Below are 576,716 nucleotides of genomic sequence, written 5' to 3'. Positions count from 1 at the left end.
CCACTGATACCCAGTGGACAGAGCTGACATGATCTATGGTCGCCCTCAGTGCCAATGATACCCAGTTGACAGAGCTGACATGATCTATAGTCGCCCTCAGTGCCAATGATACCCAGTGGACAGACCTGACATGATCCATAGTTGCCCTCAGTGCCACTGATACCCAGTGGACAGAGCTGACATGATCTATAGTCGCCCTCAGTGCCACTGATACCCAGTGGACAGAGATGACATGATCTATAGTTGCCCTCAGTGCCAATGATACCCAGTGGACAGAGCTGACATGATCTATAGTCGCCCTCAGTGCCAATGATACCCAGTGGACAGAGCTGACATGATCTATAGTTGCCCTCAGTGCCAATGATACCCAGTGGACAGAGCTGACATGATCTACAGTCGCCCTCAGTGCCAATGATACCCAGTGGACAGAGCTGACATGATCTATAGTTGCCCTCAGTGCCAATGATACCCAGTGGACAGAGCTGACATGATATATAGTCGCCCTCAGTGCCAATGATACCCAGTGGACAGAGCTGACATGATCTATAGTTGCCCTCAGTGCCAATGATACCCAGTGGACAGAGCTGACATGATCTATGGTTGCCCTCAGTGCCACTGATACCCAGTGGACAGAGCTGACATGATCTATGGTTGCCCTCAGTGCCAATGATACCCAGTGGACAGAGCTGATATGATCTATGGTCACCCTCAGTGCCACTGATACCCAGTGGACAGAGCTGACAAGATCTATGGTCGCCCTCAGTGCCACTGATACCCAGTGGACAGAGCTGACAAGATCTATAGTTGCCCTCAGTGCCACTGATACCCAGTGGACAGAGCTGACAAGATCTATAGTTGCCCTCAGTGCCACTGATACCCAGTGGACAGAGCTGACAGATCTATAGTTGCCCTCAGTGCCACTGATACCCAGTGGACAGAGCTGACATGATCTATAGTTGCCCTCAGTGCCACTGATACCCAGTGGACAGAGCTGACATGATCTATAGTTACCCTCAGTGCCACTGATATCCAGTGGACAGAGCTGACAAGATCTCTCGTTGCCCTCAGTGCCACTGATACCCAGTGGACACAGCTGACATGATCTATAGTTGCCCTCAGTGCCACTGATACCCAGTGGACAGAGCTGACAAGATCTATAGTCGCCCTCAGTGCCACTGATACCCAGTGGACAGAGCTGACATGATCTATAGTTGCCCTCAGTGCCACAGATACCCAGTGGACAGAGCTGACAAGATCTATAGTCGCCCTCAGTGCCACTGATACCCAGTGGACAGAGCTGACAAGATCTATAGTTGCCCTCAGTGCCACTGATACACAGTGGACAGAGCTGACATGATCTATAGTTGCCCTCAGTGCCACTGATACCCAGTGGACAGAGCTGACATGATCTATAGTTGCCCTCAATGACACTGATACCCAGTGGACAGAGCTGACATGATCTATAGTTGCCCACAGTGCCACTGATACCCAGTGGACAGAGCTGACATGATCTATGGTCGCCCTCAGTGCCAATGATACCCAGTTGACAGAGCTGACATGATCTATAGTCGCCCTCAGTGCCAATGATACCCAGTGGACAGACCTGACATGATCTATAGTTGCCCTCAGTGCCACTGATACCCAGTGGACAGAGCTGACATGATCTATAGTCGCCCTCAGTGCCACTGATACCCAGTGGACAGAGCTGACATGATCTATAGTTGCCCTCAGTGCCAATGATACCCAGTGGACAGAGCTGACATGATCTATAGTCGCCCTCAGTGCCAATGATACCCAGTGGACAGAGCTGACATGATCTATAGTTGCCCTCAGTGCCAATGATACCCAGTGGACAGAGCTGACATGATCTATAGTCGCCCTCAGTGCCAATGATACCCAGTGGACAGAGCTGACATGATCTATAGTTGCCCTCAGTGCCAATGATACCCAGTGGACAGAGCTGACATGATCTATAGTCGCCCTCAGTGCCAATGATACCCAGGGGACAGAGCTGACACGATCTATGGTTGCCCTCAGTGCCAATGATACCCAGTGGACAGAGCTGACATGATCTATGGTTGCCCTCAGTGCCACTGATACCCAGTGGACAGAGCTGACATGATCTATGGTTGCCCTCAGTGCCAATGATACCCAGTGGACAGAGCTGATATGATCTATGGTCACCCTCAGTGCCACTGATACCCAGTGGACAGAGCTGACAAGATCTATGGTCGCCCTCAGTGCCACTGATACCCAGTGGACAGAGCTGACAAGATCTATGGTAGCCCTCAGTGCCACTGATACCCACTGGACAGAGCTGATATGATCTATAGTTGCCCTCAGTGCCACTGATACCCAGTGGACAGAGCTGACATGATCTATAGTTGCCCTCAATGACACTGATACCCAGTGGGCAGAGCTGATATGATCTATAGTTGCCCTCAGTGCCACTGATACCCAGTGGACAAAGCTGACAAGATCTATAGTCGCCCTCAGTGCCACTGATACCCAGTGGACAGAGCTGACATGATCTGTGGTCGCCCTCAGTGCCACTGATACCCAGTGGACAGAGCTGACAAGATCTATGGTCGCCCTCAGTGCCACCGATACCCACTTTACAGAGCTGATATGATCTATAGTTGCCCTCAGTGCCACTGATACCCAGTGGACAGAGCTGACATGATCTATCGTCGCCCTCAGTGCCACTGATACCCAGTGGGCAGAGCTGATATGATCTATAGTTGCCCTCAGTGCCACTGATACCCAGTGGACAGAGCTGACATGATCTATAGTTGCCCTCAGTGCCACTGATACCCAGTGGACAGAGCTGATATGATCTATAGTTGCCCTCAGTGCCACTGATACCCAGTGGACAGAGCTGACATGATCTATGGTTGCCCTCAGTGCCAATGATACCCAGTTGACAGAGCTGACATGATCTATAGTTGCCCTCAGTGCCACTGATACCCAGTGGACAGAGCTGACAGATCTATAATTGCCCTCAGTGCCACAGATACCCAGTGGACAGAGCTGACAAGATCTATAGTCGCCCTCAGTGCCACTGATACCCAGTGGACAGAGCTGACAAGATCTATAGTTGCCCTCAGTGCCACTGATACCCAGTGGACAGAGCTGACATGATCTATAGTTGCCCTCAGTGCCAATGATACCCAGTGGACAGAGCTGACATGATCTACAGTCGCCCTCAGTGCCAATGATACCCAGTGGACAGAGCTGACATGATCTATAGTTGCCCTCAGTGCCAATGATACCCAGTGGACAGAGCTGACATGATATATAGTCGCCCTCAGTGCCAATGATACCCAGTGGACAGAGCTGACATGATCTATAGTTGCCCTCAGTGCCAATGATACCCAGTGGACAGAGCTGACATGATCTATGGTTGCCCTCAGTGCCACTGATACCCAGTGGACAGAGCTGACATGATCTATGGTTGCCCTCAGTGCCAATGATACCCAGTGGACAGAGCTGATATGATCTATGGTCACCCTCAGTGCCACTGATACCCAGTGGACAGAGCTGACAAGATCTATGGTCGCCCTCAGTGCCACTGATACCCAGTGGACAGAGCTGACAAGATCTATAGTTGCCCTCAGTGCCACTGATACCCAGTGGACAGAGCTGACAAGATCTATAGTTGCCCTCAGTGCCACTGATACCCAGTGGACAGAGCTGACAGATCTATAGTTGCCCTCAGTGCCACTGATACCCAGTGGACAGAGCTGACATGATCTATAGTTGCCCTCAGTGCCACTGATAACCAGTGGACAGAGCTGACATGATCTATAGTTACCCTCAGTGCCACTGATATCCAGTGGACAGAGCTGACAAGATCTCTCGTTGCCCTCAGTGCCACTGATACCCAGTGGACACAGCTGACATGATCTATAGTTGCCCTCAGTGCCACTGATACCCAGTGGACAGAGCTGACAAGATCTATAGTCGCCCTCAGTGCCACTGATACCCAGTGGACAGAGCTGACATGATCTATAGTTGCCCTCAGTGCCACAGATACCCAGTGGACAGAGCTGACAAGATCTATAGTCGCCCTCAGTGCCACTGATACCCAGTGGACAGAGCTGACAAGATCTATAGTTGCCCTCAGTGCCACTGATACCCAGTGGACAGAGCTGACATGATCTATAGTTGCCCTCAGTGCCACTGATACCCAGTGGACAGAGCTGACATGATCTATAGTTGCCCTCAATGACACTGATACCCAGTGGACAGAGCTGACATGATCTATAGTTGCCCACAGTGCCACTGATACCCAGTGGACAGAGCTGACATGATCTATGGTCGCCCTCAGTGCCAATGATACCCAGTTGACAGAGCTGACATGATCTATAGTCGCCCTCAGTGCCAATGATACCCAGTGGACAGACCTGACATGATCTATAGTTGCCCTCAGTGCCACTGATACCCAGTGGACAGAGCTGACATGATCTATAGTCGCCCTCAGTGCCACTGATACCCAGTGGACAGAGCTGACATGATCTATAGTTGCCCTCAGTGCCAATGATACCCAGTGGACAGAGCTGACATGATCTATAGTCGCCCTCAGTGCCAATGATACCCAGTGGACAGAGCTGACATGATCTATAGTTGCCCTCAGTGCCAATGATACCCAGTGGACAAAGCTGACATGATCTATAGTCGCCCTCAGTGCCAATGATACCCAGTGGACAGAGCTGACATGATCTATAGTTGCCCTCAGTGCCAATGATACCCAGTGGACAGAGCTGACATGATCTATAGTCGCCCTCAGTGCCAATGATACCCAGGGGACAGAGCTGACACGATCTATGGTTGCCCTCAGTGCCAATGATACCCAGTGGACAGAGCTGACATGATCTATGGTTGCCCTCAGTGCCACTGATACCCAGTGGACAGAGCTGACATGATCTATGGTTGCCCTCAGTGCCAATGATACCCAGTGGACAGAGCTGATATGATCTATGGTCACCCTCAGTGCCACTGATACCCAGTGGACAGAGCTGACAAGATCTATGGTCGCCCTCAGTGCCACTGATACCCAGTGGACAGAGCTGACAAGATCTATGGTCGCCCTCAGTGCCACTGATACCCACTGGACAGAGCTGATATGATCTATAGTTGCCCTCAGTGCCACTGATACCGTGTGGACAGAGCTGACATGATCTATAGTTGCCCTCAATGACACTGATACCCAGTGGGCAGAGCTGATATGATCTATAGTTGCCCTCAGTGCCACTGATACCCAGTGGACAAAGCTGACAAGATCTATAGTCGCCCTCAGTGCCACTGATACCCAGTGGACAGAGCTGACATGATCTGTGGTCGCCCTCAGTGCCACTGATACCCAGTGGACAGAGCTGACAAGATCTATGGTCGCCCTCAGTGCCACCGATACCCACTGGACAGAGCTGATATGATCTATAGTTGCCCTCAGTGCCACTGATACCCAGTGGACAGAGCTGACATGATCTATAGTTGCCCTCAGTGCCACTGATACCCAGTGGACAGAGCTGATATGATCTATAGTTGCCCTCAGTGCCACTGATACCCAGTGGACAGAGCTGACATGATCTATGGTTGCCCTCAGTGCCAATGATACCCAGTTGACAGAGCTGACATGATCTATAGTTGCCCTCAGTGCCACTGATACCCAGTGGACAGAGCTGACAGATCTATAGTTGCCCTCAGTGCCACAGATACCCAGTGGACAGAGCTGACAAGATCTATAGTCGCCCTCAGTGCCACTGATACCCAGTGGACAGAGCTGACAAGATCTATAGTTGCCCTCAGTGCCACTGATACCCAGTGGACAGAGCTGACATGATCTATAGTTGCCCTCAGTGCCACTAATACCCAGTGGACAGAGCTGACAAGATCTATAGTTGCCCTCAGTGCCACTGCTACCCAGTGGACAGAGCTTCAAGATCTATACTTGCCCTCAGTGCCACTGATACCCAGTGGACAGAGCTGAGAAGATCTATAGTCGCCCTCAATGCCACTGATACCCAGTGGACAGAGCTGACATGATCCATAGTCGCCCTCAGTGCCACTGATACCCAGTGGACAGAGCTGAGAAGATCTATAGTCGCCCTCAGTGCCACTGATACCCAGTGGACAGAGCTGACAAGATCTATAGTCGCCCTCAATGCCACTGATACCCAGTGGACAGAGCTCACATGATCCATAGTCGCCCTCAGTGCCACTGATACCCAGTGGACAGAGCTGACAAGATCTATAGTCGCCCTCAATGCCACTGATACCCAGTGGACAGAGCTGACATGATCCATAGTCGCCCTCAGTGCCACTGATACCCAGTGGACAGAGCTGAGAAGATCTATAGTCGCCCTCAGTGCCACTGATACCCAGTGGACAGAGCTGACATGATCTATAGTCGCCCTCAGTGCCACTGATACCCAGTGGACAGAGCTGAGAAGATCTATAGTCGCCCTCAGTGCCACTGATACCCAGTGGACAGAGCTGAGAAGATCTATGGTCGCCCTCAGTGCCACTGATACCCAGTGGACAGAGCTGACATTATCCATAGTCGCCCTCAGTGCCACTGATACCCAGTGGACAGAGCTGACATGATCTATAGTCGCCCTCAGTGCCACTGATACCCAGTGGACAGAGCTGACATGATCTAAAGTTGCCCTCAGGGCCACTGATACCCAGTGGACAGAGCTGACATGATCTATGGTTGTACTCAGTGCCACTGATACCCAGTGGACAGAGCTGACATAATCTATAGTTGCCCTCAATGACACTAATACCCAGTGGACAGAGCTGACAAGATCTATAGTTGCCCTCAGTGCCACTGATACCCAGTGGACAGAGCTGACATGATCTATAGTTGCCCTCAGTGCCACTGATACCCAGTGGACAGAGCTGACATGATCTATAGTTGCCCTCAGCGCCACTGATACCCAGTGGACAGAGCTGACAAGATCTATAGTTGCCCTCAGTGCCACTGATACCCAGTGGACAGAGCTGACATGATCTACAGTTGCCCTCAATGACACTGATACCCAGTGGACAGAGCTGACATGATCTATAGTTGCCCTCAGTGCCACTGATAGCCAGTGGACAGAGCTGACATGATCTATGGTCGCCCTCAGTGCCACTGATACCCAGTGGACAGAGCTGACATGACCTATAGTTGCCCTCAGTGCCACTGATACCCAGTTGACAGAGCTGACATGATCTATAGTCGCCCTCAGTGCCAATGATACCCAGTGGACAGAGCTGACATGATCTATAGTTGCCCTCAGTGCCACTGATACCCAGTGGACAGAGCTGACATGATCTATAGTCGCCCTCAGTGCCACTGATACCCAGTGGAGAGAGCTGACAAGATCTATAGATGCCCTCAGTGCCACTGATACCCAGTGGACAGAGCTGAGAAGATCTATAGTCGCCCTCAGTGCCACTGATACCCAGTGGACAGAGCTGACATGATCTATGGTCACCCTCAGTGCCACTGATACCCAGTGGACAGAGCTGAGAAGATCTATAGTCGCCCTCAGTGCCACTGATACCCAGTGCACAGAGCTGACATGATCTATAGTTGCCCTCAGTGCCACTGATACCCAGTGGACAGAGCTGACATGATCTATAGTTGCCCTCAGTGCCACTGATACCCAGTGGACAGAGCTGACATGATCTATAGTTGCCCTCAGCACCACTTATACCCAGTGGACAGAGCTGACATGATCTATAGTTGCCCTCAATGACACTGATACCCAGTGGACAGAGCTGACAAGATCTATAGTTGCCCTCAGTGCCACTGATTCCCAGTGGATAGAGCTGACATGATCTATAGTTGCGCTCAATGACACTAATACCCAGAGGACAGAGCTGACATGATCTGTAGTTGCCCTCAGTGCCACTGATACCCAGTGGACAGAGCTGACATGATCTATAGTCGCCCTCAGTGCCACTGATACCCAGTGGACAGAGCTGACATGATCTATAGTTGCCCTCAGTGCCACTGATACCCAGTGGACAGAGCTGACAAGATCTATAGTTGCCCTCAGTGCCAATGATACCCAGTTGACAGAGCTGACATGATCTATAGTCGCCCTCAGTGCCACTGATACCCAGTGGACAGAGCTGACAAGATCTATAGTTGCCCTCAGTGCCACTGATACCCAGTGGACAAAGCTGACAAGATCTATAGTCGCCCTCAGTGCCACTGATACCCAGTGGACAGAGCTGACATGATCTGTGGTCGCCCTCAGTGCCACTGATACCCAGTGGACAGAGCTGACAAGATCTATGGTCGCCCTCAGTGCCACTGATACCCAGTGGACAGAGCTGACAAGATCTATAGTCGCCCTCAGTGCCACTGATACCCAGTGGACAGAGCTGACATGATCTATGGTTGCCCTCAGTGCCACTGATACCCTGTGGACAGAGCTGACATGATCTATAGTCGCCCTCAGTGCCAATGATACCCAGTGGACAGAGCTGACAAGATCTATAGTTGCCCTCAGTGCCACTGATACCCAGTGGACAGAGCTGACATGATCTATAGTTGCCCTCAGTGCCACTGATACCCAGTTGACAGAGCTGACATGATCTATAGTTGCCCTCAGCGCCACTGATACCCAGTGGACAGAGCTGACAAGATCTATAGTTGCCCTCAGTGCCACTGATACCCAGTGGACAGAGCTGACATGATCTACAGTTGCCCTCAATGACACTGATACCCAGTGGACAGAGCTGACATAATCTATAGTTGCCCTCAGTGCCACTGATAGCCAGTGGACAGAGCTGACATGATCTATGGTCGCCCTCAGTGCCAATGATACCCAGTTGACAGAGCTGACATAATCTATAGTTGCCCTCAGTGCCACTGATAGCCAGTTGACAGAGCTGACATGATCTATAGTCGCCCTCAGTGCCAATGATACCCAGTGGACAGAGCTGACATGATCTATAGTTGCCCTCAGTGCCACTGATACCCAGTGGACAGAGCTGACATGATCTATAGTCGCCCTCAGTGCCACTGATACCCAGTGGAGAGAGCTGACAAGATCTATAGTTGCCCTCAGTGCCACTGATACCCAGTGGACAGAGCTGAGAAGATCTATAGTCGCCCACAGTGCCACTGATACCCAGTGGACAGAGCTGACATGATCTATAGTTGCCCTCAGTGCCACTGATACCCAGTGGACAGAGCTGACATGATCTATAGTTGCCCTCAGCACCACTTATACCCAGTGGACAGAGCTGACATGATCTATAGTTGCCCTCAATGACACTGATACCCAGTGGACAGAGCTGACAAGATCTATAGTTGCCCTCAGTGCCACTGCTACCCAGTGGACAGAGCTTCAAGATCTATACTTGCCCTCAGTGCCACTGATACCCAGTGGACAGAGCTGAGAAGATCTATAGTCGCCCTCAATGCCACTGATACCCAGTGGACAGAGCTGACATGATCCATAGTCGCCCTCAGTGCCACTGATACCCAGTGGACAGAGCTGAGAAGATCTAGAGTCGCCCTCAGTGCCACTGATACCCAGTGGACAGAGCTGACAAGATCTATAGTCGCCCTCAATGCCACTGATACCCAGTGGACAGAGCTGACATGATCCATAGTCGCCCTCAGTGCCACTGATACCCAGTGGACAGAGCTGACAAGATCTATAGTTGCCCTCAGTGCCACTGATACACAGTGGACAGAGCTGACATGATCTATAGTTGCCCTCAGTGCCACTGATACCCAATGGACAGAGCTGACAGATCTATAGTTGCCCTCAGTGCCACTGATACCCAGTGGACAGAGCTGACATGATCTATAGTTGCCCTCAGTGCCACTGATACCCAGTGGACAGAGCTGACATGATCTATAGTTACCCTCAGTGCCACTGATATCCAGTGGACAGAGCTGACAAGATCTCTCGTTGCCCTCAGTGCCACTGATACCCAGTGGACACAGCTGACATGATCTGTAGTTGCCCTCAGTGCCACTGATACCCAGTGGACAGAGCTAACAAGATCTATAGTCGCCCTCAGTGCCACTGATACCCAGTGGACAGAGCTGACATGATCTATAGTTGCCCTCAGTGCCACAGATACCCAGTGGACAGAGCTGACAAGATCTATAGTCGCCCTCAGTGCCACTGATACCCAGTGGACAGAGCTGACAAGATCTATAGTTGCCCTCAGTGCCACTGATACCCAGTGGACAGAGCTGACATGATCTATAGTTACCCTCAGTGCCACTGATACCCAGTGGACAGAGCTGACATGATCTATAGTTGCCCTCAATGACACTGATACCCAGTGGACAGAGCTGACATGATCTATAGTTGCCCACAGTGCCACTGATACCCAGTGGACAGAGCTGACATGATCTATGGTCGCCCTCAGTGCCAATGATACCCAGTTGACAGAGCTGACATGATCTATAGTCGCCCTCAGTGCCAATGATACCCAGTGGACAGACCTGACATGATCCATAGTTGCCCTCAGTGCCACTGATACCCAGTGGACAGAGCTGACATGATCTATAGTCGCCCTCAGTGCCACTGATACCCAGTGGACAGAGCTGACATGATCTATAGTTGCCCTCAGTGCCAATGATACCCAGTGGACAGAGCTGACATGATCTATAGTCGCCCTCAGTGCCAATGATACCCAGTGGACAGAGCTGACATGATCTATAGTTGCCCTCAGTGCCAATGATACCCAGTGGACAGAGCTGACATGATCTACAGTCGCCCTCAGTGCCAATGATACCCAGTGGACAGAGCTGACATGATCTATAGTTGCCCTCAGTGCCAATGATACCCAGTGGACAGAGCTGACATGATATATAGTCGCCCTCAGTGCCAATGATACCCAGTGGACAGAGCTGACATGATCTATAGTTGCCCTCAGTGCCAATGATACCCAGTGGACAGAGCTGACATGATCTATGGTTGCCCTCAGTGCCACTGATACCCAGTGGACAGAGCTGACATGATCTATGGTTGCCCTCAGTGCCAATGATACCCAGTGGACAGAGCTGATATGATCTATGGTCACCCTCAGTGCCACTGATACCCAGTGGACAGAGCTGACAAGATCTATGGTCGCCCTCAGTGCCACTGATACCCAGTGGACAGAGCTGACAAGATCTATAGTTGCCCTCAGTGCCACTGATACCCAGTGGACAGAGCTGACAAGATCTATAGTTGCCCTCAGTGCCACTGATACCCAGTGGACAGAGCTGACAGATCTATAGTTGCCCTCAGTGCCACTGATACCCAGTGGACAGAGCTGACATGATCTATAGTTGCCCTCAGTGCCACTGATACCCAGTGGACAGAGCTGACATGATCTATAGTTACCCTCAGTGCCACTGATATCCAGTGGACAGAGCTGACAAGATCTGTCGTTGCCCTCAGTGCCACTGATACCCAGTGGACACAGCTGACATGATCTATAGTTGCCCTCAGTGCCACTGATACCCAGTGGACAGAGCTGACATGATCTATAGTTGCCCACAGTGCCACTGATACCCAGTGGACAGAGCTGACATGATCTATGGTCGCCCTCAGTGCCAATGATACCCAGTTGACAGAGCTGACATGATCTATAGTCGCCCTCAGTGCCAATGATACCCAGTGGACAGACCTGACATGATCCATAGTTGCCCTCAGTGCCACTGATACCCAGTGGACAGAGCTGACATGATCTATAGTCGCCCTCAGTGCCACTGATACCCAGTGGACAGAGCTGACATGATCTATAGTTGCCCTCAGTGCCAATGATACCCAGTGGACAGAGCTGACATGATCTATAGTCGCCCTCAGTGCCAATGATACCCAGTGGACAGAGCTGACATGATCTATAGTTGCCCTCAGTGCCAATGATACCCAGTGGACAGAGCTGACATGATCTACAGTCGCCCTCAGTGCCAATGATACCCAGTGGACAGAGCTGACATGATCTATAGTTGCCCTCAGTGCCAATGATACCCAGTGGACAGAGCTGACATGATATATAGTCGCCCTCAGTGCCAATGATACCCAGTGGACAGAGCTGACATGATCTATAGTTGCCCTCAGTGCCAATGATACCCAGTGGACAGAGCTGACATGATCTATGGTTGCCCTCAGTGCCACTGATACCCAGTGGACAGAGCTGACATGATCTATGGTTGCCCTCAGTGCCAATGATACCCAGTGGACAGAGCTGATATGATCTATGGTCACCCTCAGTGCCACTGATACCCAGTGGACAGAGCTGACAAGATCTATGGTCGCCCTCAGTGCCACTGATACCCAGTGGACAGAGCTGACAAGATCTATAGTTGCCCTCAGTGCCACTGATACCCAGTGGACAGAGCTGACAAGATCTATAGTTGCCCTCAGTGCCACTGATACCCAGTGGACAGAGCTGACAGATCTATAGTTGCCCTCAGTGCCACTGATACCCAGTGGACAGAGCTGACATGATCTATAGTTGCCCTCAGTGCCACTGATACCCAGTGGACAGAGCTGACATGATCTATAGTTACCCTCAGTGCCACTGATATCCAGTGGACAGAGCTGACAAGATCTGTCGTTGCCCTCAGTGCCACTGATACCCAGTGGACACAGCTGACATGATCTATAGTTGCCCTCAGTGCCACTGATACCCAGTGGACAGAGCTGACAAGATCTATAGTCGCCCTCAGTGCCACTGATACCCAGTGGACAGAGCTGACATGATCTATAGTTGCCCTCAGTGCCACAGATACCCAGTGGACAGAGCTGACAAGATCTATAGTCGCCCTCAGTGCCACTGATACCCAGTGGACAGAGCTGACAAGATCTATAGTTGCCCTCAGTGCCACTGATACCCAGTGGACAGAGCTGACATGATCTATAGTTGCCCTCAGTGCCACTGATACCCAGTGGACAGAGCTGACAAGATCTATAGTCGCCCTCAATGCCACTGATACCCAGTGGACAGAGCTGACATGATCCATAGTCGCCCTCAGTGCCACTGATACCCAGTGGACAGAGCTGACAAGATCTATAGTCGCCCTCAATGCCACTGATACCCAGTGGACAGAGCTGACATGATCCACAGTCGCCCTCAGTGCCACTGATACCCAGTGGACAGAGCTGAGAAGATCTATAGTCGCCCTCAGTGCCACTGATACCCAGTGGACAGAGCTGACATGATCTATAGTCGCCCTCAGTGCCACTGATACCCAGTGGACAGAGCTGAGAAGATCTATAGTCGCCCTCAGTGCCACTGATACCCAGTGGACAGAGCTGAGAAGATCTATGGTCGCCCTCAGTGCCACTGATACCCAGTGGACAGAGCTGACATTATCTATAGTCGCCCTCAGTGCCACTGATACCCAGTGGACAGAGCTGACATGATCTATAGTCGCCCTCAGTGCCACTGATACCCAGTGGACAGAGCTGACATGATCTAAAGTTGCCCTCAGGGCCACTGATACCCAGTGGACAGAGCTGACATGATCTATGGTTGTACTCAGTGCCACTGATACCCAGTGGACAGAGCTGACATAATCTATAGTTGCCCTCAATGACACTAATACCCAGTGGACAGAGCTGACAAGATCTATAGTTGCCCTCAGTGCCACTGATACCCAGTGGACAGAGCTGACATGATCTATAGTTGCCCTCAGTGCCACTGATACCCAGTGGACAGAGCTGACATGATCTATAGTTGCCCTCAGCGCCACTGATACCCAGTGGACAGAGCTGACATGATCTATAGTTGCCCTCAGTGCCACTGATAGCCAGTGGACAGAGCTGACATGATCTATGGTCGCCCTCAGTGCCACTGATACCCAGTGGACAGAGCTGACATGATCTATAGTTGCCCTCAGTGCCACTGATACCCAGTTGACAGAGCTGACATGATCTATAGTCGCCCTCAGTGCCAATGATACCCAGTGGACAGAGCTGACATGATCTATAGTTGCCCTCAGTGCCACTGATACCCAGTGGACAGAGCTGACATGATCTATAGTCGCCCTCAGTGCCACTGATACCCAGTGGAGAGAGCTGACAAGATCTATAGTTGCCCTCAGTGCCACTGATACCCAGTGGACAGAGCTGAGAAGATCTATAGTCGCCCTCAGTGCCACTGATACCCAGTGGACAGAGCTGACATGATCTATAGTTGCCCTCAGTGCCACTGATACCCAGTGGACAGAGCTGACATGATCTATAGTTGCCCACAGTGCCACTGATACCCAGTGGACAGAGCTGACATGATCTATGGTCGCCCTCAGTGCCAATGATACCCAGTTGACAGAGCTGACATGATCTATAGTCGCCCTCAGTGCCAATGATACCCAGTGGACAGACCTGACATGATCTATAGTTGCCCTCAGTGCCACTGATACCCAGTGGACAGAGCTGACATGATCTATAGTAGCCCTCAGTGCCACTGATACCCAGTGGACAGAGCTGACATGATCTATAGTTGCCCTCAGTGCCAATGATACCCAGTGGACAGAGCTGACATGATCTATAGTCGCCCTCAGTGCCAATGATACCCAGTGGACAGAGCTGACATGATCTATAGTTGCCCTCAGTGCCAATGATACCCAGTGGACAGAGCTGACATGATCTATAGTCGCCCTCAGTGCCAATGATACCCAGTGGACAGAGCTGACATGATCTATAGTTGCCCTCAGTGCCAATGATACCCAGTGGACAGAGCTGACATGATCTATAGTCGCCCTCAGTGCCAATGATACCCAGGGGACAGAGCTGACACGATCTATGGTTGCCCTCAGTGCCAATGATACCCAGTGGACAGAGCTGACATGATCTATGGTTGCCCTCAGTGCCACTGATACCCAGTGGACAGAGCTGACATGATCTATGGTTGCCCTCAGTGCCAATGATACCCAGTGGACAGAGCTGATATGATCTATGGTCACCCTCAGTGCCACTGATACCCAGTGGACAGAGCTGACAAGATCTATGGTCGCCCTCAGTGCCACTGATACCCAGTGGACAGAGCTGACAAGATCTATGGTCGCCCTCAGTGCCACTGATACCCACTGGACAGAGCTGATATGATCTATAGTTGCCCTCAGTGCCACTGATACCCAGTGGACAGAGCTGACATGATCTATAGTTGCCCTCAATGACACTGATACCCAGTGGGCAGAGCTGATATGATCTATAGTTGCCCTCAGTGCCACTGATACCCAGTGGACAAAGCTGACAAGATCTATAGTCGCCCTCAGTGCCACTGATACCCAGTGGACAGAGCTGACATGATCTGTGGTCGCCCTCAGTGCCACTGATACCCAGTGGACAGAGCTGACAAGATCTATGGTCGCCCTCAGTGCCACCGTTACCCACTGGACAGAGCTGATATGATCTATAGTTGCCCTCAGTGCCACTGATACCCAGTGGACAGAGCTGACATGATCTATCGTCGCCCTCAGTGCCACTGATACCCAGTGGGCAGAGCTGATATGATCTATAGTTGCCCTCAGTGCCACTGATACCCAGTGGACAGAGCTGACATGATCTATAGTTGCCCTCAGTGCCACTGATACCCAGTGGACAGAGCTGATATGATCTATAGTTGCCCTCAGTGCCACTGATACCCAGTGGACAGAGCTGACATGATCTATGGTTGCCCTCAGTGCCAATGATACCCAGTTGACAGAGCTGACATGATCTATAGTTGCCCTCAGTGCCACTGATACCCAGTGGACAGAGCTGACAGATCTATAGTTGCCCTCAGTGCCACAGATACCCAGTGGACAGAGCTGACAAGATCTATAGTCGCCCTCAGTGCCACTGATACCCAGTGGACAGAGCTGACAAGATCTATAGTTGCCCTCAGTGCCACTGATACCCAGTGGACAGAGCTGACATGATCTATAGTTGCCCTCAGTGCCACTAATACCCAGTGGACAGAGCTGACAAGATCTATAGTTGCCCTCAGTGCCACTGCTACCCAGTGGACAGAGGTTCAAGATCTATACTTGCCCTCAGTGCCACTGATACCCAGTGGACAGAGCTGAGAAGATCTATAGTCGCCCTCAATGCCACTGATACCCAGTGGACAGAGCTGACATGATCCATAGTCGCCCTCAGTGCCACTGATACCCAGTGGACAGAGCTGAGAAGATCTATAGTCGCCCTCAGTGCCACTGATACCCAGTGGACAGAGCTGACAAGATCTATAGTCGCCCTCAATGCCACTGATACCCAGTGGACAGAGCTGACATGATCCATAGTCGCCCTCAGTGCCACTGATACCCAGTGGACAGAGCTGACAAGATCTATAGTCGCCCTCAATGCCACTGATACCCAGTGGACAGAGCTGACATGATCCATAGTCGCCCTCAGTGCCACTGATACCCAGTGGACAGAGCTGACAAGATCTATAGTTGCCCTCAGTGCCACTGATACCCAGTGGACAGAGCTGACATGATCTATAGTCGCCCTCAGTGCCACTGATACCCAGTGGACAGAGCTGACATGATCTATAGTTGCCCTCAGTGCCAATGATACCCAGTGGACAGAGCTGACATGATCTATAGTCGCCCTCAGTGCCAATGATACCCAGTGGACAGAGCTGACATGATCTATAGTTGCCCTCAGTGCCAATGATACCCAGTGGACAGAGCTGACATGATCTATAGTCGCCCTCAGTGCCAATGATACCCAGTGGACAGAGCTGACATGATCTATAGTTGCCCTCAGTGCCAATGATACCCAGTGGACAGAGCTGACATGATCTTTAGTCGCCCTCAGTGCCAATGATACCCAGGGGACAGAGCTGACATGATCTATAGTTGCCCTCAGTGCCACTGATACCCAGTGGACAGAGCTGACATGATCTGTAGTTGCCCTCAGTGCCACTGATACCCAGTGGACAGAGCTGACATGATCTATAGTCGCCCTCAGTGCCACTGATACCCAGTGGACAGAGCTGACATGATCTATAGTTGCCCTCAGTGCCACTGATACCCAGTGGACAGAGCTGACAAGATCTATAGTTGCCCTCAGTGCCAATGATACCCAGTTGACAGAGCTGACATGATCTATAGTCGCCCTCAGTGCCACTGATACCCAGTGGACAGAGCTGACAAGATCTGTAGTTGCCCTCAGTGCCACTGATACCCAGTGGACAAAGCTGACAAGATCTATAGTCGCCCTCAGTGCCACTGATACCCAGTGGACAGAGCTGACATGATCTATGTTTGCCCTCAGTGCCACTGATACCCTGTGGACAGAGCTGACATGATCTATAGTCGCCCTCAGTGCCAATGATACCCAGTGGACAGAGCTGACAAGATCTATAGTTGCCCTCAGTGCCACTGATACCCAGTGGACAGAGCTGACATGATCTATAGTTGCCCTCAGTGCCACTAATACCCAGTGGACAGAGCTGACAAGATCTATAGTTGCCCTCAGTGCCACTGCTACCCAGTGGACAGAGGTTCAAGATCTATACTTGCCCTCAGTGCCACTGATACCCAGTGGACAGAGCTGAGAAGATCTATAGTCGCCCTCAATGCCACTGATACCCAGTGGACAGAGCTGACATGATCCATAGTCGCCCTCAGTGCCACTGATACCCAGTGGACAGAGCTGAGAAGATCTATAGTCGCCCTCAGTGCCACTGATACCCAGTGGACAGAGCTGACAAGATCTATAGTCGCCCTCAATGCCACTGATACCCAGTGGACAGAGCTGACATGATCCATAGTCGCCCTCAGTGCCACTGATACCCAGTGGACAGAGCTGACAAGATCTATAGTCGCCCTCAATGCCACTGATACCCAGTGGACAGAGCTGACATGATCCATAGTCGCCCTCAGTGCCACTGATACCCAGTGGACAGAGCTGAGAAGATCTATAGTCGCCCTCAGTGCCACTGATACCCAGTGGACAGAGCTGACATGATCTATAGTCGCCCTCAGTGCCACTGATACCCAGTGGACAGAGCTGAGAAGATCTATAGTCGCCCTCAGTGCCACTGATACCCAGTGGACAGAGCTGAGAAGATCTATGGTCGCCCTCAGTGCCACTGATACCCAGTGGACAGAGCTGACATTATCCATAGTCGCCCTCAGTGCCACTGATACCCAGTGGACAGAGCTGACATGATCTATAGTCGCCCTCAGTGCCACTGATACCCAGTGGACAGAGCTGACATGATCTAAAGTTGCCCTCAGGGCCACTGATACCCAGTGGACAGAGCTGACATGATCTATGGTTGTACTCAGTGCCACTGACACCCAGTGGACAGAGCTGACATAATCTATAGTTGCCCTCAATGACACTAATACCCAGTGGACAGAGCTGACAAGATCTATAGTTGCCCTCAGTGCCACTGATACCCAGTGGACAGAGCTGACATGATCTATAGTTGCCCTCAGTGCCACTGATACCCAGTGGACAGAGCTGACATGATCTATAGTTGCCCTCAGCGCCACTGATACCCAGTGGACAGAGCTGACAAGATCTATAGTTGCCCTCAGTGCCACTGATACCCAGTGGACAGAGCTGACATGATCTACAGTTGCCCTCAATGACACCGATACCCAGTGGACAGAGCTGACATGATCTATAGTTGCCCTCAGTGCCACTGATAGCCAGTGGACAGAGCTGACATGATCTATGGTCGCCCTCAGTGCCACTGATACCCAGTGGACAGAGCTGACATGATCTATAGTTGCCCTCAGTGCCACTGATACCCAGTTGACAGAGCTGACATGATCTATAGTCGCCCTCAGTGCTAATGATACCCAGTGGACAGAGCTGACATGATCTATAGTTGCCCTCAGTGCCACTGATACCCAGTGGACAGAGCTGACATGATCTATAGTCGCCCTCAGTGCCACTGATACCCAGTGGAGAGAGCTGACAAGATCTATAGTTGCCCTCAGTGCCACTGATACCCAGTGGACAGAGCTGAGAAGATCTATAGTCGCCCTCAGTGCCACTGATACCCAGTGGACAGAGCTGACATGATCTATGGTCACCCTCAGTGCCACTGATACCCAGTGGACAGAGCTGAGAAGATCTATAGTCGCCCTCAGTGCCACTGATACCCAGTGCACAGAGCTGACATGATCTATAGTTGCCCTCAGTGCCACTGATACCCAGTGGACAGAGCTGACATGATCTATAGTTGCCCTCAGTGCCACTGATACCCAGTGGACAGAGCTGACATGATCTATAGTTGCCCTCAATGACACTGATACCCAGTGGACAGAGCTGACAAGATCTATAGTTGCCCTCAGTGCCACTGATACCCAGTGGATAGAGCTGACATGATCTATAGTTGCGCTCAATGACACTAATACCCAGAGGACAGAGCTGACATGATCTGTAGTTGCCCTCAGTGCCACTGATACCCAGTGGACAGAGCTGACATGATCTATAGTCGCCCTCAGTGCCACTGATACCCAGTGGACAGAGCTGACATGATCTATAGTTGCCCTCAGTGCCACTGATACCCAGTGGACAGAGCTGACAAGATCTATAGTTGCCCTCAGTGCCAATGATACCCAGTTGACAGAGCTGACATGATCTATAGTCGCCCTCAGTGCCACTGATACCCAGTGGACAGAGCTGACAAGATCTATAGTTGCCCTCAGTGCCACTGATACCCAGTGGACAAAGCTGACAAGATCTATAGTCGCCCTCAGTGCCACTGATACCCAGTGGACAGAGCTGACATGATCTGTGGTCGCCCTCAGTGCCACTGATACCCAGTGGACAGAGCTGACAAGATCTATGGTCGCCCTCAGTGCCACTGATACCCAGTGGACAGAGCTGACAAGATCTATAGTCGCCCTCAGTGCCACTGATACCCAGTGGACAGAGCTGACATGATCTATGTTTGCCCTCAGTGCCACTGATACCCTGTGGACAGAGCTGACATGATCTATAGTCGCCCTCAGTGCCAATGATACCCAGTGGACAGAGCTGACAAGATCTATAGTTGCCCTCAGTGCCACTGATACCCAGTGGACAGAGCTGACATGATCTATAGTTGCCCTCAGTGCCACTGATACCCAGTTGACAGAGCTGACATGATCTATAGTTGCCCTCAGCGCCACTGATACCCAGTGGACAGAGCTGACAAGATCTATAGTTGCCCTCAGTGCCACTGATACCCAGTGGACAGAGCTGACATGATCTACAGTTGCCCTCAATGACACTGATACCCAGTGGACAGAGCTGACATAATCTATAGTTGCCCTCAGTGCCACTGATAGCCAGTGGACAGAGCTGACATGATCTATGGTCGCCCTCAGTGCCAATGATACCCAGTTGACAGAGCTGACATAATCTATAGTTGCCCTCAGTGCCACTGATAGCCAGTTGACAGAGCTGACATGATCTATAGTCGCCCTCAGTGCCAATGATACCCAGTGGACAGAGCTGACATGATCTATAGTTGCCCTCAGTGCCACTGATACCCAGTGGACAGAGCTGACATGATCTATAGTCGCCCTCAGTGCCACTGATACCCAGTGGAGAGAGCTGACAAGATGTATAGTTGCCCTCAGTGCCACTGATACCCAGTGGACAGAGCTGAGAAGATCTATAGTCGCCCACAGTGCCACTGATACCCAGTGGACAGAGCTGACATGATCTATAGTTGCCCTCAGTGCCACTGATACCCAGTGGACAGAGCTGACATGATCTATAGTTGCCCTCAGCACCACTTATACCCAGTGGACAGAGCTGACATGATCTATAGTTGCCCTCAATGACACTGATACCCAGTGGACAGAGCTGACAAGATCTATAGTTGCCCTCAGTGCCACTGCTACCCAGTGGACAGAGCTTCAAGATCTATACTTGCCCTCAGTGCCACTGATACCCAGTGGACAGAGCTGAGAAGATCTATAGTCGCCCTCAATGCCACTGATACCCAGTGGACAGAGCTGACATGATCCATAGTCGCCCTCAGTGCCACTGATACCCAGTGGACAGAGCTGAGAAGATCTATAGTCGCCCTCAGTGCCACTGATACCCAGTGGACAGAGCTGACAAGATCTATAGTCGCCCTCAATGCCACTGATACCCAGTGGACAGAGCTGACATGATCCATAGTCGCCCTCAGTGCCACTGATACCCAGTGGACAGAGCTGACAAGATCTATAGTCGCCCTCAATGCCACTGATACCCAGTGGACAGAGCTGACATGATCCACAGTCGCCCTCAGTGCCACTGATACCCAGTGGACAGAGCTGAGAAGATCTATAGTCGCCCTCAGTGCCACTGATACCCAGTGGACAGAGCTGACATGATCTATAGTCGCCCTCAGTGCCACTGATACCCAGTGGACAGAGCTGAGAAGATCTATAGTCGCCCTCAGTGCCACTGATACCCAGTGGACAGAGCTGAGAAGATCTATGGTCGCCCTCAGTGCCACTGATACCCAGTGGACAGAGCTGACATTATCTATAGTCGCCCTCAGTGCCACTGATACCCAGTGGACAGAGCTGACATGATCTATAGTCGCCCTCAGTGCCACTGATACCCAGTGGACAGAGCTGACATGATCTAAAGTTGCCCTCAGGGCCACTGATACCCAGTGGACAGAGCTGACATGATCTATGGTTGTACTCAGTGCCACTGATACCCAGTGGACAGAGCTGACATAATCTATAGTTGCCCTCAATGACACTAATACCCAGTGGACAGAGCTGACAAGATCTATAGTTGCCCTCAGTGCCACTGATACCCAGTGGACAGAGCTGACATGATCTATAGTTGCCCTCAGTGCCACTGATACCCAGTGGACAGAGCTGACATGATCTATAGTTGCCCTCAGCGCCACTGATACCCAGTGGACAGAGCTGACATGATCTATAGTTGCCCTCAGTGCCACTGATAGCCAGTGGACAGAGCTGACATGATCTATGGTCGCCCTCAGTGCCACTGATACCCAGTGGACAGAGCTGACATGATCTATAGTTGCCCTCAGTGCCACTGATACCCAGTTGACAGAGCTGACATGATCTATAGTCGCCCTCAGTGCCAATGATACCCAGTGGACAGAGCTGACATGATCTATAGTTGCCCTCAGTGCCACTGATACCCAGTGGACAGAGCTGACATGATCTATAGTCGCCCTCAGTGCCACTGATACCCAGTGGAGAGAGCTGACAAGATCTATAGTTGCCCTCAGTGCCACTGATACCCAGTGGACAGAGCTGAGAAGATCTATAGTCGCCCTCAGTGCCACTGATACCCAGTGGACAGAGCTGACATGATCTATGGTCACCCTCAGTGCCACTGATACCCAGTGGACAGAGCTGAGAAGATCTATAGTCGCCCTCAGTGCCACTGATACCCAGTGCACAGAGCTGACATGATCTATAGTTGCCCTCAGTGCCACTGATACCCAGTGGACAGAGCTGACATGATCTATAGTTGCCCTCAGTGCCACTGATACCCAGTGGACAGAGCTGACATGATCTATAGTTGCCCTCAGCACCACTTATACCCAGTGGACAGAGCTGACATGATCTATAGTTGCCCTCAATGACACTGATACCCAGTGGACAGAGCTGACAAGATCTATAGTTGCCCTCAGTGCCACTGATACCCAGTGGATAGAGCTGACATGATCTATAGTTGCGCTCAATGACACTAATACCCAGAGGACAGAGCTGACATGATCTGTAGTTGCCCTCAGTGCCACTGATACCCAGTGGACAGAGCTGACATGATCTATAGTCGCCCTCAGTGCCACTGATACCCAGTGGACAGAGCTGACATGATCTATAGTTGCCCTCAGTGCCACTGATACCCAGTGGACAGAGCTGACAAGATCTATAGTTGCCCTCAGTGCCAATGATACCCAGTTGACAGAGCTGACATGATCTATAGTCGCCCTCAGTGCCACTGATACCCAGTGGACAGAGCTGACAAGATCTATAGTTGCCCTCAGTGCCACTGATACCCAGTGGACAAAGCTGACAAGATCTATAGTCGCCCTCAGTGCCACTGATACCCAGTGGACAGAGCTGACATGATCTGTGGTCGCCCTCAGTGCCACTGATACCCAGTGGACAGAGCTGACAAGATCTATGGTCGCCCTCAGTGCCACTGATACCCAGTGGACAGAGCTGACAAGATCTATAGTCGCCCTCAGTGCCACTGATACCCAGTGGACAGAGCTGACATGATCTATGGTTGCCCTCAGTGCCACTGATACCCTGTGGACAGAGCTGACATGATCTATAGTCGCCCTCAGTGCCAATGATACCCAGTGGACAGAGCTGACAAGATCTATAGTTGCCCTCAGTGCCACTGATACCCAGTGGACAGAGCTGACATGATCTATAGTTGCCCTCAGTGCCACTGATACCCAGTTGACAGAGCTGACATGATCTATAGTTGCCCTCAGCGCCACTGATACCCAGTGGACAGAGCTGACAAGATCTATAGTTGCCCTCAGTGCCACTGATACCCAGTGGACAGAGCTGACATGATCTACAGTTGCCCTCAATGACACTGATACCCAGTGGACAGAGCTGACATAATCTATAGTTGCCCTCAGTGCCACTGATAGCCAGTGGACAGAGCTGACATGATCTATGGTCGCCCTCAGTGCCAATGATACCCAGTTGACAGACCTGACATAATCTATAGTTGCCCTCAGTGCCACTGATAGCCAGTTGACAGAGCTGACATGATCTATAGTCGCCCTCAGTGCCAATGATACCCAGTGGACAGAGCTGACATGATCTATAGTTGCCCTCAGTGCCACTGATACCCAGTGGACAGAGCTGACATGATCTATAGTCGCCCTCAGTGCCACTGATACCCAGTGGAGAGAGCTGACAAGATCTATAGTTGCCCTCAGTGCCACTGATACCCAGTGGACAGAGCTCAGAAGATCTATAGTCGCCCTCAGTGCCACTGATACCCAGTGGACAGAGCTGACATGATCTATAGTTGCCCTCAGTGCCACTGATACCCAGTGGACAGAGCTGACATGATCTATAGTTGCCCTCAGCACCACTTATACCCAGTGGACAGAGCTGACATGATCTATAGTTGCCCTCAATGACACTGATACCCAGTGGACAGAGCTGACAAGATCTATAGTTGCCCTCAGTGCCACTGATACCCAGTGGATAGAGCTGACATGATCTATAGTTGCGCTCAATGACACTAATACCCAGAGGACAGAGCCGACATGATCTGTAGTTGCCCTCAGTGCCACTGATACCCAGTGGACAGAGCTGTCATGATCTATAGTTGCCCTCAGTGCCACTGATACCCAGTGGACAGAGCTGACAAGATCTACAGTTGCCCTCAGTGACACTGATACCCAGTGGACAGAGCTGACAAGATCTATAGTTGCCCTCAGTGCCAATGATACCCAGTTGACAGAGCTGACATGATCTACAGTCGCCCTCAGTGCCACTGATACCCAGTGGACAGAGCTGACAAGATCTATAGTTGCCCTCAGTGCCACTGATACCCAGTGGACAAAGCTGACAAGATCTATAGTCGCCCTCAGTGCCACTGATACCCAGTGGACAGAGCTGACAAGATCTATAGTCGACCTCAGTGCCACTGATACCCAGTGGACAGAGCTGACATGATCTATGGTTGCCCACAGTGCCACTGATACCCAGTGGATAGAGCTGACATGATCTATAGTTGTCCTCAATGACACTGATACCCAGTGGACAGAACTGACATGATCTATAGCTGCCCTCAGTGCCACTGATACCCAGTGGACAGAGCTGACATGATCTATAGTCGCCCTCAGTGCCACTGATACCCAGTGGACAGAGCTGACATGATCTAAAGTTGCCCTCAGGGCCACTGATACCCAGTGGACAGAGCTGACATGATCTATAGTTGCCCTCAGTGCCACTGATACCAAGTGGACAGAGCTGACATAATCTATAGTTGCCCTCAATGACACTGATACCCAGTGGACAGAGCTGACATGATCTATAGTTGTCCTCAATGACACTGATACCCAGTGGACAGAGCTGACATGATCTATAGTTGCCCACAGTGCCACTGATACCCAGTGGACAGAGCTGACATGATCTATGGTCGCCCTCAGTGCCAATGATACCCAGTTGACAGAGCTGACATGATCTATACTCGCCCTCAGTGCCAATGATACCCAGTGGACAGACCTGACATGATCTATAGTTGCCCTCAGTGCCACTGATACCCTTTGGACAGAGCTGACATGATCTATAGTCGCCCTCAGTGCCACTGATACCCAGTGGACAGAGCTGACATGATCTATAGTTGCCCTCAGTGCCACTGATACCCAGTGGACAGAGCTGACAAGATATATAGTTGCCCTCAGTGCCACTGATACCCAGTGGACAGAGCTGACATGATCTATGGTCGCCCTCAGTGCCACTGATACCCAGTGGACAGAGCTGACAAGATCTATGGTCGCCCTCAGTGCCACTGATACCCAGTGGACAGAGCTGACAAGATCTATAGTCGCCCTCAGTGCCACTGATACCCAGTGGACAGAGCTGACATGATCTATGGTTGCCCTCAGTGCCACTGATACCCTGTGGACAGAGCTGACATGATCTATAGTCGCCCTCAGTGCCAATGATACCCAGTGGACAGAGCTGACATGATCTATAGTTGCCCTCAATGACACTGATACCCAGTGGACAGAGCTGACAAGATCTATAGTTGCCCACAGTGCCACTGATACCCAGTGGATAGAGCTGACATGATCTATAGTTGTCCTCAATGACACTGATACCCAGTGGACAGAACTGACATGATCTATAGCTGCCCTCAGTGCCACTGATACCCAGTGGACAGAGCTGACATGATCTATAGTCGCCCTCAGTGCCACTGATACCCAGTGGACAGAGCTGACATGATCTATAGTTGCCCTCAGGGCCACTGATACCCAGTGGACAGAGCTGACATGATCTATAGCTGCCCTCAGTGCCACTGATACCCAGTGGACAGAGCTGACATGATCTATATTCGCCCTCAGTGCCACTGATACCCAGTGGACAGAGCTGACATGATCTAAAGTTGCCCTCAGGGCCACTGATACCCAGTGGACAGAGCTGACATGATCTATAGTTGCCCTCAGTGCCACTGATACCCAGTGGACAGAGCTGACATAATCTATAGTTGCCCTCAATGACACTGATACCCAGTGGACATAGCTGACAAGATCTATAGTTGCCCTCAGTGCCACTGATACCCAGTGGACAGAGCTGACATGATCTATAGTTGCCCTCAGTGCCACTGATACCCAGTGGACAGAGCTGACATGATCTATAGTTGCCCTCAGCGCCACTGATACCCAGTGGACAGAGCTGACAAGATCTATAGTTGCCCTCAGTGCCACTGATACCCAGTGGACAGAGCTGACATGATCTATGGTCGCCCTCAGTGCCAATGATACCCAGTTGACAGAGCTGACATGATCTATGGTCGCCCTCAGTGCCAATGATACCCAGTGGACAGAGCTGACATGATCTATAGCTGCCCTCAGTGCCACTGATACCCAGTGGACAGAGCTGACATGATCTATAGTTGCCCTCAGTGCCACTGATACCCAGTGGACAGAGCTGATATGATCTATGGTTGCCCTCAGTGCCACTGATACCCAGTGGACAGAGCTGACAAGATCTATGGTCGCCCTCAGTGCCACTGATACCCAGTGGACAGAGCTGACAAGATCTATGGTCGCCCTCAGTGCCACTGATACCCAGTGGACAGAGCTGATATGATCCATGGTCGCCCTCAGTGCCACTGATACCCAGTGGACAGAGCTGACATGATCTATGGTCGCCCTCAATGCCACTGATACCCAGTGGACAGAGATGCCATGATCTATGGTCGCCCTCAGTGCCACTGATACCATGTGGACAGAGCTGACATGATCTATAGTTGCCCTCAGTGCCACTGATACCCTGTGGACAGAACTGACATGATCTATAGTTGCCCTCAATGACACTGATACCCAGTGGACAGAGCTGACATGATCTATAGCTGCCCTCAGTGCCACTGATACCCAGTGGACAGACCTGACATGATCTATAGTCGCCCTCAGTGCCACTGATACCCAGTGGACAGAGCTGACATGATCTATAGTCGCCCTCAGTGCCACTGATACCCAGTGGACAAGCTGACATGATCTAAAGTTGCCCTCAGGGCCACTGATACCCAGTGGACAGAGCTGACATGATCTATGGTCGCCCTCAGTGCCACTGATACCCAGTGGACAGAGCTGATATGATCTATGGTTGCCCTCAGTGCCACTGATACCCAGTGGACAGAGCTGATATGATCTATAGTTGCCCTCAGTGCCACTGATACCCAGTGGACAGAGCTGACAAGATCTATGGTCGCCCTCAGTGCCACTGATACCCAGTGGACAGAGCTGATATGATCTATGGTCGCCCTCAGTGCCACTGATACCCAGTGGACAGAGCTGACATGATCTATGGTCGCCCTCAATGCCAGTGATACCCAGTGGACAGAGTTGACATGATCTATGGTTGCCCTCAGTGCCACTGATACCCTGTGGACAGAGCTGACATGATCTATAGTCGCCCTCAGTGCCAATGATACCCAGTGGACAGAGCTGACATGATCTATAGTTGCCCTCAATGACACTGATACCCAGTGGACAGAGCTGACAAGATCTATAGTTGCCCACAGTGCCACTGATACCAAATGGATAGAGCTGACATGATCTATAGTTGTCCTCAATGACACTGATACCCAGTGGACAGAACTGACATGATCTATAGCTGCCCTCAGTGCCACTGATACCCAGTGGACAGAGCTGACATGATCTATAGTCGCCCTCAGTGCCACTGATACCCAGTGGACAGAGCTGACATGATCTATAGTTGCCCTCAGGGCCACTGATACCCAGTGGACAGTGCTGACATGATCTATAGCTGCCCTCAGTGCCACTGATACCCAGTGGACAGAGCTGACATGATCTATATTCGCCCTCAGTGCCACTGATACCCAGTGGACAGAGCTGACATGATCTAAAGTTGCCCTCAGGGCCACTGATACCCAGTGGACAGAGCTGACAAGATCTATAGTTGCCCTCAGTGCCACTGATACCCAGTGGACAGAGCTGATATGATCTATAGTTGCCCTCAGTGCCACTGATACCCAGTGGACAGAGCTGACATGATTTATAATTGCCCTCAGCGCCACTGATACCCAGTGGACAGAGCTGACAAGATCTATAGTTGCCCTCAGTGCCACTGATACCCAGTGGACAGAGCTGACATGATCTATGGTCGCCCTCAGTGCCACTGATACCCAGTGGACAGAGCTGACAAGATCTATAGTTGCCCTCAGTGCCACTGATACCCAGTGGACAGAGCTGACATGATCTATGGTCGCCCTCAGTGCCAATGATACCCAGTTGACAGAGCTGACATGATCTATGGTCGCCCTCAGTGCCAATGATACCCAGAGGACAGAGCTGACATGATCTATAGCTGCCCTCAGTGCCACTGATACAAGGTGGACAGAGCTGACATGATCTATAGTTGCCCTCAGTGCCACTGATACCCAGTGGACAGAGCTGATATGATCTATGGTTGCCCTCAGTGCCACTGATACCCAGTGGACAGAGCTGACAAGATCTATGGTCGCCCTCAGTGCCACTGATACCCAGTGGACAGAGCTGACAAGATCTATGGTCGCCCTCAGTGCCACTGATACCCAGTGGACAGAGCTGATATGATCTATGGTCGCCCTCAGTGCCACTGATACCCAGTGGACAGAGCTGACATGATCTATGGTCGCCCTCAATGCCACTGATACCCAGTGGACAGAGATGCCATGATCTATGGTCGCCCTCAGTGCCACTGATACCCTGTGGACAGAGCTGACATGATCTATAGTTGCCCTCAGTGCCACTGATACCCTGTGGACAGAACTGACATGATCTATAGTTGCCCTCAATGACACTGATACCCAGTGGACAGAGCTGACATGATCTATAGCTGCCCTCAGTGCCACTGATACCCAGTGGACAGAGCTGACATGATCTATAGTCGCCCTCAGTGCCACTGATACCCAGTGGACAGAGCTGACATGATCTATAGTCGCCCTCAGTGCCACTGATACCCAGTGGACAAGCTGACATGATCTAAAGTTGCCCTCAGGGCCACTGATACCCAGTGGACAGAGCTGACATGATCTATGGTCGCCCTCAGTGCCACTGATACCCAGTGGACAGAGCTGATATGATCTATGGTTGCCCTCAGTGCCACTGATACCCAGTGGACAGAGCTGATATGATCTATAGTTGCCCTCAGTGCCACTGATACCCATTGGACAGAGCTGACAAGATCTATGGTCGCCCTCAGTGCCACTGATACCCAGTGGACAGAGCTGACAAGATCTATGGTCGCCCTCAGTGCCACTGATACCCAGTGGACAGAGCTGATATGATCTATGGTCGCCCTCAGTGCCACTGATACCCAGTGGACAGAGCTGACATGATCTATGGTCGCCCTCAATGCCAGTGATACCCAGTGGACAGAGATGCCATGATCTATAGTTGCCCTCAGTGCCGCTGATACCCAGTGGATTGAGCTGACATAATCTATAGTTGCCCTCAATGACACTGATACCCAGTGGACAGAGCTGACAAGATCTATAGTTGCCCTCAGTGCCACTGATACCCAGTGGACAGAGCTGACATGATCTATAGTTGCCCTCAGTGCCACTGATACCCAGTGGACAGAGCTGACATGATCTATAGTTGCCCTCAGCGCCACTGATACCCAGTGGACAGAGCTGACAAGATCTATAGTTGCCCTCAGTGCCACTGATACCCAGTGGACAGAGCTGACATGATCTACATTTGCCCTCAATGACACTGATACCCAGTGGACAGAGCTGACATGATCTATAGTTGCCCTCAGTGCCACTGATAGCCAGTGGACAGAGCTGATATGATCTATGGTCGCCCTCAGTGCCAATGATACCCAGTTGACAGAGCTGACATGATCTATAGTCGCCCTCAGTGCCAATGATACCCAGTGGACAGAGCTGACATGATCTATAGTTGCCCTCAGTGCCACTGATACCCAGTGGACAGAGCTGACATGATCTATAGTGGCCCTCAGTGCCACTGATACCCAGTGGAGAGAGCTGACAAGATCTATAGTTGCCCTCAGTGCCACTGATACCCAGTGGACAGAGCTGAGAAGATCTATAGTCGCCCTCAGTGCCACTGATACCCAGTGGACAGAGCTGACATGATCTATAGTTGCCCTCAATGACACTGATACCCAGTGGACAGAGCTGACAAGATCTATAGTTGCCCTCAGTGCCACTGATACCCAGTGGATAGAGCTGACATGATCTATAGTTGCCCTCAATGACACTAATACCCAGTGGACAGAGCTGACATGATCTGTAGTTGCCCTCAGTGCCACTGATACCCAGTGCACAGAGCTGATATGATCTATAGTCGCCCTCAGTGCCACTGATACCCAGTGGACAGAGCTGACATGATCTATAGTTGCCCTCAGTGCCACTGATACCCAGTGGACAGAGCTGACAAAATCTATAGTTGCCCTCAGTGCCAATGTTACCCAGTTGACAGAGCTGACATGATCTATAGTCGCCCTCTGTGCCACTGATACCCAGTGGACAGAGCTGACATGATCTATAGCTGCCCTCAGTGCCACTGATACCCAGTGGACAGAGCTGACATGATCTATAGTCGCCCTCAGTGCCACTGATACCCAGTGGACAGAGCTGACATGATCTAAAGTTGCCCTCAGGGCCACTGATACCCAGTGGACAGAGCTGACATGATCTATAGTTGCCCTCAGTGCCACTGATACCCAGTGGACAGAGCTGACATAATCTATAGTTGCACTCAATGACACTGATACCCAGTGGACAGAGCTGACAAGATCTATAGTTGCCCTCAGTGCCACTGATACCCAGTGGACAGAGCTGACATGATCTATAGTTGCCCTCAGTGCCACTGATACCCTGTGGACAGAGCTGACATGATCTATAGTTGCCCTCAGCGCCACTGATACCCAGTGGACAGAGCTGACAAGATCTATAGTTGCCCTCAGTGCCACTGATACCCAGTGGACAGAGCTGACATGATCTATGGTCGCCCTCAGTGCCAATGATACCCAGTTGACAGAGCTGACAAGATCTATAGTTGCCCTCAGTGCCACTGATACCCAGTGGACAGAGCTGACATGATCTATAGTTGCCCTCAGTGCCACTGATACCCTGTGGACAGAACTGACATGATCTATAGTTGCCCTCAGTGCCACTGATACCCAGTGGACAGAGCTGACATGATCTATGGTCGCCCTCAGTGCCAATGATACCCAGTTGACAGAGCTGACATGATCTATAGTCGCCCTCAGTGCCACTGATACCCAGTGGACAGAGCTGACATGATCTATAGTTGCCCTCAATGTCACTGATACCCAGTGGACAGAGCTGACAAGATCTATCGTTGCCCTGAGTTCCACTGATACCTAGTGGACAGAGCTGACATGATCTATGGTCGCCCTCAGTGCCACTGATACCCAGTGGACAGAGCTGACATGATCTATAGTTGCCCTCAATGTCACTGATACCCAGTGGACAGAGCTGACAAGATCTATCGTTGCCCTGAGTTCCACTGATACCCAGTGGACAGAGCTGACAAGATCTATCGTTGCCCTGAGTTCCACTGATACCTAGTGGACAGAGCTGACATGATCTATGGTCGCCCTCAGTGCCACTGATACCCAGTGGACAGATCTGACATGATCTATGGTCACCCTCAGTGCCACTGATACCCAGTGGACAGAGCTGACATGATCTATGGTCACCCTCAGTGCCACTGATACACAGTGGACAGAGCTGACATGATCTATGGTCGCCCTCAGTGCCAATGATACCCAGTTGACAGAGCTGACATAATCTATGGTCGCCCTCAGTGCCAATGATACCCAGTGGACAGAGCTGACATGATCTATAGTTGCCCTCAATGACACTGATACCCAGTGGACAGAGCTGACATGATCTATAGCTGCCCTCAGTGCAACTGATACCCAGTGGACAGAGCTGACATGATCTATAGTCGCCCTCAGTGCCACTGATACCCAGTGGACAGAGCTGACATGATCTAAAGTTGCCCTCAGGGCCACTGATACCCAGTGGACAGAGCTGACATGATCTATAGTTGCCCTCAGTGCCACTGATACCCAGTGGACAGAGCTGACATAATCTATAGTTGCCCTCAATGACACTGATACCCAGTGGACAGAGCTGACAAGATCTATAGTTGCCCTCAGTGCCACTGATACCCAGTGGACAGAGCTGATATGATCTATAGTTGCCCTCAGTGCCACTGATACCCAGTGGACAGAGCTGACAAGATCTATAGTTGCCCTCAGTGCCACTGATACCCAGTGGACAGAGCTGATATGATCTATAGTTGCCCTCAGTGCCACTGATACCCAGTGGACAGAGCTGACATGATCTATAGTCGCCCTCAGTGCCACTGATACCCAGTGGACAGAGCTGACATGATCTATAGTCGCCCTCAGTGCCACTGATACCCAGTGGACAAGCTGACATGATCTAAAGTTGCCCTCAGGGCCACTGATACCCAGTGGACAGAGCTGACATGATCTATGGTCGCCCTCAGTGCCACTGATACCCAGTGGACAGAGCTGATATGATCTATGGTTGCCCTCAGTGCCACTGATACCCAGTGGACAGAGCTGATATGATCTATAGTTGCCCTCAGTGCCACTGATACCCATTGGACAGAGCTGACAAGATCTATGGTCGCCCTCAGTGCCACTGATACCCAGTGGACAGAGCTGACAAGATCTATGGTCGCCCTCAGTGCCACTGATACCCAGTGGACAGAGCTGATATGATCTATGGTCGCCCTCAGTGCCACTGATACCCAGTGGACAGAGCTGACATGATCTATGGTCGCCCTCAATGCCAGTGATACCCAGTGGACAGAGATGCCATGATCTATAGTTGCCCTCAGTGCCGCTGATACCCAGTGGATTGAGCTGACATAATCTATAGTTGCCCTCAATGACACTGATACCCAGTGGACAGAGCTGACAAGATCTATAGTTGCCCTCAGTGCCACTGATACCCAGTGGACAGAGCTGACATGATCTATAGTTGCCCTCAGTGCCACTGATACCCAGTGGACAGAGCTGACATGATCTATAGTTGCCCTCAGCGCCACTGATACCCAGTGGACAGAGCTGACAAGATCTATAGTTGCCCTCAGTGCCACTGATACCCAGTGGACAGAGCTGACATGATCTACATTTGCCCTCAATGACACTGATACCCAGTGGACAGAGCTGACATGATCTATAGTTGCCCTCAGTGCCACTGATAGCCAGTGGACAGAGCTGATATGATCTATGGTCGCCCTCAGTGCCAATGATACCCAGTTGACAGAGCTGACATGATCTATAGTCGCCCTCAGTGCCAATGATACCCAGTGGACAGAGCTGACATGATCTATAGTTGCCCTCAGTGCCACTGATACCCAGTGGACAGAGCTGACATGATCTATAGTGGCCCTCAGTGCCACTGATACCCAGTGGAGAGAGCTGACAAGATCTATAGTTGCCCTCAGTGCCACTGATACCCAGTGGACAGAGCTGAGAAGATCTATAGTCGCCCTCAGTGCCACTGATACCCAGTGGACAGAGCTGACATGATCTATAGTTGCCCTCAATGACACTGATACCCAGTGGACAGAGCTGACAAGATCTATAGTTGCCCTCAGTGCCACTGATACCCAGTGGATAGAGCTGACATGATCTATAGTTGCCCTCAATGACACTAATACCCAGTGGACAGAGCTGACATGATCTGTAGTTGCCCTCAGTGCCACTGATACCCAGTGCACAGAGCTGATATGATCTATAGTCGCCCTCAGTGCCACTGATACCCAGTGGACAGAGCTGACATGATCTATAGTTGCCCTCAGTGCCACTGATACCCAGTGGACAGAGCTGACAAAATCTATAGTTGCCCTCAGTGCCAATGTTACCCAGTTGACAGAGCTGACATGATCTATAGTCGCCCTCTGTGCCACTGATACCCAGTGGACAGAGCTGACATGATCTATAGCTGCCCTCAGTGCCACTGATACCCAGTGGACAGAGCTGACATGATCTATAGTCGCCCTCAGTGCCACTGATACCCAGTGGACAGAGCTGACATGATCTAAAGTTGCCCTCAGGGCCACTGATACCCAGTGGACAGAGCTGACATGATCTATAGTTGCCCTCAGTGCCACTGATACCCAGTGGACAGAGCTGACATAATCTATAGTTGCACTCAATGACACTGATACCCAGTGGACAGAGCTGACAAGATCTATAGTTGCCCTCAGTGCCACTGATACCCAGTGGACAGAGCTGACATGATCTATAGTTGCCCTCAGTGCCACTGATACCCTGTGGACAGAGCTGACATGATCTATAGTTGCCCTCAGCGCCACTGATACCCAGTGGACAGAGCTGACAAGATCTATAGTTGCCCTCAGTGCCACTGATACCCAGTGGACAGAGCTGACATGATCTATGGTCGCCCTCAGTGCCAATGATACCCAGTTGACAGAGCTGACAAGATCTATAGTTGCCCTCAGTGCCACTGATACCCAGTGGACAGAGCTGACATGATCTATAGTTGCCCTCAGTGCCACTGATACCCTGTGGACAGAACTGACATGATCTATAGTTGCCCTCAGTGCCACTGATACCCAGTGGACAGAGCTGACATGATCTATGGTCGCCCTCAGTGCCAATGATACCCAGTTGACAGAGCTGACATGATCTATAGTCGCCCTCAGTGCCACTGATACCCAGTGGACAGAGCTGACATGATCTATAGTTGCCCTCAATGTCACTGATACCCAGTGGACAGAGCTGACAAGATCTATCGTTGCCCTGAGTTCCACTGATACCTAGTGGACAGAGCTGACATGATCTATGGTCGCCCTCAGTGCCACTGATACCCAGTGGACAGAGCTGACATGATCTATAGTTGCCCTCAATGTCACTGATACCCAGTGGACAGAGCTGACAAGATCTATCGTTGCCCTGAGTTCCACTGATACCCAGTGGACAGAGCTGACAAGATCTATCGTTGCCCTGAGTTCCACTGATACCTAGTGGACAGAGCTGACATGATCTATGGTCGCCCTCAGTGCCACTGATACCCAGTGGACAGATCTGACATGATCTATGGTCACCCTCAGTGCCACTGATACCCAGTGGACAGAGCTGACATGATCTATGGTCACCCTCAGTGCCACTGATACACAGTGGACAGAGCTGACATGATCTATGGTCGCCCTCAGTGCCAATGATACCCAGTTGACAGAGCTGACATAATCTATGGTCGCCCTCAGTGCCAATGATACCCAGTGGACAGAGCTGACATGATCTATAGTTGCCCTCAATGACACTGATACCCAGTGGACAGAGCTGACATGATCTATAGCTGCCCTCAGTGCAACTGATACCCAGTGGACAGAGCTGACATGATCTATAGTCGCCCTCAGTGCCACTGATACCCAGTGGACAGAGCTGACATGATCTAAAGTTGCCCTCAGGGCCACTGATACCCAGTGGACAGAGCTGACATGATCTATAGTTGCCCTCAGTGCCACTGATACCCAGTGGACAGAGCTGACATAATCTATAGTTGCCCTCAATGACACTGATACCCAGTGGACAGAGCTGACAAGATCTATAGTTGCCCTCAGTGCCACTGATACCCAGTGGACAGAGCTGATATGATCTATAGTTGCCCTCAGTGCCACTGATACCCAGTGGACAGAGCTGACAAGATCTATAGTTGCCCTCAGTGCCACTGATACCCAGTGGACAGAGCTGATATGATCTATAGTTGCCCTCAGTGCCACTGATACCCAGTGGACAGAGCTGACATGATTTATAATTGCCCTCAGCGCCACTGATACCCAGTGGACAGAGCTGACAAGATCTATAGTTGCCCTCAGTGCCACTGATACCCAGTGGACAGAGCTGACATGATCTATGGTCGCCCTCAGTGCCAATGATACCCAGTTGACAGAGCTGACATGATCTATAGTTGCCCTCAGTGCCACTGATACCCAGTGGACAGAGCTGACAAGATCTATGGTCGCCCTCAGTGCCACTGATACCCAGTGGACAGAGCTGACAAGATCTATGGTCGCCCTCAGTGCCACTGATACCCAGTGGACAGAGCTGATATGATCTATGGTCGCCCTCAGTGCCACTGATACCCAGTGGACAGAGCTGACATGATCTATGGTCGCCCTCAATGCCACTGATACCCAGTGGACAGAGATGCCATGATCTATGGTCGCCCTCAGTGCCACTGATACCCTGTGGACAGAGCTGACATGATCTATAGTTGCCCTCAGTGCCACTGATACCCTGTGGACAGAACTGACATGATCTATAGTTGCCCTCAGTGCCACTGATACACAGTGGACAGAGCTGACAAGATCTATAGTTGCCCTCAGTGCCGCTGATACCCAGTGGATTGAGCTGACATAATCTATAGTTGCCCTCAATGACACTGATACCCAGTGGACAGAGCTGACAAGATCTATAGTTGCCCTCAGTGCCACTGATACCCAGTGGACAGAGCTGACATGATCTATAGTTGCCCTCAGTGCCACTGATACCCAGTGGACAGAGCTGACATGATCTATAGTTGCCCTCAGCGCCACTGATACCCAGTGGACAGAGCTGACAAGATCTATAGTTGCCCTCAGTGCCACTGATACCCAGTGGACAGAGCTGACATGATCTACATTTGCCCTCAATGACACTGATACCCAGTGGACAGAGCTGACATGATCTATAGTTGCCCTCAGTGCCACTGATAGCCAGTGGACAGAGCTGATATGATCTATGGTCGCCCTCAGTGCCAATGATACCCAGTTGACAGAGCTGACATGATCTATAGTCGCCCTCAGTGCCAATGATACCCAGTGGACAGAGCTGACATGATCTATAGTTGCCCTCAGTGCCACTGATACCCAGTGGACAGAGCTGACATGATCTATAGTGGCCCTCAGTGCCACTGATACCCAGTGGAGAGAGCTGACAAGATCTATAGTTGCCCTCAGTGCCACTGATACCCAGTGGACAGAGCTGAGAAGATCTATAGTCGCCCTCAGTGCCACTGATACCCAGTGGACAGAGCTGACATGATCTATAGTTGCCCTCAATGACACTGATACCCAGTGGACAGAGCTGACAAGATCTATAGTTGCCCTCAGTGCCACTGATACTCAGTGGATAGAGCTGACATGATCTATAGTTGCCCTCAATGACACTAATACCCAGTGGACAGAGCTGACATGATCTGTAGTTGCCCTCAGTGCCACTGATACCCAGTGCACAGAGCTGATATGATCTATAGTCGCCCTCAGTGCCACTGATACCCAGTGGACAGAGCTGACATGATCTATAGTTGCCCTCAGTGCCACTGATACCCAGTGGACAGAGCTGACAAAATCTATAGTTGCCCTCAGTGCCAATGTTACCCAGTTGACAGAGCTGACATGATCTATAGTCGCCCTCAGTGCCACTGATACCCAGTGGACAGAGCTGACATGATCTATAGCTGCCCTCAGTGCCACTGATACCCAGTGGACAGAGCTGACATGATCTATAGTCGCCCTCAGTGCCACTGATACCCAGTGGACAGAGCTGACATGATCTAAAGTTGCCCTCAGGGCCACTGATACCCAGTGGACAGAGCTGACATGATCTATAGTTGCCCTCAGTGCCACTGATACCCAGTGGACAGAGCTGACATAATCTATAGTTGCACTCAATGACACTGATACCCAGTGGACAGAGCTGACAAGATCTATAGTTGCCCTCAGTGCCACTGATACCCAGTGGACAGAGCTGACATGATCTATAGTTGCCCTCAGTGCCACTGATACCCAGTGGACAGAGCTGACATGATCTATAGTTGCCCTCAGCGCCACTGATACCCAGTGGACAGAGCTGACAAGATCTATAGTTGCCCTCAGTGCCACTGATACCCAGTGGACAGAGCTGACATGATCTATGGTCGCCCTCAGTGCCAATGATACCCAGTTGACAGAGCTGACAAGATCTATAGTTGCCCTCAGTGCCACTGATACCCAGTGGACAGAGCTGACATGATCTATAGTTGCCCTCAGTGCCACTGATACCCTGTGGACAGAAATGACATGATCTATAGTTGCCCTCAGTGCCACTGATACCCAGTGGACAGAGCTGACAAGATCTATAGTTGCCCTCAGTGCCACTGATACCCAGTGGACAGAGCTGACAAGATATATAGTTGCCCTCAGTGCCACTGCTACCCAGTGGACAGAGCTGACAAGATCTATAGTTGCCCTCAGTGCCACTGATACCCAGTGGACAGAGCTGACAAGATCTATAGTCGCCCTCAGTACCACTGATACCCAGTGGACAGAGCTGAGAAGATCTATAGTCGCCCTCAGTGCCACTGATACCCAGTGGACAGAGCTGACATGATCTATAGTCGCCCTCAGTGCCACTGATACCCAGTGGACAGAGCTGACATGATCTAAGGTCGCCCTCAGTGCCACTGATACCCAGTGGACAGAGCTGACATGATCTATAGTTGCCCTCAGTGCCACTGATACCCAGTGGACAGAGCTGAGAAGATCTATAGTCGCCCTCAGTGCCACTGATACCCAGTGGACAGAGCTGACATGATCTATAGTTGCCCTCAGTGCCAATGATACCCAGTTGACAGAGCTGACATGATCTATAGTCGCCCTCAGTGCCACTGATACCCAGTGGACAGAGCTGACATGATCTATGGTCGCCCTCAGTGCCAATGATACCCAGTTGACAGAGCTGACATGATCTATAGTCGCCCTCAGTGCCACTGATACCCAGTGGACAGAGCTGACATGATCTATAGTTGCCCTCAATGTCACTGATACCCAGTGGACAGAGCTGACAAGATCTATCGTTGCCCTGAGTTCCACTGATACCTAGTGGACAGAGCTGACATGATCTATGGTCGCCCTCAGTGCCACTGATACCCAGTGGACAGAGCTGACATGATCTATAGTTGCCCTCAATGTCACTGATACCCAGTGGACAGAGCTGACAAGATCTATCGTTGCCCTGAGTTCCACTGATACCCAGTGGACAGAGCTGACAAGATCTATCGTTGCCCTGAGTTCCACTGATACCTAGTGGACAGAGCTGACATGATCTATGGTCGCCCTCAGTGCCACTGATACCCAGTGGACAGATCTGACATGATCTATGGTCACCCTCAGTGCCACTGATACCCAGTGGACAGAGCTGACATGATCTATGGTCACCCTCAGTGCCACTGATACACAGTGGACAGAGCTGACATGATCTATGGTCGCCCTCAGTGCCAATGATACCCAGTTGACAGAGCTGACATAATCTATGGTCGCCCTCAGTGCCAATGATACCCAGTGGACAGAGCTGACATGATCTATAGTTGCCCTCAATGACACTGATACCCAGTGGACAGAGCTGACATGATCTATAGCTGCCCTCAGTGCCACTGATACCCAGTGGACAGAGCTGACATGATCTATAGTCGCCCTCAGTGCCACTGATACCCAGTGGACAGAGCTGACATGATCTAAAGTTGCCCTCAGGGCCACTGATACCCAGTGGACAGAGCTGACATGATCTATAGTTGCCCTCAGTGCCACTGATACCCAGTGGACAGAGCTGACATAATCTATAGTTGCCCTCAATGACACTGATACCCAGTTGACAGAGCTGACAAGATCTATAGTTGCCCTCAGTGCCACTGATACCCAGTGGACAGAGCTGATATGATCTATAGTTGCCCTCAGTGCCACTGATACCCAGTGGACAGAGCTGACAAGATCTATAGTTGCCCTCAGTGCCACTGATACCCAGTGGACAGAGCTGATATGATCTATAGTTGCCCTCAGTGCCACTGATACCCAGTGGACAGAGCTGACATGATTTATAATTGCCCTCAGCGCCACTGATACCCAGTGGACAGAGCTGACAAGATCTATAGTTGCCCTCAGTGCCACTGATACCCAGTGGACAGAGCTGACATGATCTATGGTCGCCCTCAGTGCCAATGATACCCAGTTGACAGAGCTGACATGATCTATAGTTGCCCTCAGTGCCACTGATACCCAGTGGACAGAGCTGACAAGATCTATGGTCGCCCTCAGTGCCACTGATACCCAGTGGACAGAGCTGACAAGATCTATGGTCGCCCTCAGTGCCACTGATACCCAGTGGACAGAGCTGATATGATCTATGGTCGCCCTCAGTGCCACTGATACCCAGTGGACAGAGCTGACATGATCTATGGTCGCCCTCAATGCCACTGATATCCAGTGGACAGAGCTGACAAGATCTATGGTCGCCCTCAGTGCCACTGATACCCAGTGGACAGAGCTGACAAGATCTATGGTCGCCCTCAGTGCCACTGATACCCAGTGGACAGAGCTGATATGATCTATGGTCGCCCTCAGTGCCACTGATACCCAGTGGACAGAGCTGACATGATCTAAGGTCGCCCTCAGTGCCACTGATACCCAGTGGACAGAGCTGACATGATCTATAGTTGCCCTCAGTGCCACTGATACCCAGTGGACAGAGCTGAGAAGATCTATAGTCGCCCTCAGTGCCACTGATACCCAGTGGACAGAGCTGACATGATCTATAGTTGCCCTCAGTGCCAATGATACCCAGTTGACAGAGCTGACATGATCTATAGTCGCCCTCAGTGCCACTGATACCCAGTGGACAGAGCTGACATGATCTATGGTCGCCCTCAGTGCCAATGATACCCAGTTGACAGAGCTGACATGATCTATAGTCGCCCTCAGTGCCACTGATACCCAGTGGACAGAGCTGACATGATCTATAGTTGCCCTCAATGTCACTGATACCCAGTGGACAGAGCTGACAAGATCTATCGTTGCCCTGAGTTCCACTGATACCTAGTGGACAGAGCTGACATGATCTATGGTCGCCCTCAGTGCCACTGATACCCAGTGGACAGAGCTGACATGATCTATAGTTGCCCTCAATGTCACTGATACCCAGTGGACAGAGCTGACAAGATCTATCGTTGCCCTGAGTTCCACTGATACCCAGTGGACAGAGCTGACAAGATCTATCGTTGCCCTGAGTTCCACTGATACCTAGTGGACAGAGCTGACATGATCTATGGTCGCCCTCAGTGCCACTGATACCCAGTGGACAGATCTGACATGATCTATGGTCACCCTCAGTGCCACTGATACCCAGTGGACAGAGCTGACATGATCTATGGTCACCCTCAGTGCCACTGATACACAGTGGACAGAGCTGACATGATCTATGGTCGCCCTCAGTGCCAATGATACCCAGTTGACAGAGCTGACATAATCTATGGTCGCCCTCAGTGCCAATGATACCCAGTGGACAGAGCTGACATGATCTATAGTTGCCCTCAATGACACTGATACCCAGTGGACAGAGCTGACATGATCTATAGCTGCCCTCAGTGCCACTGATACCCAGTGGACAGAGCTGACATGATCTATAGTCGCCCTCAGTGCCACTGATACCCAGTGGACAGAGCTGACATGATCTAAAGTTGCCCTCAGGGCCACTGATACCCAGTGGACAGAGCTGACATGATCTATAGTTGCCCTCAGTGCCACTGATACCCAGTGGACAGAGCTGACATAATCTATAGTTGCCCTCAATGACACTGATACCCAGTTGACAGAGCTGACAAGATCTATAGTTGCCCTCAGTGCCACTGATACCCAGTGGACAGAGCTGATATGATCTATAGTTGCCCTCAGTGCCACTGATACCCAGTGGACAGAGCTGACAAGATCTATAGTTGCCCTCAGTGCCACTGATACCCAGTGGACAGAGCTGATATGATCTATAGTTGCCCTCAGTGCCACTGATACCCAGTGGACAGAGCTGACATGATTTATAATTGCCCTCAGCGCCACTGATACCCAGTGGACAGAGCTGACAAGATCTATAGTTGCCCTCAGTGCCACTGATACCCAGTGGACAGAGCTGACATGATCTATGGTCGCCCTCAGTGCCAATGATACCCAGTTGACAGAGCTGACATGATCTATAGTTGCCCTCAGTGCCACTGATACCCAGTGGACAGAGCTGACAAGATCTATGGTCGCCCTCAGTGCCACTGATACCCAGTGGACAGAGCTGACAAGATCTATGGTCGCCCTCAGTGCCACTGATACCCAGTGGACAGAGCTGATATGATCTATGGTCGCCCTCAGTGCCACTGATACCCAGTGGACAGAGCTGACATGATCTATAGTTACCCTCAGTGCCACTGATATCCAGTGGACAGAGCTGACAAGATCTGTCGTTGCCCTCAGTGCCACTGATACCCAGTGGACACAGCTGACATGATCTATAGTTGCCCTCAGTGCCACTGATACCCAGTGGACAGAGCTGACAAGATCTATAGTCGCCCTCAGTGCCACTGATACCCAGTGGACAGAGCTGACATGATCTATAGTTGCCCTCAGTGCCACAGATACCCAGTGGACAGAGCTGACAAGATCTATAGTCGCCCTCAGTGCCACTGATACCCAGTGGACAGAGCTGACAAGATCTATAGTTGCCCTCAGTGCCACTGATACCCAGTGGACAGAGCTGACATGATCTATAGTTGCCCTCAGTGCCACTGATACCCAGTGGACAGAGCTGACAAGATCTATAGTCGCCCTCAATGCCACTGATACCCAGTGGACAGAGCTGACATGATCCATAGTCGCCCTCAGTGCCACTGATACCCAGTGGACAGAGCTGACAAGATCTATAGTCGCCCTCAATGCCACTGATACCCAGTGGACAGAGCTGACATGATCCACAGTCGCCCTCAGTGCCACTGATACCCAGTGGACAGAGCTGAGAAGATCTATAGTCGCCCTCAGTGCCACTGATACCCAGTGGACAGAGCTGACATGATCTATAGTCGCCCTCAGTGCCACTGATACCCAGTGGACAGAGCTGAGAAGATCTATAGTCGCCCTCAGTGCCACTGATACCCAGTGGACAGAGCTGAGAAGATCTATGGTCGCCCTCAGTGCCACTGATACCCAGTGGACAGAGCTGACATTATCTATAGTCGCCCTCAGTGCCACTGATACCCAGTGGACAGAGCTGACATGATCTATAGTCGCCCTCAGTGCCACTGATACCCAGTGGACAGAGCTGACATGATCTAAAGTTGCCCTCAGGGCCACTGATACCCAGTGGACAGAGCTGACATGATCTATGGTTGTACTCAGTGCCACTGATACCCAGTGGACAGAGCTGACATAATCTATAGTTGCCCTCAATGACACTAATACCCAGTGGACAGAGCTGACAAGATCTATAGTTGCCCTCAGTGCCACTGATACCCAGTGGACAGAGCTGACATGATCTATAGTTGCCCTCAGTGCCACTGATACCCAGTGGACAGAGCTGACATGATCTATAGTTGCCCTCAGCGCCACTGATACCCAGTGGACAGAGCTGACATGATCTATAGTTGCCCTCAGTGCCACTGATAGCCAGTGGACAGAGCTGACATGATCTATGGTCGCCCTCAGTGCCACTGATACCCAGTGGACAGAGCTGACATGATCTATAGTTGCCCTCAGTGCCACTGATACCCAGTTGACAGAGCTGACATGATCTATAGTCGCCCTCAGTGCCAATGATACCCAGTGGACAGAGCTGACATGATCTATAGTTGCCCTCAGTGCCACTGATACCCAGTGGACAGAGCTGACATGATCTATAGTCGCCCTCAGTGCCACTGATACCCAGTGGAGAGAGCTGACAAGATCTATAGTTGCCCTCAGTGCCACTGATACCCAGTGGACAGAGCTGAGAAGATCTATAGTCGCCCTCAGTGCCACTGATACCCAGTGGACAGAGCTGACATGATCTATAGTTGCCCTCAGTGCCACTGATACCCAGTGGACAGAGCTGACATGATCTATAGTTGCCCACAGTGCCACTGATACCCAGTGGACAGAGCTGACATGATCTATGGTCGCCCTCAGTGCCAATGATACCCAGTTGACAGAGCTGACATGATCTATAGTCGCCCTCAGTGCCAATGATACCCAGTGGACAGACCTGACATGATCTATAGTTGCCCTCAGTGCCACTGATACCCAGTGGACAGAGCTGACATGATCTATAGTAGCCCTCAGTGCCACTGATACCCAGTGGACAGAGCTGACATGATCTATAGTTGCCCTCAGTGCCAATGATACCCAGTGGACAGAGCTGACATGATCTATAGTCGCCCTCAGTGCCAATGATACCCAGTGGACAGAGCTGACATGATCTATAGTTGCCCTCAGTGCCAATGATACCCAGTGGACAGAGCTGACATGATCTATAGTCGCCCTCAGTGCCAATGATACCCAGTGGACAGAGCTGACATGATCTATAGTTGCCCTCAGTGCCAATGATACCCAGTGGACAGAGCTGACATGATCTATAGTCGCCCTCAGTGCCAATGATACCCAGGGGACAGAGCTGACACGATCTATGGTTGCCCTCAGTGCCAATGATACCCAGTGGACAGAGCTGACATGATCTATGGTTGCCCTCAGTGCCACTGATACCCAGTGGACAGAGCTGACATGATCTATGGTTGCCCTCAGTGCCAATGATACCCAGTGGACAGAGCTGATATGATCTATGGTCACCCTCAGTGCCACTGATACCCAGTGGACAGAGCTGACAAGATCTATGGTCGCCCTCAGTGCCACTGATACCCAGTGGACAGAGCTGACAAGATCTATGGTCGCCCTCAGTGCCACTGATACCCACTGGACAGAGCTGATATGATCTATAGTTGCCCTCAGTGCCACTGATACCCAGTGGACAGAGCTGACATGATCTATAGTTGCCCTCAATGACACTGATACCCAGTGGGCAGAGCTGATATGATCTATAGTTGCCCTCAGTGCCACTGATACCCAGTGGACAAAGCTGACAAGATCTATAGTCGCCCTCAGTGCCACTGATACCCAGTGGACAGAGCTGACATGATCTGTGGTCGCCCTCAGTGCCACTGATACCCAGTGGACAGAGCTGACAAGATCTATGGTCGCCCTCAGTGCCACCGTTACCCACTGGACAGAGCTGATATGATCTATAGTTGCCCTCAGTGCCACTGATACCCAGTGGACAGAGCTGACATGATCTATCGTCGCCCTCAGTGCCACTGATACCCAGTGGGCAGAGCTGATATGATCTATAGTTGCCCTCAGTGCCACTGATACCCAGTGGACAGAGCTGACATGATCTATAGTTGCCCTCAGTGCCACTGATACCCAGTGGACAGAGCTGATATGATCTATAGTTGCCCTCAGTGCCACTGATACCCAGTGGACAGAGCTGACATGATCTATGGTTGCCCTCAGTGCCAATGATACCCAGTTGACAGAGCTGACATGATCTATAGTTGCCCTCAGTGCCACTGATACCCAGTGGACAGAGCTGACAGATCTATAGTTGCCCTCAGTGCCACAGATACCCAGTGGACAGAGCTGACAAGATCTATAGTCGCCCTCAGTGCCACTGATACCCAGTGGACAGAGCTGACAAGATCTATAGTTGCCCTCAGTGCCACTGATACCCAGTGGACAGAGCTGACATGATCTATAGTTGCCCTCAGTGCCACTAATACCCAGTGGACAGAGCTGACAAGATCTATAGTTGCCCTCAGTGCCACTGCTACCCAGTGGACAGAGGTTCAAGATCTATACTTGCCCTCAGTGCCACTGATACCCAGTGGACAGAGCTGAGAAGATCTATAGTCGCCCTCAATGCCACTGATACCCAGTGGACAGAGCTGACATGATCCATAGTCGCCCTCAGTGCCACTGATACCCAGTGGACAGAGCTGAGAAGATCTATAGTCGCCCTCAGTGCCACTGATACCCAGTGGACAGAGCTGACAAGATCTATAGTCGCCCTCAATGCCACTGATACCCAGTGGACAGAGCTGACATGATCCATAGTCGCCCTCAGTGCCACTGATACCCAGTGGACAGAGCTGACAAGATCTATAGTCGCCCTCAATGCCACTGATACCCAGTGGACAGAGCTGACATGATCCATAGTCGCCCTCAGTGCCACTGATACCCAGTGGACAGAGCTGAGAAGATCTATAGTCGCCCTCAGTGCCACTGATACCCAGTGGACAGAGCTGACATGATCTATAGTCGCCCTCAGTGCCACTGATACCCAGTGGACAGAGCTGAGAAGATCTATAGTCGCCCTCAGTGCCACTGATACCCAGTGGACAGAGCTGACATGATCTATCGTCGCCCTCAGTGCCACTGATACCCAGTGGGCAGAGCTGATATGATCTATAGTTGCCCTCAGTGCCACTGATACCCAGTGGACAGAGCTGACATGATCTATAGTTGCCCTCAGTGCCACTGATACCCAGTGGACAGAGCTGATATGATCTATAGTTGCCCTCAGTGCCACTGATACCCAGTGGACAGAGCTGACATGATCTATGGTTGCCCTCAGTGCCAATGATACCCAGTTGACAGAGCTGACATGATCTATAGTTGCCCTCAGTGCCACTGATACCCAGTGGACAGAGCTGACAGATCTATAGTTGCCCTCAGTGCCACAGATACCCAGTGGACAGAGCTGACAAGATCTATAGTCGCCCTCAGTGCCACTGATACCCAGTGGACAGAGCTGACAAGATCTATAGTTGCCCTCAGTGCCACTGATACCCAGTGGACAGAGCTGACATGATCTATAGTTGCCCTCAGTGCCACTAATACCCAGTGGACAGAGCTGACAAGATCTATAGTTGCCCTCAGTGCCACTGCTACCCAGTGGACAGAGGTTCAAGATCTATACTTGCCCTCAGTGCCACTGATACCCAGTGGACAGAGCTGAGAAGATCTATAGTCGCCCTCAATGCCACTGATACCCAGTGGACAGAGCTGACATGATCCATAGTCGCCCTCAGTGCCACTGATACCCAGTGGACAGAGCTGAGAAGATCTATAGTCGCCCTCAGTGCCACTGATACCCAGTGGACAGAGCTGACAAGATCTATAGTCGCCCTCAATGCCACTGATACCCAGTGGACAGAGCTGACATGATCCATAGTCGCCCTCAGTGCCACTGATACCCAGTGGACAGAGCTGACAAGATCTATAGTCGCCCTCAATGCCACTGATACCCAGTGGACAGAGCTGACATGATCCATAGTCGCCCTCAGTGCCACTGATACCCAGTGGACAGAGCTGAGAAGATCTATAGTCGCCCTCAGTGCCACTGATACCCAGTGGACAGAGCTGACATGATCTATAGTCGCCCTCAGTGCCACTGATACCCAGTGGACAGAGCTGAGAAGATCTATAGTCGCCCTCAGTGCCACTGATACCCAGTGGACAGAGCTGAGAAGATCTATGGTCGCCCTCAGTGCCACTGATACCCAGTGGACAGAGCTGACATTATCCATAGTCGCCCTCAGTGCCACTGATACCCAGTGGACAGAGCTGACATGATCTATAGTCGCCCTCAGTGCCACTGATACCCAGTGGACAGAGCTGACATGATCTAAAGTTGCCCTCAGGGCCACTGATACCCAGTGGACAGAGCTGACATGATCTATGGTTGTACTCAGTGCCACTGACACCCAGTGGACAGAGCTGACATAATCTATAGTTGCCCTCAATGACACTAATACCCAGTGGACAGAGCTGACAAGATCTATAGTTGCCCTCAGTGCCACTGATACCCAGTGGACAGAGCTGACATGATCTATAGTTGCCCTCAGTGCCACTGATACCCAGTGGACAGAGCTGACATGATCTATAGTTGCCCTCAGCGCCACTGATACCCAGTGGACAGAGCTGACAAGATCTATAGTTGCCCTCAGTGCCACTGATACCCAGTGGACAGAGCTGACATGATCTACAGTTGCCCTCAATGACACCGATACCCAGTGGACAGAGCTGACATGATCTATAGTTGCCCTCAGTGCCACTGATAGCCAGTGGACAGAGCTGACATGATCTATGGTCGCCCTCAGTGCCACTGATACCCAGTGGACAGAGCTGACATGATCTATAGTTGCCCTCAGTGCCACTGATACCCAGTTGACAGAGCTGACATGATCTATAGTCGCCCTCAGTGCCAATGATACCCAGTGGACAGAGCTGACATGATCTATAGTTGCCCTCAGTGCCACTGATACCCAGTGGACAGAGCTGACATGATCTATAGTCGCCCTCAGTGCCACTGATACCCAGTGGAGAGAGCTGACAAGATCTATAGTTGCCCTCAGTGCCACTGATACCCAGTGGACAGAGCTGAGAAGATCTATAGTCGCCCTCAGTGCCACTGATACCCAGTGGACAGAGCTGACATGATCTATGGTCACCCTCAGTGCCACTGATACCCAGTGGACAGAGCTGAGAAGATCTATAGTCGCCCTCAGTGCCACTGATACCCAGTGCACAGAGCTGACATGATCTATAGTTGCCCTCAGTGCCACTGATACCCAGTGGACAGAGCTGACATGATCTATAGTTGCCCTCAGTGCCACTGATACCCAGTGGACAGAGCTGACATGATCTATAGTTGCCCTCAATGACACTGATACCCAGTGGACAGAGCTGACAAGATCTATAGTTGCCCTCAGTGCCACTGATACCCAGTGGATAGAGCTGACATGATCTATAGTTGCGCTCAATGACACTAATACCCAGAGGACAGAGCTGACATGATCTGTAGTTGCCCTCAGTGCCACTGATACCCAGTGGACAGAGCTGACATGATCTATAGTCGCCCTCAGTGCCACTGATACCCAGTGGACAGAGCTGACATGATCTATAGTTGCCCTCAGTGCCACTGATACCCAGTGGACAGAGCTGACAAGATCTATAGTTGCCCTCAGTGCCAATGATACCCAGTTGACAGAGCTGACATGATCTATAGTCGCCCTCAGTGCCACTGATACCCAGTGGACAGAGCTGACAAGATCTATAGTTGCCCTCAGTGCCACTGATACCCAGTGGACAAAGCTGACAAGATCTATAGTCGCCCTCAGTGCCACTGATACCCAGTGGACAGAGCTGACATGATCTGTGGTCGCCCTCAGTGCCACTGATACCCAGTGGACAGAGCTGACAAGATCTATGGTCGCCCTCAGTGCCACTGATACCCAGTGGACAGAGCTGACAAGATCTATAGTCGCCCTCAGTGCCACTGATACCCAGTGGACAGAGCTGACATGATCTATGTTTGCCCTCAGTGCCACTGATACCCTGTGGACAGAGCTGACATGATCTATAGTCGCCCTCAGTGCCAATGATACCCAGTGGACAGAGCTGACAAGATCTATAGTTGCCCTCAGTGCCACTGATACCCAGTGGACAGAGCTGACATGATCTATAGTTGCCCTCAGTGCCACTGATACCCAGTTGACAGAGCTGACATGATCTATAGTTGCCCTCAGCGCCACTGATACCCAGTGGACAGAGCTGACAAGATCTATAGTTGCCCTCAGTGCCACTGATACCCAGTGGACAGAGCTGACATGATCTACAGTTGCCCTCAATGACACTGATACCCAGTGGACAGAGCTGACATAATCTATAGTTGCCCTCAGTGCCACTGATAGCCAGTGGACAGAGCTGACATGATCTATGGTCGCCCTCAGTGCCAATGATACCCAGTTGACAGAGCTGACATAATCTATAGTTGCCCTCAGTGCCACTGATAGCCAGTTGACAGAGCTGACATGATCTATAGTCGCCCTCAGTGCCAATGATACCCAGTGGACAGAGCTGACATGATCTATAGTTGCCCTCAGTGCCACTGATACCCAGTGGACAGAGCTGACATGATCTATAGTCGCCCTCAGTGCCACTGATACCCAGTGGAGAGAGCTGACAAGATGTATAGTTGCCCTCAGTGCCACTGATACCCAGTGGACAGAGCTGAGAAGATCTATAGTCGCCCACAGTGCCACTGATACCCAGTGGACAGAGCTGACATGATCTATAGTTGCCCTCAGTGCCACTGATACCCAGTGGACAGAGCTGACATGATCTATAGTTGCCCTCAGCACCACTTATACCCAGTGGACAGAGCTGACATGATCTATAGTTGCCCTCAATGACACTGATACCCAGTGGACAGAGCTGACAAGATCTATAGTTGCCCTCAGTGCCACTGCTACCCAGTGGACAGAGCTTCAAGATCTATACTTGCCCTCAGTGCCACTGATACCCAGTGGACAGAGCTGAGAAGATCTATAGTCGCCCTCAATGCCACTGATACCCAGTGGACAGAGCTGACATGATCCATAGTCGCCCTCAGTGCCACTGATACCCAGTGGACAGAGCTGAGAAGATCTATAGTCGCCCTCAGTGCCACTGATACCCAGTGGACAGAGCTGACAAGATCTATAGTCGCCCTCAATGCCACTGATACCCAGTGGACAGAGCTGACATGATCCATAGTCGCCCTCAGTGCCACTGATACCCAGTGGACAGAGCTGACAAGATCTATAGTCGCCCTCAATGCCACTGATACCCAGTGGACAGAGCTGACATGATCCACAGTCGCCCTCAGTGCCACTGATACCCAGTGGACAGAGCTGAGAAGATCTATAGTCGCCCTCAGTGCCACTGATACCCAGTGGACAGAGCTGACATGATCTATAGTCGCCCTCAGTGCCACTGATACCCAGTGGACAGAGCTGAGAAGATCTATAGTCGCCCTCAGTGCCACTGATACCCAGTGGACAGAGCTGAGAAGATCTATGGTCGCCCTCAGTGCCACTGATACCCAGTGGACAGAGCTGACATTATCTATAGTCGCCCTCAGTGCCACTGATACCCAGTGGACAGAGCTGACATGATCTATAGTCGCCCTCAGTGCCACTGATACCCAGTGGACAGAGCTGACATGATCTAAAGTTGCCCTCAGGGCCACTGATACCCAGTGGACAGAGCTGACATGATCTATGGTTGTACTCAGTGCCACTGATACCCAGTGGACAGAGCTGACATAATCTATAGTTGCCCTCAATGACACTAATACCCAGTGGACAGAGCTGACAAGATCTATAGTTGCCCTCAGTGCCACTGATACCCAGTGGACAGAGCTGACATGATCTATAGTTGCCCTCAGTGCCACTGATACCCAGTGGACAGAGCTGACATGATCTATAGTTGCCCTCAGCGCCACTGATACCCAGTGGACAGAGCTGACATGATCTATAGTTGCCCTCAGTGCCACTGATAGCCAGTGGACAGAGCTGACATGATCTATGGTCGCCCTCAGTGCCACTGATACCCAGTGGACAGAGCTGACATGATCTATAGTTGCCCTCAGTGCCACTGATACCCAGTTGACAGAGCTGACATGATCTATAGTCGCCCTCAGTGCCAATGATACCCAGTGGACAGAGCTGACATGATCTATAGTTGCCCTCAGTGCCACTGATACCCAGTGGACAGAGCTGACATGATCTATAGTCGCCCTCAGTGCCACTGATACCCAGTGGAGAGAGCTGACAAGATCTATAGTTGCCCTCAGTGCCACTGATACCCAGTGGACAGAGCTGAGAAGATCTATAGTCGCCCTCAGTGCCACTGATAGCCAGTGGACAGAGCTGACATGATCTATGGTCACCCTCAGTGCCACTGATACCCAGTGGACAGAGCTGAGAAGATCTATAGTCGCCCTCAGTGCCACTGATACCCAGTGCACAGAGCTGACATGATCTATAGTTGCCCTCAGTGCCACTGATACCCAGTGGACAGAGCTGACATGATCTATAGTTGCCCTCAGTGCCACTGATACCCAGTGGACAGAGCTGACATGATCTATAGTTGCCCTCAGCACCACTTATACCCAGTGGACAGAGCTGACATGATCTATAGTTGCCCTCAATGACACTGATACCCAGTGGACAGAGCTGACAAGATCTATAGTTGCCCTCAGTGCCACTGATACCCAGTGGATAGAGCTGACATGATCTATAGTTGCGCTCAATGACACTAATACCCAGAGGACAGAGCTGACATGATCTGTAGTTGCCCTCAGTGCCACTGATACCCAGTGGACAGAGCTGACATGATCTATAGTCGCCCTCAGTGCCACTGATACCCAGTGGACAGAGCTGACATGATCTATAGTTGCCCTCAGTGCCACTGATACCCAGTGGACAGAGCTGACAAGATCTATAGTTGCCCTCAGTGCCAATGATACCCAGTTGACAGAGCTGACATGATCTATAGTCGCCCTCAGTGCCACTGATACCCAGTGGACAGAGCTGACAAGATCTATAGTTGCCCTCAGTGCCACTGATACCCAGTGGACAAAGCTGACAAGATCTATAGTCGCCCTCAGTGCCACTGATACCCAGTGGACAGAGCTGACATGATCTGTGGTCGCCCTCAGTGCCACTGATACCCAGTGGACAGAGCTGACAAGATCTATGGTCGCCCTCAGTGCCACTGATACCCAGTGGACAGAGCTGACAAGATCTATAGTCGCCCTCAGTGCCACTGATACCCAGTGGACAGAGCTGACATGATCTATGGTTGCCCTCAGTGCCACTGATACCCTGTGGACAGAGCTGACATGATCTATAGTCGCCCTCAGTGCCAATGATACCCAGTGGACAGAGCTGACAAGATCTATAGTTGCCCTCAGTGCCACTGATACCCAGTGGACAGAGCTGACATGATCTATAGTTGCCCTCAGTGCCACTGATACCCAGTTGACAGAGCTGACATGATCTATAGTTGCCCTCAGCGCCACTGATACCCAGTGGACAGAGCTGACAAGATCTATAGTTGCCCTCAGTGCCACTGATACCCAGTGGACAGAGCTGACATGATCTACAGTTGCCCTCAATGACACTGATACCCAGTGGACAGAGCTGACATAATCTATAGTTGCCCTCAGTGCCACTGATAGCCAGTGGACAGAGCTGACATGATCTATGGTCGCCCTCAGTGCCAATGATACCCAGTTGACAGACCTGACATAATCTATAGTTGCCCTCAGTGCCACTGATAGCCAGTTGACAGAGCTGACATGATCTATAGTCGCCCTCAGTGCCAATGATACCCAGTGGACAGAGCTGACATGATCTATAGTTGCCCTCAGTGCCACTGATACCCAGTGGACAGAGCTGACATGATCTATAGTCGCCCTCAGTGCCACTGATACCCAGTGGAGAGAGCTGACAAGATCTATAGTTGCCCTCAGTGCCACTGATACCCAGTGGACAGAGCTCAGAAGATCTATAGTCGCCCTCAGTGCCACTGATACCCAGTGGACAGAGCTGACATGATCTATAGTTGCCCTCAGTGCCACTGATACCCAGTGGACAGAGCTGACATGATCTATAGTTGCCCTCAGCACCACTTATACCCAGTGGACAGAGCTGACATGATCTATAGTTGCCCTCAATGACACTGATACCCAGTGGACAGAGCTGACAAGATCTATAGTTGCCCTCAGTGCCACTGATACCCAGTGGATAGAGCTGACATGATCTATAGTTGCGCTCAATGACACTAATACCCAGAGGACAGAGCTGACATGATCTGTAGTTGCCCTCAGTGCCACTGATACCCAGTGGACAGAGCTGTCATGATCTATAGTTGCCCTCAGTGCCACTGATACCCAGTGGACAGAGCTGACAAGATCTACAGTTGCCCTCAGTGACACTGATACCCAGTGGACAGAGCTGACAAGATCTATAGTTGCCCTCAGTGCCAATGATACCCAGTTGACAGAGCTGACATGATCTACAGTCGCCCTCAGTGCCACTGATACCCAGTGGACAGAGCTGACAAGATCTATAGTTGCCCTCAGTGCCACTGATACCCAGTGGACAAAGCTGACAAGATCTATAGTCGCCCTCAGTGCCACTGATACCCAGTGGACAGAGCTGACAAGATCTATAGTCGACCTCAGTGCCACTGATACCCAGTGGACAGAGCTGACATGATCTATGGTTGCCCACAGTGCCACTGATACCCAGTGGATAGAGCTGACATGATCTATAGTTGTCCTCAATGACACTGATACCCAGTGGACAGAACTGACATGATCTATAGCTGCCCTCAGTGCCACTGATACCCAGTGGACAGAGCTGACATGATCTATAGTCGCCCTCAGTGCCACTGATACCCAGTGGACAGAGCTGACATGATCTAAAGTTGCCCTCAGGGCCACTGATACCCAGTGGACAGAGCTGACATGATCTATAGTTGCCCTCAGTGCCACTGATACCAAGTGGACAGAGCTGACATAATCTATAGTTGCCCTCAATGACACTGATACCCAGTGGACAGAGCTGACATGATCTATAGTTGTCCTCAATGACACTGATACCCAGTGGACAGAGCTGACATGATCTATAGTTGCCCACAGTGCCACTGATACCCAGTGGACAGAGCTGACATGATCTATGGTCGCCCTCAGTGCCAATGATACCCAGTTGACAGAGCTGACATGATCTATACTCGCCCTCAGTGCCAATGATACCCAGTGGACAGACCTGACATGATCTATAGTTGCCCTCAGTGCCACTGATACCCTTTGGACAGAGCTGACATGATCTATAGTCGCCCTCAGTGCCACTGATACCCAGTGGACAGAGCTGACATGATCTATAGTTGCCCTCAGTGCCACTGATACCCAGTGGACAGAGCTGACAAGATATATAGTTGCCCTCAGTGCCACTGATACCCAGTGGACAGAGCTGACATGATCTATGGTCGCCCTCAGTGCCACTGATACCCAGTGGACAGAGCTGACAAGATCTATGGTCGCCCTCAGTGCCACTGATACCCAGTGGACAGAGCTGACAAGATCTATAGTCGCCCTCAGTGCCACTGATACCCAGTGGACAGAGCTGACATGATCTATGGTTGCCCTCAGTGCCACTGATACCCTGTGGACAGAGCTGACATGATCTATAGTCGCCCTCAGTGCCAATGATACCCAGTGGACAGAGCTGACATGATCTATAGTTGCCCTCAATGACACTGATACCCAGTGGACAGAGCTGACAAGATCTATAGTTGCCCACAGTGCCACTGATACCCAGTGGATAGAGCTGACATGATCTATAGTTGTCCTCAATGACACTGATACCCAGTGGACAGAACTGACATGATCTATAGCTGCCCTCAGTGCCACTGATACCCAGTGGACAGAGCTGACATGATCTATAGTCGCCCTCAGTGCCACTGATACCCAGTGGACAGAGCTGACATGATCTATAGTTGCCCTCAGGGCCACTGATACCCAGTGGACAGAGCTGACATGATCTATAGCTGCCCTCAGTGCCACTGATACCCAGTGGACAGAGCTGACATGATCTATATTCGCCCTCAGTGCCACTGATACCCAGTGGACAGAGCTGACATGATCTAAAGTTGCCCTCAGGGCCACTGATACCCAGTGGACAGAGCTGACATGATCTATAGTTGCCCTCAGTGCCACTGATACCCAGTGGACAGAGCTGACATAATCTATAGTTGCCCTCAATGACACTGATACCCAGTGGACATAGCTGACAAGATCTATAGTTGCCCTCAGTGCCACTGATACCCAGTGGACAGAGCTGACATGATCTATAGTTGCCCTCAGTGCCACTGATACCCAGTGGACAGAGCTGACATGATCTATAGTTGCCCTCAGCGCCACTGATACCCAGTGGACAGAGCTGACAAGATCTATAGTTGCCCTCAGTGCCACTGATACCCAGTGGACAGAGCTGACATGATCTATGGTCGCCCTCAGTGCCAATGATACCCAGTTGACAGAGCTGACATGATCTATGGTCGCCCTCAGTGCCAATGATACCCAGTGGACAGAGCTGACATGATCTATAGCTGCCCTCAGTGCCACTGATACCCAGTGGACAGAGCTGACATGATCTATAGTTGCCCTCAGTGCCACTGATACCCAGTGGACAGAGCTGATATGATCTATGGTTGCCCTCAGTGCCACTGATACCCAGTGGACAGAGCTGACAAGATCTATGGTCGCCCTCAGTGCCACTGATACCCAGTGGACAGAGCTGACAAGATCTATGGTCGCCCTCAGTGCCACTGATACCCAGTGGACAGAGCTGATATGATCTATGGTCGCCCTCAGTGCCACTGATACCCAGTGGACAGAGCTGACATGATCTATGGTCGCCCTCAATGCCACTGATACCCAGTGGACAGAGATGCCATGATCTATGGTCGCCCTCAGTGCCACTGATACCATGTGGACAGAGCTGACATGATCTATAGTTGCCCTCAGTGCCACTGATACCCTGTGGACAGAACTGACATGATCTATAGTTGCCCTCAATGACACTGATACCCAGTGGACAGAGCTGACATGATCTATAGCTGCCCTCAGTGCCACTGATACCCAGTGGACAGACCTGACATGATCTATAGTCGCCCTCAGTGCCACTGATACCCAGTGGACAGAGCTGACATGATCTATAGTCGCCCTCAGTGCCACTGATACCCAGTGGACAAGCTGACATGATCTAAAGTTGCCCTCAGGGCCACTGATACCCAGTGGACAGAGCTGACATGATCTATGGTCGCCCTCAGTGCCACTGATACCCAGTGGACAGAGCTGATATGATCTATGGTTGCCCTCAGTGCCACTGATACCCAGTGGACAGAGCTGATATGATCTATAGTTGCCCTCAGTGCCACTGATACCCAGTGGACAGAGCTGACAAGATCTATGGTCGCCCTCAGTGCCACTGATACCCAGTGGACAGAGCTGATATGATCTATGGTCGCCCTCAGTGCCACTGATACCCAGTGGACAGAGCTGACATGATCTATGGTCGCCCTCAATGCCAGTGATACCCAGTGGACAGAGTTGACATGATCTATGGTTGCCCTCAGTGCCACTGATACCCTGTGGACAGAGCTGACATGATCTATAGTCGCCCTCAGTGCCAATGATACCCAGTGGACAGAGCTGACATGATCTATAGTTGCCCTCAATGACACTGATACCCAGTGGACAGAGCTGACAAGATCTATAGTTGCCCACAGTGCCACTGATACCAAATGGATAGAGCTGACATGATCTATAGTTGTCCTCAATGACACTGATACCCAGTGGACAGAACTGACATGATCTATAGCTGCCCTCAGTGCCACTGATACCCAGTGGACAGAGCTGACATGATCTATAGTCGCCCTCAGTGCCACTGATACCCAGTGGACAGAGCTGACATGATCTATAGTTGCCCTCAGGGCCACTGATACCCAGTGGACAGTGCTGACATGATCTATAGCTGCCCTCAGTGCCACTGATACCCAGTGGACAGAGCTGACATGATCTATATTCGCCCTCAGTGCCACTGATACCCAGTGGACAGAGCTGACATGATCTAAAGTTGCCCTCAGGGCCACTGATACCCAGTGGACAGAGCTGACAAGATCTATAGTTGCCCTCAGTGCCACTGATACCCAGTGGACAGAGCTGATATGATCTATAGTTGCCCTCAGTGCCACTGATACCCAGTGGACAGAGCTGACATGATTTATAATTGCCCTCAGCGCCACTGATACCCAGTGGACAGAGCTGACAAGATCTATAGTTGCCCTCAGTGCCACTGATACCCAGTGGACAGAGCTGACATGATCTATGGTCGCCCTCAGTGCCACTGATACCCAGTGGACAGAGCTGACAAGATCTATAGTTGCCCTCAGTGCCACTGATACCCAGTGGACAGAGCTGACATGATCTATGGTCGCCCTCAGTGCCAATGATACCCAGTTGACAGAGCTGACATGATCTATGGTCGCCCTCAGTGCCAATGATACCCAGAGGACAGAGCTGACATGATCTATAGCTGCCCTCAGTGCCACTGATACAAGGTGGACAGAGCTGACATGATCTATAGTTGCCCTCAGTGCCACTGATACCCAGTGGACAGAGCTGATATGATCTATGGTTGCCCTCAGTGCCACTGATACCCAGTGGACAGAGCTGACAAGATCTATGGTCGCCCTCAGTGCCACTGATACCCAGTGGACAGAGCTGACAAGATCTATGGTCGCCCTCAGTGCCACTGATACCCAGTGGACAGAGCTGATATGATCTATGGTCGCCCTCAGTGCCACTGATACCCAGTGGACAGAGCTGACATGATCTATGGTCGCCCTCAATGCCACTGATACCCAGTGGACAGAGATGCCATGATCTATGGTCGCCCTCAGTGCCACTGATACCCTGTGGACAGAGCTGACATGATCTATAGTTGCCCTCAGTGCCACTGATACCCTGTGGACAGAACTGACATGATCTATAGTTGCCCTCAATGACACTGATACCCAGTGGACAGAGCTGACATGATCTATAGCTGCCCTCAGTGCCACTGATACCCAGTGGACAGAGCTGACATGATCTATAGTCGCCCTCAGTGCCACTGATACCCAGTGGACAGAGCTGACATGATCTATAGTCGCCCTCAGTGCCACTGATACCCAGTGGACAAGCTGACATGATCTAAAGTTGCCCTCAGGGCCACTGATACCCAGTGGACAGAGCTGACATGATCTATGGTCGCCCTCAGTGCCACTGATACCCAGTGGACAGAGCTGATATGATCTATGGTTGCCCTCAGTGCCACTGATACCCAGTGGACAGAGCTGATATGATCTATAGTTGCCCTCAGTGCCACTGATACCCATTGGACAGAGCTGACAAGATCTATGGTCGCCCTCAGTGCCACTGATACCCAGTGGACAGAGCTGACAAGATCTATGGTCGCCCTCAGTGCCACTGATACCCAGTGGACAGAGCTGATATGATCTATGGTCGCCCTCAGTGCCACTGATACCCAGTGGACAGAGCTGACATGATCTATGGTCGCCCTCAATGCCAGTGATACCCAGTGGACAGAGATGCCATGATCTATAGTTGCCCTCAGTGCCGCTGATACCCAGTGGATTGAGCTGACATAATCTATAGTTGCCCTCAATGACACTGATACCCAGTGGACAGAGCTGACAAGATCTATAGTTGCCCTCAGTGCCACTGATACCCAGTGGACAGAGCTGACATGATCTATAGTTGCCCTCAGTGCCACTGATACCCAGTGGACAGAGCTGACATGATCTATAGTTGCCCTCAGCGCCACTGATACCCAGTGGACAGAGCTGACAAGATCTATAGTTGCCCTCAGTGCCACTGATACCCAGTGGACAGAGCTGACATGATCTACATTTGCCCTCAATGACACTGATACCCAGTGGACAGAGCTGACATGATCTATAGTTGCCCTCAGTGCCACTGATAGCCAGTGGACAGAGCTGATATGATCTATGGTCGCCCTCAGTGCCAATGATACCCAGTTGACAGAGCTGACATGATCTATAGTCGCCCTCAGTGCCAATGATACCCAGTGGACAGAGCTGACATGATCTATAGTTGCCCTCAGTGCCACTGATACCCAGTGGACAGAGCTGACATGATCTATAGTGGCCCTCAGTGCCACTGATACCCAGTGGAGAGAGCTGACAAGATCTATAGTTGCCCTCAGTGCCACTGATACCCAGTGGACAGAGCTGAGAAGATCTATAGTCGCCCTCAGTGCCACTGATACCCAGTGGACAGAGCTGACATGATCTATAGTTGCCCTCAATGACACTGATACCCAGTGGACAGAGCTGACAAGATCTATAGTTGCCCTCAGTGCCACTGATACCCAGTGGATAGAGCTGACATGATCTATAGTTGCCCTCAATGACACTAATACCCAGTGGACAGAGCTGACATGATCTGTAGTTGCCCTCAGTGCCACTGATACCCAGTGCACAGAGCTGATATGATCTATAGTCGCCCTCAGTGCCACTGATACCCAGTGGACAGAGCTGACATGATCTATAGTTGCCCTCAGTGCCACTGATACCCAGTGGACAGAGCTGACAAAATCTATAGTTGCCCTCAGTGCCAATGTTACCCAGTTGACAGAGCTGACATGATCTATAGTCGCCCTCTGTGCCACTGATACCCAGTGGACAGAGCTGACATGATCTATAGCTGCCCTCAGTGCCACTGATACCCAGTGGACAGAGCTGACATGATCTATAGTCGCCCTCAGTGCCACTGATACCCAGTGGACAGAGCTGACATGATCTAAAGTTGCCCTCAGGGCCACTGATACCCAGTGGACAGAGCTGACATGATCTATAGTTGCCCTCAGTGCCACTGATACCCAGTGGACAGAGCTGACATAATCTATAGTTGCACTCAATGACACTGATACCCAGTGGACAGAGCTGACAAGATCTATAGTTGCCCTCAGTGCCACTGATACCCAGTGGACAGAGCTGACATGATCTATAGTTGCCCTCAGTGCCACTGATACCCTGTGGACAGAGCTGACATGATCTATAGTTGCCCTCAGCGCCACTGATACCCAGTGGACAGAGCTGACAAGATCTATAGTTGCCCTCAGTGCCACTGATACCCAGTGGACAGAGCTGACATGATCTATGGTCGCCCTCAGTGCCAATGATACCCAGTTGACAGAGCTGACAAGATCTATAGTTGCCCTCAGTGCCACTGATACCCAGTGGACAGAGCTGACATGATCTATAGTTGCCCTCAGTGCCACTGATACCCTGTGGACAGAACTGACATGATCTATAGTTGCCCTCAGTGCCACTGATACCCAGTGGACAGAGCTGACATGATCTATGGTCGCCCTCAGTGCCAATGATACCCAGTTGACAGAGCTGACATGATCTATAGTCGCCCTCAGTGCCACTGATACCCAGTGGACAGAGCTGACATGATCTATAGTTGCCCTCAATGTCACTGATACCCAGTGGACAGAGCTGACAAGATCTATCGTTGCCCTGAGTTCCACTGATACCTAGTGGACAGAGCTGACATGATCTATGGTCGCCCTCAGTGCCACTGATACCCAGTGGACAGAGCTGACATGATCTATAGTTGCCCTCAATGTCACTGATACCCAGTGGACAGAGCTGACAAGATCTATCGTTGCCCTGAGTTCCACTGATACCCAGTGGACAGAGCTGACAAGATCTATCGTTGCCCTGAGTTCCACTGATACCTAGTGGACAGAGCTGACATGATCTATGGTCGCCCTCAGTGCCACTGATACCCAGTGGACAGATCTGACATGATCTATGGTCACCCTCAGTGCCACTGATACCCAGTGGACAGAGCTGACATGATCTATGGTCACCCTCAGTGCCACTGATACACAGTGGACAGAGCTGACATGATCTATGGTCGCCCTCAGTGCCAATGATACCCAGTTGACAGAGCTGACATAATCTATGGTCGCCCTCAGTGCCAATGATACCCAGTGGACAGAGCTGACATGATCTATAGTTGCCCTCAATGACACTGATACCCAGTGGACAGAGCTGACATGATCTATAGCTGCCCTCAGTGCAACTGATACCCAGTGGACAGAGCTGACATGATCTATAGTCGCCCTCAGTGCCACTGATACCCAGTGGACAGAGCTGACATGATCTAAAGTTGCCCTCAGGGCCACTGATACCCAGTGGACAGAGCTGACATGATCTATAGTTGCCCTCAGTGCCACTGATACCCAGTGGACAGAGCTGACATAATCTATAGTTGCCCTCAATGACACTGATACCCAGTGGACAGAGCTGACAAGATCTATAGTTGCCCTCAGTGCCACTGATACCCAGTGGACAGAGCTGATATGATCTATAGTTGCCCTCAGTGCCACTGATACCCAGTGGACAGAGCTGACAAGATCTATAGTTGCCCTCAGTGCCACTGATACCCAGTGGACAGAGCTGATATGATCTATAGTTGCCCTCAGTGCCACTGATACCCAGTGGACAGAGCTGACATGATTTATAATTGCCCTCAGCGCCACTGATACCCAGTGGACAGAGCTGACAAGATCTATAGTTGCCCTCAGTGCCACTGATACCCAGTGGACAGAGCTGACATGATCTATGGTCGCCCTCAGTGCCAATGATACCCAGTTGACAGAGCTGACATGATCTATAGTTGCCCTCAGTGCCACTGATACCCAGTGGACAGAGCTGACAAGATCTATGGTCGCCCTCAGTGCCACTGATACCCAGTGGACAGAGCTGACAAGATCTATGGTCGCCCTCAGTGCCACTGATACCCAGTGGACAGAGCTGATATGATCTATGGTCGCCCTCAGTGCCACTGATACCCAGTGGACAGAGCTGACATGATCTATGGTCGCCCTCAATGCCACTGATACCCAGTGGACAGAGATGCCATGATCTATGGTCGCCCTCAGTGCCACTGATACCCTGTGGACAGAGCTGACATGATCTATAGTTGCCCTCAGTGCCACTGATACCCTGTGGACAGAACTGACATGATCTATAGTTGCCCTCAGTGCCACTGATACACAGTGGACAGAGCTGACAAGATCTATAGTTGCCCTCAGTGCCGCTGATACCCAGTGGATTGAGCTGACATAATCTATAGTTGCCCTCAATGACACTGATACCCAGTGGACAGAGCTGACAAGATCTATAGTTGCCCTCAGTGCCACTGATACCCAGTGGACAGAGCTGACATGATCTATAGTTGCCCTCAGTGCCACTGATACCCAGTGGACAGAGCTGACATGATCTATAGTTGCCCTCAGCGCCACTGATACCCAGTGGACAGAGCTGACAAGATCTATAGTTGCCCTCAGTGCCACTGATACCCAGTGGACAGAGCTGACATGATCTACATTTGCCCTCAATGACACTGATACCCAGTGGACAGAGCTGACATGATCTATAGTTGCCCTCAGTGCCACTGATAGCCAGTGGACAGAGCTGATATGATCTATGGTCGCCCTCAGTGCCAATGATACCCAGTTGACAGAGCTGACATGATCTATAGTCGCCCTCAGTGCCAATGATACCCAGTGGACAGAGCTGACATGATCTATAGTTGCCCTCAGTGCCACTGATACCCAGTGGACAGAGCTGACATGATCTATAGTGGCCCTCAGTGCCACTGATACCCAGTGGAGAGAGCTGACAAGATCTATAGTTGCCCTCAGTGCCACTGATACCCAGTGGACAGAGCTGAGAAGATCTATAGTCGCCCTCAGTGCCACTGATACCCAGTGGACAGAGCTGACATGATCTATAGTTGCCCTCAATGACACTGATACCCAGTGGACAGAGCTGACAAGATCTATAGTTGCCCTCAGTGCCACTGATACCCAGTGGATAGAGCTGACATGATCTATAGTTGCCCTCAATGACACTAATACCCAGTGGACAGAGCTGACATGATCTGTAGTTGCCCTCAGTGCCACTGATACCCAGTGCACAGAGCTGATATGATCTATAGTCGCCCTCAGTGCCACTGATACCCAGTGGACAGAGCTGACATGATCTATAGTTGCCCTCAGTGCCACTGATACCCAGTGGACAGAGCTGACAAAATCTATAGTTGCCCTCAGTGCCAATGTTACCCAGTTGACAGAGCTGACATGATCTATAGTCGCCCTCAGTGCCACTGATACCCAGTGGACAGAGCTGACATGATCTATAGCTGCCCTCAGTGCCACTGATACCCAGTGGACAGAGCTGACATGATCTATAGTCGCCCTCAGTGCCACTGATACCCAGTGGACAGAGCTGACATGATCTAAAGTTGCCCTCAGGGCCACTGATACCCAGTGGACAGAGCTGACATGATCTATAGTTGCCCTCAGTGCCACTGATACCCAGTGGACAGAGCTGACATAATCTATAGTTGCACTCAATGACACTGATACCCAGTGGACAGAGCTGACAAGATCTATAGTTGCCCTCAGTGCCACTGATACCCAGTGGACAGAGCTGACATGATCTATAGTTGCCCTCAGTGCCACTGATACCCAGTGGACAGAGCTGACATGATCTATAGTTGCCCTCAGCGCCACTGATACCCAGTGGACAGAGCTGACAAGATCTATAGTTGCCCTCAGTGCCACTGATACCCAGTGGACAGAGCTGACATGATCTATGGTCGCCCTCAGTGCCAATGATACCCAGTTGACAGAGCTGACAAGATCTATAGTTGCCCTCAGTGCCACTGATACCCAGTGGACAGAGCTGACATGATCTATAGTTGCCCTCAGTGCCACTGATACCCTGTGGACAGAAATGACATGATCTATAGTTGCCCTCAGTGCCACTGATACCCAGTGGACAGAGCTGACAAGATCTATAGTTGCCCTCAGTGCCACTGATACCCAGTGGACAGAGCTGACAAGATATATAGTTGCCCTCAGTGCCACTGCTACCCAGTGGACAGAGCTGACAAGATCTATAGTTGCCCTCAGTGCCACTGATACCCGGTGGACAGAGTTGACATGATCTATAGTTGCCCTCAGTGCCACTGACACCCAGTGGACAGAGCTGACAAGATCTATAGTCGCCCTCAGTACCACTGATACCCAGTGGACAGAGCTGAGAAGATCTATAGTCGCCCTCAGTGCCACTGATACCCAGTGGACAGAGCTGACATGATCTATAGTCGCCCTCAGTGCCACTGATACCCAGTGGACAGAGCTGACATGATCTAAGGTCGCCCTCAGTGCCACTGATACCCAGTGGACAGAGCTGACATGATCTATAGTTGCCCTCAGTGCCACTGATACCCAGTGGACAGAGCTGAGAAGATCTATAGTCGCCCTCAGTGCCACTGATACCCAGTGGACAGAGCTGACATGATCTATAGTTGCCCTCAGTGCCAATGATACCCAGTTGACAGAGCTGACATGATCTATAGTCGCCCTCAGTGCCACTGATACCCAGTGGACAGAGCTGACATGATCTATGGTCGCCCTCAGTGCCAATGATACCCAGTTGACAGAGCTGACATGATCTATAGTCGCCCTCAGTGCCACTGATACCCAGTGGACAGAGCTGACATGATCTATAGTTGCCCTCAATGTCACTGATACCCAGTGGACAGAGCTGACAAGATCTATCGTTGCCCTGAGTTCCACTGATACCTAGTGGACAGAGCTGACATGATCTATGGTCGCCCTCAGTGCCACTGATACCCAGTGGACAGAGCTGACATGATCTATAGTTGCCCTCAATGTCACTGATACCCAGTGGACAGAGCTGACAAGATCTATCGTTGCCCTGAGTTCCACTGATACCCAGTGGACAGAGCTGACAAGATCTATCGTTGCCCTGAGTTCCACTGATACCTAGTGGACAGAGCTGACATGATCTATGGTCGCCCTCAGTGCCACTGATACCCAGTGGACAGATCTGACATGATCTATGGTCACCCTCAGTGCCACTGATACCCAGTGGACAGAGCTGACATGATCTATGGTCACCCTCAGTGCCACTGATACACAGTGGACAGAGCTGACATGATCTATGGTCGCCCTCAGTGTCAATGATACCCAGTTGACAGAGCTGACATAATCTATGGTCGCCCTCAGTGCCAATGATACCCAGTGGACAGAGCTGACATGATCTATAGTTGCCCTCAATGACACTGATACCCAGTGGACAGAGCTGACATGATCTATAGCTGCCCTCAGTGCCACTGATACCCAGTGGACAGAGCTGACATGATCTATAGTCGCCCTCAGTGCCACTGATACCCAGTGGACAGAGCTGACATGATCTAAAGTTGCCCTCAGGGCCACTGATACCCAGTGGACAGAGCTGACATGATCTATAGTTGCCCTCAGTGCCACTGATACCCAGTGGACAGAGCTGACATAATCTATAGTTGCCCTCAATGACACTGATACCCAGTTGACAGAGCTGACAAGATCTATAGTTGCCCTCAGTGCCACTGATACCCAGTGGACAGAGCTGATATGATCTATAGTTGCCCTCAGTGCCACTGATACCCAGTGGACAGAGCTGACAAGATCTATAGTTGCCCTCAGTGCCACTGATACCCTGTGGACAGAGCTGATATGATCTATAGTTGCCCTCAGTGCCACTGATACCCAGTGGACAGAGCTGACATGATTTATAATTGCCCTCAGCGCCACTGATACCCAGTGGACAGAGCTGACAAGATCTATAGTTGCCCTCAGTGCCACTGATACCCAGTGGACAGAGCTGACATGATCTATGGTCGCCCTCAGTGCCAATGATACCCAGTTGACAGAGCTGACATGATCTATAGTTGCCCTCAGTGCCACTGATACCCAGTGGACAGAGCTGACAAGATCTATGGTCGCCCTCAGTGCCACTGATACCCAGTGGACAGAGCTGACAAGATCTATGGTCGCCCTCAGTGCCACTGATACCCAGTGGACAGAGCTGATATGATCTATGGTCGCCCTCAGTGCCACTGATACCCAGTGGACAGAGCTGACATGATCTATGGTCGCCCTCAATGCCACTGATACCCAGTGGACAGAGATGCCATGATCTATGGTCGCCCTCAGTGCCACTGATACCCTGTGGACAGAGCTGACATGATCTATAGTTGCCCTCAGTGCCACTGATACCCTGTGGACAGAACTGACATTATCTATAGTTGCCCTCAGTGCCACTGATACACAGTGGACAGAGCTGACAAGATCTATAGTTGCCCTCAGTGCCACTGATACCCAGTGGACAGAGCTGACAAGATCTATAGTTGCCCTCAGTGCCACTGATACCCGGTGGACAGAGTTGACATGATCTATAGTTGCCCTCAGTGCCACTGATACCCAGTGGACAGAGCTGACAAGATCTATAGTCGCCCTCAGTGCCACTGATACCCAGTGGACAGAGCTGACATGATCTATAGTCGCCCTCAGTGCCACTGATACCCAGTGGACAGAGCTGACATGATCTAAGGTCGCCCTCAGTGCCACTGATACCCAGTGGACAGAGCTGACATGATCTATAGTTGCCCTCAGTGCCACTGAAACCCAGTGGACAGAGCTGACATGATCTATGGTTGCCCTCAGTGCCACTAATACCCAGTGGACAGAGCTGACATGATCTATGGTCACCCTCAGTGCCACTGATACCCAGTGGACAGAGCTGACATGATCTATGGTTGCCCTCAGTGCCACTGATACCCAGTGGACAGAGCTGATATGATCTATGGTCGCCCTCAGTGCCACTGATACCCAGTGGACAGAGCTGACATGATCTATGGTCGCCCTCAATGCCAGTGATACCCAGTGGACAGAGATGCCATGATCTATGGTCGTCCTCAGTGCCACTGATACCCTGTGGACAGAGCTGACATGATCTATAGTTGCCCTCAGTGCCACTGATACCCTGTGGACAGAACTGACATGATCTATAGTTGCCCTCAGTGCCACTGATACCCAGTGGACAGAGCTGACAAGATCTATAGTTGCCCTCAGTGCCATTGATACCCAGTGGACAGAGCTGACAAGATCTATAGTTGCCCTCAGTGCCTCTGCTACCCAGTGGACAGAGCTGACAAGATCTATAGTTGCCCTCAGTGCCACTGATACCCAGTGGACAGGGCTGACATGATCTATGGTCGCCCTCAGTGCCACTGATACCCAGTGGACAGAGCTGACAAGATCTATAGCCCTAAGTGCCACTGATACCCAGTGGACAGAGCTGACAAGATCTATAGTTGCCCTCAGTGCCACTGATATCCAGTGGACAGAGCTGACATGATCTATAGTTGCCCTCAGTGCCACTGATACCCAGTGGACAGAGCTGACAGATCTATAGTCGCCCTCAGTGCCAATGATACCCAGTGGACACAGCTGACATGATCTATAGTTGCCCTCAATGACACCTATAGCCAGTGGACAGAGCTGACAAGATCTATAGTTGCCCACAGTGCCACTGATCCCCAGTGGATAGAGCTGACATGATCTATAGTTGCCCTCAGTGCCACTGATACCCAGTGGACAGAGCTGACATGATCTATAGTCGCCCTCAGTGCCACTGATACCCAGTGGACAGAGCTGACATGATCTAAAGTTGCCCTCAGGGCCACTGATACCCAGTGGACAGAGCTGACATGATCTATAGTTGCCCTAAGTGCCACTGATACCCAGTGGACAGAGCTGACATAATCTATAGTTGCCCTCAATGACACTGATACCCAGTGGACAGAGCTGACAAGATCTATAGTTGCCCTCAGTGCCAATGATACCCAGTTGACAGAGCTGACATGATCTATAGTCGCCCTCAGTGCCACTGATACCCAGTGGACAGAGCTGACATGATCTATGGTCGCCCTCAGTGCCAATGATACCCAGTTGACAGAGCTGACATGATCTATAGTCCCCTCAGTGCCACTGATACCCAGTGGACAGAGCTGACATGATCTATAGTTGCCCTCAATGTCACTGATACCCAGTGGACAGAGCTGACAAGATCTATCGTTGCCCTGAGTTCCACTGATACCTAGTGGACAGAGCTGACATGATCTATGGTCGCCCTCAGTGCCGCTGATACCCAGTGGACAGAGCTGACATGATCTATAGTCGCCCTCAGTGCCACTGATACCCAGTGGACAGAGCTGACATGATCTATGGTCGCCCTCAGTGCCACTGATACCCAGTGGACAGAGCTGACATGATCTATAGTTGCCCTCAGTGCCACTGAAACCCAGTGGACAGAGCTGACATGATCTATGGTTGCCCTCAGTGCCACTGATACCCAGTGGACAGAGCTGACATGATCTATGGTCACCCTCAGTGCCACTGATACCCAGTGGACAGAGCTGACATGATCTATGGTCACCCTCAGTGCCAATGATACCCAGTTGACAGAGCTGACATGATCTATGGTCGCCCTCAGTGCCAATGATACCCAGTGGACAGAGCTGACTTGATCTATAGTTGCCCTCAGTGCCACTGATACCCAGTGGACAGAGCTGATATGATCTATGGTTGCCCGCAGTGCCACTGATACCCAGTGGACAGAGCTGATATGATCTATAGTTGCCCTCAGTGCCACTGATACCCAGTGGACAGAGCTGACAAGATCTATGGTCGCTCTCAGTGCCACTGATACCCAGTGGACAGAGCTGACAATATCTATGGTCGCCCTCAGTGCCACTGTTACCCAGTGGACAGAGCTGATATGATCTATGGTCACCCTCAGTGCCACTGATACCCAGTGGACAGAGCTGACATGATCTATGGTTGCCCTCAATGCCACTGATACCCAGTGGACAGAGATGCCATGATCTATGGTCGCCCTCAGTGCCACTGATACCCTGTGGACAGAGCTGACATGATCTATAGTTCCCTCAGTGCCACTGATACCCTGTGGACAGAACTGACATGATCTATAGTTGCCCTCAGTGCCACTGATACCCAGTGGACAGAGCTGACAAGATCTATAGTTGCCCTCAGTGCCACTGATGCCCAGTGGACAGAGCTGACAAGATCTATAGTTGCCCTCAGTGCCACTGCTACCCAGTGGACAGAGCTGACAAGATCTATAGTTGCCCTCAGTGCCACTGATACCCAGTGGACAGAGCTGACATGATCTATGGTCGCCCTCAGTGCCACTGATACCCAGTGGACAGAGCTGACAAGATCTATAGCCCTCAGTGCCAATGATACCCAGTGGACAGAGCTGACAAGATCTATAGTTGCCCTCAGTGCAACTGATATCCAGTGGACAGAGCTGACATGATCTATAGTTGCCCTCAGTGCCACTGATACCCAGTGGACAGAGCTGACAGATCTATAGTCGCCCTCAATGCCAATGATACCCAGTGGACAGAGCTGACATGATCTATACTTGCCCTCAATGACACTGATACCCAGTGGACAGAGCTGACAAGATCTATAGTTGCCCACAGTGCCACTGATACCCAGTGGATAGAGCTGACATGATCTATAGTTGCCCTCAATGACACTGATACCCAGTGGACAGAGCTGACATGATCTATTGCTGCCCTCAGTGCCACTGATACCCAGTGGACAGAGCTGACATGATCTATAGTCGCCCTCAGTGCCACTGATACCCAGTGGACAGAGCTGACATGATCTAAAGTTGCCCTCAGGGCCACTGATACCCAGTGGACAGAGCTGACATGATCTATAGTTGCCCTCAGTGCCACTGATACCCAGTGGACAGAGCTGACATAATCTATAGTTGCCCTCAATGACACTGATACCCAGTGGACAGAGCTGACAAGATCTATAGTTGCCCTCAGTGCCACTGATACCCAGTGGACAGAGCTGACATGATCTATAGTTGCCCTCAGTGCCACTGATACCCAGTGGACAGAGCTGACATGATCTATAGTTGCCCTCAGCGCCACTGATACCCAGTGGACAGAGCTGACAAGATCTATAGTTGCCCTCAGTGCCACTGATACCCAGTGGACAGAGCTGACGTGATCTACAGTTGCCCTCAATGACACTGATACCCAGTGGACAGAGCTGACATGATCTATAGTTGCCCTCAGTGCCACTGATAGCCAGTGGACAGAGCTGACATGATCTATGGTCGCCCTCAGTGCCAATGATACCCAGTTGACAGAGCTGACATGATCTATAGTCGCCCTCAGTGCCAATGATACCCAGTGGACAGAGCTGACATGATCTATAGTTGCCCTCAGTGCCACTGATACCCAGTGGACAGAGCTGACATGATCTATAGTCGCCCTCAGTGCCACTGATACCCAGTGGACAGAGCTGACATGATCTAAGGTCGCCCTCAGTGCCACTGATACCCAGTGGACAGAGCTGACATGATCTATAGTTGCCCTCAGTGCCACTGAAACCCAGTGGACAGAGCTGACATGATCTATGGTTGCCCTCAGTGCCACTAATACCCAGTGGACAGAGCTGACATGATCTATGGTCACCCTCAGTGCCACTGATACCCAGTGGACAGAGCTGACATGATCTATGGTTGCCCTCAGTGCCACTGATACCCAGTGGACAGAGCTGATATGATCTATGGTCGCCCTCAGTGCCACTGATACCCAGTGGACAGAGCTGACATGATCTATGGTCGCCCTCAATGCCAGTGATACCCAGTGGACAGAGATGCCATGATCTATGGTCGTCCTCAGTGCCACTGATACCCTGTGGACAGAGCTGACATGATCTATAGTTGCCCTCAGTGCCACTGATACCCTGTGGACAGAACTGACATGATCTATAGTTGCCCTCAGTGCCACTGATACCCAGTGGACAGAGCTGACAAGATCTATAGTTGCCCTCAGTGCCATTGATACCCAGTGGACAGAGCTGACAAGATCTATAGTTGCCCTCAGTGCCTCTGCTACCCAGTGGACAGAGCTGACAAGATCTATAGTTGCCCTCAGTGCCACTGATACCCAGTGGACAGGGCTGACATGATCTATGGTCGCCCTCAGTGCCACTGATACCCAGTGGACAGAGCTGACAAGATCTATAGCCCTAAGTGCCACTGATACCCAGTGGACAGAGCTGACAAGATCTATAGTTGCCCTCAGTGCCACTGATATCCAGTGGACAGAGCTGACATGATCTATAGTTGCCCTCAGTGCCACTGATACCCAGTGGACAGAGCTGACAGATCTATAGTCGCCCTCAGTGCCAATGATACCCAGTGGACACAGCTGACATGATCTATAGTTGCCCTCAATGACACCTATACCCAGTGGACAGAGCTGACAAGATCTATAGTTGCCCACAGTGCCACTGATCCCCAGTGGATAGAGCTGACATGATCTATAGTTGCCCTCAGTGCCACTGATACCCTGTGGACAGAGCTGACATGATCTATAGTTGCCCTCAGTGCCACTGATACCCTGTGGACAGAACTGACATGATCTATAGTTGCCCTCAGTGCCACTGATACCCAGTGGACAGAGCTGACAAGATCTATAGTTGCCCTCAGTGCCATTGATACCCAGTGGACAGAGCTGACAAGATCTATAGTTGCCCTCAGTGCCTCTGCTACCCAGTGGACAGAGCTGACAAGATCTATAGTTGCCCTCAGTGCCACTGATACCCAGTGGACAGGGCTGACATGATCTATGGTCGCCCTCAGTGCCACTGATACCCAGTGGACAGAGCTGACAAGATCTATAGCCCTAAGTGCCACTGATACCCAGTGGACAGAGCTGACAAGATCTATAGTTGCCCTCAGTGCCACTGATATCCAGTGGACAGAGCTGACATGATCTATAGTTGCCCTCAGTGCCACTGATACCCAGTGGACAGAGCTGACAGATCTATAGTCGCCCTCAGTGCCAATGATACCCAGTGGACACAGCTGACATGATCTATAGTTGCCCTCAATGACACCTATAGCCAGTGGACAGAGCTGACAAGATCTATAGTTGCCCACAGTGCCACTGATCCCCAGTGGATAGAGCTGACATGATCTATAGTTGCCCTCAGTGCCACTGATACCCAGTGGACAGAGCTGACATGATCTATAGTCGCCCTCGGTGCCACTGATACCCAGTGGACAGAGCTGACATGATCTAAAGTTGCCCTCAGGGCCACTGATACCCAGTGGACAGAGCTGACATGATCTATAGTTGCCCTAAGTGCCACTGATACCCAGTGGACAGAGCTGACATAATCTATAGTTGCCCTCAATGACACTGATACCCAGTGGACAGAGCTGACAAGATCTATAGTTGCCCTCAGTGCCAATGATACCCAGTTGACAGAGCTGACATGATCTATAGTCGCCCTCAGTGCCACTGATACCCAGTGGACAGAGCTGACATGATCTATGGTCGCCCTCAGTGCCAATGATACCCAGTTGACAGAGCTGACATGATCTATAGTCCCCTCAGTGCCACTGATACCCAGTGGACAGAGCTGACATGATCTATAGTTGCCCTCAATGTCACTGATACCCAGTGGACAGAGCTGACAAGATCTATCGTTGCCCTGAGTTCCACTGATACCTAGTGGACAGAGCTGACATGATCTATGGTCGCCCTCAGTGCCGCTGATACCCAGTGGACAGAGCTGACATGATCTATAGTCGCCCTCAGTGCCACTGATACCCAGTGGACAGAGCTGACATGATCTATGGTCGCCCTCAGTGCCACTGATACCCAGTGGACAGAGCTGACATGATCTATAGTTGCCCTCAGTGCCACTGAAACCCAGTGGACAGAGCTGACATGATCTATGGTTGCCCTCAGTGCCACTGATACCCAGTGGACAGAGCTGACATGATCTATGGTCACCCTCAGTGCCACTGATACCCAGTGGACAGAGCTGACATGATCTATGGTCACCCTCAGTGCCAATGATACCCAGTTGACAGAGCTGACATGATCTATGGTCGCCCTCAGTGCCAATGATACCCAGTGGACAGAGCTGACTTGATCTATAGTTGCCCTCAGTGCCACTGATACCCAGTGGACAGAGCTGATATGATCTATGGTTGCCCGCAGTGCCACTGATACCCAGTGGACAGAGCTGATATGATCTATAGTTGCCCTCAGTGCCACTGATACCCAGTGGACAGAGCTGACAAGATCTATGGTCGCCCTCAGTGCCACTGATACCCAGTGGACAGAGCTGACAAGATCTATGGTCGCCCTCAGTGCCACTGTTACCCAGTGGACAGAGCTGATATGATCTATGGTCACCCTCAGTGCCACTGATACCCAGTGGACAGAGCTGACATGATCTATGGTTGCCCTCAATGCCACTGATACCCAGTGGACAGAGATGCCATGATCTATGGTCGCCCTCAGTGCCACTGATACCCTGTGGACAGAGCTGACATGATCTATAGTTCCCTCAGTGCCACTGATACCCTGTGGACAGAACTGACATGATCTATAGTTGCCCTCAGTGCCACTGATACCCAGTGGACAGAGCTGACAAGATCTATAGTTGCCCTCAGTGCCACTGATGCCCAGTGGACAGAGCTGACAAGATCTATAGTTGCCCTCAGTGCCACTGCTACCCAGTGGACAGAGCTGACAAGATCTATAGTTGCCCTCAGTGCCACTGATACCCAGTGGACAGAGCTGACATGATCTATGGTCGCCCTCAGTGCCACTGATACCCAGTGGACAGAGCTGACAAGATCTATAGCCCTCAGTGCCAATGATACCCAGTGGACAGAGCTGACAAGATCTATAGTTGCCCTCAGTGCAACTGATATCCAGTGGACAGAGCTGACATGATCTATAGTTGCCCTCAGTGCCACTGATACCCAGTGGACAGAGCTGACAGATCTATAGTCGCCCTCAATGCCAATGATACCCAGTGGACAGAGCTGACATGATCTATACTTGCCCTCAATGACACTGATACCCAGTGGACAGAGCTGACAAGATCTATAGTTGCCCACAGTGCCACTGATACCCAGTGGATAGAGCTGACATGATCTATAGTTGCCCTCAATGACACTGATACCCAGTGGACAGAGCTGACATGATCTATTGCTGCCCTCAGTGCCACTGATACCCAGTGGACAGAGCTGACATGATCTATAGTCGCCCTCAGTGCCACTGATACCCAGTGGACAGAGCTGACATGATCTAAAGTTGCCCTCAGGGCCACTGATACCCAGTGGACAGAGCTGACATGATCTATAGTTGCCCTCAGTGCCACTGATACCCAGTGGACAGAGCTGACATAATCTATAGTTGCCCTCAATGACACTGATACCCAGTGGACAGAGCTGACAAGATCTATAGTTGCCCTCAGTGCCACTGATACCCAGTGGACAGAGCTGACATGATCTATAGTTGCCCTCAGTGCCACTGATACCCAGTGGACAGAGCTGACATGATCTATAGTTGCCCTCAGCGCCACTGATACCCAGTGGACAGAGCTGACAAGATCTATAGTTGCCCTCAGTGCCACTGATACCCAGTGGACAGAGCTGACGTGATCTACAGTTGCCCTCAATGACACTGATACCCAGTGGACAGAGCTGACATGATCTATGGTCGCCCTCAGTGCCAATGATACCCAGTTGACAGAGCTGACATGATCTATAGTCGCCCTCAGTGCCAATGATACCCAGTGGACAGAGCTGACATGATCTATAGTTGCCCTCAGTGCCACTGATACCCAGTGGACAGAGCTGACATGATCTATAGTCGCCCTCAGTGCCACTGATACCCTGTGGACAGAGCTGACATGATCTATAGTTGCCCTCAGTGCCACTGATACCCTGTGGACAGAACTGACATGATCTATAGTTGCCCTCAGTGCCACTGATACCCAGTGGACAGAGCTGACAAGATCTATAGTTGCCCTCAGTGCCATTGATACCCAGTGGACAGAGCTGACAAGATCTATAGTTGCCCTCAGTGCCTCTGCTACCCAGTGGACAGAGCTGACAAGATCTATAGTTGCCCTCAGTGCCACTGATACCCAGTGGACAGGGCTGACATGATCTATGGTCGCCCTCAGTGCCACTGATACCCAGTGGACAGAGCTGACAAGATCTATAGCCCTAAGTGCCACTGATACCCAGTGGACAGAGCTGACAAGATCTATAGTTGCCCTCAGTGCCACTGATATCCAGTGGACAGAGCTGACATGATCTATAGTTGCCCTCAGTGCCACTGATACCCAGTGGACAGAGCTGACAGATCTATAGTCGCCCTCAGTGCCAATGATACCCAGTGGACACAGCTGACATGATCTATAGTTGCCCTCAATGACACCTATACCCAGTGGACAGAGCTGACAAGATCTATAGTTGCCCACAGTGCCACTGATCCCCAGTGGATAGAGCTGACATGATCTATAGTTGCCCTCAGTGCCACTGATACCCAGTGGACAGAGCTGACATAATCTATAGTTGCCCTCAATGACACTGATACCCAGTGGACAGAGCTGACAAGATCTATAGTCGCCCTCAGTGCCACTGATACCCAGTTGACAGAGCTGACATGATCTATAGTCGCCCTCAGTGCCACTGATACCCAGTGGACAGAGCTGACATGATCTATGGTCGCCCTCAGTGCCAATGATACCCAGTTGACAGAGCTGACATGATCTATAGTCCCCTCAGTGCCACTGATACCCAGTGGACAGAGCTGACATGATCTATAGTTGCCCTCAATGTCACTGATACCCAGTGGACAGAGCTGACAAGATCTATCGTTGCCCTGAGTTCCACTGATACCTAGTGGACAGAGCTGACATGATCTATGGTCGCCCTCAGTGCCGCTGATACCCAGTGGACAGAGCTGACATGATCTATAGTCGCCCTCAGTGCCACTGATACCCAGTGGACAGAGCTGACATGATCTATGGTCGCCCTCATTGCCACTGATACCCAGTGGACAGAGCTGACATGATCTATAGTTGCCCTCAGTGCCACTGAAACCCAGTGGACAGAGCTGACATGATCTATGGTTGCCCTCAGTGCCACTGATACCCAGTGGACAGAGCTGACATGATCTATGGTCACCCTCAGTGCCACTGATACCCAGTGGACAGAGCTGACATGATCTATGGTCACCCTCAGTGCCAATGATACCCAGTTGACAGAGCTGACATGATCTATGGTCGCCCTCAGTGCCAATGATACCCAGTGGACAGAGCTGACTTGATCTATAGTTGCCCTCAGTGCCACTGATACCCAGTGGACAGAGCTGATATGATCTATGGTTGCCCGCAGTGCCACTGATACCCAGTGGACAGAGCTGATATGATCTATAGTTGCCCTCAGTGCCACTGATACCCAGTGGACAGAGCTGACAAGATCTATGGTCGCCCTCAGTGCCACTGATACCCAGTGGACAGAGCTGACAAGATCTATGGTCGCCCTCAGTGCCACTGTTACCCAGTGGACAGAGCTGATATGATCTATGGTCACCCTCAGTGCCACTGATACCCAGTGGACAGAGCTGACATGATCTATGGTTGCCCTCAATGCCACTGATACCCAGTGGACAGAGATGCCATGATCTATGGTCGCCCTCAGTGCCACTGATACCCTGTGGACAGAGCTGACATGATCTATAGTTCCCTCAGTGCCACTGATACCCTGTGGACAGAACTGACATGATCTATAGTTGCCCTCAGTGCCACTGATACCCAGTGGACAGAGCTGACAAGATCTATAGTTGCCCTCAGTGCCACTGATGCCCAGTGGACAGAGCTGACAAGATCTATAGTTGCCCTCAGTGCCACTGCTACCCAGTGGACAGAGCTGACAAGATCTATAGTTGCCCTCAGTGCCACTGATACCCAGTGGACAGAGCTGACATGATCTATGGTCGCCCTCAGTGCCACTGATACCCAGTGGACAGAGCTGACAAGATCTATAGCCCTCAGTGCCAATGATACCCAGTGGACAGAGCTGACAAGATCTATAGTTGCCCTCAGTGCCACTGATATCCAGTGGACAGAGCTGACATGATCTATAGTTGCCCTCAGTGCCACTGATACCCAGTGGACAGAGCTGACAGATCTATAGTCGCCCTCAATGCCAATGATACCCAGTGGACAGAGCTGACATGATCTATACTTGCCCTCAATGACACTGATACCCAGTGGACAGAGCTGACAAGATCTATAGTTGCCCACAGTGCCACTGATACCCAGTGGATAGAGCTGACATGATCTATAGTTGCCCTCAATGACACTGATACCCAGTGGACAGAGCTGACATGATCTATTGCTGCCCTCAGTGCCACTGATACCCAGTGGACAGAGCTTACATGATCTATAGTCGCCCTCAGTGCCACTGATACCCAGTGGACAGAGCTGACATGATCTAAAGTTGCCCTCAGGGCCACTGATACCCAGTGGACAGAGCTGACATGATCTATAGTTGCCCTCAGTGCCACTGATACCCAGTGGACAGAGCTGACATAATCTATAGTTGCCCTCAATGACACTGATACCCAGTGGACAGAGCTGACAAGATCTATAGTTGCCCTCAGTGCCACTGATACCCAGTGGACAGAGCTGACATGATCTATAGTTGCCCTCAGTGCCACTGATACCCAGTGGACAGAGCTGACATGATCTATAGTTGCCCTCAGCGCCACTGATACCCAGTGGACAGAGCTGACAAGATCTATAGTTGCCCTCAGTGCCACTGATACCCAGTGGACAGAGCTGACGTGATCTACAGTTGCCCTCAATGACACTGATACCCAGTGGACAGAGCTGACATGATCTATAGTTGCCCTCAGTGCCACTGATAGCCAGTGGACAGAGCTGACATGATCTATGGTCGCCCTCAGTGCCAATGATACCCAGTTGACAGAGCTGACATGATCTATAGTCGCCCTCAGTGCCAATGATACCCAGTGGACAGAGCTGACATGATCTATAGTTGCCCTCAGTGCCACTGATACCCAGTGGACAGAGCTGACATGATCTATAGTCGCCCTCAGTGCCACTGATACCCAGTGGAGAGAGCTGACAAGATCTATAGTTGCCCTCAGTGCCACTGATACCCAGTGGACAGAGCTGAGAAGTTCTATAGTCGCCCTCAGTGCCACTGATACCCAGTGGACAGAGCTGACATGATCTATAGTCGCCCTCAGTGCCACTGATACCCAGTGGACAGAGCTGACATGATCTATAGTTGCCCTCAGTGCCACTGATACCCAGTGGACAGAGCTGACATGATCTATAGTTGCCCTCAATGACACTGATACCCAGTGGACAGAGCTGACAAGATCTATAGTTGCCCTCAGTGCCACTGATACCCAGTGGACAGAGCTGACATGATCTATGGTCGCCCTCAGTGCCACTGATACCCAGTGGACAGAGCTGACAAGATCTATAGCCCTCCGTGCCAATGATACCCAGTGGACAGAGCTGACAAGATCTATAGTTGCCCTCAGTGCCACTGATATCCAGTGGACAGAGCTGACATGATCTATAGTTGCCCTCAGTGCCACTGATACCCAGTGGACAGAGCTGACAGATCTATAGTCGCCCTCAGTGCCAATGATACCCAGTGGACAGAGCTGACATGATCTATAGTTGCCCTCAATGACACTGATACCCAGTGGACAGAGCTGACAAGATCTATAGTTGCCCACAGTGCCACTGATACCCAGTGGATAGAGCTGACATGATCTATAGTTGCCCTCAATGACACTGATACCCAGTGGACAGAGCTGACATGATCTATAGTCGCCCTCAGTGCCACTGATACCCAGTGGACAAGCTGACATGATCTAAAGTTGCCCTCAGGGCCACTGATACCCAGTGGACAGAGCTGACATGATCTATAGTTGCCCTCAGTGCCACTGATACCCAGTGGACAGAGCTGACATAATCTATAGTTGCCCTCAATGACACTGATACCCAGTGGACAGAGCTGACAAGATCTATAGTTGCCCTCAGTGCCACTGATACCCAGTGGACAGAGCTGACATGATCTATAGTTGCCCTCAGTGCCACTGATACCCAGTGGACAGAGCTGACATGATCTATAGTTGCCCTCAGCGCCACTGATACCCAGTGGACAGAGCTGACAAGATCTATAGTTGCCCTCAGTGCCACTGATACCCAGTGGACAGAGCTGACGTGATCTACAGTTGCCCTCAATGACACTGATACCCAGTGGACAGAGCTGACATGATCTATAGTTGCCCTCAGTGCCACTGATAGCCAGTGGACAGAGCTGACATGATCTATGGTCGCCCTCAGTGCCAATGATACCCAGTTGACAGAGCTGACATGATCTATAGTCGCCCTCAGTGCCAATGATACCCAGTGGACAGAGCTGACATGATCTATAGTTGCCCTCAGTGCCACTGATACCCAGTGGACAGAGCTGACATGATCTATGGTCGCCCTCAGTGCCAGTGATACCCAGTGGAGAGAGCTGACAAGATCTATAGTTGCCCTCAGTGCCACTGATACCCAGTGGACAGAGCTGAGAAGTTCTATAGTCGCCCTCAGTGCCACTGATACCCAGTGGACAGAGCTGACATGATCTATAGTCGCCCTCAGTGCCACTGATACCCAGTGGACAGAGCTGACATGATCTATAGTTGCCCTCAGTGCCACTGATACCCAGTGGACAGAGCTGACATGATCTATAGTTGCCCTCAATGACACTGATACCCAGTGGACAGAGCTGACAAGATCTATAGTTGCCCTCAGTGCCACTGATACCCAGTGGATAGAGCTGACATGATCTATAGTTGCCCTCAATGACACTAATACCCAGTGGACAGAGCTGACATGATCTGTAGTTGCCCTCAGTGCCACTGATACCCAGTGGACAGAGCTGACATGATCTATAGTCGCCCTCAGTGCCACTGATACCCAGTGGACAGAGCTGACATGATCTATAGTTGCCCTCAGTGCCACTGATACCCAGTGGACAGAGCTGACAAGATCTACAGTTGCCCTCAGTGCCAATAATACCCAGTTGACAGAGCTGACATGATCTATAGTCGCCCTCAGTGCCACTGATACCCAGTGGACAGAGCTGACAAGATCTATAGTTGCCCCCAGTGCCACTGATACCCAGTGGACAAAGCTGACAAGATCTATAGTCGCCCTCAGTGCCACTGATACCCAGTGGACAGAGCTGACATGATCTAAAGTTGCCCTCAGTGCCACTGATACCCAGTGGACAGAGCTGACAAGATCTATAGTTGCCCCCAGTGCCACTGATACCCAGTGGACAAAGCTGACAAGATCTATAGTCGCCCTCAGTGCCACTGATACCCAGTGGACAGAGCTGACAAGATCTATGGTCGCCCTCAGTGCCACTGATACCCAGTGGACAGAGCTGACAAGATCTATAGTCGCCCTCAGTGCCACTGATACCCAGTGGACAGAGCTGACATGATCTATAGTCGCCCTCAGTGCCACTGATACCCAGTGGACAGAGCTCACATGATCTAAAGTTGCCCCCAGGGCCACTGATACCCAGTGGACAGAGCTGACATGATCTATAGTTGCCCTCAGTGCCACTGATACCCAGTGGACAGAGCTGACATAATCTATAGTTGCCCTCAATGACACTGATACCCAGTGGACAGAGCTGACAAGATCTATAGTTGCCCTCAGTGCCACTGATACCCAGTGGACAGAGCTGACATGATCTATAGTTGCCCTCAGTGCCACTGATACCCAGTGGACAGAGCTGACATGATCTATAGTTGCCCTCAGCGCCACTGATACCCAGTGGACAGAGCTGACAAGATCTATAGTTGCCCTCAGTGCCACTGATACCCAGTGGACAGAGCTGACATGATCTATGGTCGCCCTCAGTGCCACTGATACCCTGTGGACAGAGCTGATATGATCTATAGTTGCCCTCAGTGCCACTGATACCCAGTGGACAGAGCTGACAAGATCTATGGTCGCCCTCAGTGCCACTGATACCCAGTGGACAGAGCTGACAAGATCTATGGTCGCCCTCAGTGCCACTGATACCCAGTGGACAGAGCTGATATGATCTATGGTCGCCCTCAGTGCCACTGATACCCAGTGGACTGAGCTGACATGATCTATGGTCGCCCTCAATGCCACTGATACCCAGTGGACAGAGATGCCATGATCTATGGTCGCCCTCAGTGCCACTGATACCCTGTGGACAGAGCTGACATGATCTATAGTTGCCCTCAGTGCCACTGATACCCAGTGGACAGAGCTGACAAGATCTATAGTTGCCCTCAGTGCCACTGATACCCAGTGGACAGAGCTGACAAGATCTATAGTTGCCCTCAGTGCCACTGCTACCCAGTGGACAGAGCTGACAAGATCTATAGTCGCCCTCAGTGCCACTGATACCCGGTGGACAGAGTTGACATGATCTATAGTTGCCCTCAGTGCCACTGATACCCAGTGGACAGAGCTGACAAGATCTATAGTCACCCTCAGTGCCACTGATACCCAGTGGACAGAGCTGAGAAGATCTATAGTCGCCCTCAGTGCCACTGATACCCAGTGGACAGAGCTGACATGATCTATAGTTGCCCTCAGTGCCAATGATACCCAGTTGACAGAGCTGACATGATCTATAGTCGCCCTCAGTGCCACTGATACCCGGTGGACAGAGCTGACAAGATCTATAGTTGCCCTCAGTGCCACTGATACCCGGTGGACAGAGTTGACATGATCTATAGTTGCCCTCAGTGCCACTGATACCCAGTTGACAGAGCTGACATGATCTATAGTCGCCCTCAGTGCCACTGATACCCAGTGGACAGAGCTGACAAGATCTATCATTGCCCTGAGTTCCACTGATACCTAGTGGACAGAGCTGACATGATCTATGGTCGCCCTCAGTGCCACTGATACCCAGTGGACAGAGCTGACATGATCTATGGTCGCCCTCAGTGCCACTGATACCCAGTGGACAGAGCTGACATGATCTATAGTTGCCCTCAGTGCCACTGAAACCCAGTGGACAGAGCTGACATGATCTATGGTTGCCCTCAGTGCCACTGATACCCAGTGGACAGAGCTGACATGATCTATGGTCACCCTCAGTGCCACTGATACCCAGTGGACAGAGCTGACATGATCTATGGTCACCCTCAGTGCCACTGATACCCAGTGGACAGAGCTGACATGATCTATGGTTGCCCTCAGTGCCACTGATACCCAGAGGACAGAGTTGACAAGATCTATAGTTGCCCTCAGTGACACTGATACCCAGTGGACAGAGCTGACAAGATCTATAGTTGCCCTCAGTGACACTGATACCCAGTGGACAGAGCTGACATGATCAATAGTTGCCCTCAGTGCCACTGATACCCAGTGGACAGAGCTGACAAGATCTATAGTTGCCCTCAGTGCCACTGATACCCAGTGGACAGAGCTGACAGATCTATAGTTGCCCTCAGTGCCACTGATACCCAGTGGACAGAGCTGACAAGATCTATAGTTGCCTTCAGTGCCACTGATACCCAGTGGACAGAGCTGACAAGATCTATAGTTGCCCTCAGTGCCACTGATACCCAGTGGACAAAGCTGACAAGATCTATGGTGGCCCTCAGTGCCATTGATACCCAGTGCACAGAGCTGACATGATCTATAGTTGCCCTCAGTGCCACTGATACCCAGTGCACAGAGCTGACATGATCTATAGTTGCCCTCAGTGCCACTGATACCCAGTGGACAGAGCTGACATGATCTATGGTCGCCCTCAGTGCCACTGATACCCAGTGGACAGAGCTGACAAGATCTATAGTTGCCCTTAGTGCCACTGATACCCAGTGGACAGAGCTGACATGATCTATGGTCGCCCTCAGTGCCACTGATACCCAGTGGACAGAGCTGACAAGATCTATAGTTGCCCTCAGTGCCACTGATACCCAGTGGACAAAGCTGACAAGATCTATGGTGGCCCTCAGTGCCACTGATACCCAGTGCACAGAGCTGACATGATCTATAGTTGCCCTCAGTGCCACTGATACCCAGTGCACAGAGCTGACATGATCTATAGTTGACCTCCGTGCCACGGATACCCAGTGGACAGAGCTGACATGATCTATGGTCGCCCTCAGTGCCACTGATACCCAGTGGGCAGAGCTGACATGATCTATAGTTGACCTCAGTGCCACGGGTACCCAGTGGACAGAGCTGACAAGATCTATAGTTGCCCTCAGTGCCACTGATTCCCAGTGGACAGAGCTGACATGATCTATAGTTGACCTCTTTGCCACGGATACCCAGTGGACAGAGCTGACATGATCTATAGTTGCCCTCAGTGCCACTGATACCCAGTGGACAGAGCTGACAAGATCTATAGTTGCCCTCAGTGCCACTGATACCCAGTGGACAGAGCTGACATGATCTATGGTCGCCCTGAGTGCCACTGATACCCTGTGGACAGAGCTGACAAGAAAATGGTGACTGAGTTGTGAAGACAATAAAGCCGTCAAGCAGAGGCAAAATGCCCTAAACCACAAATGAAGCAATGAATAATTTGATTCTTGTAAAAGCACAGAAAGATTTCTCAAATCGAAATGGATCACTAATTCATGAGTGATAGATGATGTGATAACCTCCCCTCTTGTTTTATGGCATTAATTTTCTAACCCTCAGCTAATGTCTCTAAAGGGGTTCAGTAGTTTGTATAATGGCAACAGGATATGATAAAAACAACACTCAAGCTTACATCGAAGAACAAAATAAAGCATCTGCTCTCAATGCAGTCTGCAAATATGGGCGGGATTAAACCAACCCCAACAGAATTTGACAGTGTTGTTTATTCAGTGCTGAAGTTAACTTTGCAGCATTTTTAACTATTTCTTTACCCTTTTTTGTCTAACATCTAACCACCTGGCTCTTAATTTTTAGTCCGATCAGATTATAGAAGCATAAGACAGTCTGGATCGTGCACTATTAGCTGTTGCCCCCCCCCCCCCCCCAGCTGCGCCATCTCCCTGGGACAGTGTGGGTTTGCCTTAGGTGTGTGAAAACTTCACGGGGTACAGGAACTTAAGGAGAGAGGTACCGATGAGACTACTGGGAGATGGCATTTGTCCTTTGGGCTGAATGGTCTTCTACAGCATTAATAAATAAACGAGCACGCTCAAGTCAATCAAATCAGGTAACTCGCGTTTGGATTCTCAAGAGCTCCGATGTCCTTCTAGGACGTGGTCCCAGACTTGGCTATAGTTCAGCAGGAGATTAAGCATTGGTTTAAAAAACTGACAAGGGGTCCATGCCCTTATCAAAAGCTTTCATTTTATGCCCACATTGTTACATTGGGTGTCCCCAGAGGTCTTTCCTTGGCTCCTTCCAACCTTTTTACATCTCATTTGTGATATTATAGAAACTACAGAAAATCATAATAATCATATGATTTTTATCATCATCTTCCACTGCTACACTGGCGACTACCATTCCATGCATTGTCCAATTGCTTCTCCAAAATTCACTACCGACTGGAGTAGGAATTTCCTCCAACCAAATATTGGGAAGGACATTGCCATTGTCTTTGGTCTTCATTGCTGCTATTCACTGGATGTGTCCCATCCCCAGAACTCTCTGAGAGAAACCAAACTCTTTGCAATTTGAGCTTGGGTTATGAGATTCTGTCTGCTTCAACCCATCTGTTACTGAAAGCTTCATCTATATTTTTGTAACCTTCCAGGCAACTGTTCTAGTAGAACAAGAAAAGGATGTGCTGGGAGGACTCAGCATGTGTGGAAAGAGAGAGAAAGTTAAAATTACAGGTCAATGGCCCTTCATCAGACCAGGTCATTGTTGGACTCTTGATCTCTCAACCTACCTCATTATGATCTTCTAACTTATTGTTCACCTGCACTCCATTTTCCTCTGTAGTTGTTACACTCCATTCTGCATTGTTATTGCTTTACCTAGTCTACCTCACTGCAGTGTTATGATCTGATCTGTATGAGGAGTATGCAAGAAAATCTGCCACTGTATCTCAGTACATGTGATAAGTATAAACCATTTCCAATTCCCATGCCACACATGCTGCCTGACCTGCTAAGTGTTTCTAGTATTTTCTGTTTCATTTTAATTTCCAACATCTGCCTTTTTAAATTTTTCAGTAACTATTCCTGTGGACTTCCATGGTCCTCGCCTGTGTTAACCTGATCATTCCTAACTCTATGTTCCTAGTTGTATAGTTCCTGCAGCGACTGAGCTGTACTGGACTCTCGTTAACCAGCAATGTCATATTGCTGTGGCAGTTTCCATTCTGACCACACCCTCTCTGCCCCACTCCAGCCCTGGTAATAGTTCAGAATATTCAGTCAGGGTTGCCCACCTTGAAGAGCTATCTCTGGATCTTGGGAAACTGCTGGGTCAGCCGAGATTACGACCTGCCTCAGCTTATGTAACCTGCCAGCACCACGTGGCTAACCCTCACTAGGGAATGGCCAGTCAATTCAGTGCTGTCAGTAGTTTGTGGAAAAAAGGTATTTTTAAAAACTTGTTCAAGAAAACTGTACAACTGAGATGTTACAGTCCATTGAAAATTCATTTTTTTCTGCCTTGTTTACAAAATGTTTACTTACTCTGACTTGATGATATGAATTATGTTGTTTGGCCACTGTAGTAAGTGCAATGACAAATTACTGTAAATTACAGAATAAGTAAGTGATGCAACAGAAAAGGAACAATGAGACAGTGTTCATGGCAGAGGAAAGGAAGCTGCTCCTGAATGGTTGAGTATGGATCTTCAGGCTTCTGTACATCCTCCCTGGTGGTAGTAACCAAGAATAAGGCATGTCCCAGAAAGAGAGAGTCCTTAATAATAGATGCTACCTTCTTGTTGGGCCATCTCTTGAAGATATCCTCGGTGTGTGCCCATGATGGGCTAGCTGAGTCTGCTCTTCAGGTGACTGACGTCGTGGGTGTTGAATGTTGAAAGGCTTTTCATCTGTAGGAGTTTTGCCCCTCCAATCTTGAGGCAATTCTCTTACTTCCCAGCAGAGGTCAATGGGAACAGAATCGAAGCAAAACCCTGGGTTGAATTTCTCCCTGGTTTTGCCCCAAACCCAAAGGCATTTGAAAGCCCTCCGGGGGCGTCTCAGCCTCACGCCTGCTGGAGCTGGGGTCCGATTGTTGTCTGGGTAGATCACCCCGAGTCCTGGACATCATCTCCAGCACGAACCTGCGGCAGCCGTCACCAGAAGCAAGCTCGGGCAGAGAAAGCAGTCTGATCTTCCCTCAGCTCGGCTGTGGGAATCTGCAGTGGGACGCCCGGAAGGTGATATAGGAACACATCTTGCATGCTCTGGGTTTTAATGCTGCCAGTTACTCGTTCTTTTTATAGTTTTCCATTCCCTTTAGATAATCTGCCAACTTCCGTTGCAAATGTTTCTACCTGGCCTCTTTTCTTTAAACCCAGATTTATCTTTGATATCTGCATTAGAATGCCATTAAAAAAGCTTAACCTGTCCCTTTAAGATGCCAAAAGACTAATTATATACTTTAGCTCAAAATTGAACTCTGTGTGTCCTGCTGTGAAAGTGTTGATTGGCTAATTGCAATCCACTATCTTGGGGGTGAGGTGACAGGCGTGGGTAATAAAGGAAAAGCTTGCAAGCACAAAGCACCTTCCATGTTGAAATGAGTCAGCCATTAACCCACTTTAAGCTGATCCGCTATTAGAACTGTGGAGAATTTATGGTCTTACAGGTGGCCGATTGCTCGTTGAGGGAGTTTTACGTAACCAAAGCCGCCTTCCTTTGCCTTTGGTCACTTTCATGTCAGTAGCTTGTGGTCACGGTCCCTGGACCCAGGCATTGTTTATATGCGGTGAAGATTGTGGTAAACTATGTGTATACCTGTCTGGACACCCCCCCCCCCCCCCACTGCTGACTGCTCCTGTGACTCCTCCCACAGACCCCGGTATAAAGGCGATTGGAGGCACTGCTCCCCCCTCAGTCTCCAGGATGTTGTGGTCACGTTTGCAGCTAATAAAAGCCTATCTTTTGCCTCCCGTCTCCCGAGAGTTATTGATGGTGCATCAAAGATACACTACAAATGCCAAAACAGAGGATACCCCTGCCGAACATAAGGGAGAGGCCTACTGAGGCACCAGCAAATGTGAAGTTTCCAGCTGGGGGGGATAAACTGTTCATCCTGTTCCAGCACCAGCTTCTACCCCTGCTGAGGCTAACAGGAGTAAAAGTAATGGGGCAGGAGTTGGAAGCTTATGATGGGGGCATGCGTTGAACATGGGGTGGTAGGCTCAAGGGGGATGTGAGGGGTATGTCTTTTACTTAGTGTGGTGGATGCCTGGAATGGTGGCAGAGGCAAATACATTAGAGGCTTTTAAGAGACATTTGGAGAGGCACATGGATGTGAGGAAGATGGAGGGATTAGTGTTTAGGTTTTTCGATTTGCTTTCTGGCTGGTTCAGCACAACATTGTGGGCCGAATGGCCTGTTCCTGTGCTCCACTGTTCTATGTTCGATGTTCTAAGGCTCTTTCTCCTCAGCCCTGTCAAGCAGTGAGTCCCTTGTGGTGGAAAGGAAATCCCTCCTCAATGTATGTCACTTTACACCCTTCCCAGTTGTTCAGTCAAGGTCCCTCAGAATTTTATGCCTTCCTCGGCCTCCTCTATTCTAAAGAAAGTATCCCCGTCTTATTCAGTCTTTCCTCATTGGTAAAACATTACAGCCCTAGCAAAGCAAATCTTCTCTGCACCTTTTCTGGGGCAATCTAATTTTACCAGATGAAGAATCATAACCAAGCTATCCATTTCCTACAGATTCTGCCTGATCCACTGAGTTCCTCCGGCATCTTGTTCTCTGTGGAAGTCTGCAAAGACGAGTATTGCGGGTTGCATACCGTGCACACTCTCCGATAATAAACACAGCCATCTGAAATCATCTGCCATCAACCTGCCCCGATTCTCCAACCTTTCTTTCTCCACATCACTCATTTATCTGCACAATCATTGTGCATTCGCTTGGTCTTCCTGCACCTTCTCAAATGCAGAGGAATGAGACGTACTGCATTATATTCACTGCCACGTACCTGTGCATCTCAGCACATTTCAAACACTGAAGCTTCCTTCCTCATTCTGGCCCACGCAGCCTTTTCTATTCATCTGGAAATTCATTTGTCAGGTTCCCCTGCATTTATTTTCAAGCCATTACAACATACTGCAAAAAGTAATGAATCAGGTAGAGCCTTCTAATTACAAAAATATCTGTTCACTGTTTAATCTTTGCTTGCAGCCGCTGAGCCAACCTTGAGTCCCATTTCCCATCGTCCCCTGTCGGCTGCAAAAAGTTGTCAATTCACCAACCTCCATCATGGGCACTTGCACCCCAGCATCCAGGACACCTTCAAAAGGCAGCTTTCTTCATAAAGGACCCCCATCACTCAGGCCATGCCCTCTTCTCATTACTACCATCAGGGAGGAGGTACAGGAGCCTGAAGACACACACTCAACACTTCAGGAACAGCCATCAGATATCTGAATGAACTATGAATCCAAGTACACTACCTCACTATTTCCTCTTCTTGTGCTATCTTTTTACACTACATATTTATTTTTATAAATGTATACACACACATACCTACAATGTCTATAAAACATATTCACCCTCCCCCTTGGAAGTTTTCATGTTTTATTGTTTTACAACATTGAATCACAGCAGATTTAATTTGGCTTTTTTGACACGGATCAACAGAAAAAAGACTCTTTCATGTCAAAGTGAAAACATCTCTACAAAATAATCTAAATTAATTACAAATATAAAACATAAAATTATTGATTGCTTAAGTATTCGCCCGTTTAATACAACACACCAAATCATCACTAGTGCAGCCAATTGAGTTTAGAAGTCACATAATTAGTTAAATGGAGATCACCGTGTGCAGTCAAGGTGTTTCAATTGACTGTAGTAAAAATACACCTGTATCTGGAAGGTCCAACTGGCTGTGAGTCCGTATCCTGGCAAAAACTACAGCATGAAGACAAAAGAACACCCCAAGCAACTCTACAAAAAAAGTTAAAGAGAAGCATGAGTCACAAAATGGATACAAGAAATAGAATATGACACAGCTGTAAATCTGCCTGGAGTATTCCTTCCTCAAAAACTGAGAGACTCTGCAAGAAGGGGATTATTGAGGGAGGCCAGCAAGAGGCCTGTGACAACTCTGGAGGAGTTACAAGCTTCAGTGGCTGATATAGGAGAGACTGTGCATAGAACTGTTGCCCAGGTGCTTCACAAGTCACTGCTTTATGGGAGAGTGGCAAAGAGAAAGCCACTGTTGAAAAAAAACTCACATGAAATCTCAGCTAGAGTTTGTCAGAAGGCATGTGGGAGACTCTGAAGTCAGCTGGAAGAAGGTTCTGTGGTCTGATGAAACCAAAATTGAGCTTTTTGGCCATCAGACTAAATGCTATGTTTGGCGTAACCCAAACACACCACCCCTACCGTGAATCACGGTGGTGGCTGCATCATGCTGTGGGGATGCTTCACTGCAGCAGGCCCTGGGAGGTTTGTGAAGGTAGAGGGTAAAACGAATGCAGCAAAATACAGGAAAATCCTGGAGGAAAGCCTGATGCAATCCATAAGAGAACTGCAACTTGAGAGATTTGTTTTCCAGCAAGACAATGACCCCAAGCATAAAGCCAAAGCTACACAGGAATGGCATAAAAACAACAGTTAATGTCCTGGAGTGGCCAATCAGAGTCCAGACCTCAGTCCATTGAATTTGTGGCTGGACTTGAAAAGTGCTGTTCACTCACGATCCCCATGAGCTTGAGCAGTTTTGTAAAGAAGATGGGGAAAATTGCAGTGCCCAGATGTGCATAGCTGATAGAGACCTATCCACACAAACTAAAACCTTTAATCGCTGCCAAAGGTACACCTACTAAATAATGATTTGAACGGGGTGAGTAATTACACAATCAATTAATTTGTGTTTAATAATTGTAATAAATTTAGACCGATTTGTAGAAATGTGTTTTCACTTTGACACAAAAGAGTCTTTTCTGTTGATCGGTGTCAAAAAAAGCCAAATTAAATCCATTGTGATTCAATGTCGTAAGACAATAAAATATTAAAAAATAAAATATTTTATAGGCTCCTTATATATTGATTATCATAATTTATAGTTTTATAATTATGTATTGCAGTGTACTGCTGCCACAAAACATCCATATTTCATGACATATGCCATATGATTCTGATACTTCTTTCAGACCCTGCTAAAAACCTCAGTGAAATCTATTTAGACCACATCAACCGTACCACCCTTATTCTTCTTGCTAGCTCCAAAGAAATACAATCATTAGTCAGACACAAGTCCAAGTTAGCTCTCCTTGACTACCTATGCCTTTTAAGTGCATACTATTAGACCATACCATAAGATGGACTGAGGTTATATCGTCCCTCAGGATGTGAGAGTTAAATTGGCTGGCAATGTGGTGATCTGCTTTTATCCCTCCTTCCCTCTCGTGTTTCGACCTTCAGCCACTGATCTGCTTTCAATTAAACCTCAAACCCAAGCATTTCTTGAGGAAAAGTCAGAATTGAAATTTTCCGTGAACTGCAGCAGCCTCCATCTTGCTGGGTAAGAACCAGAGATCGCTACCACAGCAACCAACCAAGGGTCACTTGTGATGATGTTGGGTGAAGGGTACTCGTATAAGAATTGCCAGTCAGATGGTGAAGTGGGGTTTTTTAATGTCAGCTCTAGGGCTTAGGGGAAGCCTCATTTTAGAGTCTCACCAAATGGCAGTATGTTTTAAAATGCTCTGCTGGAGAGTTCCGGAGTTTGTGCTGAGTGTCTGGATGGGACTGACCCACAGCGTTTGGTAGAAGTGAGCTGGGCCATCTCGTGCACAGTAACTGCTCACTGCTCCACCAAGGTGCATCACGGCTTTATCGCTGGCGCCTACAGAATTAAGAAACGTGCGGTAATAGAGTACTGGCATTCCAATGGGCACTTTCAATACAATCTTGTATCTTTCCACTCTCTCCTTAGCCCCCTCAATACCTTTTGTATCCAGAATTCTATCTTAAATATGCTCAGCATGTGCCTGAGAGTTCCAGACGTTCACTAGCTTCTCACACAGTCAGCAAGAGTCGCGGGGTAATGAAGCAGCTCCATAAAACTATGGTTAGGCCACACTTGGAGTACTGTGTCCAGTTGTGGCCACCTCTCTATAGGAAGGATATGGAAGCATTGGAAAGGGTACAGAGGAGATTTACCAGGATACTGCCTGGTTTTGGGAGAATGCATTATGATTAGAGATTAAGGGAGCTAGGGCTTTACTCTCTGGAGAGAAGGAGGATGAGAGGAGACATGATAGAGGTATACAAGATATTAAGAGGAATAGATAGAATGGACAGCCAGCAATCTCTTCTCCAGGGCACCACTGCTCAAAACAAGAGGACTTGGCTTTAAGGTAAGGGGTGGGAAGTTCAAGGGGGATTTTAGTGGTTGGTGCGTGGAATGCACCGCCTGAGTCAGTGGTGGAAGCAGATACACTAGTGAAATTTAAAAGACTACTAGACAGGTATACAGAGGAATTTAAGATGGGGGGTTATATGGGAGGCAGGGTTTAAGGGTCAGCACAACATTGTGGGCCAAAGGGCCTGTACTGTGCTGTACTTTTCTATGTTCTATAATTCAGGAACAGCTTCTTCTTCTTTGCCATCTGATTTCTAAACGGACACAACCCATGAATACTACCTCACAAATTCTTTATTTCTGCATCTTTTGAATGACTTATTTTGAAATTAACTATTCAGTGCACAGATATACTTACTGTAATTCAGTTTTTTTCTCTATATTTATTTATCATGTATTTCGTTGTACCGCTGCTGCTAAATTAACGAATTTCACGACGTGCCGGTGATAATAAACCTGATAATGATTATCTGAGTGAAGAAGTTCTCCTCTTCTCTGTGCTAAATGTCTGACCCCGTTTGTTGAGATTGTAACCCCCACTTCTATCTCTCCCTGCCAAGAGAACACCCCCCCCCCCCACTGCATTTGGCTTGTCGAGCATTGTCAGAATTTTGCAATTAATTTAGAAAGGTGCTCCTTCCATGTGTTATACGCTTGATAATGAACATAAAACAAAGGTTCCATTATCAGGTGCTACCACCAGGAAAAATCTCAAATCATTATCTGTTCATTTTCAGTAAATGTTACTGTCATCACAAAGCAACACATCTTCCCACACGCTTTATTGTGCAGCCTAGTGCAGTGGGCAGCAGATAGTTGTTCTCCTTCTCAGAATCACAGAATGGTTGTAGCCAGGAATCATTTAACTCATCAAGTTTAGTTAGATGGGATCAAGTAAATCCTTTGAGTGTTGGGTGTGTAGGAGTACGCCTGAGAAGGAAATCCAGAGGGCAAGAAGAGGACATGATCTATCATTGACAGATAAGGCGAAGAAGAATTTTAAGAGATTGTGTATTTATATTAAGATCAAAAGGGTAATGAGGCAGATCCTTAATGGATCCTAGTTGTGGAGCCACAGGAGATGGGCTAGATCAAAAATGAATACTTCTCATCTGGAATAATTCATTACATGAAGGATGTGGAAGCTTTAGAGAGGGTGCAGAGGAGATTTACCAGGATGTTTTTCTGGACTAGAGGGCATGGCTTATGAACTAGGGCTTTTCTCTTTGGAGCAAAGGAAGATGAGAGGTGACTTGATCAATGCGTACAAGATGATAAGAGGCAACGATCGAGTGGACGGCCAGAGACTTTTTTCCCAGGGCAGAAATGGCTAATACAAGGTGGCATAATTTTAAGGTGATTGGAGGAAAGTATAAGCGGTATGTCAGAGTTAAGTTCTTTACACAGAGATTGGTGGGTGCATGGAACACCCTGCCAGGTAGTAGATAAATTAGAGGCACTTAAGAAACTCTTAGATAGATAGGGTTAGATTGATCTTACAGCAGGCTAAAAGGCTGGTGTAACTTTGTGGGCCGAAGAGTATGTGCTGTTATGTTTTGTGTTCTAAATGTGGAAGCTGGTGAGTTCAGGACAAAGAAAAGTGGTGTCTTGAAACATGTTGACATTATAAAAGAGAAGTAATTGGGTGCTGAGGTGGATCAATCAGTTGGGTCTGGCCAAGTGTATCTTAGAACACTGTGGGAAGCAAGAGAAGTTAGCATAGGTTATTGGGGTTCTGCTGGAGATTTTGAACCTTCTTTAGCCATGGACGAGGTACCAGAAGGTTGGAAGGTGGCTAATGCCTTTAAGAAAGGATGCAGGGGCAGGGCAGAGAACTACAGGCAGGTGGGCCTAACAATGTATTGGAAAATTACCAGAGGGGATTCTGAGAGACAGGACCTCAAGTTCAAGTTTATTGTCACAAGGTATAAACGCCATGAAAATTAGCTTTTTGTACGGATGCACAGTACATTACAAACACAGCAGCGTTAAGTTAAATAAATTAACACATTACATGCCACGTGACAAAATAAAAATAACGTAAGTGCAATTTGAGAGAGAGACAGACAGAGAAATATGGCTTGAAGTAATGTTCATGTTTTTCAGGCTAGTTCATGAACCTGATGAATCTACCAGCATTTGAAAAGGCAATTACTGAATAAGGGTAATCATTGTGGCTTTGTGTGTGGGGAATTGGATCACAAGAATTTAACTGTATTATTTTGTTTGAGTTTGAGTATTTGTGTATTTTGAGTTTGTTGTATTTTGCTGGTAGGTTGTTTCTCATCTTGCTGTGTGTGGTTTCTCATTGATTCTTCTGTGCTTCTTTGTACTTACTGTGAATGCCCACAATAAAATGAGCGTATATGCACTTTGATAAAAGTTTACTTTGAACTTTGAACCAATTATCAACAGCAGAGTCCAAATCAGGTTTATTATCACTGGCATGAACACAGTGGCCACTTTATTAGGTACACCTATACACCTGCTTGTTAATGGAAATCATCAACCAAACACGTGGCCGCGACTCAATGCATCTGTGGTGAACTACATATACCTGTCTGGACACCCCCACCCCACTGACTGCTCCTGTGGCTCCTCCCACAGACCCCGGTATAAAGGCGATTGGAGGCACAGCCCCTCCCTCAGTCTCCAGGATGTTGTGTGATGGTCTCTTGCTGCTGATAGTGCTCTCTTCCAGCTAATAAAAGCCTATCTCTCGCCTCACGTCTCCGAGAGTTATTGATGGTGCATCAGCATCAAAGCATGCAGACATGATCAAGAGTTTCCATCGACTATCTGTGCATTTCCAATGACAGTCTGACCTGGAGAGTTCCTCCAGCACTTTGTGTGTGTGTTGCTTTGGATTTCCAGCATCTGCAGACTTTCTTGTGTTCATGAAGAGGTTCAGTTGTTGTTCAGGCCAAACATCAGAATGGGGAAGAAATGTGAACTAAGTGACTTTGTCCGTTGGTTGTTGGTGCAGAGATTGTTGGTGCCAGATGGGGTGGTTTAAGTGTGTCAGACACTGGTGATCTCCTGGGGTTATCATGCACAACTGTCTCTAGGATTTACAGGCAATAGTGTGAAAAAACAAAAAACATCCAGTTAAAGGAAGTTCTGTGGGAGAAAACACGTTGTTAATGAGAGAAGCCAGAGGAGAACGGCCAGACTGGTTCAAGCTGACAGGAAGGTGACTCAAATATCCCTCTGTTACAACAGTGGTGTGCAAAAGAGCCTCCCTGAACCCTAATGTGGATGAGCAGAAGACGACAAACATTTAATGCAGACAAGTGTGAGGTGATGCACTTTGGGACGACCAACCAGAGTTGATCTTACACAATAAGCAGTCAGGCACTGAGTAGTGTGGTAGGACAAAGGATTCCGGGAATACAAGTCCTAATTCATTGAAAATAGCGTCACGGGTAGATAGGGTCATAAAGAAAGCTTCTGGCACATTGCAGCACATATTTAAAAAAATGGAAGAACTCAGCAGGTCGATGGAAATGACAGTTGACCCTTCTTCAGGACTGAGAAAGGGGGGGAAGATGCCAGAGTAAAAAGATGGGGGGAGGAGAATGAAGCTCTCTAGAAGTTGATAGGGAAAGGCCAAGGGCTGGAGAAGAAAGGATCTGGTAGGAGAGGAGATTGGAACACAGGAAAAGGGGAAGGAGGAGTGGACCCAGGTGGAAGTAATATGCAGGGGTGAAAAGTAAGTGATCAGAGTGGATGCATTAGTGATAATTTTTCAAAACTCCTTAGATTCTGGATTAGTTCCTGAGGATTGGAGGGTGGCTAATGTAAGCCCTCTTTTTAAAAAAGGAGAGAGAGAGAAACCGGGGAATTATAAACTGGTTAGTCTGACATTGGTGGGGAAACTGCTAGAGTCGGTTATCAAAGATATGATAACAGCACATTTGGAAAGAGGTGAAATCATCGGACAAAGTCAGCATGGATTTGTGAAAGGAAAATCATGTCTGACAAATCTTATAGAATTTTTTGAAGATGTAACTAGTAGAGTGGATAGGGGAGAGCCAGTGGATGTGGTATATTTAGATTTTCAAAAGGCTTTTGACAAGGTCCCACACAGGAGATTAGTGTGCAAACTTAAAGCACACGGTATTGGGGGTATGGTATTGATGTGGATAGAGAATTGGTTGGCAGACAGGAAGCAAAGAATGGGAGTAAACGGGACCTTTTCAGAATGGCAGGCAGTGACTAGTGGGGTACCGCAAGGCTCAGTGCTGGGACCCCAGTTGTTTACAATATTTATTAATGATTTAGACAAGGGAATTAAATGCAGCATCTCCAAGTTTGCGGATGACACGAAGCTGGGTGGCGGTGTTAGCTGTGAGGAGGATGCTAAGAGGATGCAGGGTGACTTGGATAGGTTAGGTTAGTGGGCAAATTCATGGCAGATGCAATTTAATGTGGATAAATGTGAGGTTATCCACTTTGGTTGCAAGAACAGGAAAACAGATTATTATCTGAACGGTGGCCGATTAGGAAAAGGGGAGGTGCAACGAGACCTGGGTGTCATTGTACACCAGTCATTGAAGGTGGGCATGCAGGTACAGCAGGCGGTGAAAAAGGCAAATGGTATGTTGGCATTCATAGCAAAAGGATTTGAGTACAGGAGCAGGGAGGTTCTACTGCAGTTGTACAAGGTCTTGCTGAGACTACACCGAGAATATTGTATGCAGTTTTGGTCCCCTAATCTGAGGAAAGATATTCTTGCCATAGAGGGAGTACAGAGAAGGTTCACCAGATTGATTCCTGGGATGGCAGGACTTTCATATGAAGAAAGACTAGATCAACTAGGCTTATACTCACTAGAATTTAGAAGATTGAGGGGGGATCTTATTGAAACGTATAAAATTCTAAAGAGATTGGACAGGCTAGATGCAGGAAGATTGTTTCCGATGTTGGGGAAGTCCAGAACGAGGGGTCACAGTTTAAGGACAAAGGGGAAGCCTTTTAAGACCGAGATGATGAAAAACATCTTCACACAGAGAGTGGTGAATCTGTGGAATACTCTGCCACAGGAAACAGTCGAGGCCGGTTCATTGACTATATTTAAGAGGAAGTTAGATATGGCCCTTGTGGCTAAAGGGATCAGGGGGTATGGAGAGAAAGCAGGTACAGGGTTCTGAGTTGGATGATCAGCCATGATCATACTGAATGGTGGTGCAGGCTCAAAGGGCCTTCTATGTTTCTATGTTAATAAAGGAAGGAGGGGGGAATGTTGTTCACCGGATGGAGAAATCAATATTCATACCATCAGGTTGGAGGGTACCTAGATGGAATATAATTGTTGCTCCTCCACCTTGCGGTTGGCCTCATCTTGACACAAAAGGTGGCCATGGACTGACATGTCGGAACAGGAAAGGGGATCAGAATTAAAATGTTTGGCCACCGGGAAGTCCCACTTGCAGCAGATGGTGTGGAGATGCTCGACAAAATGGCCGTCCAATTTACAACGGGTCTCACCAGTGCAGAGGAGGTCACAGAGGGAGCACTGGACACAATAGACAACCCCAGCAGGTTCGCAGGTGAAGCGTTGCCTCACCTGGAGGGTCTGTTTGGGGCCCTGAATGGAAGTGAGGGAGGAGGAGAATGGGCAGGTGTGGCACTGAGGCCATTTGCAGGGAAAAGTGCCGGGAGGGAGATTGGTGGGGAGGGACGAATGGACAAGCAAATCGTGGCAGGAGCAATCCCTGGAGAAAGCAGAGGTGGAGGTGGGGGGAGGTAAAGATATATTTAGTGAAGATGGGGAAAGTTCCGGAAGGTAATGTGTTGGATGCAGCTGCTGATGGGATGGTAGGTAAGGACAAGAGGGACTTTATCACTACTAAGGCAGCAGGAAGTGCATGGATGTACAGGAAATGATTTGTACAAAGACAGAGTTTAATGGTAGAGGAGGGAAACCCTGTTCTTTAATGGAGGAGGACATTTCTGGTGCCCTGGATTGTAAAGCCCCATCCTGGGAACAGATGCACATCGGCCTCCGCGGATCGAAGTATTGAGCGCAAGAGATGTTAGAGATGGGTAAGACATTGGTAAGTCCGAATTTGGAGTGTTGTGTGCAGTTCTGTTCACCTGCCTTCAGGAAAGATGTAAATAAGTTTGAAAGAGTACGGAGAAAAATAACAACCATGTTGCTGGGACTGGAGAGCCTGAGTTATCGGAAAGGATTGAATAGGTTAGAACTTCATTCGCTAGAATGAAGAAAATTGAGGGGAGATCTGATGAATTCTTCAATACTATAACACCCAAGCTTCTACAGAAGTACCTTGGAGAGCATTCTGACAGACTTCATCACTGTCTGGTGTGGGGGTGGGGGGGGGGAGCTACTGTACAGGATCGAAAGAAGCTACAGAAAGTTGTAAAATTAGTCAGCTCCATCATGGGAACTAACCTCCACAGTTTCAAAGACATCTTTGTGAGATTAAGAGTTCGGCACAGACTAGGAGGGCCGAGATGGCCTGTTTCTGTGCTGTGATTGTTATATGGTTATATGGTTATCTTCAGGAGCGATGCCTCAGAAAGGCAGCGTCCATTATTAAAGACATCCAGCGCCCAGGGCAAGCCCTTTCCTCGCTGTAAAAAATCAGGAAGGAGGTACAGAAGCCTGAAGGCACACACTTAGCGATTCAGGAACAACTTCTTCCCCTCTGCCATTCAAATCCTAAATGGACATTGAACCCTTGAAAACCACCTCACTTTTTTTAGTTATCTCTGTTTTTGTACTACTGTTCTTATTTAATATGCATATATACTTACTGTCATTCATTTTTTTCTATATTATAATGTATTGCACCCGCAAAATCAACTCATTTCACGACATATGCCAGTGATATTAAACCTGATTCTGAATGATGAGGGGCATAGATCGGATAAATGCAAGCAGGCTTTTACCAATGAGGCTGGATGAGTCTATAACCTGAGGGCATGGGTTAAGGGTGAAAGGTTAAAAGTTTAAGGGGGAGCATGAGGGGAAACTTCTCCACTCCGAGGGTGAGAGTGTGGAACGAGCTGCCAGTGCAAGTAGTGCAGGCGAGCTCAATGTTTAACAGAAGTTTAGATAGGTATGTGGAGGGGAGGGGTATGAAGGGCCATGCCCCAGATACAGGTTGATGGGGCTAGGCTGCTTAAATGGTTTGACATTGACTAGATGGGCCAAAGGGCCTGTTTTTGTGCTGTAGTTTCTGTAACTATGGCATGCATTAAATAGTCACTTTATTAGGTAGAGGAGTTACCTAATAACGTGGCTATTGAGTGTATGTCATGAAACTTGTTTTTTGTGTCAGTGGGGCATTGCAAGCTGTTAAGAAAAACTAAGTTACAATGCGAAAAAATGTAGTACAAAAATAGAAAGTGAAGTAGTGGTCACGAATTGATGGACGCTCGTTAACCTGATGGCAGAGGGGAAGAAGGCTTTCCTAAAATGTTGAGTGTGCATCTTCAGGCTCTTGTACCTCCTTTCTGATGGTAGCATTGAGAACAGAGCATATCCTGGGTGGTGAGTGTCCCTAGTGATGGATGTCCTCTTCTTGAGGGACCACCTTTTGAAGAAGTATCAATGATGGGGCTGTGTCAGGTTAAAACCCTCTGCAACCTCTTTTGATCTCGTGCTTTGGAGCCCGTATACCAAGTCAGAATGCTCTCCACAGTAAATCATTAGGAATTTGTTAGAGTTGTATCATATCTCCTCAAACTCCTAATGAAGTTTAACAAGACCTTTAGCAAGGATTTAGCGCGGACTTTAGTAAGACCTTTGATGGGCTGCTCTGGAAGGTTGTGTCACGCGGGATCTCAGGTGAGCTGGCCAATTGGGGAAATATCCACTGACTTTGTGGAGGGTGGAAGTGGAGAGTTTTGTTTCAGATTGGAGGCCTGAGGCCAGTGATATGCCACAAGCTCCAGGTCCCCTGTTGCTTGTCATACAGTATGTTAATAATTTGGGTGAGGATGTAGGTGGCATGATTAGTAAGTTTGTGAGTGACACCAAAATTGGCGGTGTGGCGGAGAGAGATGAAGATTGCCTAAGGTTGCAACAGGATCTAAGTTAATGGGGCAAGTTGGTGAAGGAACGAGAGATGGAATTTAACTCAGAGAAGTAGGAAGTCACACATTTTGGTAAGTTAATCAAGGACAGGACAGACACAGCGAATGGCAGGACCCTGAGGGATACTGTAGATCAGATCAAGCCAAGGCTGCAGATCTCTGAAGAACACAGAAGATCTTGACACAGGTAGAAAAGGTGGAAAAATGGGTGTTTTTATCCAAAGCATTGGGCAGATTTGGGACGTCATGTTACAGTTGCATGGACCACACCTGAGTGCTCTGTGCTGTTCTGGCCACTGTACTGTAGGGAGGAAGCGAATGGGTAGAGGGCATTCAGAAAAGGATGTTACCAGCATTGGAGAGCTTGAATTTAAAGAGAAACCTGGACATCTGGGGCTTTTTTGTCCCTGGAGCATTAAAAGGCTGAGAGCTAAAAGGCTTATGGAGGTTTGTAAATTCACGAGGGGCATGGAAATGGTGAGAGACCAGACTCTTTTACCCAGATTAGAGAAACCCAAAATAAGAAAGTATAGGTTTAAAGTGAGTCCATAAGACATAGGAGCAGAATTAGGCCATTTGGCCCATTGATTCTGCTCAATCATTTGACCATGGCTGATTAATTTTTCCCTCAACTCCATACTCCTGCTTTCTCCCCATAACCTTTGGCTCTCTTACTGATATAAAACCTATCCACCTCTTCCTTGAGTGCACCCAATTGCTTAGCCTCCAAAGCAGTCTGTTCCATTAAGTTCCACATATTTATCAACCTTTGGCTAAAGAAGTGACTCATTTTTGTTCGAAAGGAATGTCCATATATACTGAGGCTATGCTCCAGTCCTAAACTCTCCCACCAGTAGGAGTCCTGAACACTACTCCACATCCCATCTGCAACTTCTTTGCCAGTCCTTCCAACCTATGCAAGTCTTTCTGCAGACTCCCTGTTTTCACAACTCTACCTGCCCCTCTACCCATCTGTAAAACCATCAGTTCTGTCATCCATATCGTTAACATATAACGTGTAAAATAGCAGACCCCTTTGGAAACACCACTAGTCGTTGCCAACCAGCCAGAAAAAAGGCCCCCTTTATTCCTACTCTTTGCCTCTCTCTAGACAGCCAATTTTCAATCCATGCAAGTACCTGTTTTCTGTAGTGCCAAGGGCTCCTATTTTGCTTAAGAGTCTCACATGTACACCTTGACAAGGACCTTCTGAAAAGCTAAGTTAACAATGCCCGCTGAATCTCCTTTGTCTACCCTGCTTTTTACTTCCTCACAGAATACCAACATATTTTCATGCAAGATCTCCCCTTAAGGAAACAATGCTGGCTGTGGCTTATTTTATGTGTTTCCAAATACCCTGATACCTTGTATTTAACTTTGGGTAGTTAAAACTCCCAATACATCACTGGCACCAGTCTATGCCATGACAGCCTAGTGGCTAGGATGACACTGTAACAGCTTGGGGCCTTGGAGTTCAATTCTGATGCTGTCTGTAAGGAGTTTGCACGTTCCTCTCAGTGAAAGTATGAGTTTCCTTTGAGTGCTTCGGTTTCCTCCCACATTCCAAAGACGTTACCAGTTAGTAGGTTAATTGGTCATTGTAAATTGTCCTGTGATTAGGCTTGGGGTTAAATGACACACACAAAATGCCAGAGTAACTCAGCAGGCCAGGCAGCATCTATGGAAAAAAGTACAGTCGACGTTTTAGGCCGAGACCCTCCGGCAGGACTTGGCCGAGTCGGCCCAAAATGTGGATTGTACTTTTCCCCCAGCATTTTGTGTGTGTTGCTCACATTTCCAGCATCTGCAGATTTTCTCTTGCTTGGGGTTAGGTGGGATGCTGGGCAGTGTGTCCTGATGAGGCGGAAGGGCCTGTTCCATGTTGTATCTCTAAGTAAAATCACATCAAGAACCACCATCAAGGAAATGTATACAGAAGAGTGCAGGAAAAATGCCAGCAATATCATGAAGGATCCCACTCCCATCAGGGAGAAGGCTACGCAGCATCCACGCCAGGACCACGTGACTCAAAAACAATTACCACTGCCGCGATGAGGCCACTCTCAGGTTGGAGAAGCAACTCTTTGCATTCCATCTGCGTAGCCTCCAAACTGATGGTGTGAATATCAATTTTTCAAACTTCCAGTAATGCCCCCTCCCCCATCACCATTCCCATTCCTGTTTCCCTCTCTCACCTCATCTCCTTACCTGTCCATCACTCCCCCCAGTGCTCCTCTCCCTTCCCTGTCTCCCATGGTCTCTACCCTCTCTTATCGGACTCCCCCTTCTCCAGCCCTTTACATCTTCCACCTATTGACTTCCCAGCTCTTTACTTTACCCCCTCCCCTTCTCCCGGTTTCGCCTATCACCTGCCACCTTGTACTTCATCCTCCCCTCCCTCATCTTCTTGCTCTAACTTCTCATCTTCTTTTTTCCAGTCCCGACGAAGGCTCTCGGCCCGAAACTCTGCTGCCTGGCCCGTTGAGTTCCTCCAGAATTTTGTGTGTATTACTTCCCCCAAGCTGTCAGGCTGATCAACACCTCCATCATTAACCCCCACCCCTCACCATCACAACATCCACATCACCTGGCGTCAGGTTACGTACATAAAATCGGTCTGTGCATATAACAGTCACTTGTACACTGCGCTTTAAAGGATTGCTTTTATAGTTACATAATTGTGTTCTTTGTGCATACATTTTATTTTATATTCCCTCATCAGATCTGAAGTAACAATCATTTTGTTCTCCTCTACACTGAAGTACTGAAGAATGAAAATGAACAAAGTTGAATCTTGAATCTTAATAATGAACTCTATAATCTTGACAACCTCTGATATTAGGCTAACTGGCCTATCATTTCCTGCCTTTCGCCTCTCTCCTTTCTTAAAGAGCGAAGATACATTTGCAATTTTCCAGACCTCTGGAATTGTTCCTGACTTTCGGGATTCTTGAAAGATCATCACAAATGCATCCACAGTCCCTTCAGTTACCTCTTCATGAAACCTGGGCCACCTTCAGATCTTTCCCAAGTACCTTCTCCTCAGTAATACTCACTACAGTCACTTCTGCCTCCAACTCTAGAAGTTCTAGGTTGTTACTGGTGTCTTCCACTGTGAAAACTGATGCAAAATACCTATTCATTGGCTGTTTCTTTGTTCTCCATTATTCCTTCTCCAGAATCATTTTCCAGCAGTCCTGTGTCCACTTTCGCTCTTTCTATATCTGAAATAAAAACTCTTGGTATCCTCTTTTACGTTAAAGGCTGATTTGTTTCTTCTCTTCTCCCCTTATTGCCTTCTGTTGGTTTTTAGATGCTTCCCAATCTTGTAGCTTCCCACTATTTTTTACAATCTTATATGCCCTCTCTTTTGCCTTTATGCCGTCTTTGACTTCCTTTATCAGCCACAGCTGCCTCATCTTCTCTTTAGAGTGCTTTTATTTTTCAGGGTGAGATGATCCTACATCTTTTCAGAAACTCCAGTTATTGCTGTTCTACCGACATCCTAGCCAGTGTCCCCTTCTAATCAACTCCTCCCCCGTGCCGCTATGGTTTCAATGCCCCCTGCTCAACATAACCTTGATACATCTGATTTAAGCTTGTCGCTCTCAAACTGCAGGGTGAATTTTATCGTACTAAGATCAATGTCTCCTCAAGACCCTAATGAAATCACATAACACCAAATCTAGAATTACTTTTCCCTGGTGGGCTTGACAATGAGCTGCTCAAAAAAGCCATGTGGAACATAGAACAGTACAGCACAGGAACAAGCCCTTCAATGCACAATGCGGTGCCAAACCAATTAAATTAGTAATCTAATGGCCAACTAAACTAATCTCTTCTGCCTACACAATGTCCATATCCTTCCATTTCCCTCACATTCGTGTGCCTATCTGAATATCTTGTAAAAGTCCCTAATAATTCTGTCTCTACCATCAACCCAGGCGGAGTATCCCAGGCACTCACTACTCTCAGTTCAGAAAAAAAGTTACCCCTCACATCTCCTTTGAACTTGCCCCCTCTCACCTTAAATGCATGCCCTCTGATATTAGACGTTTCAACCCCGGGAAAAAGATACTGTCTGTCTATTTCATCATAATCTCCTAGGCATTCTACAAATTCCTTCCCTTGGTTACTTCCTGGAGGCCTGTACATCACTCACACCAAGTTTCCATCTCTGCCCACAAGGATTCTGTATCTTCTGATCCGATGTCCTGGCTGAGGAATTGATTTCACTTTTTACCAACAGAGCCACCCCTCTCCCCTGCCACCCGATAGCATTTGCATCTTTGGATGTTTGGCTCCCAGCTGTGATCTTCTTTCAGCCACAACTGTGTGATGCCCACAACATCATACCTGTCGATTTCTAACTGTGCTATAATAAACTTGTCTATCTTGTTCCATATATTGCTTGCAGTCAAATATAACACCTTCTGTCCTGTATTCACCATGCCTCTTCTCAAATTTGTCACCATGTTCCACGAAATTAAGGTTTTATTCTTTTCTAAACTTACTTATTTTTCATTCTCTCACATACTCTTCTTCCATTTTACTTTATCTGTACTTTTCTGTTCTGTTCAACCCACAATTTAGTTCAAAACCCTGTCCACTGCCCTAGTGAAGTGATTCACCAGGATGCTGGTCCCAGTGTGGTTCAGTGGACCCTGCCCATCAGAATGACTCCCTCCTTCCCTGATACTGGTGATAATGTCCCGTGAATTCAAATCCACATCTCCCGCACCAATCTTTAAGCTGCTCATTTAACTCTCTAACCTCAGTGACCCCGTGCCAATTTGCATGTGACTCCAGTAACAATCCAGAGATTGTTCCCTGTTTGGTTCTGCATTTTAATTTAGTGTCTGGCTGCTCAAATTCTCTCGACAGAACCTTGTTTCTACCTACGTTGTTGGTATCCACATGGGCCATGACAAGTGGATCTTTTCCCTCCCAGTCCAACTTCCTCTTCTAGGTCAGATGAGCTGTCCTGAACCTGGGCACCAGGAAAGCAGCCTCCAGGACTCTTGATCCCTGTGGTAGAGAATTGTGCCTATTTCCCTGACTATATTATCCCAATTACAACCACATTTCTCTTCTCTCCCCCCACCCCACCACACCCCCCTTGAATGGCTCCTGAAACATGATGCCACGTTTCGGACTCAACCTCACAGGAGCAACCATCTGCATACGAACCTAAGGAACAGGAGTCGGCCATCTGACCCGTTGATCTTGCTCCGCCATTCAATAAGATCATGGCTGATCTGGCCATGGACTCATCTCCACCTACCTGCAGCATCAATAACTCTCGGAGACGTGAGGCGAGATAGGCTTTTATTAGCTGGAAGGAAGCACTGTCAGCAGCAAGAGACCATCACACAACATCCTGGAGACTGAGGGAGGAGCAGTGCCTCCAATCGCCTTTATACAGGGGTCTGTGGGAGGAGCCACAGGAGCAGGCAGCAGAGGGGCATATCTAGACAGGTATATGTAGTTCACAACACTGCCTTTCCCCCAAAACCCTTACTTCCCCTACTATGCAAAACTCCTTCCAACCTTGTCATAAATATATTTACTGAGGCTGCCTCCATTGGGCAGAGAATTCCACAGATTCACCACTCCCTGGGAAAAGCAGTTCCTCCTCATCTCTGTTCTAGATCTATTCCCCCGTATCTTGAGGCTATGTCCCTAAGTTCTAATCTCACCTGTCAGTGGAAACAACTTTCCTGCCTCTATCTTAGCTATCCCTTTCATAATTTTATATCGGAGCTCAGATCTATTAGGCAGGCTCAAGGGCTGACACTCCACCAGCACTACCTCCTCCACTCCCCTACCAGGCTCACTCTTGACCCCAGCCACAGAGTGAATTTGGAGTACTTAATCTAATGGGTGTGACCACCTCCTGAGACACAGTGTCTGGGTAACACAGGGTAACTCTTCCCCTCTTCCTGATGTGTCTCAGTGTTCAAAACTCAGATTTGTAGCCGTCAATTTTGAGCCTGAGTTCCTCAAGCAATCGCACTTGCTGCATTCGTGGTCCCCAAGAACAAAAACGGGGGTTCATCATCTTCCACGTCACACAACCACAACGCATCACCTGATCCTACATCCTTAATATAATCAGTTGTACTTCTGAGTCTTTTTATTTAAATACTTTGTTTAAGATGCGTATGGACCCAGCTGCGGAAAGCACCTTGGTGAGTTTAGGTAATTTGACTTAAAGAGCCTGTCTCTGTGATTCAGACTTTATGGGTTCTCTGTAGCAGACCCTCTCTTCCCACTGTCCTGCAAATCTGCTCCTTTCAAGCACTGTGGTTGAATCTCCCTTCATGCATGTCACCTCTGGGCGGGTCTCAGGCAACAGGTTGGAAGCTGTCAGTGCCAATCTCCGATTTTCCAATCTCCGATGTCTGAACACCAGAAAGCTTCTGACAAGAACAGGCCATTCAGCCCAACAAAGCCTGCCAAATTCCAACTCATATAGTGTGTAAAAATAACTATTGAGTTTAGATTTGGAAGTCTCTAAGATACTATTCTCAACTTCACAACTAGGTAGTTCGTTTCATGTGTTCAGAACTGACTGTGTAAAGAAGTGCTTCCAGGTGCTTCTGAAATCTCCCTTTAACCAGTCTCCACCTTGATGATGGATTAATTTTGAAGCAGCAGCTGGCATCTACCTTACTTATACCCTTCACAAACAAGAGAAAATCTGCAGCAACACACACAAAATGCTGGAGGAACTCAGCAGGCCAGGCTGCATCTATGGAAAAAAGTACAGTTGACGTTTCGATTTTGAACACTTCTGTCTTGTCTCCTCTCGATCTATGCCTACTTAGGCTAAAAAGATTTGATTATTTCAATCTTTCTTCATAGCTCATTAAGAAACACCTGCAGACCTGGAGTGAGTCTAGTCTCTCTCTCCAGTGCCTTCACATCCCTCACACAATACGGAGACCAAAATTGTACGTAGTGTTCAAGGTGTGGCCTCAAAAGCACATTATACAGCTTAAGGGGAACGTCTCTAGACATGAACTCCACTGAGCGCATTATATTGCCTAACATTCTTCCTCATTGTAGGTCAGAAATGAACAACAATGCTAGAAAGATCCTCAGCCACCACCCCCTGCCATTCTCCAGCGTTCTAAGTTTGTTGAAACTAGAATTTGATAATTGTTGATCTTTTTTAAAAGAAAACACAGAGTTAGATATTGCGCCATTGATGATGAGGCTATAGTGGGGATGGTGTACAGTATTCTAATTGTCCAGGGAACCAGTACACTGATCACTGTACGTAGAGGAAGTATGATATCAGTGCTGAACACCCGGCCTCACAGACGAGGATTGGGTGCTTCGGTGTCAAGACAGCACTGTAGCTGAATGCATGTGACATTTTTGCAGAAGTATGTCTACAGGGGTGAAGACAAAGGAACTTGTCTAATTCAATTGAAAGGACGTGAAAGCAGGCTGAGGGAGATTCTTCAAATGAGACTTTTCATCCAAGATTTCTTCCAAGTGGATACAATTGTGTAGAACAAGCAGTGACAAGCACAACATGATCTGGGCTGAGGTCTGTTTCTGTACAGGTAAAAGCACCATTAGCTTATTGTACTACAGCTAAAGTAACATAAATGATTAACTATCCTGGCTGTGGTAAAGCAAAATGCTTTAACATATGCATTGTGTTTTTTTTAAACCAGTCAGCTTCCTCTCAGCTGTTCATCGGAACACTTGGAAAATACACTCGATGGCCACTTTATTAGGTACCTCCTATATCTAATAAGTGCTGGCGCGCGGCCAAGTGGTTAAGGCGTTGGCCTAGTGATCTGAAGGTCACTAATTCGAGCCTCAGTGAAGGCAGCATGTTGAGCCCTTGAGCAAGGTACTTAACCACACATCGCTCTGCGATGACACCGGTGCCAAGCTGTATGGTTCCTAATGCCCTGCTCTTCGACAACATCGGTGGTGTGGAGAGGGGAGACTTGCAGCTTGGGCAACTGCCGGTCTCCCATACAATCCTGCCCAGGCCTGCACCCTGGAAACCTTCCAAGGCGCAAATCCATGTTTTCTCGAGACTAACGGATGCCTATATATCTAATAAAGTGGCCTCTGAGTGTATGTTTGTGGTCTTCTGCTGCTGTAGAACATCCACTTCAACATTCAATGTGTTGTGCATTCAGAAGTGCTCTTCTGTACACCACTGATGTAACGCGTGGTTATTTGAGTTATTCTCGCCTTCCTGTCAGCTTGAACCAGTCTTCGCTGACTTCTCTCATTAACAAGGCCCACAGAACTGCTGCTTACCGGATACTTTTTGTTTCTCGCACCATGTTCTATACTCTAGAGACTGTTGTGCGTGAAAATCCCAGGAGATCAGCAGTTACTGAAACCATCCTGTCTGGCACCATCTATCATTCCAGGGTCCAAGTCACTTAAGTCACATTTCTACACCATCCTGATGTTTGTTCCGAGCAATAGCTGAACCTCTTGACCATGTCTGCATGCTTTTATGCATTGAGTTGGAGCCATATGATTGGCTGATTAGGTATGTGCATTAACAAGCAGGTGTATCGACTAAATTGGCTATTGAGTGCTTAACCAACAAAATACTTCAAAAGGAGAAGACAGCTAGCGTCTCTAGTTCTAGCCATAGGGAGAATAAGCCTGAAAAAGTAAATTTATACCGGAATTAATGAAATGAAAACCCAGAGTGAGAGATTTATTTGCATTGGTTGGTTATTTTTTCACACTGAATCTAATTTGCAACCTTATTGATTAGGTGGTTAAGGTCAAGACATTTTGGTAACAATCAGATGTTGCAATGTGACGACATTTGGAGAGTATTCTGGGAGGGTGAGATCATTGAGATGAAGGGTGTTCTTCAAACCTGTTGTGTGACCTTGTTCTTGCGAGGAGACCTGACTCTGGCTGGAAACCAAACCTTCTGCTGGAAAATGAGGTCAAAGCCATGAATACATATTTCAAAAGGACAAGAGTAATCCTTTGCACCTTCACTGCAAGACTTTTATTTTGCAAAATATTGCCTCTACTCTGACTGATAACCTGAAATTGTCTTTTCACAAAAGGCCGTGGCAAATGTCTGAATGAGAATCTCTTGAAATCTTTGATGCAGAATTGATGTTATCAAAAATGTTAAAATTTCGCCGTTGTCAGGAGAGAGCTAATTTGGTTTAATAATTACAACATGATCAAGATGCATTTGTTTTCCAGAACAGGGAATGTAGGAAACCTGCAAACATTGACTTGCCAATGTCTCTTCAACATGACTTCAGTTTAATTCACTCTTAAAAGGAGGTAAAAGGTGTGATGCAAAGGCAGGATTTTCACTTTCTTTATTAGCTTTCTTTTTCCATTACCCCCTTTACATGCGCAGTTCTAAAAATGTATTTATATCAGGATGGAACAGCTTGTCGGGATGCTCACAGAGACCCAGATGCGATCCTAACCTCAGGCCCTGTCGCTGTGGAGTTTGCACGTTCTTCCTGCGCTTCCTCCGAGTGCTTGGGTTTGCTCCCACATCCCAAAGATGAGGGGATGGTGGGTTAATTGATCACTGTAAATTGCCCCCGGTTCATCAGTGAGGGGTAGAATCTGGGGGGGGGTGGTAGAAATTGATGGGAATGAAGGAGGAATAAAATGGGATTAGTGTAAATTGGTGCTGATGGTCTGTGTGGACTTGCTGGGCTTCTGTGCTGTTTGACTCTGATTCAGATTTAGAATCAGATTTACTTATCACATGTACATCTTGAACCAAACACTTGCATCTGCTCTTGACTCTCCATTTACAATCTCTTTTACTCTTTTTAATTTCATTTATTCTTCCCATTCTCCCATCATTCACTGTCCTCTCCTATCATATTCCTTCTTCAGTCCTTTATCACTTTCATTTAGAACCTTGCAACTTCTCAGTCAGTTATTCTACCCCCCCCACCTCCTCTTCACCCTCACACTTCCCTTCGCTCCATCTTATTTGGTATTTTGCCCCCATCCTTTCTAGTCCTGATGAAGGAAATATCTGTCCCTCCATAGATGCTGCCTGACCTGCTGAGTTCCTCCAGCATTTTGTGTGTCTTGTTCCAGATTTCCAGCCTCTGCAGAATCTCTTGTGTCTCTGTTTGACTCTGTGATATGCAGTAACACAGAAATGTTCTCCCTCTAATTGCACTAACCTTTGTATGCTTTATCTGAATACAGAATTGTGAGCCCACCAATCTAGTTCCCTTTTTACTTCCCTTCAGTTCAAAAGTTCATAGTACATTTATCATCAAAGTACATGTTCATTATATAATCTCAAGATTTGTCTCCTAGCAGGCAGCCACAGAACAAAGAAACTCAAAAGAACCCATTTTACAAAAAAGACCGCCAAACACCTAATGTGTGCAGAGAGAGAGAGAGAAAAACAAGTCACGCAAACAACAAATGCAAGCAAATAGCTTTCTGGACTGAATCTGCGGAGAGAGTCCGTCCGAGATCCTTAGTTCAGCGCAGAGTAGAACAGTGAGCTGAACCAGCCCGACTCTTGCCTCACGTCCCGACGCACTGACCACTTCAGTCTGGCCCGGTGCCTAAATCATTGGCCAAACATTGGATTCTGTTGCTTCAAGACCCTCTGGGGCCTGGGCCCCACCATCTCAATTTGGCCTGTACCCAACCTATCCGATTCAACCTAAATCTTTATCCAGGATTGCACCCGTCCCATGATGAAGCACAACTTCATCCGTACTGGACAACTTGCCCGAATGGCTATTCAGTGTGTTTTACCTGGTAGAATGTCTCTCAATTAAAGCAACATCATCGGGAAATTCTACTCTAACCTCTGCTGACAACTTACAGAGGTTGTGTAATATGGTATATTGTACGTCACCAAGGTTGTCAAGCCGAGGAGTGGTGGTGGGGACAAGCTCCCACTACCTAAAAGTGCTCCTTACAGCATGCGCCTCAAATAGCCTCTGACAACCAAGTCCAACTCCTGGCCTTCTCATGTGGCTTAGCCTCTAAGCCCGGTGGAACTGTTTCTACTGACAGGAGAAGGGGCCAAGGCGGGTCCTGGCACCTTAAAACCAGTGCTTTGGGTAGATGGAACTCGTCAGCCTGGGAAGGCAGTCCATCTAAGAGAGGGAAAACTCTGATTTCAAACCTCCGCTGCCTTGCGGCCATAACCACTCACGAGAAAGGCTTTGGGAGTAAACCCTGAGGACAAATCTGGAGCTGGAGTCCCTAAGGCAGTCGGACGTTGCCTTTAACCTCGCTCTGGCAACTCCTGCGACAACATTGGTGCCAAGCTGTATCGGCCTTGGCCCTTCTCTTGGACAACATCGGTGTCATGGAGAGGGGAGACTTGCTGCTTGGGCAAATGCCAGACTTCCATACAAGCTTGCCCAGGCCTGCGCCCTGGAAACCATTCCAGAAGCAGATCCATGGTCTCGCGAGACTTTCGGATGCCACCACGTCACCAAAGATTCTCACAAATTGTTACAGATGTACCGTGGACAGCATCCTAACTGGCTGCATCACTGGAGTGGAGGGGCCACTGCACAAAATCAGAAGAAGTGCAGGAAGTTGTAAACGCAGCCAGCTCCATCACGGGCACTAGCCTCCCCAGCATCCAGGACACCTTCAAAAGGCGATGCCTCAAAATGGCAAGTTCCGTCATTAAGAATGCCCATCACCCAGGACATGTCCTCTTCTCATTGCTACCATCAAGGAGGAGATACAGGGGCCTGAAGACACACATTCAACATTTTAGGAACAGCTTCTTCCCTCCACAATTAGGTTTTTGAATTGGCCTATGTACACTACCTCAATGTTAAGTTTTCCTTTTCTGCTTAATTTTTGCGCTATTTATTCAATTTAATTATTTATTCTTGTAATTTGTATTTTTTTTTTGCTATGTATTGCAATGTAGACTGCCATAAGCAACCTATTTGACGACATCTGCCAGTGATATTAAGCTGATTCTGATCCTGATTGTGTTAATCACTGTGAGTTGTAGTATCAGATAACTTTGCTCTCTTAGGGCCATTTGAAAACAATTACAGATACCCATTTGGTGCCTGAAGTCTCTGACTCAGAGTTGGAGTTGCCACAGTGAATGGCTGGCTTTTTCTCCTCAGTTATTAAATGTAATATATACTTTAGAACTGCAGCAGTGCGTGCCACTCTCTGACAGTGGAGGGGCTGGAAGGAGAGATGGGTGATTTTATAGAAATGCAGAAAAAAAGACTTATATTTATGTAACACCTTCCACATCTTATTCAGGATGAACCAAAGCACTTTATATGAGTCAATTATTTTCGATATGTGAGATTGGGGTTTGATTGCTGCTGCTGTCTGTAAGGATTTTGTACTGTCTCCCTGTGGGTTTCCTCCAGGTGCTGACGTTTCCTCCCACCTTCTAAAGACAAGTGGTTAAGCTTAGTGAGTTATGAGCACGCTATACTGGGGCCAGACGCTTTCCCAGTGTCACTAAGCCTGGCCAGAACGGTCCTGGCAAACGCTGCATTTCACTGTGTGTATCGATGTACATGTGACAAATGAAGCTAATCTCTTTAATCTTGCTTTTGTGCTGGAGATAGTGTCTTAATGCACAACAAACCTTCACTAGCAGCATTGGCATAATGACTGTTTTTGTTAGTAATGTTGAGTGTGGGATAAGCATTGACTAGGCACCATCCCACCTGTCTCCTGAGTCATTCCTCCTCCTTGTAAGATACCTGCAGTACATCTCCTCAGTGCATAGATTTGTCGGGCTCAGATGCTCAAGTTGTCATCCCCGTCATCACTGGATTCTTCCTGGTGTTGCAGGGCCTCCTGTGGGGTTCTCAGTCCAAGGGCCTCCCTTTGAAAGGAGTGAACACCACACACCCACATCCGGCTCCCCGAAGCTGTTAGTTGTGATGAGCTGCTTTCGCCCAGAGTACCTGGAAAGAAAGTGGTGGAAGCGGAGTCACAGGCCAGCGTTTAAGGGGTGTCTGGACGTGCACTTCAATTAACCAGTAATGAGCTACAGGCTCAGTACTGTAAAATGGGATTGGTGCAGAGCGGTCTGGAAGGTGATTTCGTGACTACCCTGTTGATGGAACAGGGGTGCGATGACTCTTCAACTAAAGCAACAAAGTATTAAAAAAAATCTCTCTGTGCAGACATGGTGATTGCAGTGCTGAGGAGATAGAATGACTGAAGAGTGGCCAGTTAGAGTGCCTCGTACCTTCACAAGTTGGTACTTGATAAGTTCCTCTGTAACCAGAAGAAGGACCTCAAACCGAAATGCCACCTGCCCATTTCTCTCCGTAGATGCTGCCTGACCTGCTGAGTTCCATGGGCTTTTTGAGTGCTGCTCCAGATTCCATCACCTGCAGGCTTGTCTGTACAGTTTTAGAAGCAGATCTGTGATGTTAGCCACTCAGTTTCATAACTTGATGACAGTGCTGATGTTTTATTCTCCTCAGTTGCAAATGTATTTCTCGAAGTTCAAAGTAAATTTATTGTTAAAGTACATACAATATATTTAATACCCTGAGATTAATTTTCTTGCCGGCATTTGCAACAGAACGGAGATACACCAAGAACAATTTCTATTCTAATGTAGAATCAGTTCTACATACAAAGGCTGACAAATAACTAACGTGTAAAAGACAAGTCATGCAAATACAAATAAAAATCTAATAATAAATAAATAAACCTGAGGACTCGAGTTGTAGAGTCCTTGGAAGTGAGCCTATACAAACAAGAGAACTTGCAGATGCTGGAAATCTATAGTGAGTCTATGGGTTGTTTTTGTCTGTTTATGCAGTGTTTTATCTCAACACCGGTCCTGGACTGAGCCATGACTTTGACCCAACCATTTGTGACTCTGAGTCTGCAAGTTCAGAGACTGACCTCTGCTCTGGGCGGTTTCAGTGAGGGGGAACCAGACTACTGACTGGTTTTTGTGTGTGCTCCCAGTGTGGTTGAGTTATCCGCTATCTCGTTGCTGTCATTGTGAGCGTCCGCATACAGGGTGAGCCGCTCTATCTGTGGGTTATAACGATGGATTTAACTGGATTGAACAAATAATGGAGGGTCTCGAATTGAAGTGTTGGCGGTCCCTTTGTCCCCACAGATGCTGCTCAACCCACTGAGATCCTCCAACAGTTAGTCTTTGCTCCAGGTCCCAGCAACTGCAGTTTCTTGTGTTTCTGAACAAATAATAAACTTCTCACTTCTTGAAGGAGGGTATGAAGGTACATAAACATTAACGGAAAAGTCTCCAATGATGACCTCTCAATCTCCTACATCAAAGTAAAATGCAAAACAAAAATAGACATGAATACTACTATGTTTTTTTTTGTCAAGGCTCTCTGAGGGTAAGACTCGGCAGCAGCTCAGGGGAAATTTGAGTTTCTGTGACAACCTAACAAACTGAAAAGCTCCATGTGATCGGGACTTTGCTGCAAGTTGTTGGCAGGAACCTCAGCTGCTCTGGAGACTGCTGTGGAGATATGGGACCATAAAATATAGGAGCAGAATCGATCCATCAATCCAAGCCTGATCCATTTTCCCTCTCAGCCCCAATCTCCCGCCTTCTCCCCATAACTCTTCACACTCTGACTAATCAAGAATCTATCAACTTCTGCTTTAAATATACCCAATGAATTCCACAGATTCACCACTCTCTGGCTGAAGAAATTCCTCCTCATTTCCATTCTGAATGCACATCCCTCTATCCTGAGTCTGTGTCTTCCGGTCAAAGACTCCCCCACTATAGGAAACATCCTCTCCACATACACAATACCGAGGCCTTTCAACATTCAATAGGTTTCAATTAGATCTCCCCCTCCCCCCCCCACACACATTCATCCGAAATCCAGTGTGTAGGCCTAGAATCATCAATTAGTCCTCATATGATAACCCTTTCATTCCCAGAATCATTCTCGTGAACCTCCTCTGAACCCTCTCCAATGTTAGCACATCCTTTCTTCGATTAGGAGCCCAAAACTGCTCACAAAACTTAAAGTGAAGCATCACCAGTGCTTTATAAAGCCTCAACATTACATCCTTGCTTTTATATTCTAGTCCTCTAGAAATTAATGCTAACATTGCATTTGCATAAGACACACCAGTTCTGTGAATATGTCTCCGGGAGCAGCCAAATACAGGGTGGCTACTTGCCCAGAGAGAGGAATGCAAGTGTGAACTATTGAGTGGTTGATGGCTCTGGGCCTGGCCTGGAGTTTAGAAGAAGGAGGGAGGATCTCATTGAAACCTATTGAATGCTGAAAGGCCCCAATAGATTGGATGTGGAGAGTATGTTTCCTATAGTGCGGAAGTCTTGGACCAGAGGGCACAGCCTCAGAATGCAAGGACACCCCTTTAGAACAGAGATGAGGAATGAATTTCTATAGCCAGGGGGTGATGAATTTGTGGAATTCATTGCCTCAGACGGCTGTGGCCAAGTCTTTAGGCATACTTAAAGTGAAGTTGATAGGTTCTTGATTAGTAAGAGGGTCAGGGGTTACAGGGAGAAAGTAGGAGAATGGGGTTGAAGGGGATAATAAATCAGCCATGCAGGAATTGTGGATCAGTCTCGATGGGCAGAATGGCTGAATTCTGCTCCGACATCTTTTGGTCGCATTCAGCATTTGTCGGGGCCAAGACCCTGCATCAGGATCCCAGGTACCAGAGTCCAGATACACTCCTCCTAAAGGTCAGTGCAGGCTAGCCAATGGAATGTTGCTGTCCTATGACAGAAATGTCCTCAAAAACGTATCCCCACTAAAATAAAAGAAAGATAAAGGACAGTAAAGAGAAAACCAAACCTGAACCTCGATGCATGTAAACAACAAGTTTGAAATAATTTAGTTGAGAGGCAAAAGGACACTGTTTTGATAGCAGATCTATAATGTGACATGTCAAGTCAGCATTGTCAGTCCAGTTGAAGTGCACACCTGTTTCTGTAATAGGTTGGGGACTTTTGACTGATTGGTTCAGTCAGTCCCAGCTAGACATCCTCTGACCTACAGACCACACGAGTAGAGTTTCAACCCAACACCTCCCCAGATCTGCCTGACCTGCCGAGTTCCACCAGCAGATCATTTTAAAAAAATTGTCTTGTTTATCTGATTTAGAAAGTTTGTGCATTTGATTGAATCAGCTGTAATAACACTGGGGCTGAGTAACAGTAGGAGTGACAGCGTGGCCAGTGCTTGTGGCTCTGTCTCTGTGTAGGTATAAGTTAACGTTGTACAAATGGGGAAAGGAAGAATGTTGGTAACAAACAAGAGGAAATCTGCAGATGCTGGAAATCTGAGCCAATGTTTTGGCCTGAAACGTTGACTGCACTCTTTTCCTAGATGCTGCCTGGCCTGCTGAGTTCCTCCAGCATTTTGTGAAAGTTGGTAAAAAGCTAATACTCTAAACAAGATTTATTCTGTCTGTCATGCCTTTAATGAAAGTTTGCTGATTATCCTCTTAGTAGATAATCACCTTTCGTTCCTCACAAGATTACCTGCCTGCATTTCCTCCTCCTCAGTTGGTTAATAACCAATGTTCACAATCTGTGCAACTGCTCTTGTAAAACTGGTCTCTCCATTTCAATTTCAGTGCACTTTTCTAAAACAAAATGTCTACCTGATCTCTTCCTCGGAGCAATCTTTTCTCAAGCACATTCCACTAAGAACATGGGCATCCGTCATTGAGGACCCCCATCACCTTTTTCTCATTGCTACCATCATGGAGGAGGTACAGGAACCTGAAGACACACACTCAGTGTTTTAGGTATAGCTTCTTCCCCTCTGTCCTCAGATTTCTGAATGGACAATGAACTCTCATACACTATCTCAATATTTTTTTCTTTCTCTTTCTCTTTGTACTACTTACTTAATTTAATTTTTAAAAATATACTTCTGTTGCAATTTATAGTTTTTAAAGAAATTATCATGTATTACAGTGTACTGCTGCCACAAAACAACAAATTTCACAACATATGCCAGTGATATCAAATCTGATTCTGATCTCGAAGAGTGAAACAATTCCTCACCACAGGGAACAGGATTTCTCTGTGAACCAATATAGGCTTGATGGGCCAAATGGCCTCTTTCTGGGTAACACACAGAAGCCCAGCCGAAGCAGTGAAAGGAAAGCAGCATTTCATAAATTGCCCACATCCGTGCCCCATCAGGTTTAATGTCCCAACTGCAGGTAAATCTGCGGCTCCCATACTGGCCCCAGGCATCTCAGAATCTACAGAACCAGGGCAGGTGCAGGTCACCACTGATCACATAAGACATAGAACCAGAATTAGGCCATTTGAGTCTACTTTGCCATTTGATTGTGGATGATGAGAGGGATTGATTATGGCATGCCTTATGAGAATAGGTTGAGTGAACTTGACCTTTTCTCCTTGGCGTGATGGAGGATGAGAAGTGACCTGGTAGAGGTGTATAAGATGATGAGAGGCATTGATTGTGTGGATAGCCAGAGGCTTTTTCCCAGGGCTGAAATGGCTAACATGAGGGGGCACAGTTTTAAGGTGCTTGGAAGTAGGTACAGAGGAGTGTCAGGGGTAAGATTTTTCACACAGAGAGCAGTAGTTGCATGGAATGCACTGCCAGTTAAGGTTACAGAGGCAGATGCAATAGGGTCTTTTAGGAGACTCTCAGACAGGTACATGGAGCTTAGAAAAATAGAGGGCTATGCGGCAGGGAAATGCTAGGCAGTTTCTAGAGGTCACATGGTTGGCACAACATTGTGGGCCGAAGGGCGCGCAATGTGCTGTAGATTTCCATGTTCTATGATTTATTATACACACCATCCTACTGTCTTCTCCTTGTAACCTTTGACACCCTTGATGATGGCTGGTTCTTTGCTTGCAAAGATGATTTTTTTTTCCTGCCTGCGCTGTGTAGGTTTATAGTGAAAATCGGTGCGCATAGACTCCAGGGGGACATTCATAATGGCACAGTGAGCTGCAATGGCTGCAGCGACTGACTGCAAGGCTGGAGGTTGAGTATCGGAGTTTTCCTTCTCTTAGACAGACTGCCTGGCAAGGCTAACGGGTCTCATCTACCCGGGTTTGGAATCGGAGTTGTCCTTCTCCAAGGCTGGCTGATGAGCTCAGCCTGCCCGTCCAGTTATACCGCTGGACACCCAGTCGCGCCATGACTTACCAAATGCAGTAAGATCAGAGATGCCACGTGAAGGTGTTGCTATGGACACAGTGGTGTAGGAGAGGCCATATGCATGACAAGCCAAACTGTGGTGATCACAACACCTGGAAAGGAGAGGCTATGGGAGACGCTTCACCTTCCTTAAGTGAGCAGGACATCCTGCCCGGGAATCACCCGCCCTCTTTGACACCCTTACTAATCAAGAGCTTATCGACCTCCCACATTAACAAGTCAATGTACCCAGTGACTTGTCCTCCACAGTTGTCTGTAGCAATGAATTCCACAGTCTCTCCACCTTCCTCATCTTTGTTCTGAAGGGATGATCTTCTATTCTGAGGCTGTGACCTCTGATCCTAAATCTTCACCTATTGGAAACATCTTCTCCATACCCTCTCTATAGGTCTTGCAATATTCTGTAAGGTTCAGTGAGATCTCAGCAACCACCCCCCCCCCCCCCCAACCACCATTCTTCTAAACTCCAGCGAGTACACTCCCAGAGCTATCAAACACTCCTCATTCCTCCTAACACCTTCATTCCTTGGATCCTTTTCCTCATGAACCTCCTCTGGATCCTCTCCAATGCGAGTACATCTTTTTTTTGATATGGGGCCCAAAACTGCTCACAGTACTCTAAAAGTCTCAGCATTACAGCCCAAAGGGCTGCCTCAGACGAACAAGGTCATTCTGTGTGGTAGTGGGCTGTCCGTCAGATAAGATGTTAACTGGAGTCCTGTATGCCCTTGAAGTGAAGCAGCAAATTCTACACCATACCTCGATGCAAAGGAAGAAGGATTTAAACTTAGGGATGCAGCACGGTAACAGGCCCTTCTGCCCAAAGAGCCAGTACTGCCCGATAACACCCACATGACCATCAGGATTTCCATTGTCTGCTGAATCCATTGTGTTCATAACCTAACCTAACCCCTATGAAACCAGAGTACCCGGAGGAAGCCCATGGAGTCAAGGGGAGATGTCCTTACAGACTGTGGTGGGAATTGAACCCTGGTCGCTGGTGCAGTAAAGCGATGTGCTGACCTCTATGCCACCATGCTGCAATTTATTGAGTTGTTGATCAAGTCTGTGTTGGGCTATTGTTTCTGTTTCTGTGACCCTACCATGTATAAAGTGGCTGCTGTGTTTACAACAGTGACCATATTTTAAAAGTACTTACATTTATAGAGTTATACAGCATAGAGACATAAAGCCCAACTGTCCATGGCGACAAGTTGCCTAGTTAGTAGCAATTGTCTGCATTTGGTCCAAACCCTCTTGAAATCTTTTCTATCCATGTATGTAGAAACGCCTTTTAAATATTGTCATCGTACCTGTTTCATGTGCCCACCACCCTCTGTGTGAAAACTTACCACTCACATCCCCTTTCACCACAACCAACATCAGCACTGCCGCAGCACAAGGCTGTGTGCTTAGCCCCCTGCTCTGCTTGCTTTACACTTATGACTGTGAGGCTAAGTACAGCTCCACTGCCATCTTCAAGTTTGCAGCTGACACCACTGTTGTTGGTCAAATCAAAGGTGGAGATGAGTTGGCATTTAGCAGGGAGATTGAAAATTGTAGCTGAGCGGTGCCTCAATTACAACATCTTACTCAACATCAGTAAAACCAAAGAGCTGATGACTGACTACAGGAGGAAGATGCTGGAGGTCCGCGAGCTGGTCTTCATCAGGGTCAGAGGTGGAGAGGGTCTGTAACTTTAAATCCCTTGGTGTTATTAGAGGATCTGTCCTGGCACCAGCACATAGTGTCATCATAAGACATGACAGCATCTTTACTTTCATAGAAGTTTGCACAGATTCAGCATGTCACCTAAAACTTGGACAAACTTCTACAGATGTACAGAGAGTATCCTGACTGTCTGCATTACAACATGGTATGGAAGCAGCAATGCCCAAGAACAGGAAAGCCTTTAGAAATTGGTAGATGTAGCCCAGTCCGTTTCAGGAAAAGCCATCCCCACCACTGAGTACATCTACAAGGAACACTCGCAGGTAAGTAGCATCCATCATTAAGGAATCCCAACATTCCGGCCATGCTCTCTCCCGGTGGGGCGGGGAGAGGGGCCTTAGGTCACATACCATCAAGTTTAGGAACGGTTATTACTCTTCAAACTTCGGGGTCCTGAACCAGAGTGGATTTCTTCACTCAGCTGAACTCTGAACTGATTCCCCAATCTATGGACCCATAAACTCACTTCAAGTGCTCAGTATAATTTATTGATTAATAATTTTATATTTCACAGATGCCATAGTGTAGCCTTTTGCTCCACCCGACCACTGCAGCTCTGTGGTCTGTCAGGCTCTTCGCAGCCCTCCTCCAGGCTCTTGTCTTCCATTGGGGGGGGGGGGGGGGTTCTGGGAATGGCTTTGGCCCCTGCAGCGATGCCTGGGGTTGGTAGCTGTGGTGCCTTGGCCTGGACGACAGCCTGGGGTGCTGCATTACATGATGCAGTCTGGCTCAGCGGCCTTGGCCAGCAGCCAGTCGAGGAACAGGGCAACTCAGGCTCTGAACCCCGTCCGACGGAGCGCAACCAGGAGAAGGGAAACTCCGATTCCAGACTCTCAGAAGGTCAATGTGTGCAACCCTGGATCCATGGATGTGCCTTGAGCATCCATCAACCATGCCCCTGCCATGGTAAAATGGCCTGCTGCCTTGTGGGCCAGTCTCAGGAGAGACAAAGGCTAAGGGAGCAAACCCTGACAGCAGATCTGGAGCGGAGCCCCTAAGGATGGCATTCTCTGTCTCCTCCTGCAGCCAAGCTGGTACAAAATTGTTCTGGTTCTACCTTTCCTTTGGATTATATCAGCAAGGCCAAGAGAGGGATCTTGTTGTCTGGGCAGCCCGAGGTCTCCAACTCGCCTGTCCAGGCTTCTAGCACCCTGGAGAGGTCAGTCCAGTGACCTTGGTACAAACAGGAAGTGGCAGTTACCGTTCCAAGTTCATACCAATTGGCTTAGGAATGAATGACAGTGGTCACTTCTAACAGTGGGAGAGATGATTGCATCTCTTTGGGCAGCTAATACCTGCCACGAGCTGGGCAGCCCCCAGCCAGTAAGGTGCAGTCCCAGCACCACTTCACAGGCTGCGTGGAGCTTAGAGACTGCCTCAACAGGCTGGCTGAACCTCCACGCCAGACAAACCTAGAGGAATCAAGAAGAATCCAGCTCTTCGGGTTGCAAACTGGAATGTCAGGAATGACATCCAACAGGTCAATGAAGCATGCAAGCCTGCCGTCGTAGACAGAGAACTCTGCAGACTGAATATTGATATTGTCTGCCTTCAGGAGACTCGTCTGGCAGACGAGAGTCAAACTACACCTTCCTCCGGCAAGGGAAGCCTCAGCATGAGCCAAGTCTGTCTGGTGTCTGTTTTGCGGTGAAGGGTGCACTCGCCACGGCTGTTGAGCCCCCATTGGGGGAAACAGACAGAATCCTTACTCACTGACTGTCAACATCTCCTGCCCCAGTCACCTTTGACAGCATTCCTTGACCTCACTCTCGGTGCCACCCCTGAAGATGAAGATCTCTTCTATGGAGCACTGGATGAAGATTTCTTCTGTGGAGCACTGCATGAAGATCTCTTCTACAGAGCACTGCATGAAGACGAAGCATTGTCCAAGATGTCTAGCACTGAAGGGTCATACCTGTTGGGAGACTTCAATGCTAAAGTAGAAGCCAACAGCGAGGCCTGGCCCACATGGAGTGGGAAAGGTAAACAAAAATGGGCAGCGGCTACTACCATGGACTGCGTGTAATCAGCACATACTTCCAGTGCAAGGAGCTTCACAAGGTCTTGTGGGGACATCACGATCTTGCCACTGGGACCAGAGGGGCCTTGTCATCAGCAGTGTGTAGATCTCAGAAGCATCCTTTTCACCTCTAGCTGTCACACTACACTGACCACTCCTTGGTAGCCAGCAAAGAAGCTGCGTCCCTCTAAGAGGAAGGGGCGGCCATGCGTCAACACTTGCTGTGCATTAGGTGCCGAGCGAATGCAGAGGTTCATTGGCCGCTTTGAAGCTGCTGTGACAGCCTCCACCCTTGACAATCAAGAAACAAGTGGTTCTGTCTCCTTGATGCCATCTACAACCCAGCCATCACTGCCTTTGGTAAGAGAGAACTCACACAAGCAAACTGGGTATGAGGAAAGCTGGTAGAAATGGAACCAGTGAATGAAGCCAAAAGGAGAGCCCTCCTCGTCTACAAACACTTTTAAGGCAATGAGAAACAAGAAAACTGTTCGCTGATATGCCAGCAATTGCTGGCTGAACTTGTGTAGCGGTAACCAGACTGCAGGGGTTGGACGAGGCATGTATGAAGGCATCAAGAAGGCCACAGGACCTTCTGTCACTCAGACTGCCTCTCTGACGTCTAAGACTAGAGAAGCCACATCTGATCAAGGCAAGCTGCAGCATCACTGGGTCAGGCACTACGTAGGATTGCATTCAGCCCCGTACTGCACTCGAGGCTATCCCAGATCTACCAGTTATAAAGGAGCCAGATGCATTGTCAACACCGGAAGGCTTCCGGTCAATATGGCACCGGTGTACAATGCTCCCTCAGTTGACATCTTCTGGACAGACCAACAAATCATTTATTTCACTTCTTTTACATCTGTTTTCCATCTTAAGTGTGTTTCTGGAACTGTTAGAGCCTGTGATTTACAGTTTGGAGGTTGATTGAGTCACTTTGCCATCTCCGAGAAGATTCTGTGAAGCATCCACGAGCCTCAAGGCAAAGAAGCTGTGAGATGGTTTGACTCCATTTTGCCGATTAAAGTGACGAGGAAGATTGAAACATTGAGGTGAATGCAGAAGGCGAGTGAGGGTTCAGCGCCGTCTACCTGCCTTCTGATCACTGATAGGATGCCTCTGCTGCCAGAGCAGGAGCCTGGGTGGCCTATTGCTGTGCTCCAGGAGCAAGCCTCTGCATATGAGCGTTGTCTCTCTCTTTTGTTGATGCCAGAGGTTCTGTGTTTATGGATTTGCACTATAGACTAAGGACTGGGGACTTTTTCAGTTTTACGATTTTTATATTCCGTTTTATTTTTGATATCCCATTCCTTCTTGTTGTTTTTGTGAAGGAGGAGGGTTTTAGGGATCAATGTTCTTGGTATGTTTTGTGTGGGGAGGGGGATTTAGGGGTCAACATTCCCATTGTTTTTTGTGTGCGGGGGGGTGTTTGGGGTCAATGTTCTCATTGTGATTTGTGTGGGGGAAGGGGTTTTGGGGGGCACTGACAATTGTGTTACCATTTTTTTGTATGTGGGGTGTGTTTCTCTTTGAACTGACTTCCATGGTTTTCCTTGTTTCTTGCCTATCTGGAGAAGACAAATCTCAAAGTTGAAATACTGCATAGATACTTTGATAATAAAATGAACCTTTGAAACCTTTTGACTTTTTGACTATCTCGCTTGAGGGAAGACCCTGGAAATGACGGTGTCCCTCCAGAAGTTTTGAAGAGCATTCCTGCACATCTGCACGAGCTCCTCTCCCTCTGCTGAGACAAAGGCTACGTACCAATGTGGGAAGCCAACATTGTCACCTCGTACAAGAACAAGGGCGATCGCAGTGACTGTAACAACTACTGCGGCATCTCCCTCCTCAGCATTGTGGGAAAGACGTTCGCCCAAGTCGTTCCGGCACGGCTGCAGCACCTTGCTCAGCATGTCTACCCAGAGTCAAGGTGCGGTTTTAGAGCAGGCTGATCCATCGTGGATGTGATCTTCGCAGGAGAAATGTCGAGAGCGGCAACAATCATTCTTCACTGACTTGACAAAGGTGTTTGGCCTGGTCGGCAGAAGTGAGCTCTTCCAGTTGCCGCAGAAGATAGGCTGCCCTCCAAAGCCGCTGGGCATGATCACTTCCTCCAGTGAAGACATGCACGGTATTGTCTGCTTTAACTGCCCAACCAGAAGCCTTCCCAGTGAGAAGCAGAGTAAAGCAAGGCATTCCGGCACCGATGCCCCTCGGCTACTTCAGTATCGTTTTGGAGAATGTGCTGAGGGTGTCTACTTACGTACCAGAGCTGACGGCAAACTCTCCAACATTGCTTGCTCACCTTTGTTACAAAACCAAGATGTGTCAGATCCTCATTCACGAGCTGTGGCTCGCTGACGATGCAGAACTGACTTCCCACACAGAAGCCCAATGCAGCAATTCATCGAGCACCTGCCCCATGTCTGCAAGGAGTTCGAGCTGACCATCAGCTTGAAGAAGACAAATATGATGGGGTCAGGACCCTGACTCCCTCCCATCCGTCACCATCGATGGTCACGCTCTAGAGGTGGTTGACTCCTTGTCACAAACACTCTGCACCTTGATGCTGAGCTGAGCAACAGGCTGCAGCTGTCATGGCTAGGCTGAGCAAGAGAGTGTGAATACCGAGCTGTGATCTTGGCACCCTGCTCCACAGCAGCAAAGCCTGGACAATCCACACTAGCCATGAGAAGAAACGGAACCGCTTTCACCTCAGACAGATCCTGCACACACCTTGGCAGGACCGAGCTACTAATACAGAGGCCTTACAATGTCCAGGCAACCCCTGCATGTTTGCCCTCCTCAGCTGGAGGTAGCTCAGATGGGCTCTGGTTGCATCCCGAAAGACCTGCCGTCTGGGCAGGTGGCAGAGGGTGCTAGCAAAGTTGGTGACCCACAGCCTGCAAAAAAAAGATCTGAAGCTGGCCAGCATCGATGTGAAATACCGGGAAGACGTGCCATTTGGACTCCAGCAGTTCAAAAAGGCATACAAAGAGCAGTAAGTACCCATGTCAACAAGCTGGCTGTTGAGAGAGCTGGACGGACAGAGAGGGCCTCTCCAACCAGACGCCCACCTTCCTTCACCTGCAGCCAGAGTGGGAGGGACCGTCACTCCAGAGTGGGACCCCCTCAGCCACTCTCGGGAATGAACCACCACGAGCATTTTGGGACAGAAGGATGCCAAATGAACTTGCACAGATTGTCTTCTTTTGCACATAGGTTGTTTGTCAATCCTTGTGTGTTGCTTTTCACTGATTCTATCGTATCTCTTTCTAAATAACTGCAAGAAAATTAATCTCAGGGTAGTATATGATGACATTTGATAATATTTTTACTTTGAACTTTGAACCTTTCCCCTACTTACCTTAAACCTTCAGCTTTTACTTCAGGCACTCCTCCCCTGGGAAAAAGACCACTGCCATGATTTTATAAACTCCTGTAAGGTCTCCCTTCTGTCCCTTAACTTGCTGTGTCTCTAGATTCTTGATTGGTCAGGGCATTAAGGGAGAAGAGGGGAAGGCAGGAGATTGGGGCTGAGAGGAAAATTGGATCAATGGCAGAGCAGACTCAATGGGTCAAATGGCCTACCTCTTCTCCTATATCTTATGGTCTAAACTAGAGGAGTCTGAAAGATGACTTTATTAACTTGTCTTTTAATGCTTAATTAAAAATGTTGTTGTGAAAGCCTGGGATCTGAGATGTTTGTCAAGTTCATACACTATCTCCTAAAGACATCTAAGACAACAACATGAAATGGATAGATGCTTTCTTAAACTTCCCCCAGATATTTTCTTCAAATACTCATTCTTCCCCCCCCCCTCCCAGAGCAAGATGGGGAAATAAATGTCAGAAGCTGAATTTAGTTCAAGCTTTAGTGTAATGGTTAGTGTGGCGCTATTACAGCTTGGGGCGCAGAGTTCAATTCTGGTGCCGTCTGTCAGGAGTCCGTACATTCTTTCCGGGACCACGTCGGTTTCCTCCCACGGTCCAAAGAAATACCAGTTAACTGGTCATTGTAAATTGTCCTGTGATTAGGCTAGGGTTAGATAGGTGGGTGACTCCCCTCGTTTAACAGTAAGGGCCTGAATCTCCGAATAGAATTGTCACTTTTATTGAGTTCTACACTGAGTGCCGCTCCTGCGTTTTCTCTTCCCAAGCCATGGTTGAATTTCGAAGCCAATTGCCTCAGATGATCGCTCTGGGATGGAAGCCAACCCATCTGTTAAATGACCTGCTGCATGTTTCCAGCTGCTGCCGTTTGCAGGGATTGTTGTCGTTTGCGTGTTACTCGCCCCAGCTCCACGCTGCAGTCTTCCCGATTCCTGACAACATTGCAACAGGAACAATATTAAGGAGAGGTCTGTTTTTTTTCCAAAAAAAAATCGACGAGAAACGCAGAGCGCCGGAGCCCGGCGTCGTCCGTCCGCCCGCCCGCTCGCCCGCTCGGTTCGGGCGGGCTGTCAATCACGGGTCTGGCCCGCCCAGATTCTCCTCTCGCGAGAGGAGGGGCGGACGGGGACGGGCAGAGCTGTCAATCACCCGGGCCCCGGCAGCTCGCGCTCTCAATCTCTCAGTTGCAATTTTCCAACATGGCTTCGACTGGAAAGTGTACCCGGTTCACCGATGAATACCAGATCCACGAGGAGCTCGGCAAGTAAGTGACCCAGCCTCCTTCCCTCCCCTCCCCGGCGCCCTGATAGTGCGGGCTGAGGCAGACCTCCACACCCTCCCGTCAACTCCCCTGTTGCGGAGACTGCAACAGATAGAACCCCTTCAATGTGTGTTTGTGCGTAAAACAAATAAAAAATCCATTTTCTTGCGCGACATTGTGTCTAATTTTTGTGTTGTGTGCATATTCTCTCTATCCAGAGGCGCTTTCTCCACCGTCCGCAGATGTATCAAACTGTCGACAGGGCAGGAATATGCCGCGAAAATGATTAACACGAAAAAACTCCCTGCCAGAGGTTGGTAGCTGAATGTTTTATTGGAGTAAATGATTTCTCCCCCCCCCCCCCACATCGAGCCACACATTGCGGGCACAGTTTTGTTTTGGGGGAGTCTGTAGGTACGTGGATCTGTCAGTCTGCACCCACCCACCGAGTATAAGGTGACAGCGACGCCGAAATTTGGCCGCATTTTAACCTGTTAAATTTGATGATGTTTATAAAATGCGCCCCTCTCCTAGCCCCGCTTGTCATTTTCCTCGCCTGACATGTGCGGGGCTGAGATATGATAACGGTTTATATTATTCTGTGCTTTGCAAAGCAGGTGGTGGCGGGGAGGACGTGAGGGACAAGTCGATGTCAATCCGGTGTATGCAACTTGTTACTGTATCAGTCGGGCACTCGGGGCTGTAGCTGTTTTGACTGCGGGCTTTGCAGCGTGTTTATTTTCCTTTTCCTTTTCTCCTTATATGGCGATTATGCTTTCGATATTTGCTTGCTTTTCGTTAGAATTGCATACAGCAGAGGGCCGTAACATCGCAGGAGCGGGGACGAGCGGGAAAATTTAGAAAGATTCAGTTTTCGCACGGGCGTGTGTGTGTGTGTGTGTGTGTTTTTGCGCTGTTGTGTAATTCGATGGAAAGTAGAGTGGTTGTGACTGCAGGAAAGAAGCGTTCCGCTGCGGCGGCGTGTGGAAGGCAAGGCTCGGTGAAACGACGGGCACCGCTTCTTGTGAATTGCGCGGAGGAGCCCTTTTTAAACCGAGCATGACCCAGCTTATTTCACCCACCCACCCACTGAATGTAATTGTGCAGCTAATTTCAGTGAGCGTTGGATTTCTTTTACTGACCACGTCTGCGTGACGGTGCAGTCTGCTGTGTGAGGTGACTCCTGAGATTCGCCTCACCGATAAAGAAGGCGGTGGGGGGAATGAGTGCAATCCCTGATTAGTTTTAAGCAGGGATCTTTGAAGAAGGCTTGCTTATAAATTAAATCGGGGGTGGGTGGGTGGGGGGGAAGGCGTTCCTATTCTTGTCTGGTTCATATAAATAAACAGTTTTTATCCTTGGTTTGTTTGGCTCCAATTCTTTTGCAATTTCATCCCATATGGAGTGGACACAGGACAGGTTGAAGCGGGGTGTTACAGAAGCCTGTGGCATTTCTGTTGCTGCAGATGCCAGGCGTCTGCGTGTGTTTGGTGGGGGTGGTTCAGTTGGCACCGCGCAGCCTGCCTGCCTGCCCCATGATGGAACGCACTGGGTCGCTCCCGATTTTAAAGCCTGGCCCTTCGTGAACCGTGGCCTGCTCCGGGGTGGGTGGGACTGTGGGCTTGGGCTCCTCGAGTCCCCCTTTACCGGTTGCTTGCTTTCGCAGGCGCGGAGTGACCCGCTTCCACTCTCTCCCGTGCTGACTGTCGCTTGCCTTTTATTCCTGGGGAAGGAGGCCTTTGACTGGCGGCGGGTGGTCGGGGAGAGCGAAGCAACGCTGGTGTTTGGAGGGGAGCTTTTCAGAGGCAAGCGGGAGGGGTTTTTAAGAGAGGAGTATTGAAGGGGGTGGGTTCCATGTGGTGGAGAGGTGTGTGAGACTGATGAGAGGCAGGCTGCAGGCCTGATATCAAAGTCACTTTATTGCCAAGTGTACACTGTATATGTTACCAGTTACAACCTTGATATTTGTTCCCTTGTGGGCATTCACAGTGTATGCAAAGAATTAATTAATAAACGGCAAATATCGAGAACATTACGATGAAGAGTCCTTGAAAGTGAGTCCATTGGTTGTGCGAACAATTGGGGATGTGGCTTCAGATGCAGGGCCCCCAGTGTGGACACGTGGGGAGGGGCAGGGCCCTTCCCTTTGGGCTCATGGGGAGAGGGTACCCTTGAGTGTGGGGTTTTTGAGGAGTGGGAGAACTCTTTGCTCTGGGCACCAGGGCAATATGCTTGTGTGTGTTATATCTACAATCTGTGTGCCCTTTCAACAGTCTTCCGGAGTACCAACTGCTTCCTGTAGGTGTTCAGGACCATTTTTGTAAAGAGCGAGGAAGTGAAGTACTCCATATTTATTTAGAGATGCAGTGTTCTCACAGACTGCTGTTTTTTTCCATGGCTGCACGCATCAACCGTTGCTCTGAGCGGGGATTGTTTGTATGGCCTGAAAACCGCTGCGGCATCTTAAACGTTTAACGGTTGAGAAAATCCTAGCTGCGTGGCAACAAGGGTATGTGAGCGGGAGCGTTTCCGTTACTGTGAGGCCACGGGTCCCAGCAGCTTAGAAGGAGCAGTGGGAGTGGGCCCAGTCGGCCCAACCAGCCCCCGTCGCCTGGTTGCAACGTGACCAATTAGCCGGCAGACCCAAATGTCTTTGGAACGTGGTAGGAAACTGGAGCACCCGGAGAAAACTGCACACTCACAGGGCGAACTCCTCACAGGCAGTGGCGGGAATCGAACGCGGATCGCTGGCACTGCTAACTCCTATGCTGTCCCTTTGCGGTCTCGCGTAGCTGTGTGTTAGAGACTGGAAACTGTGCCCAGCATGTGCTCAGTGCATCGGTAGAGACATTCAGTCTCGCCTCCCTCCCTCCCTCCCTCCCTCCAAGCCTTTTGCGGGTTGGTGACCCTTGCAAGCTCAGCTGCTCTTTTAAGCGTGGCTGGTAATCGGCAGATTTCAGGCCCTGCAGAGAGCTATGGGTTGCTGTCCGCTCTCTGCTTTGCACCCAGTATTAACACACGGTAGCCCCTCTTGTCGGCCGGTCGTCGTGGTCTGGGGTCCAGCCAGAGGTGTGACCCGCGTGAGCCCATCTGTTTGTGCTGTGGGAGCCACCAGGCAGAGTACCACGTGTCAGGTCTGCCACACCTCAGTCGGGCACTCGGGGCCCGGGGGTTGGATGTGCTGTATCAGAACCGAAGCAAAGGATGGGGGGGACTCCAGCTCTCTCCGGACAGCAGGGAGTAAAAGTGTAGAATTGCTGGAGCACGGTTGGTAACTGGAGAGCAGAAGTTCGGCGCAGCGTGACTGGTGGCTGGAGAGGTTTTCCTGGCATGTTTTCTTTCCCAAGCGATACACGAGTTGGGGGAATCAGAAAGTCAGATGCCTGAGATGTGTATTTTCAGAAAGGAAATCTGTATACAGCATAGCCAGGGACATCGTTGGGCACAGTATTCTGTTCTGGACTGGAGACCTGTAGTTACAAGAGGTGATTGGAGAGGTTGGGTCGATTCTAAGTGGATAGGGGCGAGCTATAGACATTGCACAGGGCATTAAAAGGTCCTTTCCCCAGGGCAGGGGAGCCTGGAACCAGAGGGCACAGGTTTTAAGGAGGAGAGATCTGAGGGGTAGGTTTTTAACATGAGGGTGTGAATGCCAGGAATGAGATGCCAGAGGAGGTGGTGAAAGCAGGGTACAATTGCAGTGGTTAGTTGACATTTGCTCAGGAAGGGTGGAGGGTCGCAGGCAATTCCTGCTGCCGATTGGACGATGGCCATTGTGGTCGGAGTGGGTGAGGTGGACTGTGAGGGCCCATTTCTGTGCTGTACGCCTCTCTAATTCTGGTCGTTAAGTGGATAGGGGCGAGCTATAGACATTGCACAGGGCATAAAAAGGTCCTTTCCCCAGAACTAAACGATCTGGTTTGAGGGGTAGATACCTGCCGGGAGGTCGTGGATCACCCCTGTTGAGAACAGAGTCACCGACCGGCAGCGAGCTCAGCCTCAGCGTCTGTTCAGCTTCCAGGCAGAGACAGCACCCCCTTCCCATGCTGACCTGAGGCGATTGTGCTTGAAAGGGATTTGTACCACTTGAAAGCTCAAGTAGTAAGAGTAACTGCAGAGTTCTGTCAGCGATCCGTCACGAGCCCAGCCTGCTGAAAGGTGCCCTGTGCTCCATCATTTGAATTGCCTCCACGTGCGAGAAGATTGTGGGTTCAGTCTCCACCATCGATAGAGTCTCTGCTGAGGCTCAGTGTTTGGTGTTGCTCTGAGAAAACCTTCTGCATGAGACATCCCAAGCCGTGTTGGCCTACCGGCGGGTGCTGAGCATTGCCCAGTGTTTAGAGGACGTTCAGAGGGATTCTTTCTGAGCCAGCACACTCGTCCTGCTTGGAGAAATTTTGAGGTTATAGGTGAAAGTGAACCCAGGTCTATTTTGAATTTGTTTCTTTGCTGCTTTGTTGAAGGAAGTGGTCTTGGTCATTCAGGTGAGGCAGAAGGCTGTCTGCACCCCACCCTGCTTTCCATCTCCTTTCTATTCCCCCTAATGCCCTTGTAGAATAGGGATGGGGAGGGAAATGGGGAAGAATGGGCTGGTGCCAACCGTTTGGCTTCATTGTCTGCCCAATGGTGGTGGAGGGAGAATGTTGTCAGATAGGGGGACCAACAGCAAGTAGGCGTAGGCACTTTTTAACAGTAACTATTTTAAGGATAATTCTTTTTTTCAGAAGCTTATTAATTACATTAATTGCACTAATGATTTGAATAAATTGAAGCTTTTGGAAGGTGGCAACACAATTACGGTAACTGTCACTGCTGCTAAAATTATATTTAAAGATCAGTTATCTTACAGGCCCGGGTAATATAAGAAGGAGCAAAGCAGGAGGACTGCAAGTTCGTTTTAAATCATCTCCCCGTTATCTCAAAGATTTAATGTGATGGCGTAGTTGTTACACGACTTGGAGGCTGTTCCTCCACTGGAGATAGGATAAGTTAGAGACGACATGATGGAATGTATACAATTGGCAGGGGTGTTCCTGCTGTTTGGTGGGGGGGGGAGGAGGATCTGGAATAAATGTTGCCCATTGTTAGATGGAGATGAGGCGCTTTTTTTTCTCTCAAAGTTCAAAGTAAGTTTATTATCAAAGTACGTATATGTCACTATTCATTTTCTTTCAGGCATTAATGGTTGAACAAAGAAATGTAGTAGAATCAGTGAAAACCTACGCACATAGACTGTCTAACAGCCAACGTGCAACTTGAAAATAATAAATAAATAATTGGGTCAATAAATAATACTGAGACCATGAGTTGCAGGGTCCTTGAAAATCCATCCGTAGTTTGTGGAGTGAGTTCAGTGTTGAAGTGAGTGAAATTATCCATGTTGGTACAGGAGCCTGACGATTCCTGAACCTGGGTGGTATAGAACACAAGGCTTCTATAACTCTGTCCCAATGACAGCAGGGAGGAGCGCATGCATGGCCTGGATGATGGGGTCCTCGAGTGCTGCCTTTTTTCTGGCAGAGCTCCTTTTAGATGTGCTCAGTGGTGAGAGGGCTTTGCCTGTGACTGACTGGGCTGTGTCCACCTCCCACCACTTCCAGTAGACCAGGTGGTCATGAACTCTCTTCCTCAACAAAGAGTGGAAGCAAAGTCTGTCAGATTTTTTTTTTAAGGCAGTGGCAGATGGAATGGTGGGGCTGATTTTCAGGGGCGGTGTGACCTACTCATGTACCTACAGTAATTTGCAAGTTGGTAAATCTTTTGGATGCCGACCTGAGTATCAAGTTCTGGTGGTCCTGAGTCTTATACCAAAGGGCAGGTGAAGATTCTGCTGCTCTCATTGGGTTATCAGGATTGAGTGGGAATACTGAGTGGAGAAGCTCAAGTTCTGGACTGAAGTTGTTGCCTGTGTATTTATCATAATGGATGGGGAAGTGAGTCAGCTTTCTACTGGGAATGAACTGTTCCTGCCTGATATGCCAATGTTCTCTGCCTCAGGAGATACCTGGGATGAGATGAACCAGTCCCGAGCTGTTTCTCAATCCTTGCCTTGATGCCACAGGTTTGGAGATAGCAAATCGTGGGAGGTTTACTTCTAAGATTTGTTTGATTTTATTTTGAGATACAGTGTGGAATGGGCGCTTCTGTCTCTTTGAGCTGCACCCGCCCCACTTTAACCCCGGCTGAATCACGGGACAGTTTGAACCTGCTGACTGGTACCTGTCTGGACTGCGGGAGGAAGCCGAGGGTGCTGAAAAGGCCTGCTCGTTCCACGGGGAGGTGGGTGGACATCCAGACTCCCTGTAGATGACGTCAGAATTGAACTCCAAACACTGCCGCCCAAGCTGTGATAGTGTCGTGCTACCCCATTGCTGGAGTTAAGTTATTCCGAGACCCAAAGCATGCCGTTTTAAACACTTCTGGCAGATCTTGTTGTCCTCCAGTTTGGTTGAATTCCACTCTCTGAGTTATATTATCTACCTACACTGCACTTTCTCTGTAGCTGTTACATCTGATTCCTCATCTGTTAACGTTTTATCTTGTACTTCCTCAATGCACTGTGTCATGATCTGTATGAACAGTGTGCAAGATGTGTTTTTTTTACACCGTATCTGGGTACTTGTGACAATAATAAACCAGTTCCAGTTCCGCAATGGGAAGTACTCTTGAACTTCATACCCAACTGCAGGCTTTCAGTATCTGATAGAAATGGGTTTAGAACTGGCATCTTCAGATAAATTATTAGTTTTGATTCATTTTGCTTCTCGCTCCTCTTCCGTCTGCCTCCCATCTTCAGTATTTATCTTGCGTACAAGCCTAAGTTGATTCACACTTGGGTTGCTCACTTGCTGACTGACATGGCGTTCATCGTCTGTCCTTTAGTATTGTCTGTACTGACCAGAACCATCCGTGATTTGAATTTAAAGCTGTCCTTGAAATCTGATCTTTCTGTCCTTCTCTCTGCCTCTTCCCTCCCTCCCTCCCTCCCTCCCTCCCTGCTCTCTCCCCCTCCTTTCTCAGTACCCACCTTCGTTCCTTAGTTATTTTGTTTAAAGTGAATTTACTATTGCAATACCTATATGCCACCATTTATATCCCTGAGCTGCATCTTCTTGCGGGCATTCACGGTAGCGTGACGCTATTACGGCTTTTGGTGATTTGGAGTTCAGAGTTCAATTCCGGCACTGATCTGAAAGGAGTTTCTATGCATCCTCCCTGTGGAACTGTGTGGATTTTCTCCCAGAATCCAAAGATGTCTCGGGTAGGATAATTGGAAGTTGTAAGATTGCCCTGAGATTAGGTTGGGGTTTATCAGGTCTGTTGGGGGTTGCTGGGGCAGCATTGCTCGAAGGGCCAAAGGGCCTTCTCTGTTCTGTATCACCAAAATAAAATAGCAATGAAGAAGTACAATGGAAAACCGCATACAGCATGTTTGGCACAACTTTGTGGGCCGAAGGGCCTGTATTGTGCTGTAGGTTTCTGTATTTCTATGTTTCTAACAAGATCAATATTCAAAAGGTGACCAACTGTGCAAATACAAAGCAAAACAAACACGATGATAATAATAAATAAGCAATAAGTGTCGAGAACATGAGATGAAGAGTCCTTGAAAGTGAGTCCACAGGTTGTGGGAGCAGTTTGGTGATGGGACAAGTGAAGAGTTCACCTGTGTTAGTTACTGATTGGGTCACATCTCCCAGCTCTGGGTGCAACACTTTGGGAAGAGTGTCCAGGTCCCAGACAGCTGTGGAGGAGGTGCATTAAAGTGGCTGCAGGGAGGAGGGAGTCTGGCTCCAGGATCGGACCGGAGAAGCTCTTGCTTTTTATCTTGGTGTGAAGGATGTTGAAGAGAGATTTGATGGAGGCGGATAGGAGCAGGAGCGGTTTGGAGAGGGGAGAGGTATCTGTTTCCATCAGTGGGCTCCAAGACTGTGAAACATTGATTTTTAAAAAGCAGGCAGTGAAGGAGGTGTATGAGGGAAGAGGTTTTACTGGGAGAGTAATCGGCTGAAAGCTGGTGGGACCAGGAACCAAACAGAATTGGGTAGGCCCTTGAGAGGGGATGATTTGCTTGGGGTATTGGTTTGATGGGCTGGATGGACTGTGTCACAGCACAGCTTTGTGGGCCGAAGGGCTTGTATTGTGCTGTAGGTTTCCTAATTCCGGAAGATCCTTCCAGCTCTGCTTCCTCCGGCATCCCCCGACCATCATTTATTATGCCAGCAGCTGCATTCCTTCCCCCCATCCCCCACTTTAAGATGATTTTTTATCACCCACCTCAGTTTTTGCTTGGTTCTAATACTCTTGTGCAGCTCCTTGTGAAGACAAGCAAGTTGTATGGCCACATGATGCTGGGTTTGTGCGGGCACCACCACACCTCGGGTGTATCTGCATCCTTCATCTCATCAGCATCCTGTTTTTATGTATATTTGCATAGGTGAACAGCTGGGGAGGCTGAATCCTTCTCACCCCGCGTACAGTTTGAAACTCCTGCCGATGCACGTCCTGCACAGACAGGGAAGCTCACCAATAGTGCTACTTCTGACGAGAGATGGACTGTGCACATCTGTACTCATGACCTACAGATGTGCAGTAAAGAACATTCACTGCACTGTGGCAGACAGGAAGCCTCTACAATCGGAAGTCAAAACTGCCCAACGCACTCCCCACCACCTCATCAAGAACATACAGTGTATACAGAAGGATGCAGGAGAGGGGCCAGTAACATCATGAAGGATCCCACCCACCCTGCTCATGAACTGTTTGTTCCACTCCCATAGGGAGGCTGCTGTGTAGCATCCACAACAGGACCACCAGACTCAAAAACAGTTACTCTCCCCAAGCAGTGAGGCTGATCAACACCTCCACCCACTGACCCACCCCTCCGCACCCCCAAACACCACTACTTTATCATTTCCTGTCAGAGTCACCTTACGTACAGACACTCCTGTGCCTTCGTCACTTTATGGGAACACAATCGATCTATTTATAGAAGCTATTTTATTATTGTATTTTTATTTTCTGCTGCACCAACTCCAGAGTAACAATTATTTCGTCCTCATTAATGACTAAATGTCATTAAGCAATCTTGAAAAGGGTGCTAAGGTGACATGTGGAATTAACCTCAGGAAGGAGCCATTGGGCTCAGCTAGGCCATGGTACAAATTGAGTCTGTGTGTCACAAACCTCACCAAAAGCTGAACTGCTTTGAATATCGAAAGGTCTAGATCAGGGGTTTTCGACCTGGGGGTCCCTGGCTTCATGGTATTAGTCCATGGCATAAAAAAAGTTAGGACCTTCCTGCTCTAGGTAGTGGACATAGAAAATCTGTAGATGCTGGAAATCCAAGCAACGCACATGCACAAAATGCTGGAGGAACTCAGCAGGCCAGGTAGCATCTATAAGGGGGAAAAAAAAAGTACAGTAGATGTTTCAGGCTGAGACTCTTCAACAGTGAGGGTAAAGATTAGCTATATTTGTCATATTATGGCAAAAGGCATCGTATGCATCAAATCAAATCATCGAGTACGGTGTGGCAATGCTTCCAACACTAACGTAGCATGTGCACAACTCACTAACCCCTCTTGTACCACGCAGTCACACACAAACTCCTTACACACAGTGGGGGGTGGGGTGGAATCGAACTCTGATCGTATCGCTGGTGCTGTAAAAATATGTGCTAACCACAGTGTTACTATGCTGCCCCATAATGTTTCCATTAGTGAGAGAATCTAGGACCAGAGGGCACGGCATCAAAAAAGTTTAACCCTCCAGAACAGAGATGAAGAGGAATTTCTTTCGCCAGAGAGTGCTGAATCTTTGGAACTCATTGCCTCAGATGGTTGTGCAGGCCAAATCATGGGGTAGATTTAAATCAGAGGTTGATAGGCTCCTCCTTAATCAGTCAAAAGTTCCCAGGAAGAATGGGGTTGTGGGCGGAAATAACTGATCGTCTGTAGAGTGGGCTTGATGGGCTGAATGGCCTAATTGTGCTCTTAATGGCCTTACGGTGTTCAGACCATATCCATCACAGCCACCTACAGCTCCAGTATGATAACATCTCCTTCCGCATTCCAGAGGCATGAGTACACAAATGTGTAACTCCAAACCTTTCAAAGATCGGGACCTGATAGGCTATAAATAGACTGTTCAACAAAGCAACTCCCTGAATAATAATCTGGTCCAAAGCAGGGAAGTCATTAACTTTTTGAGGATGTATATCAAAACTCGGGAGGCCGGTGGTTTGAAGGTTGACTGAAAGGCTTCAATTAGAAGAGCTATCTGTGTGAAATTATACCTTGTGGAATTAGAATTGGTTTATTATTGTCACATGAGCAGTGACGAGCTTGTCTTGCATACTGCTCGTACAGATAAGATCGTTGCACAATCCATTGAGCTAGAAAAGGATAAACTAGCAGCGATGCAGAATGAGGCGTAACAGCTACAGGGAAAGAACTAAAGGGGGAGCGATTTACCTCGTTACAATTTTTAATTTCAGAAAGATCATAACGAGGTAGATTGTGAGGTAAAGAGTCTGTGTTTGGGACTAGGGAGCCATTTAGTTGTGGGGCAAAATCTTAATTAAAAACAACCTTCCCTTAAAGATAATTGGAGTGAAATGTGCGTGCCATAAAACAACAGTTGGAGGACAGGAAAACTGGGAGTGTAGGCTGTTGTGATTGCTTCACTTGAGTTTATTGCTGTTCATGCCCATGATGAGGCATAGTAACAATGAAAAGAACTTGCAGCAGCATTGCAGGCAAGTTGGTACTGCCAACACACAGTTTAAAATTAAGCATGTTGTGCATGAAATTGTATCGTCTAGTGAACGGAGAGTGGGAGAGAAAAAGACTGCAGATGCAGGACTGGATGCAGTCAGGGACCTCTCAGTGAAGGTAGTCCGTAATGTCCCATGGTTGAAGTGGGGGTCGAGGTTACACAGGTCGGCTGCAGGGAAGAAGCTCTTCCTGAATATGCTGGTTGTGGATCGTCAGGCTACTGTACGTCCTCCCTGACGGTGGCAATGAGAAGAGGGCATGACCTGAATGGTGAAGATACTTGATGGGATGCCGTCTTCCTGTAGATTCTGTCAGAAGCACCACTGCTCCTGGAGTATCTAGAACTTCCGAACCTGAATGAACATGTGGATGAATATCTTGCATTTATTTTGCAGCCTAAATGGGACGTCCTGAGAGTGACCAGGCCAGTGCTGTGCTGGTTGAAATGTAGCAAGTAAGACAGCCAGTTTAGCCCAGGGCTGATCATGTATTAATGATGCGATCATTATGGTGTGAAAAACAGACATCAGAAAGCACCACCCACTGTTCTGAAGTAGGACTGGGGGATGGGCTCCCGAGACGGGAAGGTGGCGTTTTAAGTGATATATCTCTTATGGGTGGTGCCCTGACACGATGCGGTGCTCCCTCGAGTACTGACCGAGTCTAAGCCAGCACAGTATGCCAATGAGGAGAGAAGGGTGTCAGTCTGAGTTAAAACTGGTGCAGGGCCCGGGAACTGAGGTGGGACCACCATTCTCACTCGTAGTCACAGTGTAACAGAGCACAGAAATGGGCCCGTCAGCTCTACTCATCCATTGAGATGCAAAAAGATAATTTGTCCTGTTGACGTGCAGAAAATCAGATGCTTTGAGGTGATTAAGTGGCCTTTATCAAGTACTATTGAGATGTTAAAGGATAAATTTGTCCTGACAACATGCAAGAGTTTAGATACTAATCGCACACATTGTTCTTGGGTGGATGACCATTGTGACTGCTCATGCTATCACTGTTGCCAGGCATGTGACTGTGGAGTAGCTAAAAATTGTATCTTGCATACGGGACTGACTGTGGTGTAAAACCCTATTAAAAGGGAGGATTGTTCCCTTGTTCCAGGAGCATCGCTCGACAGGGCTCTGCGGGCACTGCGAAGTTTGTTAAGTGATCCTCCGAAAAGTTTGTACTTGCTTAAGTAAAAGAATCGTGGCTATCCACAGAAGTTAGCGCATTGCATTTGTATCAAGTGCGTAAGAATCTCGAGAATGAACCGACATGACACCACGGTGCTCACCCAAGCTGGTCCCACGTCTGTGTTTGGCTCGTAAACCCCTCCTATCCATTCTCTTATCCAGTGGGCTTTTGAATGTTGTTCTTGTGCCTGCTTCAACCACTTCTCCTGTTAGCTTGTTCCACACGCCCACTCCCTATGTGCAAAGAAGTTTCCCCTCAGGTCCCCTTCACCTCTCTCCTTAAACTGATGTCCTCAAGTTTCTAGTTCCCCTTCTCTTGGGGGGGGGGGAAGGAGAGACTGTGTATGTTTACCTTTTCAATAGCCCTCATGATTTTGTGCCCCTATATAAGATCATCGTTTGATCTCTTTAACTTGCCCCTCAAAATGTTCCGTATACCCTTTCCAGCTTGATGATGTCATTCGTGTAATAAGGAGACCAAAACTGTACGCGATACTCCGGTACTTTAATGTCTTGTTCAACTGCAACACAAGACAGGCCTTTCTGTGGACAGAATCCTGTAGATGAGTCAACAGCTCTGTATGGGGTTTTGTGGTTAATTATTCAAAGCTATCATTTAGCTATCAAAACAGAAATAGGCATGAGCTCTTTGTGGCTGATCCACTGTTCAATCAAGTCATGACTGATATTTTGCCGCAGCACCGCTGTCCTTTGCTAATTTATACTTAATGACGAGCGAAGGGGAGAGAGTGAGCAATTTCAGGTTCCTGGGTTTCTCAATATCCGAGGACCTAACCTGGTCCCAACATATCAGTGCAGTTGTAGAGGAGGCATGCATGATCAGTTTGAGGAGATCTGGTTTGTCACCAAAAACACTGGCAAATTTCTAAGGGAGCACCGCGGAAAGCCTCACTGTCTGGTATGGGGAGGGGCAACTGCACAGGAATGAAGAAAAGTAGTCGGAAAAGGGGACTAGACTCGGCAGGACATCTTCAAGGAGCGGTGCCTCAAAAAGGCGGTGTCCATCATTAATGATTCCCATTACCCCTCTCCTCACTCCTTACCATCAGAAAGGAGGTACAGAATCTTGAAGGCACATGCTCAGCAATTCAGGAACTGATTCTTCCCCTCCATCATCTGGTTTCTGAATGGACATTGAACCCATGAACACTACTTCACTACTTCTTCAATTTTTTTTTGCACTATTTAATTAATCATTATATATCACTGTACTTCCTTTTGTCTATTGTTATGCAATGCATTGTATTGCAGCTGCAAAGTTAACAAGTTTTTTGTCATATGACGGTGATACTAAGCCTGATTCTGAAAAAGAGTGTTAAAATCTGCCTTGAACGTTCAGCACCCAGTGTGAGGGATTCTAGAGATTCACCATTATCTGAATGAGGACATTTCTTCTCGTCCATCTTCACTGACTTCCCCTAGGGATAACCTCATCCCGGCACTTCCCCTGCCAAGTATGTAAAAGAACAACTTTGTACGTTTCAATGAGGTCACCTTTCATCCTTCTGAACTTGAGAGTCTTGTGCCCTAATCTCTCTTCTATGGCTATACCTGCTGCCCTGAGATCAGATCCACCCTGGCAAGTATCTGCTTATAGAGTGAGAACAGATGTGTGCAGTGTTTCAGATAGTTTTGGCAGAGCTCTGTATACCTCGAGCAAGGCGCTCTAGGACTCTACCATCTTGCCTTCTGAATTGCTTGCTGAATCTACATAATAAATTGAAGGATACTTAGGACCCAGTGAGAGCTAACTCCTACCTTTCTACTACTGGTGTATGTAGCAGGGCTGCAGTCTGCACCATCTTAAAACATACTAAACTCACCTTAGCTCCTCTGATGCCACCTTTCACCGTGAAGGTCCAGGCAGTGGGCACGTGGGCACTGTCCTCTGTGCTGCTCCCCCATTTCTACCCTCTCAGCATCCTTGTCACTTGGATATATTACACCTAATTCCCTCCTTCCATGTTATTACCACACACTGTGAGCACCTGGAGCCCTACTGCGGGCATCCCCTGGTGCAACCAGCCAGCTCAGAGCTGGTCCGTTCTGCTTTCCAGCCCTGCTCTCGCTCTGGTACAGAACCCACAGCCGCTCTGTTTCACATTCTTCTGCAACCCCCTCTTGGATGGCGCCAGAGTCCCTGTGCGCGCTCGCACTGGTTTGCTCTGGCAGATCCTCTGGCTGCAGCTGCAGAAACCCGGCACAGGTTTGTTCATTGCGATGTCCCTTCGATAACTTCACATCGACTCTGCCCCATCTTCTCGCGCCTGTTACTGCTTCTGAAATAAAATATTCCATTGGCTCCCCAGTCCCATCCTTGCACGGGGGGGGGGGGGGTGTCACATTTATTGCCTTCCAATATGTGGGAACTGTTTGGGAAGTGAGGGGATTTTGGATGGTGACAGCCAGTGTACCCATTCTCCAAAACCACCCATCCGCTTCAAAACCTGAGGACACAGATCATCTTGTTTGGAGGATTGATCACCTTTCAATCCTATTAATTTTCCTACTAGTGCTAATTTTTTTTCCTGGCTCTCATTCACCCTGGACCTGTTATTTTGTGCTACCTCTGGGCATTTTTACGTTCCCTGCATGGAGGCAGACTCAAACTAAGTGATTTGAGTTCTCTGCAGAGCAGCAGTCGTGCTGTTTGATTTCTCTGCTGCCTCCTTAACCCTGGCATACTTTCAGGAAGTGCAGGCAGTTTTCAGAGAACTCTGTCCCAGGTTTTGTCTGTGACCGTCACGTCAGGTACAGTGCCATTGGTTGTCTCTTCATTGCTGCCTTGAGATGCTGCTCGGTCAACCAGTCAGCCTCATTGCATCCTTTGCAGGCTGCACCATCTGTAAAACCCATTGCAGTTATTCACTTCGGCTGGTCCGACACCATGTTCCACCAAAAACATCACCAAGCAAGTTTCTTGATTTTGGAACTGTGTCACGACCACTGGTCTGAATCCTGGAATATTCTCCTCACAGGTTTATTGGTCTGCTGAGATGCAGTGGAATGCTTCTATTAGCAACCCACCCAGACAGGTCGCTCCAGAATGAAAAGTAATTGCAGAGAAAATGGAGTGCAGATAGGTGGATGAAGTGTTATGTCCACGATGAGCTAGATTGGGGAAAATCAAGTGCCCACATGTTTCGTGTAAGAGGTTTGTGGGCGCCATGTCAGCGCGCGCTATTGCAGCGCGTGGCGTGGGAACTCGGAGTTCAATTCCGACATCCTCTGTAAGAATGTTTGTATTTCCTTCCTGTGAGTGCACGGGTTTCGTTCCACGGTCCAAAGACAGACCGGTCAGTAATTGGTCATTGTAAACTGTCCTGTGACTAGGTGAGGGTTGGATGAGAGGGGTTTGGAGGGATATGGCCCAGTGCAGGTCAGTGGGACTGGGCAGGAAAATGGTTCGGCACAGCCAAGAAGGGCCAAAAGGCCTGTTTCTGTGCTGTAATGTTCTATGGTTCTAACTAGGTGGTGCAGCTCGTCGGGCCTTGCTGTACCCCCAAAATAAATAAAAAGAAAGATGATCACAAGTCTTCTAACAGCAGGATCGAAGCCGGGTGGTACTTGCTCTCCAGCTCTTGTGTCTTCTGCCCGATGGGAGGGGTGAGAGGGAAGGGGAGAGAATGACCAAGGTGGGGCGGATCCTTTGTTATGTTGGCGGCTTTCCTGGGGTCGCTGGAAATGTAGCCAGAGTCGGGAGAGGGGAGGACTGGTTCGTGAAATGGACTGGGCTGTGTCACAACTCTGCAGTTGCTTGCAACTTTGGGCAGAGCAGTTGCCGTATCGTGATGTGGAGCATCCAAATAAAATGCCTTCTCTGCTGTGTCATTTTTTTAAAAAAAACAAGGACGTGTTTCCAGATGGTGTTATGTCCCTGCTGGCTGTATCTGTGACTCGAAATGGATACAGCAGCTTTGCTTTGCTGCACCTGAAGGGAGTGTGGATCTCTGCACAAAAGTGATTCCCTCTTCAGAGTGAACTATGTTCTGTAAATGCCACTTCGGTCAAAATTTGGCTGCTTCGTCCTAATGGCCTCTCCTGCAGATTTACTGGATTACTGGTGTTGGTGAATACAGTTCTGCAGAGCAGGATGCCACCACTGAGGGTCGGATATTACCCCTTTTTACTTGTGTCTACAATTTAAAATCAAATAATAGCCTTGTTTTTGTCTAACTCTTTTAATGAAAACAGTCTCAAATCCACAGAGAAATATTGGTCCCCTTCCAGCTGGGTATTCTCTCTGTTTGTACCCCGAAACATGGCTGGCTTTTATACGGAGTTCTGCCAAGTGCTGTCTTGTGTCTTGCAGGCCTGTTTAGTGTTTGAAGCGGTGGAGAGCTTGGCTCCTGGCTGCATTTATTTAATCCCAAAGCCTCCCAGATTCCCCTCTGAAAGAGCTGGTGTTGTGATACGTTGAAGCTGTTTGGTCGGGCAACAAGTGAAGTGGAGGTGGGGGCTGACTGGAGTTTCGGTGTCCAACGATCAGAGGTTCCGTGAGGCAGCTTTGTTTCCTGGAATGTGGATGCTTCCACGGTGATTTAAAGTTTTGGGAAATGAAGTAAAAAAAAATAAGAAAATAAGCCTTGAGAGGAGAGCGTTCCAATTTTAAGGCAGGTTTGACTGTAATGCCAGAACTTAATACCAGTAGTGAATATCGGGCAGCCCTGAAATCATAAAAACAGGAGAAGGTTTTTTCTTTTTTATATAGAGGTACAGCAGAAAACAGGCCCTTCCAGCCCAGCTCCACCCAGCAACCTACCATTTAACCCTGGCCTAAAATGACTATGACTGTTTAACCTACTGACCCGTGTGTCTGTAGACTGTGGGAGGAAACCAGAGCACCTGGAAGAAACCCATGCGGTGACAAACTCCTTGCAGCTGGTGTGGAGATTGAACTACGGGCCCCAACGCCCCGAACCGTAAGGGGGTTGCTGCCGTGTTTGGCCCGTTGCGTTTCCATCCTGCAGTCGCCCGTCAGGCCACGCACTGTCGCGGCAGTGTAGTACGTTGGTGTGGCACTATTTCAGCTCAGGGCATTACCGGAGTTCCGTCCTGGCGCTGTCTGTTAGGGGCTTGTACGTTCTCCTGTGACCGCGTGGGTTTCCTCCAGGCGCTCCAGTTTTCTCCCACAGTCCGAAGACGTACCGGTTAGTAGGCTAATTGGTCATTGTAAATTGTCCTGTGATTAGGATAAGGTTAGCTCCACACTGATCCACATTATTCCACACTGTATCTCTAAATCAGGAGGTCCCAACCTTTCTTTATGCCATGAACCCGTACTGTTAACCAAGGGGTCTGTGGACCCCAGGTTGGGAACTCCTGCTCTGAATAAATAAATTACAGAATTTGATTCTCATTGAACACCCTCTGCACTATTTACAAAGGTCTTCTTAGAATTGGCAAAGTTATTTCTCGTGGTAGGGGATTCTAGGACAAGAGGGTATGACTTCAGGATTGAAGAACTGAGATGCAGAGATATTACTTTTAGTCAGAGGGTGGTAAATCCGTAGCATTTGTTGCCACGAGTGGCTGTGTAGGTCAAGTCATTGGGTGCACTGTATTTAAGACAGAGATAGATAGGGTATGGGCTGAAAGCAGGGGAGTGGGAATGACTAGAAAATTGGGATCAGCCCGTGATTGAATGGCAGAGCAGAGTTGTTGGGCCGAATGACCTACTTCTGCTGCTATATTTTGCGGTCTATGGTCTTCTGTCTGGCTCTGTAGTATTCTGCGAACTGCATTACCTCAGACTGTATTAGCAAGAAACTGCTGGACACATTGCCATAGATTCACAGTTTTAAGGCAGAGCACTCAATAGTTGCAATGAAATTTTCATGTCATGATTACCGTGGATACTGCATGCACTAAAATAAAAACGTTGCATACTTGCAGGTAATTGTAAGTAAATACCTTTGCTAGATATTTACATATTTTTAATGTAACAGAGGTGTCGCGGAAGACTTCCTGGTGGTAGGACCAGGCTGGAGATTAACGGAGCTCTGAGATGCTGGTTTCCACAACTGGACACAAAGTGTTCAGGAGCTTCCTGTTGGAATGAGAGGCTCTGTTGTGGATCTGATCCCACAGCCGTGGACTACCTGCGGGAAAACAAGGAGACAGGAGGAGGAGCTGGTCACTAGGCCCTTCAGGCCTACCCTGCCCTTGACTGTGATCATAGCGGATCAATTTCCCCTTCTGTTCCATCGTCTATCAAATACTTAACCACCTCCTCTCAAAATTCAAACTGTATCACTGTGTACCGGGGCAGGGAATGCTAGGGATTCACCACCCTTTTGGGGGAGAATTCTGTCCTGTAAAGTGCAGCGTGCAAATGTGGCCGCCATCGTGCCAGTGAATGAATGAGCCTCACCGGGTTCTGGGGGCCTGGAGGCAGAATGCTGCTGTGGGTGGCAGAGAGGCTTGTCTGTTGTCGAGATTGGGGTGGGTGGGGGGAGACAGTGCAGAATTGGGCTCCTCCTCCCCACCGAGTGTCAGCCGCTCGTCTACACTAAGTACACAGGAATCCCATTCTCTCCCTCCCTCCAGGTCCTCCTACTCCCCCATGTAACAGGAGCAATTTACAACGGGCCGGTTACCCTGTCATTTGCCACGACTTCCGGATGTGGGAGGAAACGAGGGAGCTGTGGGCCCACCTAGTCACAGGGTGAATGTACAGAGCAGGTTAGGGCTGAGCCTGGTGATCTGGCTCTGTGAGACAGCATCTCCACTCGCTTTACCACTGAGCTAGTCGTGGCATGGCAAGAGAGTTAAGACCTTAAGCACAGGCACAGCCCATTGCTAGTTGCTTTCATTTTCATTCCCAGTCCATTCTTGAATGAAAGACCTGAAGTGTCAACTTTAGAAACTAATCCTGGTGCATAATCGTATAAGGAGCCTGTACCGCCTCGACCAACAAAGAAGGAAGTCCTTCCTGTTCCTCTACCCTCTCCTTGGAGATCTTGTTTCAGTTTCTCAGCCCTGTTCCCTTATGAAGGCTTATTTTGACTGTGTTGCTCTATTCTAAACCCCCTCAATTTGCCTCAGCCTTGTCTGGTCTGGTTGACACAGTGCAGAAACAGGCCTTTTGACCCAGCTGATCCCTGCTAACTGTTCAACCATGTGACTTAATACATCAACCGGTGTTTGGCCCACAGCCCTCCAAACCTCTCCTACCCACGTTCTTGTCATGGTGGCATTTATGTGCCCACCCCGACCAGTAGTTCTGACTGCTCATTCCAGATACAAGTCATCCTTTCGGTGAAGAACTTATCCCTGATGTACCTTCAATTCGCTTGCTTTTGGGTCTTAAACCCATTCCCTCTTGTTTTTTGTACTTCCACCTTGTCTATGCCCTCTTGATCTTGTATACCTCCACCAGGTCACCCCCCAATCTCTGTAACCTCTCCTGACTCAGGCCCCAAGTCCATGCATGACCGTGTAAATCTTATTTGCACTCTTTATAGTTTAATAAATCCCTCATCACAGACTTATGGGGTGAATGTCTTGTGTGCACTCCCAAAACTTTTATTTTGTTAAGATACAGCACCGAGTAGGCCCTTCGAGCCACAGTGCCGGCAACCCCTGATTTAACCCTAGCATAATCATGGGACAATTTACAATAACCAATTAACCCACCAGCTAGTATGTCATTGGACTGTGGGAGGAAACCGGAGCACCCGGAGGAAACCCACACGGTCATGGAGAGAATGGGCAAACTCCTTACAGGCACCGGCATGAACTGAACCCAGGTCGCTAGTGCTGTAAAGCATTGTGCTAGCCACTACGCTACTGTGCCCCCCCACCCCCACCTAACTTTCAGATCCTTCCTGTTGTGCTGAGTGCTGGATTAGGTGCAAGTTAGCCAAGTTTTACGTTTGGCAGCGTGACCCATTCTTTCTGATAACCTCCTGACCCCACATCAGGGTTCAGAGTGATGACAGCCCCCTTGGGATTGTAGACTTGTCAGGCAGACTCAGTGGAACTTGTGTTTGATTTCACTTTGTGCTCAGTTGGATAACTTTGTTCAGGGTGCTGCTTGGATTACAGGGGGCGCCTACCACTTCTCAGAGCAGGAAAGGGTAGGAGAGGCCTCGGTCCTGTGCTCCCCTGTCCGCCCTGAGCACTTGGAGCTGTAACTGATTCGACAGTTCTAGCAGTTGATCAACCACTTTGGCAAATGGGCTGCCCACCCATGCCGCGGTTCCAAGAACTTGCTGGATTTTGGCTTGTTTTCCTTTATGACCTCCCCTTGAATCTCACTCCAGTGGTCACTCGTGCGAGTGAGCCTCTCCTCAAATCCATTGTTAAGCTGAGGCCACCATCGCCACCACAGTGGCTGGGAGCATCTCATGTCCAGCATCGGAAGAAGGGAAGGGAAGGGATGCCTGGACTGGTTTCTGTCCCTGGAGCAGATTACTTGCCGTTATCACGTGGCTGAGCATGGAGCCCTGTTGTGTACAGGCTGGTGCCTGGCTTTCCAGATCTCATCAGAAGCTGCGTTCTAAGCAACACTCACAAAATGCTGGTGGGACGCAGCAGGCCAGGCAGCGTCTATAGGGAGAAGTACAGTCGACGTTTCGGGCCAAGACCCTTCATCGACTGTACTTCTCCCTGTAGATGCTGCCTGGCCTGCTGCGTTCCACCAGCATTTTGTGTGTGTTGCGTGAATTTCCAGCGTCTGCAGATTTCCTTGTGTCTGCATTCTAAGCAATGTTTAATTGGCTTTGGGGTGACCTGAGGTCGTGAAAGATCATGTGTAAGCACAAGTTGTAGCGCATGATGAACTCATTCAAGTCTTTCCTCATTGAGTTGCTGAACCCAGCTCAGTGTGGTCCTGACATAGAACGTGGATGTGTTCATCAGCCTCCGGTGTTCCCTCATCACACCAAAGTACTTAACTCGCCCTTTTTTTTTAAATTCCCTTCCCAAGTGCTTTACTGTGCCATTGTCACTGTTCCAACTTTCTCTGCCCAGCTAAATGTCTTTTGTCTGATGTAATGGTGTGGCTCCCAGATACTTGCTCAGAGTAAAGGGCCCCTCCTAGTTTTGGGTTTGGCTGTACATCTCTGTCCCAGTTGGATGGGAGCTCTCTGTTATGCACTGCTGCTGATGAAATAGGTGAAATATTTAACTGGAACTCCTGGGTGGGAATCTTCTTTACTCAGAGGATGTTGGGAGTGTCAAAAGAAGCTGTCATCGGAAGTGGTGGATGCGGGTTCAGTTTCAACTTTTAGGATAAATTTGGATGAGTCCATGGATGGGAGGGGTATGGAGAGCTACGGTCTGGTTGCAGGTCGGTAGGAGTAGGCAGAATAACTGTTTATTTACTTCTTGCCTGTTATGCCACCGGTGGTTAGGGCAACAATATGAAGGTCCTCCATCAGTGTTCAGGGCTTCCTTCATTACATCAGTGGCTTCCTTGCGATTTTCACTACTGTCAGTCATGTGAGTCCCGGGTGGAATACCGTCATACTCAGATGTGGAAGGATTCTGTGCTGCTCATTCCGTACCAGCTTTGTTTGACCAGTCAGGGTTGTTAGCCCTGAGTCGGACCCCTGGAACCTGGAGAACCGGTGGACCACTCTTAGTCTGGTCTCTACCCTTTGACCTATTTGGCATGGGTGACCATACCAAGAGCCAAAGCATAAAGCCCTGACTCCAACCAGCATAGCTCTCTGAGTCATTGAGGCATGCAAGCCTCCAAGTCAGGAAAAGGTTGTGGTCCTCTTGAGGAGAATAACAGTTTGGCATGGACTAGATCGGCTGAAGGGCCTCTGTGGACTGATTCGCAAAACTCAAGGCTAGTTTGCTGCATCAGGTGTTAGTTTTGACCCCTGAGTGTGGCAATGCCGTAGGTAGTGCTGCTGGCCCAGGATTAATCCCAACCTCCGATCCTGTCTCCGTGGAATCTGCACGCTCACCCCTGTGATAACATGGGTTTCCTCTGGGTGCTCCCATTTCTCCCACGTCCCAAAGGTGTGCCTGTTGGTACATGGTTTAAGTTGAAGCCGAGGGGGTTTGACGAGTCAGAGTGAGAGAGTATGTTAGGGACAGAGGGGGAGGGAAACGGAAGTTCTGTGATGTTCGGCATGCATGTGACATGTTCTGCATCGGTGGGCGTGCCCAATGGGAAACGGGCAGAGGCTGTGTCCTGGGTGGTGGGGATCCTTAATGATGGAAGCTGCCTTCCCAAAGTACTGCTCCTTGATGATGTCTTGGAGACTTGATGAAGTTGATTAATTTTGCAGTTTTTCTGGAACTTACTTCGATCTTGTGTGGAGGCCACCCCCTCCCCACCCCCGCAAACCAGATGGTGGTGCAGCCAGTCAGAATGTTCTCCATGGTATATCTGTAGAAATTTGAGATTGCTTTAGCTGACAAACCAAATCTCAAACTCCAGTCAAACTACTGTCGAGATGAAGCCACACTCGGGTTGGAGGAACAACACCTCGGTAGCCTCCAACCTGATGGCATGAACATTGACTTCTCTAACTTCCGTTAATGCCCCCCTCCCCTTCTTACCCTATCCCTATCTATCTAATTATTATTATTATTATATATTTTTTTCTTTTTCTTTTTTTTTCTTCTTCCTTTCTCTCTTTCCCTCACAATCACTCCTTGCCTGTTCTCCATCTTCCTCTGGTGCTCCCCTCCCACTTTCTATGGTACTATGATACTCTCCACTTCTCTAGCCTTGTATCCCTTTTGCCAATCAACTTCCCAGCTCTTAGCTTCATCTCTCCCCCTCCTGTCTTCTCCTATCACTTCAGGTCCTCCCCTTTGCCCTCCCACTTTCAGATCTCTTACTGTCTCTTTCTTCCGTTAGTCCTGACAAAGGGTCTTGACCCGAAACGTCGACTGTACTTCTTCCTATAGATGCTGCCTGGCCTGCAGCGTTCTGCCAGCATTTTGTGTGTGTTGTTTATTGAAGGCTGTCTTGCCTTCTTTATAGCTGCATCGGTATGTTGGGCCCAGGATAGATCCTTGGAGACAGTGGCACTCGGGAACTTGAAATTGCTCACTCTCACTCTCTCCACTTCATCCATAAATCCGGCCCGTGACTCTGAAGTCTTCGCTCCTGGTCCTCCCTCACTTTCCCCTCTGTGACTCGGGGTGGACGGACAGGGGATTACTCCCCTTCTATGAGAGCTGCACACGCCAGCGTGGCTGCTCTGGGGCACCGGAGGGTCCTCCAGCAGTGCCGAACCAGTGCCGTTATAATCCTACACAGTGGGAGGCTTCTCAATCCACTGGTCAACCTTTGCAAGATGATTTGTTTGGAGATTTCACAGTTTATTTATCCTCGTGATGAGGCCATTCGGCTCCTTGAGCTTCTGCTTGCTCTTGGTGGCCTCCCTCTCCACTCCCCCAGTAACCTGTTCTCTTTCTCTCTCATATCCTGCCCACCGATTTTCCCCCGACCCTTCGTGGGCACGTGGGGGCAGTTTAGCTAGGCACCTAAGCACTAAGGGTTCAGGCGATGAAGACTTGAGCTGTGCCTGGCTGCACATTCATAGGTGTAGAGAGTGGAGCAGTGGGCTAAGCACACACCCCTGAGGTGTGCCAGTGTTGATCATCAGCGAGGTGGAGATGCTGTTTCCGATCTGCACAGATTGGGAAGTTCCAAGTCTATGGACAACTTACATGGACTCACTTTCAAGAGCTCTTCATCTCATGTTCTTGATATTTATTTTTTTTAATATATATTTTTTTCTTTTGTATTTGCACAGTTTGTTGGCTTTTACATGTTGTTGGTTTGTCCGCCCCATTGGGTATGGTCTTTCATCAATTCTGCTGTGTTTCTCGGATTTACTGTGTATGCCCGCAAGAAAATGAATCTCGGGATGACATATTGATAAGAAATTTACTTTGAACTTTGAAACTTTCAAGTACACATGCTCCTAACCTGGGAATACCTCACTGGGCCAAGATCCTGAAACTCCCTCTCTGGAAACATCGTGTGTGTGTGTGTGTACCCACACCTCAGGAGTGCAGTGGTTCTCTTCCGCCTTCCCAAGGACAGTTAGAGCTGGGCAATTAACTGCAAACCCCACAGCCCTCAAGTGAACAGAGAAGACTCTCTGACTGTGAGTGCACACACTGCTGCTCTCCTGGGTGTGATCTGCATTCATTTAAACCCTCTAGAATTATATATTTGGCCAGCACTAATTCTCCACTCCAGTCATAGGGATGACAGTTTGCCCTTTAGAGCCAGTGTTTGGACTGAATGGGGACCTGGTGAAGGGGAACCTGGAGGTGGTGGCGTTTCCTGGCATAGTTATTCTTTTCCTCCCTTTCACCACACCAGCTGTGTGGTGAATAAGGCACAACAGCTCCTCTTTCACCTCAGACGGTATGGGCCCCCGAATCCTAAGAACTTTCTATAGGGGCACAATTGAGAGCATCCTGACTGGCTGCATCACTGCCTGGTACAGGAACTGTACCTCCCTCAATCGCAGGACTCTGCAGAGCCCAGATACAGCCCAATGTGAACTTCCCGTGATTCAGGATATTAGCAAGGACAGGTGTGTAAGAAAGGCCGGTAGGATCATTGGGGACCTGAGTCACCCCAACCACAATCTATTCCAGCTGCTATCATCTGGAAGTGGTATCGCAGCATAAAAGCCAAGACCAAGAGGCTTCGGGACAGCTTCTTCCACCAGTCCAGCAGACTGATGAACTCACGCTGACTTGAGTGTATTCTATATTACATAGTTCTAATTATTATAAATTACAATGATTGCACATTCAGACTGAGTTGTAATGTAAAGATTTTTACTCATGTATGCGAAGGATATGGGAAATAAAGTCAATTCAGTGGCAATCCGAGTGGCAAGTTTGAGAAGTGCGTTGATGGTGGATTGTTGAGCTGCATTTTGCAAACTTTGCCCACCGCAGCGGTGGCCGAATTTTGACGCGAGGTTGGTGTTGTCGCCATTTCTAAACTGGCCACCCAACTTGGTGTGCAGTCAGTTATCTCGCACCCCACTTCCCACTTCTTGATCCCATTCATTCCATGTTAGAACTAGCAATTTCCTTGGCCCTACCTTGTACATCACTGTACTTTGCCATTAACTTGGTGGAATTCCTTAGAAATTGATTAAATTCCTCAGTTGGCGAACCCTTCCCCAGGCTCGGGTGAATTTGCCTAGGTATGAGAGGAGAATTTCCCAGACTTCCTCTCCAATTTAGCTGGGGTGGTTACTAACCAGTTGCTCCCCTAGGCAAGTATGTGACATTAGGGTGGGGTATCTCTGCATAGGTCTTTGTTCATAGGTTGAATTCTGGACCGGAAATAATGGTCTTATTGTAGTTAACTGTGAGGTGCAGAGGTACGTAGGTCAAACTCCTGACGAGAAAGCAAGGGAGAGTTTTTCATTGAATTCAGTTGAGTCATTCATATACTCCAAGTCATTAAAGTTCTTGGTTATAAATGGTTCAAAGTACTTTGATAACCATTCAGGGGCATTTATTGCTATTTTTGAGTTTGCTGATGACATCACTGTCGTTGGCTGGATCAAAGGTGGTGATGAATCAACATATAGGAGGCAGGTTGAAAATTTGGTTGAGTGGTGCCTCAATAACAACCTCTCACTCAATGTCAGGGAGACCAAGAGACTGATTATTGATTTCAGGAGAAGGAACCCGGAGATCCAAGAGCCAGTCGTCATTGGGGACTGGATCAGAGGTGGAGAGGATCAGCAGCTTCATCAAATTCCTCGGTGTTGTTATCCTGGAGGACCTGTCCTGGGACCAGCCTGTGATTGTAATTAGTAAGCGAGCACTACAGCACCTTTACTTAGGAGTTTGCAAAGATTTGGCATGACATCTAAAACTTTGACAAACTTCGATAGATGTGTGGTGGAGTGTATATTGACTGGCCACATTACAGCCTGGTATGGAAACATCAATGCCCTTGAACAGAAAACCCTACAGAAAGTAGTGGATACAGCCCACTTCATCACGGGTAAAGCCCTCCCGACCATTGAGCATGGCTACACAAAACTTTGTCACAGGAAGGCAGTCTCCATCATCAGGGATCCCCACCACCCAGGACATGCTCTCTTCTCTCTGCTGCCATCAGGTAGGAGGTACAGGAGCCTCAGGACTCGCGCCACTAGGTTTGGGAGCAGTTACTACCCCTCAACCACTAGGCTGTTGAACGAAAGGAGGTGACTTCACTCAACTTCACTTGCCCCATCACTGAACTGTTCCCACAACCTATGGACTCAGTTTCAAGGACTCTTCATCTTCATTCTCGATATTTATTGCTCATTTAGTTATTGTTTATTTTTGTATTGGCACACTGGTTGAATGCCGAAGTTGATGCAATTGAGTGGTGTGGGCCCATTGGGCAAGAAGGGCTTGTGTCTCTGAATAGATGGGTAGATGTCACCACACTATTGCAGTTGTGTGCCTTTGGGTGTGTGATTTTGTAGGGATGGATACAGGGTAGTTCTGGGATGGTGTTGAAGTAATTCAATTATTAGACATTTTGCCAAATTGTGACTTAATTTTCCCACCAATCCCCCTCTCCAGGTTTGCCTGTAGAACCCTTCTTTCCAGCACAACCTAGCGTCTGGTACCTATCTGGACACCGTGAGCAGAATGGTCACTGCGCTGTTCAATAAGCTTAGTTGACAGTGGACATGGTAACCAGCAAGTTCAGTGGGAGCTCTCGTCATTTCGACTTGCCTTTGGAGTATTGTGTGTGTTTGTGTGCGAGAGGGGGAATGTGTTGAGTGCTTTTGCACAAGCTCTGAGCATTCTTGAGAAATGGACCTAGTATGTGGTTTTCCTGGAAGTGTAATAAGCAATGAATAACCCAGATGGCTTACATTGCTCTACCATTGCTTCCCCTTTCTGAACAGGAGAATTTGAGTCCTGATTGCAAACAATAGATGCTTGGAATGTGCAGGTATGTTTGAAAAGTGAAGGAGGGCGCTGAGCTGGTTTTTATCCAGGAAAAAGTGCGGTAAATTCAGAGTCCACTTTGAATTTGCTTGGTTCCCTCCGTTTTTTAAAAAAAAGTTATTAGTCTTTAGCAACATTGATTTCCGTTGTAAAATCAAATGCAGTTAAATGGTTTCACTGCAATGTGCTGAGTGTGGAGAGGAGGATGTTTTCAGAGGGAGTTGTATGTTTGCACATCTTGGGCATTACATTTTAACTTACTGTATTACAACACCTCTACTTAAAAGTTTGCAAAGATTTGGCGTGCCATCTGAAACCTTTGACAAACTTCTATGGATGCTTAGAGGACAGTGTACTGACTGGTTGCACCACAGCCAGCTATGGAAGCACCAAGGCTCTTGAATGGAAAAGCCTACAAAAAGTGGTGGATATGGCTCAGTCCATCACTGGAAAATCCCTCCCCTCCACTAAGCACATCTACAAGGAGCACCGTGCAGGAATGCTACATCCACCGTCAAGGACCCATCATCCTGGCCATGCACTCTTCCTGCTGCTGTCATCAGGAAGAAGCTGCAGGAGCCTCAGGTCCCACAACACCAGGTTCAGGGATGTTTATTACCCCTCAACCATCAGGCTCTTGAACTAGCATGGGTAACTTTTCTCACCCAAACACTGAACTGATTCCACACTCTGAGGGCTCGCGCTCAAAGACCCTACAACTCATGTTCTTGATATTTATTATCATTTTTTTTGTATTTGCACTATTTCTTGTCTTTTGCACATTGGTTTTTTTGTCTTTGTGTGCAGTTTTTTCATTGATTCTGTTGGGTTTCTTGGTAGTTTCTGTGAATGCCCACAATAAAATGAACCTGAGTGACATATATGTACTTTGATAATAAAATTACTTTGAACTTGCATTTCCTCCTTGTTGTCATTGAAATGAAGTGGAGTATTTTTTTTTCACACTGGATCGCAACTGGCTATGACTTTTTTCAAACTACCTCCCTGCAACGGATAGCAAATTGTTTTCAAGAGCCTTTGGCAAATACAAGTGACAGAGCTGCTGTGCTGGGAGCCCTTTGGTGAAACAGCTCACCACATTTCCATCCTGTTGAATCAAAGGCCATGTCGTCACCCACAGGAGATGCTGGTGCAAAAGCAAAATGCAGCAGGGACTGAGCAGGTCAAGCAGCATCTGTGGAGAGAAATGAGCAGGCAGTGTTTCAGGTCGAGATCCCAACCCTTCATTTTTTTTTCATGCTGGCCATCTCGATCCAGAATGTTCACTGTTCATCCACCTCCCCCAGATGTTGCTAGACCTGCTAAGTTCCCCCAGTTGGGTTGTTAGCATCTAAAGTAGGTCCTTGTGCTTTCTCGTTTCTGCTATCTGTGACTGCTGATGAGATCAAAACTTTTCATTGTACCTGAAGTCGTGTAGGTTCGTTAAAATCTGAGAGGTGGTTTTGTTAGTGGCCAGAGAAGGAGCACCTTGCAAAGTTCTTTCAGATGTTGCCCCAAGTTCCTTGACTTTCAGATAACACATTAACCTTTCTCACCCATTTCCCCTGTGTTTTCTCTCCCAGAATATTTCACCCCCTCGCACTGCATACTCTGTTCTTGTGCACAGTGCATGTTTTCCCTGTGACCACGTGGGTATCCTGCGGGCGCTCTGCTCTCCTCCCACGTCCCCCCGGTAGTGTGGGTCTGTAGGTTGGCCCCCGGCTTTGTAGGTGGGTGTCGGGAGAATTGGAGCAGTGAGCGAGAATCAATGGCAGATTGAAATGGGGGAATGTGATTCAAAAAATACCAACCAGCCAGAGGAACTCAGCCAGTCAGGCAGCATCTGTGGAGGCAGAGGGATGGTGAATGTTTTATGTTGAGACCATGTATCAGGGAATGGGATTAGTTTGGGAGTTGGTTTAGAATCAGCAGGTTGAATGGCTTCATCATAAGAAAGTATGAACTTAATGATTTTTTTAAAAAAGGTATTGTTGCATGGTCTTGAATGCTTGTCAATAAACTGAAATGTTGGCAATTATTGCTGGGGCAGTGAACAAAAATAGAAATCTTCCTGTGAGTAGAAACCATGAGTGTGTGCTGCTGGCAGACAGCACATACTGGGTTGACCAGGACAGGGGCAGTAAGTGGCCATCCCTTTTACACACTTGGTAACTTTGTCCCGCTCTGACCAGACGAGGGGCAGTCAGCAGCAGTCCCCTTACACACTCAGTAATTTTGCCTCGGTTTGATCAGGAAAGGGGGCATTACGGGGTCGTAGCTAATACACTCGGTAGCTTTGCCCTGGTTTGTCCAGGAGAGGGGGCAGAAAGCGGCCATCCCTTTACACTCTTGGTAACTTTGCCCCAGAAGAAGATGCAGAGCATTGGCTGTCATTAGATGTTAAACAGAATGGCCAGGGAAGGTGGGGCCCCCAGCGAAGGAGAACAACAGGTCTGCAGAGATTCACATAATCTACTTAGCAAGAACACTGCAGTTACTTACGTGAGTTATTTTGTCTGAAAATTGAGCTGTACTTTATCTTCTGCAAGACTTCCGAGATCTGAAAATGTGAGAAGCTGGACAAACCTGGGCTGTTTTCTCTGTAGTTACAAAGGCCGAGGGTAGATTTGACGGAAGTTTATGTGAGACACTGATAGAGTAGACAGCCAGTATGTTTCCCGCCCCGGATGAAGTATTTAGTACTAGAAGGTGCAGGGGGTAAGTTGAAAGGAGGTGTCAGCAGCAAGTTTTTTTTTTACACAGTTGTGGGGGCCTGGAAAATGTTGTTGCCGGGGGCGACGGTGGAGGCAGATGCCATGGGAACGTTCAAAAGGTTCTGAGATAGGTGTGTAAATGTGCAGAGAAGGGAGGTGTATGGTCAATGTGTAGGGGAGCAAGGGCAGGGAGGAAATAGAGGATGGTGAATCTGGGGAATTCATTGTAACGATGCCCATGGAGGCCAAGTCATGGGCTATAGCTGAAGTGGAGATTGATCAGTAGGGAGAAGATGGGAGAATGTGTTGAGAGGGCTAATATGTCAGTCGTGATCAAGTGACAGAGCAGACTCGGTGGGCTGAATGGCCTAATTCTGCTCCTGCAGTGTGTCCTTTTGAAACAGATTAGATTAATTAGGAGTCATTGATTTAATTAGTTCAGCTTGCTCCCATGGGCCGACGTGCCTGTCCTGTGCCGTTCGGTTCAGTGTTATGTTTAGAAAGTGCTGAAACTGCAGTGCCTGCACTTTGTTTTTTGATGGCTGACTCTGAAGCTGCAGCAATAACGTTGACCCCGCTCGACCTGATGTCCTGCGCCTGACAGTCAAAGGCTCTCTGACATCTGATTCCTTCCTGCGTGGTGTGGTGCCTTCAGCAGGATCTGCGCCCGTCCCAGTTGTAGCACCTCTGGAGGTCAGGGATCAGTGAGGGAGTGTCACGGGGCAGGGAGAGGCACCCGGTGGCCCAGGTGTCTACTGTTTGCTGAACAACCATAAACCCGGCCCGTGACTCTGAAGTCTTCGCTCCTGGTCCTCCCTCACTTTCCCCTCTGTGACTCGGGGTGGACGGACGGGGGATTACTCCCCTTCTGTGAAAGCTGCACACGCCAGCGTGGCTGCTCTGGGGCACCGGAGGGTCCTCCAGCAGTGCCGAACCAGTGCAGTTATAATCCTACACAGTGGGAGGCTTCTCAATCCACTGGTCAACCTTTGCAAGATGATTTGTTTGGACGTTTCACAGTTTATCCTCGTGATGAGGCCATTCAGCTCCTTGAGCTTCTGCTTGCTCTTGGTGGCCTCCCTCTCCACTCCCCCGGTAACCCGTTCTCTTTCTCTCTCATGTCCTGCCCACCGATTTTCCCCCGACCCTTCGTGGGCACGTGGGGGCAGTTTCACACCAGACGATTAACCCATCCCGTGGTATGTCGGAGGAAACCGGAGCAGAGGGAGGAGAACCCGGCTTGTGGTGGAGAGAATTGACACGACATGGTAGCGTAGTGGCTTTACAATGCTAGCCGTACAGTCACCGATCGAGATTCCTTTCTAGCCACTGTACGTGTAGAGTTTGTACATTGTCCCCATGACCACGTGGGTTTCCTCCAAGTGCTGTGGCTTCCTCCCACATTCCAAAGAGGTACATCTCAGTGTACGACAAGACAAGCTAATCTTTCAAACTCCATGCAGGGAGGGGCCTGAGGTTAGGATGGAGCCCAGGGTGCAAGAGGCGTGAGACAGCGGCAGTGGCTGTACCCTGCGGTACCGTACTTGGATAAACCTTCCTGACCAGGGAGGCAGAAACATCCAACAGGGTACTTTCCCAGGGCACCAACACTTGCTGGAAAGCTGGTGTGAGTGGGCAGCAGGTGTAGATGGGATCGGGCACACTGCAACACCAGATGGAAGAGCATTCTGAGCGAAGGTCCACACACGTAGGGAAAAAAAAACAACTGAAACAAATGTGGGAGGAGATGGTTTGGTATTTACCTAGTCAGGTCAAGTCAAGTGAACTTTATTGTCATTTCGACCATAACTGCTGGTACAGTACATAGTAAAAATGAGATGTTTTTTCAGGACCACAGTGCTACATGACACAGTACAAAAACTGGACTGAACTACGTAAAAAAACAACACAGAAAAAAAACTACACACGACTACAGACCTGCCCAGGACTGCAAAAGGTGCACAGAACAGTGCAGGCATTACAATAAATAATAAACAAGTTTAAATCAAGATTGTCTGGGGGAAATCTGAGAGAAAATCTTTGAGAGAGACTGTCAGAAGTAAAGGAGAGTCACTGCAGGCCTAGGGTTTGATGCCCAGAATTGGCTGGTGGCCTTCAGGTCAGAGTTTAATATCCCAACATGAGGTGGAAATTCTTCTGTTTCCAATCATTCACGGCTTCGGGTTGGTTTCTGAAGCACTCTGGAGGTGTAGCCAAGCTTGTGAGGGCTTCTTACTAACTGGATGCAGTCAGCAGTGGTGGAAATGACCAGGTTGGGTGGTTTGTTTTTGCTGACATTTGAGGGGGGGGGGGTGACTTGAATCAGACTGTGTAGAATTAAGAGGGGGATAGTAAAGGAAACATTCTGAGTTCCCCCCCCCCACCCACCCAGGATGGAAATACAGAACATTAGAGGGCTTAGATTTGAAGTGAGAGGGAAACTTTAAAGAAGATTTATGTAGCAAGACTTTTTTTTAAAGAGTGGCAGATGTCTGGAACACGCTGCTGGGAGAGGTGTTGAAGGGAAATATGACAGCAATGCTTAAGAGCTATTTGGATAGGCACATGATGGACAGGGAATGGAGTGGGGTAGGCCATGTGCAGGCAGATATACAGTTTAAATTGAAACCGTCATTGGCACAGACATTATGGGCCGAAGGGCCAGTTCCTGTTTTGTACTGTTCTGTGTTTGATTTGACCTATCTCTAATTTCATGAAACTGGAACCTTGGCTGAACGAGATGAATTGCTGCCGGGGGCAGTAATTCTTGGCCAGGCAGCTGCTTCTCCAGGTAGCAACAGTTGAGCGTTAAACGTTCAGATGCCACGTTCTTGGAGCGGGACGTGTACTAATATAAACCATGGAGTTTAAAGTTGGATCTGAGCTGTGACACTAGTCACATCTTTTATAATTAAACTGTTCGGTCCCTGGTAAGATTTGCTTCTTTTTGTTTTGACTGATTTGCTGAACGCTCGGGGAATGAGAGTTTACGTGCAAATGGCATTTGGATCACGGAACAGTAAAGCACAGGAGCAGCCCCTTCAGTCCACTGTGTGGGGCTGAACTGATTAAGATAAAAGACATCTAGTTTCTTCTGAGTGACACATACAGAATGCTGGAGGAATTCAGCAGGCCAGGCTGCTTCTGTGGTTAAAAAAAAAGTACAGTCGACGTTTCGGGCCGAAACCCTTCCATGGTCTGTATGCCTTTATTCTCTGAGAAATCTTATTTGTTTCCCTCTCCACCTCTGGCAGCGTGTCCTCGGCACCTTCTGTGAGGGCAAAAAAAAATGCAGTGTGCATTTTTTTTAAAAAAAGGAAAACGAAAATGAATCCAAAAAAATCCCACCCTGCTCATCTCCTCTGAAGGTTCCCCTCTCCCTTTAAATGTATGTGCTCTAATATTAGACATTTCAACCCTGGGGATGAAAGACACCAGCTGTCTATCTAATCTTACAGGTCTCCCATCAGCATCTGCTACTCCAGAAAAAGCAAACCCCGGTTTGTCCAGCCACTCCTGACAGCCCATGCCCTCTAATCCACACAGCATTCTGTATCAACGTAGTCAGAATCAGGTTTAATATCACCGGCATGTGTCGTGCAACTTAGCGACTGCAGTACAATGTACTACAAGATATATAGGGAAAAATGTAAATTAGTAAATCAATTGCTGTAAGTATATTCATGCATATTAAATCTTGAGGCCTCTGCCGGTCAGAGTTGACCGTGAATATTGCGTCCTAGCTGTCTAGATACGCAAGCCTGGGCAGTACGATATGGAGAGCAAGCTGTGGCAGGATCCCTGTCTCCATGCCTCTGATGAACCTAAAGGTATTGGTGCTGAAGCCACGGCAAAAGCAGGTTCTGGAGACCCCAAGTACCAAGCGCGATGCGGAGGCAGCCAGTATGGAGAGAACCTGTCGGCCAACGTGGATTACTTGCTTATCGTGATGCAGAAAGAAATGACTTAGCCACTCGGATCCGTCCCGGTCCCAGCAGAGTAGTTCTGTCACTTCTACCCCCCCTCCATCTCATTTCCCTGTAGCTCTGCAGCTAATTATCTTCCACACAACCCCTGTCAGCTCTGCATTGATTCATCTACCATTCACCAACTCTAGGGAGAACTTATGACAGTCAATTAACCTACCAGCCGAGCATGTTCATGACGTGGGGCGATGCAAGAGAGGTGGAGTGGGGGAACCTAGGTATTCTCATGCAGACTCTGCTCAGACTGGACCTAGGATTGATTTGAGGTCTCTGAAGCTGTGGTAAAGCTGTATCAGACTCCCACCCCACCAAAACAGAACAAAGTCCATATGAAAGAGTGTGTAAAATCATTAACACTGATCCTCCCTTTGTAGGTGCTGCCTAACCTGCTGAATATTTCCAGCATCTGGGTTTGTATTTCAGATCTCTGCTGTCTAGTCATTTGATTTGGATCTCCTCCATTGTTCATGCTTGCTGAGCCTGTTGGTCTAAGGGGCTCGTATTAATTTTATACATAATTTTTATGGCTCACCCCTTATCTTGTTCCATTTTCCTCCTTGAGAAATTAACCTGGTGTTGTTGGGAGAAGTTCACTGCAGTTTATTTTTAGAATCAATTTTATTTTACCTTATCGATATAATGGGGAGTAGGCCCTTCCAGCCCTTCGAGCTGGGCTGCCAGCAACCCCCAATGACCCCGATTAACCCTAACCTGATCACGGGCCAATTTACAAAGGCTGATTAACCCAGCAGGTACATCTTTGGACTGTGGGAGGAAACCCACACGGGGTGAATGAACATACTGAGACTCCTTACAGAGGATGCTGGGATTGAACTCTAAACTCCTGAATGACCCAAGCTGTAACAGTGCCACGCTAACCACTACGCTACCGTGACGCCCAAAATTTTCTTTTTATTCCTCAAAGATATCCTTGTCTATTGAACACTATATTGTTGTTTGCTATACGATAAACCAGTGAGACGAAAGCCTGACCTGACTGGTATTTTTGACAAAGTAATTAGCATGTACTCCAGCACGAGTGCTACAGATGTTCACCTTTATCAGGCAGCACCTTTATGGAGAGGGACGACAACCGTTATAGGTCAGCAGGTTTGGTTAGAGAACGGGTGTCAACCTGGGGTGCTAATTCTGTTTCTCTCGGCCCTGCCGTGGCAGGTAGTTCCAGTATTTTCTGTTTTTAGTTTCATTTGGAAGTGTTTCAGTGAACCTGTCAAACAGGCGTTTGTTTGGGTGTGGGAGTGTTCTGTTGCGTTGCTTTGCAGAGAGTTTGCCAAGAGAAGAATGCGCTCAGTGTATGGCTTTAGCCGCTGCACCGAGGAACCAGCGTTCTCGGGGAGTGGCTGTTCAGGCTATCTGGCAGTTTATTATCGACTGCATAGCATTTCTTCTAACTGTAGAGACTAATCTTTTCATGGCCAGATCAGAGTCCAGATTTTGGTTGTTTCGATATCCTGAGATAACAAAGTTCTGGCACTATTCAGCCTGGGCCGACTGTGTCTCTGGAGGGATAAACTCGGACGTTTCGGGTGACAGTGTTTGATTGAAGGTCTGGAAGGCACATCAATCTGAAATCTTGACCTTCACCCTCCACCAATGTTGCCTGACCGGTTGAATGCCTTCAGCCTTTTATGATTTTATTTCAGATTTTTAGTATCTCCCAATATTTTGCTTAAGAAATGCCTGAAATACAGTTGGTTCTTTAGGCCGTGCCAAGGGACTGTGTGTTCTTGTTGGCACCACCTTTGTAACGATGCTGACTCTCTCTTCTTGGCAAATTTTCATTTCACCTTGTTCCAGTGCTGCCTCAACTGCTATACATAAATTAGCCAGCCAGTCCAAGTGTCTGCCTACGGTTAAACTTAAAGGGCAAAACCAGCAAGTTGCATCTGTTTTTGATTTTGCCCTTTCCTCGTTGTTTCCTCTCTGTGATTTCCACGATTCAGTGGTTAAAGGGATGATAGCTTCTGCATTGCTTTGTACTGCCCTGTTCTAACAGAATCTGTGATTGGTATAGAACACCTTCCACTCTGGTTGCTGGCCTGGGCTACTCCACCCTCCCTTGGTACACGGGGGAATCTGTTTGGCTTCAGTCCGCAGCCTCCCAGAGAAATTGAAGGAGTTTGCTCCTCTGAGGTTTTGTAGCACTGAGGCAAAGTGAGTTCTGGACTTCCTTTCTGCTCCCATCCCAATATGATTAAATCAAACCCTGGAAAACCCGTCTAATGCATTAATTGTTATTTTCGTAGTAATTGCCTATTCCTGGTGATTTGTACTGTTGTTGTTAATTAATAAACAGATCGTTTGATTAATTCAGCTTCTCATTCTGCTACTGTGTGTGCCATCTGAGTTAATTAAAACGTACCTACGTAAAACCTAGCTAGCTGAACAGTGCAGCCAGGGTATTTGTTAGCCACTGGCCCTCATCGGTAAGGTGGTGATAATGGTCTGTAAGACATGGTTCATGATGGACAAATAGATTGTGGAGCCTTTGAAAGAAGTTGTCCGAGGAACACAGTGGGGACTGATGAAAGAGGAAACTCAAATGAACCCAATTCACTCGTGCTTTCTCTCTCTCCTTATTGTAGCTCAGCAGGCAAGAGTGTTGTCTCTGAATCAGAAGATTGAGGTTTACGTTGTCTCTGGATTTCAGCACAACACTCTTGGTGCACCTGACAAGCATCTTGGAGTGCAGATCACAGATGGTCTCACCTGGCCCCTCAACAGCAGCATCTCGGCCTCCTGAGGGGATTGAGGCAAGCGAGGCCCCCATGTGAATGCGGAAGCATCACTATCTGGTATGGTAACTGTAAGGCATCTGACCTGCAGGACCCTGCAATGAGGGCTGCTGAGAGACTCACTGGGGTCTCTCTTCTGACCCCCCCCCCTCTCCCAACACCATCCAGGACATGTACCCGAAGTGCTGCATTCGTAGAGCCCTCAACCTCGTCAAGAACCTCTGTCATCCCACCCTCAATCTCCTTGACCTCTTACTGTCAAGCAGAAGGTAGCACAGTATAAGGAAATAGGCAGATACTGGAAATCCAAAGCGACACACACACACACACACACACACACACACACACACACACACACACACACACACACACACACACACAACGCAGCACCAGTGGAAAAGAGTAATTTGGGCTGAGACCCTTCATGAGTCCTGATGAAGGGTCTTGGGCTCGATGTCGACTCTTTGCTAGTTTCCATTAGATGCTGCCTGGCCTGCTGAGTTCCTTCAGCATTTTGTGTGTGTGTGTTGCACTGCCAGTCCTGTATGTTACATCTGTGGCCCCACGTGCTTTCTCAAAGAGAATGCTACGAGGAATGCTGCACCCCTCCCCACCATATGTGAGCCTTTTACGTAAACAACAGCGGCACCAAAGGCAGATGTGCGTCCGTCTCCTGTTTGCGTTGTGTTGGAAGTGCAAGTTTTGTGTTTCTTCATTGTTGTTGAACCGTGGAGCTGGACATAAGGCTGCTTGGGATGAGACAGAGGAAGTTGAGTCCACGCTGACTTATTGGCAGTCATGGATTTAGAGATCATTTTCAGGTCACGAGTCTTTAATAGAACTGTCAAGCAATTATAAAAAGTTAATTATGAGCTAATCAGCAATTTAATTGCAGTTAAACAAAAGTACCATTTATTTTAATAATCTAAAGAAAAGTGCTGTGTCTTTAACTTTCAGTGAACCAGTGGAAAATGTTTTAGCATAATAACTTGTGATTTAAATCCTTTGTGGGTTTGCCCTATCTGATAACCTTTAGCAGTGTTTTAACTCAGATCTCTGTTCTACCCTCTTGGTTATGTTTGCTGTCGAAATTGCATTTAGACCGTGCATTGAAAGAGGGAATGAGAGGCATGGCGGTGGGTGTTTTTGGAGGGTTTCCTCACTCGTCAGTGCCCCAAATTCCCCCTTTTCATTGCCCCTTCCCCACATTTGTTCCTTTCTCTGTTCACCCCCTAACCCCCCCCCCCCCCCCCCGTGCTCCCACTTGCCCTGGGGTTGAGCGGCAGTGAGAGTTGAACATGTCGCAGCAGGGAGAATGTGCAAACTCTACGCTGAGGTGTGTGTGTGAGGCAGCGGCCCTACCAGCTGCGGCATTCAGCTGCTGATATCGTAAGTTGCGGGCGAGTGAGGTGACATTCTCTGCCTGGGCCCTCTCTCCACTGTGGAAAGCATAAGTCAGGTCTCTGCACCACCAGTGCAGGGAGAAGTGTTTTCAAGGATCAACTTTACTCACTATGTGCGTTTACATGCTGGAAGTAACTCAGAAAATGAGTTGATTGGGTTGAGTTGTTCTCTGATCTTGGCAACTTGCAAACCTTTCATCATGAGTCACAAAAGGCTGGTTTGTAGGTGCAGCAGGCTATCAGGAAGGCAAATGGGATGTTGGCCTTCATTGTTAGGGGGATTGAGTTTAAGAGCCAGGAAGGTTATGCTGCAACTGTATAGAGTACTGGTGAAGTTGCATCTGGAGTGCTGTATGCAGTTCTAGTCTCCTTACTTGAGGAAGGATATGAAAATGTAAACACGAGGAAATCTGCAGATGCTGGAAATTCAAGCAACACACACAAAATGCTGCCTGATCTGCTGTGTTTGTGTTTGTTGCTTGAGGAAGGATATACTTGGCTTTGGAGGTGGTACAGAGGAGGTTCACCAGGTTGATTCCAGAGATGAGGGGGTTAGACTTTGAGGAGAGATTGAATCATCTCGGTCTGTACTCGCTGGAGTTCAGAAGAATGAGAAGCGATCTTATAGAAACATATAAAACTATGAAAGGGATAGATAAGATAAAGGTCAGAAAGTTGTTTCCACTGGTAGGTGAGACTACAACTAGGGGACATAGCCTCAAGATTCGGGGGAGTATGTTTAGGACGGAGATGAGGAGGAACTGCTTTTCCCAGAGAGTGGTGAATCTGTGGATTTCTCTGCCCAATGAAGCAGTGGAGGCTACCTCAGTAAATATATTTAAAACAAGGTTGCATAGCAGAGATATTAAGGGTTGTGGGGAAAAGGCAGGATCAGTAATGATCTTATTGAATGGTGGAGTAGGCTTGACGGGCCAGATGGCCTACTCCTGCTCCTATTTCTCATGTTTTTGTACAAGGAGACATTATCAGTGCACTGTTAATTTGCTCTGTCCTCTGAATGCTTGACCTTTGGTAAGCATGTAAAGGCCAAGCATTTGGAGGAGACACTGCAAATTAACAGCTGATGTTGCCTCCTCGTATGGTGATGAAACATTTGTAAATGGATTGCCAGCATCGGAGAGCAACTCAACCTGAACATTTACATGCATTAGGAATTTGCTGTGGTGCATTGGCACTACGAGGGGTGATTGATAAGTTTGTGGCCTAAGGTAGAAGGGATAAATTTTAGAAAACCTAGCACATTTATTTTTCAACATAGTCCCCTCCTACATTTACACACTTAGTCCAGCGGTTGTGGAGTTTTACAGCTCTACATACACATGCAGGTCAACTCTGAGTGATTATGCAGAAAGTTTGAAGTTAATAACTCGTCTCTTTCTACCTTAGGCCACAAACTTATCAATCACCCCGATGAGTTAACTTCATACTTTCTGCATCATCGCTCAAGGAGTTGAACTGCATGTGCATGTGACGAGAGCTGTATAACCTATCTACCTTAGGCCACGAACTTATCAATCACCCATATACATACAACAAAAAAAGCAACATTTAACAATTATACAGGTTAAATCTTTCAGTGAGCTGGATTGGTGTTGGTGCAGTGGAAAGGAGAATTTGAAATGTTGCTGGTGTTTGCCAGATGGCATTGGAAGGGAAGGGTTGCCCCTCGTCTCGCATTTCCTAGCTGGATGTGGAGACCACATCATTGACATCAAACCATTATCACACCGAGTAAGGTTTGTGGACAGGAAGTACATAGCCTTCGTAAGATTTTTGAATAAGTTTATAGGTTGTTGTTAGTGAACCACATTGGTTTCAGAAGAAGGAAGTTATTACTACCCACGTGGTCCTGATTACATACATCGGTGAACTTTGGAACATTATTAAGCTTCCAGTTGTCAGCAGGAGGTAGATGGTTAGTTAGACAAAATCACTGAGTATTTCAAATATTTGCTTCATTCAGCACCCTGAAATGCTGATAAATCTTGGGTACTAGCCTACAAAGTACCCAGGACATCTTCAAGCTGCGGTGTCTCAGAAAGGCAGTGTCCATTATTAAGGACCTCCAGCACCCAGGGCATGCCCTTTTCTCTCTGTTACCATCAGGGAGGAGGTACAGAAGCCTGAAGGCACACACTCGGCGATTCAGGAACAGCTTCTTCCCCTCCGCCATCCGATTCCTAAATGGACGTTTAACCCGTGAACACTATCTCACTCTATTAATATATATTATTTCTGTTTTTTGCACGATTTTTAATCTATTCAACATGCATACATTATAATAGATTTATTTATATTTTATTATTATTTTTTTCTATATTATGTATTGCATTGAACTTCTGCTGCTAAGTTAACAAATTTCACAATACATGTCGGTGATAATGAACCTGATTCTGATATCAGTCACTTCCCACTGAAGGTGGTCCTGTGAAAAGATCTGTTAAAACTCGCTCTTTGTTTCTTGGGTCGAATGGCTTACTTCAGCTCCTCTCTCTTATGGAGACTGCAAAAGCTGGAATCCGATCAGTTCAATTGTCCCGACCCGAAATGTAGGCTGTCCATTTCCCCACACAGAAGCTGCCTGACCTGCTGAATTTCTCCAGCGTCGAAGTTTTGTTTCTTCTTGTGTCAACCACTCTACTGGACTGTTTAAATCACTAAATCCCAGGGGTCAGATATTGGCCATGGTGTAAATCTGAACAGAGTGCAGATGAACACAGGGCAGAGGAGTAAGTGGGATTTTTATAGGAGAGATGCCTTTCAGGAGAATCTGTGGAACTTGCTCTCCCATAGTCTGGTGACTTGATCTGCTGTTTCATAGACACCATCTTATCCAAGCTCTTCATCGCACAGGGCTTCAATTTCCCGATATAGTTGCTGGTATGTCTTTTGAGAATCCATGCATTTAATATCAAATGTAGTCGATCAAAAGATCTTTCATTGATGAGAGTTTAGGAAGTTTTTGCGAAGTTCTTAGACTTGCCCAGTTTGATTCCACCTGGATTCTGAGCAGGAAGTGGTTGCTCCATCATCCAGTCCGCTCTCTGATCTGCAACCTTGCAGAGAAGATCCTGCATCAGCCAGCAGGAGCAGCTCATTCCAACAGACAAGGGGACTGAACTGTTTGTTACTGGGGTGCAGTAGAGGGAGCAAGTAGAACATGGCTAAACATGGATCGTGCATGTGTACACGTCTGCCTTTCGGTTCATCTGCTTACGTATTTGTAAGTTTCCTCTTGACCATTACCACACTAAATATTATTTATTAGTATAGATAGAGTAATGGAGTCACAGAGCACAGAATCTGTTTATATAAAAAAAGTAGGAGATTATAAAAAAGGATAACATGCATTCAAGAGTCTGACAGTGGGATAGAAGGCATCCTTGAGTCTGGTGGGACATGCTTCCAGGCTTTAACAGGTTCTCAAGAATTGCGTATAAAAGAGAATACCAAAAGATTTTCGGATCTGTAAAGGGTAAAAGTGATGCGAGTGTGGATATAGGGCTACTGGAAAATGACACTGGAGAGGTAGTAATGGGAGACAAGGTGAAGTAGTAATGGAGGACGAACTTAAAAAGTATTTTGCGTTTGTCTTCACTGTGGAAGACAGCAGCAGCATACCAGGAATTCGAGAGTGTCAGGGGGCAGAAGTGAGTGTAGTTGCTATTACTAAGGAGAAGGTGCTGGGGAAGTTGAAAGGTCTGAAGGTAGATAAGACACCTGGACCAGATGGTGTACACCCCAGGATTCTGAAAGAGGTGGATGAAGAGATTATGGAGGTATTAGTAATTGTTTTTCAGGAATCATTAGATTCTGGATTAATGGAAAGTTGCAAATGTCACTGCACTCTTTAAGAAGGAAAGCCAGCAGAAGAAAGGAAATCGTAGGCCATTTAGCCTGATTTCAGCGGATGGGAAGATGTTGGAGTTGATTAATAAGGATTGAGGTTTCGGGGTATAGAGGTGCATGATAAAGTAGGCCAAAGTCCGCATGGGTTCCTTAGAGGAATTCTTACTTGACAAATCTGTTGATATCTTTGAGGAAATAACAAGCAGGATAGACAAAGGAGGGTCCATGGATGTTTACAAGGTGCCAAACACGAAGAGGCTTAACAAGCTAAGAGCCCATAATATTATAGGAAAGTTACTGGCTGAAGATTGGCTGACTGACAGGAGTCAAAGAGTGGGAATAAACGGGGCTTATTGTGGTTGGCTGCCTATGACTAGTAGTGTTCTGCAGATGGCTTTGTGGCCAAGTTTGCAAATGATAGGAAGATAGGGGGAGGGGCAGGGAATGTTGTGGAAGCCAGGAGTCTGCAGAAGGGCTTGGGCAGATTGGGAGAATGAGGAAAGAAGTGGCAGATAGAACGTGGGAAGCGTTTGGTCATGCCCTTTGGTAGAAGGAGTAAAGTTGTAGATTATTTTCAAAACGGGGAGAAAATTCAAAAATCAGAGGTGAAAAGAGACTTGGGAATCCTTCCTTGTACAGGGTTCCCTGAAGGTTAACTTGCAGATTGAGTTGGTGGTAAGGAAGGCGAATGCAATGTTAGTATTTGTTTCGAGACGACGAGAATATAAGAGCAAGGATGTAATGCCGAGGCTTATAAGGCACTGGTCAGCGCGCCTGGAGTACTGTGAACAGTTTTGGGTCCCTTATCTAAGAAAAGGAGAGCTAGTAATGGAAAGGGTTCAGAGGTTCATGAGAATTATTCTGGGTATGAAAGGGTTATGAGGACTGTTTGATGACTCTGGGCCTGTTCTTGCTGGAGTTTAAAAGAATGTGGGGAGGGGATCTTATTGAAGCCTATTTGAACATAGAAAGGCCTAGATAGTGTGGATGCGGAGAGACTGTATCCTATAGAGGGTGAGTCTAGAACCAGGGGGTACAGCCTCAGAATATAGAGACAGACAGAGAGGAGGGAATTCTTCAGTCAGACGATGGAGTATCTGTGGAATTCATTTTCATAAATGGCTGTGAGGGTTGAGTCATTGAGTGCATTCAAAGCAGAGGTTGATAAGCTCTTAATGAGTCAAGGGTATCAAGGAGAATGGGGTTGAGAGGGACAATAGATCAGCCATGATAGAATGGCGGAGCAGGCATGATGGGCCAAATGGCCTGATTCTGCTTATGGTCTTAACATTGGAGCTCTTCTCTATCCCCTGCAGAGCAATCATGTCCTTCCCAGAGTGTAGTGACCAGAACTTTAAAAGCCTGACAACATGTACCACCGGGCTCAAGCGCACCTTCTGTCCCACTGTCATCAGACCCTTGAACAGACCTCTTGTATGAGAAAATGGACTCTTGTCCTCACGTGTATGATGTTGCACTTCGTTTACCTGCACTGTAGCTTTTACACGGCATTATTGTCGTTTTAACTTATTCCAGCTCAATGCACTGATTAGCGATTTGATCTGTATGAACGGTTTGCAAGTCGAGCTTTTCACTGGATCACGGTGCATGTGACAGTAATAAACCAGTTACAACTGAATTCAGGTGCCTCAGACTCCGGGTCTCTGGATTATTACATCGATCACCTTTATCGATGTTTACAGATGCAGTGAAGGAAGCATCCTGCATGGGTGAGTCATGGCTTGGCATGACCAGGACCGCAGGAGACTACAGCAAGTCGTGAGCCCAGCCCAGCCCAGTCCATCTGGAAAAGCAGCCTCCTTTTCCCGGTCCTGCCTGCACTTGCCACTGCATCGAGAAGAGCAGCCAACATAATCCAGGACCCCTGTTAGGGAGTGCTTCAGAGTTAAGTTATATAGCAAAGTATTAACTTCAGCAGCCAATCTTCAGACCTGAACATGGACTGTCAGTTGAATCTAAAATGCAGCCCTGGACAGTAGATTCCTAGAGCTGTGGACAGCAGTTAATTGAAAAACCAGACAATGCTGATTAGCATTCATAAACAGGAGGAAATCTGCAGATGCTGGAAATCCAGGCAACACACACAAAATGCCAGAGGAACTCAGCAGGCCAGGCAGCATCTGTGGAAAAGAGTACAGTCGATGTTTCGGGCTGTGGCCCTCCATCAGGACTGGAAAAAAGAGATTGGGGGTAAGAAGGAGGAGGAAGGAGAGGAAGAAGTGCAAGGTAGTAGATGTTAGGGGAGGGGTGAAGTAAACGGCTGGGAAGTCGATTGGTGAAAGAGATAAAAAGCTGGAGAAGAGGGACCTACTACCTTGTACTTCTTTCTCTTCTCCCCTCACCTTACTCTGTCTCCTAATCTCTTTTGTCCAGTCCTGACGAAAGGTCTCGGCCCAAAACATCGACTGTTTACTCCTTTCCGTGGATGCTGCCTGGCCTGCTGAGTTCCTCCAGCATTTTGTGTGCATTACTTTCGTTAACGTTCATTTTGGGGGGGCGGGTTCTGGAGTGTGGGTGCAAAGGAGGCGTGAAAGTTGTATGTAATTCAAAGTAAGCATTGTAGATACAGAATTGTCCTTTGATCTTTGGCATATAAAATGTCGTGTAATATTGGGTCTTCCTCTTCCTTTAAGAGTGTCTTGGTGTGATGCCTGGTTTTTGTTGAAAGAAAAACCACATCTGTATCCGCTGGCTTCATTGTCTCTCCAGTGACTTTGTTCACATTGCAACACTCCTCCTACCTCAGTCATTCTCTGTCCTCCCCCTTCCGTTGGGCAGAAGGTACAAATGCTTAAGAGTATATCCCACCAGGCTCAAGGAAAGCTTCTATCCCACTGTTAAAAGACTTAAATGGACCTCTCATATGATAAAGACAAACTCTGGATCTCTGTCTACCTCGCCGTGGTATCTGCAGTTAGTCTACCTGCACTGTACTTTCTCTGTAGCTGCGATGTCATATTGTGCATTCCTTTACTGATATTTTTCTCTCTGTTTGTACTACCTTGAAGCACCTCTTTTGGAGCAATGGGTATGGAGGGCATCCAGATAAAACTCTCAGTACATGTGACAACAATAACCCAATGACTACACCCCTACCATTGGGTCTTTTTGTGCAGTTTCCATCCTTCTAACTTCTTTCTTGAATCTTCCTGGGCCTGCCTTCCCATGATTGCTACAGCGTTGTGAAGTGTACCCATGTCGAGGCGTTTTCTCTCCCATTCCTTGCAAGCAGCGGTTTCAAGCAATTAGCATTTTCTTAAAATGAGCAAATCTTCCAACAGGCACGACGAAACTAGCTGAGGTTACCGAAGATACACTTCTGGTTGGTGCTGCTGTCTGAAGTGTGGTGGGTACAGTAAGTCTTGACAGCTCGAGCTGATTTTTATCTCCCGGCATTTGCATTTGTTGTAAAGTGAGCTTACAGTGTGACCACCCTGTACCAGTAAGCTGTGGCCACAGATCTATTTTGGGCTGACCCAGTATGACCGTATAGAACCATGCCTGATCACCTGCATGATACAGGGATGAGGGTCTGTGTCCCGAGCGTGTGGGTGTGTGTAGTTCTGCCTTTGCCAATGGCGAGGGGTGAACTTTTGGATCAACTTTTGTTCCAGCAATTGTTTTACAGAGTTTATCTCTGGGTGAGCTGCAGCAATCTGTTTTAAGTATTTAGATTACATCATAAAAACTGGTTTGGTGTGAAATAATCAGGTCTGAGAATGTATAGTGGAGACCCTGCAGCAGTTGTCTGTGCCCACACTCACTGCCTTTGTATTTATGTGAATGCAGAGGGGTCTGGGTTCATTTCTCTTGCGTAGTCTGGGCATGACGCGTTTCTTTCACATGCACTTTGAATGTGCCGTTTAGAAACATTTTAAAATTATTTTTAATGAGTTTTTACAATGCGACAAAACAATTAAAAAAGAGGTTTATACAGTGCAAAACAAACATGAACTGTATTTTGATATAACAATTAAGTAAAGCACCTATAGTAGAATCATATAAAGTTAGTTACCACCCCACCCACCCACCCACTACCCAACTCAAAGCCAACCTTACGATATATAAAAAAGTTTATCAGAATTATATCACTACAGAGCTGTATTTATAAAAAGAAGGTATATTGCCTACTACCTACTCTAAAATATGTTTTCACGTTAAAAAAAACCATAAATCTTAACCGTAAGAAACTAGTAATAAGGGATTTAAATGCAAAAGAAAAAAAAGGCAGGGATGCACCCTTAATCTAAACGGGAATTATGAAAATATCTAAGAAAAGGTCCCCACACCTTTTGGAACTTTATGTCTGAATTAAGAAATGAATAATGAATCTTTTTAAGGTTTAAGCAGGACATAATATCTCTAAGCCATTGAGCATGAGTGGGTGGGGCAGCATTTCTCCACCTAAGAAGGACTGCACGTCTGGCCAAAAGAGAGGCGAAAGACAGTGTACAATGCTTAGTTGGAGTTAAATGCATGTCAGCTTCTCCCAAAATTCAGAAAGAGCAATCGGAGGGTTAGGTTCCAAATAGTAATTAAGTATATGAGATAAAGTTTAAAAAAAATCTCTCCAGAATATCTCCAAGCTAGGACAAGCCCAATACACATGAATAAGAGAGGCCACTTTCCCCTTACCGCAACAGCGATTAATATCAGGATAGAACCGCAACAATTTAGTTTTAGACATATGAGCCCTGTGTACCAGCTTGAACTGTAAAAGGCAGTGGCGAGCACATAGAGAAGTTCGAAACATTTCTGATGTTCGTGGTGTTTCTGTCAACATTAGCCCTAATGTATGTGTAGGGATATGCAGGAGCTCACGAAGCTCGGGACAATATACCAGGGTAACGCAGTTGGTCATTGGGTGGTAAAATGTTTGGTTCGGGAGGGTACTTAAGCCCATCACCGATGGTAGCTGGTCAAACCTCCCTGGCCTGGGCCAGCCCTTCATGTTGTCTCCATCTTGGAGTCAGAACCTTCCTCCCCCAGGGATGAGGTGTCCGGAGCTTCTGTTGGCATTTCTATAGCCTTGGGTTTTTATGTGGTGGGGTTGCTAGCCCCATACCCAACCCTCCTGCTTTCGCAGCCAGGCTTGGGACCGCCCATGGCGGAGTTTTCGAGAGGGTGGATTCCCAAAGTGTTTCCAGAGACGTGACGGGAGTTGAGTTGAGGGTGCGTGATTTCTATTTCATGGTCACTGTCGAGCAGAGCGTTCGCCTTACTTCCACAGCCTCTCTGTCATTCTGCGGCATGGCACGGCGTGCTCGTCTCCCTGCTCACGACATTTCCCGTTTATCACAAATAACTCTTCAAACCTGTGCTTCTCTCTGCAGCTTATTTGATGCTGACAGTGTGAGCCGTACCTGCCTGTTTACAGTGGGTAGGATGGGGTTAATGAGTGGAAAAGCCAGTGTTAGTTCCAAAGTTCGTTTTTGCTGAGCAGCTGATGTCTGTGCATTTTTATTTAGACTGCTCATCAGTGTCTACGAGGTCTGTGTGTGTGTGTGTGTGTGTGTGTGCTTTCACACCTGTCTCTGTGTACATACGTGTGTCCGTGCACAGACGTATGTGCAAACCAGCTTGTGTCTCTGTGTACACCTCCCTGTGGTCTGCGCTGGTGAGCTTCTGCCAGCGTGCACAAGGCTGCGTTGGACATGCAGCCACTGCATTGCAGGTACTGGAGAGCACGTGCGAGGAGCTGAGCCCGGCTCCTGCCACGACAGGGCGCTGAGTGGCCCTGGGGTTACAGAGCCACCACTGGCCGACTCGCAGACTGCTTTGCTATTGGCTTGTGGGGTAAACCAATCACATCCTGTCCTGCTGCTTGTGATGTCACTGGAGGGGCAGCAAGTAAAGTTGGTTGATGTGAAGTGAATTTCAGTGTCTGCTGCTTCAGGGTGGTTCTAACGTCAGCTGTGTTCTGTGAAAGTGTTGTTTGTGAGCAGTGTTTGGTAGTCTGCTGGTTTAATGTTTCCCCCCGATGTATACCCCCTAACCGTGGGCCAGGCAGCAGTTCTCCCCCCACAGAAGTTAATACCAGCTGCCCGACAGTGACACGCCTTCAGTTTATTGTAAGTGAAGGAGATGTTAGTTTTACTTTTTGTCAGAACGAGTTGGGAGGCTGTGAGGGGAATGGAGATTGATAAGGGGATTAATGATTCTATGAAGTCGTTTCCTATACGCCCATGCGAAGGAGCACAAAACAATTGCTACTCCAGATCTGATACAGCACAAGAAAAATAATAAACACAGTAAACATAAATACGTGAGATAGCTTTTGTACATAGATTGTATGTCCATAAAGTGTCAGTACATAAGGGGACTCTGACAGGAAATGATAAAGCAGTGATGGTGGGTTGGGATAGCGGGTGGAGGTGTTGATCAGCCTTACTGCCTGGGGAGAGTAACTGTTTTTGAGTTTGGCGGTCTTGCCATGGAGGCTACGTAGCCTCCTCCCTGAAGGGAGTGGGACAGGCAGTTCGTGAACCGGGTGGGTGGGATTCTTCAAGATGTTGCTGGCCTTTACCTAGCACTTTTCTGTGTATGTGTCCACGATCACAGGTAGGTTGGTGCCGATGACGCAATGGGTAGCTTTGTTTACCAGTTGAGGAGCCACAGTGCGGTTTCCGTACCATGCAGTGATGCAGCTTGTTAGGTGTGCCCTGCTCTGCATCTGCAGAAGAACGAGTGTAGATGTGCAGAGTCCAACTTTCTTCAGCCTCGTCAGAAAGCTGAGCTCTCCTGATGGTGTGGAATGTGTACTCGGACCATGACAGGATGTGCACTTTCAGACTATGCCACTGACGAATAGTGCGAGTTCTCTTGAACTCAATAACCACCTCCTTCGTCGTTTTAGCATGAGGAAGAGATTATTTGCTTGGCACGAGGCCTTGAGCTCTTCCACCTCCTTTCCATAGTCCCATCATCGGCGAACTTGACCATGCGATTACTCGTGTGTTCGGCCTTGCAGTCATGTGTGAGCAGAGTGTATAGCATTGGGCTCAGCACACAGACTTGGGGGGGGGGCAGCCATGTTGAGGATGATGGGGAGAGTGGAGCGGTTGTGCAGCCTGACCATCTGAGGTCTGTTGGTTATGACACCAACACCGAGTTGCACAATGGTGTTTTTAGAATGAGGAGTCGGAGTTAGTTCATACCAGGAGGAACTGTAGGAGGTGGAAAAATCTGTTGTGACAGTATGTTTTTATAGGACAGTACAGCCTGAGAACAGGCCCTTCAGCCCTCCATAGCTGTACTAGCCATATCCCTCTATTCCCTTTATTCACGAATGTGTCTAAATGCTTTTAAAGCATTGCTGTTGTATCTACTTTCACCAGCTACCCACTGCTCTGTGTATTAAAAAAGAAAACTTGCCTCTGCAAACCTTGAACCTCTGCCTTCCAGTTTTCAACATTTACAACCCTAGGGGAAAAGACTCTGACCAGAACCTTTCTATGTTCCTCATAATTTTAGATACCTCTACCAAGCCCTCCCTTCAACCTCCACAGTGGTCGAAATTTATCTACACTTTCCCTTCAGCTATGATTCTCCAATCATAGCTCTTCAGCACCCTCTCCAATGTCTGCACATGCAGACTGTACGCAAAACTCCAAATATGACCCAACCAAAGGTTTATACAACTGCAACAGGACGTCCTGACTTCTCTAGTTAATGGCCTGCACGATGAGGGCAAGCATGCCATTGGCCTTCTTTACCATTTGTGTTGCCAATTTCAGGGAGCCCTGGCCTTGGCCCCCAAGATCTCTCTGTGCATCAGTACTGTTAACAGTGCTGCTATTTACTGCATGCTTTCCTCTTCTGTTTTATCGTCCCAAATGTAGCACTCCATGTGTCTGGATTAAACTTCACGCACCATTTCTGGTGCAGATTTCCAATGTGCCCTGTTACATTCTTTGACAACCTTCCTTGCTGTCCACAACTGCCCAACTTTTTGTATCATCCAGAAATCTATGAATCAGTCCAGTTACATTTTGATCCAAGTTACTTACATGTATGTGCTACGTAAGCAAGGTCACTGCTGGGCGTGGAGCTCCAGTCAGGATACCAGTGATCCCCAAGTTATGGTTATGGTAATGGAAATGAGGTCTTAGAGTTTGCAAATCACCATCAAGACATCAGGAGTACAGAATAAAAATCCACTCTTACAAAAATGAATAATTTAAAAAAAAACTTATTCCTTGGCGACGTAGCTTCACATTACGCGGTCTTCCCATAATGTGGGGAATCACCTGTAACACTTCCCCACCACTGCCCTCTGTCTTCTGTGACCAGTTATCAATCCAGCCGACCAAGTTCTTGTGGATCCTGTGCATCGTAATCTCCTACCATGAGGGACCTTGTCAAATACTTCACTGAGGTCTGATCCTCAGTGATCTTCATCACCACCTCCATTTGTTCATTCAAGTTTGTGAGATAGGTCCTGCCTCACACAAAGTAATTGTATCTGCTCTTTCTAAATATGAGGAAATCCTGTCCCTCAGAATCTGATGTTCCCATCACTGATGTAAGGCTCACTGGCTGATAATTTAACCTGGTTCTGGGACATCTAATTTAGAACTGTGATGTCTGGTATTTGAATCTTCCGAAGTTTTTTTTTATTTCACTGCTTTAAAGGTGGTATTGGCTCAGTAGGCACTGCCCCTTGTCCCTCCCTCGCTGCTCGGCGCTCACTAGGCCATAGCTGAGTAGGCAGTGCAAATAGTTCTTTGGCTCTCTGGATGAAGCCAGATCTTCTGTTCTGGGCACATGCAGTGTCGCCCCAAGGTTTAACTCTTGGACCCTGGTAGTGTTGATTCTCTGTTTTCAACTAAATCCATTGACTTCTTGTAGTTCACAGTATTGAGTTTTACTTAAGCTGAATAAAGATTCTTCATTCCGATACATCTCAGACAGAGGTATTTTATCACAATTAAACTTTTAGGGTTTTGTTTTGTGTGTGTAAGTGAACGAGAGAGAACTCTTGGCCAGTTTTGTTTTAATATAGCTTTGGCCACTATTGTTTTCTGTAAACTTCACAGTGTGCGCTTACTTCGAGAGCTGACAAGCTGACTCACTGCAATATGAGATCATCTTTCAAATAAAGCCACAGATTGAATTCTGAAAAAAAAAAATTGGAAAGCTTCTAATTACCTCATCATGTGTTTTGTGGATGGGTGAGGTAATTAGAATGTTGCAGTTGCCTTAGCTGTGAATCAGAAACACCGGCGATCTATATCTCATATAAATTAGTTAGGGCCATTGCACGTTCCATGTGCTTCGTTGTGAATTGATGTGGTGAACTTCTAATTACATCTGCACTTTAAATTTCTCCCCCCCCATCCGCTTGAGCCTTCTAATGATCTCCAGCTGGGGAGACTGAAAACACTTGTCTCCTTCCTTTTAATACCGAGTTTGTTGCACAAGGAGAAATTTAAGCAAACTTTTGCGCTCTTGAGTTTAGATGGGGATGATTTCACTGAAACCTGCGAGGTTTTTAAGGGAGTTGAGGGAGAGAGTGGGTGGGGGGGGGGGGGAAAGTGGGATACTCTTTCCCTATCTTGGGTGTCTAGAGGCACAGGCCGGAATCAAAACGTGGTCTCTGCTGTGCCTGACAGAGATGAGCAGAATTTTATTCATCCATCAGACCATGAATCCGTGACGTTCTTTCCCGGGGGTGGGCTGGGCCCCTTCAGTGAGTATATTTTACACTTCTGGGCGAGTATGATCCCAGTGCTGAAGTAAAAGATCACCTATAATTGGGGTGTCACGGTAATGTGGTAAGCGCAATATGATTGTAGCTCGTTGGAGGGGTTGAGGGTTCAGTTCCTACGTCCTCTGCAAGGAGTCTGCACTCCCTCCCCGTGGAATGTGTGGGTTTTGTCCCACTCCTCCGGCTTTCTCCAAAGACCTACCAGTTAGTAGGTTAAATCGGGGTTGTCAGGGTTGCTGAGTGGTATGGTTCGAAGGGCCTGGCTCATTTAAATAAAATCAATAATCTTATTGGAGGGCAGAGCTGGTATGTGGGGCCAAATGTCCTCCTGCTCCTGCCCAGTGTTTTAATGTGACTCCCTCAAGTTACGCCTGAATAGTGTCTTCGCATTGCACTTGAATTATTGAAGATTTCTCCCTCCTCATCGTACCTTGTCTGATTACAGATGAGACAGAAGCCAACTGTATAGAGTATGAGTACCTCCCTGGCCAGATTCTCTTTTTTCCCCTCCAGACCTCATCTTTTTTTCTCCAGAACTCATCTTTTTTTTTTCTCTCCTCAACTTTTTTTTTCTCCAGTCCTGCCGAAGGGTCTCGGCTGTGATCTTCTCCACGGATGCTGCCTGGCCTGCTGAGTTCCTCCAGCATTTTGTGTGGGTTGCTCGGATTTCCAGCGTCTGCAGGTTTTCTCTGGTTTGTGACCTTCTTGGGGACATGCTCGTTGCTCATTTTGATCCCCAAGCTGGATGGGCACACAGGCCCTCCTCTCTTCCCCCTTCACCACCACTCCAGCCCTACTGCTTCATCCCGTTCTAAACACACTGCAGTTTCCAGGAGGCAGCACCAGGACTCTGTTAGGTTCAGTGAACACACCTTGAACAAAGCAGGGCCTGTATCTGCTCGAGCTAACTACACCAGAGAGGGAAGAGTGATGTCCAAAGATGCACCAGGTTCTGATAGTGTCGACGTGGGGCAAGGCACTTTCACTGAATTAGGTGAAGGGCAGATGTGAAAGAAGTGCTTGTGGGGCATAAATCTCACGGTCTAAATGGGTCAAATGGCCGATCTCATCATTTGGAAATGGCCGGACAAGGTAAAATGACCAGCATTTATGGAGCAGCTTGTATAGCTTTGGTTCATGCTGGGGTATTTGAAGAGCATTGAAGTGACCCTGCCTTTGTACTGTGGAGACCTGGCTATCAGCTCCTGCACAGTAACCTCCCACAAGCAGCGTCAGTTCCTGCACGGTAACCTCCCACAAGCAGCGTCAGTTCCTGCACGGTAAGCTCCCACAAGCAGCGTCAGTTCCTGCACGGTAACCTCCCACAAGCAGCGTCAGTTCCTGCACAGTAACCTCCCACAAGCGGCGTCAGTTCCTGCACGGTAACCTCCCACAAGCAGCGTCAGTTCCTGCACGGTAAGCTCCCACAAGCAGCGTCAGTTCCTGCACGGTAACCTCCCACAAGCAGCGTCAGTTCCTGCACGGTAACCTCCCACAAGCAGCGTCAGTTCCTGCACGGTAACCTCCCACAAGCGGCGTCAGTTCCTGCACGGTAACCTCCCACAAGCAGCGTCAGTTCCTGCACGGTAACCTCCCATAAGCAGCGTCAGTTCCTGCACGGTAAGCTCCCACAAGCAGCGTCAGTTCCTGCACGGTAACCTCCCACAAGCAGCGTGCTGACTGAACCTTTGCTCAGGTTTTCTTGACACGTAGACGGAGTCAGGCTTATTATCAGTGACTTGAAATTTGTTTTGCAGCCTCGATACAGTGCAGACAAAATTGGTATGAATTACAAAATAAATATTGCAAAAAAAAAAGGAAGATTGGCGTAGTGTCCATGGACAATTCTGAAACTTAATGGCAGAGGGGAAGGAGCAGTTCCTGAAATACTGAAAGTGCGTCTTCAGTTCCTGTACATCCTCGTGGTAACAAGAAGAGGGCATGTCCCAAATGGTGAGGATTCGGCCTGCTTAGGTCACTGCCTGTTGAGGATGCCCTCGATGGTGGGGCGGGCTTTGCCCTGATTAAACTTGCCGAGTTGACCTGTGCAGCCTCTTGTGATCCCGTGAAGCCTCCAGAGGAGGCAATGCTGCAACTGGAAGCTCTCCTCTGCACGTCCGTAGAGATTTGCAAGAGTCTTTGATGACACAACCAATCTGCTCAGTAGAGCTGCTGGTGAGCCTTTTCATGATTGCATTAATGTGTTGGGTTCGGGATAGATTCTTGAAGATGTTGATACCCAGGAACCTGAACCCTTTCCACTGTTGACCCCCTGGATAAGGACTGGTGTGCGGTCTCCTGACTTCCCCTTCCTGAAGTCCACAGTCATGTCCTTGACCTTGCTGGCGTTGAGTGCAAAGTTGTTGCTGCGACACCACCCGCCCAGCTGATCTATCTCACTCCTGTACATGTCCTCGTCACCCTCTGAGATTCTTGTCAACAATAGTGGCGATGTCAACGAATTTATATCCGTCATTTGAGTTGCTTCCAGCCATTCAGTGGTGGGCATGGAGAGAGCAGAGCTCACACTTGAGGGGTTTGTTGTGACACTTTTACCCCCACCTACACTCTTGTGGCAATATACTGTTCAAAGTTTGTCATGCGATCTGAAGAAATGTAAAAAAAAATGCTGAAGTGATGATAATGGAGTGACCGAGAGGTGATGCGCATTATAGCCGTCTGGTGGTGTAGCTTTGAGACAAGTGGTCCCGGGTTCGAATCCGGCCATCTCCTTGCACGCTTCCCATCCATGCTGGATTGAGTGTTGAACTAGAACTCTGCCTTGTTTAAAAAAAACACCACACTCCACATACAAAGCTCAAGGAAACAGCAAAGGTTGCTGCCTGATGTACCACAAGGCATAGAAAGGAACAAAAAAAGCATGAAGTCTGTGGAGAAACTATTGGCTGTTTTTCCTGGGTCTCTGTGCTCCTTCATCCTGTTGTTAGGGCTCAGACCCTTACAGTAACAGCTCAACTGAAGGCGATCGTTGTGACATGACTTTTAGAAAATACTCTGCTGGAGTTCTGTGCTGTCTATGTAGAGAAGGAGTTCACCACTCAGCTACCTGACATAGTAACAAGCTGTTTTCCCATGATCTCTGCTGACGTGACCGTGCTGGGAGCTGCTGTCGTCCTGGGTGAGACATCGCTGGCTTTTCTCTCCTGAGCTTGCTGTGGAGAGGGCCTCTTGGGGAAGGGTATCAGAGGGCACATTCGGAACCATATCCCCCAGGCAGCAGCTCTCTCAGGAGATCCACTTACACCAACCTGCTGGTCCGTGTCACTCATCGAGATCTGCAGTAATTGTATCGGTGCCCTGGCTTGGCCATTGCTCTCGAGACAGGGACCTCCTGGTCAAGTGTCGTTAGGAATGTGGATTTTCAGAACTAGTATGCAGCTTAACAGTAAATTCTTACAGTCTGACTCCTACATATCATGGAGTGTGGCCTTTCTCTGACTAAAAGTACAGCTCAGCTGTTTTTATAAATAGTAATTTCCATACAGATATAAACAGACAAACAGGATACTTAATCCACACACTTTGATGCAGCCCTCCTCGAATTACAAACAATACTCCTTGGGATTTTTCCAAAGATCAGAATTTGCATGTGGAATATGCCTCCCTGACATCTTCTGTTGTGTTCGGTGTGACCCAGAAGTGGGGCTAACCAGGAGTGGGGTGGGGTGCGCGCACTGAGACAAGTCCTTGGAGTGGCTGGGAGTTAGAGTGGCTGGGAGTTAGAGTAGGCCCCTGGTGCGAGTCCCTGATTGACAGTGGCTGCAGAACTGAAGACCAACGGTGTGCGTAACGTTGGGGAAGCCCGTTACAGCAGCTTTGTAGATATTTTTACCCTATGCTACATCAGAGCTTTGAATTTAAGGGCTGGTTGGGCCTACTGAGGGCCGTTTGCTTCACAGCCTTCATTCTTGCCTTTCTTTCATGTGAAGGTTAATGTTGTTAAAGCATTGAATTTGTGCCCAGATGTTGTGGTTTGCCAAAATGAGTCGGTTTGATTTTTTAAAAAATTCTGTTTGAGAGGAGTGGGGAACTGTCACAATAACCTGACTGGTTGCTTCTTCGATTGTGATCGTGTTCACTGAGCTTGTGTAAGAAGATGGCGCTTTGTGAGGGGGTGCACTTTGTGGCTAAAATTGCCATTCACTTATTCGTTCTTGTGTTTGATTGAGTCTTGATGTGAATAAAGAATGAGGCCAAAGATGTAGAAAATAACTTCTGTTAATTTATCACGATGTATAAGTCAGTCTCAGTCATTTGGGGTGCCCATCTTTGCTTTGTTATCTATCCATCCATCAGTCCATCTACTATATTAAAGTTCAAAGTAAATTTATTATCAAAATATGTTAACACTCAGTGGCTACTTTATTAGGTACACCTGCTCGTTAATGCAGATATCTGATCAGCCAATCATGTGGCAGCAACTCATTGCATAAAAGCATGCAGACATGGTCAAGGGTTTCAGTTGTTGATCAGACCAGACATCAGAGTGGGGAAGAAATGTGATCTAAGCGACTTTGACCATGTTGGTGCCAGATGGGGTGGTTTGAGTATCTCAGAAACTGCTGGCCTCCTGGGATTCTCACACACACCGGTCTCTGGAGTTTACAGAGAATGGTGCGGGAAAACAAAAACAAAGAACACCCAGGGAGTGGCAGTTCTGTGGGCGAAAATGCCTTGTTAATCAGAAGGGTCGGAGGAGAGTGACCAGACTGGTTCAGGCCGGCAGGAAGATGACAGTCTGTGCAGAAGAGCATTGAGCTGCACGTCAAGCCATGAGGTAGATTGGCGATAGGCGGATAGATACTTTATTGACCCAAAGGAATTTAGTGTCGCAGAAGCATTACAAGTGCACAGATATGCAAATATACAATAGCAGCCATACACTCAGTGTCCATTAGGAACAGGAGGTAGTGTATGTCACTATATGCCTTGAGGTTCATATCCTTGCAGGCATTCGCAGTAGAATGAAGAATGTAATAGTCAGTGGAAAACTACACACAAACAAAGACTGATAAAAAAGCAGTATGCAAAAGACAATAACCTATGCAAATAAAAATTGGGGATATCCACCTGTTGAGCGCATTGATGCCTTTGAACTGTGGTGCTGGAGGAAAATACTATGCATCTCGTGGGCCTCTCAAAGAACAAACAAATCGGTCTTCGACGAGATCAAGCCAGGTTTCTGTCAGGAGGCTCAAGTGACAAGGCTCTGCCTGTTGTACTTTGGGCGTATCATGCGAAGAACCAGCTCCCTGGGAAAGGACAGCAATCAGATGCACAAAATAAGGACAGCTATGAACACAACGTTATCAAAGATGAGTCGCCTTTGCGAGGATTGAGACTCGTTTCAGGCAGCTATCCACAGGGTTGCAATTAGGCGACGACTCAGTGGGACATTTGTAGTGGCCAGTTACTCTAGCTGCCCTACATCTTTGGGATATGGGAGGAAATCAGAACCGTCAGGGAAACCTACTGAGTCACAGCGAGAGCATGTAAGCTCCTGACATAGCGTCTGAGGATAGGGTCGAATGTGGGCCTTTGGAGCAGTGCAGCAGAAGCTTTAACTGCTGTGCTGTCATAGTTACTTAGCAACGTGCTTGAAGCTTGGCCCTGAAGATTCCTCACCACCTTGACTGCCTGTGTGATGCACTTCTTCCACGCCTCCTCGGAGCAGCCATCTTTGAACCGGTGATGGCCACCTCGTTACTTGCGACTTCAGCTCTCGCTAGCAGGTGTGGGGGAAGCAACTGGTCGCTCCATGTAACAACCTGGGTACTTCAACAAAGAGCAGAAAAGCTTCTGGCGACGGCAGATGGACTCTGCAGCTTTCCGCATTGGGAGGACACAGAGCCATGGCCAGCCTACAGCAGCGGCGATGGTTCGCACCCACCATCACGTACGGCATACAGCGAATACTGCTGATTGGGCTGGGACTGATCTCTGGTGGTTCACTTACTTTTCTTAAGCCAAGTCCTCCTCAGCAGCATTGAGGCCCTTTGCAACATTGGAAGGAGTCCCAGTTGGACCCTTGGCACTAAACAGGAGTAGAGCATGGGGTCTTCTAGCTTCTCTGCTCTCATTTCACTGCAGCTTAAGTACATTTTCAAGCCAACCTGAATGCAATTCCTTGACTGATGCCCGATTAACCTTTAAGTAATTTAAAGACAATATTAATTATCTTTTGTTGGGGATTGGTAAGTGGGTGTGAACTATTTACAATTTCAACGGAATTGAATTATTCTGATTACTTGTAATTTCCTGGTTGCTCAATTTAGAAGATTGCAACAGATGTTTCCATCATTAATCTAGTGAGGAGCTTTAAATTGGTAATTCATTTTACAGTTGTTTTTCGGTGTGAAATCTCATTGTTAGTAATGATTCTGCTGGTTTAGATTGTAGTTTTACTGTGTGCTTGCATCTGGGGAAGAGTCAGAGTGCCTTCAAAGCAGTCAACAGAATCTGAGAAAGTCGGCGGCTCTGGAAATGAATAAGCGGTCAGACGTTTTGGGCCAAGACCCTGCATCAGTGCTGGAAAGGAAGGGGGTTATTAAGCGAGAATAAGAAGGTAGGGGAGGTGAAGGAATGCAGGGTAGAAGGTGATGGGTGTGAAGCCAGGTGGATGGGTGAGGAGAGGGTGTGGGGGATGAATTGAGAAGCTGGGAGGTGACGGGGGGAACATGTAAAAGGCTGGAGAAGGAGGAATCTGATAGGGGAGGAGAATGAACTGAGGTAGTAAGGGAAAGTGTTTGGGGGAGGTGATAGGCAAGTGAGGAGAAGAGGTAAGAGAGGAGACAGAATAGGGAATGGATGAAGAGGGAAGGGGAAGGGAGGAAAAAATACTTGAAGTTTGAGAAATTGATTTTCATGCCATCAGGTTGTTCATAATGGAATCTGAAGCCTTGCCTACATCCAGTTTGTCAGGCTTTGTTATGTAGGAAGCGACAGAATCAGAAACATGTTTATTATCATCGGCGCGTGTTGTGAAACTTGTTAACTTTGTGGCAGCAGTTCAATGCAATACATAATATAGAATAAGTAAATGTTCCCAAAAAATTCTTGAAGGCATTTCACACCCCTTTTCCCAGTCCATTTTCTTCAAATGATCGAAACAACGACGATGGTTATTAATCCAAAGAAACAATGTCCACAATGGCTACAGATTAGTAAACCCAGGGTTCTGACTTTGAACCTAAGTAGCAAGTAACTTCTTGGAAAGTGTTGCCTGTTGTTCACATCACCTTGTTGCCTGTGTGAAAGGCACGGAATGTAGAGGATGAAGCCACGATCTGCGCTGTCCAGGAGTAACGTACCCAGGGCTGGACTGGCCTCTGGGGGATAAAAGCTGCTGGAGACAGAACACTCCAGGGTCATGAGAAAATGTCCGTGAAAGAACAACACACTTGTTGAGACTGAAGTGCAATAAGTAATGAAGCAGAAGTTCCCTGTGTCCAGGCTGGGTCCGTTCAGTTATTGTGCCTGATTTTTGTTTGTCTAAAGATATTTTTAGAAATGTGAATGCACTGCATTTATAGTAAACCAACTGAAAGAGAATAACAGTAAGCACAAAATGCTGGAGGAGCTCTATAGGTCAATGGAGAGAAATACGCAGTCGACATTTTGGGCTGAGGTCCTTCATCAGGACTCATTCCCCTCCATAGACACTACCTGACCTGCTGAGTTTCTCCAGCATTGCTAGCATCTGACAAACCTCTTGTATTTAAGAATAACAATAAAATTTGTTTATCTATTTGTGTATTCAAAAATAATTTGGCAGAATCCATGGCTTGGACTTCTTCCTGGAGGACTTTAAGTACCAGGAAGGATTTATCATCCAGCTTCCCGGATGCTTTCTCTGTCTTGACATTAGCAGCAGTTCAGGAGACTGACACCAAGGTTAGGGGTGGCACAGTAGTGTTGTAGCGGTGTGCTACACGCAGCGCTAAAATTACGACACGGAGTTGGTAACTGCAGTCGAAGGATAAAACTTTATTCGAAATCCTCAGCCTCACTTTTAAGCCTCCCTCAACCTGCCCCCCGTGGCGCAGAGGCTCCAAAGCTCTGTGCTCGCAAACCCCCATAGGCTATCTAATTGTGAGCCGGTTCAGATGTGCCGGGAAATGGGTCGCCACATAACCCCCCCCCCCCCCCCAGAACCGGCGATACACCCCCCAATGTTCACAGTCTGGGCCAGAACCTGCTTGGGAGGTTGGCCTCTGCGCCGAGGTGCCGGAAACTCGGCCGGTTGTGCCAGGTCCACATGGGCCGGTTTGAGGTGGTCCACCGTGAAAACCTCCTCTTTAACCCCAACGTCCAGCACGAACGTGGACCCGTTGTTCCGGAGCACCATAAACGGCCCCTCGTATGGCCGCTGCAGCGGTGGCCGATGCCCGCCCCTGCGTACAAACACAAACTTACAGTTCTGCAGGTCTTTGGGTACACAGGTCGGGTTCCGCCCGTGCTGTGAAGTGGGTATGGGGGCCAGGTTACCGAGCTTCTCACGTAGTCTGCCCAGGACTGCTGCGGGATCTTCCTCTTGCCCCCGTGGGGCTGGTAGGAACTCCCCGGGGACGACCAGGGGCGCGCCGTATGCCAACTCGGCCGACGAGGCGTGCAGGTCGTCCTTGGGCGCTGTGCGGATGCCGAGTAGGACCCAGGGAAGCTCGTCCGCCCAGTTGGCTCCTCGCAGGCGGGCCATGAGGGCCGACTTCAGGTGACGGTGGAAACGCTCCACTAGCCTGTTCGACTGTGGGTGGTAGGCAGTTGTGTGGTGCAGCTGAGTCCCCAAAAGGCTGGCCATAGCTGACCACAGGCTGGAGGTGAACTGGGCGCCTCTGTCGGAGGTAATGTGGGCCGGTACACCAAAGCGAGATATCCAGGTGGTGATCAGGGCTCGGGCGCAAGATTCGGAGGTGGTGTCGGTGAGCGGGACCGCCTCTGGCCATCTTGTGAACTGGTCCACGATAGTCAGGAGGTGCCGCACTCTGCGCGGCACTGGCAGGGGGCCCACGATATCCACGTGAATGTGGTCGAAACGCCGGTGGGCGGGATGGAACTGCTGCGGTGGGGCTTTGGTGTGCCGCTGAACCTTGGCCGTCTGGCAGTGCTTGCACGTTTTGGCCCATTCACTGACCTGTTTGCAGAGTCCGTGCCAAACGAACCTGCTGGAAACCATCCGGACGGTTGTCTGGATGGAGGGATGTGCCAAGTTATGAATGGAGTCGAAAACACGTCGCCGCCAGGCTGTCGGGACGATGGGATGGGGCTGGCCGGTGGCGACGTCACAGAGTAGGGTCCTCTCACCCGGGCCTACGGGGAGGTCCTGGAGCTGCAAACCAGAGACTGCAGTCCTGTAACTCGGAATCTCCTCATCCGCCTGCTGCGCCTCTGCCAGTGACTCAAAGTCTACCCCTTGGGAAAGGGCATGAACGGTAGAGCGAGAGAGCGCATCCGCCACGACATTGTCCTTACCCTAGACGTGCCGGACATCCGTCGTGTATTCAGAGATGTAGGACAGGTGGTGTTGCTGGCGGGACGACCAGGGGTCGGATGCTTTTGTAAATGCAAAGGTAAGCGGTTTGTGGTCCGTGAACGCGGTGAAGGGCCGACCTTCTAGGAAGTACCTGAAATGCCGGATTGCCAGGTAGAGCGCCAACAGTTCCCGGTCGAAAACACTGTACTTGAGCTCGGGTGGCCGCAGGTGTTTGCTGAAAAACGCCAGGGGTTGCCAGCGACCTGCGATGAGTTGCTCCAGCACCCCACCGACTGCCGTGTTAGATGCGTCCACTGTGAGGGCGGTAGGGGCGTCCATTCTGGGATGTACTAGCATTGCGGCGTTTGCCAAAGCTTCCTTCGTTTGAACGAAAGCGGCGGCGGACCCCTTGTCCCAGGTAATGTCCTTGCTCGGACCCGACATCAGGGCGAACAGGGGGCGCATGATCCGGGCAGCTGAAGGGAGGAAGCGGTGGTAGAAATTGACCATACCTACGAATTCCTGAAGGCCTTTGATCGTAGTGGGTCAGGGGAAGTGGCGGACCGCATCTACCTTAGCGGGCAGAGGGGTTGCCCCATCTTTAGTAATCCTGTGGCCCAGGAAGTCAATGGTATCGAGTCCGAACTGGCATTTGGCGGGGTTGATTGTAAGACCGTACTCACTCAGTCGGGCGCAGAGTTGACGGAGGTGGGACAGATGCTCCTGACGACTGCTGCTGGCTATGAGGATGTCGTCCAAGTAGATGAACGCGAAGTCCAGGTCCCGTCCCACCGCGTCCATTAACCACTGGAACGTCTGTGCGGCATTCTTCAGGCCGAACGGCATGTGGAGGAACTCGAAAAGGCCAAACGGGGTGATGAGAGCCGTTTTGGGGACATCGGGATTTGATGGTACCCTCGGACGAGGTCTACCTTGGAGAAGATCCGTGCGCTGTGCAGGTTTGCTGCAAAGTCCTGAATGTGCGGCACAGGGTAGTGGTCTGGTGTGGTAGCCTCGTTCAGCCTGCGGTAGTCGCCGCACGGTCTCCAGCTTCCCGTCACTTTGGGCACCATGAGCAGGGGGGAGGACCATGGGCTGTCGGACGGCCGGATGATCCCCAGTTCCTCCATCCTCTGGAACTCCTCCTTCACCAGTCGGAGCTTGTCCGGGGGAAGCCGCCGAGTGCGGGCGTGGAGGGGTGGTCCCTGGGTCGGGATGTGGTGCTGTACGCCGTTTCGGGGCATGGCCGCTGTGAACTGCGGTGCCAGAACCGATGTGAAATCCGCCAGGACCCTGGTGAAGTTGTTGTCGGACAGCATGATGGAGCCGAGGTGAGGGGCTGGCAACTGGGCTGCACCCAGGGAGAACGTCTGAAAGGTCTCGGCGTGTACCAGTCTCTTCCTGGGCAGATGGACCAGTAGGCTGTGAGCCCGCAAAAAATCCGCACCCAGAAGCGGTTGGGCTACGGCGGCCAGTGTGAAGTCCCACGTGAGCTGGCTGGAGCCGAACTGTAGCTGCACCTGACGGGTGCCATAGGTCCTTACTGTGCTGCCATTCACGGCCCTCAGGGGGGGACCCGGTGCCCTGCTGCGGGTGTCGTAACTCGTCGGAGGTAAAACGCTGATCTCAGCCCCAGTATCGACCAAAAACCGGCGTCCCGACCTTCTATCCCACACATACAGTAGGCTATCCCGATGGCCAGCCGCCGTAGCCATCAGCGGCGGCTGGCCCTGGCGTTTCCCGGGAACTTGCAGGGCGGGCGACAACGGCGGGTTTCTGCGCCCCACCGCTGGTGGTAGAAGCACCAGTGTTCATTGGGCCGGGGGTTGGCGGGCTCTGCGGCCGGGCCTGGACTGGTTTGCTGCTGGGAGCATGGCTGGGAGATCTGTGCGATGGACGCCCCGCTCACCTTTTTGGCGTTCCACAGCAAGTCCGCCCGGGCTGCCACCTTCCAGGGGTCACTGAAATCCGCGTCGGACAGCAGCAGGCGTTTGTCCTCGGGCAGCTGCTCCAGGAATGCCTGCTCAAACATGAGGCAGGGTGTGTGTCTGTCGGCTAGAGACAACATCTCATTCATTAAAACCGATGGAGGTCTGTCGCCCAAGCTGTCCAGGTGCAGTAAACGGGCAGCCCGCTCGCGCCGTGAGAGTCCGAAAGTCCTGAGGAGCAGGGCTTTGAATTCCATGTACTTGCCGTCTGCCGGGGGCGACTGTACGAACTCCGCGACCTGGGCAGCTGTGTCCTGGTCGAGGGAGCTCACCACGTAGTAGTAGCGGGTGTCTTCTGAGGTGATCTGGCGAACGTGGAATTGGGCTTCGGCTTGCTGGAACCATAGGTTCGGTCGCTGTGTCCAGAAACCCAGCAGTTTCAACAAAACCGCATGAACAGAGGCGGCGTCGGTCATTTCTGGTCCAAAAATCGTTTGGACCGTCGGGGTCACCAATTGTAGCGGTGTGCTACACGCAGCGCTAAAATTACGACACGGAGTCGGTAACTGCAGTCGAAGGAAAAAACTTTATTCGAAATCCTCAGCCTCACTTTTAAGCCTCCCTCAACCTGCTCCCTGTGGCGCAGAGGCTCCAAAGCTCTGTGCTCGCAAACCCCCGTAGGCTATCTAATTGTGAGCCGGTTCGGATGTGCCAGGAAATGGGTCGCCACAGTGTAATAGTTAATGTAAATCTATTGCATAGGTTCAATCCTACCGCCGTCAGTAAGGAGTTAGTACGTTTTCCCCAGGACCGTGTGAGTTTCCACTAGGTCCTCCATTTTTTTCCCACATCCCGAAGACTTGGGGGTTAAGAGGTGAATTGGTCATGTGGGTGTGATTTTGCAGTGTAGGCTCATTGGGCTAGGAGGGCCTGTTACCTAGCTGTAACTCTTTTAAATAAAAACAAACAAACAAATGAATAAATATATATATATATAGATAGATAATGTCATAGGCTGAGAACTGTCAGCGACTTTCATTGGGGTGACATTGCTGATTGAATAGAGTAATCCTTCGCCATTGATACTGCATCCCCTCAGTGCGGAATCATGAGGACGACGGCTTACAGTGATTGATTGAAAATCCCTCTATTTGGGTGACACATCTGGTAGAGCCAGTGCCTCTCACAGCTCCAAAGACCTGAGTTTGATCCTAACCTCAGGTGCTGCCCACGTGGAGTTTGCAGTGCCTTCCCTGTTGGAGGGGCAGGTGGTGGTGGGTTTCCTCCAGGTTCTTCTGCATCCTCCCACCGCCCAAAGATGGTGACAGTTGGTGGATTAATTGCCCTTGGTGTGTGAGTGGGAGAATCCGGGGGCTGGGTCCACAGACCCAGGCTGCCCTGAGGGGGTGACTGCACAGCTAGGGGCCCTGCCTTTTAGGTGAGGTCTTCCTCTGAAGCATTGTCCACTTGTCCAGGTGGACTGGAGGAGTTGGAGCAGGAGCAGGTCTCCAGCTGTTCTGGCCAGTATTTATCCCTCATGAGTTCCACGGTGGCGTTGCAGCGAGGGTGACGTTTTTACAGGCTGCGGGAGTTCATTTCCAGTGGCTTCTGTAAAAAGTTTGTCGGTCCTTCCCGCGGGTAAGTGAGTTTCATCCGGGTGACCCGGTTTCCTCCCCTGGTCCGAAGACCAGCAGGCCACTGCAAATTGTCTGGAGTTTAGGCTAGTGGTCAAGTTGGTGGGCAGTACGACTGGTTGTGCCAGGGAGGGCCTGTTCCACACTGTATCTGTGGGAGGGTTCCTCCAGCTGATTATTTGTGGTTCGACCTGCTGAGTTCCTCCCAGCAGTTCGTTTCAAAGTTCAAGTAAATTTATTATCAAAGTACATCTGTACACCACCTGAGATACATTTTCTTGTGGGCTTTCACAGTAAGTACAAGAATTAATAAGAAACCACACACAGAGATGGACAACCAGTGTGCAAAAGACAACAAACTGTGGAAATACGAAGAAGAAAAGAAACCCCAAAATAATAAAAGTAAATAAATAAACAGTTGTGAGATGAAGGATGATGATGTTGCTCCAGATTCCAGCATCTGCAGTCTCTTGGGCCTATATTATTGAACCTGCTGTCACGATGCGATCTGGAACATAAAGCGAGAACTACGCTGTCCTGCATTGCCAGCTCAGGATTACATAGAACACAGAAATCTGCAGCACGTTACAGACTCTTCGGCCCACATTGTTGTGCTGACCATGTAACTTACTCTAGAAACTGCCGAGAATTTCCCTAGCACATAGCCCTCTTTTTTTCTAAGCTCCAGATGCCTATCTAAGAGGCTATTAAAAGACCCAATTGCTTCCACCACTTTCGCTGGCAGCAGTGCATTCCATGCACCCACCTCTCTCTGTGTGAGAAACTTACCCCTGACATCCCCTCGGTACCTATTTCCAAGCTCTTTAAAACCATTACCCCTCATTCAGCCCGAGGAGGAAACCTCACACGTTCAATGCCCACCTCCCAAGGGTGGCAGGTGCACATCTCCCCGTCTGAGAAATTGTCAGGAATCGGTGTTTGCTTCTGCCTGGCAGCTGAGGTCTCCGGCACCGACAGAACAAACACCGGGTCAACGTGAACCAAGTTCATCTGGTGAGCCAGGCTGATTGTCTGCAGCTCTTCTGCTTGACCACGAGAGGCCGGACGGCCATTCATGCAGAGGTGGGAGGGGGCCCGCAAAACCATTGCAGGAAAATAAAGAAAAACAATAGAATTGATGAAAAACTATACACCGTAACAAAGAATGACCTACGTGCAAATGGAGACAAATCGTGCTAATTATGTAGGGCCCTTGAAAGTGAGTCTAGCCTGCAGGTTGTGGACTCATTTCAGCATTCTGGTGACTGATGTCACCCCTACTGGTTCAGCAGCCGGTACTGACAACCTACCGTGCTGTGGGACCTGGGGCCCTTGTACCCCCTGCCCAATGGTGGTAGTTTCAGGTTGACTTGTTGCTGTCATGTGAGGTGTTGTCTGACTGTATTGCAATAAAACAAAAGGTGATGTCAGCATTTTAAGGCTTGTTTTAACTGGGTACAACATTATTGGTAACTGGAAGTTGGCAGTGTTGAATACAGAGCATATTAGTTTAATTTTCCATTTCCTGCTTCCCCCTTGGAAATAGCTGAGTGAATCATAACTGTAAGCTCGGTGGCTGATGTGGTTTGTAAATACAGACTTGTTTTGAAGCCTGACAGTCTGCCCTCGTCTGTTACTTTCCAAACTTGATAATAAGCATGGCAAGTTCATTGAACCCCGTTACGAGAATGGCTGATGGTTGCATTGGTCCTGGAAGCCCTGTCAGCAGGATTCAGCCCTACTCCACTTCTCTTTGAAACTGGCTGCCTTCGATTGTCACACGCAAGTGCCCAGGCTGCTTGAGACTCTGAAAGATTTCTCGAGGCTTTCTCTGCCGTGTTGATTGCTGGATGTGAACGGAATGTGCTTCTGGGTTGTTATGGGAATCGTGTATTGGGAATAACAGGTGGAGTCCAATCTGGAAAAATGTGGATGATACACTTTGGAAGATTGAGCTTGAAGGCCAAGTACAGGCTTGTACATGGTGCCATGATAATAAATTTACTTTGAACTTTGAGTGTGTGAGGAACAGAAAGATCTTGGGGTCCAAGTCCAAAAGGTCACGCAAGTTGATAGGTAATGGTTAAGAAGGCAAAGTGTTGGGAGAATTGAGAGTAATGTTACAGCTCTGTAAAATTTAGACCTCACTTATTTTGTTCAGTTCTTGTTTCATCATCATAGGAAGGACGTGGAAGCTTTGAGCAGTGGACATTTATCAGGACGCTGCCTGGGTTAGAGAACGTCTTATGGGGAGAAGTTGAGTGGGTGAGGGCTTTTTTTTTTCCTTTGGAGTTAACAGAGTATAAGAGGCAACTTAGGGCGCTGTGGTAGTGTGGTGGACAGCACAGGCGACCAGGGTTCAGTTCCTGCCGCTGTCTGTAAGGATTTGAATGTTCTCCTCATGACTGTGTGTGTTTTCTCCAGGTGCTCTGGTTTCCTCCCACACTCTGGAGACGTACTGGTTAGTAGGTGAATTGGTCATTGTAAATGGTCCTGTGATTAGGCTAGGATTAATTGGGGGATTGCTGGGTGGCACAGCTCAAAGGGCCTGTTCTACACCGTATCTCAATCAAGTAAATGAGTGACTTGACAGAGATGTGTGAGAGGCTTAGAGTGGACAGCCAACTCCTTTTCCCCTTGGTGGGAGTGGTTAGTACTAGAGGGTATTATTTAAGGTGAGTGGAGGAAAGTTTTGGAGAGAGGTTTTTTATGCGGAGGATGATGCGTACCTGGAACGCACTGCCGGGGTGGTGGCAGAGTTTGAGACGATAGGGACGTCAAAGAGACTCTTAACACGATTGCATGGATATAAAAATTGGAAGGATGCGTGCTTTGTTGGAGGGAAGAGTGAGATTGATCATGGAATAGGTTTTATAGGTCATCACAGCATCCATGGCTGAAGAGCCCGTGCTGACTTCTGTTGTTCTACATTCCATAAATTCCATTCCACAGCCAAAAATTGAAGCTCTAATCAACTTAGGATAACGAGATGCAAGGTTGTGGAAGCAGGCTGGAGAGCGTAATTGGATAAAATTACGATTTCTTTTGTCGCCAGCCTCTCTCGGCTTAGGTTATTTTGGTATCAAAGGCATCTGGCTGAAAGAGCTTATTGATAGTTGATGAATATGAGGAAGTGGACCCGTCCCCTTGTGTTCTCAGTGCTTTCCGCAGTTAGTGCAGTGCTGGACCCAATCTCATCACGCATTTTCTGTTGTGAAGGCTGTTTAGAATGCTTGCAGAAGCCGTGGAAGGCAAGATTCAGCGCGGAGTCCTCTGCGGGATGTAGTGTTGGTTAGGGGCGCTATGGTAGCATAGCGGTGGCAGCTCGGGGCGTCGGAGTTCACAGTTCAACCCTGGCGTCCTCTGTGAGGAGTTTGTATTTCCGCTGTGTGTGTTCTCTAGGTGGTCCGGTTTCGTCCCGCACTCTGAAGAAGTACCTGTTAGCAAGCTAATTGGTCACTGTAAACTGCCCCCTGATTAGGCTAGAGTTAAATCGAGGGGTTGTGGGCTCATAGAGCCTGTTCCACACTTCACCTTAATAAATAATTAAGGTCCTCATTAAAATTTTTTATCCTGGACCCAGTCATCACTGTGAACCACAAGGCAAGATTTCTGCACCGTTTCTTCACTTGTCCTGTCAACCTGAAATTATTAACCTGCTCAGTTGAGGAAAAACACCAGAGACACGAAATTACCTCAAATGGTTTTTATTCAGAGAGGAGTTGGCAGCCCCACGCACTTTGGGTGTAAGGTAGCCAACTTCCAATTTGTCAGTTTACAAAGGTCATACTTATACCCAAAAGCAGGGTACTACATTCGCAAATATGGTTACCGATTCAAATCCATCGATTGATTGGCTATTGCATAGCTAAGCACGCAAAATACTTGGAATAAGCATAGAAGCAAGTGTAATACTCGGAATGGGTATGGACGCAAGCAAAACACTTGAAATAGGTATATAGCTCAAATTACTTTGCCGAACACATTGTCTTGTGGTCGCAAGGTTCCTCTTCTTTGTGGTTGCCACATGCTGTCTGGAATCTCATTTTAGCTACCTCTTCCCTGTCCTCCTACACTTCCCCAATGACGTATCCTCTCCCTGGACCTGTCTACATATTTTGCTACACTTACCCCTTGCCCACCCCTTCTACACGTACCCCTTACCCTCTTCACATTCTCAGTCCGGTCTCTTTCTGTGTCTGATGAAGTAAAAGGGGAGCTCTATACTTCATATATTTCATACATAGAAGTTGCCAAGTGTAACTTTTTGATCCTAGGTGTTTTGTATCATTATTTAGCTGAGAATGACTGAACACTCTACTGTAGTTTCAGCATCAAGCTGGTCTTCCAGTTGGTACCAGTGTTTTCCTCCACCCAAAGCTCTTGCCCTGATGCCTGTCCAATCTTGATTTCCCCGTATCTTAACGATGTTCATGCTCAAGCATCTGTCCAGTTCTCTGAGGGAACACAGAAGATGCTGGAGGAACTCATAAGATCAAGCGGCATCTGTGGAGGTGAATAAACAGTTGATGTTTCAGGCCGAGACCCTTCATCAGAACTGACGTTTTGATGAAGATTCTCAGCCCAAAATGTCAGTGGTTTATTCCCTGCCACAGATGTTGTTTGACCTGCTGAGTTCCTCCAGCATTTTGTTCATTGCTTTGGATTTCCAACATCTGCAGAATCTGTGTTTTATAGTTCTCTCCAAGGCTGTGTTTAAGCGAAGGCTTCCAATGATGGGGAAGACATCCAGGCCTTTCACTACCCTGTGTATTACCTCTTCATCCAGGTCCCAGTTGAATGGGTGGCTGTTAAATGTGTTGCATTGTTGCTCTGTGTCAATGGGTAGATGTCAAAACTGTCCTGTTGCTGCTCTGTGTCAGTGAGTGGGTGTGAAAGCTGTTCCATTGATGCTGAGGTAAACACAGGGTATTCCAGTGACTTTCTATTGAGACCTGCTACTTCATGGGGTTGGTAGTGTGCACTTGTTAAATTAATGAGCTTCATTACCCAGCTTCAAGTCCCACCGTGGTAGCTGTAGACCTAAAATTCAGTTTAACCATCTTGAGTGTGATGCTGCTGCAGTCAGTGTTGTTGCCTGACCTCGGGTGCTATTCTGGCGAGGTCACGCATTCTCTGTACTATGCAAGTTTTTCCCAACTACTCCAATGTTGCAAAGGTGTTTGGGCAGATGACTTGGCTGCAGTAAATTGTCCTGAGCATAGGTTAATAATAAACAGAGTATCAGAATCAGGATGTGTCATGAGATTTGTTAAAATAGCAGCAGACGTTCAATGCAATACGTAGTAATATAGAAAGAAAAAATAAATAAATTACAGTAAGTATATAAGTGCATATTGAATTGATTAAAAATAGTGCAAAACAGAAATAATGGATATTTAAAAAAATGAGTTAATGGGTTCAATGTCCATTTAGAAATCAGATTTCAGAGGTAAAGAAGCTGTTCATGTTTTGTACCTCCTACCTGATGGTAACAGTGAGAAGAGGGCATGTCCTGGGTGGTGGGGTCCTTAATAGTGGACATCGCCTTTCTGAAGCACTGCTTCCAAGATGGTGCTGACTAATTTCACAACTTTTCGTAGCTTCTTTTGGTCCTGTGCAGTAACTCCAGCCCGTTCTAGATTCTACCAACAATTCTATCATCAGCAAACTCATGGCATCTGAGCAATGCCTAGCCACACAATCATGGGTATAGAGGGACCAGAGCAGTGGGCTAAGCACACACCCCTGAGGTGCACCAGTGTTGATTGTCAGCGAGGAGGAGATATTATCACTAATCTGCACAGATTGTGGTCTTCCATTCGGAAGTCTAGGATCCAATTGTAAAGGGAGGTACAGAGGCCCAGGCTCTGGAGCTTATTGATCAGGGTTGTGGGAATGAGCTATATCGACGAACAGCATCCTGACATAGGTGTTTGTGTTGTCCAGGTGATGTAAGGCCATGTGAAGAGCCACTGAGATTGTGGCTGCTGTAGACCTGTTGTGGTGAGAGGCAAATTGCAGTGGGTCCAGGTCCTTGCTGAGGCAGGAGTTGATTCTAGCCATGACCAACGTCTCAAAGCACTTCATCACTGTAGATGTGAGTGCTACCCGGTGATAGTCATTAAGGCAGCCCACATTATTCTTCTTCGGCACTGGTATAATTGTTGCCTTTTTGAAGCAGGTGGTAAGTTCTGACTGTAACAGTGAGCAGTTGAAAATGCCCATGAATACTCCTGCCAGTTGGTTGGCACAAGTTTTCAGAGTCTTACCAGGTCCCCCCATCGGGGCCTTCCACCTTGAGAAGATTTACCCTCCTTAAAGATACCCTGGCATCGGCCTTCGAGACAGAGATCACAGGGTTCACTTGGGATCTTCACAGCTGTGGTTATATTTTCCCTCTCAAAGTGGGTATAGAAGACATTGAGATCACCTGGTAGTGAAGCATTGCTGCCATTCATGCTATTGGGAAGTAAAATATACAGTATGGGTCAGGAGAGTGAAGGGGTCCTGAAGAGGAGGTTACTCTGTATGCCGTGATTTCCCATGTCGCATTTGGTTACTGAAATGTACGCATTTAAGCTTGGGAATTGCTGATCAGTTTGCATTCCATTTCATGGGAATGCCTGGAGTTCGTCCTCCATGCTACCTTGGCATTTTGGTGGGCAGCTGAAAGACAAATGCATCCTGGAGTCATGTTTGTAGAACAGATCGAGTGAGGTAAGCTTCCTATAATCCCTGATTGACTTGGGAACTGGATGGGTTGTTTAAGGCACTACGGTCATTCGTGCAATGCTCTTGCACCTCGGGGCATTTCGGAGTGCAATTCTGCCACCATCTGTAAGGAGTCTATAATTCCTTCCCGTGGAATATGTGAGATTTCTCCGGGTGATCTAGTTTCCTTCCACAGTCCAAAAATGTACCAGGTAGGTTAATTAGTCATAAGAATGTAAGAAATAAGCTATCTGACAACTCAAACTTGCTCTGCCATTCAATAAGGTCATGGCTGATCTGGCCATGGACTCACCTCCACCTACTGCCTTTTCCTCACAACTCTTAATTCCCCAACTATGCAAAAATCCATCCAACCTTGTCTTAAATATATTTACTGAATGTGTTTGTAAATTGTCCCATGATTAGGCCAGGGTTAATCGGGTTTGACTGGAGCAGCATGGCTCGAAGAGGCTACTCCGTGCTGTTTTGCTAAACAAATAAATAAATACAAATTTTGGAATCCCATTCTCGCTGCCAGCTCTTGATTTTTCAATTTAAGTTCCCAGCTATGTTGGGATTTGAGCCTTTGTCTCTGGATCAGTCTGAGTCTCTAGATGCTAGTCCAGCAACTTCACCACTGTGCTATAGTGCCCACAGTTCTCTCTGCAAGAGAGAAATCTATATGAAAAATAATCACGTTGTTCAGCTTTGAGCTGGCTTTTCATCGCTGTCCATACAGCGGACCGTGCAGTTACTATTATCTGAAATGGGTCCTTCAAAAAGGTTTGATGTCAGTGTGAAGGAATGTGAAATACATCACAAAGGAAGCCTTGTAGTTCACAGAAATGCTCGATCAGATCATAATGTGAAATTAAGATATCAGCTCTATGAACATCGGTCTCCACCCTTCTTCCTCCTTTGTGCTTTCCTTCCTGATTCCATGCACGTCTGGATGTTTTATTCCTGTATCTGAGCTGACATGCCATCTTACCCTGTCACCTCCCCCTGGTGCCCCTCTTTCTTCCCTTTCTCCCATGGTCCACTCTCCTCTCCTCTCAGATTCCTTCTTCTCCAGCCCTTTACCTTTTCTACCCACCTGGCTTCACCTGTTATTACCCTCTAGCTTAATCTCCTACCCTTCCCCTCCACCCCCACGTTATTCTGGCATCTGTGTTGGTGTGTGGCCAAGTGGCTAAGGCGTTGGCCTAGTGATCTGAAGGTTGCTAGTTCGAGCCTCAGGTTGAGGCAGTGTGTTGTGTCCTTGAGCAAGGCACTTAACCACACATTGCTTTGCGACGACACTGGTGCCAAGCTGTATCGGCCCTTGCCCTTCCCTTGGACAACATCGGTGGCATGGAGAGGGGAGACTTGCAGAATGGGCAACTGCTGGTCTTCCATACAACCTTGTCCAGGCCTCAGTCAACACTGAAATCGATGGACAGCCGAAGAAGAAGATGATTCTGGCATCTTCCCCCTTTCTTTTCAGTCCTGACGAAGGGTCAGGCCGAGACCCTTCATCAGGACTCGAAGGCTCTCGGCCCGAAATGTCGACTGTACTCTTCTCCACAGATGCTGCCTGGCCTGCTGAGTTCCTCCAGCATTTTTGTCTGATCTAACTTACTTTGGCAGTGGAATGATTGTTGGTGTCAGGCACATGGTTTGAGTTTCTCAGGAACTCTGTGACTGCTGGTCTCCTGGGATTTTCACACACAGCCGGCTCTAGAATTTACAGAGAATGGTGCAAAAAAACAAAAAGCATCCACTGAGCAGCAGTTCTATTGGGGAAGACGCCTTGTTGATGAGCGAGGTTGTAGGAGAGTGGCAAGACTGGTTCAAGCTGACAGGAAGGCGACAGTAAGTCAAGTAACCACGCGTTACAGCAGTGGTTAACAGAAGAGCATCTCTGAACGCGTCGGACTTTGAAGTGGATCGTCTATAGCAGCAGGAGACCATGAACGTATGTATACTCAGTGACCACTCTATTAGGTACAGGAGGCACTGTGTAAAGTGACGACTGAGTGTATATCCTGTGTTTAATTGGTTCTGCTGTCGTCCTTACCTACCTCCCTGCCCATCGCACACCCTCTGTGGGTTCTGCAGCCTGTGCACTGAGCGTGTATCCCTACCTCAAGATACACAGAGCATGCCGATCACTCAGTAGAAACTAACAATTAGGTGCTGTTTCTCACTTCCTTCAGTGCGAATGCAGTTGGGGGCCATAGTGCTGTAAACTGAGGCTCTGGCTAATAAGTTGGTCTGTATGAGGTGCATTGATTGTGGCAGTATCTATCAACCGATCCAACAGGCAACTTGGGGGGTGGGTCATACTGAAACTTTTTGCCGGCTTATTTGACACCCTTGGCGTTTCAACTGGTGCTTCATTTTGGACAGTGTGCATTCCTTTAAGCAGGTTGTTAGACCGTGAACAGTGCCACATTTTAGTGTGACTCTTTAGTGTGACGCTGGCCTCCTCTTGTGTTGGCGTGCACCTGCTCTTGCAAAGGGGTCCCACGGTGAAGGAGAGCAGAGCTCATTCCGGGTGACTTTTTGTCAGTGTTTGTCACTCCAACATCATAACAGGAAGCATCTAGCCCCCTGCAATTGCTACAAGCTGCATAGTTGGAGCCCAGTCATTGGCTGCAACCTATTCTCAGAGGTTTGCTGGTGCAGACAGATTTTATGTTAATACAGGTGTGTTTTCCCATTTCTTTTTAAACTTTCTCACTTTTACTGTCATTATCATAGAGTTTTGCAATGAAGCTTCCCTGTCACCCAGCTGTGATCTGTGGAATTTTGAAATGGGGAACAAACATGACTACTTTTGATTAGAAAATAATTGCTTGCCAGCATTTATGATAACATGCTCCTTATGCCTGTACTGGGTGCACGATTGACATGTTCCTGTACAGTTACTGTGTGATTGACATGCTCCTGTACAGTTACTGTGTGATTGACATGCTCCTGTACAGTTACTGTGTGATTGACGCGCTCCTGTACAGTTACTGTGTGATTGACGTGCTCCTGTACAGTTACTGTGCGATTGACGGGTTCCTGTAGTTACTGTGTGATTGACGGGTTCCTGTACAGGTACTGTGCGATTGACGGGTTCCTGTAGTTGCTGCGCGATTGATGCGCTCCTGTACAGTTACTGTGCGATTGACGCGCTCCTGTACAGTTACTTTGATTGACGTGCTCCTGTACAGTTACTGTGTGATTGACACATTCCTGTACAGTTACTGTGTGATTGACGGGTTCCTGTACAGTTACTGTGTGATTGACACGTTCCTGTACAGTTACTGTGTGATTGACACGTTCCTGTACAGTTACTGTGTGATTGACGCGCTCCTGTACAGTTACTGTGCGATTGACGCGTTCCTGTACAGTTGCTGTGTGATTGACGCGTTCCTGTAGTTGCTGCGCGATTGACGCGCTCCTGTACAGTTACTGTGCGATTGACGCGCTCCTGTACAGTTACTGTGATTGATGTGCTCCTGTACAGTTACTGTGTGATTGACACGTTCCTGTACAGTTACTGTGCGATTGACGCGCTCCTGTACAGTTACTGTGATTGATGTGCTCCTGTACAGTTACTGTGTGATTGACACGTTCCTGTACAGTTACTGTGTGATTGACACGTTCCTGTACAGTTACTGTGCGATTGACGCGCTCCTGTACAGTTACTGTGATTGATGTGCTCCTGTACAGTTACTGTGTGATTGACACGTTCCTGTACAGTTACTGTGTGATTGACACGTTCCTGTACAGTTACTGTGTGATTGACACGTTCCTGTACAGTTACTGTGCGATTGACGCGCTCCTGTACAGTTACTGTGATTGATGTGCTCCTGTACAGTTACTGTGTGATTGACACGTTCCTGTACAGTTACTGTGTGATTGACACGTTCCTGTACAGTTACTGTGTGATTGACGCGCTCCTGTACAGTTACTGTGTGATTGACACGTTCCTGTACAGTTACTGTGCGATTGACACGTTCCTGTACAGTTACTGTGCGATTGACACGTTCCTGTACAGTTACTGTGTGATTGACACGTTCCTGTACAGTTACTGTGTGATTGACACGTTCCTGTACAGTTACTGTGTGATTGACACGTTCCTGTACAGTTACTGTGCGATTGACACGTTCCTGTACAGTTACTGTGTGATTGACACGTTCCTGTACAGTTACTGTGTGATTGACACGTTCCTGTACAGTTACTGTGCGATTGACACGTTCCTGTAGTTACTGTGTGATTAATGTGCTCCTCTGCAGTTGCTGCGCGATGTCATTATTAAATTTTCAGCAACTTATATTCAAGAATAGATTTGAAAGAAGAGACCTTAGAAATTATCTTTAGCTTTCCCTCCCTCCCCCCCCTTCTGCTTTCCGTAGGGATCACTCCCTACGTGACTCCCTTGTCCATTCGTCTCCCCCCCCCATCCCTTCCCACCGATCTCCCTCCCTGTAAGCAGAACAAGTGCTACACCTGCCCTTACACTTCCTTCCTCACCACCATTCAGGGCCCCAGACAGTCCTTCCAGGTGAGGCGACACTTCCTGTGAGTCGGCTGGTGTGATATACTGCATCCGGTGCTCCTGGTGTGGCCCTTTATATATTGGTGAGACCTGACGCAGACTGGAAAACCATTTCGCTGAACACCTACGCTCTGTCCGCCAGAGAAAGCAGGATCTCCCAGTGGCCACACATTTTAATTCCACATCCCATTCCCAATCTGATATGTCTGTCCATGGCCTCCTCTACTATCACGATGAAGCCACACTCAGGTTGGAGGAACAACACCTGATATTCCATCTGGGTAGCCTCCAACCTGATGGCATGAACATTGATTTCTCTAACTTCCGTTAATGCCCCTCCTCTCCTTCTTACCCCCTTATTTCTTATTTATTCCCCCCTCCTCCTTTTTTCTTCTCACAATCATTCCTTGTCTGTTCTCCATCTCCCTCCGGTGCTCCCCTCCCCCTTTCTTTCTCCCTAGGTCTCCCGTCCCATCATCCTTTCCCTTCTCTAGCTCTGTATCCCTTTTGCCAATCAACTTTCCAGCTCTTAGCTTCAGCCCACCCCCTCTTGTCTTTTCTTATCATTTCGGATCTCCCCTTCCCCTCCCACTTTCAGATCTCTTACTATCTCTTCTTTCAGTTAGTCCTGATGAAGGGTCTCGACCTGAAACGTCGACTGTGCTTCTCCCTATAGATCCTGTCTGGCCTGCTGTGTTCCACCAGCATTTTGTGTAGTTTGCTGAGGATATGGTGTTTCTATTTTCCTTCCCTCTTTCCCACCCTCGGGACTCAGCTTCCAGTTATTCCCCCTCTTCTCTCGAAGTAGCAGCCCCCGTGAGCTGCAGGTGTTCTAAGCGCACTGCATCATCTGGGACGCTTCTGGGGATTTGGTCTTTTGAGAAGTGCTCAGGGTATGTTTGAGGAAGAGTCACCTCTACATTTTCAGATTTCCTGTTTGAAAGCAAAACCGGCAGCACAGTTAGAGCTATTGCCTCACCTCTGGAAATCCATGTTCCATCTTAAGCTCTGCTGTCTGTGTGGAGTTTGCAGGTTCTCCCTTTAACCCTGGGCGCTCTGATTTCTAGTTGGTGGGATAACAGACTGCTGTAGCTGGGTGGTACAGGGATTTGGGGGAGTTGACAGGCTTGTCAGAGGGAATAGATGGCATGCAAATCAGTGGGTGGAAGAGGACTAATGCTACTGCTCAAAAGTCAGCAAATTCTTAATGGGCTGAATGGCCTTCTCCAGTTATTGGAAATACAAACCAGTGATAATTGTGGTCAGTTTTCCTCCATGTTCACCAGGACGCTGATTGAAATTGTGATTGGATAGCTGGTGTTTATTCTTACTAGACTGTATGAGGCTGAGGGGTGGCCTTATGTAGGTTTATAAAATAGTGAGGGACATGGATGGAAAGGATGGTCAGTGATTTTTCCCCCCAGGACAGGAGCCTAGAATTAAGGAGCACAGATTCAAGGTGAGAGGGACATCTGAAGGGGAAGTGTTTTTCTCCAGTGATCTGGATTGAGCTGCCCGAACTGGTGGTGGTGGGGGTGCATTTTAAAATGCATTTTGGACAGGTTGTTGGACAGGAGAGGTGTAGAGCAGGGGTTCCCAGCCTGCTGTTCACGGTCCCCTCAGTTAATGGTAATCCTCTATAGCATAAGAACGGTTGTGAGCCCTGAGTCTAATGTGGACAAATGGGACTAGAGTAAATGGGCCAGCACAGATGAAGTGGGTCAGAGGCACCCGCTCTCATTCAGTCTGATTATTAGGTAGGGAGCAAACTTGACTTAATCTGCAGCCACCACGGGTTGTTAATAAATGTATTGTGGGGGAGGGTGGAGTTATCAGATGCTATTGTGTTGGGATTTAATGTAGGCGCTCACTGCAGCAGAAGTACCTTGGAGCTGCTCTTTGGAAAGCGCAAAGTGTCCCCATTTCCTAAATAGCTGCCAAAAGTTACCTTGCAAACACAGGGCCTTGAAGACCATGCTTGGAATTTGACTAACGGTGGTCGTGTGACTTTTCAAGGCGGTTGTACGTATCCTCCTCATCCCTCTTGTTCATTTTCTTTCACCCTCTGTAGCCTCTCACTCCTCCCCCATCATGCTCCCTTGTCTGTCCCCTCAAGTTGTCCTTGCCTCTTCCTCATTCTCTCTCCCAATTCTTCCCTCTCCTGCCCTCTAGTATTTCTCCTTCTATCTCTCCGTTGCTGTTCTCTTCACTTGTGCTGATCTACCTGACCTCCCTTGCAATGTTCCACTGTCACCACAGTCCCTGAAAAATGCAGTCAGCGTTTTGCATTTTAGATTTGATTTGGGAGGTAATAATCCCTTGTTAGTTCAGGCATGAGAAACATTAACTCAGCCAATCATCTTTTCTCTAAACTTTACAGTCCCAGTGTCTGTGCATTGTTTCGTGTGATGGTTGAGGTAGCAGTTTGAGTGCAGGATGCGTAATCTCGAAATGTATTCTCCAGGGCACAGTCTTTCACTTGAATAATGACACTTCCGCACCTTTTCAAAACCTCCAGGCCAGCCAAGCTTTTCATGACAAAGCCGTGTTCAGGTTTGCAGTTCTGTGGCCTACAGACGCCTCTGCGACATTGAGTCAATTAAGAACCTACCTTCTCCAACATTTATTTCCCCAAATCAAAGTCAGTCTTTGGCCGTAATTCCTCAGATCCCAGGGGATGAGAAGGAGGGCATTGTCCACCATCCACCCTTCTCTCCGAAACGAGAAAAGATTTCCTCATTTCAGAGAGAACCGAGTACAGTCTTTTCTGCAGATGCTGCCTGATCTGCTGAGTTCCTCCAGCATTATGTGTGTGACCCTTCTCTCTGACTCTACTTTCCTGTTTGTGTTCTTTCTGCCACCCTCTCTTCCCCCATGAATGGCCCCAAAGAGATAGGTGATTTCCTTTCGTTTTGGTTTTCCAGTGCAAAACAAAATAGGGGAGAAAAAAGATTCAGTAACCCAATGTAAAAACCAGCAGGGAGGTAGAGAGAGAGACACAAAATGGTGGAGGAACTCAGCAGGCCAGGTAGCATCTAGGATAAGGGTAGAGTCGATGTTTTGGGCCTTTGGCGGGGTTTCGGCCCAAAAAGTCCACTGTACCCTTTTCCTGGACGCTGCCTGGCCTGCTGAGTTCCTCCAGCATTTTGTGTGTGTTGCTCGGATTTCAGGCATCTTCAGATTTTCTCTTGTTTGCGAGGGAGTTAGAGATTCAGTGTGGAATAGGCCCTTCCGGCCCACAGAGCTGTCCAGCAACCCACTGATTTAACCCTAGCCCAATCACAGGACAATTTGCAATGACAACCAACTGGTAACCGGTACGCCTTTGGACTGAGGGAGGAAACCTGAGCACCCGGAGGAAACCCGCGCGCACATGGGAAGGAACGTACAAACCTGCTGATGTGGGATGCTGGAATTGAACTCTGAACTCCGATGCCCTGAGCTGCGATGATGCGCCAACCCCTACATTGCTATTGCGGCCCGTTTTAATGAAAATAAAAAAAAGACAGAAGGTGAAAATGTGGGATAAAAATGAAAAGTGTTAGAATCAGAATCAGGTTTAGAATCTCCGGCATAGGTGGTGAAACCTGTTAACTTTGTGGCAGCAGTACAACATAATACATGGTGATAGAGAAAAGAACCTGTCAATTACAGTAAGTTAAATTAAATAGGTAGTGGAAAAGTAGAACTAAAGACAGTGGTGAGGTGGTGTTCATGCATTCAAAGTCCATTGAGAAATCGGATACAGAGGGGATGAAGCTTTCCTGAGCTGTTGAGCATGTACCGCCAGGCTCCTGTACCTCCTCCCTGATGGTAGCAATGAGAACAAGACATGTCCTGGGTGATGAGGGTCCTTAATGAAGTGCTCTTCAGATACGTGAGAGAGACAGTTCGAGTTTCAGGTCAATGACCATATGAAGGGTCTTCAACCTGACATGTTTCTCCTTTCACAGTTGAGTAATTGCAGTGTTTATTTTTGAGTTTAAACCAATTTTCCTGATTGTGGCTTTGTTGGAATTTATTGCCTGTTCCTCGTTTCCTTGTCAAAGCGATAGAGCCCCGTTAATGTACTAAGTCACCACATAAATAGCTCATTAACTAAATGCAACTAAAATTTCTTTGAAACTAAAAGCATCTTCCACTATCAGGTAATGGATATTTTCATGCAGATGGGTTGTACTTTGTCCAAGACTAGGCAATGAACTCTACCCCTCGGCTCACAAAGCTGTGCCAAACATGTCCCTACCTTAGAACTACCTAGGTTTTACCCATAGCCCTCTATTCTCCTAAGCTCCACGTAGTCATCCAGGAGTCTCTTAAAAGACCCTGTCGTTTCTGAAGCATTGAATCCACTTCTGGTTGCTGCTGTTTGGGAGGGAATGGTGTGGGTGTAGAGATGATGTACAGGAATGGGTCCAAGGTTGAGGAGCTTCAGCTACCTGGTTAGACTGGAGAAGCTGAGTGTGCCCACTTTAAAGCAAGGGAGGTTGAGAGGAGATTCAGGGGATGGGGACAAGATCTTGGAGAATTCGGAGAGCTGAAGCGGAACATAGCTGTTCCCATCAGTGGCTGGTTCAAGTTCTGTAACTGTAGATTTCAAACTTCGGGCAGGGAGAACGCAGGATGTGGAATTCACTGCCTGTGGGGACGGCGGAAATGGTCAGAAAGAGGCTTCGAGGGAACTGGATGTGTGCTCCACATGGGACAGCTGTCAGGGCTGTGAGGATGAAGTGATGGGATGGGACTGATGGGATCACCTTCAGCAAAGACTCGAGGGGCTGAAAGGGCTTCCCTCTGTGCTTAAAAAAAAATTCACTGTGTCCACAAAGTGGTTAATGATTGCTTGAGGAGTTTATAATTTCATAACCACTCCCCCACCCCTCCCCCTCCCCATTGCGCCAACACCCGCAGAAGGATGCTAGTGAAGTCATGAATTGTTGTCATTGAGGCTTGCTTCGTTCATTAATAGTCTGGGTTAATAATGAGACTAGAGACATAATTTAGTCTCTTATTTTTTAATACTTTTTTTGTCTTGCTCTTTGACCTTCATTTTTGTACGTGAGCAGCACTTTCCACCAGGATGATTTCTTTTCTTTGAACTGGCAATAAGTCAGGATTCCCCAGATGTTGGTATTTATTTGTACAGTGGCTGGTTCCCAATATTAGAAGAGTTGGAATGTCACCAAAATAAAATGCACATTAAAATAGCTTCACACAACTATTTGGGTGTTTTAACTGTAATTTTATGTTTTTAGCACTAGCTTTGTAACATTGCAAGTATCAAATGGATTGTACATTTCTAGTTGGAAATATTTCCTATGGTAATCCAGTGTTTCCTCATCACATTTTCAGTGGTAAGATATGACCTAACCGATCAATGCAGGCTGAAACTATATTTGTCTTCCCTCATCAAGGTATTGAGAGGCCCTGTATGTTACGGTCAAAGGGATGTTCCCAGATTAATTACTCTAATCCTTCTTTATTTGTCAGAAAAGTGGCAAAACTTTATTCCACTGAAATTTATTTTGTGTGTGTATGTATATGGAGATTGCACATCCTTCTTGTGGCCACTTCCCCACTTCCATAGCCCAAAGGTATGCAAGTTGGTAGGATAGTTGTCGCACAGGTGGGTGGCAGGACCATATTGGGGGGGTGGGGGGGTGAGAGAGAATGTTTCTGAACTCCAGGGGGCCTGGCTTGCTCAGCTGGGAGAGGTGTGGTCCTGTTGGGCCAACTGCCCCCCTCCTGTGCTGTAATAATCAGGTAGGTGCACTTCAGGGTCTTTCCAGTGTTTGGCAACCGGCTGAGAAAATTCATTCGCAGTAGTTGGTGGGCAGAGCAGTCCCAGAAACATTAACAAGTCTAAACCTGCTGCTGAGTTGGTTGAAGAATGGATATTGGAGTGGGGGGAGGGGGCCGGTGTGGACGGTGAAATATTCCTCCCCAGTCACTGCTCCGGGCTTTCAGGGTGGGGTTTGTTTGCTTCTAACGAGCATGGCCTTCCCTCAGCACCACACTGACAAGTCAGCTTGTGTTGGGCAGGATTTGAACTGCACACTATGGGGCCTCAGATGGAGAGTCCCAACACTAAGCCGAGGTGAGCATCTTGCCAGTAAAGCCGCGATATTAATAAGTGTGAAGTGGGCATGCTCATCCTGTGCAGATTTTGGTCAGGATGTTTGCTGCTTTCGGTGAGCCTTGTGGTGAAGTTTCCCAGGCAGCTGAAGCAGATCTCTAATACCGTCCCCTGTAAAGATGCAGCACCATTTTGAGTGCTTCTCTAACGAGCGTTGTACAAGCTGCTGTTTTATCAGCTTCATCTTCAAGGCATTGTGTTTGATGGCTTTGAACAAAACAGTGTGAAGCCAAGTTGTCAGGTGTGTGTGGGCCAGAAGAAGGTTATTTGGTGAAACCCATGGCTGCTGAATGTTTAATGGACAGGGGTAACCCAACTTGGTGAAAGTGTGTGTGAGAGGATTACCTGTGATGGTCTTTACCCTCCACTGTTACTCTTCATCGTGGAGGTGTCACTCCCTTACAGAATTATTATTTCAGTACCATGTTCTTTCTGTGCTGGACGTGTCTGCCTTCCTCTGGCCAAGAGTCCAATTCCACTGCTCCCAGGCCACAGAGAGACGCGCACCTGCTTAAAGTGTCTTCACGTTTACCCCAGACTGTCTCTTCCACCCTTGATACTTTCCCTCTTCATAGAAACATAGAAAACCTACAGCACAATACAGGCTCTTCGGCCCACAAAGTTGTGCTGAACACGTCCCGACCTTAGAAGTTACTAGGCCCTCTATCTTTCTAAGCTCCTCGTACCTATCCAAAAGTCTCTTAAAAGACTCTGTTGTATCCGCCGTTGCCAGCAGCCCATTCCACGCATTCACCACTCTGAGTAAAAAAACTTATCCCTGACACTTCCTCTGTACCTACTCCCCAGCACCTTAAACCTGTGTCCTCTTGTGGCAACAATTTCAGCCCTGGGAAAAAGCCTCCGACTACCCACACGATCAACGCCTCTTGCACCACTCCACCTGGTTACAGTAATCCATGAATTGCTATCATCCTCTGGCTTCTTTTGGAGCCCAACTCCAAGCAGGACTGGGCATGGGTTGGACACGGTGGCCAGTGTGGGAAATCCTGGGAGTCGCCTGTTGTAGCTGCCCAGGGAAGGAGTCGCCAGAGCTGGAGTGCCTGCTGGGTTGGGGGCTGGCCCCTAATGGTGCTGCCCTCTAGTGTTCACTCAGTGGCAGATGAGTTGGGTTGCGTCTGGCTGCGGCTGCACTAGTGCATGATGTCCGCAAACTATGGGCCATGTTATTCAGCGTGCAGATGCTTGTGACTGTGTCCCAAGTGCTGTGTGTGACTGTCGGTACTGTTTTAGTCGTTCATGTGTATGGTTAAACAACAATGAGACTAGAACTGGAGAGAGAGAGAAAGGAAAGCTGGTGTTGGACCTTTGAGTGCCCACTTTGTCCATTTGAGTCCTTGGGTTTTCTAAGGATGATTCCCAGCTGTGGAAGCACCAGCACTCCCGTAATGTAACAAGTGTAGTGCACAGCAAGGTCCCACACGTAGCAGGCTGCTGGTTCTCGAGGTCAGATAGCGCCGTTGGAATCAGGAGCCTTTGTCTGTTTAGCTCTCGGGTGCCAGTCTGTGCGCACGTCCAGAGGATGGATCCCAGTGTCGTGGCTGTGGCCAGACTGCTGTCCATGGTGTGCACTCACAGATCCCAACTTGTGGACAAGTGGCAGGGAAGGGTCTCCGAAGGAAACCATCACTGGCCCTGGGGAGTGCTTGAGTGGGTTACATGCCACCTCTTCCTCCGCTGGCTGGTGAAGGATGCAAGCGGAGCCTTTCGGTTGGCGTGGAGTTTTGGTCCCTGTCTGTTCCGGAGTGTGAGATAGACTATGCGCAGGGGGTGGCCGAAGTGTGCTCTGCCTCAGATGGCATCTGCTGGCACGCCTCCTTCAGCCTTGGGTCTCGAGCTCCACCTAAGCCCACGCAAGCCTTTTTTCTTTCATTAAGAAAAGTTCCTTGCAGAACTTAATTAATGACTGGATCTGTCTCATAAATTTCAAAAACAGCCAGCCGTGCATTTAGATCCTCAATCTGGATCTGCCAAAGCAGCTGATGTAGACAGAGGCCAGACTTCCTTGCGTCAAGGTGCCAGGCTTGCTCTTTTTTTGCTGCTGGCTGTTCACAGCAAGTCGGGGGCAGGGCTGGTCTCTGGCCCATACTGCACACTCCATGAGGAAGCTGATAGATGAGACTGCCCAGCCTTTGCCCCGTTTCTACCCCACCACCACACTCCATTTTGGCTGCTCCCTTAGAGCGCTTGGGAACTTAGTAGAGTGGAAGATGTCTGAGGGAGCATTCCTTTCATGCAGGGTGGCTCTTGACTGCTACCTAGCACATAGAATTTGACAGCAAGGGCTTAACCCAATGGCCAGAATGCCCTGAAACTGCGGAAGGCAAGGTCCGGCTGATGGCCGGGTACATAAACTGCTCACATTGTGTCACAGTGAGAATGTGAAGAGGGTAAGGGGTACGTGTAGAGGGGGTGGGCGAGGGGTAAGTGTAGCAAAATATGTAGACAGGACCAGGGAGAGGTATGTCATTGGGGAAGTATAAGGAGAGGTAGCTAAAATAAGGTGCCAGGTAAGACGTGGAAACCACAGGGAAAAGGGAACAAGACAATGTGTTTGGCAAAGTATTTTGAGCTATGTCTATTTCCAGTGTTTTGAGTGCGTCTGTACTTAACTCCAAGTCTTAGCGTTGCGTCTTTGCTTATTCCGAGTATTTTGTGTGCTTATCTATGCAATAGCCAATCAATTGATGGATTTGAATCGGTAACCATATTTGCGAATGTAGTACCCTGCTCTTGGGTGTAAGTATGACCTTTGTAAACCGACATATTGGGAGTTGGCTACCTTACGCCCGAAGTGCGTGGGGCTGCGAACTCCTCTCTGAATAAAAACCGTTTCAGAGGTAATTTTGTGTCTCTGGTGTTCTTCCTCAACTGAGCAGGTTAATAATTTCAAGTTGACAACAGAACCACTTCTGTCACATCTCCTTGCGCAGCACCTCCCCTCCCGTCCGACCCCCCCCCCCCCGCAGCAACACCAAATCTCTTCCATCTGATCCTTACAGTTCCTTCTCAGCCCCCTTCTCCTCTTCCCCGACTCCAACCCACCCCTCTGTGCTCTTCCCTTCGACTGCCCATTCTCCCCCTGTGGTGAAGCCGCGTACTCGTTTCCAGCTGTTCGTCACCGCCAGCTACTTCAGGCCATGCCTCGACCAGTAGCTCCAGGCGTGGAGGTGAACCTCGTGATCAGGCCCCTGCTGAGAGAACCCAACCTCCCCAGTGTCACTGGTCTGGGGGTCACCCAGCTTTGTCAGTAGTCCAATTCAATAACAAATACTGCCTGAAATCCTTACTCTTCACAGTCATCCACAGAACGGAGAAAATCCCCAAAGAATGAATGAGGAAAACACCAGAAGCCCTAAGCCCGCTCACCCCTCCCACTCACAAGCAGCAGCTAAGGCATCAGCCCTCCCCCCCCCACTTACTCCAGTAAAAGCATTAACCTCCGCCACCCAACATGCAAGCAACAGCTGAGCCCCAGAGACCCTGATCTAGAGTCCATCAGAAACTACCGTCCACCTTGGCATCTCTTGACAGGCTTTCTCTCTCACCAGCGAGGAAGAAGGAGATGCCGCTCTTACCACAACGAGAGGGAGGACCAGCAGCTCGCTGTTTCGACGTCTGCTGTGTTGCTTGTCCGAGCCCCCTGGCTCGAAGACCAACAGACTTACTCAGCGTAGAGAGATTGCTCAAGCGCAGGGGCCTCCCGACACCTCCCGCCGTCTCCGATGCTTCAGTCTCCTGCGACGCTGCATTGGAGGCATCGGATGGAATCCAGTCATTTACAGGACCGCTTCCCGAAGGCTCACGTCTTCCAGGCTGCTCTTGGAGATACTGAAACGCCAGGCCACTTGCCCAGTTCCAGGAGTGAGAACCCACTGCCAGTGAAGAACCATAGTTTGCGCTTCGGCTGTAGATCACGGACTCCGACAGGAGCCCAGCCACCTTGAAAAAAAGGAGACACGAGAAGAGCAGAAATAAACAGCTTCACAGACAAACTGGAAGAAATCGCCCAGGTCCACAAAAGCATCAGGTGCCATCTTTAGCTCCCTCCCATAAATGTACTCGTCATGAGCACAGTGCCTAGATTACCTTTCATTTCCCTGAAATGTGGCAGTGAGGCTGATGTGAGTGCTCCCACCATGATAGCTCACCGTTGTGTGCGACTTGGGGGCCAGTGACATTCTCCTGCCTCTCCTCCCTTGACTTTCCAACTGATGGGAGACCATGGATTGGAGGGTGCAGATAGAGGAGCCCGTTGGAGTTCCTGTGCGTGGGGTGGTCAGTGTGCAGAGGGATCAGAATCAGGTTTATTATCAGTGATGTATGGTGGGACATTATATTTTATTTTACTTTGGCGATAGAGCCAGAAAGGCCTACTCCACACTCATCGAGCCACGCCACCCCGACGACCCTAATTTAACTGGAACCTAATGTCCAACTAACCTAACCTGCCCTCTTTGCACAGTCTTTGGACTGTGGGAGGAAACCAGAGCACCCAGGGAAAACCAGTGCTTTCCACGAGGAGGGCGTACAGAGGCTCCTTACAGAGGTCACCGGAATTGAACTTTGAACCCTGACACCCGGATCTGTACTGGTGTTTCTCTGACTGCTGCGCGACCAACAACTGACGCAACAGCAGTACAGTGCAGGCATAACAAGTTATGGCGAGTCGTAATGAGCGTCAATGAACAGTGCAAGAGAGGCAGTGTTGAAGGGGTGTTCAGAAATCCGACGGCGGAGGGGGAAGAAACTGTTCCTGAAACTGCGGCTGTGGGGATTCAAGTAGTGGTGCGGCGCCACTGATTGGGATTCAATTTCCACCGCCGTCTGTGAGGAGTTTGTACGTTCTCCCCGTGACCATGTGGGCTTCCTGTGGGTGCTCCGGTTTCCTCCCGCAGGCCGAAGCCATGCGGGTTAGGGTTAATCAGTCGTGGGCGTGCTGTGTTGGTGCCAGAAGCATGGTGACGGTTGACGACTGGTCTCAGCGCGACGCTGTCTGATTACGCGGTCAGTGCGTCTCACTGTACGTTTTGAGGTCCATGTGATAAGTAAAGCTAGTGGATGGTGGTAATGAGAAGGGGGTCTGATTTGTTTGTTATCCAGGTGGGGACGATTAACGTAGTAGCTGAGGGGAGAAGGTCGCTGTGAGTGTCACAGAAACAGGCCCTTTGGCCCAACTTGACCATGCTAACCCAAGGTGTCTTTCTAGGCAGGTCCCATCTTGTCTGAGTTTGGCCCATCCACAGACCTACCTTGTGTCTTTAAAATGTTGTACTATAGAATCAGAGTCAGGTTTCCTGTCGCTGGCATAAGCTGTGAAACGTGTTGTTCTGTGGCAGCAGTGCATGGCAATACATAATAAAAACCGTAAATTACAATAGGAAAGTCTGTGTGTGTGTGTGTGTGTATATATTTCAAAAAAGAGAGAGGAAAACGTACTGAGGCTTCTTTCAGAGGTTCAGCGTCCATTCAGAGATCTGATGGTGGTGGGGGGGGGAGAAGCTGTTCCTGAACCACTTCGGGCTCCTGTACCGCCACCTCGGCGGTGGCAGTGAGAAGAGGGAATGCCCTTACTGGACGGATACTGCCTTTTTGAGGCATCCTCCTGTTGATAGGGTGGGTGTTGAAACTCGGGCGTGTCAGTGCGCTGGCCGGCCCCCGTGATGTTTATCATGGGTGCGGGGGTCAGCAGGCGCCCGTCGTGTGAGTGGAGGCTGAAGGTTGGCCCTTGCTGTCGAGAGCAGCCAGCTCCCCTCGTCCCAACACTCCGTGTCCTTGCTCCCTTCCCTCGACACTGAGGCGTCACTTGGAGAGGGAACTGTGTCACCAGATGGGATTTTCGTGCCTACATGATGAAGCCCCCACTTTGAGCCAGGTGGGGGGGAATCGGCAGTTTGATGAAAACCTCGCAGCCTGCCCGGGCGCATCGCTCCCAGGTGCCGGGGTGGGGAGGAGGCTTGTGCTCGTCTTGCCCGTACAGCTGCAGTGAGCCAGCGGCACGGCTCATGTCAGTGCGGAGCCCATCAGCTCGTCGTGGGCGGAATAGTAATCCCTGCCACCCAGCCGGCTCCGGAGCTGGGGCTCAGACACATGGTCCACTCCGCTCCGCTCCCCGGCGTTTCTCAGCCCCCGCTGGCACCGCTTCAACAGATCGTTACTGCAGGCAGAAAACAGCCAGGCATTTGCAAATTGGACTCTGGCTATGGGTAAACGGTGTGTGACAGGTTCCTTCCAGCACCTTCGTACCCAGCAGCGTTCTGTCCCCTATTCTTGTTTCGCCGACCTGGTTTTAAAATGGCTCGATCTGATGCCAAGAGTTCTGCGCCGGAGCTCCACGGCATTATACCCTCTGACTGGGGTGGGGGGGGAGGTGAGGGGAAAACTGCTTCTCTTCTCTGCCGGTTTCCTTGGTTACCGACATTGCTGCCAGGGAAATAATTTCCCCATTTTCTGCATCAGAGCTCAGTATTTTGTGTCGTGCTCTCCCAGTGCTTCCAGTCCATTAACTGGAGTCCCTGTCCCCTTCCCTCTCCAAGTGCTTTGCCTTTCTTGGGAGTGTAGGGACCAGGGTTCCATGCTGTCTTGTCTTAATATGTTTCAAACGTTTTCACCGTTGGCACCAGGCTCAGGTTGTCAGTCGTCCAGCTCACTTCTTCCTTGCCGGAGGAGAAATGTTTCCACTCCCCTTTCTGCCAGGACCCTGGCCTCACACAGCTGAGGTATCGTTCAGCGGTGAAACAGGCCCTTCGGCCCACTGAATTGTGCTAACCCCTAGCAGCTCTCCCACACACCCCAACCCCCCCCCCAGATTCCACCACTCACCTGGACAGGAGGGCAAGTGAACCCTGGGATGTGGGAGGGAAGCAGGCCAAGACGGGGAGATGCACGCCATCACGAGGAGAGCATGCAGACTCCACGCAGATAGCATCTGAGCTTGGGGAAGAACCGGAGTGTCTGGCAGTGTGAGGAAGCAGCGTTTCCTGCTCGTCCAGTTTCTGTCAGGGGGGTGCAGAGGATGGGGGGAGAGCAACCCCAATGTTGGACTAGCAGGGTGAATTCTGCCCCATCTACTCTGGTGCTACCAGTCTCTTAGGAGGTACAGAGTGCAGCTGGTTCCTGGTCAGTGGTCCTATTGGGAATAATTGCTGGGGGAATTGAATCTGGAACAAAGATCAGGATCCAAGATTTTTTTGCTCAGTGATGTGAGGGGGTTCTATCCTCAGCAGGCTGTGGAGGGAGTTGTGATTTGACTTTGATTTGGTTTTTTTTGAAGCAAAAGGTGTAGGGGTTTAAGCTGGTTCTATGCACGAGGGACAACATTGATCATGATTGTGTAGAAAAGTAGAGAAGGGTAGAGAGGCCGAACTTCTGAAGCTGTTGTCCAGAACCCACATCTCTCTCTCCTTCCCCTTCCTTCCCCCCTCTTCCCCTCCCCCCCCCCCCCCCCCCGTTACGGAGGAGGCCTGGTGGTGGGAGTCTCCCATGCCTTCCGTTGGAGAACAGGCAGATTGCAGGAGAGTAACCAGCCTATCTGTGGTGGGCACAGGGATGGAAGTGTGCTTGATTTGTGCTGGTTCAGATTTGTAACCAGCAAGGCAAGGGCTTCAGCTGATGTTAGCCCCAGATAACCAGAACTAGTTGTTGTTAGAACCATTCCCCAATCTACAGGGGGGACTCAAGTGGTCTGAGTAGTGTCTGTGGGGAGCGGGGAAAGAACTTCCAATGTTTTGGAACAAGAATCTGCTTCAGGAGCTGAAATGCTATCAGTTCCTTTTCCCCCGTGGATGTTTCTCGACCCGCTTCGTTCCTCCTGCAGATTGTTTGTTGCTTCAGATTCTAGAGTCCTGTGTGTCTCAGGCCGGCCTCTGTTGGCGGGCGTCCAGTCTTTTGCACCCACCCCCTTCTATTGATGCCCTTTGTTTCCCTGGGGAAGTTGCTAGCCAACGTTTTGTTGAAGGCCCACTGTCAGCTCTCCTGAAGAACCGTTCCTTGCACCTGACACCAGCTGGTGAGCGTCGAAGGACAAGTAAGTGGCCATGAAGGAGCTTGGCATACTGGCCCTCGCCTGTCAGGGCGCTGGACACCATATTCAATGGTATATCATATTGCATGTCTACAAGTCTTTGGCGGGATCACACTTATAAGGATTGTGTACAGCTCTGGTTGCCCAGTCTTAGGAAGTAAGACGTCATTAAGCTGGAGAGCATGCAGAAAAATTCACGAGGATATTACCATGACTAGAGGGCTTGAGATATAAGGAGATACTGGATAGGCTGGGGCTTGTTTTCTTTATATAACCAATTTTTTTATAGACAATAGACAATAGGTGCAGAAGTAGACCATTCGGCCCTTCGAGCCTGCACCACCATTTTGAGATCATGGTTGATCAACTACTAACAGTACCCGGTTCCTGCCTTGTCCCCATATCCCTTGATTCCCCTATCCATAAGATACCTATCTAGCTCCTTCTTGAAAGCATCCAGAGAATTGGCCTCCACTACCTTCCGAGGCAGTGCATTCCAGACCCCCACAACTCTCTGGGAGAAGAAGTTTTTCCTTAACTCTGTCGTAAATGACTTACCCCTTATTCTCAAACTATGTCCTCTGGTACTGGACTCTCCCAGCATCTGGAACATATTTCCTGCCTCTGTCTTGTCCAATCCCTTAATAATCTTATATTTTGCAATCAGATCCCCTCTCAATCTCCTTAATTCCAGCCTATACAAGCCCAGTCTCTCTAACCTCTCTGCGTAAGACAGTCCGGACATCCCAGGAATTAACCTTGTGAATCTATGCTGCACTTCCTCTACAGCCAGGATGTCCTTCCTTAACCCTGGAGACCAAAGCTGTACACAATACTCCAGGTGTGGTCTCACCAGGGCCCTATACAAATGCAAAAGAATTTCCTTTTGTAATAAAGGCCAACATTGCATTAGCCTTCTTCACTGCCTGCTGCACTTGCTCATTCACCTTCAGTGACTGATGAACAAGTACTCCTAGATCTCTTTGTATTTCTCTCTTACCTAACTCTACACCGTTCAGATAATAATCTGCCTTCCTGTTCTTACTCCCAAAGTGGATAACTTCACACTTATTCACATTAAACATCATCTGCCAAGTATCTGCCCACTCACCCAGCCTATCCAAGTCAATTATATATTGTGATACAGCACAGAATAGGCCTTTCTGGCCCTTTGAGTCTCACTGCCCAGCAGCTCACGATTTAATCCGGGCCTAATCATATTGCAATTTACAATGACCAGTTATCCTACCAACCAGTATGTCTTTGGACTGTGGGAGGAAACCAGAGCACTTGGAAGAAACCCACACAGTCACGGGGAGAATGTACAAACTGCTTACAGGCAGCGTCAGGAATTGAACCCGGGTCGCTTGTACTGTAAAACGTTGTGCTAACCACCATGCTACTGTGCCGCCCTTTGGTCACAGTCTTATTTTTTTCTCAGACCTAGAAGTGAAGGGAGAAAAGTTTAAAGTGAAGCTAAGGATAGTGTCTCTCATGCAGAGGATGCTGGAAACGTGGAACAAATATGGCAGAGGCGGGTACGATAACTTCTAAAAGGAATTTCGACAGGATCGCTAGAGGGAGGTGGAACGAGCTCAGTTAGACAGCTTGGCCGGCCTGGTTGAGTTGGGCCAAAGGGGCTGTTTCTCTGCTTTGTGCCTCTGTAAGTTACAGGATTCTCTCTGGCAGGAGCTCCTGAGCAGCAGCAAGGAAGAGTAAGATCCCAGCCCACCCCTTCCTCACTCCCCCTGACTCATTGTCGCCAGTGAAACCAGGCTTGGCAGCACCCCTTAGTAGTTATAAGCTTCATATCGTTCCCCAGCAAGCTGACCTGCAGTCTGTGCATGGCTCGGCCGGGGTGCGTTTGAAACTGCAACTTCTTCGCCCGGGACGGAGGTGAAACCACAGAGCGTATCAGAGATGTGATCTGGCTGCTGAACAGCGCTCTCGATCTGTTTGCACAATGTTGCGATGTAGATTTAATTCCTTATTTGCTTACTCCCGCTCTGTGCCCGCCGGGGAAGTTTGTGACGGGCTGCTTTGCGTGGGCATGCTGTTGCTGCACCTTCGAGCTCTGAGGCACACGCAGCCTGCGGATGTTGCTATTTAAGACGGTCGTGTTTTCAGAGTGAGAGCAAGGTGCCAATAATCTCATTACATCGTGCAAGAGTCTGCAACCAGGATACAGCTGGATTATTTTTAGTCTGCTCTCAAGGAGCACCAGATGTTTATTCTTGATGGGGTTATCACTGGGGGAGTACTCCTTTCTTGCAGCTAAGGGCAGGTTTTAGAAGAGGGTTGGTATCGCGCACAGCAGTGGTAACCGGGCTGATTCGGGCTTGATTCCTGTGAGCACCCGCCCGGCTGAGAAGTCAGTGCAGGGTGACTTTAAACCAAGCGGAGTGGAACTGTGCATGATAGGACCAGGCCTCGCGTCACTGTGAACCCCAGTGGACGTCCCACTGCTGGATCCCGTGCCCACCTACTGTTACGTCTTCTCTTTGGACCCCCGCCCACACCAGCCTTGTTCCACCCACCCCACCTTCACCTGTACCTCCCCCAACCCTTCCACATGTTTGCCCCTCCAGCTGTGGAGGAGGGGCTCTCTGGGTGGGTTTGGCAGTGTTAGTTGGGTGGCGTTGGGGGGGGGATGTGGATTGTTGATGATCAGGGAGCTGCTGCCTCGGGTTTACTTATTTGCCCCCACTGAGGGTGACAGAGAGGTTATGAGAAGGGTTTGTACGCTGTGTTTTGGGATGCTGCATCACTTCTACAGCAGGCTGTTGAGCCCCGCTGAGTTAATTCTTTAAAGCAATTAGCTTCATTTGTCATGCGGACGTCGAATTGAGACATGCAGTGAAATGCTCTGTCCGCGCCGACAGACTACGCAGTCCGAGGATATGCTGGGGACTGTCCGGCAAGTGTCGCCTTGTATCCAGTGCCAACTGCTCACTAACTTGACCCGTATGTCTTCGGGCTGTGGAAGGACACCCACAGGGAGATGTTCACCCCAGCACGCTCCTCACACACAGCGGTGTGAATCAAACCTAGGCGGCTGGCTCTGTAACGGTGTTTCGCTCACTGCTACACCATCGTGCTGCCTTATCTGTGCACCTCTGACCTTCTCCATTCACGCGATGGGGCATTACGTCTGTCACAGCTACTCTAGCTCTTTGGCCCAGCTACGCAGATAGTCCCCTACAGATATGAGTGCACAAAGCAGTCGGAGCTGGAAATGTTCAGGTCTGTGGGGAAAGGAACAGTTACTATTTCAGGCCTTCCACCTTTCACCTTGTTCTATCACTTCTCTTACTCTCTCTTCCTCCTTCATCGCTCTATCACACCCCCTTCATCGGAATCCTCCTTTCACCTGCCTGCTTTGTCTCCACAAATGAGAGAAAATCTGCAGATGCTGGAAATCTGAGCAATGCGCACAACATGGCGGGGAGGCACCGCAGGCCATGCAGCGTCTACGGAAAAGAGTAAACAGTCGACGTCTTGGCCCGACATGTTGACTGTACTCTTTTTCCATCGATGCTGCTTGGCCTGCTGTTCTAACAGCAGTTTGTGTGTGTTTCTCGGTCTCCACCCACCTCTCCTTTCCTCCAGCTCTACACTGGCCATCTCCCCCTTACATTCAGTACAGACGAGGAGCCTCGGTCCAAAATGCCAACCACCCATTTCCCTCCATAGATGCTGCCTGACCCACTGAGTTTCTCCAGCGCTCCTCCAAGTTTCAGCTGATGACATTCTGACAAAAAGTAATTGATGAAAGATCATTAGCCTGAAACATTAGCTCTGTTCCCTTTCCACGGAATGCTGCCTGGCCTGCTGCGTATTTCTGCCATTTTCTGATCTATTGTACCCAATTAGTTGCACTTCCTGTCCCTCACAAATGAGTGTTTCATTTATGTCTTTTTGTACGTCGGGCCTCATGGTAGTGTGTGGTAAGTGTTGGCATGAAGGTTGGGGCACCAGCATTGAAGGAAAATAATTAAAGCTGTGTAACGGGGCTGTGGCATTAGTGGTGGCTTTCTGTGACGAAGCCCTTGCACAGGCTTCCCTGTGGCCCTCTTTGTCCTGATTGCCACCATGATGGTTGGCGATGGTCAAAGCAACTTGAATGAGCTCCCACTGTCCAGGCTATGCCCTCTTTTCGTTGCCATCATCAGGAAGGAGGTGCAGGAGCCTCAAATCCCACACGGGCAGGTTCAGGAACACCTATTGCTCCTCAACCAGAGGGGACAACTTCACTCACCCCAACACTGAACTGGTCACTGAACACAGCCTCTGTATTCATTTTTATGGACTCCACAACTTGTGTTCTCACTGTTTATTGGTTATGTATTTATTGTTTTGTTTTAATTTTTGTCTTTGCACAATTTGTTGTACATCTCTGTTCATCTATTCTGTTGTTTCTTTCTATTTACTGTGAATGCCCACAAGAAGTGTATGATGACATGATAATAAATAATACTTTGAAATTTTTAAACTTTGATAGAGCGGAATAGTTAGCAGTCAGAAGCAGTTCCTGAAATGCCCAGTAGCTGGGAGCCCGAGGAACAGGAGACAACGAGCAGAAGGAATTCGGTTTATCGGCCTTAGTCTGGTATAGTGCCTAATTGTCCCATCTGCCCTTATTGCCTTCTGCAGGCAGGGACTTGTTGCTACTTGTGGACCATACCTTTGCAAGAGCTTAGCATTTACGCTCAGTCTTCTCTTCCCCAGTGACTCAGCACAATTTTGCGACAAGCGTTGAAAGTATCCCGAGTGGTTGCAACACCGGTTGGTACGGCAATTCTGATGTAGGGACATTATCGCAGGCTCATCCCTCCCTTGGTAGTATCTGCATGTGGTGCTACCTCAAAAGATAAAGGATCTGTTATCGGAGATGCCAACCATCGGGCCATGCCATCTTTTTGCAGCTACCATTGGGCAGGAGGCACAGAAGCCTGAAGCCCAACACCGCCAGGTTCAAGAACAGCTACTTCCCTTCTGCCGTCTGGTTCTTAAACCAAACTGCACAACACTAATTGCTGTTTCAGTACAGCAACACTGTCAGCACTCTTGATTATTTTAGTTTTCTAATTGTTTCTCTTATTTTGTGTATTTTCCTTGCTAATCTGTTTTTTTAAACTTGTGAATGTTGTGTATCTGCTGCAATGTGTCTGATGCTGTTGTGACTATTTCCCATTGCACTTGTACATGCGTGTACTTGACAATAAACTTAACTTTGACTTTCTCTTTTGGGGAGGTGTGGGGGGTGGGGGCTAGTCTGTTTGTTGTGTACTAGCAGCGCAGAGGTCCAGTTGAAAAGAGTACAGTGGGGAATTTTTGATCCAGGAAGCAATCTGCTGTTTGAGTCTGTTACAAACGCCCACATCGTTCATGTTCCTTCCACAGCGATGTGAAGCTGCCCACTGGCAGCCGAATCGGGTCAGTGCTGTGCCCACCGCTCTGTGTAACTTGTCGAGCCAGATTGGCTGGAAGTTTGTCTCTTGCTTAAGCCCACGTTATAGGAATATGTGGGAACCCTGCCCTGGAGGAGCTCAGCAGTTCCGAGCAGTGCTGTCGAGACAATCCTACAATTGTCACCAAAGCTCCACATTCCTGTTGCGGCAGCCTGCTGGGTTGATCAGTGTGTTTGGCGGGGGGTGGCGTGGGGAACTGTCGAGGCTTCAGGTCACAACCCTGCGACAGGAAGGATCGTTTCTCTCCCCTGCCACAGATGCTGCTCGATTGCTGAGTTCCTCCATCTGATTGTTCATTGCTACAGTTTGCGGTGTCTGCAATCTCTTGTACTTTCACGTTCCTGTCTGTTTACGGTTACCATTCACCAGTTTCCTTATCAAGAATCTATTACTGTCTTAGAAATAGACATAGAAGATAGACATCTTCGGCTCACAGTGTTGTGTCGATCATGTAACCTACTCTAGAAACTGTCTAGAATTTCCCTACTGCATAGCCCTCTATTTTTCTAAGCTCCATGTCCCTATCTAAGAGTCTGCTGAAAGACCCTATTGTATTCACTTCGCTGGCAGTGCATTCCACCCGTACCCCCCACTGTTTGGGTGAAAAGCCTGCCTGTCATTACCTACTTCCAAGCACCTTAAAGCTATGCCTCCTGGTGTTAGTCATTTCAGCCCTGGGGAAAAGCCTCTGGCTATCCACAGGATCAATGCCTCTTATCATCATGTACACCTCTGTCATGTCACCTCTCATGTTCAAAGACTGTGGAAGAAAGTTCCAATGACTACCCTCAAATAAGACAATCATTCACCTCTCTGTGAGGTTGCTCCCCAGTTCTTTAGCTGTGACCTCAGGGTGCCTGTGCACACGTGTGTCTGGTCAACATGCAAAAGGTCAGTGCAGCAAAATCTGGTCATGGGCCATCTGGGATCTCTGTAATACAGGACAACTCTGTGATAGATACCTGGTCCATAACAGCCACCCCGTGTTTAGGGAAGGTTGTGCACAGACATCGTCCTCTGGTCATCTCTCACCCCAACGGATTGAGGAGGAAGGGAAAGATGATGTGCTTGACTCTCTGTACCAATGGACAATCTCAGAGCACTGATGGCTCTTTAAGAGTTGTCCCAGATAAGCTGCTGCCCCCGATTTACCGATGGCCCAACCGACCGGAGTCCACAGTATCAGAAAGAAATGGGATCCAAGAGCTGCTGGGGTGTGGAGGGAGAGCAGAAACGTGGCTCTGAAGTCAAAGTTGGATTGATGGTAACATGCTCAAGTACAGTGAGGAGCTTGCTGGCAGCCACATCACGAGCACAATGTTTTAGGTAAGCAGCATTCACAAGGAAAAAGAGCAAATTATGCATAGAATTTACAGGTAAGAACACAATTGGAGGAAATTAAAGTTTGCTGTAGTGCAGAACAGTCAACAGTTTTGCTCTGCTGTGCTAGTGTACAGGTTGGTGCAGCCGTGGTAGTATTTAAAGGACAGAGCAGCCTCACGGGCCAAATGAATGGCCTACTATTTTCTACATTTCCTGCTTCTCAGTATCCCTCTGACTGGGGTTCTGGAGACTCAGCTGATGAATGTTTAAACCACTAGTGGGGGTGGAAGTCATAATGACTGAGCACTCTCCCTCTCCCTCTCCCCCTCCCCCTCCCCCTCCCTCTCCCCCTCCCTCTCCCCCTCCCCCTCCCTCTCTCCCTCTCCCTCTCCCCCTCCCTCTCCCCCTCCCTCTCCCCCTCCCTCTCCCCCTCCCTCTCCCCCTCCCTCTCCCCCTCCCTCTCCCCCTCCCTCTCCCCCTCCCTCTCCCCCTCCCTCTCCCCCTCCCCCTCCCCCCTCCCCCTCCCCCTCTCTCTCCCTCCCTCTCCCCTACCCCTCTCTCTCCCTCTCCCTCTCCCCCTCCCCCCCTCTCTCTCTCCCCTCTCTCTCTCTCTCTCTCTCTCCATCTCTCTCCCTCTCTCTCCCTCTCTCTCCCTCCCTCTCTCTCTCTCTCCCTCCCTCCCTCCCTCCCCTCACACTCTGTGTCTCTCTCTCTCTCTCTCTCTCTCTCTCTCTCATAGCTGCTCTGTGAAGCTGGCGCTGAGAGCTGCTGATTGACGTGTCTTGGGCTGACAGATGCCACCTTTCATCCGTGCTAATGCCCTCTCAGTTTTTGCTCACGGGGATTGGTTGAGACAGGAGGTATTGGAGCTCTGAGTGAGAGGGTGACAGGGCTGTAGTCAGAGAACTGGTCTTGTTGATAGAGTGGATATGGAGAAGATGTTTTCTATAGTGGGGGAGAATAGAGGGATGTCCATTTAGAACAGAGACGAGGAGTAATTTCTTTAGGTGGTATATCTGTGGAATTCATTGTCACAGATGACTGTGAAAGCCAAGTCATTGAGTATACTTCAGGTTGATAGGTTCCTAAATAGTCAGGGTGTCCAAGGTTACGAGGAGAATGGGGTTGAGAGGGATAATAAATCAGCCGTGATGGGATGCCAGAGCAGACTCAATGAGCTGAATGGCCTAATTCTGCCATACTTATAAAACTGGCTCCTGGGGATGGTTTTGCACAGTTCGAGAGGGTTCCGCCTTGCATGGGCCCAGGGAGACAGCAGAGTGACATGTTGAGAGCTAGTCTTCTCACTGTCACCCTGTTAACCTCAACATCCCTTTCCTTTGTGCAAAGAACAAGTATGACGGTCAGATGTCAGTAGATGGAAGGTGCAATTCCAGCAGTTTTAAACTAGATGTGTCAGCTTATTTATTAACTGAACAAGGAAGAGTTGGTTTTTAAGCGGCTTTTTGCATTATCTTTGAAAACAGGTTTTGGCACCACCTGCAGATGTCGGTTTATATTCTTTAACCAAATAAATCCCACCATTGCATGCTGAGTACGCAGTGTCCCATTCAGTCAGGTTTGTTTAGATCTGTGGGTCAGTAAAGGCCACTCCCCGATCCCTTCACCTCCCCCGGCACTGCTGAAGTTCGTCAGCCGGATAGTCTGGTGCCTTGGTTCCCGGCTTCAGATGTGACCGGCCAAGTCGCTCCCCTTTCCAAGAGGGAAGGGGAAAGTCTGGTAGTCTGTGGGGGTGGGGGTGGGGGTGGGCAGAGGGATGGGATGGGGATGAGAAGGAGCCAGAACTACTTGTCGGCAATGGGATTAGTGCTTCATGTATTCACGATTCAAGATCGTTTAATGGCATTTCCAGTTCATGAGTGTGAAGAAGGTCTAAATGATTGTCACTCCAGATCCGATGCAGGACAAAAAGGATGCATTGACAATAAAAAAAAACAATAAATATAAATACATAAGATAGCTTATATACATGGATGGTATGTCCATAAAGTGACGCTAGGCACAGGAGTGTCTGTACATGAGGTAATTCTGGCAGGATATGATAAAGTAGTGGTGGAGGTGTTGGAGAAAGTAAGTGTTTTTGTGTCTGGTGGTCCTTCCCTGATGGGAGTGGGGCAGACAGCAGTGTCCCGGGAAGTGTTTGTGAGGTGCAACATGGCTTAAGGGAGGAATTCCACTGCTCTGCCACAGATACCTGAAGGAACAGCATTGATGTTGGGTGCCAGGACTGGAGTGCTTGGGCATCGTTTTCCCTGGAGTGATGGAGGCTGAGGGGTGATCTTACAGAGATTTATAAAATAATGAGGTTGGGTAGCTTATCTCAGTATCTTCTCCTATCTGGGACATCTAATATTAGGGGAGATGTGACAGGTTTACATTTTCTACACAGGGGAACAAGCTACCAGTGAAAGTGCAGATGTGGGGTACAATTATAACATATAAAAGACTCATGGACAGGTACATTGATAGAAAAAGTTTAGAGGAATAAGGGCCAGAAGCAGGCAAGTGGAATTAGTATAGGTAGTCAGCTGGGTTAGAATGGGCAAGCTGGGCAGAAGAGCCTGTTTCCATGCTGTATTGAATGTTGGAGTAGGACCAAGGGGCTGATGGCCTCCTCCTTGTCTTATTTCTTAGGTTTGTAAGGAGTCCTTCCACATCTGAACACGGTGTGGTCAGGATTTATGGCAACACTGCTTGTGAACAGGTTCTCTCTGTGATGAGAAGAGATTGTACCAAGGTTACATTGATCTTCTTGGAATTACTGGAGAGATGGTCAGGAGATGACAAGGAGTTGTCCATCCAGTCTGGAAGAGTGGTCTCAGATCTGAAGTACTTCGACAGAAGCCTCTGTCAGAGAATTGATAGGGAGACTAGACCCTCCTAGTAACAAGCACAATTGCTTGTAAATTGTGTTGTCAAGTGCCTCATCCATCTTGGTTTAAAGACTGCCAGCTGGGCCCTTGCTGCTGCTGTTTCCTTATTTTTGTATCTGTTTGTGAAGGAAGCGATAGCTCATTAAGTGAGTAAATAAGGAAGTCTCCTGTAGCACTCAAGAGAAGCGGTAGGCGGAGGGAGGAGCAGTGTTGAGTGGTGAAAGTTGTCTTTGTTTAACAACGGGACATCAACAGGGTGCAGAGCTAGACTGAGAAGTGGCAGATGGAGTGTGAAGTGATTCACTGTGGAAGTCTGAACGTGACATTATTGTAGGCCGGAAGAGCCTGTACTGTGGAAGGCTGAACATGACATTGTCATAGGCCGAAGAGCCTGTACTATGAAAGGTTGAATATGACATTGTAGGCCGAAGAGCTTGTTATGTGCTGTAATATGCTATGTTCTATATTCAATTCCATTTTTACAACAATACCCTGTCCCTGTGTTCAAATCACAAATCAATGGGCAAGAAGAAGCATTACCTCACACTCCGAAAGCAATGCAAATCGTAAGGAAATGCTTCACAAGATAACCTGTTGAAAGAAGGCTCAGCTACTTGTAGAATAGCCACAGTTGAGTCTGGTTTTCTTTTGCCTTCAGGACTGGCGGGAGATTTTGGACTGTGTTAAGAATTTTGTACGGGGCTCTTGGCATGCGCGTAATCAGTTTGTAAAGGTTAATGATATTCATGTTGAGATTCTCTCTGGCAGTTTTGTTGTAGCGATTGACAATATGGGTGTCTGCTCACACTGGGAGCCATGGCTCTGGGCTCAGCCTTCTTGCTGAAAAGGTGCCCATTGATTGTCTTGATCAGTGTCGTGGTGCACTGTTTCTATGGCAACCGGCCTGCATCTTGGTGGATAGGAACTCCCAGGTACTAAGAGGCAGCACTAACCCGACCCCACTTGAAAAGAGTGCTGATGGACACCTTCAAAACCCACCCATCCCCATGTGGGGTCAGATGATGCTGCCCCAGATCCCGCTGTTTGGCTTGTTCATGTGATGTTTCATAATTACCACCTACTGTCTGTCTCTCTCTCTCACTGCCTGTTGTGTGCTCTCTCCCTTTCTGCCTCTCAATTGCTCTCTCTCCTTTCTCTGTCACTCTCTCACTCTGCTTTCTGTCATGCCCTCTCCCTCCTCCCCCTCCCCAATCTCTCCCCCTCCCCATCTCTCCCTCTTCCCCTCCCCATCTCTCTCCCTTTTCTCCCATCTCTCTCACCCTGCCTTGCTCGCCCTTCCTCCTCACCTTGACTCGCTGTTTGCTTGTCTCTCTCTCTCTGTTCTTGTTCCTCTATCTGTATTTCTGTCACACACACATATGCACACGTTCACTCTATCTGTATCTCTCTCACACCCACACAGACACATGTGCACACACTGACTCTATCTGTATTTCTGTCACACACACGCGCAGACACTCACTCTATCTGCATTTCTCTCTCTCACACACGCACGTGCTCACTCTATCTGTATCTCTCTCTCACACACACAGACACACGCACACACACTCTCTGTATCTGTATCTCACCCATTCTCTCTTCCCCCTCCCCCACTTCCCCTGATGTTGCTGTACCATTGACTCACAGGATGTATAAAAATAGTTCTGACAACACTTTCTGGGGAAAAGCACTCATAGAAAGTGACAGTTGAAAGCAAGAGGGAATTGTTCAGGGGCTAACTTTCAATGTCTGACTCACTGCTTTAGGCGCCTGAACACTGTGGATGGTTCCAGCTCAGTGGTGAACACTGCCGCGCTCTCCTATTCTCAAGCTACCTCCTGCGGCCACATGGTGCAGTGCCTCACCGTACTCTGATTCCAAACCCCAGTGGTTTTCCTTGATGGGGCATTCTGACAGGCAGTATCTGGTGTTTGGGACCTGTATCTAAGGAAAGACATACTGGTCCTGGAGGCAGCCCAGAGTGATCCAAAGGAACATTTGATATCTGGTCCTGAACTCTGGAGTTCAGAAAGATGAAGGCCGATGTCACTAAGACCTGTTGGCTACTGAATGGCCTGCAGAGAGTGGACGTGGAGAGGATGTTTCCATTAGCAGTAGAGTCTAGGATCTGAGTCCATAGCCTCAGAACAAAGGACTTTCCTTTAGAACTGAAATGATGAATTTTCTTCAGCCAAATGGTGGTGAATGTGCGGAATTGTTGGCAAAAGAGGGCAGTGGAGCCAACTCATTCGTTATGTTTAAGGCAGAGATTGTTGGGCTCTTGGTAGGTAAGGGCTCTTGGAAAGCAGGAGAATGGGGTTGAAATGCTTTTCTGTTTGGCTGCCAGCCACTGGTGGTATTCCACAGGGGTCAGTGTTGGGACTGCTTCTTTTTATGCTGCATATCAGTGATGGAATAGATTGCTTTGTTGCAGGTTTTCAGAAGATATGAAGATTGGTGGCGGGGCAGATAATGTTGAGGAAACAGGAAGGCTGCAGAAGGAATTAGACAGATTAGGAGAATGGGCAAGAAAGTGGCAGCTGAAATACAATATGCATGATCATGCACTGGTAGAAGAAATAAGTGTGTAGATTATTTTCTAAACAGGGGGAAAAGGGGTTATCTTACGAAGAATGTTCCTTGGCTCTGTGTCTGTACTCTCTGGGATTTAGAAGGATGAGGGGGGGGGGGGATCTCATTGAAACCTTTTGAATGTTGAAAGGCCTAGACAGAGTAGATGTAGAAATGATGTTTCCCATGGTGGGGGAGTCTAGGACAAGAGGGTACAGCCTCAGGATAGAGGGGCATCCATTTAAAATGGAGATGTGGAGAAACCTCTTTAGCCACAAGGTGGTGAATTTGTGGAGAAGGCTGGGGAGTGGGGCTGAAGGGGAGAAAGAAAGATCAGCCATGATTAGGTGGCAGAACAGACGTGATGGGCCAAATGGCTTAATTCTAAATTCTGCCATTATATCTTATAGTTTCAGAAGAAAGGCTTGAGGAAATTTTCACCCAGTTCCTAGAAGCACTTTAGAAGGTTTCCCCTCCAACCTGTATGCCTTTGGAACATGGGAGGAATCTGAACACCCATAGGAAGCTCATGGAGCCACAGGAAAAACATCCAAACTTCACACAGGCAGCGCTTGAGGTCAGGCTTGGACCTTGAGTCCAGAGCTGTGGGTCAGCAGTACTACCCATTGCTGTTTCTTTCTCCACCTCCACCCACTCCATCTTCCCATCACCCACGCACTCCTCCCATCGTGTCCCCTCCCCCCACTGTTCCCATCTGTCCATCACTCTCACACCCCTCCCATTAGGTCCCCTCTCTCCACTGTACCCATCTGTCCATCACCCACATGCTCCTCCCACTTTCCCCTCCCCCACTGTACCCATCTGTCCAACACTCTCACACCCCTCCCATTAGGTCCCCTCTCTCCACTGTACCCATCTGTCCATCACCCACACGCTGCTCCCACTCCCCCCCCCCACTGTACCCATCTGTCCATCACCCACACGCTGCTCCCACTCCCCCCCACTGTACCCATCTGTCCATCACCCACACGCTGCTCCCACTCCCCCCCCACTGTACCCATCTGTCCAACACTCTCACACCCCTTACATTAGGTCCCCTCCCCCTAGTGTACCCATCTGTCCATCATCCACACACTCCTCCCAATGGGTCCCCTCCCCCCAACTGATCCCATCTGCAATTCCCACCTCCATTATTTAATTCCAACCTCCACCTTTTCTATCAGCTTCCATCATCTGCATCCCTCTGTTGCCTCTCCCAGCCTTTGTCACTATTTGCACTCTCCTCTCTGCCTTTCACCTTTCTTCTATTGCCTGTCAGCTCCAACTCCATTCCTTTCCCTTGCCTCTTTATACTGGCTATCTCGCTCTCTCTTTCTATTGATTGATTTGTCTATTGATTGGTTTATTTATTGATTAATTGAGAAGCACGGAGTAGGCCCTTCCAGCCCACTGCCCAGCGACCCACCAATTAAACCCTGTTCTAATCATGGGACCATTTACAATGAGCAATGAACCTACGAAACTGGTACATCTTTGGACTGTGGAAGGAATCCGGGTCACCCGGAGGATGCTGGAATTGAACTCCAAACCCCAATGCCCTGAGCTGCAGTAGCGTCGTGCCAACCACTACGCTACCATGGCACCCCCCATCATGGCAGTCCAGAATGAATGGCCTCAACCGGAAACCCCACCTGTCCAGTTCCCTCTATGAATGCTGCCTGTCGCGCTGTTCATAGCTGAGGTTCTTTTGCCCTGTTCCTTTAATCAAAAGGACGAGGATGAATCATAAAAATAATCTGATCTGCCCAGTGATGGATCTTATTCATCATTTCATTTTGTCTAGTTTTAAGCCACAGAACGCTGAGGTCTTCTGATTGGCAGAGCAAAGCACAGAAGTGACATAAAATTTGATTACAGTTTTGTTTGGAGAAAAAACAATTGACAATAAAGGGGATTAATCTCGAGTCCGGATGACATCACGCACATCTAGCTCTGAGAAAGGACATTTCATTAGGTGCTATTCTTGTCCTGTAATGTAGGAAATTACATTAAACTTAACCAAAGCTTAAATTATAAAAGACCCAGCAGTACTTTGTTCTGTGCTAGTAAGTGAACGGTGGGTGGGTGGTGCTTTCAATGGGTAATGGGGTCCTTTTCTTTTGAGATCCGAGTCAAGTTCTGTTTGACACTTGGAAAATCAGCCTCTCCACTGACGAGTGGTGAGTTAATGGTCCACTTAAGCGTCTGAAATGGGTTTTAAAAAGAAGATGCATTAGTCCTGAGATTCCTACAGTGGTTTTTGCAGGGTGGTGCAGATTGAAGTCAAGGTGGGGTTGATCAATGTACGCACAAGTACCTGTAGGCACAGTGAAAAACCTACTTGCTACAAGTTAACCTTGGCATTAGACAGGAAGCATTCACAAGATAAGCATAAGCTTTATTTTTTTTTACAAGAAAGCACACAACTAGGACAAAAAATAGTCTCTCTTTAGTGCAAAATGTTCAGAGTGGTTATAGTGTCCCTAACCTCTCACTAGTGTTGAGCCAGTTGGTTCAAGAACTGAAGGAGTTTGTATGTTCTCCTTGTGAGTGGGTTTCCTCTGGGTATTCCAGTTTCCTCCCAGAGTCCAAAGACGTACCGATTAGCGGGTTAATTGGTCATTGTAAATTGCCCTGTGAGTAGGCTCGGGTTAAATAGGTAGGTTGCTAAGCAACGTGGCTCAATGGGCTGGAAGGGTGTATTGCACACTGTTTCTCTGAATAGATAGATCCCTCCCCCCTTCCTATTCCTCACCCTGGCCGCTTACCTCTTCTCTTTACCTGCCTATGACCTCCTGCTGGTGCCCCTCCTTCCCTTTCTCCCACTGTCCTCTCTCCTCTCCTATCAGATGCCTCCTTCTCCAGCCCTTTACCTTTCCTACCCATGTGTCTTCACCTGTCCCCTTCTGGCTTGTCCACCTTTTTGTTCTGGCGTCTCCTCCCTTTTCCAGTCCTGGCGAAGGGTCTTGACCCGAAAGGTCGACACTTTTTTTTCCGTTGCTACGGATGCTGTCTGATCAGCTGTTCCTCCAGCATTTTGCGTTGTTGCTGTGGAGTTGAGAGAGGGGGAGCATCTTCTTGAACCCGGTGAAGATGGCACTGCAGTCGTCTGAATGATCAGCAGCCTCTGACCTCTGCATTTGTGAAGTGGCCACCAGACAGAGGGGATGTGTGACTGTGGAAGCTGCCCACACCTGGGATTGCGTATAGAAGAAGCTTTTTAAAATTCGTAGATCTTGGAAATGTCTTTCAAAAACTGTACAGGTATTCCAGAGTCAGCCAGGCAAACGTGCCGGCCAGTTTGTACAGAGCAGCAGCCAGGAGGAAGTTTTTAAAAATATGGTGGAGCTTTTTAGAGGACCATACTGAGACCTTGCTCTCTCCCACCCACTCCTGTCCTCCTTCTCTCTAACCAGCACCACAGATCTTTCATGTCCAGAGGGAGGCAATCATGTGGTATAGCATCTCTGCACACTTTGCCCTGAGGAAGAGTCAGGAGTACCTGGGAGCTGTTCACTCTTCGAGAACGCAGGGATAACCGCAGTGGCCATTGCTGGGGTGGAACTCTGTCGGGATTGAAACTTTGGGCCAGTTTGAAGCAGCAGGACCCAGACCCAAGAGTGAAAACTGGACTGATGTTTAGCCGACTTAACCATCAAGCCAGGCTGAAAAGATCAAGTCGCTAAGGCCGGAAGCAAAGGATGAACACTCAGTTCAGTTCACTCCTTCTTGAGGCTTTACTTTTCCCAGTGCTGAACTGGCTCTGTGGCAGTGGGCCTGCTCTTGGGGACTCTGCATTTCATGCCCTGCATATTATTTGCTTACTTTGTTATTGTTTGCAAGATTTGTTCCTTTTTTGCACATTGGATATGTGACTGTTTTTGTAGTGTGGGTTTTTTCCCCTGTATTCTGTTGTGTTCCTTTGTTTTGTGGCGGCCTGCAAGAAGATGAATCTCAGGGTTGTATATGCTATACTTTGATAAATGTATTTTGAACTGTGAAATGTTTTGAATTGTACTGTGCTAATTCCAATATTCCATGTAGATTGCTGCCCTTTTTATTTACTCCATCGGCTTGGCCGTTGATTCCTTTCTCATTTTTATTAAATTACCATAAGCAGTTTGGGCTTTCATCATCCAGCCTGCTGTTCAGGAAGCTACGGGCTCCCCGGTGGTAGCTTTGCTGCTTCACAGCTCCAGGACTGTGGGTTCAATCCTGGCCATGGATGTTGCCTGCACCCTCTCTCCATAAGATGCATCTGGGTTCTCTGGTTCCCTCCTGTGCCCCAGAGAATAATGGGCAGCTAATCAGTGCCTGTGAATTCCCACTTGATGTAGGTTAATAGTAACCAGAATCAAAGATGTGTGAGCTACAGGAAAATAGGACGGTCTCCTAGGACCTGATTTGGAGCAGATGGGCTGAATGGTCTCCTATGTCATTATCAGATATGGCTGGCTGTGAAAAGTTCCACCGAGTGTATGTGCAATTGAGATCCATCTGTGAGATCCTGGGTGCTTTGCTTTCTCAGAGTGGAGGTAGAGGACAGGCGAGGTGAAGTTTCTACTCTGGAAGGAAACTTCAATGCAGGATTCACCAGGCTGGTATGACTCCTGGAGTGTACTCAAAGTGCGAACATACAAAGTAAATTTATTATCAAAGTTCCTACATACAACCCTGAGATTTATTTTCTCGCGGGCATTCACAGTAAATGCAAAGAAACGCAGTAGAGTCAACGAAAGGTCACACACGAGGTAGACACACAACCAGTGCGCAGAAGGACAGCAAGCTGTTGTCATCCTGGGCAACGTTAACTAGCTGATCACGCTCAACCACGGGGCACAGTGCTCTGTAAAAGGAAGGGCATATGATGTCATTGTGATGCTTTAAAAAAATCTTTGGTTTGAGATGGTTTGACTTCCAAAACACCCTGAGCTACAGTGATCTCTGCCCAGAGGGTCAAGGAAAGCTTTGAATATTTAATGAAGAAGGAATCAGCATCTAAAATGATTGCTGCAGGACAGATTTTAGTGCAGGAATATTTAACTCTGTCAAATCCTGCTCTTAAAACTAAGTTTGATCCGTCTACCGGCACCTTTGGGCAACCCAGAAGTTTTCTCATTGTACTTTCTGGTGGCTTCAGCTCGAAAACACGTAGGGAAAGTCACCTGGAAATTAAAGGAAAGATCTGAAGCGATATTAAGGGAAGAAGTGCATCTTGGTGGGATTTCACAGCCAATAAATTACTCTTGCAGCCTCTTACTTGGGTAGAGCTAGCAGCTCATCTGCACACAGCAAGATCCCACAGACACAGGTGACAGGGATGCAGGGTGTCGCTGGGTCACGAAACGAGTTCTGGTTTTATGAACGTCTGTGAGCCAATTTTGTCCCCATGTATGAAAATACACAAAAATCACTCCATGGTATCAGCATGGATTCACATTAAAGCATACACAGGAGTGATAGGAGAGAATAATTACTAAAACTGGAGAGAAAGAGGGAATTAGTTCTGCTGTTCATAGGAATGAAGGTCTGTACATTTGTTAGACTTCTCAAATCAATAACGTGATGGAAGGTGCAAGAGTCTCGGGATTCGCGTCTCCAGCTTCAGGAACTGTTACTACCCCACAACCATTAGGCTCTTTGAATAAAAGGGATAGCCTCACTCACTTTGCCCAACCATTGAGATGTTCTCACAACCAGTGACCTCACTTTAAGGGCTCTTTTATCTTGTTATTTCATGCTTTTGTTACTTATTGCTATTTAGATTTGCGTTTGCACAGTTTGCTGTCTTCTGCACTCTGGCTGATCTTTCATTGATCCTGTTATAGTTACTGTTCTATAGCTTTGCTGAATATGCCCGCAGGAAAATAACTCTCGGGGCTGTATATGTATTTTGATAATAAAATTCACTTTGAACTTTAGAGGTGTTCATAAGTTGGACGTTAGTGACCCAGAATGGACTGCAGGCAGTTAAACTCCATTAGTGAATTTGGGTAAAGACAATGTTTTGGAGAGAGGTTTGAGAGAGTGACTTGTTTAGTTCTTTCTAACTAATCTCTTGGCCAGGCACCTGTGAGCATCTCACCTGAAGGAAGAGATGCTTCAACATTGCAACACGAGGTTCATCACGTAGTGAAGGTAACCTTCCCCAGCACAACAGTCGATCCGGTATCCCTGATAATGCGGCGATCCCTCGGTCTTGTGGCCAGAATGTAGGCCCAGTGTAAACTTCAATCACAGCAGACTTGGAGCTCCTCGGTAACTGTAAACCAAGCAGAACCAAAACTAACCTTTCCTCTGATGCACCATCAATAACTCTCCCTGAGACGTAAAGGCGAGATATCGGCTTCTATTGACTGGAAGAAGGAACAAGCAGTGGTTGACCACCATACTACATCCTGGAGTCAGAGAGGCCGGGCTCCGGCCTCAATCACCTTTATACAGGGGTCTGTGGGAGGAGCCACAGGAGCAGTCAGCAGGGGGCGTGTCCAGACGGGTATATGTAGTTCACCACATCCTCCCACCTTCCTTTGACTATCACTGATTAGAAAGTCCACAGACTTACTCCGAGCGGAGATTGCTGGTTGAGCAGAGGTAGAGAGTCAAGTTGTGCTCAAAGTTTCCTGGGAAAGATCCAGTATTCCCATTGGCTCCTTGGAATCTTGGGCCCATTAGCACTCCAATGGAGAAGGACCATGTTGGAGCAGGCAGCAGCCCAGCGTAAGTGGAAGAGGAGTATGTTGCCTCACCAGTTACTCCCCTGTCACATCTGTGGAAGTATCAGCCATACCTCCTCAGGGTCCACAGAAGTGCTTTGGACACAAGCCACCCCCCCCCCCACCCCCGAGGAACTGCCCGTAGGAAAAGCAAGGAGCCAAATGAGTGCTTGTTCTTTCTATCCCGTGACAGAACAGTCCCGCTGCTTCATTGCTTAGCAATTTGTAAACCACATGATTTATAAGTTTGTGGTGCAGAGTGTGGTGCTACTGTGCCGAGATCCATCCGCTGTAAGTATGCACAGACTGCAGCCTTTGCACCCAGGCAGAGCTCTGGTCACAGTCGTTACTGGCATGCACTCAGCTGAGAGGAAATTTCATTTTAAGCCATCAGGGGAACCTTTTTAATTTCGTTGAGTTGATACGTGAGCTGTGCTTTGCAATCTGTCCCTTACCTTTGGGATATAATGTTAGGCTGTTGGCATAACATGTTTCCAAATGTTATTTATTATGATGACGGCTTTGCATAAAGCTAATCTTTGAATTAGTGTGCTGCAGTTTAGTACTTGTTTTTGCTCGGTTAGTGCTTTAAATTGATGTGTTGTGGGTTCAGCTAGACCAGAAGAGGATGGCAAACTTTTGTTTATTAGGTAAATGCATACTTATCTGTCAGATGTTAAGAAGCGTTTTTACCATGAGCAGATGGGGGCAAGGGTCCACCGACCCACCAGCCTTAGGCATTTTCAAGCTCACGGCAAGCCACGTCATTCCTGGAAAAAGTCAAACTATAGCCCTGGGTCAGTTAAGGAGAAGCATTTTGCTGAATTTGACCCAAGCGATTGAAACACAGGCTGTAGATCAGTCACACTAGTCACTAATTTGCACCACAGGGAGAAACCCCTTTCGTGGTTTTAAGAGCTGACTTTCCCAATGATTCTGAAGACACGTGGAATACTGGCGATGCTAGTCAGGACAAGAAGTAGAAGAGCTGGGAGGTTATGCCCCAACTTTTTAAAACATAGGTCAAACTCCAGCCGGAGAACTGCCTGCAGTTCTGGTCACTACATTCTGGGAAGGATGTGATTGCACTGGAGAGGATAAAGAGGAGCTTCACCAGCATGTTAAGAATTAAAGACATAGGAGCAGAATTAGGCCATTTGGCCCATCAAGTCTGCTCTGCTATACCATCATGGCTGATTTATTATTCCTCTAAAACCCATTCTCCTGAAACCTTTGACACCCTGACAAATTAAGAATCTATCAGCCTCTGTTTTAACTATACTCAATGACTTGGCCTCCACAGTCATCTGTGCCAATGAATTCCACAGCTCCACTACCCTCTGGCTAAAGAAATTCCTTCACCTCTCTGTTCTAAATGGGCACCCCTCCATTCTGAAGCTGTGCTCTCTGGTCCTCTATAGGAAGCATCCACTCTGTCCAGTATTCAGTAGATTTCAATGAGATCTGCCCTCGATATTCTAAATGTTGCCTGGGATGTTTGACCTCTTCACAGCCCTTGCTCGTTCCGTGTGAGGAGAGGCCGGAGAGGAGGAGGTGAAGAGGGGATCTGATTGAGGTATACCAAACTACGTGAGGGATAGATAGCACAGACTGCAGGAACCTTTTCTCCTAATCAGGGAGGTATACAACTGGTTGTTATTATTATAATATGGAGATAGAGGGAAAAGCTTGCCTTGCATACTGTCCTTGCAGAAAGTAAAACGGTAACAGAATGCTGAAAAGAAAGTGCAACAACTGAAGAGAGAGTGCAGTGCAGGTGAACAATAAGGTCAAGATCATAACAAGGTAGACTGTGAAATCAAGAAGCTGTCTTATCGTACTGGAAATCATTTTGATTATTACAGTGAGGTAGAAACTGTCCATAGGTCTGGTGGGAAGTGTTTTCCGCCTTTTGTATCAACTTCCGGCTGGGAGAAGAAAAATTGTGTAGATTTAGAGGAGATCAAGGGTAGGTGGAGAGTGCGGGGAATCTTTTTTTTAACCTGAAAATCACTGGTCACTTGCAGCATTGAAGAGGCTCTCAAATCACCCGGGCCTGGAGAGTTAGAGGGATTATTATGGATGGGATCCCACTGCTAACATTAATGTGGTGGGCTGAATGGCCTGGTTCCATGCTGTGCATCTGTGTGACACAGCTGTGCACATCTAGCTCCTCTGTTAGGACGGTGTCCCTTGCTCTTGTGGACCAGCCGGGGAGCCGGCACCCTGCTCCAGGTTTCCAGTACTGTGGTGTTTGGGGAAGGTAAAATGGCTATCTGTTTCATTTTGGTGTCGTGGGCAGCCTCTCCTCACTCACCTTGAAGCCCGTGAGCTGTCTCACAGCTTCATTCTCACCAGCGCTGATGTGAATGAGTCACTGTCCACGCAGACTTGGCCGCATGTCATACAAATACCTAGAATCAGATACAGGTGTACACACGTGTGCCCTTTCATATGTATGTAAGCATGCATGCACATATAGCACAGAACAACACAGCACAAGAGCAAACACTTCGACCTGCAATACTGTGTCGAGCCAAATAAATGAGTAACCAAATTGCCAACTAACTAATCTTCTGCCTATGTGCTTCCATTTTCCTCACATTCATGTGCCTGTCTAAACATCTCTTAAAAGTCCCAAATATTATCTGCCTCTACCACCACTCTGTTAAATAAAATTGCTCCCTCTCCACCTGAAGTGCGAGCCCTCTGGTATTAGACACTTCAACCCTGTGAAGAAAAATGCTGCCTGTCTACCCTGTCTCTGCCTCTCACAATCTTTATCAGATCTCCCTTTCCTTTGCCGCCCCCAAGTTCGTCCAGACTCTCGTTCTAGCACGTGCCCTCTAATCGAATGCATGAAAGCGGGTCGACGCACACAATTGAGCATCCAGGATGAAGCTCGCAGGAAGCTACGGTTTCCTGGGAGCGCAGTAAGCAGCGGTGCAAATAACCGGAGTACAGAGCTCCTGTGGTTTCCGCCTGCTGGCTCCGCGCCGCTTAGTAAACTGCCCCGAGGAAGATTCTTGGCAGTACCATCTGTGCTCCCTGTTGGCTTTCTTCACTCCGAGCTGGAACTGCAGTGGAGGAGCAGATTGTCTGCCAGCTCCCAGTGCTTAATTGTGTAAATGAAGACAGATCACCACCAATGCACACTTCCTCTGGGACAGTGATCACCCACCTCTTCGCAGACTGTGGATTTGCTAGAAGGGTGTGGAGAAGATTGCAAAGGTCTAACCCCAGCAGCTGCAGAGCAGAGGACTCATCTACTTGGAGAAAGGCGCCCTTCAGACTGTCTGAAATGTTTTGGTGTTCCAGCACGGTGGGATTTTGCATAAGTGCTGCAGCAGTACTTGCTGAGAGTCATGCAGCCAGTGTAAGGGCTCTCTGGTGAAGGTACGCAAGACGTGGTGGGCCAGAGTTGAGTGGGTGGGCCTCTTGAACGAGGAAAGGATTCTAAACTCATGAGGGGCAATGGTGTTTTTCGTTGAAGTTCACACTACTGAATGTTACAAAGGTTAACTTTTGTACAGTTTCTTCCTTCTCATATATCTTTTATTATGAATAAAATTTATTTTTAGGGGAAAAAATCTCCCAAAAGTTCAAAGTAAATTTTATTATCAAAGAACAGGAATGTCACCATATACGGCTCTGAGATTCATTTTCTGGCAGGCATATGCAACAAATCTATGGGATATTAACTATAACAGGATCAATGAAAGATCAACCAAAGTGCAGAAGAGAGTAAACTGCAAATGCAGATATAAATAAGTAGCTATAAATAACGAGACCTTGATATAACCAGATAGTCCTTGAAGTGATATCATTGATTATGGAATATCTCAATGGGTGGGCAAGTGTGTGCACACTTCAATCTTGTGTCCTCATCCCTAAATGGGTATCTGGAAACAAAAGGGTGATAAAACTTGGTGGTGTCCACTTCATGAGAATCCTCAGGGGCTGTCCAGAACTCTGATTCTGAGCTCAGAATTAATCCCCGTGAAAGTTGTCAATGCGTTCTCTTGTCCAGTTTCCAACCCATTTCCCCTTTACCCTATTTTGTCTGGTAATTTTGCAGAATTTCCCTTCTAGTTCCACAGCTTCTTTGTGGGCACCTTCAACTGAGTCTAACATGAGATCAGCGTGTTAGTGTCTCCGTGAGAGTTTAACATGAGGGCGTGTTAGTGTATCTGTGAGGGTTTAACACGAGGGTGTGTTAGTGTATCTGAGGGTTTAACACGAGGGTGTGTTAGTGTATCTGTGAGGGTTTAGCACGAGGGCGTGTTAGTGTATCTGTGAGGGTTTAACATGAGGGCGTGTTAGTGTATCTGTGAGGGTTTAACATGAGGGCGTGTTAGTGTATCTGTGAGGGTTTAACACGAGGGTGTGTTAGTGTATCTGAGGGTTTAACACGAGGGTGTGTTAGTGTATCTGTGAGGGTTTAGCACGAGGGCGTGTTAGTGTATCTGTGAGGGTTTAGCACGAGGGCATGTTAGTGTATCTGTGAGGGTTTAACATGAGGGCGTGTTAGTGACTCCATAAATGTTTAACATGAGGGCGTGTTAGTGTATCTGTGAGGGTTTAGCACGAGGGCATGTTAGTGTCTCTGTGAGGGTTTAATTTAAGCTCAACATGTTAGTGTCTGTATGAGGGTTTAACTTAAGGTCAACATGTTAGTGACTATGAGGGTTTTACTTAAGGTCAACGTGTTTGTATCTCTGAGGGTTTAACTTAAGGTCAATGTGTTAGTGCCTGTATGAAGGTTTAATGTGAGAGCAATGTGTTTGTGTCTCTGTAAAGGATTAGAAGTTCCAGTACCTCATGCAGCTATTCTCATGGGTTTGTTTGTCTGATTCTCTCTGCAGACCATCAGAAGTTGGAGAGGGAAGCTCGGATCTGTCGACTGCTGAAACACTCCAATATCGGTGAGTACGGAACGACTGATTAATGTGCGTGCAGGAAGGTGGCTGTCCCTCACTCAGCCCTGTCCCATCTGGCTGTCTACACAGAATTTCCTTCTTAACAGAGTGCTCTGTTCGGCTGGCGGTGTAGTGGCACCCACACCTGACTTGATTCCCTGGTGTGTGATCCCTGGTTCGAAACCAGCCAGCTCCTCGCACACTTTCCATCCGTGCTGGGTTGAGCATCGAGCAGGTGACCCAGAATCATAAATCAGATGAGCACTAAAGAAGCAGCAGGGCTGCCTCCTTATGCGCTAGAGGGCAGGGGGAGGGATTAGAGCTGAAGCTTTCTCTTCATGGTCGTGTTAGCTCAGCAGTTAGTGCTACTACCTCTAAGCTCCTGAGTCTCGGGTTCAATCCCGGCCTCTGGTGCCATCCACACTCGTTCTCTGTATGGGTTTCCTCCAGAAGTTCCAGTTTTCTCCCATATCCCAGAGACCTGAGGCTTGGTAGTCGATTGAACACCGTAAGTTGTCCCTAGCGTAGGTGGATTGTGGGAGAACTAAAGAGATTATGGATATGTGAGAGAGAATAGGTTTCGGGGAAATAGATGAGAGGGGAGTGGAATTAGACTGTTAGGATTGTTTAGCGAGGTAGCATACTCGACGGGCTGAATGGCTGTGTCGTGAGAGACCTGAGATTGGAAATAACTATCAGTGGGAAGCAAAACTGGATCCATTCAATGGGAGTTGCTTGTTACTGTTCCATTAGCGGTAACTGTCTGTATGAAGCATACAGAATTGTTACATGTACTGGCACCTGTCAGTAAGAATTCTTGGTACATCAGTGGGAAATTCCCTGAAACAGGCAGACACCTGTAGGAAGTCAGGAACAGGTGTTTGGAATCACCGATAAAACCAGTATTAACTTGCTGAAATTCTTACTGGTAATTAATAGTAATGGAGGTATCAGGTTCCACTTGCAGTCTGCAGTAACCCATCATCAGTAGATGACGAAATACCAGTGATATGTGTAATGCTTAAAAACCAATAGGCATCAGTAGTTCTCTGACACCAGTGGCAGGATAAGTGCTCACTCCCTCAAGTCAAGTGCTGTAGAAATCCCTTCTGCTTCTATTTGGCAGGAAGGTCAGTTTGGAATAAATATTCCCAGTGCTTTCCCCCTTCCGATAGTTATTCCTGGATGGGCCGATCACTGTCGAGGAATCTCCTCCTCATTCCCAGTTGGCTCTGAATTGAGGAGGAAGTTAAGAATCTACCATCTTGGATCTGCAGATCGCATCTCGGTCAGATTCACTCCCGTCAACACCACTGGTGAGCCAGCTGGATTTTTGTGGCAGTCCTGTAGTTGCCATCACCAATAACAGATCTTTAAAAAATTCTGGGTTTATATAATCCATGAGTTTAGTTTCCTTAACAGTGTGGTCAGATTTGAACTCTGGCTAGCCTTCCTGTCAACCTCACACTGTTGTACCCTGAGGGAAATTAAACTATGTGAACAGCGAACAGCTCCAGACAGCTGCAAGGGTTGTAACAAGTGAACTAGATGGATCACAGGCTGTGATGGGCCAGTCCTCCTGGTCCTGATTCTGGAGAATCGGAGTGGTGTTGTTCTTGGACAGCTGTGGACAGCAGGCTTGCTCGGACAACCCTTGTTCTTTTCCCATGACATTCCCTGCAATGCTCAGAACATCAGTCCTCAATTCCAGGGAATCAGGGAGGGCGGAAATCCAGCTGCTTCAAGTCAGAGGATTGTTTCTTATCAGTGGTCGTTCTTGGTCCAAGCTTCTTTCGGAAGTCGATGAAGAGGCTTAAAGTGTCTAGCTTCGCTAATAGTACTGATAGTTTAAGTGCTAATAGAATAAAAAGAATTGGAAGCAGGTAGTAGCTGGAGTCTATTAGGGGAAGGGAAAGATGAAGCAAAGACTAAAAAAGAATGAAGACCAAAGAAAATAAAGATGGTGAATTTGTGTGTTCAGCTCTTTTTATGGCATTGATAAGAAACATTTCTTTCAAATATGTAGATAAGAGTTAACCAATCAGATAGCCCCTGTAATAATGTGATAACCAAGCGAAGCTTCCAGAATCATACAGATGTAACCACTGGGGGGTGGGAGAACACTGAACAATTGCACATACATAATCTGACCTCTAGGAAACATTTATTAGACAGTTACGTGTATGTGGATAGTTATATAAAATACTAGCAGGCATAAATTGTTAGACTGCAAAGAAAATAATAATTATACAGTCTAAACCAACAGGCTGTACTGTCTTTCACAACAGAGTCTGAAGGGTGGTTTTCTGCAGAAGGGTTATGGATTCCTACTCAAAAACACTGTTTGGGGGTAACTTCCCCACTGCCGGTGGGTGGTGTTGCTGCCTCACAGTTCTTATGACCCAGACTCAATCCTGAGCTTGGCTGGTGTCCGAGCAGTCTTTATGTTTTCCTGAACTTCACTGGGTGGCAGATTGTGTGAGTTTCCCCTAGGTGGTTGGAGAATGACAGTTGATGGATGTAGGGTGGCGGGGGGGAGGGTTGGTTCCAGGCAGCAAAGTGAGCGAGCGGGATTACTCACGGAACTGGCAAAGACTCGATGGGCCAAATGGTCGGCTCAGATGTCATAAGTAGTGAAAAGTCAGCAGCTCACCGCTGACTTGTGGAGGTCCGTCAGGGAAAGGGTAATGGATGTTGGTCTTGGCAGTGACGTGTACACATCCTGAGCAGTGAATGTTTGGCTGAGGAAGGGCAGTGTGAGTAACAGAGAGCTGGTAAATTGGGTGTGATCTGGGACAAGCCACTGTTCGAAACAGGCTCTTCAGCCCAACATGTCCCATTTGCCCATGCTTGCCTCGCATCTCTTTAACCCTCTCCTGTCCATGGACTTATTCAAATATATTTTAAATGTTGTTATTGCACCTGCCATCTGCCTCAACCACTTCCTCTGACAGTTTGTTCCATATACCCATCACCCTTTGCATGAAGAAATTGCTCTTCAGATCCCTTTTAAATCTTCCACCTCTCACCTTCAACCTCTGCCTTCTATTTTTCAGTTCCCCTTCCCTGGGAAAAAGACAGTCTTTATCTGATCAGTGTCCCTCATGATTCTGTGCACCTCTGTAAGGTCACCCCTCAATCTTCTGTGCTCCTAGCCTACCCATCCTCTCCCTTTAACTCGGACCCTCGAGTCCTGGCGGCATTTTCATAAGGCTTGTTTGCACTCCTTCCATCTTAATGATGTCTTCCCTGTAACAGGGCAATTAAAACTGTCCACAGTTCTGTGAGTGCTGTCTCACCAGTTGCAGGAATCGGACCCACCAGCAGTGATAGTTGTGATAACAGCTTCTTAACGCAGTGCATCGCGATGAGATTGGCATTCCCTTGGAGAGCAGAGCCGTTTAATTGGACAGGATGCATGTAGTTCAGACACCCCAGGGAGATGAAGGTTAATAATCAAACTTTATATCTTGGTCAGCATATCTTGCAGAATAGTCAAGATGGTTTTGAATTATAATGAGGGGAATAGATAGCTTCTGCGCTGCTTGTGCAGGGAACTGAGTGACAGTAATGAAATTATAGTGAACTTTAGGAGCTGGGCTAAATACAGCCATTATTAACTTGTCCTTCTGCATTACAGCTCGTTCTTCAAAGTTGTTGTGACTGTCAGGTCAGGAACCCTTGTTTAAAAGGAGTAGCTTTATAGTCCACACTTGGAGCTGCCTGCGTGAGTTGACTGCTTGGGGAAAGCAGCGGAATGCGATCATAGCTATGATGACGTTTGATGTGGGCAGAATTTGGTTTTCAAAAGACCTTTGGCAAAGTTCAAAGACAGATTGAAGCCAAAAGTGTCTTGTCTATTCCTGATTGGACTGTCTCCTCATCTTGGGTACCAGTGGAGTTTGTTCAGCACTTTCCAACAGAGAGTGCCTTGATTTTGGTCAGACCAAATTATTGAACAATGGGAGGATGAAGACTGACAGCTAACACTTGAAGGACTGGGCACCGAGACCAGGGGGAAAGGTTTCTGCATGCTAGTGTGTGGGCGGTATGTGTGATGCTTGGCAGAACTAATAGAGTGCTACTCCTGGTTGAACCTGGAAATGCAACAGGGAAATAAGCCCTTCAGCCTAACTGGTTCATGCTGATCAAGTTGCCCATTGAAACTAGACCTATTTTGCCTGCATTTGACCTATATCCCTCCAATCCTTACATTGAAAAGTGTCTTTTCAATGTTGTTTATGTACCTGCCTCAACCATCTCCTCTGGCAGCTCATTTCATATATGGATTGCGCTATCTGGGTGAAAAAATTGCCCTTCAGGTTTATTTAAGTCATTCCCCTCTAAGCCCTCTAGTTCGTGATTCTCTATTCTGGGAAAATACCCTATCTATGTCCCTCGTAGTTTTACACAGTGCTATCAAATCATGCCTCATTCTTCTGCACTCCACTGATTAATGTCCTAGCCTACTCAACCTCTGATCCTTTGAGTTCCGCCAACATCCCAGTAAATCTTTCTCGACCTCGTTCCAGCTTACTGGCTCCTCTCCTGTAGCAAAGTGACCAAAAGTGAACGCGATCTTTGTACATCTGCAGAATAACGTCCCGACATCTGTACTCAGAGTCCTGCCCTGCAGGACGGGCCGAGTGGGGCAGGGTGACGGAGCCGATAGAGTTCAGGTTAATGGGAGGGGGGCACGTCTAAGGACGAAGCTTGGATTGAGTAGATTTTGTTTGGCTCAACGCCACAGTGACTGTGCCACTGCATTTGTGTGGATGTTCAGTCCAGAGGTGATCCTCAGGATCGGAGTGAGTGGGTGTACTGCCAGTTACCCAAGACTGAGCGATCTCGTGGTAGATAGATATTGTGGGGTGAGTGTCTCACCTTTAAACCCGTGTACCCTTAGTCTCAGGAAGGGGAAGTTTGGAGAAGGCCTCGTTGAGAGGTCAGTGATGGAAGGTGTGAGCAGCTTCTAATTCCTGGGTGTCAGATCTTAGAGGATCTGCTCTGGGGCCTGGTTACGAAGAAGGCCTGCCAATAGCCATGCCTCATTAGGAGTTTGAGTTGCTTTGGTATGCTACCAGAGGCTAGCAGGTTTCTACAGATGTACTGTGGAAGGCATTCTGATAGGTTGCATGGTCTGGAGGTGCCAGTTCACAGGATCAAGAGAGGCTGCTGGAGACTCAGCCAGGCCCATCAGGGGCACAATGCTCTCCACCATTGAGGACATCTTCAAATAGAGATGCTTCAAGAAGGTGATATCCATAATTAAGGACCCCCACCATCGAGGACATGCCTTTTTCTCATTACTGCCACCTGGGTGGAGATACAGGAGTCTGAAGATGCACACTTACCGTTCTTCCCGGCCGCCATCAAATTCCAGAAAGGTCCATGAACACCATCTCACTATTTCTCCTTATCATTTATTTTTTTAAAATTTATTTCATCATTTCTTTTTCTTTTTAATTATTTGTTTGTAAGTTACAATAATTTTTGATATCCTTCACAGTACTGCTGCCACAACAAATGTCATGTCAGTGGCCACTTTATTAGGCACACCTTGGAGCCCAGTGTGGTGGTCTTCTGCTGTAACCCATCCACTTCAACATTCAAGGAGTTGTGCATGAAGATTGTCTGTGCCACCACTGTTGTAACACATGGTTAGTTGAGTTTCTGTTGCCTTCCTGCCAGCTTGAACCAGTCTGGCCATTCTCCTCTCTGACCTCTCTGATTAACAAGGCATTTTCGCCCACTGAACTGCCACTCGCTGGATGTTTTTTTTTTGTTGTTTTTTTTTGCACTATTTTCTGTAAACTCTAGAGACTGTTGTACATGAAAATCCCAGGACATCAACAGTTTCTGAGATACTCAAGCCACCCCATCTGGCACCAACAATCGTTCCATAGTCAAAGTCACTGAGGTCACATTTCTTTGCCATTCTGATGTTTGGTCTGAACATCAACTGAACCTCATGACCATGTCTACATGCTTTTGTGCATTGAGTTGCTGCCTCATGAATCTGATTAGATATTTGGTGCACCTAATTTTATTTAGAGATACTGCACGGAATAGGCAACCCCAATTTAACCCCGAACTAATTGTGGGACAAATTACAATGACCAATTAACCTACTAACCGATACGTCTGTGGAATGTGGGAGGAAACTGGAGCACTGGAACAAAACCCAAGCACTCCACGGGAAGGATGTGCAGACTCCTTACAGAAGACGTCGGAACTGAACTCTGAACTCTGACAGCCCAAGCTGTAGTGGCATTATGCTAACTGCTGTGTTACCATGCCATCCTAATAACGTGGCCACTGAGTGTATGTCGGTGATAATAACCCTGATTCTGATTTCTGAGTGAGGGCAGCAATAAGAGCATTTAAGAAGCTTGAGGCCATCTAGAATATTGCAGTCTGCTTCATAGACACCTGGTCCATCCTATTTTACATTCACAGCCCCCTTCCCCTCGTACCATGGCCTGCTGAGTTTTTTCTGTTTGGTGTCTAGGCTACTCTACATCGCAACCTCCCAAGGACAGGAGATCACCACCACTCTTCAAATTCTGTGCTTCCTATCCGAAAGTAGAATGCATTCCGGTTAATTGGGCTATTGGCTAATCGCGGTGTCCACTTATTTTGGGACAACTCTTGGAGAACAAAAACTATCAGAGTAATTAGCCAGGTTTCCCTTTGCCGATGGTCTCTCTCCCTTGACGTTGTTGAAGGACGGTACCAGATTTTTTGGGTTTAATCGACGCAGGTTGTAGATTGGACTCTGCAGTTCACGTTAAGATGTGTTTCTGGCTCTGGTCGTTCCTTTTTTTTGTTGTTGCTGTTTTTGATGATTTTATTCAGGATGTCCTGCAGATAACAAACCTGAGCATGCCAGGACTCTTTCAATTCTATGTTCTTCACTCGTTTTTTTGTTTCCGTTTGTGCTATTTGGTTTTGTTTTGCGCGTGGGGGGCTGTTTGATCTTTTTCTTTGAATGGATTTCCATAGCTTTCTTTGCTTTTCTATGTTACGGGGCTGTCTGTGGAGAAGATGAATCTCAGGGTTGTATACTGCACACATACTTCGATAATAAACGTACTTTGAATCTTTGGGATACCATGCCATTTAATTGAGATGGGAAGCTGTTGTCGAGCAGTTTCTAACTAGTGTTAGTCACATGCGGCCGTTTAACACCGTGCTTAGAGTGAACAGTTTTTAAATAGCGTCAGTTGCTTGTGTTTGTGTTCAAATAGCAGTGATTTTTGTCACTGATAGTTGGCAAGAAATAAGCAGTAAGACGATTCAGAACTGTTTTGCTTCAAGCATTCAGGCTTGGAAATGCCAGAAACGGCCGGGAGTGAAAAATGATTTCACTACTTCAACAAGTTAGGAATGGCAAAGAACTTGAAGGTATCGACAATCATCTTGAATGTTACAATGAAAATGAAGATTTGGGGGATACAAAGGTTGAAAGCACTGTATTAAGACAATCCATTATCTTCACTAGGTGTCTGCACTAATTTTGTTCACTTACAGTCAATCAAAAGAACAGGGCAGTGTACACTGGATTAGTTATCCATTGATAGGTATTAAGAACTAACATACAGTTTTATAGTACCGTGGTTCTATTAGTAGTGTTCTAACTTGTTCTGTATTTCATTTAAATACATAATTTGTGTCTCAGTTAATCAGTAGTTCGTCTTTTTTATTTCTTTATTACTTTGGCTAATTAGGACAGCTGTTTAATTGGGCCAAAATGTGCTGGTCCTGATGTATCGCAATTAAACGGAATCTACTGTATATCACTGATCCTTTTTTTTGTCAGTGGGTCCAAATCCTGAAGCTCCCTATCTGAATAGCTGTATTGGGGCACCTGCCAAAGGATCGCAGTAGCTCCTGATGGTGGGTCAACATCACGTTCTCTTGGGATGTTGCTGGCAGATATTGGCTTTGCTAGTAGCATCCATGTTCCTTACTTGAATGAAGAGTGTGTTTGGGGACTGGGGCTTAGTACCGGGGGAATCTTCCCTGGAAGAAGCAGCACAGATGGTTGAATGGAAGGAATAACCTGCAATGGGGGATTTGTGCACTGGAGTCCGTTATCTCTTGTGCCAACTTCTGTTTAGATTCCTGTCTGGAAATGGATGCATTGTGGTCAGAGGGTGGTTGAATGGAATAGGAGTCAGATTGGGCATTGAACTCAGGTCTGTTAGTAATCATCGTCATTATGTGCTGTGTCATATGATATGGGTGATCATGGTCTGATGACCACGACTGTTCTTGGCAAATAGTACTACAGAAGTAGTTTCCTCTGGTTGTAAGCTCTCCCACCATAGGAAACATCCTCTCCACATCCACTCTATCGAGGCCTTTCACTATTCAATAGGTTTCAATGCGTTCACCCCTCGTTCTTCTGAATTTCAGTGAATATGGGCCTGGAACCACCAGGTGCTCTTCATACGACAAGCTGTTCAAACCTGGAATCATTTTCATGTCACAGAAAAACATACTGACGAAAATAAGGACGTAATTGCAGTGATAGGGGTGCAGAGACGATTCTCCTGGATATTGGCTGGGTTGAAGTGTTTCTGGAGGAGAAACTGGGTTGTTTACCCTGGAGAGGAGTTGCCTAAGGATGGCTTGACAGAATTGTATGACATAAGTAGATAGGAGTACTTCTTATAGCAAAATTGTCGGTAAGCAAAGGTTTATGGTTTGGGGGCAAGAGATTTGATGGAGAAATAAGGAAGAATGTTTTTACTCAGTGTGTTTCGAACCTAGAATGCACTGCCTGGGGGGATAGTGGAGGTAGAGACTCTGTCAGCATTTAGATGAGCACTTTTGAGTCGCCAAGGCAACGGAGGGGGCAGACCAGGTGCTGGTAAATAGCGTTGGCACAGATGAGTACTTGAATGGATGGCATGAATGTGGTGGGCCGAAAGGCCTTTTTCAGTGCTAGGTGTCTCTAATCACGCAATGGCGTCCATTCAGGATTGGACCAGTGACCGAGAACAAAGCAGAAATAGCCGGTTCATTTTGGGTTGGGTGTCGATGATCCAGATGAACGTAAGGAACAGAGCTGGAGGATCTTGGCCCACCTCTAAATCTTGTTTTGCCCAGTCGGTAACATCAAGAATAATCCAATCCTGGCTTTGGCATCAGCTTCTCGAGAGCTCTCTGGACCTCGAGTTCCTTGTAATCTGAATATTCGTGTGGTGCAGTATATCCAGCAAGACACACAAAATGTTGGAGGGACTCATCAGCAGCATCTATGGAAAAAAGTACAGTCAACGAGTAGATGCTGCCTGGCCTGCCGAGTTCCTCCAGCATTTTGTGCGTGTTGCTTGGATTTCCAGCTCCTGCAGATTTCCTCTTGGTTGTAATATATCCAGACTGGGTAGTGATACAAAGCTGGATGGTATTATGAGGAGGAGGCAAAGGGCCTTCAGGAGAATGCAGGCGGACTAAGCAAACAGCTGACAACGTGGCAAATGGAATATAGTGTCGAAAAATGTGAGTCACCCACCTTGGCAGAGAGGAAGAAATATGAATAAGGCAGAGTGTTTCTTCAAATGGTGAAAGAACGAAAACTCTGTCTGCACAGGTGGACTTGGATGTCCACATGAGTCACTAAATGAGGATGTGCAGCGAGGGGGGCGAGTGGTTTGTTAGTCTTCTTTGAAAGAGGAATTCAGCACAGATTTGAAACTGCAATGTACAGAGCCCTGGTAAAACACACAGCATCTGGAATATCATTTACAGGCTCACCTCTCTCCTCAGGAAGGATATACGTGATCAGGGGAGTGGAGCAAAGGTCCCTGGGACGGGCGCTGGGAGCGGTTTGTAGTGCAGACTGGGCTGTTTGGAGTCCGCACGAGTTACAGACGATCTCATTGAAATGTACAGAATTCTTCCGGGGCTTGACAGTACAGATGTTTCCCATCAGACGCTGCACGGTCTCAGAAACGAGAAGAGGGCAATGTGGCTTCGCATTTCTCTCCCTAATGGGCTAAGGTTTAGGTGTTGAGCAGTTTGATGGATTTGAGGATACTGAGGGAATTGAGAGATGTGGGTTTAGTGTGGGACAGTTGCACAGAAAGAAAGATCTCGTTGGATCAGGGAATAACACAGGGGGCCAAATGGCCTCCTCTCCTGGTTCTTACTGGGACTGGAGACAGGAGACGGTATATCACAAAGGGTGATGGTGCAGGGGGAGAGAGAATGGATCACAGAAGAGGCTACAGGATGGCAAATGGGATTAGCAGAGTCACAGTCAGAAGTTATTTCACTGAATCGGCTGCAGGTTTATAATCTGACAGGTTTACCCCTGCCTGCATTGCAACGTGGAGTTTGGGCGTTCCATGTTTCTGTAATAAACATACAAATGAAAAATAACTGGATTTTCTAGCAGCTGCCTGCAGCTCAGACTACCAAGAGGACCACAACCTTATCATAGGGTTTGGAGGCTTGCGTGCCTCATCGACGCAGAGAGTGATGTTGGCTGTAATCAGGGCCTTGTGCTTTGGCTCTTGGTAGGATAGAGGCCGATGCAGATTGATCCGCCAGTCCTCCACGTTTCGGGGGTTCAGCTCAGGGCTAACAACCCTGACTGTTCCAAAAAAAAAAGGTTACTGAGACAGCAATGGAGAATCCTTCTATATCTGTGTATAACAGTACAGGTTTCCCCCGCTATCCGAAGGTAGAGCATTCCTGTGAAACTATTTGTAAGCCGAAAAAGTGTAAAGCAAAGAAGCAATTACCATTAATTTATACGGGAAATTTTTTTGAGAGTTCCCAGACCCAAAAAATAACCTCCTAAATCATACCAAATAACACGTAAAACCAAAAATAACAGGAACATATAGTAAAAGCAGGAATGATGTGAGAAATATACAGCCTATATAAAATAGAAATATTGTATGTACGGTGTAGTTTCGCTTATCAGAATCGGGAAGACTGAGCTGCCAAAATTGATTTGGAGAAAAAAAAAATCAGCAGGTACACGCATGCGCACACAACTGCCGCACAAGGCTTCACAGTCATGGTAGTTTTTCTTGGGGTAAACACACGTATAAGGCGAAAGCGAAAGTCCTCTTTGGTTAGCAAAAACAGGTACTAATGTAGGTCTTTCATAACAGCGAGCTGTCGTAAAGCGAACATTGGAAAAACGGGATTACTTATCTTACTGAGTCCCCACCCGGGATTTGCTCGAGTCTCGGTGAAAACCGAGAGGAAGCTGTTGGCAGGGTGAAGGATGTTCTGAACACCGCCAGGACCAAGACCATAATTAGTTCCTGGAATGTATGAACCATGTGCAACACTGACAAGCTAGCGCAAATTAACTACAGAAATGTGCCGTCACAACCTACGTATACTGGGCATCAGTGAAGGCAGATGAACAGGGTCTGGCAGACTAAAAGCAGCAACTGGTGAAACAGTTTTATAGTCAGGAAAGGAGGATGGTCAGCATCATGATGGTGTGGCGTTCACACCAAGGTGAAGCTGTACAAAACTGTCCACACTCTTGTACTGGCCAGAATGCTGGCGTGTGACACAGATTGACCTTGCCAGGCAGTCGTCATTTCACACTTTTGGAAGCTCTTCCATATTTTCTGAAAGATCTCCAACCAGGCCCCACTCCTTCATTGTCATCAAGGGGACATGGGCACAGCTGAGTTGAGGAAATGCTGGAGATGGATTGGGCACATGAAGATAAGAGAGGCCAACTCCATCATCAAGACAGTACTTCATTGAACCCCTGAAGGACAGAGGAAGACCAAAGACAACTTGGCGCTATAGCATAGAGGGGGAAATGAGGACCCCGAATCTCACTTAGGGCTAAGGACAGAGAGAGATGGAGGACCATCATTGCTGCCCTCAATGCCAACAGTGTAACAAGCAGTAAATAAGTAAGAAGCCAGCGACTTCACAGAGGGAGAAAGAGAGACTTGGGAGAGATGAGTCCTGTTGTCATGGAAACATGATTTCCTTCCCCATTCGAGAATTTTTTTTTCCATTCCTGCTTCTTGCTCATAATGCTCTATAATGATTAACATCGGAGAACTGCAGTTTTAGAACAGAAGAGAGCTGGATTCCTGCATTTCATGCGCTGTGAGAGTGCCGCTCGTTCAGCCAGTTGCTGGCATAGGCTTTACGAGCTGACTTTGAGAGAGGTACAATATCGAATGATCCACTGGAAGTTTTGGACATCAAGGTGTTCCTGCAAGAGATTCTGCAGATGTTAGCAACACAAACAAAATACTGTAGGACTTCAGCAGGTCAGGAAGCATCTGTGGAAGGGAATAAACAGTTGATGTTCTGGGCTGAGACCCTTCAAATGGACTGGAAAGAAAGAGAGCAGATGCCAGAACGAGAAGGTTGAGGGTAGGGGGAGGAGTAGCAGCTGTTAGCAATTATGGTATGCTCTGAGAGTTGGTATAAGTGTTGGGCCAAATGGCCTCCTTTAGTCTCATAGAAAATATACAATTTAGAATATACTCTCAGTAGCCACTTTATTAGGTACACCCGTACACTTGCTCATTAATACAAATATCTAATCAGCCAACTCCATGCATTAAATGCATGCAGACATGGTCAGGAGGCTCAGTTGTTATTCAGATCAACCGTCAGAAGTGGCTGCTAATCTAGGAGTTTCATGCAAAGCAGTCTCTAGAACTTACAGGGAATGGTGTGGAAAAACAAAAAAAATCAAGTGACAGGCAGCTCTGTCGGCGAAAACTCCTTGTTGATGAGACGGGTCAGAGGAGAAAGACCAGACTGGTTCAAGCTGACAGGAAGGTGATGGTATCTCAAGTAACCACACGTTGCAGCAGGGGTGTGCAGAAGAACGTCCCTGAATGCACGACACTTTGCACCTTGAAGTGAATCAGCAACATCAGCAAGCTAGCACAAAGCTTTACCGTACAGGCGATCTATGTTTGTAAGGAGTTTGTATATTCTCCAGTTTCCTCCCACAATCCAGAGATGTACGGCTTAGTAAGTTATTTGGTCATTGTAAATTCTCCTGCGATTAGGCTAGGATTAAATTTGAGGATTGCTGGGCAGCGAGGCTCGAAGGGCCTGTTTTTCGCTCTATGTTAATAAATAAAGACAAGACCAGGTTCTACCCCTGTACAGATTAAAAAAGATCACTGAGTGTACCATATACTTTCTTTCACTAAACTAATTTTCTTTCAACTCTTGCTGGGAGAGGGGACATGTGGGAGCACGTCCTGTTTCCCGTGTGGACAGGGAGTGCCCTTCGGAAGAGTTCTGAATGTGTTTGCAGGATAGCGCTAAGTTATAACCCGCAAGGAGAGGGCAGACACCTTAACGTGTTGCTGTTATTTAATTCATGCTCTCAGATCGTTTGAAGTAAGTGTGTTGAGTTCTGTGGAGAGGGAAGTAAGTTGGCACGTTTGTCTTTGGTACTGTCCTGAGGAGGTGTATGCCTACACTGATTAACTTTAAGTACCCTCTCTACAGATACACATGTTTATTTAGTTTACCTCTGGGCCCACTTGGGAAGGAATGCTCCTGGTCTGCCAGCTCTGATCTCATCTTTTCTCTCCTGGATTCCCCCACAGTGGAAGTTGGTTCTGTGTGTGTGTTCTATCAAATCACTTCCAATAGTGGCTTATTGTCACATGTACAGAGAGAACCTCTGCTTGCCATCCAGACAAGTTGTGCCATGAAATACATCGTAGCAGCAGAAGGGAAATGCACTCATTGGCCACTTTATAAGGTACCTCCTGTATCTGACGAACCAGCCACTGTGTGTATCTCTGCGGTCTTCTGCTGCTGTGGCCCATCCACTTGACATTCAGAGCTGTCCTTCTGCACGTCCCGTTGTAACATGTGGCCGTTTGAATTACCGTCACCTCCTTGTCAGCTTGAACCATTTTCAGCTGACCACAAAGCGTTTTTGCCCACAAACTACCACTCTCTGGATGTTTGTTGTTTTTCACACTGTTCTCAAGTGAAGTTGTGCGTGAAAATCCCAGGTGATCGGCAGTTTCTGAGATACTCAAACCACCCTGTCTGGCACCAACAGTCATTCCGTGGTCCAAGTCACTTGGATTACATTTCTTCCCCAACGTAATGAACAACAGCTGAATCTCTTGATGGTGTCTGCATGCTTTTATACGTTGCTGCCACGCGACAAGCAGATTAGATATTTGCTTTAATGAGCGGGTGTACAGGGGTACCTAAGGAAGTGGCCCATGGGTGCAGTAGTGTTGCAGTTTCAGAGAATATGCAGTGCAGGTAGACAAAGAAAGCACAAAGGCCATGATGTGCCAGATAGGGAGGACAGGAGTTCATCTTTAGTGTAAGAGACTTGCTTTTAAAAATGTCTTTTTGATGCACACTGCCTTTGTGTCTGGCATTATGAGTTTATACCCGAGGTGGGAGGAGGTTTTGATTTGGTTGGCTGCTTCCCCGAGGCAGCGAGAAGCGTGGACGGAGTCAGTGAAGGGGCGGCTGGCTTGCATAATGGTCTGGGCTGTGTTTCATGTGGTCTCGGGCAGAGCAATTGCTGTACCAAGCTGTGAAGCATCCGGATCAGATGCTTACTGTAAAATTGGTGATAGTCGTTGGGTCCATGCCAGGCTCCCTTAGCCGAATGAGGAAGTGGAGGCGTTGGCATGCTCTTCAGGCTATGCCATCAACGTTCAGGCTATTTACTGACACAAGGCAACAGGCAAAAGTTTTGAGGTGGGGCAGAGAAATACGATATGCAGCAAGCAGTCAGTTGTACCACAGCAGTTAATTTACACAGTAGAGGAAGCAAAAATTGCAGTTATCTTCTCCCAACTAGAGTGGGATGAATTCTTCAGAAGATCCTGCGAATGGAGGATCGCTGCGTGTCAGTTGCACGCATAATGTAATCTGTCACTTAAGGCAACATGGTCACAAAGATGAATTGAAAGGGGCGCATGATTCCGACCCAAAACATGGACAGTTTTCTTCTCCACTGCAGATGCGGTGAGACCTGCTGAGTTCTTCCAGTGCATTGTTTGCAGCTCCAGCAGTTTGACGGGGGAGGGGGGGTGTGGGGGTGTGGTTACCTCTCATCTCCACTCTGCTTGGCAGTCTCACTGTAACTATGTGCAGTCCTTGCAGTTTTAAACATTGCCAAGTTCTGCTGAGTAGGTGATGTGCTCCCTGGAGTACATCTGATCTGAGATGTGCTGTTTGAGCCATGAGCGCTTGAGATGGAGCCTGATCAAGGCTCTGACTAGCTTAGCACGTTTTTATTTCACTGCTTTGAGGCAGGGCCAACATGCCATGTAACCACCTGGGTAATTAGCTGCGTACCTGACTATTTCCGGTGACGTGCGCCAGTCGACCCTCAATCATTTGCTCCTACACAGCTTGTGGACTCCCACTGCTGAGAAAATGCTCTTATTTTGACTCCTTTGGTACACCATATGAACTCTCTTATTCCTCTAAATCAGGAATTCCCAAACTGGAGTCCACTGACCCCTTAGTGGCATTGCTGCACGGCACAGAGATGGTTAGGACCTCCTGCTCTGAACTCAAGTCAATGTCTTTCACATTCACTTAATCCTTTGTGCCTTCAGGTTCATCTGAATGATAAAGTATGTGTATCACGTCCTCCCCTTTCCAAATCAGGCCATACCTCTCCCTGACCTCAAGGCATGAGACTGGGTCCTAGGCGTCAATCTCTGGAGAGCTCTGTGTGTCACATCCGGTCCCGTTGCCTCCCATCTCTCTGTCCTACCTCCCAACCCACTTGCTACTCCCCTCCTATTCTGAGCTCCTTTGCTTTAGCTAATTAATGAGCTCTCGTGCAATCATTAAAAGAAACAAATTGAGAGAAGGAGCAGGCCATTCACCCCTTGCATCTTTCAACAAGATCTCTACCTCAACTCCACTTACCCACGTTAGGTCTAAAACTGTTGGATCTCTCTTCCGAATCTCTTGGATAGAGAATTCCAATCATGTGGCAGCAACTCAATGCATAAAGGCATGCAGACATGGTCAAGAGGTTCAGTTGCTGTTCAGACTAAACATCAGAATGGGGAAGAAATGTGACATAAGTGGCTTTGTCCGTGGAATGATTGTTGGTGCCAAAGGTAGAGGTAGATACTGCTGATCTCCTGGGATTTTTCACGCACAACTGTCTCTCAAGTTTACAGAGAATGGTGTGAGAAACAAAAAAAAATTCATCTAGTGAGCGGCAAAGATGCCTTATTAATGAGGAAGGTCACACAGTAACTCAAATAAACACGCAGAAGGGTGTCTCTGAACACACGATGTGTCAAAAATTGAATTGGATGGACTACAGCAGCAGAAGACCTCCCTCTCCCCTCTCTCCCTCCGACTTTATTAGGTACAGGGAATGCCTAATAAGTTGGCTACTGAGTGAATATTAATGATGTGGGTGTAGAAGGTACAATCAAGTTTACAGTTGACATGCAAGTTGGTGGTGGTGTGGATGCTGAAGAAGTTGGTACAAGGCAGATATAGATCAGATAGAAAGTTGGCTGAAATGTGGCAGCTGCAATATTATCCAAAAATGTGCTTGGACACTTTGGGAAGTCAAATGGGGAATGACCATAGACATGGGGGAATGTTTGGCCCATTCGGCCCATTGAGTCAGCTCTGACATTTGATCATGCATATTTTATTTTCCTCTCACCCCCTTTATCCTCCCTTCCCCCGTAACCTTTTACACCCTACTAATCAAGAACCTATCAACCTCCGTTTTAAATAAACCCAGTGACTCGAACTCCACAATCCTCTGTGGCCATGAATTCCACCGATTTGTGATAATCCTCATCTCTGTTCTAAAGGGACATCCTCCTATAGCAAGGCTGTGCCTCTGGTCCTAAGCTCCCCCACTACTGGAAATGCGTTGTCATGTCCACTCTGCCCAGGCCTTTCTGTATTTAGCAGGTAACCGGTTTTGGGCCCCACATCTAAGAAAGGATGTGATCGCATCGGAAAGGACCCAGTGGAGGTCTGCGAGAATGATCCTGGGATTGAAAAGATTAACATACGGACTGTTTGATGGTTCTGCCTATCCTCACTGGGGTTTAGAAGAATGGGGGGGGGGCATCTTTATGAAACCTATCAAATATATAAGAAGATGCAGGCTCTATCAGGTCTCCAGAGATGTCGGACTCCGGTGCTGAGGTGCCACACTCTCAGCACTGCCGATTACTGGACAGCGGGATTGCTTCTCCCATTGTCACTCACCTTCTCTTCAGAAGGATTCCACTAATTGCAAATCCAGATGCTCTCAATACGTTTAAGAGGCATTTGGAGTGATGTTTAAATAAGCAGCACATAAAGGGATGTAGAACCGGTACGAGCAAAATAGATTGTGTAGATGGGCGAAAAGGTCAGCACGAAAGTGCCGGTCTGAATGGCCTGCTTCAGTACTGACCCTGTGATTGTAATTGGAGTTTGGTTAAAAGCAGAGGAGAGTCTGTAATGTGATTACTTGTCAAGTTTCTTTCTTTCCCCCTACTCATACTGGCATTTGTTGTATCAGAACTTGCTGTTCTTCCTGTCAGAGCTGGGATGTCAAGTACCACCGCTGCCTTTTTGATCCTGTTATGTCCAGGCAATCTAACCAGCAGATTAGGTACAGGGAATGCCTAATAAGTTGGCTACTGAGTGAATATTAATGATGTGGGTGTAGAAGGTCCATCTGCCTCCTCCTTCCCTGCACCTCCCGCACTGCCACTGTGCTCCCTGTCCAGGGAACCAAGTGTCGAAGACAAGGCGGGAATGAGGCAGAATGAAAGGATGGGCAAAGCACATCAGGGTCACTATTAAACACTTCCATTTAATCCATATTTCCTGTAGGCAGAACTGCATGTCCTGTGGGTAGAGGGCGTTGGAAATCTAGTGGTTATATTTGTGAAGTTGCTCATTATAGGTGTAAAAGGTTCCTGATGTTTGGAACACATAATAATACTGAGGAGACAGTATTTAAATAGCTCACGCTCACCACTTATATTGCTGCACTCCTGACAGCCCTTCGCCCACACAGATCTCGGAGGAACAAAACAAAAGATCCACGAGATGTGTCCTTACAGAATCTGCCACTAATTTCATTCTGAGATTTGATTAATAACATGCCAGACGTATCTGATGGCTTCAAATGCCTAGACAATCAAAATTGGATTGTCTAAGAACGAAATGAATAGGGTGAGGAAATTTAATTATTAATATTCCTTTCCTTTTATTATGTGTACTTACCTGTGCTGTTATTACGGGGATTTAAAAGCCAGCCGGTAATATTTTGTTCAGGAAAGGTTGTCAAAATAACAGTTCATTCCTTCCAAAGTCTAACTGAAGAGTGACAGGGAGATTGGTGCAATTTTCTACAATTAACATTGCCATAGTGCTTGGCTCCAAAAGGAAGTGATCGTGGGAGCTCATCTTGCCAGGTAGGAGTGGGTCAAACCCGTCCTGTCAGGGAGCCAATGGCAAGCATCTTGTCTCATGGTACAACAAAAGCAGCTGTGCATTGGCATAGCACCTTTTCTAGGTGGTCAATAAAACATTGCAGTCCTTGGAGTTCATCTGATGGTCGGGTGCAGTGACAATAGGGGAGATTGCCTGGTTCTACACGGAGAAGTTTTATTTTCACTGTTACTGAGACTAACTTTTTTTTAACAACGTCTGCATTGAAGTAAAATTCAAGTGGATTTGAGCACGTCTCTCAGTGTCCCGGGACTCTTTGTGCTGGTCACTGACAGAGCCACTCCATCAGCACCTCTTGAGAGGATGCAGCTCAGCAACTTTTGAGCCAGTTCAGAGCTTGGGGAAAGTGGGTGGAGAGGTCAGGCAAAGCCTGAGCCCGATCCGATCCGAGCCCAGCCCGGAGTTGATCACGTCCGGACCCGAGTGAGTCCTACTAGGTTAGCCTGAACACAGCTGAGTCTAGCCAGGCTACGCTACAGCCAACCATGCATTGGACCCAACAGAGCCAAACCAGGATAGCCCAGGTCCGACTGTTCTTGAACCCGACCAAGTCTGACCAGGTCAGTCTGGACATACCTCGACCCCTAGAGGCAAATGAACATGACCACTGTTAGCATGCACTCAACTGTCCCTGGAACTAATCAAGGGTGGTGGTCCCGAGTGTGATTTGAGAATGGCTGCCCCAATACCAGCCCAACTTAACCCGACCACAACCACTCTCAAATCCTAACCTGAGGCCTACAATTTTTTTTCCACATCCAACTTGTTATGGAGGCCTTTGGAAAGTGGGAAAAGCAAAAACGCTGGCAAGTGTGGGAGTTGATCTGGGGTACGGGCACGCACGGTAATGTGGTAAGTATTCTATTCTGCACAGACTCCTGAGGAGGACTAGGCAAGGCCTGATGGATGGCTCTGGTGAGTCAGGGGTGAGTGGAGTTTGGTGTGCTCCAGCGAATTTCTACCAATGTTTGCTGGAGAGCAGTCAGACTGGATACATCACCATCTGGTGGAGGCTCTAACGTGCAGGATCGAAGGATTGTAGACTCGGTCAGTTCCATCACTGGCACAAGCTTCCCCACCATCGAGCGCATCTTCAAAAGGCGGTGGGCCAAGAATGTGTCTTCCATTATTAATAACCCTCACTATCCTGGACATGCCCCCTTCTCTTAGCTACCGTCAGCGAGGAGGCCTAGGAGCCTGCGGACCCGCTCTCAACGATTTAAGAACAGCTTCCCCCTCCACCATCAGATTTCTGACTGGTCCAAGAATACTACCTTGCTATTTTTCTTTCACACTTTTTATTGTAACCTGCTGTAATTTTTTTATGCCTTGTATGGTAGTGCTGCCTCAAAACTACAAGTTTCGTGATTCCTGATATGGGCCATCGTCAGGTCATTAATCTCAAGCCTGAACTGATGTCATTAAAAAAACCTACAATTCTCATGGTAGTCATGAGAAGAGAGCTCGGCCGGGGTGGTGAGGGTCCTTAATGATGTACCGCTTTTTGAAGGTGGCTTGCATTGGTGAGCCAGTTGTGCCCGTGGTGGAACTGGCTGGGTCTACAATGATTGATCGTGTGAGAGCTGACTGGCTGCTGCATTCTTGGTGCAACAGCAGTGACTCAACTTCAGAGCTAGTTGATTGCAGGTTGTATACTGAAGCCAGTCGGGAGTTGATTTTGGACAGGCTAACTGGAGAAATGGACAAACTCTCTTCTTCTTCCAAGCGAGTCTAGCTGAGAGATGGACGTGGTTTAACATCTGATGGCTCCTTTGGGAACATGGGCCGCTGTGACCTCAGGCTGGTGTCTGGACCTCAATTGTTGATTGCGTCCAGGTACATCTGGTATAGTTCTGTGCTGTGGAGTTGTGAACTCTTGTTTTGAGTGACCGCTGTTAAGCCAGCTAATCAGTGCGCAAGTCAAGAAGAATGTGGCACCATAGATTTTATTATGTAATTAAATATCTCACCTAGCAAACACAGTTTTACAGTACCAGTGATTGTAAAATCAGATGGAACAAATCCTTTCTTGGGTTGACTTGGATGCCCTTTGCATCATCAAGGACCCCCACCATCCAGGCTATGTTCTTTTCTCGCTGCTGCAATTGGGGAGGAGATACAGGAGCTTGGGCCCCACACCACCAGCTTTCCAAACAGTTATTGCCCTACAATCATCAGACTCTTGAACCAGCATATAACTTCACCCACTTTAACACTGAACCACCTATGGGTTCACTTTTGAGGACTCTACAACTTGTGCTGTTAGTATTATTTATCCATCTATTTATCTGTTTTGTTTTTACATGGTTTGTCAGTCTTCATAATTTTATACTGATTTCTTTTGTACTTTGTTCTACTGTAGATGCCTGTGAAACCCCGGCTTCCTTGGCTGCATAAGTCTGGGGAATGCCCACTCCGGTCTCGCCAAATTTGTGAGGTTGTGATGGCTCCCCCCGCCCCGAACCCTGGTTTGTGTGGATGCTGTGTAATTTGCCACCCTGTTACCACTCGGTGCTATGAAATAAGGCAGGAAACTGCATGCAATTAAAAGAATTATATTTATGAATGTTAACTTAGCTAAAGGGTTAGTAAAGAAAAAAAAGCAAAAGGGGCCCATTATAATTAAACAGTCAAATGTGCTCAAGTTGGAGCTCATCTCTTCCAAAAGTCATATTCACTGAGCCTCAGTGAACCCCGGCACCTTGCTCCATTGAATCACGGTCCCCCACCAGGTTGAATCCTACGATCAGTTCTAACCAGAGTCTTCTCTCTCGAACTCCTGTCGAACAAAGATCCCAGCTCACAGCGGTGTCAGGCAAACAAGTGCCCGCTCCCCTCATTGGACGGCTCACATTCCAAAGCACCCGTCATCTCTAGTCACAACCCAAACACTGCTTCTACAGAAGGACCATTACGTTAGCAATGAAACCTTTACCAGCGCGTTACACCTGCAAGAAAACGAATATCGGTAGTATATGCGTACTTTGATAATACATTTAATTTGAACACCTGAGCTTTGCTCGTACTTGGCACTTTTTTCAACTTTGTTTACTGTTGCCCCAGTTTGGTTCCAGCCTTGGGACGTGAGAAGCGGTCGTTCAGTTTGGAATTTGGAGGTGCTAGTGTTGAGATGGATTTCCCATTCGCCTTAAACATCCTGTGGAGTTTTGTGCCTCATGAAGGGAAGTTGGTCGTGGCCATGGGGCAACGGTTCTCCTACCCAAAGTGTTTTGAGGGCTGCATTTTCAAAGCTTTCCTAAGAGGTGTCGGACTCTCCTTGCGTGCAAACATTCCTCCACTGAGATACGAACACTCTTATCTAAGAAAAAAAAAGTCCACTTGCACGTTGTTCAGCTTCTTGACCACCCTATCTACTTGAGTTGCCACTTTCAAGGATCTGTAGACTTGGACCCCAAGATCCTTCTGTTGTTAATGCTCTTAAGGACCCTGCCATTAACGTATACTTTGGTTTAATATATGATGACCTAAAGTGCAACACATCACACTTGCTTGTATTAAACTCCATTTGCTGTCTCCCTGCCCATATCTAAAACTGATCTGTATGCTATCTGTTCTAAGAGCCAGGGTGTAAATTATTAGCCTGGCCAATAATTATTATTAATGATAATAATAATAATTATTAGCCTGGTCACTCTGTGGTTTTCCAGAGATATTTGAGCCTTCAGCAGGAGGGTATACATGGTTTACGTCCAACATGGGCCTTAAATGTAACTGTTGACGCCAGTGGTATCGCACTGAATGGTCAGTTGCCGCAGAGAAGAGTTCTAGACCCCTGGAATATGAGGGCCCAATGCTGCAGCCACTCCTAGTGCTGCCTGATGTTACTCTGATGATATTCAGTTGATGACTCCTGGATTGCTTCTGGTTTTATTTCCATTTGCAGTCAGCTCTATTCGAAGTCTCTAATGTATCTGCCTCCGTCGCCACCTCAGGCAGTGCATTCCAGGCACCTACCATTCTGTGTAAAATAAAAACTTGCCCCTCACATCAGCTTTGAAATTAAGCATACCCGCTGAAATTAGACAATTTAGACCTGGGAAAACGATGCTATCTGTCTACCCAATCTATGCCTCTCATAATCTTGCAAATCTCCATCAGATCTTCCCTCAGCCTCTGCTGCCCCAGAGCAGGCAACCCAAGTTTCTCCAGCCTCTCAGGATAGCAGATGCCCTCTAGACCAGGCAGTATCCTTGTAGAGCTCTTCTGCACCCTCTCCAAATCTTCAACACCCTTCTTAGTGAGCAGAGCTGTAAGCAATACTCCAGAAGCATCCTAACTAGCGTTTTATAAGGCTGCAACATAATTACATGATCTTTGAACTCTGTGCCTCAGCTAACAAAGGCGAGCATGCCATATGCCTTTTTAATCAACCTGTGTAGTAGTTTCAGGGAGTTATGTACTTGGACCATAAGATCCCTAGCTCATCAGTACTGTTAAGGATCTTGCCATACATTTGACCTATCACTGTGCAGTACTTCACATTGGGCCAGATTAAACGGCATCTGCCATTTCTCCACCCGCATCTACAACCGATCTATATACTTCGCTAGTCTTCTACGCCATCTACACCACCATCAATCTTCGTATCCTCTGCAAACTTACTAACTCACCTATCCACATTTTCATCCAGTCTTTTATATACATCACAAACAACAGAGATCCTAGTACAGATCCCTGCAGGTCACTGCTAATCACAGAGCGGCTAGAATAAATCCCTTTGGTCACCACCCTCTGTCTTCTACAGGCAAGCCAGTTCTCCAAAAATATAGTGCAGAACAAGTCAAATAAACAGGATTAATGCAACATGGCATCTCCTTGTGACAGCTTCAGCTAGCAGTTGTCATCAGAACACACTGAACCTTGGTTCCCTGGCAGAATGTTACAATGCCTGTGGGGATTAAAAATAATGTTGTACCACTGTTTCTGTGGAGGAATACTGTTTTTGCTTTTCTGATTCATTTCCCAGCCCGTTCTCCATCTTAAGCTCCCAGACAACAGTGGCTGTGCTGAGGTGTGTTTGCGCTGTTTGTGTGTCGCTGCCCAGCCTGACCTGAGTCCTCTGGGAAACCCTGGTGTTGTTTGTCTCTGTTACGGTGTATAAAAGGTTAACATGAAACTCTCCCATTCTCGTGCGCTCTCGCACGTGTTCCCTCACATGCACTCTTCCTTCCTCGAGGCTTTCTTCCTCCCCTGACCCAAGGCAGCTGTGAGAGGGATGTTTCTTCTTGAAGGAGAATCTCAGTCTGGGGGGGGGGGGTGCAATGTTTAGAAACAAGGCTTTATCACTTTGAATGCAGAGCAGTTAGATCCTGACCTTTGGTACTGTCCATGCGGAGTTTGCACATTCTCTCTGTGACTGTGTGAGGATTCCATGGGCTCTGTGCGCTTTCCACGCACAACCTAGCTGCAGGTTAATGATTTGACAGTGAATAGAATCTGGCGATGTAATGTATGTGGTGGGGGTGGGGGGGAACGTGGGTGTTTCATGGTCAGCATGGAATCAGTGGGCCGAATGGCCTTTGCTCTGTAACTACTTTCTAGAGAGAAACTATAAAAGTACCAGAAGAAGCCTGCTAACAAGGGACATTCTCTCTACATTCACCTTGAGGTTGTGACTGCTTTGGTCAAGAGCCCTCTGACCTCCTGTAAACTTGACCTTAGCCAGTGCAGCCCCTCCTGATAAGACGACCCAGCCGTTCCAGATGTTAAACAACAAGCTGCCGTCAACTTCTGCTAACTTCCTCGGGTAAGGAGTCAGGTGACTGTACTCCAGCTTGTGTTTGTGCTCAGTTCCCTAGTAAGTGTGGCTAGCATTTGTGACGCCATCTAATGGCTGTTCCTGCCCATGGTCCTTTCGCAGTGGGACAGTCAGACCCTGCCTTATTCCTGACTCCCACCCACAGCTTCTGACTCTCTTCCCCCCACATCCACATCTCAGAGCTCTGCACTCTCTCACTTTTGCTTAATAATTTTTTTTTTTGCCATTGTTAGTATTTCACAATGCTTTACTTGATTGGTGAGACCTTAACCAACCTACCCGTTGAGGTGCCCTTATAGTTAAAGAGTACTGCAGCACAGAAACAGGCCCTTCAGCCCACCTCGTCCATGCTGAACTCTTATTCATGTGTAGTCCTATCGACCGCAGCCCTGCTGTCCATGTTGAAATCAAACCCACATCCACTACTTCTTCTCAAAGTTCATTTCATACGCTCACCACTTATCTACACCTCTATCAAATCTCCCCTCATTCTCCTATGCTGCAGGGTATAAAGTCCAAGCCTATTCAACCTTTCCCTGAAACTTAGGTCCTCAAGACCCGGCAACATCCTTCTAAATTTTCTCTGCACTCTTTCAGTCTTAGGGATATCTTTCCTGTCGGTAGGTGACCAGAACTGCACACAGTACTCAAAAGTTGGTCTCATCAGCGTCTCTTGCAACTTGTGACTCCTTTACCTTCTATCAGGGGTTCCCAACCTGGGGCCCACAGATCCCTTGCTAAATGGTATTGGTCCATGACATAAAAAAGGTTGGGGACCTACCAATCAATATGTCAGCAACAGAGTTAGCACCATACCATCAGCACCTTCATCCACATTATTTATAGGTCCCAGCACTATGTGCCGTAATCCTCCGCTCCTACACATTGTTGACTAAAACAAGCCCTATGTCATAGAGCCCTGTGTCATAGAGTCGTAGAACACTGCAGCACCAAACCAGACCCTTTGGTCTGTCTAGTCTCTGCTGGTCCCATTGACCTGCACCCAGGTCATGTACCTATCCAGATTTCTCTTGGATGTTGTAACCGAGCCCACATACACTGCTTCTGCTGGCAGCTCGTTCCACACCCTCACCGTCCTCTGAGTGAAGAAGCTCCCTTTCATCTTCCTGCAGTCCATCACCAATCCGCACCAGTGTGCTACCTCCCACTCCAAGTGATTTTTACTTTCCAAAATAAGCATTGATGCAGCACCTTATTAAATAACTTAATGACGCTAAATTCTAAATATAATAATTAGTTGCTCCCCGGGCTGTGTGGGATGTGTGTGTACTTCTTTTGTGTAGTAGCTTTGGGCTTATTTTTTTTAGATTATTATCTGTCCTTAAATCAAAAAGAGCTGCCGAGTTTAAACCACAGCAACAGCCTCCTGGCTCACTCAGCCTCACAAGTATTTCAGCTTTATCAAACTGCTTCTCCGGTACTGCATTTAATTCTAGTCACCCTATTATAGGGAAGGTGTAGAGGCTATGGAGAGGATGCAAAAGAGGTTTACCAGGAAGGAAAATACAAGAGATGCTGCAGTTGCTGGAAATCCAGAGAGAGACACACAGAATATTGGAGGAACTCAACAGGTCAGGCAGCATCTGTGGAAAAGAGTAAACAGTCGATGTTTCGGGCCACGGCGTTTTAGCAGGGCTAGTTTCGATGACATGGTCTGAGGAGAGTTTGGACAAACTTGACAAACACGAGGAAATCTGCGGATGCTGGAAATCCAAAGCAACACACACAAAATGCTGGAGGAACTCAGCAGACTAGGCAACATCTATGGAATAGAAGAAAAAAGTCAACAACAGCAAACCTGATGAAGGATCTTGGTCCGAAACATCAACTGTTACTCTTTTCCACAGATGCTACCCGGCCTGCTGAGTTCCTCCAGCATCTTGTGTGTGCTGGACAAACTTGGGTTGTTTTCTCGGGAGTGGCAGAGCCTGAAGGGAGACATGACGGGGGTTTATAAGATCATGTGAGGCATTAGGTAGAGTAGGCAGCCAATACCTTTATCCCAGGATCAAAATGTCTAATACTAGAGAGTCACATTCAAAGTGAGAGGAGGAAGGATGAAAGGAGATGTGCAGGGCAGGTTTTGGATTTATACGCAAAGTGCTGAGTGCCTGGAATGCACTGCCAGTGGTGGTAGTGGAGGCAGATACAACAGGCATGTGAACATGCAGAGAATAGAGAGATACAGGATAGAGGGAAGAATGAATTAGTCCACAGCATTGTAGGACGAAGGGCTTGTTCTTGTTCAATGTTCTGTGAGTCTGCACTAACCTATTTACACCAGTCCAGTTTTCACCACTCACATACAGTCTAGAGTCAATTTACAGCTGCCAATTAACCTACGTCCTCACAGGGTGAGCCTGCAAACTCCACACAGTCAGCAGCGGAGGTCAGGATTGAACCCGGATTGCCTGAGCTGTGAGGGGGTGGTTTTACCCGTTGTGCCACTGTGCACACTGAGCTGAACTCAACTCACTTTGTTCAGCCCAGCGATCCTCCCACGACTGGCACCTCACACGCACTGCTGCTCGGCTGGAGGGTGAACCGGCAGAGGGTGGGTGGGCGTTATTACTGGGCACAGGACAGCGCGGGTTGGCAGAGCCCGCGTACCCATCGGCTTTGTGCCTGATCCGACGGGGCCACGGGAGACTGCGGATGCTGGGGTGTGGAGCAGATAACAAAATGCTGGGGAACCCAGCGGCTCAGGCAGTGTGCGTGGACGGAATCAGGATTCCTGGAGTCGACGTTTTACACCGTGACCCTCCATCCAGCACCTTTTGCTGGTGACCCAGTCTGGTGTGAGTAGCTGGGTTGTGCTGTGGTCAGGGCCAGGGAGCCGGGCTCCAGTCCTCAGTACTGTTCACGGTGCCTCTCCAGCATTGCCCTCCGTAGTCTTGTGACCTCTGTGTTCGTGGCAAGTGTTAAAATTTCCTGTCTTTGCTAGATTATCCTGCTTCAATTAAGTGGTGCTCTGCCACCGGCATTTCTTCACTACCAAACAGCATCTGAATCTCTAAAGTTAGAATAACGTGTAATTTCCTGTTGATTGCAATGGAGGATATATAAGCTGTTTTGCTTTGTACATTTTGGGGTTCTTTATCTCACTTTCATGCTTCTCACATTAATTGTGTATTCTGTCAGGTTTCACACAACGATAACGCTGTTGGTTTGTGAGGAGATTGTGTTTCTTCCCTTCAATGCCTGTCCTGTCCTTGTCAGTTTTGCATCTCAGTGAACACCATCTCCTGCACCGTCCTGGGCGTTCCCATTCACTCCAACTCTCCCATTCTCACGTCTACTATTTCTTTTTTCCTCTTCCCCATTGTCCCACTCCCCAGTGACCCCTACTCCATCCCCCGCTCTGGCCCTCCTGCCCCTGTCCCCCTCTGCCCCTGCCCCTCCCCTCCCCTCTCTCCTCTCTCCCCTCTCCCCCCGCCCCTCTCATTCAAAGTCAAGGTAAATTTATTATCAAAGTACATCTACTCCCTTGGTGAAGAGTACTGTATTATTGACTGGTTGCATCACAGCCTGGAAACATAAACAAAATTTTTTTTTAAAAAAAAGGTATTGGATATGACCCAGCCCATCACGAGTAAAGCTGTGCCCACCGTTAAGCACATCTACACAGCATGGTGTTGCAGGAAAGCATCATGCAACGTCAGAAACCCCCACCACCCAGGTCATGCCCCCATCTCGCTGCTGCCACCAGGAGCCTCAGGACTCACATGAACAATTATTACCTCTCAGCCAACAGGCTGTCTTGAACCAGAGGGAATAATTCATTCATCGTCGCTCTAACCATCACTGAACTGTTCCCACAACCTATGGAACTCATTTTCAAGGACTTTTCATCCATCTCATCTTAGTGATATTGTATACCTGCTCATTTATTATTTACTGATTGCTCGACTGATTCTTATTTTCAGCTATTTAGCTATCATTTATCAATCTATCTATTTACTCACTTTTTTCTCTCTCTTTCGCTTTTGCACAGTTTGGTGGCTTTTGCTCGTTGTCCGCCCTGTTGGGTTCAGAATTTTGTTGATTCTATTACGGTTCTTGGTTTACTGAGTATGCCCGCAAGAAAGTGAACCCCCAGGTTCTGTATGGTGACATGCATGTACTTTGATAATAAGTTTACTATGTACTTTAAACTTGACATTGAGGTTCATTTTTCTGGTAGGCAGTTACAGGAAAATAAAGAAGTACAATATAATTTATGAAATTGGTTCATAAACAAATCAGACAACCAATGTGCCAAAGAGAACTCGTGTAAATGAAAATAAATAAGTGAATAATACTGAGAATAGTGCACTCAGTTTGTGTTTTATTTTATTCCGTGATGCAGGGCAGAACAGGCCCTTCCCACTCGACGAGCTGTGCCAGCTAGCTATTTAACTCTAACTGGGCAATTTACGATGGCATATTAACCTACTAACCAGTACGTCTTTGGACTGTGGGAGGAAGCTGGAGCACCCGGAGGAAACCCACACAGTCACGGGAAGATCATAGAAACTTTCTTACAGAGGATACCAGAATTGAACTCTGAACTCCCGATGCTGTAATGGCATTGTGCTTGCTGCTACACTGAAGTGTTAATTTAAAAAACCTGTGTCTGTTCTTACTCTTGTGGTCCCATTTAACGGCAGATCACTCAAGTGATCAGACCAGGTTGTCAGCTGAGGTGATGGTGACACTAATCCCGCTGAATTCTGTTGATGGCAGCCAATCATAATCGGTAAGTTGTTGGGGTGGGCCAGCAGTTTTTCTTTCTGTTTAATTCATTGAGACACAGTGCAGAATAGGCCTTCTCAGCCCATTGAGCCAGCTGCACTGTGGCCCCCGATTGTAAGTGAACAGCTGCCATTTCCTATTGTACGTGCAGAATTTCCACACAGTGTGGAAATACTAAGTGTGCTGGCCACTTTTGAGACTTCATTCCCCGGATAGTTGGAGAACGAGGGGAGATTTGATTGAGATTATCAAAATCATGAGGGTATAGACATGGTGAACACAAAACAGGTTTTTATTCCACTCAAAGCACACAAAGTGCTGGAGGAACTCAGCAGCACCTAGGAAAGAAGTACAGTTGATGTTTGGGGCTGAAACCCTTCACCAGTCCTGCTTGAAGGGTTTTGGGTCGAAACATTGACTGTACTCTATTCTGTAGATGCTGCCTGGCCTGCTGAGTTCCTCCAGCATTGAGTGTGTGATGCTCAGAAGTTCAGCATCTGCTGATCTTCTCTTGTCTTCTGGGTGAGATTAGAATTAGAGGTCATAGGCTAAAGGTCAAAAGTGAAATATTTAAGGGGGACATGAGGGAGAAGCTCTTCCCTAAGAGTCTGGTATGAGTGTGGAATGAGTTGCTCGTGGAAGTGGCGGGTGTGATTTCGATTTCAACATTTAAGAGAAGTTTAAATAAGTACTTGGTTATGAGGGGTGTGGAGGTTCTACAGCCCAGGTGCAGGTCGACGGGACTTTGCATCCCGAAACTGGGTCTGTCAGTTGTGGAATCACTCCAGAATTGAGGTGAGTGAAGTTATCCATGCTGGTTTGGGAGCCTGATGGCTGAAGGGTAATAAATGTTCCTGAACCTGGAGCTGCAGGACTTTGAGGCTACATCCACACTAGACTGGATAATTTTGAAAATGCCGGTTTCGAGTAAAAACGATAGGTGTCCACACTGCGTTTTTGAAAATATCTCTATCCACACTGAAACGGAGATTTCAGCGAATCTCCTCTTCCTGCGCATGCGCAGGACACATTTACCGAAAACAAGCGACATGTTTGGTGTCAAATCGCGACGTAAAAGTGCGCGTTTGTGTAGTTACAGACTAGAAAAACTTAAAACGATGGACAGCTGTTGGCTGTTGTGCAGGAGAACTTAAAACTAAAAAAAAAACAAATACTGGCGTACGGCAGCAACCAACGGAGTTCACGGACAGGTTGACCCAGCTGACGATGAACATTGAAAAACTTCTCTGTTGCATTAATAAAGCGCCTTGTTAAATGTATAAAACATGTCTGCATCAGTGTTATCTTGTATTTCTATACGATGTTACATTAGGCTGTTACACATCTATTGTCAGAGAAGTACTTGCATAAATAGGTAAACCACCTTCATACGAGCAAGGACAGAAAACAGGGCAAAGTGAGTACAGTATACTTATTTATTCAGTAGGTTATGGGTCAAAGTATTTGGTGAGTACATTTCAAACTCTTCTGGCTTCAGTCTCTTTGCCGTCTGTTCTGAAATTGTTAGGTTGTGTTCAAGAAAACAATGAAATAGTGCGCTGCCATCTGACAGCGTTTTCAGAAGTCTCCGGTTACCCCGTCCACACTGATCTGCCCGAGCAGTGTTTTCAAAAATAACCAACCCTGGAAAGCGTTTCTGAAAAGCTCTGTTTTCGGGGGACGAAAACGCCATTTTAGTGTGGACAGAGGGTAAAAACGAAGAGAATAAGCTTCGGTTACGGATTTATCCGGCGTAGTGTGGATGTAGCCTAAGACTCTTGTATCCTCTGTTGTATAGTAGTTCTGAGATGAGAGCATGTCCTTGATAATGGATGCTGCTTTCTTGTGGCATCGTTCCTTGCAAATGTGCTCAATGTTGCAAGTGGTACAGTGGACGCAAAACAACACATCCTAGAAATCAGCCTCCCCTCCGTGGACTCTGTCTACACTTCCCACTGCCTCGGTAAAGCAGCCAAGACAAGCAAAGCTTCTGCCCACCCTGGAAATACTCTTCCCTTCCCCAATCCCCCACATCGGGTGAAAGATACAATAACCACATAAGCCGAGTGGTATGTGATCTTAATAGATTCTTGATTGGTCAGGGCAGGGAGAAAGCGGGAGATTGGGGCTGAGAGGGAAAATGGATCAGCCATGATGAAATGGCGGAGCAGATTCGATGGGCCAAATGGCCTGACTGTTTCATTGATATAACAGTGGGGTTGAAGCTGTTCTTAAACCTGTTGGTATTTAGCTTTTAGGACCATAAAACCATAAGATACAGATCTTATGATTTTATGGTCTGAAAGCTACATTCCACCAGGTTTAAGAACAGATTCAACCCCACTGTTGTAAGTTTATTAACTAGTTCTGTAGTGCAGTAAACTGGAATCTTGACCTTGCAACCTACCTTGTTATGACCTGGCACCTTATTGTCTCTGTGCCCTGCTCTTTTTCTGCATACGTGGCACTTTATTCTCCATTCCTTTAATGGTTTACCTTGCCTTGATTCAGTGATGATATAATCTTTATGGACAGATTTTTCCATGTTTCTTGGTACGTGAGACACTAACGAAACCAATTTGCCATTGTAAGTTGTTTCCTTCTTCCCGAGACCCTTGATTCCCTTTGGGCCGCACGTTTAAGTGCTAATGAATTTGTATGTTTGTGTTGGCTATGATGATTTAACACAATAAAGGCAAAAGGGAATAAATTGAATTCCCGACTTATTTGTCATGAGCCTGGTTAATTAACATCACATGGGAACTGAATTCTCAGCCCTGGTCTGCTCTGATGTGATATTTAGTAAAGCACTGGCAGCATAGCAGGCATTCCCCTTCCACTTCAGGGGTCTTGACTGTACCCCAATTAGTGCTGGTAACTCATAGCTCCAGACCTTCACTGTCAGTGTGGAGCTTGTGGTTTCTCCATTTTCCTCCCAACAGCCATTGGAAGATTAATTGACTGTTGTAAATTTCCCCCAGTGTAGGAGTCGGTAGGAAAATCAGGGCAAGTTGATGGACCTGTGAGAGAAAAGGTTGCAGGAATATGGGGCTGATGCAAATACAAAGTCCAAGCATAGATAACTGGAAGGGCCAAATAGCCTCTTACATTGTCTTAAGGATAGAAGATGGCCATGCAAGGAATGCATTGACCTGTCTTGTAAACTAAGCCAGTTATTAGGTTGCTGAGGTGGTGGGTAAGTGATTTACAGAATACTCTCTGCAAGTGGGAAAAATGAATGCTCTAGTTGAAATTCACCAAGGCCTTCCAGGCTGTTTCTCCTGGCCAAGACCCGTCCGGGGGGGTCACAGTCTCAAAATAAGGAGCTGATGTGCAGGACAGAAATGAGAAGAGGGCAGGGAATGGTGAGAATTCTCGGCCCAACAGTCTCTGAAAGCTCATTCACTGAGGAACAGTTAGCTTAACGGAGTTGGAGCTGAGCTGCTTGGAGGGATATTGGTCAAGGGCAACAGAGCCGGACTGAGGAGCTTCCCAGAAACTGGAGCCTTAACTTGGTAAAGTTCTTGTGGGTCTTCAGAAGGCATTGTGGAATGTTCCAGAGTCATAGAGCTGTAAGCATGCCATTCGGCACATCTAGTCCACGCTGATCCAAGCTTCTGCTTTGTTCCATCTACCTGCATCTGGTCGATGTTATGCCTAAACCTTCCCATCCACGTACCGATCCAAACCTCTTCATATTGAAGGCTGTATGATTGAAGGGCGGCTGGGTGAGGATGATGGCCGAGGGAGCTGATTTGTGATGGACGTCTGCTTTCCCAGGTGGAGTGCTGTCTCCTGGTGTGGTGCTTGCTGAAGGGACAATCCCACTCCCGGGTGTATCACAGTGACCTCACAGAGCGTAACTTCAGCCCATTTAGTCCATACTGAACTATTAATCTGCCTGGGCCCATTGACTTGCATCTGGACCCTAGCCCCCCATACCCTTATCACAGTGTATCTATCTCAATGTCTTTTAAATGTTGAACTCCACTTCTGCTGGCAGCTCATTCCACACTCTCACCGCCCTCCAAGTGGGGAAGTTCCCTCTCATGTTCCCCTTAATCGTTTCACCTTTCATCCTTAACCCATGACCTCCAGTTGTAGTCTCACCCAGCTTCAGTGGGGAAAAAAAAGCCCTGGAAGTGTGAAAGATGGAGAGAGACTCCAAGAGGAATGGGCAGACAACTCCAGATGCAGGTTCGGTGCAGAGGGAATTCCAAAGAGATCTATCTTGGTAGACAGCTGTGGATTTGAGGCTAAAGTGAGGGCTAAATTAACATCCGGGCATGGGTAGCTTACAGACTGCATGCTGTCAACCCAGGCAAGAAAGGTCTTTGAAGAGTTTAGCTTCCCTTTAGTGTAGCATGGGGCTGGGGTCATTTGGCACACCAAGACGAAATGAGGATGTCAGACAGACAGACATACTTTATTGATCCCGAGGGAAATTGGGTTTCATTACAGCTGCACCAAGAATAGTAAAGAAATATAGCAATATAAAACCATAAATAATAATAATAAGTTATTCATGCCAAGTGGAAATAAGTCCAGGACCAGTCTATTGGCTCAGGGTGTCTGACACTCCGAGGGAGGAGTTGTAAAGTTTGATGGCCACAGGTAGGAATGACTTCCTATGATGCTCAGTGTTGCATCTCGGTGGAATCAAGGATGCAAGGCACACACTAAATATTGGACAATGACTTTACTACCTTTGGAGTATTATTGGCAGTTAGCTTGTCAGATTCAGAATCAGGTTTAATATCACCAACATATGTTGTGAAATCTGTTGTCTTTGCGGCTGTAATACAATGTATCGCATGACAATGGAAAACTGCAAATTTCAGTAAATATATATGTTAAATTAAATGTATGCATATGTATGTTAAATAAGTATGCAAAAGAGGGAAATAAAAAAAAATAATGTAGTGTTCATGGGTCAATGACCATTCAGGAAATCAGATGGCAGAGGGGAAGAAGCTGTTCCTGAATCACTACATGTGTGCCTTCATGCTTCTGTATCTTCTCCATGATGCTAGCAATAAGAAGAGATCACGTCCTGCGTAACAGGGTCCTTAAAGATGGATGTTGCCTTGTCGTTTCTATTGTTTATTAAACCTGTAATATTGTAATGTGATTGGTGAATCTTTATGCAAATAAGGAATTTGCACACACGCATAAAGTTACCAATTGGTGTGTTAAATGAACAGTTTGGTGACGAGCCATGCCATTACCCTTGTGCACGAGTAAATAAAGTGTGATTGAGGAGTAAGTGTGAATATATAGAGCTCAGTTACTTGGTGACAACACAATGTAGAGTGACGGCAAGGTACAGCATTGAAACAGTCCCCAAGTGTAAGATGTGCACCAAACCCCATCAACATCACAGCAAGATGGTACAAAGGCAATTGGGATCTGGTGTCTTCTAGATGGATACAAGCACAAGGATAACATGGTGAACTTGTATAAATCTCAGTTGGCGAATCAAGTTCAACTTTGGGCATTGCACTTGAGAAAGGATATGGTGCACAGGAGATGTACTTACTGGACGCGTGTTGGAACAGAGAGAGATGAGCGTTCAGCTCGCGTGGTTTTGGAGGAAGTTTGATAAATGTATGCAAAGTTGGCAGTGGTTTGGAGTAGTGAGAGCCTTGGCAGGCAGGCCACAAACTCCAGGTAGCAAACTTACGATGACTGGGGATGTGTCCCTTTCAATCTCTTTCTCTGCCCACAAGACATTAAAAAAAATGCGGCAGCTGCTGGAAACTGAAGATGAGGCTACAGAATGCCTGAAGCAAACAGCTGGTCAGGCAGCGTCTGTGGGGAGAGAACCTGTAAGTAAACAGCCTTTCCTTGGAACACTGCTTCCCATCTAATTTTCTTCTGCCTCACCCTGGGCAGCAGCCGCACCCTCCTTGGATGGTCGCACTTGACCTTGTTTCCCCAGGAAGATACAGCTGCCCCACTCGCAGTTAATGAATGACGATTTGATGCTAACTGGGGAATGCAAGATCGGGGATTCAGCACTCCCTAGGTAACTGCCAGTGTGGCTATTTATAGAAGCCAAAGCTACATTTCGGTGCTGCTGTTACTTAAATTGCCCTTTACTTCAGTGCGCTAAATCTGTATTCTTCTTGAGCTGTCTGGAGAGCAGGCTGTGGAGACTTATTTTTGTATTTCAGAGCAATAAAGCTCCCAGTTCCTGTCCCTGCTCTTCTGCACGACCAGGCTGTTCAATAATTTACGAGATCCTTGCCTGCAAGCTGACATTAAACCGAGGCTTTTTCCCGTGAACATTCTCTGCTTCTAATGAGCAGGAGCTGCAGAATCAGAATCAGGTTAATATCACTGGCGTATGTTGTGAAATAAGTTGCTATGCAGCAGCAGTATGTTGCAACATGTAATGAAAAACATCCTATAGATTACAATATATATATTAAAAATTAATTAAATAAGCTGTGCAAAAAGAGAGCAAAATAAACAGTGAGGTAGTGTACATTAGGTCATCGTCTATTCGCAAATCTGATGGTGGAGGGGAAGAATCTGTTCCTAAAACTTCGAGTGTGTGTCTTGAGGCATCACTTTTTGATGGTAGCAATGAGAGGATAGTATGTCCTGAGTGACTGGGGTGGGGTAGGGTGGGGGGTCATTTATAATGGATGCTGCCTTTTGAGGCATCACTTTTTGATGGTAGCAATGAGAGGATAGTATGTCCTGAGTGACTGGGGTGGGGCGGGGGGGGGTCATTTATAATGGATGCTGCCTTTTGAGGCATCACTTTTTGATGGTAGCAATGAGAGGATAGTATGTCCTGAGTGACTGGGGTGGGGCGGCGGGGGGGGGGGGTCATTTATAATGGATGCTGCCTTTTGAGGCATCACTTTTTGATGGTAGCAATGAGAGGATAGTATGTCCTGAGTGACTGGGGTGGGGCGGCGGGGGGGGGGGGGGTCATTTATAATGGATGCTGCCTTTTGAGGCATCACTTTTTGATGGTAGCAATGAGAGGATAGTATGTCCTGAGTGACTGGGGTGGGGCGGCGGGGGGGGGGGGGTCATTTATAATGGATGCTGCCTTTTGAGGCATCACTTTTTGATGGTGGCAATGAGAGGATAGTATGTCCTGAGTGACTGGGGTGGGGTGGGGGGGGGGGGGGTCATTTATAATGGATGCTGCCTTTTGAGGCATCACTTTTTGATGGTAGCAATGAGAGGATAGTATGTCCTGAGTGACTGGGGTGGGGCGGCGGGGGGGGGGGGGGGTCATTTATAATGGATGCTGCCTTTTGAGGCATCACTTTTTGATGGTGGCAATGAGAGGATAGTATGTCCTGAGTGACTGGGGTGGGGCGGGGGGGGGGGGGTCATTTATAATGGATGCTGCCTTTTGAGGCATCACTTTTTGATGGTAGCAATGAGAGGATAGTATGTCCTGAGTGACTGGGGTGGGGCGGCGGGGGGGGGGGGGTCATTTATAATGGATGCTGCCTTTTGAGGCATCACTTTTTGATGGTGGCAATGAGAGGATAGTATGTCCTGAGTGACTGGGGTGGGGCGGGGGGGGGGGTCATTTATAATGGATGCTGCCTTTTGAGGCATCACTTTTTGATGGTAGCAATGAGAGGATAGTATGTCCTGAGTGACTGGGGTGGGGTGGGGGGGGGGGGTCATTTATAATGGATGCTGCCTTTTGAGGCATCACTTTTTGAAGATAGCCCGTGATGGAACTGGCTGAGTTTACAACTTTCTGCAGCTTTTCCCGATCCCGTGCATCGGCCCTTTCATTCCAGGCGATGATGCAACCAGTTAGAATGCTCTCCACGGCATGTCTGTAGAAATTTGCTCGACTCTTTTGCTCCTCAGACTCCTAATGAAGTATAGCCGCTCTCATGCCTTCTTTGTAACTGCACCAGTATGTTGGGCCCAGGATGGATCTTCAGCGAAACACACTCAAAATGCTGGAGGAGCTCTGTGTGTGTGTGTGTGTGTGTGTTGATTGGATTTCCAGCATCTGCAGATTTTCTTTCTCTTGTTACTTCGTCAGGCATTTTGACACCTGCACTCTTGAAGCTGCTCACCCTTTCCACTGCTGATCTCTCAAGTGTGTTCCCTACACTTCCCCGTCCTGAAGTCCACAATTAATTCCTTGGTCTTTCAGATGCTGAGTGCAAAGTTGTTGTTGCGATGCCACTCAACCAGCTGATTAGGGATTTTTTCAGGAAGCAGGGCAGGTTGTGACACAACTCACCTGGAGGGATCATCTCCAATGTCCTACCCGTGGAAGGAGCAACAGGAGGGAAATTTGGATGAGGTCTTGAATATCATTGTAGACCACAATTTTGGATTATGCTGGCTACTTGGAAGAGAGAGCAGTGTCTGAAAAGACCAGAGGGAGAATGAAAGGCTTAATGTGTGAGGAGCGTTTAATGTTTCTGGGCCTGTAGTCGATGGAGTTTAGAATGCTGAGGGGAGATCTCACGAAAACCTACCTGATACTGAAAGGCCTGGATGGAGTGGGCTTGGAGTAGATGTTTCTAATTGTAAGGGAGTTGAGGATCGGAGGGCTCAGCCTCAGAATAAAGGGACATCCTTTAGGACTGCGATGAGGAGGATTATCATCAGCCATTGGGAGGTGGGCCTCTGAAATTCATTACTGAAGGGTCTACTGAATGGTCTGAAGCCATTGGCAGAGTTTAGTAATGGGGTTGAGGGTTACAGGGCAAAGGCAGGAGAAGCTGAATGGGTTGTGAGTTTATTGTCATACTCGCCAGTTTATGTATGGACAGGTGCAGTGAAAAACTCATTTGCAGCAGTATCACAGGCACACGCTATACCATCGGAGATGCGACATTCGCAACAAAAGCCTAACCATGTGAACTGTACACAATTATGCAAAAAAAAACCTCACAAACAGAACCAAAAATAAGTCCAGTGTCGTGTAAAGTCATTGTGTTTCTATGCTGAGGCAGTGTGGGGAGGGTGCTCCTCATTCACATAATTGTAAGAAGATGTACCTATAAAAGCATTTGCCTGTGACATCTGGTGGGTGCAGAAAATCAGCCAGAGCTGTCTCGTAGGGTAATACCTTGGCCAGTCTCCTTATTTTCACTGATAGACAGAGTCAGGTTGTTACTGTGAGTGGGATCTTGCTTTTTGCACATTGGCTGCTGGGCACCTGGTTTGAAAAGGATGCTGCACCTTGTGGTGACTTCACTTGCATTTTGCCTTCTGGATTGAAAACTTCATAGACGTGAAAGACCGCCTGTCGCTTAAAAGCCAGGAGTGAGGCAGGTATTTTTATTTACATAATAAACTGTGGAGTGAGTTTTTTAAACCTGTGTTAAACCAGTGCCCACTGTCAGTGGTGATCTGATAGTCCATCCAAAATGCTGCTTCCTGTCAAAAGCAGAGAAGAATTGTCAGATCTCCCTGTCCATAGCACGTAACGGTGAGTATTGAAACCCGACAACCACAGACTCACCAAAACGCACAAAATGCTGGAGGAACTCAGCGTGCAGGCAGCATCTGTGGAAAAGAGTAAATGGTCAATGTGTTGGGCTGAGACCCTTCATCAGGACTGGAGGAAAAAAGATGAGTCAGAGTTAGAAGGTGGGTGGGTGGAAGGGAGAGAGGGAGAAACACGAGGTGACGGGGGGAGGGGGTGAAGTAAAGAACTGGGAGGTGGATTGGTGAAAGAGATACAGGGCTGGAGAAGGGTAATCTAATAGGAGAGGACAGAAGGCCGTGGAAGCAGGGAAAGGGGAAGGAGTGGCAGATAAGGAGATAGTGTGACACACTGTAAGGACCCTTGAACTTACTGACCAAATTAGTAACATCATAAATGGCCTCTACATTCCTGCCTACCTCAGTGACCTTTCAGCCCCTTGTTTTTAATAATCTGTGTTTTGAGAATAACCAAAGACCCTACTTCCATTGTCCTACAAGGATGAGTTCCATAGACATAATCCACAATCCACAATCCCCAATCCGCTAGATCCTGCTCGTTCTTCTAGAAACCAAACATACATCAGCTTAGTGTATGAGTTCCCAAGCTCCTGGGTCAGAAACACAGTGCGCTACTGCCCCTTTTTATTCTCCATTTGGCAACTCTGGAGATCACAGCCCCCTTCCCACTTTGGCGCTAACGAGGTTCAGCACGTCACAGACACCCGGACAAACTTCAGCGGATGGAAGTATCTTGACTGGTTGCATCATAGTCTGGTAAGGTAATTCGAAAGTGCAGGAACCCAAGAAACTGCAGAGATTCATGGACCTGGCTTATTTAATATGTCACTGGTATGTCCCTCCCCATTGGTCAGTATCTAGGTGAGGCTCTTCTGCAGGAAGGCAACATCAATCATTAATGATCCCCACTACCCGGGCAATGGCATCTTCTTGCAGCTAATATTGGACAGGAGGTTGAATCCCATGCCCCCGAGTTCAAGGGCAGCTACTTCCCCTCAACCATTCAAGTCTTGAACCAACCTGCTGCTAAGGGGGAAGCTGAATCTTACAAGTCTGAGTTTAACAAAACTTCGATCATCAAAAGAAGCTGTTGATGCTGGAAATGTTAAATAAAACAGAAAATATTGGAAACACTCAGCAGGTCAGGCTGCAGAAGAGAAGAATGACAGAATTAATGCTTCAGGTGGAAGAGCCCCCGTCAGAACTGAGTTCCCTCCCTGCCTCCCTCTCTCTGCAGCTTGAGAAGCATCCCGAAACATCAACTATACTCTTGCCCATAGATGCTGCCTAGCCTGCTGAGTTCCTTCAGCATTTTGCGTGTGTGTTGCTTGAGTCTCCTTCCCAGTTCTGAAGAAGGGTTTTCAACCTGACACATTGGAGTTTCTCTTGCTACGTGTGGCCCGAGTGCTGAGTGTTCCCAGCATTTGTCTTTTGGTCGGCCACTGTCTGGAATCTGTCAAGGGACATGGATGAATAAAGATGACATGTTCTTAAGGCTGGACAAAGAGGTAATGAGGGGAACCCCCCCCGGCTGAGCAATTGGCAGTTGGAAGCCACTGTCTCTGGAGAAGTGGTCCATCTTTTGGCGCGGCTTGAGATCTCTTCATGTAGCGAGTTGTGATTCTGCGTGAAGCTCTGGATGAGCTGCTGCTGTCTGTATTCACAACTTGCCAGTAGATTTGGATACTAAGAGCTGAAGGGGAAATAGGGAAAGGATGGGACAATGCAGCTTAGCAGAACAATTTTGGGAGCCAGAGTTCTGGATCATCAGTGCAGAGAAAAGGATTCAAATTCCACATGGGGAATTTAAGTAATGAAGTAAACCTGGGACTTTTGTCTGAAAGCCAATCTCAGTAACAGCCAAAAACCCATCTGGTTGTCTCAGGTCCTTCGGGGAAGTTAATCCATAACCATTCAGCCTCAGATGTGACCTCAGTCCTGCCATTTCAGGTTTAATTAGGGTATGAACAACAGGACATAGTCATAAGATACAGTAAAATGCTGCTCCCTCAGAGGGTGGTGAGTCTCCGTAATTCTCTACTCCACAGGCTTAATCATTAGAAATGCTTAAAGCAGAGCTAAATACATTTTCAAAAGAATTTGGCCTCAGTTGTCATTCAACCATACATGAATACCCATAAATACACCCAAAAGAAACAATGTTCCTCAGGGGCTAAGGTGCAAAACACAGTACCAAAGGTCACACACAGAACAAGGCACGTATAGCACATATAATTATGATAGCAGTAAATAAACACACAAAATAATAATCTAGCCCATGTCTGAGTGTCATGCCCTGTAGATTGCTGGTGCATGGGATTTTGTCCTGGAGCATGTTTATGTCCCTTGCATACTCCGTCTCGACTCGCAATATCGACCATGCCTCTGTCTCCACAGATGCTGCCTAACCTGCTGAGTTTCTCCAGCAACTTGTTTTGCTCCAGATTCCAGCAACTGCAGTCTCTTGTGTCTCTGGCACAGAAGTGTCAAGGTCAGGGGTTTTCATTGCACCTGTGGACTTGGGCATTGATACACGAGAGCTTTGCTTGCAGCATTCACTAGAGAAGTTTATTCATTAATCGTACTAAATTATACAAGAGCAAAGTATATGAAGTCAATTGTGCAAAGCGGTCATGGTGTTGCTGTACTGAGGCAGTGACTAGAGTTTTGCCAGTTTGTTCAGGTACCAAGTGATTGAAGGGTGGTCGCTGCTCTTTTGCCTGGTGGTGTGGGACTTTTGGTTTCTATATCTCCTGCAAGAAGATGGCATGACCCAAAGAGTATCGTAATTGGTTTATTATTGTTGCATGTACCAAGATGCAGTGAAGAGCTTGCCTTGCATACTGTTGCAAATTGTAACCCAATTTCCCTCCGGATCAATAAAGTATGTCTGTCTGTCTGTTCATACAGATCAAATTGTACGCAGTGCATTGAGGTTAGCAAGGCCAATGCAGAATAAAGTGTAAAAGCTACCAAGAAAGTGCAGCAAAGAAGGCGCAAGGTCATAATGAAGTAGATTTTGTTTTTTTTTGTAATTTATTTTTTATTGAAGTTTATCATCAAACAAACATTTCCATAAGATGTATTTCAGATACTGTACATATATATCATTAAATCATACATGTCACAAATCTCTAATAATATTTATTTGAGGTAAACACTTACAGAAAAGAGAGGAAAGAAAGAACAGGCAAAAGGAGAAAACTGTGTACAAGTAGGGAGTGATCTTTTTTACAACATATTCATTGATTTGTGAGAATAAAATCAGGCCTATGAGGCATTATGTAGTTAAACCATTTTTCCCAGTATGAATCAAATTGTTCCAACTTAAGATTAACAGATGCTGTTATCTTCTCTATTCTGTAAATGTCCATTGTAATTTCCATCCATACATTTAAAGTTGGGCTCTCCTGTGATAACCATTTCCTTGTAAGGGCCTTTTTACCAGCCACCAGCAGAATATTCATTAAATACTTATCTCTTTTCAACCATTCTTGAGGTATATACCCAAAATATATGGTCTTACCCTCTAAGGGTATTTCACATTTAAAGATGTCTTATAGGACATCATGTAGCCCACTGGAATAGCCTTTGATAACAGGGCATTCCCAGAAGATATGATTTCCACAACTTCTCTAGCAAACAGGGATGTTACTATCATAACGGGATTTCTGAAGCGTCCAACTTAGCATCATACTAGGGAACTATTTAATAGCCTTTTAATAGCAGAGCTGATACTGTACTTGGGTCAGGCTTTTGTGCCTTCTGCTTGATGCGAGGGGGAGAAGAGGGATCTTTGATTAGGCTGGTGGCTTGACTGAGGTGGCAGGAAGTATTGACAGAGTCCATGGAGGGGAGGCTGCTTTCCGCGACGTGCTGAGCTGCGTGCACGACTCTCTGAGGTACTGTATCTTGTGGTCACGTGCCGAGCAGTACCAAACCAAGCTCTTGTGCATCCAGATAGGATGGGTCGTATGGCACATCACTATAAATTGGTAAGGGTTGACGGTGACGTGTCCAAAGGTTTCAACTATTGTTCAAAGTAAAATTTGTTATCAGGGTACGTACATGTCACCGCATACAACCCTGAGATTCTCTTCTCTTTTTTTCTGGGGCCATACTTAGCAAATCTATAGATTGTAACTGTAAACAAACCCTGTAAGTGCAGATAATAAATAAATAGCAATAAATGACAAGCATGAAATAACAAGATAAAATGATTGAATGAGTGTCGTTATCCCCTTTTGTTCAAGAGCCTGATGGTTAATGGGTAGTAATTGTCCTTGAACCTGGTGGTGTGAGTCCTGAGGTTCCTGTACCTTCTACCTGATGGCAGCAGTGAGAAAAGAGCATGGCCCAGGTGGTGAGGATCTTTGATGTTGGATGCTACTTTTCTATGGCAACGTTTCATGTGGATGTGCTCAATGGTTGGGAGAGCTTTACCCTTGATGTACTGGGCTGAATCCACTACCTTTTATAAGATTTTCCACTCAAAGGCATTGGCGTTCCCATAGCAGGCCGTAATGCAATCAGTCAGCACGCTTTCCACCACACATCTACAGAAGTTTGCCATTGTTTTTGTTGACATGCCAAATCTCCGCAGACTCCTGAGGAAGTAAGGGTGCTGCTGTGCTTTCTTTGCCATTATATTTATATTATAGGTCTAGGACAGGTCCTCTGAGACAGTGACACCCAGGAATTTAAAGTTCCTGACCCTTGCCACCTCTGATCCGCCAATGATTACAGGTTCATGGACCTCTGGTGTTACTCTCCTGTGTCTCCTGTCAGTTCCTTGGTCTTACTGACATTGAGTGAGGGGTTGTCGTTATTACACCGTGGGAGACAAGGAGGTGCATGATGGTTCCTCCCTGTTCTAGTGATCAAAGTGACCACAGAAAGCATTTTTCTCATCTGGAATCGAAGCTCTGTTGTTCCCTATGTCGCCAGGTGTAACTTTGTAGGAGGTTATGGCATTCTAACCCTGCTACAATTGTCAAGCATTCCTTGTTGATTCCAGTCTAATCTGACATCTCCACTTAGTCCAAGAGGTGGCTTTCCAGCACTCATGCCTGCACCTCTTGTAGCATTCTTGATCTCCAGACTTGAATGCCTCTGATCTGGCTCTCAGCAGATTCCAGATTTCGTTGTTTGTCCAGGGCTTCTGATTGGGGAAAACCCCAATGGGGACGCACTCATCCACAGCTGTTTCAGTAAAGTCTGCATTGACCCTGGTGTAGTCATTCAGGTCCTCAGATGAGTTGTTGAACATGGTCCAGTCCACTGACTCAATGCAGTCCTGTAACCGTTCCTCCACCTCCCGTGACCACCTCTTAGTTGTCTTGATCACTGAGGCCTTGTTCTTGAAGCTCTTTCTATATGCAGGTAGCTGGAGTACAGCAGACGATCCAACTTGCCAAAATGGGTCTTGGGAAGAAACGGCAGGCATTCCTTATCGTAGTGTAGCAGCGGTCTGGTGTGTTGGGACCTGTGGTGCAACAGGTTAACTGTTGGTGATAATTCGGCAGGGTGTTCTTCAACGGGTCTGGTTAAAGTCACTGACTATAAATTGAAATGCGTCGGGGTGGGCTGTTTCCTGTTTACAGACAACATCGTGCAGTTTCGCGAGTGTTTGCTTCTAATCGGCCGCTGGTGGGATGTAAACTGTGGTCAGAATCACGGGTGAGAACTCCTGAGGCAAATAGAATGGTCTCCATTTGATCGATAGTTGCTCTAAGTCAGGGGAACAGGAAGTTGTTGTAACCCCAACGTCCGTGAACAAGAACTGACGAAAAAGCAGCCACCGCCACCTTTTTCCTTACCAGGCTTTTTGGTTCAATCCATTCTCAAAATCGTCAAACCTTCAGTCAAATCATTTCATCTGGGGTATCCGCACTTAACAAAGTTTCAGTGCAACAAACATTTGAGATCTGCCTCACCTGCCTCTGATACAGCAGCCTTGCCCCGAGATCATCAATCTGATTTTCTAGTGACTGCTGTCTTTAGTTTTGTTTTGCTGAAGAAAAGGAATAAAAATAAGTGGTTATTAAATTGGAGTCTGATGCTACAGGAATTTATTAAGGTACAAGATATTAAGATATTAAAGGAAGTGACAATGTAATTGCTAACTGTTTAGATGCTGAATTGAATGTATAACTGTATTACTCTTAGTGAAAAAAAACCTCTTTTGTGTTGTGTTAGATTCTGAAATTCTGTAAGACTCTGTAGTAGTTAATTTTTACCTGTGGTAAAAATCCTTAGAAGGATGGGGGTGTTACGAATGTGGAGCAACTCTGAGTGGCCGAAGGGTACAAAGTCGCCCCCTCCTTTTTGAGAATCGCAAGATCACTATTATTTCGGGTCTGAGACTCAGGAAATGAGAGAGATGCGCAGCATGTCAGGAATGGGAGAGACACAGGATAACAGCAAAGGCAATTGTTATAGACACTGCAGAATACACAAGGTTTGGAATGTCTCCTGACATAAGCGGAATGGAACCACTGATTACTGCTATTGTCTCTTGGAGAAGGAATTGTGTATTGAGTACTGTACTATTCATTGAAGCCCTCAGGGGACAACCAGAGTGGTCTGGTTGAGGGATTGCATCATCCCAACCTGATTGACATCCGAGACCCCGTGAGTGAGGATAAAAGACGGGTCTGGGGCACACCCCTTTAGATGCACCAGGAGAAACGCTAGAAATCCAGTGACAGCGTTTTATAGCGAAAGCCAGTGGGAGCTCGTGTGCGTCCTCCCTTGCCTGGGTGGCGGGCTCATCATGGAAGAACGGTTTAGCTAAAGGAGAGGTCACACTTGAATGGCCACGACAACGAGACACCGACAGATCAAAATCATAAAGGAAAGTCGGCAAGTTTTTCTCTTCCTCTCTCTCTCCCCAACAATTGCAACACAGCAACAAACAAACGACGGCGGCCTGTGTGAACTGCAGTGAACTTTATATTTCCATCGGACAATTCATTATACCCTAAACAACAATAGAGCTTATTTCTTATTGATTATTATTATACCCGCACTTTTAGGTTTAGTATTGACGACGTATATTATCTGTATATTTGCATTGATATTATTTTTGTGTACTTTTACTAATAAATACTGTTAAAAATGGTATCATCAGACTCCAACAGACATCTCTGTCTTTGCTGGTAAGTAACCCTGCTACAGGGTTCGTATATTCACCAACAAGATAGTAGGTGGGGGAGGCCTCATCCCTCTCTCCACTTCAGGCCCATACCTCTCTCTGCTTCAGCCTAGTTTGAATTCTGCCTCTCCTGCCACATTTTCGGCCATGGCCTTGACCCTGAAAGGCGCCGTGCTAAACTGCTCTGTATTTAACCACCGAATGTGAGATCTGAAGATCACTGGTGTAACTTCGTAGTCTGTTGTTAAGAATAAATTTGCATGCTGCAGATTGCAGGGAAAGGAGTATATTTAAGAGGAAATCTGGTACAATTTCCCGTAGCCCGCAGAGAGTCACCGACCTACGCTGACGCCATCTTGCATGTATTTTATTATATGTTGAGGTGTATCAATGGAACTGAAACCTGCACCGGGTCAGACGTGATCACACTGAATGGCAGGCAGGCTTGGTGGGGTCAGACAGATCACTCCTGCTCCCATTTTTGTGTGTTCTTGTGACAGTAACCGCTGGTATTGTCAGTCATGCCTAAACCTGTGAAGGTGCAAGTATAAAAACATATCAACCATTGCTTGAGTGGATGGCTGGAGAAATTGTTCTCATATCAGCCTTGGTTTTAATGGCACATACTCTAGAGCAGGAGTTCCCAACCTGGGGTCCACATACCCTTGCTGAATGGTATTGGTCTGTGGCATATAAAAGTTTGGGAAGCCCCTGCTCGAGGGGCTGAGTGTACATTCCCGATGTAGGGTCGGTTACAAAGTATGGCAAATGTTCATCTTGGTCTAACCTCACTTTGATTGACTTCCCAGGGGTCTGCAATAAATATTGAGCTTTGCAAGACAACCGGAGGACAAATCAGCAGCTTTCTTTTTAAAGAAGCAAGTATTTCAAGTCCACAATCAGTAAGGTCTCTGTATGATCATTAAAGATCCTCACTTGTGTAGTGTAGGCCTCCGTTGATCTCAATAGACCATGGATTTGCACCTTGGAAATTTCCCAGGTTTTTTTTTGTGGAAGACTGGCAAGTCTCCCCTCTCCACGCCACCGATGTTGTCCAAGGGAAGGGCATTAGGACCCATACAGCTTGGCACTGGTGTCGTCGCAGAGCAATGTGTGGTTAAGTGCCTTGCTCAAGGACGCAACACGCTGCCTCGGCCTAGGCTCGAACTAGCGACCTTCAGATCACTAGACGAACGCCTTAACTGCTTGGCCACGAGCCGACATCTTCATTTGTATGGTATTGTGTCACAAGCCTATCCTTTCATTAATCGAAGCCGTAGAACTCGTTCAGATTGTTAATCAAATGTTTCAATCAAGAAAGCTCACGCTGCGTTCTTTTATTTTTCAGTTCGGCTCCATGACAGCATATCAGAAGAAGGATACCACTATCTTGTGTTTGACTTGTGAGTACTAATTGGGTAAAGACTCCTGTAAATTCCCAGTCCCTGTCTTGGATTTGTGTCCTGAGTGGCAGTTGGGGAGCCAAGGGGGAGGAGGAGGGTGAATAGTGGGAGGCTGGGATGCAGAGAAAGTGGGAAAATAGGTTGGGAATGAGATGGGTGGTGGGAGGCTGGGATGCGGAGAGAGAAGCTGGGACAGGAACAGCCTGTGGAAATGGGCGACTATTGTCTGCTCATGATGGGTTGGAAGATGAATCACAATATTGCACTGTGCTTCTAAACACGGTGACGCTTGGCTTTTATAACTGTGCATAATAGGTGTATCTGGGTCTGCTGAAGAATTTAATTTCAGCTTTGAAAGCTTGAAAGAAAAAGCTGTCAAATGCGATCTCCTGCCCTGGATGCTTAAGATGCTGAAACACAGTCATCATGGAGGCGTCGAAGGCTTTGTTTCAATGACCTGTCGACACCTCAGTTCAGACTTGAAATGCTTCACAATTTGGAAATCGATTTGCAGAAAACGGGAAATGAGAAAATTTAAATTAGATCACAGAATCTGTTGGTGGGCAGGATTACCCAGCGATGAGGGGGAGGAAGTACTAAGAATCTTAGACTGAATTTGCATATTCGTGTGGAAGTATGGGACCATATGTTAATGCTGTTCATCTGCTGGCATAACAGTGCCTACATCCTGTGAATTCAGACCTATTTTTGCACAAGCAGATTTGGACTTAAACAGCACCATGAATTAAAGAATTTTAATCACAGCAATGATGAGACTGTGCACTGCACCACGTAGATCTCATGTTAACAGTTACAGCCGGAGGAAACTCTTCCAAGGTGTGCTGGAAAGTTTTGAGCTTTGCCTCATCCCCTGGCAGTCAGCAGCACACCGCAGACTTCGTGTAAAATGCCGTAGATGTCCATCTCTGCTTTGGAGCTTGATGTGTCGGGGGAGAGAGTGTATGAGGCCGTCTCGCTGGAACTGAAGTAAATGAAAATGATTGATGTTGATCTTGGCAAATCAGCTGCATGACGGGCTGAGTGGCCTCACGATCTCAGATTACTGGCCCGCTTGGTGCTTTGGGGTCTGTCCGTTTGATGGGAGTGCTTGAAGGTGCCCCTGTTAGGATTGGATTATTTCCAGATCAGATTAAGCACGAGTTAAATTGTAGTTCATTTTTTTCCTGTTGTTGTAGGCTTGGACTCTTCCTCTGGGAATCCCACAAACACTTTCTGAGACTGGGTGTAGTCATTTCCCACTCAGGTAGTAATGGTCTTATTCAGAGATACAGCACAGAGCAGGCCCCTCCAGCCCAGCCTAGCAACCCTTCTATTACCACTAGCCGAATCACGTTTGCAACGGCCGATTAGCCTCCCAGCCGGTACGTCTGTGGGAGAAAACCAGAGCACCTGGAGGATGACGGGGAGAGCGTACAAACTTATTACAGAGGACGCCGGGATTGAACTACAAGCTCCCGACACCCTGAGTTGTAATAGTGTCGTTCTAGCCACTACTCTACGCAGCCTGGATGGCTCCTTGATGCCTTTCTTTAATTTTCCTTCTCTATAATCATATGTTTGTAGAGTTGCTGTCTCTGTTGAGACCTTTACATAATCTGGGCCTTGGCCCAGTCTGCTGTGAAGGACGTTTCAGCCTTGGGCTTGCGTCTGCTGTGACACACATTGATGGTGGCAGCTGCAAAGCAGATTTCCCGGGGGAGAAGATGTTATTTTAGTATTGTTCGCTGTGACACAACTGCAGTGATGTAAATGCTGACTGTGGGCTTGTCTCAGCTAGGGATATGCAGAGGGAGCCTGCATACATCCGTGAATAGTAGCAGACTGCTGCTCCTTTGCTCCTTCCTCCAAAAGAGTTACTTTCTGGTGGCCCAACATTTTAATTACGATTTCTATTCCGACCCATTGGTCTGTAGCATCCTCTTGTGCCACCCTTGGGAGAGGGGCAACACCTGGGTAGCCTCCAACCTGATGGCATCAACATCAGTTTCTTCCAGTGGAAAAAAAATTCCCCTCCCCTTTCCCTCTTCTTCAGTTTCCCCACTCTGGCCTCTTACCTCATCTCTCCTGCCTGTCTCTTCCCTCTGGTGCCCCTTCTCCTTCCCTTTCTTCTATGGTTCACTCTCCTTTCCGATCAAATTCCTTCTTCTCCAGTCCTTCATCTTTCCCACCCACCTGGCTTTACCCACCAGCTATTCTCCTTCCCCTCTTGCACCTGTTCACTCTGGCATCTTCCCCTTTCCTCTCCTGTCCTGAAGCAGGGTCTCGGCCCAAAACGTCAACTGTTTGATCATTTCCACAGATGCTGCTTGACCTGCTGAGTTGTCCTTCTGGGGGGGAGGGTGTGTGTGTGTGTGTGTGTGTGTGTCTCTCTTTCGAGTGAACTTTTCCACCAGCCCTTTCACTGCATCTGCCCCATGTTGTGTGGGGTTTCTGATGGTTTGCAGTTGGCTGATCTTAACAATAAGCTAGCACTGGAAGGTGGTGTAGCTGTTACCTCCCAGCTCCACTGACCCAGGCTTATTCTGTGTGAAGTTTGCACCTTCTCCCTGTGACTGCTTGGGTTTCTTCTGGGCACTCCTGTTCCCTCCCACGTCCCAAAGTATGTGTGTTGACTGCTGTAATATTGCCCCTAGTGAGAAGGTGAGGAGTAAATTCAGAATCAGTTTTAATATCACTAGCATACGTTATGAAACATGTTGTTTTGCAGCACCAGTACAGTGTAATACATAGTAAAATTATTAATTACAGTAAGAAATAAGTATATTAAAAATGAAATAAGTAGTGCTAAAAGAGAGCAAAAAAATAGGTAGTGTACATGGGTTCATTGTCCATTTAGAACTGTGATGGATATTTTTGGAAGCATTTGCTTGGAATATGATGGGAAACGCAATTGCTGTGTGGGCTAGCATAAATTTGATGGGCTGAAATGGCTATATCCTAAGGAAACTTGGTGGAATGCCAAGGACTGTAATTGTTTGCAATTAGCTGGAGCACGGGTTTTAGATCTGCATGCAAGCTGTGAGCTACCTGTGAGGCTGGCCCTCCCTCTTCGTTGGACTCTTTTGTCAGAGAATTTCAAAGTCTTGAGCGAATTAATGTGGCATGTTCAAAATATCACATCTCCTGTTCAGACCTCAGCTAAAAATCTTTTCCTTGAAGCAAGATGAGCTTAAAAGCAGTGCGATTGACAGACGGGGAGGAGTTTGAGGGTTAGAAGGAGTTAAAGTTAAGTGGCATCTCTTTGGCCTTGGAAGGTACAGGGCAAGATGTTCCATGAGTAAGGGTGGGGGGACTCGGCGGAAACGGCTGGAGCCTGTACGGAGAAAGCTGGAAACTTCTACGTGGAGCTGTGCACGAGGCATTCGCAAATTTGCATTTGAAATGAAGTCATTCCATCTGGCGAGTGCAGAGAGTGTGACAGCGGTTCTGGTCCCTGAGTATGTGCCATGGTCTGCCTTTAGTATCTCTGATTTATTCAGTATTGCTGATGAAGGGCACGGTTTGGGGAATGGCTGACAGGAGCCTGCAGGCTCTGATGAGTCTTCACTGCAATATGGTATGAGTTTATTAGGACTTGGGAAGTAGGAGCAGGAGAAGCTAGGTGCCCCATGGAGCCTGCTCCGCCATTCAGAAAGATCCTGGATGATCTGGTGGTGGGCTCAGCTCCACTCACAGCCTTTTCCTCATTACAGTGAATTCCCCTCACGTGCAGCTTTCCTTGACTTTTATAATGTCACAGTGGGAGACAGAGCAAACATCCCAGAGAGTACAGAAAGTTTCAAAAAGGACGGAAGAGCCTGTGCTAACTTCAGCGATGAAGGAAGAAATTGTGGAAAATAACCAGTGGTGGTGAAGGCAGACGGGTCACTAAAAGCCAGGGTCAAAAGGTGCTGCAGCGATAGTAGAGTGACCAGTTGAGTTCATCCAAAACTTGCCCATTTGCATAGCGGCTGGAAAATCTTGAATATGACTCCTTTGTTCAAGATAAAAAGTTGGGAAGCAAGAGGACAGTTAGCTTTATCTTTTGTTGGGAAGATGTTGCAGTCAATAATCATGGAAGAAGTAGTCATTTAGTAAAAAGCAAGCTGAGCACAATGAAGGCTGAACGTTGTTTTTGTGAAAGGGATATAACATTTGAAGTGTTCCAGAATTCTTTGAGGATCCGACAAGTTAATCCGCCGTTCAAGGTCAAACCTGAGTTTGTTGTCGTGCACAGGCGCAACAAAAAGTTCACTTGCAGTGGCAACGCAGGCCCATCACGGTGGAGACGCAACACTCGCACGCAGAACGTGAACTAAACATAGACTGTACAAAATGGTACAAGGAGCGACACAATTAGAACCCAAAAAAAACCCAGCCCACTGTCATGCAAAGTGGTCATCGTGTTGCCATTTTGAGGTGGCGACGAGGGTTGTGCCGGCCGGTTTGAGAATTGCACGATTGAAGGAAAGTGGCTGCTTTTGAACCTGGGTGGTGTGGGATTACCATGTGGACTAAGGTACATGCTTTTACTTTGCATGTCATCCAGAAAGATCATTCCATACGTAATAACGCAAGTTACTTACCTCAAGGAGTAAGGCTGGGCAACACCTCCACCTACTGACCTGCCCCTCCACACCCCCTACCACCACTACTTTATCATTTCCTGTCAGTCACCTGTGCCTAGCATCACTTTATGGACGTACAATCAATCTATATATTATCTATATATGTAAGCTGTCTTATATATTTATCGAGTGCTTTTATGATTGTGTTCTTTATCTTATTGTGTGTTTTTTTGTGCAGCATCAGATCCAGAGTAACAAATATTTTGTTCTCCTTTACCCTTCGGTGCTGGAAATGACATTAAACAATTTTGAATTCTGAATTCTGATCGAGGTAGTAAAAGGAGATTGATGCAGAATATTATGTTGCAACGAGAGAGGATGTGCAGAACAGGCAGACAGGTATAGTGCAAGGGAATGATGGGGTAGGTTCGGAGATCGAGTTCAGTCCATTTGGCTCAGCCATTCCACTTCTGTACTACTCTGTTGGCTTTCAGCAATGCCATTCTGATAGTGTCTGTCCGTAGCTTGGGGTGAGCTCCCTTGCGTCGGAGGAGGGACTTCTCACTGCCCACTGTGTCACAGAGCAGATGTGTGCATCTCACTGGAGCCTGATCTTCCACCTACAGAGCACGCCAGTGAGTCCTGTATGGAGATGGTAGGTTCTGTGAAGGGAGGAGAGGTTGAAGGTGAAGTGGCAGGGAATCCGGTTGTTATCCACTTTGCACCTGTTGTGGGTGAGGGCTTTACACGGATTCTTCGAAATCCCTTCAGATCCTTGAAAACCTTGGAGGAGTTTCTTTACTGTTGATGAAATTTGATCTGTTGGAGGCACATGTAAGAGTATTTGTCGTGGGACATCCAGTAAGACACACAGCCAGGCATGCTGGTGTGCAAACCTGCAGCAATGCGCACGTGTAAGTATACTCGGGCACAAGTGCGCTCACTCTTGTGTAAGTGTTCTTGCACATGGACTCATCAGTGGCTCCGCACAGGACGTGTGTCTGTGCTGACCATAACTAGAGGTCATGGGTTAAGGGTGAAAGGTGAAATGTTTAAAGGGGAACATGATGGGGGAAACTTCTTCACTCAGAGGGTGATGAGAGTGTGGAACGAGCTGCCAACGCAAGTGTTGGATGCAGATTTGATTTAAAAGTTTAGGAGGATTTGTTTAAGCGCGTGGATGAGAGGGGTATGGTCCAGGGGCAGGTCAGTGGTACCAGGCAGATTAATAGGTCTGCACGGACTAGATGGGCCAAGTGGCCTGATTCTGTGTTGTATTGCTGTATGATCCTGATTTCCCCGAGAGCGGGGTCTTGCTACTCCGGCACTGACCTCGGAATTCTGTCCCTCTTCCCAGAAACTCCGCACAGGCTGAGTTTTCCTGGCGTGAGTGTTCCCGAGCGACTGTCCCTCGCCCAGGAGCTTCCTCAGCAGCCCTTCCATAGGGAGCTGGTTAGATGAGCGCTGAGGAGCGGAGCCAGCTGGACCGTGTCCAGAGGGTAGTTTGTGCACTGAGTAGCGCTGAGGCACAGCTTGAACAGCCGAGAGCTGCAAATGCACTGAGATAAGGCTGTGCAAATGACTGTCTCCAGCCTTTCAGTCACTCCCTCACCCTGTGGTGACTTACAGAACAGTGCAATTCAGAAATGTGGAACCTAGTACTGAGCAACTGCTTCCTATTACCCTCACCTGGAGTCAGGATCGATGGGCTGAATGGCTGAATCCTGCTCCTATGTCTAATGGTCTTATTAAATCCAACTGGGCACAAGGCCCAGGCATAAATCATTCAGCCCAGCAGATTCATACTAGTATTTACTCCCCTTCCACCGTTATAACCTCCCAGTCCTCTTTTCCCTCATGATTATCCAGCTCTCCTCTGCTCTTATAAGAATGAGTTCCATTTTCTCCCCTCCCTGTTAGAAAGCCTTCCTCAATTTTATGTTCCACTGCTCTCTTTCTGGTCCGAGTTTCTTTGCACGTTGATCGTGTCAGCAATTTGCGGGTTAGGGATTGCCTATTTAAAAAAGAAGTGAGGCAACTTGACTTTTTCTTTCAGAAGGGCTGTGTGTTTTTGGAGCTCCCCTCCTCAAGAGACAGTGGGAGTGGTCTTCCAATTTTTTTAAGGCCAGTCAAGGGGATGAAAGGTTACTGTGGTGATTGGAAGATGAGGTCACAATCTCAGTCTTTTTGAATGTTGCAACAGGCTTGACATACTGGGTGACCTAGTTCTCCCAGTTTCCATGTAACATACCATCCACGTGCACGTGCTTTTAACACTTGGGACCGATTTTTGTCGGGAAAGGAGACAAGGAATCCTTCGGCCACAGCATTTGAAGCAACCGTTCACCCCAATGCCTCTGTTTTACAGACCTCTTAGTCCCAATACCTCCCATCCTTCCCCATAGTTTCCCAAGAATTCCCCCTTCAAGTCTTTATCCAGTTCCTCTCTCAGGGTTGCTGTTGTCTCTCCTACGCTTGGGCAAGTTGGAAGCAAGGTTAATCTAACTGTGTGAAGTGTTCACAGCAAGGAACTCGACATTACCAACGTCACGGAGCTGTCGTACTGATGTAGTGATCCAGATGCAAGGTCTCAACCCGAAATGCCACCCATTCCCTTTCCCTCCACAGTTGCTATTGATATTAATATTGGTCTATTATTGTCACATTTACTGAGATACAGAGAAAAACTTGTCTTGCACACTGTTCATACAGATCAAATTGTTACACAGTGCACTGAGGTAGAACAAGATAAAGTGTGGTGGAGGTAAATGATATATCACGTTTACCAGGTAAGGGATTTACCGCGTTTACCAGGTAAGGGATTTACCGCGTTTACCAGGTAAGCGATTTACCGCGTTTACCAGGTAAGGGATTTACCGCGTTTACCAGGTAAGGGATTTACCGCGTTTACCAGGTAAGCGATTTACCGCGTTTACCAGGTAAGGGATTTACCGCGTTTACCAGGTAAGGGATTTACCGCGTTTACCAGGTAAGCTATATAAAGTGCGGTGCAAGTAAACAATGTCATTATTGCGCAAGAGGTCTGTTCAAGAGTCTGCTGACTGGGGTATTAGCTGTCCTGGAGCCTCGAGGCATGTGCTTTCAGGATTTTGTATCTTACCCCGGATGGGAGAGGGAGTATGTCTTTGGTGGGTGGGGGATCTTTGATCATGCTGGGCTGCTTTACTGAGGCAGGGAGGGGAGGGTGTCTGGTCCCTGTGGCGTGCTGAGCTGTGTTCACAATATTCGGCAATTTCATGTGGGCACTTGCAGAGCTTTTGCCAGACTGAGCATCCAGACAGAATGCTTCCTGCGGTGCCTCGATAAAAATTGGTAAGGGTTGGCGGGGACACGCGGAAGTAAAGGCACCAGTGAGCTTTCTTGACATTGCGTCGACGTGGTTGGAGCAGAGCAGGCGATTGGTGATATTCAATCCTGTGAACTTAAAGCTCCCAAAAGCCTCTTGCTATTCGACCTGCTAAGTTCCTGCAGCAGACTGTTGTTTAAGAAAACCAGGTGTTGTGGATATTAGGTGGCATCAGTATAAGGTGTAGACAGGATTATGCATATTCAAATCAGTTTGTTTGTAACTGAGAAGTGGCCGAGGACAGAAAACAGTGCTGAGGTTGTTTGTAGATGTTAGTGGGAGGGGTGTAGCCTCTGGTATAAAAGGACAGGTGCATGTAAATTGGGTAATGTAATCACGTGGGACTTCGATCTACCAGTGGACTGGGTGTAATCAAGTTAGCAGTAACATGGAAGGTAAAGAAGATAAGCGTAGTGAGGAATGGCCCTGGCAGGAAAGGGTTAATTGCCTTGTTGCGAAGGAGATGGTGGGGAATTGTGTGACCATCATTTATTGAATCTTAACACTAAATTTGAAAGTAATTGAAGTCCACATGACTCTAAAGCAAGGAAGCAATGAAGGATGCTGACTGGGGCAGACGATGGGTCTGATGGTGGACAGGTGGAGGCTAGCATTGACAGAATGCTTGATCTATACCAAATATATATTCCTTTAAGGCGGGAAGGAAAAGTGGTCCGACAATGGATTACAGGAAGAATTAGTATAAGGAAAAGGCTTTATAATGTTTTCAGAGAAACAGAATTGAGAATTGAGGAAGTTTTAATATGTTAGAAACAAAAGGAAAAGAGCAGGGAGGACAGTCAAAGAGGCGGGTGAATTAGTAACAGAGAATAAGGAAGTGGTAGAGAATGATTGATATCTGGAAGGCATTCCCAGAAGAGGGGATGAAATGAGATAGTATTTCTAAGAGGCACTTAAACAAGCACTTTATGGGATTAGTGTAGGAGGACAAAGCAGATCAGCATAGACTTGATGCACTGAGAAGCTTGTTCCTGTGCCTCTCTGACTCCTAGAATGGTGCTGGATCAAGGCTCCAGTGCAAGTGAGAAAGTGAAAGGCATAGTGTGAGTAAAGGAGTTCTACTAAAGAAATTAATGAGTGAAGGTATAAATCCCAAGGCTCACATGATCTACATATCAGAATTTTGAAAGAGGTGGCTGCAAGGGTAGTGGATGCCGTTAGACCATAAGATATGGGAGCAGAATTGTGTTGGCACGTGGCTAAGGTGTTGGTCTAGTGATCTGAAGGTCACTGGTTCAAGCCTCAGCTGAGGCAGCGTGTTGTGTCCTTGAGCAAGGCACTTAACAACACATTGATCTGCGATGACTCCGGTACCAAGCTGTATGGGTCCTAATGCCCTTCCCTTGGACAACATTGGTGGCGTGGAGAGGGGAGACTTGCAGCATGGGCAACTGCCAGTCTTGCATACAACCTTGCCCAGGCCTCAGTCGACATCGAAATCGATGGACAGCTGAAAAACGAGGAGCAGAATTGGCCCGTTTGGCCCGTCGAGGCTGCTCCGCCATCATCTGTTGGTTAATGTTTTTCAAATTTCGATGGATTCAGGAATGCTTGCTGCAGGCTGGATGATAACAAGTGTGAACCTCACTACTTAAGAGAGGATGGAGAGAGAAAATTGAGAACTAATCAATCTGATTGCTTTGAATATGTACCCAGTAAAGGGGGGATTAGTGGGTGTGATGTATCGAGATTTTCAAAAGACTTTTATTGGAGGAGCTTGGTGAGTCAAGTTTGATTGTGGATTGAGAATTGGTTGAAAGGTAGAATCTAAAGAACAGGAATAACAAGATGCAGGAAACGATTGAGGTGAAGGAAGAAACGAGAAACTTGGTTGTCATTGGGATAGCGATGTTTGGGGAACTGACTGTAGTCTTCACAAAGGCAGAGAGTCCTGAGTGAAACAATTAATGTGACTTCCTTTTTCAAAAAAGGGACAAGACAGAGGAGAGGAACTATAGAACAGTTAGGTTAACATCCATTGGTGACAAGATGCCAAGGTCAATAATCAAAGGGGAATTAACTAATCCTTTAGGAAAGCTACAATGAAACATGGTCATTATAGTTCTAAGAAAGGTAAATCATAGTTGACCATTTAGTCTGGACTCTTTTGAGGATATCCTGGAGAGAGGAGGAAGAGGGGGACCTGTAAATGTAGAGTACTTAGATTTCCAAAAGGCGTTTGACAAGGCGCTACCTAAAAGGCTGGTGTAGAATTTAAAAGTCTGTCGCGTCGGAGGAAGAGCCGGAGGAAGTTAGGCGGGACTGAAAACTGGAGGACACATAGAAAACTAAAGAGTTTGAATAAATGGCTTTATTAGGCTGGAGGGATGTGACGAGCGAGTGTCCCAGGATCCGTTCTTGGCCCTCAGTTAATCACTACGTACATGAATAATCTGCAGGAGGGAATGAAGTCCAATTGAGCACATTGGAATCAGGTTTTATGTCACTGGCATAATTGTGAAATTTGTTGTTATGCAGCAGCACATTGCATTACATAATAAAAATGACAAATTAGAACAAGAAATATATTTTTAAAAATTAAATTGATTAAGTAGTGCCTAAAGAGAGCAAAAAAGAAAGAGAAATGTACTGTGGTAGTGTTCATGGGCTCATTGATCGTTCAGAAATCTGATGGTGGAGGGGGAAGAAGCTGTTTCTGAAATGTTGAGTGTGTGTTTTTAGGCTCCTGTGCCAACTTCTCGATGGTAGCAATGAGAAGAGGGCATGTCCTGGGTCCTCAGTGATGGATGCCGCCTTTCTGAGGCATCGCCTTTTGCAGATGCCCTCGATGCTGGGGAGGCTGGTGCCCACGATGGTGCTGGTGGAGATTACAGCTTTGTGTAGCTTTTCCCGATCCTGTGCAGTGAGTGGCCCAGCCATACCAGACAATGAGACGACCGGTCAAACTGCTCTCCACGGTACAACAACTGTAGAAATTTGCAGGTGCCTTTGGTGTCATACCAAGCCTCCTCAAACTCCTCATGAAGTAAGGGACACTCAACTAGGTGGGAGGGTGTGTTGTGATGAGGATATTGTGGGTGAAAACCTGGCAAATGGAGTTTACTGTGGGGAAGTGTGAGGTTGTGGTACGAGGGATCCATCTCAATGGAGACAGACTAAATGTTAGCATTCGTTTCAAGAGGACTAGAACATAAAAGCAAGGATGTAATGATGAGACTTCATAAAGCACTGGTGAGGCCTCACTATGACTATTGAGTGCAGTTTTAGGCCCCTTAGAAAGGATGTGCGGAAACTGGAGAGGGCTCAAAGGAAATTCACAAAAACAATTCCAGAGATTGAATGGCTTGTCACATGAAAAGTGTTTGATGGCTCTGGGCCTGTATTCACTGTAATTCAGAAGATTGAGGGGTGACCTCATTGAAACCTATCGAATGGTGAAAGGTCTTTATGGAGTGGATGTGGAGACAATGTTTCCTATGGTGAGAAAGTTTAAGACCAGAGGACCCAGACTCAGAATAGAGTGGCGTCCTTTTAGAACGGAGATGATGGGGAATTTCTTTAGCCAGAGAGTGGTGAAGCTGTGGAATTCTTTGCCACAGGCACCTGTGCAGGGCAAGACTTTATAGGGGCTGAGAGGAAAATTGAATCAGCCATGGAAAAATGGCAGGGCAGATTCAGTGGGCCAAATGGTATAATTCTGATCCTGTATTTATGGTTTAAGTGAGTGAAATTCAGAGGGATCTGGGTTCTCTAGCACATGAATCACCAAAAAAAAAATCAGCATGTGCTCTTACAAGTAGTTAAAAAGAGAAACAGTGTATTGGTCTTCATTGCAGAGGTTGAACTTACAGAAAAGAGAGGTTTATTTCCAATTCTACAGAGGTTGGTGAGGCAGTCCAGCAAAGATTCACCAGGATCGCCCTGTCGGCAGAGGGTGACAGTATTGTGCAGAGTTCAGAGCAATGAGAATGATATAAAGTCCTAAGGGGGATTTGATACAGTGGCTGCTGAGATGTTTTCACTAGTGCAGGGATTGTCAACTTTTTTATGTCATGGACCCCAAGACTGGAGCCCCTGAATTAGTGGGAGAGAAGTGACAGGGGAACGGTGCTGAGGTGTGTAGAAATTGCTTCTCTCAGAAGGGGGATTGAGGCAGCATGGATCAGCCATGTTCATATTGAATGGCTGGATAGCTTGAGGGGTCAAGGGCTCTACTCCTCCACTGTACTCTTGCAATGAACAGGTCCTTGTCGCATTGCCCGGCTGTGAATCAGAGACTCAGCAATCAGCAATTTGTCCAAAGGAACTGCGTGTAACACCTGCACGCTGGGTGATGACATACTGCACGATCAGGTGAGGATGTGAGCATCAATGAAGATATTCAGAGTTCAAAGTAAACATACGTACACTACCCTGAGAATCGTTTTCTTGTGGGCATTCACTGTAATTGCGAAGAAACAGAATAAAATCAATGAAAAATTGCACACAACTAGACACACAAACTGTGTGTAGAAGACATCAAACTCTGCAAAGATGGGAAGGAAACGATAAAAGTCAGCAATAAATATCGAGACTGTGAGATGAACTGTCCTTGAAAGTGTGTCCATCGGTTGTGGGAACAGTTCAGTGTTGGGGCTGTGTGAAGTTATCCCCTCTCATTCAAGAGCTGATGGTTGAGGGGTAATAACTATTCCTGAACCTGGTGATGTGGGTCCTGAGGCTCCTGCACCTCCTTCCTGTTGGCAGCAGTGAGAAGAGAGCAGGGCCTGGATGGTGGGGTTCCTTGAGTTTGCAAGGGGCAAGAGGCAAACCGAGTCAAGGGGGCAACAACTTGTGGAAAACTGCAAAGTTCTCCATATTGTGTTAAATAGTCATAAGGTACAGGAACAGGCTCTTCGGCCCACTGTGTTCATGCCATCCATCAGGTCCCTGTCAATGCTTATACCATTCAGCAGTGCCTTAGCATAACATAGCAGCTTATGGTGCCTTAGTGATTCAGATGCTTGTCCAGATATCGTAAGTGAATCTGACTTCACCACCTTCCAGGGGAAGCAAGTTCTTCCTCAAATCTCCTCTAAAGCTCTCGGAGAGCGATCAGTAATTTGGGCGTTGTTGATTAGAATGTGAGCATACTCATTAAAAAGACAAATGGAGAGTTGGTCTTAATTGCGAGAGGTTTTAAGTACAAGGATAAATATATCTTTCTGTAATTGCACCAGGCTGCAGAGTGCTGCTTGGCGTTCTGGCTTCCCTGCTATACGGCGAGTGTTCTCGGTACAGGTGCAATGCAGTGAAGGTTCTTTGGCACTGTGGGTCAGTTACATGAGGAGGGACTAGGCAGGCCAAGCCTCTAATCCGTGGAATTGAAAAGAATGAGAGGAAGTGTTCAGGGTTCTGAAACGGAAGATCTTTCTTCCGGCTGAGGAGTCTGGAATCTGTGGTTCAGAGTCCCAAAGTAAATGCTCAGTATAGGCCCACAATGATATGTAGACCTTTTAACCTACTGCAAGATCAGTCTAAGCTTTCCTCCCCATATAGCCCTCCATTTTTCTCACATCCATTTGCTTACTGTGAGGGGAGAGAGTCAATACGTTCTCACCCAGAGGCCTGTAGCGGTTTGGATGTGAAATCATTCAGAACTGAGATGAGGAAAGGCAAAAGCGAGTCTCCACTTCACTGCTGTACTCGGCAACTGAATTTCATAACACTCACACGTTTCACTTTTTGTTTTCTTTCTCTCTACAACACCGGGGAGGCCCTTCGTGCAGTTTCAGCAACTCCCTCAGCGCTAGAAAAAGTGAGGGGCACAGAGGCAGAGACCCTGACAGAGTCGGAGAGACGGAGAGATGGGGACACAGATGGAGTCAGAGAGACAGATGGAGAGACGGGAGCGCTGACGGAGAGACAGGGACACTGACGGAGATGGGGAGATGGGGACTCAGAGGGAGACAGGGTCGCTGACGGAGTCGGAGAGACAGGGACACAGACAGAGGCGGAGAGGCGGGGACACAGACAGAGACGGAGAGATGGGGACACTGATGGAGACAGAGTCGCTGACAGAGACTGGGACACAGAGTCGGAGATGGGGACACTGACGGAGACTGGGAGATGGGGACACAGACGGAGACAGGGTCGCTGATGGAGACTGGAACACAGACGGAGTCGGAGAGGCAGGGACACAGACAGAGTTGGAGAGACGGGGACGCTAATGGAGATGGAGAGATGGGGACGCTGACAGACGGGGAGATGGGGACACAGACGGAGACAGGGTCGCTGATGGAGACTGGGACACAGACAGAGTCAGAGAGGCGGGGACACAGATGGAGTTGGAGAGACGGGGACGCTAATGGAGATGGAGAGACGGAGATGGGGACGCTGACGGAGACGGGGAGATGGGGGACACAGACGGAGACAGGGTTGCTGACGGAGACTAGACACAGACAGAGTTGGAGAGACAAGGATGCTGACGGAGATGGAGAGGCAGGGATGCAGATGTGCAGACACTGGGATAGAGACACAGATCCAGAGAGAGGGGAAGCCCACAGGCAGAGGCACAGTAGTTGGAGCTCATTAAAGGGGCCACAGTAGAGATAGAAGTGGGATGGGCAGAAGTAACCGATTCTCCGATGGGCAGGAGAACCAATAAGAAAATGAGAGGGCGAATATATGGAACAGGATTAGGCCGGTGGGTTGCTGGGCAGCATGGCTTGAAGGATGCTAGGGCCTACTCAATAAATAAACAAACAGGATGAGAGGCTGGAATCCAGATTTTAATTGAAAGTTGAAGCAAATAATCTGTGTTTAGGATTACAATTTTATTGCTTGGGTCCCCCTCGTTACGATGTGAATATGTTGGTCATACATATAGACTGTTCTGTTTTTTTTGCCAGAGCAGTCACCTTTGTGGTCTGACCTTTGGAAGGTTCTGCATGTGACAGGAGTGTGTAGGCAGTGGGAATGTCACTATCCTGTGTTTGAGAGGCAGCCGAGCTGCCCACTATGGGTTACTTACCAGCTTGTTCTCATCACAGCTCAGCTGACTGACAGAGCCGGTGGCTGTGTGAGGCACAGACACCACCCCCACCACCGCACCAGCATTTGATTGTGTATGTGAAACAAAACGAGAAACTAGAAATGAAATCACGGATTTCTGAGTGAACTGACCACCAGGGAAATGGACTGTATCATGTGTCAGGATGCAGCTCGAGAGAAAGCCACTGGTTTCATTATGCTTGTCCCAGCTCTCAGTGAGAATATTCAGTAGTTCCTCCTCCCTTTCTATGACTCTCCGCTCTATAACTTTTTTTCTTCATTTCCTCATCTCCCTTGGGGCAACTCTGCTGTATATATTGAAATATGCTACTTCCTCCTGATGTTGTTCCTCCTTCCCTTCCTCCCATGGTCCACTCTCCTCTCCTATTTGATCCCTTCTTCTCTAGCACTTCATCTTTTCCACCTTGCTCCTAGCTTCTTACTTCCTCCCGACTCCCACCCACCTGGCTTCACCTATCACATTCTAGCTTCTTACTTCCTCCCGACTCCCACCCACCTGGCTTCACCTATCACATTCTAGCTTCTTACTTCACCCCCACTCCCGCACCCATCTAGCTTCACCTGTCACCTAGCTTGGACTCCTTCCTCTCACCCCACCATTTTAATCTGACATTTTACCCTTTCTTTCCAGTCTCGAAGAAGGGTCTCGGACTGAAATGTCGACTGCTTATTCATTTCCACAGGCGCTTCCTAACCTGCTGAGTTCCTCCAGCATTTTATGTGTTGTTCACATAAATACAGTCTGTTTGCCTCTTGAACAGAAACTCATTGCTTTGCGTTTAATCTGATGGAAGGTGGGAGATCAGAGATTATTCCCTTAAATGTCAAGTCGTCACTTTTTATTGTCATTTCGACCATAACTGCTGGTACAGTACACAGTAAAAATGAGACAATGTTTTTCAGGACCATGGTGCTACATGAAACAGTACAAAAACTACACTGAACTATGTAAAACAACGCAAAAACTACACTAGACTACAGACCTTCCCAGGACTGCATAAATTGCACAAAACAGTGCAGGCATTTCAATAAATAATAAACAAGACAATAGGCACAGTAGAGGGCAGTGGGTTGGTGTCAGTACAGTCTCTGGGTATTGAGGAGTCTGATGGCTTGGGGAAAGAAACTGTTACGTAGTCTGGTTGTGAGAGCCTGAATGTTTCGATGCCTTTTCCCAGATGGCAGGAGGGAGAAGAGTTTGTATGACGGGTGCATGGGGTCCTTCATAATGCTGTTTGCTTTGCGGATGCAGAGTGTAGTGTAAATATCTGTAATGGCGGGAAGAGAGACCCCGATGATCTTCTCAGCTGACCTCACTATCCGCTGTAGGGTCTTGTGATCCGAGATGGTGCAATTTCCGAACCAGGCAGTGATGCAGCTGCTCAGGATGCTCTCAGTACAACCCCTGTAGAATGTGATGAGGATCGGGGTTGGGCAAGAATCTTAATTCATTTCTAGCTGGATGTTCAAAGTAAATTTATAATCCAAGTTTGTATATATACAGGAAAATTAAGAAATACTATAGAATTTATGGAAAACTGTCCTTAAAACAAGGAGGAATAAGCAACCGAAGTGCAAAACTGTGGAAATAAAAATGAATAATACTGAGAAAGTAAGTTGTCAAGTTCCTGAAAGTGAGTCTGCAAGTTGTGTAATCAGTTCAGAATTGAGGTGAGTGTATGTACCCATGCTGATGGTTGGTAGGGTAATAGCTGTCCCCAAACCTGGTGGTGTGGACCTATGGCTCTGGTACCTCCTGGCCAATGGTAGCAGCAAGAAGAGAGCCTGGCCTGGGTGGTGGTTGGGGAGGGGGGCGTCGTTGTGATGGATGCTCCTTTCTTGTTGCAGTGCTCAATAGTTGAATGAGAATGGATACATTTGAGTACACAAGGCTCTCCTTTGCCAAAGTGATCATTGCTCTCAATTATATGCACAAAGAAATCCAGGAGAAAGCACTGCTGTGGAAATCCTTGATGCATCAATTTAAAAACCCCAGTTTTGTATCAAATCCCTGACGGAGCACTATAGTAAAATAGCATTTAGTGCAGTGGTATTACAGCTCGGGGTATTGGAGTTCCGTGTGTTCATTCCCAAAGTCTGTAAGGAGTTTGTATGTTCTCCCTGTGGAATGCATGGGTTTTCCCCAGATGCTCCAGTTTCCTCCCACAATCCAAGGGCCTACTGGTTACTAGGTTAATTGGTCATTGATAATTGTCCCATGATTTGGTTAGGGTTGAATAGGGGGTTATCAGGGGTTGCTGGGGGTGCAGCTGGAAGGGCCAAAAGGGGCAATTCTGAGCTGTATCTCTAAATAAATGATTTCAGAAATGAATCTATCTTCAGTGAAAGCCTTGAAGAAAGGTACTTTTTCTCAATTTTATATGATTAAAATTATGGCTGTGTGTTATGAAATGATTGCAGACTTTGTGTATGTACAAGTTTCAGGAGGGAAAATACAGGTGAAGGGTTAAGGTTGGGATGTGAAGAGTGGGAGAGAGAGCTCTGTCAGAAATGCTTTGTTCTCATAAAATCTGTCATTTTGTCTGCATATCACTTGTGCTTAAGCCGATTTTGATGATTAAACTTGCAACTTCCAAGCATAAATATTTATAAATGTTTCCAAAAGTGTCTTGTTGAGCCATCACCCCTGTTAGTGTGGGCTGCTTACATACTCGTGCACTGGCAAAGGGTAAGTTTTCCTGTAATTGATGATGAAGTGGGTGGTGAGCAGTAAAAGGACTGTAATAATGTTGTAAGTCTAGTACTTTTTAAAATTTTATTTAGAGACACAGCATTGAGAAGCAAAGCCACTTAGCAGCCCCTGACAATCAGGATTTAACCCTAACCTGATCATGGGACAATTTACAATAGCCGATTCTGGGCTGTGGGAGGAAACTGGAGCGTGTGGAGGAAGTCCAAACATTCCTCTGGGAGGTCTTACAGAGGACACTGGGATTGAACTCTGAACTCTGATGTCCCAAGCTGTAATGGCGTCGCACTAACTGCTACGCTACCGAGCCTCTGAGAGCTCCTTCTCTGTACTTGTGCCGAGCAGCTATGGACATTCCTTCAAAACGCCATACGTGTTGCAGGATCTGGTGCAGAGTCTTGACCCGAGGCATTAACACATTCCTTTTCCCTTCCACAGATGCTGCCAGACCTGCTGAGTTCTTCCAGCAGTTTTTTTTTTTGCTTCAGATTCCTGTGTCTGCAGTCTTTTGAGTCCTCGTGGGCAGAAGGTTTTAAATCCGGTTAACGGGTTCTGCAGTAAGAGTGAAAGAGTACAATTTTCATATAAACTTCAGGCATATGTCAACGTTATATGGTGTTCCTGACAGGTCATTCGTTTTCAAATTGCAGACGTGTTCTCTCTCAAGGAATGAAGATGTTTAGTGCTGCTGTCCCATCTCATCTGTCTGATCAATTCATTCTTGTTACAGTCAGCAGGAGAATTCAGTACAGCAGACTCTGTACTGCAGAGTTATGGCACAAAGTTGGTCTGAAGACCAGTACAGATCCGTCACTTGCACCCCACCAGTTGTGGCACAGAGTTGGTCTGAAGATCAGTACAGATCCGTCACTTGCACCCCACCGGTTGTGGCACAGAGTTGGTCTGAAGATCAGTACAGATCAGTCACTTGCACCCCACCGGTTGTGGCACAAAGTGGTCTGAAGATCAGTACAGATCCGTCACTTGCACCCCACCAGTTGTGGCACAGAGTTGGTCTGAAGATCAGTACAGATCCGTCACTTGCACCCCACCGGTTGTGGCACAGAGTTGGTCTGAAGATCAGTACAGATCAGTCACTTGCACCCCACTGGTTGTGGCACAAAGTGGTCTGAAGATCAGTACAGATCAGTCACTTGCACCCCACCGGTTGTGGCACAAAGTGGTCTGAAGACCAGTACAGATCCGTCACTTGCACCCCACCGGTTGTGGCACAAAGTGGTCTGAAGACCAGTACAGATCCGTCACTTGCACCCCACTGGTTGTGGCACAAAGTTGGTCTGAAGATCGATACAGATCCGTCACTTGCACCCCACTGGTTGTGGCACAAAGTTGGTCTGAAGACCAGTACAGATCCGTCACTTGCACCCCACCGGTTGTGGCAGAGTTGTTCTGAGGAACAGCACAGATCCATCGCCTCGACCCTCACCACCTATAGCAAATGTCATAAAATGTTTTACAAACAAATGCCAGGGATGTGAGCTACATTCCCCAGTTGGCTTGGCAAGCATATTTGACCATTCTGCCCACCTGCATCGACTCACTTAGCTGCCATCCTCCTCGCAATCCTGATCTCCGTCTGACTCGCAACACCACCTCCTCGTCCTGCCTCGTAACCCCCCCCCCCATCTACCCAGAGCAACCTTTCACCAACTTGTTTATCACTTTGCCTTAAAATATTCCAAGATTCTGCTTCAGCACCCTTTAACAAAGAGAGTTCCAATGACTCACCGCCCTCAGAGAGATCTCTGCTTTCGATAGGCAGCCCCTTACTAATTTTAGACTATGACACTCTGTCCTCACCCCCTCCCAGTTCTAAATGTTCCCTCATTATGTAATCCCATCCAGATCTACAAAACCCCCATAGGATCTTTTGATCTCAATTGTTAATTCCTATCTTCTAAACCACACAGATACAAGCCTGCCCTGTCCAAACCAGCCCTAAGATAACCCAGCCATTAGAAACATAGAAAACTTACAGCACAATACAGGATCTGCAGCCCACAAAGTTGTGCCGAACACGTCCCTACCTCAGAAATTACTAGGCTTACCTATATCCCTCTATTTTTCTAAGCTCCATGTACCTATCCAAGCGTCTCCTAAAAGACCCTATTGTATCCGCCTCCACCACCGATACCGGCAGCCCGTTCCATGCACTCACCACTCTCTCTGAGTAAAAAATTTACCCCTGACATCTCTGTACCTACTCCCCAGGACTTTAAACCTGTATCCTCTTGTGGCAACCATTTCAGCCCTGGGAAAAAGCTTCTGACTATCCATACGATCAATGCCTCTCATCATCTTATACACATCTATCAGGTCACCTCTCATCCTCCGTCGCTCCAAGGAGAAAAGGCCGAGTTCACTCAACCTGTTCTCATAAGGCATGCTCCCCAATCCAGGCAACATCTTTGAAAATCTCCGCTGCACCCTTTCTATGGCTTCCACATCCTTCCTGTAGTGAGGCGACCAGAAATGATCACAGAACTCCAAGTGGGGTCTGACCAGGGTCCTATATAGGTCTAGTAAACCTGCTCTAAATGTGAACACACTTGCATCCTCAAATGAGAGGACCACAGCACTCCAGATGAACTGAAACAGCCTTCCTCCTTTCGGATTCTTTCTCACTCCTCCTACCTCCCTCATATGGAGGGAATGAGGGGAAACCAATGGATATGGAGGTTTTCAACAAGGCAGAGTTGTTGAACAAAATTGAGGCCCTCCACTGGTTGGGATCAACCATGGATGTAGTGTCCTAGTTGTCTACAGGACAGTATGATAAGGAGAGCAAGCTGTTGCCCATGTAACAGGCTCCCCCTCTCCACGCAGCAGATGAATCCAAAGGAATTGCAGAGAGCAGTACCACTTGGCATCACTGGCATTGCCAGTCAGCGCTGAACTCAGCGTAGGACTGCCTTAGGGAGTTCCGCTCCGGATATTTCCTCGGGGTTTACTCCTGAAGCCTTTTCCATGGGTGGCTGTAGCCAGAGGCAGCCTAGGGCTGAGATCAGAGTTTGTGTCCTCGTAATTGAGCTGCCAACCATGGCTGACGAGTTCCATCTGCCCAAAGCAACTGGTTTTAAAGCACCAGTAACCCACCTTTTCCACTTCTTCTGTCAGTGGAAATGGTTCTGCTGGGATTAGTAGCAAAGCCACACGCGAAGGCCAGGAACTGGTCTTGGTCGTCTGAGGCTATTAGAGACACAGATCACTGGGAGCATTTAGTAGGTAGTGGGAATTCATCCCCTACTACTCCCCAGCTATGGCAACCTTACAGAACCTGATCAAAATTAATGAATGTGGAGTTGGTGACCAGGGTTGAGAATTGGGTTAACAGATAGAAAACAGGCTTTGAATAAACTAGTTCTTTGCTGAATTGGCTGTGTGATATGTGAATACAAGCTGTTCACAGTTTGACTCCGTGACTTGGCAGATGGGACCATGTACAGCATCTCCAAGTTTGCTGCCGACTTGAATCGCTGTGGGAATATGAGGAAGGGTGAGGATATCAAGCTGAGTGAGTGGGCAACAGTGTGGCAGGTGGAGCACAGTGTGGGAAACCAGGAGGAATCCCACTTCAGTGGAAAGCCCAGAAATGGTGAGAGGCTGGGAATGGCGATGTGCCGGGAAACTTGAGAATTCTTGTATATGAGCCAGTGAAAATTAACAGGTGCAGCAGGCGGTTAGCAAGGCAGAATTGGTTTGTATTACAGGTGGGTTTGTGCACATACCTGGGTAGGGATCTATAGTTTTTTTTCTCTCCTAACCTTACAAGGGATATTTTTGGTCTACATCAGAGATTTTCAACCTGGGGAACAGACCCCTTGCTTAATGGTATTGGTCCATGACGTATAAAGCGTTGGGTACCCCTGCTCTAGAGTGAGTGGACTGATAGATCTGTCATGGGAGAGATTGAATAGCCTTGACCCCTGTTCTCTAGACTTCAGAGGCATGAGAGGCAACCTCGTTTGGAACAGACAAAAAGGCCGAGAGGAGGTTTCCCTGACTAAGGAGTCCGGAACCATCTGTCATGGTCCCTAAATAAGAGGTAGATGATTTAAGGTTCAAATGTGAGTGGTGACTCTTGGCTGCAGTTCTCCATCCCAGAGTCTACGGGGGTTCTAGTGCTGATGCCACTTCAAACAGAGGTTGGCAGAGTTCTGAATGGACGGATACTTGGTCACGTACGTGAATGGGAAAGGTTTAGCGTGATAGGGACCAGATGGGACTAGCTTACATGAGCACCATGCTCCACCTTAGTTGGAGTGATCAGTCTATTCTCTTATTGCTTGACTATCATCCTTTACTCTGGAATCTTGGGATATGGGGATTGGACTGGACAGTGGAGTTGAGGTAGAACATTAGCCACAATCCTGTTGAATGGTCAAGATGGACTCAAGGTCCTGGTGCCACTCCTGTGAAATTCAAACTATTGTTTGTGTGTAGTTCAAGGTTGGAATGGCTGCTTGTAAGAAGCTTGCTGTCGGAAGGTGAGGTGTTATTCCCCAAAGATATTTTGGGCTTTGTAACCATGTTGGGGGACCAAAGATGAAGATCGGAGTGGTAGGCAGAATTAAAAGGGACAGGCTGTTTGAGGTAACACCCCCTGCAATGTGTTCTGCAAAGAGGCCACAGTCTCCATCATTAGAGGAGACTACAGCATGCTAAAGAAGAAGTAAATGGCAGTTTTACTGGAAGGATGTTGGGGAAGGGAAAAGGTAACTTTGCACGTGTTGCAGCTCCTGTGATTATGTGGGACAGTGCTATGAAGAGGGAAGTGGTTATCGTTGCTCCTCAAACTGTCGTAGAGCCGTATGGCACAGAAACAGGCCCTTTCCGCTCACCTCATGCATGCTGACCGTGGTCCTATCTACACTGGCCCTGTTTCCCTGCCTGGGCTGATATCCTTCCTCAACTTACTGTCTGAGCTCTGCCGCCCAAACACCGTTTAAAAGTTGTGATTGTATTTGCCTCACCAGCCTCTTTGAGGAAAACATGCCCCTCAAACCTCCTCCGAATTTCTCCCCGCTCACCTTAAACCTGTGCCTTCTGGTTCTGGACTCCCCTGTCCTGGGAAAAGATCTGACCACCTGACTTGTCTGTGTTCATCATGATTGCATAAATCTCTGAGGTCATCCCTCTGCCTGCTGGGTTCCAACATCGCCAATCTCTGGTTATAAGTAAGGCTGTTCATTGCTGGCCACGTCCTAGCGGAATCCCTTTCTGCATTGTTTCTGATGTGACCATGTCCACCCGATAATAGGGTGCCGTATGGTCAGTGTTTGGTACAGTTGCAACATGACATCCTAACTCTTGTACATAATGCCTCGGCCTATGGAGGGAAGCACTCTTCGTGCCCTATCCACCCTCTACCACCACTTTCAGGGAGCTGTGAACTTGCACCCCGAAGTCCCTCAGTACAGCAAAATCCCCCAGGTCCCCTACCATTTGCTGTAGATGCCCTGACATCTAAAAGCGCCTCATCACACATTTGTCTGGTAAAACTCTGCCACAGCTCCACCCAGCTATCTAACTGATTAATGAGCTTTTCATCCCCTTTGCCACGGACTTCTCCACCGATGTTAATCCTAACTGCAGATGTAGTAATCAGTGTGCCTCCATTCCGATCCAAGTCACTTCAGTAAGGGCAGTCAAAATGTCAATTCATAACGTGTGGATGGTGAGGATTGTTGTGAAAATTAAACAGCGTTGGTGAGATGTTACTTTTAACAATGCAGCCCTGTTTTTACTTCTAAAATATATGTTATTCATAAAAATTTATACAGGAAATCCAATACAAACACTGGCTGTACCATCAAATCAATTTTGTTCTGGTACAGTGTGCTATTACCACTCTTGTTTTCTCCTTAATGTCCCCCATGAAGCGTTGCACACTTCTGAGAGGCTGTGACACACAGCGTAGCTTCTCACTGGCTAGTGAACGATGGCTGGACTCTCAGCTGTGGTACTCTGCCACAGGACCTTTACCCTGGCCGCGCCGAGCTTCAGTGCGTCCCTCTGCACGTACACCTGCAGCATGGGTCAGCGGCATTCTCTTACAGATAACTCCACACTCTGCAAGACCAGCACGGTTTGCATCTTTCGCCAATGCAGCACCTGATATTTGTCTCAGTATGTGTCCCTGGGAACAGCCCGCAGATCAGAGATCTGTTCGGCGTGAACCTCAGAGACATTTGCATCCTCCAGATCTTTGATTGAGCAAACAAAGAGATGGTGGTATTTCCTTCTCGCTCTTGCTGTCATCAGCACGGATTCCATTGGGATTTTGACTCTGTCCTTAAAGCACCTGACAGGAGGGATCCCTCAACTGCCAGAAGAATGAGGCCCGGTCTTGTCATTGTGCTCTGGCGACGAGGTGTTCTGCTGAGTGACTTCGCCTGTCTGCTTGGGAAAACAGGCCCACGGGATGTGCTGTGTCCTTTTGCAGGATGTTTCATGCTGACCCCTTCTTGTTAGACTTGTGGTTGAAAGTGTTTCTTAGCAGAAACTTTTCAACAAAGAACAGGCCCAATTGACATGGTGACATGATAGAGGGGTACAAGATGAAAAGGGAATAGATCGAGTGGACAGCCAGGGATGTTTTTGCAGCGCAGAAATGGCTACTACATGGGGGGCAAAGTTGAAGATGATTGGAGGGAAGATTAGGGGGAGTGTCGGAGTTAAGATCTTTTACACAGAAGGTGGACTGTGCAGCTGAGGGTAGTGGTGGAGGCAGATGCATTAGGTAGACACACGGATGATAGAAAAATAGAGAGTCATGTAGGAGAGAAGGGTTAGATTAAATTAAAAGGTTGGCTGAAGGGCCTATACTGTGCTCTGCTGTTCTATGAATGGAACATTGGTTGGCAGCAAGGCCAGGGGTGGATAAAATCTTGGCACATCATGACACTTGGGGCTTTGTGTTGGGAGACCTGTTGGATGTGACACCTCACAGTCTCCAGGTAGAATGGAAGGTGGTTCAGGTGACGCACAAACAGATTTGTGGGGTACTGGCCCACAACACAACACCACAAAGCACTTCACAGCTCATCTCCAGACTCCTGTCTGCCCATGAGAGGGAGCATTCCACCCACAATCCCAATTTTGTACTTTACCTTGTTTGTTCGCTCCAGCCAGTTCTTGCCAAGCAGCTCTGTGGTAGCGATGCCAGGCTGGGCTCCGGGATACTTCTGGTCTGTGCTTTCCCGTTTTGGAATCTCATTCAGGTGCTGGCTGCACAAGGACCTCTCTCCGGCCAGTGCCAGCAGCCCCTGTTGGCTTTTCAGTGAATGCCCAAGTCACTCCTCCTCGGAGTCTCTGCAGCTGGACTAGTATGCCAGTGTCTAGTATCCTGCTGCAGTTGTTGTCTGCCTTCACTTTGACATGTTCATTTTGTGTGTTGAACATGCTGTGTACCGGTATCCCAACATCACTGGTCGTAGAGTCTGTTATACAGTGCATCTTCTGTCGTATCCTGGGAGCTTTCCCGAGACAAGGTCAGGACCTTGTTACCCTTCCACAAAAGTTTGGGGTTGGGGGGGGCAGTCAGCTACCAAGTAATGCCATGGGGCACCAGGGTAACATATTACAGCTCAGGGTTTGGAGTTCCCGTGTAAGAAAGTTTGAACGTTCTTCCTCTGTGTGTACGGGTTTTATCTGGGTGCTCCCATTTCCTCGCACAGTCGGAAGACGTATCGGTTAGGAGGTTAGCTGGTCATTGTAAATAGGCTTCAGCTGGTGGGTCGCTGGGTGGTGTGGCTTGTAGGGCTGGGAGGGTCTGTTCCACACCTTATCTCTAAACCAACAAATCAATAAATGATTGGTCGTGGTGACTGTAATACAGAGTATCCTCTGTCGTATCCTGGGAGCCTGCCCGAGACGAGGACAGGTTATGGTGACGCTTCACTGGGTCAGACTCCACAAAAGTTCTTGGGGGGGGGGGTGTGGGAGTGGGGGGAGGGATTGAATCAGTCAGCTGCCAAGTAACTCCATCCCACATAGCGACACAGAGAATCAGGAAGCATCGCTGTCGGTGACTGGGAAGTGCAGAAGAGTTAACAGATCATTGGTACACCTCTGCCACACTACTGTCACTCAGGTAGTAAAATGAAACGGCTTGCGTTACGTACGGTTGGTATCTGCGTTCCGCTTCACCGAGTTTGTGAATTGTGTGTTAGTTCTGCTTTGCTACAGGAGCAGAAAAGGTCAGTCAGCCCATTGAAGCTGCGCTGTCTCCTTTGTAAGCTAACTAACTAATCAGTCCCAGTTACATTAGCAATGTTTCAGAGGGTTAAGAGGAGATTAAGTGTTGTTTGGAAGAAAGTTAACCCACCTTCTTGTCAAGAGGTTTGGTGGTCAGTGGGCAGTCTTTGGACAAATGACAGTCCTGTTCCTGACTCTGGTTTGAAGAGAGGAAACTTATTCTCTGCATGACTGAAGCATTGCGTCTCTGTTGGGAAGCTGCTAAGTCTTCTCTACGCGGCCCTGATCTCCATTCTGCATTGCGGAGCCCAGAGCCAAAACAGAGGTAAAAAAAAAACCACGTGAATATTTACAAAGTGCTAAATGCCCGTTTCTGTCTCCTGCAGGGTGACCGGGGGTGAATTGTTTGAAGATATCGTAGCCAGAGAGTACTACAGTGAAGCAGATGCAAGGTAAGTTGTTTTGTCAGTCACCCCTCACCTAGAGCCTTTCAGGTGCTTCAGAGTAGCTTGTACCGCAGACATCATGGCTGTACAGGGTGCAGCAGAGAGGCATTCAAATCCCCCCCAGGTGTTGTGAAGTGCCTGAGCCCCACCACAAGTACAGCAGGAACTGATGCTCAGTGCTGGTCACTGGTGCGATGCACTGCCCGATGTGAGTGAGGCAGGGACAGGGAAGGGAAGGTTTCACCCCTGCGCAGAACACTGGGTTTAATCGGATCTCAGGGTTTGAGACTCTGGTACCTTCCCCTTTATCCAATCCCAAGCCCTCCAGCAGCTGAGAGTCTGAACTCGGGGCTGCTGCTTCACTGACGCAAGTTCGATCCCAACCCCAGGACATTCGCCTTTACCTGAGCACTCCGATTTCCTTCCGAAGTGGATTAATTGGCCGCTGGCGTAGGTTGGTGGCAGAAAGAATCGAAGGGAAAATTGATGGTCCTTTGTCGGAGAAAAGGTCTCCCCCCTTCAGAGCCGGCCTCCTGCATTGATGCCAAACTCTGACAGAACGTGGGGGAGGGAGGGGTGGCGGATTAGGTTAAAAGGTTGCCACAACGCTGTGAGCCAAAGGGCAGAGGAAACATGGAGCAAATTAAACGTCAAAGCTGCCGGTCTTCATCCGTGAGCTAAACTGGAGTCCATCCTACAAACAGCTTGGCCCTCCAGTGGTTGCGAGCTTTCCCCGGTTAGCCAGCAGGCGTGAGCAAGGATTTTCATTGTACCCTGGTGTACGTGAGAGATCTGAAATGCTGACTAAGGGGAAGAGTGCTCAGTCACGTTCCTGTCAGTGAGTAATTGCTCCGTGTTCTCACAGACCCATTGAATGCTATGATATCCTGCAGAAAGCTGTATCATACTTTTGGTGCCTGGGGATCTGAATGAGTTTAGAAGAATGAGAGGGTATCTCATTGAAACCTGTTTCAGTAAAGGTTTTGATAGGGTAGATGTGGAGAGGATGCTTTCTATAGTGAGTCTGGGACCAGAGGGCACAGCCTCAGAATAGAAGGATGTCCATTTAGAACAGAGATGAGAGGGTGGTGAATCTGTGGAATTCATTGCCACAAACAGCTGTGTAAACAAATATTGAGTATTTTTAAAGAGGAGGTTGATAGGTTCTTGATTAGTGAGGGTGTCAAAGGTTACAGGGAGAAGTCAGGAGAATGGGTTTGAGAGGGATAATAAATCAGCCATGATGTGAATTGAGGAACAAATGCGATGGGCTGATTGGCCTATGTCTCACAGATCTGATTCACCATCAGTGCGATGAACGTGTCTGCCCCACAGGGACGTTCAGTGAATCACAGGGTTTGCTGCTGTTGTAACATGAGGCTTGAATTGGCAGGTTACGAGCAGAAGGCTCAGCCTAACTTTCTCATCTTAACAAGTCAGCATCACAGTCAGACTATCAGATATATCAGACAGTCAGATATCGGAGAGGTACAAGGTCAAAATGCAGTATTAAATAAAACATTCCCCAATCTCCCACACTGTTCACCTACATTCAATTCTATCAAGAGGAAGGTCAAATTACTGAAGGCAGGAAAAGCCATGATGTCTGTGGAACAACTTGTATTTTTGGTTGTAATTTTCTGTCGAAAGCAGTGATCCTGTTTAGCGGTGGAGCGAGTTGGGGAACTGATCTAGGCTTCATGACACACATCTGCTCAGTGCAACCTGCCCAGATAAATCACTGTGGAGGAACTTCAGTAAAATTAATAATGTTTTGTCGATGATTTAAAACCAAAGTGTGCTCTGAAGGCTAATTATGGGTAGAGCCGTTCTGATTGGCCACGATAGCACTGAGAGTAAGGTAGGAAGGAGGAGGAGGACCTGGGACAGATTTGGCCACATCAATTGAACTGTTGTTGCTTTGGTGAATTTAAAAAATAAGACATCCCGATGGGGCTTTCCATGCTGAGACCAGGAAGTGAAGAGGGCTGTTAGCCACAATGCAGTTGCATTACTTTATTTAGAGATACAGCGGGGATTAGGCCCTCCCGGCCCTTCGAGCTGTGCTGCCCAGTAACCCCCGGCAACCTCTGATTAACCCTAACCTAACCTCGGGACAATTTACAATGACCAATCAACTTACTGACCGGTACGTCATTGGACTGCGTGAGGAAACCGGAGCACCCAGAGGAGACCCACGTGTTCCACCGGGAGGAGGTGCAGACTCCCTGCAGAGGACGCCGGGATTGAACTCTGAACTCCAATGCCCCGAACCGTAATAGTGTTGCGCTAGCCGGTACATTACCGTGGCACCCACTGAGTGCTCGGTGATTGATGAAGTTGGGTTCTCAACTGTACGAGTGGGAAGAGGAAGAGAAGTGCTGAATGGGGCACGGGAGCAGAGTAGAAGATCACACCTCTGTGCTGTGTATGAAGGATGTCCACTTCTCCCTCACCCCCGCCTCTTGCTTGTATAACAACGGCCTTGGAGCTCGACCCATTCCTCTTCCACTCAGCTGAAACTCAGACAACCCTCCCTCTGATTCACTCAGGTCTGCAGAGCGTAGGATTCAGTTGTCAGTGTTGGATAGGTGTTCACGGGCTTAGCATAAGAGATGAGATTTGGGTCTCTGCTGCATAATCATGCCCAGTCCACATTCCCAACTTCTTCCCAAGTTCCTTCGTCTATATATAAAAAAAAATTACCTGATGACTCAACATCTTCAAGCAAGCGTGTGTTAACTAATCCCAGTGACCTCAAATAAATTCCTCTTCATCTCAGTCCGGGAAGAATGACTCAAATGTTGAGTGCAGTGGAGGGAAGTGTATTGCCATGTAGAAGGAATAGACGGAGAGACAGTTTTCCAGATGAGGAGCGACTTTGGAAATCAGAAGCGCAGAGGGACTTTGGAGTCCTCGTGCAGGATTCCTTGAAAATTAACTTGCATGTTGAGTTGGAGGTGAGGGAGACAAATGGAATGTCAGCATTCATTTCAGGGCTAGAATATAAAAGCAAGGTTGTAATGCTGAGGCTTTATAAAATATTGGTGGGACTGCACTTGGAACATTGTGGGCAATTTAGAGGCTCAGAAATGTTGGGACTGGAGATGGTCCAGAGGAGGTTTATGAGAGTGGCTTTGTGCCTGTACTCGCTGGAGTTCAGAAGAGCAAGAAGGGATCTTGTTGAAGCCTGTGGAACATTTAAAGGTTTTGAAAGAGTGGAGAGAATGTTTCAGATAATGGGAGCGTCTAGGACCAGAAGGCACAGCCTCAGAATAGAGGGGTGTCCCTTTATAACAGAAATGAGGAGGAATTTCTTTAGCCAGAGGATGGTGAATCTGTGGAATTTATTGCCACGTATGGCTGAGGAGGCCAGGTCATTGGGTAAAGTTAAAGCAGAGGTTGGTAGGTTCTTGATTAGTGAGGGTGGCAAAGGTTACGGGGAGAGGGCAGGAGAATGGGGTTGAGAAGGAAAATAAATCAGCAGTGCAGACTTGATGGGCTGAATGGCCTAGATCCGCTCCTATAACTGATGGTCTTATGCTCCCTTCGGGACCACCCAATGAACACCCAGCATCTTCCCTGTCAGGGTATTGACATCTCTCTGTGGTCACCTCCCTACCTTCTGAAATCCAATGAGTACAGGAGCCAGACCTGCCAAACTGAAGATTCCCAGGGCGGTGCATCCCAGGAAAAAACAACTCTTTGAACGGGAGTTGGGAAGCTGCACACAGACAGGGCCAGGGCGGGACGCATTTTCCACCTGTGGACAGCACCCAGCCACAGCCTCCATTCCCTAATGCAGCACTGCCTTGGGAGTGTGGGGTGGGGGAATCAGAGTCATGAAATTCGTTGTTCTGAGGCAGCAGTACATTACAGTCTATAATAATAAACTATAAATGAGGATAAGAAATACATATTATTAAAAAGAATTAAATTAAATGAGTAGTGCAAAAAGAGCAGGTAAAAAGTAGAGTGTTAGTACACAGGTTCATGTACTAACTGAAATCTGATGGACATCTCACTGATGACTTGTGGGAGAGTGCAGAGAGGTATATGATCGAGAAGCTTGGGGGTGTGGCAGAGATTAGGGAGAGAGCAGCTGGGAGAGAGAGAGAGGCTACTGACTGGGTGGCTCTTGTAGAGACTGGTGCAGTCTCCTGCCTGTATTGTCCAGCATGTCCGTCAGAGTCCCATATAATTAAGGCATTGCATCACTGTGGGAAATGGGACTGTTGCTGTTCTCCACTTTATGATTAGGGATGCACTCAGTCCCATAAGGTAGCCGGATCTTTGGGCTGGGGTGGGGGAGCATCCGTTTCAATTGGAGATTGTGTTGCACTCAGTTAATGAGTTGGGGTGGTCGGGTTTCACTCTAGAAAAGCACTGCCAACCTTGCTGGCTTTGTGCAGAGGGTCTGCCCGCTCAAGGTCCATCCCATTAAACTGTTTCTCTGCAGAAGACTGGGTGATGCAAATCTGTGAGGGAATGTCTGATTTGGTCACAGCACCTGGTTAATTTTAGCCGGGGAGAGGAAATCAAAGCAGGTGTGAATTATGTTAACAGGATCACTGCACTAGGGGCTGTCTGCTTCAGTCACTACTTCCACCAGTGCCAGTGACTAAACTGCAGACTGGTACCCTGCTATATGACAGTGTGGACGGCCTCTTCATTTGGATTAATTCTCAGGAGAATGATTGGTGAGAGTGTGGGCTGCCACCCCCCCCCCCCCAAGTCTTGCACAAAGTATTTAAAAATCCGGTAGTACAACACACCAGCTGTTTCTTTACTTGTGTAACTAAAATCTCATTCTTTATGCACTTCAGCACTGCCTCCTCCTGTGTTTTACTGTTTGCACATCTTCACATCTAACAGCTTCCCTGCTGAATGTTTTCTATGTCTTTATTCCCCTTGTTTGATGTGCTGATCCAAGTTCTGAAAAGGACTTTTTTCTCTCACTAATTGCGAGTGAGCTAGGGAAGAAGAGTAAGGTACTTTCTGATGCCTGGACGCCCTCGAAACCTCGCTGATCGAGGTGCCGAACAGAAAATTTGGTTGTTGTGTAGTTGGAAAGGCGGCCCGGAGCAGAGATAAAGAAAAGCAGTACCAAGGGGAGTGAGTCTTCAACGCGGTCACTCCTGCGGAGGAAGCTGGGCAGGCAGTGAAGTCTTGGAATTGTGCTTGTTAAAAGATGAGATTGCGTAGCATCCCTACTGTCCTCCTGAGCCCTACCATCCCTGGTCGAGTGCTGCAGTGTGGCCGTCGGCCCGCGGCCGGCTTGCGTCAAATGATTGCATCTTTGCAAAAATAGTGTGTTATGGGATGGCCGTAGCTTGAGGCCCTTGATTCGGGCACTCGTGACGGGCTGTTGAGTGGGGGGCGGGGTGTTGGCGGGAACTGGCTGGTGACTGGGCTTGGAAGTGGATGATCTTCTCTTCAGCCTCTGAGATGCCACCTGGACAATGGTGGGGGCCACCGGTGTTAGCAAACGCCAGCAGACTCGGTCTCTCACGTGGAAGCCTGACGTGGCTCAGTGAGCCCCAGGGTGCAAACTGCTCTGCCAGGTGAAAGAACAAACCGCTGGACTAACTCCAGCTGGTCAGGCAGCGTGTGTGCAGGGAAATGAGCAGTTGGCGTTTCTGATCAACCCTTCATCTGGACTACCTAACACTTCAGAAGTAAATTGGAGGGGAGATCTTCGGTGAAGTGATGTCATGGCAGATGGTGGCATTGGTGGGGTCATAGTCAAGGGCCAAATATGAGGAAGTCTCCAGGAGTTGCCATCCAGCCTCTGCAAGGTTAGAGGTCAGTCCACCAGATTACAGTGGCACCACTAGTCCAGATAAAAAATCTCGAGCTAAAACGTCGACGGTTTAGTTTCTTCCATAGATGCTGCCTGACCCACTGTGCTCTTCCTTCAGGTTGTTGCGTTTTGCTCCAGATTCCGGCATCAGCAGTCTCTTGTGTCTCTGGTGTACGGTATTTGCTGATTCTTTAACACAGGGTTCCCTCACACCTTTGCTGCCTCTGTTAAACGGTGAACCAGATGAGACATAAATATAGCTCAGAAACAACACTGAACTCTAGTAGTAGGAAAATCCAGTGAGAGATGCAAGGAGTCAGTGGGAACATTTGAACAGGCCCACACCAGCCTCTCTAGGGAAGGTGGATGTCTTAATGGAACATCCACCCCAGGGGGTCATTCCCCTCCCCTTCCCTTCCCACCTCTCTCAGTATTCTGATGTAGATGCAAGAGACTTTGCAGGTAGACGAGAAGATCTGCAAATGCTGGAAATCCAAGCCCCACACACACAAAACACTGGAGGAAATCAGCAGGCCAGGCAGCATCGATGAAAAAGAGTGAACAGTTGCCGTTTTGGGCCAAGACCCTTCATTGGGATTTTGCAGATGCTAGAAATCTTGAGCAACACACACACAAAAACACTGGAGGAACTCACCAGGCCAGGCAGCATCTAGGGAAATGAATAAACAGTTGATGTTTCAGACCAAGATCCTTCATTAATATTCTATTGTAATTGGAAATAATGGAAATAAATAGCTGGATCGTGGACATTGTTTAATTATCCAAGCGATGGTCCTCTTAAGGCCATTCAAGTCACAAAGCTGTGGATGGATTGGCCTGGTACTGAGCCAGAAGTGAAAGGAACCATCACTCAGTACTGATGAGAATTGACACGTGCTGAATGTGCATTAACATATAGTCACATTAACAGGCACACGTAAACATGTACAAGGACTACTGGCCCACTTCACACATTACTTGGCAGAGCCTTGTTTAGAAACAAGTAGGTTGTTATCCTCTCCATCCCAATACCGTAATGTATAATTTAGTCCCTGCAAAACTGCTTCTCTCAAGTGATCACTGTTATTACATTTAATTACAATCATTAGGCAAGAAGGAGATGGCCCATTGTTTTACATTGGAGGTGATGGAGAAAGGATAAAGAGGTTTTGTTTGACACGTAGTGTTCCCCCTTGTTGTGGTTTTAAATCTCCCATTAGCAGACCCGCCTTTATTTGGACTGGTATCTAAAACCTTGGTGACACCCTCGATATTGTTCCAACTGCCCAGGGACCCGGGTCAATGGATCAGTATCCAAAGCCTTGATGACGCCATTGATGTTGTCTCCAACTGCCCAAGTGCTCAGGCCCTTTTGTGACTCAGGGTCCTGGCTCCCTGAATCTTTGCCTTCCCGGAGTTCCACTCCCAATTCATTCCAGCCATGGGACAGGTGCCACAGATCGCTGGCGTGATATCGGCAAGGGAGATGGATGAATAGGTAGGAATTCCTCATCAGGAAATCCTCCAGCACTAATTGAGGTTTGATTTTCTTCTGTCTGTGTGTGTCTGGGTAGACTGTCTCTTGTAACTTTGAGCCAGCAGGGTTAAGTTCTGCTCTCTCGCGTGGTGTAGGGAACAGGCTGCCAATTAGGGCATAGCAAGTTCCCAGAGACAGGGACGTGACCCGACCAGGGCACTGGGAGGACTCCCGGCTCCCTCGTGGATGTTGCTTCGTGTCTTTCACTGCAGTCACTCTCCTGAAAGGCAGTGCGCCCAAGCAGGCCCCTCCCCGGCACTCTCTGAAGCCTGAGCCTCGATTTGTTTCTCAGTACTTGACGTGAAGGCGATGTGGTGGTAGTTTCACAAGGCTGGAGCACCTGTGGGGCACCAGGGCATGAGGTGCTGGGTGGAGAGGAAGCTCGGACCGCAGGGCAGCTCCGCCACAGTGACCATCAGTGTCCGTGAGCCAGTGCGTGAGAGTGAGGGACAGTGCACAAGTATTGCGAAGAGGATTCCAAACCCCTCACCACTTTAGACTCACAGGATATTCTGTAGATGCTGGAAATCTTGAGCAACATGCACAAAACGCTGCAGGAATTCAGCAGGTCAGGAAGCATCTATGGGCAGACATAAACAGTTGGCATTTCAAGTCCTGTTAGAGTCATGGAAAAGTACAGCACAGAAACAGGCCTTTTAGCCCATCTGATCCTTGCCAAAGCCATTTAACCTGCCTGCTCCCACCAACCTGCTTCAGAACCATAGCCCTCCATGCTCCTACTATCCATAGAAACATAGAAAACCTACAGCATAATACAGGCCCTTCGGCCCACAATGCTGTGCCGAACATGTACTTCAGAAATTACTTAGGATTACCCATAGTCCTCTGTTTTACTAAGCTCAATGTACCTATCCAAACGTCTCCTAAAAGACCCCATTGTATCCGTCTCCACCACCGTTGCCGGCAGCCCATTCCATGCACTCACCACTCTCTGTGTAAAAAAAAAACAACTTACCCCTGACATCTCCTCTGTAACTATTTCCAAGCACCTTAAAACTGTGCCCTCTCGTGTTGGCCATTTCAGCCCTGGGAAAAAAACCTCTGACTATCCACAAGGTCAATGCTTCTCATCATCTTATACACTTCTATCAGGTCACCTCTCGTCCTCCGTCGCTCCAAGGAGAAAAGGCCAAGTTCACTCAACCTACTCTCATAAGACATGCTCCCCAATCCAGGCAACATCCTTGTAAATCTCCTCTGCACCCTTTCTATGGCTTCCACATCCTTCCTGTAGTGAGGCGACCAGAAATGAGCACAGAACTCCAAGTGGGGTCTGACCAGGGTCCTATATAGGTCTAGTAAACCTGCTCTAAATGTGAACACGCTTGCATCCTCAAATGAGAGGACCACAGCACTCCAGATGAACTGAAACAGCCTTCCTCCTTTCGGATTCTTTCTCACTCCTCCTACCTCCCTCATACGGAGGGAATGAGGGAAAACCAATGGATATGGAGGTTTTCAACAAGGCAGAGTTGTTGAACAAAATTGAGGCCCTCCACTGGTTGGGATCAACCATGGATGTAGTGTCCTAGTTGTCTACAGGACAGTATGATAAGGAGAGCAAGCTGTTGCCCATGTAACAGGCTCCCCCTCTCCACGCAGCAGATGAATCCAAAGGAATTGCAGAGAGCAGTACCACTTGGCATCACTGGCATTGCCAGTCAGCGCTGAACTCAGCGTAGGACTACCTTAGGGAGTTCCGCTCCGGATATTTCCTCGGGGTTTACTCCTGAAGCCTTTCCCGTGGGTGGCTGAAGAACTGAAAATAGTTTAATTTTCACTCCCAGCTGCCTCTTACAGCAAGCAAAACGGCTCTGAATTGCCTTACTACTTATTCCTTGCCAACTATCGGTGGCAGAAGTTATATCTTTTTGCGCACAGAAGTGCATAACCGACGTTATTAAAAACCTGTTTGCTCTAAGCACGGTGTAAAGTCTAATGGCCGTGCAGGTCCACATAACTGATGTTAGTTAGAACTGATTCAGCAGCAGCCTCCTGACCCAATTAAGCGGCATAGTGTCCCAAATAAACGAAGGGAATCTCAGCTATTTTCTTGATTAGTAAGAGTCATCGCAAATAAGCGGCTGCCCTGATTAACTGAATCCATTGTCTTTGATTGGAGATCTTGTGAGTTTCCTGTAGCTTTTCCTTGTCATGCTTTACCCACTCTGTGATCCCTGGTAACACCACATCACAGGTTTGGCTCATCTTGCGTCTTGTGTGAGCTTCCTTGCCGGGAGAAGTTAGGTGATGGGAAGGGGGCGCCGGGCAGTGAAGCAGAGAATGCTGAGACCCCTCGGGCTCAGCGCCAGAAGTTACAAGCAACGGGGGTGTAGTTCTTTTGAGCTGATGTTCTTGAGTTGCAGCCCTTATGGGCAAAAGGGCCATTCTAGCTAAAAGACAGAATGGGAAGGAGCGTCAGAGCAAACACAATCTTTTATTTCAGCTCTTCTTTCCTTGAGTCACTCCAGTGTCCTTGATTCCCCCTAACACCCAGAAATCTGCCTTCAGAATACTCAGTGACTACCTTGGGTAAAGAATTCCAAATATTCATCATGCTCTGGTTGAAGAACCTTCCTGTCTGTCATTTATGGCTGACCTCTTGTTCTGAGACCAAGTTAGACCCCTGGAGCTAAACTCTCTGCCAAGGGGACACATCTATTGAGAGAATAACATGTGCAAAATACTGAAGGAACTCAGCAGGTCAAGCAGTGCCAATGGAAGCAAATTCCTGCTGCAGGGTCTCGGCCCGAAACATTTTCCTCCGCGGATGTTGCCTGACTCTCTCAATTCCTCCAGCATTTTGTGATCCACATTTCCGGCATCTACTGAATATCTTGTGCCTCGGGCATTTTGTGTGGTTCTTTGGGATAGCCAGCATTTGCTCTAAGTTCTTTGGAGTACTGGCCCAGTTGGACCACTGTTAGAGGGACCAGTGTGGTCTACCTCCCTGACCCTGGACTCAAAGTTCAAAATAAATTTTATTGTCAAAGTACATATATGTCACCATATACAACCCTGAGATTCATTTTCCTGCGGGAATAGTCAGCAAATCTATAGAATAGTAACTATAACGGGATCAATGAAAGGTCAACCAGAAGACAACAATGTGCAAATGCAAATATAAGTAAATAGCAATAAATAATGAGAACATGAGATAATGAGATAAAGAATCCTTAAAGTGGCTGTGGGAACATCTCAATGATGGGCCAAGTGAGGATAGTTATCCCATTTAGTTCAAGAGCCTGATGGTTGAGGGGTAGTAACTGTTCTTGAACCTGGTGGTGCAAGTCCTGAGGCTCTTGTACCTTCTACCTCATGTTAGCAGTGAGAAAAGAGTATGACCTGGGTAGTGGGGATCTCTGATGATGGACGCTGCTTTCCTACGACAGCGTTTCATGCAGATGTGCTCACTGGTTGGGAGGGCTTTACCATGATGTACTGGGCAGAATCCACTACCTTTTGTAGGAATTTCTGTTTCTTGCAGTGAGATGGGTGCTGCTGCTGGCTCTCAGAGATTTTTGCATGGTTTCTGATGCTCCGTCGTTGGATTGTCCCAGGCTGATGAGAGGTGGCGGGCAATGGAGCGGGGATATGGGGCAGGAGAGAGCCTTTCACCTTTCACGCTTTCCAGTGGTTGGTGAAGCAAGTGAGATCAACTGCAGCCAGCACCCAGTGGCCACTCCATTAGCCCCCCCCCCCCCCGACAGGCGGTGGTGAGTGAGCCTCAACTGTCGGCTGCTCCAGTCCGAGTGGGAAGCGTTTGTGTCCCACGTGTTGCAGCTGGACAGGGTGGTCCAGGGTTTCAGACGCAGTGAAGGTGAGTGGTGTGTGATGGAGTCAGCTGCTGCCGGGCACTAAGCATGCAGGTCCTTGGAGGTGGTAGATGTAGGTTTGATCTTAGACGCCGAGGTTGAACATGGATGGTTATGGAAGTCCCACACAGTGTCGGAAGGATGGTCCTTGTGGCTTATTTGCCAATGGTATCTGCGAGCTGAAGAGGATGGGCTGGGAGAGAGACAACACAGGGTACTTCCTCTGACTTCTTCTCAGCCAGATGCACTGGATACATTCTCTCCCTTGGAAGAAGTGGGGTACGACCCAGTCACAAGCTTTAAAGACTTGGGAATGATCATTGCCTTGGTATTTGTTTAAAAATCGGTGAACCAAAAATCTGAAATTACCTTCCAAGTGACTGCATGTGTCCCTGTGCTCGCCCACTCTCTCAGTAGATGTCTTTCCTTAACCTGTACGAGGCTTCCAGCTGAGGCAGGGGTCTGATTGCCAGTGTACGGAGCCAGCATCACCTGGGTGTTTGTTGTGTCAAAAACAAACTGTCCGTTTCTTCCTCCTCTGTAGTGGTTTCTCCTGTTCTCTCCTGCAACATTTACTGGTCCTATGGTTCTCCCCCTCCCTCTCCCTATCCCCACCCTCCTCCCTCACCTGTCTCTCCCTGTCCTTCTTTGTTTTACAGTCACTGTATCCATCAGATTCTAGACAGTGTTAATCACATTCACCAACATGACATTGTACACAGGGACCTGAAGGTCAGTATCTTCTAACATTTACAGAAATTAAATAAAAAGAGAACAAAAAAAAATTAAAATAATGATACGCTTGAGTCTAAAGTAATGTGATGTGTACAGGTGCAGAGTTTATTCTGCCTCTTGTTATTCGTTTGTCCTCTTTTGTGTCGTTATTTTACATTTTTTTTTTAAAGGCCTCCTCTGCATGGCTCTTTCTACCATCCCAAAAGTCTCTTGGGTTCTAGGCTGTGAGAGGCAGTTGAAAGGGAAACCATCAGGCAGAGGGGGGGGGGGGAATTAATAATCGGCCTTCCCTCCCCAATCGCTCACCTCCCCTCCCTCCACACCCCAACCTACATTACCCTCACCTCGAGTGCAAGGTTTAAAACAAAATTTGAAGCTTCTTGTGCGTTTTCAGAGATGTCCACTGACCCACGGCCCAAAGAAAAAATGCCTTCCCCCCCCCTTTGAAATCAAACAAAATCTTGTTCAAACGGTATCCTCTTGGTGGCCTTTGAGACTTCAAGGGCATGACTGCACTTCAACCCCCCCCCACCCCCACCCCTTCTCGAGTCTGTCACGCTTTATTGCTCTTGACAATGTTCTTTCAGGGATGCACAGACTGGTCTGTGGCCAGGGCCAGGCACGAGCTTGTACCCACTTCCGCCTCCTGGTGGCAGCCACAGCAACTGCAGTCCTGGGGTCAGTGGCAGGGGCTGCCGAGGGTCAATGATATCGTCAGGCAACATTGAGGGTCAGAGAGGGGCTTACGGCCAACAGCAGGGTCGGTGGGGGTCAGAATCAGGGTTAATATCACTGGCTTATGTTATGAAAATTGTTTTTGGGCAGAAGTACATTGTAATACATAATAAAATAATTGTAAATTTAAATAAGAAAAATATTTTTTTTTAATTAACTTTAGTAAATAGTAATAAAAAGAGCAAAAAAATTGAAATATCGAGGCAGTGTACAAGGGTTCATTGTCCATTCGGAATCTGTTGGTGTACAGTGGGGTCAGAGTTCGGACACTGCGGGTCAGCGAGGTGGTTGGAAGGCTGGTCACTAAGCGTCCATAGCAGGGTTGGACTCCAGGGTGGATGCTGTTTTAGATGTCACAGCTGGCTTTTTGGGTCAGCTGCATAGGGAAAACATTTGGAGGTGTTTCTGACCAGGCCCGGAGGGGGCAGGTTCCAGGGGCTGCCGTTACTGAAGCCGTCACAGGGGTCTGTCGGACATTGGGTGCCAGTGTTGCGCTTGTAGCTGTTGAGCAGCACCTGGTCCTCGCTCCGTGGACAAGCCCCATATACTGCCCCATATACTGTGGGTCCACTCACTGCAATAGCTGCCCGGAGCCTGATTAGAACAAGCCCGGGGGAGCCCCACACCGTCACAGGGGTCTGTCGGACATTGGGTGCCAGTGTTGCGCTTGTAGCTGTTGAGCAGCACCTGGTCCTCGCTCCGTGGACAAGCCCCATATACTGCCCCATATACTGTGGGTCCACTCACTGCAATAGCTGCCCGGAGCCTGATTAGAACAAGCCCGGGGGAGCCCCACACCGTCACAGGGAGAACGTGTAACCTCCACACAGACAGATCCTTATCAAACCCAGGTCTCTGAGCTGTGAAGGTTGGATTTTACCCTCTTCGTTGGTCAGGACAGTTAGAGATGGACTATGAATGCTGGCTTTGCCAGCGACATCCGTGCTGGGAAACTGAATGATAAAGCAAATTAGGTCCCTGAAAGAGGGGAGTGACAGAAGTGGAGAAAGCTGGGGAGATTCAGCAGGTCAGGCAGCATCTAGGGAGACTCAGCGGTCAGGGAGTGTTTGGGAAGACTCAGCAGGTCAAGCAGCGTCTGAGGAGAGAGAGAGAGAGACGGGGCAGATGCCGCTCGGGAGGTGGGGTTAGGGTCAGGCTTCTCTGTCCCCCATGTTCTGCTGCTGTTGTCACCAGGCCACCCAGAGAAAGAATCTGCCAGACAGAGCGGGCGACAAAGTCAGCCCAGGGAAGGCACCACGCGACCACAAGACAGCGACCGGCTGAGTGGGCATTGTCCGTGGAGGGAGGGCAAGGGTGCTTTTCAGGGTGGCCGCCTTGACGTGTGTCCTGATGGGAGGCCGCCAGCCTGAAACCCCCCTGAACCGCTTCTCCCTTCTCGCTCTCTGCCCGTCTGCCGGAGTGTCTCCCGTCGCCTCAGACGCCCAGGGTCGGTAGTCTTCCGCTGTAACGCACCCTGCCGCAGTGCGTGTCTACATTTGGCTCTGTGGACAGCACCCCTCCCCGCCCTTGCTCTGTCTGACAGACTCCCAGTGTGGTGCGGATCAAAAACAATCTCAAAACTACTCTAAAGGGGGGGGGGGGTTAATTGAAAATGAAAACGAAAATAAATCTGGTAACAGAATTTTGCCTTCTGAGGGATGGGGTTCAGGTGTGCCTGCTGGTTGAGCCAGCCTGGGTTTAGTCCTGTCTTGCTCTGGCACACCCCTTCCGCTGAGATGAGATGTGTTGAGACTGCACCAGTCTGTGCCACGTTAGACTCACCTGCAACTAACACGCCCCCTGGTGTTTGCATGCAGTCATTGCATCCAACAGATCCTAGAGGCCGTGCTCCACTGCCACCAGATGGGGGTTGTCCATCGAGACCTCAAGGTGAGTTCCGCCGTAGCAGCGACGCCAAGGTCGTAACCCTCGCAAGCCACGTCTTTTTTACATCCTCCGGTGAACCGTTCTCAACTCCTCTGCTACTCTGCCGGTCTGGTAACTTTAATGCAGAGCGGGCCGCAGCCAGTCCTTCCCGGGGATGTTGCAGCAGGATTTCAGTTGCTGAGGGGGGACGGGAGCCTCATGACCTGGGAAGGGTGTGCACTCTTCCGGAAAGTGGCAGCAGTCCGTCTCCTAGATTTGGTGTTCCTGGATGTTCTGAGGACAGGGTTCCAACCCCCAGTTTGCCGGAGTGGAATATGGACCGGCGTTTCCAGTGATTAGCTGTGGACCGCCTGTCCCAGGCTGCCCAGGAACCTCCAACGGCAGTAGTCTCAGTTCACGCCCAAATCTCGCTTAGGGTGTGTGGGATAAGTCTTGTAGGAGGGCAAAGGAGGCCTAGGGAACAAGGAGTGTGGGTATTGTTTGAGGGCAAAAACAGACTAGTGAAACCTTAGTCTAGTCAGCAATGTAGATCCAGGTCCTGATCGATTCCTGAACTTCAGCCCAGTGAGGTGGTAACCGGGCCGACAGCAGACGAGTCTTTCCAAATGCACGGCAGGCTGTGGGAAGGGGATGCAACCCTGATGCTGCAAAGGTTAATTTGGAGGGTTTTTTCCCCCAGTGGGAATAGGATTTCGGCTTTTGGGGCTCTTGTTAAGGTCACGACCTTGTGTTCAGACCACAGCAGCACCTGAGCGCAAGGTTGGCAGAAAGCTGGCCACCATCCCGTCACTTCAGACTCCCTCCGGAGTGCACCCCTGGTAAAGTGCTGCTGTCTGGGTGGGTGGTAAAGGCCAGGAAAACCAATTACCTGTTTGGATTGGTGGCCTAGTGCTGCAATAAAATTACCAGCAAAGCACTTTCTCTTTCTCTCTCTCTCTCTCTACCCCTCTTCCTCCCTCCCTGACCCCCCCTCTCTCTCCTGTCCCCCTTCCCCTCTCTCCCTGTTCCCCCTACTCCTCTGTCTCTGTCCCCTCTCCCTGTCTCTCTCTCTCTCTCTCTCTCTCTCACTCTCCCTGTCTCTCTGTCTGTCTCTCTCCCTCTTTCTCTCTTCCTCCCTCTCTCTCCCCCCTCTCTCTCTCCCTCTCTCACTCTCCCTGTCTCTCTCTTCTCTGTCTCCCTCCCTCCCTCCCTCTCTCTCTCCCTCTGTCTCTCTCTCTCTCCCTCTCTCCCGCTCTGTCTCTGTAGCTTGAGCTTTGCTGATCCCGTTGCTGCCTGCTTGCCTTTCCTGGCTGGGAAAGCTGCTTTACAGGGTGCATTGGAAATTGCATGGCAGCTTTGAATTGGAATGTGTGCTGTCTGCTGTCTGCTCGCTTGATCTTAATGCTGAGGATTCGTACATTTACATCAGTGTCTTATGTGCACATAATACTGTAAAAGACAAATGTCTTTATTTAAAAATAAATTAATATATTTATGCATATACTTGTTTGTATAAAACACAAAGTGTTCACAGAGTGTTTTGTTGTGTGCGTGTGTTAAATTTTTGCCATTTCACTATTTCTTAATGTACGTGATTGTTGGGGGTCGTTTTGAGATCTTACTGTGTTCTGTGGATTCAGTGCAATTCATCGATCAGGGCGTCCACCACCTCACCGCAGGATCTGTCCACTCTGGGGCTGCTTCTGCCCGAGTCCCTGACAACTTGGCCTATGTGTGAAGCCCTACTCCCCCGCCCCCACAATCTGCCTCTGGCAGTCCAAACTGGCCCCCACCTCCATGCCAGTGGGTGATCACAGTTTCCTCTCTACTCCTGCACTCTCTCTTCCCTGCTGTCTTCAGCCCCCAGATCAACACCCCTTCCTCCAACGTTCTCCTGGACAACCTGGTCACTAGATCAACCCTCCCTCCCTACCCTGGACAACCCAGTCACTAGATCAGCCCTCCATCCTTTCCTCCCTCCCTTTCTCTGGACAACCCGGTCACTCGATCAACCTTCCCTCCTTCCCTCATTCTCTACCCCTGGACAACTCCATCACAAGATCAGCCCTCTGTCCTTCCCTCCCTTCCCCTGGACACCCCGATCACTAGATCAGCTCCCCACCTTCCCTCCCTCCTGTTTCTTTGCCCCAGGGTGACATCTACCCAAGCCCCAGAAAGGCAAGGCCCTGTGTTCTGTGCCTTTCCAGCTCCTGCTCCATCCCAAAGTCAGTGAATAACACGTCTCAGACACAGGCTCCACCCTTGTCCTGACGTCACTGAACCCTCAGGTTGAGCTATGCAGGGTGAATGTTGGCCTGAGGCAGCCCCTGTGACCCTTGCCTCCGCTCACTCACTACCCACAAGACCACCTCCGCCCTCACGACTCTCAGGCCAATCTTCCTGGGTGAGTATCGGGTTATTCCCAGCCACACCCTGAAGATCAGCTCCTAGCTGGAGCGCAGGGTGATGACACTGAAATCCTTCAGCCACAACACAAAATTAGAAATGTTTCTTGCATGAATCATTCAACTGAATTAAAAAAATTTAAGATAATAATCCACAGAGAAATAAAATCAAAGTTCTTGTCTGTTTTAATATCTAAGTTTACAAACACACCCGCCTGCTCCTTTTCCTTGATGTTTCAAGGGGACATGGATCCTCAGAGCCCGGTTACTCTCCATAAGTCTGGGCAACAAGGCCTCGGACTGTAGGAGACTATGCCTCCTCACCTGCACAATTCCCAGATTCCGATCTCCGGTTTCCTTCCCCTTCCCAGCCATCGGAAGTGAGTCTGGCACGACTCTGGGATTGATTCTGGCTTCTGGAGGTGTGACTCCTCAGCCTGTGGGTGTTTGTGGCCACAGATTTACCTTGTTTTCCTCCGCCCCCACAATTTGAACATAGAAATCGACAGCACATTACAGGCCCTTCAGCCCACAATGTTGTACCGACCATGTAACCTACTCTAGAAACTGCCTAGAATTTCCCTACTGCATAGCCCTCTACCTTTCTAAGCTCCATGTACCAATCTAAGACCCTATGGTATCCGCTTCCACCACCATCACTGGCAGTGCATTCCACACACCCACCACTCTCTGTGTGGAAAAACTTACCCCTGACATCCCCCTATACCTACTTCCAAGCACCTTAAAACTATACCCCCTCGTGTTAGCCATTACAGCTCTGGGGAAAAGATTCTGACTAATTCTGACTATTAATGCCCCTCATCATCTCATACACTCTTATCAGGTTGCCTTTCATCCTCCGTCTCTCTAAGGAGAAACCAAGTTCATTCAGCCTGTTCTCATAAGGCACCCTCTCCAATCCAGGCAACATCCTTGTAAATCTCCTCTGCACCCTCTCTATTATTTGAGCACTATCTTTGAACTGGCAGTCACTCTGAGCACCGAGCTTGAGGATAGGAAGTTGTTATTTCCACCACCCTCCTGCCCCCAGACCTGTTCCACCCTCCTAAGAGTCTGAAGGAGGCCACAGGCCATCTAGACCATGCCAATACAATTTAAACAGCCTACTCCCATTGACTTGCACTGGGACAGTAGCCCTCCGTACCCTTGCCATCCATGTACTTATCCAGACTTCTCTTAAAGGTTGAAATTGAGCTCACGTGCACCACTTGTGCCAGCAACTCATTCCACACTCTCATCACCCTCTGATGAAGAAATTTTCCCTCATGTTCCCCTTGAACTTTTGATCTTTTGCTCATAACCCATGACCTTTGGTTGTTGTCCCACCCAACCTAGCAGAAGATACCTGGTTACATTTTCCCTATCTATACCCCTCACAATTTTATATACCTCTATCAAATCTCCTCTCAAGCTTCTATTTTCCAAGGAATAAAATCCTAACCTATTCAGTCTTTCCTTATGACTCGGGTCCTCCAGACCCGGCAACATCCTTGTAAATTTTCTCTGTGCTTTTTCTCTTTCTTGCAGGTAGGTGACCAAAACTACACACAATACTCTAAATTAGGCCTTGCCAATGTCCTATACAACTTCAACATAACATCCCATCTCCTGTCCTCAATACATTGATTTATGAAGACCACTGTGCCAAAGGTGTTGTTTATGACTCTGTCTACCTGTGACACCACTTTCAACAAATTATGTACCTGTTTTCCCAGATCTCTTTATTCTGCCACACTCCTCAGTGCCCTTTCGTCCATCTGCCCTTTTTCAGCCCATTTCTCCAACTGATGCAGATACCTCTGGAGGCCATGAGAGCCTTCCTCACTATCACCCAGTCTTGGTGTCATCCACAAATTTGCTGATCCAGTTAACCACATTGTCATCCAGATCATTGAGATAGATAACAAGCAACAACAGACCTGGTAACTATCCTTGTGGCACTCCACGAGTCACAGGCCTCCAGTCAAAGTGGCAACCATCTACCGCTACTCTCTGGCTTCTCCCACAAAGCCAATGACTAATCTAATTTACTGTCTCATCCTGAATGCCGAGCAACGGAACCTTCTCGACCAAGCTCCCAAGCAGGACCTTGTCAAAAACTATGCCAAAGTCTGTGTAGACAGCATCCACTACCTTGTCTTCATCCACTTTCCTGGTAACTTCCTCGAAAAACACTATAAGATTGGTTAGGCTTGACCTACCATGCACAAAGCCATGCTAACTACCCTTAATCTACCAAATTCTTGTTGATCTGGAATCTTAGAATGACCAATGACTCTCTCATAACTGATGTCAGACTTACTGGCCTCTAATTTCCTGTTTTCTAATTTCTAATTTATATTTAGAGCCCTTTTTTTAAAAATGTTGGCTCCAGTCTTCTGGTACCTCTCTTGCCACTAAGAATTATTTAAATATCTCTGCTAGGGCCCTGACAATGTCTGCACTTGTCTCCTGTAGGATCCAAGGGAAGACCTTGTCAGGCCCTGGGGATTAATCCACCCTGATTTCCCTCAGGATAGCAAACACCTCCTCTATAATCTCTGCAGGGTCCGTGACACCACTTTACATCACTTCTATAGACACTGAGTCCATCTCTTGAGCAAATACAGTCGCAAAAAAATGATTTAATATCTTCCCCATCCATTCTGACCTTGCAGAGTACCAGTTATGTCCCTTGCAATCCTTTTGCTCTTAATGTGTTTGTGGAATCCCTTAGCATTCTCCTTCACCTTGTCTTCTAGAGCAACTTCATGTCTTCTTTTGGCCTTCCTGATTTCTTTCTTGGGTATTTTCTTGCATTTCTTAGAATCCATAAGCACCTCATTTGTTCCTACCTGCCTATAGCTGTTATGCACCTCTCTTGAAAACCAACATTCCCTACTCTTGCTATCTTTACCTTTTATTCTGACAGGCACATGCAAGCTTTGTACTCTCAAAATTTCACTTTTGAAGACCTCACACTTATCAAGAACTTTGCCAGAAAACAGCCTGTCCCAATCCACACTTGCCAGATCCTTTCTGATGCCATCAAGATTGGCCTTTCTCCAATCTAGAATCTCAACCTGTGGACCAGACCTGTCTTTGCATGTTTACTTTGAAACTAATGGCAATGTGATCATGAGATGCAAAATGTTCCCCAGCACGAGCTTCTGTCACCTGCCCTGTCTCATTCGTAATAGCAGATCAACATTACATACTCTATTGTTGGAACTTCTACATGCTGATGAAGGAAACTTTCCTGATCACATTTGACAAACTCTATCCTATCTATTCTTTGACAGTATGAGAGTCCCAGACGATATGTGGAAAGTTTAAAATCACCTCCTACAATAAACTTATGTTTCTTGCAACAGTCTGCAATCACTTGACAAATTTGTTCTGCAAATTCTGAGTGTTGGGTGGTCTGTAATATTAGCCCCATTAATGTGATCATACCTTTCTTTTTTCTCGGTTCCACCCATAACGCCTCACTAGTTGAGTTCTCCAGTCTGTCTTGACAGAGCACTACCATGACATTTTCCCTCCTCCTTTAATCCCTGCGGTTCTGGCACATCTAAAACCCCAGAATATTGAGCTGCTAGTCCTCCCCCCTCCTACAACCAAGTCTTACTAGTTACTACAAAGTCATAATTTCAGGCGTTGATCCATGCCCTGAGCTCATCCCCCTTTCCTACGATACTTCTTGCATTGAAATATACGAATCTCAGGACACTAGTCACACCACGCTCAATCTTTTGATTCCTGATTTCGTCTGAGGTCTTCCCAACATCAGCTTCTACAACCTCTCCACTAACTGTTCTGGCACTCTGGTTTCCCCCCCCCCCCCCCCGCACTCGCCTGCCCCACAACTCTAGTTTAAATTCCACCGTGCGGCGTTAGTAAACATTCCCGCAAGGATATTAGTTCCCTTCCAGTTGAGATGCAAACTGTTCCTTCTGTACAGGTCCCACCTCCTTGGAAGAGAGCCTAATGATCCAGAAATCTTATGCCCTGCCCCCCACAGCAACTCCTTAGCCACTTATTAAAACTGTATAATCTCCCTGATTCTGACCTCACTAGCAAACCTGAGATCACAACCGTGAAGGTCCTGCCCTTTAACTTAGCATCTAACTCCCAGATATCCCTATGCAGAGTCTCAACACTTGTCCTACCCATGTCGTAGGCTCTTAACTTGTTAAGCAGCCTTATGTGTGGCATCTTGTCAAAGGCCTTCTGAAAATCCAAGTACACAACATCCACTGATTCTGCTTGTTATTTCTTCAAAGTATTCCAACTGATTTGTCGGGTAAGATTTTCCCTTAAGGAAACGATGCTGACTACAGCCTATTTTATCACATGCTATCTAGTGCTCTGAAACAATCGACTCCAACATCTTCCTGACCACTGAGGTCAGAATATCTGGCCAAAAATTTCCTTTTGTCTGCCTCTCTCCCTTCTTGAATAGTGGAGTAACATCTGCAATTTTCTTGTCCTCCAGAGCCATTTCAGTGTGTAGTGATTCTTGAAAGATCATTACTAATGCCTCCACAAACTCTTTAGCCACCTCCTTCAGAATCCTGGGGTATAGACCATCTGGTTCAGATTACTTATCTACCTTCAGACCTTTCAGTTTCCCAAGCATCTTCTCCCTCGTAATAGCAACTTCTGGCATACCACTGGTGTCTTCCACAGTGAAGACTGATGCAAAATATTTACTCAGTTCGTCCACCATTTCCTCTCAAGCATCATTTTCCACTGGTCCGATATTTACTCTCGCCTTTCTTTTGCTCTTTAGATATCTAAAGAAACTTTTGATAATTTATTTAATGTTATTGGCTAGCCTTATTTCATATTCCATTTTCCCCCTTCATGGCTTTTTTAGTTGCCTTCTATTGTTTTTTTAAAAGCTTCCCAATCCTTTAACTTCCCATTATTTTTTGCTGTATCATATGCCCTCTCTTTGGCTATTTTTGTTGGCTTTGACTTCTCTTGTCAGCCGCAGTTATGTTACCCTGCCTTTAGAAGACTACTTCTTTGGGATGTATCTAATTGCTCCCAGAAATTCCAGCCATCGCTATTCTGCCATCATCCCTGCTAGTGTCCCCTTCCAATTAACTTTGGCCAGCTCCTCTCTCATGCCTCTGTAATTCCCTTTATTCCTGACTTTACCTTCTCCTGCTCAAGTTGCAATGTGAATTCTATTGCATTATGATCACTTCCTCTAAGGGTTCTTTTACCTTAAACTCTCAAATTAATTCTGTTTCATTACACAACACCTAATCCGGAATAGCTGATCTCCTCATAGGTTCAAGCATGAGTTGCTCTAAAAAGCTATCTCATAAGCATTCTACAAATGTTCTCTCTCGTGATCCAAAATCAGCACCAACCTGATTTTTTTCTCAGTTTACCTGCGTATTGAAACCGCCCCCCCCCCATGACCATCGTAACATTGCCCTTTTGACATGCATTTTCTATCTCCTGTTGTAATGTTTAGTTTAGATTCTTGCTACTGTTCTGTGTCCTGTATATAACTTCCATCAGGGTCTCTGTACCCTTGCAGTTTCTTTGCCCTACCCGCAGGACTCTACACCTTCCTATCCTGTCACCTCTTTCTAAGGATTTAAGTTCATTTTTCACCAGTAGGGCCCTCCCACACCCTTCTGCCCACCCGCCTGTCCTTTTGGTACAACGTGTACCCTTGGATGTTAAACTCCCAGGTATAATCTTCCCTCAGCCACGTCTCAGTGATGTCCACAATGTCATAGTTACCAATCTCTAACTGCACTACGTGATCATCTACCATATTCCATATACAGTGTACATTCAAAGATAACACCTCCAGTTCTGTATTTGTCACCCTTTTTGATTTTATCCCCCCTCCCCCTTTTACACTGTAACTCATCCCACTAACTGCTATATTGCCCTATTGAAATGCCCAACAGGTCAAGCCACGCCTGTTGGAAGGGAAACAGAGTTCTGCCAGGTATCCCCAGTATGTTCTGTTTTTATTTTAGATTGCCAATATCTGCTGTTTTTTTTCCCAATTCCCTTCATCAACACGTCCATATCGAATGTGAAGCTCGTAGCTGACCTGTGGTCAGCTGTTTGAGGACAGTGCACAAAGGGCTGTGCCTTAATCCTGTGCCCCCACACCCTGGTCTGTCCCATCACTTTCCCAGCTGTCATCAGGTCCTGCTGTCTACCGAGGAGACGGCAACCCCCTGCCTGTGTTCAAACTGTGTGGGAAATCAGTTCTCACTGAGTAAAATGGCTTTTCTGAAGCTTGTTGCTCGCGGGACTGCTTCAGCTTTGTAAATTCCGCTGTGTAACTATGGTGATTTTCCTTCCACCAACGCCCTTGTCCCAAAGCCTGAAAACTTGCTGCTTGCCAGTAAGTGCAAAGGTGCGGCAGTGAAGCTGGCTGACTTCGGACTGGCCATCGAAGTTCAAGGAGAGCAGCAGGCATGGTTTGGTAAGTCCTGTCGCTGGTCCCGGGGTGCTCTGTGATGTAACCCCTAACAGCTCTCTCACACACAACAGATAACAGATCGCCTGCACGAGGTCATCAGTCCCCAAATCCCCAATCCCTCCCTCACCCTCTGTTGTAAGAGGACGTTGACTTGTAACTTGGCCACAGAGTGTGCTCAAACACAAGCACGGTCGCAGGCTGCAGCTGGGTTGTATGGTGGGTGTGACCTTGAATTTGGAGCGTGGTGGCTGCACGCTGCGCTGTTTCCCGTTCACTCTGATATCGCATCACTGCCCTGCAACCTGCAGTCTTGCGAGAAAGGCTGCAAACAGTGTTTGCCTGTGCGTTAAGTACATTGGTTCAGACTGTGGCTTCCGCTGCCCACAGGCACTTGCCTTTGGTTTGGGATTCCTACACAGAAATGTGTCTGCAAGCGAGGGTTTGACAGAAGTCCCAGGGAGAGCAGTTTCTATGGTGGACTCTGGAATGATTATGTTCTACCGCCTGAGTTGCAGAGCTGGTAAGTCTGCACACTCCAGGTGAAGGCCAAAGATCTGACGGTGTTTTTCCAACCACTTCCAGGTTTTGCAGGGACACCTGGATACCTCTCCCCTGAAGTACTTCGAAAAGAAGCCTATGGGAAGCCAGTGGATATCTGGGCATGTGGTAAGCTGTGAAGCAAGATTCAGAACTGTTTAATGTCATTTCCTGTACACAGTGTAAAAGAGAGCAAAATAATTGTTTCTCTGGATCTGACGCAGCACACAAGAAAACTAAGAGCTCCATGGTAGAAAAACGCACAATGTAAATGCCTAGGGTAGCTCATATACACAGATTGAATACACACTTGTAAAGTGAGGGTAGGCACAGGAGTGTCTGTACGTAAGGTGACCGGCAGGAAATAATAAAATATTTGGGGGTGTAGGGGGCAGATTAGTGGGTGGAGGTGTTGATCAGCCTCACTGCTTGGGGATAGTAACTGTTTTTGAGTCTGGTGGTCCTGGCGTGGTTACTACATAGCCTCCTTCCGGATAGGAGTGGGACAGACAGTCCACGAACAGTGTAGGTGGGATCCTTCTTGATGTTAGTGGCCCTTTCTGTATATATACGCCCTAGTGCTGGTGACATATTGAACCCTTTTGACTTCCTGTTGCTGTCTCTGGCATTTGGAGACAGACGTTAGAAGAAAGGGGTTTTTTTTCCCCAAGCGTCCTTGAACATTTGGGTTTGTGAGAATTGGAACAGGATGTTAACTGGGTGAGATCCATGACCAGGCCTCCTTTGAATATGGGTGACAAACTTCACCATGTTGTGCTGGGAACCAGTCAGCTTGTCTTCTGCTAAATGGATACTGGAGGGCAACACTGACTCCAGCATGGAGGCCGCACCGCACTGCTTCTGCCACTCTGGCTCTCCTGAGTGGCTGCAATCAGGCAGCACTGTGGCTTGGGGCCTAGTCCTTACTACAACCGAAGCTACACGTGTAGGATAGAGAGCATGCTTGGTGGCTGCTTGCTGAAATTGGTCAGGACGGGACTAAAAGTAGCATCGCGAACAAAAACAGCAAACCCATGTTGGATGATATTTTCAATTCTCATTTCCAGGGCAACAGGCCTGGCTGTAGTGAGAGGTGAAAGTATGCCGGGTATTGGGCTACACTGAGCTGGTAATGCCACAGAGAGTTGCAGGTGAATGAAACTTATGGCTCAGTACATCTCAAACTTGTGCTCATGGACGGTCAGACACACAAGGGCTCCAAGTGGCATGGAGTTCAGTCACTGGCACCTCTGATCTCCTGCACGTTCTGGGGTTGGAGGGATGCTGTGGATGCGCTTCCCACCTGGCCCCTCAGCTTCACACAGCTGATTGTGGTGGGAACCAGACTGTGTGGTTGGTCCAGTGGAAAGGATGACTGATTCACTGACTCCATCAGCGAGATGGGGGTGGGGGGGGCCTGCAAGGCTCCGATTGTAGCGAGGATTGGGCCTCAAGCCGCAGTGCCATCTGCTTGCAGCCAGTCAGGAGAGAGGCACGCTGCACCTTAGTGCTGGAGACGGTGTGTCCAAGTGTCCATACTGGAGTCGCTACTGCCCCCCAGTTTTCGCTCGCCAGAAGACAAGCTGTGTTGTGTTTAACTGCAGACTGACTCAACGCTCATGGACTTGGGAACTTGGACTGTATTTCTTGTGTGACTGTCTTACTGCTATCTCATATGTGCTTTGTGCTGTGTATGGCTGTTGGTACTGTGATTTGCACCTTGGTCCCGGAGTACCACTGTTCTGTTTGGCTGCATCCATGGGTATTCATGTGTGGTGTAATGACAATTAAACTTGAACTTGAACCTGTTTCAGCTTTACAAAACGCTGGTTAAGTTGCACTCAGAGCTGTGTGCGCTGTTCTAATCAGCACGCTACAGGAAGGACATGGTTACATTGAAGAGAATGCAGAGGAGATTCGCCAAGATGTTGCCTAGATTGGAGTTATGGGCAATCACTGGATATGTTGGGCTTGTTTTCTGTGGAGTGAAGGAGACTAATAGAGGCATATTACAGTATAAGAGATATAAATAGGGTAGATATTCAAAATTATTTTCATATGGTAGGGGGACAAAAAGCAAGAGGCTTTTAAGGTGAGTGGAAGGAATTTTAAAAGGCACCTGGAGAGCAAGGTTCTTTTTATCACATAGAATAGTTGGTACCTAGAACACATTGTGAGAGGGGGTGGTAGAATCAGGTTTGGTGTTTAGATGATGTCTTTGATAGGCATGGGAAGGTACAATCCTAAAGCAGGCAAGTGGTAGGTGGGCAGAAATGTCAGCATGTGCATGATGGGCTGAAGGACCTGTTTCTGTGCTGTAAGCTTTATGACTGATAGTGGAGGAGGCCATTCAGCCCATCAAGTTGTACTAACTTATACAACAATCTCATTAACCCTGTTTTCCCCCATTCATCTCTCGCACGCTCATCAACTCTCCCAGCTCTCCAGCTAGGGGTAGTTTCCTTTGACCAGTTACCCTACCAGCCCTCATGCCTTTGGGATGGGGGAAGAAGCTGAAGCAGGTGGGGGAAGCCCAGGTGGCCGCAGGGAGAAAGGTGCAAACTGCACAAAAGAGACGAGCTCTTATGCGGCACCTGAGATTCGGCACAAACTCTTGATGGCATGGTAGCGTAACAGTTCGCAGTGCCAGAGATCATCAGTCACTGTCCGTCAGGAACCTGCCTGGTCTCCCGCTCATGGTGTGCGTTTCCTGCCATGTTCCAAAGACGTATTAGTGGGTGAAGACCAGTGGGTTGTGGGCATGCTATGTTGGCACCAGAAGTGGGCTGCCCCCTCCCATCCTGGGGCGATGTCGGTGGTTGACACAAACAGAGCATTTCACTGTATGCGTCAACGTTTCAATGCACATGTGACAAAGTTTTTCTTTTTAATTTCTTTAACTCTGAGTCCGTGGTCCAGAGCTGTATTTGTTTGGTGAGTGATACTGCTGTTCCCTCGAGAGGCTGTGAATGGTCAGTGGGTTGTGGTGTTAATCTTCGGAACTGGGGGTGTATTTGACTGAAGTACCTTTATCTCCTTCTCCTTTCAGGAGTCATTCTCTACATCTTGCTTGTCGGCTACCCGCCCTTCTGGGACGAAGACCAGCACAAGCTCTACCAGCAGATTAAGGCTGGCGCTTACGATGTACGTACAAGGCAGCAACTCGGTTTGTTTCCACTCTGACCCCCGTCACAAGAGGAACACCTTCTTGTTTCCTTTCTGCATGAGTGCAGCCATGCCACACGTATTTAAAGGGAAGGTCCCAGTGTTGACCCAGCCTTGAGCTGTGTGCCAAATTCTGGGTGAAAGCATCCATCACTGGCCCAGTTTGTAATCGTCCACACCACCACCCAGCCACAGCCGGTGACAGAGCACCATCTTGTTTTGATTTTTCCCTGTAGTCAAAGTCGAGTGTACTGTCCTAATCACAGTCCTAATACTGTCCTTTTTCACGCAGATGCGTGGCATCCTGTATGCAGCATTCAGAGGAAAAATATAAATTAGCACAAGCTTACAGAAAGAGGGAAAACAAATTCAATTCGTTGTGGAGATGGTAGAGGAGATTTAAACGTTTTAGTGAAAGTAGGCTGTGCAGGAAAGTACGTTCTTTAATTTTTATTTAACGATACAGCGGAGTAGGGCTTCAGGCCTTTAAGCCATGCTGCCCCAGAAACCCTATTAACCCTAACCTAATCACAGCACAGTTTACAATGACCTGTTTACCCACCGGTGCACCTTTGGACAATGGGAGGAAATCAGAGGACCTGAAGAAAGCCCACGCATTCCATGGGGAGGGCGTCGAGAGTCTCCTTACAGAACAGTGCCGGAATTACACTCCGGAGCACCCTGACCCACGATAGTGCCGTAAACCACTAGGCTGTCATACAGTAGTTTGCGCAGTTCCCCCCCCCCCCACAATCAGCAGCTGGTAAGCTCCGCACTCCAGGTCCCGGGTGAGCGTCAGTGCTGCTGCCCAGAGCACCCTGGGATGATGGAGTGGAGTCAGTAGAGAGAGAGAGAGCAGCTGATTTCAATGCTGTCCCATATCTGACCTGACACACAGATAAGTCAGCTAAAACAGGGTTTGAGCAAATAAAACTGTCTCAGCCTTGCATAACGCTGCCCATTGATGTGTGACTCGGAAGTTATTGGAATAAGCCAGCAGCCCACATCTTACTGCGGAAGCAGGTTTATCATCACCGTCTTATAAGATGTCAAAAACAAATTTTAATTATAATTGGCAGTAAAAGAGAGCAAAAAATAGTAAAGAAAATGGTGAGATTGTGTACAAGGGTGCATTATCCATTCTAAAATCTGATGGTGGAGGGGAATAAGCTGTTCCTGAAACATTGAGCAACACACAGACATACAGAATTCTGGAGGGACTCGCAGGCCAGGCAGCATCTACAGAAAAGAGTGCAGTTGATGTTTCGGGCCGAGACCCTGAAACATTGAGTGTGTGTCTTCAGGCTTCCGTACCTCCTCCTTGTAGCAATGAGAAGAGGGCATGGCCTGGGTGATGGGGGACCCCAGTGATGGATGCCGCCTTCTGTGACCACAATCACAGCCACAGTCTGCGCAATAAGCCAAGGACCTCTGGGTCTGCGGTTCAGTCTAAGTTTATAGTCAGATGCGCAAAGACGCGTTTGCACAGGTGCGATAAAAAACTAACCTGCAGCAACATAACTTGTAGCAAAATGTAAGCAGCACTCACCAAAAAAGAATTAAGCATAAATGATACAGAAAAGCAAAGACATTGGAGCTGAGGGGGAAGGCGCCCAGGTTCAGCCCTAGCAGTGGTACTCTGTTGCTGGTGGTAGTTGGGAAGAGTGCAGCCCACATTGCTGTCTGGCTTGTACCTATGGTTAGTCAGGCCGCTGGTGGAACCCAGACAGCCCTGGAGTTCCTACTGACCGTCCGCAGTGCCTGGTGATTGGGTGTGTCCGAGCATGGCAAGGACATTCCCCGCCTCCACCAGCGTAACAGACAGAAGTCACTGGACGTAGAAGGACTTTCCCTTCACTGGCTTGGTGCTGTTGTTGATCTCAAAGTAGATTCACTTCCTGCCTCAGTCCACTTATTAGAGCAGCCCTTTAAAACTTGCAACATTGAAGAGTACAGCACAGAAACAGGCAATTCGGCCCACAGTGTTGAGCCGAGCCAGCTAAAAAGCAAATCGAAAGCACCCAAACACTATTCCCTCCTACCTACACCATCCATATCCAGCATCCTCCTTAATCATACGCTTGTCCAAACATCCCTTGAAAGCCTCTAATGTATTGTGCCAGCAAACAAAAACTTAACCCTCACATCCCCCTCCTCTCATCTTCACTGCACGTTTACAACCCATTAATAAAGTCAGATATCAGGCACTTGGGCTGAGTGACTCAGCCCCTGATCTCCAAATGTTCTGACTCTGGAAGACTTTCATGCACATTTCTTGTAACCTCGCTGCCTTTTTCTCTGTTCCCCTCCCTCAGTTTCCTTCCCCCGAGTGGGACACAGTTACTCCAGAGGCCAAGAATCTCATCAACCAGATGCTGACGATAAATCCTGCCAAGCGAATCACTGCCACTGAAGCCCTGAAGCATCCGTGGGTCTGCGTAAGTTTTCTCCTGCCACTGGTAGTCTGAGGCACGTTTACTCCTCCTCAGCCAACTACAAGCTCAGAACAAGCCCTTAAAGTGCAAACTTAATTCTGTCCATAATTGTATTATTGAATTAGATTCGCGGGTTTGGTGATTGAGACAGAAAACAGACTACGAGTAAGTAGTAATTATTTGTTTACAGACAATAAAAATTTGACCAAGCATCTATGTTCCCCGAAATTACACAAGCTACAAAATTAAATATTCGACAAACTTAGTTAAAAGTATGCCTTCCCAAGGGTTCCATGCTGTGAGCCCCAGAGACAAAGGAAAAGGGAAGAAGCTTCCACATGTGCTAGTCTTTGTAACCCAGGTGTCTGAAACTGGACACTGGGTACTGTGGCAAGCAAGCCAACCAATGGGAAGAGCAGCTGCAGTTTCCAAACTGACCAATCACGATGGAACCAGCTTTCGACAAGCAGATAAGCTACGTCCCCACAGGACAATGACGAACGAGAAAGATTGCGAGGTTGGAATTAAACAGCTCACAATTATTTCAGTAATAATTGCTTTGAATTTGGTTTCTCTCTTTGTTAGTAAGGCTTGCTCACCGGTTTGCCAAGCCTGAGGCAGTGAGAACTGTCCCAGTTATAGAAGAGAAGGAGTTGATCCTGAAGAAGATCAAAGTCAAAATCGAGTTTGTAGTCATATGCCCAAGTACATGTATGCTCATAGCATTAGCGAGACAACATTCACAAGAAAAACATAAGATATACAAAATTAAACAGGAAAGAACAAAATTAGAATAAAAGAACAAAGAGTCCACTATGGTTCAAAGTGAACAAAGTTTACTGGAGGATTTGGGGGTTAGTTGGCTACACTGAGACCGTGGTGTCAGGTTGAGGTGGGCGAGCTTTTGTCAGAACATCTGGTTGAGATTAAATACTCTGTTCATTTCCAGCAACGATCCACTGTTGCATCTATGATGCATCGCCAAGAGACCGTGGAGTGTCTGAAGAAATTCAATGCCAGGCGAAAACTGAAGGTGAGAGTGGGTTTTTTTTTGTTTTGCAGTCAGTGCCAAGAGTTGAGGCCCAGTGTGGAAGCGTGTGGTTATTGGTGACTGATGAACGAGGGTTTCAGAATCTTTATATTTCTTCTCCTGTCATTGGTGAGGCGCACCCAGCTTCAGCTGCCATGCATTCATCCACTCATTCACCTCGCTCAAGAGTTTCTTCTGAATCAGGTCTGTTATCACTGATTTTATGAAATCTGTTTTGCAAAACATAAAAATTAAACAGTACAAAAAAGGAATAATGAGGCAGTGTTTGTGGACCATTGAGAAATCTGATGGCAGAAGGGAAGAAGCTGTGCCTGAATCAATGAATTTAAGGCTGTACTTCCTCCCTGATGGTAGTAACAGAAGATGAGGGCAGGTCCTGGATGGTGAGGGTGTTTAATGAAGGGTGCCGCTCTCCTGAGGCAGTGCCTCTTAAAGATTTCCTGTGCCCATGATAGAACTGGCTAAGTCTGCAATCCTCTGCAGTCTCTGCACTCCTGTGTATTGGAGTCTCCATGTCAGGCAGTGATGTAGCCAGTCGAAATGCTCTTCACCGTCTTATCTGTAGGAATTTCCAAGAATCTTTGGTGACATACCAAATCTCCTCAAACTGCTAATGAGGTGGAGCCACTGGCCTGCCTTATTTGCGATTGCACCCTTCCTCTCCTTTGGCTATCACAACAGATCCCTTGCTCTATCTGCTTTGGGATTCCTTGTTATCCGCCCATGTTGTGGGCAAGCAAAGATCAGAGACTTCCTGATAACAAACTCATAGAGTGAAAAACGATCTGGTACTCTCCCAGCGTACATGACAAATGACCTCTTCTGGGGCTTCCAGCCGGGTACAGATATCAATTATAACCGACACTTCGATGACAAATTTCACCATCCCCGATGAAGATGGCAGAGTCTGTCGTTGAAATGTCAGCTACAGTCAATACCTGTACCTGGCTGGAAGCCCGAGAAGAGTCTAAACCCACAGACACTCTCTGAGGCTTGGCTGCCTAGTTCTGAATGTTGCCTCTCTGAATCCTCTCACCCCAAGTTAATGAAGGACAGTGACTATTTGCAATGTAAATGGAGCAGAGCAAATGGCAGCCAGTCTCAATTGTAGCCAATTAATTAATATCTCTGTTGACTTCACATTTTCAAACGTTCACAGAAAGTAATCATTTCTGGCCACACATTCAGCAATGACTCACAGTAATGTAGTTCATCTAATAGAATTAAAGTGCAATGGGGCGTAGACACAGGCCCATGCTGGTCATCATTCCTATCTATATTGTCTGCATTAATACCACATCCCTCTGCATGTTGCACATTCAAGTACATGCTCAGATACCTTTAAAATATTGATACTGCTCTTGCCTCCCCCCACCGCCTTTGGCAGCTTGTTCCAGATGCCAGCTACTCATTGTTGTAGACAGCGATGCACCCTGTCCCACACCTTTTTTTTGTCAACTTGAGAGCTCAGATTGAAAGTAGGTTCCTGGTTTATTTTCAAGAAGTCAAGTCAAGAAGGGATTTGCCATTTGGGGTAAATCACAGTATATGCTTTTCTGCAAATGAGAAACTGTTTTACAAATAAAACACTTAATCTGTCTCAACTCACACAGCAGATAAACTTGCATCTCCACCGTGCCCTCTCCTATCTGTTCAAGAGCATTATGAATTGTGTGGCGTCAGTTATAGTTATTTTAGAGAAAGTCCTTTGATTTAAAATAGATTCAACCCTTGGTTTTACAACATTGCTGTCCCATGCCATGAGGCTGTAGGTTTGACCCCAAGCTCTTGTTTAGAAAGGGAGGGGAAATAATTTGAGGTATTGAAAGAGTAAGAGACCGGGGTTAACAGTCCTCATTCTATAGTTGCTGATTCCAATTTGGAACTTAAATCACAGAACAGTACAGCACAGAAACAGGACCTTAGGCCCATAATCTGGTGCTGAAAATCTTTCAGGTTAGACTTGTAAGTTTGGTTTACTTGTACCCTCTCAAGTCGAGGGTTGTGGGTTCAAGCTCCAGTCTTCCATAGAAGCTGCCAGGCCTGCTGAGTTACACCGGCAATTTGTGTGCGCTGCTCGGATTTCCAGCATCTGCAGATTTTCTCCTGTTCCCAATCTGGGCTGACTCTCCAGTGTGGTGTCAGAGTGTACTGCCCTGTCTGACGCCTCACGTTCCAGGTGTGCCATTAAATCAAGAGCTGCCTCTTTTTCCAGGTGGATGTAAAGGCTCCTTTCAATTGTTGGATTAAAGAAAAATTAGATTTATTTGATGCGTGAGCCTTTAAACATAAAGCGAAACACGTCGATTTGCATCGACGACAAACCCAGTCCGGGGTGTGTGCCGGGCCGCCCACAAGTGTCGCAATGTAGCATGCCCACAACTCCCTAACCGTAACCCGTCTGTCTGGAACGTGAGAGGAAATCAGAGCACCCAGAGGAAACCCACACCGTCACAGTGAGAACGTATGGGCTCCTCACAGATGTCATCAGGAATCAAACCCCAATCAGTGATCGTCGGCACTCTAAAGCGATGCACTAAACTGTTACGCTGAAGTGCCGCCCACTGGGGAGGAGCAGGCGAGGCTTCCCTGGTGTCCTGGCAAATGAACAGCAGTGAAGTGTGTGATCTGACCATTTCTGATGTTGCTATTGTGGGAACTTGCTGTGCACTGTTATGTTTCACACATTGCAAAATTCCTCTTGCAAAGAACCGTGTCAGTTGTGTATCGGATGGGTTTGCTTTGTGCTCAAACACAACTGTTATGTTATCTGATATTGCTGACACTGTCATTCTCTCCCATACAGGGTGCCATCCTTACAACCATGTTAGCAACACGGAACTTCTCAGGTAGGCTTCCGCTAAAGCAGTTCCTTCTGAAACAGCCAGTAGTCCAAACTTGGCAAATGAATACAGACTGTCAGAAAGTCTTAGTGTTTATTTCAAGGTGCAGAGTTCTGTGGTTAAAAACAAGGAAAAGAGTGTGGTGTGTAGTTTGTACTTTTGATGAGACAGCTTCTACACGAGGGAAAGATAAGAAGGCAGTTCACATTGTATAACACCCACGAGATGCACTTTGGAAGCAGGAGGTAATGCGTCATGCCAGGTTATTCAAGGGGGTATCTCAAAACACTCCTCACGTGAATCAGTGGTGTCAGCACTGTTGTGGAACAGAAGTTAAATTACCCTGATTAGCAATCTGCAGACTGAGTTTGAAATGGAGGGTGTATGTTTAAACTATTAGGGTGTACTGATGGCAGCAGTGGGAATTTAATGATCTGGCTTTGCTCTACTCATGAAAAATGATGATGACAAAACAGCTAGGTCGTTGGAGAAACCCGGCTGGTTCATGTCCTGCTGGAGAGGAACCCTGCTGTTCTTATTCGGTCTGGCCTCTGTGTGACTCCGGGCCATCAGTGGATGACTGCAGAGTGCCCTCTGAGATGGCCTCATCTCGTGGGTAATTCAGGGCAGACAGTGAGTGCTGCCCAGACACTGGGAACGGAATTAGTGTAGTCAACAGCGAGGGGAGATCTGGGAAGGAGCTTATGGTTGGAAGCCCAATCAGAAAGATTGGTTTGGAGGAGGTCTGTACAGAGAGGGGGTCTGGGAGGGGATTTCACGGGATCTAAGGAAGTGTAAAGTTTGAATTGGGCTGAGGAAAGGATTTGGGAGTGGGGCTGTTGAGGTTCGGCCATTTCATGAACGCAGATATTACTGATCCACACACAGACCATTTCTGGAGGGAACGTGGAAGCTTTGCAGAGGATGAGAAAGAGACTGACTGGAATGATTCCAGGGACGATGGATTCCCCAGTGAATCTGACATTGTTCCCCAGAGTAGAGAATGGGGCTAGAGAGGAACATTTCCCCAGGAGAAGCTGGTTGGTGGTGATGCACTAAAGAGAAAGTGATGGTGTTCAACATGAGGCTAGGATTGGGAATGGGAAATCTATAGTTGCTTCATCAGGGGAGTTGGATAAATGCTCGAAGGAAAATAAAAAGCAGGGATATGGGGAAAGAATTGGGAGGGGCAAGTGATATAATGGAACTAATTGGATTGACCAAATCAGTTTGGTTCTATAGGCTGAGTTACAGCATTCTTTGATTCAATTGGACATTCAAGTCTTGGCGCCACCCAACCAGGGTTGCCGTCATCCCAATACACTGAGTGTTTTGTGCCAAAGTGACTTGTGTGGCTTACAGTTATCCATCTCCTTTCATCTCACTCATTCAGGTTGAACTCCCAACATTGACGTTACTCAAAAGCCCCTCCCCACGCCCCCTTTCCTTGCCCATATCACTGGAAGCCAATTACTGTGGGTGCTGGGAATCTGAAATAGGTCAGGTAGCAGCTGTGAAGATGTGCTTTATACAAGTGCAGACAAGAAGAATGGAGATGGGACAGGAGGCACGAAGATGAATTCAGGAGAATCCTCCAGACTGACCTCCTCTTCTCCCACAATAAGCCATTCTGTAGTTGGAGGACCAACGCCACATATTCTGTCTGGGTATCCTCCAACTTGATGGCATGACCATTGATTTCTTCAACTTTGAGTAACTTTTCTCCCTTCCCTCTTCCCTCTTCCCTCTTCCCTCGTCTTCATTTCCCCACTCTGGCCCACCCCACCTTACCTATTCTTCTCACCTCCCTGGTGCCCTTCTGCTTTTCATTTCTCCCATGGTCCACTCTTCTCTCCTGTCAGACTCCCTCTTCTCCAGCCCTTTACCTTTTCTACCTATCACCTCCCAGCTTCTTACTTCATGCCCCTCTCCCACCCACCTGGCTTCACCTGTCGCCCTCCCCAGGTTATACTCCTTTCCCTCCCCTCACCTCCCTTTCCAGCCGTGATGAAGGGTCTCGGGCCGAAACATCAACTGTGTAGTCATTTCCGTGAATGCTGCCTGACCTGCTGAATTCCTCTAGTATTTTGTGTGCATGTGTTGCTTTGAATTTTCAGCATCTGCAGAATCTCTTGTGTTAAGAGATTTGTGCAGAACAGTGATTAAAGATTGTGCATCAACTCATTGGCCCTGAGCAAGTCTAGAATTCCAGTTTGACTTTTGCCCTGTGTTCCTCCTGCCAGTGATTGCCCTAGACTTCACTGTGAATTCTCCAAAGTTCCCCTTATAGCTGGATTATAGAATCCCTGCCATACATACCCTACTCTACCCCGTGATAACCAGCCGCTCTGCTCCCTCCTCCCTATACAACCCCCTCCCTTTGTCCCTGGCTAGATACCCTCACTACACCCCACGCTACAGCTCCCTCCTACTACATGCCCTCTCCACTCACCATGGAGGCGAGGCAGAATACAGTTTCACGGTGTTGAATTCTGATGCTTTTGATCCAAAGTTTCTTCAGGAGTTGGAAAGAGGCACACAACTTTCTGCTTCAGGATGGTTTTGCTAATCATTCATAGAACACAGGGAACAGGAGAGGAAGCTGGCAGCAGAAGACAAAAAGACTAAGATGGCACTGCCTTGTGGTTAGTTACAATATAAGGAAAAATCCCATTCAAATTTATTAATAAGAGTTAACCAATTAGGAAGTCGTTATTGAAATAATGCAGCACAAAGAAGCTTCCAGAGCTTTCTGGAATTATACTTTATGTAACCACTAGAGGCATATTGAACTTGCAAATACACATAAGAATTACTTAAAATACAAGCAGATAATTAATTGTTAGACTGCAGAGAAAATAACAGTTAAACAGTCGGATTCAACTATAGAAACTTGTTCACCTCATCTGGGACCAGACTGAAGATTCACAATGAGCAGCTATGGAACACAAAGCCCGCTTACCATCCCCCCCACCCCCACCCCCACCCCTGCTGGCCCGGAGACGGGCCTCTCAACTTCGATCAAGCTGCTGGGATTCTCCGCTTGTCCATGTTAATGGCGTGACAGCTTCTGACCTCCTAGTTTTCCAGGGTGGGTTGATGACAGGGCGTCTCCTGTACCCCCTTGGTGCACACGGACAGTGAGAACAAGGAAAAGGGGGATGGGAAGGTTAATGACACTGCTGCTTCTGGGCAGAGTCTAGCTACAGTTATGAGAGAGTGAAGTTAATAGAATTTGGCAAAGCGTGGAATTAATGAAACTTCAGATGCAGGGAGGAGATGGTCCACGAGTCCTCTTCGGTCCACGCTGCGGTAGACCATGTATCTGAGTGGTGAACTGGAGCCTCGGTGGAGGTCCTGGTTGTAGGTCCCGTTTCCGGGCAGTCTTCTCTAGGCAGGACATATAGAGCAAGAATGGCATTCACAGCCTGCATCAGAAATGGGACCCCAACAAATGAGAGAGACCTCCCCACCCCCCCCCGTTCTGATATGCAACAATGAGGCAGATGCTGGAGAGTTCTCCCAGTCTGGTCACTAGACACTAGACAAGATCACAAGACAAAGGAGCGGAACTGGGCCATTCGGCCCATCTAGTCTGCTCCGCCACTCCACCATGAGCTAAACTATTTTCCCGTCTAGTTCCAATTTCAAGACACTAGAATATTACAGCACAGTTTACTCCTTAAAAAAAAAGTACTAAACCCACACTGCCCTGTAACCCTCTATTTTTCTTTCATCCATGTACCTGTCCAAGAGGCTCTTAAGTACCCCTAATGTTTTAGCCTCCACCACCATCCCTGACAAGTCATTCCAGGCACCCCTGATATCTCTCCTAAACTTCCCTCCCTTAACTTTGTACATATGCCCTCTGGTGTTTGCTATTGGTGCCCTGGGAAACAGGTACTGACTATCCACCCTATCTATGCCTCTCATAATCTTGTAGACCTCTATCAAGTCCCCCCTCATCCTTCTACGCTCCAAAGAGAAAGTCCCAGCTCTGCTAACCTTGCCTCATAAAACTTGTTTTCCAATCCAGGCAACATCCTGGTAAATCTCCTCTGCGGTTCAGATGATGAGTGCATCTGGAGTGAGTGACGCACAGCCAATTTACTTTTATGATCATAGTATAGGAAGAGTTCTGAAGCAATGCAACTCTTCCCCTTTCTCGATGCATCGCTGCAGATATAATAGTTTAACCAGAAATGCAGCAGTGTTTTTATTTAGAGTTAGAGCTGGAACAGGCCCTTCCGGGAGCCAGCCAGCAACCCCCAATTTAATCCTAGCTTAATCTCAGGACAATTTATAATGATCAATTAACCTATTAACCGGTATGTCCTTGGACTGTGGGACGAAACCAGAAATCCCGGGAGAACGTGCAAACTCCTTACAGGCAGCGCCGGAATTGAACCCTGAACTCCGACGCAGTGCCCTGTCTGGGCAGCGGTGCTCAGCCGCTGGGGCAGACGTGCACGGGGGGCTCCCGTACAGGCGTGCGGCCCAGGGACGGGGCTGCACCCGGAGCGGAGGTGGCGCGCGGTGGAGTGGCGGTGACCCTGTTTTGCTGACGTGAATTGCTTTCTTTTTATTCCCACCGACAGTGGGCAGGCAGACCACTGCACCAGCTACAATGACTGCTGCTGCCAGCGCGACCGTTGGTCTCGTTGAACAAGGTAGACGTGTGCGGGCGGACACTGCAGGTGGAGGGCATGCTGAGAACTAACGCTCTTGCTTCCATACCTTGTGAATGTTCCTTACCCCGTGTCAATGTTGTCTGGGTTTTTCAGTCCTGTCCTAGGTGGCTGGGTAGCTGGGAGAAGGCTCTGGGTGAACATTTAACAGAACTCAGTCTAGGGACATCGTTCTCCAGCTGAACTGGGGCATCAGAGTTCCCTTTGGAACTAATTTCTGGCTGCTTGTGGTACCACAGGAGCTGATGTGGGACTCAGTCTAAGCATTAATGCCCGACCAGAGGATCACCTCCCAGTCAGCCATGCATCCATGCTGTGGGCCAGTGAGCTGCCATCCTGACACTTTCAGATAGGAGTGGCAAGTGGGAAGCTCCAGTTTATTATGTCCTGGTTTCCATGTATCTGACCTCTCCGTAGACTAAGAGTCTGTCTTGTTGGCTGCAGCCCCGTATGTCTGTCCCAGCTCTGCAGAGGTATGCGATGCTTCATGTGCACTGTTGTCAGTCCTCTCGTCGTGCCGGGTCGAGATCCACTGTGACCCTTCGTCTTTGGGAAGTGTGTGTGTGTCTTGTTCATTGGATGCCCGTTTCAACACCAGTGTACAGAGTGTTGGCTTGTCTTTGCACTTGGTCTCCGAGGAGCTCTACACCATTGTCTTCAGTTCTTCCAGGAGACTCTCAGAACAGAGCCTGTATTAACCATTGAGATGAGAAGCCTCCCTGGGCAGACGCACAGCAGTTAAACAGATCCTGCCCCCTAGCCCTTCTCTACTCTGAGCAGGTGAGGTTGGAGTTGGCTCTGGGTGAAGAGAGTGGAGGGTCAACCGGCCTCTGCTCGCTGACCACGGTGGGAGCAGGCTGCCTCACTGCCACCCGTTCAGCAAGCTGTGGGAGGTGCACCCGTCGAGCCCCATCTCCTGGAAGAGAGGAGCTTTCACGCAGAGGAGCTTGTGGGTGCCAGGGATCGAGTGGCATGGTGCCACAGTGCAGTCATTCTCGTGACCTGCACGCGAACCTCTGCAGAAGATCAAGAAATCTCCCGTTAAAAGAAGTTGGAAATTATTTTGCCGACATCTGTGAGGAGAAGTTCTGAGAATGCAGGATGGACAGAAATTCTCGTCCTAAGAGGCAAGACTTACTTACGCAAGTACCCGTTGGCATTATTAACATGGTGTGTTCAGCCGGACACCAGAATTCCCAATTACTACCATCTGCACCACAGATATACCTCCTGTAGGTCACAGCCCTTAGTAACAAGGCACTGAGGCCACTGTAAAATATCCAGCCCAGTTTGTGTCACCCTCCGGAAAGGCAGCTAGAGGTGGAAGTTCTAGACTGTCATGAAGGGAGAGGGATGAGGAGACACACCAGGGGATTGGGGGGGGTTTGGGGAGGAGTGTTTTTTTTTCCGCCCGACTGTGACCTTGTCGCTTTGGATTGTGAGAGGCTGCCCTTGCACTTTTGAAAAGTGAATGTTGCATGCCGGTAAGAAAGAGCCAAGTCTGCATGCGATCACCAGCTTGCCTGCTCCTGTTTGTCGTTTGTTCTGGGACTTCTGTCTGCCGCAGCATCGGGGAGAGGTGCATGTGTGGCGGTCAGACCGTGTGAACCCACTCTTTGCAAGTTCTCTGGCGAGCCGAGCGTTAGATGTCTGATGATTTAACTCCAGTGGCTTAAATGATGTGGGCACGCTGCTGCTGGTTAAGGCTGGAGCTCGGGTGTGGGGCTCTGTTGCGCCGATTGCTGTGAAAGCTGTCTGTCGAAGCTCGGGAGTCACCTTGCTGTTCCGCCTGGGGAGCTGCAAGCAACAGAGCATGCTGTCGGAGCACAGCATTGGAATTGCTTGATAATTTATCCGTTTTATTCACCGGTACCCTCCCCAAGCCAATGCGCGAGGCCAGGGTTAACCACTTCAGCAACTTAATCCAGTAATCTTGGTCCATTCCTCACGGATTCAATGGGTTCAATCTCCCTCTGTTACTCAGTTTTCCCCTGGGGTATCTCCTCCATCAATCAGTTGGGATCCATCTTTTTTAATTGGGCTGGGATGTCCTCTAAGACTCAATCATCCAGTTGAGATACCCTGTCCCATCCCATCTGGGGATTCTCTTCACTCCTGAACAATCCGACTGGACTATCCTCCCCCAGTCCTTCAGCAATCTTGCTAGGACACTGTGCTTCCATCGTCTGCATAATTTCTTGAGGATATTCTTGCCCTTCCTTCAGCCCACCGACCGGTGTCGTCTCCTTCATCCCTCCACAATCCAGACCTCTTCTGCTACCTCAATTGTCCAGCTTAGATCGAAGTTCCCCACTCTTCTGCCCCTGCAATAACCTGGTGAGGCTGGGGTCACTCCCACCACCTTCCCCATTGCTTGGGTTAGAGACCATTCCCTCTCCTCATTAAAGGCCTACCAAAAAGTCACGACGTGGCCATTAATCAAAACTGGCACTATTCACTCTTATTTATCCTGGTCACCAGCACATAATCATTGCAACAATTAACTGGCTGGGGTCTTGGACATCACTTTCCAGAATTTGTGTGCCCTGGAGGTATCTCCACTCAGGACTTCAGCCAGGGGATGTCTGCCGCAAAGCGGACATTTCGCCTGCCTGGGTGTTTTCTGCCCAAGGGACTGGGTTGATGTATTGATCTAACTGTATTTTGAGTGTGATATTTACTGGTGGATAGTTCTAACCACAGGGATATGGAGGTTTGCGTTCCATTAAACACTGAGGAACTAATGAAAACTAGCCACTATCTGATTTAATTTGTCTTTCTCTTTTGATCCTTCTGTCTCTTGACACTACTTCTACTTACTGCAAGGTAAGGAGGGCTTCCACTCGGCCTCTGCCGTCCGTTCTTACAAGCTGTGTTCTCATCCTTCTAACGCTGATTTATTTCGTCTTAACCCCTCTTCCTCTTTTCTCGCTCTGTGACTGTTCAGACCCATTTGTGTCATGTTGTTTGAAGTGAGGGCAATACATTGTTATTGAGTATAAAGCTTTGTACCTTTTGGAAGATTTTTTTTTGTAGAAAACAAGGCCCAAGTAACAGTCTCCGAAACTCTCCTTCCTTTTGCAGTGTCTTGAAAACTGTTAACCTTTCCTCCACAATGGCTGAATCTATGTACAACACTCAGGTTTAAGGTTGGATTTCTGCAAACTCCTGTGGAAATAAAAACAGCTCAACTGGTGATATAATAATGCCTCAATTTGCGTCTGATCTTTTAAGGAAAAGCTGAAGGTTTTGATGCTTTTAAACTTGGGAATTCTGATTTTCTTCAAAGGTTGTGTTTTCATCCATTCCCTTGTCAGTCAGTGAGCAGTGAACAAACTGGAGGAGGTCTCTTTAAATGCTCATGCACAATCTTCAACCAACTGATTCCTCAATTGCTGCCTGTCTGAATGGTGCTTGGGCCCCAAATCCCCACAGAGCAGCCCAGGGCCACAGGGTGTTAGGAAAGAACGGGAAACGTTTCAAGCCAAGCTGAAGTATCACTCTTGAGGGAAGCGGGCAGTGCTAGAAGCGGCCACATACGCAGGCTCCCAGTTTGTGTTGGAGGTCAGGGTTTGATGATGATTGCATTTTATAATGCTCAGTTCAGCCAGAGGTAGCCATAAAAAAAAAGGGATGGGCTTGTAGAGATTAAGCACACACTCCATGTCTGAAGAGAATATCTTGCTCTAGATTTCACATGTGACTGTATTCACTGAACCGTGTCCATTTTACATCAGTACAGACGGGATGAATTTCTCCCTGATTTGTTTTGACCAAGGGCAATGTCTTAGTCGGACTTTTGGACTCTGTGCTAATGGGATAATTTTCATTCTGAGCTTTCTGCAGGAACATTTCGTGTTGGCGTCACTATTTAGAATTGCAATGTGATGGTTCAGTGCTCGGGCTGCAGATCCATTGCTTTGTGACTGTGCGTTTAAAGTACAGAGCCAGTCCATCACCAGGCAGATGGGAAGAGTGTGTGTCACAGCACAGGGCAACCTCCTCCAAGGATGTGGTTCTGACTTACAAAAACTATTCTTGCAAGGCCTGTCAGGGTGCTTATTGCTTGGGGGCAATAAACAGCCTGAGAAACCTTGCAGAAAAATTGCCTGGCTCACAGTAACCTTAGCACAAATCTTCAACACAAAGTGATAAGATGGATTATAAGTTTTTAGCAGAAAGTGCTTGACTGTGGTTGCAAGAACAAACTGGTCATCTTATGATCTTGTTCCAGCAGTTTGCTGTATTAAGTGCCTCACGATGCACTTCATCAGAAATTCCAACGCCAGTGTCCCAGTTGGAAAGCTAAACTCTGCCCAGGCAGTGTGGTCGATGGGTATAATCATGGAGGTGGGGTGGGGGGTGGAGGAAGCCATTGGATCTTATGGGTTAACCAAACATGGCCGTAATTCGCTCATCTCAAGAATCTGGGAATTTGGCTCGGACGTTCCTCCTGAGTTACGAGGCAGGTTAGAACTCTCTTGACAACTGGGGCAGCCAGGCCCTTTTAGATGGCAGACACACATAACAGCGGGTTTTACCCTGTCCAACACGGGGGAAGCAGGTGAGTAAGCGGTCCTGCCTGAAGAATATCAGAAATGTCACTGTTCCTTCACTGCTCTTTCTGGGTGTGTGGTGGGTCTGTCCGTACTCAAGGTGACGGTTCTATTACACAGTTAGGACATTAGTCCTGAAACTGAGATACAAAAGTAATTTTGTTTCTCTTTCCTCTCCCCAATGCAGCAGCCAAAAGTTTACTAAACAAGAAGGTTGATGGAGTGAAGGTAGGTTTGCGATTATTCTTTTTCCTTCCTTCTCTTCACAGTGGTCAGCCCTTTATTTTTGCTTTAATTAGTAGCTTTAGTTTGCATTTCTGGCTTCTATTACCACCTGCTATCACAGTTGAACAATACAAAAGGGAACAAAATACGAAGGATTGTGATGATGTTTGGATGTTCAAACTGACCAGCATATTGGCAGCTGGTCCAGCTGTAGCCACACAACGTGTGTCTGCGGGTAAAGCATTTCACCTGCAAGTAACCCAACTGAGAGTGGATGGGGAGCTGCAAACGTTTAACTCCATACATTTCTGCATTAATTCAGCAGAGATTGTTTTTCTGTTCTCCTCCCAAACCCCTCCTCCACCCCCCCGCCACTTCACCCAACAATACATTGAACGTCTCCTTCACACCACGTCATGCATCCAACACTGAGGTGGTGCATTTGATCTGATTGATGACCAAGCATGCTTGAGGAATAATCAGAGATACTGTGCGAGGTCGGGATGCGGGGACAGTTCGAACAAGTTGTACATGGTTGCGTCAAGCTAGGCAGTGGGCAATAAAAACCACTGGCATGTAATCAAGGTTGGAGGTTTTCTTTCCATGACTGTGACCTTGAAGTGTGGACTGTTTGATGTTGACTGTTTAGTGAGAGCCAATTAACCTTGTCTTAATGTTACAAGGCACTGGGATCGGCTGTCTTCCCTGTACTAACAGTCGTCCTAGAATTGGGGTTGGACCTTGAATGATGACTAGGCCTCAGCGCAAGCCCGTGTCCATCCTAACGGTGGAGAGGTTGACACAGTGAGATCCTTGCTCCTTGAAATGTTCAGCTGCCAACACCAAGTGGTGCTGAACGGGTGTCAATGGGGACAACCTGTTCCTGCTTCTGTTGTTGAGTCAGAGTCCTTGCCTGTGAAGCTCCATGACCTGCCTCTGTTCGTGCAAAGAACATAAGAAATGGGAGCAGGAGTTGGCAGCACGGCCCCTCAAACCTGCTTCACTGCTCAATGAGAGTCTTAGCATCATCCTCCAGTCCTGAATCCAAACTCCTTAGTTACTGTAGTGTCCTGAAATCTGCTTCAAATAGGCCTTCAAGCTCTCTGTGGTAAACAATTCACCACTCTCCAACTGAAGAAGTTTTGCCTCCTTTCCTTTCGATGTGGCTTGACCCTTAAGACTGTGACTCCTAGATCTCGACTCATTATCTGAGGGAGCATCCTCGTCACATCCACCCTACCGTGCCCTCTAGGAATCTTCATTGTTTTAGGGAGATCACTTCTACAGGGAAAGAGAATGAAGGCACGGAACAGACCCAGAGTACGACAGAGCAAAGATATGAGAGCAATAACTGTTCAGGCAGTTAACAGACATGGGTTGTTGCACTTGACAATGCAGCTGCATTGATGCAGTTTAATGGCAGGACACTTTAATGGCAGTTAATTAGTCTGTAGCTTCCTGACGTCACTCTGAAGGGCTTGGTTCCGTTAGGATGAAAAATTACCGATTGTAACCAGAGAGGGGTTTCAGCTTTTTTTAATTGCCTAACTTTTCCAATAGAGAATACCTCTGCCACTTTTATGGACAGTTGGATATATATACTGACTCCCATTGGTCGGTTACTTGTTAGCACATTATTACTAGCCTGGCATACTCTGAGAATTGGTCACGCTCAGTGCTTTCACTATTTCCCCCATGTCTCTCAAACTTAGCTTGTACTCTATTGATGCCTGTTGCTTTTGCAGCCCCCTCTGGACTCGAGGCCAGATGGAAACTCTGGAGAGTATAGACAGACAAACTGAGCGGCCAACTCACGAAAGTGTTTGGGGTTTTATTGAGACCTTTTCAAGAGTGGGTGAGGTGCTGGTGGGGTTAAATAAGTCAGAAAAACATTATTTGTTCAAGGGGTTTGTGTCTCATTACTCAACAAGCATTTGCACTAAAGGGAAGAGGCTGCAGGGTTCCAATTCCCACAACCAATTTATGCTAAGCAGTAAAATTGTTAACTTCTAGCCAAAAACAATATACTGCGCTGTGAACCAGTGGGAATCGTAATCAGAATCCAAAACAGCTTTAATATCACTGGCATATGCCGTGAAGTTTGTTGTTTTGCAGCAGCAGTACATTATAATACATAAAAATACAGTTTACGTATATAAAATTAAATAAGTTGTGCAAAAAGAGAGCAAAAAAAAAGAAAAAAAATCATTGAGGTAGTGTACATGGGTTTGTTGTCCATTCAGAAATCTGATAGTGCATGCCTTGACTTCCGAGGGGTTGTGAATTACTCATCCAGACACAGTCAGGTAACTTGTCTCTCTGGATTGGACAGCCCAGACTTGTGCTCCTGAATGAAGGATGGTACTAGCAGGAACAGGAACGCTGGAGCCTCTCAGTCAAACGTGGCGTAGCGGGCAAACTGCAGAGAGGAAAAGGGAGTGAGGTTTTATGAGGACCCTGTTTACGGCACAGACTGCAGTTTTTATTCACCAGAATAATGGTTGTATCTGAGTTAATTGCGCAGGTACTGGCAGAGGAAAGAACTGATCATCAGTGTCCATCTGGACCTCGTGGTTGGCAGCCAAGAAAGTTTGGATGCTTGGAAAAACAGGCAAACCTCAATAGTGGCCCTTAACTTTACTCAGTTTTCAAGGTCTCTAGTTATTCCATGTTGCCATTCTGCTGGGACAAAGGATCTATTTGACTGAGGCCGGATGGAAGCTCCAGAGCGTGCAGGCAGACAAACTGAACAGCCAACTTACAGAAGTGTATTTTATTGGGACCTTTTTCAAGAGTGGCTGAGGTGCTAGTGGGGTTAAATCAATGAGGAAAAGTAGACCGTTTAAGGGATTTTATTTGCAGGGATCATTTGCAGTCACAGTAGACGAGTGCACTGATCACACTCCTGGGAAAGGTGTTTAAGCACCCACTTGCTTTTTATTAACTGTCAATGTGTGTGCATACTTTTGTGAGGCCGTCACTTGCTACCCGTCCCTCAATGACCTTAACAAGGTGATAGTGGCGATGAGCTGTTTTCACGGGTGAAGGGTTTCCTGCGCTGTAGCTGGGGTGGTGCTTCCAGCGATACAGACAATACCGTGCAAAAGCACGTATAGAGCTGGGGCGCCTATGACTTCTGGACGGTACTGTATTTGTCAATGTAGAGCGGAGAGCGAGTTTGTAAATCTTGGGGGAGCAAAGGAGGTGTGGGACAGGTGGCAGAGAAGGAGTGGCAGGGGCGGGGGGTGACCCGGGTACAGACACACCCAGCTCTGAGACATCAGGCAAGGTCGTTTGATACCAAACATTTGGTTTATGGATCATTACAGAATGTCTCTCTGGTGATGCCCGCTCCCACCCCTCTCTCTTCCCCTTCTCCCAGCTATGATTCCGCTCTCCCTGCCCCCTTCCTATTGTCAGTCCATAATAGAGATCCATATCAGAATCAGGTTTATCATCTCTCACTGAGGTCATGATTTTTTTTTTTACGTCTGCAGTGTAATACATAAAATTACTCCAGTCCTGTGCAAAAGTCTTAGGCTCCCGAGCTATATAAATGTGCCTAAAACTTTTGCACAGTACTGTAGCTTCCTTTTGAGATAGCAGTTGACAATGTTAGACTTCGCATGCATTTCCTTGTCCTTAAGACATGTTAGAGAGGCAATCAAGTTCTGCTCAGTTGTTGCAAGAGTTCAGCCTCAAGTATTTGCGGTAAGCGGGGCTTTTAAAAATATACATGGTGTCCAGATGAATTTTGTATGATTTGAAGTTCCACAAACTTAACTATTCAGGTAGTAAAAACAATCACCATTGTACGATCTGGTTTCTTGCCAATAGTCTAGACCGCATTTTGTAAGAGCAGGATAACATCATTAAAACAAGGATATTGTTGCATATCTCCTCCAGTCTATGTGTAGCATCTGTTACTATGTGAGTACAGGGCCTTAATTTGATATTCCAAAGAGAGAGGGAGCGGGGATAAGTTTATACAGAGTTCCCCCTTGGGTAGAAACTTCCAACATTCAAGATTCCACCTGTTCCCCTTCTTATAATCACTGGTGCTCCCGGGATTAGGAACTTGGAGCCCGTACATACGGCAGAGTGTTTGGGAGAGCAGCTGGATCAATCTGCTGACTGCTGCACGGAACTTTTGTTGAGTTACAGCCACGTTTCTGCCTCGTTGACTGTTTGGGATACAAACAGCCCATGGGAATGGATCTCTTCTATAACCTGGGGCAGGCACGTGGAATACTGCCCTTGCACGAGATTCTGCAGGCGCTCAGAATCTTGAGCAACACTCAAAAAATGCTGGAGGAACTCAGAATATCAGGCAGCATCAATGGAGGGAAATAAACAGTCAATGTTGAGACAGAAGCCAGAATAAGTTTCTTCCCCTTCCCTCATCTTTCTGTTCTGGTTTCTGCTCCCTTCTTTCCAGTCCTCACAAGGGGTCTTGGTCCAAAACGTTGACTGTTTATTTCTCTCCATTGATGTTGCCTAACCTCCTGAATTTCTCCAGCATTTTTGTATTTGTTGCTTTTTCCAAGCACTGGGTATGTATCTCCGGGGTAAGTCTGTGCACTTACAGAGTCCACATCTCTCCCTCCCACGCATCAAAGCAACTCCCTGCTTTTATAGATCTTAATGTGATCCCTCATAGTCTTTTCTGGACCTGAGAGAACATTGGCACCACTTTCAACAGAGCAGAATTCCTGTTTGCAAACAAAAACGTTGGTGAAAATCTGGGCAAAGATGAACAGAAGGAACTTTGCCCTCTTATTGTAGCTGTGGGTTGCTGAGCCAGGGTACCATTCAGAAACACTCCGTGATCGTTCTGGCTGACACTGAGATTTCTGTGGGGCATGTGCTGTGGTAATAAATCCTCCAGCCTTGGAAGGAGAGCTATGAGCAACTAGTCACGTCCCAAGCATTGTGCAGGTATTTGTGTGAAGCTCTCTTTCAGCCTGAGCTGGCGTTGGCAGGGGCGGCATATCAATCACTCTCTTCCTGCAATAGGTTAGTAATTAGGAAGTCCACACATTGGAGCAACATGAAGAAATTAAATAAACATTTCTGAAAGATGCAAACTTTCGAGGAATTGAATTAATAAGCAGCTATTTTAGCTGTGTGACTGACAGAGGCAGAATTCAAATCGCAGCCAATTTTAGCTCTGGTGTCTTTCGCAAGATCTGTAGGATGTGCTGAGCAACAGCGACAGACTGGTTGAAGTAACTTCACCAGCACCAGAGAGAACCAAGCACCCAGTCAGAGGATGAGAAGTGAACGGTTCGTATAGTAACTGCCCTTTCTTCTTTACGACACTGACGGCCAAGAGCAGGGAAGTGGCAGAAAGCCCTTCGACATCCGCACACTGCTTTATTTTAAAAATAAACTTTGCTCATAATTAATAAGCACAGTTCAAAACTTTTTACATTGTTAGTGTCATCTGGTCAGGACATTCAGTAGTGTTAACCCTTTTTAAAATGATAGCACCTTTGCCACTAAAGTGGCCCTTTCGATGTTTGAGGGGCTACCCTGCCCATCTCAGCCCCTCCATGTGCTGAAGTGAAAGGAGCCCAGATTGAGGTCCTTCCCTTGTGGTGGATGCACCAAACCAGTGCGTCCCTCGGCACGCACTGCTCCTGCAGCCTGGAGTTTACCGTTTGGCAGCCTTGCCTTACGGACGTCTTACTGCGCTGGCAGAGCAGCGACTTTCGGGCAGACTAGAGGGAGTTTTTAATCTGATGACTCTTCAGCAGCACTTGATACCTGCCTTGGCTTGTGATCCTGGAAGCAGCCCATAGATCAGAGAGTCCTCTGATACGGCGCAGCTTTGGCCTGTGAGGAAGGCACAGTAGCCGACCAGCAACCTGACACCCAGAGAGCAGACTCTGAATTTAAACTGGACATTTGCAATAAAGGTTTGAGTCCGTCCCACCCCAGAAGTAACGTTGCATTCAAGAATGTCAGTTTTAAGTCTTCACATGATGGAAGCAATATTAATTGCAGAAAGTCATTAATCCAGTCCATTTATGTCTATCAGCACAGCAGTTCACAGTCCTTGTCGACCAGGAGATTCTGTAGATGTTGGAAAATTTCAGCCACGCAAACAAAATGCTGGAGGAACTTGGCAGGTCATGGAGCACCCAGCCAAAATCCTGGGGGAGCATTTCCTCTGCTCTGCATCAGGGTCCCGATGAAAGGTCTTGGCTCGAAACGTCGGCTGTCTAATTAATCCCCACAGTAGACGCTGTCTGCACTGCTCAGCACCTTTAGGATTTTGGGCAGTGTCTCTCACAGCTGCATTAGTAGTCGTGAGGTGGATTTCTGTTGATAGCTCAGACACAGAAAATCACAGTCAAGCTCCTAATTCTGGTGCGGACACTGTACTGAGTACACCAACAAAAACAGACGGTTTCCCCATCCCCCTGTGACACGGTGAGGCAGAGTTCAACTGGAACCATAGTGCGTTAGCTCCCACTGCCATCTGTCACAGGTCAAGGTATTTCTCTCTGCATTGTGTGATGCAGTCTTAAAAGTCCGAAATTTGCCCAATCACTGGCACTTATTGTGGTTTCAGGTAATGTTGCTGTGTTTAACTCTACCTTAGAGATGAGAGCTGTTGATTGGGATGACGTCAGCAGTCCGACTATGCGGTGTGTTCGGTGTACCTGTGGGGGATGTGTCCTGTGACACAAGAGGCTACTGACACTGTAAATCTGGAGCAACGTACAAGGCCGCTGAAGGAGCTCAACGGCCAAGCAGCATCTATGGAGGGGAATGGGAAGTCGGGAGTCAGGGCCCAAAGTTTCATCTGTCCACTTCCCTCCACAGGTGCCGCCTAACCCACTGAATTCCTTCATGTATCGGGTGCGGCTCACCTGCACTGTATCAAGTACTTGTCGTGTCGTTTGGTCGGCAATGCTTCCTACTCCACAGCAGAGTTACTTTTTATTTTGGAACATGGGTCGGTATTTGGGTGGTAGTTCTAACGACGAGAACCTGGACATAAAATGGAGGTACTGAAAAGCACAGATGCGTGTTGCCTCTTACTGATGCAGCATCCGGGGTCAGCCCTGTGCTGTTCGTTAGGCCCAACAGATGTTGCCATGGCAACTGCTGGAAGAACTCTGGCTCGAGCAGCGTCTGTGGGAGGAAAGGAGTTAAATGCCAGTGTTTCGGGTTGAGGCCCTGCATCGTCAGATGTTGCTGTGACTATGAACAGGAATCTGCAGCATCTCACCAGCAAGTGAGAGGCTGGTGGACAGCAAACGTGGAAGGCGTTGCTGCTGTAGCCGAGAGACATGGCCGTTGCTGTCAATGCAGGAAGTGCAAATCTAATATGATGTCTCTTCACAGTGGTTATTTATGGAGAGAGTGAAGAAGATTGGGTAGGAACTCCTCTTGCTGTTCTCTGTGAAAGCAAAATGGAGATAAAGTTCCCTGCTGTCGTTTTCTTGAATGTCTCACATTCCTGAACCCTATGCTGCCCTTTGTACAGTCAGGTAGTGATCTCTCTCTCTCTCTCAGTTTCTTCTTTCCTGCCCCTACTCAGAATGAAACTGCTTGCTGCCCTCGCTTGTGATTCACCAGCTCAGATAGTCAGTATCAGGTCGAGCCTCCCCGTCAGAATCTCACTCAGCTTTGTGCGAGTTGTGATTCCAGCACTTCTGTTTGCAAGTGTTGAGGTGATATCAGTTTCACCAGCCTCAGTATTAAACAGCCAGGCAAACACAGCATTCTACCTGGGAAGGCAATTAAAGTGCAGATGATGTAGTCCCCTCTGGAGTGCATGACTTCATTGTGTGCAATGGGCTATTAATTTCAGTGACACCATTTTATTCACAGGTTTTTGTTCCAGCAAATTCTGCGAACTTTCTCATATTTTGCATGATGCATATTTCTACTGTAACTTACGAATATGTGTTGTGATTGCTAAGAGAATGTAGCCCTTCCCCATTAGCTCTTTGCAAATTCTGGAATGGCCCAAGGCTCCTGCTCTGCGTTTATTGAGCCACCCACTCTCCAATTAGGTCCTGCACCTCTGAGTCAGAGTCCTTGGAGAATCCTCGGTGTGCTGTTCAATTCCATTCTCCCCATCTTCAGTTGTTATGTAAAAGTCGCTGGGTTAGTGGCCAGTGTTCTGGACTTTATAGTGTCATTGAGAGATAATAGTGTGGAAACAGGCCCTTCAGCCCATAGAGTCCATGCTGGCTGTCAGACAGCCATTTATTCCAGGGGTGGCTTGCTTTAGACAACAAAAGCTGGCATTGCTAGAGAATCAATCCCCATGAAATGCAAAGATGCTGGTTTCCATTACTGTCCAGCCTTTTAGGTATAAGGTGAAGCATGTGAACTCTGCTTATTTTTCAGAAATCTTGCATTCCCCAGCTTATTGACAAATGGCAGTAGTAACCTGGATGTCCGGTTGCTGTTACCTTTTCATGGATTTTGTCTTTTTTCTCAAAAGAGCCGGAATGGTTTCTAATTAACTGTATGTGCTATTGAGAATATTTTCCAGAATATCTGTTTCTAGGGATTAATCCACTTGAGATGTCTGTTTCTCAGGATTTTTGCCTGCTTGCAGGGGTTGTACTTTCTCACACTTTCTTTGAGTTGCTGTACATTTACAGAAACTGCAGCAGTATGGCCACTAATTGACAAACGTCTTAATGATGAAAAGTCACTTGCCTCTGCTTCGGGTCTTTTTAGCTGACAGCAGAGATGTGCAGGGCTTTGGTGGGGGGGGATTACTGCGGGTTTTAACCTCTGCAGTCAGTTCTGTGCGCTGTGGAAGGCACGAGCGGAGGTGAGATGCTTCCCTGCAGACGATGGGAGGGGCAGAGCCAGTAGCTCAGCTTGCAAAGGAAATTACAAAGAGGGTGTGCTGGGCAAGAATCAAATGGGGACACTTCTGAATTCCCTGTGGATTAATCCCTGGATTTAAAGATGTGCAAAATACATTAATGACACTAATGCTTCGGTGACTGGTTTCAGAGAAGTATAACGTTAACACAAAACACAGCAGCAAACCCCTATGGAAGCACAGAGAGAGTCATAAAGGTAGAGCAACGTCAGGTCCATCCTTGCATTGTGCATGAAACTTCTATCCTTTCCGTGAAAACCCTTATTTGAACAAATCCTTTGATCATCCATTTTGTTCTGAGAATTATTGTTTGTTTCTCGTTTGGCGTCGAGCGGGGTGGGCAGGAGGGAAGAAAGCCGTTACGGGCTTGGTATTGTTCACCTGTGTGGTAGGGGTTTCTACATTCTACCTAAAGCCTTGGTTTCTCTCTTGCTTCCTTTTGACAGCACTCTGCCCTGTCCAGTCCCCTTCTCCTTTGATTTCTTGTTTTGATTTGCTGATTGTCTAACCAGGCTGAGCTTCATTGTCCCCTTGGTTGGTGGGATGTTGGGGAAACCAAGTGGACATGCATTCTGGATCTAAAATTGGAGTTTCATCTTTGTATCCCAAAGCAGCACCTCAAGATCTACAGGGAAGTGCATCTTGCCATGACAGTACTTTAGCTAAGCACGGGTTTCTTTACAAATTATTGGCTTGCTCTGATGATACCACTCTCTTTCTGGGCACCTTCACTCCAGGCTCGTTAGGCTGGGGTGTATTCCCTCTTCGCGAGAAGGGGAGATGTGAGAATTGGCAGCAACAAGACAGCACAACCTTCAGTACCTTCCCCCAGACGTGAAACAGAAATCTCCAGCAGTGGTCAGAGGCCCACTTAACAATTCCCGGCAGAATGCTCGCTGAGGGAGCCAGTGAGAGTTGTCTGTTGGCTCAGCTTAGAGGTCTCCTGCTCCCCTGTCCACCGTCTCCGGTCCCAGTCACAAGGCCCCTCCTTCCCACACACTGCTCCTCAAACTCTCGGCCCAGCAGGGACGGGGGACTTCCCATCTCTGGGAGAAGCTGGGAGCGTTCTCCTCGGACCACAGAAGGCTAAAGGGAGATTTAGTTGAGGCACTCAAAGAGGGGAGGCTGGCCCATTGAGTCAGAATCTGGTTTATTTTCGCTGACTTAAATGTTGTGAAATTTATTGCTATGCTCAGCAGTGCAGGGTCCCTCATAGGAAAGAGATCTGGACAGGGTATAAATTGGAAAGGAGAGGTTTGCAGAGCCACTGAGGAAGGGAGTGTCAGTGATAAGACAACAAAGGGACGAGAATAATCAGTGGAGTCTCCGTCCATGTTGCCTGGTCCTCCAGTTCTTTTACTTCCCTGTTAGTTGAAGTGATTTTTGTCGCTGTTCCCACCTGAAGTGCTTCCAGTTTCTAAATAAATTTAGGCATTCTGGTCAGTTAAGTTGCAGTCCATTCCCACAGCAAGAAAACGTATCAATACTGGAGCTTCCGATGTCACCAGGTAACACCTGATGGTTTCATATTAGAAACCGTCAGGCAAGCCTGTTAGATTGCCGCTGTATTTCGTTGCTCCCGCAAAGTAGAAAGTGAGCTGGATTGTGCCGGGCTGGTAACTCAACCCGTCAAAGAGCTCTACACCAGCTCCTGGTCTCTAGTCCTCTTCCCATTACAACTCTTATAGAGTCATAGAACATTACCGCACAGAACCAGACCCTTCAGCTCATCTAGTCCAGGCCAAACAATTTCTCCGTGTAGCCCCATCGACCATAGCCCTCCATACTCTTGCCTTCCATACATGGTCCAATCCAAATTTCTCTCAAGTGTTGAAATTGAACCTGCACCTTTCACTTGCACTTGTACTCTCGCCAGCCTCTGAGTGAAGAAAATCCCCCTCATGTTCCCCTTAAACATTTCACCTTTCACCCTTAACCCACGATTTCTGATTCTAGTATCTCCCAGCCTCAGTGGGAAAAGCCTGCCTGCATTTACCCCGTCACTACCTCTCATAATCGTGTACATCTCTGTTCCCAGCCGAGGTGGGGTGGGGGGGGGGGCGTGCGTGGGGCAGGCCCCTCGGTTAATGGTAAGAGACAATGGCATTAAAAAGGTTGGGAATTTCTGCTCGAGGGAATAAAGTCCTAAGCTACTCGACCTTTCCCTATAACTTGGATCCTCGAGTCTTGGCAACATTCTTGTAAGTTTTCTCTGAACTCTTCCATTCTTATTGACATATTTCTGGTAGGTAGGTGACCAGTACTGCACAACAATGTCAAGTATTTATCAACCTCTCCCTTTGTGAATTGAGTCTCCTGACAATAGACAATAGGTGCAGAAGTAGGGCATTCGTCCCTTCGAGCCAGCACCGCCTTTCAATGTGATCATGGCAGATCATTCACAATCGGTACCCGGTTTCTGCCTTCTCCCCATATCCCTTGACTCTGCTATCTTTAAGAGCTCTAACTAACTCTTCCTTGAAAGCATCCAGAGAACTGGCCTCCACTCCCTTCTGAGGCAGAGCATTCCATAGATCCACAACTCTCTGGATAAAAAAGTTTTTCCTCAACTCAGTTCTAAATGGCCTACCCCTTATTCTTAAACTGTGGCCTCTGGTCTGGACTCCCCCAACATCGGGAACGTGTATCCTGCCTCTAGCGTGTCCAATCCTTTAATAATCTTACATGCTTCAATCAGATCCCCTCTCACCCATGGAGCCTGCAGCTCCACATTCATACTGTCTGGCCTGGTCTGACAAGTGAGATACGGTCGGCTGGTGGTCTCGTTGACCCCTGACCTTCGTAGTTTATCTACAGGAATTATGGGATGTGGGGCAACTACCACCTGCGTTCATAACTCTTCTCCCTTCCCCCCCCCCCACCCACGGGTGGCAGCAAAGATTTATTGAGGGAAGTAAAAAAAAACCATTGGATTATGAGGGAGGGTTAAGTAAGCTAGGGCTTTGCTGTTTGGGGCGAAGGTGACTTGATAGCGGTGTGTAAAATAATGAGGCACATATCAAATGCCTTTTTCCCGGGGAGGTAATGCCTAATGAGAGGGGTTATAATTTTAAGGTGATTGGAGGGAAGTATAGGGGAGATATCAGAGGTAGTTCTTTTTTACACAGAGGGTAGTGGATGCATGGAACGCACTGCCAGGGATGGTGCCAGAGGCAGATGCATTAGGGACTTAAGCCCAGGGATCTGAAATGCAATTGGATATTCTGCCTTTCAGCCTCTGGAGTCCAGGTAAATATCGACTCTGCCCGCCCTTCATTCTTTTCTTTTCAATCTTTTTATTGAGTTTCATATATATATAAGAAAAAACATAACATAATAATGAATAGGTTATAAATACAATAGACTTGAAATTACATTAGTAATAGGATAATAATATCCTATTAAACATCAACAAAAAAAGTACATTAATCAATCAAGTCTATATAATTATATATGAAAAAAAACAAAAATAATCATCAAAAGAAAAGGAAAAAAAATTTGAAAATATATAAAAGAGAATATATATTGAAAAAAAAACACTAAACTAAACTAACATGGGCAATAATAACAGTTTATAAGTATATGATAGTGTCAAAAAAAACTCCGGAACTCCATACCTGAACAAGAATAAGCGGAGAGAGGGTCTGAAAAAGGCCAAATTAATTCACATGAAAATGTCGAATGAACCGTCCCCAAGTTTCTTCAAATTTAACTGATGAGTCAAAAATAGTGCTTCTAATTTTTTCCAAACTCAGATAAGAAATAGTTTGAGAAAACCACTGAGACGTGGTAGGAGGATTTACTTCTTTCCAGTTTTGTAATATAGACCTTCTGGCCATTAATGTTACAAAAGCAATCATTCGTCTGATTGGAGGGGAAAACTGATTACCATCCTCATTTGGTATACCAAAAATTGCAGTAATGAAATGAGGTGCCCTTCATTCTTAATGCTCCAGGTGTCATCTAGCCAGATCTTCGTGCAGCCAGAGCCTTTTGGACCCTGTAGTACTTGAGTTGTAATGGCCAGTATTCTTGACCCAAAAAAAGCACAGGATCTTAAACACAAAGACAATAATTTTAACGTGGATTCACTGGGGCACTGTGAGTCAAAGTAAAATAGTAGATGTAGCGTTGTGGGCCTTTGGAATTTGAAGCTGAATAGGATGCCAGCGGCAGAGTTTTTGATGAGGTGACGTGGTCCAGGCATGGAGAAGCTAGAGAGGGGAGCATTGGAGTGGTGGTATCCAGGGGCAATAAAGGTGTGCCTTCTGAGCAGAGTGTGATACCAGGACTGGTCAGAATACTGCCGTGAAGCACGGTGTAGACTGGAAGAGCTGCAGTCTGGATTAGTGGTGACTGTGCAGATAAAAGGTCTTATCAGAGGATTGGTTTAATGGGGGTGCTGCTGGAGATATGTGGTGGTTCTGTTGATAGAGGGTGTATGTGGGTGGTCCTGGTGATAGGGAGTGTAAAGGTAGAAAGATCAGCTTGCAGTAAAGCTGGATCCCAGTTGTACGCTCTGTCTAGTTCAGGCTTGAGGTTGGCCAGGGAGTTGGTGGTATTGAACCGTAGAGGCCAGTATTGGCCAGTATTTGCCAGTATTAGGCTAGAGGTTGGTGAGACGTTAGCCCGGGTGCTGTGGAGGTGATTCCTACCCTTAGAATACAAGTAACCCTGTGGGGTTCAGAGACGAGAACTGAAATGCTGGAAGAACTCGGCCAATCAAGCAGCATCGGCGGAAGGAGAAACCCGTTCGCATTTTGGATCAGTGACTCTTCCCTTAGTTCTGAGGGAGGGCCTCTGACTCAGGACACTAGCTGGGTTCGCTTTCCGCGGGCGACTGGCAGAGTTTCCCCGGCATTTCTGTTGTTACTTCAGACTCCTGTACACAGCCACCATCCCTTGCTCCTCACAACCCCTCTGACATCCCTGCCTATGTAACCCGTACACAGAGAACCTGTCTCAGTGGCCCAGCGCGCAGATGACTCCAGTTGTGACCAGGAATCTGGCTCATTAGGAGACCCTGCTTCCAAACGTCTTTGACAGCTGGTGAAATCCCATCCTCAGATGTTCTACATGGAAAACATCTGAGAGGATTTTAACTGTTTCCACATTCAGAATTTAAAACGTGAATGTGAGGTAAATCATATAAATTAGTAAAAGCTATCTCCTGAATCTAAAAATATATGAAGACATAAAAGCATTAAACTGAAGTGAAGTAACAGTCAAAACCTGCCTTCCCCCTTTGCCTCCTGATCCACGGCTGTTCCATTCCCAGTTGGGTGCCTCTACTGAAAGGTGAGAGGTAAATGCTGGGAAACTGTCGGGTAGAGGGTGTGAGACCAGAGTGGAGAGAGGCACTGGTCAAGGTGGAAGGGAATTGGCCTGCTTGGCAATTGGAGAAGTGGATTGGGAAGACAAGGATTTTGGGAATCCGGAGGTTGTTGCAGATGTGGGAGGAGAAGTGCCTGGCAGGTGATTCTTGTGCGGTGCCAGAGTGGACAAGAGTGAGAGGACCCTGACTGGGGTGTCAGAGCAGAATGGTTGTGCCATTTGTGTTGGAACCTGTATATAGATCAGAAACAGTGTGGAACAGTGCCCCACATCACCTAACCTGTCACCAAATACAGACAGAGCCAGCACCATTTTCCAGATCCCATGATCTTTCTTCCCCAACCCTGAGTGTTGTGAGCAGCATCCTAGTATGGGGGTGGGGAATCAGACTCCCTGGACCTCTGTGAGTGGGGTGAGGGGGCTGCGATGGGACCGCTTGCTGAACTGTGCAGCTTTATTTTCCCATTACATTCCTTTCCTTTTGCATTCAGTTTTATGGGCAAAGCCAGCCGTTGTTACCCACCCCTAATTTCCCATTGCAAAGATAGAGGTGAGCTGCCTTCTAAAACTCCAGGTTTTTAGGTGCTAGTATTCCCAAAGTGTCCAAATATGATTGAAGAACTCATTACAACTTTCCTAAGACGACAAGCTTTTTCTCCTGCCATTCTTGCATCTTTCTCCATGAAGTATGACCTAAATTAGATACAATGATATGCAGGGAGTAGGAAAGGTTTCCCTATTCTTCATCGGTCTTTGGCCCTTCCCCTAATTCTGCACCCTCTGAGGCTGCCAGGAGGCAAATTCTGATCCTGAATGCCTCTACCATGTGGCATTCCACTCTGACACACAACTCGTCCTGTCACGAGAGTGGGACCTTGGCTCTCGGCTCCTTCTCAGTGACAGTGTAAAATTGGACACTGAATTCAGGAGGACCTGCGGTCTAATACTTCATGATATTTATTTCAAAAACTCGATCTCCTTTAAGTGAAAGTTAGTTCTCCCATGTTTTGATTTCTCCTTCCCTTGGTGTGAAGGTCAGCTGGGTGGAGAAGGGTACAAGCGTGTTCCAGGTACAATCACTCAGTATTTGACGAAGCCCCCGCCCTTTCTGTCAGTGATTTGGCATGCAAGACCAGACCTGTGAACTTGGGTCATAACTTTCCACAAAATTACCCTGTGATGATCCCTTGCTCACTCAAACAGGAAAGGAGTTTCTTCTGATGGGGTGAGGGTGTATTTTGGCCCAGATTCACTTCCAGTAGTAGATTGAATAAACCTTGGTTCAACAGGACATTTCTTTAGTAACTCAGTGTGAACACAGCTGAAAAAAAATTATATGCACTTTTATTTCAAGATGTAAAAGTTTGAAATGTGTGCAGAAAAACTGGGTCGTTGAATTGGAAATGGGGAGTTGATGTTGGAGGTTACCCTGCCCTGTCAGCAGCTCGTTACTGTCTAACGTTCTGATCTACTGATGCTGAGTGTGTGAGGGGCAGCTGCTGGGCCTTGTAAGGGAAGAGGGTCCCATCTGTAAGGCCAACAGGTGACTGGGCTAGGAAGAGAACCGGCCATACAGCTCATTTAATTTTTATTTGGAGATACAGTACAGTAACAGGACCAGCAGGCCCAAGCGGTCCAATTATACACCCATGTGACCAATTAACCAGCTCATCCGTACATTTTCGGAATGTGGGAGGAGACCGGAGTACCCGGAGGAAACCCTTATGGTCCTTATAGACAGAGACGGAACTGAGGAGGGCCACAGGCACTGCAGTAGTGTTACCCTAACCGCTATGCTACGTTGCTGCCGTCTGCAACCAGCATTGCTTTCTAGGTCCCACTATCTTTCTTCCCCATCCTGAGAGGCTCGGGCAGCATGCCTCTGTGTGGGGTGGAGGGAGGTGGGAGCAGACTCCCTGGACTTGTGCGAGCTAGTCACCTCAACCCCGGGCCTTGCCCGCTTGCTCAGATTGTCACCCTTCCGTCTTAAAGCATTATGTTTTGGTGATAAATTAGGCCTCAGATTCCTTTGCTGTACAAGCCCAGCTACAAATAATAGACCACTCAAGGAGATAAATGGGCTGGGATGTTAACGACCTTGAAATGTTAAAGATCAGATGATTTAAAAGCTTCCTCTAAGGCTTTTGAACGTTTGCTTTTGAACTTCTTTCATTTGAACTGCAAATGGAGAATGTTCAAAGGCCACGTCAGTGTAGATCTGAAGTACTGTCACTGGGATGCAAAAGAGAAAATGATGCGTTCTGTCACTGCTGCCACACTAGTTGGTGAGACCAGATTAATGGGGAAGCATATTAAATAACCTTGAGGGAAAGGACAGGAGAGAGGTGTAAATCTCTGAGGGTGGATTGTAGTGAGAACGGGACCATGCACCCGAGGGCCAGGGGAACTGCTTGTCTCACTTGCCAGGGCAGGTTGGGGAGGGGAAGGTATGCTGCATGTTCTGCTTTGCATGTTCCTCAGGCTGGTGCTGGGGCAGAAGGATTGGCGGCTGGCCAAAGCGAGACAACCCCAGCAATGAACACGCCGCCCTGTTGCTTCCAGAGGGGCCACTTGACAGATCCATGAAACGTTGTCCACACGGGTTTCACAGCCAGGCAGTCGGAAAGGGAAGCAAAATATCACATTTTTAACCCAAAAAAAAAAAAAATCACCAGTGGTCCCACTTAAGAATGAGCATGAAGTGGGTGGTTGGAGAGCGGGCAAAAAGGAAGGATTTAAATATGATTCAGTGATGTCTTACATAAAGTGCATGATTGAAGCAAGCTCAACTAATGTCGTACTTTACTCCAAAGTGTATGCATGTTCACAACCCTCCCTCTGAGCATTCTACCCAGTACGGAGCCACCCTTTCACCAGCACAAACAGTTTCCCGGTGGAGGCTAAGGGCAGCCATCTCATTTTAAATTGGTGTCGCAGATTTGCTCTGCCTCTGTGACGACCCTCTTTGCAATGCCACCTGCCGAGGTTTGTGCAGGCCGCTGGCATCTTACCAAAATGAGGTTCACGTGAAGGTGTTGTTTCCTGCTTGGCCTTGCTGCCCAGATTCAAACAATACCTTTCAGCAATCCAGCTCCCAGGTCCGATTGATTTTGGAATCATTGGGCTGATGAAAGGGTGGAAAAGGAGAGTTCGTTTTTGGTTTTGTTCTTTGATTTAATGTAATTGATGCTAAGAAGCTGCAGCATCCTTTTCACTGTTAACCTCGAACCGTTTGTGCACTGCTGCTCCACAAACACATCGTCACAAGTGAGCCGAGTTATGGGACCGGATAATCCCACAGGAGCAAGGATTTTTCTTATTAAAGGGATCAGTGCGGGCAGGCACTATATTCACACTTTTGTTCACCTCCCTGAGAAAGTTGAGGTCCTCCACCCATTCCTATTGGCACCCAGTGGCCTTCGGGAAGACATCACCCAATTAGCAGAGCATTCCCGAACTTCCAGGCAAAGAACAAAATGCTTCCCCGTTAAACAGAAAGTCTAGCACAGAGAGTCTGGCTGACCCATTCAACCCTACTTTTATTTTTGGCCACCCTTATTTTTGTTAGCCCTTAGTCCCATTTCCATTGTGTCTTTGTTCTCGGACATCTTCCACAGCCCTGAGGTGGCCTTCAGTCTTGTCTATGAAAGCACTGCGGTGGCATTCTTGCCACAGATGGACTTGGTGTGGTCCAGCCACCCTGTAGGGTGGTTTGTTCAGCTTGTTGCCCTCCCTCCCCCCCCCCCCCCCCAACTATCATCTTCTCCTTCCCTTGTGAGTTAACAACTCCATCTCCCATCTCGAGGCAAATCCCAAGAGGACAAGCCTTTAGAGAAAATATGGCATCCCATCTCCCAGGGGAAGAGGTGAAATCTATAGCTGTCAGCGTGCCGGATTCACTCATGCAAATTGGTGGGGTAGGAGGAGGAGGGACGATCATTAAAGCAAACAGGGATTGGAGAAATCTGAGAACTCAGGCTGAACATTCGACATGCAAATAGAACCCTTCAGAATGGGATACTGCAGCTTTGATTCTGTGCTCGTTATATGATTTGCACTTTTTTCAGGATTCCAAGACATTTTATGTTTCTGACAATGTCCTTTTTTAAAAAAAATACACTGACCCTAAGAATTAGTCTTTAGGATTGTGTACCTCATCGGGACCTGGTGTTAGCAAATCTGCCACATCTGCAACAAATCACCATTTCTTGTTTTCTTTCCTTTTTCTCGTATTGGGTCTCTATTCAGAAAAGGAAGTCAAGTTCCAGTGTTCAATTAATGGTGAGGACCCTTTTGAAATTTCAAATTCACTTCACGTTAATCTTGTTTATTCTCTTCCCCACTCTCTTCTCTGCCAGGAGATGACAGCGTCATCTGTGTGTGTTCACAGCTTTTCATTACTTAAATCCCCATCAGAACAGAAAGTCTGAGAGCTGTGCATGTTGACCGCGGTTAGAACTTCATCTCGATAAATAGCATTGAACTCCCTTCTAACGCCTCCTTCCTTCTCTCTCTCTCTCTCTCTCTCGCTTTGCTCTCCTCCATTTTGTTCTCCTTGCAAGGTTCAATGACGTGTTTTCTGGAGCGCTTTCTCGTGAATGTGAAACTAGTTAATTAATCCAGTCGTTTGCCAATAACAAAATGAGGCCGGTGGTGGGGGGGGTGTTGATTGGAGCCTCTGCACGGTGTGTTGATGTATTAACATTTGGTTTCAGTTGCGTGTCTGTACTGCTGGGAACGAACAAGGGGAAACACAAACAGAGAGGTGTCCAATATGTACGACTGCCATGGAAACACTCCCCACTTTGAACACCAATCAAAGCATCAAAATCCCTACAAAAACATTATATTGAAAACCGTTCTAATTTCTTACGAATATTTGTCAAACCTCTCACTCCCCAGTAAACGATAAAGAAAGCACATTTACTGATTGTTCTTCAGGACTTCCTAACCCACCAAAGGGCCTTCTCCGAAACCTCTCCATTGTTTTGCCAGCTGGTTTGTGCACAGCAAGCTCCCACAGACAGCAGGTATTGCTGATGCTTGCCCGTGAGAGGTTGTAGGTCAGGGCACCATGCGCTGTCAGCGGACACACTTGTGTCAGCAGAGGTGTAGCAGATAGAGGCGTTACTTCATATCTCCAGGAGCCTGCATTCAATCCTGGGCTTGGGTACTGTCTGTGAGGAGTTTGCAGGCTCTCCCTCCGGTTGTATGTGTTTCCCACCCCCGCCCCCCACCCGTGCCCGAGGTACTCCCGTTCTCCAGTGACGTGCTGCTGGGTTTATTGCCCTCTTGTTGTCGAGGTCACAGGCAAAAGAACCAGCCAGGGGTTAATGAGAAGTGTGATCACCATTCAGGTAACTGATGGGCTGAATGGTCTCATTCTGTGCTGTAATAAACGCATAAGCCCAGGAAGAGACGCCAACAGGCAGGCTTCTAGTTTTGACGTCTGTTGAGGCTGCATTTTACTTGAAGCAGGATTAAGTTTTCAACTACTTGCCACAACTTTGCTTAAGTGACTGAGTATGACATTCCCTGGTGAAGGATCATCACACCATCACCTACGTCAGTGATTACGATGATTACTGGTGGGATCTGCAGCACCTGCACTTGATGCAGCTTGCTCAGACAGACACCACTCATCAGTGACTGGATTACAGATAGCCGGATAATCGCCCTCAATAGTGTGATAAAATTAGATTTTTTTTCATATAATGAGGGGAACAGTGGTTAACAGAAGGGGTTAACTGAATGCAAAGCTGTTTAAGGTTGCCTCACGGCACTCTGCGTGTCTTGTTCAGGACAGGTCTTGGCGCTGAGCCTTTGCTCAGTGTAGTCGCGGTTCTCGGTAATAAAATGTGAAGAGCTTCAAAATCAGGTTTATTCTCGCTGACGTGTTGTGGAATTTGTTGGTTTGTTGCAACAGTACAATGCATGAGATAAGAAATCACTGAAAGTTACGAGGAAAAATAAAGACTGCAGAAGAGGAACAGTGTGATAGCGTACATGGACGGTTCAGAGATCTGATGGCAGACAGATACAGAATTCTCTCCACACTACGTCTGTAGAAACTTTCAAGAGCCTTTGATGACGCACTGAATCTCCTAAAGAAGTCGAGCTGCTGGCATGCCTTCTTTGTGATTGTATTAATATGATTGGCCAGGAAGCCCAGGAACTTGAAACTGCTCCCCCTTTCCAGCACCGACCCCTCGGTAAGGACTGGTGTGCATCCTGCCGACTTCCCCTCCCTGAAGTCCACAATCCGCTGCTTGGCTTTGCTGACATCGGAGGCAAGGTTTCGTTGCGACGCCTCTCGGCCAGCTGCTCTACCGCGCCATTGGAGCTTCCCAAGAACCTCGGCAAACAGAATTTGGAACAGGTTCAATTAAGGAAGTAGTTGAGGTGAGCCAGGCAAGGAAGGTTTAAAAGGGCCAAGATATAGTGCTAGAGCTGCACAACATGGAGATAATCCCTTCAGCCTATCCCGGCCATGATGACCCCCTCCCAGGCTACCCAGCTGAGCTAGATGCCAAGCTGAGAGAGGGGGTCTCGCGTTTATGGTTGAACAGCTGAAGGCATGGTGGAGCAGTTGAAGTCAGGGCTGCAGTGGTGGTGGGCCTGGCCTAGTGCAGAGACAGGGCTGAAAGACTGGGCAGAGTGCTGAGCTACCCCATTGCAAATGTGATGGTCAGGTCAGAGAGCGCCTTTGGTGCATGAACTGGACTTCACAAGAGTTCTGTACCGGCGACAACGTGAGTGGTGCCCCAGATTGTGGAAGCACCGTTAAATAAGAGGATTGGATCTTCCAGGACTTGTGGAGTCGTGTTGGATACCACATGGCACAGTGGGCCGCTGTTTCTACTGTCAGGCCCGACAGATCACCGGGACTGCCAGGGGCGTTCACTGAACCCGTCCATGCCTGCCCCTCCACCCTTGAAGAGGCCTCCTTTGCTGAGAGTGCACAGCTTCTCACTAGCTGCAATGCAGCCACTTGGGGGGGGGGGGGTGCTCTACATGGAGGATAGGCAAAGGTGTATGGAAGGCAAGCGCTATGGAACGGGGGGAGTGGACGGGTGAGATTGTGACATTGTAGGCTTACTTTGAGATGCCTTTCACCTTCACATTGTGATAAAGTGGGTGTGAAGTGAGGGCCTGTGCGCGGATACGGTAAATTGGTTTATTACTGCCATGTGTACCAAGGTCACTAGAAACTCTGTTTTGCATTCCACCTGTACAAATCATTTCATCACAGCAGTGCATTGAGGTAGTACAAGGGAAAGCAGTAACAGAACGCAGAATAAAGTGTGACAGTTACAGAGAAAGGCAGTGTGGGCAGACAATGAGGTGCCAGGGCCACGTTGAGTAGACTGTGAGGTCACCTCTCACCTTCCAGCTTGTACAAGTCTCCCCCGCTATCCGAAGGTGGAGCATTCCTATGAAACCGTTTGTAAGCCGAAAAGGCATAAAGCAAAGAAGCAGTTACCTTTAATTTATATGGGAAAAATTTTTCAGTGTTCCCAGACCCAAAAAATAACCTACCACATTAAACCTAAAATAACACTACCATATAGTAAAAGCAGGAATGGTATGATAAGTACACAGCCTATATAAAGTAGAAATAATGTGCAGTATAGTTTCACTTACCAGAATTGGGAAGATTTGGCCAAAAACCGATCTGTAGGAAAAAAACTGGGCACTTACACGCATGCGCACACACCTGCCCGCGCAATGCTTCACAGTCATGGTAGTCTTTCTCAGGGTAAACACAAGTTTAAAGCGGGCGTCTTTCTTCGTAAAAGTGAAAATCCTCTTCGGATATCTTTCGGTTAGCAAAAACAGGTACTAATGTAGGTCTTTTGTAAAGGTGAAGTGGCGTAAAGCGAACTTTCGTAAAGCAAGGGACACCAGTACTCCTTTCCCCAACCCACCTTCCTATTCCGGCTTCTTCCCCCTTCCTGTCCAGTCCTGATAAAGGGTCTCGGCCTGAAACACTGACTTATTAATTCCTCTCCATAGATGCTGCCTGACCTGCCGAGTTCTTCCAGCATTTTGTGTGTGCTACTCTTTGTACTAAGAGCCTGTTTAATAGACTCGCAATCTTATCAACAACTGTTTGATTTGTCTAGATGTCACTGGCAAGATTAGTATTTCTTGCTCTAGCTGCCCTTAAGTAGTGGTGAGTGTGGCCTTGAACCGCTGCTTCCTCTGCGTGCCAGTTAAGGAGTTGCTAGTGTGGAGTTCTCCTCGGAAGCCTGAGCAGCGAGTCCTTCTCGGTTACTCCTTCCTCCTGCCCCACTCCCGCTGACACAGGCTCAGCCCTCGGGAGGCTGAGGCCCTGCAGTGGGCAGAGGACCACCTGGGTTGACCACCTGCTCAGTCCAGGCAGCACAAACACTCTGTAGGCTCGGCACCCATGGACCCTCCGCACTCCATGCCAACAGAAACCAGCCCTCTCAACCCAGATGCCGTCATTTGATTTGCTGGGTGGCACAGTGCACTGGCAGGCGTCACTGATGCCATTGACTGCACCCATGTGTAACTCCACCAGCTGCGTGACCAGGGAGCGGAGCCCCCACCATATCCAGTGGAGTTGTGTGTGTGGACAGTCCATGTCACCCCTTTTCATGGGCATATCTGCTATCCAAGCCTCTGTGAAGATGGATGAAACGTCTGATGAACCCCAGTTCGGGGCAAGGTTGAAAGTAACTCCAGATCCCCCTGGGAAGAGATGGGTACTAACAGCATTTGGCCATGGTTACCATGACAACCCTGGCAGCATGCTCCTTTCTCTGATGAAGGGCCTCAGCCCGAAAAGTCCCGACTCTTTATTCCTTTCCATAGATGCTGCCAGACCTGCTGGGTTCCTCCAGCATGTCACTCTGGACTTCCAGCAACTGCAGAACCTCTCGTGTGTGCTCCTTGGCCTGCTGTGCGGCTGTGGAGCAGTGACCGCAGCAAGCGGTGGACTTTCTAGGAGGACATCAGTAATGAAGTACAGATACTTCACACATTGATTCTACACCAAGGTTTGCTGGCCGAATGCCCACAGTGGAGGGGTTCCTCAAGCTGAAAGGGCCCTGCCTCTCCCCTTCTTCTCCCAGTCCTACCAGGCTGTAACTGAGCTGCTGGCTTGTGGGATTCAGCAAAGAGTCCCTCATTGATGAACTTACCATTTCCTTTGGACTTCTACATCTTAAACCAAACTCATCAAAACAATAAGAAGAAGAAAGCCCTTAACTCCGAGTGGAGTCATTGGGACGCCGTCACGACGATGTTTTTTTAGCAGGCGTTCTTTTTTTCAGGAGACCATGCTCAATGCTCAACCCAGCACAGATGGAAAGTGTGCAAGGGAGCCGGCTGGATTCGAACTCTCGAGCCTTTGCTGCAAAGTCCAGTGCTGATGCCACTACACCACCAGCCGGCCCATCAACAATAAGTGTATATATAATGCAAACACGAGGAAATCTGCAAATGTTGGAAATTCAAGCAACACGCACAAAATGCTGGTCTAGTCAGGACTAGTCCTGACGAAGGGTCTCGGCCCGAAACGTCGACAGCGCTTCTCCCTATAGATGCTGCCTGGCCTCCTGTGTTCCACCAGCATTTTGTGTGTGTTGAGTGTACATATAATGTTGGTCGGCACAACATCATAGGCCAAAAGACTGCTATAGTGTTTTAATATTCAATATCAAAGCAGCAATCTGCTTAATTCATCTAGATGTCACTGGCAAGATTGGTATTTCTTGCCCTAGCTGCCATTGAGAAGTAGTGGGGATTGTTGCCTTGAACCGTTGCCTCCTCTGAGTTCAAAGTACATTTATTATCGAAGTACGTATACTATGTACAGCCTTGAGATTCGTCTCCTCACAGGCAGCCGCAAAACAGAGAAACCCAAATTTCCCAATGTGCAGAGAACAAACAAATCGTGTCAACAATAAAAGCAAGGAAATGGCATTCAGAACTGAAGTACACGAAAGAGAGACTGTCCACCGACACGAGGAACCACCTCAGTTCAGTGCAGAGCCGAGTAAACGTGGAGCAGCACGCTAAACCGTTCCGGCCTTGACACCCTGACCTTTCCAGTCTGGCCCAGCACTTAAATTGTCGTCCAAATATCGGGTTCTGTTGCCTCGAAACGCTCTGGGACCTGGACCCGACCTTTCCAATTCGGCCTGACACTTACGTCGTCATCCAAATGTCGGGTTCTGTTGCTTTGTCGTGCTCTGGGGCCTGGACCCCGCCACCTCGATTTGGCCTGTACCCGACTTTTCCAAATTCAGCCCAGCGCATAAATTGATCAAACTTCAGGTCTTTCCTCACATTGGTGATGGCCCCACTGCCTCACCTTGCCCCATCCAAGTCCAAAGAGAAGTTATGTGCTATTGATTGCGGTTATAGTTTATCCAAAAAGGTGTGATTAACAAAGTACTTAGCTGTTTTCGAGCTTAAACCTCAAACATAAACAATCGCAGGTTCCATTTGGGGATGAATGAAGGGTCCTTTCTCTTGATTGACATGCAGTTAGCTCAGCCATGTATGAGAGGGCAGTAGCTCCAATGCGACAGCGTTGGCATCCAGTCAATGGTCAATACTGATTGATCACAATCCAGGGGCACCTGTGCATTCCAGTTTGACTCACACCACGTGCTTGTCAAGAAGCTGTCACCTTATTGCCCACTACAGGCGTCAGATCCCAGTACTTCTGATTAATAATGAGAATTATTAAGCATTGGAGGAACCAGTGGAAAGTGCTGCTGACATTAAGGATCAGACATGGTCTCTTTGACCTGCATGATGGACATCTGCAGGGCTCACTCCTGCTTCAATTTCATAACTGGCTTTATGGACTTCCATGTCTGAAAATAGTGTTCTGAATTTGAACAAAACTTCTGGGAAGTAGTTCTTCTGCAGGCATGTTTATGGACATTTAAAAAGTCAGTTTAAAGTAATATTTAATTTCCTATTGTATAATCAAGGAGATTATTACTCCTGGACACAAAATGAGTTAATTCTAGGCAACGCACCAGATGTCCTCTACTTGGCAGGCTGTGGAGTGGGCAAGTTTACATAGGCCTTCTTTCAGCCAGCTCATTGTGATGTAGTTGACACATGTAAAGGCCAGTCATTGAAAGAATGAGTAACAAACTATGTGAGCTCCGAATCATTGATATATGTCATGAAGTTTGTTGTAGTTCAGCTGCAGAATAGTCCGATACATTAAATATGAAGTATACTTAAAAAGACAATAAGAAATATACAGTATATATAGAGCAAAACTAGTGAGGTACTGCTCTTGGGTTCGTAGACCGTTCTGATGGTGGAGGGGAAGATGCCGAGTACTGATCTTCAGGCTTTTGTTTCTCCTCCCTGATGGTAGTAATGAGAGGAGGGCTTGTCGGAGTGGCAGGAGTCTTTTGTGATAGATGTCACCTTTTTGAGACAACGCCTGTTGAAGATGTCCGCGATGTTGGGGAGGCTCGTGCTCGTGATGGGGCTGGCTGAGGTTACAGCCCTGTGCAGCATTTTCTGATCCTGTCCACGTCCCCCCGTCCCCCCCCCCCCCGCCCCCAGAGCAGTCAGAACACTCTCCACGGTACATCTATTGAGATGTTCCCAACAAGAGGAACGAAAAGTTGAGCCGGACCTGAATGTGTATTTCATATCTGGATCCATCTGAAAGCCAGTTGCGCTGGGAACTGGTTACCTGCTGGATCTGCCCTACATTGAATTTCAGGTGTATGTTCAATCTAGCGTTCTGCTCCAGTGACAGATGCTGGTTAAAAAAATAAAACCTGGTGCAGGATGTGAGGGAAAGGGACCTACATGAATGAATCAGATTTTAAAAAACATGTTAATGCAACCCCAGTGGAGAAGGAAAGGCCAGTAGCTTGTGACTGAATTCTTCTCAATAATCTGGAGGCGACCTTATGTTTGACAGGTCACCTCCCCGGTTAACACAGCAAGGAGATCCACGGGCAGCTGGTTCTTGGCTGAATCTGAATAATGAAGCCCTGATAATTGTTGGCATACTTACCACCAAAAGTAAAAGACTCTGTCACATGGTCCTAGAATCTGATCTACAGGAACTATGTGACCACATTTTGTGAACAAGAGTTTGCCATCTCTTATTTTTAAAACTTTTTGTTGTCAGCAGACCTTCTCTCTTTTATGTCCAAAACAAGCTTTTCTGTTTTGTTATATATTAACGTCTCTTTGGTTAGGGGAAGGACAAGAATACATGTATAGTTAATGTACAGCAAGCACTGGGTGGCTCTGTTAAATTGCTGATTGTTGGTTCGAAAACAATTAGCCATCTAACACCGCTAACTGTCCCAACATTTAATGTTGGGACACGATGTTCAGCTGTACTAGTGAGCATTGGGGGAACAGTTTTGGAAATGGTGCTGTTAACTTTAATGTTTGTGATTCTTCCTTCTGCTTTTCTAGAGAAATTGAACTGTCTGCTGTGCCCCACTTGCACTGTGCTCACAGAGCAATGAATAGCTTAGAGTGAAGTGCCGTTCTTACAGCCCGCTGTAACAACATCTAATTTGATGCCATAATGCCATAGCCAAATCCTTTCCAGGAGCATAAATGCAAAAATAAAGCAATTTAGTTCTTGGTTCCCAACCTGGGTAGAAGTTGTGACCCTTCTCGTTGAATTTGCACTGGCATGCCTCATTATAAGCCCTGTCCGAAAACTCAAGGCTGGTATTGCTTGCGTCTCACAGGTGCTTGGAATTGGGATCCACACCGCAGACAGTTTAATGTTTACTAGCTTGACCTGATCTCTGTCCCGTGTGGGGCTAGCGGCAAAAGCTGGACATGAAATAAATCTAAACCCTCTGTTGTTTTCTGCGCAGCCTCAGACAAACAGCACCAAAAACAACGTAGTAACCAGTCCCAAAGGAAACATTCCCTGCCCTGCACTGGTACTGCCTCTCTTCTTCTTATACCATCTTCCTCCACAGGTACTGCTGAACCATGGCTGAATGTCAGGGCTGTCTGTCCCCTAGGATGTTGAGTTGAAAAGGTTTTTCCACCTTCTTAGTCAGCAGCTTAATAAACACATTGAAGCTGATCAGGCCTGCTGGGTATCTGGCCCAGTGCTCTCCAGTATATGACAGTGAGTGCGTTACATGATTATCTGGCCGTCTTGCTCAATTGAATGAGCCATTAAACATCGCTGGGGGCCTGGCCCCTCCATTGAGGGCTAGCTGAAAGCCATGTTTCACAAGTACCTCCTGTTTCAGTTTGTCTTGCTGTTTCTTGTACTGACTTTTTCTCTTTGCTAATGAATTTGATGTGATTCGACAAGTCTGTGAGTGGTGTGTTAGTGACAAGAGGTGCTCAGTGACAGTTCTCATCCAGAACGAGGGTTTACTTTTAATTAAACGCTACAAATAGATCTTGGCTATTTCACCTCATTACTGGCCATTCTGGAGGGGTGGGGACAAGTCATAAAACTGCCAGTGGTGGCATTTTACTGCGCCCACTCTTGTGGTTAGCTTTGATGCAGGAAAGCTGGGCCTTCTGGTTCGCATCTTCCCCCGTCTCCCTGTGAGGTTAGTGGAAGGGGGGTGGGGTGCATTGGGAAGCAGGAAGAGTAGAAGTGAGTCTCTCTCACCAGTGTAAACTGGAAATGAAGTACAACTTAACGACTGGATCTAACCAGACCAACTTCCAGAACTTCCATTTGCATGGGGCTGCACTATCAGCTGTTGGAATTCACAGTCCGTGTTCTCGGGTAAAACAAAACTCTGGAGTAGTGTGATATCGTCTGCTTCAAACAGTTGCTGAAACCAGGTTCTGCATTAGCATACTCGGACTTCTAATTATACAAAACTGCAAATCACCGAGCACTAAAGTCTTTGAAATGGTGTTGGTTATTTTTGGTCGATTAACGTAACCCATCTTCCTTCCCGCCGTTGTTCTGAGGATTGATTTCCATTCCACCGCTGGCCCTTGTCTCAGCTGCGAACAGTGGACATAATTTAAAACCTGGTTTCATTCTGGGACATCAGAGTTAGAGGAACTGGGTCAAGGCTTTGTTTGGTCCCATATGAGACAGAGCGCAGCACCATCATTCTGCAGTTCACTGCCAGGCCACGTTAGCAGAGTCTTTCCATCCAAGACCCGATTTGTGATTCATCCATACTTTATCCATTTCTTGCCACTCAGAGCCGTTCATTTTTTTGTATAACTTTCCTAGCCGAGAAGTTTCTTTTAACCTCTCTCTGTTTATGACCTTTTACTTTCTGACTTCCTGCTTTTATTTTTGTTTTGTTTTGGTTTGAAACCCTCTTCCTCCTCACTAAAATTTGCTTTTCTATATTTACCTTCATTCTCTTTAGGAGCCACAAACTACTGTCATCCATAACCCTGTGGATGGGATAAAGGTACCATCTGTCTGTGGTGTAGTCTTTCACGATTTGTCGCTTTTCTGTTGTGGGAAATATCCCTGTATACGAGCTAGGTTTTGACTGCAGTGTCTGTAAAATAAATGTTTGAGGGTCTCCCTTCTTGGTAGTTGCTGAGGGAGACTGGAGATCCGAGTTTGGCACTTTTGGTCTGCTTTTGGTGAAGGAAAGTTTCCACTTTCTTGTCTCTCTGTTGGTTGGTCAGTGTCCCCTTGACTATGTGTTATGCTGTTTCTTTGGCCTCTACTCACAACTTTCCCTTTGGTCAGGGACTACAGCAAGACTGTCAAAGAAGGCTTTAGCGGTCAGATACGTTATCGTCATTTTTTTGCCCTATAGCAAGGTGAAGAGAAATCTGTATGACCTGGGATTGAAAGGCAACAACAGCTCTAAAAGGACAAAGTTCTTGCCTTCTGCTGTAATCTTGTAAAGTGTTTTGTGTTGGCTCTAAATTTTGGAATAAAGGTTCCCGTTTAATTTTAGTCCAGTAAAAACAAATGTTCCCGGCCTGCAGTCAGCTGGGGGTACATTTATATCTCACTGCATGTGTGAAGTGATAATTCCAGCCACCGAAAACCATTCCATTCTCCCTGTTACGTTAAAGATGGATCGGGGGAGAGACCAGACCATTAATCTATCACATTGTGAGTTCTGTTCCAACTTCTGAACAGAAACATTCCTGGCTATAAAGATTGACGTAGGAAACTAGGTGTAATTAGACGCCCGGCGCTGGGGACGTTTTGGGAACACCTTTGGGACTGGCCCATCACCAAAAACAACCAGGCAGCAGTTTCTGAAAGAGAGTTTCATTCAGAGTGACAGCAAGGACTGGGTCACTCTGAATCTTGTTGTCTGGCAGGTCAGCACAAGATTTTGTTTCTGAATGAGCCCGACGGGGCGGGGGGGGGGGGTAGGTGGAATCAACTGTGAAGTGCTGTTGTCAAGAAAGTGAGCCATTTCCATGTCCAGCTCTACTCAATGGAGTCAGAGGTACTCCTGTGCCAGCAAGAGTTTCAGGAAATAGGTGTAGGTACAGTCTCTTACAGAATAATCCCTCATTTAGAACAGTGATAGATGGAGAGCTCATTAAATAAATTGGGTAATTTGCTAACACTTATATCACTGAAGTGTTCCTTTTCTCAATCTCTTCACAAGGAGGCTGAAGGAATATTCTTCAAACCCTAATGGCCCCAGTTCTCTTAGCAGAAAGGCAACAAGAAGTAGGAAGGGTGAGGATCACACTTCCGCTACCTTTCAGCAGTGGGATCTGAAGAGAACGTGGGCCTCGACTCCCTCTGCCTAATACTGGCAAGAGACAGGCAGGCTGTGTGGAATCTGTTGACCTCACTCTCAAGTCAAGTGACTTGTCTGCAGGCCTCAACTTCTCTGATGATCTCACTTTTTTTTTGTAGAAGGACTAGTAATTAAAATGTCAGTAACTTTTGGGACACAAGAGACTGGAATCTGGAGAAACAAACCCTGCTTTGGAAACTCAACAGAATCAGTAGCTTCTGTGGAGGGAAGAATTGTCAATGTTTCGGGTTGCACCGGGACTCAAAAGTGTTGACAAATCCTTTAGCCCCACTGCTTGGTCAATAGCCATGTCTCTATTTAAAAGGAAAATGCATGGTTTAATCCCCCATAAATTGGATCCCTTTTCCTTCTCTGCTCATCTTCATGCTCTCTCCTATCCTGTTTCGCTCAGTTCTTAAGCTTTGTCATTTTCAAATCACCGCTTTCCTTTCCTTTTTTTCTGTTTTCTGCACTGAGTTCAGTATTGTGCCGTTAACACGGTGCCAAGCAGCGAGCTTGTGGAGGATCCTGAGTGACAACTTCTCTGTTTTGTCTACAGGAATCTTCTGACAGCAGCAACACAACAATTGAAGATGAAGATGTTAAAGGTAAGTAGTGTGCTGATGGTGGATTTCAGAATGTGCCATTGCAAGATGGCAGCGTTTTTAGAACAAGGTTACATGGATTGATTGCATCTTTTCATCTTGTGTTTATTTGAGCAATTTAGTTGAAGAGACTTCATTTAACTATAGGGTATAATTTTACCTGAGATTGCTGGCTCTACAGGTACACACGGAGCTGGGGGAGACAGGGAGTCAAGCTGTCTCCCCAGGGAATATTTTGTGTTATTTATTGTTAATTAGTGATCCAGCATGGTAGCTTGCCCTTCCAGCCCAATTACACCCATGTGACCAATGAACCTCCTAACCCATCTGTACGCCTTTGGAACATGGGAAGAAACCAGAGCACCCGGAGGAAACTTACGAAGGCATGGGGAGAACTTACAAACTCCTTACAGACAGCGGCGTGAGAGGAGCGGGGGTCGTCGGCACCGCAGTAGCGTTCTGCTGACCATGGAGGCTGCATGGATCGGTAAGAGGGGCTGCTGGCAGAGCACTCCAGTCGCGGGGTATGTGAAATCAGACCACAGACTGGAAGCACCCTGCATGTCTAGCAGCCTCGGAGGAAAACGGGCCGCAGTTCCGGAGGGGGCAATGGAAAGTGTCACAAATTATCGGCGTTTAAAGCCGAGCACAAGTAGGCAAGGGGTGGGAACTGAAATCGTACAGGGAAAAAGCGAATGGCCTGTAAACGGAGCTGGGGGTTGGAGTTAGTGAGAGAGAATGTCTGCAGGGGCTGGAGCAGAGACAATTTGTGCTGGATACCAGAAAAGCTCCTGTATTGGGGGGCAGGTTGCAAACGGATGCCCCTCCCTCACTGCTGTAGGAGGTTCCCTGCTATTTCCTGTGCTCGGGGAGAGGTGTGTTCTCAGGTGCTCTCTCAGGCTGAGTACTTTGGATAGCATGGGGTTGGATCGTGGGTAGACCCCAGGACAGAAGGATATGCAGGTAAGCAGTGTGTTTAGATGGTGGTCAAGGTGAGTTTTAATCCAGTTCTGAAGCTATCCTCCTGGAAATGCCAGCACATCCCTCTGTCTTCCCCTCTTCTCACTCTCTGCTTCCCACCCTCTTTACCCCCCCCACTTTACCCATCCACACACCCTCCCACACCTACTCTGCCACTCCCCCATCCTCTTCTCCTCTGCTACTCTTCCCCTTCTCCTACACCCCCACTCTTCCCCTCTCTCTCCCCACCATCTTACTTCCTCCCCTTTCCCACTCACCTGCTCCCCTTCCTCTTTCCAATCCCCTTCCTATTCTCTTCCTCCTCTCTTCCCTTCCACTTGTCCACGCCCTCCTACTGTCCCCATTCTTCTTGCCTCTTCCCCTCTTCCACACCACCTACTCTGTCTTCCTGCAATCCCTTCTCTTCTTCCCTTCCCCAACCCTCTCCCTCCCCCACCCTCCTCTTCCCTCTCCCCATCCCTTCTCCCCCCTCCCCTCCTCCTTTCCCTCTCTTATACCCTCTCCCTCTCTTCTCCCCTTTGCTTCTCTCTCATCCCCCCTTCTTCCTATCCCTTGCTTTCCTTCTCCCCACCCTCCCCCACCTGTCACTCCCATCCCCTGCTTGTTCCTGTCCTCTCTCTGCCAAAAGGAAAATGAAACTTCTGGTGACTTTAAGATGGGTCTTGTATTCGGAGAGCTGTGATGTTTGGAAGTCACAGAGGCTGATTCGGAAAGTTGGCTGATAGAGGGCTCAGTGTTTCACTTGGGTTGTGTCCAGGCACATGCATGAATTCGTGACACAGTGAGGCCTGCTAGTGCGAGAGGTTGGAGCAATGGATGACCTCCTCCTCTTCAGGGTCTGAGATCTTCTCAGAGGCTCGGAAGATAGTGAAGGTATACCATTTGCCCTCGTTGTGAGGTGCCGAGGGATGAGAGGCGTGGGAGGGTGATGGGCAGAGAAGGCTGCAAAAACATCTTTTGTCTTTGGAACCACAGGTAGGGTGGTGGAAGCACAAAATTGTGTAAGCTACAAAAGATGGGAGGTGGGGGAGGCTGTTGGAACTGAAGGTGAGGTAAAGGGAATTCTTTCTTGGAATGGATGGGCTGAACAGCCTCCTCTGCTATAGCCTTTACTTGATCACAGTTTTGGAAGGGGGTAGCAAAGTTCCTGGGCAGTAAACCAAGCTGGTGAAGGGAAGGAACTTGCTTTATTGCAAAGGCCGCCATCAGATGGTGGGAGGCAGAGGACGTGAAGAAAAACGATGCAGTGGCTTACAGGCTGTGCGATGGAGAGAAGTGTAACTCAGTGGGGAAGAAAGTATGTGGTGAGATTCAGAAAGCACGAATGAAATCATGGTGTGACATTGGTCAGCTGTTACTCAAATGTCACTCCACCCTTTAAGAAGGGAGGGAGGCAGAAGAAAGGAAATTATAGGGCATTTAGCCTGACTTCAGTGGTTGGAAACATGTTGGAGGCTAGGTTTTGGGGTACTGGAAGGCACAAGACAAAATAGGCCAAAGTCAGCATGATTTTCTTAAGGGGAAATCTTACCTGACAGATCTGTTGGAACTCTATGAGGAAATATCAGGCAGGTTAGACAACAGAGTCAGTGGATGTTGTTTATTTGGATTTTCAGAAGGTCTTTGTCAAGGTGCCGCATATGAGGCTGTTTAGAGCCTGTGGTATTATGGGAAAGGTACTAGAATGGATAGAAGATGGACTGACTTCTAGGAGATGGGCAGAAGGCAAAGAGTGGGAATAAAAGGAGCCTTTTCTGATCCACTTCCGGTGACTAGTGGTGCTCCACAGAGGTCGGTGTTGGGACTGCTTCTTTTTACTTTATATGTCAATGACTTGGATGAAGGAATTGATGGCTTTGGGGAAAAGTTTGCAGACACTATGAAGATAGGTGGAAGGGCTGATAGTGTTCAGGAAACAGGGTGTCTGCAGAAGGAATAAGGGTGTGGATTATTTTCTAAATGAGGAGACAGTTCAAAAACCAGAGCTGCAGAGGGACTTGGGAGTCCTCGTGCAGGATTCCCTAAAGGTTAATTTGCGGGTTAAGTCAGTGGTAAGGAAGGCAAATGCAATCTCAGCATTCATTGTAAGAGGGCTAAAATGCCAAAGCAAGGATGTGATGCTGAGGCTTTATAAGGCATTGGTCAGACCGCACTTGGGGTCCGAAAACATTTTTGGGGCCCCTTATCTAAGAAAAGATTTGCTGGCATTGGAGAGGATCTAGAGGATGTTAATGAGAAAGATCCCAGGAATGAAAGGGTTAACATATGAGGAGTGTTTGATGGCTCTGGGCCTGTACTCACTGGAGATTAGAAGAAATGGGGGGGGAATTTCACTGAAACCCATCGAATATTGAAATGTCTGGATTGAGTGATGTGGAGAGGATGTTTCCTGTAGTGGGGCAGTCCAGGACCAGAGGCACAACCTTAGAATTGAGGGACAGCCATTTAGAACAGAGATGAGGAAAAATTTCTTTAGCCAATGGATGGTGAATCTGTCGAGTTCTTTGCCAGAGACAGCTGTGTAGGCCAAGTCATTGTGTATATTTTAGGCGGAGGTTGATAGGTTCTTGATTAATCAGAGCGTCAATGGTTACAGAGAGAAGGCAAGAGAATGGGGTTGAGAGGGATAATAAATCAGCCATGATAGAATGGTGGAGCAGACTCATTGGGCAGAAAGGCATAATTCTGCTCCTGGGTCTTACAGTCTTAACTCAGGCTTGAGAGGATGACCAGCAGCCTCCTGACCAGTGGGCCCTTATCTCAGCCATGGTCTAGCTGTGACAAGGAGCCATTCAGCCCATCAAGTCCATGAAGGGGCTCCCTTTATCCTTACCTTCAAGCCTGAATGTGGCAGCTGACCCAGTGATCTACCGAGGTGAAATTATAGACGTTACGTTTCCCTAGTTGACCTGCGTTTATGGTCATACCCAGTGAAGAGTTGATTCTTTGTCACAGTTAGAAGTAAATATAATTAAATCAATGAACGGTCAGTGTAACACTGATACAGCTCGTTGGAGTTCTGAACTCAATTTCGGCATCCTCTGTAAGAAAATTTGTATATTCTTCCCTGTGACTGTGTGGGTTTCCTCCGGGTGCTCCGGTTTTCTCCCACAGTCCGAAGACGTACCGGTTAGTAGGTTAATTGGTCATTGTAAATTGTCCTGTGATTAAGCTAGGGTTAAATCAGAGGGTTGCTGGTGGGGTGGGGGCACGGCTCGTTGGGCTGGAAGGGGCTGTTCCACACTGTATCGCTAGGAAAAACAGGTTCCATTAACATTCTAAATCACCAGGAAAACAACCCGGTACACTGCAGCTACCGTTTAAGCCAAAGATTAAAGAAGTTTTTGTTGTTTCTCGTCTGGCCCTGTAGTTTTCGCTGCAGGATGTGTAGCTTTAGGTTAGGACGTTGCAACGACCTTTTGGCTGGCTGCCTGCTACACTTATTCTATACCCGTCAGCCAGAACTTGAGGTTATTTCACTGCAGTTCCTGCATCTGCGTTGCACCTGTGGGTTGTGCAGGGCTCCCAGGCTGAAGTGGGTCAGTAGGGGTCTCCAGCCTCGCTGGAGGAACATACACTGTTCCTTCTGATTTTTGAGAGAGGTACAGCGAAGAAATTGCTGCAGTCACAGGGGCAGTGATGGAACCACCTCTGATGTACCAGGACCATTTGATGCATTCAGCAACCTCGACCTTTATCAGAGCTTACAGTCCCAGGCAAAGGTCAAACTATGTATACTATGTACAACCTGGAGATTTGTTTCCTTATAGACAGCAACAAAGCATAGAATCCATTAAAAAAGACCATGAAGCACCCGATGTGCAGGAAAAAACAATCCATGCAAGCAGTAAAAATAAGCATAAACTGTTCAGAACTGAAGTTCATGAAAATGAGTTCACAGCCATGAAGCCGGTCACAGCTAACCCACGAGCCCGTTTCAGGCCGCAGCCTCAGTTCAGCGCAGAGACGAATAAACCTGGTGAACAGTGAGGTGGACACCAGCCTATCGCTCACCTCCAGCCCCAACACCCTGTCCATTTCAATCTGACCCAAAGCTTAAATTGACCAAACAGTGAATTGTTCCTCGCTCTTGGCCCTGCCTCAATTTGACCCATGCCTGACCCTTCCCATCTGGCCCAGCGCTTGAATCGGTCAAACATCGGCTCGCTCCTCACTCTCGGAGCGGGGCCCTGCTGCCTCGACTCGACCGGACCCGTAACTGACCTTTTCAATCTGGCCCGGGGCTTAAATCTGTCAAACATTGGCTTGTGCCTTACTCTCGGGCTTGAGCCCCACCACCTTGACTGTGACTTGGCTCTGTTCTGCTGTTCCGAGTCGGCTCCAAATTCACTCCAGAAGTGGACAAACATTGGCTCATTCCCCATTCTTGGGGTCCGGGCCCTGCTGTCTCAATTTGGCCAACACCCGCCACATCGCTAACCATCCTGCAGCTTTGAGACTTCAGTTCAGACTGCAAAAATGCCAGGTTATACAGGCGGTTCAAAACCTCCAAAAGGGAAGTTACAGGCAGTGAATGTTGTACAGGAAAGGGCTGATGAATAAAGTAGCTAATAGTTTTGTTTGCTGCCAGCAAATCGTCACTGTATTTCACCCGTGTCATCTTAAATCGGGAGTTTTGGATGGTTAGAACAAGTTCTGTACCATGAGCTGATGATCAGTTATGATGCTAGATGGGAAGTCTAGTTCAAGGTACCTCCACCTCAGTCTTAGCAACATTGTACCCTGTCACATCAGATACTGTCAGGTGGGCACCCACTCCACTTCACGCAGGTTTCTCACTGTTGCTTCCACAAACGTTAGATTAGATTCAACTTTATTGTGTCAAGTACAGATACAAAGCCAAATGTAATGCAGGTTAGCATCTAACCAGAAATGCAAAGAATAGTGTTATTTATAAAATAACTGCAAATAAAAAGTAAGTGCTCCAGCACACAAATATAAAAGTACTGAGACAGTACAATATGGGTGCAATACTGCTTAGTGCTGTGATGTGAGGTTCAGCAGGGTCACAGCCTCAGGGAAGAAGCTCTTCCTGTGCCTGCTGGTGAGGGAGTGGAGGCTCCTGTAGTGCCTACCGGATGGGAGGAGAGTAAAAAGTCCACGGTTAGGGTGAGATGCATCCTTGATAATGCTTTTCGCCCTGCCCAGGCAGCATTTATGGTAGATGTTCTCAATGGTGGGCAATTGGGTGCCGATAATCTGCTGGGCAGTTTTCACCACCCGCTGGAGTGCTTTGCGGTCCGATACGGGACAATTGCCATACCACACTGAGATGCAGTTGGTGAGTATGCTCTCAATGGTACACGGCTAAAGTCCGTCAGTATCCTGGGACAGAGGTGAGCTTTCTTGATGCTCTGCAGGAAACAAAGGCGCTGTAGCACCTTTTCGATCAGGATGGAGGAGTTCAGGGACCAGGTGAGATCTTCAGAAATGTGGACACCAAGGAATTTGAAGCTTGATACACACTCCACTACACCTTCATTGATGTAGGTGGGGACGTGAGTGTGGCTCCTACCATGCCTGAAGTCCACAATGTTCTCCTTGGTCTTCTGGGTGTTAAGGGCCAGGTTGTTGTCGGCACACCACGCGGCCAGGTGCTGGACATCGTCCCTGCAGGCCCTTGGTGCAAGTGCCGTGAGGAAGCAGGAAAACGTGACTGTGCTGCATCATCAGTCTCCATCCCAGAGCAGTATTTTCCTTTTGCCTTTTGAGGTGCACCAAAAGCAGCAGAAGAATGAAAGGTGATCTTACTGAAACCTCTCGAATATTGAAAGGCCTAGATAGAGTGGACATGGAGAAGATGTTTCCGATAAAGGAGAAGTCTAGAACCAGAGGGCACAGCCGCAGAACAGAGGGTCGTCCCTTTAGAACAAAGATGAGGAGCAATTTCTTTAGCCAGAGGTGAATCTGTGGGGTTTGTTGCCACAGATGGATATGGAGATTGTTGTTGGTATATTGAAAGCACAGGTGGATAGGTTCTTGATTAGTAAGGGTGTCAAAGGTTATGGGGAGAAGGCAGGAGAATGGATTTGGGATGATGGAATGGCGGAGCAGACTCTGTAAGCCAGATGTCCAGGTTCTGCTCCTACGTCTTATGGTCTTGTATCACCCTGACATTCTTTGGAATCAGCAGTGCGTGTAAGCAAAGGATACCCATTTGCATGCATACACTCAGTGTCCTTCCTACCGCGGGCTGGGCATGCACCGCAGTCTCAGGGTGGGGCTGTGGTTGGCCTGCACTGAAGATGGATCCAGACCAAGGAGATGACGGTAGGTGTGAGGTGCCTCGGCCCAAACCAGAGGTTTCTGGTGCAGCCTCCGCGGAGCCAGCCTTCTGCACTGGCTGCCTCACCAGCACTGGCCTGTGCTTGAAAGAAAAATAGAGCCGCTTTATGTACATCGAAAAATCCAAACATACAGTGAAGGGCGTCGTTTTGTGCCAATGACCAACGCAGTCCAAGGGCCAGCCCACAGGTGTCCCTGAGCTACCTCTGCCGACACAGCAAGCCCACAACTCTGTAACCCCAACCTTATGTCTTTGGAACGTGGTAGGAAACGGGAGCACCTGGAGGACATGGTGTCGGAGAGAATGAACAGACGGTGGCAGGAATCGAACCCCGACTGGTAATCACTGGCACTGTACAACGATTGTGCTAATTGCCACGGTACCATGCCAGTTGTTCTGCCTGTTACCTGTGCTACTATTAACTACTCTGGATGGGCCAAAGCCGGCATGGTTTCCTGAAAGGAAAATCCTGCCTGACTAACCTACAGAAATTCTTTGAGGAAATTACAAGCAGAGTAGACAAAGGAGATGTAGTAGACGTGGTGTACTTGGATTTTCAGAAGGCCTTTGACAAGGTGTCGCAGATGAGGCTGTTTAGCAAGATAAGAGCCCATGGAATTACAGGGAAGTTACTAGCGTGGGTGGAGCATTGGCTGGTCGGCAGAAAACAGAGTGGGAATAAAGGGATCCTATTCTGGCTGGCTGCCAGTTACCAGTGGAGTTCCACAGGAGTCAGTTTTAGGACCGCTGCTTTTTACGTATGTCATTGATTTGGACTATGGTATTAATGGATTTGTGGCTTAAATTTGCCAGAGATACAAAGATAGTTGGAGGAGCAGGTAGTGTTGAGGAAACAGAGAACCTGCAGAGAGACTTAGATAGTTTAGGGGAATGGGCGAAGAAGTGACAAATGAAATACAATGTTGGAAAATGTATGGTCATGCACTTTGGTGGAAGAACTAAACAGGCAGACTGTTATTTAGATGGGAAGAGAATTCAAAATGCAGAGATGCAAAGGAACTTGGGAGTCCTTGTGCAAGATACCCTAAAGGTTAACCTCCAGGTTGAGTCGGTTGTGAAGAAGGTGAATGCAATGTTGGCATTCATTTCTAGAGGTGTAGAATATAAGAACAGGGATGTGATGTTGAGGCTCCATAAGGCACTCGTGTGCAGTTTTGGGCTCCTTATTTTAGAAAGGATATACTGACATTGGAGAGGGTTCAGAGAAGATTCACAAGAATGATTCCAGAAATTAAAGGGTTGCCGAATGAAGAATGTCAGGCAGCTCCTGGGCTTTATTCCCTGGTGTTCAGGAGAAAGAGGGAGTTTCTCATAGAAACATTCTAAATGTTAAAAGGCCTGAACAGATTAGATATGGCAAAGTTATTTCACATGGTAGGGGATTCTAGGACGAGAGGGCATGACTTCAGGACTGAAGGACATCCTTTTAGAACTGAGATGTGGAGAAATTAATTTAGGGTGGTAAATCTGTGGAATTTGTTGCCGCGAGCGGCTGTGGAGGCCAAGTCATTGGGTGTATTTAAGGCAGAGATAGAATGGCTCTTGATTAGCCAGGGCATCAGAGGGTATGGGGAGAAGGCAGGGGAGTGGGGATGACTGGAAGAATTGGATCAGCTCATGATTGAATGGCAGAGCAGGCTTGATGGGCTGAATGGCCTACTTCTGCTCCTAAATCTGATGATCTAAGTCAGCATTTGGAACCCTGGTGGTAGAAGTTACTGTAGAACCAGCCATCATTCCTAGGCCTGGTGAACATGGATTTGAACCAGGGCAAGGCTGCAGTGATACTAAGAAGCAGCCCTGTGCTGCTCTGAAATCTGCTTCTTCAGAAAAAGTCCGTCATTTGTCTTAGACCAGTGCAGAGTGTGAAGCTGCATGCCCTGGCACTTGCTGCTTTCAGTCCCCCCATGTCTCTCTTCCTCATTCTACCACAACTGGCCACACTGTACACTTTCAAGTCAAGTGTACAGTTCTGTGCAGGAGTCATATACAGTGTCTATAAAAAGTATTCACCCCAGTCCCCAGAAGTTTTAATGTTTTATTGTTTTACAACATTGGATCACAGTGGTTTTAATTTGGCTTTTTTTGACTCTGATCAACAGAGAAAATCTATTTCTTGCCAGAAGTGAAAGCAGATCTCTACAAAGTGATCTAAATTAATTACAAATATAAAATACAAAATAATTAATTGAATAAATATTCACTGACTGTCCCTTGGAGTACAGTTAAGTCATTCATCGGGAAATAGAAGGAATATGGAACAGCTGTAAATCTGCCTAGAGCAGGCCATCCTCAAAACCTCAGTGACCGTGCAGGGTGGGTTTAGTGAGGGAGGCACCCTACAACTTCTGCACAATACTGTAGGTGGCATTGCATATCACCAAGGGTTTTATACCAGACAGAGAAGCAGAGAAGAGCATCTGAAGTTTGAATCTAACACATTAGCTTTGCTGTCAGTGAAGACACCCACACAGTGATTTGAATGGATGTTGAACTGAGTTTTGCCTTCAACAGATGTGTGACAAAATTACAGTTTGTACTCATCCTCCCTCCTTGTTCTCGGTGAGATTCCAGTTTTCACACTCAAAGTAGAAATGCAGGGAATACTGACAGGTAACATCTGTGTGATAGAGTAACAGTGGTATTGTTTCAGGCTGAGGACACTTCATCAGCACTGGGGAGGTACAAAATAAGTTAGCGTCAGTTTTGAAAGTAATTTCCTCCCAATTCTGTCTCTGACTTGAATCACAAACACTACTTCTCTTTTCATAGATGCTACCTGACCCGTGTGTGTTCCCTGCAATTTCGGCTTAATTTCACATTTCCAGCATCCGTAGTTTTAATTTTGATTTTCATTTATAGATTCTGCAGATTACACAGTCCATACACTGATCTAGTCCGCAGTTATACAGATTACACAGTCCATACACTGATCTGGTCCGCAGTTATGCAGATTACACAGTCCATACACTGATCTAGTCCGCAGTTATGCAGATTACACAGTCCATACACTGATCTGGTCCGCAGTTAGATGCTTGAGTCCATTATTAAGGATGAAATAGTGGCACATCTTGATGGCAGAAATAGGATTAGGCCGAGCCAGCATGGATTTACCAAGGGCAAATCATGCTTGATTAATCTGTTGGAGTTTTTTGAGGGTGTAACAAGGATGTTAGACGAGGGTAAGCCAGTGGACCTAGATTTTCAGAAGGCATTCGATAAGGTGCCACATAGGAGATTGGTGAGTAAAATCAGAGCTCATGGCATTGGGGGGAAGATATTGACATGGATAGAAAGCTGGTTGGCAGATAGGAAGCAAAGGGTAGCAGTGAATGGGTGTTTCTCGGACTGGCTGGAGGTGACTAGTGGGGTACCACAGGGCTCTGTATTGGGACCACAGCTCTTTACAATTTATGTCAACGATTTAGATGAGGGCATTGAAAACTATATCAGCAAGTTTGCTGACGATACTAAACTGGGTGGCATTATGACATGCGAAGAGGACGTTAGGAGAGTACAGGGAGACTTGGATAGGCTGGGTGAGTGGGCAGATACTTGGCAGATGTCATTCAATGTGAATAAATGTGAAGTTATCCACTTTGGAAGCAGGAACAAGAGGGCAGAGTATTGTCTGAACGGTGTAGAGTTAGGTAAGGGAGAAATGCAAAGAGACCTAGGAGTCCTAGTTCACCAGTCAATGAAGGTGAATGAGCAAGTGCAACAGGCAGTGAAGAGGGCAAATGGAATGTTGGCCTTTGTAACAAGGGGAATTGAGTACAAGAGCAAGGATGTCCTTTTGCATTTGTACAGGGCCCTGGTGAGACCACACCTGGAATATTGTGTACAGTTTTGGTCTCCAGGTTTAAGGAAGGACATTCTGGCAATTGAGGAAGTGCAGCGTAGATTCACTAGGTTGATTCCTGGGATGGCAGGGCTGTCTTACGCATAGAGATTGGAGAGATTGGGCTTGTACACGCTGGAATTGAGTAGATTGAGAGGGGATCTGATTGAAACGTTTAAGATAATTAAAGGAATTGATAGGATTGAGGCAGGAAATATGTTCCAGATGTTGGGAGAGTCCAGTACCAGAGGGCATGGATTGAGAATAAGAGGTCAGTTATTTAAAACAGAGTTGAGGAAGAGCTTCTTCTCCCAGAGAGTTGTGGAGGTGTGGAAGGCACTGCCTCGGAAGACGGTGGAGGCCAATTCTCTGGATGCTTTCAAGAAGGAGCTAGATAGACATCTGATGGATAGGGGAATCAAGGGATATGGGGACAAGGCAGGGACTGGGTATTGAAAGTGAATGATCAGCCATGATCTCAGAATGGCGGTGCAGACTCGAGGGGCCGAATGGTCTACTTCTGCACCTATTGTCTATTGTTATGCAGATTACACAGTCCATACACTGATCTAGTCCGCAGTTATGCAGATTACACAGTCCATACACTGATCTGGTCCGCGGTTCTTCAGATTACACAGTCCATACACTGATCTGGTCCGTGGTTCTGCAGATTACACAGTCCATACACTGATCTAGTCCGCAGTTATGCAGATTACACAGTCCATACACTGATCTAGTCTGCAGTTATGCGGATTACACAGACCATACACTGATCTAGTCCGCAGTTATGCAGATTACACAGTCCATACACTGATCTGGTCCATGGTTCTGCAGATTACACAGTCCATACACTGATCTAGTTGGCAATTTTGCAAATTACACAGTCTGTACACTGATCCCGTTGGTAATGCTGCAGATTACACGGTCCGTACACTGATCTAGTCAGGAGATGTTTCTGCACATTAAGTCACTGATAGATTGTAAACTGCCCTGTTCCCAGGAGTGACAGGAATTTTATTGCTTTCTTGCTCCTAAAGCTGACACTTATGTTTTAAACCCAGCATTAGTGGATTTTGCTTGAAAAACAGTTAACTGAGAAGTTTGCTGATGTTTGAAAGGCAAGGCAGAAGCTGCAGGGCACGTGCTTTGTAGCGGTGAAAAATATGGCCTTGGTCAGTCTGATAAGAGATATTGAAATCCTTCTCGGGACCTGAGCTCATTCTTCTGATGTTTGGTATTGTCGAAGCGCTTTTCTGTCTCGGTGTTCTGGCTGTTGATGGCTGTCGAGATCCACTTACCGGAGTGGCTGGCTGCTCTCTCGGTTCCAGTGACCGGGGATGGATGGGCAGCCATTCTTTCTGCTATTGCTGAATAATCATTGTCTGGTCACACCCCAGACTCGAGATAAAAAACAAAGAACTGCAGAATGTTCGAGAATGTAAGTTCAGCTTTGGGCTCTGCCTTGAGGAGTTCCCATACCTGACTATCCTAGTGAGCTGCTACTTCAAGTGCTGAGGTCCCCGGGGTACCTTAAGGGAGTGAGTTACAGGATTCAGACCCAGTGTCAGAGAAGGGAGCCCGGATAGTGTAGTGACTTGGAGGGGAACCTGCGGCTGGGTGAGTTTCCTTGCACCCCCTGCCTTTGTCCTTCCTAGTGCCGGGGTTCGTGGTTTGCAGAAATGCCCTAGGAGAGTGACTCGAGTGTGATTTGTAGATGATGCAAACTACTGCTACAGTGAGGGAGCAGGGACTGAAACTTTCAGGTGGTGAGCGGGCACCAAGTAAGGATGCTGGAAGTGCAACCACTCCTCTGGAAATACTCAGCAGGTCAGTTAGCATCTGTAGAGAGGGAAACAGAGTTAACGTTTCGGGTCGGTGACCGCTTAACAAGGCTGTAGGGTGTCTGTGGATATTGTGCGGAGTAACTCGGGTTCAGTCCTAACACTTGCGAAGAGTTTGTGCTGTTGATGCTTGGGGAAGGTAGCCCGAGGCTGCTGAAGTGATGCAAGCTGTGGAAATGTAACCAAGGAAGGGAAAGGTCGACTGTTGTCAGACCTACTGTAGGAAATACTTTGTTGGTTCACCAACAAAGAAAGATGTGCTTGTTCTGTGTTGTGTAGGAACAGGACTGGGTGATTCAGTTGCTGCTGGTCTGCCTCATCTTTGTGGGATCCACCAACTACAAGTCCATATTCTTTTAGAGTCATATAGAGTACAGAAGCAAATCCTCAGGCCCAGCTCACCCATGCCAATTCAGGTGCTGACCTGACCCAGTCCCATTAGCCCCCATATCCCTCTAAATCTTTCCAATCCACTTTGTACGCTCTCTGTGTACAACAGGACACTAACCTCCCGCAGACACGAAGGGACTACATTGGCCCTGTTGGGAAGTACTCACCCGAGCTCCCTTTGAAGGAACAAGTACGGTGCCTGAAATCCGACCCCCACTAACTAAAGCAGCAAAATAATGCGGCTTCACTGAATTTGAGGCCACAGTCTGGGCAGGTCCTCACGTTTCTCTAATGGAGCAGACGGCCACAGTCTGGGCAGGTCCTCACGTTATTCTAATGGAGCAGACGGCCTGCTCCATCCTCCATTTTCCTTGGTTGGTTCAAGCTGGAAACTTTCTCCCTTGGGTCAGTTAACCTGCTGTAGTTGGTGCTTCTTGTTGTCAGTCCCTAGCTGCACCAACGAGAAGAGGGTGTTTCAAGCATGTTTAGCCCAAAATCAAGCTATCCAGACAAAAGTTTCGTGGTAGCTTTCAAATAAAAGATTTGTGCAGCACTTTTTATGGACTGAGCTACCCTGAAACGTGCAGATCAAGCTCCAGTGCAACAGCAAAGTAGTAACGACCGGGTAATAAGTTTTCATGGTGTTTACTGAGGGGTAAATATTGGTGGTAACACTCCTCAAAATAGGATTGATCCGAGAAGACAGTTAATACCTAGAGAGGAGGGTAATGCTTCCCACACTGCAGACCACCTCCACCTCCCCCCCCTCCGTACTACACTGGAGCATGAGGCTTGACATTATTCTTGTATGTACAACTTCGTGAATTAGATAGACAAGCAAGGTTTGTTCTACCAGATTTAGCAAAACAGACAGACAGACGGACATACTTTATTGATCCCGAGGGAAATTGGGTTTTGTTACAGTTGCACCAACCAAGAATAGTGTAGAAATACAGCAATATAAAACCATAAATAATTAAATTAAAAATAAGTAAATTATGCCAGTGGAAATTAGTCCAGGACCAGCCTATTGGAGTGGATGGGAGTCATTGTCCAAGATGGCATGCAGCTTGGACTGCATCCTCTTTTCAGACACCACTGTCAGAGAGTCCAGTTCCACCCCCACAACGTCACTGGCCTTACGAATGAGTTTGTTGATTCTGTTGGTGTCTGCTACCTTCAGCCTGCTGCCCCAGCACACAACAGCAAACATGATAGCACTGGCCACCACAGTCTCGTAGAATATCCTCAGCATCATCCGGCAGATGTTAAAGGACCTCAGTCTCCTCAGGAAATAGAGACAGCTCTGACCCTTCTTGTAGACAGCCTCAGTGTTCTTTGACCAGTCCAGTTTATTGTCAATTCGTATCCCCAGGTATTTGTAATCCTCCACCATGTCCACACTGACCCCTTGGATGGAAACAGGGGTCACTGGTGCCTTAGCCCTCCTCAGGTCCACCACCAGCTCCTTAGTCTTTTTCACATTAAGCTGCAGATGATTCTGCTCGCATCATGTGAGAAAGTTTCCCACTGTAGCCCTGTACTCAGCCTCATCTCCCTTGCTGATGCATCCAACTATGGCAGAGTCATCAGAAAACTTCTGAAGATGGCAAGACTCTGTGTTGTAGTTGAAGTCCAAGGTGTAGATGGTGAAGAGAAAGGGAGACAGGACAGTCCCCTGTGGAGCCCCAGTGCTGCTGATCACTCTATCTGACACACAGTGTTGCAAGTGCACATACTGTGGTCTGCCAGTCAGGTAATCAATAATCCATGACACCAGGGAAGCATCCACCTGCATCACTGTCAGCTTCTCACCCAGCAGAGCAGGGCGGATGGTGTTGAACGCACTGGAGAAGTCAAAAAACATGACCCTCACAGTGCTCACCGGCTTGTCCAGGTGGGCGTAGACATGGTTCAACAGGTAGATAATGGCATCCTCAACTCCTAGTTGGGGCTGATAGGCAAACTGGAGGGGGTCTAAGTGTGGCCTAACCATAGGCCAGAGCTGCTCTAGAACAAGTCTTCATAATGTGGGAGGTCAATGCCACTGGTCTGTAGCCATTCGAGCCATTGGGGCACGGCATCTTCGGTACAGGAACGAGGCAGGACGTCTTCCACAGCACAGGAACCCCCTGGAGACTCAGGCTCAGGTTGAAGACATGGTGAAGTACTCCACATAGCTGGGGACACAGGCTTTGAGCACCCTGGGGCTGACACCATCCGGGCCTGCAGCCTTGCTTGGGTGGAGACGTTTCAGCTGTCTTCTCACCTGTTCAGCTGCGAAGCCCACTGTGGTGGTTTCAGGTGTGGGAGGGGTGTAGTCACGAGAGCAGGGTGGGGGGCTGTGAGGAGGGTTAGGAGGGGAGAGTGGAGTATGTGTTGGTTGGGGGTCGACAACAGATGAATCATGAAACATCCACATTCTCCCTGGTATTATTCTTTCCCCTTTTCTGTAAATCTATAACTCTTGGATCCTGAATCCAACCCTCTGTAAGTTTGCCATTTATCTACAGTTTAATGTTGTACTAATTTCATTAGGAGCATTCAACATCACAGGACCAACACGCCTGAGCAGGATCGAGTATTAAATCAGCAGTGCTTCCATTAATATTCAGAGGCTGCTAAAAGTAGAAGACAGTCTGCAGCCTCATTCTCACATGTCAGAATGTTCTATTATTGGGCTAAAAATAGCTTCGAGCTTGAGAAATGTTTCTAACCTAGCAAATCTTCTGACAGAAACTGTCACTTCTGCCTGAGAGCTTTACAGCAAAGTGGCAGGGTCAGTGTTCGGCTGTGAGCTTAGACCCCGTCCTATCAGATAGTCACTGGGAAATGATTAACAATGCAGATAAATGCTGAGCAGTTAGACATTTTTCAGAGCAAGCGTTTGTATCCACGCTGACCTCATTAGCATCTCTCAGCGGGGATGCTGTTTCTATTATCGAATGTGAACCTGTCAGTGGTGTTCGTTCCAAGCAGCCTCTCTAGAACAGGCTGCAGTGTGTCGTGACGCTTTCTGGGGACGTCAGACTAACAGGATTTTGGTGCGGTACGCAGAAGCACTACCATATGACAACATTGCTACTGGTAAACAAAGTACCTGCGTCTTTGGTAGCAGGGCATAGCATCTTCAGTAAGTTGGGGGGACCGCTTTGTCGAGCACCTCCTCTCCATCTACCAAAAACAGAAATTCCAAATGGCCAACCATTTTAATTCCTGTTCTGACATGTCATTCCATGGCCTCCTCTTCTGCCATGATGAGGCTTCTCTTCTGTTGGAACCACCCACACAAGAGCACCTCATCTTCTGGTCTGGGTAGTCTCCAACCTAATGAACATCGATTTCTCCTGGTTATTTTTTTTTCTCACCTTCCCTCCTATTCCCCTCTCTGACCTCTTGCCTCTTCTCCTCGCCTGACATTCGCTCCCCCTGCTGCCCCTCCTTCTTCCCTTCTTCCTAAGGTCCACTCTCCTACCAGATTCCTTCTTTTCCAGCCCTTTACCTTTCCCACCCACCCGGCTTCACCCATCTCCTTCTAGCTAGTTTCTGCTCGCCTCTGCCCGCCCCCACCTTTTCATTCTGCCATCTTCACCCTTTCCTGTCCTGATGAAGGGTCTCAGCCTGAAGTATCAACTTTTTATTCATTTCCATAGATGCTGCCTGACCTGCTGGGTTCCTCCAGCATTTTGTGTGCGCAGAACCTCTTGTGTTTATCTTCAAAGAAGGGTGTACAACAGAGTATCTACTGTGGGAAGGAAACACTCATAGCCCATGTATTCCCTCAATCTCCTCCCCCCTCTCTGGTCTGCTACGAGGTATATGAGCACTCAGGAAAACACGCGAGGGTTCTGCGGGTGCCTGAAAACACTTTCTCTTCCCTCCGCTCTGCAAAGACCCAGTTGGTGTCCCCTTGCGAGGGTCTAACACTTTCCCCTCCCTTGTGAAGTTACAGCTGAAAGGCACCAGCTACCCGGTCCTACCTGAAGAAGAATGCAAAGTCCCTGATCTCGGACACTTGGTGTGGTTTATGGAAATGTAACCCCCTGGGTCGCCTCAGGCTCGCTCAGCTCGTTTCGTCTAGGGGGAGCAGCCTTCGGCCCCGCCAAACTGGGTAATCAGCTGGTGTGGATGCTGTGTGATGTCCCCGCCTCGCCCAAAAACAGACAGTACACCATATGCGATTAAATGAGTACAATTTATAAAGGTTACTATAACTAAGTGATTAATAACGATACAGTATATATGAAGAGAAAATTAAAGAAAAGGCGCCAAACTTATCAAAGTCCAAACCACTTCGTGCACAACCGTTGGAGCTCAATTTCTGAAGTCTTCTGGCCACCATTCGATCCCCTCCGAACTCCTCGACTCGCAGCTCAGGACCCTCCAAACTCCTCGACTCTCCAAACAGCTCAGGACCCTCCGAGTGGTCAACCAAGCACATCTAGCTTCATCCCCCCCCCTCCTCGGAGAATCTCCCGGCCTCGGACCCCCCTTTGGGGTCCGATCCTCGCCCAGCTTAGAGCATTGCGTCCTCTCTCTCGACCCCCTCGCGCCGATCTGCCCAAAAGCCCGTCAACAAAAGCTTACAGACTCAGAAGAAAGAACATTAATCCCCATTTGGTTTACAAAGGAATACCATTCTCGTTATCAGTAAATTAGCATTCCTGCTAGTTAACAAAAAGAAGAAACCCTCTTTACAGAAAAATATACTCAGGGTGAGTTAGGTGTGTGGTTCCAATACAAGTTGCTCACAAGATGCAGACTGCTGTGGTCAGTTCTACCAGAGGGTGGACAAGTGGAGAGTTTGCCCAGCTGTCAGGGGTGATGACAGAGGCAGATATATCAGGGATATTTAAAAAACTCTTAGTTAGGCACGTGAATGATAGAAAAATGGAGGGTTATGTCAGAGGGTAGGGTTAGATTAACCATAGAGTAGGTTAAAGGGTCAGTGCAAACATTGAGGGCCGAAGGGGCTGTACTGTGCTGTAATGTTCTATGTTCATGCCAGTCCCAGTAGATTTCCTCTTGAGGTCACTGAAGTGTGGTCTCTTGCCTGTCCCGGCGTAATGTGGTTAGGACCTCAGACTCTGACTAAAAGCCAAGCCGGTAAGAGGTGAACAAATCAAAATCAGTGGTTGGGCCCCTAAGAGAGTTTCAAACTCCTATGGCATGTTCAGCTGGCAAACCGTCTGTGCAGGTTCAGTGGTGCGGGTTTCCGACTTTGTGACTGGTTGCTGCAGGTCTTCCACAGTTACCTATGTTGACCTTTGTCGCCTCCCGCCGATGGAGGTATCTGCTGTGTCGTGTGTGTGTTTGCGTGCTTTTTGTATTCGTATTGTAGAAGTGTAACTGCCGAACATGCCCAGAGCACTGGCAATGAATGTTGAGTGAACATGTCCTGTGCCATTTATCGGAACTGTTTCCACCCCCCCGGGGCTGTGTGACCTAACCTGGGAACATTCGTGTGGTGAGCGCTCTGCTCACTGGGAACAGGCTACCCCTTCCTGTAGCGCCAAGGAGACTCCTCCCTCCTCCTCGTCCCCTCCCACACACCCAGTGTTGGAAGCATGTGGCACTCCATGGGGGGGAAAGGCTGTGAGGTTTCATTCAGCCTTGCTGTTTTCTTTAATCGCCATTCTGATTTAAACAATCACCTTTTGGGACTTGCAGCGTTTCTGCCTTACCTGCATGTTTCCACCAAAGCTTCCATAAACTGCAAGACTGGGAACAAACTTCTGAGCCTCGTCCCGTGGTTATTGGGGGGGGGGGGGAGGGCCCCTTTCTCCTCTCTCACCCTGTGTTGTTTGCCATCAACTCATTCTGTTTACGGTGTAACATGCTCTGTGTGTTTGTTTTCATCGTCCTTTGCATGCTGCCTCCAGCCAAGGGCGCTGAGAGCAGTGCTGTAAGGAACCAATCTGGTGCTGTGCCTCAGGCCGAGGTGCTTCAGTCTTCACACCCTCCGCCTCCTGTACTCTGTAAGTTGTCTGGGCATGCTGTGTTCTGCATTTCACGTGACTGCCTGTGTGTGTGTTTCCAAGAAAACGGCCATCCATAAAAAGCGAACAGCTACACCTAACACTTGACTGTCCAGCTTTGCCAGTCAGGAGGGAATAGAGAGCGAGCTCTTCCTTGCCCCTCTCCTCCTCCCCTCAACTATTTATAGATGCCTACGGCTTTAATGTTTGTCAAACCTACGAATAATTAATAAATTCCAAAGCAGCTGATTGGCCCAAATTTTTTTTTTTGTAAAATGTGAATTATTCTAATTGTTAAATAGTCGGTAACCAAAATGCATTCTCTACATAAACATTGTAATCACGCTGAATTTAACCCTCAATCAGTAAACGTTGCTGAAATGTAAATATTATCCGTCTACAGAAAGCGTTAAGTCATAAAGTCTATTCCGCCATACATGGATTAAAATGTTAGCTGAGTGCAAGAGGGGTATTTAATTAATACATTCAAATCTAACATTTGAATTTAGGCAATAGTACTGGAAAATGCTGAAATAAGCTGCCGTCCCACCTCCCAATAAAAGAGAATAGAAATTGTTTTAATGTAATTTTAGTATCTCCAAAACAGTGGTTTTTAATTGCATAAGGGCAGCAATAAAATTAATTAATTTTATTTTCAGTGCTTCAGTCATTCTGGTAAAGCATCAAGCTTCTCGCATAAATTACATTAGTAATGGCACAAAAAACACCACATTTAATCGGGGTGATGTGACAGAAAATGCAAATACAGTCACAGTTCCTTAAGTATTTCTATCAGTTACCGAAGCAGCATCACAGCTGATGATCAGAATCAGAAACAGGTTTAATCTCACTGGCACATGTCATGAAATTTGTTGTTTTGTGGCATCTGTATATTGCAATACATAATTAAAATCTAAACTACAGTAAGAAATATTAGTATATTGCCCACGGCTTAAAAAATCGTTATCCATTTCACCATTATAGGATAGAAAACTTGCGAATTTCAAGTAAGATGAAAATAAATATGTTGTAATCATACAAAAGATAACACTCAGTCGATAAGTATTTTATTTATATACAAAAAATACTAAAAATATAACACAAGAAAGTTTGCAGATGCTGGAAATCCAAAGCAATACACATAAAATGCCGGAGGAACTCATCAGGTCAGGCAGCATCTGCAGAAATGTATAAGCAGTCAACTTTTCAGGCTGAGACCCTTCTTCAAGACTAATTCCTCCAGCATTTTGTGTGGGTAGCAAAAAAAAATGCGATTAGTCATGGCAACTTATAAAGGGACCCAAAAACGCAGAAGAGGATTTTATGCCAGCTGACTTAACAGATCAGTTGAATGAAAATGTGCTAGTGCACTGACAAAATAAAATCTCTTGTTTCTGGTGTTCCCTCAAATTAAACTATTCTGAAAGTAAAACAATTTGCTAAACTTTCTGTTAAATAAATACTTTAGCAACAAAGTTTAAGTGTTGTAAGTTTTAGTTATTAATTAATTCAGTATACTTGGAAGTTATTGGTTGTGCTGTAGAGGGGATTGGGTTGGCAGGATGATATTCTTCATGGAAAACTGATCTCTTTAATACAGCCCAATAACTTGATACAAAAGTGGTAAAATAGATTATGGAACACTACAGCAGAGTGAAATATTGGAAGCTGCAATTGATTAATGATGGAATGACTTTCCAGCCCCTATGCTGGAATCTAAAACAAATTAATTTATTGGATGATAATTCGGGAATTATTATGAATGGCCTAAGCTTACACAATGCATGATGTTCAGCTTCAGCACCTCTGGCTTAACCCATTGGGACTGTTTTGCACCTGTCCTCATCCTGAGGTTTAGGACCTCATGTTTGAAGTTGCATGACTTGTGATTTTGCTGTCAGATGATTGGAAGGAATGGGTAGAGCCCACGCCCACAAGATATGCCCTTCCAGACAAAGTTGCCCCAGTGGAGAATTCATGGGCTTCAGAGGGCATTACTAAATAAAAAATGGATGCACCGGCCACGCACAGTCTTCTCCTTCCAGTGGAGAAAGGCTCAGTGTATCCAGAGAAGAAATGGTCCATCCATCCAAGAGGTGGCTTTTCCTTACCTAGATACCGTGCTGTGTAATTTCACCAGCAGATCCCAGAGTGCAGGAGGAGACAGATCTGGATTTAATTCGGTGCATTTCACAGATAGATGCCAAATGCTTTTCCTTAAGGAAAGCATTTTTTCTTCCTCTCTCTTGGTGCCCTCCATGCTACACATTCCCCATTCTTTATCTTGTTCTCCGGGCATGAGTGGTGCAGTGTGCCTGCACTTATTGCCCTGCCCTGAGAAGATTGGCTCCCTCTGAGTGCTTAAAGGATGGGTCATGGGGCAGGGGTGGTGTAGTTCAGGTTCAGGCTGAGGTGAGGATGGGTGGGAGGGTGGGCTATGCTGAAGGAAATCTGGGAGCTGGTGGTCTGGCGCCTTCTGCCGCGTCACTGCGGTGTGGTACTGCTACCTCACAACTCAAAGGATCTTGACGTATCCCTGTGACCCTGACACTGCGGTCTCCTCCCACATCGCAGAGACGTGCCGGTGGGTGGGTTAGTTGCCCCTGTGAATTACCCATTAGTGTAGGTGAATTGCAGAAACGGTCAAAGTGGAGTTGATAGGCATGATTGAAGGAGAAGTTATTGCAGGAGGACAGGAAGCCAGCCTGGGCCCGATAGACTCAATAAACTCCTGCGTTCTTCTGGTTGGAGTCAAAGTTTCTCCTTTCATGCCACGGTCCCAATACCCCCCGCCCCCCCCCCCCACCACTGTGATCAGGAAGAGAGGTATACAGACTCAAAGCTGACTACTGAGCTTGTCCAGCCCCGGTGAGCTGGGCAACAGACAGGACGTGATTAAATCAGCCTCTTGGCTGAGGAGGTGTCGGAAGCAGTTGTCAACCCGTCGCACATTAAACGTGCATTTCCAGAGAGGCGCTGTCAATCAGTGATCAAGGAGCATTGCCTAATGGCACCAAAATGTGGGTTCATGCAGCTTTAATGTCATTCATCTGCAACATTAAAACACACAGTGCTTGTCTCAGTCACCTCCAGAGTTTCCTATACTTCTGGTCAGATGTCATTCATAGGTTTGTTAATGACCTTGGCTGGGAGGCAAATGTGACATTGAAGCCAAGTTATAGGAAACTACATGGAACATCAGAGAACCAGTCATCTGTTTTTTTTTCTCTTTAAAAAAAGAAACTGTTTTGTTGATTCATGTTTAATTGTGAAAATGTTAAAATGTCTGTTTAAATGAAGAATGCTACTGTGTTGTGTTGGTTATGATGGATAGCTGACTGGAACAGCAACATATTGCTGATTGGTGGGTCGGGGGGAAATGCATCAACCGTTCATTACTATGGGCTACTGGGGAATTGTTCCCTGTCCGTACCGGTCAGCTGTCCTCGTGTGGTGACAATGTTGAAAAGGCTGATTGGATTCATTGAATTAGAAACTCCTGCCCCCGGCTCAGGGATTAAATGGACTGACACCTGTTTACTCTGCCTGTATTCGAATCCCGTTACCCAGTGAGGCTCAGTTTATCACCCGAACACAAGTTACTGCTCTGGACCAAAGTCCAAGTGTACAAAAATACTTTCTCCTTTTTTCTGAAATACTCAAACCCATACCCAACAGTATCCCACTCCTATGAAGGTTTCGCCAGAGTATTGAAAATTAAGAGGATATTTAACGTTGCCTTGTGCTTAACCCAAATTGGCTGACTTTAATTGAGTTCAAGTGGGATGTTCTCAAAGTTTCTTCAACTGAACTTTGGGAAATTGCACTTTACTTCCCCCAAAAATGGTTAAGTATATTAAAAGCCTTTGAACCTATGTTCTCTGCTCCTCGCTGTGATCTCAACATCTAAACATTTGGGGCACCATAGTGGTTAGCATGGCACTATTACAGCTCAGGGCATTGGAGTTCTGGCACCGTCTGTAAGGAGTTTGTACGTGGAATGTGTGGGTTTCCCTCCAGGTGCTCCAGTTTCCTTCCAAAATACAAAGACGTACTGGTTAGTAGGTTGATTGGTTATTGCAAATTGTGTCGTGATTGGGCTAGAGTTAAATCAGTACTCTACTGGTAGTGCGGCTCGAATGGCTCGAAAGGCCTATTTTGTGCCGAATCACTAAGTAAATAACCTCCCTGAGCCAGCATGTATTATGCTGTTAGCATAATGTTGAGGAGGAGAAGTTAGCATCCAACAAGGCAGGATCTCTTCCAGCATTTAGTCTAGCAGAGCTATTGGCGATCATTTCAATTGCCTGAAAGCAAAGTGTGAAACGGATTAGAAAGAGTTTAACATGTTAGCGGTTTTGTTTGAGTTAACAAGTGTGGGGTAGGATCTTGCTGTAAAGTTCATTGCTGTAAATGGAAGAAGCTTTCAGAATCATGCACAAAGTGCCACGGTACGTTGGAGGAAGTGCCCATTCCTGACTTTCAAAAGAGAATGTATTTTTCTTCCCTTAAAATGCAGGGAGAACATTCTAAATAGTTGATGGGTACTGAATAATTCCCAGTGAAACACAGAACAATTTAATATCCACCATGTCCCCCTTCAAATCTTCAGGTGCTAGTTCTAATCATAGCTTGCTCACAATGCAGCATTTGTGTGTACACCCATTCAGTGAGGGAAGGGTTGGAACAGCATTTCCAACTTTGTGTCTTCAGCAAATGTTCCCTGAGTTACAGTCTACCTTCCAGAACAACACCCTACAGGCAGGTTCAATAAAAGTGTTTCATCTGCTTTCAAGTGACAAACTTTCCACAGACTAAACACCAAAGTTACGACCCCTAACCTATTACAGGTGAATCAGACTCAGAATGTTTCTAATTGTACTATCGAACTTCACTCCATCCGTAGGCATTTCACTGTCAGCCTGTGCTGTTTTGGAACTTGACCTCGTTATTCCTCATTATGTAATTAGAGTGGCTTCATGTCTTTGCACAGTACTACTGTTGCAAAGCAACTTTCATGCCATATAACATTTCAATAATAACAGACTGAAAAACATTTACTCTCCCCAAGCAGTAAGGCTGATCAACACCTCCACAACCCCCAACCATCACTACTGTATCAATTCCTGTCAGACTTACTGTGATGCTGTGCCTAGCATCACTTTATGGACATACAATTAATCTATGCATATAAGTTATGTATTTATTTTATTGTGTTTTTTGTGTTCTTTATCTTATTGTGTTTTTTGTACTGCGTCAGATCCATAGTAACAATTATTTCGTTCTCCTTTACACTTGTGTACTGGAAATGACATTAAACAATCTTAAAATCATTAAACAGCCTTGAATATGATAATAAACCTGATTCCGATTACACTTTCTAATTTAATTCTGAACTGTAGTCTCTCCCTTCCACATAATAAGGCTTTTGATTAGAATCAATTATCATTTGTTCCTGCATTTTCTGCTCAATATGGGCCAAATATCTTTGTTCTTATGGTCTCATATAGAGCTTCAAGCAATTGGTTAAGCTTTTCCAGTGAGGGAGGGTGAATGGAGCTGAGCTACTTTCACTGTATATCAGCTGTCTGAGGGCACCCTGGAACATACTATTCAGCCGAGATTTCCTTAGACCACCAGTCTGCTAGTCAGTGGGAAAATGGCTCTTCTTTGGCTATCAATGTTTGACACTAAATGCACATTTAAACTTGTTGCAAGGTGAAACGAAACAATTACTCGGAAAGAATAAAGATGCAAAATCCCCAAAGTTCTGGAGAGTTTTTAATGATAACTTTTTCCTATCAGCTGGAATGTTTTTTCCGCAGGGAAAGGAGGTCCTGGCTGCTAGGAATCCAGAGGTTTGATGCCAAGTGCGGAATACTGGAGTGTGGGTTTTTAACTGTTGCACTGTTTGGTGTTAACGATCAGCAGCAGGTTCCGAATTACTGCTGCTTATCGAACTGTGGGCACATATTTCCATATTCTGTTCTGGACTGTTACATGTGTTTTTTTAGAGTAAGGCGGGAAACGGGGCCCCGGACTTGAATCCAAACCCCGCAGCTGCAACCAATGGGAAGGTTACTTGTGAAATGTTAACTTGTTTTTTTAAAACCAAATAGAATTCCAGACTTGTTGCAAGTGCGGGACCTGTTCTGCAGTGTGTGAACTGTCCTCTTTCTCTCTTTCTTCAGCCTCTCTCTCTCTGTCAGTGTCTTACTTTTTTTCCTTGTTCAACTTACGGAAAAACAAAACATTGAAATATATTGGTAAATATCACATGTCATAGCACATACTTGTTAAATCTAATATCATATTAATTACAAACAGCACAGAACATCGATGTCAGACATGTAAATGTGTGTTAAATCCATTCGTGTTCCATCAAGCTGTTGAGGCCCATTTCATGCCATTTCACCGTAACAACGTAAGAAATATATTTTAGTTCAATTTTGCACAGGCATTGTTATTTGTCCAGCTTTTCATCCAGCCTCTGTTCGTCTCCTGTTATTAGCTGCAAAGTTTACAGATGTTCTTAGCAGTGTGCGGAGAGGGTCAGGCACCTTCCCTGAACATGAAGGCACCCCGATTGCTGCTCCACAGCCGCAGATACCTCCTCTCACTCCCTCCTCCGTGCCTTGTAAGTAAGTGTGTTACTAACGACCCGCTGAGCATGCGCGTCCTGAACGGCCCATTTGGTGGCGTTTTGTACGGTTAATCAGCAAGAGGGACTGACAGGTCAATAGTGAAGGCAAGATCTGCCTTTAACCCTCATGGGCGACGGATTGGGGGTGAAGCCTCTGGTTTGTTGTGGTTACATGTGGAGCTCGCGGCTAATCCATAGAAAATCCGCAGACGCCGGAAATCAAGGTAATACACACAAAATGCTGGAGCAACTGAGCAGGCTGGGCAGCGTCTGTGGGAAAGAGTGAATGTGTCAGCTGGTTCCTCTTTTCCTTAGAGGCTGCCTGGCCTGCTGAGTTCCTCCAGCAGTTTGTGTGGTACTACCTGTAGATGAGTGGCCACTTCCACCCAAACTCGGTGATATTTCCAGGCAAATCATCTGGGTGTGCCACGTCCATCTTGCCTGTGGCGCCTCAGCTTAAGGAGCATCACTGCCCTCAACAGACGTGTCAGTATATTGGCAGTTCCTGGGGGAAAGCTGACACTGCTGTGAAAGTGGCTGCTGACTTAACTCCCTGAAGTGGGGTAACTACAGGCAGGATGGACCCTCCTCGACCTCTCAGTTCTTAGCCAGAAAGTTTAAAAACAGTTGAAGCTGCCACCGAGGACTGCTGTACCCCTCCCTGATAGGGGAGTGTTGTCTGTCATTGGACTTGTCTTTCAGCCTTCAGTCTCTGCTTCCTGCCAAGTCCTTTGTGCCACCATCTTAACGTCCTTACCCTTCTGGTTAAATCTCTCTCCGACCTCTGCTGCCCTTTCTCTCTGTATTTTCCAGACCAAACACTCTAAAGTTTCTGAGGTTTTGGCCTTCAGCGACACTCCTCCCTCTCCAATCCCCAACGATATATATACCTCCTTGCCTAACATAGTCGTCGTGACCAGGAGTTAAATGTCAGCACTTCCCTTGATGAATAAAACAGAAAGTTGTTATCTGCAAATGAGGGCATTGTCTTACAATGGAGTCTTGTCCATTGGTCAGCTAACATTTGACCTGCATCTTGGAATAGACCCATAGCCATAGAACACTACAGCACAGAAACAGGCCCTTTGGCCCATCTAGTCCATGCCAAACTACTTACCTGCCTATCGACCTGAACGCCGAACTATTGGGACAAATTTCTATTTAATGTTGAAATTGAACCCACATCCCCCACTGCCGCTGGCAGCTCGTTCCACACGCTCAGCACCATCTGAGTGAAGCAATTCCCCCCTCATGTTCTCCTTAGCATTTCACCCTTCACCTGTGACCTCTAACTCTAGTCTCACCCAAAGTCCGAGCCTGTTCAACCTTACCCTGTAGTTCAGGTCCTGGCACCATCCTTGTAAATTTTCTCTGCCGAAAATTAATACTTAAATCAGTAAGTGTTACAAAGCTTAAACGTAACGGGATCAGGAAAAAGAGGACAAACTTCCTTTTGCTCTCGTCCGTTTTAATGACAGAGAGTCAGTTCACTCCAGTAGACCCATTAATTACGTTCAAGGCCATTCCACAACTTTGTCAGGAAACTTTACGACGTTTGTGTTGAACAAGGTGAAACTCGTGGTACTAGGGGAAGTCCCGGTCATTATTTCTGGGACGCTGTCAGAAAGGTGCCTGCTCGGAATCGTCACAGCTGTTATTTAGCAAACTGCAGCTTTGCTTGTGCGTGTGTGTGTTTCCGTGTCGGGTGTTGTACGGGTCTGTGTTGTTACACATCTCTCCACCTTCCATCCTCAGCACCAAAGTTTACAGACGTTTTAAAGAGTGTGCGCAGAGGGTCAGCGCCTCTTCCTGAACCCGAGTGCGGCCAATCTGTGCAGACACCACCTCTCACTCCCTTCACCTCCGCACCCCGTAAGTCAGCTTCCCTGCCTGAATCTTTGCTCTGCAGAAGGCTCAGAGAACCTTGTGTGCTTCCGGCATGTTAAAGGCATGTGGTCAACACACGTTTCGTATGGGGGAGAAGTAAACATGCGCGGTACAAGCCTCGGCTTACAACCTAGTGTTGCTTGCAGCTTACGGGGCACTTCTAACAGGTCAGTGGTAAGTGCGCCCCACCAAGGCACACTCGTCTCGGAATTTTGCTCCAGCTATGGGCATAACCGGCACTTGACCAGGCTTTAGATTTTGGGCATTGCCTGATGTATTTCCATTCTGATAGTTGTCAGTAAAATGTAATGGAAGGGAGTGCCTCATTTCGCACTTCTGAACAAATAGAGGCTGATTGCCGTCGGGTTTTGAACAGCGAAGCTGGCATCCTAGTCCTCTTCAGGGCTGAATCAATCCAAGCTGTCATTCTGCCTCCCAGCGTTGGGTAACCAGCCACGTGTGCATAAGCATTCACCTCGCGTTTCCATTCTCAAAGACTCCTAAAGTTACCACTCCCCAGCCGCTTGCCAACGGGGGCTGGTTGGATCTCATTCACACTGCCGAGACCGTCAATGTGTCTAAGCAGTCAGTGACGGATAGGGAAGCCACTGGTCTTTATGCAGCAAAGTAATGCCATTTTAGGAAGCGTCACGTTTGAAATAAAATTTACTTTTCTTTAGCTGACACTTGAAGTCACAAAATGTCCCTCTTTTTCAATTTATGGTTAATTTCGAGATAAAACTATACCCTGATTTCTTGCCTGAGATTTTTATATCTTCCCTGTCAGAGAAATAATTAACCAATTTTTGTTGCGTTGGACCGCTGGAACTTGCCAGCCCTCCGCTGATGGTGAATGAACGAGTTTGTCCACGGTCTGCCGTCCTGCCCCCTTCAGTCTCCTCCCTCACCTCGAGCCTTTGTCCCACTCACACCCCATCGCCCAGACCGCCTCGGCGTCGAGCATGCCGTGTTCTTACTTCATTCTGAGGGAGTGAAATGGAAATACATCCTCGCACCGTGGCTGGACGTGTCCTCTGAAAATTGTGCCGTGCATGGCGGGAAAGCAATCTGGCAGCTGACCTCCCTGACTTGCTCTGCCACTGAATGCGATTTTTTTTTAACAAATAACGTCCATGAAATCGCCGCAAGTTAATGCTCAGAAATTCACCGTCCATTTGCATGTTTGCTATTGTGCTTCTCCGATCAGCACCACACCTTAATTCCACCATCGATCGCCACATCACAACTCACTTGTCAGGAAGATGCCCTGTTGAATTAAAATAAATGTATTTTGGTCACGGGCGGTTACCAGAGTCTTTAGTGGATTAAAACACAGTAGAGACATATACAAAGCAGTGGGTGTAGCGGTCAGCGAAGGCTTTTACGGTTCAGGGTGTTGGGGTTCGATTCCGACGTCCTCCATGAGGAATTTTGTACTTTTCTTCCCAGGGCTGTCCCCCGGTTGCTCCAGATTCCAAAGATCGGCCTAAATAGACTCATTAGCCATTGCAAATTGCCCCGCGATGAAGCTAAGGTTAAACAGGTGCCGTGGCGTGTCTCGCAGGACCGGAAGGCCCTGTTCGCACTATATCGCTAAATAAGAGAATATTTATGTGGCAATAAAAATGTAAGGTGAATATGAGGGTTTCTCTTCGCTGCGTGCGGAGAGTTGACAACTCGTCTCCACGTGGCTTGTTACCAGGAGAGCATGCACATCTGAGCTGCAGCACAGAAGCCAGTGCAACACGAGCTTGACGTTCAGCCAGGTTCCAGGGGGTTCTGTCTTCCGTTGCCATGTCGAATGCTTTTCTAAAATCGTCTCTGGGTAGTAAATCCATCTTCTTTGTCTGTGACTCCGCCCAATGAATTTATTACTTTTGGACATTATGCAGTGAGCAAGTCAGTTTTAACGTTAATATACTCTGCGGTGGCACTACTGGGATTCACAACAGTGATGGATCTGACCCTCACTTGACCTCTATGAGAAGGCAGAACTGATCGATAGTCTGAGTGAGTGAGTCTGCAAAAGGCTTAACCCTCACATTGAACCTGTTAACGACTGGGGGCATCTTCCAGTCAACCTTTTTGACTCTAAGCCCAACACACAGCCTGGTTTTTGAATAACCTAACTTAGTTCTTGGCGGCACTGTTCGTGGTGCTTATTACTTAATCTCCATTTCAGAAGTGAATTTGCTCTTTGCATTGAACCAGTTTGGGGGGGGGGGATATATATGTTAAATGAGTTGCATCGTTAAGGATGGGTTAGCGGCTTTAAAACGTATCAGGGTATTGGTGAGAAGGATTTAACAGGCAGGGTAACATGACAGCGCGACACCGCTACAGCATTTTGTTTCCACTTGCCCAGCTGGGATGTATGTGCAGCGTGCTTGAGTGTGCTTAACGTCCACACCAAATTTGTTTGCTCTTGGTGTAGACGGAACCCGCAGCGAGCGCATGTCTGGTGTGTAACCGAGTTCCAGGCGCTTGGATCAGTTAAGTGTTTTTCTTTGAGTCGATCCCATTGGATCCACCCGACCTTTGACTGGTTTCATTTGGTTTGCTATCTCCGGCTGATCAAATTCGTACATTTAAAAAACATTCAGATATAGTCAGAGCCGTATTTTAAACTAATCCCGCACCATCACATGGTGCTACATGATATGATTCAGTGAATTAACTGTAATCCATGCCGAGGAGACTCGCGCATCAGCCAGTAATGGTTGTGGCAAGTCTATGATTTAATCCTTAAAGCTATATTCTCTTTTTTAAAATTCTGATACCTATTGAAAGAGTAAGATTCCGGGTTCTTGGGGTGTCGAACTTTAGAAGTTACTTACCGCCCACAACTCGTACCCAGCAGGATCCCCAGTCTCTGTAACGGCCAGGACTGGGTGTGAACAATGCCAAGGCTGGACTCTGATGAGTGACAGAGACTGGGAACAGTTCGCCTAGTTCATTGCCAGCACAGTGGGGCCTGGCTCCAGGACTGGGAAGCAGAGGAAAACAGACCTGATTGTCCAAGTTGTACATAATGCAAAATACTAATAGCGTTTACATAACCCATAGTGTTATAGCACACCTGTGCAGTTAGAAATCTGGAAGTCAGAATATAAACCCTGTGATCCTGGGAACTCAGCCCAGGCTAGTCTAAGATAGCATGTAGATTTAATCTTATTGGTGACTTTGACCCTCATAATCCACAGCAGAGTGTTAGTTGTTTCCCCCCTGGACTTTCTACCAACACCTTAGCTCTGATCAACACAACGAGTTCTTGTAGCTCTTTCATGGGATCTCTTGGGCGAAGGTCGGCAGCAACACTTCAGAACTGTTTCATTGGCTGTTTTGGGCATCATTCTTCCTGTATCTGCAACTTACCAAACAACTTTCTGAAAGTTTTTGTTTCTGTTCCAATTTGAAATAGAAGTTATTTATTGCTTTGAAAAGAGAATATGGCTTTAATTTGCATTTGGGAATTCATTCCATCCAAATTTATTTGGTTCTGTTATGCCATGCATCCTTCACATTGTGTATCGTTTCTTCCATAAAATTAGTTTCTAAAGGTTTGGACCGAGTAAGTGTAAAAAGTCAATCCAATGATTCCAAGAGGCCCCTCAGTTCACCTCCTCTGACACAGTGTAAGTGTTCCGGATCTTAGTTTGTTCGTTCGTTATGTGATCGTATGACATTGGCGATCACAGTCTTTCCCTGACTGTGATTGTCCTTGGCAAATTTTTCTACAGAAGTGGTTTGCCATTGCTTCTGGGCAGTGTCTTTCCAAAATGGGTGACTTAACCATTAATAATACTCTTCAGAGATTGCCTGCCTGGCGTCAGTGGTCATATAACCGGGACTTGTGATGTACATCAGTGCTCATATGACCATCCACCATGGGATTCGTGTCACATTGATCGGCGGGGGTAGGTGCTGCACCTTGCCCTAGATGACCCACGGGCTAGCCAAGGGAGGGGGCACCTTACAGTTCCTTTTGTAGAGACGTTCTTCCACCCCATCGCCCATCTTAGTAGCCTACTTGATTAAAGGTACCATTAAAGTCAGAAAAATGCATAAAGCGCTCTGCTGTGATGGTCTACTGTAAGGAATAAGCTACACAATTTTATTTTAAAGGCATCACAGTAGCATAGCAGGTGACGTAATGCTTCTGCAGCCCCAGCCATAAGATCGGGGTTCGATTCCCACTGCTGTCTGTAAGGAGTTTGAACGTTCTCCCCATGACTGTGTGGGTTTCCTCCCACATTGCCAAGACATACGGTTAGGGTTAGTGAGCTGTGGGCATGCTGAGTTGGCACCGGAAACGTGACCACTCTTGCACAATCCTCACTGATTTGATTTGATGCAAATGACGCTCCTCACTGTATGTTTCAATGTCCATGTGACAAATCAAGCTAATCTTTCATCTTTTTTAAAAAAAATCTCTATACACTGAGGATTTTAGTGCTTCCTTAGATGGAGTATCAATAAAGTTCGGGGGGGGGGTTAATATTTGATTGAAGCTGGCATACATAAATGTTGAACCATTTTTCTTCAATTATGTTTGATGCTTAAGGGAGTGGGCGGGGTGGAGAGGACCATGCACACTGGAATACAGCACTTTGTAAAGTCTGTCCGACATCCTGGGAGACCTGACTGTCCAAGCTGATGTACCAAGTTTAGAGAAAAATAGAAAGGGAGGAGAGGAGCGGAAGATGAGGAATGAAGTTGTTTGTTCCACTTCAGAGTGCTTCCACACACTGCCATGAAAAGGTTAAGAACGCCTTTCTAACATTCCTTGTCAGATAAGTTTTGGCTGAAAAGTGAAGGCTGAATCCTTAAATTTACATTTCAAAATCTGCAAGATGATACTCATGTTAACACAAAGGAGCATTTTCCAGTAGCCAGCCACAAGGGAGATGGTGGTACCTGCTAACACCTTCTTCCTTCTAGTATCACCTTGGAAAACCTGTGCCAGAGAAGTCACGTGACCAGTTACCTATTCCTAGCCACCACCAAGTGTTCCATTTTGGAACTAGAGTTAGAAGGAACATTGGTACAAGCTGGACTTTATAAAAGCTTCATATTTATGTTGATTGGGAGCTGGAAATGGCCCTCTGTTCACCATTTGATAAGCTTGTACCCAGTCTAATCTTGGCCTCAAGCTCCGTTACCCACCTGTTTTCTAAGCTCCCGGCACCTCAGCAGTGTAAAAGTCACCCTTGTAAGTGCAGTACGCAAATTGCTGGAGGAACTCAGTAGCTCAGGCAGCATCTGTGGAGGGAAATGAACAGCTAGCATTTCTGTTTGAGAGCCTCCTGACTCCCTCCAGCACTCCTCACTTTCCAGATTCCAGCACCTGCAGCCTCATGTCCCACTGTGGCTCTCAGAGACTGAGGATTCTGAGAATCCTTGAGAGGAGAAACTCCTCCTCATTTGCAAATTAAATGAATAACCCAGTATTCCCAAACTATGCCCCTGAATTCCAGATTCTTCGTTGGGTAGAGGGAGCGTCCTCCCTAACTTCACTGATAAGGTCCCATCACTTCCCAAGATTCTTCTGTTCTTCAATGACCAATTCTCATTTAATTTAAACTCTCATGAGTACCAACGCAATCCTCATGACAACCCCTACGTCCCCTGAAGCAGTCTAGAAATTCTGCCCCTAAACTGCCTCTTTAACTTTTGACTAAAGTTTCCAGTGCTGGAGCAAGTTGTCATTTTTCTGGTGTTACCTTGCAGTTTAATCGTCTCCAGAAAATCTGCTCTGCACGTATTGTTTAAGCCACATTTCAAAAGCATCCAAATGATGCCAGAATGTGGATGAGTGGACCTGAAGTGTGTAGATCCTGGTGGGATATAGATTGAGTTTAGTGCTCTTCATGGGTCGCAGCTGTTGGTGTCAGGTTCTGCCTTTCTCTTCATGTTCTAGAGTACTGGAACAGACAGAGAGATCAGCTTTGGGGGATGGACCTGTTCTTGATCCTAACCTTCAAGAAAGCGGCATTGTAGGTAGATAAATTCGTAAGGAGAGTGCTTGGCATAGTGCCATTCATAAATCAAAGCATTGATTACAGGAGTTGGGATGTTGAAATTGTATAAGATGTTGGCGAGGCCACATTTGGAATATTATATGCAGCTCTGAGCACTACCTACTGGAAAGTATCAGTAAGTTTGAAAGAGTACAGAGAAAATTTACAAGGGTGTTTCCAGAATTTGAAGACCTGAGTCACAGGGATAGTTTGAATAGGTTAGGACTTTATGCCCTGAAGTGCAGGGAATCGAGGGGAGATCTTACAGAGGTGTGTCCAATTATGAAGGGGGTAAGTGGGGTGAATGCATGCAGGCTTTTGCAGGAGAGGTGAGATCATGTTAAGAGTGAGAAGTGAACTATTTAAGGGGAAATTGAGGTGGTGAGAGTGTGGTGACAGCAGAAGTGGTGGATACAGTTTCAATTGTAACATTTAAGAGAAGTTTGGATAGGTACATGAATAAGAGGTAGGAGGGCTATGGTCTGGGTGCAGACAGATGGGACTAGTCATAAACCCAAGCTGGCAGAGAAAGGCCTCTTTCTGTGCTGTGGTGTACTACGATTCTGTGATATCCCCATGCTTGATTTTCAAGGCCAGTGCTTTAGGCTGTGTGGTTAAGGAAAGAATGAACTGAATACATTTGATGAGTATTTACATGAATGGTAGTTAGTATTTCCCAATTTGTCATCTTAAATCAGAACCTAAGTGTGTCCTCATGTTAACTGCTGGATTCCTGTGCCACTGCCCTTCTCAAGGTACAGCTCCTGCAGGGTCAGTAAAGATGTGGCTTTAACCTTTTAGTGGTGGTTCATATCTCAAGAGAAACCTGCATTGCAAGCAAGTGAAGGGACTGACTCCACTTGCAGTCAATGGTGTTTCTGTCAAAAGAGAATTTCAACTGGCAGAGGTCAGCACACACACACCCAAGTCTGATTCTAGAAACGTTGACAGTTTTAATCTGGTCAAACCTGACTCCATATGAGGTGAAGGGAGTTTAGATCTCTAAGTTGCCTTCAAAAGAAGTGAAAGAGTTCAAAACTTTAGGGATTCAGGATCCTTAATATTGCCGGCATGACTAGTGACCTCACAGCAGGTAGATGGGCAGGAGGAAGTTAGACAATGGAAGCAGCCAGGGAGAACTTTAAAGCCAAAGCCAATGTGGGTCAATTAGCTCAGCAGACGAGGCGCGTAGGGCTTGGTGTGAGTTGGATCACAGGCTACAGAGCTTGAATGGCCTGAACATGATGGAGAATGGGTTATGACCCAGGAATGGCAGAGCACAAAGGCTCGTATTCACAGATGAGGGATTCCGGAGCTGAGGGCTCGAGGAGGCGGACTCAGGCTTTGATACAGAGGTGGATCAACTTGCTGATGGTGCGGGGTCTAACATTACCCCAAGAGGGGCTTCCTCGGACACCTGCCCCGGTGTCAATAATAGGAAACAGAGACCATTGTCAGAACTGAGACAAGGACTTTGGAGAAACTTAGCAAGTCAGGCAGCAACTATGGAATGGTTGACATTTCAGGACAAGACCCTTCGTGTGGACTGGAATGGAAGGGGGTGGAAGCCAGTAAGAAAGTGGGGAAGGAGAAGGAACACGGACAGGCTGGCAGGTAAAGGTGAAGGAGGGAGGCCTCTCAGATCCCCTCTTCCTCAGCCATCAACCTCTTCCACCTATCACTTACCATCTTCTCGCATCATCTGCCCTCACCCAGCCGCCCACCGTCCCCCTCTCCTGCTCTTCCCTATCACCTGCCAGCATATGCCACAAATTCTGTGATGTTTGAAGCAGTCTTCCCCTGGGCAGAATGGTCCCTATTTCCAAGCAAATAGTTTGTTATCATTCCTTCCATTTAATCCATTGTCAAACATTATTTATGTGTTAAGAGATTTGCTGCTATCTAGAATCAGTCATAGAGCATGGAAGCAGGCCTTTTGGCCCTACTCGTCCATGCTAACCAAGGTTGCCTGCATTTAGCCAATAATTGTCTAAACTTTTCTTACCCATCTACCTGTCCAAATGTGTAGGTTTTTTTAAACATTATGATTGTACCCTCCTCTACCACTTACATCTTGTACCAATTACTCAGCACTCTGTGTGTGAAATGTCTGTCCTCAGGGTTCCCTTTCAGACGTTTCCCCTCTCGCTTTAAACCTCTGCCCTTCAGGTTTACACTCTCCTCCCCTGGGAAAAGCACTCCAACTGCTCAGCTTGTCCACACCCCTCATGATGGTCACCCCGCAGCCTCTTACACTCCTGGCTAAACAGTCCCAGACTATAAGACATGGGAGCATAATGGGGCCATTCAGCCCATTGTGTCCACTCCGCCATTTCATCCTGGATCCATTCAACCTCATACACCTGCCTATCCCTTGATGCCCTACCAATCAGGAATCTACCAACTTCTGCTTTGAATGCACCCACGGACTTGGTCTCCACCACAGTCTGTGGCGAGCATTCCACATATTCACTGTTCTTTAGCTAAAAAAAAAATCCTCCTTACCTCTGTTCTAAAAGGTCGTCCCTCAATTCTGAGTCTGTGCCCTCTAGTTCTGGATACCTGCACCAGAGAAAACATCCTTTCCACATTTGGTAGGTTTGAATGAGATTCCCCCTCCCCCCCCCCGCCGCCCCGTTTTCTTCTGAAAAACAGTGAGAAAGATTTGGTCTCTCTGTATAACTGTCACATCTGGAAGGTCAATGGCTGGTCGATCAGAACAGGGTGTGGTCAGGTCAATGGCTTATACAGCAGCACTATGATATCTCAATTCTTGTACTCAGTGCCACGGACGATAAAGGCAAACACACTATCACCCACTGTCTTCTTCACTCTGTCTACCTGCATCATCACTTTCAAGGTACTATGTACTTGTACCCCAGGGTTCCCTTACATAGTGAATGTCAGAGCCCGGGGAGGTTTGTTCTTAAAGGTCACTAGGACCCGTCCTTTACTGTGCAAGTCCTACTGTGGTTGATCCAGATCCTGTAGTAAATTTTTAACAGCCTCGCTCTCACTGTCCATCACACCACCAATGTTGGTATCATCCACACTTTCATTCAGATAAAACCTGATAAGGCCCTTGTTAAATCAAAATAATAACATATTTATAAAATAATTAAACCTGAAAAGTGATTGATTTTCTAGTGGGGGAGACTAAGAGATATGAAATTCCACTGAAAATACTGTTAATGTTGTGTGGGGGCTCTTCCAGGGAATAGACCAGATGTTGGGTCAGATGTCTCCCAGACATTAGACCAGGTGTCATGTGGGATTTCCCCAGGGATCACCCCTGGGGATTGGACAATGTGTTGGGTGGGATCTCTACCTATAGGTTAGACCATCTGTTGGGTCAGATGTCTCCTAGACATCAGACCAGATGTTGTGTGGAGATTCCCTCAGGGATTAGACCAGATGTTAGATCAGATGTCTCCCAGACATTAGACTAGGTGTCGTTTGGGATTGGACCAGATATTTTGGGAGGGATCACCCCTGGGGATTGGACCAGATGTTGGGTGGGGCCTGCCCCAGGGATTTGGCCTGATGCTGAGTGTGTAGTTGCCCAGGGGTTAAACCAGATGTAGGGTGGGTTTTCTCTCAGGGAACAGGGAATCTTTTTCTGGAATTTGTGGCAACCTGTGGGGTGAGTGCCACCTCCCTGTGTGGTCGTAAGGAAACTGGACTGGTTCGTAAATTGCCATCTCCTCTCAGCAGTGCTCCTTTGTCCATGATGACCCTGATGCTCATCTGCACTAATCCTGTGGGAGCCATCTCCCTCGACTCCTGTCCAAATGTCTTTTTTAAATCGTATCAATCCCTACCCACCTCCTCTAGCAGCTCCTTCAGGTAACCAGTACCCTTCAGATCACTCTTAAATTTTCACCTCTCACCTTAAACCTGTACCCAACCATGGGCAAAAAGCTATCTATCCTAACTGTGCCCCTCATAACTTTATAAACCTCTTAGCCTCCTACATTGCAGTGAGAGTAATCCCAGTCTCTCCTAATGACTATAGGCCTCTATTCCATCCACCTGAGTTAGTGCTTGCTTGGTTCATTTCTCTTCTCTCTCCGTTCACCTAGTTACATCTACTAATCATCCTTCCATTATCTGGTTCTACCTATCACCTACCGGCCTGTTTCACCCCTCACTCAGTTATTTGAAGGGGTCCATGGCATAAAAAAGGTTGGGAACCCCTGCTGTAACAGATGTACTGGCTATAGTCCCTCTACAGTCTCAGTCCTGATTGGTCAGGGTCCTTACACAAAACAGCAACCATTCCTTTGCCTGCACAGATGCTGTCTGACCCACTGAGTTCCCTCAGCAATTTGTTTCTTGATCAATGTTCCCCCTAAGGTGTGCACTTGCAGACGTGCGCTCACCTTTTGCTACTAGTGCACAAGGGAATTTAAACTGTGCACGAAAGGTTGTCACCCTCTACCTCGTTGGCACGTTAAATACATTTCATGATCGTATACAATCATATTTCCTTTTCCAGTTTCTGATGTGGACGGTGTTGACAACATGGAGTTTGCCATGATTTGTCTGCAGATTTTAGAACTGACTTATACTGTTTTTATTGAAGAAGTTATTCGGTGTGCGGACTTGTCATTACAAATTACAGTGAATATTGTTCTTGAATCAAGTTCCAGCATCTGCATTTTCTTGTGCCTTCGTTCGGGTGTGTTCACATAAACAAGGAGAGCAAGAACTCTGGGTGCCACAGTAACTTAGGGGTCAGTACGATGCTCAGGGCGTTTCGGAGCTAAAAGTTCAATTCCAGCGCCATCTGTAAGGAGTTTCTACATTCTTTATGTAACTGCATGAGTTTCCTCACACAGTTCAAAGACATACCAGTTATTAGGTTAATTGGTCATCTTAAATTGTCCTGTGGTCGGGCTAGGATTAAATAGGCGAGCCACTGGGCACTGAGGCTCAATAGGCCAGAAGGGCCTCTTCCAAACTGTATTAATAAAGAAAATTCCAACTTCAGAACCGTGTTGTTTCCCTGTCCCCTTTCTCCGAACGCAGGAACATCTTTATCGTCTCCTTAAGCTAGCACTGCTGCTTCATCTGTTACCTGCGGCTTTGGTTTGTGCCCTGCCACCCCGTAACCAGTCTTACACTGTTTAGCATGCCCTGCATTAAAGAATAGCCACTCACACTACTGATCTATTTACATCCCTCCCTATTTTGCCACTTTTCTTTAATTTTGATATTTGTCATGTATATCACATGGAGAGGCTGTAACACTAAACACTGAGCTGGCACCACACACACCTTCCCCAATGTGCCCATCCCACCCCATACTCCCCAGCTTTAACTTCTTTACCCACAATACCAGATGCTGCCCATTAATTTTCATCTAAGGCAGCATAATGAGAAGTCCTGCATGGCCATTGAAGGATTGCACAGCAGCCAGTGAGTCCTATTCCCCAAGGCGTGTAACCATTTTCTCTCGTGCCTATCCAGTTGGCTCTTTCCACCAACCTTATGGGTCCCACGTCCCTCACCTCTCCTCTCACAGTATGTCTCCTGCTCATTGCTTTTAGTCCACCTCCTCATCTTCAAGGAGCACGGTCGCAGAAAAGTGGTGTCCATCATCAGGGACCCCCACCACCCAGACCATGCTCTCTTCTCACTGCTGCCATCAGGAAGAAGATACAGGAGCCTCAAGTCCCACATGGGGGAGGTTCAGGAACAGTTGTTACTCCTCAAACATCAGGCTCTTGAACTGGAGGGGATAATTTCACTCATCTCAACACTGAACTGTTCCCACAACCTATGAACTCACTTCCAAGGATTCTTTGTCTCATGTTCCCAATATTTTTTGCTTATTTATTTCTATTTATGTTTTTCTCTTCTTGTATTTGCACAGTTGTCTTTTTGGTATTGGCTGTCTTGTTTGTGTGTGGTTTTCCATTGATTCTATTGTGTTTCTTTGTATTTGCTGCGAATGCCTGTAAGAAAACGAATCTCAGGGTTGTAGATGAAGACATTTATGTACTTTGATAATAAATTTACTTTGAACTTAGAGCTATAGCCTTCAATGCTCTGCTCTCAGGAACAGCTTTGTTCTGATCTAAACCAGTATTTGGAGCATTATGAGCAATTTTGGGCAGTGCTGGTGTTGGAGAGAGTCCAGAGGAGGTTCACAACAATGATCCTGGGAATGAAGGTGTACTCACTTAAGTTTAGAAGAATGGAGGGGGGTGGAATCTCATTGAAACCTATCAAATATAAGGCGGCCTAGATAGGGTGGACATGGATAGGATATAGTGAAGGATTCTAGAACTAGAGGGCACGCCCTCAATAAAACGACGACCCTTTAGAACAGGGAGAACTTCTTTAGCCAGAGCTACTGAATCTGTTGGATTCATTGCCACAGACAGCTGTGAAGGCCAAGATATTGGATATATTTAAAGCAAAGCTTGATAGTTTCTGGATTAGTAAGAATGTCAATGGTTATGAGGAGAAGGCAGAAGAATCGGGTTGAGAGGAATAATAAGTCAGCCAATTGAATGGTGGAGCAGACTCAATGGGCTGAATGGCTTAATTTTCCCCCTAGGTCTTGTGGTCCAAACCAGTCACAATCTAGTCTGTCTTTATCTCTTTATTCCATGAGATTGCACGTCATATTCAAATTAAAGTCAAGAAAGCTTAAAATCCACTTCAGGTGAATGGAGGGAGTTGGGAGGTAGGGAGGTTTTAGTGGGGTGTAACAACACACTTGTACCTTTCTGCATGAGCAGTCACTGTTACAGGTTTTAAAACTTCTGAGCAGCCACTAGGCTACTGCCAGTTAGAATCAGTAATCTTCTCTCATCCCAGCTCAGAGTGGCAGGATTTATCCTTTCTGTGCTCAATCTATTCTCTGATGAGCAGGTAATAATTTTTAATCCTTTTGGCTGTCAAATCCCTCTCCGTTCCAAGTTAAGGACTTCCATTTATAATGAGCCAGAGATGACAGCTAGGATGTCAGAGAATCTGAAAGGACACAGCACGCTAACTAAATCTGATCGGAGGACAGCTGGATAAAGTGTAATGTGGGTAGGTCACTCGGCTTAAATATCAGCTCAGTGTCAGCAGTGGGTGGATATGGCCAAGCAGTGACAAAATGACGAGCAAAGAGGCAGGTATGTGAAACTCTGAGAATGCTTCCTCAGCTCTTCGAAACAAATTGACTGTGTTAACATTTGCAATGTACTGTTAGCCCAAGAAAGCTCCTGTTCCCTTTGGGGGAAGGGAAAATGGGAGAGTTTGAAAAGAAAAGGCAACTTGGCTTGCCTTCATTTGCCTGGAAGCTGATCAAAGCAAAGCTGCTAGTAAGTGGCCACGAGTAGCTGATGGACAGCCGAGAGCTGGGGCCCAGGTTGCTGCTCGCTCACATACCTCAGGAGCAGCGTTCGCTGTTCTATGTCAGGAACACTGAAGTGAGACAGCATCATTCAGTGGCTGATCTCAGCGGGGCAACGTTTGCTGTGGACCACTTGTAATCTCAGGTCTTGTGCAGATTGCAAGCTTAAACACCTTCAGATTTCAAGCTGAAATAAATTTTATTTTGTCCAGCACAGGGTGTAGAAGTTCGATTTTGGGGTGGAGGGGCTAAATGGATAAGTAACAGGGTTTGGGGTCTTCACTGAAGGGAATCTCTCAGGGTTTTGGATGGTGAACTACCTGGAGGTAGAAATTATGCTGCTTAACGTCCCACTCAGTTTGATTGTTAGCCACAAGTCATCCACCTGCTCATTTGATTCCATTCCCGCTAAGCGGCAGATACTCGCCCTCCCTGTTAGATTAGTGATCCTCGCATTCTTACATAGAGCATTACCCTTCGGCCCACAATGCTGTGCTGACTTTTTAACCTATTCTAAGATAAATCTAACCCTTCCCCCACATATCACCCTCTATTTTTACATCGTCCATGTGCCTATCTAAGAGGCTCTTAAATGTCCCTAATGTATCTGCCTCTACCACTGCACCTGGCAGTGGATTCTGCACACTCACCACTCTCTTTAAAAAATCTATACTGTGTTTCAAATGGCTCCCGAGCTGGATTTTGGACCTCACTGATGCTGTTGCTTCTTCCACCCCAAGACATTAAACCGGTCTGACCCAATTCAGTCGGCCTGCAGCTGGAACTCCCGTCCACCGACAGGTGTGGTCAGTGTGGCCTGGTCGCTGTAAACTTCTGGTGTCTGTGTCTTAACTGGCCACTGGGATTGCTCCCCCACCAGCCCCATTCACTGATCTGACCTTCTCCTGGTGGAGCAGAATCAGGTTTATCATCACTGGACATCGTGACATTTGCTGTTTTAAGGCAGCGGTGCAGTGTAATTTAACAATTACTGTACACAGGAATAAGAAATATGAAAATAATTAAGTAGTAGCAAGGTCATGTTCATGAACTGTTCAGACATCTGAAGTTAGAGGGGAAGAAGCTGCTCTTAAAACATTGAGTACGCATCCTCAGGCTCCTGTACCACTTCCCTGATGAGAAGAGGGTATGTCCTGGATGGTGGGGGTCCTTAATAATGAAAGCCACTTTCCTGAGGCATCACCTTTTGAAAATGTTCTCAGTAGTGGGAAGCCTTGTGCCTGTGATGGAACTGATTGAGTAGTTCTTTCAAGTCCTCTAAGCCAGTCAAAATGTTCTCTGTGGTACATCTGTAGAAATTTACTACAATCTTTGATGGCACACCAAACCTCCTCAAGCTTCTGTTGAAGTATATCTGTTGGTGTGTCTTCTTCATAACTGCATCAACGTATTGTGCCCAGGTAGATCCAAAGAGATGTTGACACCCAGGAATTTGAAACTGCTCCCCCTTTCCAGTGCTAAACCCCTCAATGAGGACTGGTGTATGTTCTATCTTTTCCTTCCAGATGTCCATAATCAATGCCTTGGTCTTATTGACGCTGAGTGCAAGGTGGTTGTTATGGACACCACTCACTGGCCACTCTGCCTCGCTCCTGTACACCTCCTCGTCACTGGAACTGAGCAGCACCATTCAACAAATCTCATAGTTGCTTTCACACCATTCTCTGCCCCTCGTGTAACCCTCTGCGACAAATACGCTACTCCAACTCTGACAAGTCTAAAATTATAGGGCATGGGTTTAAGGTGAAGGGAACGATTTAAAAGGGACCTTGGGGGCAACAGTGGCGGTGTTTGCCTGGAACGAGGAAGTGGTCAAGGCAGAGACAATTACAATATTTTAAAAGGCGTTTTGGACAGGTTCATGGTTTGTGGGATGCTACGTTGGCACCAGAATGTGTGACAATACTTATGGGCTACCCCCAGCACATCCTTGGTTGTGAACACTGTTGAGGCATTTCACTGTGTTTCGATGTTTATGTGATAACTAACTCAAACTCTGAACCTGGGTAGGAAATGTATGTAGAGAGGCAAAGGAGACTAGCTCAGGAAGGCAAATTGGTGAGTTGGGCTGAAAAGCCTGTTTCCATGCTTTCCTGAACTTAGTTCTCTGCCATTAATACTTGTACCTTGAATTCCCAAGGCCCCCTCTAGAATTCCCACCAAAAATGAACCAGCCTCCATTTGTTTTCCCTCAGTGCACTCTTGAGAGATCTATCTCTGGTCATTTGCCACAGTATCCAGTTCTCTGACTGGTTGCCAGTTTTGTGTTTAAGGAGCTATCCTTCAATTTCCAGTCTATTGTTTTTTCCTTAGAATTGTACCCTAGACATGTACAATATGCGTAGCCTTATCATAGTCTGTCTCCACAAAGCACTGGCGGGACATATAACGGATCTGTCAGCGAGTGAAATGAGCCAGGCTGGTTAATTTACGAATGTGATGTCTGATATGATGAAAGACTGGAGACTGAAGTATTGTTTCCTGTGTAATGCCTTTCAGATGCTATTGTGCAGTCCTTCAACCAACCCAGTGTTAGCTGGTTAAGCGGTTAACTATTTAATGTTCTACTTTTCCTGCTGGCCACTCGTTCAGAGCTCCCGCTCCTTTGAAGAGTCTGGCGCAGTCAGATGGCAACTTTCTCTGCCAGTAACTTTGCCTGAGACCCTTGGTGACCCTTCAGCATAAGGTGTCAGCTACCTCTCTGACCAATGGGTGCTTTTCTGATCGCTTGTTTATCAAGTGATCTAGTCCTATCACAAAAGTAGATGCAGGTAGCTCCAGCTAGGACACGGTACTACGAAGGAATACCAGCCAGCCTGCAGTGCAGCCACTCTCAGGCGAGTGAGCATATTGGAGAATTCTGCAGGTTCGTCCAAGGCAACTCCATTTGTATACTACTCGGCAGTATCACAGAAATAGGTGCCATGGCTGCATCTTCCCTCCCCTCCCTTGCCTGAACCACAGTGGGTGAATATAGAGCATGTATCACAAAGCCACAGCTGAGATTGGGTAACACCACCAGACCAGAAGTCATGCCTGTGGTTTTCCTGCCCTTTTCTGCTCGGAAAAGGAACTGATGGATCCTAAACATAGATCATGAGTGAAGGTGTGTTCACGTCAACTCATTTTCTTTTGTAACAACATTAGAGTTTGGTGGCAGTAAGGGGGATAGTTAGTAAGTGAGGAAACTTTTCCCAGTTTGCAATATAACTTAATGTGTTTGTACACCTAGTGCACTTAAAACCAATTAACTGGTCAGAAGACAGTGAACTGCATGGAAGCCAAAATGAACAGCCGCTGTGAAGGAATTGTAAAACTCTCATACAATTCTTGATGTACCTTCTCCTGCAACATTTATCTGGGGCATTTAATTAACTAGACACTTTCAGAAGTGAGCATGTAGCAATCTTTCATGTTAGAATTATCATCAAATAAAGTTTAAGGCACATGTTCAGTTATTTTGCAATGTAGTGATAGAGAGAATGAACTTGGTTTGATCAGTCGGGCGAATAGACTAAGTAAAAGATGCCGAGTGAGAGAGAGTTTAGGGGAATATAAATACAGTGGATTCTGGTTAACTGGGACACATCGGGACCTGTACATTTTGATCCAATTACGTGACTGTCCCAATTAACCAAAATTTCATGGAAATAGTTAAAAAGGTATAAAAAAGTAACTAATTATGTACTGAAGTGAAATACAGATCAAATTATGACACTATCAATACTATTACAGTATAAAAAACTATATTAGTTCTCGACAGAAGAATTCATCTAGCTGCCATGTTCTTTTGATTGACAGTAAATGATCAAAATCAGCGCAAATATCTACTGTAGATATTGGACTGCCTTCAAGCAATTTTCAACAACTGCCTCCTCCAAATCTTCATTTTCATTGTAACATTTAATATGATTGTCAATACCTTCAAATTCTTCGTAGTTCCAAACTTAGTTCACTAACTTAGTCGAGAAATCATTTCACTTTCACTCCCGGTTATTTCTGGCATCTCCAAGTCTGAATGCTTGAAACAGCAGTGAGCAAAACACTTCTGAATTATCTTCCTGCTTATTTCTCACCAACTATCAGCGACAAAAATCACTGCTTTTTGAACACAAACACATGCAACAGATGCTTTTAAAAACTGTTTGCTCTAAGCACGGTTACTAACGGCCACACAAGTCTGACGCCAGTTAGAAACTATTTGGCAACAATCTCCTGCCCCAATTGAGCGGCGTGGTGTCCCAAATAAACAAAGGGAATCCTGGCTATTTTCTGGATTCATTTTTGTTCTTTGAGAGTTGTCCCAAATAAGCAGCTGCCCCAGTTAACCGATGGCCCAGTGAACCAGGATTCGCTGAGCTGAGCTGTGGGCAAGGGAGGAGAAGATGATCATAGTGATGATTACTGAAGCTTTATTAAAATCTTTTTTTGTTGACAAATACACTTCACCAAAGGTCTGCAATTTTTCTGCCAAGTAATACTAGTGAACTTTTTCTCATTGTACACTGAGGAAGGTTGGATGTATATACACTCTGCCAGCTCATATCTGGACACATTTTCGCCAATCAATTAAACACTGATGTGCTGAGGAATGAATTTTGATTACAAACAAAACTGTAATTATTGTGTTTGTATTGGATGAAAGCTCTGGTGCTAGTCTAATTGATTGTGGAATCAAATCTCTTCCAAAGATGATTGCATGCTAAACATAGAACTGCCTGTCGACACACACTTGAGTTGAATTTTTGGGCACTGACGTGAAGGTCATGTGTAGTCTAATACTTTGGGGAAATGCAATAGAGGGCTTGTTAGCAAGCATAAAGTGAGCCTGGCCTGAGTTTGCTGTGATGTAAAACATGATCTTTGCATGTTTGGCAAACTCTTCCATCTTGGCCATCCCAGGAGCATCAGGAAAATCTTTGCTCTGTACCCCACAGATTGCAGTTGGGTTTTTTTCTCTCAAAAGAACCGATTTGTGGCCATCACAAGAGCAACAGTAGCTGGTGAAATTGCCCTTCATCTGTTCCCTTCCAGTTGAGAATGAAAGTTAAAAATTGGGTAGGGGCAGGGAAGTAAGATAATCAGCAGTGTACCATAGATTGCTGTAGAAATGCACATGTTTCTTTAATTTTAGCCATTAAGTGTCTGATTCACTGTTTTTGCCAGGTTATGATTACATTAGGCCTTTAGCACTCCCGTAGAATAGCAAACTCTCATATAAAATATTAGGAAATGTAATAATATCGACTTAGAAATCTGAGTGGTGTTACATCTTGGGTGTAAGCAGTATTAGTCTGTATAACATCAAGAATGTCATAGACAAAGTTTTGAGGATTAAAGGGCACTTCTGACACACTCATGCCTGCATCATCATTCGGCGTCACAACAATGGAATATGCATTTGCTGTTACAGAAATGTCTGTGTTGTGACTAGCTCTGACTCACAAGTGAGGGTAAGGGCAGAGGGTGCTTGCCTGTTTGCGTGTCTGGAATCAAAGAACACTGATGGAAGCTAACACTGTGCTGTATCTTTTGTTGTACGTTATAGAGAAGGTGGGGGTAAATTTTTATCACATTGTCAGCTGTTTAAAATTACACAAATCTCTATTTTCAGCCCTTGATTATGAAGCTATAGCACAGAGTATGCTTTGTCATTGGAAATATGCAGTATGTGTCAAATGTTCACGAGATGAATTTGGGAACTGTCAGAATTCTAACATTTGAAGCATATTAAAGCAAATCAGCATCGTATTCATAATCTCTTATGGCCCAAAATGCAGGGACCAGGATAGAGTGCAGAATGTCATTTGCAGGAAATGACTGTAAATAGTAAGAAAATAAAATATTTAACAAATTAAATCTTTTTAGCTCAGTAAAGTGGCAAAACTTCATAAGACCTGGGTACTGTCTCCAAATTAATAAAATCACGATTGGAATTTGTCACCATGTTGTACACCTTTTGTTGTACATGGATTTATGATATTTTTAGATTGAAATCTAATGTACAATTGCTGCTTACAGCAATTTGGATGCATGTTTATTTGTGGTAAATAATGGCTCACAGTAATTTTTATTGACCACACATTGTCTGTCTTGTCACACATTCACACATTGAAGGCCAGCACTGCTAATTCAAATGGCAGAGGTTTCCATCACTGTTTTTAATGAAAACAATACCACTATACTTTTTAGTGTACAGTCATTGCGAAGTTTATGATGTTTCAGTCATTATCAAGCCACATCCATACTTGGAGTTTCTGGGGATATTGTTTAAATAACTATTCTGTTACGTGTGATGTCTTGTCTTTTGAAAGCAAGCAGCTAAAAGGACGTCGTGGCTCGGCGGGCCGCAAGTCTTAAGTAATTACCGTACTTTCACGAAAACAACCTGCAGGGTTTATCTTTTTAAACGTATTCCAGAGGCAATGTGGCTTGTATTCGTGGGCGGGTTATATGTGCGACTTTTTTTGCAGATGGCTGGCCAACTTCGGTCTTCCTACAGGTAAGAGGTAAGTCATTGCAAAAGTGAAGATGGCTAAGATTTTAATCTGTGTCTGTGAACAAGGGAACTGTTTTAGCGTGTTTCAAAATGGGCTTTAATCTTTAATCGAAAGGGTGCTTTTATCAGGCATTGAAGCGGGATGGGCTTATTGTACGGGATTGAGTTTCTTTCTCAGAAATGGAATGTAATTGTGGTAATTAGGTTACAGCCCAGGTTTTTTTTCGTGAAATTACGGTAACAATCCAAAGTATGAGCTTACACTAATTAAAATTAATTGTAAAAGTTAATATTATCATCTATTCTAGGCTCCAATTTTAATTAGCTACTTAATGAAATGAATTACTCTAAATGGGAATTGATACCATTAGGCAGGGGATCAAACTGATATTTTTTTTATCCCCAATTGTAATGATGTTTGGATGGTATCAAATGTCCCATTTTCTTTTTGTTTCTTTTCCAGCTCGCAAGCAAGAAATCATCAAATTAACTGAACAGCTTATCGAAGCAATTAATAATGGGGACTTTGAAGCATATGCGTAAGTTTTGGGTTCATTTTTGCTATATATTAACACTTGGCCACTGTCATCGTACCAACTAGTCAACCCATTCACAGAAACATTACAGCAATTTATGACTTAATCCTATTCAGGAACATGTTCAGATTTGCTCTGATCACATCTCTGAGTGCAGTAATGTAATTGTTTTACATTTTACATTTGAATTAATTTTTCATTGCTTCATTCCTCTATTTACAACCGTTTATGCTGTAACACCATTGTCTTTTTATATTGATTTAATATAATCTATTATTGATATAATCTGTACTTATACTTGATTTATTTTTCATTGAGGTAGTGTGGAAACCCCCAGTTCAAAAGATTAGACAAAGATGTCCTTTTGACCAATTTTACAATTGACTAATTTTAATTTACAAAATTTAACTTAACAGAATGTTTTCTCCTTTTGTGAATTGAGGAATGGCTGAATAAATCCTCAAAAGATCAGTCTGCCCCAGCATTAATTTGGTTTGATGGAAGAATACATTTACTTTTTTTGAAGGACACTTAAAATCCTGAAACAATTCTTGCAGTGTTGTTTTCCAAGTTTCTGATTCGGCCCTTTGTGTTCCCTTTTTAAGATCTGGGTTGACCCGTGTCATCACCCATTGAAGAGTGAAGAGGTAGTGTTCTCAGATAAGGTTAATCACAGTTAAATGCAGAGTGGATGCTTCTCTACTCTGCCTCACTCTCGAGCTAAAGCACCAGTGTGCCATTTTATCCATTTTCCTTTCTGCCTGGTTAGATAATACCTTTACTGATTGTTTACAGGAAGATTTGTGACCCGGGACTAACATCGTTTGAGCCTGAAGCACTGGGCAATCTCGTTGAAGGAATGGACTTCCACAGGTTTTATTTTGAGAACTGTAAGCAAGTTGAAACTATTAATTCTGAATTGAGAAGTATGTAAAATACTTCAGTGTGGAAATAGTACTGTAACAATGAATATCTCGCCTGATCTCTCCAGGAGAATCTGTCCTTGCATCAGCTATGTACATATATGGTTTCCCTTTTCTTCTAGCACATTGATTTGCACCTTCAGTTATTTCATGCCAACAGCAAGTAATTGATTAAAGCAAATATTCCTGTTCTCCTTTCATCTTTTAATGTCCATCTGGTAGTCCGTCCAAGAAACATGATCAGAGAATGAGCTCCCTAAATGCATGTCATTTTTCCATTTGTTCTGTCACGTACAGTCTGACTGAAGCTGATGAAGAAAGATCCTTTCTGATTAGACTTGTGACACCAGCCCTGCGGTGCTGTGGCACAAACATTTTTACTTCCTCCAATTCAGTGGAAGCTTGTCGAATCCACCCACTTCCCTTCTGCACTGCTCGCTGCTCCTGAGATGCAGAAAGGCTCCACCAGTCTGCTTGAAACGCCTGCTTGCCTTTGTGCGGAGAGCTCGGTTGTTCTCCCTGCTCCTCCCCAGCTGTGCACTGAAGATCGGGAATTCAGTACAACAAATATCCAATTGAGTTTTATCATTATAATTTCAAGTTAAGGATCGCATGCATAATTACTGCTTATATTAGCTTAAAATGGAAATGTGTTTTCTATGATAAGTTTTCTCAATGGTTTCTTGAGACCTAGTGATAATTCAAGATTCGAGATTGTTTAATGTCATTTCCACTACACAAATGTAAAAGAGAACAGAATAATTGTTACTCCCAATCCATTGCAGCAGAGAAACAAAGAACACAAACACAATGAATATAATTACATTAGATAGCTTACAGTATATATTGTACATTGATTGATTGTATGGCCATAAAGTGACGCTAGGCATAGGAGTGTCTGTACATAAGGTGACTCTGAAAGGAAATGATAAAGTGGTTGGGGGTGTGGAGGGGTGGGATAGTGGGCGGAGGTGTTGATCAGCCTTTTTGTTTGGGGAAAGTAATCGTTTTTGAGTCTGATGGTCCTAGTGTGGATGCTACGTTGCCTCTTCCCCGACGGGAGTAGGACAAACAGTCCATGAGCAGTGGGTGGGATCCTTCCATGATGTTACCGGCCCTGTTCCAGCACCTTTCTGTACATAAAAATGATACATTTGTACAATATGGAGGGAGATCTGCAGGTGGTGTGATCCCATGTCCTGTTTGGTATTGAGGGGGGCGGGTTTGGGTGGCACTCTATGTTGCAGATGACAGAAACCCCAACCACAGGTGAAGGAAGTGTATGTGGCTTTTAAATAGGTGAGTGAGGGACTTGGATCAAATGCATGCAGTAAAGATGTAGTTTAATTTGGCATCGTGTTTGGCACAGACATTCTGGGCCAAAAAGCCCTGTACAGTGCGAAACAGTTTTGTATTCCATGACTGGCTGGTTGATGGGGTACCTTTCCAATCTGGATAATGTTGAGCTTCTTGAGGATTGTTGAGCGGGCGCATGGAGAGTATGCCGTCACACTCCTCTCAGATGATGGAAAGGCTTTGGGACGCCAGGAAGTGAGTCACTCGCTGCAGGATCCCTGAACCTCTGACCTGCGCTTGTGCGTCCATGGGCCAGTTGAGTTTCTGCTCAGCAATGGGCAAAGTGAAGGTATTGATGACGGGGCATTCGGAAATGGTGATGCCACTGAATGTCAAGGGTTGGGCTCTGCCTTGTTAAAGCTGGTCATTACCTGACACTTTGCCACTCATTGGCCCAGGAACAGTAGCGCCTGTTGATGGGGTCACTGTGAAGTGCTAAACTGAAATGATAGAATAACTACTGTTCTTTTTTTTCTCTCTCCTGTAGTGTTATCAAAAAATAATAAACCCATCCACACAACTATCTTGAATCCTCACGTCCATTTGATCGGGGAGGATGCTGCCTGCATAGCGTACATCCGACTCACCCAGTACATAGACGTTCAGGGTAGGCCGCGGACAACCCAGTCAGAGGAGACACGAGTCTGGCACCGTCGGGACAGCAAATGGCAGAACGTTCACTTCCACTGCTCGGGTGCCCCAGCAGCACCACTCCAGTGAAGGTATGATTGCGGGCTTTCGAATGAGTGGTGGTACACCCAAAGGAGGGGAAACTAAGATAGTTTAAGCCAGGGTTCCCAAACTGGGGTCCGTGGACCCTTTGTTTAATTATATTGGCCCATGGCATAAAAAAGGTTGGGAATCCCTGGTTTAAGCAGACCAGCTAGAATAGCCACACACTTGCTTCATTCCTTTAGCCCTAGGTTTCTGCTTCACTCGTGAAAACCTCGTGATCCTCATCTATCATGTCTGTATTGCACAAACGCAAGAGATTCGACAGATACTAGAAATCTTGAGTAACACACACAAAATGCTGGAGGAACTCAACAAGTTAGGCAGTATCTATGGAGGGACGTTTCAGGCTAATCCTTCTTCACAACTTGAAAGGAAGGGGGTAGAAATATTTTACCTCTTCCACCTCCCTCCCAACTTCATACCCCTTCTCTATGACTTATCGCCTGCCAGCTTGTGCTCCTTCCCCTCCTCCTACCTTATTCTGGCTTTTTGCCCCCTTCCTTCCCTGTCCTGATGAAGGGTCTCAGCCTGAGACATTGACTGTTTATTCCCCTCTATAACTGTTGAGTTCCTCCAGCATTTTATGAATGTACTACAGTCACAAGACTCAAGTAAATTCTGATGTTACTCAACTGTGAACCTTCCTCTCTAAGTCATCACCTTTTGTTGTTAATTCATAACCGTTTCCATCCCCCCCCCAACCAATTTGACAGTTCCTAACACCTATTTATTTTGCAATGATTGTTGAATTCCACAACTAAACAAGGGCTCACTTGTTATTCATGCTTCCTTAGAACTGCAGCTCCAGGTCATTTCACTGATCCATTTCCTCGACTGGTCTTTCAGCTGGCAGGGCCACACCTCTCTCCTCTCATTTTAATGTGATCTCTGTGCTCCAGAGATAAACTTTACTCATCCGTGGTTGTGTTGCAAATGGCTTTAACCTCGTCGCTGTGCGCTGTACTGTCCATTAATCCATCTGTTAGTATTCAGTGATCCACATACATGGGTTTTTGTGAGTAGGCATGCTTGCCTTCATTAGTTAGGGCATTGAGTGTTAGAGTCAAGTTTAATTATCGTTCAACCATATATGAATGCAGCCAAATGAAACAGCATTCCCCTGGGGCGAAGGTACAAAACTCATTACCAACAGCACACGGCAAATAACACCTATAGTTACAACTTCAGAAAAACAGTCACAAAGAGAAAAAAAGTCTCTGAGTGGCATGACTGTAGATTGTCCTGGTCTAGCTTATTCTTCCACTGAGAGTAGCACCAAAAAACTTTGGTTAAATCTCATTTGGACCAGTGTGTGCAGTTCTAGTCGCCCCGTCATAGGAAACAGGTGGCAGCTTTGGGAAGGGTGCAAAAGAGCCTTTCCAGGATGCTGCGTGGATTAGAGTTCGAGCTGTAATGAGAGGTTGGGCAGAGTCAGGTTGTTTTCTCTGCAGCTTCGGAGGCTGAGGTACACCAGATAGAAGTTTTTAAAAAATTATGTGGGAGGTGTAGATGGGGTGGCTAATCGATCTTTTTCCCAGGGTAGAAATATCAAAGACTAGAGTGGATAGCTTTTAAGATGAGAGGTTGAAAATTTAAAGCGTGCATGGGCATTTTTTTAAAGAGGGACAGGTTCCTGAAATGTGGTGGAAACGGGCAGGATAGTGGCATTTAAGAGGAGTTTGGGCAGCAACATGAACATAAAGGAAATGGGAAGGATGTAGGTCATATGTAGGCAGATGAGATTTTCATTTGGCATCATGGTTGGCCCAAATATTGTGGGCTGAGTGGCCGATTCCTACATTGTTCTCTTCTATGAATACATCTCATTCAGAGTCTAAAAGAGAAACTTTTCAGGCCAAAGGGTCTCGGCCTGAAACGTTGACTGTTCGTTTCCACGGATGCTGCCCGACCTGCTGAGTTCCTCCAGCATGTTTGTACGTATTGATTTGACCACAGCATCTGCAGTGTACTTTGTGTTTAAAATGCAAGAATGGCTTCCTGGCTTCCTTTTGAAATCTGTGTTCACGTTAGATCTAGGATCTCTGCCAAGCTGTCCAGCTCAGCAAATGCCAGGGTCTGCAGCGCCTGTCTGTACATGTTTGCTTAGTGTAGCGACAATTCCATTTCGGCCTCATTGTATTCTAACCTTGCTCTTACTTTTGGTAAATCAATCTGCCTTTATATTTTGTTTGTTGTTCCCACAGAGCTGAAGGAGTTAACAGAGTTGTGTTCCGAGCAAACATTCTAGCCGAGCCGCAATCTGGTGGCCTCTGAAGACCAGCAGTGACATGCACGTGTCCGCATGCACATTATGCTCCTGGTGGCTGCATAATTGTCACGTTTGTGGAACTATATGGTGTTTCTTTCAGCCGTCTCAAGATGCAGACATTTAAAAAAAACAAAAAAAATTACAAAAGGCTACTGTATATGTACTTTATATAAATCATATTTGATGGCAGTGATTTGTACAATTCATTCAAAACATTTGCCAAAGCATGAAGGTTAAAATTTAATGGTGATTATCCTAATGTTGGAGGGTTCGTGTTCCATTTTACATTTTCTTGTACACTAAAGATGTGTCATTTGTTCTTTGGAAAGCATAGATTTTGATGTAGTTATGCTTGTCTCAGTGGAACTCAGGGCAGTTGGAAACAAGGCCCTGCTACTTCCACTGGCACTTTTTGTGTGGTTTAAGGCAGAAGACAGCCAACTAAACAGTCAACATTTCATTCAAACCGGCCTCGTGACTGGATGTTAACTGGGAAAACAAAGTAGTCTTCTGCCATCACCAAATTGTGACAGGAAGTTGCTCCTGTGCAACTTAAGTACATGAAGAAATATGGCAACCGGATTTATCATTTCTTATGCCTTTTGTGTGTGTATTGAAAAAGTTAGCTCAATTTATGGATTTTTCTCTTGTTTTGTGTGAAATGTGTTTATTTGATATAACAAAGTTTAAAGTAAATAACTTAAAAAGGTAACAGGTACATGTGAAAATTTAAAAGTTTCAGTAGAGTTCTTCCCAGATTATATTCATTTAAGAAGTGAATGAGTTAACTATATCATAATTAAAGTAGCAAGACCCAATACAGTGTTCTTTACTGTTTCCTTAATACTGTGCTACCGACTCTAGAGTTTATGAGAAACCTGTTGCCATCTATTAACTGTATATGCATTTTTACAGAGTTGATGCATGTTATATATTTATAGCCAATAATTTTGTGTTGAACTGCCAATATGGGTTCAGATGATGTACCAAGTTTTCCTGCTTTCAATTGCACATTCTTGGATGCGTGTAGTAATACAATGTGATGCCGAAGCTCCGTGTGGCTGGACAGCCTCTCAGAAAGGCATGATCACTTTGTTGTTTCTTTGTTAGGCTTGTGTAGAAAATAGTTTACTGAAATGGACAACGGAATTTTTTTGCATGACACAGTTAACCCTGTTAGTTTCTAAAATGATTGCCTGTAGAGCTATACGTTTCTCTTTGCCTCTCCTTTCTGAGCTTAGTAACAGCAACATTTTTGTCTGATGATGTGTAATAGAAACCTGGTTTGCATGCATTCTACCAACCGTTTAACGATTTTGCGCAGGGGCTGTGAAAACGCATCAAGAGGACTCCTCTTTTCATTTTTATGGATGTTTTAAATTAGACAGCTAGGGGTCTTAATTGTAATGAGCTGTGCGTGGATCATATTTTTTTATTTTTTTTTACGAGGGCTGTGGAACCCATGAATTAAACAAATGAGTTTTACCTCATTTTATGCCTCGCGTGGCTTTAAGTGTGGAAAAAGTTGATTTTGCTGGAGATATTTTTACGGTTGAAAATGATGGACTATATTTGCTTTTTACACAGCAACTTGCCTGAATATGAAATGTGATTTCTTTTTAATTATTCAAGTTCTCTGCAGCTGAAATTCTGTCAGGTCTGGTTTATATGAGGACAAAAACATTATGTTACAGGACGTGGTCTGTGTGTCCCTCTCACCATTTAAAAATTGTTGATATGTCAGAAATAAAACTTGACTCTATGACTATTGTGCGAAATGCTTGTTTTGTGAATTAATGATTTGTATGTTACTGTAAAATTAGTTTAAGGTGGGAATAAGCTGTAGTAATCCTAACGGAGACATTTGGGAAGGGTTGAAAATCACCATCGGTCCCACAGTGGCTGCTTTGGGTGGTGGTGTTGCAGTGGGACCCTGTCCCACTACCCCTTTCCCTCTCACATTTTCTTCTTCCTCATACCTCCATTCAGCCTCCACCTCCTGTTCCCCCCCACCTCTTCCACACCCTCTCTCCATTGCTTCACCCACCTTCCCTCTTTAACCCCTTTCTGTTCTACTCTTACTCCACTGTAACTCCCTCTCTCCTTCTTACCCTACTCTCACTGCCAATGGCCTCCTTTTTTCCCTTCACCCACTTCTCACCAATCGACGTGATCCTGTCTGATCTATACTGGCCTCAAGATCTCTTCCCCATAACCCTCAATTCCTCCATCCCTCAACACTTCCGATACATCTGGTCAGTATGAGAAGCTGGTGCACATCACAAGTCCTGGTTATGTGACCACTGGCGCCAGGCAGACAATCTCTGAAGAGTATTGATAATGGCTGGGGTCACCCGTCTTGTAAAATCATTGCCCAGAAGAAGACAATGGCAAACCACTTATGTAGAAAAATTCGCTAAGAACATATATGGTCATGGGAAGATCATGTCATATGACACAGCACATAACAGACAAATGATCTGGTCTCCAGCACCCTCAGGGCATAGAAATCAAGAGAACAACTTCAGAGAAGAAATTTCTTGCAATTCAGTTTTAAATGAATGGCACCTTATTATGAATCTATGTCGCTGTTCCTCAAGCGAAAACATCCCAACATCCACCTATCAAGTCTCCCTAGGGTTTTTTATGTTTCAATCAGATACACCTCATACTTATATGTATAAATAGTAAATAATTGAAGATCAAGAACTGATCTCTGGGGCTCTTCACAAGTTATATACCTCCAGCCTGAAAAGAACCCATTTATTCCAGCTCTGTTTCTAGGTAGTAGTTTTAAATCCAGTCAAAGGAACTTCTAACACTAAAATTTTATGCCCCACCCTGTTCAGACTTTGTTCATCATTTCTCTTCTAGATCCTGATGCAGGGTTCCAACCCAAAATGTTTGTAAATTCCAAGACCCCCTCCCCTCCACAGTACAAGGGGCACCCGATAGCGTAGTGGTTAGTGTGACACTAGTACACTCAGGGCACAAGTTCAATTCTCACACCATGGGTAAGATGTTTTACAATCTTCCCATGAGCACTTGGGTTTCCTCCCAAATTCCAAAGACATTATCGGTTAATTGGTCATTGTAAATTGACCTGTGATTAGGCCAGGGTTGGGCGGTGAGTTGGAAGAAATTTCTTCTCAGAAGTGAATCCCTTGAATTAGCAGGATGAGTGTGGTCCTTGATGTAATCTCTACATAATGAATAAAGAACAGCGCAAGGTCTACTCCAATATCAATCTAACTCTTCACTCCCACGAACAGTAACCCTCCATTTTTTTTCTTTCATCCATGTGCCTTTCTAGGAGTCCCTTTAAAATGTCCCTAATGTATTACCACCACCTCTGGGAGCACATTCCATAAGCCGTGTAAAGAAAAAATGTCTCCAAATACCACCCCCCCATACTTCTCTCCGGAACACATTTTAAAGTTATGCCCCCTTGTATTAGTCACTTCCACCCTGGGAAAACATCACTGGCTGACCACTCTATTTATGCCCCATCGCCTTGATGCTGAGTTTCTCCAGCAAACTGTTTGTACCCCTCCTACCCCATTCCCTTTTGATTTATTCACCATCGTTCTACTCAGTTTAAAGCCTAGCCCACGACTCTATTCCTGTGATTGCCCAGGATGGTATTACTCAGATGAAGCCCATCCCAGAGAAAGGACTCTCCTGCTCCCCAGGACTGATGACAACATCCCAAAGATTGGAACCCATTTCGCAGCTCTTACCTCTGTAATCCTACCTACCCTTTGCCAATCTGCATGTGGTTTAGGAAATGATATGGAGATTATCACCCTTGTAGATCCGCTCTTCAATTTTGCCCCAAGGTCCTCATAAGCCCTCATCAGAACCTCTCTCCTGGCCCTGCCTGTGTGGTTAGTCCCTACATGGACCTAGGACCTACAAATGGATTCTATCACACCGACTCTCTCCAGTGCAGGTGTCCTTAACACTAGCTCCAGACAGATAGCACAGCCTTCCGTACTCTGCAGCAGTGAACGGTGCCTTCTGTCCTATCCCTACGACGATAATGTTTCTCTTTTCTCCTGCCACTTGAATGGCTTCCTTGCGAGATGGTGCTATGTAGTCCCCACCTCATCCACAGGGTGCAAAAACCTGGTACCCATTTGACAGGGGGGGGGGGGGGCAAGGGCTGAAGGCTGGATCCCCCGCTCAGAGTCCTGTCTCTCAACATCTGCCAATTCACACTCCAGGATCTGGCAGCATTGATGGACGGGTATGGAGAGTTGCTGCAGATTCCCAGCACCTGCAGTCTTCTGTATCTCCAACACAACAACCCTGATCAGAAGTTCTTGGAATAGCCTCGCTAGCCCCCTCTCTTGCCCCACTACTTCCTTTTGTCCCACTCTTTTCCCCTGCCATACATCTTTCCTCCTGTTCACCTTCCATTCATCTCTCACCCATTCTCTCATCCTCTATACCTTACTGGGAAAGGGGCAAAGAGATTTAAAGTGTGTAACATAGGCTTGAAGAGCACCAAGGCAAAGACAGTGTTATAAAATTAATATTTATTTTTAAAATTTGAGTTTGTATGTGGACCCTGACGTTCTGATTCAACTGGCCACATTTATTTACAGCGATGTTGAGAGGGACTGGACAGATAATTCCCAAGTCATGGATGGTATTCACAGACACAGAATAGTGCCAAGACAACAACGCTGCACTCAACATCACTAAGACCAAAGAACTGATTGCAGACTTCATGAAGGGGAAGTCTGGGGGACACAGAATTGAAAGATCAGCAATGGAAAAGGTGAGAAGTTTCAAGTTCCTGTGTGTCAACTTCTCTGAGGACCTATTCTGGGCCCAACATATTGATGCAAACACAAAGAAGGCATGACAGTCGCTACATTTAATTCAGAGTTTGAGGAGACTTGGTATGTCACTAAAGACTCTCGGCAAATTTCTACAGAAGTACTAAGGACAGCATTCCAACTAGTTAGTTGCCTTATCGGGTATGAACTGCACAAGATCAGAAAGCGTTGTATAAAGTTATAAACTCGGCTAGATCCATCATGGCCACTGGCCTCCCCAGCATCAAAGACATCTTCAAAAAGTGATACCTCAAAAAGCCGGCATCCATCATTAAGGGCCTGCTTCACTCAGGACATGCCCTGTTCGCATTGCTACCACCGAGGCGGCACAGGAATCTGAAAACACACATGGAACGTCTTAGCTTCTTCCCCAGCACCACCAGATTTCTGAATGGACAATGTTCACTACCTCACATTTTCACCTTTCCCCGTGTTTACAGTAGTAAACTTTCAGTGGTAGTTTTCAGTTTACAGTAGTTTAATTTAATTATATTACATATGCATGTTTCTAATCGTAATATAATTTCTATTATTATGTACTGCCGCCGCAAAACAACATTTTTCACGGCATATGCCAGTGATGTTAAGCCAGATTCTGATTCTGATCTATTTCTGGCTCAAAGAGCTTAGTACAAACACTCTCACCCTTACACAAAGCTGCTCACCCTTTCTGTTTACCGCCTGCCTTTACAAGGTCTCTCCATTCTCCCCACCCCACAATACCTATCAACCCCTCACCCAACCGGTCCTCCTCTTCCCCTGACCGCCCGGGGAGCAACAGTGCGCCGTGGTCGATGCGGTTCGCTCTCTGGCCCGGCCCGGCCCGGCCCGGCCTGTCCGATCACAAGGCGCCCCGAGGTCAGACCCATCCCGGACTCGGGTTAAATCCCCGGGCCCCACCCCCACCCCCGCCCCCGCCCCCGCCCCCGCCCCCGCCCAGCTCCTGGCTGAGCATGCGCACAACTCACCCGCCGGGCCCGCTCAAGCATGCGCCATCACCGTAATCCAGTCTGCGCACGCGTAGTATTGCCACCGGGCTCGGCCGACCGTTCTCGACCTACGAGTGCAGTTACCGTTAGCTACTAAATCGTTTCAAAGTGGATTATGTAAATAGTTCGTCTGCTGTCAATTATCCTTAATTTAAAATAAGTACGCGTCTGGATTGTGAATATCGCGATTTGAATTATTCCCTCCTCCCATAATCCTGCGCGGATCCATCATGGCGGCACCCGTTACGGCCCGGAGCTGCAGTGCGACGGTAAATGTCAGCGGTTTCATCCTCCCCTTTGCCAATTGCGTCCGTGTATGTTTGTATGGGGCTCTGGTCCGTCGGTTCTTTCTTTACATCAGTTTACCTGTGAAATTCCATCAAAAGCCTTGTTTACAAATTACAGAAAACATTGGAACGGGATGCCACCTGAACTAATCAAACCACCATCCTTGGCAGCGCATTGAGGTAACCACCTCTGTGTAAAAAAAACACTTCCCCGCACATCACTTTTGAACTTTTCCCTTCTCGCCTTAAATGCATGCCCCTACTCTTAGACATTTTAACCCTGGGAAAAGAAATACTGATATTTATGCTTCTCATAATGTTATAAATTTAACAAGATTCTCCTTAGCCGCACTAGAGTAAACAACACAAGTTTGTCCAACCTCTCCTTACAGCACGCGCACTCTACTCCAGGCAGTACGCTGGTAAATCTCTGCTACATTCTTCCCAAGGCATCCACGTCTTTCCTATAATGTAGCAACTATAGTAGAATACGATACACCAAATGCAACCTAATTCATTCAGACATTGTGAGCCGTCAGGCTCTGACGTTCCTCAGTGTAAAAATAATTATTATATGCACAGGTACAATGAAAAACATACAGCAGCAGTGCCGGTATTTGACATCAGATGCACAACATCAACAACAAAAAAATTCTATAAGAAAGAGCAGAGAACAAATGAAGGGCTTTGGTACTGCAGAGTACTCAAAGTGATCATGGTATTGTACTGAGGTAGTGATTAGGGATACTTGGATTGGTTAAAGAAGAAATGATTGAAGGGAAGTAGTTCTTCACCTTCATGACTTCATGGTGCAGGACTTAAGGTTTCTATACTTACTGCTTGATGGTAGCTACAAGAAGCTGGCATTGCCCAAGTGATAAGACTATAGCATACAGGAGCAGAATTAGGCTATTTAGCCCATCCGAGTCTGCTCTGCTGAGGAATTATATGCAGAATTAAAAGGGCTAAAACCTAACTGACTTATTTGCAGCTTGGCTAATAATGTTGCAAAGGTAACTAAAGAACAAAGGAGTGTTTGTTGCATGAGAAAGCTGCTCTGTGTACCCTTATCAGAGTATGTTTGTGACAACAGATGTTTAACAGCAGCCCCAGACAACACTGGGGGCGGACTTGATTTGCAGATTTTCCCGAGCTCTATGGGAGGTGCTCTGTAGTTCAACTGAGCAAAACAAGCTTGCTAATAAACAGGATGTAATTTTATGTTTGACAGTTATTCCCTAGGTCTGAACCTAAAGTCCTCTGGTAGAGAGGCAGATCAGCACTGCCATTTCATCATAGCTGATCCATTTTTCCTCTCAGCCCCAATCTCCTGCCTTCCCCCCCCCCCATCCCTTCATGCCTGACTAGTCAATAATCTATCATCCTCTGCCTTAAATATACATAACTTGGCCTTCACAGCTGCCTGTTGCAATGAATTCTACAGATTCACTGCTCTCTAGCTAGAAATCCTCCTCCTCCGTTCTAAAAAGACACCCTTCTATTTTGAGGCTGTGTTCTCTGGTCTTAGACTCTCCCACCATAGGAAATATTCTTTCCACATCCTTCAAGGCCTTTCATCATTTGATAGGTTTCAATTAGGCCACCCCTCATTCTTCTAAATTCTAGTAAGTACAGCACAGAGCCATCAAACACTCTTCATATGGCAAGCTGTTTAATCGTGTAACCATTTGTGAATCTCATTGGAACCCTTACCAGAGCTTTATAAAGTCTCATCATTACATCCTTACTTCAAAGATAGATGTTGCCTCATTTGGGTAGATACTACCACTGATGAAGGAAGAAAGTGTACTATTTTGTGCAGCTTCTTTTGTTCCCACACAATCGAACTGCAGTTCATAATGTAAACTAAATAGTTTCCAATGATTTAACAATGGCCAAAGCTAAACCACCTTTTACTAGCTGTCCGTCTTTTCCTCCTTTTTGAAATTCTGGCGTATTTTTGTTTTATTGTTCATCTGATGTCACTCATAATCAGGGAGGGACATGGCGAAGCTGTTCTTAAAAAGTTATAGTCTTTGTGCATAACCGTGGATTTATTTCAGAGGTACTGCAGTAACGTAGTGGTTAGCACGACGGTATTACTTCTCAAGCATTCCAGAGTTTGGGGTTTACTTCCGGTGCCATCTATAAGGAGTTTGTATGTTTTCACCATGTGTGGCTTTCCTCCAAAGAGTTTCCAAACAGTTTAGACGGGGTTGTAGATCACAAGAGCAACACTTTTTATTTTAATCAATAGATATTGCTGAGAGGAGGAATAACTTTGGAATCTGAGAAATTTAGTCTGCTCTCCTTGGAACAGAAAAGTTAAGGAGGAGTTGAACTATCATAAAATAGTTTTGATGGAAAATGTAAGAACAGAGTGGTTCCAGAGGTAGGAAGTCTAAGGGGAGGAGAGGAGAGCCTTTGTTTAGAAACTTAGTGAGCTGATAAGATCCACAATACACTTCTTGGAAGATATTTATTGGATAAACAAATCATTTGTGGAAGGGGATCAGACAGCTCTTTCAAAGAACTAGCAGCTGCAGGATGGGCCACATCCTGTACGAATCAGTCGAGGTTCTATGATTCTTTAAAGTGATCCTCTCCTTTGCTGCCAGTTACATAGAACAGTTCAGTACAGGAACAGGCCCTTCAGTCCATCAAGTTGTGACGAGCCAGTTAAATTAGTAATCAAACGGCTAACTAATCTAATCTCCTGGATATATGGATAACATCCATTAACCCTTCTCACGTGCCTATCTAAACATTTCTGATGGTCCTCAATGTTTCTGCCTTTACCATCAGTGCAAGCACCCACCACTCTGTGTTTAAAAAAAAAAGCTTAACCCTCACAGTTTCTTTGACCTTGCCCCCTCTCACCTTAAATGCCCTCTGATATTAGACATTTCAACCCCGGGAAAAAGATACTGTCTCTCTGCTGTATCTATACTGCTCATAACCTTATAAATCTCTATCAGATCTTCCTGAATATATCATTAATTGTGTATTTTAATAAATATTAATAAATAAAAGTGGATAGGAGATATTTAAATTGTGGGTTTAAGGCACAGCATTGCTATATATAATGAAAAATGGATTTCAAGCTAATGTGATCTAAGTATGTGCAAAGCATTGATTCAAAATAATCACTTTACCCATGAATTACAGGTTATGTCACTTTGGCAATGCATTTGGAAGAGAAATATTCAGACAACAGCATCATGTTTAAAGGTAAAGAAAAAGGATTATCAAATATTTATAACCAATCCTCCATCATCTCTAGAGATTGACCGGAATTAACCCATTGACCTAAAAGTAACTTGATAGATTTTTAACTGGTGAGGGGTTTGTTGTGTGGGAGCAAAGGAAATGAAATAGAAAGGTAATTGACTAGATGTCATATTTAAGAATAATCAGCTAAAGAACTAGAGAAGTTGACAATTTCTCAACAGTTGCTGATATAACAAACACGCTGCCTGAAATGGTGGGAGATCCACAAGTAACTGAACGTTTCCACCAAACCCTGAAAAATTCTCTTTCTGCAGATAACAGGCTGTGGTGGGAAACTAAATCATACAGCTCAAGTGAGCTAGCATGGGTATGTGATGAATGGCCTCCACGATTTTGATTCCAAGCCCTAAATTTCAAAATATAACCCATTGTCAGTTAGCAGCCTTGAAATTACTGTTGGCAAAATTAACCAAACTCCAATTCTGATTCTCATTTTTAAAATTAATCATCTGGCATGTTGGTAAATTGAGAATCTATAGAAGTGAGGCAAAGCAAAGTGAGTCCAACTTCATGGACTCTATACAGATTGCAGAAGAGGTGGTGTTTGCTGTTCTGAAGCAAATTAGGGGGAATAAATCCCCAGGGCCTGACAAGGTGTTCCCTCGGACCCTGCAAGAGGTAAGTGCAGAAATTGCCAGGGATATTTAACTCAGCAACAAGTGAAGTACCTGATAGCCAATCTTATCCTGCTGTTTAAAAAAGGCCCTACAAATAAAACAGGAACTCGTAGGCTGGTGAGCCTGAAATCAGTAGTGGGACAGTTCTTGAAAGGTATTCTGAGGGACTGGACATAAGTATTTGGATAAACTTGGACACAGCATGGCTTTGTGCATAGTAGGTCACGTCTAACCAATTTTATAGAGTTTTGTGAGGAAGTTACCATGAGAGTTGATGAAGGCAAGGCAGTGGATGTTGTCTACAAGGACTTTAGTGAGACATTTGACAAGGTCCACCATGGGAAGATGGTCAGGAAGGTTCTGTCCCTTGGCTTTCAGGATGAGGTAGTAATTTGGATTAGACAGGAGAGGCCAAAGCGTGGGAGTAAATGGTTGCCCTTCTGACTGGAGGCCTGTGACTAGGAATCAGTCAACACGTACAAACAAGCTGGATGAACTCAGCAGGCTGGGCAGCATCCATTGAAATCAGCAGTCAACGGATGCTGCCTGACCTGCTGAGTTCATCCAGCTTGTTTGTATGTGCTGATTTGACCACAGCATCTGCAGTGTCCTTTGTGTTTACAAGGGATCAGTGCTGTGTTCATTGTTGTTTGTCATATAAATCAATGATCTGGATGATAATATGGTTAACTGGGTCAGCAAGTTTACAAAATTGAGGATGTAGTGGACAGTGATAAGGTCATCATGGCTTACAGCAGGATCTGGACCAGCTGGAAAAGGGGGCTGAGAAATGGCAGATGGAATTTAATGCAGTCAAGTGCAAGGTGTTGCAATTCGGTAGGAGAGCCACAGTAGATCTTACACAGCGAACGGTAGGGTACTGAGGAGTGCGGTGGAACAAAGAGATCTGGGAATACAGGTTCATAATTCATTGAAAGTGGTGTCACAGATAGATAGGGTCGTAAAGAAAGCTTTTGGCACATTGGCATTCATAAATCAAAGTATTGAGTGCAGGAGATGGGATGCTATGTTGAAGTTGTAGAAGACATTGGATAATTTGGAGTATTTTGTGCAGGTTTGGTCACCTACCCACAGGAAAGATGTAAATAGGTTGAAAGAGTACAGAGAAAAATTACAAGAATGTTGCTGAGTCTTGGAGGATCTGAGTTATAAGGAAAGACTGAATAGGTTAGGACTTTATTCTTTGAAGATTGAGAGGAGATTTGATAGGGGTATACAAAATTCTGAGGGGTATATATAAGCAAGCAGGATTTTTCCTAATGAGGTTGGATGGGACTACAATCAGAGTTCATGGTTATGGGTGAAAGGCAAAAAGCTTGAGGGCAAAACGAAAAGGAACTTCACTCAGAGGGTTGTGAGAGTGTGGAACGAGCTGCCAGCACAAGTGGTGCTGATTTCAACATTTAAGAGAAATTTGGATAGGTACATTGATAGTAGGGATATGGAGGGCAGTGGTCCCAGTGTAGGACAATGGGAGTAGGCATCTTAAATGGTTCTGTGCAGACTGGTTGGGCTGAACATTTCTCTGACTATGTTTCTATCACTGTCCAAGTAATGTGTTCAAAGGCTAATGTATCAGTCATTTTTGGATATAATATTCAGCTGAAGCTTGGTGATGTAGACTTCCGTATTCAGGATTGGAGAACCTGTGTCTCCCACCACTGCTCCAATTCAGCAGCTAAAGTATCAATTCGAGGATAGCCCGAACAACAGCAGAAAATATACACAAAGTACACTGCAGATGCTGTGGTCAAAGCAACACGTACAAACAAGCTGGAGGAACTCAGCAGGTCGGGCAGCATTCATGGAAACGAGCAGTCAACGTTTCGGGCTGAGACTCTTCGTCAGGACTGAAGAGGGAGGGGCAGGGGCCCTATAAAGAAGGTGGGGGAGGGTGGGAAGGAGAAGGCTGGTAGGTGCCAGGTGAAAAACCAGTAAGGGGAAAGATCAAGGGGTGAGGGAGGGGGTAGGCAGGAAAGGTGAAGAAGGAATGTAAAGGGAAAGCACAATGTGTAGTAGAAGAAGGCAGAGTCATGAGAGAGATGATAGGCAGCTGGAGGAGGAGGCAGAGTGAAACTGGGAAGGGAGAGAATCTCCCGGTTGCCACCCACTTCAACTCTGCTTCACATTCCCATTCCGATATGTCCATACATGGCCTCCTCTACTGCCATGATGAGGCCAAATTCAGGTTGGAGGAGCAACACTTCATATACCGTCTGGGTAGTCTCCAGCCCCTTGGCATAAACATTGAATTCTCCAACTTCTGGTAATTCCCTCCCTCTCCCTTCCCCCATCCCAGTTTCACTGCCTCCTCCTCCAGCTGCCTATCACCTTCTCATGATTCTGCCCCCTTCTACTACCCACAGTGCTTTCCCCTTACATTCCTTCTTCACCTTTCCTGCCTATCCCCTCCCTGCTTCCTCTCCCTCACCCCTTGATCTTTCCCCTTACTGGTTTTTCACCTGGCACCTACCAGCCTTCTCCTTCCCACCCTCCCCTCACCTTCTTTATAGAGCCCCAGCCCCCTCCCTCTTCAGTCCTGACGGAGGGTTTCGGTCCAAAATGTTGACTGCTCGTTTCCACGGATGCTGCCCGACCTGCTGAGCAGGAAATATACAATATTATTTATGTTAATGACAGTTCACCTGTCTCCATCTATATATTTGGAAAATAAATAACTTAGCACAGTTTATTTCTTTTTCCCCTGAATCATAATTGGGCGACTTTTTAATACCAATGTAGAATACTAGGTAGCTTTTCCCAATCTTGCCTAGACCCTCAACTACAGTTCCGGCCCATGGCAAAACCTGCCTCTTTGACTGCAGTGTATGTACATCAGAACCTCCATAAATCAGCCTTTGTTATGCATGCTGAGTAACTACAGATTGTTGACTTTTGGCTTGTTTTATTAGCAAGGGAGGCATAGGGTCGTGCTGCATCACCTCATTTTGAGGAGAGGGTGTAAAGTTTTTCAGCTGCTTCACAATGTTACAAGAAATAGATAACTAAAATGTAGACTCCTGTTTCTAGAACCGAGCAGCCCGAGTTCGAGTTGCCAAAGGTGATAAGCCAGTTACTTATGAGCAGGCGCATCCACCTCACTACATTGCTCACAGGAAAGGCTGGCTGTCCCAGCACACAAGTAAGTGACTTGTAACTTTTTGCTTATTGGACACTTGTTTGCTCTTGAGCACTAAAAATCTTTTTATAAAAAAAGAAATGCAACATGCAGAAAGGTTTTTATAAACTTCTTTCCAATAAAGCTGAGAAATAGAAGCAGACCATTCAGCCTCTTGGCAACACACACAAAATGCCAGGGGATCTCAGTAGGCCAGGCAGCATCTATAGAAAAGAGTACAGTCGACGTTTTGGGCCGAGACCCGCTGCCTGGCCTGCTGAGTTGCTCCAGCATTTGTGCATATTGCTTAGATTTTCAGCATCTTCTGATTTTCTCATTTGTGATATAACCTTGGCCTCGGCAACTCTTTCTCTGCTCCTCTCTTGATCCTGAACAGTTAAAGTGTCTCTCAGTCTTCATTTGGATATGTTCATTGACAGGTTTCAGAGAAGAAATTCATAGAACACAGAATAGTACAGGCCCTTCAGATCTTATATTGTGCTGACCTTTCAATCTAATCCAAGCTCCATCTGACACTTGCTTCCTACATACTCCTCCATTTTTCTATCATCCATGTGCCTATCTAAGAGTTTCTTAAATGCCCCTAATGGATCTGCCTCTACTACCAATGCAGTGCATTCCATGCACCCATCATTCTGTGTAAAATAAAAAGCACTTACCTCCAACATATCCCCCCCCCCCCCCATACATTCTTCCAACCAGCTTAAAATTATGCCCGCTCACATTAGCCATTCTGGGAAAAAGGAGCTGGCTTATCATCTCATACACCTCTCATCCTGTTCTGCTACAAAGAGAAAAGCCTTAACCACTCTCCCTCCTCGTTGCCAACGTTATGCCCCGAATTCTTGATAAACTTAAGAGTTCGGATTCAGCCTACTCAAACTTTCCCACTCACATTAGCAAATTTAACTCTTGTACACTTATTCCCTTCTTCATCCAAGTCATTAATAACAGTTTTAATTAGTTGAGGGCCAGCACTGATCCCTGTGGCAGATAACTAATTACTGCTAATATGAAAATAACCCATCTATTCTAACTTTTTTCCCATTAACCATTTCCAAACCCTTACAAACTAATGTGGAGTTATCTTTGTGGTACATTATTGAGTGCCCTCTCGAAATCTAAACCCCACTACTGGTTTGTCTTCTTTATCCACCCATACAACCCTGTTATTAAATCTGCACTAATCTCAAAGGTGCTGGGATACAGCCTACCAGATCCAGCAACTTGCCAGCATTTTGCCCACAAGTTTGCCTGCTACTTTGCATCCCTAAGTTTCTCATTCCCTGTAGCACCTTTACCTATTACTACTGGGGCGTTTCTGGTGTACCTATGGTGAAAACAGATCCCATGCAATTAGAATCTGCTATTTCTCGCTTTCCCATTCCCTTCTAATAGACCAATGTTTACTTTGTCTACTCTTGTACCTATTTGCAAATTAACTCTCAAACTGCCGCTTCCCTCTTAGGAAAGTTAAGGAATCAGCGAGAGATCGTTTAAAATGATATTCTCCTGCTGCAACACAGTGTGCCCTTTTATCAAATCATACAGACCCTCCCATCTCAATGTGATGCCGATTTCATTTGCCTGCATTAGGCTTGTCTCATTCTTCACTTTACTATCTTCAGTTCCTGTCTAAATTCATTTTAAACATTGTATCTGCTTCTACACCTCCACTGGCAGCTATTCACCACCCTATGAAAAAAGTTACCTCTCAGATCTAAATTTTCCCTTCTGTTCCAGAATCTTCTGTCCTAGGAAAGGTCTGTGCTCAATTTTATACAGTGCCAACTCAGCCTACTATGTTCTGATGAGAATAAGCAGAGCCTCTCCAATCTTTCCCTTACAATTACATCCTTCTTGTAGCATTGATCGGAACTGTATACTTTTAAGTGTTATCTAACCAGCTGGAACATGTTGAACCAACTCGTGTCCCATGAAGGTAAGCATGCCTGAGGCCTTTATTTCCACTAACCTGAATGGCTGTACCTCTGCTTTAAGGGAACTGTGGACTTGCACTGCTCTTTCTACAAACAAAGATTCTTGGACCCTTCCTGCATCAGAACTCCAAAGATTTAATCCCTATGTCTACCAGAATTCAACCTCCCAAATTACATTTCCTCATCTGTCTAATTTTCCAGCTGAACTATGTGTCCTGTTTCCTTGGAGAACCTGTTCTGTTATCTACAGTTCCAATTTCTCTGTCATCTGAAACCTTAATCTGGTGACCTACCAAGTTATTAATTGACATAACAAACTATAGCAGTCTCAGCACTGATCCCTGCAATACACCACTTGTTACAGATTTCAGGTCAATAAAAACACCCATTCACCATTCTGCCATGCATGACCCAACCAACTTTGGATTCATCTTGCAAACACACCTCAAGAAACTTTCTGGACCAACCTCCCACGCAAAGCATTGTTAAAATGCTGTTTGGGTTAAATACACCTCAGGGTTGGTGTATCCTTCTTTTCGGGCAGGGACCCATCAGAAATGGTAGGGATTCCATGGCATAAAAATGCTGGGAACCCCCGTTTTAGAGCCTTTTTCTCCCTTTAGAAATATACTTCAATTAAGATTAATAAAATTTCTTTTAAGTGTTTTCCCATTGGAAAAAATAGTTTGGAAATTAATTGCACATTAGCACATGAATTCTTAAATGTTATTTAATCTGCTCTGTTGTTCTGTTTTCAAATAGCTAGTTCTAGGCTCACTCAACCTGAGGAAAAAAAGACTGCATGAATTCACCTCAATTTCCTTAAAGATCTCCCCTCATTTGCCTGTGCTCCAAGGAATAAAGTCCGAACTTATTTAACCTTTCCCTGTGATTCAGGTTAAGCGAAGGACCAGGCCAGTATATACTAGATGGGCCAAAGGGATCACTTCTGTGTTGTACTCTATGATTTTATTAATATCTTTTGATCTAACAGACTAGCTGAGCTATGGCAGTATGCCTGCCTGAAGGTGGTGCTGTTTAGTGCTCTCCACAATAAATCAGTGCAGCCCACAGTTAAAAAAGCATCTTTAATTTCTTCAGGCAACCTGGATGGTGAAGACGGAGCTGCAGATCGCACCATTGAAGATGTTTTCATCCGCAAGTTTATTTATGGAACATTCCATAGATGTCTCGCCAATGAGATTGTGTTGAAGAGAAGAGCAAATACCATTGTTATCTGTGCCATCTTCGTTCAGAAACTTACTCCACAGAAATTTTATTTTTTAATAGGCTATACAGAGACACTACTCTCCTACCTGTACAAATGCCCAGTGAAGATGGAAGTGCAGACAGTGGATAAGAAAGTCGTGTATAAGTATATCTGACAGTCTGCAAAGAAGCAATACTCCCTGGATATTGAATGAGTGGTATAACCCAATTTATTTTAAATAAATATTTGCTCTACTTGTGGATCCTAAAGTGTTGCAATTATTAAATTATGAAATTTTTATGCAGTCTAAAAACTGCAAAGCACTTTATGTACAACAAGACTCCAGCTATGCATTTCAGTTTCTGCTTTACTGTGCACCCACACAGCTTCAGTGCCTTCTCCAATTTTTGGCTTTTAGCTGCCTTCTCAGAGCTGTTCTATATTTATGACTGCAACACCATAAGTTCAAGTTTAATTGTCTTTCTCCCTCCCCCTCCCAGGGATGTTGCCAGGACTAGAGGGCTTGGGGAGGGAGAGGAGAGATTAGAGAGGCTGGGAATATTTTCCCTGGAAGTGAAGGAGGCTGACTTAAGGTTTATAAAATGATGAGGAGCATAGCATACAAATGGTCACCGTGCCCCCCCCTCCCCAGGCAGGGGAGTCCAAACCGCGAGGGCACAGGTGAGAGAAACATTTAAAGGAGAGCAGTGAAGCAAGTTTCTCTCCGACACAGTGTACAGTATATGGAATGGGCTGCTGGAGGAAGTGATGGAAACAGGTAAAATTATATAATTTAAAAGTCATCGGGACAGATATATAGAATAAGAGATAGGTTTTAGTGATTTGGTCAAACACAGGGTCTCGCTCAGAGAGGCTCCTTGGACAAGTACGGTCAAAGGGGTTTGTTTCCATGCTATGCAACTCCGACTCCACGATGTACTGTACATCATCTCCACACCTGGTTCAGGGTTGGTACATGCCCTGTGATGTACTTTGGTACTTTGCTACATTACGGCGCTATACAAATAGATGTTTCAGGTTAGGTTGGAAGATAAAGTGCTTCCTGATTATTTGTCCCCACAATTTTCAACTTCTTTCCAAATCCCTAAAATCTGAAACAAAGCTACCTCAAATGGTTTTAAACTCAGTAATTGTTAAATGAGTTTATTGTTGTCATGTACAGTACTATGCCAAAATCTTAGGCACATAGAGTGCCTAAGACATTTGCACAGGACTGGAGTGATTCTATTGCACTGTACAGCTGCTAAAAAAAAAATTTCATGACATATGTGAGTGATGATACACCTGATTCTGATATGGGTCTCTATTGTGGACTGAGAGTGGGAAAAGGGGAAAGGAGAGAGGAAGGGCCAGGAAGCACCAGTGAGGTATTCTGTAAGGGAGGATAGGCAGGTGATAGAGAAGGGACACACTCAGACCAATGGTTTGAGATGTGTCTATTTTAATGAGAGGAGTATTCTGAACAAAGCGGATGAGCTTAGAACATAGATCAGCACTTGGAGCTATGATGTTGTGGCCATTACGGGACTTGGATGGTGCAGGGGCAGGAATGGCTACTTCAAGTGTCAGGCTTCAGATGTTTCAGAAAGGACAGGGAAGGAAGCAACAAAGGTGGGGGTGTGGCACTGCTGATCAGGGATAGTGTCACAGCTGTAGAAAAGGAGGAAGTCGTGGAGGGGTTGTCTGGAGTCTCTGGGTGGAAGTTAGCAATAGGAAAGGGTCAATAACTCTTAGGAAGTCAGAGATTGCATAGCATTAAAAAAAAGGAAGTATGACAGCTAAGGTGAGTGGGAGGACAGTTGATTGAGAAGTTTTTAAGGAACAACAGAACTTAACTAGAAAGACAATATGGGGAGAAAAAATGAGGTACGAACACAAGCTAACCAGGAATATAAAGGAAGATAGCAAAAGCTTTTTTAGGTATGTGAAGAGAAAGAAGATAGTTAAGAACAATGTTGGGCCCTTGAAGAATTAATTGGGTGATATTGTTATGGGAAACAGAGAAATGGCAGAAGAATTTAATGAGTACTTTAGATCTGTTTTCACTAAGGAAGACACAAGCAATCTCCCAGATGTATGGATGGGCCAAGGACATAGGGTAACAGATGAAATGAAACAGATTGACATTAGGAAGGAGACAGTGATGAGAAGACTGACAAATCCCCAGGTCCAGATGGTCTGCATCCTAGGGTACTAAAGGTGGCGGCCCTGGAAATTGCGGATGCATTGGTAATCATTTTCCAATGTTCCTTAGATTCAGGATCAGTTCCTGAGGATTGGAGAATGGCTAATGTTATCCCACTTTTTAAGAAAGGAGGGAGGGAGAAAACAGAGCACTAGCAACCTGTCAGCCTGACATCGGCGGTGGGGAAGATGCTAGAGTCCATTATTAAGGATGAAATAGTGGCATATCTAGATAGCAGTGATAGGATTGGGCCAAGCCAGCATGGATTTACCAAGGGTAAATCACGCTTGACTAATCTGTTGGAGTTTTTCGAGGATGTAACCAGGAAGTCAGATGGGGGAGATCCAGTGGATGTAGTGTACCTCGATTTTCAGAAGGCATTTGATAAGGTCCCGCATAGGAGATTGGTGGGTAAAATCAAAGCTCAGGGCATCAGGGGGAAGACATTGACATGGATAGAAAACTGGTTGGCAGATAGAAAGCAAAGGGTAGCGGTGAATGGGTGTTTCTCGGAATGGCAGGTGGTGACTAGTGGGGTGCCACAGGGCTCGGTATTGGGACCACAGCTGTTTACAATTTACGTCAACGATTTGGATGAAGGCATTGAAAATAACATCAGCAAATTTGCTGATGATACTAAGCTGGGTGGCAGGGTGACATGTTGAGGATGTTAGGAGAATTCAGGGTGACTTGGATAGGCTGGGTGAGTGGGCAGATATTTGGCAGATGACGTTTAATGTGAATAAGTGTGAGGTTATCCACTTTGGGAGTAAGAACAGGAAGGCAGATTATTATCTGAATGGTGTAGAGTTCGGTAAGGGAGAAATACAAAGAGATCTTGGAGTCCTTGTTCATCAGTCACTAAAGGTGAATGAGCAAGTGCAGCAGGCAGTGAAGAAGGCTAATGAAATGTTGGCCTTTATTACAAAGGGAATTGAGTACAAGAGCAAGGAAATCCTCTTGCATTTATACAGAGCCCTGATGAGACCACACCTGGAGTATTGTGTACAGTTTTGGTCTCCAGGGTTAAGGAAGGACATCCTGGCTGTAGAGGAAGTGCAGTGTAGATTCACGAGGTTAATTCCTGGGATGTCTGGACTGTCTTACGCAGAGAGGTTAGAGAGACTGGGCTTGTACACGCTGGAATTAAGGAGATTGAGAGGGGATCTGATTGAAACATATAAGATTGTTAAGGGATCAGACAAGATAGAGGCAGGAAATATGTTCCAGATGCTGGGAGAGTCCAGTACCAGAGGGCATGGTTTGAGAATAAGGGGTAGGTCATTTAGGACAGAGTTAAGGAAAAACTTCTTCTCCCAGAGAGTTGTATGGGTCTGAAATGCACTGCCTTGGAAGGTAGTGGAGGCCAATTCTCTGGATGCTTTCAAGAAGGAGCTAGATAGGTATCTTATGGATAGGGGAATCAAGGGATATGGGGACAAGGCAGGAACCGGGTATTGATAGTAGTTGATCAGCCATGATCTCAAAATGGCGGTGCAGGCTCAAGGGGCTGAATGGTCTACTTCTGCACCTATTGTCTATTGTCTACTATTGGGTGGTCTATAAAAAAACACCCAGTAACGGACATCAAGGAGAAGATATGGAGCAGATTCTGCAAAGGAGTAATAACAACAGGGTTGTTGTGGTGGGAGATTTTAATTACCCAAATATTGATTGGTATCTCCCTAGAGTGAGGGGTTTAGATGAGGTGGAGTTTGTTAGGTGTGTTCAGGAAGGTTTCTTGACACAATATGTAGATAAGCCTACAAGAGGAGAGGCTGTACTTGATCTAGTATTGGGAAATGAGCCTGGTCAGGTGTCAGGTCTCGCATTTGGAAGATAGTGATCCCATTTCTATCTCCTTTACCATAGCATTGGAGAGGGATAGGAACAGACCAGTTAGGGAAATATTTAATTGGATTGAGGGGAAATATGAGACTATCAGGCAGGAACTTGGAAGCATAAATTGGAATCAAGTTCTCAGGAAAAATTAAGGAACAGATGTGGAAAATGTTCAGGGGATATTTGCATGGGGTTCTGCATAGGTACGTTCCAATGAGGCAGGGAAAGGATGGTCCCTGTCTAACTGTGAACCGTGGTGTACAAAGGCTGTTGTAAATCTAGTCAAGAAGAGCTTACGAAAGGTTCAAAAAACCAGGTAATGATAGAGATCTAGAAGATTATAAGGCTAGCAGGAAGGAGCTTAAGAACAAAATTAGGAGAGCCAGAAGGAGCCATGAGAAGGCCTTGGCAGACAGGATTAAGGAAAACCCTAAGGCATTCTACAAGTATGTGAAGAGCAAGAAGATAAGGTGTGAGAGAATAGGACCAATCAAGTGTGTATAGAACCAGAGGAGATAGCAGAGGTAATTAATGAATACTTTGCTTCAGTATTCACTATGGAAAAGGATCTTGGTGATTGTAGGGTTGACTTGCAGTGGACTAAAATGCTTGAGCATGTAGACATTAAGGAAGAGGATGAGCTGGAGCTTTTGGAAAGCATCAAGTTGGATAAGTCACCAGGACTGGACTCTCCTTTAGATAAATGTGAGGTGCTGCATTTTGGGAGATCAAACTAGGGTAGGGCTTGTACAGCGATTAGTAGGGCCCTGGTGAGTGGAACAGAAGAGGTTCAAGTGCAGAGTTCACTGACAATAGCATTGCAGGTAGACAGTGGTAAAGGCAGCATTTAGCATCATCAGTCCAGCACTAAGTTTGAGGATTGGGAAATTATGTTGCTGTTATAAAAGACATTGGTGAGGTTGCACTTGAAGTATTGTGTAGAGTTTTGGTCACACTGTTATAGGATCATTGATAACAAACTAGAGTTGCAAGGAGAGGTTGTGTAGACTGGACTTTATTCCCTGGAAGATAGGAGGGGTGACCCAATGGAGGTATACAAGATCATGAGGGGCAGAGATGGGATAAAAATTTTCCCAGGAAGAGTGTGTTAAAAACAAAAGGGCATAGGTTTAAGATCAGACACAAGATTTAAAAAGATCTTTGGGGCAGCTTCTTCACTCAAAGGGTGGTGCATATTTGGAATGAATTATGTACATGGTTAGGAGAGGTTTAGAGGCCATGTGCCAAGTACAGACAAATGGGACTAGCTTGGCAGAAAACACAGTTGTCATGGAGAGGTTGCACTGTAGGACCCGTTTCTATGACTATAAGACTTATCGCCCTTGGAACATCCTCAACCATTGTGAAGGCTAATCTTGTACCTCATTCACTTTCCCACCCAATCCACATTCCACTGAAAGCTTGCTTAAAAATTCTCTTCATTTCAGCCATGAAAATTCCCAACTCATTAGCTCCGTTGCTGAGCAGAGAGATCGTGGGATCCAAGTTCATGGATCCTTGAAAGAGGCTACTCAGGTTGATAAAGTGGTTAAGGAGGCTTATGGAATGCTTGTTTTTATGAGTCAAGGCACTGGGTTCAAAAGACAGGTTATGTTGTAACTTCATAAAACTCTGGTCAGGCCACATCTCAAGTATTGCATACAGTTCTGGTTGTCTACCTATAGGAAAAATTTTGAAGCTTTGGAGTGGGTGTAGAAGAGGTTTACCAGGATACTACCTGGTCTAGAGGGCATGTGCTATCACAAGAGGCTGAATAAACTTGGCAATGCACACAAAATGTTGGGAAGCCAGGCAGCATCTATGGGAATGAGTAAACAATTGGCGTTTCGGGCTGTGAACCTTTGTCAGGACTGAAAATAAAAAGGAGATATCAGAGGAAGAAGGTGGGGCGGGAACGGGAGGAGGTAGTACAAGGTGGCAGGTGATAGGGTGAAACTGGGAGGAGGAGGGGTGAAGTAAAGAGCTGGGAAGTTGATTGGTGGAAGAGACAAAGAGCTGGAGAAAGGGGGAATCTGATAGGAAAGGACAGAAGACTATGGGAAAAGGGAAGAGGGAGGAACACCAAAGGGAGGTGATGGGCAGGTAAGGAAATAAGGTGAGAGGGGCAAAACAGGAAAGGGAAATGGTAAATGGGGGGGCAATTACTGGAAGTTACACAGCTCAGTTTCCCCTCCAATGACTGTCTACACTTCTCACTGCCTTGGGAAAGCAGTCATCAGAATCAAAGAGCCTTCCCACCCTGGTTATTCCCTTTTCTTCCCCCTTTCCAACAGATAGAAGATTCAAAAGCTTGAGTCATGATCTCTTCTCACTGCTGCTATCAGAAAACTGGTACAGGAATGGCAGGACTCACACCACCACCAGCTTCAGGAACAGGTTTTTGAACTAGAGGCGATAACTTCACTTGCCCTATCACTGAACTGCTCTAACAACCTATGGACTCACTTTCAAGGACTCTTCATCTCATGTTGTGGGTATTTATTTCTTATTCATTTGTTTATAATTATTATTATTCTTTTCTTAGTGTATTTGCAGTTTGTTGTCTTTTGCACACTGGCGGTCCTCCCTGTTGGTGCATTCTTTCATTGATTCTATTATGGTTATTGGATATATTGCAAATGCCCGCAAAAAAATTAATCTCTGGGTGACATGCATGTACTTTGATAATAACCTTACTTTGAACACTATTCACCAAGCTCAAAGACAACTTCTACCCTACTGCTACACGACTGAAATGAACCTCATATGATAAAGATGAACTTGATCTCTCAATCTAACCTGTCATGGCTCTTGTACCTTTTCTGTGTACCTGCAATGCAATTTCTCTGTAACTGTAGCACTATTTTGCATTCTAGTTTCCTTTCACACACCTCGATGTATATGACTTGGTCTGTCTGGATGGCATACAAAACAAAGTTTTTCCACTGTTTCTTGCTATGTGTGACAATAATAGCCAGTTCCCTATTACCCAACAATTCAACAATCTCAAATTTGAATATTCTCAACTCAGCAAACACCTCTTTCAGGGGCAGGATATTTTCAAGATTGACCATTTCTGAGAAGAAATATCTCCTTTCAGTCATAAATGGCCAAATTCTTATTCTTGGACATTGTTACCTATACTCACCACACCAAGGAAATAGCATTCAGGATCTCCTCTCAATGAAATAACCAGTCTTCTAAACCATCAGTCCATCTCAGTCAAATTCTCCTCTGTTCTCCTGCATTTATAACAAATAAAAGGTAAACCTTCTAATTCTATCAGACACTTGGACTTTTGCAACTTAAGATTCCAATCCTAAGAGCAAGGTAGTTACATACTTACCTGCATTTTGCTGCTACTTTTCAGGTATTTGCTCTTTCATCTTTGCTGGGGTGTGGAACTAGGTGAGGAGCTTTGTGTCCAAATTATGGACACTACTGCTGAGAAGCAGATGGTGAGCTGATTCTTTGAACTGTCACAATTTTTACAGCATTAAGTGCTGTTTTATGTTTGGTTGGATGATTTATCTGATCAACAACCAAAGAGGCCAGGATTTAATCTGAATGATGTGAAGTTTCCAGGGTTTGACTTTGGACTCGAGAACATCCAAGCCAAATAATGGTTACTGCAGCCACCAGAATGATGCCAGTTCACCAACTGACAGAAGCGACAAATCCCATAGGAGGCTGGTCAGCCCAGTCAAAAAAATTTTGTGCTTTCATAATCATTGTCAAGCTTACGGACTCTGGCTTCTTCTCCACAAGAACTTACTTACAGAAACCTTGTCTATATAACACCTGTTCCTGAGAGGAGCATCAATAGCAAAGATGGATCCTGGCACTGGACAGTGGCATTAGAATCAAGGTTCATTTTTATTGACGCATGTCATGAAATTTGTTTTGTGGCAGCAGTGCAAAAGAGGAATAGCAAGGTTGACTGTTCTCATGACAGTAATGAGAAGGGGGCAAGTCCCAGATGGTGAGGGTCCTTAATGATAGATGCCACTTTGTTGAGGTCCTCCTTTTCAAGAAGTCCTCAATAGTGGAGTGGATTGTGCCCATGAAGGAACTGGCTGAGCCTAAGACCCTCTGCAGCATCTTTCAGTCCAGTGCATTGGAGCCCCAATACTGGGCAGTGATGCAGAATGCTCTCCGCTGTCCATCTATAAAAATTTGCTAGTGTTTGGTGACATACCACATCTCCTCAAACTCCGAATGAAATAGAGCCACTGGTGTAACTTCTTTGTAATTGCATTAATATATTGGACTCAAAGTGGGATCCTGGCAGCTGGATTCCCTCAAAGACACTCCTCTGAACTTGCCTCTGTCAAGACGGAAAAGATCTTAGCAAAAAGTCATATACACAGAATAAAACTATCTGGAGCAGCACACAAAACTGAGGATCTCTCTGGGTCACACAGCATCTATGGATGGAAACAAACAGTCGATATTTCAATTCAAGACCCTTCATCAGGACTTCTTCATATAACCATCTAGGATTTAATATGGGAGCTCTGTTGCCCATATCCCAACGAATGAACATCGCAAGTATTCCATGAAGCTTGTTGTGGCAAGGTTTCTATTCAGATTGGTTATCCAGACTATTTACACAGCCTCATTGTGCTGACCATCAAGAGCACCATTTTGAGATTTATTACTTTATAACTTACCTGTACTTTCTTGGCAACCTTCAGCAATCAGAGCACGATTTGAAATGGAACAACAATTCACAAGGCTTCACCACTTCAGTTACTTGTTTGCACCATCAAAAAAATCCACATTGAATGGACAATGCCAGGCTCACATGGAACTAGTCTGTGAATTGAGCCAGGCCTCCTGAGACTGTGACTGTGCTAATACTTCAGTGTGGTGAGCAAACCCCTTGCATCCATCATTCTGGCCCATCAGTCAATATACAATAAATGTCATCTTTATTTGAAACCTTACCCAAGACCAAAGTAAGGAAAAGGCATCAACCACTTCAATTTGGTGCAACTCAACAGTTCAGAACTGCCTCAGGTCTTTGAGTTCAAAGACTTTGTTTCTTCAATATCGCTCTGCTATAACCAGGACAATGCACTTTCAGAAAATGTCACCCAGTGTAATGGTTGAATAGATTTGTTACTTTGAGTACAATGGAGCCACAGGTAATGGTGGCACCTCGCAGCTTCTGCTATCCAGGTTCCAGCCTAGCCTCCTGTGCTGTCTGTGTCAAGTTTGGATATCCCCTGGCTGATGCAGGTTCCTCCCATGCTGGTGGGTATGATAACTGGCTACTGTAAAATACCTCTAGTGAAGGAGGGTGGCTTGAAAGGTGATGGGTTACAGTGAATAATCGGGAATGATGGGAATCAGTCTGAGAGCTGGTATGACCTGAGTTATTAAATTAAATAATGAAAGTAATTGCACCGCAAATCTTTTCTGACAGTGACAATCACTGCACGTTAGCCTACATGCATGATTTGTATTGCTTCTATCATATAATTTGAAGGAAAATTATACTCTCACACCTGATTAAGAGCAATAATATTTCCTATCCACACAAGAAGAGTGAAACAACTTGTCAAACTACCCAAGTGGCTCACACACTTCTGCTGGTAAAACTGTATTAACCACAACTGTTTATTATAAATCCATTCCACAAGGCAATTGTAATCCTTTGCAAAGTTTTTTTTTCCAATATATTTAATTTATTAAGGACAACACATGTTATAAAACATCTCTCTGATTTTGCCAGCACATCTGATACCAGCCATTCACAATTAAAATAGTAAACATTCTTGGAAATACCCCTCTTCCAAAGATGGATAGGAGGGAGACAGGATCTGAGCTTTTGCATGGAAATTCTTACATCCTATAATGACAGATATAACCAGAACAGTCAACAACAGTCAAAGAAAAGTTAGTGTCACATGACGTACAATCCAACCATTTAGTCACATATGGCAACACACTTAAAAAAAAGTGAAGTTTTAAGAAAAGGGGGAAGTAAAATAATCCACCACTGGTGCATTTCCTTTTATCGACCCACTGAAAGGATTTTCAAATGACTGTGTGAATCAAGTTCAATTAAAAAAAGACTTGTAGCACCATTCCAAGAAATCCTAAAGCACTCTATAATCAGAAAGTACTTTTATGGTCACCGCTTTAATATAGGAAGGGTGCCAGTCAAATTTGTGCAGAGTGAGATCCCATAATAACAAGCAATGTGGTATTGACCATACATTCCATTTCAGTGATATTGATTGAACATTGAATAGGGTACAGGAGAACTCGTATAGTTCTACGGGATCTTTAAAGTCTGCCCGAGACAGCAGACAAGGATTCCGAATATCAGATGTGAAAGATAACTCTTTACATCCTCCCCCAAACACAAAATACATTTTGTTTATTATTTCTGCCAGGCAGTCAGTAAGCCAAGGAGCTGGTGGGAATGGAGAGCTAAAAATGAATCCGTTTCTCCTATTACAACTTTACTGTTTATTCTTAGCCACACGCCAATCCTCATTCCTTGATCTCCTCCACTCACAACCCAGTTTCAGCACATTACCCATGAAAGTCTGCCTAGCATAATAGACTGTACATCATGTCACTACAAAAGTGCCGCCCAGACAGCCACATTCATTTGTTGTAAAGGTCTTATTTTTAAATGAGGTTATTCACAAAGGTATTAATTAATTTTAAAAAACCATATTTAAATGAAAACACTAGTTCTAAATGGGGAAAATAAAGAAAAAAGTACCACCTTCAAGGCAGACAAGTACCCTCACTTGTATAGTGGTGCATTGCACAACAGCATCATCATGTAGTGTATTCAATATTACAATTACACAACAAAGTAAAATGCTTAACACAAGTACAGACATTACAATTCTCAGTTTGGTGCTCCAAGCTAGTTGGTGGGGAGAAATTGGCAGAATCTATATTAACAAAGGGGCCAGCCAACCTTTAAGGCCTTGAGCTGTTTCTTGGAACTTCTGACACTGGGCTATCCAGAGTGGTTTACATTATGACCAGATGAATGTGGGATTACTGACAAGCCATCCTAGTTTAAAGCCACTTATGATCATAATCTCCTACAGTAAATCTGCCCGTACCATGTTAGACTCACATTGCTGACTTCCCAATAACAAAAATAAAAATGGTGGTGCTGGATGACTTACAAGTTATCTGATCTCTACCCAGTTGAACTTTCAGTGATGAGATCAGGGTGGAGGTGGGTGAGAGGAGATATTCATTCCTGCTTCCAGATGTGTTATGAATCAACTGTCTGTAACCCACAGTAACCCATAATGTCAGGAGATCTGTGGATGCAGGCTGGGTGACTTATCAAACTTGGCAAATGGGAGCATCTTTATCTAGAAACTTAAGGGCTGCATAATCCAGTAAGGACAATGTGGCACCTTCCATTGGCTTGTTTTGAAAAAGGAACTTAAGGCTGTCTTTCCATAAAGTGTGAAGGAGGAAGTGGGGGGGGGGGGGTGGAGAATTAGGGCAGAGAAGGGGGACGCAGTAGATCGAGAAAAGAAGCAATTGTCGCTCAAAACAGTGAAAAATAAAATGCAGTGTTTATACATCTGACAATAATGCAAAGCTTGAATCAAAACTGAACAGAAGCAATGAAGAGGGCCAGTGCCCGCCACCACTGTCAGAGCACAATGTTCATTTTGTTTCACTAATTCTTGAAGTTGGTGACAGTATCAGATTGGGCACAGCCTACGAAAAGATGCAGCAAAGTTTTAGGAAGGAGATTACTTACTCCTTCTTACTTAGACCTGTTTGGAACTAGATCAAGAATACATCTTCTTCAATCAGCTAGGTTCTACAAAGATGTTTTATATATAGTCACAAAAAGCCTGAGATAGAAATCAAATGCTTTTGATGAAAGCTTACTAAAATATTTTCCCAGTTGTCCCACGTTTCACTGTCCAACTTATACCATTGACTATACATGGTTAGTTCACAGGAACAGTTCTTGGTTAATGTTAGGGATTTCAGAACATCACCCAAAAGCAGGGGTCATTCAATGATGACTCAGCAACCAGTGGAAGGTATACTCAAAGGGGAAACGGAAAGTTGAGAGGAAGGTGGAGAATTGGGAAAGACAAACATCAAAAAGACTAGCTACTGGAGAAACGGCAGTTTAACTTAGAAATATTTTTTTGAATGGATACCCTGAACTTGCAACATTTGGATGCAATGGATGAGGAGAGTTTTTTTTGCTATTAAATATAACATGTGAATAATGCTGAAAAACAAAAATCACAAGTTTATTCTACCAGTTCTAGTATCTGAATGAAAAAAGGTGTAAGGTTATTTTAGATATACACATATATTTAAATGCTCATTATATACAGAGGTACTTCATAGAATCATAGATTCAGAGTTTAGAATCAGTTTACTCAAAATTATGACACATTTGTGTGAGAGATAAAAAAAGAGAAGAATGGCCTTTTTGTAAGAGTGTTGTTAGCAGATACAATAATGAGAAAGGGAGGGGAATAAGACCGCTCTTTGAGAGCAGCACAGGTACATTGGGCCAAATGGCCTCCTCCTGCACAATAATGATTCTATGATTCTAGGCATACTTTCAATTAGTTGAGTATTTTATTTGTTCATAAAACACTCACCCTCTTAAGAACAAAGATGACATTTTAAGTTTCAGTTTTAAAAAAAACATGGATTTTTCTATCATAATTTTGCTTTTTACATATAAATGTATAAAAATAATAAAATTACGTCTGTCAACCTGTAGCCATAATGGTAGTGCCAAGAACACATAATGAACTTCAAAAAGCAAAACTCGAATTAGAATGCTCACTTATACATGTGGAGAAAATACGACTGTAAATATTACAAGTAATTTGGAGTAAATCTGGAGGTGTTCTCCACACTTGGATATCGGTGAACATCCAAGGCCCCAAAACAAAAAGTTTGCGTTTTCCAAACCTCAAGTAAACCATTGCATCAGCAGCTGCCGCCCACCGTCCTGGGGCCGAGACCCGTCATATTCCCTTCCTTCTCCTTGCAGATGTTGAGGCTCATAACCCATTCACCACTTCTAACAGGGATTTTAAATTCCCCTAATCCCATCTAGCAGATCCTGGCCCACTGCAAGATCTGTAAAATTAATGAAGTGCTGTACAAAATCCACTTTCCATTTTAGAGACTCTGGAGAGGGAGTGGACATCCCATATCCCATCACAACCAACCAGTGGACCTCACTGTCCATTGTCTTCTTTCCCTCTCCCAAACCTCCCCACAACCTGTGGTTAATTTAATATTTAAACAAGCTACATAACATTATCCTTAGGTTTTGGTTTTAGTGGAGATAGGCCAGGTTCCCTTCAGACATCAAATATCGGACACAAGTACAACAATACACTTGCAATTTTGAAATAAAAAAAACAATTAGAACACCATTTTCCAATCGTGACAATAATTCTTAAGGAGTAATTACCAGCTTTGTCACATTAAGGTGTCCACAATTTTTTTTTAACTAAACCAAAGGAACATCAAAACAATCGTTTGGTCATCTTTACTAACTCCCTCAATACCTCTGAGTTTTCCACCTCGTGATTTACAATCCCCAGAGCCCTTTATCTTGGAATACTAAAGGTCACCCTGATAAATATTACAGTCAAACTCGTCTCCACTGGGAAAAGTTCATTCGTTGGTTTCCTCGCTGGTATCCTCAGCTGCCAAGTTGTTCTGAAGACTGACGGAGGAAGACAAGTCAAATTCTGCCGGGCAGTTTGGGTCATGCTCAGAGCAGCAGAGACGACCATCCAGTGCTGAAGTAGTCAGGGCTCCCTTCTGGTGCTCCTTGCAGTACGAGTTCGGGCAGAAGTCACAAAAGGAGGCGGATGTTTTGCCACAAACATCACAGTGGTGCCAGGGACATTCCCACTTCCCTACGATTGAAGCAAAAATGTGAAGGGAGAAAAAGAAACATTTAAATAAAATTTACTGCACCACCACGTCTTCTTTTTAAAAGTTGATTATCTATCCCAGCACCCATTACACACAACAGTCCAGCATTGTAGATTAATATCACCACTGCCTCCAGGCACCAGGCTTTCTCCAAAAAGCTGGAGATGGAAGTGACTGCAAATGTTGGAATCTGGAGCAACAAACAAGCTGCTGGAGGAGGAAATCAGTGGGTCAGGTAGTATCTGTAGAGAAACTCAGTAGGTTGAACAGCGTCTATGGAGAATAGAAATCGCCAATGTTTTGCTCAGACCCCTGTATCACTCAGAGTGGAGAGGCGAGATGGCCAGTATCATGAGGAGGGGAGTAGTGAGACAGAGGCTCAAGGTGGCGTTAATATCCTTGGTCAAAATAAACTGTTGTATTGCTAATGAGGACAAAACATGGTGGTTCAGTGTTTGGTATGAAAGCTCCATTTTGTCTTCCTGTGACTTCACTCTATTCTCATCTTGAAAGACATTGAATACTATTGGAGCTTGTGTGGAGAATTGTATACACACAGTAATTGGGATAATGATGTGCATGATCACTGAAATAAACTCAATGCCTGGGAATGAATGTGTGAGATGCCCATGCCATTGTAATAGGTGTGTGGGATGGAGACCAGATTAAGGGTCTCAAGACAAAGCATTGTCCTGTGGGTCCACATGAAGGATCACCTGCAGTCTTGTGTCATCGATTAACAGATTATAACAAAAAGGACACCATTTCTTCCCATCACCTCCTTGTGCTGGAGTTACTGACTTTCACATTCTCGACTGCAAATAGTGCCCCTTCTCATTTAGTACCCGCTAACTTAGTAGGCAACCTTAAATGTGTTTCTGTGACTGTTAGGGCCTGCGATTGAGTGATCCAGTACTTTGTTGTCTTCAAGATTGCAGGAAGCGAGCACGCACTTGGGCAGTCTCGAGGTAAAGAAACTTTAAGCTGAATTTCAAATCTATTTCTCCGATTCAAATGTCCATTGATCGCTGATTAAAGCGGAGAGCAAGACTGAGACATTGAGGTGAATGAAGAAGAGTGAGAGTTCAGCGCCGACCGCCTTCCTTTTGACTGCTGCTGAGAAGGAGTCTGTGACCGGCCTATTGTTCTGTGGCTCACTGTGGCAGGTGGTTGGGCCTCTTGTGTGCTGTCCCTCTCTTTCAACGATGAAGGAGGATGTCACTGTGATTCTGTTATGGATTGGACTATTGTGTTTATGGAATATGAACCTTCTCAGACTAGTGGTTTTTCCATTCTGTGTTTCATTGCGCATTTTTTTTTGCTTTGTTTTTAAGGGGACGGGCTTTGTTCTGTTCCATTTTGTTCAGGGGAGGGGGAATCTGAGGGGAGGGTTGATGATCAGTGTGCTGTTCTTTTTTACGTGGGGCTGGGTTTGATGTCTCTCTCCGAATGACTTACATGTTCCTTTTTTGTCTTGTGGCTATCTGGAGAAGACTAATTTTAGAGTTGTATATGGATACATACTTTGTTAATAAATGAACCTTTTAAATTAATCTGTGCTTTGCTCTTTCTAGAAGCCCTGTTGAATGCCACAAGAGACACCCATAGAGGTGCCGATTATTCCTACATCCCTCCTTGGACACTTTTGAGATAGATGTCAGCGTTCAAACAACCACCACACCACATTACTTTGTCATCGGTATGGGCAACAGACTGCAAACTTAGTTCCACAAAGCCTTCATAAACAAAAGCTTCGATAATGGAACCACATTGATATCACAGACAAAAGAGCCATCTTATAGGAAATGATTAAACTAGTCTTCTTTTCTCTAAGTTTGGAAGAATAATCTTGTTGAAACAGGTAAGGATCCCCAGGGGTTTAACAAGGTTGATTCTGAAGAGCCTTCTTTTTAATTAACAAAACCAGGGAGAATAAACAATTGCAAATTTGGAATCAAGAACAATTTCTTCACAGTGGGAATCCTTTACCCGAGGGGTGTGGATGCTCAGAAACTACAAGGCTAAATGAACAGATCTTTTGGAATGCAGAAGACCCAAGAAATATGTGGATTGAGCAAGAATGGCTCAATCAGCCATAATCCTGTCAAACAGCCAAGGGCTGAACGGCCTATCACTGCTTTTTCCTGTGTTACCATATCTGAACAAAGAATGCTTCCTGAAAATACCAAATAGCTTCATCATGGTCTTTACTACTTCAACACTTACACAATTCACAGCCAGAACACACCCAAACATAATGAATGATGGCCTGTGATGAATGGCTTTTCACAATTCTTGAATAAGTGTTTCTCACAAAAGCCTGGTTTTAGCAACATTGTAAAACAGTAAGATGTGAAAATGCAAAAAAAAATTGCTGTCATCTGCATTTTCTTCAAAAACAAAGTACAAATAACTGGAGAATATATTTGTAACAAACTGCTCTGATAACTTACTCACACGAAGAACAGTAAGATTCAAGCAGACAGTTTTGCTGCCACATTTGGGGCACTGAATGTACGAACGGATGCCAGAACTGTGACAGCCAGGGCCATGGTGGCCACCTATAACCACAACAGTGTACCTTTATGTAGCACCTTTCATATGCAGATCACTTTCATGCAGCAACATAGCGGCATAGAACCAGTGATGCTGCTTCACATCTCCAGTGGCAGGGGTTCAATTCTGGCTTCTGGCACTGAAATGACATTTACATGTTCTCTTTGTGATGGAGTTTCTTCGGGGTGTTACAGTTCCCTCCTACATTCCCAATTAAGCTATCTGCTGGCTGACAGCTTAACTGGCCTATGTAAACTGGCCCGGTGCTGGTGAGTAGATTAATGGATCATAAGAGCAGCTGATGAGCAAGGGAATAAGCCGCAGTGAGTTGGAATGGGCCCGATGAGTACCGAGAGATGGCATAGTCTCAAAGGGTCAAAAGGCTTCTTCTAGTTCAGAAGAATATATAAAAGTACATAGCAAATGCCAAAGAGGAATAGAGTATCAGTAATAATTATTTTGTTATATCTCATTACAATAAAACAGACGGGCACTTAATACTTACCAAATGGTGGTTTGGTTAAGTTAAGGCAAGAGAGGTGATATGCTTTGGGGCAATCCTTTTTATCACACATCACCAGCTCACCTCCGTCACAGCAACGGTAGCAATAGTCCTCATGCATTTTTCTGACATCTATCTTGGCTTTGCGTTTCTTTATCTTCTTCTTTGCATTCTTTGCCTTTTCTTCATTTGCTGTCGCAGCAGCAGTCTAAGGTGCAAAGTCAAAAGAGTTTCAAAAAATTCCTTACCATGCATAACATCAGGATTTTTGAAGCTCACTCCTGTGAAGTGAACAATGCACATTTGCATGTCTGACTTATAACATAGAACACAGAAATTTACAGCACATTACAGGCCCTTCGGCCCACAATGTTGTGCCGATCATGTAGCCTACTCTAGAAACTGCCGAGAATTACCCTACTGCATTACCCTACCCTACTATTTTTCTAAGCTCCATGTATCTAGCCAAGAGTCTTTTAAAAGACCCTGTTGTATCCGCATCCACCACCGTCGCCGGCAGTGCATTCCATGCACCCACCACTCTGTGTGAAAAATTTACCCCTGACATCCCCTCGATACCTACTTCCAAGCACCTTGAAGCTATGATTCCCGTATTAGTTATTTCAGCCCTGGGAAAAAGCCTCTGGCTATCCATACAATCAATGCCTCTCATCTTATAGACCTCTATTGGGTTAGCTCCTCTCCTTGGAGTGAAGGAGGATGAAAGGCCAAGTTCACTCAACCTATTTTCATAAGGCACACTCTCCAATCCAGGCAGCATCCTTGTAAATCTCCTCTGCACACTATCCAAAACTTTCCCGTTTTGTTACTGAGATAGGCTGACCCTCAAAATACATCACAGAACATAGAGACAGCAGATGCTGGAAACCTGGAGCAACGCACAAAAAGCTGGAAGAACTCAATGGGTCGGCAGCATCTATGGAGGGAAAAGGATCGTTGATATTTTAGGTCGAGGCTCTTTATCGGAAGAGGGGAGACAGCCTGCTTCAAAAGCTGGAGGGAATGGATGGAGCAACAACTGGCAGGTGACAGATGGATGCAAATGAGGGCTGTGGTAGGCGAGTGAGGAGGGGGAGAGTGGGAATGATGTTAAAAAGCTGGGAAGCGTTAAGCGGGCTGAAGATAGAATCTGTTCGAAGAGTACAGTGAACCATGGAGAAAAGGGAAGGTGAGGAGGGGAACCAGTGGGAGAAGTATGTGGATAATGGCAGACTGAGAGGATGAGGGAGGGAAAAGATGAGTGATTTATTTATTTAGCAATACTGCATGGAATAGGCCCTTTTGACCCCTTGAGCTGCGCCACACCAACAAACCCCCAATAACCATAGGACAATTAACTTTCCCGGTACATCTTTGGACCTTAGGAAGAAACCAGAGCATGCGGGGGAAACACACACATTTCATGGGGACGACGTACAGACAGTACCGGAACTTCGGGACGTCCTGAGCTGTAACAGTGGCACACTACGCTATGCTACTGCGTTGCCCCAATGGGGGCGTGTAGGTTAAGGGAAGAAATGGACAGAGGTAAGTTGTTAACAAAACAGAGAAATTAATGTTCATGACAACTGTTCTATATTCAATGAACAACATATCAAATTGACATGCATAGTTAATAGAATATAGAACATAGCACAGTAACAGGCCCTTCAGCCCTTGTATATGATTACCATTATGTCACTTTTACTTATCCCATCTGACTGTAGAGTACAGAATATCAATTGATCACAAAATAAGAAGGGTTGGATTTTAAATCTGAATCCATTTTGACTTTTGGCCAAGATGAAGATGCCAGAAATGACAATTGCTCCCAACGAAAGAGAGAAGACTTGTCACTGCTAAAGCATTAAAAATATAAAGATCAGGCTCAATAGTGAAGCTATCTACAGACCAAGAATCTGTGCCCAGCAACAAATCAACATCTACAGGTAACATAGAAAACTGGCTTTAGAGGAGAGAACATCTTACAACAAAATGTCACAAATGAAGGATACAAGACAGGTAGCCTGAAGTGCACTTCACCGCATCAGTGACTTTCAAAGAGAACTGGTGATCTTGTCCATGCGAACCTAAAAACAGTTCTACCTAAATTCCACCAGCATGTTGATTTAGCTACCAGATGTGAAAATACACTAGATATGGTTTACACTAACATACTAGCTGATAGAAAATAGTCCCCCAAACCCGCATCAGTGACTTTCAAAGAGAATTGGTGATCTTGACCATGTGAACCTAAAGACAGTTCTACCTAAATTCCACCAGCATGTTGATTTAGCTACCAAATGTGAAAATACACTAGATATGGTTTACACTAACATACTAGCTGATAGAAAATAGTCCCCCAACCCCCGAGCAGCTGTTCTATGTCTTACAAATAAATCTCTCACTAATGGGATAAGGTTTCTGCTACAGAACAAAAACAAAATCTATTTACTGTATTTGATCTATACTTACAGGACATGAAACAGCCCCAGGAAATTGTGCACACTCCTGTTAAACATGCAAGGCTCACAAAAATGTTCACTGAAACATTCCTTTGGTTAACTAACTTACTGTTACCAGCTGAGTTGGAGAGAGGGGAGGAACAATAAAATTTCCATCCAGAAATCCAGCAATACACGAGGCTAAAATAAATTAATGGTATTTGACTTAAAACAGTAGCTCCTTTTCTCCCTGCACAAATACTACCTGACCTGCTATGAGTCTGAAACATTTTCTAGTTCTAATTCTGATTTCCTGCACTCAGCAGTTTTATTGATTTTCATCACTTGCTGGGGCCACATGGATACCTCAAACCACACTGTCTCCTTAATCAAGTAGGTTATTCTCACTAGCTGTCCTGTTTCATTCATGGAGAATGTCTATTGGAAAGAGGCAGCTGACCAGCAATGGAGCCAAGACCAAAACATTTTTGGAAAAACAGAAAGAGTGTGGTGCAAAGGAAACCACAGAGTCGCCACCCAACCTTTCTCCACCTCTGCTGTCAGAGGAAAAATAGAGATCTATTTAAAGACAAGCTTAAAGATAAAAGTACAAGAGTCCATGTTAGACCGCAGGACATGGGAACGGGATTCAGCCATCCCAGCCATCATTCCATCACGGCTGGGATCATTCCCCTGGACCTTCTCCAATGCCAGCATATCTCTTCTAGGATAAGGGGTCCCAAGCTGCTCACAATACTCCATTTGGCCTGACCAATGCCTTATAAAGCTTCAGCATTATATCCTGGCTTTTGTGTTCCAGTCCTCTCAAAATGAATGGTAACATTACATTTGCACGCCTTACCACCAACTTAACTTTTCGAGAATCTCTTTGCACCTCTGATTTTTGATTTTTCCCTCCATTCAGAGAAAAGGTCCATGCCTTCAATCCTTCTAGCGAAGTGCTTGACAATACTCTTCCCTAAACTGCATTCCGTCTGCCATTTCCTTGACCATTCTCCCAATCCAAGTCCTTCTGCCCATCTTCATATTATCCACAAACTTGGCCAGAAAGCTGGCAATTCCTTCATCTAAATCATTGACATACAGTGTGAACAAAAGCAGTCACAAAACCGACCCCTGTGGAACGCCACTAGTAGCCAATCAGAAAAGGTTCCTCTATTCCCACACTTTGCCTCCTGCCAGTCAGCCAACCTTCTACCCATGCCAGTATCTTTCTTGTAATACCATGGTCCCTTACCTTGTTAAGCAGCCTCACGTGCAGCACCTTGTCAAAGACCTTCTGAAAATCCAAATAAACTACATCCACTAACTCTCCTTTATCTATCCTGCCTGTTATTTCCTCAAAGAACTTCGACAGAATTGTCAAGCAAGATTTCCCCTTAAGGAAACCATGCCGATTTTGGCTTATTTTGTCACGAGTCTCCAAGTACCACTAAACCTCATCCTTAATAGTAGATTCCAAAGTCTTTCCAGCCACTGAAGTAAAGCTAACTGACCTCATTTCTGTCCTTCTGCCACCCTCCCTTCTTGTTTCTCTTGATACTATGTCACCTTTTTAAGGATTTGATTTCTTTTTTTTTTAAAAACCAACATGATACCACACCTCTCTGCCTATCTTTTCAATACAATGCGTATACCTGGAAATTATCCAGCCACGACTGGATCTTCTTTCAGCCACAACTCAGCGATGCCCACAGCATCGTACCTGCCAATCTCTAACTGTGCTACGAGATCATCTACTTTATTCCGTATACTGTGTACATTCAAACGCGACACCTTCAGTCCTATATTTATCACCCTTTTTGATTTTGGCTCCATGTTACATTTCAACTCATCCCACTGACTGCAATTTTGTCCTATCAGCTGCCCATCTTTCCTCACAGTCTCTCTACACACTGCATCTGGTTGTATACCAACTGCCCTATCCTTAGCCCTATCACTCCATTTCCCAACCACTGCCAAATTAGTTTTAATCCTCCCCAACAGCTCTAACAAACCTGTCCGCAAGGATATTGGTCCCCCTCGGGTTCAGGTTACCTTCCCCAGAAGAGATTCCAATGATCCAGAAATTTGAAACTCTGCTCACTGCACCAATTCTTCAATCATGCATTCAGCTGCCAGATCATCCCTTTCTTTCTCTCACTGGCACGTGGCAAAGGCGCAATCCAGAGATTACTACCTTTGAGGTCCCTGCTTTTCAGCTTTCTACCAAACTCCCTATATTCTGTTGGACCCAATATGTACCATAGTTCTGGCTGTACACTCCCCTGCTTTAGACCAGATCTGAAACATCCCTGACCCTGGCACCTAGGAGGCAACATACCATCCGGGTGTCACTGTCACACCTACAGAACCTGCTATGTGCTCCTCTAACTATAGAATCCCTCATCACAACCTGGATTGGGGAGCATGCCTTATGAGATTAGGTTGAGTGAGCTCGGCCTTTTCTCCCTGGAGTGACGGAGGATGAGAGGTGACCTGATAGAGATGTACAAGATAATGAGAAGTACTGATCCTATGGTTAGTCAGAGGCTTTTCCCCAGGGCTGAAATGACTAGCACAAGAGGGTATAGTTTTAAGGTGCTTTGAAGTAGGTAAAGAGATGTTGGGGTAAGTTTTTTTAATGCAGAGAGTGGTGAGTGCGTGGAATGGGCTGCCTGTGGTGGTGGTGGAGGCGGAAACAATAGGGTCTTTTAAGAGACTCCTGGATGGCTACATAGAGCTTAGAAAAAATAGAGGGCTATGGATAAAACCTAGGTAGTTCTAAGGTAGGGACATGTTCGGCACAGCTGTGGGCTGAAAGGCCTGTATTGTGCTGTAGGTTTTCTATGTTTCTATGTTTTAACTACACTTACCTTCCCTTCCCCCCCCCCCTTCTTATGAGCCACAGAGACATCAGTGCCGGAGATCAGGTCACTGAGAACTCCCCATTAATTTGTCCTTTCCAACAGTATCCAAAGCAGTATACTTATTGAGGGGACTGACCACAAGGGTACTCTGCAGTGGCCTATTCCCCTTCCCTCTCCTGACAAATACCCAGATACCTGCCTGCTGCAGCTTAGGGGTGACTACTTTCCTGTAGCTCCTATCTATCAACTCCTTATTTTCCAATATAAGCCCAAGGTCATCCAGCTGCATCTCCAGTCTCTAAGGAACCGGAGCTTGGTGCACTTTGAGCATATTTAGTTAGCAAGGAGACTGGATGTCTCCCATAGTTCTCGCATCTCATACAAGGAACATACCACCAATTCTGGTCTCAATTTTAGCACACTAGCTATGTACTAACAGAAAAAATATTTATGTACTAATAGAAACTTATTGATTGCCCAAAACCTGTTGAACCAAAGCCCCACAATTCTAACACTGTCCATTCACAAGGTTGCTCCATTTACATCTCAGTTCCTTTAATATGGCTCCTGCCGAGTGTCTAATAGATTATCATGACTGCAGCCCACCAAAATGTCCCCAAAAGCACCTGAGCTCTTTTTAAACCTTGCATTGCATCACCACATCTTTGTCTACCTTTTTTTCTCCAAAAAGTCCTAAAGAATTCATTACTGAAATAAACTGCATTTTATGCGAAGGGAAGCCTAGCCATATCCTTGTGGCACTCACCTTTGGACGTACACCTAGGTATCCACTGCAGTTGGGAGCTCCACATTTACACACAGTCTTTCCATTGCCCAAGCAATCCAAATTATAATTGAAGGTTAGTTCCGAATCTAAAGATAAAGTAAGGGGGTGTTACTTCACAAATAGCCTGTACCACTTGAGGCCACAATCTATTTAAAAGACTGAAAACATACAAATGAAAGTCAAGCTTGAATTAGCTATCTAGAAGCTGGAGTTTTAGTTATGCCCTGAAATACTGAAATCTCTGTCTACACAAACACAATAACAATGTATAACTGATGATCAAAAAGAAAGTTGAGTTGGGGTGAAGGAGAGTAGAGGGGAGCGAGCAAGGCAAGGTCAGAAACCCAGGAAACTAAGTTACAAAAGCTCCTGCAAGTGTTCTGTACAATACTTGCTACAAAGCTTCAGATTAACAAAAACTTCAGAGAAATAGCAAGAAGTGAAACTAACTATGCAACCACTATTGACACTGATGCAAAAGTTTCATATTTTTTTAAAAATCTTTAATTAAAAGGAAGCAGTGCTACTAAAAACTCTGCCCTAGACGGGCCCAAGCCCATCTATGAAAGGAGGGATGGGCATGGGGTGAGAAACCCCATCCCGCAAAAACCCAGTGCTACAGAAGCACAAGGAAGCACCAAAGACTTCATCCCTGGGAGAGAAAGGATCTTTGATGGACTACACCTTAAAAGACTAAAAGACTGACCCAGGGCAGAGGACTCTGCTGGGCTTCCTTGGCAGCCTATTTCTCAGTAGGGGTGAAAGGCTTAAGAAGTTATTTAATTAAAGAATGATATACTAAGAAACAAATACTATCAATGGCTGTTTTACAGTACAAGAGTGGAGGAATGAGAGACTGATAATCCAAAATCATTATCACCAGCTCAGTACAGTTCGTTCATTCATTCACAGATATTGATATAAAGTCATAAAATCAGTAATATGTGGATTTCTGAATCAAGTTCCATTTTCAACTACGCAAAACCGTCCTTCTCCAGCAGCAGTCAACACACCTGCTCGTACATCACAAAGTGCAAAGAGACCAACACGTGTGTCACCCATCACCGTCCACTTTTGTGTCTCACAATTTGGATTGCAACTGTGATTCATGAACCGTGAGAAATTCCCTTTGGGCCCAGCATCAATGATACGATCCTGGAAAGACAAATAAACATTGTTTTCACTGTGCCTTTAGCTAAAGGGAATCATCACAAGGCCCGCACCCACATCATTCCTGTATGATCTGCACAGAGAGTTATCATTATGATATCCAGCTTGCATACATTCAGTTTTCCAGAGTTAAAGTTTAACTTACCTTCGACAACCAGCAAAGCAGTCTGTGCAGAGCTTTATAATGAAGACAGTGGCCACTTATCTGCTGGAAAAACCAGGCAGCTGAAAGGGTCCTTCCAGCTGAATCCTATTCTCTTTTGGTCTCATACTTCAAACTCAAGGCACTTCAAGCACATAGCTAAAAAAAACTATGACGAGCTCAGGAAGTAAATTCCAAGTTCTTCTCACATTCTGGGTGAAATTTATTCTTGCCCAATCCCACCTAATTCTTCACTTGTGCATCTACCAAAAACACCTTAAAGGTGGGGCTTTGCTTACTGCTACTTCTGCTTTCAAGCCCTTCCTATTCACTTCAGATCCCTCAGTTTTTACACCTCAACTAGTTACCCCTTAAGCTGCCCTTGGTCATAAAATAATTACATACTGTAAAAAAAGTCCCATGGCTTAATAAATCTCCAAACCTCCCTTAAGTTAGCTTCTCCTTCAATGTGATGACCAGAATTGGAATCATTCTCAAGATCTGATCTAATTAGTGCTTTACCCAGCATTACCTCCCTTTCCTTGTTCTAGGCCTTGTTTTATAAAGGAAAACCAGCCAGGTAGCCTTCCTAACCACCTTGCCTGCCAACCTAGTTACCTTCAGAATGCACATGCTCATTCCATGTGCCACTGTACCTCTATTCCACTCACCATCCAGCCTCCTACTTCAGCTTGATGGCCTATTTAAATGCAACACTTCCATTCTCCATTTACACTTGTGTGTGCAAATAGTGATGTCTCCCTGCAGCCTAAACCATGAAAAACACTGCCAACTTTTTTTAAAATCACCAAACTTTTAAAGTCATGTCAATATCTTTACTATATACTTCTCCAAACTGAATTCCATTTGCTACTGTGCCTTTTGCTGTTCAGTTCAACAATCTTTTACTCTTCTAATCCTTCTTTTTCTCTTCGTTAACACTCCTTTCCCTCTCAATCTTGTCTGAAAGCCCCATGGCCAGACATGCTATTTTGCTGAAATCTTTCCACAACTACCCTTGCCCTTGTTTATTCACTACATTGAAACATTTTTTAAAAATACATCTATGTCCTGTGAATATCCCTGGCAAAGCCAACATTAGTTGCTAATCTTAACATAGAAACCCTACAGCATAATACAGGCCCTTCGGCCCACAAAGTTGTGCCGAACATGACCTTAGAAATTACTAGGCTTACCTATAGCCCTCTATTTTACTAAGCTCCAGGTACTTATCTAAAAGCCTCTTAAAAGACCCTATCGTATCTGCCTCCACCACCATTGCCAGCAGCCCATTCTAACCACTCACCACTCTGAGTGAAAAACTTACCTGACGTCTCCTCTGTACCTACCTCTCAGTACCTTAAACATGCGTCCTCTCGTGGCAACCATTTCAGCCCTGGGAAAAAGCCCCTGACTATCCACATGATCAATGCCTCTCATTATCCTGTATACCTCTATCAGGCCACCTCTCATCCTCCTTTACTTCAAGGAGAAAAAGCCGAGTTGACTCAACCTACTCTCATAAGGCATGCTCCCCAATCCAGGCAACATCCTCGTAAATCTCCTCTGCACCCTTTCCATCTCCGAACAAAAGAGACACATTCGAGGGTTTGGGATCACATGTAGGCCTCAGCGAAGACAAGAAATTGCCTTCCCTAAACATCTGTGATCCTTGACAGGTCTTTCAACAATCATATGTTTTCATGGTTACCGTTAACAAGATTAGATATTCTTTTTAATTACAGATTTTATTTAATTTCTGGAATTTAAATTTCCTAGTAGGATTCAAATTTGCGTCTTTAAATCAGATGTCCAAAACTCTGTCCACTTCTCCAATTACTTAATCATTACTCCACCATTCCCCTGTAAGGAACACCAAACTTCCCTGTCATTTAATTTTTGTATAATTTCATAAGTCTTGCTCACCAACTCCCAGGCTTTCTTTGCTCACTTCTAATCTGCATTCAGTTTCCCGCCCACAGCCAACACTTCATCAACAACACTAACGTTTTCCTATAAGAATGTTAGTCCTACTCCTGCTGACTAATAATGTAATTTATACAGATCCCACCTCACTCATGACAGGCACCAACTGTCTAGTAATCTTCCTGTACCATCTTTCCTCTATTTTCGTTATCAACGTCCTAGACAATTTTAAGTCTCTTTCCCAGCTCGCTATGAACTGTCTGCATGACATCATTCTCCAGTAACCGAGTAATGCTCAGCTGCAGAGAATGCAGAAGTGTATCAAAATGACTGCAGAGATGAGGGACTTGCAATAGAAACACTGGGAAAATTACCTTGGAACAGAGGATATCTGCAGGGGTATTTAAAATTTTGGGTATGGTAAATTGATAAGTAGTCAAGGTCTGTAAACCATTGCTGGAGTTTGGGGAATGTGTTGGTGCAACGGAGGAAATTTCAGCTGATAATCTAAAAAAGGAGAGACTTTGCAGTAGTATGTGGAGAGCGCAGCCCTGTGCACAGAGCTGCAATAGATCTGACAAACCAAGTGGTCTCCAACTTAGCTACACTGGTATTCTGTGACTGTACACCTTTCCACAGTGTTCCCGGAGCACCTGATGACAACTCTGCAAATACTGATCAGCTCCACCAGGTCGTGACTTGAGCCTATCAAGCCGATCTGTATTGTTAACACTAGATTTTGTAGTGTTCGTGGAAAAACTAGTTTTACTCAATTCAGTACCTTGCTTTGAATTTGGGGAGTGAGTCTTGGTTGACAATGTGTGGTATAAAATATACACGAGACACTCAGCAGGTTAGGCTGTAACTGTGGAGTTAGTATTATGACCTTTCCTGAGTACTTCCAGAATTTTGTTTTTATTTGAGATGTCCAGCATCTGCAATTTTTGCTCTCTGGAGACACAGTATAAAGTCGGATTATGAAGAATGAAAGTAATGCCACAGTGGAAATACTTGAACACTACACTGAACACTAAGACTGAGGCCTTGTTATGGCAGATTATTTATATAGTTCCTATAATAGAATATTGAACACTACAGAAAGTACTTTTATTGGCTGGAAAGCTCTTTAGAACATTCTTTAGTTGAGATACTACAAAAAAAGAAAGCATTTCCCATGGTCTTTTAAACAATGTATTGCCTCTGTCTCCTTAGTAATGCAAACTTCATCTATGTTAGAGGCCAAAGCCATTGTGTTAATGTTTTCCCATTCCAGCTTTCAGTAATCCCACAAAATGAAAGTCATTCACTCTTACCTTGGTTAAGGTCAACAAATAGAAATTGGTAACATTGGCTTCATGAGCATGCTTTATGCGGTTTCTGCATTCTTCTTCGTCAATTAACTCACCGACATATTCAGTCACAAATTGCCCCTGCAGGGTAGAATGACAGATGTGTTTCTTAAGAACAGAGAAAGGTACCTCTGACCTTGTTTGAATATCTATACAAAGCTTACCATGCAGTAGGACACATCACTAATCAGTGGCATGTGCCTTTCATTTGCATGCTATGACGAGACTGAAGAAAGCATGTCACAAAAATCACCTTTTTAATGTCAACTTTAGTGCGGAGGCCCCAGCCACGCACATCTGTTCTCACAAGTTCCGTTTCAGGGTACAATCGCTTGGTGAAGCACTGATTCTGACACTTCTCTCCGGCTGGACAAACAGAGGGATGGCACTCATACATCAGAATTCGGTTCAAACATTCTGAGTCCAGCCCACAAGGGTTCTCATCAGTGGGTTTACAGTTGCACCGTGGGATTTCTGACAGGTCAGCAATGCGAATCTGCACTTTCCCAACTGGCTTGTTTGCCTGTTGTAAAAAGACATGAGGAAGTGGGACATTTTATTCACACAATTAAAGCATTTTAATTAATTTGCACAAGTTTTATTTAAAATGAGCAATTAAAAGTTCAATGGAGTTCTGGGCCATGAAAACCAGATGGTCTGTGCTGTATTTGACATTAGTCAAGGAACTACAACTGCAACAAACAAGTCTACCCATAGAAAAATGTGGGAGTGGTGGAATACGGGCAGGAGGGAAACAGGAGGTGTGAGGTGGATTGCAGAACAGAAGGCAGTGAAATTTAACCAGCACCTGACCTTTGAAACCTGAGAAATGACCAAGGTAAAATTCCAAAAAGCTGCAGCTATCATTGCTTAAAAAGTATATTGAATTATAAGGGGACGTTCACTAAGTTATGGGTTGACTGTTAACTGTGTTGACAAAGCATTCTTGAGTCAGTCATTTTAATAGAATCATTAATCCTTTTGGATAAATAACAAGCTACTATAGTGAAACTCACCAAACTTCCTTTTTTTTAAAAAACTAGAGGTATGTCTCTTCACTTAATAATTCTTGAGATCTATGGGATTATACCCCCTTGTACTAGCCATTTCTGCCCTAGGAAAAAGGCTCTGGCTATCAATGCCATCTATGCCTCTTATCATCTTGTACTCCCATCAGCTCACCTCTCATCTTCCTTTGCTCCAAAGAGAAAAGCCCTAGCTTGTTCAACCTACTTTCATAAAATTTGCACTCCAGTTAATGATTCTATTTCCAGGGTCACCATGGTGTATGACTTGGAGAGAAACTGAAGGAGAAATGTTCCTGTGCACCCGCTACCCCTTTTTCTTATTTGGTGATACAGTGTGCAGGTTTGGGAGATTCTCTGAGAGCTCAGGCAAGTCATTGCAACATTTGTAGCTGCTACACACCACAAACACAAAGCTCTGGAGGTAGTGGAAGGAATTACCATTTTAAAATTATTGAATGAATACCAGTCAGTTTACTGCATCCTGAATGGTGTCGTTGGAGCTCCACACACCCAAGCGACTAGACAGTAATTCATTATGCTCTAGACTTGTGCCTTGCAGGATAGTAGAAAGACTTTGGGAGGCAAGTCAAGAGATCCTGTAGCAAGTGACTTCTATTACAGCCCTACTATTTATACAACACATTGAGTTTCTGGTCAATGATGTCACCATCTAAGGATGTTGAGGTAGGGTCTTAACAATTGTACTGGCAGTGAACAGTGGGTAGGTGGTTAGATTTTCTCCTGATGTAGATGGTCACTTCCAGACACTTTCCATGTATACTTCCAGCAGTATGGTAATGTGCTTGGATGAAGCAGCTTCTACACAGCCAAAGGTGTTATTGTCTTTTTTCAAACGTACTTGTTACGATTGCAAGATCCTGCTGGACACTAAAAACTTAAAATATTACAAGTCTACCCATCAGGGAGTTGCTCATTGACAGAAAAAGTGAAAAAGTTGGACAATGCAGATCCTGCTGCTACATGCATCAGAGAGGTGTTGGTGCGTGATGGCAGTGGGCAGGCAAAAAGAGACTGATTGTCTTGTACTCAGAAGACCCTGATGGACACTGGTAATGTAGAATGCTGTAACTTCGATTCACCGCTTTATTGGCAAGAGGCAGGCAAGTTGTGTGGCCTTGGTCATCAAGCCACCCAGGAGAGTGTTTCAACAGAATGCTGGAGACAGTGTGGCCTGGTGTCCAGTGGTGCTGCTCACCAGTGTTTGATCAGCAGAAGTCAAGATGTACTGTGTTATACCGGATACTTCTGCAACATTCAGACTCTGACTTGGACTATTTTTTTTGAGATACTGTATTTTACTGCTGTTTTATATGTGTTGTGTGCCTTGTAATGTGAATGACCGCTGGTACTGTCTTTTGCACCCTGGCCCTGGAATAATGTTGTTTCCTTTGGCTGCATTTCTGGGTATTCATGTATGGTCAAATAACTTGAACTTAAATGTTAAGATACCCATGCTTGAATGCCCCACACCCATGCATGGACTGTTTCATTTGCAGGGATGTTGTAAATTGAATTTATATAACTCAATTATCAATGAATATACCCACTTCTGACCTTACGACAGAAACCAAGTCATTGATAACGGAGCTGACGATGGTTGGATCTCAGTGTCCTGGGACTGGGATGATTCATCTCAATTAGTATATCTTCTTTTGTACAGGTTCTGCTACAACCATCAAAAACCCCTGTCAGCAATTTACTTTCAATTTTACCAGGGTTTCTTTGAGCATGGGTGACATGAAAATACTTTTAGGAATATTAGAGCAGATGACCACAATCTAGATACTGGTGGCTTTTAAAGAGTGCTAAAGGAGGTGTTTAGGCTGGTGTTTAGGGATAGAATTTCAGATTCAAGAGAGAATTGAGGTCTATGCCAGGGAAGGATTCCAAGACGTACTTATAATTTTAAAAAGTACACCTCACTCAAGCCTGTTCAGGTGGTAAGCAAAGCATCAGTGGGTAAACCAATCTAGCTGCAAGTTGTGACAAAAGGAGCAGTGTTTTGAATAAGTTGAGTGGGAAAAACAAAGAGGGTGATACTGGAATTATGGAATCAATGCCACGTTGCAGGTCAGTTTGACTTGACTCTGAGTCACCACACTTACTTTAATAAATTTAAATGCTGGTGGCTTTTTTTCATTGCGTTCATTCTCTAGTGCTTCCTTGCTCTCTTTTAGTGCTTTCAGCTCTTGGAATCGTTTTGCAGCTTCTTCCAGTGCTAGGAGTGAAGGAAAGTGATATTTTTAAATTGGGATCAACTCAATTCCCCATTCTATTTTGTGCCATTAAAGAATGTTCAAAAGGTTACTGCTACAGACTTAGAGGCAATGAACTACCCAATTCAAACAATAACTATCAAGAATTCAGTAAAGCGGTATTCTCAACTAGAAAATACATTTAATATTCAAAGGGCACGTCAGCTCCTCTCCTCAACAGAACAAGATGAAAAGCATCAAGAGCTCCCTGCTTCCCTCCCAGAACTAGGGCACCATTAGTGGTCCCTATTACAGCTCGTGGTAGAGTTCAGAGTGCCATCTGTAAGGAGTTTGTACGTTCACCCCTGCATGGGTTTCCTCCAGGTGCTCCGACTCCCCACCCCCACAGTCCAAAGGCATACCAGTTAGTGAGTTATTTGTAAACTGTCCTGTGATCAGGCTAGGGTTAAATAGGTGGAGTACTGGGTGGCATGGTTCATTGAGCTGTATCTCTAAACCAAAATAAAATAAATCTGGTCTGGTTCCAGAAGCTGAGTGGAAGCCTTTAAATTGGAGTGTTTCATCACCTTATGACAAGGGCTGGTAATATAAAGCAATATAAAGAGGCAAGTTTTACTGAGGATCACAGCATCTTGGAAAATCTCACCTTACACCAATGAAGTTTACCTTTTTTGAAAATTTCATTAATACCACCAGCTCGTCCATCTGACACATTGCCTTTGTCACCTTCTAAGTACGGAAAGACTCTGCCCTGATGCACCCAATAATAATCATTTGATCCAAAGAAACGCACAGGGAATTCTCCGATGTGATGCTTCATTGCCTGAATGTTAGCTGGCACAGATTTGGGATTACAGATCTCAGCTGGCCACCACCTGAAGAAAAGAATCATGATAAGGATAGCTGCCAAACAGTTTACCACATCACACACAGACAAGTCTGAGTTACATTGACTTCTACCCCATGAATAAAGACATCAATAAATCATAGTAGAAATTTTCTGTAACTACCCAAATTGTCACCCAAATTGGAATGAAGCTTTCAAGAAAACAGAAACTGTACTTTGTATTTGACCGTCAAGATGAAGTAGCTGCATTACTGTCACAGGTTGAATGTTAAGATCTAGCAAAAATGCTTTCCCACAAAATACTTCCACAAAAGAACACTTCACTTCTCATTTTCTTATTACAGAGGAGGCCATGTAGTCCATCAAGTCTGTTCCAGCACTCAGAACAATCCTATCAGTCTCAACCCCTCACTTGTTTTGATGCAGCGTAATCATTTTCACATGCTCTTCAACTCCCTAGGCTATTCTCCTACGATCCACATATACACAAGGGGAAATTTAAAACGAACCCATCAGCATGTCTTTGGAATACGTGAGGCAATGGGAACCCCTGAGGCAAACTATGCAGTTACAGAGAGGACATGCAAGTTCCATGCTGAAAGCACTGAATTGAGTTTCATCCCAATCATGATTATGCCTCTTTCATCTCTGCAGTTCATTACTGCCAAAGTTACCTCTGACCAGTTCCCTCACCAATATACTCTGTTTCACTTCCCCCAGCTTGTAGCTCTGGAGTGAAGTCATTCCATTTTCCAGCTGTTCCCAACTTTGGTCCTGAATTTGAATCAACTTTTGTTGCTTCTGATTTAGATTCATGTACAGCATGGAAACAGCTCCCTCAGCCCAACTCATCGACAGCAGTCAAGATGCTTATCTAAACTAACCCTAACATGTTTGTCCCATATCCCTCCAAACAATTCCTAGAACAGTACAGCACAGGAAAAGGCCCTTCAGCCCACAATGCTGTGGTGAATCAATTAAATTAGTAATCAAATAGCCAACTGAACTACAAACACAAGGAAATCTGCAGATGCTGGAAATTCAAGCAATACACACAAAATGCTGGTGGAACACAGCAGGCCAGGCAGCATTTATAAGGAGAAGCGCTGTCGACATTTCGGGCTGAGACCCTTCGTCAGGACTAACTGAAAGGAAAGATAGTAAGAGATTTGAAAGTAGTGGGGGAGGGGGAAATGCGAAATGATAGGAGAAGACTGGAGGGGGTGGGATGAAGCTAAGAGCTGGAAAGGTGATTGGCGAAAGTGATACAGAGCTGGAGAAGGGAAAGGATCATGGACGGGAGGCCTCGGGAGAAGGGGGGGGTTGGGGGAAGTACCAGAGGGAGATGGAGAACAGGCAAAGTGATCAGAGTGATGGGCAAAGAGAGAAAAAAAAACAAACAATTAAATGAGTCAGGGATGGGGCAAGAAGGGGAGGAGGGGCATTAACAGAAGTTAGAGAAGTCAACGTTCATGCCATCAGGTTGGAGGCTACCCAGCCGGTATATATCAGTCTTCAACCCTCCTCCTCTTCATGGACTCTCCTACCCCCACCGATGACCCCTTCTCCCGTCTTCAACCCTCCTCCTCTTCATGGACTCTCCTACCCCCACCAATGACCCCTTCTCCCGTCTTCAACCCTCCTCCTCTTCATGGACACCCTGCTCTGCTCTTCTGCCTGCTCTTGATCTCTTTATTGCTAATTGCCGACGGGACATCAATTGTCTCGACTTCACAACACCCTGTTCCAATTCCAACCTCACTCCTTCCGAACGCTCTGCTCTCCGCTTCCCCCGCACCAATCCCAACCTCACTATAAAACCTGCTGATAAGGGGGGAGCTGTTGTAGTCTGGCATACTGACCTCTACCTGGCCGAGGCACAGCGACAACTCTGATACCTCCTCTTATTTACTCCTTGATCAAGACCCCACTAAGGAGCACCAGGCCATTGTCTCTTATACCATCACCAACCTTATCAGCTCTGGGGACCTCCTTTCTTTCTTTCTAAATCTTTTTATTAATATTAGTAATATGGACAGAATACAGATGATATATTGATAAAGAAATTACCAACATACACATTCCATTACATATGAAAAAAAAACATACATAATAGTTACAATATAAATAAGTTTACCAAGACATAAGCCATAAGATATATGTATGGACATAGTAAATCTAAATATTTCATAATGTATAATATAAAAAAAACAGAAAAAAGAAAGAAAAAAAAACAAAAAAAAATTTATATAATGCAAAACTAACTAATCTAATCTAATAACTATAACTAATAAGTAATATAAAAGAAAGAAAAACAAACAAAAGAGAAGGAGAAAAAAAAAAGTGGGCTGTTTATAATATCTCACAAAAATAAGTATTCATCAATGCCGTCACTTCCGGTCCTCTCAAAATACATAAGCTAAAAGCTAGGAAATCAAATGTACTTGGCACAGGGTCATATTACATCATATGAAAATGTTGAATAAATGGTCTCCATAACTTTTCAAATTTAATAGAAGTCTCAAAAGTACCTAAATTTTCTAAATTTAAACATAACATAGTTTGAGAGAACCAATTAAATACAGTGGGAGGATCAATTTCTTTCCAATTCAACAATATAGATCTTCTAGCCATCAGAGTTAGAAATGCAATCATTCGACGGGCTGAAGAAGATAAATGCTGTGAATCTAACATTGGTAAACCAAAAATTGCGGTAATAGGATGAGGTTGTAAATCAATATTCAAAACTGCAGAAATAATATCAAAAATATCTTTCCAATATTTCTCCAAAAATGAACACGACCAAAACATGTGAGTTAAAGACGCAATTTCAGAATGACATCTATCACAAATAGGACTTATATGAGAGTAAAAATGAGCTAATTTATCCTTGGACATATGGGCCCTATGTACAACCTTAAATTGTATTAGTGAATGTTTGGCACATAACGATGATGTATTAACTAATTGAAGAATTCTATCCCAATTCTCACTAGAAATACTAAAACTAAGCTCTCTTTCCCAATCCTTTTTGAAAAGGGTCTAATTCAAATAAACTCTCCAAAGTATCTGAAGGCACAAAATTTGGAAACGTAGAGAGTACAGAACTTAAAAAATGTCTAATCTGTAAATATCTAAAAAAATGAAATCTCGGCAAGTTATACCTGTTGGATAATTGTTCAAAAGACATGAAACAATTATCTAAAAATAAATCAGAAAATCTTAGTAATCCCTTAGTTTTCCAAGCTGAATAAGCTTGATCTATAATGGAAGGGTGAAAAAAACAATTAGATACAATAGGACTATTTAAAACGAATTGAGTCAACCCAAAAAATCTCCGAAATTGAAACCATATACGCAATGTATGTTTAACTATCGGGTTGTCAATTCGTTTCGGCAATTTAGAAAGAGCAAAAGGGAGAGAAGTCCCTAAAATAGAACCCAAAGCATAAGCTGATACCGATTTAGTTTCTAAACTCACCCAACAAGGGCCAAAAGATCCACCCCCATCTTTCAACCAGCATAACAAATATCTAATATTAGCTGCCCAATAGTAAAATCTGAAATTAGGTAATGCTAACCCGCCTTCCTTTTTTATCTTCTGTAAATATGTTTTACCTAACCTGGGATTTTTATACTGCCATATATATGAAGAAATTTTAGAGTCAACATTAGTAAAAAAAAAGATTTCGGGATAAAAATTGGTATCGCTTGAAAAATATATAAAAACTTAGGTAAAATAACCATCTTAATAGCATTAATCCTGCCTATTAGAGATAGAGACAAAGGTGACCACTTAGTAAACAAACCTTTAATCTGATCAATTAAGGGTAAAAAATTAAATCCAAACAAATCTTTATGGTTCTTTGTGATTTTGATCCCTAAATAAGTAATTAACTAATTTAAAGGGTAAATTTCCATAAATTGGGACCCGTTTATTTAATGGAAACAATTCACTTTTATTAAGATTTAACTTATACCCAGAAAACTCACTAAATTGAGCCAATAATGATAAAACTGCTGGAATGGATTTCTCCGGGTTAGAAACGAATAGTAATAAATCATCTGCATACAAAGATAACTTATGAATACCTGTCCCACGATTAATACCCAAAATATCCTGTGATTGTCTAATGGCAATTGCCAAAGGTTCTAAGGCAATGTTAAATAGTAATGGACTAAGAGGACATCCCTGTCTAGTGCCCCGAAATAGGCGAAAAAAGGGAGATCTTTGATTATTGGTAACCACTGAGGCTACTGGAGTATGATAAATCAATTTAATCCATGATATAAATATCGGACTAAAATTAAACTTCTCCAACACATTAAATAAGTAAGGCCATTCAACTCTGTCAAATGCTTTCTCCGCATCTAATGAAATCACGCATTCTGAAGTATCATGTGAGGGAGTATAAACAATATTCAATAATCTCCTAATGTTAAAAAAAGAATAATGATTTTTAATAAAGCCAGTTTGATCATCTGAAATAATTTTGGGTAATACCTTCTCCAATCTAGATGCCAGTAACTTAGAAAAAATCTTGGAGTCTACATTCAATAAAGATATAGGTCTATAAGAAGCACAATTAGTAGGGTCTTTATCTTTCTTCAATATTAGAGAAATGGAAGCTCTATAAAAAGATTGTGGCAAATTCCCTAATCTAATGGCCTCCTCAAAAACCTTACCTAACCAAGGGGAAAGAGTAGCAGAAAAAAATTTAAAAAATTCAACTGTATAACCATCTGGACCCGGTGCTTTCCCAGAATTCATTGAGGAAATAGCCCCTTTAATTTCTACATCCGTAATAGGAGTATCCAATATCAAAAGATCATCAGATGATAACCTTGGAAAATTTAATTTCCCCAGAAAATCAGACATGGTATTATAATCTTGAGGAAATTCAGATTGATACAGGGAGGTATAGAAATCTTGAAATGCCTTATTTATCTCATCATGATTAACTGTCAGATTCCCATTCTGCTGACCAATCTTAGTGATTTGACGTTTAACCAGAGCATTCTTCAATTGACTAGCTAACAGTTTACTAGATTTATCACTATGTATATAAAAATCAGATTTAGTTTTCATTAATTGATTTTCAATCGAGGATGTAAGTAATAAACTATGTTCCATTTGAAGTTCAACCCTTTGTTTGTAAAGCTCCTTACTAGGAGCAATCGAATATTTCTTATCAATCTCTTTAATTTTATCAACCAATAAAAGAGTTTCCATCTTGATACGTTTCCTCAAACCAACAGAATAAGAAATAATCTGTCCACGTATATAAGCTTTAAAAGTGTCCCAAAGTGTTCCGCAGGAAATATCATCTGTAGAATTAGTTGAGAAGAAGTCGATCTGCTCCTCCATAAATTTAATAAAGTCAGAGTCTTGCAACAAGGTAGAGTCAAATCGCCATTGTCTAGCATTAAAAGCTGTATCCGTAAATTTCATAGAAAGTAATAACGGAGCATGATCAGAGATAGCTATAATATCATAGTTACAACCGATTACCAATGGAATAAAACAAGAGTCTACAAAAAAATAATCAATTCTTGAATAAGAGTGATGAACATGTGAGAAAAAAGAAAACTCTTTGTCATTAGAATGGCGAAATCTCCAAACATCAAAAACTCCATTGTCAGTCAAAAAGGAGTTAATACAAGTGGCCGACTTATTAGGTAAAGTCTGAATAGATAAAGATTTATCCATCAGAGGATTTAAACAACAATTAAAGTCATCACCCATTATTAACTTATATTCGTTTAGATTGGGTAAAGAAGTAAATAAAGACTTAAAAAAGTCAGGACAATCCACATTTGGAGCATAAACATTAACCAAAGCAACCTTTTTATTACAAAGTAAACCCGTAATTAACAAAAATCTGCCATTCGGATCCAAAAAAATATCATGTTGAACAAATGAAATAGAGGAGTCAATAAAAATTGAAACTCCTTTTACTTTAGCATTCGAATTTGCATGATACTGTTGACCCCGCCAAAATCTAAAAAAACGAAATTTGTCCTCCCTCCTCACATGAGTTTCTTGTACAAAAATGATATGAGCATTAAGTCTTTGGAATACTTTGAAAATCTTCTTTTGTTTAATTGGATGATTTAAACCATTAGTATTCCAAGACACAAAATTAATGGTCTGAGCCATAATTCTATAATCAACCCTTTGGTATAGAAAGGGTTAACCAACTTATAAACTCATGCACCCGGAAGAGGAACAAAAGTAGTGAGAAGACCCGGAAGTGACGACAACACAGACATATTTGAAGTTCAAAAACAGCCCGAATAAAAAAACTAACACAAACTGGTACAAAAAAAATAGAATTAGAAAACAGACCATCCCCCCACCCCCCGAGAAAAAGAGAAAAAGCCAAAATATGACTCAAAAAGAGAAAAAGTAAGACTAATCCTACCCCCATGTCAGCTGAAGAACACTCCATATAAAAAGGATATATATAAAAGAATCACCCCGACTTTAAAAATAAAATCGCTATAGTAAAAACCATATTTCTAAGTATAGTTAGTTATAAAAAGAATAAAAATATAATCACTAAAAACAATTATAACTCGGGCTCTGGCCCAGACAAAACAAAAAATATTTAAGCTGAGATAAGCGATGCCTTGTCTAGAAGAAACACGAAAAATATAAACATAATGCCATCTTAAGCAAAACCAAAAATCTTTTCCAAAAAACCACCATCTTAATCAAGGAAAAATTTACCTTCAAAGAATTAAAAATATACCTTCAAAGGAACAAAGTTAATAGACAAGTATGTAGTTAAATGATTAAAGTGTATAAGGCAAAACAATTAACATGACGCAAACACACTTTAACTTGAGTATAAAGTGTAGGATGAACCTACACCAATAACCAGATTATAATTCTGGTTTAAGAGATCGAGAACCATCTTATACGATCAGAATCATTCATTTATTAAAGACTGGTGTCTGTAGCAGTAGGGAAGTTCTCCTCCAGATATTTTCTCGCTTCTGAAGTTGAAAGGAAAACTTGTCGTGGAGCATTCGACGGAGAAATTCGAAGCTTCGCAGGGTATAGAAGCGCAGGTTTCAGATTTTTCTCATAACATTCAGCCATCAACGGTTTAAAAAGAAGCCTTCTTTTTAAAAGATCTGAACTAAAATCTTCGATCAGGCGGAAGGAAAAATCTTTGATTTTAATCATTCCTAGTCGACGAGCTGCTCTTATAACTTGTTCTTTGTCATGTACATAATGGAACCGGACAATTACCACCGAAGGTTTGTCTGTAACACTCGGTGATCGACGCTGAATTCTATGTGCCCGATCCAATAAAGGGGGGTTATTCGGGAAAATTGTCGGAAACGCTTCTTTTAAAAGTTGAGCAAAATATTTCGAAGGGTCATCTTTTTCTATGCCGTCTGGAAGACCAAGTATACGTACGTTCTGTCTTCTGGAGCGATTCTCAAAATCGTCACTCTTGGCTTTAAGGGCTTCCATCAGCTTAATGGTCGAAATTAAATCCTGTTGCAGTTTTCCAATAGTCAAATCTCGCTTCCGAGCTTCTTCTTGCAGAGACGTAATAAGAGCTTGTTGCTGTTTAATTACTAAATCTGTCTTAACCATGTAATCTTGAAAAGCCTTTATATCTTCTTTAAAAAATTGTTGTAGTTCAGCAAATTTTTGATTCAAAACCTCCATAAACAATTCAAAAGTTAATGGTGTTTGTTGTGTCGGAGCCTGCTTTTTTCCGTTACCGTTCGGATTACGTCCGGGATCCCGTCCCTTAGACCTGAGAGACATTTCTGTTTGCATATCATCAAAAGTTCACAACAAACGCTTGGCAGTAAATCCAAAAAAAAAAATAAAGAAACTTTCGGTATAGGTAAAAATAAGCTGAATAAGGGTGATCAAAGGTTAAAAAAAGTAAAAGTTATGGAGCGAATCCAAAACGGTACTCACTCCATGAGCGTCTCCAGCTGACTCCCCGGGGACCTCCCATCCACTGCCACCAATCTCATAGTTCCCACACCCCGCACTTCCCATTTCTACTTCCTACCCAAAATCCACAAACCTGCCTGTCCAGGTAGACCTATTGTCTCAGCTTGCTCCTGCCCCACCAAACTCATTTCTGCCTACCTTGACACTGTCTTATTCCCCCCAACCCCTGTTCAATCTCTTCCCACCTATGTTCATGACACTTCTCACGCTTTGAATTTTTTCAATGATTTTAAGCTCCCTGGCCCCCACTGCCTTATTTTCACCATGGACCTCCATCCCCCACCCTGACAGTCTCAAAGCTCTTCGCTTCTTTTTGGATTCCAGACCTAACCAATTCCCCTCTACCACCACTCTCCTCCATCTAGCGGAATTAGTTCTTACTCTCAATAATTTCTCCTTTGGCTCCTCCCACTTCCTCCAAACCAAGGGTGTAGCCATGGGCACCCGTATGGGTCCTAGTTATGCCTGCCTTTTTGTTGGCTTTGTGGAACAGTCCATGTTCCAAGTCTATACAGGTAACCGTCCCCCTCTTTTCCTTCGCTACATCGACAACTGCATTGGCGCTGCCTCCTGCATGCATGCTGAGCTCGTTGACTTCATTAACTTTGCCTCCAACTTTCACCCTGCCATCAAATTTACCTGGTCCATTTCCAACACCTCCCTCCCCTTTCTTGACCTTTCTGTCTCCATCTCTGGAGACAGCTTATCTACTGATATCTACTATAAGCCTACAGACTCTCACAGCTACCTGGACTATTCCTCTTCCCGCCCTGTCTCTTGCAAAAATGCTATCTCCTTCTCACAATTCCTCCATCTCCACCGCATCTGCTCTCAGGATGAGGCTTTTCATTCCAAGATGAAGGAGATGTCTTCCTTTTTTAAACACAGGGGCTTCCCTTCTTCCACCATCAACTCTGCTCTCAAACGCATCTCTCCCATTTCCCGCACATCTGCCCTCACCCCATCCGCCCACCACCCCACTCAGGATAGGGTTCCCCTTGTCCTCACCTACCACCACCCCCACCCCCAGCCTCCAGGTCCAAAGTATAATTCTCTAACTTCTGCCACCTCCAACGGGATCCCGCTTGTAAGCGCATCTTTCCCTCCCCCCCTCTTTCTGCTTTCCACAGGGATTACTCCCTATGCGACTCCCTTGTCCACTCGTCCCCCCATCCCTTCCTACCAATCTCCCTCCTGGCACTTATCCTTCTGAGTGGAACAAGTGCTACACCTGCCTCCCTCACCACCATTCAGGGCCCCAGACAGTCCTTTCAGGTGAGGCGACACTTCACCTGTGAGTTGGCTGGTGTGGTATACTGCGTCCAGTGCTCCCGGTGTGGCCTTTTATATATTGGTGAGACCCCATTCCCATTCTGATATGTCTCTACTGTCAAAATGAATCCAAACTCAGGTTGGAGGAAAAACACCTTATATACCGGCTGGGTAGCCTCCAACCTGATGGCATGAACACTGACTTCTCTAACTTCCGTTAATGCCCCTCCTCCCCTTCTTACCCCATCCCTGATATATTTAGTTGTTTGTTTTTTTTCTCTCTCTGCCCATCACTCTGCCTGTTCTCCATCTCCCTCTGGTACTTCCCCCAACCCCCCCTTCTCCCAAGGCCTCCAGTCCCATGATCCTTTCCCTTCTCCAGCTCTGTATCACTTTTGCCAATCACCTTTCCAGCTCTTAGCTTCATCCCACCCCCTCCGGTCTTCTTCTATCATTTCGCATTTCCCCCTCCCCCCACTACTTTCAAATCTCTTACAATCTTTCCTTTCAGTTAGTCCTGACGAAGGGTCTCAGCCTGAAACGTCGACAGTGCTTCTCCTTATAGATGCTGATTGGCCTGCTGTGTTCCACCAGCATTTTGTGTGTGTTGCCAACTAAACTAATTTCTTTTGCCTATGCCATGTCCATATCCTTCATCTTCCCTCACATTCACGTGCCTATCTAAACGTATCTTAAACATTCTAATTTATCTGCCTCCACCACCACCCCAGCCAGTGCATTCCAGGCACCCACCACTCTGTACAATAAAACTTGTCCCTTACATCTCCTTTGAACTTACTAAGTTTCTCACCTGAAATGCATGCCCTCAGGTATTAGATATTTCAAACCCTGGGAAAAGATACTGTCATCTATTCTATCTATGCTTGCCCTCAATCCAGGCAGCATCTTTTGCACCCTCTCCAAAGGCTCAACATCCTTCTTATAATAGGGCACCCAGAACTGTATGTAATACTCCAGATGTGGCTTAATTAGTTTTATAAAGCTGCAATATAATTTCCTGAATTTTGAACTTAATGCTTTTACTAATAGAGGCAAACATGCCATTTGCTTTCTTAACTATCCTATCAGCTGCTTAGCCACTTTCAGGTGCTATGAACTTGGACCTCAAGTTCCGCTTGCTCATCAACAATCATCATCAGTGGGTGCCATGCCCAGTTTGAGCTTTGACTGCCATGGCCCACACACTCCTGTTTCAGGTTATTGGTATTCATTTCCAGTTCTCTGGCTGCTGTCTCCATCATCATTTGTCTTTGCCTTCCTCTTGCTTTCTTCCCTTCAATCTTTCTCATAATTACCGTGCATTCTAACTCCTCTTTCCTAATCACCTGTCCAATGAAGTTACAATACCATGCCTTTATCAGTGTACTGTCTCTTTCCATTTGAACTACCACTGTGCAACACATCACATTTGGATGGATTAAACTCCATCTGCCATTTCTTTGCTCATATCTGCAACTGATCTATGTCCCACTGTATTCTTTGCCAGTCTTCTATACCAATCTTTGACTCATCTGCAAGCTTACCAACCCACCCACCGGCATTTTCATCCAGGTCTTTCATATACACCACAAACAGCAGCGGTCCCAGTACAAATCCCTACAGGTCACCACTAATCACAGTTGTCCCTTCCACAACCGCACTTTGTCCTCTATAGGCAAGCCATCTCTGAATCCAAACAACCAATTCACCATAGGCCATGTACATCTTAATCTTCTGGATGAGCCTCATATGAGGGACCTTGTCAATGCCTTACTAAAATCAATGTAGACAGCTCTACCTTCATTATACCATTCATCAAAAAAACTCAAATTAGTAAGACATGACTTGCTCCTGTACAAAGCCATGCTAGCTCTCTTTAATTTGGCCATGGTTTTCTAAATGTCCATAAATCCTATCCCTCTAAATTCTCTCCAGTAACTTCCCAGCCGCAATAGCAGGTGCATGTGTTTAGTACTCCCAATTTTTCACACAAAGTCCCAAAGTATGAAAAACATATGTAAGTGAGGAGCAATATAACATTATATACTTACAGATAAACAATATAGTATTTATACAGATCAGTATCAATACTTACACCTTCCTCAAATTAGCTCACAAGCACCTACCACAATTAGCATCCGTTTCCAATCATCCCTGGGGAATGCACTGAGGCACATTTTGTACTTTTAGACCCACTCACTTGCATATACATTGACAAAAGGCAATTAGTACACAAGAAAATTATCTACTACATATGTATAAATCAATTTCTAAATATATTCTAAATCATCACATAATGTCTTTTGTATTTATTTATCATCTTTCATACATTTTAATTATTAATTCTTCCCCCATCCCAACTCCTTGGTATGTTCCTTCTGTTCACTGCACATGTGTAGTTTCACTCCAGCATGAATAATACCAGCTCGGAAGCAGCACCTCAGTTTTGCCAAGATGTACCCGGAACCGCAAAATCACAAACAAATGAACAAACAGACCAACAGAGCATTTGACAAATAATGTAAGTGTAAAACAAATAAACATTTATGCACTAACTGTTATTCCCTGTATGTGTGTGTTAATGGTGTATTATGGCAACTACATATACATGATGTGAATGTATATGTTCATGCGTGTATATGTTCATGGAAGCTGCTTTCGATGTTGTGGGTGTGCATCCCCGACACTGTCCGACAAGATATAGTACCAAATGGTTATTTGGATGTAAAAAGGGAAGAGAATGTTAATTCAAGGCTGTGAAATTATTCCAATGCCACCCAAGGCCAGTGAAGACTCCTCTGTCACAGTGGCCTTGCCCTCTCTAGTTATCCTCTTGCTCTTGATATACTGTACAGAATACCCTGGGATTCTCTTCAATCCTACTTGGACTTCCCTAATTCTCTGGAGTTGTTTTTTGCTTCTTTATAATCCTCAAGGGCTCTGTTTGATTCTAGCTTCCTAAGCTTTACATATGTTCCCTTTCTTTCTTAACTAATTACCTCTCTCAACATCCAAGGTTCACTTATCTTGCCATCTTTATCATTCCTTCTGACTGGAATATACCAGTCCTGTACTCTGTGCAGTTGGTATTTAAACATTTTCCACACGTCAGATGTAACTTGCCCAAAAACAACTGTTCCTAATTAATTCTCCCTAGCTCCTGCCTAATGCTCACATAATTTTCCCCTGCTCCAATTTAATACTTCCCCACAAGGTCCACACCTATCTTTATCTTTCACTATCTTAAAACTGAAGGAGTTGTGGTCACTGTTCCCTAACTGCTCACCTACTGAAAGGTCGGTCACTTGGCCAGGCTTATTAACCAGCACCAGGTCCACTACAGCCCCTCCTTTTGTTGGACCATCTCCATCTTGATTCAAGAAACCTTCCTGGATGCACCTATCAAATTTTGCCCCATCTGAACCTCTTGCACTAAGAAGGTCCCAGTTGAAATTAGGGAAGTTGAAGTCCCCCATGACAACAAACCTATTATTTTTACTGCAATCCCAGAGTGACTGGACCCCTTCTGTATTTTAGTTCTACTCATATAAACTCAGGCTACGTCCACACTAGGCCAGATAATTTTGAAAATGCATGATTCACGTAAAAATGATAGGAGTCCACACTAGGCATTTTAAAAAATATCTCTGTCCACATTAAAACAGATATTTCGGCGATTCTCCTACTATTGCACACGCGCAGGACACATCTACTGAGAACAAACGGCATGTTTGGTGTCGAATCTCACCGTGAAAGACTCGGTGTGCATTTGTTCAGTTACAGACTAGAAAAGCTTAAACAACAGACAGCTGTTGGCTCTCGCGCAGGAGGACTTAAAAGTAAAAAAAAACAAATACTGTAGTGTATGGAGGCAACCGACAGGGAGTTCACGGACAGTGAACCCGCTGACAACAAACACTGAAAAACTGATGAACTCTGTTGCATTAATAAAGCCCCTTGTTAAATGTATAAAACATGTCTGCATCAGTGTTATCTTGTATTTCCATACAATGTTACATTAGGCTGTTACACATCTACTGTCAGAGAAGTACTTGCATAAATAGGTAAACCACCTTCATATGAGCAAGGACAGAAAACAGAGCAAAGTGAGTACAGTATACTTATTTATTCAGTAAGTTATGGGTCAAAGTATTTGGTGAGTACATTTCTAACTCTTCTGGCTTCAGTCTCATTGCCGTCCGTACTGAAATTGTTAGTTTGTGTTCAAGAAAACAATGAAATGGCGTGCTGCCGTCACCATCTGTTCTGGCACGTCATGACAGTGTTTTTAGATTTCTCCAGTTATCCTGTCCACACTGTTCTGGCCAATCCAGCGTTTTCAAAATTACACACTCTGGACCGCGTTTCTGAAAATCTCCATTTTCGGGGGACAAAAACAGCATTTTAGTATGGATGGAGGGTAAAAACAAAGAGAAAAAAGTTTGGTCATGGATTTATCCAGTCTAGTGTGGACGTAGCCTCAGTGGGTGAGCCCTCCATTACATCACCTCTGAGTGCAGCTGTGATAACGCCCCTGATTAATAGTGAGACTGCTGAGGAGAAGAGGAGATGCAGGAAGGATCCTACTACCCAAGCACCCGTTTCCCTGCTACTCCAGATCCAGAATTGGCCTCTACAGTCAGCGATCGTGCTGTCGCACCCCTCAGATCTTAAACCTACTTCAAGGTTTCTGACAGAATGCCAATAAAAACAATGGAAAAGGTTTACTAAGAGTTGTTGAAAGTGAGCTTTTCGTGAGTAATCCTGGCACTAGGGAAAGAGAGTGAATGATTCATGGAAAGAACCGTTTCATATGGCATGCTACTGTTTATTGATTAGAGCTTGGCATTTAACACCATCATACCCTCACTGCTAATCAATAAACTTCAGAACCAGAGCCTCTGTGCCTCTCTGCAACTGGACCCTTAACTTCATCTAGAGGGAGGATTGGTATTAACGTCTCCTCCTCGCTGATAATCAACACTGGTATACCTCAAGGATGCATGCTTTGCTAGCTCACTGTTCTACTTTCTCTACACTCATGACTGCGTAGTTAAACACAGCTCAAATAAGTTCACCAATTTCATCAATGATAATACTGTTGTTGCCAGAATCACAGATGGCAACTAGGAGGTGAACAAGGGTGAGACAGATCAGCTAGTTGAGTGTTATTGCAATAACAATCTTGCACTTAACGTCACCAAGACAAAGAATTGATTGTGGACTTCAGGAAGGGAAAGTCAGGAGAACACACACCAGTCCTCACTGAGGGGTCAACAGTGGAAAGAGCATGCAATTCAAGTTCCTTAACGTCAGCACCTCAGAGGACCAATCTTGGGCCCAGCACATTGATGGAATCATGAAGGAGACACCACAATAGTTGTACTTCATTCAGAGTTTGGTATGTTAACAAAGACTCCAGCAAATTTCTACAGATGGAACATTCCGACTGGTTACATCACCAGTGCACAGGATTGAAAAAGGCTGCAGAGGGTTGCAGACGAAGCCAGCTCTGTTATAGGCACAACCAACCCCACTACTGAGGACCTCTTTAAGGGGCAGTCCCTCAAAGAGGTGGCATCCATCACTAAGGAACCTCACCATCTGGGATATGCTCTCTTCTCATTACATCTGGGAGGTACAGGAGCCTGACTACCCACAGTCAATGTTTTAGAAATAGCTTCTTCCCCTCCAGCATCAGATTACTGAATAGCCCATAAATGCATGAACACTACCTTACTATTCCTCCTTTGAACTATTTTTTGGAACTTAACAATATATTTTTTTATGCCCTGCAATGCACTGCTGCAACAAAAAAAAAATTCACATCAGTTCTGATCCAGCTGTTGGAGGAACTGGAGAGGGAGACAGAATGGTCAACTATTAATGCAAAAGGTCAAAGGAACAGGAAACAACCCCCCGGCCCTGAATTAACTTCTGCTCTGACCTTGTGTGCTGCCATTCTCATGGTTTCAAATGCCTTTACAAGACCTTTGCACAAAATGTAATGCTCTTCCATCTTCTTTGCTTAATACTCAACACTAACCAAATTTTTTACCACTTCTTGTAATTTCACCCATTTTGACTCAGTACTTACTCTTCAGTACCATTAGTGACGCACTGTGCACCCTATTTCAGGGTACTGTATCATTGATTTAATACTGATTAATGATAAAGCTGAAAGGTGCTCTTTCTCTCTTTCTCTCTCACACACATCCCCAAAGCTAGTAGCATAGGAACTTATGTGACAGCACCTTCATTGAGCAATTAAGACACTAATTTCAATTCATGATCCTTTTCCCACATACTAATATTTCCTTCGATTAAAATAATTGCGAACTTTTTCCTTAATTGGTGTAGTTTTACTTTCTAGCCATTGCAAGCTTCCACTAACAAAGATTTTATCCAACAGCACCAGTATAGTTCCACAAAAACTGCAAATGTAACTCATGATTATAGGCCTTGGGACCTTCTACCAACTGACATTTAAAATACAGTCTTAACATTTTTTTTAAAACCACAATATTCAACAATTCCATCAACTTTTTTTTGGTCCAAAAACATACATCAACAATTTTGTAAAACATTTGGAATTCATTTCTGAAACTGAGTTACATTACAGGAAGGTGGAGGCAGAGGCAAAGCAAAGTTAAGACGGCGCTAAATGGAGACTCTTTTGATTGCATCTTCGGAAACAGCCATATTTCCATCTTTAATATCTTTATTTTTCCCTTTCAGGATTCTTTTGAAAACCTTGATCTGGAGTTATACATGGACTTCAGTTTTTTGCGGAAATGGGACCCGTTCTCAGGGTTTCAGTACTGGCTGTTGTTCGGCATGTCAAGGGTTTGGCCTGAAAGTCCGGCTTGGATTTGGAAGCTTAAGATCTCGGGGCTCTGGAGATCTAGAGTTGGTGTCACGGCAGGGGAGTCGGAAAATCTATTGCTGTGTGCCTGAAGACCCAGGATCTTTGCGATCTTCAGGCACAGAGCTTGAAAAAAGCCACATAGAATGGACTTTAAACATCGTAAACCAGTGAGTTGTTTATTATGTCTCTCCGCTCACTGGGAAAATGGAGACACCTCCTTCTCCCTTATTAGGGAGAGAGAGAAAAAACATGTGGTATATAGAATGCTGGGTGAAGTGCAATGCCTTTGGGGTAACTGCAAGTCTGTGTCTTTTTTTTGCTGGTGGGGGGGGATTTGTTGCTCGCTGCCGCTTACGCGTGGGAGGGAGGGGAGCTGGGGTGACTTTGGGGTTCTTGAGCTTAACTGTCGTTTATTCTTTGGGGCACTTCTCTGTTTTCATGGATGTCTGCGAAAAAAAAGCATTTCAGGATGTATATAGTATACAATCCAGTGACAGTAAATTTGACCTTTGAACTAAGACAAACTGAATGCTGAAAACAAACTTAAACAGAAAATACAACCAGTCAGGCAGCATCAACGGATGGAGAAATGGTTGAAATTTTGGGTCAGGAATCTTTCAATGGAAGCTTTCAATATTAAAAATTATTTAAAGCATTTTTTCCTGCCAAAAAGGTGTAATCTAAATTTAAAAACAAAAAATTGCAGATATTAGTATTACGAGAGTTCAATATAAGCTCTTAATTGTTTTCATCAATTAATTTTATCATCTGTAAGTTTGAAATATAGATACAGGAAAAAAATTAGCCAGTGAGAAAAAAGCTTAAGAATACAGGACTGATCAATCAAACGGAATTCACTTTAGATGAGCACAAGGTAATGAATTGAAAGATTAACCAGCCCCCTCCCCACAACAAGGACAACAGGGAATTGAAACCTATTGCATGCTAGGGTAACAGGATGAAAAACTTAGATGTAGAACTGAAGTACTATTACCACTGGGAATCAAGAGTTGGACAGTGAGGACAAAATGGATAATTCTTCTATCGTGGATATAATGGGCTGAATAGCCTTTTTCTGTGGCAGATAAGACTATCCATGAACCTATACTTTTAAACACTTTCTTGGACTCTCCATAAACTTTTCAGAATTTTAGTTTGTTCAATGTGATCTATTTCTGTCATCTAAAATTCAATATGCAACCTAAACTCACGCATACACCAAAAAAAAATTTAATCCAGAACATCCTTCTTTTCCTAATTGACTTTAATTAGCTATGTTGCTTTTTCCAATTCAATTATCAACCCTGAAATGAAACTGCAACTCCGTCACAGATGGCAAACTATTGAACAAGTGTCACTTTCTCTGATTTCAGTCCATTAAATTTATACTCTCTAATCAAATTTCAGCCCAACAGCTGCTTTAACTATTGCAAAACACCTTCTGGCCCAATGCCACGTCCTCCTTTACAACATGAGTTATTAAAGACTTATGATATAAACTTACCTGTAGATGCCCAGCTTGACCCAGACTATTTCTTTATACCGTGATTTCTTGCCAGCTTTACAATCGTTGCAATACCAGTTTCCTTCTGGCATCTCAATATTCAGGCATTCAGGATGGAAAGAAGCTGGACAGGATTCACAGCATAATAGGCGGCCACCTTGATGCACAAAGAATTTTGTTTAGTTATTGTGTAAAATTGCACAATTTTTGCATTATGCAGCTTCTAGTGGTGCTCGTTGTTTTCCAGTTATAAGCTGCACTGCAAGAGTCACCAGTGATTGCTCTTATAAAACTTGGTCTTAAAAAGAATTGGATTGATTTATAAAAAAGATCCCAAACTGGAACTCTAAAGGCTCCATGCATGTTATTGAAGCAAAGTCTTGTGAGAACCACCTTTTCATCCAGTTTGAAATCACAGTGAAATACAATCCTTCATTTCAGAACAAGATGAGGAACAAAAGGTACAAAGTTTTTAACTCAATTAAGCACAACTTGTGATAGAAAATTAGGATCACAAATTGAAATTGAACACATATGAAAATTAGCCCTGTTACTTCTAACAACATTGACTTATTTAAAATAATAATTTAAAGCAACTATTGCCAGTTACTTTTCTGTGTAAGATATATAAATGCTAACCTGGTGATGAAATCTGTTTTTATTAGCCTGCGAGAATCAAACTCACTCTGGTGAAGAAACAGTGCTTTGTGCATCAGTTACAGTTCAGAGTACCAGCAATAGTGGTCACTTTTGATCCCCAAACAGCAAGTTTCTCATTCAGTTCTCAACTGAAGCTATATGGCTGAAGAACTTATCACTGTAAAGTTTTGGTAACTGCTGAAATGACAAATGTTCCTTACCTAACCTGATCCAGATATACAACTAAGCACAGGAGAAATTCTAAGGAAACATTTAGCAAAAAGGAATTTAAAAAAATAAATCACTGTTATTTTTCCTGGATTTCAAAATGGCCAATAACAAAAACTCCCAAATACTGCTGTGGATCTCAAAAATGCAAAATACATAAACAGCATCAATGAGATCAGCGCTGACCAGACCACATCAATTGATGGTTCCCAGAGAATAATTAAGATGATGATGACCAGGGCCAGCTTGTCCTGCAGAAATGCACATACTTTTAGTATAAACACAACCGTCGCTGGAAAAACTGTTCCAGGGATGCAATCTCTTTCCCCTCCCCCACAAAAAAAAGAGTATGTGGAGATGAGAGCAAGTGGAAATGAATGAGAGCACAATGGATTAACAAATACTGCAATGGCTACATAAAGCATGCTCAAGAATTTTCATTTCTGGGAACTCCTCCTTCCTTGGAGAAGAAAAACAAAAACATCTTTCTGGGCTTTCGATGTTTATATCAAGTCACATGCATTTATGCCAGAACAACTCTCAGCTGATGGAGAGAAGGGAAAGGGGGTAGGAATTGACTTTTGACTGTCACATACTTTGCCTTATCGGCCAAGACAAATTTCTGCCCCAAGTATCTCTTTTGTTTTAAAAGGGGAGCCTCAACAGCAAGAAAGTTTTCTCTTCAATGATTCTACAAAATATTTGCCAACAACCCAACTTGTCCATCTAATACATGAAAGCACAAATGCACTATTTTCAGTTAGCTGGAAGGATAGGAGGAGTAAAGCAGAAACTTGATTAAAACAATAAGCAGGTTAACATCGCTGACCTTTAAAGGCAGCATGTCTGCAAAACCCCATTCATGCTAAGCAAGTCGGGCTCAAAATAATCACAAGTCATCTGCACCAAAATGTAATTGGGTTGAACAGGTACATAGCGAAATATAACTTGAGATTGCAAAACCTGGTTAAATAAAAAACAGAACATTATAAGAAGCAAGCAGGTCCAGCATTATCTATGGAGGCAAAACAAGTACATCAACTTTTTGGTTTGAGGTCTTGCATCAGGTCATGATACTGCTTGATCTACTGAGTTCTTCCAGAGATCTGTTTTCTGTTCGTGTCTTCAATCTTTCAACTTCACAGCAAGACCAAATAAATTCATTTTAAAAAGGAGCTGCCTGCAGGGTTATCAGAACCAACTCGGGATGTTCGGGTTTTAATAAAGTTAACTGAGCCTAATGTTTTGTGTTTAGGTATGTAGAGACTCAGGAGTGAAAGGAAAAAATAAATTACAGATCAATCCTGCTAAGTACACATGGGTCTAAAAGCTTTAAATGTTAAAACGCTCAATCCAGATCATATGCTTCTTATCCTCACCATTAGAAAATGGGTTTTCATGAAGCAGAATCAGACAGCATCAGTCTATCAGGATGCTATTCAGGATTACGAAACTGCTCAATAGAATGGATGGGACAGTCAAGACAGATCCAAGCATTATCAGGCATATCACAATTTCTAGCAGGAAGCATTAAAAGGACCAAAAAAATAAGGCCAATTCTTCCTTAACTCCAACTAAAAAGTTCAAAGAGCAATTGCATTTTTCCTGCACCCATTCCGTACTAGATTAGCTAGCTTGGATCAGACTACCCTTTAATGAAGGCTCACTAGATTAATACAGTTGAAGGAGTTGTTTCATGAGGAATGAAAGCATAGTTTGAAGTTATAAATTGTGGGGTCTAGAGGAATGTGGGTGAAACATTAAAGATTAAAGGCAGGTGGTTTTCTCATTGGATATTCAGTATTTGTTATTGTCCAGAATGGGATATCTAATGAGCATCAACAGTTTAAGATATCTAATTAAAGATTAGATTGACCTTGCAATTACTTCAAGCCCAGGATGACTTTTTTTTATTATTATTTCTGCTTATTAAACAGAGCTTTGATTTGAGATTATTGAAAAAAATCAATTCACACATTTTCATGACAAGATCACATGAGATTTAATAAAGCAACAGGTTTAGCAGATGCGGGGTGGGGGAAGGGGTGAAAAAGCATGGTGGATGGGATTGGAGGGGTGTGTGGTGGTGGTTAAGAAATTCAAGCACATATGGTTCCAGAGATAAACTGGTTTTTATTACCTTTCCCACATTTCTTTACTGTAGTTGACGGTGAGGGAGGAATCATAGGTTTTTTCAACAACTCAGTCGAACGATTTGACTCGCTCAGTAGGTAGTGCGACTTATATGTATATGAACTGATAAGGGTTTCAGATTGGTCTTGGTTAATTACCCCTACACAAAACAGATAAAAAACATGAGCTGCAATGAAAATACCCATGATTCCCCCCCCGAAAAAAATCTGAAAAATATTAATTTAGTCTTGAAGTTTTTTTTCCAGAAAAAAAGAGGGAGGTAATCTTTTTTTAAAGAAGGAAGTTAATTAATACATGTTTTGTTTAAAGTTAATCTATTATTTTATCCTCAGAACTAAAGAAAAATTGCCTTACCTCTGGCACAGATAAAGCACCAGCTTACATTTACTTGGAGAGATGCCCGATTGTTTTTCTTCAGACTGGAATGGTTGTTGCAAATGATGCTATGGGATGAAAGGACCAGGCTGCCAGCTGCAATACAGCTCTCCCCCACGTGGTAAGCCACAGGACATCGTAAGCAGCGCATCATGCGACCTGATTTCAGATGCATCAAAATAAATCAATTGATCTTCAAAGACTTTTTAAAATGTATCAAGAAAAACTAAATTTCCAAATACATAGTCCCACGTCTTGCTTATTAGAAAAATTCAATTTGAAATAGTTTTTCAGAAATGCTCACTAACACCTAATGTCAGTTTCTTCAATGATTTCCTAAGGTCACTCAGAGGAACCCACGAAACTCTACATTTTATTGGACTATTTGTTTTTTGGTTCCCACCTTTGAAATAATTCTTAAGTTAATTTGCTTAGATAAGGAAAAGTATCAACTGGGACTGAAGTATGAGGGAACATGAAATTACAAGGGAATGATATAGGCAGAAGTAATATGATTATAGGTCACTGTAGAGAGTAAACATTCTGATGAAGTCTTGGCTCGAAATGTTAACTATTCATTTCCTTCCATGATGCTGGTTCATTTTATTGTCAAAGTATAATGCAACTCTGATATTTGTCTACTCCAGATTTTGTATTTGTCTAAATACAAAAAGACCACGAATGTTGATGAAAGAGAATACATAACTCTCCCTAACGGGCACAAAAAAAAAGAAAAAATACAATACGCGCAGACCCTAAAATACGCACACCCACCCCGCCCACAGCAAAAAAACAGCCACAATAACAATCAACAACCCCCTACACGTAACAATCCCCGACCCCCTCATTCGCAGGAAAGAACAGCAACAAATCCCCAACATCACCCTACCAGCATTTTGTTTACATTGAGATTTCCAGAATCTCGAGTCCATAACAGGGGTGAGTGTTCCATTTCCTCACTAATCACTTTACAATTCTCTCCTCTACTCAAAAAGAATTGCCCTGTATATTTTGAGTGACTTCTCCCTACAATTAGTTGAGGTGAAACGCTACCTAACTCAATGCAGAGTGTAGCAAATGTCATAAGCATACTGTGTACATAAAACCACTACACAGAAGCTCAGCATATTAAAATACTGCAGAAATATTGGCTGATACATCAGGGACTCTTAAATGTTAATGAAAGAAAAATGGTAGGTTACAAACAACGTAGGAGGGAAGGATTAGATTGAACATGGAGTACATTAAAAGATTGGCACGACATTGTGGGCTGAAGGGTTATGTTCTATAACACAAGATTGTAAATATCAAAACAAAACCATGCTTCCCAAGTTAAGGGAAGCATATCTCTCTTTAGAACAAGCAGTTAGAGCAGACCGCCACAATCTTTAACATTCACTCTATTTCATGATACAAATTCATGCTTTCCAACAATAATGATAAAATCATTAAGCTTCTTGCCAATAATGTACGGCTGCTCTGAATGAAATACAGCAGTCAGAACATCAGTCCGCTGATAGTTCTAACCACTGATGTCACAGTACTATGTTGAACTAATACTTAAGCAAAAGAGATGAAGCAAAAAAATAAAACTACTGTTAAATAAGTCAGGCAAATTTAACCAGACAAATTTAGATCCCAAACAACTTCCAACAGTAATTTAAAATTACAGTTGTAATTTGATCCTTGAATTGGCATGAGAGATCAAGAATAATGGGTGATATTGAAAGTGAAGAGGCTACAGGACGACATTAATCAGTTGATAAACTGTGCAAAGCAATGATAAATAGAACTTATTCCATGCAAGCACAAGCACTTTTGGAGGGCTAATAGGGGCAGGACATAAAAAATGTGCCCTTGGATTGGAATAAATGAACAATCAGAATGGACCTGGTAGGAAAAAAGATTCATTTCTGGGCTTTTTGACTTGAAAATTCCTCTCAGATTGTTACAAGATGAAATCACCTTGATTTTCTCACCTTTGGTTGCTTTAGCTATTTCACAGTTATCTGCCAAGCATGCCAAACAGCAGTGGAGGGGACATCTGAATCCTTTTCCTTCAAACATGGCCGAAGAATAGCCCCGCAAACAGGATTCATGATAAAATCTTCCACACGAATTCACTGAACACCTTTTTACAACCTTTCCAGATAACTTGCAAGAAAAGCACGTGTGATTCCCTGTATGAAGATCAGTGTACAAATAGAGAAATATATCATTCACTACAGACTAATGTCTTCATGCCACAACATTCATTTTGAAAACAAGTGAAACTCAAGATGGTGATAATACTGGACACTGCTAGGTGGTCACGTTACAGGTATCTAGTTTCATTCTGACTGAGCTCTGGGTGGAGTAAATAATAATAGTGAAGTGCTATGAAGAAGCTATTCATTAAACCAATATATGATCATTCCTCACTACCAGCACAGGAGCACAGCAGTTAACACAATCACTTTACAGCATCAGCAATCATCAATCGGGTCCAATTCCCACACCTTCTGCAAGGAGGTGTACGTTCCCCCCACGCTTTTCCTCCCACATTCCAAAATATACACTTAAGGCAAGTCATGGGCATGTTCTATCTATCTCACAGCACTTCTGTCACAAACAACACATTTCAATGTATATTACGATTCATATGGGACCAAAAATAAAAGCTCATTTTTATCTTCTTTTTATTAATGAAACAATGACCGTATCATTAGTGATAACTGCACTTCAGCCATCACCAGGAAGATGAACAGGATTAAAATGAAATTACTTAAAGTTGCGAAGTTTAATGAAGAACAGGAAAATAATGAAATCACATTCCCCATTACCTGTAGAACATTCCATACATGTAAACTTCCCGTTGGGCAGCTCTGCTAGTCCAAGACACTCTAAATGAAAGACTCGACAGCACTCGCCTTCACAGGGCACCAGAGACTCACCAGGTTTCTCACAGATCTGAGACAGCAGATGGTCACAAAACAATCATTAAATCCAGTTTCCTGAATTATCAAAATATAATAAAATTTAAGACATTTATAAACAAGAGAAAATCTGCAGATGCCGGAAATCCAAGTGTCACACACAAAATGCTGGAGGAACTCAGTACGCCAGGCAGCATCTATAGGAAAGAGTACAGTTGACGTTTTGGGCCAAGACCCTTTATCAGGACTGGAGAAAAATTATGGAAAGTCAGTAAAAAAAAATGGTGTGGGGAGGGGAGGAAGAAATGCAGGTAGTAGGTGATAGCTGAAACTGGGGAAGGGGGCAGGAGGGGGAGGAGTGAAGTAAAGAGTTGGGAAGTCAATTGGTGAAAGAGATAAAGGCTTGAGAAAGGAGAAATCTGACAGGAGAGGATAGAAGGCCATGGAAGAAAGGGAAGGGGGAGGAGCACCTGAGGGGGGGTGATGGGTAAAGAGATAAGGTGAGAGAGGGAAATGAGAAAGGGGAATGGTGAGGGCTATTATTGGAAGTTTGAGAAATTGATGTTAATGCCATCAGGTTGGGGGCTACCCAGACAGAATACAAGGTGTTGCTCCTCCAACCTGAGTGTGACCTCATCTCGGCAACAGTGAAAGCCATGGATCGACATGACAGTGGAAGTGGAATCAAAATGGGTGGCCACCAGGAGATTCTGCTTTTTCTTGTAAATGGAACATAGGTGCTTGGCAAAGCAGTCTACAACATTTGTGGATGGCAATTCCCCCACCCACTATGGAACAGAAGAGGTCCAGAACTTGCCATATTCTACATCATAGAGTCATAGAAAAGTAAAGTTAAGAAACATGCCCTTCTGCCTATCTAGTCCATGCCAAGCAATTTAAGCTGTCTACTCTCATCAACCTGCACAGGGACCATAACCCTCTGTACCCACACCAACCATGTACCTACCCAAACTTCTCTTAAAAGTTGGAATCGAGCTTGCATGTATCACTTGCGCTGGCAGTTCGTTCCACACCCTCACGACCCTCTGAATGAAGTTCCTCCTCATGTTCCCCTTAAACTTTTCATCTTTCACCCTCATGACCTCTGGTTACAGTCCCACCCAACCTCAGTGGAAAAACTCTCCTTGCATTTACCCTGTCTATACCCTTCATAATTGTGTATAATTCTATCAAATCTCCTCCCAATCTTCAATGTTCCAAGGAATAAAGGCCTAACCTTTTCAATCTTTCCATACAACTCGGGTCCTCCAGACACAGTAACATCCTTGTACATTTTCTCTGTACTCTTTCAACCTTACTTCCATCTTTCCTGTAGGTAGTAGACCAAAACCGCACACAATGTTCCAAATTAGGCCTCACCAATGTCTTATACAACTTCAACAGAACATCCCCTCTCCTGCACTCAATACTTTGATTTATGAAGGGCAATGTAGCAAAAGCTTTCTTTATGGTTCACCAAACTGTGGTGCCACTTTCAATGAATTATGGACCTGTATTTCCAGACCCTTTGTTCTTCCACACTTCCTCAGTGCCCTTCCATTCACAACGCAAAACCTACTTTGGTTGGTCCTACCGAAGTGCAACACCTTGCACTTGTCTGTATTAAATTCCATCCGCCATTTTTCCAGCTGGTCCAGATCCTGTTGCAAACTATGGTAGATTTCTTCACTGTCCACTGCACACTCAGTTTTGGTATCATCCATAAATGTGATGCTCTAATTAACCACATTATTACCCAGTTCATTGATATAGATGACAAACAATTTTTTTTTGAAGTTTTATTTCCTTAATTGCTTCAGGCCACATAATAGCAGGTGATAAAAGGTTATAATAAGATTATCTTGCAGCTGAATTGGACAGCTTAGACAGACACCTCAGTCAGTCAGTATGGACGAGTGGGCTGTCTCTGCACTGCATAACTCCAAGACAGGATCACTGCCTCCAGGATTCAATCACAACTAAGTGATTTGTGTTAGAATGGGCAGAAAACTAATTTTCACACAAAGGAACTAACAAATTCCACAGAGCATACTAGATTTCTGTAACAAAGTTACTGAATGTGAGGCAATTCCAGTCAATGGGAGTATGCATATTATAGATATAATCACATTACTATTAGCCAATCAATAAAGATTATTATGTATAGGCAATCCAAAATTATGGCTCAAAAGCCTCATTACCCTCATCTTTCATCCTCACCTGACAGATGTTGTCTTTTCTTGACGATCCTGTACCACGCCTGGATACACATGAATCCATTGATGTTTCGTCTGAGACGTCAGCGTCAGGAGGAACTACTGGGCTGTCCGCTCTCTTCTCCAAACCAACCTTCAATGCATATACTGAGTGGTTAAAAACCTCACCTAGTCAACACAATACTCGGAAATAGAATGCAGAGTGACCAAAATTGGGGAGGGGAAGACAAATGCTCTAGACCACTAATAATTTATCCCAACTGGAATCCATTTAGTTAAGGACAGGGCAATCCTTGGATGACATGCCAAGTAACTGACACACAATGATTAATGGGTGGTGGAATTGTCTATGGGAATGATTAGTTTCCATTCAACCGCACCCCATAAGAAAATGAGAGGAAAATGTACACTGATTGCAAAAGTATCTAGTCTATATCCCTGGATTCTCAAACAGGTACAGGATTTTCCTAAAATTGAAAGCACAGGTGACTATTTAAATCACTCCATTTCACCAGAAAGCCTAATATTTGGTTATGCTAAGCATGGATTCATAAAGGACATCGGTACATATTCAACGCACACACACACACACTGAACTGGCATTGGGCCTAATCCTGTTCATTAGCTTTCCTGCTATGACTCCTGAGACTCATAAAACAGGCTTCGTCGTTATAATGGAAGATGATCCACTCTGCAACCTCCCTCCCCCCCCCCCCCATTCTTTTACTCATTGTCAATTTCTAATTCTGCATTCAAACCCCAATATTATATTTGGGCAAAGTAATAGAATCAGATCCAGTCAGTACTCCTGCCATGATGAACCACTGGCTAAATAGAAGTCATTTTCAATATTTCCCTATGTGGGAAATTTAACTACAGTCCACCTTCTGATTTCATCTATCTTTTTCCTTTTAAAATCAAGTTGCTGCCCAGACAGATAGAGGTCCATGGAACAAGGGTCTGAGAAACACTGGGACAGCAAGAACCTCAATGGAGAGACTACTGAAGGTCATTCCACTCTGTTGGTATTGACCTCGGCTTATAAGACCATTGCAGACAACAGGGAAACATTCAACTGGTGCCAGTTTAACATGCCATGATACCCTACAAGGTGGAATCAACATTTTATACATTCATGCTGAGATTTCCTTGTCAAGCATGTTTCTGTTTGCAAATTACTGTCAATCAGATAAAATACTTGCCACAAGGTGGAGTTAAAGCTGATTTTTCAAGAGTGGATGGAGAAGAAAGTTAGTCACTTGTGTTACTGTAACCAATCAATGAACACAATCCAACCGTTCTTAAACTCGGACGTGCCAATTTAGCCTCCCAATATACTCTACAATGTTAACTGCTGAACATGCCAGATGGAAGTTTACTTCCCAATCAGCAACTATTACACATCAAAGCAGCATGGTAGAGTATAGTTAGCTAAACACTATTACATCGCAAGGGTTCAATTCAGCCATTAGAATGTGGGGAGTTTATAGATTCTCACCATGACTGTGTGGGTTTCCTCCCACATCTTAAATTTGTGCAGATGACAGGCAAATTGGTCACATGGGTGTAATTGGGCAGTGTGAGCGAGCTTATTGGGCTGGGAGGGCCTGTTCTCGTGCTGTATCTCTAAATATAAAAAACCTCACCCACAGTATGGGATTGTGAATTAAACAGTGAAAATTCTGTAAACCATAACAGGGAATTCAATGTGAAATTAAGTTTAGAAAGAGAAATTAGGAAATAAATGGGTTAAGAGTGAAATAAAGGGCAAAGATGTTTTAAAAAAAGGAATTAATACCAGTTAAGCCTCAAAGGAATGAGATTCCACAATAATAATCAGCGATATTTCCAACTCTATGAGAGCATTTAAACACACACACACAGACAATTTAAAGGATAATTAGAGCTAAAATTGCCTTTGTGGGTTTGAATTTTATACAGAGCAAAACAACAAAATGTCATTTTCACCTTGCCAATTGTATAGTGACAAAATTGACCGCAAATTTTCAAATTTACATACCTACTTGGGCATGAGAACTCATATGAAATTGTTGTGGCATGTGAATAGATACAGGAGTAAGTTTAATCAATATTCTGTTGGTAAATATTTTAGTCAAATATTCAACTTTCCAACTTTAGAATGAAAACATCATCTTTTCAATGGCACTGATATACACTATTATTTTGATTTTCTTCATGCCTATTATGTATGATCAGTGCTCAATTATAACTCACAAGGGAACTATTTTTGTCAGACAATGCTTCCCCCACTTATTCACTAAACAAGTTTTGGGTTTGCTGGCTCTAATCTTAAAACCAATGAACCATTCTTTCATATCCGACTGTCAGCACCTCATCTATAATATGCATATTTACTTAACACACACACGCACCTACCCCAAAGAACAAAAGACACAGTCACAACATTGTTGCATCTTGCCATGCTCCAATAACCAAACATCAGCCTGGGTTGAAACAGATTATGACTCAGCTGAAACCATACTACTTGTGGTAGTGAACCAAGTGGAGTTGGAAAAGCATAACAATGAAGGTCTGCTTTTTAAAAAAATATTTTTCATGAAATGCCAGTTAATGGGTTTAATCTGAACATACATCTTGGTATTTTATCCACTGCTGTAGCCTTTGTTGATTTCATGGAAGGGTTGGGGGTAAGTGGAACAGTGTCTTTTGCGTTGCATTTATCCAACCTGATTAATAATCTTGGTCAAGGGTAAATTGCATTTAGAAAATGGCCAAGAACCAAGCAAAACAACCTGGGGATAAGGGAGGTACTTGGGTCATGCTACCTTCATAGGCAATCAATCTTAATAATTAAACATTAAAAGCCTGTTGAGCCCCAGGCTCTTTATCACAATGTCTCAAAATAACTGCACCACTACTCCACAGAATGCACAACAAACCACTAAAATCAACTCTCACGGTGAATACAACTTAACTGCAGTGTGCAAAGGCAGCCTTCAATATCACCTTGACACCAAATACTGAGCATCTCTGACAAATAACTGTACACCCAAGGATTTCCTTAAACCAGTAAAATCACTGGTGACACGTTAAATTCAAACCACCCGACAACTCCCTGTGATATGTACTGCAATTAACATCGGAAAGCTGGATGCAATTTTAAAAGCTACTAGCACATTTACACTGGAGTATTATATGCAGTTCTGGTCAGCACTGTAGGAAAGATGTCATTTCACAGGAGGGGTTCAGAGGGGATTCACCAGGATGCAGCTCAGATTGGAACATTTCATTTACAAAGAGGAACTGAATAGGCTGGGTTTGTCATTCCTGGAATATCCGAGGCCACCTGATGAGCTGATTGATGTCTATAAAATTACGAGAGGGCTAAATTGAGTAGACAGTTAAAATCTTTTACCATTGGCATCTAAGACATGAGGGCACAAGTTGAAAGCAAACGGAAGGAAGCTTAGAGGGCACTTGAGGAGCCTGGAACCACTGCCTGTAACCATTTATATAAGTATTGAATTGCCAAGGCACAGCAGGTAACAAACCCAATTTAGGGTAAAATGGGATTGTTGTATGTAGGTACAAAGGGACCAGTTGTGTACAACTCTGTTTCAAACTCACTGTGAAGCAATCAGAATACCCAGACATTATGCTACTCAGATTAATGTTTTTATTACTGCATACAAGCCACCTAAAAAAATGCCGGGAGGATGATGACTCATGCCTATCTGGTCACCCCTCATTCCCCGAACAGACTACCAATACCCTGTCATTGTAATGCAGATAAGTGGGATGGAAAGGACAAATTGTGTGAACAATAAAAAGTAAACAAATAACACAGAGAACATTAACCGCAGAGGTTCTGAAAGCCAGTCCACAGGTGAGGTGAGTGAAGCTGGTCCAGGAGCCCAATGACTGTAGGGCAACAGCTGACGGCAAGGGATTCAAGAATCTTGCACCTCCCACCTGATGACAGCAGCAAGAAGAAACTGAGACCAGTCAAATGATGCTGAACACCTGTCCATTTTCCGCTCTCATCCTCAAAGATTCCAATCTTGCTCGATACTTTTATTGCCTCAGAGTAATGGAGCCAACCAAAAGTTTGTGCTCTGACGCAAGGAATCTACGCAACCACCCCAAGCGATGGCCACTGAAGATTCTGCTCTCATCCACACTGAATCCCCCAAGGAGATCGCAAAGATGGCTTAGTCATCTCAAAAGTTACAGGCTGCAATTCGATCGCAGTTCACAAAAAGCAGAGTAGCTAGTTGTTTTGTGAGCTGCCAGCAACATGCCACCAGTGGTCGCTAGCGCCATCTTGCTCTTGAAGGTTAATTGGTCACTACAAGTTGTTCTTGTTATGTAGGTTGAGTGAGAACCTTGGGAGGGGTGACAAAATACAAGGAGAGTTTTTCTTAATATGTGATTAATATATGAGTCGTATAAATGGGTGGTTAATTGTTAAAGTAGAGGGTGAGCTGAAGCTTCCATATAGTGACTTTCTATGACAAATCACACTTCAGTAAACAATAACCCGAACAATGCCCCAATTGCTCCTTAATTCACATCCCTACCTCACTTAGTGGTCCTCTGGAATCAGAATCATTAACCTCTCTGTACCCTGGACTTGCCATCTCCATGTCCGTGGAAGCCCGACTACGCTTTTTGAGTGGCTTACAGGAGTCAGAAAGCTCACTGGCACCTAAGGGCAAGAAAAAAAAAGACCATAAGACATTGTAGCAGAATTAGGCCATTCAGCCCCTCGTGTCTGCTCGGCATTCCATCTCTCTCAATCTATTCTCTTACTTTCTCCCTATAACCTTTGATGCCCTTAGTAATTAAGAAACTATCAACCGCCACTTTAAATACTGTATACCCATTGACTTGGCCTTCACAGGCATTAGTGGCAATGTATTCCGCAGATTCACTGCCCTCTGGCTAAAGAAATCCCTCCTTATCTTTGTTCTAAAGGGACATCCCTCTATTCTGAGGCAGTGCCCTCTGGTCCCAGACTTCCCCACTATAGAAAACATCCTCCTGACATCCACTCAATTAAGGCCTTTCAATATTTCAAATATAGGTTTCAATGAGATCCCCCTCTCCCCATTCTGCACAGCTCCAGAGTGTACAGGCACAGAGTCATTAAGTGCTCCTCAACGCCATGTGGCAGCTGGTTACTGTTTTGTTTTGCATCTATTTCAACAAAACCGTAACTAAAAGTAGAACAAATCCAGTCAGATCCGCAGTTGGAAGTTGCATTCTAAATTACAATACAATCATTTAGCTTCAAACATCTTCACTGTAGAATGTGAGATTATCAGTGCTTTACCTGGCAGAGCTGAACTTAATGTTGTTCCATGTGCATGGGGTACCGATGAACCTCTCTGTGTACATATAGTCTCTGCTGTTGTTGGAATGGTTTCCATCTGTCAATCAGAACACAAGCAAATCAGCATAATAGTGAATCCATAAATGTCCAACATTATCTTTATGTGATAATCAATACCTTGTACATATAATGATATTGTATACCAGGCACTTTTCATTGAAAGCTTTTGAAAAGTACCTTTAATTTGCATTGCTCTTGACACTTTACAGTTAAGAGTACCAGCTAATGTGAGTGATAAAGTACTAGCTTTACACTAAAAACTGAAAATCTTAATGAAGTTTACAATTTTCTATAATGTCTCCTTTTAACTATAATTTCATGTCCAAAATAAGGTTTTACTAGATCAAAAATTCAAAGATTGACATATTTCACAATAACAATTTCACTGATTCACTGAATTAGTTTTTGATTTCCTGTCAAGTCTTTGCTTGAATTTCCTGACCTCGCCCCAAAGGCAAGATGAAGGCGGTATTTTTGTTCAAATTGATGACTCAGATTCAAATCTGCAGACAAAACTGTGGAGTTTTTCTTCACAATTAACAGATAATCTTGATCAGCAAAATTTAAAATAAATGAACTTTTAAAAATAAAGTCAGAGCAGGGTGACAGTCATTTTCCAATTAAAAGCCCTCAAAAACACGATTATTTCACTGGTTTGTAGTCTCGACATCAATATTAGTCCAGTATTTTCATTAAAAGAAAAAGTCAAAGCAGATGATGATGGTCTGCAGATACATGGGAGGTAAAAGATCATGCTAATGAATTATATCAGTGCTAAAAGTTTTATTGTCAAAGTGCATCAGAAAAGCAAAGAGATTACAAGTCAGAGTTATTTCTTCCTCCATACTGAAACTTGATTTAAAAAAAATGCATTACTAGGGTTTAAGGTGAGGGGGAAAGATTTAAAAAGGGATCTGAGCAGCAACTTATTCCCACATGACTGTGTGGCTCAGCACAACTGAAACGCAGTCTATAAATTCGCCAGTGACATTACAGTTTGCAGAATCTCAAGATTCATACAGGATCAAGAAAAACTGGCTGGCTGACTAATATCACAATAACAATAACAACCTTGCACTCAACATCTGCAAGACCAAGGAATGGATTGTGGACTTCAGGAAAGGAAAGTTGGGAGAACACACACGAGTCCTCACTGAGGGGTCTGCAGTGGAAAGGGTGACCACCTTCAAGATCCTGGGCATCAACATCTAAATGGATTTAACCTGGGCCCAACATATTGATGCAACAATGATGAAGGCAGACCAGCAGCTATTCTCCATTAGGAGCTTGAGAAGATTGTCACTAATGCCCAGCGAATTTCAGAGGTACAGAGGAGAGCATTGTAACTGGCTACATCACCGCTTGGTATAGAAGCTCCAATGTAAGGGATTGAAAAAGGCTGCAGAGAGTTCTAGACTCAGCCAGCTCCATCACACAACCCCCTCCACCGTCAAGAGGATCTTCAAAGAGCAGTGCCTCCAGAAGGGTGCATCCACCATTAAGGACACTGACCATCTGGCTCTCTCCTCAGTTCTACCTTAAGACCCACAGTCAACATTTTAGGGATGGCTTCTTCCCGTCTGCCATCAAATTTCTGAACAATCTATGAACACTATCTTACTATTCCTCTTTTTCATTACCCAACTTTTTAATTGCAATTTACAGTATTTCCTTGTACTGTACTGCTGCTACAAAACAACAAAATTCACTACTTTTGTCAGTGATAATACAACTGATCTGATTTTGAGCATATGGGATAGTGGGTATATGGAACAAGTTGCCAGAGGAAATGAGAGGGGTGGGTGCAATTACAGCATTTAGACAAATACAAGGGTAGGAAAGGTTCCAGAAACAGAGCCAATCAGGTTTATTGTCACTGATGAGTCAAGAAATTTGTTATTTTGCAACATAACAAAATTTTAGAAAAGAGTAAAACAGGCAAATGGGTCTGGCTCGGCTAGACAAATTGATCGGCACAAATGAGTTGGGCTAAAGCCCGTTTCTGTGCTGGATAACTGTCTCCAAAATGTTTGACGGGATTGGAGGATCCATGAGAATCTAAGCCAGGGAACAGAGATTTAAAGGGAAAGCTGACAAGTTTTTCCTTCCGGTCCAGCAAGCTGACAGATTATTTAACAAATTTGTTTATATAAGAATGAATTTCAAAACAGCTCATGAAAAGAAAATTTTAATTGGAGAACTGAGATTATAGGGTCAAAATGAAGAGTTGGGCTGTTCAGGAAGCACTTTGGTCATTGTGGAGACCTGGAATTCTCCAATCAATGACACTGTCGATTCTGATCAAGATGGTGACCGATAGACCAAGCAGAAAACTTCAACTTAAAATATCAACTGTTTCCTTTTCTATGCATCTGCCTGACGACCTCAGTATTTTTACATGCTGTGCTTGTTACCGATAAGCTTTTTGCCAATTACAGGTATTACAGACTTTAAATGAAGACAGAAACAATTAGCCATGATCTAACTGAACGGTGGAAAATACTAGTGGGGCTAAATGAATGTTCAGCTTCTCACTGATGCAAATGTACCTTCACTCAAATAACCAGCGCTATTACATACCTGCTCTTTTCTCATTTTCTTTTTTGGTATAGCCTCAACCGATTTCTCAGATTCAGAGCGGCTTCTAACTGACCTCCTTTGTGGTTTCCTTTCTGAAAGACATCAAGGAGAATTTTAAATGAAGGCAAAAGAAATGTGGACATCATTACTAAAAGTTGAAAATAAACTAGTATAAAAAAAATTAAAAGTCTTAAATGAATTGATTTTTAAAAAAAAAATCAGCTGAATTTGAAATATTTAACTGCCAAGATAAAAGCTACACTCCTTAACTAACTGCACACTCCTCCATGCACAGAACAAACTAAGCAGCTTGAGAACATAATGTTATGTTACTACACTAGCAATGCAAAACAACCACCCAGATGATCACCACAAGAGTTGGGAAACAATTTATATTAAGTATTTAAAAAAAAGTCAAGCAAAATCAAAATTAAAAGCCACCATAGGTGGAAGCGACCATAAAACAACTTTCTGTAGTAAAAGGAGTGATTATACCATGGTCCTGCAGGAAAGAAATTCTACCCTCCTTACTTTATCTTCTAACTCACTGACAGTTTTAAATGCCATCACTTACATTAAAACCATTATAAAAGTGGGATGGTATGAGAACCTTGGGTCCATGCATTAGATATTCAGGTTAAACAACACTTAACCAGTTTGTCATAGATTCATTTGTTCATGACACAATTGGGACTACCTCCAACACGATCGTGCTTCTTCATACTGCTGACAGTCTCCATCATTCTGTGCAATACCATCACTGTACTAGATGGGTCAACTTTAGAACAGATTTGACAACTTAAAGCTGAGCACCTGAGGCATCATCAACTGCAGGCCTGCTTTGTCACAATCAACATATGCTCGCTCTGTTACTGACATAAAGCCAAGGACAGGCCCGATTCAGCTGGAAGTGTAGAAGAGCTTGGCACAATCATGAGTTTAATTCATAATCACCCATGCTTGCTGGCCTACACTGTTGCACAATTTACACTTTTGAAATTCTTATTCTCATTTTCACTCCTACCATAGTCTGACATAGATCTCTAGTTTTTTTAATACAACTTCCTCTAGCAGTCTTTCATATTACCATTCTTCTAATCTGATTTAAGCATTTCCAGTTTTAAAATCACTACTTACAATAGCCATGGCTTCAGTTACAAAGACCCTAAAGTCCAGAATTTGTTCCCTAAATCTCTTTATTCTTCCTATTTCTTCAATATGCTCCTTCAAATCCACCTATTTGACCAAGTCTGTCCTAAAATTTCATTACATGGCTAAAAGTCAAATACTATTTGAAGATCTTTTCATTGCAATAATTGTACTACATACATTTATTGGATAAAGTTGGAAAGATACTACAAAAGTAGGTTAGAGACCATGTTTTCTGTAGCAAGTAACTCACCTCCTCTCCTTTTCACCATCTAAAAGATTAAGTCACAAATGTATTGCAATATTGTCAAGTGAATCTGTCCAGCTCCAAAATCTATCAAGGATCTTAACAGCATGCGATATAAACTAGCTCACTTGAATGGAAAACAACATGGTCAAAAGCATCATTGTTGCATTGCAACTGCAGTGCTATTTGCAGGATTCTTAGCAATAACTTTCAAAGCCATGAGCACTACCACATAAAGGACAAAGGAAGCAGGCACACAGCAATGACACTTCCTGTAATTTCCCTTTGGACACATTCCCAACTTCAAAATATTCCACCGTTCCTTGATCATGGGTAGGTTACAACCCTGGAACTGCCTCCTTAACACATTTGCAGGAGAAAATTCACCACACACCTCGTGCTAAAGGTGATTAGGGACAGGCAAACAATCCTATTCCTAGAAAAAAAACACCCACTTCTTGTGAATGATTAAAACTCATGGTCCAACAAGTAAACTAAATGATCACGACATTCAGCAGAGAACAAAGCTTTATTCCACTTCTCACTCGCTGTTCATAAAAAAGCAGGAATGGGATTGGCTTGGCTCAGTTCCAGACAGTTAGCCAAGATCTGGCTTGGATTATCATCTTGGCTTTATTTCATAATCTTCAAATTGCCTGGTTAAAACTGGAGATCAGTGATGTGACAATATATAATTATGTCATGCTCTATTATTGGTTCATACAAATAACTGAAAGTACAAGCTAATTAAACAAGCAGTGTCATGGAGACTTGCTGGAGTGACTCCATGCTTTCTCCTCAATGCAAACATACAGACCCTGCATGCAAAGGCAAAGCTGTGGCCAGATGCAGCAACTACATTTTATAAGAATATCATTTGTTGGTTGGTTCTGTATTTATGGTTATGATTTTATAGTAGTTAAATATCAACTCTCCCTAGTGGGAATAAAAACAAATACTCAGCTGGCCAAGCAGCATCTATAAAGAGAGCCTTTCACTAGAACCCAAACATCAGGAATCAATATACTGTATATGCCAGATCATAAAATATGACGACAGAGAGACTATAGTGAACCAAATGGTTTCTCCCCTGTAATTCCCATCGTCGATGCTGGCTTTTTTTTTTAGATTCCAGATTTATTCAACTTAATTTCCTCCCAGCTGGTTAGTATACGAGTTATACATATGAATCGTTAGTGTAGGCCTCGGGAAACAAGTCAATGATGTAATTATTATGGTACTATATCTCTCAACTACTTCCTGTACACTGCAGGAATACCAACAGAAATGGTGCAAGATTTAGGAGAGGGAACAACAATGAACTTCTACCTGCTGAAGCAGGGTGTGCCTCGCCACGTGTGCATGAGTGCAGAGGCTCCACTTCCCGTTTCTCACTCCGAAGGCTTAATGGTGTAATCAGAACTTCATCCACTTCTTTTGGTGACAGCTCTCTCTTAATACTCGCTCCCTTCTGGAAATAAAATTATTTCATTACCTACATACATCAAGACCCTCAACCAGAAGTCTTCCTTCCACAAGGCAACCCATGGAAATCAAAATATCAGACTGAGAAATAAAGAAAAAAAATTTCTTTAATATCAAGATTGTGATGAAAATGCAGATTTTTAACTTGCATGTTCAGACTGGGAAGATACATCATTCTTTTAATCACTCAGATCCACAAGCTTCACAATGTTAATTTATTTAAAAAATAAGATCAAATAAAGAAAAATAATTTATTTTATTAATAGACATAAGAAACACTGCAAATGCTGGAAATTTGGAGAAACACACAAAAAACGCTGGAGGAACTCAGCAAGTTAAGCAGCATTGGTGGAGGGAAATGAATAATCAAAGTTTCAAACCAGGATCCTTCATCAGGATTATCGTGATGAAGTGTGTTGAGCCAAACCATCAACTATTTCTTTCTGTATTTGCTGCCTGACCTGCTGAGTTCCTCCAGCAATTTTTGTACGATACTTTATTAATAAAGTAAATAAAACTCTATAAACAAAAATATATTATAACTCTTCTGCATCTTGTAAGTAAAATATATGAAACTCAGCATAGCACAACCATTACAGGGGCATGGTTTTGGCCAAATTGTATTAGGAATGGCACTGACACCAAATGCTGTAAAACTTACTCAACAAATTCAAAACTCTGATCATAAACAACTTCTTGCCATCTTTGAAATTTTGATTTTACATGCTTCAGCTTTCTCAAATATTCAAATGACCGCATTCCATAACTACCAACAGTTTTCCTGTAGCCCTTCCCTGTCACCTTCTGATTTTGGTCTTCTAGGAATAGGATGGATTTGCCCATTATTTTAAAATCATCAGCTGTAATCAGCTAAATAGACAGTTATCCTTATTCAACATGGCACAATCATCACTAAAAGTATGCCAAGAGACAACATTTGCCTTTTGGAAGAAATACCCATGTTATATTCATTCCAGATTGATTACAAGGCCTTTGTGGAAAGAAAATGCCAAATGAAATAACTCAAATGATCACGGCAGCTTTTAAACTGGAGAAATGGGAAAAGCAAGCACAAATGAGATGGTTTCCTTTTTTCTAAACTTACATGGAAAACAAACTAAAATTGTGCACACATCATATAACCCTACACTATTATAATGTATACACAATACACAAAGATGCAGTAACAGATACATGATCAGCACTCCAGGACATGATCAGTACACAGTAGAATAACGTGCCTATAGATACCATCAACATTTAACATTCTGCCACCAATGAAGGGTGCATAGCCAAGCTCAGATTACAATTTGAGACAAGCATCAATGAAGAAATCTTCATCTCTTGCAAGAATTGACTCACAGTAATTCTTTCAATATTGGCTGCTTGCAGCAAACATACAAAAATATTTGTAAAGTATGGTCCCGTCTTGTCTGTCTGATCCCAGATTCCACATACCCTGCCTGTGCTGACACACGCAGAGCATGGTTCAACAGATAGTGACTGTATCTTGGTACTTGATTACTTGGCCAATCATTCAATACATGTCCAGACAGCGCAAACAGGGTATTTGACTCAGAAAGAACTCAAGAGGCAAGTCAATTTCTGTCCTCCAACAAACACACAATATTCTCTTTCTCAGGAGGAACAGAATAGCACGCACTTAAGTATTCAGAAGAGACATGCCTAGCTTTCTTTAATTTTTCTTCCCCATTTCTGATATTGGCATCAAATCCAAGGAAATGAAATATACAGTTCAGGTGAACGGACTTTAAATGAGAGGAATATGGTGGATTCCAGTTAATTGGGACACATCCAGACCAGTACATTTTAGCACAATTAAGCAGCTGCCCCAATTAGAAGTTTCATAGAAAAATTTAAAAAGTATAAAAAAAGGCAAACTGTTTAATTGAGTAACAAATTATGGCTTTAAATGAAATACAGAACAAATTAGAACACTACAAATACTATCATAGTACTATAAAACTGTATTAGTTCCTAGTACTTATCAACACAGGAATTCATCTGCATCATGTTCTTTTGACTGTAAATGAAAGAGCACAGACACCTGCTGATAATGGACTGCCTTCAAACATTACTTTTGACAACTGCATCCTCCAAATCTTCATTTTCATTGTAACATTCAAGATGATTGTCGATACCTTCAAATTCTTTGCAGTTCCTAACTTGAAATAGTTTCATTTTCACTCTTAGCCGTTTCAGGTATTTCTAAGCCTGAATGTTTGAAGCCACAGTGAGCAAAACAGTTCTGAATTGTCTTACTGCTTATTACTCACTATCAGTGACAAAAAAATCATTGCTTTTGAATACAAGCACACACAAGTGATGCTATTTTAAAACTGTTAATTCTAAGCCAGTGTAGAGTCTAGCGACCACAAAATATGCATGTGACTGACATTAGTTTGAAACTACTTGGCAACAGTCTCCTGTCCCAATTAGGCAGCATAGTGTCTCAAATAAAGGTAGAATCCTGGCTATTTTCTCGATTTGTGTTTGTTCTCTAAGTGTTATCCCAAATAAGAGGCTGCCCTGATTAACCGATGGCCCGATTAACCAGAATCCATTGTATATTACGGATGCCATAATGCTTCAGAAGTGGAACAAGTAACCAGAAGATAATTGAAATTAATAGCTATTGGACAGTTTAAATGCTCGACATGCAAAAATAATAATCATCAAGATTGCCAGTATATAAAGGACAAGGGGAAAAACAATTAAATGACATCTTCCTGATCCTTTTAAAACAATTATGCAAAAACAACTAGGGACAATTACATACTTAAATCAGTAATTAAATTAAAAAGACAATTTCCCGCTGGTGTTTCACTCCTGCATTTCAAATACCTGATCACTTTTTCTTACTGGCAACACCTCACAGTCAGGACTGCCACTATTTCTTTTCTCAGCCTGGTTCCCTTTGAGGTTTGAAAGAGAAGGTGGCAGAGATTTTCTAGCTGCTGCTGTTCTCCAAGTCATTTTGGGGGCAGGCTCTTTGATATCTGCTTGCCTCTCATCTATATGCGGGACTGAATCATTAGTAGCAGGGGCTGCAATAACTGATTTCTGCACTGCTGTCCGATCTCGTGGAGGACTGGATAAATTTTCATGTTGTTTATTTTTCTTCACTTCAAGATTTAATGAGGTTGTTGTATCTGTTGATGTGTCGGGTTTCTGGTCCACATAAATGAAGGTGTACTGTTCTATCCTGTCCTCCCGAGTTAATCTCAATGCATCCTCGACTTGAGATATGCCAACTTCCCACTGAGGGCGGATCCTTTGTGCTATTGGCTTCAGAATCTACAGGGGAAAATGAAAATACATTAAATTATAATCCTCATCTTTCAACACTTAAGAAAAACACACTCATTGGAAGTCTCAAAATTCTGTTTTTTTAAGAAAACTAGAGTGATTTAATTTAAATGTTAGTTACTGAATTATATCTCAGTCATAATCTAAACTAATCATATTTCTTGTCAAATTGTGAAATATTGTTGGGATAACTAAGGTAAAGCAGTTTTTAAACTGGTTCCAATAACCAATTTTTTTTTTTAAACAAGCTACAGACAATTTCTCATGCTGTTCCAAAATAAATCAATAGCCTTAGATCAGAGCATGAACACTGGCCAAAACCTTGCATTTTAAAATGCTACAGATCTATACCTGTAACAGAATATGTAAGAGCTTCACTGCACTTGCTTCTATCAAATATATTCTGAACATAATTTTAGGTTTGAAAAGAAAGGCTGCAATCAACCAGGGGGCATTTCTTGTTAATATTGACACTATAATGGAAAAGAAAGTTTCTCGTAGTAAGGCAGCCAGCTACCTAATCTTGATGCACAGATAAAAGTAATCTTCAAAATTTTACAGATATATTACAAAGTATTGGATGAAATGCTGTTTTAAATTTCTTGGACTAACAGGCTCAAATTACTGCAGGTATTACTTGTGGCTGCCTATCTGATGGTTCTGAATGCAATCAGATCCTTCATTTGTGCCACTACACACATGGGAGTTTCTAGAAGTAACTGAAAATCTACACCCCTTCCCCTTCTGAACCTGTGCACATCTTCCAGCTCTGCCTGCCATTCCCTCCACAACTTCTTGCAAAGCCCATAGATTTTTTGTTGTTGCTTGTTTTTAAACTGATTTTACCTGGAGGAATTTAGATTCAGTGAACTGGCAGACAAACATACATATAGCTTAGGAGCAGGAGTAGGCCACCCAGCCTTTCAAGCCTACTTCATTTTATAAGATATGATTGATTCTGACTAAACTCCATATTCCCATCTACTCGTGGTAACCTTTGACTCCTTGCTTATTAAGTATCTACCTCTGTCTTAAAAAAAATTAAAGATTTTGTTTCCAAAACCCTTGAAGAAAAAGAACTCCAAAGACTTTTGCTGAGAGAAAAAGTTTTATTTTTTTAATTTTATTTCAAAACTCATCCTGTTAACAAATATTCCATAAAGGAATACTTCCCCTATCTTTACCCCATCCTTTAATTGTCCTCTAAAATGCCTCAGCAGATCAGATGAACAGCAAGTCACTAATCCTTGTGTCTCATAAGTGAGCAAAAACATCTCTTAAGAAAGCTAAAGAACAGAACTAACAGTTAAAGGCATGAATGCAAGCTCTTAATTATGAAAACAACTGGAGTTGACATTCACAAATTGTGTTTTCAAGCAATAATGGTCATGTTCTTCAAAGTAGCCTGTCTCTGCTCATGGGAGAGCCTTGAACAAGCAGACATTAGAGGGTATGCATTAAAACCAAAGTATGAAGCAATATTGCAATGGATTGTGAATTGCTGAAATTCATTTACCCTGCAGGGTTGGTGGAATCGGCATTAATGGAGAGAATTAAAAGAGATGGTAGATAAATTTTTGAAAGAAACCAAGAAATTAAGGTCTATGGGGAACTGGCACAAAAGCCAAGATGAAGCAGTTTATCCATTATCATACTGAGTGGAGAAACTAGCATGAGGGCCAGGAGCCGAATGGCCTACTCCTAGTTTATGATTCCACGTGTTTTTAAAACATCTCCACAACTTTGCACTACATCTTCCATTGGATGCTAATGCAATAATGTAATTCTTTTCAAAGCAAGAGATTTGCAAGCTTTCTAAAGGAGTTGAGGGCCAGGGAAATTGTTTATTTTCTTTGCTGTTTCATGGTTCATGGATTCCATTAGCAATGTGATATTTATTGTCCATTCCTAATGGGCTCTGAGCTGTACAAGAAATTCAGAGTCAACCACAGTGGTGCATCCAGACTGCATAAAGGTCAAACCAGAAAAATGATGACATACACCTTCCTTGAAGGATATCAGGTAACACCCAAGCAACAAGGTGGCCGTATCAAAAGGGAAAACTGAGTTCGTGGATTGGACACAAATTTTCAACTAAATAACTTTGGTTAAAATTTTCCAGTGATTTAACTGAGATTCCCACACTTTAAATGATATTCAACTCAGGTCTGACTATGCCCATCATTATAGTTAAGTTTATCATAATGGATACCTTTTGCTTCTCTGCAGCACTGCTGGCTTGTCTGGCAGTATCAGCGACAAGTGCCTCATATTGTGAGCGTCCCTGGTAGGAAGCTACCCTCTTCTCATGGATCCAAGCTCTTTCTGGCACGGTCCCAAAAAATTGCACATGGTATTCACGAGCACCTGAATCGAAAGACCAAAGATTACAATTTATAATGAGAGATCTGAAAGAAAACCAGACTCTGAACATCAAGAAATTTTAAAGTAGGTATGCAAGCTTTAAACAGAAAATAAATAAATTCCTATACTAAAAGAATGTTCAAGACTTGTGTGCAGGTGTGACTTTCATACTAAATGTCTACATATTAAGACAATATGCTACTTCCAGGGAAGCATATTTCTCCAATTAAACAAAATGCCATTGCTTTACAATTATGAAAATATGAACCACAGTATTTAGTACGAAATGTGAATCACAAATTCAAAGTTCAAAGTAAATTTTATTATCAAAGTACATATACGTCTCCATGTACAACTTTGAGGTTCATTTTCCTGTGGGAATACACAGCAAATCTATAGAATATAGAAAGGTACTCAGTGGTGCAGTGTTAACACTGGTTGCTCCATTGCTTTGTCCTTACTGTTCTGTTGATCTAATGAAGTCACTTAACTGAAAGTGGACCAGTTATTGCCATTTATTACACATGGCTGGCAGTACCACACTGAAACTGAGTAATTCAGGGCTCTGCTGTATTGTGATCAGCTTTGTTTTTTCCCCGTATTTTTTCAGCATTTAAGATAAATCTGGATAAGTACATAGATAGGAGGGGTATGGAAGGCTATGCTCCAGGTATTGGTCAATGGGACTAGACAGGTAGAACAGTTCAGCATTGAATAGATGAGCAAGGGCTTGTTTCTCTGCCCTTGTGCGCTATCACTATCTTCAACATTTCTCCACATGACTGTGACTTGTCAGATAAGCTTTGTCAGGCCATTGCAAATACTACGAACAAGCCAATAGTTAAAATATTAGACTGGCTTGTGCTGAGTTAGATCAATTTTCCATCTCCAGAGGAATGGCTTTATGGTGAGAAATCTTAATAAGGAAGTCACTGGATACAGTTTGAACCACAGAGCCATACTCTAGTTTGATAACTCTAAATCCAATAATCTTGAACTTTCATGTGCACAATCCTTTAGTCATCAGGTTTTCAGGAAAAGTGAGTTAACCTGTTGCAATCAGGAGTGAATAAATTGCTAAAACAATAATAAGGAAAAATTAGTAACATCATGCAAAATCTAATTCCATTCGTGCAGATTTTTTGCTGTTTTCACATAGGAAAATAGGATAGGTTGAATTAGTATTCACTTCCTGGTCACACTCCCAGGGAAATATACTAACTTTTGCAAAGGCAGATGAAGGAATTATCAACATAAAATATACTTCATGCTCAAGTAAATTGAAACCACCAAATCTCAATTGAAGACATGATCAATTTATGTTCTGAATTTTCTTAAATAAATGATCTAATAATAAATCCCACAGCGAACAGTTTAACCACTATAAAAGGTATGTTTTTAAACACTAAAAGTGTCAGGTTGCAAACGTAAAGTTACTTGAAACAGAACAAACACCCATGGGAATAGTCTGCAACTGCTCAGGGAAAAAAAGCAAACTTGTGAATAGAGGAATATTGGTGTTGATTGGGGCAAGGGCACAACATCTAATCTTGTATCATGGGTTATGACGATTTGTCACACTATCTTTACCAACCTGTTGTTAGACCTTTCCTATTAGCCCTGGTGTCACTGCTCCCTCTAAACTGCACAGGAGCGCAGTAAATGAAATGCTCCCGTGCGCATGGCCTTTATTACCATGCAGCTGGTATTTTCTTTTATATAATTTAATTATAAAGTGCTGCGCAGTTTTCAGGCCATGAAAAAACTTCCTGCTCAGAGCAATGGCTGATTCGTGCAGCTGTAAAAAATAAATTAGAGGAAATGCTGTCTGGTGTCCTGTTCTTTCCCAAACTTCCTGTAAATTTCCCATTCAGGGATAAGTGCAGTTCCTTTTTCAAAGCTGCTACTGATTTTGTCTCTATTTCTCATGTGACCTGGGAGCACAACTTGCCTTATCATTTTTATAAATTTTCACTTTTTTGAGTCATACGGGGTTGACTAAATCCCATCATCAAAATGACAGAGCTAATCAAATCATGTACTGTATTTATGTTGATATAAAAGCTATACTGCAATTTGCAGCATTTCCAATAATATACAATTTAGAATTAGGGACTATAACAAACTTACCTGATATTTGGGAGTTTTGAAGTTCAAAGTATATTTATACAACCTTGGGATTCATCTCCTTACAGGCAGCCACAAAGAAACCCAGTGGAACCCATTTAAAAAAAACTGTCAAACACCCAATGTGCAGAAGAAAAACAAATCATGCAAACAATAAAAGCAAATAACATTCAGAACTGAAGTTCACAAAAGTGAGTCCATAGCCACGAAGCCCATCATTACTAAGCCAATTCATGAGCCCATTAGTTGCAGGCCACAGCCTCAATTCAGCGCAGAGATGAGAGTAAACTTCGCTGAGTAGTGAGCTGAATCAGCTCATCCTTCACCTCCATCCTCAACACTCTGAACTTTTCAATCTGGCCCAACACTTAAAAATCAGACAAAGCTCATGTCATTCCTCACTCTCGGAGCTGGGCCCTGCCACTTCTCTTGGGCCCATGACCTGCTGCCTTGATTCTGCCCGACACTTAAATCTGTCAAACCTCAGGTATTTCCTCATCCTCGTGCCAGAGCTTGGTCATCACCGCCTCGAATGACCTCTGTTCTGCCACATCAAATCCACACGTCGTAAGTCCCCTTTAACAATGGCTCATTCCTCATTCTCAGGCCCAGGCCCCACAACCTCAATTCAGCCTATACACATCACACGACATCTGTCCTGCACCTTCTGGACTTCAGTTCACAGCATAAAAATGCCAGGTCGTACAGGCAGTTCAAAAGCTCAACTCCGAAAGGGAAGTGACAGGCTATTGATTGCAGTGATCATATCAGAGAAACAGTGTGATTAATACAGTAACTTATTTGTTTCATTTGCTTCCAACAAGTCGGTGTCTTCACAAGTGTCATCTTAAACTGGAAGTTCTTTTAACCATATAACAATTAGAGCACGGAAACAGGGTATCTCGGCTCTTCTAGTCCGTGCCGAACGCTCTCAACTAGTCCCACCTACCTGCACTCAGCCCATAACCCTCTATTCCTTTCCTGTCCATATACCTATCCAATTTTTTTTAAATGACAAAATTGAACCTGCCTCTACCACTTCTATTGGAAGCTCGTTCCACACAGCTACCACTCTGAGTAAAGAAGTTCCCCCTTGTGTTACCCCTATACTTTTGCCCCTTAACTCTCAACTCATGTCCTCTTGTTTGAATCTCCCTTACTCTCAATGGAAAAAGCCTATCCATGTCAACACTATCTATCCCCCTCATAATTTTAAATACCTCTATCAAGGCCCCCCTTCAACCTTCTATGCTCCAAAGAATAAAGACCTAATTTGTTCAACCTTTCTCTGTGCTGAAACCCAGGTAACATCCTAGTAAATCTTCTCTGTATTCTATTTTGTTGATATCTTTCCTATAATTCAGTGACCATAACTGTACACAGTCCTCCAAATTTGGCCTCACCAATGCCTTGTACAATTTCAATATTACATCCCAACTCCTATACTCAATGCTCAAATTTATAAAGGCCAGCATACCAAAAGCTTTCTTCACCACCCTATCCACATGAGATTCCACCTTCAGGGAACTATGCACCATTATTCCTAGATCACTCTGTTCTGCATTCCTCAATGCCCTACCATTTACCATGTATGTCCTATTTTGATTATTCCTACCAAAATGTAGCACCTCACACTCCATCTGTCATCTTTCAGCCCACTCTTCTAACTGTCCTAAATCTCTCTGCAAGCTTTGAAAACCTACTTCATTATCCACGATGCCACCTATCTTAGTATCATCTGCATACTTACTAATCCAATTTACCACCCCAACATCCAGATCATTAATGTATATGACAAACAACACTGGACCCAGTACAGATCCCTGAGGCACACCACTAGTCACCGGCCTCCAACCTGAGAAACAGTTATCCACCACTACTCTCTGGCATCTCCCATCCAGCCACTGTTGAATCCATTTTACTACCTCAATATTAATACCTAACAATTAAACCTTCCTAACTAACCTTCCGTGTGGAACCTTATCAAAGGCCTTACTTGAAGTCCATATAGACAACATCCATTGCTTTACCTTCATCAACTTTCCTAGTAACATCTTCAAAAAAATTCAATAAGATTTGTCAAACATGACCTTACCAAAATCCATGTTGACTGCTCCTAATCAGACCCTGTCTATCTAGATAATCATATATACCATCTCTAAGAATACATTCCATTAATTTACCCACCACTGACTTCAAACTTACAGGCCGATAATTGCTAGGTTTATTCTTAGAACCTTCTTTAAACAATGGCAACACATGGGCAATACGCTAATCCTCCGGCACCATCCCCATTTCTAATGACATTTGAACTATTTCTGTCAGAGCCCCTGCTATTTCTGCACTAACTTCCCTCAAGGTCCCAGGGAATATCCTGTCAGGACCTGGAGACTTATCCACTTTTATATTCTTTAAAAGCTCTAGTTTCTTGGTAAAGTTTCTTTTGAAAAGCACAAAGCTAAGGATTTTCCAGTGAATACTTGATTAGAATGATTGACACAATCTTTTGGTGATCAGTGATCAACGTAGTTAATGGAAAGTGGCTTGAACTTACAGTTGGCTTCTATATTTTGGGCAAATTCAGAATACTATTTTAGCCAACGAACAAGGTTGTACCTTGCAAAAGATATTGTCTAGAGACAAAATCAATGCACAATTTCAGTAGATTCTCTGTAACATATCAAAAAGCAATGGGCTGAATGGCCAAATTCTTCTCCAATATTTTATGGTCCAGATCGGGGGTCGGCAACCCGCGGCTCCGGAGCCACATGCGACTCTTTTACATCTGTGATGCGGCTCCCTGTTGCTTTGGGAAATAATTGGTCAGTATTTAATTAAAATGTATTTTATGTTAGTTTGTTAGTTTTTGAAATGTAATTCTAAATTTGAAGATTATGGTGATCTTGTACAATCTAAATAAGACGTTGTGGCGACATTGGAACCGGCTCACAATTAGCCATCGTTCAGGCTAAGGGAGATAGCCTACGGGGGTCTGTGAGTATGTGTCTTTTGCAGCATGTGCGCCCACGGGGGGGCGGGTTGAGGGAGGCTTAAAAGCAAGGCTGTTTAGTTCGAATAAAGCTATCTTTGACTGCAGTTTACTGACTGCGTGTAGCACACCGCTACAACATGTTTTTATCGCTGGCTGTCCAGAGGGGAGGTGCTGAAATGCTTTGTCGCGTGTCTGGAAGAAGTGAAAACGTTCCTGGGCAGCAAAGGGCTCACCTTTCCTGAGCTGGAACAGCCAGAGTGGCTGGAAAAGCTACACTTCATGGTAGACATGACAGCGCACCTGAACACGCTGAACACAGCTCTTTAGGGGAAAGGACCTACAGCCCTACACATGTTGGAGGATGTTTTGGCATTCGAGCGCAAGTTGACAGTGCTTGCCAGAGATCTACAGAAAGGCACATTGTCTCACTGCCCCAATTTGAGAGAGTTCAAACAAGGTCACGACATGATAAATTCGGAGTATTTACATTCTGCAATCATCGCAATGCAAACATCGTTTGGGAAACGCTTCTGTGAGTTCAGTGAGGAAAAAAACACATTATCCTTCCCGGTCACTCCCCTAAGCATCGATCCATCCCTACTGAATACGACTGCATTGTCAGGTGTGAGTCAACCTGACCAAGTATGATAAATATTTTAATTGCCTATTATTTTACGTATATTCATATGTTTTCATTGTTCAGTGAAATAGTCCTTTTATTTTTCAGGTTGACAGCTGGCTGACGTTATTTTTGGTTTGCTGCTGGCGGCAAATTTAAGTTTGGCGTTTTTCATAAATACAAGAAGGACTCAAATAGACATTGAGTATTTTACTTAAAAGTAACCTTCAACCCAACGTCTTTTTTTCGGAGTTCAAAATGTTTTTGTTGCATGCAGAAATGTAATTTCGTTTTCTCTGCAGGAGTTCATCAATTTCATAAATGCAACACATTATAGTTTGTTTATACATAGCATAAAGGCAAAAAAAAAACGTTGTATGCAGTGTTATTTCATTTTAAATGTCAAACGGGTTTTGCGGCTCCCAGTGTTTTCTTTTCTGTGGGAAACGGGTCCAAGTGGCTCTTTCAGTGGTAAAGGTTGCTGACCCCTGGTCTAGATGAAATGTATTTCCATATTGTTTCAGATGAATACAGAAAACACTGGAGTCATTTAAAAACCAAATAGAACTTCCAGTGAGGGAAGAGAATCTGCAGACTCCTCCGGGGTGAAGCAAATGTCTGCCTCCGAGATCTTAAAAATGTGTGGGAACTTGTGTTCCTGTTTATATTTATTGCTGCACTGCCAATGTAACTTATGACATAGTGACCACAATAATTTACAGCAAGCCTTATGTTTCACAATAACAGTTATAAAAGGCTAAAAACAAGGCTAAGCATTGGACATCATGTAAACCGACAGCAATTCATTCCAACAAAAGCAATAGTTGGTAATTTCCAGAGAAATTCCCTCAACAAGCTTATTGCTGAATTAGTCCCACACCAAAAGCTGAAATACAGTACTCTATCGATAGCTGGTTAATTCAAAGGAAGAGTTTTGCTTCAAGGGAAACCTCATAATGCCAGTTATTCTTGTTACCTCTTGTGTTGATCTTGGTATGAACCTGCAGTAACGGATCACAGGACACCATACAAGGCCACCAGGGATAAGTGCCAACCTTAGTCCACACCAAGTCTCCAACCTGGTAAAACGTTGAAACTACCAACTGATTTCCAGAGTCTGGTAACTGATAGGCCTGAAACAGAGAAGATGACAAGTTTAATAAACAGGATGTTATCACAGCAGATTATTTTGGCACAAGCACAGGGCAGGAAGCTAAAATACTTTGCTTTCAAAAGCTTTGCATGGCCAGAAATTAGGAAGCAAAGACCAGAGCAAAACAAAGACCATAAGACACAGGAGTAGAATCAGGCCATTCAGCCCATTGGGTCTGCTCCACCATTTCATCATGATTGATCCATTTTCCCTCAACGCCATTCTTCTGCCTTCTTCCCATAATCTTTCATGCCCTGACTAATCAAGAACCTATCAACCTCTGCCTTAAATACACCCAATGACCTGGCCTCCATGGCCTCCTGTGACAACAAATCCCACAGATTCACCACCCTCTGTCTAAAGGAATTCCTCCTTATTTCCATTCTAAATGGAAATCCCTCTCAGGCTGTGCCTCTGGTCCCAGACTCCCCCTCTATAGGAAACATTCTCTCCACATTCACTCTATTTAGGCCTATCAACAACATTGAATTGAATTGACTTTATTTCTTACACCCTTCATATACACGAGGAGTAAAAATCTTTATGTTACGTTTCCGTCTAAATCTGCAATGTATAGTAATTTGTAATAAATAGTATGCACAACAGGACAGTCAATATAGCATAGAAATACAATTGTATTAGCGCGAATTAATCAGTCCGACGGCCTGTTGGAAGAAGCTGTCCTGGAGCCTGTTGGTCCTGCTATTATGCTGCGGTACCGTTTCCAAGATGGTAGCAGCTGGAACAGTTTGTGGTTGGTGTGACTCAGATCCACAATGATCCTTCTGGCCCTTTTTACCCACCTGCCTCTGCAAATGTCCTGAATAGTGGGAAGTTCATATCTACAGATCCGCTGGGCTGTCCACGCCACTCTCTGCAGAGTCCTGTGATTGAGGAGGAAGTACAGTTCCCATACCAAGCAATGATGTAGCCAGTCAGGATGCTCTCAATTGTGCTCCTGTAGAAAGTCCTTAGGATTTGGAGACACGTGCCAAACTTCCTCAACCGTCTGAGGTGAAAGAGGTGCTGTTGAGCTTTTGTCACCACACAGCCAGAACGTACAGACCACCTGAGATCCTCAGTGATGTGTATGCCGAGGAACTTAAAGCTGTTCACCCTCTCAACCCCAGATCCATTGATGTTAATTGGGGTTAGCCTGTCTCCATTCCTCCTGTAACCCACAACCAGCTCCTTTGTTTTTGTGACATCGAGGGACCAAGATTACTTCCTTGACATGACTGTGTCAAGGTGATGAGTTCTCTGTAGGCTGCCTCATTATCATTTGAGATAAGGCCAATCAATGTTGTGTCGTCAGCAAACTTAATTATTAGATGGAGCTGTAGGTGGTGACAGTCATGGATAAACAGAGAGTAAAGGAGGGTGGCTTAGGACACAGCCCTGAGGGGCAGCTGTGTTGAGGGTCAGAGGGATAGGTAGGTTTCAATGAGATCTTGCTTCATTCTTCTAACTTCTAACAACTAAGGCCTAGATTCAAACGCTTCTCATACAACAATCATTTAATTCCCAGACTCATTCTCGTGAACTTCCTCTGAACCCTCTCCGATGTCAGCACATTCTTTCTAGATAACTGTTCTCAATGCACCAAATGAGGCCTCACCAGTGCCTTATTAGGACTTAGCATTACATCCTTGCTTTTATATTCTAGTCCTCTCAAAATGAATACTAACATTGCAATTGGATTCCTCACCACCAACTAAACCTGAAAGTTAACCTTTAGGACTTCCAAGTCCTTTGACGGCTCGGATTTTCAAATTTTCTCCCACTTAGGAAACAGTATATCTAGTACAGGGGATTTATCAACCTTCAGTCCTTTCAGCTTCCCAAGCACCTTCTTGCTAGTAATAGCAACTGCGCACACTTCTGCCCCGACACTCTCGAACTTCCAGCATACTGCAAATGTTTTATACTGTAAAGACTGATACAAGATACTTACTCAGTTTGTCCGCTATTTCCTTGAGCCCCATTACTACCTCTCCATCGTCATTTTTTAGCAGTCCTATATCTACTCTTAACTCTCTTTATGCATCTGAAAAAACATTTTAAATCCTCTTTGATATTACTGGCTAGCTTACCTTCATATTCATCTTTGCCCTCCTTTTAGCTTTTTAGTTGACTTCTGTTGATTTTTAAAAGCTTCCCAATCCTCTAACCTCCAACTAGATTTTGCTATTATATGCCCTCTCTTTTGCTTTTACATTAGCTTTGACTTCCCTCGTCAGCCACATTTGTATCATACTGCCTTGACAATACTACTTCTATGAGATGGAAATATCCCGTGCCTTCTGAATTGCTCCCAGAAACTCCAGCCATTGCTGTCGTCATTGCTGCTGTGCCCCCATCCAATCAAACAGTTCCACTCTCACGCCTCTGCAATTCCCTTTACTCCACTGTAATATTGAAATACCTGACTTTAAATTCTCCATCTCAAATTGCAGGGTGAATTCTATTATATTACAATCATCGTCTCCTAAAGGTTCCTTTACCTTAAGCTCCCTAATCATTACACAACACCCAATCCAGAATCGCCTTTTCCCAAATGGGCTCAACCACAAGCTGCTTTAAAAAGCTATCTCATAGGCATTCTACAAATTACATCTCTTAATTTCCTACATCTATCTACATATTGAAATCCCTCATGGCATTGCACTTTTTACATGCCTTTTCTGTTTCCTGTTGTAATCTGTAGCCCATGTCCTGGCTACGGTTTGGAGGATTGTATATTATTCTCATAAGGGTCTTTTTGCCCTTGCAGTTTCTTAACTTTACCCACAAGGATTCTACATCTTCCTATCAAGGTCAATTCTTTCTAAGGATTTGATTTCATTTTTTTTTAAATCAACAGCCATGCCAACCCCTCTGCCTACCTGCCTGCCCTTTGATACAATGTGTTCCCTTGGATATTATGCTCCCAACTATACAACTTCTCTTAGCCATGACTCAGATATCCACAACGTCATACCTGCTAATTTCTAACTATGCTGCAAGATCATCTATCTTATTCTGTATAATGCATGCATTCAAATACACCTTCAGTCCTGTATTCAGTCTGCATTTGTCATCCTTTTCCATTTTAACCCCATGTTATACTGTACTCATCCTACTGACTGTAATGTTACCCTATTATTTGCCCGTCCTGCTTGACAGTCTCACACCACCTGCTTGTATACCAACTGCACCATCCTCAGCCCTATTACTCCAATTCCCAATCCCTCGCCAAATTAAGTCAAACCCTCCCCAAAAGTTCGACCAAACCTGCCTACAAGGCTATTAGTTCCCCTTGGGTACAAGTGCAACCCAGCCCTTTTGTACAAGTCATACCTTGATCCCATTGATCCAGAATCTGAAGGCCTGCCCCCTGCGCTAGATCCTCAGCCACACATTCTTCTGCCAAATCATCCTATTCTTACCCTCACTGGTGTGTAACACAGGCAGCAATCCAGAGATTACTACCCAGGAAGTCCCACTTTTCAGCTTTCTACCTAACTCCCTGAATTCTCTCTTCAGGACATCCTCCCTTTTCCTACCTATGTCATTGTTACCAATATATACCAAGACTTCTGGCTGCTCATCCTCCTCCTTTAGAATGCTGTGGACCCGATACAAGACATCCCTGACCCTGGCACCTGGGAGACAACATGCCATCTGCAAGTCTGTCATGTCCACAGAATCTCATATCTGCTCCTCTAACAATGGAATCCCCATCATTACTGCAGTCCTCTTTTTCCCACCTCCCTTATGAATCACAGTGCCAGAGACCCAGATGCTGTGGCTCCCCCAGTAGGTCATCCTCCTCAACAGAATCCACAGCAATATATTTATTATTGAAGGGAAATGGCAATCTTCGAAAGCTCTTTTGAAAACTTTGCAAAGACAAGTTTCCAGAGATAGTACATAGAAAGAAAACCCAACAAAATTTCCCCTTTAGTAGTAACTAATGACCTTTTCTGTACTGTGGTTGGAAGCACATGTGACTCAAAGAAACAGAAATCACATCCCTGCCGAACAAGGTGCCTTACTGAGAAAGTCCAATGACCATCTACACCTTTCCATTAACCTATCCACACATTTACATACTGTAATGTATCCACCTCTGTCACTTCTTCTGGCAGCTCAGCCACCACCTATTGTATGGAAAAACTTGCCCCTCAGGTCTTAGCTTTCCTTTCTCACCTTAAACTTTTGGTTTCAGACTACCTCAAGGGCCAAACTGTCCCGAGCCATCAGAGGGGCAAAGCGTGCATATGCCCAGCTAATCCACAGTTACTTCCAGGACAGCGGTGACACGCGGCGCATGTGGAAGGGCATCCAGGACATCACCAATTACAAGACAACATCACCTGACTGTGCAGGTGATGCCTCCCTCCCAAATGCGCTGAATAACTTCTACGCCCGGTTTGAGGTGGAAAATGACGTGGCGGCGAGGAAGTCCACCCCTCCTGCGAATGACCAGGTGCTGTGTCTCTCCATGGCCGATGTGAGAAGAACCCTGTGCAGGGTCAACCCACGGAAGGCTGCTGGATCAGACAACATCCCTGGTAGACTGCTCAAAGGATGTGCAGACCAGCTAGCAGATGTTATCACTGACATCTTCAACATCTCCCTGAGCAGCGCCACCATTACAACATGCTTCAAGGCCGCCACCATCGTCCCTGTGCCAAAGAAGTTTTCAGCGTCCTGCCTAAATGACTACCATCCCGTTGCACTTACATCCATCATCATGAACTGTTTCGAGAGGCTCGTCATGAGGCATATCAAGACCCTGCTACACCCCTCACTGGACCTCCTGCAGTTTGCGTACCGTCCCAACCGCTCAACAGATGACACCATTGCCACCACCCTCCACCTGGCCCTAACCCACCTGGACAAAAAAGACACATACGTTCGGATGCTATTCTTAGACTTTAGTTCAGCATTCAACACAATCATCCCTCAGATACTGATTGGAAAGCTGAGCCTATTGGGCCTGAACAACTCCCTCTGCAACTGGATACTAGACTTCCTGACTGGGAGATCTCAGTCAGTCCGGATCAGGAGCAGCATCTCCAACACCATCACACTGAACACAGAGGCTCCTCAGGGTTGTGTGCTCAGTCCACTGCTGTTCACTCTACAGACCCACAACTGTGCTGCAACACACAGCTCAAACCATATCAAGTTTGCCGATGACACGACCGTGGTGGGTCTCATCAGCAAGAACGACGAGTCAGCTTACAGAGAGGAGGTGCAGCAGCTAACGGACTGGTGCAGAGCCAACAACCTGTCTCTTAATGTAAACAAAACAAAAGAGGTGGTTGTTGACTTCAGGAGGGCATGGAGCAACCACTCCCCACTGAACATTGACGGCTCCTCGGTAGAGATCGTAAAGAGCACCAAGTTTCTTGGTGTTCACCTGACAGAGAATCTCACCTGGTCCCTCAACACCAGCTCCATAGCAAAGACAGCCCAGCAGCGTCTCTACTTTTTGCGAAGGCTGAGGAAAGTCCATCTCCCACCCCACATCCTCATCGCATTCTACAGGGGTTGCATTGAGAGTGTCCTGAGCAACTGCATCACTGCCTGGTTTGGAAATTGTACCATCTCAGATCGCAAGACCCTGCAGTGGATAGTGAGGTCAGCTGAGAAGATCATCAGGGTCTCTCTTCCCGCCATCACAGACATTTACACTACACGCTGCATCCGCAAAGGAAAAAGCATTATGAAGGAACCCGTGCACCCGTCATACAATCTCTTCTCCCTCCTGCCGTCTGGGAAAAGGCTCTGAAGTATTTGGGCTCTCACGACCAGACTGCACAACAGTTTCTTCCCCCAAGCTATCAGACTCCTCAATACCCGAAGCCTGGACTGACACCTTGCCCTACTGTCCTGTTTATTATTTATTGTAATGCCGGTACTGTTATTGTGCACTTTATGTAGTCCAGTGTAGGTCTGTAGTCTAGCATAGCTTTCTCTGTGTTTTTTTTTTATTACGTAGTTCAGTCTAGTTTTTGTACTGTGTCATGTAAACCATGGTCCTGAAAAACATTGTCTCATTTTAATACTATGCACTGTACCAGCAGTTATGGTCAAAATGACAATAAAAGTTGATTTGACTTGACTTGACCTCACTTAGGATAAAGACTGACACCATTTACCTTTTCTATGCCCTTCATGATGTTATAAACCTCACTGTAATCATCACTTTAGCTCTTTCACTGCAAGTAAAAAAGTGCCAGCCTATCCTTTATCTCCTTATAACTCAACCCTTCCATTCCCAGCAACATCCATGTGGTGTGTGATATTACTAGCGTCTTAACACTGTATCATTATGTCTCAACTTTTGTACTTAATGTCCAATCCATTAAGACAAGTGCCCCATGTGTCATCTTGGAACCTTATTTACCTGTGTTTCCACTTCCATTACATTCAATTCTGGAGTCACCTGCTAAGTTACTAATCCTACCACCTAAATTCTCATCCAAATCATTAACTATTTCCATGACAAACAACAGAGGACACAGCACCAGTGCCTGCACCACAACACTGGTCTCATGCTTTCCATCAAGAAAAACCACTCTTAACCCTACCCCCACCAAGGTCATCTGGTTTCCAATTGTCTAGCTCACCCAGATCCCCATATAATCTCATCTTCCCAACCAGTCTACTATGCAGGACCTTGACAAAAGTCTTGTTAAGTGCTGACACCAAAAAAAATTAAAAGAGTTCAACTGATTCTGCACACAGTGTTATCAAAACCAAGGAATTGATCATGGACTTCGGAAAAGGAAAGTTAGAAGAGCACATACCAGTTGTCATTGAGTGCTCAGTGATGGAAAGGGTGGGCAGCATCTCAGAGGAGCTAACCTGACCTAAATACAATCATGAAGATGGCACACCAATGTCTATACTTCATTAAGAGTTTGCAGAGATTTGGTATGCCAGCAAAGACTCTTACAAATTTCTATAGGCTTATGACGAGAGTATTCTGACTGCCTGATTCATAGACCAATGCACAGGATCGTAAGAGGTCAGAGGGTTGTAGACATGGCCAGTTCTATCATGAGCATTAGGGTGAGGGTTACCATCAAGGTCATTTTCGAGGAGGCAGCACCTCAAGAAGGAAGCATTCATCATTAAAGACCCTCATCATTCAGGACATGTCCTCTTCATGTTACTACCATCAGGAAGGCGGAGGAGCCTGAAGACCCATGCTCAATGTTTTAAAAACAGCGCCTTCCCCTCTGCTATCAAATTTAAGAGTCCATTATCTTATATTTCATCTTTTGCACTATTTATTTTGTAAGTTATTGTGATTTGTATGTCTTGCAATGTCATGCAGCTGCAAAACAACAAATTTCACAAGATATGTCGAGAGATAATAAATATGATTCTGATCTACTGTAATGAAGTGCTACAAGAGCTTGGTTATGGCTAGAATCCACCCCTACCCTGGACAGGCTGCAATTCACCTACCATCACAAAAGGTTTTTGTCACACACAATCTCACTGGCTCCCCATTGTACTTTGGAACAGCTATAAAACAACAAAATACACACCAGGCTGCTCTTTATTGATTACAGCTCAGCATTCAATACCTTTATCCCCTCAGTATTAATCACCAAGCTTCCAAACCTGGGCTTCTGTATCTCCCTCATCAACTGAATCCTTGACTTCCTCATCGGGAGTACTGATCAGTAATAACATTACCTCCTCACTGATAATCAACACAGGGGCACCTGAAGGATGTGTGCTAGGCCACTGTTCTACCCTGTCTCCAGTCATGATTTCTGTGGTTAAGCACAGCTCAAATGCCACTTATAGATTGACAAACAACATCACTGTTGTTAGTGAAATCTCAGATGATAATGAGGAGGCATTAAAGGAGTGGGCTGGTTAAGTGGTTTCACAACAATCACCACCTCACACTGAACATCAGCAGGATCGAGAAATTGACTGTGGATTTCAGGAAGGAGAAGTCAGGAGGGAACACTCTTGTAAACTCTTGTAAATTTTTATAGATATACAGTGGAGAGTATTCTGACAGGTTACATCACAGCCTGGTATGGAGGCTCCAATGCAAAGGATTGTCGACTCAGCCATCACAGTTACAACTCTCCCCATGATCAAAAGGATCTTCAAAATGCAGTGTTGGAAGAAGGTGGCATCCACCATTAAGGACCTCACATGCCTTTTTCTCAATACTACCATCAGGGAGGAACTTGTAGACCCACACTCAGCAACTTAGGAACAGCTTCTTCCTCTCCATCACCAGATTTCTGAACAGTCCCTGAACTTATCAACACTAATTCATTATTCCTTTTTTTGCCCCATTTATTTTGTAATTTAATTGTACTACTTTTCATATTTCAATTGGTAAAAAGTGTTTCCAAGTCCATGCCCTACCATTAACAGATTCTGTCAACAGATTCCAAAACCCCACCTTCATTTGCATACAGCTGCTACACCAGTTAATATTTCATTAGGTCTACATTTTATTTTGATGAGTCAAAAACTGAAGGAGTGGGTTAAGAAACTATATTAGTGAAAGATGGTAGTGGAAGAGAAGAGTAAAGGTGGGGTGAGAGAAGAGTAAAGGTGGGGTGAGAGAAGAGTAAAGGTGGGGTGAGAGAAGAGTAAAGGTGGGGTGGGATAAGAGAAAATAAAGCAAAGGGAGATACAATTAGAGGGGACTATAGTACTGTCAGTTGTGGCACTACATTTGTGAACTATAATAAAACTGGTCTCTGGGATTAAACTTGGTTTCTTTCTTAAATGAAAATCTCTACAAATGTCAAATTTCTACTTTTGCCGGCAGTGGGAATCTCCTAGGCTGTGAAACAGACAAGTGCATTTCTAAGGAAGGGTTCAATGGTAAAAAGAGGAATGTCCCAAGCATAAACTTCTCAAGTAAACTCTTCTCGGGTTCCAGCAGGGCACAGGTATCAATTTTAACCAAGGCTGAAGCTGGTATAGCTTGCCAATGAAATGTCAGTTAAAATTGATAGCCCAAGAAGAGTTTATTTGTCACAGACACTGGGAAAGCACTAGATCCTTTTTCATAAACTTCCCAGTTCAGTTGTAAAATTCATACAAGACTCCATGAATGCCTATCGGCATCCGAACCACATTAAAGAAACTTACTTGCTCAACATCACCTTCTGCCAAGAGTTTTGCATATAATCAGAGTTTAGACCTGAGACTAAACCTGAAAATACTGCACAGGAAATCAAAAAAATTGCTAAGCTGGGAGATGTACCCAAATAGTGTACAGGTTATAAAATTACAGATAGAATTACCCAGATTAACACAAGTTGTGCATTTTAATTGTTCTCCCCCCGCTACTGTCTTTCTTTAAAAAGATACTGAAACACATTGAAACTGGTTGATTTGCTTTGTATACTTTAACACAGTTTCTTTCCACACCAGACCTTTTTCAACCCACATCTCTCATTTCCACTCAGCCTATGTGCCACCACAAAGCATCTCAGAAAGCTGGGTTACATCATCAGCTTCCAAATCACCAAAAGATGTGTAGCATTACCTTATATGGCAGCTTAGTGCAAAGAAATGTGATACATTAGCTTCTTTACTCTCGTATGAATGCTGGCATTACTGAGCAGAAATTTACAAAATAATTGATCAAAATATTTCAAATGTGTTTTCCTATGTATTACTGAGAATCAACAGAAAGCAACCCGAAAAAAGGGTTTGTGGAATGAGAGGCAATGATCACAGTCTGAAGACTGAACAATCCAATAAGCAAAATGATAGGCAAATAAATGGTGTGATGTATCAAAGATTGCAATTCGTGCTACGACCAAGACAAACTTGATCAAGAGAACCAACTGAAGGTAGTGCAGGCACATTTCTAACCAGCCAGGTTACAAAATAAATGCCTAAATATGACCAGCATAACAAACATTCAGTAAATAGTTTACATCACTACAAGATATAAAGTCAGCATTATCATTAACTGTTTTTCAGTTTTTGTAATGGGAGTTTAGCCAGAGAAGGAAGACTTGACCTGCCAAAGTATCTTTCAAAACCATATCTCACAAATTCTCCCAAAGGGCTTTATAGCCAATCTAGTGGCTGCTGCAATGCAAAAAAAGACAAATCTATTTCTGCACAGCCAACTCCCAAACTTGATTCTGGTGTTAGATGACAAATAACTTGAACTTATTCTGGAGAGCGAAAATGGAAGGGGAGCTCCTAATAAAGAAGCTAACGAAAACCCCACTACTGAATTTTCCTCCAACTGTAACCATGAAGGTTGTGTTGGTTGTCTATATCATAAATCCAAAAATTAATATAACGAATATTAACTGCCCAATAATAAAATCTAAAGTTTGGTAAAGCCAGTCCTCCATCTTTTTTTTTATTTTTGCAATAAAAGTTTATTCACTCTAGAGCTCTTATTATTCCAAACATAAGACAAAAATCAGAGAATCTATTTTATCAAAAAATGTTTTTGGAACAAAAGAGGGAACTGCTTGAAATATATATAAAAATTCCAGTAGAGTAACCATTTTTATAGCATTTATTCGACCTATCAATGACATCGACATAGGTGATTATTTAGAAAGCGCCTGTTGAGTATATTCAACTAAAAGGAAGAAATTATACCTATATAGGTCTTAAAATTTTTTTTAGTAATTTTGATACCATAAAATGGTTTTTGGCAATATTAAAAGGTATTTTATCATAATAATCAGAATAATTATAAATAAAAACAACTCACTTTTATGTAAATTAAGTTTATATCCAGAAAAAATACCAAATTCCATAAATATATATAACATAAAAGAAATAATTTCCTAGGATTTGAAATGTAAACTAATAAATCGTCCGCGTATAACGAAACCTTATGTAATTTATCCCCTCTCCTAATACCCTGCATAGAATTAGAATCCCTAATCCCTACTTTAAAAACTTAGCTTCAATTTCGTAGATTTTTTGAATTAAATGATTTTCTACTTTCTAGTAATATTTATTCTAATTTCTTTTTTAAAACATCAACTTTGGATAAGGCTTTTTTAACATGGAAAATTAAGGGAATAAAAACTTTTTTAGATTTGTTTTTACAAGACTGTTTAATGTCTTTTTCACAGTTAATGGATAAATATGATATCTCTAATACAATTTTTTCAGATATTTACAGGTTAGGAATTTTTTGTGATTTTTTTACCGAATTACCCCTCAGCCTGCTCTTTAAATTTGGCTTATGCTATTTTTCAGTTTAAAACTTTTCAAAAATAATTAATAGTTATCACTTATAAACAGTTAGTGAATGCTCGCATGTTGCCTAATGAAAGGGTTCAACGTACCTGGGAAGTAGAACTTCAACATTCACTTTCAGATAATCAATGGAGTAAAATTTATTATTTAGTCAATAATTCATCTATCTGCGCACATCATATCTTAATTCAGTTTAAGATAGTACATGGGGCCCATATGTCCAAAGATAAATTGGCGCATGTTTTTCCTAATATAAGCCCTATTTGTGACAGACGTAACGCAGAAGTGGCTTCTCTTATTCATATGTTTTGGTCATATGTAAGTTTAAACAATTTTTGGAGGGATGTGTTCGGAATATAACCTGAAGTTATAGATGTGGATGTTCAACCTAATCCACTTACAGCAATTTTTAGGATTATTCTAGAGGAAGCAAGCAAGGTGTCTGCTTCCGCCCAACGCGTGATAGCTTTTTCAACTTTACTGGCTAGGAGAGCTATCTTGCTACACTGGAAAGAATCTAACCCACCTACTGTTTTCTATTGGCTCTCCTCCATTATGTCATGTCTAAGCTTGGGAAAAATTAGAAGCCAGACATTTGATACATCCTTTAATTTTGAACAAGTCTGGCGACTCTTTATTCAATACTTTCACATGATTTAATTTATTTGTATTTATTTATTTTTCTTTATTGTCTTTGGGGAAAATCCTTATCCGTGAAGGTTCGGAGATGACTGGAAGGATGTTTTTTTTCTCCTTTTTAAAAAAATGTTATCCCCAATTGGACTGCCCAATCTTTCTTTTTTACTTTCTCTTTTTTTTGTTTCAGTTTAGTTAGTGGGTTTTTTTGACCATTGTATATAACAGCGTAATATTTTACCTATTTGATTTTGACATTATATACTTTGTTTTTATTATTGCTGTTTATGTATTTCATATAATCTGTTTGCTAAACTCCTCCTCTGATTTGTATATTCTTTATTTGAAAATCAATAAAAAGATTGAAAAATGAAATGAAAAATAACTATTGGCTGAACACCAGGAAGAGTAACTGTGCTGTCAATCTCAAATTTATCTTAACTGTGGATACTTTTAATTTTAATTTAAAAATAAAAAATGCAGCTCAACTGGTCAGACTGTTTCTTTCTCCATGGATGTATAGAGCTTGTGATTCATGTCAGAACCAGAATCAGGTTTATTATCAAATTTGTTAACTTAGCGGCAGCAGACAATGCAATAAACGATAATATTGAAAGGAAAAGAATCAGGAAATCAATTAAGATATACATGTATATTAACTAGATTAAAAATTGTGCAAAAACATAAATAATATACATTTTTAAAAAGTGAGATAATGTTCATGGGTTCAATGTCCTTGTGTGGCACAGGGGAAGAAGCTATTTCTGAATCGCTGAGTGTGTCTCTTCAGGCTTCTGTACCTCCTACCCGATTCTAACAACAAGAACAGGGCATGCCCTAGGTGATGGGGATCCTTAATAATGGACATCACTTTTCTGAGGCACCACTCTTAGAAGATGTCTTGGATACTACAGAGACGAGTACCCAAGATGGAGCTGACTAATTTTACACTTTCTGTAGCTCTTTTCGATCTTGTGCAGTAGCAACACCCCATACCAGACAGTGATCAATTACTTTAATTACATTTATGAAGGTAAACAAGGCGACAAGGGTCTGCTCACAAGACCAACATGTCAGCTTTTATCAAGGTCTTTCTGGAGGTCGGCCATATTGATAAGCTAAAGGAACTTTCTGTGACTTGTCCAACTACTGAAGCCGGCACACACAATCTAAATTGGCAATATACTTAACAGCCAGCTTTAGAAAAAAAAGATTTCACAATGCTATTTTTAAGTAACATAGGGTTGGCTTCTCCATTTAATAGTATATATTTTTCTACAACAATCATCTGCAAATCAGATTACATTCTCATTACAAAATGGCATTCACTCAGGCACCATAGTATGAAATCCTTTGCATTTTCCAAGTGCCTACTTTCTCATCCTAAAAAAAAAATCGGATATTGATTTTGAGAACAGCCAAGCTCTTTCAAAACTTTTCATGGATGCTGTGCACAGCACTGATTCTAAGCAAGTACTCATCATCTTGGCCGAGTACTCATCTTGGCATTCCCTGACAGTGGCACAAAACCTTTTTTGGATTCAGGTGGCAGGCACTTTCTATAGGATCCTCAAACTTTGACCTATTTATTAACTGTAGTAAGAGTATTTATATGGAGTCCCTCCAGATGTAAACTGTGGGAATTTCAACAAAGTATTTCCACTGAGTAATCAACTCTCTTTTTGGGAGGGGTGAACAGAAAGGGAAGAGTGCAAGTGGCTGGGCAGCAGACAGACAAGTGACCACACAAGGGCAAATGACTTGCAGGAAAACATGATGAAACGAATAAGCATAGAATATGACAAAATGAGAAAAACAAGAGGAGGTTAATATTGCAGGGACCATTCTTTTATGTTCAGCTCACTTAATGTCTCACACAAGTCTTTCTTAAATTTCATTATGCACAGCCAGTTTACGAGTAGCCTGACATCTTCACCTAACCAGAACACCCCAAAAGCCCAAAGATCTGTTATAAAATATATTGCTACTGCTCCAAATATGCACTGTTACATTAAACAGGACATGTGTATGGTCTTATAAACTGAGTATTTCATTACTGAACTAATTAGTGAATTGCCATGTTTCATCAGGTTTTTTTAAGTATCTAGTCTGAAAGGCCATTCTTCTGTTTGCCATCAAGCTATGCCATCTTGGGCTGAGAAGAATAAAACAAAATGGATTTTGATTATATCAACTACTAAGATAGTAAAAAAAAGAAAAATAATATAAAGGTTTTGTTGTTCATGAGGGATAGGGAGTAGCAAGCACTGCCTGCAAATTAGAAAAAAAACAGGCACCATTTTAAAGCAAATGACATCTAAAATAAAAGGCTGCAATGAACTAATGCATGTTAGTTTCAGCTTGACAAATTAAATATACAAGCACTCTGGACTCCAACTCCAGCTGCACACCTACCCACTTCCAAGAACCCTACAGACTCTACAGGATGTCCCAACTACAGACATCCTGCATATACTAAATCCTCGGGTCAAGTCCACAATCACCAAAACAGTGCCACTCTTCATTGACCCATTTGAAATGGAAAGGTCAATCTTCTTGAAAAGAACCTTAATGTCACTACAAACTCACTGACAACTGTGCTCATGATGACTCATTCCCAATTCGAATTTTCAGAAAACATCAGTTGCTCCTTTGTAAGTTCATTCTACAATTCTAACGTGTTTTCCCACACCAACCTCTCCCATCCCACTTCATTATCTTTGTGTGTGTGTGTGTGTGTGTGTGTGTGTGTGTGTGTGTGTGTGTGTGTGTGTGTGTGTGTGTGTGTATATCTGTTTAGATCCTTTCACTGGACACAATTAAACAGAGCAAAAAGCCAACTTCTTTAGTACAGATGTTCAAGCAGTTTATATGGATCACAAATTATCAACCGTACTCAACTTTAAACCTCTTTCCACTCTCTTCTTCCACACTGTAACAACTCATTCAAGAGCCAATTCTCTCAAAAGCATGGATTTCCTAATTATTGAAATATTCTTCACTTTTCCCCAAATTGCAATTGAATGTGTTTCCCTAAATGAATCCAGCATTCATAATTCATGAATTTAGATGTCATCCAGTAACATCTGCACTTTACAGTGTAGCAGCAGTTAGTGGAGAATATTCTGGGAATTAAAATAATATTCAAAATGTAGCCATCAATTTATGATGGGAATGGATTTGTGGAACTTTAAAACAAAAATCTACCAAATTTAGAAGTGTTGTACTTTGATATAAAGGGTGACTTCCACGTGCCATAAAACAGAAAACACTGTAAATGTTCAGTGGGTCAGGAAATACCTATTGAGAAACCCAATTAATACTTCATGTCAAGAACTGCTGTGACTGGAAAACTGAAACAAAAATAGACAATACTGGGAATACTCAGCAGGTCAGACAGCATGGGTTAACCTTTTCTCAGAACTATGAAATCGTTTTACTTTATTCCCCATCTTCCACCCTCGCATTTTATTTAATATTTCAGATTGATGACTACACTCTAAACCTCATGTTTAAACATTTATTCTGTGACCTTGAATTTAAGTCAAAAAGAACAGGTGAAAAACTGTTCCTTTTCATACCACTTTGATACAAACCTTTTTCTAAATTAATGAACAGAATTCAGAGCCGCTTGAAGTTACTTTTTATAAAACGTAGAATCTTCAGGGTTGGTATACTCAAAGTTTTTTAAACTGCTATTATAGTTAATCTGAATTACAAGAAATGTTTTATGGATCTCTAATAGGAAATTTCCTTTAAATTATATTAAATTCAGCTGAAAACAATTTTAAAAATCAACCTTAGCTCATTCCTCATCCTACTTTTAGTCTGACCCATGTGCTTTCATATGCTTTTGCTAGCCCTTTACAACAATTTTGCTATCAATACCAAATTGCTTCCTTCCAATGCAGTTCAATATCCTCCATTAATAGGGCTGCCCTAGAAGCTCACTATCTCCTGACCACTTAAACACAGATTGATTCTACTATTAATGTTGTATGATCGTGCAGTTAACAAATGTATTACTTAAGACTACTGCTCCTCACAATCTTTGGCCAAAACCTTGAGTAGACTTTCTTTTCAAACCCTCTTCCTCACTACCAGACAGAAATACCCAGGATGACACTAGCCATCACAGCAATGATGATATTTGACATACTATTATGGCTCGTCATTAGCAGGCAAGTATCAGAGAGTCAAGAGTATCCAATTATACAGTTTGTAGGTTTCAAATCACAGCAATTCAAGAATATGTCCATGCTCTACCAATCAGTCCTCGTGTGAGTCATTCATTGACTACTTTGCTGTATATTTGAGTTTGGTTATAACTTGTTAAAATGACGAACATTTGTCAAAAAATAAATTATTTTATGCACACCACAAGCAATGAAAACCTTCAGAGAACACAAATCTCATTGTTAATCTTGTTCTATTTCCTTTCATCTCTATGTTGCTTGATCAGACTATACTGATATCTGCAAAGTGAAACAAAAAAATAATTCCAAGTCAGTGACAATATTAGTAGGTGAAAAGCATATAGTACTAAACAAACACCTGTAAATAGCTCCTGCAAACTACACAACTTTCCTCCAAATAAAACACTGAGGAACTGCCTAACAACTTGGGTCAGTACAAGATTCATTCACTTCTGAGTCAGAGGTTTGATTCCTTCCAACTAAACGTGACTGAGGTCTCCTTTCACAGTCAGGTTTAAACATTCCAGAGTTTGATATGTCACACCAACTCTTCACTGTCAAAATTCTAAAGGTAAAACTATGCCAAGTTTACTCATGCTCTGCCAGGTGACATTCAGAATTCTGTGGAATTACTGCACACACTAGATAGTGTTTTCTGTTCCAGCGTGGAGATTAGTGGATGGTTAATGTTAGGTACCAAAATGGTACTGTTCTATTTTCCAGATTTTACCTCCTTCACTTCATTGCAAAATTTAAAAACTGTTTTCAAAATATTAGATTTCACGTTTGCTCCACTTCCCTTAAGATGCTGACTCACGTCAGTTGACCAATGTACTTCTAATGGCGAGTCTATTATAGGAGCAGATTCAGGCCATTGAGTCTGTTCTGCCACTCCATTATGGCTACTTCATTACCCCCTCAAATCTCACTCTGCCTTCTCTCCATAATCTTGGCATTCTTACTAATCATTAAACCCCTGCTTTAAATATACCCAAAGACTTGGCCTCCACAGCCATCTGTGGTAACAAATTCCCCAGGGTCACCACCTACTGGCTAAAGAAATTCCACAACAGCTCCAAAGAACATCCTTGTATTCTGTGACTTTGGCCTCTGGCTCTAAACTCCCCCACATCCTCTCTCTTCATACCCACTTAATCTCAATATTCCTCCAATGGGCAGGCACATTCCGCCAAAGTCCAAACTTTGAGGTCCCGCTCCAGTGGCTTGAGCACGACGTTGTCGGCTGAAATTACAGCTATGTTAATCCTTGGTTCTGCAGCACAGAGTATTTTGTGCAACTCTGGTCAATCTATTGTAGAAAGGATTTGGGGAGTGTGCAAAGTTCACAAGTTTACTGCCTGGATTAGAGGATATCAGGTACAAGGGGAGGCTGGATAAACTAGGGTTAAGCCATACAGGACAACAGAACAAAAACTGAAACTGATCTATGCTCAAAGCAACACATACAAATTGTGGGCAGGACTCTCAGTTGGTCAGGCATCATCTATGGAAGTGAATAAACAGTCAACATTTTAGGCCGAGAGCCTTCATCAGGACACTAACATGTCAGTTGTTTATTCAGTTCCATAGATGTTGACTGACCTACTGAATTCCACCAGCATTTTGTGAGTTGCTCTGGATTTTCAGCATCTGCAGGATCCCTTGTGCTTCTGATCTATGCTCACTTAATATTAAGGCATACAAGGCCTGTCTGTAATTCAATCTGTAGTAAATTCATAAGCTTTATGTTCCAATGCAGGAAATGCAGTTCATGCACTTTTTGATTTTTAAAGGATTTTTGGATAAAATGCCACATAGTAGATTTGACTGACGGGGATTTAAAAAATAGGCTAAATGAAAGAAACTTTCATTAGTAATGAACAAGGATAAAGAGTAATTCTCCAGAGATCAGTATGAGCATCACCACATTCTTTAATATTTATTGATCACTTAGACTTGGGTGGCAAGGCATAATTTCCAAATCTACTGATACCACAAAACTTAGAAGCATAGAGAACTGTAAGAAGAAGAATAAGAGATTCACAGCAGCAGCTTGGTGAAATGAGTAGATACATGGCAACTTAAAGAACAATGCAGTGTTGAACTTCATTAAGAATAAGGTGATGCAATATAAATTAAATATCTTCCTAAATGGGTGTAGAAACAGAGAAGTGTGGGGTTGTGTGCACAAACTATTAAAAGTGCAGGGCAGAAACTGCTAAAAACATACAGGATACTGGGCTTTACAAAGAGGTAAAGTAGATGTGCAAGGAAGCTCTGACAAAATGTTTTTTAATTAATAGTTCACCCATTACAAATGTATTGCATCTAACTCTGCTCTGTCGTTTTGTAAAAACAAAGGTGGGGGGGAGGGGATTGTGCTGGCTGCCGCTTACACACAAGAGGGAGGGGAGCTGGGGGGACTTTGGGGGGACTTTGGGGTTCTAACATTTAACTGTTGTTCATTATTTGGGGCACTCCTCTGTTTTCGTGGATGGTTGCAAAGAAAAAGCATTTCAAGATGTGCATTTCTGACATTAAATGTACCTTTGAAACCTTTGAAGCAAAGCACCTAGGGGCAGGGTGCAGACATATACCAGAATGAGAATTCCACACAATATAGCAACAAGCAAATGTTTCATGGAACTGAATGCTTAGGTGTGACCACATAAGTAATTTAGATCCACATCACCCACCATCAGCAAATCTTTCTGATGCTGTAATCGGTAATTCTGTAAGGATTTAGCTACTGTTCAAGAATGTATGATGTTTCCTACTTAGGTTGGGGGCTATCATTTAATTGAGATAAAAATACTGTCTTAATAAAAAAAAGACTTCGTATTATGAATATTGCTGCACAGGTTTCCTTGACACCTTTATAAATAAAAGGTTTACTTCTTGTGTATTTTAGTACTGTTTTGTACTGAAGAGATTACATCATCTTCTGTACTTGGGTTGCTCAATACAGGATGACAGAATGTTGGCAAGTAGCTGCAAAGGATTAATTCAATAACATCAAAAACCACTAGAGCAACACTGCAAGAGGCTTATCAGCTAGCACAATCTTTCAAGTCTTCTAAGCCTGAAAAATATTTAATCAGGTGATACCACACACTTTATAAAGTTGCAGAATTACCATTTTTTTTACCCCTGATATATGGAGCATATTTCATACATGAAATCTGTAATTACTCAACCTACTTGGGCTGTTTAAGCTGAGATACTCAGCAACAATTCAGAAGGAGCCATATAGAAACTGTTCACCCACAGCCAATCCCCAACACTCCTGAAATATACATACTCTACTATCACTTCACCCTTTTGCAGGTCCAGCCAAACTCACATACAAAAAACACCTCTAACCACAAAACATGCATTTAAATACACCTTAGATATGACAGAATTGTAAAAACATTCAGCACAGAAATGGGCCCCATCAACCCAATTCTCCAAGCCATCCATGCTAACCCCTGTGCCTGCATGAGGCCGGTATCCCTCTGATTTTCCTATCCAAGTGCTTTCCCAAACACATTTTAGACACATATTTTCCTCTGCGACTCTTTTGGCAGCTCATTCCAAATGTTCACCTTTCTATGGAAACATCCAACAGATCTCTTAAATTTCTCCTCCCTCACCTTAAACCTGGGCCCTTTGGTTCTGAACTCCCATGCCTTTTTAAAAAAAAAATTATCCATCTTATCTATATTTTAGCCAGGCAGTTACAGGCCCAACAAAACTGTGCTGCCCAATTACACCAAGGTAAGTGATTGAACTACTACCCTGTAGGTCTTTGGAATGTGGGAGAAAACCAGAATACCTTGAGCAAACCCATGCGGTCAAAGGGAGAATGTGCAACCTTGTAACAGACAGCGGCAGAAAAGAACCCGGGTCATTGGTGCTGTAATAGCATTATGCTAACCACTACTCTCCCTTGCTACCCCACTGTAGTGCATAATTTTACAAACCTCTCTATGATCACCCCTCAACTTGCTATACCTCTATGAGAACAACCCCAGTCTATCTAATTTCTTCATTGTCCAGGATGTCACCCTCCATCCCAGGCAACTACCTGGACCAGCTCTTCAGCATCTTCCCTGTTGCGACTGTAGCGTGTTAGCCAGAACTGTGGAAAATATTCCAAGTGCAGCATAACTGCTGTTTTGTACAGCTCCAACATGTTGTCCCAATTATTACGCTTAATTCATCTGCCAATGAATACAAACATTCTAATATCTGATCCATCAGCATCACCACTTTCAGGGAGCTACGGACTTGCACCCCAAGGTCTCTCTGCCCATCAACACTAAGGTCTGCCCCCATATCCCACCAGAATCTGACCTCAAAGTGCATTGCCTCACATATTCTGGACCAAATTCTATCTGCCACTGCTCTGACCAACTTTTCAGCACATCCATGTTACACTGTATCTTTGCTCTATTTTCTTTGCCATTTACAACTCCACTTTTTGTGTCACTTGCAAACTTACTGATCATACCTCTTATATTCTCAATCAAGTGCAAAGGTCCCAGCACTGATCCCTATGGTACACAACTTGTTTTCCCTGCAGAAATTTATATTGATGCCATCTTCTCTTAATTAGTCACTGCCTTTCCAAGTAGACATAAATCCTGTTCCTGAAAAGCTTCTATTTCTCCACCACAGTACAAGGCTAACCAACTTGTAGCTTCTACGTTTATTCCAAGTGCCCTTTTTGACCAAGAGGACAATATTAACCATCACCTGTGGCTAACAAAGATGTAAATATCTGTCAGAGCCCCACTACTCTTCCCTTATCCTCCATGATATTCTCCAATAGATCTTGCATTTTCACCTTCCTGATATGGATGTTTTGTGGCGACCTACTTTCTGCACATGCGAACCGGCTCGCAAATAGCCAGAGCGTGAGGGGAGACTTTGGTAATGCACCTCTGATGTCATTTCTGCCCGGAGAGGGTGGGCGCGAGAGATTAAATGCCAGTGCCGCAAAGTTTGAATAAACTAGTCTCGAAACGACTTACCGACTGCATGTCGTTATTTCAGCGCTGTGTGTAGCACATCACTACATTGGTGACCCCAACGGTCCAAAGGGGATTTGGACCAAAGATGACCGACTCTTCATCTGTTCACCCAGTTTTGCTAAAACTGCCGACTTTCTGGACGCTGCGACCACACTTGTGGTTTAGCCAAGCAGAAGCCCAGTTCCAGATTCGGCAGATATCTTCTGATTCCATGTGTTACTATCACATGGTGAGTGACCAGGAGACGGCCGCCCAGGTTGCGGATTTCATATAGTTGCCCCCAGAAGATGGCAAATATGAAGCATTCAAAGCGCTGCTCATTGGGACCTTTGGCCTCTCACGGCGTGAGTGGGGTGCCCGCCTGCTTCACCTGGACGGTTTGGGAGGCAGACTGCCGTCAGCATTGATGAACAAGATGCTGTCCCTGGCTGATGGACACAAGCCCTGCCTCATGTTCGAGCAAGCGATCCTAGAGCAACTGCCCGAGGACATACATCTGCTGCTGGCCAATGCAGATTTCAGCTACCCCCGGAAGGTGGCTGCCCGGGCAGACGTGCTGTGGAAAGCCAAGAGGGAGAGCGTGGTGTACGTCGGTCAGATTACCAGGCCACGCACCCAACAGTGGACCAGACCAGGCCTGGCAGGGGGCCGCACACAACACAGAGGCAGGAGTGAGGAGGCCAGTGAACAGTGGTGTTTCTACCACCAGCGGTGGGGCACAAAGTCTGCCGTTGTCGCCCACCCTGCAAGGGCCAGCTGCCACTAATGACTATGGCAGCTGGCCACCAGGACAGCCTCTTGTACGTATGGGACAAACAGTCCGGACGCCGCTTCTTCGTTGACACCGGAGCGGAACTCAGCGTCTTGCCCCTGACGGGGTACGACACTCGCAACAGGAAGCCAGGACCCACCCTGAGGGCCGCAAACGGCAGCACGATACGGACCTACAACACCCGCACAAGTGCAGTTGCAGTTCGGCGCCAGCTGGTTCACATGGGACTTCACACTGGCCGCCGTGGCCCAACCACTCCTGGGGGTGGACTTCTTGCGAGCTCACAGCCTGCTGGTCAACTTGCAAGGGAAAAGACTGGTCCATGCCAAGACTTTCCAGACGTTCTCCCTGGGTGAAGCCAAGTTGCCGGCCCCACACCTGGACTCCATCACACTGTCGGACAACAAATTCACCAGAATCCTGGCCGACTTTCCATCAATTCTGGCACCGCAATTCATGGCAGCCATGCCCAGACACAGGGTTCAGTACCACATCCTGACCAAGGGACCACCCCTCCACGCCTGCGCATGAAGGCTCCCCCCAGAAAAGCTCCACCTGGCAAAGGAGGAGTTCGAGAGGATGGAGGAATTGGGGATCATATGGAGGTCCGACAGCCCATGGGCCTCCCCCCTGCACATGGTGCCCGAGTTGGTGTAAGGCGCACCCCTGGCCGTCCTGGGAGAGTTCATACCAGCCCCAAGGGGGCAAGAGGAAGAACCCGCAGCAGTCCTGGACAGACTACACGAAAGACTCGGCAACATGGCCCCCATACCGACTTCACAGCACGGACAGGCCCCGACCCATGTACCCAAAGACCTGCAGGACTGTAAGTTGTGTTTGTACAAAGGGGCGGACACTGGGCACTGCTACAGCGGCCGTACGAGGGGCCATTCAAGGTGATCAACAACAACGGGCCCACGTACATTCTGGTCATTGGGGGGAAAGAGGAGGCTTTCACGGTGGACTGACTCAAACCAGCCCATGTGGACTTGGCACAGCCAATCGATGTTCAGGCACCGCGGCACAGAGGCAGACCTCCCAAACAGAGGCTGATCCAGACTGTGGACATTGGGGGGTGTATCGCCGGTTCTGGGGGGGGGGGGGTTATGTGGCAACCCACTTTCTGCGCAGGCGAACCGGCTCACAAATAACCAGCACGCAGGGGGAGACTTTGGTAATGCACCTCTGATGTCATTTCCGCCCGGAGAGGGCAGGCGCTAGGGATTAAATGCCAGCGCCGCGAAGTTTGAATAAATTAGTCTCGAAACGACTTACCGATTGCGTGTCGTTATTTCAGCGCTGCGTGTAGCACATCGCTACAGTGTTTCAGAATGTCAGTGTAATTCTCCTCAATTCTCCAAACTCCATCACATTTCTTTCACAAATATACAAGCCTATTTAATCCCTTTTAGGATGGCCATACCTACTCATTAAACAACACAATTTTAAATCTTACAACTTTCAGTTACCTTGAATTTTCATTCTTTTTAATAGATTCACCTCAAAGTTATAAAAGCAGTCTTCCATCCCAAACTACAAACTGCAGACTTTTTCAAATATTAATTCTATTTTCAGTCAACCATGACGGTCAATTATATTAAAAACCATGCAATGATGGACTTGCTTTTCCAGAAACAATCAGTGGGGAAAAATATTCTGCAAGAAGGATAAGGAGAGCTCAGTAACAAGTCACTTCAAACTTGAAGTTTCAGACATCCATTCTAGATGTTGCTTATGGTACTGCAATGTGTCCAACAGGTGAATACAGGTGAATAATAGTCTCTTCCATGTTCATCTGAGTAAAAAAAACACAACTCGCACCAGGATCCAGAATATAGATAGTAAAGAAATATTCTAGGCTCCTAATCTGGATCAAAGCCTAGGTATTTCAAAAAGAAACATAAATGCTATTGTTCAATGATGGCAGATCAGGCCGTACTATGAAAGTTACATCAACATTGCATCTGTTTAACTGCACCTAAAATAAGATGGGGGGGGGGGGTAGAATTGTTAAAATCCTACACAGGATTTAAATTTTTTAAAATTGATTGCCATCAAGTTTATCAAAATTGGATTGTCAGGATATGTTTTTTTGGTATGCCTCCAATAAACATATACAACTGTTCATCTGTGTGACAGGAGAACACACAGATATAGTACAATGTATAGTATAGAACACACATAGTACAATAGTCTGCTTTATTATTTTGTACATTATTGGATTTGTAAATTATTGCTTATATTATTCTGTACTTTATTAGTTAACATTATATTTATTATTATTGCTAAGTTTATTTTTAAATGCTGCTGTTGTAATAAAATAATTTCCCACTCAGGATCAATAAAGTACTTATTATTATTTTCCTCAATTCGCACTCAATCTTTAGAGTTCTAAAAATAAACAATACAAGGTGAATAATGAAAATAATTCAATGACAGCTTCAAAAATTATGCCAGCTCACCGAGGAAGCTACTACTTAAACAGTATGAACAAATACAAGATGGTTCCTTCCCTAATAATTTCCTACCCAATGCAACCTTCTAGAAAACAAAAATGGTGAACGCCAAAATTTCCCTACCACCCAAGGATGAAACTATGGTGAAGAGATTAATGAAATGGAGTTATCGCATTCTCCCACAAACTGCAGTAGAGGTATCAGCAAAAGGCTTCAGTTTCATTTATAGTACATCAGCATCGACTTCCAAAATTCTCAAACTACACAAAAAAGGGTCTGCACTAGAATTTTAATAGCCAAAGCTTCAGCATAACATCCTCAATCTATTACAATATGTTTTTTGAGTCCGTCCCTGCCAGACTTACAACTTGCTTACAACATCTCCACAGCCAGAACCACAGCTCCAGGATTCCAACACGTGCAGAAGAAACTTTGGGTGTAAGCAAATCATCTTACGTTATTGCAATGAACTGGAATGAGGTGCAGTAAGTCCTCTCAAATCATTAACTAAAGTAGAGAAGCAATATGTGCAGCTCTCACATTTTCATGCACACAAGATTGTTTTACAACAGAAGAAAACTCAAATGTGCAAAGAGTATAATTATTTCTGCCAAAAATGTAAAAGGATATTCCAAAATTTCATCATAGTTTGAAAAAACCCAGGGAATAAATAACCTTGATATCATACTAAGTTCCAACAATAAGACAGTACTTACTTTGTTTTAATGTCTTTCACTGCTATAATGTTCATTCTTTTGCATCAGTACTTCAAATAAAGAGCAAGTTAACAATAGATGCACACTTTTCACCACCACTAAAGGCACAGAAATCTGCTGTGAAACTGGCTCAGCAATAAAGTGAAGTAAGACTTCCTCTTGAAGGAGAAAAGAACATGCAGATCCTGTTGTCTGGAGCTACAGAAAACAAACTGCTGGTAGAACTCAATAGAACTAGCAGCATCTGTGGAGGCATAGAGCCTCTAGATCAAGGACTTTTGGGGGAATTTACTTCATTATAAGAGCAGGCCCTGCGAACATTTACATTTGAACTACAGAAGGAGTTAAAAAAATAGTTCATCCACACTTTGATAAGTGTGGCCTTACAGCACACATCTTCTTTCAAAGAACATGTTTTTAAAGATGCCATCATTGTGCTCAAAAAAAAGTGAACAGAAAACAGAATCCTAAAAGCAAAACATCACTTTAACCAATTTCTTGTAAATGCAATGGAAAATACATGGAAGCTATCCAATAAAATGAACTAGTTTGCAAATAATAAAATCTATGATTACACGCTCAAAACATGGGATACAATAAAAGCACATTAATAATCCAATCTTGCTTTGGACGTTACTGAGGTGCATTGTCTCAGTTCACTACTCTTAGTCACACCAATCAAAACGCTACAATTTTCTTGGTTGTAGGCAATGAAGTGTTCCCTATTTGGCACCAAAAATGGACATAGAGTATTTATAGGGACAAATTATATTACATGGAAACAGCAACATATATTTAAAATACTTAAAATGACCCAAAGAGATCACCAGACAGAATTTGACAACAATACAAAGATATTAGAATAGATATCCAAAGTTTGAAGTGTCATATTGAGGACAAGAGAGTAGCAGAAATGGAGTTTTGGTGAGGAATAGCCAAACCTAAGAGCCTGGGCAGCTGATAACTGATTGCAAAATAATGGCAACAGGCAAGTGCACAAGAGAACTAGAGATAGACAAGTGTTTAGAGAATTGTAATACCGGAATACTTTACATAGTACAGTCTAAGGTAGAGAGCATATGAAGGGAAGGGCACCACTGCCGAATATAAATAAAGATCTTCATAGATCAGCATGGAGGTTAACATACATCAGGATGACAAAGGAATAATAACAAGTCAGGAGAAGAGAGGTCAGAGATTCATAAAGGGATGTATAGATAACAGAGCTTGGCCAGAAGAGAGGCCATTTTAAGGTACATTATCTCACTAGTGTTGAGAATGGAACCTGGTGAAAGTAGTCCTGAGGCATCACGTTTGTTTAAATTATGCCAAAGAATTCTAACAAGTAGTCTAAGCAGACAAAGGAAAACAGCCTGTTATGTTTACAGAATCAAATAGTAAGAAGAATTATAATGGAAAACAATTACATTACAATTTCTTTGGATATTTGATGAAAGTGAAGTTGTACCTTATTTACAGAGTTTCCACAGTCTGTCTTGCATTCCTCATGCTCTATCTTAATGACTTTATGTTCCTGTCTCTCAGCACTGACAGATTCATGTTTACTTCTCTTCTTCTTTTCCCTTTTCTGCTTGCGAGACAATGCGGATTCAGCCGCTAGAGCCTGCTGTTCATTTAGAAGATCCCCACAGAGTGAGGACTCAAATAGCGTCTTCCCATTGTGGTAAGTCTTAGTTATTCGCAGCTTGATCTCCGGAGAGCCTGTCTTCTTTGGGGTGACAGGTTCAGGAACAGGTGGAGAGGGCACTTTCTCCTGAATTTCATGTTGCTTCACCAAGTAGTTTTCTCCTAAGTAATAGTCACTGGAACCAAAATTCCTATATGTGCCATAACCATTGGCAGACCCATTGGGGAGTTGGGAATATGCTGGGTATTTACTCGGTGATTCATACATATTAACGCTTGAGTAGCCATTGGTAACTGGTGGAATAGTATCAGCTCCAGAAGCAGGATAAGTAAAGCCTTGTTGTAGGGAAGCCTCATACGATTGCCCTCTCTCTTCCCCAATGCCACCACTGGCATTCAGGACGTCAGGAACCTGCCTCATATTGGCTGAATCAATAAGTTGTTGTGGCAGTTGAATCGTGTTTCCCATGATACCTTTCATGAATGTGAAGGAGAAATCCATCGTGTTGCCCCAGCATCCTCAACTTTCCCTCTCTCCAGTTGAGCCTATGGAATGAAGACAAATGTACATTGTTAATCTTTACCCACCATTTAACAAGCGGCAACTCACAACAAAGTTCCTGCTAAAATAAGGCATGCAAAACACAACCCATAAATTGATATCAGACACTAAATTCACAGCATGACACAAAAAGTCAGCTAAAATTATTCTGAGTTAACAACAAATAATTGTTTTTATTCTACGAACATTCAAGATTTTGTACAAACTCTTGAGTCTTCCATTACATTCCAATTCTTTCAAAAAATGATTAGACTAGTCATCTGGTTTGACAGCTTAGTGAATTACCATTGAAACAAGGGAAGCAAAATACGGGAAAAGTTAAAACACTTAACTCATTTGAAGGCAGTAACACAACAAATGATTATTCATAAGAAATTTTGGGTAAGAAATATTTCCTAAGAAATGTTTCCTAAAAAAACATTGGGGACATTTTCCTACACACAAGGTCTGGTGTCATTTGGTCCCATTTGCTAGCTCTGCACAAATCCTTTTACGTTGTTATAATTCTAGTGCTTCCTATTTAATGACATGATTTACTTGACTTCAATAGCTTTTTGTGGTAAAGTCATCCATATGGCAGAAAATGGGAGTGAAAACTTGTTTCTAACTTCATATGGAATTAATGCAAACTCATTTTTTGTTAATTTCATGCTACCTGTAGGATTTTGGCACGTTTAGATGCAGCAGCCACTTCGGTCCAATCAAGGCATGCCCTTTCATTATGTATATTTTTTTTATGATCACAACTCACTACTAGAAACTAAGAACATTAAGTACTGCAGGTCCACCCCATCAGTGAGTTCCTCAATAGCGATAGAGCTAGACTAATTGCATAACGTTTGTTATGTCGCCGCATGGACTTGTTGCGTACTGTTGGACAGTGCACAAGACTGTCTCGGACATTTTTATTGTGATCGCAAAACCCTGTTTGACATTAGTAATATAGAATAAAAGTCCAGTTCACTACACTGATGGCAGGGCAGCTACATTACCTTGGTTGTGGCAAGGCCTAGGCCGACCAGGAGCGGAGATGACAAGGTGGTGTGGGTACCTGCAGGGCATGCTGGAATCTGTACTCAAGTTGGAGGCTAGACCCTCCCATCAGTGCTGCCCTCCAGTGTTCACTTGGTGGAAGAATAAGCTGGACTAGGACAATTTACCATCAATTCTACAGACATGCCACTAAGAACCTTGGGCTTCTTTTTTGTTCCTTGTAACTGTTTTTCTGAAATTGTAATCGTATGTATTATTTGTGCACTGTGCTGATGGTAATGTGTGTTACATCTTGGTCTCAGAGGAACACTGTTTTGTTTGGCTATATTCAAGTACAGTTGAATGATAATTGAACAATACAAAAATCATTCAGAACTTCAAAGTGTTTGAATATTTTATTTAGATTTCTGATCCTCAACCACCCCACCACCGATACTCCCTTAGAAGCTCCTGCTCCACCAAATACCAGTCTTTCCTTAGAATAATACTACCTCTCACTTGAGAAACACCATTGTCTGTTGCTAACCCATTCTCCTCACAGGGAACTGAACACTCAATATTTTTCACAACTGCAGTTAAACTGCAAAAAAAAGGGACAACAAATTGACCGTTTGCTCTGCTCCATTGTTACTGATGTGCAAGTGATTGGCATAAGGCAAAGGCTGTGTGATTGCAATTTTCTTTAGCCACATGCATAACCATAAGAATCATAGGCCAAGGAAAACACCAACAATCCTCGTCATCAGGTTCAAGATGTACTGTAGACTAGTGAATAACTGACATCAAAAGTACCCACTATGAAAAATGATTGAACTCAAGTCTTCTATGGCAAAATTACTTAAAAGCTCTGCTACAGAGAAGGCATCCAATTAGCCTCAGGCTATATAACCCCAGGGAAAACAATTCACCTTAAATGGAACATAACAGAAGGAAGGTTTCTGTGCACACCTACACAGGTAAGCAGGGGGATCTGTGTGTATCTTATCACCTAATGAGTTCTGTTCATAGAGTAACTTTCAGGTGTCATGAGATTAGTTCATGGGTATCCAACCTCTACATTGCTCGAGATAAAATTCTGAAACACACTTAATTTTATCTACACTGAAACTCAGTTTGTACATTGCTTGATTGCAGCCTTTCTCCCAAAAAGTGTTAATTTGTGTCACTTTTACACTGCAATAAACAAAAAACAAAGTGCTATTATTACAGACATACAGTTAGACATGTCACGCCCAAGAATATCAAGCTAGAGCATTTATAATTTATTGAAAATAACTTAAAACTGAGAATCTGGAGTACATTATCATAAGCACATTAACCCAAAGGAATCACCCCAAAAATCAGTCATTTAGACACAACGCCTAATGGAAGGGATTTGAAAATAGCAGTGAAAATGAGAACTTCCTTTCATGAATCACCAAATTACAGAAAAACAAGTACTTTCCTAAAATGGAAAAGCAGGGAAGGCTGGGGGTGATGACAAGAAAGATGTAGAAATGATGTGAAGATATCTTCCTTTAAATATTTGATCATCTTTAAAAGGAAAAATATCCCATTTTCAACCGCCAGATAAAATGTAAATTAAACTAAAATACAAATGCAGGCAGAGTGATTTTTATCCAAGGTATTGGCTGGTTTAAGGTGATAAGATTTCACAGAATCACTGCTAACATTCTTTATAAATCTGACAAGACACTTCAAAAGCAACTCCTTATCAAAACATTTGCAAGCAATCTTATTGGAATCCATGCACTTCCTCTTCCCTTCTACTATGCATGCCTACTCACTCAGTTTCACGCAAAAGATGCAAGGACTGCTGAAAGGCTTTTCTATTTTTAAAATGACAGCTAAAAATGACAAAACTGCAAATGTCATGGCACCTCTTATGCAACAAGGATGCAGCTCTAATCCAATAAGGAGCTACGTAAAAGGTAATATATCTACTGTCAATCTTATTCCATTACCAATGAGAAAACTGACATGAGGGAAAATTAAATTTTGGATACAGAATTCTAAAATGCTCCTTTCAAAACCAAAAAATCATCAATCTGTTAGAAATGACTCATTTTGCAAATGTAGTGGATTCCAGTTAATTAGGACACATTAGGACCAGTACATTTTGAACCAATTAAGCAGCCGCACCAATTAGCCCAAGTTTCATAGAAATAGTTAAAAACGTAAAAGACAAAATACCATTTAACTGAGTAACAACTTACGTATTTAAATGAAATACAGAAATCAGAACACTACAAATACTATTATAAAAGTGTGTACAGCATTAGTTCCTGTTAGACAGTATGCTGGTGTTCTTTTGAATAATTATAAATGAAAAGCAGCAGACACCTAGTGCAGATAATCGACTGCCTTTATACGCTTTCAACAAATGTGTGCAAAAAAATCTTCATTTTCATTTTAACATTCAAGATGATTGATGATACCTTCAAATTATTTGTAGCCCCTAACTATGTAGTGAAATAGTTTTATTTTCCCTCTCAGCCATTTCTGGCATCTTCAAGCCTGAGTGCTTGAAATCACAACGAGCAAAACAGTTTGAATTATTTATTTTTATTGAGATACAGCACTTATTCTTCACCAACTATCAGTGACAAAAATCGCTGCTCTTTGAACACAAACACACGCAATTGACACTAGTCAGAAATTGTTGGGCAACGGTCTCCTATCCCAATGAACTGGCACAGTGTCCCAAATAAATGAAAGGAATCCAAGCTATTTTCCCAATTAGTTGTTCCAAAGAAGCAGCTGCCCGATTAATCAATGGTCCAATTAACCAAAATCCACTATATATGGGAAATATAATTATTTTCAATACATTACAGCTGGCAAATCAAATTATAGAGTCTTGCCCCTTCATATTGGATTAAACTCTGCCACATTTTCCATAATTTCCAAATATGCTGTTGCACTTCAATCCGTGCTTCTCAGTAAAGCAATGTTCCCTTCACAATAACTTAACCATATATAACCATATAACCATCACAGCACGGAAACAGGCCATCTCGGCCCTCCTAGTCCGTGCCGAACTCTTAATCTCACCTAGTCCCACCTACCCGCACTCAGCCCATAACCCTCCACTCCTTTCCTGTCCATATACCTATCCAATTTTACCTTAAATGACACAACTGAACTGGCCTCTACTACTTCTCATTCCACACAGCTATCACTCTCTGAGTAAAGAAATACCCCCTCGTGTTTCCCTTAAACTTTGCCCCCTAACTCTCAAATCATGTCCTCTCGTTTGTATCTCCCCTACTCTCAATGGAAACAGCCTATTCACGTCAACTCTATCTATCCCTCTCCAAATTTTAAATACCTCGATCAAATCCCCCCTCAACCTTCTACGCTCCAATGACTAGAGACCTAACTTGTTCAATCTTTCTCTGTAACTTAAGTGCTGAAACCCAGGTAACATCCTAGTAAATCGTCTCTGCACTCTCTCTAATTTATTGATATCTTTCCTATAACTTCTCAACAATCATGCAAAGTACTGCATGAGCAATATTTTCTAAAAAATCTAAACAGTTCATTTTACTTTACATTTAATGAGTTTCAAACAAACCACGATTTCATATGGTCACATATACAGAACTCCTTATAGATCTTACTTCGGCACCTCAAGCATTCAAAGAAACTTGATGGGTTAATACACCAGTGTAATATTAATCCCCAGACATCAACTGAGGACTCAACAGTCAAATCAACACAAAGTACTACTACATTTCTTTTCACCCCATTAATTCAAGTTTTTGAGGAATTATATTTTACGTAACTTCTATTGGGAGTAAATCAAGTCTGGAGAAACAAGTATGTGCTCGCTTCTATACAAGCACTCTCAAGAGTAATGAATTGTCTGACCTAGAGAAATCTAATTTTACATAAATTCTCCTGTACATTTTTAAAACAATAATTAAATATTTCATGTTATTCATGAATGACTGGATAAAGTATGTGGTTCATTAATTTCGTTATGGGTAGTGTTAGCATGATTATTGAATGAAATGAGAAATTACATCAATGTACTATGTGGCAGCTATGTAAACTGGGCATTTCTGACTTACAGCTTATAGACAGAAACAGAATCTGGCAATCCCCTACGTAACCTGGGGACTGCCTATCCCCCTCTACCCTCTCAGTCTTGTTCAGGAAATGCCAAACCTTTGCTTCCACAGATGCTTTTCAATCCACCGAGTTCTTCCTGCAGTTTATTTTTTATTCAAAACCCAAGTCCATTTGGGTGAAAGTGATAAAAGTGGCACAGCAATAGGATTTGGGGTTACAGGCCTTATCACCAAAGCACTTGCTGGAATGTATAGTTACACAGAAATCAGGCACTTCAACAGAAGGCAGGGAATTCTGGAGGGAAATAAAAAATTGGACTACAAAAAAAAGTGGGACTGGGGGGGGGCGGAGCATGGAAAATCTCAAACAGCTGAAAGCTACAAGGACACATCACCAGATTATGCAATATGATGGTCTGTTTCAGTAAGCAGCACTTGCATTTTTGTGGTGCAAAACAGAACCCGAAAAAGAAATTAAAGTGTTCGAAATACTGTAAGGCATGGAGTGAAATAGTAATAAATAACTCTGATGGCAAATAAGAAAATGCTTCTTCACTGTTTATCTTCTACAAGCATTAAATGTTCATTTCGATGTCTCACTTTCCTGACATGCTACATTTTCTTTGCCCAAAAGGGTGGAAAAAAAGCTGCTCATATGTTTTCTGCTAGACTGCTGAGCTGCACCGAATGACTCAGCTGCTCATATTGCCTCTCTATGTACTAGAGACCAAGAACATGATTCTGAGCATGAAGCCACATCCTTTCAGCATCACCTGCCCTATTCAAATCACAACATTTTTAAGTAACAAAGCAGACAGAGCTAAACCCCAGCTGCATCCTTCTCCTTGGAATGAAATAGGATCTTTTTTTCTAAAACAAAATCAAAACTGTGTTTCTGAAAGATGACATTGGAACTGTGGGAATCATCAGAAGCAGTACTCTGTTCTGAAAGGTACGACATATTCAACAACATGTTTTTCTTAAACCAAGATCATGATCAAATGAATTTTACTTTTCAAATCTTGGATGGACAAAAAATGCCTATAGGACCTTGACATAGGAGCAGCATTAGGCCATTCAGCCCATCATGTCTGCTCTGCCATGCCATCATGATTCCCTCTCAATCCTATTCTTTTGCCTTCCCCCTGTAATCATGCACACCCTTACTAATCAAGCACATATCACCCTCTGCTTTAAATATAACAGTGACTGGGCCATTTGTGGCAATGAATTCCACATATTCACCACCCCCGGCTAAAGAAATCCCTCATTTCTGTTCTAAAGGCTGTCCTTCTATCCTGAGGCTGTGCCCTCTGGTCCTAGACTCTCTCACTATTAGAAATATCCTCTCCGCACCCACTATCAAGACCTTTCAATATTTGGTAGGTTTTACTGAGATCCCCCTTCATTCTTATGAACTCCAACAAATGCCCAGACCAATCAAACACTCCTCATAAGCTCAGCCTTTTTCTCCAAGGATCATTCTTGTAAACCTTCTGGACTCTCTCTAATACAAGCAGATTCATTCTCAGATTATGGGGCCCAAAATTGCTCACAACTCTCTCCTCTAAAACACAGTCTGCCTTATAAAAGTTCATTCCTTTGGCATGAAGGAAACAGAAGATACCCTGAACTGGAGGTGAAATACTTTCTTGAAGCTCTGTCAGTGTGGATGTACCCACTGAGACGAGCTAATATTGAAAAAAGCTTTAATCAATTTCAGTAACCACTCTAAAAGAAATTTAACTATTTGACATCAATCTAGTTCAATGGCGCTTCTCCAGAAAACCACATTATAAATCTCAAGGTATTCTTTTAACTTCTCTGTTCAACAGAGACATTTTGTTACACAATATTAAAGGGCTCACTGCACACAAAATACTATCTGATTATATTAAAAATGCAGAATTTGTTGAAGGAGCTCGTGGCTCCCCTCTCTTAATATTTTTCAGAGGATTCAATACAAAGGTGGATGAGGTTCCGCATTATATTATGCCAACTCCCATCCCTCATGTATAACCCAAATGACTTCCATCAGTTTCCAATGTCATCTGAAAAACAGTGTTTGTGTACTAAATATTACAACCAGTAGTATCTGCAAACCATCAAGTGGCTAATGTATTTAAAGTTGTTTTGGCAAGTACAAGACCAATACAGCACACTGCTCTTGCTCTTCCTGGATAAACAATATCTCAAATGGTAATCAAGTGATAAATTTTGCACTTGCCAATTACCTTAAAAACACACTTTTTAATTACCTTAAAAACACACTTTTTCTTAATAAAAAAAAGTTGAAAAGGAAAAGTTGTCCGAATAAGTGTCTTCACATGAAATCTTCAAATCATTCTTGTAAAGACAAGATCTTCAATGGATCAATTCAGAGCCAAGTAAGTCAGTAAAAGTATCAGAATAAACAAGAGGGCACAGAAAATTAAGAAACAAAGTCAAAGCTTCCCTGCTATAGGCAGGTAATACTTTTCAATATTTATAAAAGATTGCTACTGATGTTAGAGAAATGGGAAAGATAGTATAGCAATTAGAGAGCATAATAACCGATTTAAAGAGGGCACTCAAAAAGATACTAGTGCTCAAGGTCATTAATCACCTAGTCTGAATATGATGCATCCTTGGCTACAGAGAAAAATAAGGCTGGAAATAAAGGCCACCCTAATTTTAGTTTCCTTAGGGTGCAAAAGTGATGCAAGAGAACTGAAAGATTATAAAGTGTAACACTCCCATCCCACCAGAGAAAACAGCTTAAGCTGTTGCTCCTTTGTTCACTGTGGGGAAATTTGATAAAAATAGACTAAGTTTAAAAAAAAATCATCAAAATAATTTGAAAAATTATCAAGTGACCGTCAGCTTGCTAAACACTAACCACAGATGACAAAACCAATTTTTGTGCTTTGTTGATAATATAATCAGCGTTGATACAGCATAAATGGACTTTCAAATTGGTTTGATATGTGGAATTTGCAGGGCATGCTAGTGAAATGGGCGTCCACTGAATTGGGGAGTTAATAGGAGCATGAATGCAAAGCTGATAAAAGTGTTGCAATGAATTGTTTCATTTTCACATTGATGTACTGCATCACGACTACTGTTCTCTTTGTCAGATATGCAAACAATGCATAATTATGAAATCTGAGGTGATAAGAAACTCAGAACTCAGAAGCAGTGAGAAAAACAGAAGCAGTTTGCATTGATACATGGTAAACAAAATTTAATGTGTAAAGTGAGACATTTTGGACAGGAAAATACATTATAAACTGAGAAATGTATTATCACACAAGATTCTGGAAATCTACAGCAACATGCACAAAATGCAGCAAGACCAGCAGCATCTATGGAGGGGAATAAACAATGTTTCAGACCAAGATCCTTCATCAGGACTGGAAAACACATATTAATAAATTTGAAGTTGAGAGCTGGAAGATTTGTGGGTGCACAGATACAAATATGTTGGCAGCAAAGAAGAAAGTGTGATTTATTAAAAAGATTGCCAACTACCTGGCCCAGCATGGAATAAAAGACAAGCTATGTTGAAACTTATAATTTGTCAGGTCTCAACTAGAATTTGGTATTTGATTCTGGGCAGAATAGCAAGGCCTTCGAAAGTGTGCAATGTGATATACTACAACGATACTGAGGATGAAGGAGCTCAGTTAGGCACACTAAGTATTCATGAGCAGAAAAGGATAACTGCAAACCTTGATTGGAATTACCTTAACTATAAAGGTTTTTGAAAGGGTAAATAATGATAAGCAGTTTCACCCTGCACCATAGAGGTAGGTGCTTGAGCACATGTGTGACTGTTGGCAGCAGGGTGGTAGTTAGCCCAGAGGCAGATTTACTACAACCACCTAAGTGGCCAGAAGGGAAATAACATTATTCCTTAAGCTTTGTAGCGTAGAACCTAGGCGGAAGGGATGCTGAAAGTAGATTTTAAAATGTGCTGAAGAGAATTGAATGCATAATGAAAACCAAAAATCTGCAGGTAGGACAAGCTTGTACAACTATTTGCACAAATCTTTCAAATGGACACTTTGCAAATGGCCTCCCATTTTGTTCCATCTTAAAAAAAAGAAAACAGGCACAAAAGGAAATACTTAATATATTTATTACATAAAGCCACACAAGCTCAAAATTATATAATAAACTGCACCAGCAAATCTTTGCATAAACATCCATCACCATACTATAAATGAAATCAGCAGTTGCCATTATAATCACCCTTAAAATCTATATTTATAAACATCAAAAAAAGTAAAAGAGCAAGAGCATCATCAGGCAAAAGTACTTATTTCAATAATCTCACAGGCATAATAGATATTTCCTTGGACAATTCAGGCAACATTTTCAGCACCTCATCAAATTGCAATCCAAAAGAAAAAGGAAGGAAGAAATCTTAAATGCTTTGAAGTGCAGGAGTGAGAAAGGAAATATTCATTGCCAGGAACAAAAATGGAATTGGGATTTTGAAATAAAACTGCAACTTCATTTTGTGTCCCCAGTTAGCAAAAAAAAGAGAAGTAACAGCAAATATGGCTGCCACTGGCCCTTTAAATCCAGCAATGTAGCCACCCATTTCCATCCTCAGCCCTGTAAGAAAAACAATCCTAACCCTAGTGAAGTGTTTACTGAAAATTAAACATTTTATGGTACAGTGTGCTTCTGTGGATGATGAGGAGGAGGAGGAAGAGAGAGTGAAAAGGAAGGAGAGATATAATGAAGACAAATGACAGTGTAAATACTACCTGCAGTTTGTTCCATTCTAATCAGACCCAGGGAAGCTCAACTTGACGGGGATTCACAGTAAATCAGTCCAGCAAAGGGGGACAGGATGTCCAGGCCGCTTTCAGTTTAAAGGGAACTGCTCTGTACCTCAGCTCCGCTCTCGCTCAGCTGCCTGACTCTCCATTCTCGGCTGCTGGGCGGGGAGGACAGTACCGACTGTGCGTTGCTAAGGAACGGAGGGAAGGGAAGGCCAGGCGGGGAGCTGGGGCTCGGGCCGCCACTGCTCACCGTTGTTATTGCCGTTTCTTTCGCTGCCGCACAAAGGCCCCGGCGGCGCATTCAGCGCCGAAAACGCCACGCTCCCATTGGCCGCAATGCTCTGCACAGCCCGCTCGGCCTCACGGGAAATGTAGTCCCAGTGCTCCCTGCAGGCCCAGAGGCGCAGTCAGCACCCAAACCTTCCCCCCACCCGGCTCCCATTGGCTGCGCCGCACTGCACAGCCACCCAGCATAATGGGAAATGTAGTTCCTCAGGTCATTCACTTACTCTCTCTCTCACACATACACACACACTCAATTCGTCCTTCTTATCACAAGCATTGTTATATCTGGTACGCACACAGTCCTTTTTCTGCTGCACACCTTTCAAAAGCAAATCAAATCAAATCAGGGCAAGGTTGAGCACTGTCGAAATGCCCTCCTTAGGATGAAAAGTTGAAGATTTAAATAACTCTCTGAAAGGTTATTGAACTAAACTATTAACTCTGGTTACCTCCCTCCACAGTCCATCCTGACTTGCTGGGCGTCACAAAGGCTTTCTGTTTCATTGCAGATTTCCAACATCTGAAAATTGAACTTAGTTAAAGTGCAAATACAAATTACTGCTCACTCTCAGGCACACATTAAAATGCACTTAACCGTACAGGAATTAAAACTTTCAAAGGGGGATCTTTAGTTGCATAATATATACAACATATAAAATATTATTCACATATTTAATAACTATTGGGAAGGGGGCCAGTCCCAAACACCCCCTCCCAAATTACACACCATGGAAGTTCAAAGTTCATGTATATATTGTTCATATGCTCCGCTAACGTAATGAGAGAATGACAGAGATCCTCTCATCTGGATATGATGTTAAATATAGCTCTGTTCTTTTAGGTCAGCATAAAAGATTCCATAGCAATATTTTGTATAAAAATAATGGAGTCCTTTAACCCCTGCCAAAATAGTTTGTTAATTTTGCATTGATTTTCTTCTACCTAAATTAATT

General features: G+C 45.8%; 3 protein-coding genes across 18 annotated transcripts; 2 read left to right on the top strand and 1 right to left on the bottom strand.

The window, feature by feature from the left end:
* The first annotated feature begins 126,371 nt into the window (after positions 1-126,371).
* LOC132392501 (calcium/calmodulin-dependent protein kinase type II subunit beta) lies at positions 126,372-442,394 on the top strand. Of its 12 annotated transcripts, none has more exons than XM_059966445.1 (21): positions 126,372-126,531; positions 126,747-126,841; positions 240,207-240,266; positions 287,220-287,274; positions 313,561-313,626; positions 328,084-328,156; positions 336,907-337,009; positions 337,589-337,672; positions 340,593-340,687; positions 343,024-343,146; positions 344,093-344,176; positions 347,001-347,043; positions 351,636-351,707; positions 356,469-356,509; positions 374,955-374,987; positions 386,979-387,027; positions 434,785-434,820; positions 435,274-435,349; positions 436,142-436,236; positions 438,113-438,347; positions 440,565-442,394. In XM_059966445.1, exons 1-20 carry the CDS (start codon positions 126,467-126,469, stop codon positions 438,343-438,345), a joined length of 1,581 nt encoding a protein of 526 aa, XP_059822428.1. In that variant the 5' UTR covers positions 126,372-126,466; the 3' UTR covers positions 438,346-438,347; positions 440,565-442,394. The 12 variants fall into 12 exon arrangements, with proteins under 12 accessions (XP_059822428.1, XP_059822433.1, XP_059822467.1 ...); XM_059966450.1 differs by lacking the exon at positions 328,084-328,156 and adding an exon at positions 325,456-325,528; XM_059966484.1 differs by lacking the exon at positions 351,636-351,707.
* Positions 442,395-446,473: 4,079 nt separating this feature from the next.
* On the top strand, positions 446,474-457,224 carry mrps24 (mitochondrial ribosomal protein S24). Of its 2 annotated transcripts, XM_059966556.1 has the most exons (5): positions 446,474-446,734; positions 446,871-446,932; positions 449,921-449,983; positions 453,712-453,823; positions 456,862-457,224. In XM_059966556.1, exons 3-5 carry the CDS (start codon positions 449,924-449,926, stop codon positions 457,143-457,145), a joined length of 456 nt encoding a protein of 151 aa, XP_059822539.1. In that variant the 5' UTR covers positions 446,474-446,734; positions 446,871-446,932; positions 449,921-449,923; the 3' UTR covers positions 457,146-457,224. The 2 variants fall into 2 exon arrangements, with proteins under 2 accessions (XP_059822539.1, XP_059822532.1); XM_059966549.1 differs by lacking the exon at positions 446,871-446,932 and having other exon boundaries at positions 446,476-446,734.
* Positions 457,225-466,629: 9,405 nt separating this feature from the next.
* Positions 466,630-575,867, bottom strand: nsd3 (nuclear receptor binding SET domain protein 3). Of its 4 annotated transcripts, none has more exons than XM_059966420.1 (23): positions 575,729-575,867; positions 564,894-565,618; positions 538,220-538,376; positions 531,354-531,508; positions 528,677-529,129; positions 525,656-525,797; positions 522,931-523,022; positions 520,291-520,387; positions 519,536-519,663; positions 514,978-515,106; positions 512,665-512,791; positions 511,822-512,022; positions 509,822-510,001; positions 509,454-509,606; positions 506,447-506,603; positions 488,632-488,840; positions 487,855-487,967; positions 484,954-485,223; positions 484,665-484,781; positions 481,127-481,268; positions 480,093-480,199; positions 474,016-474,220; positions 466,630-470,935 (listed from the first exon to the last, which is right to left on the bottom strand). In XM_059966420.1, the coding sequence occupies exons 2-23, from the start codon at positions 565,572-565,574 to the stop codon at positions 470,688-470,690; spliced, it is 4,263 nt and encodes a 1,420-aa protein (XP_059822403.1). In that variant the 5' UTR covers positions 565,575-565,618; positions 575,729-575,867; the 3' UTR covers positions 466,630-470,687. The 4 variants fall into 4 exon arrangements, with proteins under 4 accessions (XP_059822403.1, XP_059822384.1, XP_059822392.1 ...); XM_059966401.1 differs by having other exon boundaries at positions 575,461-575,816; XM_059966409.1 differs by having other exon boundaries at positions 575,588-575,816.
* Between the last annotated feature and the right edge of the window lie 849 nt (positions 575,868-576,716).

The sequence above is a fragment of the Hypanus sabinus genome, chromosome 1 (genome assembly GCF_030144855.1).
Source record: "Hypanus sabinus isolate sHypSab1 chromosome 1, sHypSab1.hap1, whole genome shotgun sequence".
NCBI lineage: Eukaryota > Metazoa > Chordata > Chondrichthyes > Myliobatiformes > Dasyatidae > Hypanus > Hypanus sabinus.
This window is presented reverse-complemented; position numbering and strand designations above follow the sequence as displayed.

What these genes read in the sequence shown, in the direction of transcription:
- nsd3 (XM_059966420.1), bottom strand. Translation starts at nt 565,574, where the DNA reads ATGGATTTCTCCTTCACATTCATGAAAGGTATCATGGGAAACACGATT. An exon ending in TACCAAGATCAACACAAGAG is followed by an intron (nt 531,509 to 538,219) that starts GTAACAAGAATA and finishes CTTTCGATTCAG; the next exon opens with GTGCTCGTGAATACCATGTG. An exon ending in GAAAAGACAACATCTGTCAG is followed by an intron (nt 512,792 to 514,977) that starts GTGAGGATGAAA and finishes CTGCTGTCTCAG; the next exon opens with ATCTGTGAGAAACCTGGTGA.
- mrps24 (XM_059966549.1), top strand. Translation starts at nt 446,696, where the DNA reads ATGGCGGCACCCGTTACGGCCCGGAGCTGCAGTGCGACG. An exon ending in CCCGGAGCTGCAGTGCGACG is followed by an intron (nt 446,735 to 449,920) that starts GTAAATGTCAGC and finishes CATGAATTACAG; the next exon opens with GTTATGTCACTTTGGCAATG. An exon ending in CAACAGCATCATGTTTAAAG is followed by an intron (nt 449,984 to 453,711) that starts GTAAAGAAAAAG and finishes TCCTGTTTCTAG; the next exon opens with AACCGAGCAGCCCGAGTTCG.
- LOC132392501 (XM_059966445.1), top strand. Translation starts at nt 126,467, where the DNA reads ATGGCTTCGACTGGAAAGTGTACCCGGTTCACCGATGAATACCAGATC. An exon ending in CACTATCTTGTGTTTGACTT is followed by an intron (nt 287,275 to 313,560) that starts GTGAGTACTAAT and finishes TGTCTCCTGCAG; the next exon opens with GGTGACCGGGGGTGAATTGT. An exon ending in TTAAGGCTGGCGCTTACGAT is followed by an intron (nt 340,688 to 343,023) that starts GTACGTACAAGG and finishes CCCCTCCCTCAG; the next exon opens with TTTCCTTCCCCCGAGTGGGA.